The sequence below is a fragment of the Schistocerca cancellata genome, chromosome 1 (genome assembly GCF_023864275.1).
Source record: "Schistocerca cancellata isolate TAMUIC-IGC-003103 chromosome 1, iqSchCanc2.1, whole genome shotgun sequence".
NCBI classification, from domain to species: Eukaryota; Metazoa; Arthropoda; class Insecta; order Orthoptera; family Acrididae; genus Schistocerca; species Schistocerca cancellata.
The window spans coordinates 628,953,687-629,530,402 of record NC_064626.1 but is presented as its reverse complement, the minus strand read 5'-3'; the positions used below and the strand labels follow the sequence as shown (position 1 = coordinate 629,530,402).

The 576,716-nt window shown below is 42.2% G+C and overlaps 1 protein-coding gene across 3 annotated transcripts; it reads left to right on the top strand.

Moving 5' to 3' along the window:
- The first annotated feature begins 240,320 nt into the window (after positions 1 to 240,320).
- On the top strand, positions 240,321 to 563,739 carry LOC126161991 (GTP-binding protein drn-1-like). 3 transcript variants are annotated; one of them, XM_049918202.1, is made up of 5 exons: positions 240,321 to 240,362; positions 540,970 to 541,124; positions 545,168 to 545,600; positions 548,523 to 548,825; positions 561,560 to 563,739. In XM_049918202.1, the coding sequence occupies exons 2-4, from the start codon at positions 541,012 to 541,014 to the stop codon at positions 548,823 to 548,825; spliced, it is 849 nt and encodes a 282-aa protein (XP_049774159.1). In that variant the 5' UTR covers positions 240,321 to 240,362; positions 540,970 to 541,011; the 3' UTR covers positions 561,560 to 563,739. The 3 variants fall into 3 exon arrangements, with proteins under 3 accessions (XP_049774159.1, XP_049774152.1, XP_049774169.1); XM_049918195.1 differs by lacking the exon at positions 240,321 to 240,362 and adding an exon at positions 352,066 to 352,200; XM_049918212.1 differs by lacking the exon at positions 240,321 to 240,362 and adding an exon at positions 392,928 to 393,041.
- Positions 563,740 to 576,716: the final 12,977 nt, after the last annotated feature.

Genomic DNA, 576,716 nt, shown 5'->3' with positions numbered 1-576,716 from the left:
TTGAGAGCAGTGATTCCTCATTTTGCAGTCATGTACATTATTACTGTTCTGTTTATTCTGTCGATGACCATTGACGAAAGGTGGGGTTCACAAAAGAGGTAGTGTCACCTTATTGGTGAAAAAATAAAACATAAGTACATGTGGAGGGCATTACGGCATATGGAAATAGGATAAATCTGCAGCATTGAGGAATGCTTCCAAACAATTGTCTGGAGGTAATGACCTCTACATTTCATCCCATGCTCCACAGTGAGAAGTAGAAGAAATGCAATGTTCCACCAAGGTTCTCTCCATCTCAACCAAGTGGTGTCACTTAATCATTATGCGGTAATCAGCATCATACCAGTGGACAGATGGGATGGAAAAGACACTATTGATAACGCCAGCCAGTAACACAGTACAATGCTTCCCTATTACTGTATCATCACTAACGCTTCCCTCCACATCTTTGCAGCCGCAATATACTAGATTCCGAATACAGTGCCCTATACCGATGCAATTATGTTATCTACATATTTCCTGCACATAGATCATGGTGCAGAATTTACGATTATGACTGGCAATTTGCCCCATGAGGATGAACGTCACAGAGTATTCATGCATTTGTAGGATAAATTCGGAGATTGACAGATCCCTCCAACATTATTGCTATTTGGAGCCACCCACAACTCTCACACACACACACTCACACACACACACACACACACACACACATGGACACTTGGACATAGCTATAGATGAAAGAAATGGAGTAAATGAATTTGCATATGTAGAATAAATGATTGTGAGTGACTAGGTGCATTCGAGTACAGTGCTATACCGTCCAACTAACGTGCTATTTTGTACCGTACATAAGAATAATGCTCAGGAAGAACTGTCTCCATCCTTCAGATGGACATCTATCACACAACATAGTGGAACTGGGATGTGCTTACATCTCCTACAGAATCGTTTTGCGGAGTTTTTCGCTCTTCGCGAGTTGTAGCACTGTCGAAAATAATGTATAAGCAGTTGAAATCAAGGCTTCGTGATTGGTATTATGCATGCATAATTTTGTGTATGTAGAGCTGTCAGTGGCAGACGGTTGTGGTTCTGATGCATAACTTACAATTATATTGCCAGGGATGTACACTCTGTATGTACAGGGAGTGGAAACTTTCATGTTCCAGGATGCTAAGTGTTTTCGATACAGTGTCAAGTAACGAATAACTTATTACTAAGATAAAAAAAACCAAAATCTATAGTTTATAGATGACCTGACGTGGTTGTGGTGGCATATCAGAGTTGGAAGGTGTAAACAAAAGTAGCGAAGCTCATCTGCTAAGCAATGAGAACATATACTTATGAGAAAAAATATAATTCTGTACCAATGTCATCTTCCTGTTGCAGCTCTCTATACGATGGAGCGGAAGTCATATGAATGTGTAGAACTGTGCCAATCTTTGAGTTTGCATCACGTGCATCGTTACTTGAGTCTTCAGACAAGCTCTCTGATGTGCCGTAGCAGTATACAGGTTTGTTTCCAGGCTACCAGTTTCCAATTTGCACCACTCACTGAGTCTCATCTAGGTACAAGGTGAGCGTTACTATACTATCCTTGATCTCCCTTTCAAAATTCATGCATTTAGATCATCGGGAAGAGGGGATTTCTTAGGCATGATAGTAGGCTGCTGTATAGGACACGCCATATCTTATAAAATGAAACAACGTGTGGGTCCGCTAGAATATGACCATATACGTAAGGAAAAATGTAAATCAAATGTGAAAAAATGTTATAAAATTGATAAAAATCGAGTAAAACCTGGTACAATTATGAGAAATTGATAGGAAATACCTAAAATTGAAGGAAATTCGACGTAGTATGTAAAAGTACGAAAGAAATTTGTAAAATTAATAAATTAACGGACAGAATATAAAATTAGAGAAAAAGCATCACGAAATGCGGGGAATTGAGGTGGACACTCAAGACCGAGAAAAGCTTAAAAATTTTGCTCTAGCAGCATTCAGATTTAAGCTTCCCCCTGTAAACTACATGGTTTTCGTAACACATACTTCAACAAAGGAAACATATTACACAGAGGTGCTATATTCAAGCATGAAAAACATATGCATCCCAATCTGTAACTGTGTTCTCACACTTGCAGTCACATATGGATTTTACCAAATTACAGCTGGTTCTCACAAAAAGCTTTATTCCTTAAAATTAAGGAGAAGAACCAATGCATTTCCCTAGAGTGTTCTGTAGAGTGTACCAGTGTCCCATGCGTCGCCTTCAATGGAGTGTGCACTAGAGAGATGTGGTGTTAGGACGAAACTGCTGTATTATCCTACACATGACCAAAACTAACTAACACCATACCAGGACTTCTTTCTGCAAGAGGAATGCTGTGGTGGTGCTACTGTAAACACCAATAAGACTGTTACAACTCTTTTGGCTACTGATTGTGGTGCAAATTCCCTCATAAGAAGTGGCTACTTCTTTGTGTTCATTTTTGTACAGAAGGGTGTGGGTCGTACCTCAATGTATCAGCTGTCGAGAATATTCATGTTGGCTATTCGTCACTCTATTTCCTAGTGAGATATAGTCACATCTGTAATAACCGGCAATACTGCTAATTAAAAGCGCGATTATTACGGGAATTGTGATGGGGGGTACATACATCTATTAATTTCCTAAGAGTCAAAACAGCAGTCTCTAGACTTCATTCTAGTTGGTTTATAAGCAACTCGAGTGGCAGATATGCACTGACACCAGAAGAGTGTAGAAGGAAGTAGTTTTACCATTTTAAAGTTTGTCACCACAGTGACTGGGGTAGGAAACTTGCGGTGTGGGTGTATGTCTGATGTTCGATAAATACATCCTGTATTAGTATTAAGAGCATTGCATTCCACATGAATAATACTTTGGAAACGGTATGGCATTGACAGTATAGCATTTTTAGGTGCAGAACGGTGTAACCATAGGAGTGTGTGTTTTTTACTCTACGATCATCTCTCTCATGCCGATACCTTTCTCTTACTGACTCCAGATAGTGGAATAATGCTGCAGAACTGATAGCACAGTTCATTTACGTGAAATATTTCGAACTCCATCCATCTGGAGCTCCATCATGTACAAACATTCGTTTCTTCTTTACTGTCTGTTATATCACCACAACACTCTCATGTCTACTATATGCCAATAAGAGGCGTACCGTCCTCGACAGAGATGCATCTGGAGAGATCTTCTGCCTTTTGGAGGGTGCCGTGGGCAAGATTGGTGCTGTAACAAGGATTGGTCAAGGAAAATGTGGGAGGGGTATGTGTCTGAGTTTATCCTACAAATGCGAGCATACTATGTGACACCAATCCACACAGGGAAAGATGGCCAGTCGTAATCATAGATTCGGTACTGTGATCAATATGCAGGAAATATGTAGATAACGTAATTCCATAGGTACAGGACGCTGCATTCGCAGTCTAGTATATTGCAGCTTCAAAGTAGTGGATGGAAGATTTAGTGATGATACCGAGGTCTTGAAGCATTCTACCGTGTTACTGGCTGGCATTAAAACTATGGAACAACTGGTGTACTTTTGCGTATATAATCGAATGGATGTACTGTACAGTCGCCTAGTTGCATTTACAATCAAGTATTTGGTATTTGCAAAGTCGAGGAGGGGTTATTTGGAGATGATACAGAAATTGGGAAGCATTTTCTTCTATCACTGGCTGGCATTGAAATAATGGAACAACTGGTAAAATTGCTAAAACTGATTGCACTGTTAACTACAGTGTACATAACTACATAGCTCCATATCAACAGTGTCATTCCCATCCCGTCCATCCAATAGTGTATTGATGATTGCCTCATAATGACACCACTCAGTTGAAATGGAGGGAGCTTTGTTGGAGTACTGGATTTCTGCTACTTGTCACTGTGGAGCAGGGGATCAAGTGTGAAGGTCATCACCTTCAGACAGCTGTTTGGAAGCATTCCTCAATGCTGCAGGCTCGTCCTATTCCCATATGCTGCGATGCCCTTTACATGTTTCTATTTTTTCTCCAATAAGATGAAAGAATCTCTTTTTATTTTACTACCGAGTGCATGTTTGAGGAGCACCTTGTGGCAGTGGTCAACATCAGAATAGTAGTAATGTACAAGACTGCAAAATGAGGATACAATGCTAGTCAAAATGAAACACCAAGGCATCTTGCTACCCCAACACTGTGGAAAATGAGATTAACTCTATAGATCATCACCTTCAGATAGCTTTTGGAAACGCTAGTAGTAGGACAAAGTATGTGCCACCCCACTCTCCATTGTTGCCAAATTTATTCAAGATGGCGGATCCAGTATTTCAGTGATAGATATGGCTCATCATAATGATGTAATGGCGGGAAGTTCAAATTTTGGTGGGAAAATTTGTCAATTGGTCTACCTCCACTAAATTAACCCCTTCCGCAGCCCACCCCAGAAAATAGCAGGAAGTTCAAATTCCAGCAGAACAATGCAACCCGCCATGGATTCATCCACAAACCTAAGAAAATGGCGGGAAAAAAGCTCACTTGGCCTACCTCCACTAACCTTAGTCATCCAACAGCTACCTCTTCCTAGGAATTGGCGGGAAAAGGACTCAGCCTTTGTTGGGCTGATGGATAGGTGGGACTGTACTTTATTTATTTTGGGACAATTTATTTAGGGACCGATATGACATAGTACATTTGTTACGCTGATACAAAACACTCGCCCTGGTGTGCTTGGGGTCACAATACACAGCATACAGACACACAAACAAATCGTAAATCACCGAAATAATGCAGTACATTGATGTACAGAAACGCAAACTGCTTATAAATTACCGAAATAATAAAGTACACAGCATACAGACCTGCAAAAAACTGGTAAATCGCCGAAATAATGCAGTACACTGATGTGCAGACACGCAAACAACTCGTAAATGGTCAAAATAATGCATGTAAAACGCTCTGTAGACAGGCTCACTAATTATAAACTGTTGAAATAATGCAGTACACTGATGTACAGACATGCATACAACTCGTAAATTACTGAAGTAATGCATAGCACAGCCAACAGACCTGCTCGCAAAATAAAGCAACAGACACCCTAACAACTCGTAAATTGTCAAAATAGGGGAAGTAAAAGGCTCTGAAAACACACTCACAACGCTTAAATAGCCGAAAATAATACTGTGCACAAACACTCAGTGCACGTGAAAAACACTTTCGACCTATCATCAACCATGACGTATCAGCAAACCGTTCCAACGCGCGCAAAAGCCGACGCCACAGACACTACACAGGCGCTTTGCAGCCTGCAGCCAGCAGGTGAAAGTCACATCTATTATCGGGTGTACAGTTAGTTCTTCGAGTGTTATATTGATGTCACATGTCTACGTAAATAAGAGCCTAGTCACCCACTGGACGTGCGTTCACGCCACTCCCATACGAGACATGCCTCTGGCACGATACGTCTCTAACTGTCGATACTGACATCATAGGTCGTGATATAGAAATATTGTCCAATCCTTCCCAAAATAGCACAGAGTGCATTATTCTTAGTGATCCTAATGGGACATGCAAGCTGCGTCTAGCTGTGCATACATTTACCTCCCCAGTGTGGCAGACACATCACCATGAAATGTTCATGTGGCTATGTAAATAACAGCCCTTAGCAATTGGTAAATTGCTGCAGAAATATATAATGGTCACTTTTGTAGGAGCCTTCGTGATGTCTCAGCTTGTCTGCATGGAAATTCTTGTCCTAACAGAACCTGTCCCAGAATGCTTTCTTCCTGATGGCCCTAACATGGAATCCCATCCATCACATGTTACCCTTCCTGGGAATTGCGATGTCCTGCTTTCAACATACATCTCAGAAACGCAAACGCTGTCACCGCTGTATAGAGGCTCCTACATCCCAGCACTAAGGGTGTCTTGTGAATGAATTTAGCATTCTGATCACCTCTTTCTGAATTTACCCACCAAATTACTGATGCTGCCAGTGTGGAAGCACTGTCCGCCTTTTTCTTTCTTCCTGCATGCTTGACTTGCAGCAGCAAAACTATTTTGTACAGATCGCCATATTGCACTGACAGTTAAACCCTGCAAAAGTGACCTGGAGATTGTCAAATATGGGAAGACACATGTTGAATTACGCTGCTCTGCCACTGACAGCAGAAGCTTGAATATTAGAGCATGAAACCAATCTCCAATCCGGCAATATATCACTGCATGCTATGTAGATGTAGCAAACATACAATTCGGATCCTGCACCATACAAAATCGCCCCTTTTGCATCATGCATATAGCTATCGACGTATATATACCGCAAAGACAGAGAGCATAAGCACATGCACCGTAGGTATACTCCTTGCTGCACTAGATAGTTCCCGCGAGGTCGGGCAGTCAACCACTCTGAGCATGAGCAGAGCGCCCTCAGTGGACCAAAGTCACTCTCAGAACTGTTGTACAAAGGCTGGATCAGTTCACCTCTGCACAAAGGCGTCACCATTCCTGATTCCGACCTGCTTGCCTGCTTTTAACACCAATCTCCAGACAATGAGATTACTAGAACACATATATTTTCACATGGTTTGCCACAATATTATACCATTTACGCAATACTTCTCGATATCAAGCACATAGCAATACCGCTTGGATAGCAGTATCACTTGGACAACATAATTCCGAAGATATAGACTGGAAATTATTTCTCTAGAAACCCGAAACGTTAGCAAGGTGGAGGATGCTACAAACTACTGAGTAACTAGAAACTTATTCCATCTCTGAAAATCTTTACATGAAAACCTGGAGGAAACTGATATTTCTACTCGTGAATGCCAATGTCGGTTATGTAACAGATTACAAATCATCCCTATAATTTACAAAGTCAACTAAGGTGTTTCTCATGTCCAGAGAACCAGCAAATGTGCCTGCCATCTGTCTTTAACATGGTAGATGCACACACGACAATCGATGGTCCCCCAACTAAATAAAGGCCCGAAATATTCATAAGCAGTCAACTGAGTAATTTACATGGGAGGGAATAATGGTCCAGCACAAACACATGTCCATATTGAATCTTCTCAGATTTCCAGCGGATCACGAAAGCTGTCCAACACAAACTAAGTTTTAGTTCGCTATTCATCCATCGACAGGACGACGCAGTTAAGTCAGCTACATTTCTGCACCCCAACAGGCCCCTCCATTTGGACAGCTCCTAGTGTTAGGTGGAAACTTCAATTATTCCCACCACAGGTCACCGGGACTAAACGCCAAGCATGCATAGGCTGAATCATCATTGTAGGAAGCCAGCCACAGATATACTTCATCACTTTACTTACAATTAAATATTATGATCACAGTCCCAATTGAATGACATTCAACAATATGCGAAGTGTTGAAAATACACTCTGCTGGCGGTTGTGACTCCGGAAGTAGAAATATCTGTACCATTCTTATGATTTGATATACTATTCCCTTTGCTGTCACAGTATTACACATGAAATCCAGACCTTCCTTACGACTGGACATAGTCGTTTCCATTGCGATTTTGGAACACACACACTTATACTTTATAAGCATGGTGCTCAAGGTGTACCTATCATCCATCCCCTACTACTAAGTATAATGCTTGGCCAATAACTGACTGCCAGCGATACGAAATAATAGTGAATGAAAATCAGCATTTCATAGACATGTCTGATAAGTTTTCTGTATGGGTAGTATCATTGTGTCTTAGAAAGAGAGACACAATTGTCTTAGAGACTGCCAGATGTTAAAAAACATGACCATATTACTATCACTAGCGGTCTTGGTTCTACAGGTATCTATACTGAAACCTATACTGGATTTATACTGGATTTATAAATCTACATATGCCACTACCTCCAAATGAACTGGTTTTTCTAGACAAATACCATGAAGCTGAATACAGACAGTGATCGCAATAGTGTATATTATCAGACCAGCAGTGCAGTTATACATAGCCTATAATGCAACCTTGTGATAAGTTCACTGAATTTTGAAAGTGGTTCAGCTGAGGAACATGGTATGAAATTGGTACTTGCAACTCCCTCATGCTGCCACTACGTATTTCTCCAGTATTTGTAATGCACTCTGTCTCATTGCCATCTCAGCGGTTCTGCTATATACCCATTGGGCTATAGGCGAAGGTTGATTGAGAAGAATTACAAACAGTAGATGGTGTGCTGATTGAAGTTCTAAGAAATGTACACTAGCTTTTCAGATCTCTAGTGTTACCCTCTCCATTAGAAATGCTGTCTGGGATTTTGAGTCAAGTCTTTCCATTCAACTACATATCTGCATTGAATATTATGGAGAAACCAAAAAAGAATGGCTCTGAGCACTATGGGACTTAACATCTGTGGTCATCAGTCCCCTAGAACTTAGAACTACTTAAACCTAACTAACCTAAGGATATCACACACACCCATGCCCAAGACAGGATTCGAACCTGCGACCGTAGCAGTCGCGCTGTTCCGGACTGAGCGCCTAGAACCGCTAGACCACCGCGGCCGGCATGGAGAAATCCTTTAATGATTGCAGCCACTAGTGAATCAACTTTTTGGCACTCTCATATCCTACCGGCGACACATGCATGTACACGGACATGCAGAAAACAGAGGGAATGCGTTGCAATTGTGGAATATATGGGGTGGAGGCGATTGGATGCAATGGAGTACAGTGCTATACTACGCCTCTCGATCAGTGCATTTGGGCTAGGTGTTGGCAGCTCCACTACATTTACAAACAATTTTAGAACGCGTGAAGAGACATCATGCCATGATTGCATGGGTAGAAGTGACACACAAAAATCGATAAAACTGTGGAAAATACGTATATATTGAAAGAAAACACACAGATATGTGGGGAAATTGAGGATTTACTTTTGTGTCCATGGTTAATGCAGAAGAAATCGTGTACTTTGGAACGAGTATGCGACAGTAAGAGGAATACAAGAAAATGTTGACATGAAAGCACCAGGAACCAGGGAAATAGTAATTTGTTTTGGTGAAGGCAGCATTCTACTGTATGTCTATTGAGGTAATAGTGATACACGTGAGTTGACAGCTGTCTTCGATGTTTTCCTGAAAAAACAGAGACTCATGTGCCTCTAGACTTACTTGCATCTGCGAAGGATGACATGGCGTGGATGGAGTGGTTGGTTGAGAAGGAGTTGTAACGAGGTACGATTTAATGGTAGGCTGGTGATACATTCTAGAGAGAGAGAGAGAGAGGGAGGGAGAGAAGTTGCTGCAGGTCATTTGACCATTTTTCCCGATGTTCTGTCAGGATGCATCAGTTGTGTGAGATAGCCAGCATTCACTTGTATACAACTGCGTGTTCTGTGTGGGTCTTAGAGCAGTGTCTACTTGCGATTGTTAACAGTAAACCTCTCAGTCATCAGTCGACTTCCATCTCATGTGTAATGAAATGTGACATATTCCTCTAAACGAGCTACGATTTATGCAATGTACTCCATTCACCTGTGAGGCACTGCAAACCCCATGAATACATTTGCTTCACAGTTGTCTTGTTTACAGAGTTAGTGGCGGCATGACATTTAATTTCACATGTCAAACGCCGGTGCTATGCGTTTATCTGTTTCCTTCTAAGAGATATTCTCCGTTAATAACTTTCATTTTATATAGAACTAATGCTGGCCTAGCATAATTTCTGAACTGTGATCGAATGTAAGCAGTGGAAGCTATACATCTCTGGAAAGCTATATTGTGCACGTATCACATAGAATCGATATTTTAAGGAAGTAGTGTTTCCATTTTACGGTTCATTACCAAAGTTTATCGTAGAGAAACCGGGGGGAAGGACATATGTTATGCACTGGAAATATATTTCATACATTGGAATATTAACACTGTTACATTCCATATGACTAATAGGTCTGAAACTGAAGCAATCTTACATTAAAGCCTGTTTTAAGTGCGGGAAATTGTAGCCTTAGGAGTGCGTGTGTTTATGTTCTCTCATACCCATAACTTCCAGGTACTGATACCAGGCTCTAGAGCAGTGCTTTAGACTTGATACCGTGGTTGATTTACATAAAAATGCTTCGATTTCCATCTGTCTGGAGCTCCAACATGCACAAAAACCACCCGTTTCTTGTTGTTCTTAAACATCTGCTATTACACCACAACACTTTCAAATGTGTTCCTACACACCGGTAAGGAGTGTTAACCTCCTCGACATGGGCGCATCTGGAGAAAAAATGTGTACTTGGATGGGCGAGGACTCGTCTAGTTCCATTCAATCATGAGTTGCAGAATGTAGCGGTCTACTTCTGGTCGGCTGCAGATTAAGTCGGTAACAGTGCAGTAAGGCGGGCTGGTCAAAGACAGTGTGAGGGGGACTTTCAGTCTCTAATTTTATCCTAAAACTGCGAGATTGCTCTGTGACTCCCATCCGCATAGAGATAGATCGTAAATTATGCACTATGCTCAAGGTGCTAGAAATATGTAGAGTGCTGTCTAGTATACTTTGATGATGTATGTGTTCGAGAATTAACAATGAATGGACATACTGCACAATCATCTCTCTACATTCCCAATGATACTGGCAAAGTGGAGAAGGGGCGGTTTAGGTACGATACTGAAATTTGGTAACATACTGTCACATCTCTGGTCGGTGTTGAAATTACTGTAAAATTGCCAACGTTGTTCGCAATATCAACTGTGATGCTTATTATTACGATACGTCGACGGTGTCTTTTGCATCCCGTCCATCATGATTGACTGACATCGCTTATTTGAGTTGGAGAAAGAGTTCTGATGGAGAGCAACGCCTTCTGGGGAGGCTAGCACCGAAACAGTGATTGCGTACATGACTCCATTACGAGGAGTCATTCGAAACGGAATGCAGAGCCATCAGATATTCTATCACTGTGACAGACGAGTTTAAATGTAGATGTCGTCAGTCACCTTCAGACAGCAGTTGGGAAACTCTCCACAACGCTGCCAAACTCTTCCAGTTTTCTTATGTTGTAACTGTCTTTTATTCAAAATCGTCCAGTGTGTGTGGTGTGTTATGGTAGCAGCAGTAACAACAATTACTTATACCCTGCAACATCAAGTTTTCTGTGAGAAGCAATGAATCAGAACATGTTAATTTCAGTTTAGAACCTGACACAGACCTTTAAGTCATGGAGTAAAAATCAAAATGTATGGAAGTGTACAAAGCGTGTTACAGCAGAAAAAACAGTGTTTCAAACAACAACACAGGGACACAGGGAGGGACTCTTCGACTTATAGTATAGTTTGTGGGATGCTGTCATCCTCCTACAGTAAAGGCGATGTAACTTTATACTGGTCCGGATCAATAGCTGTATATTTAATAGGATCATTACATCTGCTCGATGATGGCACATAGCTGGTATTTGTTTTCGATATATACGAGGAGAGAGATGCGATAAAAATCTTATCGAGTTCTCTATCAGATGAAGTTAGAGGAGCACTTATACTTCGTAATTTTTTACTGTTGGATGCTATAGAATAACGAAGATGGCGTGATGGGTGATAGATGTGAATGGGTCCTGAGGGACATGGATCTACTTCGGACAGCAGGACTTGAGTGTAGTTTCGGGACACACGACAATGCTGTAGCAAAATCCTCATTCTTCTCCCAGTTTCCGTACTCTTTTGTACTACCTGGTGTTGCAAGAGCAGGCTTCGTTTAGCGTTGATCTATTGTACGTTGTTGGTGGAGCTACAACATGTTCCCATTTGCAACGAATGGTCAAAACACATTCCTGTCGCGCTAACTCAGGTCTCTCTGTTTCTACACGGCTGACAGAAGGTGGTACATACAGCTATCTCCGACTTCTGCTCAGTTCCTACTTAAATTGGAACGTTCACATGCCCAAAGCTGCAGAAATGGCAGCAATTGCCAGAGACATAGGGACTATCTAAAATTTTTCTGTAGCTCACGCATTTGGAAAGGGTGACTCGTTGTAGGATATGAGAGTACCAGAAACATGATTCACTTGTGGCTGTAATCATTAAAGGACTTCCCCGTAGGATCCAATGCAGGTATGTGGTTGAATGGAAAGATTTGACTCCAAATTCCAGACAGCACTTCTACCGGAGAGCATAACCCTAGAGATATGAAAAGCTAGTATATATTTCTTACGACCTCAGTCAGCACACCATCTACTGTTTGTGATCTATCTGAATCAACCTTCGCCTACAACCCAATGTATATATCGTAGAACCGCTGAAATGGCATCGAGACAGAACACGTTAATAATACTGGAGAAATATCTAGCGGTGGAATGACAGCGTTGCAAATACCGGTTTCATATCACGTTCCTTAGCGAATCACTTTCAAAATTCAGTGATTTTATCACGAGGCTGCATCGTGGGCTACGTCTAACCGCATTGCTGGTCTGATAATATACACTCCTCATATCACCGTCTATATTTAGTGTCACGGTATTTGTCAAGAAAAACCAGTTCATTCGGAGGTAGTGCCATATGTAGATTTATAAATCCAGTATAGGTTTCAATATGAATACTTGTGTGCACCTGTAGAACGAAGACCGCTTGTGATAATAATATGGTCATGTTTTTTTAACATCTGGCTGTCTGTAACACAATTATGTCTCTCTTTCTAAGACACATGGTGCTACTCGCACAGAAAACTTGTGAAACATGTCCACCAAATGCTGATTTTCGGTCACTATTATTTCGTATCACAGGCAGTCAGTTGTTGGCCAAGTATTATAATTAGTAGTAGGGGATGGCTGATAGGTTCACCTTGAGCATCAGGCCTATCAAGTATGTGTGTGTGTGTGTGTGTGTGTGTGTGTGTGTGTGTGTGTGTGTGTGTGTCCAGTCGTAAGGAAGGTCTGGATTTGACTTGGAATATCGTGACAGCAAAGGGAAAAGTATGACGAGTCACAAGAATGGTACAGATATTTCTATTTCCAGCACCACAGCCACCAGTAGAGTGTATTTCCGATACTTCACTCATTGTCAAATGTCATACAATTGAGATCGTGATCATAATATTTAGTTGTAAGTAAAGTGATAAAATATATCTGTGGCCGGCTTCCTATGATGACGATTCTGCCTATGGGTGCTTGCCGTGCAGCGCCGGTGACTGTGGCGGGAATGATTCACGTTTCCAGCTAACGGTAGGAGCCGTCCGAATGGCGAGGCCTTTTGGGGTGCAGTAATGTAAATGACTTAACCATGCCGTCCTCTACACTGGCAAATAGCGAACTAATTCTTAGTACATGGTGGACAGATTTCGTGATCACGTTGAAATTTGAGAAGATTCAATACGGATTTGTGTCTGCAGTGGGCCATTATTTCCTCCCATGTAAATTGTCCGCTTGAGCGCTTCTGCACATTTCGCGCCTTTATTTAGTTGAGGGAAGATCGATTGTGGTGTGTACATCTAGCAGGTGAAAAACAGTGGAAGACACATTTGCTGATTCTCTAGACATGAGAAACATCTTAGTTGACTTTGTAAATTATAGGGATGATTTGGAATATGTTACTCACCGACATCGATATTCGCGAGTTGAAATATCAGTTTCCTCTATTTTTATCGAGTTTACATGTAAAGGTCTTCAACGGATAAAAAAACGCCAGAGGGACAATTTGAAATATCAGGTTTAGAGGGAATATCTTCGAAATTCTGATATATAAAAACTTTTTTTTGTATAAACGTTGATATACAACGAACGTTCCTGAAAACCGTATAATCAACTTTTGTAATAATTTGAAATTTTGCAAAGTGCCTAATCACCATTAATTAATGTTGAAAAATGAAATCTTTTGTTACAACATAAATTGAAGAAGCTTATAAGCCACACACATCCATGTGTAATGAAGCTCGTTCCGAAAATACAATTTTTGGAGAGTAAGTGTGTACGCTGTCGGAGTGACACATGAGTTTCTACCGGCGTATGCAATGTTCACATAACGTACCAATTTGCATCAGGGTGAAGTCGTCGAAAACAGACGGTATTCGACAGGAGACCACCTTGTCATTTTCAAGAGAAAACTGCAGCAGGAAAAGCGCAGTGCAAGGGAATTTTAAAACTCAGTTTGCAATGAAATTTCGGAAAGCGAGACCTCAAAAAGTCTGCTTTTACTTGGAATTGGCTGAGCAGTGCTTAACGGTTGCAGTCACACTGGAATTTCATTCTGTAACTGCTCGACATTTGGTTTGGAGTCTAATACTACACACGGTCAGTTTGTGATAAATCTCGCGGAGAAACGTTTTGACGACGCAGCCTTTCCGTGCGAAGGAAAAGTTTAAATTCTGCACTGACCCCAAGTGTTTGCCAGTGGCTGATTTTATTATTTCTGTCGAACAAGCTGTTTTTAAACTACCTCCTGAAGCGTCAGAGGAGGTTGGAGGGTCGCTTACCGTGTGTTGATTGGGGCACGTTCACACAAGTGAAATATAGCAGCAGCAGATAGGGCTGCTTCACGGTTTCTTACAGATGATGTGGATATTTTTTACCTGCGGACAATAGAAATTCTACAGTGGTTCTGGACCAGTAGGATTATGTTCAAAAGAAGCAGTGTTCACTATGAGATTTAGGTTACAGTAGGATCGGTGATGACGCCACTAAACGTGTTGAGAGATAGACTAAAGAAAAGTTCCTTGCCACAGGAGACTATCAAAAATATTACTGCTGATTCTGCTGCACTCCCTGTTATACAGCCTTCTGAAGATCCAGAAAGACGCGGCTTCACAGCGTCCGATTGTGAGTAACGAAGGTGCTGCGATACGTCATGAAGCAAAACACTTTTTTGCTATGTTTAGCCCACAACAGGTCGTTGTGAGGAACATATCAAGAACTCGGGCTATTCCTTATATAGGTTAGTGGAAACGCGTTTGAATTACTCTGATATTGATGTGGTCTCCATCTTCACTAGTGTTCCTCTGTTTGATTCGTGACGATTTTGAATTAACAAATCGATTTCGACATGTGTCGACTTCCACTTACTTTTATTCAATAGCCAGTACTATGAACAGACAGGTAGAGTTGCGATGGCAAGCCGGTTGTCACTTATTTTTGCCTATTTATTTGTGTAACACTTGTGTGCCTTGGTGTCGGCGGCTTTGAAAGCTGCGTACTTTGGGTTCAGAGATGTAGACGATAGTCTTGTCGTTTGGCCAACGTCATTTCAGATCCTGAGAGTTTCAGTATAGTTAACCCATCTTGAGTTCACCTTTCGTCAGAATGGGTATAGTGAAAAACAGATCAGACGTGCCTTGCGCTGTCCAGCAAGCGTTCACTGGCTGACTGGTTATAATACCGAGTTAATACGAAGGTGTACGTCCTTTCCAACTTACACAGGGAGGATTTGCGATAATATTGGTCGTACTTTGTGAAATGTGTTTTCCGTCTTCCATATAAAATTAGGGACTTTCTACGTTCCGTTAAGGATGATCTTCGATTATGTAAGATGGGTATCTATCGTATTCCTTGCAGTTGTGGCATGTCATAAGCTGGTCAGACAGTCAAGATCGTGGAGGACCCGTGCACTGAGCATAAGCGTCACACACGCTTACAACAGTCCAGTAAACAGGCTATTGCTCAACATTGTATGGAACATAACAACACGCCGAATCTGGCAAGACCTTCAAGCTGTTGGAACAGTGTTAGTAAGGAAAGTAAATCAGCAAGTAACTTCGTACATGGAGATGAAGATTTTTGCTTAAATGGTGCGTGGAATCCAGCTGTTTCCGTCATCAGAAAACGGACAGTTAATGCTAATTTTCACTATCCATAACTTCTCGCGTTGGTTATGTTTGGTGGGTATGGTGGAGCTAGTGTTTACAGTGTGTATGTGTGTGTGTGTGTGAGAGAGAGAGAGAGAGAGAGAGAGAGAGAGAGAAGGAGAGAGATAGAGAGAGAGGAGGAGAAGAGAGGGAAAAAGAAATTGCATTGTAAACCGTGATTTTAAATTTCCTTGCACATCACCTCCCTGCTGCACTTTTCTCTTGAAAATGGCAGAAATGTAGCGCGCGGCAAGACGGGTCTGTTTAATTCGTGTAATTGATGTTATTGCCATCGAAGTCTTTTTGGCGTTCGTGGTAGGACAAATTTAGTGTGAAGAAAGTAGCTGAGAGCAGTTACGATCTTCAAATCGAAAATCAGTCAAATCTCTATGCTTCAACCGACAGTGGGAAGAAGATCACGTCTTTATTGAAACGCAAACCGACCCTCAGTGTCTATTTGTAGTACTTTCATATCGACTTGGAAAAAAAGAAAAAAAAGCACGAAGCAGGATTTTCAGTTCCTCCAGGAGAAATTCTTGATCACTTATGATGCTGATGAAAGCGAGGTCAAACTTTTCGAGCTAAAATACATGAGACCAAAAGAGGAGAGTTCATACAGATATATATCATTTTGTGAGAGTGTTTCTTTTATTTATAAAGCGTTATGTGGTTTCCTCCAGATTTTGCCCCTTCCTTGTAACGTATCCACAGGAAGAGATCCATGTTAGTGAGTGAGCTATTACACAGCTCTTAAAATAGCCAGAACAGTGCATTCCTTCAGCGAAGGAGAATTTGTCAAAGTGTGTGTTCGACCCTGAAACAATTTTGTGTCCAGCGACTTTTCGGGTTTTCGAAACAGTTTGCAAACGCGTAGAAGAAATTTCAAACGACGTGCAAACGCAAATGGAAGGCGAGAATAAAGATTTTTTCGCTTTGGTTTTGGATGAAAGCGTGGATGGGTCCGATATTGCTCTACTTGCCGTGTTTGTGAGAAGTGTACGCTAGTGGAGTCGAGGTGTCGTTTTACAACGTTTTTGCAACTTATGTAAAGACTTTGCATTAATCATGGACATGTAAGGAAAGCCAGTAAAATAGTTTGATGACCAGTGGATATTAGATCTCACATTTCTAACCGATCTTAATAAGCAACAGAATTTCAGTGTAACTTTACAGGATACACATGAACTAATCGCCCCTATTTTTAACATCAGTTATCAGTTTTAAAAGTAAACTGCTGTAGTGGATAAAGCAGCTTTCAGAAAGGTCATTCGCGCACTTTTCAAATGTTGCCTTCGTCGTTTTCAAATGTTGTCTACTTCGTCGTGTATATTATATGGAGAAATTTCGTTCATTTTATGTGCATTGTATAAAAAACTTTATGTTATAAGCGTTTCTTTACAGACTCATTTTTGTAATGTTCTTGTAACAAATAACGAACAAAATACACAAATCTGAAACTGTAACTTAAAAACAAAGAAAACATGATTGAAAACAAAAAAAATAAAAAACATAAACATAAACAAAACATGAATATAAATAAAATGAATAATTAGAATAATAATTTGGATATTTTAATTAGGTATTTCGTAAATACTCCGACAGTACAATGTGTAAGGCTTATTTTACAAAAATGGTATTTCATAATCCAGTTTTACCACTCTTTATTATGTGTGGCTTGAAACCATCTTGAATTTATGTTGTAACAAAAGTTTTCATTTTTCAAACGTAAGTAATGGTGGTGGGGTATTCTGCAAAATTTCAATTATTAAGAAAGTTGACTATATAGTTTTTAGTAACTTTTCTTACATATGAACGTTTATATGAAAAACAATTATCGAAGACATTCCCTTTAAATTACTTTCGGGGTGGGTTTTACTCCTTAAAAGTGACATTGGGCACAAAAAAATAAGTATCACATTATTTCGCCCACTCTACATACGCGCCAAACTTCATCGAGATTGTTTGTGTACACTGTTGCCTTTTGAGCTGTGTTTTCATTGGCAATATTCAGTACAAATAAAGCATAAACATAAGCAAAAATACGAATATAAAAGTGCTCTCCGAACATGGCTCAATGGGTTCTTCGTCTCAAAACAGCGTGATTTCTACGGTCGCCAAACGCGCCAAACTTCATCGAGATTGTTTGTGTACACTGTTGCCTTTTGAGCTGTGTTTTCATTGGCAATATTCAATACAAATAAAGCATAAACATAAGCAAAAATACGAATATAAAAGTGCTCTCCGAACATGGCTCAATGGGTTCTTCGTCTCAAAACAGCGTGATTTCTACAGTCGCGGAATCGGAAAGTTACCCCAGCTTTGACAGACTGCTGTAAATAGTGAAGGGTAACATATTATAGGTGACTAAACTCTCTAGTATTTGTATCGGTTGCGTTTATTAAACTTATGGAAAAACGCTATGAACTTACGCATCGGCCCAATAATTTTATTTTAGATGCATTATTTCTAAATGACTGCAAGTGGTGCTCATTGTCAATGTTTATGTTACAAACAGATATAAGGCATATAATGTATTTCATCTTAACAGTATTCGTAATGCCTTTTCATTTCTTTTGACTTCCATTTCATAACGACTGCACTTTTGTGCCATGCGAATATTTTTGGAGCAAGACCAGTTGTTAACAGAAGTAGTACAATGCAGTAAGTGAGCAAAAATTTGCGGGACCTAAGTACAGGAACATTAATACCTGGAACAGTCAAATAATACACAGACAAAGTAAGTCGCCTGAGGTCTGTTAATTTACAGATCAGTTAAATAAATGTTATCTACGGTCTTCCGATTAATGCCACCGCAAAATCCTTCGTTTTGTACGGCATTTACTATATGGGATTGGTATATACCCATTTAAAGAGATTGTTTACTTGAATGCTTCAAGTAGTCCGTCCATCTAAATGAGTCCATGGTATGCACTCTTTCCATTGACAACTCGGTATTCCTAAAAAATGAACAATATGTAAGTAGCATCGAGTGAAAGTGTGTCACTCTGCAGTAGTTACTCAATACTAGAACATCTCCATGTCAGTTTATTCATTTTGGTAGTACTATTGGTGAGTGAATATCTAAATGTATTTTTATTCATTTTGTATCTGTCTGTGATATCTGTAGAGAAAGTGAACTGAAAATGGGTATCCCTCATTAAAAATCTCGTGGGAGATTGTGTGTGCTCACTTGTATGGAATAAAGTGTTTAATTTACCTTAGACAACCTGATAATCAATGTAATACTTATGCCAAGAAATGTGGTGAAGTGTCAAGCTAACTCTTGCAGCGTTGCGACGGTCGTTCCCATATTTTTATCAACAAAACTTACACCAAGGTAACAGACACCTTCAGCAAAGGAGTTACCGAGGAAACAGTACCATCGTAAGTGAGGCACGGCGCAGGCTGTCAGGTGCAAATATAATGTCTAGCTGCTTTTTCATTAAAATAAAATGTTGTTCCACTCGTAAAATTGTAAATAATTGATATACGACAACAGTGTCATTGTAACAGTATCAATACATAAATATCCCTGTTATTTTTCCGCCATAAGTAAAATAGCAGTCACACCTGTTCTCATTCATTCACTGTGAGTGCCAGGTTCCGCAGATTCGGAGTCCTCCCGTAACAAATAAGTAACTGCGTCAAATGAACAGCTTTGCAACCCACTTTTATATAGCATGCACCTGAATCTATCACGAGGCTGTTTCGTTTAGCAGAGAACCGCTGCCCGCGTGGTATTCGAATTTGACAATTGGTATAAACATGTTTGATGTTGGTTTGTTTATAATATTAGCCGAGTTGCGTTGCGTAAGCGCGTCAGTCTATTTCAAGTAACTATGTGCATTTCTGGGTGTATACGCGCTTGTTATTCAACAGCATGTGTGTGTCAACAACGCAATGCCAAACTAATTAGGTTTATTTAATTTTCTCGCTCCTCGTTTCTGGTTTGAGAAGAGGCTCAGGGCAAGTATATAAATACATTTTTATTGATTTTCAGCCGCACAGAAAATTTAGTTTCGTCCGTTTGAATCAGGACGTCCAGCTGGGAAAAGGAAGTAAATGTAAAAATTTAATTGAAAACTCGATTCTACATAAATTTACAAACAAGTATTATCAAAGACTTGTGGCATTTCGCAGAAAATACAACCTTATATCTAAATCAATATACATCAAGAGGAATCCAGAATGTTTTACGTCATTTGCACTACTTAAATTAGGGCGACTACTTCGGTTGCGTTATAAGCGCCACAAAGGGGGCCAAATGTAATGTAGTGGGACCACACGGTCCAGTTGATCTCTATGAACCGACCAGCAAGAAACAAAGCAGGGTCCTCACATTTGCTTATGTTCGTCACTCCACTCCGGTAAATTTGGGCTCTGAATTTCAGTGGAAGCGACGCTTGCACGTAGAGAATCCGGTTGGTTGTCGATGAGTTTTTGATTACTTCGTAATCGCTCTGCGGCGCAAATAGGCTTCATAAGCTCTGACTGGCAAATCCGGTTTGGCGGAAGACCATTGTAGTCGGCTTTAAAGCAACAGAATTATCACCTACTTTAGACTGCTCTCACGTTGCGCCCATTACGATTTCTCGTTTAACATAGCGATCCGTTTTGCCCACACGGATAAGTGGAGTAGCAAAACCGAACGTGAATTTAGCACCTTAAAATTCTATATCCTTTAGATTATACCTGATAAATCAGAATAGGTCAAAACGAAATGACCATCTTCCTGAAAAATTTAGATGCAATGACGCATATATCAAATCATCACTCCATTTTTTCACAGCATCGTGGACAAGTACCCAGCTGATCTGTTGTTGACAGGTTCAAAAAGCTGTGTAAGACGTATATATTCCTATTGTCTTTGTCAGACCACAATTTATGAAAGATGTTTATATTTTGTTAATAGGATTAAGTAGGAATAATTAATATTTGTCATTTTGGAAAAAAAAATTGTGGTAGCAGGGAATGTCTGCACCAACGTATTGTTGGCGAGAAAGACCGCTAATTGATGTAATTTTAAAAAGGGCGGGAGAGAACGCGTATGGATACATTTTAAGAAAAGAGTGGGAGAGACCGCGCATTGATACATTTTGTAATGGTAGCAGGGATTCTCTGCACCAGAAAGCATTGTTGGCAGGAGAGACCGCGCTTTAGCGTTCGTAGGAAGTCAGTAGTAAGCGAGAAGTGAAGCGAGGCGGTAGCTGGTCTGAAGCGATAGGTTGAGAGGAGAGGTGTGCCTGCCATCCACCAGCTATGATTTACAAGAGATTATAAACGGATGTACAGAGACATCAACTAACTATTATCATAAGAGGAACTAATATTAATGAATTATTTTCTTTGCGAAACTCAAGACTACTGAAGGTATGTTTGCGCAATGCTAGTTGTAAGATTATTGTACAAGTAAGTCCCATTTGAACGTTTGAAAATTAATTTCATTACCAGCAGTAAATATTTGAACAAACGTTTTCAGAATATAATTAATTTTTGCCAGCAATGTTGCATTACTGATTATAATCCATCCCAAAAACCATCAACGTAAAACTTTGCAAAAATTTTATTGTTGTCAAGAAAAAGTGTAACTATGTATTAAGTAACTTCAGTCAAATTAATTAAACAATAACGTCAGCTTTGCTATTAAACAATAACGTCAGCTTTGGTAATAAATACAGCCACTTATTATGACAGCCCACCAGCAGTTAATAGAGTATAGTAAACCAGAGTAAGTATATTCATGTCACAGTTCGATGTAGCATTCAGATGGCGATCCAGTAACAGTAAAAAAGGGAAGGAACAGGTTTGGGTTATTGCAGATAACGACTGAGGGCCACGACGACCACACATTCTATGATTCGTCGAAATTATCAGAAAATCACTTTTAATAAGCAGCAATTAAATTTGTATGCGAAGATTGAGAAAGAGAATAAATTTCAAAGGGAAGATTTCATTTGTTATTACTAAACAAGGGATAGAAATCCTGAGGAAAGGTTTCATAGGTTATTGTAGAAGGGAAAGTTGCGTAACAAAAAAAAATAGATATAGAGGAGACGGGAAGGTGTCACTTGGCGACATCCAATCAGTAAGACTCGTTAGGGAATCTACTGTGAAAATGACTATACTGACTCTGACAATTGTATGAATAAGCTAGTGTTAAGTGGCGCAACACTTATACTACAGTGCATACCTTTAATTCACAGCCAATCGGTAATTCTGTTTGCTCTATTGATTCTGCGTTGAAAAGTATTTGTTCAGTGTTGAATCCGCTTTGAACAGAGATAGATTTTGTTGCGTGTGCTAATTATAGACAATGTCCCGCAGAATAATTACTTGTTCTCAAAGTGATAAAAGTGTAGAAAATACTGACGAGAAATGCTTTTCAGGAATAGACAGAAATAATACGTGTCAAAAACCCGATAGTGAAACGTTAGGTGAACAGATATTCGACAGTAGTAATAATATGGAATCGTTTGACGAACAATCAACTACAGAAACGCCAACTGATAAAGAGACATTAGTGCAAAATAATTTGTCTGTAAATACATTAGACGCTACAGAGTCAAAAATTACGCGTAGCAGACATAATAGTTTCAGTAACGAAACCGTTATAATGCAGTCAAACAGTGTGACTCCATTACGTGCCGAAACAGATTCAAACGGCAAACACCTACACAATCTGCGTAGCAGATACCACAGTTTTATTGACAAAAATTCCGAAACCACGGAAGAGGTGACACGATTACAATCGTCTGAGAATGTTCAAATGAACACAGATGTACAACCTACAACCTTCAACAACGAATACAAACACACAAAGAAGTCAATCCGAAACGGATCCAATAACGGCATTTTTGCTACAAATGAGACAAGACATGAATCAAAACTTTAACAGAAGGGCACAAGAATCAGCAGACCTAAGAAACGAAATCAAAGTAGTCGCTGAAAAATGTTCACAATCAAACCAAGAATTACACGCGAAGATTCAAGAGGTAACAGATAAACAAGAACCATTCGCGGTTAGCATACGAGAAACAATGACAGAGAACTTTTCTAAACAAAACGATGATGAACTTTTTAACAATCACACAGAAAACTGTTTGATGCGTCACCGCAAACTGTTGCGATCGCAGGATAAAGAACGAAAGTAACTATTACATACAATTAATAAACAGCGACAGGACGACAAAAAGAAAGTGTTTGCTCAGAGAAAAACTTAACGTGGACAATCACATATACTCGATTTCGGAAGAAATCGAAACTGTTAAGGAGACAAATATTCAAATACAAGAGAGGCTCACGGAAATCCAATCACACACAATTGAGACGAAAATTTCTACAGACACTGAAATCCAGAATATTAGGGATGAATTAACAGAAGAAATCGAGACACTAACTGACAAAATATAACACATAGAAATCAATCAAGACCCAGAAAATTTGAAATCAGCTTTTAAGAAAGTAACCAAAAGTAATCGTAAATTACGAAACGAACTGACAGAAAAGATCAACGAACTCACTACAAGAATAGACCTGTTAGATACTAACAATGACAGTAAGTCAGATGACACTACACCAGTCTCAGTTCAACAGATTTCTAATAGCAAAGATACGCTACAAATTTACAACAAACAATCAGAGACCTAGAATCACGTAATAATTTGTTACATCAGAAAATCAATTCTATACAGCAAGGGATAGCTGGCACACAAGAAACAACTCCAAACAATCAATTCCAACAGAACACACACCATTACGACGTGCCTCAGATGCACAATACATATAATGTCGGTATACTTCAGAGAGTAAGAGATCTTAACCAGGCAGAAAGACACATAAATTCATATTAACAACATTACGAAAATAATTACACACAAAGACATGACGGTTTCGACCACAAGCATTTCCTTTCAGTGAGAAAGTTTAAAAAAATTAAAAACGATAAGATGGAAATACGTCCACTGGACTGGATCCAACGATTCAATGCGGCACTCCCACCGTCATGGCCAGTTCAACATAAGCTAGAATTTATTATTAGTTTTCTTGAAAGGGAACCAGCGAGAATAATGCGACCAATTGCTAAACAGTGTTTTTCCGTAGAAGCATTCCAGGAAGCATTTCTAGCAGCATATTGGTCAGATACCATACAGAGTAGCATTAAAGATCTGCTAATTAGTCTGCCAAATTTCGAGAATTCTACTTTCCCAACAATCACACAATTTTTCGAGTGTATCGTTGAACAAACCCAATACCTCAATGAGCCATACAGTCAATCTGCATTAATACAGCTGTGTATTTCGAAACTCCCCAGAGCATTAAAAGTGTCATTATTAACAGGCCAGCAAAAGGACAGTGTGTATGCATTTAGAGACATCCTGTAATTGCTAGAGTCACACCAGGCAGATTATGTGTTTGTTAATACGAACTGTTCACGACATATCGCAAACCAGATAAACAATGCTAGTTTTGAGCAAACACGATTTGGCAATAACAATCATAATAAACACTTTCACAATGAAAATGAAAACATTAATCGAGAATACACACAGGGATTTAATGAACAGCAGTATAACAACAATGTACATTACAGTTCAAGACAGCAACAAAGCCATCCAAATAACACGACACATATACGACAGGAAATGCCAAACCAGTCAAACTTTCACTTGACTCATCGCCTAAATAAGACGGGTGCAAGCAAATTACATGAGTCAGCCGCAAAATACACAAAACGAACAAAGACAGCCTTTTCAGAGAAACATGTGTGCCTCGCCGTATAACCACAGTTATAACGACAGAAGGAGAGAAAACGAACACCGACCGCAAAGGACATTCTACACTGATAATTTTCATAGATATTCAAGCAGTGCACAACAACCAAGTCATTGTATGAATGTACCTGACACAAGATTTCATCTGACACCTACCGCTAATAATCAAAACACGACCATGCAGAAAACTATATGCCACCCAATAATCCAAATAATTTAAAGTCACAAAATATTTTAGCAATAAGTGATTCAGGCTCACCAATGTGCGTAATTAACGAAGACACATTTAACAGATGCAATAGCAATAATGATTACCCAGTATTCCCGTTACACAAAACTAAAGTTAAGGGAGCAGTTACAGGAAAAAGCATTGAAGTCAAAAGACAGACACAATTAACGTTTGTTTATGCAGGGCAAACTATCAATTGTAGGATAGTACCGCATTTAACAACTGATATAATATTAGGAATAAATTTTCTCGTACAGTACGACGCAAAGATTGACTTTAAATCGTCATACCTAACATTACAGAAAGAAGACAGCGAAGTGGTAGTGAGATTTCAAAACACAGTGTCCCCAGAAGAACAAAATATGCACAGGATCGAGATTATTGCAGATTCTAAAAATAACGATTGTTATCTCACACTGTACACGAATATACATTATAACGACATGGAAAAGGAACAGGAGTATAATGTATTAGAGACAATTACACGCAGGGTTGGAGACAGTATAGCAAAAGACGACACAGAACACACAGAATTAGAAAATATTCTTGTGCGACATAAAACAGTTTTTAACAATGTTCCAGGAACGATGACAGGATTTATGTACGAATTTCAGGTGAAACCACACGAGCCTTTCAAAGCAAAACACTATCCAATCCCGCATATACACACAGAAGCAATTAAGAAAGAGTTACGAGCAATGATTGATCAGGGTATAATTGAACCAGCAGCAAGTCAATATATAAATCCATTACACATCGTTGAAAATAAGGATGGATCACTCCGTTTAGTGTTAGATTCACGTCAGGTTAATAAAATAATCATTGCAGAAACTGACCGACCACAGACGTTAGAAGAGTTACTGCAAAAGTTTCATGGCACCTCTATATATACCATCCTCGATTTCAAATCAGGATTTTGGCAAATCCAGTTGCATCCAAATTGCCGAAAGTATATGACATTTCTCTGCTTTGGTGAATGTTACCAATTTTGTAACCTTCCGTTTGGACTAACGATTTCGTCTGCAGCTTTTATACGAGGCATGAATACAATTCTCCCACAAAATCTTAAAAACAAAATTACTACATATGAAGATAACTTTCTAATCGCAGCAGAAAACTGGGAACAGCACAACCACACTCTTCAACAATTACTGAATACATTCGAGCAGAACGGTGTAACTATAAACTTCCGTAAATCTTAATTTGGCAAAGCCTCAATAAAATTTCTAGGTCATATCATTTCACAAACAGGTATTGCACCAGACTCCGACAAATTGCAAGCATTGAAAGATATCGACGTATTAACAAATAAGAAGGAAGTATGGAGCTTTTTAGGCCTTATTAATTATTTTAGAAAATTCATTCATTATAAAGCATTAGACACACCCTTACTATACCAGCTCACAAGTAAAAACACAATTTGGCCATGGAATGAAGACGCTGAAGCTGAATTAGAGAATTTGAAAGAAGCGTTACTACGGGCACCTTTGTTATCACATCCTGACCCAACACAAAACTTTTCCATTGCAACAGATGGTTGAACTACAGCGCTAGGAATACATATTATCCAGGAAGTAGAGGAGGGAGGTAAGACAATCGTTAAACATATTGCGTTTGCAAGCAGGATAGTTTGTCCAACAGAGCGCAATTATTCTGTAATAGAATTAGAGACGCCATGCGTAGTATGAGCATTTAAAAGATTCCGTCATTATCTATATGGAAGACACACCACGGTATATACCGATCACCGAGCAATCCAGTTTTTATTATCAGCAAAACTTGAGCATGATGGATTAAGCCGTTGGAAATTGTATCTGCAAGAGTTCGACTTTACTATTGCACACATTCCAGGCATGCAGAATATTGTTGCCGACGCACTGTCAAGATCTATTCACCATAAACGATTAGAGAAAGAAAATACCTCCCGCCACAACAACCATAGTATTATGTATATCAAACAAGTAGCTCTCGAAAACCTTATATCATCAGCATTACAGGACATAGAGAGAGAACAGCAGAAAGATGAAACACTAAAAGAGATTGTAACGCTTTGGCGAGACAAGAGCAACGCAAAAATCAGACATAATTAAACTATACATCAAAATATTATGTTTATTCTCTCATACCCAGAGGGCAACAATTTGCTTTTATGCATTCCAGAAGGGATCAGAAACAAATTGATATGCTATACGTACCTAAGCTATGCACACTACGGAGCTAGGAAATGCTTTCTAATTCTTCAAAATTGTCACTTCAACAATATGGAAAAACACATTCACAAAGTTATAGCATCCTGCAAGATATGGCAGAAAGCTAAATCATCAACAGTATGACATATTCCACCACTGTATCCCATCATACCGGTAAGTTAAGACACATGGCAGCAGTAGATCTAATCGGTCAAATCCCCAGAACAAGTAAAGGTTATAGTTATATTCTAGTAGCCGTAGAACTGACATCCAAATTTGTAACATTTTATCCACTAAGGAAAGCAACAGCTAGATCAGTATCAAGATCATTTGTAAGAGATTTTCTATCAATAGTAGGTCATGTACAGAAGGTTACTTCAGATAACGGACCACAGTTTAGGTCAGACTTATGGAAAAAAATGTTGGAGAATAAGAACATAACACCAATTTACATATCAAGATATCACAGTTCTTCTAACCCATCAGAAAGAATAATGAAAGAGATCGGGAATCTATGTAGCATTTACTGCCACAGAATGCATACAACATGGGACGAATACATTTCACAGTTTCAGGAAGTAATAAATGCAATACCTAATGAGTCAACGATGCTCTCACCAACTGTAATACTGACGAATAAAGACCCACCGAATTATCTTACTGAAATCATTACTTTTCCAAAGAAGCGTATACTACGTCATTGTGAGATAACAGACATGGCATTAGCGAACATTAAACGAGCTGCAGATCGTCGGAAGAGACAGCAGAAGCAGGTAAGTAGATTACGCAAGTACGAGATTGGTGATAAGGTACTAGTCCGTACCCATTATCTGTTACATAAAGGGAAGAACCGATGCAAAAAATTTGAACTTCTATATGCAGAACCGTACAGAATTCGAAATATTCCGCACGCTAATGTAGTACACACTGAGACACTCAGAACAACAAAATCAAGAGGAAACCATCATATGTCAAACATAAAGAAATTCTTGAAATAGGAAAACCTTCTTACAGGGATACACATAGACAGATTATAACAATGAGCTTTTTGACACATTCCAGCAAGCCCGAACACAGGGAGCTACTAATGGGTTATTTACGTGCACAACATTAGTAGCAGTCTCAGAAGCGTTCTCGCAGGACATTTATTTCACATTATGTAAGGTAAGTGAAGCAATTAATAGGATTATTTTAAATATAAATGTATAACACATACAAATGATTTTCTTACAGTAGTAGCAATTAGATGTATTCTTTAACCCGTGCATGCAACATTGTTGTCATAATTCACCAAAATAAACGTAGTTTTAATTATAATGCAAGTATTGAATACGGAGAAATGTGGATAAATGATTTACAGGTCATGCCGAGAGCTGACGCGATTTTCCAGATGCAGAGAGATGTTGAAGTCATGCCGTGCGCTGACGAATATTAACCATGAATATTTTATTATACGAGGTAATACAGAGAGATATTGAAGTCGTGGCGTGCGCTGATGATTATAAACCATGAATATTTTATTATAGGCTATGCAGAGAGATGACACGGGGTACAAAGGAGAGAGGAGAATGAAGATGTTAGTATGTAAGGAATATAATTTAGTAATGGTTTATTTTGATAGCAGGTGATACAGCGCAGCGCAGCACTACGGATGGAGAAACCACATTAAATTGCTTACTATATGTACTTCGCAATTCGAAATTTTTTTTCTTCGCTGAACATATCTTTTACATCAGATACATACATACATAGGAAAAGCAGATCACACCAAATGTCAGCATACCGATTCGCACTCTGCGTAAAATACAAATGTTTTTTCTTAAATAACAATGACGATGTGTGCTACACAACTCAAACATAATATATAGTCGACTGACAACATGACTCGTAACTGACGACCACATTACCGAACATACTGAAGTCGCAGGAAGTTACATAGTTTGTCAAAATGTACTTTCATATTTCAAAAACTGTGAATTCACAACCTGTGAAGTAATATAACAGTGTCTTTATGTAATTATTTATATGAGCACCAGATTATGATTTATTTAGAGGAAATTTATCTGATAAAGTCATAGAAAGTGGCATAGTTTGTATAAAGGTACTTGCCTACTTTATTTAAAATGTTGATGCCTAAATGTACTACTAAATTCGACTTACAGAAATATTTGTTTATGTTATTAACTGTCACATAGTGTCATATGTACTGTAGGCTGAATTCACTACGGATGGAAAATGTCTTTTTTATGTAATTGTTTAAAACTATAAACTTTTTCAACAGTCACACAAGCTGACATATTTTCTCCTTTTAAACGTAAAGTAAGAATACGGTAAAGATAATTTTTATGAGCACAGAGGAAAGACATGATGTAAAATTTGGTAATAACGGTATCAACCATATCCATGAACCTTTTGACAAAATGATTATACCTGTACCTTAACTCCTGTGCATCCCCATGGTTATAGAGCACAAACAAAGTGAATAGTGAACCACGTTACTTCAATCTACGATGTTTTCTATGAGGTGTCGGCATACCAAGATGCACACCACAGTCATGATGTACGTCTATAGATGCTTGCGTACCAAGATGCACACCATCACTACTAATGGATAAATGGAGTTGTAACTTGTACCTGATGTAACTGCGTCAACTCAGGCAATTCGACGGTTAACTTAGTGTTTGGTTACACTAAAACTATGGATCAAAGAGACGACGGAATCACATGGCGAAACCTGGTGTTGTGCTATGTGAGGGAAAGGAACTGACTTTGGAGTGCATTCACAGACAGTTGCCAGGACTTTGACCATGCTATCCAATTCCTTCTTTTTCCCTTCCTTAAACAATTTTACCAGTTGTTGTTGTTGTGGTCTTCAGTCCTGAGACTGGTTTGATGCAGCTCTCCATGCTACTCTATCCTGTGCAAGCTTCTTCATCTCCCAGTACCTACTGCAACCTACATCCTTCTGAATCTGCTTAGTGTATTCATCTCTTGGTCTCCACCTACGATTTTTACCCTCCACGCTGCCCTCCAATACTAAATTGGTGATCCCTTGATGCCTCAGAACATGTTCTACCAACCGATCCCTTCTTCTGGTCAAGTTGTGCCACAAACTTCTCTTCTCCCCAATCCTATTCAATACTTCCTCATTAGTTATGTGATCTACCCATCTAATCTTCAGCATTCTTCTGTAGCACCACATTTCGAAAGCTTCTATTCTCTTCTTGTCCAAACTATTTATCGTCCATGTTTCACTTCCATACATGGCTACACTCCATACAAATACTTTCAGAAATGACTTCCTGACACTTAAATCTATACTCGATGTTAACAAATTTCTCTCCTTCAGAAACGCTTTCCTTGCCAATGCCAGTCTACATTTTATATCCTCTCTACTTCGACCATCATCAGTTATTTTGCTCCCCAAATAGCAAAACTCCTTTACTACTTTAAGTGTCTCATTTCCTAATCTAATATCCTCAACATCACCCGACTTAATTCGACTACATTCCATTATTCTCGTTTTGTTTTTGTTGATGTTCATCTTATATCCTCCATTCAAGACATCATTCATTCCGTTCAACTGCTCTTCCAAGTCCTTTGCTGTCTCTGAAAGAATTACAATGTCATCGGCGAACCTCAAAGTTTTTATTTCTTCTCCATGGATTTTAATACCTACCCCGAATTTTTCTTTTGTTTCCTTCACTGCTTGCTCAATATACAGATTGAATAACATCGGGGAAAGGCTACAACCCTGTCTCACTCCCTTCCCAACCACTGCTTCCCTTTCATGTCCCTCGACTCTTATAACTGCGATCTGGTTTCTGTACAAATTGTAAATAGCCTTTCGCTCCCTGTATTTTACCCCTGCCACCTTTAGAATTTGAAAGAGAGTATTCCAGTCAACATTGTCAAAAGCTTTCTCTAAGTCTACAAATGCTAGAAACGTAGGTTTGCCTTTCCTTAATCTTTCTTCTAAGATAAGTCGTAAGGTCAGTATTGCCTCACGTGTTCCAGTATTTCTACGGAATCCAAACTGATCTTCCCCGAGGTCGGCTTCTACTAGTTTTTCCATTCGTCTGTAAAGAATTCGTGTTAGTATTTTGCAGCTGTGGCTTATTAAACTGATTGTTCGGTAATTTTCACATCTGTCAACTCCTGCTTTCTTTGGGATTGGAATTATTATATTCTTCCTGAAGTCTGAGGGTATTTCGCCTGTTTCATACATCTTGCTCACCAGATGGTAGAGTTTTGTCAGGACTGGCTCTCCCAAGGCAGTCAGTAGTTCCAATGGAATGTTGTCTACTCCGGGGGCCTTGTTTCGACTCAGGTCTTTCAGTGCTCTGTCAAACTCTTCACGCAGTATCGTATCTCCCCTTTCATCTTCATCTACATCCTCTTCCATTTCCATAATATTGTCCTCAAGTGCATCGCCCTTGTATAGACCCTCTATATACTCCTTCCACCTTTCTGCTTTCCCTTCTTTGCTTAGAACTGGGTTTCCATCTGAGCTCTTGATGTTCATACAAGTGATTCTCTTATCTCCAAAGGTCTCTTTAATTTTCCTGTAGCCAGTATCTACCTTACCCCTAGCGAGATACGCCTCTACATCCTTACATTTGTCCTCTAGCCATCCCTGCTTAGCCATTTTGCACTTCCTGTCGATCTCGTTTTTGAGACGTTTGTATTCCTTTTTGCCTGCTTCATTTACTGCATTTTTATATTTTCTCCTTCCATCAATTAAATTAAATATTTCTTCTGTTACCCAAGGATTTCTACTAGCCCTCGTCTTTTTACCTACTTGATCCTCTGCTGCCTTCACTACTTCATCCCTCAAAGCTACCCAATCTTCTTCTACTGTATTTCTTTCCCCCATTCCTGTCAATTGTTCCAACATGCTCTCCCTGAAACTCTGTACAACTTCTGGTTCTTTCAGTTTATCCAGGTCCCATCTCCTTAAGTTCCCACCTTTTTGCAGTTTCTTCAGTTTTAATCTACAGGTCATAACCAATAGATTGTGGTCAGAGTCCACATCTGCCCCTGGAAATGTCTTACAATTTAAAACCTGGTTCCTAAATCTCTGTCTTACCATTATATAATCTATCTGATACCTTTTAGTGTCTCCAGGGTTCTTCCATGTATACAACCATCATGATTCTTAAACCAAGTGATAGCTATGATTAAGTTGTGCTCTGTGCAAAATTCTACCAGGCGGCTTCCTCTTTCATTTCTTAGCCCCAATCCATATTCACCTACTACGTTTCCTTCTCTCCCTTTTCCTACACTCGAATTCCAGTCACCAATGACTATTAAATTTTCGTCTCCCTTCACTGTCTGAATAATTTCTTTTATTTCATCATACATTTCTTCAATTTCTTCGTCTTCTGCAGAGCTAGTTGGCATATAAACTTGTACTACTGTAGTAGGTGTGGGCTTCGTATCTATCTTGGCCACAATAATGCGTTCACTGTGCTGTTTGTAGTAGCTTACCCGCATTCCTATTTTCCTATTCATTATTAAACCTACTCCTGCATTACCCCTATTTGACTTTGTGTTTATAACCCTGTAGTCACCTGACCAGAAGTCCTCCTGCCACCGAACTTCACTAATTCCCACTATATCTAACTTTAACCTATCTATTTCCCTTTTTAAATTTTCTAACCTACCTGCCCGATTAAGGGATCTGACATTCCACGCTCCGATCCGTAGAACGCCAGTTTTCTTTCTGCTGATAACGACATCCTCTTGAGTAGTCCCCGCCCGGAGATCCGAATGGGGGACTATTTTACCTCCGGAATATTTTACCCAAGAGGACGCCATCATCATTTAATCATACAGTAAAGCTGCATGCCCTCGGGAAAAATTACGGCAGTAGTTTCCCCTTGCTTTCAGCCGTTCGCAGTACCAGCACAGCAAGGCCGTTTTGGTTATTGTTACAAGGCCAGATCAGTCAATCATCCAGACTGTTGCCCTTGCAACTACTGAAAAGGCTGCTGCCCCTCTTCAGGAACCACACGTTTGTCTGGCCTCTCAACAGATACCCCTCCGTTGTGGTTGTACCTACGGTACGGCTATCTGTATCGCTGAGGCACGCAAGCCTCCCCACCAACGGCAAGGTCCATGGTTCATGGAAAAAAAATTATAGTGTAACATAAACTATGTTCTAATTTTTTGCCATGCATTACTATTAGAGATATAAATAACTTTTACTACCCGATGTACACTTCCGTCTTACTGATTCATATTATTTGTATATTTTGTTGTATACTCTTTTGAATATTCTCTTTGTTAGGCTTAGTAAAACAAATTCTTATGGCAGTATATGTATACGTTTTCTTGAAAGAAATATTCTATCATTAACTCACTTATTACTACTCATATTTCTATAATCAAATTTTCTCCTTACGTCAAGATCAAATGACTTAAAGACGTACGAAAAATTTAAGGAAACCCATGGAGGGTTATATAAGACGTGTATATTTCTATTGTCTATTGTCAAAACAGAATTTATGAAAGATGTTTATATTTTATTAATAGGATTAAGTAGGAATAATTAATATTTGTCATTTTGGAAAAAAAATTGTGGTAGCAGGGAATGTCTGCACCAACGTATTGTTGTCGAGAAAGACCGCTAATTGATGTAATTTTAAAAAGGGCGGGAGAGACCGCGTATGGATACATTTTAAGAAAACAGCGGGAAAGACCGCGCATTGATACATTTTGTAATGGTAGCAAGGATTGTCTGCACCAGAAAGCATTGTTGGCAGGAGAGACCGCGCTTTAGCGTTCGTAGGAAGTCAGTAGTAAGCGAGAAGTGAAGCGAGGCGGTAGGTGGTCTGAAGCGATAGGTTGAGAGGAGCGTTGTGCCCGCCATCCACCAGCTATGATTTACAAGAGATTATAAACGGATGTACAGAGACATCAACTAACTAATATCATAAGAGGAACTAATATTAATGAATTATTTTCTTTGCGAAACTCAAGACTACTGAAGGTTATGTTTGCGCAATGCTAGTTGTAAGATTATTGTAAAAGTAAGTCCCATTTGAACGTTTGAAAATTAATTTCATTACCAGCAGTAAATATTTGAACAAACGTTTTCAGAATATAATTAATTTTTGCCAGCAATGTTGCTTTACTGATTATAATCCATCCCAAAAACCATCAACGTACAACTTTGCAAAAATTTTATTGTTGTCAAGAAAAAGTGTAACTATGAATTACGTAATTTCAGTCAAATTAATTAAACAATAACGTCAGCTTTGCTATTAAAGAATAACGTCAGCTTTAGTAATAAATACAGCCACTTATTATGACAGCGCACCAGTAATTAATAGAGTATAGTAAACCAGAGTAAGTATATTCATGTCACAGTTCGATGTAGCAGTCAGATGGCGATTCAGTAACAGTAAAAAAGGAAAGGAACAGGTTTGGGTTATTGCAGATAACGACTGAGGGCCACGACGACCACACATTCTATGATTCGTCGAAATTATCAGAAAATCACTTTTAATAAGCAGCAATTAAATTTGTATGCGAAGATTGAGAAAGAGAATAAATTTCAAAGGGAAGATTTCATTTGTTATTGTTAAGCAAGGGATAGAAATCCTGAGGAAAGGTTTCATAGGTTATTGTAGAAGGGAAAGATGCGCAACAAAATAAAGATATATAGAGGAAACGGGAAGGTTTCAGCTGTATGAAACTTTAATACTCTTATACTACTTTAAAGTATTGATTACCGACTTTCCAAACACTTAGCTCAACGCTATATAAGATGAGACCATTACACAGCTTATTTGCCACAGCATTTTCAATCGCAAGGAGGACTGAAGGACTCATAGAGGATTAAAATACGTACATATCCATGTTATATGTGCACTAACGATAGAAAAGTTGCAACACCAAAAAAATTACTGGGTGGTAATGAAATTTCGGTAATGCATTAATATATTTTAGTGATTAACATTGCCAGATCACTGGTTATTGGAAGCGTAAGATAAGTCATAAAAAGGCCAGAATGTTGAATGCAAACCTAGAAACTTGCATGCGTAGTGCGATGGAATTACAGGCCTGTTGCACTTGGTCGGTTAACAAAGCGGCTATTAATGCTGGTTGTGGATGATGTTAAGTTGCAGTCCGATGATGTCCCATATGTGATCGATTTGAGACAGCACTGTTGATCGAGTAGGCCAAGGCAACATGTCGACACTCTGTAGAGCAAGGTGAGTTTCATAAGCGATATTTGGGCAACTGTTATCCTGTTGGAAAACATCCTCTGGAATGTTGTTTATGAATGGCAGTACAACAGGTCGAATCACCAGACTGATGTACAAATTTGCAGTTGGGGTAAGTGGGCACCAGGGACCATAACACGACATGTAGATCCAGTGCCTCTGGCGCACAGCCAGTTTTGGTTCGGGTTCTCAACTGGCTTTCTTCTAATCAAAGCTCGATCATCACTGGCATCGAGGCAGAGCCAGATTTCATCAGAAAATATCACAGAGTTCTAACATGCTCTATAATGAGCTCTCGCTTGACACCAAGATGTCGCAAATTGTGGTTGTTTGGGGTCAGTAGCATGTACGCTACAGGGCGTCCTTGAATTAACCGATTTATAACAGTTCATAGTGTCACTGTGGTGCCAAATAACGCTCAAATTGCTGCTGAAGACGCAGTACGATGCGACAGAGTCTTACGCCGAACACGACGGTCTTTTCTTTCGGTCTTTCACGGTCTCCTCGTGAAGTTAACGTTCTCGTCACCAATCATGTTCAGTGGCCACATTCATGCCAAGTCTCTATGCAGTATCGCAGAAGAGACGTCCAGTTTCTAGTAGTCCCATCGTACGACGCTTTGGTAAAGACGATATCTTCACCTTCAAGGTATTCTTGAACACACACATACAAAGTGTGTCTCTTATGTCTCGTCAGGCTCATTTTCCCTGGCGGTTCTACAGGTATTTGCAATTCCGTAGAGCTGGAGGCATCCCAGTAAATCTTACTCATCGTGTCTTAAATACGACGCCCACCTTCGATGAAAAAGCATCAGATTGTTTCTCTTGACAAGCAAAATGATTTTCCAAGCCAAATTTTACATGTCCAATCAAGAGAGCGAGTCCAAATTAGATTAGCACATTATTCGATTTATCGGGTGTAAATCAACGAATCTACTACCCTGTCGTTGAAGGAGGAGAGATACTCTGAGGAGGCGCGTCTCAGTGACCCAGGTGGCGGATAGGGAGATCTTCACCGGCTTTCCGGCGGACTTCAGTGATATGTATCTCTCGCAGACAAAATACAACGTCTACAACAGTAGTTGTTTATCGGAGGTTGCTCCAGCCAAGCCAAATACATAAAGGTCTTTTAGGTAAAGAATACTATACTCAGGCTCAAAAAGGCAGGTAAAGGCTACATCGAATGAGGTGGGTAGCCACCTACGATACAGCATCGAATCGGAGTGATTGCAGTAACAAATGCACATCAACACACAAAAAGAAGTTTGTACTTAAGCAAATTAATTACATACCAAAACACAACAGAAACTTACTACTTAAGACCGGAAATCTCAAGAATTACGCAGGTGAATTACGTAAACAAAAAATTTAATAGCGTGACTCCAAGAAATGGGAAACACGATAGAGAAGCCGTTCAAATAACAGGAATACAGAATTTATGGCGGGAAACCAAGAGAGAGGGTCCTGAAGTAACGTCCCCAATTGGGAGCAGGATTTATATTGAACTGAAAAATAACAGATTCAGTAACTAATTTTCAAGCTATATCACCAAGAATTGCAACTCTTACTTTTAAAATAATGAAAGAAACTTACTCAACGGTAAACGTTCATCCTCCTACAAAAGAAAACAAAGTTTCTAACAAAAACAAAGGAAGAGGTAAATAAATTTTGGTTCCTTCTCGAACAAAGTGTGAATGGTATAAATAAAAGGAATGTAGAAATCTTATTGGGAGACTTCAACATCCAACTGGGAAAGGGAATGAAAGTAAAGATGTAATTGGAAAATGATGGCCAAATAAATTTACAAACAAGAATGGTCAAAGTCTTGTAGCATTCTGCAAAAAACACAACCTTATAATTAAATTAACATACTTAAAGAGGAATCCAGATAAACGTAAAACATTGAAACATCCATACTGAAGGAGGGGGAAGTGGCAGCTGGAGCGTGGATGTATAGACAAAGATCCTCGTAAGGAAATCTACAATGTTAAAGTATAGAGAGGAGGAGACAATGAATCAGAACGATACTTTCTGAAAGTAAATTTAAATTCATTTCATTAGAGAGAAAAAATTGGAAAAAAATAATAAAACAAAAAGGAAGTATAGCCACATCACCCAATAACAAATGACAAATACCAACAAACAACACAAACCATTAAATTAACAAATGGTCTAGAAGAACTGGTACTACCTCTCAAGAAACAAGCCGAGAATATAGTTCCTTGATACCGCGAAGAAAACATGCATTGTGAGCACCAGAATATGACAAATTTCAAAAGGACAGATACCAAGCATGATTAAAGTTTCAAACACATAAAGAAAATGCCAGCGACCTCTAAAATCAAGGAAAAAATTCAAACAAAACATTAGGAGAATAAAGAGAGTATTCCATAAAGGCATAATAAAGTCTATAGAAGATAATCACCACAAAACCAATTCGAGGAACTACTAAAAAGGCTTTGGGAAGCAACAACAAATTATGAGTCCGTACCCTAACACTGAAAATGAATATGGAAGAACGGCACGCAGTAACAAAGGAAATGCTGAAATCGCAACGAAAGCATTTAACAAACATTCGAACTGTGAAGAACCCAAATAACTCTAGCAAATGAACGTAAGTATCCAAATAAAAGCCAATCCTAACAAACCAGGCCCTCCAACTTTCCAAGAAGTAGAAAGAGGGACGAAAACTTACGAGGCATACCGAAAAAATCAGTTTTTTGTTGAAATGTGGAAATATTCAAGTGACAAGGTTAAGAAATCATTATACAAGATTCTCACAAACATTTGGATACTAGGAAATTTCCTGAACATTAGGCCATGGCCACCATCAGCCCACTCCACAAGAAGGGGGATAAAAACAAGCTGGACAACTCCAGAGGAATCTCTCTCCACGAACGCACACACAAGATTTTATTCAATATCCTATATGGAACAAGGAACAACTACAACAGGTGTTAAAGGAAATGCTGGGCAGATTTCAGACCATGGTGAATCTGTGCAAAGCACATCATAATTTAGAATTAACTATGGCATATTACAGGAAACGGAACAAACCTCTGGCAATAGCATTTGTAGATTTTAAGACGGGTTATGGCTGTCTCCACAGACCGCCAGTATTAAAAATGTTATGGAATCTGGTACTCTGTACAAAACTAATGAAACAAAGGAAACTTACTCTAATCAACACCAGACTGAAGGTGAAGTATAGAGGCGGAATTTATGAAATACTCCCCATAAAAAGAAGAATAAGACAAAGTGCCTATCACCATCACTGTTCAACTGCGCATTGAAATGCATAATGTTACAAAGATAACACAGAAGACATAAGAATTGGAAGCAGATTAAAACTATACGCCGGACTGAGACTCAAACTCGGGAGTTTTTCCTTTCGCGGGCGAATTCGAGTCGCGGTCCGGCGACCAGTTTTAGATTGCCAGGTAGTTTGATATCAGCTCTCATTCCGCTGCGGAGTGAATATTTCATCCTGGTTGTGAGTTGCTGACGAGTTTGCCCTTTTGGCCAATAATGTTCAAGGAACCAGGCAACAGGTTAAATCACTCTAAGAAATAGCGCAGAAAATCGGCCTTAGAGTATCATTTGAAGAACAGAGATTATGATAACTGACAAACTACTTCCAAATAAAATTACAATGGAAGAACAGAAATCCAACTCACGTCTTCGTATAAAGCATCTGCATAACGATTGAAACGCACGATATCCAGTTTTATGGCGCCATATGATAAGTTCGTTGATTTGACAAACGCGTGTGGGGGCCTGAAGATGGCAAAATGAAATGCCGGAACTGGTTCTTTTCGGAATAAAATAAAATATTTTAAAGTTTACGACTGTTCGTAAAGTATATTGACATTGAAAACTGTGTACTATGTTGCGGGACATATTTCACATCCTGTCGTATTAATCGACATCACGTCATTGGAAAGGAACTACATTATGTAAGCAGACTTATGATACTTCTACATACGTACATTTACCATTCCATATAAATCTATACTCATACAGTTGTTTGTTCCTCAGTATCAGATGTCACTGATGATGGGTTATAAACCTGAAAACCGGTTTTGGCAAAAAAAAAAAATGAATGAATCTCATGGTGTATGAGAGATGTCTTTAAATAGTAAAGAGTGATGCCACTAACGACGAGGTATAAATCAGAAAAGTGATTATCGACAATTAAATAGTGCATCTCATAGCCTGTAGCATATGTCTTTCAATAGTCGAGCAAAACAGATTTTTCTTACTTGAATTAAGCCACAATTTAAACTATGCGACAGCGAGAAATATTTTTACTTTCCCTATGATGCACTAAAGAGAACGATTTTGTTCTGTCAACAAGTTTCAGAGGGATTTTCTTTGGTTTTAAAAGTGGTGTCATCAAAGATGCACGGGTTTGTCCTCTTATCCGTGACTCCAATAGTGGCGCTGATGGAAGAAGATCTCTGACCCCAGCTCGGTAGATGTTTCGCTGTAACTGGAAGTTGCTAAAATTTCGCAAGTGAACTAATGTACCTGAATATGTTAACGTCCCAAACTGCAGCTTCGCTACACTGTTCTGCTATTGAAACTCCTTTAATTGCCTCAGAAAGGTTATTTAAATGGAATTTGCTAGGTTCATTCATGAATACACCAGTTTATAATCAGGATGATGGTCGCTCACATAATAATTGATTTGATTGGCACCAGCTTGTTTTAAATTTGCACTTTTAAGCTAGCGTGTACTTTGACCCTACAATAAATTATCTGATAATGACTACTCCGTTCAAGATCTCTTTCTCTACCATAAAGATTGCATAATAGACTCTTAGTTTACACAGCCCACTCGTCCGCTGTAGTTTACCATCTCTCCATCACTCTCCGTCAAAACATGAAGCGTTTCTTCTCCATATACAATCACTGCTATTGTTCGGTGTACTTCTTTGAGTGAACCCATACAGTTATTTTTTTCCGATGTCTTGAATTCTTCATTCTTTGTGTTAATCTTCTGCTTTTCCTCTATTGACAAATAATTTGTATATATTAGTTCTTCTGTCTCGTTCCATCCGCCTTTCTCCTGTTCTCTGTCGAAGCTTCAGTAGCTCAATGCTTCGTTGTAGAATTTAATGATTCATTATGTAAATGGGTAATACTTCATTAACCCTGCGATAACCTTCAGGGAACTGTTTCATTCTAATTAGTTCTTCAAATCGTCCCTCCGGATGAAATGCGCTTATTACTGTCTTTTTCTTGACTTGAAATTAATTTTTCATTCTGTAATTTCCAAACACGAAAAGTCGACGACCGAGATTCGCAAGGGAACAGCACTTATTCTTTCTCTGGGCAACGACTTTCAATTGTATACTGCTACCTGTCCTCAGTTGTTTCTTCCTTCTCGATAAAGTTGCAAGAATTAATTTTAACCTACCAGCCCTTTCTTCTTAAGCATGACATCATGGAGAATTTTACATCTGATTCTACAGATAACACAGGCTAACGAAAAACTTTTTTTTGAAACACTTTTTTTTACTTTTAGAGCTGATCTTTATAGATTTTTATGAGCTGAATCAAAATCTAGCCTTAGTTTTTTCGTATCACCAGTAGTTTTTGAGCAATATGCTTTTTACTACATAGTACAAAAGTCCTATGCTACACGGTAAATGGGCAAATTAGTGAAACGCCTTGTTACAACATAAGCATGGCTTGTATTTACAGTAAGCTGCTTAAAACAATGATATGTATTAATAGAGGTTTCACTTGTCAGCTGGAATTCGTTTGTATTATATTTTTTTTGTTTTCTTTTAAGCTTCTTGTGTAGCTTTTTCTTCGATGAGTCACTTGCTGAACTTCTTGGTGAAGTGACCAACAGTAGTCCTCCATCATATTGGTGTTCCAGCGGCCTTGGTAGCATTTTTCCATCTCTTTAATGTCAGTGGTAAAAACTCTCTCCTTGCTCCTCACTAACGTCTCCCATAATGTCTGGGAAGTAATCAACGTCACTGTTCAAGAAGTGAACTTTCAGGCTCATTAAACATTCTGACGTTTTAAGCTTCTTTAACATTATAACTATAACAGGAACATATTCTGAGTCTATCTCATGTCCTGAGAACTTTGTAACGACTTGCTTGAATGATACTCATGCTTCTTTCTCATTTAAGGTCATCGTGGATTCAAAGTTAACATCAAACATCAATTTTCTAATGTCAGGTCCGACAAAGACGCCATCTTTTAGTTTAGCTTCCGAAAGGTGCGGAAACATTTGGCAGAGATACTTAAAACATGGTCCCTCTTTAGGCAAAGCCTTTACCAGCTGTTTCATTTGGCCTAACTTTATACGTAGAGGTGGTAGAAGTACGTTTTATAGATCGACAAGGTTTTTGCGAAGAATGTTCTTCTCACCAGGTTATAAAGACTCTCTCACATGCCAGTTCTTTCTGCACCAGTGTTGATCCCTAGCCCTACTGTCCTATTCACACAAGAAACGTGGAAATTTGGTAAAGCCAACTTGCTGACCAAGGAGCATGCATGTTCCTTTTAGATCGTCACATATCATCTAACCATGAGCAGAATAGCCTATTTTATTTAGCACTATTTATAGGTTTTCATAGCTTTCCTTCATACATACAGAATGTTAACATGTATAGATGCATACATGTTACCATTGTGTAATAAAACAGCCTTTAAACTAGCTTTGGATGAATCAATAAGCAGCCTCCAGTCTTCCTTTTTGTATTCAATACCAAACTCATTCATCAGACTGGGAATGTCTGAGCAGTACATTAAATGTAAATGTCGAGTGACTAGGGCTTCCCATCAGGTAGACCGTCAGCCGTGTGCAATTCTTTCTACTTGATGCCACTTCAGCGACTTCGATGGGGATGAAATGATGGTGATTAGGACAACACAACACCCAGTTCCTAATCGGAGAAAATCTCCGACCCAGCCGGGAATCGAACCCAGGCCTGTAGGACTGAAATTCTGTCGCACTGACCACTCAGCTACTTGGGGCCAACAGCAGTACACTAAATCACGTTCTTGTTGAAAAAAACTTTGAAAATTGCTGCTGTCTCTTTCTATACAAGTTTATGCTCGTTCCAACTGCCAATAAGTTCTTTTCTTTCGATCTAGAGCCAAGCAATTTAGCATTTTCTTTCGTTAAGCCCAGATCCCTAACCGAATCGTTAAGCTCGGTCTGAGTAAATAACTTGGGCTCTAGACTTTCTGTATTACAATGGAAGTCATCATCATCAGTTCATGTAAATCAAATTGTACATCAGAAAATACTTCTGCTGGAAAATAATTTAAATCATCTGTTGGTTCAGGAACCAGCAAATCTACAGCATGCCCTACTGCTCGGATGGCGGAAGGAAGGTTATGGCAGCTTATTACCTTCTTGTTTTTCGAATTATGACCATTAATATCAACACTGCAAAAGTAGCAATCATCGGAATGATTTCTTGGCTTCCTCTATATCATGGGAACAGCAAATCAAAGGCTTGTTTGTTATTTTTGGACCATTTTCTGAGATTTTCAACACACACATAAAAATACACTATATGGCGCCCAACATTTATCTTGATCACCAAGTTTAGATCCAAAATATGATAGACAAACCTTTCACACAAAATCTGTAATGTTTCTTTGATGCTTTTTAATAACAAATTCACCACAAATATAACAAAAACTGTCAGTAGAGTTTTCACAACCATGATTAGACATTGTACTGAACACATGTACACTAAACAGGAAAGTGAGGTTAGGTTGACAGTAAACAAAACACTATCTGTTAACACAAAAACAGATCGACCTTTTTTGCCAGCAAATGTTTTTCATCAGTGCTACCAACGTCATCTACATTCATTACATCTCCTTTTTAAATTATTTTAACTATATAAAAGCTATTAAATTCTTTAAAAAATCGCTTAATTTAATCAATTTAACTGTAAAATGTGAATACATGGCGGGTGATACAGTTTTTTAAGTATCATATTTGGAATTCCCATCCTAAAAAACACAAGAATAAGGTGTTTTCAGCAAGAAAGTTTTTCCATCTTTGGCCTGTGTATTAAAGCAAACGTACATACACAGATATCATCTGTATACAAAAACGTTTAAAAACGCATGTTATATTCGGACTTGTAACAAAATCTTCAATAATAGAGAAAAGATACTACGGTAATTGTACCAGAGATAATACCCGTCACTGCCTTGCATGGCAGAAAGAGGAATTACATTCGTTGGCCTTGTGCATCTGTCAGACTGAGTGTGTTTCTAGCGCTCAACGTCTTCCCCACCCCGTCACAGGTGCAGAACACGCACTGGGCAAAAAGCGAAAACGTATCATTTTATACGTCTACTATGTCTATACAACTTCAACCCCAACATTAACAAAATGACGACGCACATCAGTAGTAGTTGACAACACTGGACAGACAGTTATTGACCTCCAGAGTGAACAATGATAATGGGCTCAATACGTTGAAGATGAGTCCATAGGTTTCTTCAGGTATGCGGCTGTAGACACACTTTGATGATTCGGTCCCGTCGTGGTGCCAACTTGCAATAATGCTGATTGTGAATCACCCATAGTTTCAAATAATCGCAGACATGTTCTGTGGGATCAAGAGCAATTGATTAAGTGAACCAGCCGAAGTGCAGCTGCATGTCTGGACGTTCATGAAACGAGGAAAGTATATGTGCAGCTCTTTGGACATCGCTGTTATTATCGTGAAAAACTGGTGCTGTTCGCACCCTACTCATCATTAATGTATAGCAGAAACGGCAGCACCTATTCATTCACAATGTTGAAGCAGATAGCCTGTTTCACGTTCTCGCTAACTTACGAGAATGGACTGAAGCCACGGCGTGAAAAATACTCTCAAAACATCACAAAACCATCTTTGGTCTGAAGAACACCCTCAACACCAGAGTATTAAACATGATATTATGCTGTCGACGCACTCGACGCTTTTCATCCTTTGAAAGAAGTAAAATCGCGAACCATAGAGCTATAAATGTACGTTAATGCAGATGAATGTGAAAAACGAACCTGCGGTATTCAAGTACAGCATTAGTAGAGTACTGCTGTTTGACACGATGATTTCTATTAAACATCGAGGCGGAATGTTTTAAAGCGATATGAAATGCAACGTAAGGACGGTAGTAGGTAAGGCGAATGATCGACGTCGGTTTAGTAGGACATTTTAGGAAAGTGTGATGCATCTGTAATAAAGATCGCGTACAGCACACCTGCCTAGTAAGCAAGGAGACCCAGGTTCAGGTCCCGGCCATAGCACAAATTTTAATTCATTTCTTGAGCTTTTATCATTATTGTAGATAATTTAAATTTAATTACTGCAAGAGTGTGTGCGACCCCCTAGTAGATACAATTAAAGGAAGATATGGAGTCAATTTAGATATGGGCTGCTAGGTTTGTTACCAGTAGGTTCAGTCAACATGTGAGTATTATGGAGGTGCTTCGTCAACTCAGATAGGAAATTATAGAGCGAAGGCGACATTCTATTTATGAAACACCATTGAGAAAATGTAAAGAATCGACATTTGTAGTTGACTGCAGAACGATTCCACTGCCGCCAAAGTATATTTCGCATAGGGACCACCAAGATAAGACAACTTAGTGCTCTTACCGAGGCATGTAGACTGTCATTTCCCCTCGCTATGTTTAGGAAATGACTTGTAGTGCTACAAGATACCATCCGCCATGGGCCGGGCAGTGGCTTGCGTAGTATTTATGTAGATGTAGATGTGCGCTATACTCTTATTGTTGGTTACCATCAAGGTCTGCATTGAAGATTTATAACTTAGAAATGTTTATGGACTCTCCCCTGCAACAAGTGCTCGGAAACTGTTTCAGGTGGATGTGCGTTTACTGACACCAGCAATTCATGTCGGATTCCAAAATGATTGTTACCGACAAGGTGTAACACTCGTCTCTGTTCACTGTTGGTTAGTGTATTTTTTATGAACACAAGTCTTACGCTGTGTTACGTGTCTTACCATTGATACACCATTCCATGTAGTCTGAGTGGGCAGTTCGCATTGGTGTACCAACAAATCAGGTGCGGTAATTCGTTGTGTGGACACGGGCACGTTCTAACACGATACCTCCTTTCTGTTGTTCTGCCTCGTCTCCAAGATGATGCATCTCACAGCTGACTCCAAAGAAAAGAGTGGCACAGACATTCAACTGCACTACTACGATATACGTTTGTGGTAGAAGGTTCTATGGCGGCCTGGTATCTAGTTGTGCGCTATCCACAGCGCTCGAAAGCAACGAGTTCGATCTTTTGACAGGGTGTCTACACTGAGGTGACAAAAGTCATGTGGTACCTCGTAATATGGTGCCGGACCTCCTTTTACCCATCGTAGTGCAGCAACGCGAAGTGGCATGGATTCAACCAGTCTTTGGGAGCCCCCAGCAGAAATATTGAGCCATGCTGCCTCCTTAGCCATCCCTAATTGCAAAAGTGTCGCTGGTGCAAGACTTTTGTGCACGAACTTACCTCTTGGTTATGTCCCATAAATATTCGATTGGATTCAGGTCGGCGATCAGGATGGCCAAATCAGTCACTCGAACTGTCCGGAATGTTCTTCAAAGCTATTGTGAACCATTGTGGCCTGTAACACGATGCATTTTCATCCATAAGAATTCAGTCGTTGTCTGCAACATGAAGTAAATGAATGGCAGTAAATGATCTCCTGGTAGCAGAACGTAACCGTTCCCAATCAATGATCCGTTTATTTTTACCAGATGACCTAGTCCGTTGCATGTAAAATTGCATGTAAACACAGCCTACACGATTACACAGCCACGACTAACTTACAGAGTGCCTTATTGACAAATTGATTTCTTGGCGTCGTGGGGTCTGTGGCACTCTCGAACTCTATCATCAGCTCTTTAACAACTGGAATCGGTACCAGGCCATGGTTTTCCAGTTCACGACCCCAAGAGGGGCGCTGCAGACGATATCGTTCTGTTAACACGGGCACTCGAGTCGGTCGTCTGCTGCCATAGCCCATCAACGGCAAATTCCGCCTTACTATCCTAACCGATACGCTCGTCGTACGTTCCACATTGATTTCTACGAGTACATCACGCAGTGTTGCTTGTCTGTTAGTACTGACAACTCTACGCAAACGGCGCTGCTCTCGGTTGTTAAGTGAAGTTCATCGACCACTGCATTTTCTGTAGTGAGAGATAATGCCTGAAAATTGGTATTCTCGACAACATCTTGACGTTGTACATCTCAGAATATTGAAATCCCCGTGGATTTCCAAAATGGAATGACCCATCGTCTGTAATCAACTACCATTCCAATGTCTGATAACTCCTGTCATGCGCCCGTAATCACCTTTCCAAATGAATCACTTGAGTACAAATGGCAACTCCGCCATTGCGCTGCCCTTTTATACTTTTTGTACGCGATACTACACTCAGTGTAACATTTTGTGTTGTGGTTCAAAATGGTTCAAATGGCTCTGACACTATGCGACTCAACTTCTGAGGTCATCAGTCGCCTAGAACTTAGAACTAATTAAACCTAAGTAACCTAAGAACATCACACACATCCATGCCCGAGGCAGGATTCGAACCTGCGACCGTAGTGGTCACGCGGTTCCAGACTGAAGCGCCTAGAACCGCACGGCCACACCGGCCGGCCTTTTGTGTTGTGAGTTCAGTTACTAAACAGAGAGTGACCTACGGTCAGTCAACAGAAGTGAGAAAATCTATAAACTGCCAACGTATACTAAAGCTAACTGTAAACTAAAATGGTGGTGTGTTCACTGGGAGCATTACTAGGCCACAATCACGACTCGCTATACACGTTTGTGTCGCACTGGTAGCGTGGCACGTGCGCCCTGTCGGTGGCGGGCAGGAGCTGGCTGGAGCTCGGCGCCGGCGTCACGGCGTCAGCCGGCAAGCCCACCCGGCCGGGCCAGCTGATTACGCGCGCCGGCTGGTGCGCCTCGTTAGCAGCAGCAGCGCTGCCGGCCGGCCGGCGTAATTTGCCAGCGCGGAGCCGCGACACGCCCAACGAGATGGAAAAATCCCAACCTGATTCCAGTCCGCTTTAATTATTAGGAAATGAAACGGGACGCGCGGCTAATTTACGAAATTATTGGCGCCGTCCGCAACTGATGCGTCATTATACCCTCACCTAATAGCGACGTCGATCAATTACTACGCGGTCATAGGTGACGGTGCGGGGCCCCGAAAATTCACTTTGTTTTTCTAGGTCACATGCGTCAAAACGCCGGACAGCGATCGCTTCCAGAAATCAAAGGCCATAATGAACATCGATAATCTACACAGCTGAGTGCACGTAAATCAGTTTCTTGCGACGGTTAAGACCACTAGAAAGGTGAACTAGTCGTGAATTTATATCCTGTGTTTCCATGGAGAACCAAATTACAGCCTGCAATAACCACATTTCCTGATAGCTACAAAATTTCATGCAGGCTTTTGGATTCATCACTGCCTGTCAAAACAAAGATGCACCCAGAACACATGATCTATACTACTGTACGAAGGCAGTCAATTCTTAACACTGTTTTACCAAAAAATATCGAAAAGTTCTAGACCAATTTTCACGCAATATATACGAACTTTCTCTATCCACATGTTCGTTAGAGTATCACGAATTTTCGAAATTTTCAGTAACCACCCAAGGGTTGTTATTGAAAGTTATATATATATGCTACAAAGAACGGTTATCAGAGTATCGTGTGGAAATATATATCGGAAGGGTTGTTATTGAAAATCTCGAAAACTCGTGATAGTGTAACGAACATGTGGACAGACGTAGTATCTATTTTAATGTATGTAATATATAAATACGTATGTAGTATGTAAAAGCGACACGTTGTTGCAAAAAATCCGAAAAAGTTCTTGAGTGTTTTACTTCAGATTATTGCACAATACTTGAATGAACGTTCTGACAGACAGAGCTTTCATATTTTTTATATAACATGCAAATATGTATGTAATATGTAAACACGAACATTGTTACGAACAAGATTAAAAATTCTTGACGGAGTATTTCAAATTCATACCAATACTCTAATTAATAGTTGGTTGACATATATACATAATTTATAAATGTATATGAAATAAACAAAGTGGAAACATCGTTGCAATAATCTCGAAAACTTCTTCGATTTGTTTTTCAGACCTTTATGAGTTACTCTAATGAACACTTGGATGGGCACAGACTATACATTTGTATGTATATAATACACGAATACACATTTAATACACAAAGCAGAAGCATTGTTAGCAAAAAGTTCTCAACCACTTTACTTCGTATTCTTCAATGGATACAGTAATAATAGTTCAGACAGACATACGCTATGTAGTTTTTCAAAGGCTAACGTACTGGTTTTCTGTTAAAACTGACTATGAGAACGAAATGCTGTGCTGTGGAAATGTGCGATCTCGGTATCTTTGTCGGAGTCAGTTCCACTGACTTTAGGAAGGACTCTGGAGCATTAGACAAGCTGTTTGTTACATGTATATTCCTTCTACTTTCATATAATTTGGATCAAAAATCGTATACGCGACAGTGTATTGTTTTCTGTTTCCTTCGCCGTTAGTCTCACAGAAAACAGGGAAGGTGTATTTGTGGTTATCTTATTATGAATAGAATACTAAAACGTAATTTGAATCATTCGAAATTTTTTAACGCCGAAGATGCGAAATAGTGAAATCGAAGCTACTATCCCCATGGACACGGCACTTGGAGGTACCTCGTATCCCGTCAACCAATGATCCCAATTTATTTGCTTACTGATTTTAAGTGACTTCTGTTCCCAATCATGGTTTCGCTTGCAATATCAACAAACAAGTTTCGAGGATAGAGAGAGAGAGAGAGGAAATGGACATACAAGAGGGAAAAATGAGTGGTTAGAGACATGGGGTAGGATGAGATAGGCAGGGTGAGCTGAGAGTAATCGATGCACAAAAAGAGGGAGACAAAGAGAAGATGGACAAAGAAAGGGGCAGAGAGGGGAGAGTGACGAGTTTAGGTTATATATCCAGTTCCCATACATATTTAGCAATCGCGAAGAATTTCCGGTTCGCTAGACGGATATAAATCTTTGCACACACAAATAACGTCGGCGGGTTAATAAATGAGTAGCATCGCAATTCTCTGTGCCAGCTACAGCGGCCACCAGAGTGCATTAGTGCTGTTCGTGTTTAGATTGTTACCAAAGCTAGTAGCGAATGTAAAGCGCGATAATAGCTTCAGCTAGGACCGGGAATGCCACGTACTAGTGTGCAACAGCTAGTGTGCAACAGCATCTTCAGCAAAGGACACAGTTTGAAAGAGTGTTATTGTAGGTCTCCATTTGGCCGTCTGATACAATCGTGCAATACCCAGTTTTTTGGGGCTTTCAGGTGTAACAGTGGCCTCATGTTCGGTTTCCGTGGAACATGTCTTACGACCACTAAAGTCGATCGCGGTGTTGTGGACCAAGCTCATGCGCCTGCCATTCGAGAACATGTAATGAACTCGGAGCAGCATTCTGCATCGTCTCGCACGACTGGTCGGACACTAGTAACTGCCGGACTAGAGACTTTTCGTCACGTGCGTCGCCTGCCGTTAATATCACAACACAAACGAGAGTGGTCCCGTCATCGGGAAGCATGGGCTGCTGATGAGTTGTGCCGCATTGTATTGGGTGGTGAATCGAGATTCCACTATCCTAGTGACCATCTTTGGTGTCTATGGCAGAGACATGGCAAGAGGTCCCATTCTCCCAAAGTTTTTGAGAGACACAGCGGTGTTGCCACTGATGTCAAGCTGTGGGGAGCTATCACATACGGCTTCAGGTCACGTGTGATACTGATTGCTGGAGGTCTGATGTCACAATGCTACATCACGGATATCCTGAATCCTCACGTGTTGTCACTCGTGCGGTAATACCGTATTATCATTTTTCAGTATGGTAATACTCGTTTAAACATAGCAAGTAACTCTATGAACTACCTGTATCGTGTTGAGGTACATCTGTGGTCAGCAAGATCGTCCAGGTCAGACGAGCTGTCGATAAGCGGGCTCATACTGCCAGGTTCTTTATAGAATGATATTTTCACTCTGCAGCGGAGTGTGCGCTGACATGAAATTTCCTGGCAGATTAAAACTGTGTGCCGGACCGAGACTCGAACTCTGGACCTTTGCCTTTCGTGGGCAAGTGCTCTATCAACTGAGCTACCCAAGCACGACTCACGCCCCGTCCTCACAGCTCTACATCTGCAGGAGAGCTTCTGTAAAGTTTGGAAGGTAGGAGACGACGTACTGGCAGATGTAGAGCTGTGAGGACGAGGAGTGAATCGTGCTTGGGTAGCTCAGTTGGTAGAGCATTTGCCCGCGATAGGCAAAGGTCCCGAGTTCGAGTCTCAGTCCGGCACACAGTTTTAATCTGCCAGGAAGTTTCAGGTTCCTTATAAATTTGACCCGATTTTGAAATAACTGAAATAACCTCACCTGTACTTAAAAACTCTGAAGTATTATTTCGTTTTCTCCTCCCCTCCTCGGTGCTTCATGATGTTTTATTCCTTTCGACACATCGAAATTGAACACATAACCAGTGTGTAGTTTCCATACACTTCTTTATTACAAACACATGGTCTTAATGAAATTAACAGTAACAACGACTATAATAAAAGGCACCTGCTCTACCGAACCACCAGCAGGACTGAGATTAAAACATTAATGGATTTAAGTCCGATAGACACAGATCTTTCAAAATTTACTAAATCAATTTTCACTAGCTAAAACAATGTTCAGAAAACCACCATTAATGAAATTTAACTGACATAACAGAATCACACAACCCTTTTAAACATGCTTTATGACTTACACAGAAACTGGATTTCACATAATTCATATCAAATTCTAAAACTACTTCCAATAACTAAGACATCTTGCATGGACTGATCTTAAGCAATTCTAACAAATCAGATTATCAGATTAATACACTCAGCTAGGCTTCTCTTTAGTATTACTTACAGGTACGAGGTTCACATACATTCCATCCCCAGAATATAATAATAGCATATTAAATAGTTTCAAAATGGGGCCGTTTCAGTTTTACGTTGAAAGTTAGTGATGGACGCGAGCAGACCGAAAGGTTCTAACAGATACAGGAGATTCACGGACCAGAAGGTGAAGTAGAACTATACTCAACTTTGAGCTACAATTAAGCTTCCGGAAAACCACAACGCTTCACCGGAAAGATGGAATTGCAGGACACTAACCATGTAACCATAGACACCGATCCAGGTCCTTAAATTTCTCTCTTCCACCGTGATACCCCGATCGCAGTTTGCTCGCGTCGACCACTGTCAGTTATCTGAAACATAAACACATCAGCGGCAGACAACATTCAGGCGCATCAGATACACAAAACATATCTGCCCAGCTGGTTCTAAATAAACCTTTAATTATACACGGTACAAAATGAACCCAAGCAGAACTAGCCTTCGTGACCACTTGCCCAGTAACGGCTCTTAAAATTTGATTAGCCAATTCCCTAGACAAACAAATAAAATAATAACACAGGAAAAGGAAATAGGGAAAATTATTTCGGCCCGCTCTCGAACGCCAGGCACACACTTACGCACTACTTGGTATGACCTCTAGCTACGCATTAAGCACGGCTTCTTGTCTATTTGTTGTGCGTAGCTAGCACTCCCTTAAATACCATCAATATATCAGGCGCCCAGACCAAATACAGGGACAACTAACTGAAACAATCAAGATAGTTTTCAGTGCACTCGGGCATTCAATTAACATGAACAGAACCCACCAATGAACAATTCGACGACACCAGTTCATTCACTTTGAGTAACATGTAACAGTCGCGAAGGAAACCTGTCCTTGAAATCTCAAGGGAATCCCAATCACCGTCTGCAGTGGATCTGCACTCCAACGGCTAAACATGCCGCAGCAACTGCCCACAGCGCCACACCTCACTGTCGCTCACACAGCTGATACCCGAACCCAAGACCTCTGCAGAGCGCGCGCGCCGCAGTTAAATAGCCATCCGCCAAAGATGCGAAGAAGACAAGTAGGCATCGGAAATCGACTCACAACGATAGGGATGGCAATCGATGGAGACTGGCGTCAGGAGCGCACCAGCTCACTTCATACTTTTCGTCAGGCAATATGAAACATCGACCGAGCAGTCGTGACGGCCTGCACGAGGTTCACTACACAGGATCAATCCCCTAATACTTGCACTCCCGAAATTAAATGTGCTACTGATGAAGTGTAGCCAAGGTTCACAGTTTCAGTCTAGACACAGATCTATTAATCTGGAAACATCCCCCAGGCTGTGGCTAAGCCGCGTCCCCGCAATATCCTTTCTTTCAGGAGTGCTAGTTCTGCACGGTTCGCAGGAGAGCTTCTGTAAAGTTTGGAAGGTAGGAGACGAGATACTGGCAGAAGTAAAGCTGTGAGGCCGGGCGTGAGTCGTGCTTCGGTAGCTTAGATGGCGCCGGCACGGTAACTCAGCGTGTTCGGTCAGAGGGCTAGCTGTCCTCTGTAATAAAAAAACTGAGGTAATGGATCAACAACGAACTGAAACGGGTGTCTTTCGACGTCCGCCCAGAGCAAATACGACGAGCGAAAACGAACAAAATGAGAATTCCACAGAGAAGAGTTTAAGTAGGTGAAATCTGGTAAAAACACAGGCTGAGGTAAAAGTTCCTTTCGTAGAGTCCAGTGATCTGGGAACAGTCGGTGAAGACAAGTTGTAGAATGTGGTGCACTTTGCGCTCATCATACTCATTTGTATGTGGGTTCTAATTCTTGGCTCTTCTTTACGCTTCATACCTCTCAAAACAGCAAAACGGCATCGCCTTCCATTTCAGAAGTATTTCGGGTACTAGGTTTAGGTACTTCTCTTATAATCTTTCCGCCAAATCTGAAGAGCAATCGTTAGTTTCTTCAAAACTATCTCAAAGGAGAATAAAGAGTAAGAGACAACGAATTGATGAATCATAGTCCATTCCATATCATAGACTTCAGTCTTATCTTTTTAATTTCTTTGACGAATACACCACCAACCTGTAGGAAACATTTGTGTCACAAAATGTATGAGTAATAACAATTATAGAAGAACAGATGTTATTTATAGCTCACAGACAACATCCATAACTAATCTCTGTATAGGATTTCTTTAAACACATGATTTATTACGAAGCATTAGTATTCGATACATCAGATATGGTACACAACGCAAGTCCTATTACATCGATAGATCGTAGGTTGTGTACTATATCTGATTTATCGAATACTAATCTTTTCAACCACAATTAGTGACGTAGAAACCTCTGTCTTTGGCATATTAATTTTTTATTTCCTGATCTCATATGTCTGAGATAGATGCACTAAGGAAATGTGCACACATTGTTTCAAGGTAGAAAGATAAATTGCATCCCTCACAATTTGAATCTCTAGATCTATTTGTACGAAGTCCGTACTAATATATACTACCATTTTTTAAGTGGAAGTCAGTTTCATATTTTTACACTGAACAGGTCTCCAAACAATGATGATGTTCAGTAGCCACCAGGACCTGATACATCAAAAGATCATAGGTATTTGGATGACAGTGATTCAGTACAGCAGAAAGTTCAATTGTTTTTCGATGTGTGTAATGTTAATAACCACGCTGTGCCATCGTATCTCCAAAGTGCCATTCCCAAGGCAACCTTTTCTTCATACACTGCATATTTTTATCAAAATTTAAATATTTATCTCACTTTTATCTGCCGGGAAGGAAAGGTAAGTCATAAGGTGATTCGCACGTCACATGAGCGGGGAAAACATGGGTGTTCCTTTGTGCTATTGGAGATCACATGCCGTCACATGGTGTCACCCTCTTCGTCCTCTTAACGTAATAGACGACAACAACACGACTCTGCGTTGCAGTCGTTACAGATGATATGAAAGAGGCCGAGGAGACATTAATGAGAAAGCCTTGCATAATACGGTGGTTCCAAGAGTTCACTGATTTAAGCAAATACCAATGTGCCCAATGTGCAAAAGTCAACCGCTTTTCCAGATGGTCTCAACCAACCCCATATCTTGACTGTTCCTGTGAGAAATGTGTAACGCTAAGCTGCTAGACGGTATCAGATATGGATCCATCCAATAGCAACTTCTTTTAACATTATCTGGCTTTCTTGGATGTACGTACATGTGAGGTATGCCTCTACAGCAGGCTGTGAACTAATTATGTAGAACTGGATGCCATCTGTCGGTTAAATTTGAATGCAATAGGTCACATGAGGACTGTTGCGATTCCGTACGCTACTGAAAAGTTCCATAAAGTCATTTCCATAATATCATTTCCATAATGCATTTAAGATATTTTCACGCTAATAGATCTCCATGAATTTAAATAATGTGTCCCCGGTTCCATACTAGTTTTCATGAAACAATTGAGAAAACTCATATGACCGATTGTTCCATGTGTCACAGCTGGTGAAATTTCCTCTATTTTGAGTATTGAAGTGTCATTTAGCCACAATCAACTCGTGAATGCAGACAATGATCGGCGGATATGTAATCTTATTTTCGAGCGTTTCTCACAAGTAGATATGATGGTAATAGCCATTTTACGTTTGGTATTTTGAAATATTGTTCTAGCTACAAGACATTCTATGAATATGAAGATCTGTTGTTTAACACTAGTGAAGCTAAATGGCAAAACACCGTCATATTCCTCGTATTACGGTTAACTAAAATAATACTCGCTCACGTAGATGTGTCAGCTAACATTTTTTTTTATTTCTTGGTGAGACGTAGGATAGTAAAACGGTTCGGGACTATTTACTAACTGGCCTGTCAGTACCGTATGATTCCTAAAAGGTCTTCATATTTTCCCGACTCTTATTCCATTTACTTCGCTTATTCACACCCATTCAAACCCTACATTAACTTCTTTACCATAAACTTCACATCGTTTCTACTTTATGCTATTAATACTTCATCATCGGTAAATAATAATGAGGAGATAGTTCCTTGCCGGGAAGGAACTATGCACCTCCAAACGATTGGTTACATCATTCCAATATATACTGCACAACATCGCATCCTCTCTCCATCCCTGAGTTTTAGTCTTTTGACATGGCAACATAGGGTGGGGCGGGTCTCCTAGATTGCTGTACACATCGGTACCCCTAATAGTCAGTAGCACGTCCTCTAGGATTAATGCATGCCGGTATTCGTCATAGCATACTATTGCGGGCTTTCAAATATCAAATGAAATGATGGTGGTGGCCCTCAAATACGCACCCACAGGCTCAGAGTTGAAAGATTAAAGTTTTGGCTGGTTTCGTTGTCTAGGGGCTGGGATACGTAGTTGCCGCATTACAGGCCAAATACTGCTGAGTTTACAGTATACGATAAGAATATACACATGAATAGAATGGCCGAAGGTTCCTATCACTCGGAAATTGCGAATTATGAAAGAAACACATAAATTTAAAAATGAAAGATTGCAATTAAATAAAATCCGCCGGTACTATCTTAACGACTTTAAATGATGAGTACGATAGTAGAAGTACTTTTGAGAATGCGGTATATTTCTGCAAAACTCTTATTGGTGTCGATGGCCCAGCAATTAAATAAAATATAAGTTGAATAACAGGGAAACAACAGATTCCTACTTCACGTAATTAGTTATGAACAACAACATAGCTCGCCAGACATTCACTTCTGAACGCATACTACGTCTTCACTGGAGTACCCACGGAAATCACACAAGAACATAGGTCGGCACTCCGAAATATTTCTATGCTCTGCGACCATGCGCAAACTGCTTCACACTCCAAGTCTTTCCGCCGACTGCCGCGCCCAGCGCTTCACGTTTCCTGTGCCGTACTCCCCTGTCCTCTCTCCCGAACTCGCTTGCATCCAGTCTCCACATTCACGAGCGCTGTGATTGGCTACAGCGCTCGCGCCATGTCTTCAAGCCAATGCACCCACACAAACGTAATGAAACACATTCTAAATACTGGATTTACATTTAAATAACTTGAAATTAAATAAATATTCCTGTGGCTGCACCATAAACACGTTCTAGCACACATTATTAGATACATAAACAAATTAAATAAACATATACCAAAAGAATAGAACAAAAGGTAGGCCAGTAGCCTAATGTCACTGTGCTTTCTAAAATACAGTACATATTTAACGAACTTCTTCATGAATAGTATACATCGGATATAAACAAAGACATAGATGACTAAATATATTTATAAGCATGCTGCTACCGTTTCTTTGTGTAAATGTGGAGTACTTATGGCTTGACGCGATCGATAGTAATCGGCCACTTTGACCTCCCATAGTTCGTGTACTATTCAAGTTACATGCCTGTAATTCGTACCAATTTAGGTTCACACTAATAGCTTTCTAAAGACATGGCAATCGACAAAATCGGATGAAGCGTGTATATTTTGGAAATTCTTTGCTGGGTGTTACTTGTATAATTTACTGCCAGATACTAAACTTTAAACTAATAATGATATTGAAAATCTGATTGCACCATCATAATCATCGTGCAGATCATAGTAACGTACATGTTTTTTTATGAGGTATCATGATTCATCTGGCTACTATTAATTTATATACAAACTGTGAATGTCTGCCAATAAGGTTTCACAAAGTCCGTCATTTTTGGACCTCCCGGCGCACAGCGTCACCAAGGAATTCCCAGCCACATGCTCGATGGACCACATGCTGGGGCTCCTCTCATGATCAGCTAACGTTCAGCACCACGCGGTTGGTGCCTGGCTACGGCTTTGACGAGCGTCCTGTGCGGATGCGCCAACTCTGAACATATAATATTTACAGGGAGCCACAACTTGCCCGTTGTCTCACACTATCCACAGGTTCATCAAGGCACTGTTGGTCCAGATCCCTCAGATTGGTTGGTGGGTCACGGCGTCCATAAACAACCCTTTTCATCTATCCCACGCATGTTCGATAGGGTTCACGTCTGGAGAACATCTGGCCACTCTAGTCGAGCGATGTCGTTATCCTGAACGAAGTCATTCTCAAGATGTGGTCGATGGGGGAGCGAATTGCCGTCCATGATGACGTATGCCTCGCCAATATGCTGCCAATATTTTTGCACTATTGGTCGGAGGATGGCATTCACGTGTCGTACAGTCGTTAGGCGCCTTCCATGACGACCAGCGGCGTACGTCGGCCCCACATAGCGCTACTCCAAAACAGCAGGGAACCTCCACCGTGCTGCACTCGCTGGACAGTGTGTCTAAGGCGTTCAGCCCGACCTGGTTGCCTCCACACACTCATCGGTGAAGAGAACGTGATACCAATCCTGAGCAGTCCATTCGGCACGTTATTGGGTCCATTTGTATCGCGTTGCATGGTGTCATGGTCACAAAGATGGACCTCTCCATGGACGTCGATAATGAAGTTGCGCATCATGCAGCCTATTGCGCACAGCTTGAGTCGTAACACGACGTCCTGTGGGTGCACGAAAAGCATTATTCAACATGGTGGCGTGGCTGTCATGGTTCCTCCGAGCCATAATCCGTAGGTAGCGGTCTTCCACTGCAGTAGTAGCCCTTCGGCGGCCTGAGCGAGGCATGTTATGGACAGTTCCTGTCTCTCTCTATGTCCTCCATGTCCGAGCAACTTCACTTTGGTTCACTCCGAGACGCCTTGACATTTCCCTTGTTGAGAGCCCTTCCTGGCACAAAGTAACAATGCGGTCGTGATCGAACCGGGGTATTGACCGTCTAGGCATCGTTGAACTACAGGCAACACGAGCCGTGTACCTCCTTCCTGGTGGAGGAATCCCTCTGTTTAGTAGGTGCTGTTCATGCATGGTTGTTTACATCTTTGAACGGGTTTAGTGACATGTCTGTACAGTCAAAGGCAGTGTGTCTGTGATACAATATCTACAGTCAATGTCTTATCTTCAGCATTTCTGGGAACCGGGGTGATGCAAAACTTTTTTTGATGTGTTCAGTAGCAACAATATAAAGACATTATACGGTTCTCCCAGGGTAGCTAGTAAATAGTCCCGAACCGTTTTACTACCTTATGTCTGGCCAGGAAATAGAAAATTAGAAAGTGACAGATGTGTGTGAGCGAGTGTTATTTTAGTTAACTGTAACACAAGGAACAGGACAGTGTATTTCTATCCTGCTTCACTAGTGTTGAACAACTGATCTTCATATTCGTACAGATGTCTTGTGTCTATAATAATATTTTGAAATATAAACTGATTATTACCACCATATCTACGTGTGAAAAACTGTCGAAAGGAAACATTGTCATCATTTACGAGTCCATTGCGGCTAAATAATGACGGCTAGATGTTCAAAATAGAGGAAACGTAACTAGCTATAACACCTGGAACAGTCGCACACATGATGTTTTTCCGTTATTGCACGAAAACACGAAAAGAATGAGCGAGAACGGGGAGTATATAGTTTCAGTTCCCACAGATTTAAATTCTCCGTTGAGCAAGGTTGCGACTGGAAACAGGTCGTTGCCTCGATGAGGGCTCTCTGCCTGTGTGCGCCCACAGATATTTTGAGAAAACACAGAACGCCAAAACCGGGATAGCTCTGGTACTCTTGACGAAAATAAATGTTTCATTCATTTTGTGTTCGTAGCTTTTTTGTTGATGCAGATATTGCAGCACTTCGTTGGTCATTTCTTTTCATTCAAGAAACCATGTTGCAATGCAAAAGACATACAGACAAATTCGTAACTCGCTTCTAGTCAGACCCTTTAGTATAGAATGCAATGACGTCGAAAGTGGTTAGCGTTTACTGGCCCTTAAGGATCTTAACATAATTGCTAATTTGTCTGTGTTCTTGTCGCTTTCCACTTCGGCAAGTAGCGTATCTCATTACTGTGTTTCAAATAAAGTTACACGTATCACACTACTTTTGTAACCAGATGTGTCTACATTTATTTTTAGATTCATTCTAATTGATTGAGTGATGTGTATTATATCTTAATTCAAGTGTGAATAAGACAGAGTATCTGGTAGTGGGAGGAGATAGAAGGGATATAGTACTGCTACAAGGAACCATAGGATCGATTATTCATACCTTTGTGGAGCAGGCAAGAAGAACAATTAAGGTGGTAAATGGAATTCTTTGGAGCAGATTTCATATGGCAGATTTTTTCATAACAGTTACATAATCTGTTTAATAAACCAATATGCAGATCCAACTTATAAATCAAATCAAGCCACTAACTCTGCATGAACACTACAATCAATAATAACAGCTGCCAATGATTGCAGTTATAATTATCTCTAGCTGGTCTCCTTTTGGTATGGTGAAGTAGGCTTGTGATATCCTCAGGGCTTTTAGCTGCTTGGCAAGAGGCAAGTGTCACCAGGCATGACCAAATGGTTCTCAAAAATATTTCTGCCAAAAACCAGGTAAATGCGGTGGAGAGCTATTTGCCGCTCGAGCGCAGCAGAAGTGACTAGTGAGGTTGGCAAGCTCTACATACTGCTCTATTGTGTTGGGAGTAAAAAGAATTCCTTTTAGCAAAGACAAAAATTCGAAGGACGGGCAAAAACAAAACACTACTAGCGTGAGAACAGCCTTTAGGACAGGAGAAGCACCGCTGGAATGGTTATTGAAGATTCGGTAAGAAGATCTGTGATTGTCTCACAGTAATTTTTTGGTAGCTGGAGAGAGTTCCCACGTGTGTGTACATGGACAAAGTCTCAGTAGTAGTACATAGAATTCTGTTAGATAGTGTTGGATTTTTTCTATCTTCTTTCCCATGCCAAAAGATAAGTATGTTTCATTGGTTAACCGTGGGAAAATCAGTATGAGTAGGGAATTTGTTAGCATGTTTATTAAATTATCATTGGTCATAACTCTCAAGGTCTGCTTCAATTGGCCGGTGACATTTCGATGCTGGCAGAACTACTACTAGTAGTAGTAATAGTAGTAACAGCTTTATACATCCGTAGATCTCATTTTACAATGATATAGGACATGTCAAAGTATTTACAAGTTTAGACCAATTTAAAATAAGGTAATTCGTATACACATACATTTACAGACTTCTAGTTGGAGACAATCATTAGATTTACAATCATTAGATTTATAATATTTCTTTACAAATAACTTATTAGACAATGTAATGCCACATTGTTCACTCACATCTCACTATCAGTCACTGCATAACCTATACACACAATGTTTCATAACACTTCTCTCACTACACACACACACACACACACACACACACACACACACACACACTGGTGATCTCTGGGCCATTTTCTGTACCACAACTTCCCATTTGATTTCCTGAAAAACTGAGTCAACATCCCTCTACAATGAGTGAGATGTCGAGCTCAATAAGAGAAAGAGAAGTGATGTTCTATGCATGGCCTGGGGGTAAGTTTTTCTAAAAAAAAAAGGAAAGAAGAAGAAAAAACGTAGTGTGCAGGCATTATGTGGAATATTGGATGTTTTATAAACATTATTATTATTTATTTGCATGACACTCTTTTTTTCATCAAACACCTACTCTGTTTTATCTAATCAATCCCTCAATGTATAAAATGTATTACATAACAGTTACTGTTGAGCTGCCTTTTTAAATAAGTGTATTTTTGCAATTTCTTTGATCTCTTTTGGTAATTTAGTGTAGTTTTATTCCTTGCTAGAAAATGCTGTTTTGAATTTTATGGTTTTTTTTTTTTTTTTTTTTTTTTTTTTTGTAAATGTAAGTTGAATGTAGCTCTTGTTCCATGGTCATGGACAGAGCTGTTTGTGCAGTAATTTTTTATGTGGACAACTGACTGATAAATGTATTCACATGGAGCAGTTAAAATCCCCAGTGTTTTGAACAGATCTTTACAGTGAGCTCCACCACTATTTTTCGTTATTGTTCTTATGGCTCTTTTCTGGAGTTTGAAAATTGTTTTAATACTTTGTGCATTTGTTCCCCTGAAAAGAATACAATAGCTAAAAATTGAGTGTACATACGAACTGTATGTAACTTAAAGACACTGCATGTTACACAATGATGATAGGATTCTAAGGGCAAAACATACTGATGACATTCTGTTTGCAAGTACCTGTGTGTGTTCACACTGAAAATTTATATTCATTTCTACAAATTTTGCATTTGTTACACAGTCTATAGAGGTGCTATCTAAATTTAATTTAACATTGTCAGTTTACCCTCTTCAAACAGAAATTAATGGCATTAGTTTTCATTATGTTCAATGTCACTTTTTTGCTTGTTGATCAATCGTGAACTTGCTAGCTAAATTTTCTGGAGGAGAGTACGAAAGTACTTGCTCGAGGGATATCACAGAAGGCACCTCTCTACACGGTTTCATGCAGTACGCTACGTCTTAGAATTGCAGAGCCAAATGTCTTCAACTTAGATCAGAGCTCAGATGCTTGGGCTGAATATAGAATTGTCGGCCACTGCTGCAGACTACTTCTGCTCTCGGACATAGTTAAAGTGGCGAGAATAGGCCGCATTTGCATTCGGCATGGTGTGGCGAATGCTAACTCATTTATCTTGCATCAGGATTTCATTAGACGACCTAATTTTCAGAGACAGCTAGCAGCACCCACCATGTTGTTAAACAAAAGTACTGGTGATGTCCTCATTTTTGTAGGACCTTTCAGGAATCCATTAACATTTCCCACAATCATTTGTCGTACTCATGACACACTTTTGTTTTGTTTCTATCACGTATCCACCCATCTGCTCCACCTATTCTCAATCCATTATGTACTTAATAATTGCTTGTATTCTTTATTCAATGGACAAAACATTTTTTATGTCTCTTAGCAGTAAATTAGATTGATATAGCAGCCGTTAGTTTTCATTCGTAGTTTGATGGGTCCCATCATCAGTGGTACCCACACTTCCGTGCTTAGGTGGGCCTCCCTTGGTAATTTCATTTGATAAGCGGTTATCTGTTGCGCGACCTTGATTCTTTCAATTCACATGATCTTATAGGGAGCCCTCTATCACTGTATGTCACTTGGGATAGTATCTGTAGCATATCAGAAGCATGCTAAATTGATCAGCCAACACCTCACACATGACAATATCGAAAGAGACAAAGAACAGGATTCCGAAGACTATTTGAAAGTACACTAACGTAAGTGCTATGGCGTAGAAGGATGGACCCTGTTGGAGCAGCAGAGATGTAGATTACAGGCAGTAGAGGTGGGTGTAATAAGGAGGAGAGCCAGAATATTCAGAGCAGATGTGAGAAGAAATGAGAAAATAAGGAAGATGATGGATATGGAAGAACCCGTCGAGCAATGAATTGCGAAAAGAGCTCTCCAGTGGTATGGCTGTGTACAGCGGATGGAACAACGACTATGGTCAAAAGCAATTACGGAAAGGTCGATCCCATGAAGGAGAATACGCGGAGGAGGGTCGAGAATAACATGGAGAGCGGGAATAACTGAAATGAGAGCCAGCTTGAGACTGGGTGACGCAAATCTATTTAGGTACAAGCTTTACCAGAAAATTTTCTTTAGCAGTTAATTACGGAACCGAGTAATAAGGGTGACATTTTGTTTGAAAGCTGATCATAGGGCTCGGTAAGTGTAGAGTAGGAAATCAAACGTAATAGGGTCATTATAGTGTCACAAAGGGGGTCAGTAGGCATGTAAAAAAATTGTAAGATAATTCTACTTAGTATATGAAAGGATATTCATATTATCTGAGCACCGACGTGAACTTTAAGACCGAAAATAAAGACAATAAATTGACAAACTTCCAAAGTACCGTACGAAAAGTCTTAATTTGATAAGTGCCGTGCGATATAGTTAGGGATAAAAAAAATGCCATCGTGTTATAAGTTGGTCGGAAAGGAAAGAAATCTGCAAATTGAGACGTTGCCAAACCTCGCAGACAAACAAAACTGAACGAAGCTAAAATAAGCTTAAGGTCAGCAAGATAAGAATAGTCCAAGGAAGTCGAGAGTAAAATCGTATTACCAAGCTGACAGAATATCCTAAGAAGTTTGATATTACTGTTAGTGAGTAAACAGGTAAAAGCTGTGTGTCCAGTCTCCCAGTGAAACAGTTGGCACCTAAACTGAGAAGATCAGAAATTGTTTCACTGAGGAAGGTTCCTCCACCTTTCCATTATTCCATAAACAATAAAATAATAAATAACCCACTGAGGGACGAGCTAAAACCGATTGACTAAGGACACACGACTGCTCCTAATGTCACGGCCTTACGATTTTGCAAAGAATATGCGAAAGAACTGGCTTCTCTTCTAGAAGCAGAGTATCGAAGAACGCTGTAGGAGCGAAGCGTTTCAGATGATTGGATAAATGTGAAAGTGATTTCTGTTTTGAACGCTAACGTCAGGCTGTTGCAGAATGTTTGAACACGCTTTATGCTCGCGTACTATGACGCACAGGAAGAACAATAATTTCTTCCGCATGGCTTTCGCGAATTACGATCTTGTGAAACCCATTAACCTTATTTTGCAAATGACCCATAAGTTAATATACCAGCGTCTAGACTGATACTGTGTTGAAATGCGCTCTCATCTAATCTATAAAATACGTAATATGTAATATCAGACTAGTTTTGTGCTTGGATTGAAGAGCTGGTAGCAAAGTAAACACAACATTCCATTCATAACGGGGAGAAACCTTCAGGCTTCAAAGCATATGTACATGACGTAGCGGATAGCTTCGGAAGCCCAGTGAGGCTGTTCGCAGGTTCTACTGCAGCATAGAAAAACGTCGAAGCGTTATAAAACTGTAGCGTAATGCAGGAAACACTGTGAAGGGCCGACGCTTGGTGCAGGATTCGGCAGTTGACCTTCAACATTAGTGTAACGTATTGCGCATAATTTGGAGGGGAGCCTATTATTGTTAGATCATACAAATATTCACTAGAAGCAGTCTAAATAACTATTTGAGTAGTGAAAAGCAAATATTGCTGTATGTGGATAATTCTAGTTCACTAACTTATTACTCTTGCCTATTATAACTCACTGACGTTCATTATATGCTGACTAAGATTATTAGATTGTAGTTCATTAACGTCTATTTACAAATCAGTTCAGGTTCCCATAGTGAATAGAGGAAAAAGGGAATTAAGGAACTAAATATTCTCTGATAGCAGTTTGTGTTCGTTGGACACGCTTGTCAGTATCTTGCAGAGCTGAAAAAACAAGTCGATCGCCGTAGAATTCTGTACCCTCCATGCCGCTGCAGCTGCCATTACTTGTTATGCTTGAATTTGAAAAAGGTTTCAGCGGAGCAGTTCAGACAGATTGGAGGCTACCATACGATGTAGCGCTCTTCATTGAGTCATGATCAGTGGTCTGCATAAGGAGAAAATATGCATTGGATGTAACGACTCTAACGGAGAAAATTCCTATGTATATAATGTCGTACCGCAAGCGGGCTCGAACCCACGATCATTTCTCACGGATTTCAACCATCTGAACGCTATCTGTAGCGGTAATTATACCGATAAGTTTTGTCGAAGGAAAGTATATAACCATATTAAATATCTTGGATTTATTGACAGAAAATAGTTTGTTAGCTAACTAAACACTTTTGCACCCATAGAACGTCGCAGTCCACTCCAAAACAAAAGTAAAATCTCAAGTTATTCTTTCGTTACACACAATCAGAGATAATCGATCACCACCGAGTGCTGCAGCACTCGTAAGAGCGTGTGTATCGTTATCACTGGTTGCAACTAACTCGCAGCTGGTAAAAACGTTCATTTACAATCATTCCACGAAAGATGTAAATGACATTGAAATAAGCTGGCTTTCAGGTTTCTGATCTGTATTAATACTATTTCGTGTCAATACAATTTGATTAACGAAAATTAATAGACGCACATCGCGTCATCTCATTTGATCCACCATAAGTCACATCTACGAAATACCTGGGAACACCCGTACAGAGAAATGTAAAGTTAAACTACCAAATGAAATTAATTATAGGAAAGTCAGATGCCATCTGAGAATCATGTAGTTTAGGGTGTAGTTTACAAACTCGTGTTCGACCAATACGTTATTACTACTCAATTTGCGACCCTTAGAAGAGAGTATATATATATATATATTTCAGGACAGGAAAAGTCGACGAAGCTGACATGAGAGAGATATGAAGTCCCTGGGGGGAATGCCAGCTTCCCGTGGGCCACTACCGATTAAAAGAGTAGAAGTACACTCCGCCACGAGCTGTAAGAGAAATTATGGAAGACAGAGCTAGACGTCGATGTAGCTATAGCTTCTTGAGTGGAGGGTTGTGAATATTTCCAATTATTAAACAGATGCACTAGCAGTAATATCAGTTTCATTTCAAAAGGAATAAACTGTCCTTAAGGGTTCTGAAATCATTAAAGTGGGATGTGGAAGGATGCCATTTGTAGGATTTACATAAATTATGCCTAACTTTGTCGGAATTTGGATAAAGTTCATACGTATGTAGGAACAGATTATGTGCTGCTTGGAATCGCACAGTTCGGTACGCAGAAGGATTTATATAATTTGTATAAAGAAGGTAACTTCAGAGAAATCTTTGTTGAAGATATTTAAGATATTCTGTATTGTTACACAGTAAGGGAAGGTGAATTCTGTGCATGGGTCAGTATATTTCCAGGCGAAACCGACTGCTAAAGTTCGCCACCATGTTAACAGATGGAGGAAACCTTCTAAGCACTCAATGAAAAAGTGTAAACCAGTGTTTCTGCCACCTTATGAATCAGTAAAATACGAGACATCCCAATATTATAATCTCTGCACACTGAAATCTTATTTTAAGTTAGCACCTTACACCGTTTATTACGAAGTTAACGTGTAACTGTCGATTTGGGCGCAATCGGAAACAATTATAGCAAATCGTAATTTCTTTTAGCATTCACTTCGAAACAACAGGATGCTCAAGATTTTATCGTTTACTAAACGAGAGTAAAAATGTATTGTGTTACAATTAGCAGCATTTGTTCATTTACAAGTTTCTAAGCAAAGTTAGAGGATACACTGCATATTCAGTTGATGTATAAAGCTACGTCATATTGTTCGCTTTCTTCACAAGCTTGCTTCTCACTGTCACTTAATTCCGTCGCCGGTCCTGGAAGTGATAATATGCAAATAAGGACTAGTAAAGTAACGCACAGCACGGCGCAGTAAGTAAATTACATATTCAGTTCGTAGCTGCCTGATGTAATGAAGGCAGTTTGCAAGGTAATAAGCTTTTTTCTTCATTTCAGCCTATGTTTTTCTTTTAAGTAACACGCAGATTATTAAGTTATATGCCAAAAGCCCTACATAAAGTCAGTTACGAAATAATATTACATCCCTGATAGAGCTTCAAACATTTTCCTTCATATTTCTCACTTAAAGGCGTCAAATAATTACCTTAAGCTGTATATGTCACTCTAGGTCTAATGAAATGAATTCTTATTGGACGCCATTTACGAGGTTACGAATTTTGGCACGTGGAAGGAACATCTATCACTTGGCAACATTGTTTCAGTTTTACATCCAAACATTCAAAATTTAAGATGTAATTGGTGGTAAGGGCCCTATTACGTAGGGGAAAAGATTTTCATGATTTTAGGTGCGAGACATGGGTTTACTTCACTGCCTATTTTTGTTGGTGGATGTATAGCAGATGCCATCCCAAGATGGAAAGAGATAGCACCGAAAGGGATCCACGTAAACCAGAAAAATGTGTTAATACAATATTACATGCTGAAAAAATTCTGTTAGTGGTTAATTCTGAATACAAACTACGAATCTCCGACTGGGGACTACTCAGGGTGGCGTTGTCACCAGGACAAACAAAACTGGAGCTCTAAAGGTCGAAGTGTGGAATGTTAGACCACTTAATCGAGCAGGTACGTTTGGAAATTTAAAAATGGAAATAGATAGGTTGAAGTTAGATATAGCAGGAATTAGTAAAGTTCAGTGGCAGGAAGAAGACTTCTGCTGAGGTGAATAAAGGTTTATAAATAAAAAATGAACTAGGGCTAATGCAGGAGTAGGTTTAGTAATGAATAAGTAATCAGAAATGCGGGTCAGATACTATGAACAGCATAGTGAACGCATTATCGTAGCCATGATAGACACTAAGCCCACACCCACCACAGAAGTAAAATTTCATAAGCCAACAAGCTTCGCAGACGATGAAGATGTAGAAGAAATATATGATAAGAGAAATCATTAATTATTGAGATAGTTAAGGGAGACGAAAATTTAATTGGGATGAGGGACTGGAATACGATAATAGGACCGGGAAGAGAAATATAAATACGTGAAAATGGTAGGGGGGGGGCGATCAACATAAAGAGGAAGTCGCCTGATAGAATTTTCGCACAGAGCATAATTTAACCAACACTTGGTTTACGAACTGTGAAAGAAGGTAGTGTACGTGGAAGGGACCAGAAAACATCGGAAAGTTTCAGATTGGTGATTTAATAGTAAAGACAGAGATTTAGGAACCAGATTTTAATTTTTAACACATTTACAGTGTTAGATATTGATTCTGACCACAATTCCTTGGTTCTGAAATGAAGATTAAAACTATAGAATTCCCAAAAAGTCATGATATTAAGAATATGGGACCTGGTTAAGTTGAAAGAATGAAAGGTTGTTAAGATTTGAGAGGGGTCGTTACGCAACAGTTGACTAGACAGGGGAAAGGAATACTGTAGATAACGAATGGATAGCTTTGAGAGATGTAATAGTGATGGCAGCAGAGAATCAAATAGGTGAAAACACCTGGCACAGTAGAAATTCTTCGATATCACAGGTGATACTGAATTTAACAGAAACTAAAAGAAAATATAAAACTGCAGCACATGAAGCAGGCCAAAAGGAATACAAAGGTCTGTAAAATGAGATTGACAGGAAGTCCAAAATGGATAAGCAGGAATGGATAAGTAACAAATGTAAGGTTTTAGAAGCATATTTCACTTTGAGATAGACAAATACCGCATACCGGAAAATTAAAGAAGTCTTTGTAGAAAACCAGACCTGAGCAAAAAAGGATAAGCTGAAAGATGCAAGGAATATATACACGGTCTATACAAGGGAGATGTACTTGAAGGCATTATTATAGAAATGGAAGAGGACATAGATCAATACGGAAAGGGAGATATGATGCTGCCAGAAGAATTTGACAGATCACTGAAAGACATAATTCGAAACAATCTCACGGGAGCAGACGACAGTCCATCAGAACTACTGATAGCCTTGAAAGTCATCCATGACAAAATTTACAGAAGAATGGAACAAAGTTGTAGAAGGTGACCTCGGGAAAGATCAGTTTGGATTCCGGAGAAAATGTGGGAATATACGAGTAAATATTGACCCCAGTAGTTATCTCAGATGATAGGTTCATGAAAGGCAGACCTACATTTATAGCATTTGTAGACTTGGAGAAAGTTTCGGTAATGTTTACTGAAATACACCCTTTGAAATTCTGAAGGTAGTAGGGGTAAACATACAGGGAGCGAAAGTTAATAAAGTGGTACACCTGCTTAATATCATGAGACCCCCCCCCCCTTGAGCATGTAGAATTTCCGCAGCACGATGTGGCATGGACTCGACTAATGTCTGAAGTAGCGTTGGAGGGAACTGACACCATGAACCCTGCAGGGCTGTCCATAAATCCGTAAATCCGTAAGAGTACGACGGAGTGGAGATCTCCTCTAAACAGCACATTGCAAGGCATCCCAGATATGCTCAAAAATGTAAATGTATATGGAGTCTGATTGCCAGCGGAAGTGTTTAAATCAGAAGATTGTTCCTGGAGCCACTCTGTAGCAATTCTGCACATTTCGGGTGTCACATTTTCCTGCTGGGATCGCCCAAGTCCGTCTGAATGCACAATGGACACGAATGGATGCAGATGATCAGACAGGTTGCTCACGTACGTGTCACCTGTCAGAGTAGTATCTAGACTTACCTGGGGTCCCATAGCACTCCAACTGCACATGCCCTGCACCATTACAGATTCTCCACCAGCTTAAACAGTCCCCTGCTGACATGCAGCGTTCATGGGTTCATGATGTCGTCTCCAAACGCGTCCATCCGCTCGATACAATTTGAAACGAGACTCGCCCGAACAGGTAATATATTTCCAGTCACTAGTAGCCCAGTGCCAGTGTTGACGGCAAGGCGTAAAGCAATGTGCCGTGCAGTCATCAAGGGTGCACGAGTGAAACTTCGGCTCCGAAAGCTCATATCGACGATGTTTCGTTGAATAGTCCACACACTGACAAATGTTGATGACCCAGCACTGAAATCTTCAGCAGTTTGAGGAAGGATTGCACTTCTGTCACGCTTTACGACTCTCTTCAGTCGTCGTTGGTCCCGTTTTTGCAGGATCTTTTTCTGGCCGCAGCGATGTCAGAGATTTGATATTTTACCGGATTCCTGATATTCACGGTACACTTGTGAAATGGTCGTACGGGAAAATCCCCACTTCATCGCTTCCTCAGAGATGCTGTGTCCCATCCCTCGTCCGCCGACTATAACACCACATTGAGACTCACGTAACTCTTGATAACCTGTCATTGTAGCAGCAGTAACCGTTCTAACAACGGCGCCAGACACTTGTTGTCTTATATAGGTGTTGCCGACCGCAGTGCCGTATTCTGCCTGTTTACATATCTCTGTATTTCAATACGCATGCCTAAACCAATTTCTTTGGTGCTTAAGTGTATAACTTATAGAGAAACAGATGTTCCGCTATAAGAGTCGAGGAGCATTAAACGGAAGCATTAGTTAAATAGGGAGTGAGACAGACTTGTGGTCTATCTAATGTTATTCAGTATGTACACTGAGCAAGCATTAAAGGCAACCAAAGAAAAATTTAGAGTATGGAATAGAGTTCAGGGAGAAGAAATAAAAGCTTTGAGGTTTGCCGATGGCACAGTATTTCTGTCAGATAGAGCAAAGAACTTTGATTAACAGTTGAATGGAATGAACAGCGCCTTCAAAGGACGATATAAAATGATCATCAGCAAAAGCGAAACAAGGTTAGTGGAATGCAATCGAATTAAATCAGGTGATGAGGGTATTACATTCCAAGACGAGAAATAAAATAAGTAGATCAGTTTACTTATTTGGGCAGCAAAATACTTGATGATGGCCAAAGTAGGCGCAATAGCAAGAAAAGCATTTCTGAAAAAGAGAAATTTGTCAACATCCAACATGGGTTTTTAAATGACAGGAAGTCTTTTCTGCAGTGGAGCCATGCATGAAAGTGAAACATGCACGTATACCAATTGTGGAGCAGTGTGTGTGTGTGTGTGTGTGTGTGTGTGTGTGTGGACGGAGGTCAAGGCATGAACGCGGTAACAAATTCGTAAGATTGTAGGCTGTGCCCGCATCTCGTGGTCGTGCGGTAGCGTTCTCGCTTCCCACGCACGGGTTCCCGGGTTCGATTCCCGGCGGGGTCAGGGATTTTCTCCGCCTCGTGATGGCTGGGTGTTGTGTGCTGTCCTTAGGTTGGTTAGGTTTAAGTAGGGGACTGATGACCATAGCTGTTAAGTCCCATAGTGCTCAGAGCCATTTGAACCATTTTTGATTGTAGGCTGCAAGAATTATTCCTAGATATGGAGGCCTGCATAGGACAGAGCAGCATGGAGGGCGGCATCAGATACGTCTCTGGGCCGAAGACCACAAGAACAGCAACTGCTAGTGCGGGACTTGACAGCGTCTTGTATAGGACTTTGCAGTAACCTAGTAGACATATCACAAGCTATAAAAAGCCCCAGATATGTCTATCTTTACGTCTAGTACATATTTTGTGTTTGCAATATAAACTAATTTTCTCGCTTCATTAATTGCACCTTTCTGAAACCATACTGAGAGTTGTTAGGCTAGAATCCTGTGGCGTTTTACTCTGTCTGATACGCACTTTCTCCAAGCTCTCACACAGTGTATTAATTAGGCAAATCGGCTGGTATGACTTGCGAAATAACTTCATCTTCTCCCTCTTTTATGACTGCTTTCGCCTTCTTTCAGCTTATAGGAAAGCGCCCCTGGATAATGCATTTATTAATTTATCTGCTCGTGTAAGAAACTATATAGGGACTTAAACACTCCAGTACCTCACCTAGTATGCCATCAGGACGAGGTGCTCCTTTCACTATCATAGTGTGTATGAATTCAGCATCCTTTATCGGTACACGAGTATGCGGAATCTGTATTGTCATAAGTCTCTTCGATCTCATCTCTCAGTTTCATCTGGACGAATAACCTGAACGATACCTTCACAGGACTTCCTCCAGTTTCTTGTCATCCGGCTTTCACGGCGGATTGATGATAGAACAGATTTCTCAGATATAATTTTATAGGATGTACCCCATGAATGTACTGCCAGGTTTCAAGGAAAAATCCCTCCAGCTAGTTCGTAAAACAGACCTTATCTCAGATCTATACCTGTTATTTAGTTAACTATTACAACAGTCTGAATTCTCTCTCACAAAAGCTACTGTGATATACTCTTCTTTCCTTCCGAACATTGAAGCTCAGTAACTTCTAAGCTACCAAGTCTAGGTTCAGTAAGTTCTGTTCTCCAAGGTCTCAGCTGTGCTGCATCATCACGTTTCTTAAATGGAACAGGCATTTCTACTGCTTTCTGAATAGTAATCGATAATTCTATACTGGGTGTTGTGTGATGTCCTTAGGTTAGTTAGGTTTAAGTAGTTCTAAGTTCTAGGGGACTGATGACCATAGATGTTAAGTCCCATAGTGCTCAGAGCCATTTGAACCATTTGATAATTCTATAGCTTTTTCGTCAACGTAAAAGGCTTTATACCTTGTGCATAAAGAGTTTATATATTTTTTCGTTTTTCAAGTCATCAATCTTCCGAATGGTATGATGCGGGCCGACACAAATTCCTATCCGTGCGCTAACTTCATAATTTCGGAGTATCATATGTATACTATATCCTCAGTTATTTACTGGCTGTATTCCAGTCTCTGTCTTCCCCTCTTCAACTCCCTTGGGTACCATAGAAGTTACTGCCTGATGCCTAACAAACGTCCTAACATACTGTGTCTTGTTCTCGTCAGTGTTTTCCATATGTCCCTTTCTTCGGCGATTCTGTGGACAACATCCCCATTCCTTATCTTATCAGTCGACTTAATTTTCAACGTTCGTCTGTAGCATTAAAGCTCAAACGCTGCGATTCTCTTCTGTTCCCGTTTTCCCACTGCCTATGACTGACTATAATAGAATTTTGTGCTCAAAACGTACACTCTCAGAAATTTATTCCTCAAATTAAGACCTATAATTGATACTAGCAGATTTATCTTTGCCAAGAATGTCCCTTTTTCCTGTTCTAGTGTCCTTTCTGTGTCCTCCGTCCGTAATGGCTTATTTTGCTTGCAAGATGTCAGAATTCCTTAACTTCATCTACTTCGTGACCATCAATCGCTATGTTAAGTTTCTCGCAATTCTCATTTCTGCTCTTTCTCATTGCTTTAGACTTTTTCCGGTTTACTCTCAATCCATATTCTGCACTCATTACAATGTTCATTACATTCATAAGAGCCCTTAATTCTCCTTCAGTTTCATGAGGATTGAAATGTCAACAGTGAATCCTATGGTTGACATCTTTTTTCCCTAAATTTTAGTTGCACTCTTGAACCATTCTTTTATCTCTGATATTGGTTGTTCGATGTAGAAATGAAACATTAGGCGTACAAGACCGCGTCCCTATCTTACGCCCTTTTTAACCCCGGTACTTCGTTCTTCCAATCATACTGTTCCCTCTTGGGTCCTGTACAAAGTGTGTTATCACTCGTCTCTCCCTACAGCTTACACCTATTTTTCTCAGAATTTCGAACATCTAGCACTATTCCACGTTGACAAAATTTTGTCTACGTCGACAAATCCTTGATTTTTCTTCAGTCTTGCCACTGTTACGAATAGCAAAATCATAACTGCTTCTCTGTTGCCTTTACCTTCTCTAATGCCAAACTGATAGGCATCTAACAGATTGTAAATTTTCTTTTCCATTCGTCTGTATATTGTTCTCGTCAGCAGCTTGGACGAAAGAGCTGTCAAGCTGGCTATGCGATAATTTTCCCGCCCGTATGCTCTATGTACGAAATTGTGCGGATAATATATCTAATGGTACGTTGCAAGTCTCATAAATTCCAAACTTCAACTTGAATAGTTTTTTGTACCATTTTCCCGAATGATTTTAGAAATTCTGGTGGAATGTTATCCATCCCTTCTGTATTATTTGATCATAAGTCATACAGAGCCCCTGTACCTGTAAAATTCTGACTCTAATACTTGATCCCCTATTTTTTGTCAGACTCCAGTTCCTTCTGCTACCATATCATCGGAAAATTCCTCCCTACCAGTTAGTCCTTCCACCTACCCACTCCTTCTTCTGCACTTTGAAGTGAATTCCCATTGCACTGTTAAGTAATGTTACACCCTCGCCTTTAATTTCAATGAAGCTTGCTTTGAATTTTCCATATGCTACGTCAGTGATCCCGACGAACATTTCATTTTTTACTTCTTCACATTTTTGCTGCAGCCATTTCATCTCCTGTGCCATGCACTTCCTATTCCAGAGTGATTTATATTGCTGTATTCCTGTTTTCCCCTGAACGTTCTTTTACATCCTCCTTTCTTCGATCAATTGGAGTACTTAATTTGTACCTGTGACGGACTGTCAAATATCAGTGACTGCCCTTTTAGAAGATGGTCATTCGTCTTCAGTTGAACTGTCTCTGATAATCCTGATCGCCGTCTCCACATCCATAGCAAACTTCAAATGCATCTCATCATTTCTCAGTTCTTCAGTATCTCATTCCCTTTCACTCTGATTCTTCCGGACGACTCCCTTGAACGTCAGTCTATTCTTCGTAAATACTAAATTGTGTTCTCAGTCTATGTCTACTCCTGGGTATCCCTTAAAATCTGTTATCTGATGTCGGAATCTCTGTCTGTCCGTAGTCCATCTGGAATCTTCCCGTGTCTCCGTGCTTGTTCCAGGCATCTCTTCTCCTCTTGTGATTCTTGAACAGAATATTCGCTATTACCATCGCAGAACTCAATTAGACTTTCCCCTCCATCGTTCCACCGACTGGATCGTGTATCCTATTACCCTTCCCCCTATTCTTTCCCCACAACTGCGTTCCAGTCTCTCTTTACATACTGAATTACCCGCTGAATATCCCCATGTACTTTATCGATCCCTACATCATATACTTGTGACACCGGAAATCGGCGTGTATGCCCGGGCCATCGTTGTTGGCACTTGTCTGCTGTCGTTCTCGATGAGAACAAACCTGTCACTGAACAATTTATCGTAGCTCACTTACTGTCATGCTTACCTGTTAATAACCAGTCCTACTCACGTTACACCATTTTCTGCTGCTATTTATATTACTCTATATCCATCTGATCAGAAATCTTACCTTCTTTCCATTTCAAGTCACTGACCTCCAGTACACCTAGATTCAGCCCATGCTCCAAAGAACATGATGCGTACGTAAGATGTGACAGAAGGTAAAGCAGACCAACACTAAAGCTTTAAGATTTTTTGGCATTCGTACTACGTTCAACCTTCTGACATCCCATGCTCCGACTCATAGAATTTTATCCCTTAGTTAATTATGCAATCTTTCCCTCACGGCCGGCCACAGTGTCCGAGCAGTAATAGGCGCTTCATTCCGGAACCGCACGACTGCTACGATCGCAGGTTCGAATCCTGCCTCGGGCATGGATGTGTGATGTCCTCAGGTTAGTTAGGTTTAAGTAGTAAGTCTAGGAGACTGATGACCTCAGATGTTAAGTCCCATAGTGCTTTTTGTCTCGCAAGGCCACCACTCATGGGAGTCCCCCCCCCCAAACAAACTGAATGGGGACTAATTTGGAAAATTTTGGAGATTATCATGACACATGTCCTGTGACTACGTCTTATGTATCTTGAATGCAGTGGTTTCCATTGTCTTCAGTATCATCATGGCGTTGATCATTGCTGAACGTCAATGCCTACACCCCCCCCCCCCCCACCAAGGAAGTTCAGAATGTTTTGTTAGTGTAGGTGTAACACTGCAGCCTCCACCGTTTTCCATATTCCGTAAATAACAGATTAACAACTGGTGACATGTATCATGCACCGTTTTATAATTTGTGGAGTATGTACAAGTTACATTTCAGCAGTGGTCTTTATCTTACTGAGGGAGTATCGTGATCTTTGACTAAGGTGGTAGCGCGAACAAATGGGAACATTACTGCTGAAATGTGGTCTGCTGACTATCTGAGCATATTTCCATTTCTTCTCTTTGATAAGTAGAGGGTCCTCGAAGTTTGGCTCTTAAAAATAAATGATATGTTTTAATAAGAGACGTCTACCAGCGTGGTGACATTATAATGTGCACTGCTTCAAATTTTCACCCATTATTGCACACTGCCTTGTACCAGGTCGTCAATTATCGGAGATCAGCAGAGTTGATGCATTAGAAAGAATTGGATTAACTTGTCCCTGCCCCCGGTGTGCGAAACTGACTTGTTGGGGGGGTGTATTTCTTTGATTGTGTCGCCGCCGCGTTTGAGCTGTAATATTTCTAGGGGGCAGAGCTGTATAGCAGACACGCGCCGGGAGGTTGGGTTGAGAGCGAAGGCCGCGGCGGAGACGGCTGCGGCGTGCCGCCGCGGTGACAAAGAGTAATAACGGCTGATTTCCCTGGGGCGCGGCGCATCACAGTGCCGCACTGTGCTCTTCGACGGACAGCCGCTTCCGCTGGAGGCGCTGGACACAGCGAGGGCGCTCCAGCGATTCCAAAACCTTACCAGATACAGTGAGCCCCAGGGAGAAACAACAGTTGACTGCTGGAGGAGAAAGTATTGCTTACTGCATACATTATTATTGCGACCTGATGACAGTTCGACTAATCACCATTCACAGTAAGTACAGTAATTAAAGGAGTCGGAATTGGGATAGTAACGTTTTAGCATGTTTCTAGAGCCGATCCACAGACCAACATCGGGTTGCGTATGTGTGTGTTTCTGTGTGTGTGTGTGTGTGTGTGTGTGTGTGTGTGTGTGTGTGTGTGAGGAGAAGCTGATAAAGTGAGAATCTGTTGTTAACTCTCATACTCTCCAGAAAAAACAATCGTTATTAGATATAAGGAAAAGATATGATAGTGGAATGTTAATTCTTAATAGCTCATATGGTTTACCATTTTCAGAGTGTGTCGTATATACATTCTGCATTCTGTAACGCTGACCCTACCACCTCTCGTCGTCTTCCAGAAAAGTTCGTAGCGTTCTACTCCTCCAACGTGTCTTATCGTGCGTCAGCCGCATACAGCAGATACAATCTTCTGGAAGAATTACTCGTCTTCAGTCAGCAATACGGCAGTTTCGAAACAGATAAGCAGTATCAAGTCTCTTTCCTGGGTCAACATTTTGTAGACAGAACGTCGCAGGAAACATCCACCCACACACGGGTCTCAGATGTCGCTGGATTCGCTGAAATGTTGAAGAGATGTCTCTGGTTGCTTCCTACTTTGTACGAGAACCAACATGTTTCTGTGTAGTTTGCCTGATGACGTTGATACACCAACGTAATCGACACTTCCCTCGAACAGCAATGACAGGTTGAGCTTCAGTAACACTTGTTAAACGCTGTACCTTCAGACAGAGAAACAGCAACAAGAAGACAAATGTAAGGTAATCGAATTATCAGTCTGAAATTTTTTTACTTCTAGAAGCAGGCTAAGAAGTTGAAAACAGGCAACGTGAAAATATACAGCTAGGTATGACTGTTGTTGCCGTTATCAGTATTACAGTGTCTGACACATAGTATTAGCGTGATGTCTACTGGGGGGGGGGGGGGGTGGAAGGGAGGGGGGAGAGTAATGATTTTTTTCCGTTGTTGTGGCTACCTTTTACACTTCTGTTTTTCACCTTCATTCAACATTAAGATTGAAGCACACCATTTGCAAAAGCGTTAAGATGGGCCGTTACCGACACATATCCACAACATTGTAGATATACGAGAACAAAAGATAATGAACGCAGATATGGTTGTACTCTGGTGAATTAACTTTTAACGGGATGACTCAGCCGCCTTTAAAGGGTGTTTAAAATCATCTAACTGACAAGCTGTGACGTAGACCAGAAGCCACAAGGAAAGGCTTAAAACTCACGCTCCCACCTTTGCCTAAAATGTGAAAAAAGTCGCCCATACCGCTGATGATGCACATTTAGAGGGTAGAGACGCTGAGGACATAACTATTACACTTCATTTGGTATAATCACAGAGGAAGGAGCTCGTTTGGCATAGGGTATTGGACTGTCTGGAAGTCGTTTAGAACTATGGCCTGTCGCAACAGAGTCAGAACGGCGATGCTCCCTGGCTGGGCCGATGCCGTTGTAGAGGCTTTGAAGCGCCGATAATGATAAAATCATACTCTCGAAACTATTTAGAATTGTTCAAGTGAACGAGTTACCAAGTTTTCAGATTCTATGTATGTTTCATCATCTTTCTATAGTAAAAATTAAATTTCTTAGCACATACCAAGCACTGAGACCAAGACAGCCTGAAATACTTACAAAAGGATCTGGCAGCGATTCATTTACCTTCTAAAGCTGTAGTGTCGAGCATTGTAGCACAATGAAGGGAGAGTGATAAGATAATGATTTTCTGGCGAAAGACAAAACGTATATCATAGTCAAGAGATTTATGTGGAAATATTTTTCATCTGCAGCCAAGAGCTAATTAAAAGCAATAAAAGTGATTTTATTCATGTGGTCATATTTAGATTACCAAAGCCTTCTTCACGCTTGTGAAGTAATAACGAGCAAGGATAAGCAGCAGCCTGAAGTACAATGACCGCTACGGAGGGGAGCCGTTCCTCTGGTTCATCAGGATGGCTTCGGCTCTCCCACCTAGGTGTTGTGGTTGTGAGGAGAAGGTCAAGTTTACTTGGGTTCGTCAGAGGAGCAAGGAGGCTGTGGCAACATTGAAGGCGTCACTGAAACCTCCTTATTGTTCAACAAACGCAGAGCAGCTACAGGCGCGTGCCCTCGCCCGTGGTTCAGCCTGGCGTCGACCCATTGCGTCGATATTTCATGTGCATGGTCAAACGTTGATCTCGCGAACCACAATGGCGAGTGTTGTGAAGACGCCAGCAGCAGGTACGCAATCACTGCCGGAGCGCGTGCGACCTTGTACGAGAAACATTCCCGACGGCGCTATGTCAGCTGCTGATGTGGGTGACTGGCACGGCACGCCGATTACAGGACGTGCTGGCCGCGTGGACCACCTGTGGCGAGTGACGGAAGGGTAGACGTCAAGAGCGTGAACCCCTCTACCAGTCCGAGGCTCGCTGGAACCCCTATCGGCCGGTCCTGTCAAGACGATGGTGGAGCTGTGGGGCCTTACAGCGGAAGCTGACACTGCAGCAGACGCCCACTCAGCGACTCGCCATTTGGATGACCTGTGTGGCCGTACGGCAAGTATCTAAACATCCCAAAGTGAAACTTCCTGGCAGATTAAAACTGTGTGCCCGACCGAGACTCGAACTCGGGACCTTTGCCTTTCGCGGGAGAGCTTCTGTAAAGTTTGGAAGGTAGGAGACGAGGTACTGGCAGAAGTAAAGCTGTGAGTACCGGGCGTGAGTCGTGCTTCGGTAGCTCAGTTGGTAGAGCACTTGCCCGCGAAAGGCAAAGGTCCCGAGTTCGAGTCTCGGTCGGGCACACAGTTTTAATCTGCCAGGAAGTTTCATATCAGCGCACACTCCGCTGCAGAGTGAAAATCTCATTCTGGAAACATCCCAAAGTGAGTTGACTGTGGTGTTTCTGGCACTAATGTCACGTATGCCGCGTCCCGAAGTGTCCCTGGTTTCAGTAAGTGGCCGTGCATTGACAGGGAAGTGGTCGGCGCTACGCTACTCAGTGGGTGACGACTCGTCTTGCCTAATCCTCTACTGTGCGCCCTCCCCCCCCCCCCCCCCCGCCCCCTCTCCAACGCGAACCTACGAATTCTCTCTGTTGCTGTACCAGAAACGAGTAAATGCTTTGTACTTCATTTCTGACACATATGGTTAGTTTTTGGCCACATCTGAATGAGTCCTTCTGTAACAGCTAAGGCAGATACTAGATACTTTCAAAATCTTTCAGCAGTTTAGAGGGTTCCACAGCAGATATTTTACATATATTTTTATCATTTATATCTAAGAAATGTTGTTCACAGCAGTTATTTTATATGATATTTCTTCATTTATTATTAGCTTTCGTGTAACTGTTCTCTATATACCCTATTGTTACAGCTGTTTCATGTCCTTTATTCCTGATAGGCTATCACTGACGTAATTCGTTATGCAATGTACTGAACATTGCTTATTTAAGCAACAACTATTCTGCTGTCTTTTGCAGTTAAAGTTCGCGAAGTCATAACACTTGCTCTCTTTACCGCCAAGGCCTACCATCATAGGTATAATATCTTATTTTAATTTTTGTTACATATCATTTTTTATTTTTATTTTATTTAATTTAACCTGGTCTGACTTTGGTCACCAGGCCCTTCTTACGTCGTACCACGGTTTCCCCCATAGAGTACATATTACAGTACATTATAGTTACCCAAGAAATTAACAGATTCAGTATGGTATCTAGTATTAAAATGATTCAATGTCTGCATTCGTGGTGTGAGTAAATTAGAGTATGAACTAACATTGTCAGTACTGGGATTACTTGTACTACTGTAGCTGCAACTACTAATAGTGATAACAGTAACAATAATAATAAGCTAACAATTAGAATACAGACAATAATTGTGACATTAATAACAATAACGTTGGCGTCAGACGAAAAAAGAATTTATAGGTGTATGTTTTCTGATACAACGAGTTCTGGGAAAAGAAAATTTACGGAGGCTATATCGCCTAAGAGCACTGGGGAATGAGGAAGATCAGGTTGGATAGAAGGGTGTACAAGGGTAAAATATTTTGTGTTACTACTATTACCTGACATCCATATAAATTAGTTCTGTGTTCATATTTCAGTGTAAATGGTCTGAAGATAATCATATTCTGACCGAAACCAATAACCACACTAAATAACGTCTTACTACGAGCGACACTGTTTTTAATCCATTTCTAAGACACAGTGAGTCTGCAAAGGATATTCTTTACAAAATAATCATACGACCCAATCTAAAATATTGTTAAAGTGCGTGGTATCTGTATCAGCTGGGAGTAACAGTGAATACTGAGTATGCATACAAGCACAGTATCGTCAAAGTTTATTTTAATGAACTGTGATGCTATAACAGCTGAAATGGCAAATGCTAGTAGTTAGATGCCAACTACTAATGAAACTTACTAATATAATTTCAAGTAACAATAGTACGTGAGGAATCTCTGGATGTAGTACAATCCCCAACTTATCGCTGCTCTAGGAACCACGTTCATATGTTTATATTAACCACAACACACACAAAGTCGTTGAAGGAATCATTCTTCTCTCGATCCACATGTCAATAGGCCAGAAACAAACGTGGTGGTACAATGCAAAGTATCCTCTGCCGTGTACTAAACATGTATTTGTTAAGTATATTAGAGGCCGTCATTAAGTTACACATATGGCCTCGAGAAAATAAGTTACGTAATTAAATGTTTCTTTATTTGCAGGTACAGGTCTGCAGTCGTGGCATCCATGGACATTCTCACGCCATAATATCGTAGCATGCTGACAGATGAGACAAAATGGCAGGTCTTGTGGCATGTCATGCAGTAATCTGTTTCCTGCATTCCATGAGGAACCACGCCGCAAAAATCCATTCTGAACTAATGCAAGCGAACGACAACAATGCATTGTCGTATGTCAGTGGCTAGGTGGCGCAGACGCTTCCAGTATAGTCCAACAATTCTGAATGACAGAAAACGAAATGACGTATCTTCTGAAGAATAGGGAATCGTATCTTGCACGAAATTTTGAATTTGAGTATTAGCGTGGGTTCCTCAGCTGTTTATACCCACCCAAAAATCCTGCCGAATCAATGTAGTAGCGAAGTTACTTCAGCTGACTCATGTCAACTGACTTACTTCAGATGACTGATTTAGTCGTTTATTCATAGAAGACGACTACTGGCTGCATCACTATGATCCCGATACAAATTATTGTAGCCGCAAAGCGCCAAGACCCAAACATCTTAGGCTAAAGTGAAACTGAGTTTTGTTTGGGACTAACACGGTATGGACCTAACAGTGAAGCTGAAGGTAGACGGTGGGAAGAGTGGTAACTTGCTGGACCAGTAAAATCTTGATTAAGTTTAACAGATGTGATTTACAAAAAGCAGAAAGGCAATTCGACATCAGGGATAGGTATCAAAATTTTGTGAGAGCTTTTATCAGTATAATAATAGAAATTTCATATCATAGATGTTACAAGAAACACACAACTATTTGAACCTATTCAGAATCTTTTGCAACTATCAACTGCCCAAAAGACAGGCAATTTGAAGCAATTACTAGACCGCATGGGTAAGTTTAGAGACGCGATTACCACCATAGCCAAGGGCCCATTACGAAATCAGACATCATCTTAACAGATCACATAAAATTTTGATACGAATGAAAGTAATTTTTTTAAAATAATTCACGACATCAAACTTTAAAGCAAACAAGAAACAGTTAATGGCAGAATAATTCTTTCCGACCACACAATTTTTTAGGAATCGGGAAAATATAGCAAATGATGAAATTAGTCCTTTAAAATAAGCAGGGACATAAATTTTTTAGCTGAGATATAGTTAACGCTAAAACTATTCACACCCACAAAAAGTATTTAAAGAGATAAAATGGGTAACAGTGGTATTAAACCTAACAACTCCATCGAATTACTCGACCTTTGACAAGGACATTTATATGAGAGAATCGTTCCAGGTGGCAGTGTCAGAATGAGAGGCCGTTAACAATCACCTCTAAGAATGCATGACTAGTACTACGGCGTCAAAACGAACCATCACACATACACATCACTGTCTACAAGAAATATTACAAAGCAATAGAAGGGGAAAGTTACACTTACGCCACTTGCGCTTCATAACTAGGAGAGAGAAGTGAGCCTGACTCATGTTTACCAAAAGCAGACGAATGACACAAACCCATCATTAAATAAATTCTTTAAAGATACGAATTACTTATTATCTGTGCCTCTCATCTTCCTGCATAACCTTTGTTCAATTATATTCGAGTTAAGCAACCAATATCATTACTAGAAAGTACAGTATACAGGAAATGCTTCTTTCATTTCCAGCTCCTATATCTGTTTCTGACCACCACTTACAGCTTGCTTCAGCCTGGGCCTCATCTAAGAAGAAATTACTTCACAGTCCAAAATTATGAATTAGAAATTGCTAATGTCATGGAAGGGACGTTTTGAGGAATATATATGTCTTAAACAAATCACAATTGGTAATATTATTTTTCATCCTTGCTGAGTGCTAATTTAGTTGAAGACAGAGAACTTTGTTAAATGTGCAATCCGTAAGTGCGTCACGAAGTAGTACAGTGGACTAGCATTCGAGAGGAGAGTGCTCCACCACGTCCTGTCATTATGATTTGCGTTTTCCGTGATTTTCCAAAATCACTTAAACCCCTTATTTTTTCTTTCCTTTGGATGCTTGACTGGTCTTTGCGAATTAAAAAGCAGTTGTTAGGTGAGAATAATAGATTGTTGATGGCTTTCATGTATGAAATGCAAAGCTTTCACCTCGAGTAAGACTTTGGAGAAGTTTACATTAACTAACGACTTTGTTCACGAAGAATGATACCAAAGATCTACAACGCTATTATTATGCTATTGTATTAACAAGAAAGTATTAAACAACCTCCAAAGGAGTTTTTGGTGACTACATACCTCTTTGTTTAGTATCTATAATAAACAGTCCATTAAGCTGTCTTCTTCGATCATGAAAGTTATGTACCACATTTCGGTGGAATTTAATCGTGAACAAGAGCAACATTCATTCAGTTGCTGTCATGTAAACTTTTTCAGTCACATATGCCTTTTAATGTTTATTAAATCCGCAGTCTTATCCATTATAAAAAAATACAAATTACACATTGCCTAAAATTTCGCAAATTTGAATATCAAAACAGTAACGCCCAAGATTCATCACACATACTTCTCCTGCTGCAAGTTTAATGGTTGATCAGTGCTATACTTGTTCTGTAAAATGGGCTCTGGAAGTGATGTTATCTTTTGAACTGCGGAATACATGCAGTTTACTGAAACATGATACTTGTTTTTCGGTTTCTGCGTTTGTCGCACAGAAAAAGAGAGCGACTTACACCAGGCGGACCGTTGCAAAGTGGCGCCAGAATTCTGTATCCTCCTCTACTTAGTTGGCCACCATATGCCGACACCTGGATGCCGTGGATATTTATAGGAGATGAACTACTACCGGCCAAATATTAACCACGGCAGCAAATGCGCGATTAATGGCGAAAATGCGTCGCCGAGGCGCTCTGAGTAATCGCACGTCAAACAGAGAGACAGGTGGGAGTCTGTTCCCTCTCTGCTAACAGGAACTGGCAACAGCTGCGGTACCGAGAAACGGCAGCAGCTGGCCCTGTTCCCTTCTTTTTTGGGACTGTACACGGCCCATGGTTTGCGAAAGGTGATCTTCTAGGAAATTAAATCTTCGTTACTAAAAAGGTTATAAATCCATAGCATTTTTCGACGCACGGACATGTATCTTCCGTTTTAATGACGGAGAAAACCCAAAATGTATTTCTGTAAAGTGTTTTAACTATCACATAACAAGGATCATATTGCAGAAATTCTACAACAGGAAATCTGTCAGATACGAAAGGAAATTAAAAAAATGAGTTTTAGTACAATAAAGATAAACATTGACACAATATTACAATATGAGAACGTCTGTATCAGTTATACTATAAACAAAAATAATATTATTATGAATACAGGGACATACGCTAACCAAGGAAGCAAAAGTACAGCAGTAGAGAGTTTATTAATCCAGTCTTCAAATTTAGTGAATTGTAAAAAGTTGTGAAAGCCTACATGCGCAATTGTAATCTTGCATACAACCCTATGTTTAATCCCTGTAATCATGCCAGCTGTTTTGATTAGTACCTAATACTCTTCCGATACTTGTTGCGAGATAGATTACAAAGAAAATGCTGTGAAATATATGGGTTGCTAATAACTGCACTGTGTAAGTATTTCAGTGATGAGACAATATTCATCAGTGTTACCTTGCACCTGAGATTTCAGAAAATTATGAAAGTAACATTGCTTTAGTTTCAGTATTAACGTTAGTACAATATTTCTTAGGGAAATACATCGTGTCGATAATGAAATTAGTTTAAGTTGTTAAAAAGTTACTAAAGTACCCGTATTTTTAAAAAAGGTGACTTCAGAGGGTTCTAACAATAACATTAGGTATAAGAAGACTCCATTGTATTCAGAAACTTAATAGTAAATGTGCAGTGAATATACTGAAGAGAGAATTTTATGTTTTATTTTTACATGGTTACTTGCATTTCACTTGCAGCTGAACTAAGATAATGTCTTCAGTCTAGCTTGTTGTTTCTATAATCCATGTTTGATCTATTTCTAATTCCATACATCATAACGTCATCCTTCTTGAATTTCATTGAATATATTTCTATATTTTGAGATCCTGAGTAAGGTATTGGACTGTTTGTGTTTAATCGTGTCAAAATTTCGTAACACTCCTTGTGCTTTAGTCATTTATTCATATTTATAAATAGTTCCCTAGCTCTCTGTTTCGTTAACATTTAGAAAGGGATGTCAATAGCAAAATAATCTACATTCTCAACTCTGTCTACCGTGGCCATAATAGCTAATATACGAGAAATCGTTTGAGGAGACTGCAATATCTAGCGATTAGTTAGGTACCTTAAGACCATAGTTTATAGCTCTTGGTTCTCTTCACTCATGAGCAGTAGCTGCTCTAGGAGTTAAAACTGATGCCACACCAGGCCGACTAAATCAAGGAACATTCACAATAAACCGACCTGGACGATTTTTCGGCCAATACTCAGAAATTTGTGGAGCAAACCACAGATTCATGCCAATTGTAATTGAAAGAAATTCAGTAAATTTATTTATCAAGTGATTAACAATATCCGGCCGGGATGGCTGAGAGGTTCTAGGGATTGTAAATATTTGCCTTGGTTTGGCTACTCCGTACGCCACTGGCTTGCGAGGTTATTAAGCATAACAGTGTTTTACCGCCAAGTGTTTTGACAGGACCACCTCGAATTTCACTACGATTCCAGAAAATCTAAATCATTTGGAGATATTCCAAGATGGGTGCTCTGCCTAAACGAGGAGTAATACTATAGCAAGAGTACTTCTTGCACTTGTCAAAGATAGATTTCATTCTATAAACAAATACTTTCCATTTAGATGCCATTGCTTCCTTCCTTGTGACAGACATTTGGTCCATCGAAGAAAAGATAAGTAAACATGATGAGCTACACACATTGATCGAGTATGTGTCACTGATTACTAAGGCATCCAGGAATAATAGATTCATTCAGTATCATAGGAGATAATAATATTGCTCACAAAACCCGATGGCCTCCATTATTCAAGGAAACTCACGGTAACGCAGTGCCTCGAGGTGAGAAATTATCAAGTATCTTTATATAATCATTTTGCTCACTGTATTGATACTTTTGGTGTAGTTAAAGCTAACCAGTGGATTAATGGCCTTATACGTCACACATTCTAACTTCTAGAGTGTGATACAAGCACCATTGCGATGTCAGAAAAAGAATATTCTTCAGTAACCTTTCAATCGATATAAAGAAAATGGGAATCATAAAAAGCTAGAGGGATAGATCCTTAGAGAGGAGGAAAGTAAATTTTTTTGTGTGTTGAAATACTTTTTTGCATAAGTTGGGCTCAGTTTATTGGTACTGTAAACATTTATTAATTTTTGTTCTCAAATAAAGCAGACACACACATCAATAAATCCTATTAGTACGATTTTTCTCTTTAAGAGAATAATTAAATGTTCATTTTAAGTCCCGTAAGTCACCAACTTTTTCTTTCGTCAACAGGGAAATTTAATAAATAATTGAAATTCTTATATACCTCCACCGTGTTTCTGCGTATTTAGTAATCCTCAGATTGAAAATAGATTACAAATAGTTTCTTAATCAAAATATTTTGATTATCAAATACGCCGGGAGAAACTCAAGAATCACAAATAGTTTCTTGTTTTTCAGCGATCATATTTTGCTCTATTCTCACGAGTTTACATTACGTGAATTCCGAGATTTCAAAAATAGCCGATTCAAGTATTCCTCCAGCTTTGATTGTAGTAGGTCTCAGAACGGAAGTAAGGTCGCATGTTAATTTCGTTGTGTTACCTGTATAGACGGATTTGCGTTTTCCACAGAGAGCTGGCTTAATTTCATGTACCCCAAAGCCAGTCTGACTGCACACCGAGGCCAAATTGTTTATTTCTGTGCGGATATTGTTTCCGTTCTCTATGCTTCTAGCTCTGTACACTGGTAAATCGTGATATATGTTTATATTTTTTAAGAACACTTTATGTACTTTTATTGTTTTACAAAGACTAGTAGATGTCTACATCCTTTTTCTGACGAATATCCCCCAAAGGGAAAATCAGTGTAGCTGTCTTCCGAATTTTAAAATAATCTACTTCTTTTCCACCACGAGTCAAACGTCCATTCCGTAACACACATTTTCACAACGCGTTACAGAATAAGTACACACACGCTCGAAGCCTCTCAGATTGTGAGACTTCCTCTCCACAGAGCAATTCACGGTTTTTTACGTGGTCTTTAACGCCCTGGACTCTAGCATGTCTATAGACGTGCTACAACATACTTGACTCCCTTGCCTATCAGGATAGTTGTAAAAGAGCTCACTGTGAAACTCAGTCCTGCTTAAATGCTTTTCTACTAAAGGATATTATGAGCAGAAGTGTCTGTAGAAGCGAGATCGCTGAACTCAACCAATGCTTTCACAGGAAGGGTTTGGGACTGTACGCGTAAGGAGATCGATACAGCCAGGACATACGTTGACAGCTACTAAAGGATGCACAGCAGCATCAATCCGCTTTAGCTTTTGCTCTGGCCTCTCCCAGCACCACCCCACAGTGTCAGTCGGCTTACGTAGCTAAACTTCATGTATCTTCTACATGGGCAACAGCAGCTCGCACTGTTGTCACGTGACAAGCAGCTCCAACCAGCAAAAAATGTTAGCAGTGGTAGCAGTAGCAGTAGTGCTGATCGGGGTTCTCGTATTAATTATCGCTGGATAATTTTTGTAAGGTTATTGAACACATCATATTGTTAAAGTGGAGAAATAATCTATAAATACCGGCATAAATGAACTTCCAGTTGTAGTGAGACAAATATGCGACACATAAAGATTGGAGTTCCATCCTTCCGAATACAAGGCCACTGTTTAAACCATACCAGCACTATTCATTTTGTCCTCGATGTGCAATATTGTTTTGCCAAGAAGTAATTTAATGCTGCAAAGCTAGTACTACACTCTATTTTTCAACATCGGTCACCGCACACACTACACACGTCACAAGCACCGTTTCACAATTTAACACTCTACACAGAATCAACTGAAGTCGGAACCATAGCTACGATATTTGTTCCCATTTTGTGCACCGTAACTTCAAATTTGCTTTGATGAAACACTGAGTCTTCATCCCACCATAGTGAGCGAGATGTTGAACCCAGAAATAGAAGATGTTAGCATTATCCGCTGGAGAATTTGGGAGAACTGTTTTCTAGGAAATAATGTTACGGTGCGATTGTGTAGTGTGAATTGTCGTAGATGTTTCATTCTTATTATTGTAGGTTATGCTACTTTTTTTAAGTTACCCATCTGCGACTTCCTGCCCGTCTAGAATGTTCTGCTTAACAAGTACTTTCTCACTGGACAATTTATAGTTTAATTTTATTCCGTGATAACAAATGTTATTTGGTCTCATGTTAATTTTTTCTCGGTTTAGATCTTGTTCCATGGTTGTGAATAACACAGTTTGTGCAGCATTTTCAAAATTGAAAGATGAGCATAACTGACTAAAATATACTAAAATGGCATAATTAAAATCCACGATGTTTTTGGCAGATCTTTATAGTGACCCCAATCATTATTTTCTTGTTATTTTTATGACCTCTGTCTATAGTTTGTTCTCATATTGTGTCCATTTGTTCCTCAGAAAGGAGTTCCGTAGCTAAAACTGAGTGTACAAATTATGAACTAAATGACACAATATTTCACACTGATGACCGTACAGTAAGGACATAATACGCTAGTGACATCCTTTCTGCAAGTATCTTTCTATGTTTACACCACTTCACTGTAAATCAATTTTCATTCTTACAGATCTTGTATTTTTGTTACGGTTTCTATAACTGTATGGTCTACATTTCCTTCAACAGTGTCACATTCCGTCACCAAACTGAAATCCTTGACATCTGTTTTCGTTGCACTCAATATAACTTTATTGCATTCTGGCAAGTTGTTTACTTCCTTGACGGTTTCATTTGCTTTCTCTGCAAGTTCTCTCGTTTCGCCAATGACTATATCACTGGTGTCATCAGCAAAGACAATTTTTTCTTCTAAGTGAACACTATTGGAGAAATAATTAATTATGAGAAAAAGCATTATTCCTAATATTCTACCCGAGGGCCTCCCACTCTAATGTATTTTGTCCCTGATAAGCGTTTCATTAAAAGCTTAGCCTTCTTTAACATTTGTGTTACCTCTTCGGTTTATAACCCATCTGTTATGTGTCATCAGAAATATCCATTAGCTATACATGTTATTCATAATGATTCTAACTTATTTAGTAGAATGTGACGGTCAACAGTATCAAAACCTTGTAAATATTTTATAATATGCTTGACAAGAATATTTAGTACCACTTTTGTGAATTCTACTGTGGCTAATTCTGCACTTCTCTCACTGCGATTCACTTAGAAGGTTATTTATTCACGTAATACATTTATCTGTCCTTCGTAATTGTCATAATTGATTCTATTATGTCTGAGAATGATGACAATGGGAAAACAGCGAACAATTTCATATGTCTTCTGCATTATCTTTCTTTGGCTCACGTCTGTTTGGAAGGTTCCCTAATGTAAATGAGTCATTTAATTCCTGTGTCAAAGAACTAGTATGCTCTGTATGCATTGTTTCAGTAGCCAAATTTTTACATCATATAATCCTGCTGATGTTCTATTTTTTTTGTGTTCTGTGCAGTTTCCTTGTCTTCGTGCCATTTGATCAGCAACATCATTATTGTAAGTAGTACATAATAATCTACAGAGGAAGAAGATGGTAGGCTCATTTTTGTCAAAGGCACAGTAACTGCGAATATTACAATTCATACATGCTTTAGGGAAGAAAGGGTATAATCACATAAATACAGTATATTCTAATTTACTTACATGAACAGGGGAAAATGAAGAAGATTCCAACCCTACTGAGGAGAAAACGAACCATGCCCAAAAATCTGTCACACTGCACCAAATTATCAGTAGAAATGTTTAATTTTGGCGTTGGCCAGCTTGCGTTTAGGATGAAGATAGGAAGCTGTGGTTTGCTCCACGTCAATCTTAAAATGAAATGCTTTCACTGTGATTGTTATTCTTATAGCAGCAATGTGTTTATCTTAGCAGTTTGTTACAGTAATAGTAAATGTCGGTGACCGGCGGAAGATTTTTCCTTTTACTTTTTTGCCTTTCAAGATGATGGAGCACGAAATTTATGTCAGTCTGCTCTGATTCATCTATACTAATGAAGAATACTACGAAATCTTACTAAAAGACTTCATTCACACGGTGCTACAAGTTTGTACGCCTACTAGTGCCGCCGATGACAACACTGAAAGAATGTACGATGAGATAAAATATCATTGAGTTCCTTAAGGGGGGCGAAAATTTAATTGTGATGGTGGTATGGAATCTAATAACAGAAAAGAAGAGAAGGTGGTACAAAAGGCGAACGTGGACTGGGGGAAAGGAACGGAAGGGGAAGTCGCCAATCGAATTTGGCTCAGAGCACATTTAATGATTGCCAACACTTGGTTTATTAATCACGGAAGACTCTTGAAAAATGAAGTGACCAGGAGCGACCTCCGGTAGTGTATACAATGCTAATATGGAGATTTCTAAACTGGAATATAAGCTGCAAAATATTTCCAGTGGCAAATGTGGACTCGGGTCATAATTCGTGGGTTGTGAATTGCAATTCAAATAGAGGAAATTGTCGAAAGGAAAGAAAAAGATGGGGCCTGGATAAGTTGAAAGACCAGAGGTTGCTGAGGATTTCTAAGGCAGCAGTAAGCAACTACCGACTGTAACGGGGAGGACAGAAGCCTAATAATTAGCTTCTGTAGAAGGTGTAGTGAATGCCACCGAGGAAAATTCATGCAAGAGACAAGGTTCCGAAGAAATACCTGAACAGGACTCGAGATACTGAATTTAACTGACGAAAAGAGACAATGTAAAACACACCACAAATTGCACATGTAAAAATTAATACATAGGTCTTGACAATTAGATTGACAGGAATGATGTTATTAAATGCGACAATGAAAAAAAACAGACGGGTTTTGCTATACGGGCAAAAATTAATTGATGATAGTGGAAGCAGAGAGGATGTAAAATGCAGACTGGCGATATGATGGAAAGCATTTTTGAAAAAGAGATACTTGGTAATTTCTCATACAAATTTAAGTTTTGTGCTGAGTTCAACCTTCTATGGTAGTGTAACAGAGACAATGTAAAGTTCGTAGAAGACGAGAAAACAAGATTTTAAATTGTGGCAATGCAGAATAATACAGAAGATTGGATGAACTGACCGAGTAACTAATGCGGAGATACTGATTGTGACTGCCAGGAAAGAAGATTGTGGTTCAGTTTGAGTAAAAAAGGCGATCGGTCGCCAATGTAAATCCAAAGTCAAGGAATGTTCAGTTTGTTGATGGAGGTAATAAATGTTCAAATGGCTCTGAGCACTATGGGACTTAACTTCTGAGGTCATCAGTCCCCTAGAACTTAGAACTACTTAAACCCAACTAACCTAAGGACATCACACACATCCATGCCCGAGGCAGGATTCGAACCTACGACCGTAGCGGTCGCGCGGTTCCAGACTGTAGCGCCTAGAACCGCTCGACCACTCTGGTCGGCCTGATGGAGGGAAGTTTGAGTGTAGACAATGGTTAGCGAGACCCCACACTTTAGTTAACAGTAAGCAGGTTCAAATGGGTGCAGGATGCAGTAGGTATGCAATGATTAACAGACCGCGTGGAGAGCTCCATCCAACCAGTTTTCGGACTGAAGGTCTCTAGAACAAGAAGACATCTATATAAGACTTCCACTTTTAGCAGTGTATCTTTGATGCTTGTTTTACTATTCCACAAACTAACGTAACTGCCGCTGTCAAAATGCGTTTACTTGTTTTTCTTTTCGACGAAGAAAAGTAACAGTCAACGCGAAAGATTCGATTTACTGATTTACTTTCCATTCGCACTTTTTGTCTGAGTGGCATCTCGTCTCTTCCTTGCCGGCATCGTCAAGCACAAAAACTGAATGTTGAAGTTACGGGAACAGTTGCTTTAAGCACTATCTGCTCAAAATCATCCAGACAACTATTAATGGACATTAATAAGGGAGTGTCCACCAGCCACCTTGATTTTGTATGTCCATCCTTTTAGCAGGAGGTTTCTGTAACGACGGCCGTTTGCTATCGTGACAAACAAAAACACTTACAGCCGTCCTTATGATTTTATTTTACTTTGTCGCTATCAGTTTCAACGTTTCAATGCGTCATCTTCAGGCTGTTTTTGATGCGGTACAGGTTGATATGATCCCCATGCATAACACATCAGTTGCCAGCATTACTGGATACGCAGATAATCTTACGTGTGAGCACTCCAGCCATCAAATACCAACTTTATGATCGCTTGAACTCTGATGCAAGCACTTTCACTGAGAGTCTAAATATCTTTGGATGAATGGCTGCCCATTCTTCCCAAGATCCGAAAGCATAGAAACTGGACGCCTGGGGTCTAGAGCGAGGCCAATGTTCTAAATCGTCTCCTACGTGCTCCATTGGGTTCGAGTAGGGGCTCTCGGCAAGCCACTCCAATACGCAAAGTTTATTTTCGACAAACCATTGCTTCACAAATGGTGCTTCGCGGGGTGCACTGTCACGTGCATACAAGCACTTATTTTATTCGAAGTGTTCTTCTACTGTACGCTATAATGATCCTGTAAAACGTGGTCATAACTTTCCGCATTTGGCATTTCCTTAAGCCCATAAGGGGACCACAACCTAACCACGAGAAACACCCTCATACCGTAAGACCACCTCCTGAGTACTTCACAGTTGACACTAGATGCCGGCCGAAGTGGCCGAGTGGTTCTAGGCGCTACAGTCTGGAGCCGCGCGACCGCTACGGTCGCAGGTTCGAATCCTGCATCGGGCATGGATGTGTGTGATGTGCTTAGGTTAGTTAGGTTTAAGTAGTCCTAAGTTCTAGGGGACTGATGACCTCAGAAGTTAAGTCCCATAGTGCTCAGAGCCATTTGAACCATTTGACACTAGATATCATGGCAAGAAAGTTCTCGATGCATTCGCTCTTCCATCGGATTACCGCAGGGCATGGGGTGATTCATCACTCTAGATCAGATCTCTGATTTCCGGTCATCCAATGTCCAGTGGTATCGTGCTTCATACCACCTCAGGTGTCGCTTAATACTGAGTTAAAATATGTGTAGCCTGTAAGGAATTGTTCCACCATTGTACATCATTGAAACTGACTCCTCACGTACAGTCATTGTACTAGTTGTACTGCCGGTAGCATTCTTTAATTTCCGAGTGATTTCTTCCACCGATTTCACGCGTTATTTTACAACCATTCTTCGCAAATCTTGACGATGCGTGTCCGTCATTGTATGAAGTATAATTGGGTTTAGTTTAGACCTGGTTGTTCCATTGCGTTTCCTCTTGGCAATTACATCACAAACAGCCGACCTGGGAACTCTTACAAGGGTTCAAAAGTCACTGATTGACTTGTTACTCAGGTAACATCCAATGGCTGGTCCACGTTCAAAATCACCGAGCTCTCCTACAGACCTATTCAGCTGTCTCTGCGTCCCTACTAGCAACGCAGTACTGTCAGACTCCTTTTATACTGACGGGGGAACGTCTCGTGACATCCGGTCAATTTGCTATTACACAGCAGTGTCCGGATACGTTTGATCATACACTGTAGAAACACTCGAGCTATTCGAGGCCGATGTATTACCTGTGAAGCTGAGCAGCCCGTTGTCTGTTGTTCCTAACAGGCTGCGAATAATTTACTGGTACGAAACATTTGTGTAACTCTGGGGGGCACGCGTCAGGGCGAAATTAGTGACACAGCGGTAACTTTGTCTCTCGGTTGACGGCCTGTCTGGTGGGATTGCGGAGCCAAGCCTGGCGGGGCAGAGCAGAGGTGTCCCATTAGGTGGCCGTGCTGCAAACTGCGGCTGACTCTCCAGGACTGTGGCCGCTCGCGGGCATTGATCGACCGGTGGCGACCGCTGAAAGGGAAGTCCGAGTCCGTCGTAGCAGCAGCAGCCGGCCCACCGCCAAGCCCCAAAGCCACCCGCAAGCTGTCAGTCAGCGCCGACATGAGCCTCAATCTCACCTGCAAAAGCGGACCTACAACTACGTTAAAAATTCAATAATCAGTGAGATCTTCCAAGCCATGTCACCACGGAAGCAAAGGAATTGTACTGGTTTTGTTCAATGTTTCACAGTAGTGCAACGCAAAGTTATTTATTGGCAGAAGTCTTATAATACGTATGGCACATATCTCTGAATAAAGAGTATAGGTTACTAAACTAGCACATTTTTTAAGGAAGAAAATCTGTTGGCCAGGAAAAAACCGAATTGAAAAAAGTCTGTGGAGGCACTACTGTTACTCGAGGTTGTTCATTACGAGATGTGAATGTAGCTAGTCAGCGCTGACGCTGCGGATTCCTGGACCTCACAGGTGCTGATGTAAGTGTGCTGTCATGACCTACACACACACCCAAACAGTATTTTATTAAAATACTTTAGTCTTGCTTACATCTAATTTAAGATTCCTCGGGTGATTTTCAGCGACTGTAGCAGCTTAAAAACCAAGAGATTTGCAAATGGCAGTGTTCGTGCTTAAAACAGAAAATATCAGTACATGACGGAAATTATGGCGCATTTAATCAAGCCAACAGAAGATTCGAATCATTACCTACTCCCAGACAGAAAAAGAAAATTGCTCTGAAAGCATAAGGGAGAGTAATTTTCACAGAAGAAAGAAAAATTTGAAAATCTTGAAAGTGTAGTGTAACACAAGGTACCTTTCGTTGCTTCCGTAATGGCTGCAATTACTTAAATGTCTGTTTGTATAAATTACGCAATTTTTGTTACTATTCTTATCCGTAGTACCGTGCATACTTATTACTAATTGCGCTACATTTTTTTTTCTTTCGTTTCTTTTACTGCCTTTTCCTCTGTATGTAGGTCTTTGATGGCTTAGGATATTTTTTTGTTCTGTTTTGTATTAGGAAATGTCGTAAGTTTTTCTCTGTTATTATTGCTACATGAAAATCTTAATTGAATATAGAAAATTTTAGCATGTGTTTGAACTCCTTTGTAATATCTTTAAAACAACTGAACATAAAATGCAGCTCTGTTGTATGAATTGTGAAGAGAGAGGATATCAACAGCGTTAGCCAAACAATGACCTTCAGTGGGTGTGCAGGCGTGACGTACGTGTGGTTACGTTGTGTTATAGTGCTGGACGGTAAAACACGAAATTTTGTGGCCATTTTCATATGTTTCAATCACTATTTGAACTAAATGCCGACGTGGACGTTTTAAAAGAAAATATTAGGCTGTTTGAGAAGTGCGAGCTTCACTATTGAGTGGTTATAAGTAAACTTCCGGTGTTCTGACTGCTGCAGTGTGGGTCGTACACATCGCAGGCTGTTGGAACATAGTATGTATGTTCATTAATAAGTGCGCTCGCAGAGTATGTTGAGAATACAAATAGTTCCACTGTCTTCCACCAGGTGAGAATATGGCTCTGTAAGCAGACAGAATGTGAAATGTTTCCTGGTTTACCACTTGGCGACTCATGTTGATTTCTTTTGTGAAGTGACTGTTAGTGTAAATGAAAGGCTGAATTTTTCCATACGAAACGAAATGGCTGTTCAGAAGAAAGGCCGTGCTCTGCAGAGTGGCAGACCGGCAGCAATAGCACTGCTGCACCGCGGGAATATCGCCGACGGAAATAGCTGCGAAGAACAGGCTAAAGAATATGATCAAGAAATCTGAAGAAACTCTTGGATTAGGTGGTGCAGCAGGGAGAGAGAGGCGGCCAGTTCCCATGTCAGTTTTTGATGAAGTTGCTGTAGCCACAACCGACCGGCAGCCATGCTCGAAATACTGTAACCAGCGCTCGTTCTCCTCCCTGGCTATCAGTTTGAAATATTTTGCGACACATTTTACACTGATACCGTAGGAAGATTCAGAATGTGCTTCATCTGCAGCCCCAAGATAGTTTACAACGCCGCAACTTTAACCTTATATTTATTACGCATGGAAATGGATGACATGTGACCGGGTAAATTTCTTTGGAAGACGCACAAGACGCACATTACTCTACACAGTGATGTGACTGCACAGAACTGCTGCATATGGGATTCTCTTCCACCACATATTGTGTAGGATAACCACTGCAATCAATTTATGTGACTGTGTGGTGTGGTTTTACAAGCCAAGCTCCTTGATTATCGGTCCATTCTTCTTCAAGGAGAAGGCCTGTTAGGCGTACAGTGATATCTTGCACAATTTAAAGACCTCCTTTTGCGATACGTGATTCCAATTTTGCAATGACGCAACTAAATCCACACAACCATTGTCACGCATTTTCATGGGGCGGCACCACATATCGTTGTCAGGTGAAAAATTTGCTTCCAGAAACCCTCGGAAACGACCGCATCATCTCGGTCATTTCAAGATGAGTGACCTTCCAGATCCTTCGACCTAAATCCATATGACTTCCATTTGGGGGGAAACCCAAAAGATCGTGTCTATCACGCATGTATTCGGATAATTACTGAGATGAAGCACTGCATGACCACGTATCGCTCTGATTACACCGCATATGCTGTCACCAACTGTCAATCATGCCGTGCTATGGATGCAGCATGTTGCTGAGTCAGACCATATTGATGATGATGATGATGATAGTTGGTTTGTGACGAGCTAAACTGCGTGGTCATCAGCGCCCGTACAAAGTCCTAATATTTACACAGTCCAGTTTTAGCCACTTTGACAAATGATGCTGATGATGAAATGATGAGGATAACACGAACACCCAGTCCCCAGGCTATACTGAACGTATATTGTAACTTACGATCTTTTCCTAATGAACGTACCACATGTACCGTTATCATGTGTTTGATCATTCCTCCCCTTTTCCCACACCACATTCTGCCTGCTTGCAGCACCATATTTTCAACTCCTGGCAGGAAAGGAAACTTTTTGTTCAGTTATTTTCTTTTTTTTTTTTAAGCTTGCTACGCGAGTGCAATGAACATGCCTACAGCGTTTCAGCGCTCTGTGATGTATGGAGCTCACACTGCGGTACGGGAAACACCGTCAATTTAATTACAACCCCCAGTATAAAGCGCAGCATTAATGCACATGTGAATGTGCAGTGATTGCCGTTGTTAGAACTGAACTGTTTCACATAGAAGTGAGTTGCATATACTAATCTACTTTGAATTTATTGTCTTGTGTGCAACACCATGAGCTGCCGCAATAGTTAACACATTAATTGTCGCCCTGAAAACTTTTAAACTGTGTGTTGCGTGTGGTATTGTTTTGGCCGGAAGTGTGAATTTGCAATTGTTACATTCATGTAAAGTGGACGGACCTTAGTTTCGCGACTGGAGAGGAAAAGTGATTTTGTTTGTAAACTAAGTACGGGATGTTAAAAACTTAGGGACCTTTATAATCATACAGTCATGGATGCATGGATTTATGCAGTAACAGCTAAGTCTAACTGGCCTGTGACCAGTGTCAGATTTGCATATAGGCCCACTAGGCATAGGCCTGGGGGCGGCACCTTAAGGGAGGCAGCATTTTTTCCTTTGTACTCATTTTAACGTTTTACATTTTAAAATAACTGCGCTTACAAACGACAAAAGTTTTTAATATTGTTAAACAACTTGCTGGTTTAAATAAGCCTTAAGAACGAAATTCGACAATACAAGCTTGGAGATATACTCAGTTCACTTGGTGACTGAATGGAAATTTAACATTGGGTTTCTGTCTGGTTCAGAACATTTTGGAGTAAGTTTTCAGGACAGCAGTCTACAATACAGTGTTTGAAACGTTACTATTCCGAGAATGTTATCAGCTTCTACTTAACCCTACCATATTTTCCCCGTAAAAATACCGGGACACCTGAAAAACTGTGATAAACTAATCAGCAGTTTCTTAAATACTGTAACATGTATGGGCCTTAGTAAGTGAACTCCGACTCTACTTAAATTTCTTGTAGAAATTAGGGGGAAGTATCAAGTCAACCCCCCATTACTGTAATTAATGTGAAAGCTCTGTGGCCTTTAATATCTGAGCTTTGATTTAATGACACCCGTTTAACATAACATGTAGATACTGGAAATGTTTTACATTTCTAAGCACATGTTTATCCGAAAAGAACATAAGCAGAATGTCTGATAATGTGGGAAATACATTCCACAACAGTTTAAAAATTTTATTTATTCATTTATTTACTTAGTTACTTTTTTTGGCGAAAAAAGAAGAAACCACCTTTCGTTTGTCTCATTTATTGTACTGCAGCCTGCACGATATCAAAGTTCCCACTCTGCGCAATCCAGTAGTATGTGGCACTGCAAATTTTATATTAAACTTCTTAACTAAACATTTTTTCTTTGTTCAGCAGAACAAACGTTTTCAGCCCTCAAAAGACTGAAATCGAATCTACGTTCTGCTTTTTCTGAGGAGAGATTGAACGTCTTGTTCATTCTTCACTTCGAAGCCGACCTCCTAAATGTACCCGTCTGAACTATGATGATATGATCAACGAGTTTTCTGTCGTCAAAGCAAGACGCAAACTCTGCTGACTGGTGAGTGAGTTTGTTTATTTATTCATATTAATTTTAAAATTAATATGAATATTATATTATTATGTGATTTTTATTATAGCTTAGAGAACATTCACTGGATTTACAAACTACGTATTGCATGTTTATTTTACAATTGATGATGGCAGAATGCGGAACTAAACGTAGTTTACGTGCAGACGAGATTGAACGCGCCCTACAATACTAAACAATACCCGAATGACCCCGGCCGCTCAGCTTTGTAGTCAAGTCTTACTGAAACAGTATTATATTACAACTGATGCGTATTCTTGGCGTCTGCTGAAATGTATAGTTATTTTAGAAATATACACTACTGGCCATTAAAATTGCTACACCAAGAAGAAATGCAGATGATAAACGGGTATTCATTGGACAAATATATTATACTGGAATTGACATGTGATTAAATTTTTACGCAATTAGGGTGCATAGATCCTGAGAAATCAGTACCCAGAACAACCACCTCTGGCCGTAATAACGGCCTTGATACGCCTGGGCATTGAGTCAGACAGAGCTTGGATGGCGTGTACAGGTACAGCTGGCCATGCAGCTTCAACACGATACCACAGTTCATCAAGAGTAGTGACTGGCGTATTGTGACGGCCCCCATTGACCAGACGTTTTCAATTGGTGAGGGAATTGGAGAATGTCCTGGCCTGGACAGCAGTCGAACATTTTCTGTATCCAGAAAGGTCTGTACACATGCGGTCGTGCATTATCCTGCTGAATTGTAGGGTTTCGCAAGGATCGAATGAAGGGAAGAGCCACGGGTCGTAACACATCTGTAATGTAAGGTCCACTGTTCAAAGTGCCGTCAATGCGAACAAGAGGTGACCGAGAGGTGTAACCAATGGCACCCCATACCATGTGATGTGCGTTCACCGCGATGTCGCCAAACACGGATGCGACCATCGTGATGCTGTAAACAGAACCAGGATTCAGCCGAAGAAATGACCTTTTGCCATTCGTGCGCCCAGGTTCGTCGTTGAGTACACCATCGCAGGCGCTCTTGTCTGTGATGCAGCGTCAAGGGTAACCGCAGCCATGGTCTCCGAGCTGATAGTCCATGCTGCTGCGAACGTCATCGAAGTGTTCGTGCAGATGGTTGTTGTCTTCCAAACGTCCCCATCTGTTGACTCAGTGATTGAGACGTGGCTGCACGATCCGTTACAGCCATGCGGATAAGATGCCTGTCATCTCGACTGCTAGTAATACGAGGCCATTTGGATTCAGCACGGCGTTCCGTATTACCCTCCTGAACTCACCGATTCCATATTCTGCCAACAGTCATTGGATCTCGACCAACGCGAGCAGCAATGTCGTGATACGATAAACCGCAATCGCGATAGGCTACAATCCGACCTTTATCCAAGTCGAAAACGTGATGGTACGCATTTCTCCTCCTTACACGAGGCATCACAACAAAGTTTCACCAGGCAACGCCGGTCAACTGTACCTGCAGTACAAAACTGTTCAGCCCTTACGTGGATTGAAGGTATTGTGTACACTTATTATGCAGTATCAATTACACAGGCACTAATGTTTTACAGGTTAACTATTAGATTATAAAATAAATTTGATTTTTCTACACTAGTCTGTAAAATTATCTAATAGCAAATCCAGTTCTGTGTTTCTTCGTCGGTATTTAGTTATTAGTTCGTGCACCGAAATCTCTATTTTTTTTCATTTCCTACACTTTCCTATAGATTCACGTATTAATACCGGACGTGTTTTTTTTTGTCTGCTATACAATCAAGTTATTAGGTCGTAAATGACAGTTAATTTTAATTTTGAACACGTCTCTGTAAAAGTGCGTATCACTTTCAAATGTATGATACGTTCGCTTCAATTTTAAGATCGTAACAACTTTTTTATTTTCCTTATCAACTGTTTCGTGTAATAGAATATATTAAAAATGAATGTCTAACAAAAGTCCGTTGTCTCCTACACGCTCTGCTGAATTTTTTAGGCCATAAAAGAAAAGTAATTTCCCTTGTGTTCGTTTCTGTTGTCTTTCAACAGAAGAATGTGTTAATACAATGCAATTTTAAGTTTATTTTATCCACTGCCGTACACCAAGTACAGTTCAGGAACCATCACATACACTCGTACATTTTGATTGTGCATGACAAGACCGCTGACGCGTCCTTCGGAACAACAGATAGCAGAGTACGGAAGCAGCTTACAGCGCTCCCACGTAAAACGGCAATTGTGAAATGCTCGGGTAATAGCTATTTAAAACATGTTTTTTTTTTTGGGAGGAGGCATATAATAGGGAATGCCTAGGGGCGCAAAATTTTAAGATCCGCCACTGCCTTTGGCTGAAGGAATGAACAGAGAATAACATTACCGCCTGGAGAAACGTACAACAAGCAAGACGAGATCCTCACTGCAGTTTCACAACTGACGGAGCTACTTTAATTAAGCCGTCAGAACCAACGACTTGCCGCTGACGTTACAACTCATAGAATACAAAAAGATAAGGAGCAATGTTAAACGCTCTCCCTTCATAAAGACTCAGAGTGTTTCATGTAGTTTCAATCATAATTATTTTCCTTTGTATTAGACTTTTCCTAATATTTGCTTTTCTTAAAAATAAATCTGTTTGCAATCTGTGTTGACATAGTGATTCCACCATTAACACAGTCGTCATTAACATTTCCTACCTCCATCATTTTCTTCTGTTTTACTGGAGCTCGTTCCGCAGGTGTTTCGCTTATCTTTTGGGGGGTATGTTGCAGTACATCTGCGCAGTGCATCTATTACGCAAATTCACGTGTATTGTTCTGATATGTGGCTACTCGCGTAACTTCTGGCATCCGCCATTAAATTCCGAGTGTCGACCAATCATAGCAAGACAGCTCGTTCGCTTTGAATTGCCAGCTGTCAGCTACGTAAACTGTGTTTACATTCCGTAGCATGTCGAATAACGATATGCTCGTGAGAAAGTGAGAGTTTTTTGGGCTGTTCATTTATAACTGAACCCAATTACGATCTGCTTCATCATCATTTACGACGTTATTTACGATTTTTTTTAAGTTTATTCTATTGGGGTTAGCTACGTAATTCATTTGCTTTTCTCCTCACACTATGAGTCCTTCACTTTTGTTGTCAGGCATTTTATTCATACAGGGGGTGGAAAAAAACATGGAAACTTCAAAACACAACATTTTACCATTCCTAATTCAGTGTAAGATAACAAATGGCATTCAAAATAGCTTCCAGTCGTCTCAGAATAGATAAATGCAAGTCCCGTATGGCTATTAGGGAATCTTATACCGTTCTTCCTGGAATATAGTGGCAATTTCAGGTAACGACTATGTAGGAAGATATCGATTACGCACCTTTCTCTCCAAAGTAGAACACAGAGGCTCAATAATACTGAGATAATGTGACTCGTGATCAGGGGGGGATGCGTTAATTCATTCTTGTGCTCACAAATCCAGCCCTAGCCGTGGTCGGCTGTGTGAAGAGGGGCTTTATCGTCTTTGAGACCTATATCAACATTGGCCACTGAAAATTATACCGTGGACTGGATCTCATCAGCCCAAATAGTCACATTAAAAGGACCTTGCAGGAAAATCATGGGGCTCATGGCTGTCAAATCATCACCGAAAACCTGCCGTGCTTTCCAATTCGGATGAGAACTTGGCCAGAAGAAGGAAGAATGTGACACAAGACTCATCTGAACAAACGACTTTCTTCCATTTCTCCATAGTCCGGGTCTTTTGGCTTCGACACCGTGTCTTCCTTTCATTGGCTAGGGAACTCTAGCTCTTCCAGCAGTTTCCTTCGTACAGGCCTCTTTTGCCTGTGATTTTGGTGCTGACAGGATTCACGAGGGCGGCATTTAGTTCCGCATTAACTTCTGCAGCTTCCGCCCTCTTACATTTCGTCACCATATTCTTCAATACCCCTCTGTCGGCATAAATCTTCAATAACGTCCCTCTTGAAACACAAAACACTTCCGCTACCTTTGTTTAAAAAACACCCACATACGAGTGCTAACAATTTTCCTAGTTTCGAATTCACTTAGCTCGGACTTAGCTCAGAACTACGAAGAACCTGTGATGACCACGACTGCCACTTCATACTTATTCAGGACATTACACAGGTGCCGTACGCAGTCAGATATAACAGCGTAATCTGTAGGTATGGCTAGTGTCTAGTTTTATGTTCAAGCACGTGTTTCTCGTGGTGTTTCCGTACTTTAGCCAACACTCTAGTATATAATGAGTAAAATAAAGAAATATTTAAACGAAGATGGTGATGTAAGCAAGTGGCATAAACATAATACCCGAAAAAACTAAATTTGAAAAGTAGCTAACACCTATTCATCTCTATGTTCTCTCTCTTTCGTTTTAAGCGCCTGGAAATTTTCTCTATTCCTTTCCTGTGCTAGCTTTAAAGTGAAATTACTTTAAAGTTAGAATGTTGTTACACAGCAAAATATTAAAATGTGTTTCTCTTAACAAAAAATCACAATCACATAGCTTTATTTTTTCTATTATTCCTACCAGTGTAATATAAACCATTAAAACCCATAATATCACAATAGAGCCCATCGGTAGGTCAAACAAAGAAATAAAGAAATGTCAGTCATGAAATTGGATAGCCTTTATGCCACAGGTTTCACCATCAACGAATGACCAACAAGCACGCTTCACTGCACTCGCGGATATACAGCGCCGGCGGTTTTGCCACAACGCGAAAATGTCAAGTGACGTCACTGCAAGAGGTCGACCGGCCACCTGTTGAACTTTCGGCATTCGTTGCGCCCTGTGTAGTGTACCCAACGTTTAGCTGTTTGATAACATTGAATAAACAGGTTACATGTATGTTAATTCCTTGCTGTGGTTAAGGAAATGTGACCGATTCTCAGGCTAACGTATTTCAAACGAAAAATAGTGGCAGTAACAGAAATGTAATTAAACATACTTAGGCGTAAAATACGTTCTTAAGTATGCAATGTAAGACAGAAGAACGTAAAATATCTCTGAGCTCCTTGTGTATTATGTTCCTTCTGCTGACACTTTCTGATTGCTGTGTGTGTGTGTGTGTGTGTGTGTGTGTGTGTGTGAGTGTGTGTATGTGTGTCAGAGAAATAGAGATAGATAGAGAGAGAGAGAGAGAGAGAGAGAGAGAGATTTTAATGAGACGTTACTACATCGAGGCATATTATCTCCGTCTCTATTACTCGCAATTTAGATCGATTGCATTCGATCTGGCGGAATTTCTTTTAAGTAAACTTCGAAATATAAATATCGAGCTAATTGAAAGTATTTAAGATGGCTGTCTATGGACAACCTATGTTTGCCACTCAAAATTTGTCAGGTGTGGTTAATGCCAATGACTGCAAATTTACCATTAAAATGTTTCTACAATTCGAAGGGCTCTGGGAAACTATTGCTATTACTGACAATATTCCGAAGAATCTGCAGAAAGCATTATCCGAAATAACTGATCTTTTTATTCACCCGTTCATTTGAAAATTCGCAGAGCAGTGGCTGCATGGAAAAATTGATAATTAGTACATGAAGGTAAGATTTTTACTAGTTATATCGAGCTGTTACTCTTCTTGATGAATAATATGGACTATTGAGCAATATATGGAGGCGTTTTTGTCTGAAGTTATTTCATATGCTCAACAAATTCGCTGTATTGATAAGAAAACGGCTGGTCCCGGTGGAGGTTCGAGTCCTCCCTCGGGCATGGGTGTCTGTGTTTGTCCTTAGGATAATTTAGGTTAAGTAGTGTGTAAGCTTAGCGACTGATGATCCCATAAGATTTCACACATTTGAACATTTTCGATAAGAAAATGGGCGATGATTTGGCTGCAGCGATTATGTTAAGTTAAATTCCGTGATGTTTCCAATCGAATTCTGGTGGTATATAACGAGTGGACCCAACCCTTCCCCCCCTTCCCACGAACCATGGACCTCGCCGAACAAGAACAGCGGAGGGTTATATGTTGGGAGGTCAGACACAAGTGTGGTGCCTGAAGAAGGTCACCAGACTTTTCAGTTGGTGCAGGGGCAATAGTCTGGATGACTGACCAAAACTGCCTTGCTGTGAAGGTTCTGAGGATGGCTGAAATCAAGGGGAAACTAACAGCCGTAATTTCTCCCGAGGACATACATCTCTACTGTATGTTTAAATGATGATGGCGTCCTTTCGAGTAAAATGTTCCGGAGGTATAATAGTCCCCTACTCAAACCTCCGGGCACGGACTACCCAGGAGGATTTCGTCACCAGAAGAAGAAATGGCATTCTACGGATCGGAGCGTGTAACGTTAGATTTCTTAATCGTGAAGGTAGGTTAGAAAGTTAAAAAAGGGAAATGGATAGGTTGAAGTTGCATACGGTGTGGATTAATGAAGTTCACTGGACTGAGGAACAGGACCTCTGGTCAGGTGATTACAGAGTTATAAATACAAAGTCATCCAGGGATAGTGCAGGAGTGGGTTTCATAATGAATAAGAAAATAGGAATGCGGCTAAGCTATGAACAGCATAGCGAACACATTATGTACCCGAGATAGACATGACGACCACACCTACCACAATAGTATAAGTTTGCACACCAACTAACTCCGCAGATGAAGAGACTGAAAGAACGTATGATGTGAAATGGTTATAAAAGATGTAAATTTAATTGTGACGCGGGACTGGAATTCGACGGAAGGAAGAGGAGAAAAAATATTAGGTGAATATGGAAGGGAGGAAAGGAATGATAGAGGAAACCATCTGGTAGAGTTTTGTCCACAGCATAAATTAATCATCGTTAACGGTTTAAGTAAATATCACAAAAGAAGGTTTTATACGTGGAAGAGACCTGGAGAAACCGGAAGGTTTCAGATTGATGGTTAGACAGAAATTTGGGAACCGGATTTTAAGTTTTAAGACATATCTAGGGGCGGATGTTTGGATACATTTTTAAGAAGACACTATTTCTGCTTCTTATAATTCGTCGACGTTTCATTGTACTTTTGGATCCGTGCGGTAGCACGTTCTGCTGTGTTGTTTACTGCTTTGATCCGAAAGCAGCGGGACGAAGTTCTTTGAACATTGAAGTTCTGGCCATTCTGTAGGAGATAACTGTGGGAAAGATGATTTCATTCTTCCTTTTTCAATCAATACTTGGAATAGGCAAGTGGTCTATTCTGTCACAAGATTCTCTAATTTCAGGTCTACAACTGATTCATTATCTTGAGTAAAGGAGGATTACCAGATATTCGTGGGCGTTGCAAGTTTTTCATGATGCTTTCCTTTGTGCCTGTTTCTACTTTGTCATCGAAGAAGGGTAGAGCATCCAAATGCTCAGAGATAAACCAAATATGTTTGTAAAGAGCCTTATATGCTTTGTTAGCTATAGTTTTGCTGGAATAATTCTTGAGGAGAGGGATAGTTGTGTTATTACCGTAAAGCTTTTAGATACTGGTATGCGTTTCATTCCACTCTCTGGTATAAACACGACCGACAAATAAAGCAAGGTCGGTTATTTTCTAGACTTCGTATTGTGTTAGATCAAACAGATGGGAAAATAATTATTTTCAATGGTTAAATGACTTTCGCCATCCAGCGAGCACCACGCTTTGGAACAGGAGCTCGAAATGATTCGCTAGAACGTCTTCTACCACCAAGGAACAGTGAGGATAATTCTAAGAATTCCTTGTAATCATCTTTTAGTTAGAGCATTTCACAAGTAATCCAGCGTTTTATACCGCGGTTTTTTATTACTAGAGCCTTGAGTAGTTAGTCTGGTGCTGCAGAATAATTATAAAGATTAATTAAGATCATTTTTGTCGAAATGTCTCAAAAGAACCTGTTTCTGGACTTGAATTACCAGACGTACAGGAAAAAACTGATAATATTATTTACAGAACGTGATGACAGCAACCAACTCACACCAGCTCTGTACTGAAAGTCTCTTTGTATACGCTTCTTCATAACATAAGTCTTTTGGTTTTTGATATAAGATTCCTCCTTTTAATAAAATTTATACAAACCTGAGTCTGAGTCTCACCAGTTCCTCGTTATATTTTTTGAACTTCTAGAAGCTTTTCGTATCCATTTTCAGTAACAAGGACAGCAATTCGGCCAGTCTTTTCCTTTCAATCACTGATATCTGAAACCATTCTCCATTTTAATACAAAAGAAGAGGATCATCCAAACTATTACCTTTCCCTTCCTCTTCTGCAACTGCTTTCCTTGTTTTTCTTCTCGGCCTTCTGATCAAACTTCTAGAGGTAGTTAAACCAGAAATTTGATGACCTAGCACCTGTGCAATGGCCCCATCTGCAAATACTGTTCTCCAATGTGGAAGATTAACTGTCCAAAGCAGTGACAACTCAGGTGATGCGAATAGTACATGCGTACATTTAGTGGTATTGAGGGAGCAGCTGCAACAGATGATGTTGAAGGTGTGCTTAATGACCGTAGACGATGAACGTGATGATGAAGTAGAAGAAAGGATGATTTCAGTTCCTTTCATGGATAAAGTCGTTTCTTCTCCATACCAAGCTCGTTTTGGTCTATCATTTTTCTCTCACGGCAACTTCTCGGTTTCTTTTGCTGATCTCAGTTTATAACTATCTGGGAGTTTCTCCTGTTCCTTCTAAGTGGTAGAGCTGGACACTTCTCATCATGTCTAACTCACGAAGTAATCTTATTGTTGACAGCTGAGATACGGGCTTTTCAAGTAGCCAGTTCGCAGGAGAATGTAAGATTAGTAGCAGTAGTAGCGATATTCAGTTATTCATTGCGATCGTGTCTAACGCAAAACCAAATCTTACTGTTGACAGTTGAGATACGGGCTTTTCAAGTTGCCAGTTCGCAGGAGAACATATGAGACTAGAACAATGGTAACCAAATTCAATTACTCATTCGCCTAAAATTTGAAAACATGACATGAGCTGCCACTAAATATAATTTTATGAACCTCAAATTTTACACAGCAATTTCACGAACCTTGAGGGCAAAAGTAAGGTATGTGGAATACAGATTGAAACGATTTCAGTCATCATCAAGTTGCTGTAGACCACACTACTGTTCATTCGATTCAATGAATTCTTCAGTTCCTCTTCACTTTCATTTAGTCTAGCAATATCATTAGAGTATCTTACAACTGATGTCATTTCAACCTGACTAAAACTCTTATTCTGTCATTGCTTTTAAGATGTATAAATTTAACAGTGGGGGGTGAAATATTGCATCCTCGACTTAACCTGTTTCCGTCCAAGCACTTCGCTATTCATTTTCCATGCTTGTTGTTCACTCTTGCTTCTTCTACATATCGTATGTTACCCTATAGCTTTCCTATTTTTCTAAGACTTTCAAACATTTTGTACAATTTCATATTGTCGAACACTTTTTTCTAGGTCGACAATTGGTACAAGATTTTCTTGATTTTCTTCTGTCTTGCTTTCATTATCTGGCGCAACTTAAAACTGCTTCCCTGTTGCCTTTACTTTACCTAAAGCCAAACTGATCGTCCACTAGCAGTTCATCTTTCTTTTCCTTTCTTCTATACACTATTCTTCTTGGCAGCTTGGGTCCACGAACCGCTAAGCTGATTGTGCAGTAGTTGTAATACTCACCTGCCCTTGTTAGCTTTGTAAATGTATAGGTGGCATTTTTCCGAAAGCCTGATGGTGCATCGCCAGTCTAATAGATTCTATACATACACTTGAATATTCCTTTGATTGCCACGTACCCAAATGATTTTAGAATTTCCGATGGAATGCTGTGTGTTTTTTCTGCTTACTTGAGATCACTTTTTTAAATGGAGCACCAAAATTTAAAATTATTAGTTGAGGCAGTGCTGAATGACGGAGAAACTACAGAATTGACATGTAAAGTGCTGGACAAATATTCAGTACTGAAGAATTTGTGTACTTCACAAAGGCAAACTGGAAAAAAGACTTACAAATGTGTTCGCTCCTTCAAATAGATGGAATTAAATGACAAATTTTTATAAACAAACTAACTCAACTTACTGAACACTAAGTTAGGACTCGAGTATTCATTGAATTGAACACATTCCCTCAGTAAAGTTTCTAAAACAGACAAATCAAATTTAATACAATTTGCTGCACCAATTAATTACAATGAAAGTACGTACCACTACTTGCCCTGAGGTATAGTGGAAAAGGTCAAATGGCACCCCGCAAATACACTCCTGGAAATGGAAAAAAGAACACATTGACACCAGTGTGTCAGACCCACCATACTTGCTCCGGACACTGCGAGAGGGCTGTACAAGCAATGATCACACGCACGGCAAAGCGGACACACCAGGAACCGCGGTGTTGGCCGTCGAATGGCGCTAGCTGCGCAGCATTTGTGCACCTCCGCCGTCAGTGTCAGCCAGTTTGCCGTGGCATACGGAGCTCCATCGCAGTCTTTAACACTGGTAGCATGCCGCGACAGCGTGGACGTGAACCGTATGTGCAGTTGACGGACTTTGAGCGAGGGCGTATAGTGGGCACGCGGGAGGCCGGGTGGACGTACCGCCGAATTGCTCAACACGTGGGGCGTGAGGTCTCCACAGTACATCGATGGTGTCGCCAGTGGTCGGCGGAAGGTGCACGTGCCATTCGACCTGGGACCGGACCGCAGCGACGCACGGATGCACGCCAAGACCGTAGGATCCTACGCAGTGCCGTAGGGGACCGCACCGCCACTTCCCAGCAAATTAGGGACACTGTTGCTCCTGGGGTATCGGCGAGGACCATTCGCAACCGTCTCCATGAAGCTGGGCTACGGTCCCGCACACCGTGAGGCCGTCTTCCGCTCACGCCCCAACATCGTGCAGCCCGCCTCCAGTGGTGTCGCGACAGGCGTGAATGGAGGGACGAATGGAGACGTGTCGTCTTCAGCGATGAGAGTCGCTTCTGCCTTGGTGCCAATGATGGTCGTATGCGTGTTTGGCGCCGTGCAGGTGAGCACCACAATCAGGACTGCATACGACCGAGGCACACAGGGCCAACACCCGGCATCATGGTGTGGGGAGCGATCTCCTACACTGGCCGTACACCACTGGTGATCGTCGAGGGGACACTGAATAGTGCACGGTACATCCAAACCGTCATCGAACCCATCGTTCTACCATTCCTAGACCGGCAAGGGAACTTGCTGTTCCAACAGGACAATGCACGTCCGCATGTATCCCGTGCCACCCAACGTGCTCTAGAAGGTGTAAGTCAACTACCCTGGCCAGCAAGATCTCCGGATCTGTCACCCATTGAGCATGTTTGGGACTGGATGAAGCGTCGTCTCACGCGGTCTGCACGTCCAGCACGAACGCTGGTCCAACTGAGGCGCCAGGTGGAAATGGCATGGCAAGCCGTTCCACAGGACTACATCCAGCATCTCTACGATCGTCTCCATGGGAGAATAGCAGCCTGCATTGCTGCGAAAGGTGGATATACACTGTACTAGTGCCGACATTGTGCATGCTCTGTTGCCTGTGTCTATGTGCCTGTGGTTCTGTCAGTGTGATCATGTGATGTATCTGACCCCAGGAATGCGTCAATAAAGTTTCCCCTTCCTGGGACAATGAATTCACGGTGTTCTTATTTCAATTTCCAGGAGTGTATTTGGTGTTGAGGCATGAATTTAAGGTTCGAGATAGATGCATTCACATTAGAAGGGCCAAACGAGAATTTACCGCAGTATCAGACAGGGCCATGGCGAGCCACTAACCAATTTCCTCTTATAATCAGCGTCAAAAAACACCTTAAAGATTAGTCCAGGCCAAGACATCCAAAACATAACTGAAACGAATACATATTAAAACAAAAACGTACATTAAATGAATAAGCAGGATTGAGCACAAATGAGCAGAAACCCGTTAATACTAGCACTCCAGGAGGGAAGAATATTAAATAACCGTGATGTGCCCCGAAACTTTTAACTCAGTACTATAATCTTAAACTATGAGGTCACTATGAAGGGCAGTGATCACGACGTGAAGAGGAATTTTTACCGATTATTTAGTTAGAATAACAGCGTTAAATAGGAGAACAATCACAAACAGAAAACCTTAAGGCTAAATTGAAACAAATACGCTACAGTCACATTAAGAAAATGCCGGAGAGCACTACTACGCAAGAGGAAGTCAGAGGTGACGAGCCCCAAAACAACTCGCGACATCACCAATCAGCTGAGTGTCTTTCTAGACACCGAGCTTTCTGTTTACCCCCCCCCCTCTCTCTCTCTCTCTCTCTATATATATATATATATATATATATATATATATATATATATGAGAGAGAGAGACACGCGTCTTGTACACTATTCAGAGATTACTGCAAAACTGGGAACGACACGCAGATGCGCCAGCTCGCGGTGCACCAGAACTATGAAGTCACGCCACTGGGCCGCGAAGCAGATACTGATGTGAGCCAGCATGGCTGAACCTCCTCTACTCACACCGGAAGATCCCATCCAGCCCCCCCCCCTAATTTTCTAAGATGTAGGTTTTTTGTCTGGCGTGAGGTCGGTCGCTTGACGGCGCGTTCGGCACGGGCCCGCCCGTTGTCGGCGCGCCGTAAGGCACGGAAGCTCGCACTGGGGCGTATCGCTTCCAGTCGGGTGTGCCGCGGCAGTCCTCACAGGGGAAGTAACGTGTCTCTCATAGCCTCTCCTTCCCAAGTGGCTCTTTCTGCCTTCCCATGGTGCCAGATGTCAAGCTTGGCATTCTGCCTTGCGACAAAAGGTAGAGCTGCGACCCAACCCGATGCGAAAGCGAAGGGTGCGTGGCACAGGGGGAGCTGTGTCAGGGACCGAGCACCAGTCCCTTTCTGTTCGCAGGGCACAGACCAGCAGGTGCTCTGCATGCCGACGACTTCGTTTGTCGGCGTGGGATCACGGCGCGAGTCGGCAAGGGTGTTTCGCCGCGCCCCTGGGTAATCGGGGCGTGTTCTGCCAAACCCAGGAGGTGGTGACATCGCCTGGGCTGGGTTAGATGGGCCCAGACCGCCGAACGACTGGGGAACCGACCCACCACCTGAGTAGGAGTGGGTCCTCGGCCTTCAGGTGGAAGCTCGGGCTAGTAGGCGGCGAAGGGCGAGGGGTGCATCCGCCTCTCCGGAGTGCGGGGTGCACTTGCCGAGGAGCGTTGTGTGAAATCGTCGACGACGAGGCCTTCGACGGGGACCAGTGCGCTGGCAACGGCGCGCTGAACCCAGCAGCTCTGGAGTGCCCTTTACCTAGGGGCGAGGTTGGTGGGCGAGCTGCAACAGTCCCCCCCCCCCCCCCCCCCCCATGCCAGAGGAGCCGGTCTGGGGTAAGAGACGGGCTCCCAACCTTTTTTCACTCGTCAATCAATATGGCCGAACAAGAGACGAGTGATTCGAGTGCGATTTCGAGGGCGAGTATGTCCACTGTCCCTACCTCACAGGAGGAAGTAGGACATGACGATGAAAATGTGTATGAGAGACACTGTCGCATCAGCCAAATTTTAGATTCCAGTGTCAAAAATGGAAAAATAAGGCAGGCTGCGGTCCTGACAATAAAGAATGAGCTCGCTGCCTGGGCTATTGCAAATGCGAAGCTCGAGGGGCGTCTCGAAGAGCTGGAGAAAGAGAACGCTAGATTACGACAACAGCCAGTCAAGACATGGGCCTGAGTGGTGGCGCAACCCGCCACGAAGGCTCAAACAACTAAAGAAACGATCGCCTAGATCTCAAAGAAACCAGATACGGCAGTCTTTTTAATTTCCCTGCCTGGTCAGACCATCAAAAAAGTGCAGGAGATTTTCACAACAACAATCGACCCGGCAAGAGACAAAATTAAAATCAATAAAGTAAAAGCCACAAAAATGTAGTAGTCGTAGATCTTGCCACAGAGGAAGACAGAGATAAAATATTAAACAATTCCAAACTAAAGAAGGCTATTAAATGCGAACCACCTAAAAAGAGAAATCCTCTAGTGATTTTGTATGATGTACCTGTAGCCCTAACTGAAAGTGATATATACGAAACCCTGTATAATCAACACTTTGATGACACTGAATGGGAAACTTTCAAAAACGAATTCAAGCTGCGTTTTAAAACGGGACCTCGGGAACGGGATGTTGTCCATCACGTCGCCGAGGTCTCCGGCAAGATGTGGCGCAAACTTACCGCTATGAGGAAGGTATATATAGGATTCCATGCAATCAATGTCAGAGACTATCTACTAGTCCCCCGATGCCACAATTGTGGTGATCTGGACCATGTCCACAAACACTGTGAAAGGAAGCCGGCCTGCTCCAGGTGTGGGGCAGAACACCACACAAGGAAAAATTGTAATAAGAACGTAACCTGCATCCCATGCATAAAAAGGGGAAGGAAACCCTGCAACACCACTGGAAGGAACTGCCCAACGTATAGGATGCTGGAACAAAGACTAATTTCTCGAATCGACTATGGCTGAGGCCATACCTGAACTCAGGAAGCCAAAAAGGAAATCCCCAAGCAAGAGGTTGAGGGACGCTCTGAGGGCAAACAAATTCAAACAATTTATTCAAAAAATTACGCAACCACGATCTATGGTTATAACAATGAAAGACGTATGCATACAAACTGATCCATGTGTAGAAGACGCTCCCTCTCCTCCCTGCTGGGGACCTGGGTCGAACCAAGAACCTTCTCGGCCACGCAGGCATCCTGTACTTGGGAGTTCACGACCACACAGCAAAGAATCAGTAATCACCGAATACGTCCAGTATAACGAATTGAGCAGCACAAAGGCATCCCCTGACTCACCAACCCAGGGAGGAATGGGAATAGACCCCCAACGAATATACCCCAACCTGGAGCATGCACTGCAATTTTCCAGATTGGAGGAGCCGGCAATCCTCACTACTGCATTAAGACATGTGGTACGTGTCGGCCGTGAATATGGCAGAGATGTCACCTTTTCAGTAATGGAGGCTGTGGACAGAATCCAACTCAAGACAATGAATCTCCCCACCGACTTCGGAGCCCTGCGAGATCTAGTCAAAAAGGTCTTCGAAAGAAGAAATGAGAAATTCGACATAGAGGAATTATATCATCAATCAGTAATAACTAATGGTAGAATAGCTCACGACTGGTCCAAAAACTGGCCAGAATCACACATTCATACTTACTTCCCACGTGAACCAACTAAACGTGGGTCAGATAAACACACACAATAGTAAACTAGTCTCGCAGGAACTTCGGAGGGTGGTGGAAGAGAAGAGTCTAGATGTACTCTGTTTACAGTAACCGTACTCCCAAGTGGGGCGGATCCCATTCATGGCTGCCAACTGGCAAATAATACACTCTGGAGCAGAACCAAAAGCTGCAGTAGTAATTATCAATAGATCATTCAGGGCCACGGTCCTCGCGCAGTTTTCTGGCGAACACTGCAATGTCGTGGAACTGCAAACACCTACGGGAGTGATCTACATCTTCAACATATATTTCCAATATGAAAGAGAAACAGACGAGTTCTTGGAGCTACTCACACAGGTTGCCATGGCACTGCGGGGACGCAGGATGAAAGTGACGGCAGATATAAATGCAAAGTCCCCTCTTTGGTTCAGTGGCACTCACGACGATCGGGGGCCAAAGGCTGAAGAGACAATAATGGCATTGCAACTGGTGGTTGCAAACCAACAAGGGACCGTCTCGTGGAAGAGTGCAACATCCCGACATTGCTGGAGGGTGACGAAAACGTGGAAGAGTGCGCCAAAGAACTGGTACAAGCGATCGCCAGGGCGGTGCGAGCCGCTGTACCAACCAGGAGGAGAGCCGTTGCGGCCACCCCCACACCATGGTCGGCTGAATTAGGACAGATGCGCCAGGCTGTAAGGAGGGCGAGGAGGTACTACCAGCGGAATGTCGTCTGGGGAGAAAAACAAAGATGTTTGCAGATCTATAGAGAAAGTAAGGATCAATTTCAACAGGAGCTCAGGGCAGTCAGACTTAGAAGCTGGGAAAACTACGTGAAAAGCCAATTGGATACAGACCCTTGGGGAGTCCCATACAAACTGGTACGGGAAAAAATAAGATCACCCATGGTGCTATCCACCGTCAGGGACGGGGACCGGATGACGGGCACGTGGCAGGAAACTGCTGAGGCCCTCCTTCGGGTCCTGTTACCTGACGATGTGGAGGAAAACGAGACAGAAGAACAGAAAAGAATAAGAAGAGAAGACCGAAGGGACTACAACAACAACATTAGAACTTACCCCTTCTCTGAGGAGGAAGTTGCTGCCCAGATCAAGGCCCTTAAAAAGGGAAAAGCTCCTGGCCCGGACGGCATTACTGCGGAAGTGGTGCAATTCCTTGCCCCCCAGCTCGTAGCTCCTCTCACTAAGTCATACAACGAGTGCCTAAAACCTGGGAAATTCCCAGCAATATGGAAGAAAGCAAATGTAATCATTATCAAAAAGGGTCCAGACAAAGATCCTACAGAAATTAAGTCCTACAGACCCATCTGCTTGTTAGACATACTGGGCAAACTTTTTGAGAGGCTACTGGCAAACATACTGACAGCACACCGCATGCTGTGCGGGATGAGCGACAGACAATTCGGTTTTCGGTCTGGGCGTTCTGCGTCTGACGCAATCGCCCTGGCTGCCGAGGTCTGTGGCTCCGCCCCGCACAAGTATGCCGTCGGCATCATGGTGGATATCAGTGGCGCCTTCGACAACCTGTGGTGGCCCTCACTCTTTTCCTACTTGCATAGTCAGGAAGACTGTGACCAAAGGATGTCCTCAGGGCTCTGTCTTGGGACCTCTCTTTTGGGACATCAACATGGAGCCACTACTTGAAGACCTAAAGAACTGTGACGATGTGCTAGAGGTCATAGCATACGCGGACGACCTCCTCTTGCTGGTAGGCGGCTGAAGCCGTGAGGATCTAGAGCCGAAAGTGGAGAGAGCCATAACTGTACTTACATCGTGGTGCCACAAAAGTAAAATGACGATTGCGCCCAACAAATCAACATACTTACTTCTTAAAGGCCAACTGGTCAGAAACCCCACTGTAAGAATTAACGGCATGCCAGTTCTTCGGCGCCGTGAGGCCCGATACCTGGATGTAATCATCGATGAGAGGTGGAACTTTGCATCACACATTGATACCGTATCCCAAAAATCATTGGTTTTATTAAATAATCTCATTGGAATTGGTCATAAGCGGTTTCATCTTCCACCCAACCTAATCAAATTATACCATAATAGTATGAATTGATATGTAATGAATTGAATAAAGATCAGGAGTCTGGGCACACAGACTCACGAGGGTCATGCCTGCCATGGCCGTAAGAAGAGTGCAGCGGAACATGCTTCTACGTTCAGCAGGGGCCTACAGGACAACACCTGGGGGAGCGCTGTTAGTGCTAATGGGGATCTGTCCACTGGACATAAAAATTCGCGAGCAAGCCGCCTGGTACTGGGCGAAGAAGGAGAACAGGGACCAAATCAGCGAAATACTTGAGGTTTACGCTGGGGACAAGTACGCCATCAAAAAGAGAGGGATTGAACTCTGGCAGGATCAATGGAACAATGAGGATACGGGACGCAGAACCTATGAGCTGCTACCGGATGTAGAGGAAAGGTTAAAATTCACATTTTTCACGCCCACGAGAGGAATGCTGCACTTTCTTACCGGACATGGACCATACCCGACATATCTATGTCGGTTTGGGAAGCAGGCTACACCAGCGTGTGACTGTGGTGCTGCGCAAGGTACGCCAGAACATGTCGTGTATGAGTGCCACCTCTTCGATGATGTAGCCCATGATCTACGACAACAGCTACCGAACAATGACACGTACCACATATTAAGGCACGAAAACATTTTTAACACCCTAAATAAACTCACTGATGAAATATCAAAAAAAGTACTTAAGAACTTTTTAAGGGACAATCATCACTAAAAGGCAAATACTTTCACCGACTTTGACTTCGTGCACCCTTCCTGTACCGCCGGGTAGGGACTTGGCCAGCCGTCTCACGGCTGGAATCCGCCTTACCCTGGACTAGGAGGGAGGGGGGTACATAAACACCGGAATGGAACGCACACCGAATATGACATATGTAGTTAGATTAGATGTAGAAGATAGGATAACACCTTAGAATAGACTGCAGCGATATAAAGTTAAGGGCCAGCCCAGTGCCAGGGGCACGCCCACTGCGATTAGCTCAGTGGGCCGGGCCAACACCTAGTAGGTTTATAGTAGCACTGGCACACCTGTAACGCTGCAGGTAGCATGTAGTTCCTTAGATTAAGTAGCTTAGAACCTCATAGCGGTAAGATTAGAGCAATAATAATAATAATAATAATAATAATAGAAATACCTGTAGTGTAGAATAAAAAGCTGCATTTACTGTGTCATCATTAAGACCCACTAATGTAGTTAGGTAGTGGGTTATGTGAATAATGTAATGAATTGAATAAAGATTTTTTTTAAATAAAAAAAGATGTAGGTTGAGGAAAGGAGCCCTGTTTCACCTGCCTTACCTGGCTAACGTGGAGCCCCGAGGTTCTACCTGTAGAAAGGTAACGAACCAGCAGGTTAACTGGACTCCATGCCCCCATAATTGGACAAAGTCCTACAAATCGCTGTTAAGCGTTTTTTTTTAAGTACCTCCGGCCTGTCTCCACAGACATTAAAATTAAGGGCAAATACATTGTGTCCTACCTTAGCTTGAAAAGGCTGCCTCCATCGCTTGCAACGCCTCCTCAGTCCTCTATGAGCTGCATACCTTCTAGTCCTATTCCATTTCTGTCTAATGATATTGGGAGTGATGTTGACAAGCAAAAGATTGTTAATGTGCATAAGTTTGCTTAAGGAGAACTAAGCGGGTAGGTAAAAGTAAGGTCAGTGGGTATGGTCCTGGATGTCTCTCCCCACAGTTCCATTGCGAGAGCACAACTGTGACGAGCATCAGATGCGTCGTTCTGGACAATAAATCTTCCCTCAAAATCGAGGATGGCTCTCACAGGAGTATTACTCAAGGCATACTTCTTGGCCTCGAATGCAACCTGTTGACTATTCCGCCATACACAGCTACCCCCTTTTTGCAGAAACTTAAGAGGAGCAGCAAGTCGGCCAAAACTGAGAGCGAATACTTTCCGAAAAAATTGCCCATGCTAATGAACCTGACCACACTCTCGGGAGAGGAAATTTCCTTATATCGGAGGTAATTTTCTGGTCTATGCTAGTTCCAGCCAACACCAGGTGCCCCAAGAAGGAAATTTGCTGCCTAGCCAAGTTACACTTTGACGGGTTAACTGAAGACACTTGCCGCTGAAAGACTGAGTGATACCTGCTCAAGCTGCCACAAATATTCATCAAAGGCACGGCTATACACTAAAACGTCGCACAGACAGTTAAAGATACAGCTAAATTTTAGATTTCCCAGGACACGATCTAAATGTCGGGGAAGCATGGCAGCGCTGATAGACAACCCAAAAGGCACTCGATTAAACTCAAAGGTTCCAAGCGGTACAAAATACAGTAAAATGCTTGGAATCCCCAATCAAAAATGGCTGATACGAGGCTTGTTTAGGATCAAGCACTGTAAAAGAACGAGCCCCAGTAATCCAAGTGAAAACTCTTGAGGTCAGGGACCGGCAACGATTCCAGAATGACCTTTTTGCTAAGTATTCTCCAATCGATCACCGGCAGGAAATCCTTGCCTTGATCTTCGGGCACCAAAAACCTCCGACAAGCACAAATTGAAGTTGATGGCATATTGATCCCATCAAAAAGCATGCCATTAACCTTCTGCCACAATATTCTCATCTACGGAGCGGACAATCCATATGGAGCTTGACGTACAGCAGTATCTTCAACGAAACGAAATTGGTATTGGATTTTGTCCTTTACTCCCAACTGATTACTAAGAATATCAGAGAAGTGCCTTAAAACGCTTGGCCTCATTTCCACTTAGATGACCAACCTGAAACCCTGAATGCCCTATTTCAAGAGAATTAATATTGTTAGTGGTTCGGCAAGAACGGAGGGAATCTTCTCTGAAGGGCAAAACATAATGAAGAACTTGTTAGTACTAAAATAGAGCACAAAATCCTGTTAGCTGAATAAAGTAACAACCAAGAATCAGAGTAACAAAAAAGTTTTCAACCACAATTAATTTAACCAGGGAAAAATTGCAAATAGACAGTCTCCCTCGCACCTCCCAGAGGATACTCTCGTTCAGTTGCAACCAGACCTCTCTGCGAAGGAGGGTACAGGGGAGGGATCTTTCACAAATTCTTAAATTCCAAATACCAACTGTAATTCAACAACGAAACAGAGCTACTGGAATCCAAAAGGCCGCAGACAGGTTCTTGGTTAATGCAAGCACATAAGCAAGGAAGAGAAAGAATCCTAATAACCAATATGTGCGCAGTGTGCAGTACCCTACCAAAAAGGATTTATTCAGCCTCATGTGGCGTCAGCTGTAAGGCTTTGGGTTCGCCTCTCTCACAAAGTGACCACCTGCGCCACACAAAAAACAAACATTACAGAGCGAAGAGTTGGAAGACAGCTAACATGATAGGTTGTCAGTTTGTGGATGACCAATGTGCCTGGGCCCCTTTCCTCGATCACGTTGTTCGTCCACATATCAAGTGCCTCCTCAGAGGACATCAACTCATTCAACTCGGAATAGGTAGTAAGTTTTCGAGCGAAGACAACACGCGAGTTATCTTCCAGCCTAATTCCTTCCAAGATGTTTCAAAAGCTTCCCTGCTCCCTAACTTTCATCTTGTTTCATCTCCTGGAAAGCCCTCTAGGTACTACAGTAAAAAGTTACGATAAACCGCAAGTGAATTGCGTCAATAACGAATAAAAACCATGCATGTTTATGTATGTAAATTGGTTACAAATAATGAAAAATTGTTTTTCGAACGACAAAACTCTTCACCTTCAAGTGTTTTGAACACAAAAGCATTAAAGTGTAACAAATCTTCGGAATAACAGAAGCTATATCTTATCAAGGAACTTCTGTATAATTTGGGATAAGAACTTGGTTGAATGAAACGAATATTCTGATGTCAGCACTCGAACCTCTTAGACGCTATTGTACGAGGTTGCTTCTGAACGCAAGATTTTGTTAATTTTACGTAAGTTTTGTCACAATATATGTATAAAAAGTATTTCTCCTTTTAATCTCTTTTCATACCTATCCCTCCATGTGAATATAATTAAGTGTAAATAATTAATTATCACTATAATTCAAATTTTGTCGTTGACCATCTACTATCCTTCTCTCGTAATGGCGGATTGCCAGCCATTTTGTGAAATGTAATTAACCACATGATTTTCGTGACTCATCCACAAGACAACAAGAAAAAATACTTTAAATATTTTGCCATTAGACAATAAAATAACCAAAGACAATAAATAATAATTTGAGGCTCAGGCTTTGCTCACGAGTAAATCGCTGGCTTGTAAAATTTTCGCTTGCACTGCCGTAACTATTATTCAAGTCACATTTAACAGTGTAAAAGGTGAATGTTTAATAAAGAATATATGTAACATTGAGAACAATAGCGCAGCTACGTAGGTAAATATATCGTGTGTCTGTCTGCAACATTATTTATTTATTGGTCATAAACTGCTACTGTTTAAAACAAACCACACACAGTTCTGAGCTAGTCGTCTGGTGATAACATCAGTAAATTACAAATCAACCTGACACCTTTACTCACAATTATTTGCCGGCTCAGTAACATTGATCATTGTTAGCATATACACTATGTTATCAAAAGTATCCGTACACCTGGCCGAAAATTCGTCGCGCCCTCCATCGGTAATGCAGAGATTCAATACGTTGTTGGCCCACCCTTAGTGTTGATGATGGTTCCACTCTCGCAGGCATACGTTCAATCATGTTCTGGAAAGTCTCTAGGGGAATGGCAGCCCATTCTTCACGGAGTGTTGCACTGAGGAGAGGTATTGATGTTGGTCGGTGGGGCCTGGCACGAAGTCGGCGTTCCAAAACATCTCAGACTTGTTCTATAGGATTCAGGTCGGGACTCTGTGCAGACCAGTCCGTTATTGGGATGTTACTGTCGTGTAAACACTACGCCACAGGCCGTGATCGTGTTGAAACATGCGATCGCCACCCCCGAATTGCTCTTCAACAGTGGGAAGCAAGAAGGTGCTTTAAATATCAATGTAGGCCTCTGAAGTGATAGTGAAACCTTGTTCTGTGCGGATGCACATATTAAACGAACTCTTACGGGACTTGGTAAGAATGTCTTCTACGAGTTATGAGTGTGTTGGTTAGGGACACTACGAATGTAGTGTGTGGACATATAAGGTGAGACTGTGGGTCTCCATGGAGGGAGGCCTGCGCTAGATATTCCCCGCAGTCGCACTATCCTCCGTGCACTCGGTGGCTCAGATGGATGCCGGCACGGTAACTCAGCGTGTTCGGTCAGGGGATTAGCTGCCCTCTGTAATAAAAAAAAACTGAGTTAATGGATCAACGACGAACTGAAATGGGTGTCTTGGGACGTCCGCCCCGAGTAGATGCAACGAACGAAAACGAACAAAATGATACTACAAAAAAAAAAAAAAAAGATGGATAGAGCGTCTGACATGTAAGCAGGAGATCCCGGTTTCGAGTCCTGGTCGGAGCACACAATTTCACCCATCCCCGTTGATATATATCAACTCCCGTCAGCAGTTGAAGGTATTAATATGTAATTCTAATCCCTTTATGATGGTCTTGATAGATGTCTGCCTATTACACATTACTACCCTCTTCGACTGTGGGCGGTCTCTGTCAGTCAACAGACGAGGTCGGCCTGTACGCTTTTTTGCTGTACGTGTCCCTTCACGTTTCCACTTCGGAATCAGTGGACCTAGGGATGTTTAAGAGTGTTGAAATCTCTACAGACGTATGACTAAAGTGACATCCAATCACCTGAGGAAATTCGAAGTTCATGAGTTCAGCGGAACGCTCCAGTCTGTTATCTCTCGATTCTAACGACTACTGAGGTCGCTGATGTGGAGTACCTGGCAGTAGGTGGTAGCACAATGCACCTTATATGAAAAAATTTATGTTTTTGGTGGTGTCAGGATACTTTTGATCACATAGTGTACTTTAGCCAGCACTACGAGTGTGCGATATATACGCGACACCAGGACTTATTTTCATCCACAATTCAAATGTAACAAACTGAAACCTTTCATAAAGGGCGCCCAATGCGTGGCTCTGTTTCCAACGGTATAAAAAGAACAGAAAAGAAAATACATTAATTTATTGTATTATACTTGAAATTAATTTGTGCACGATTTTCGCATGTTCATTTACTCATGATTGAATGGAAAACTAATGAGAATTTTTCTGTGTACTGACGAGAGAAATCGTATCGCAAGGAACTGAATGTTACCGGACCATACTAAATTCCAAACGATCTGGATCTACTGCGCTCTTAAATAAGGTAAGGCAGTAGTTGTATATTCCTACCCTTTTATAGTGATAGGGCGAGAAGTTACTGTGATAGCGCGTGGTACATTTTCATTTATTGTGTATTATATCTTGTATTGTTCGTACCTTCATTGTATAACAGCAATTGGCTGAACCTTATGAAGCTTGAGTCACATTTTCACTGAGATTAGTAGCAAATCTCGCGCGCAACTAACAAGGGAATGGTCAGACTTGTCATGTCGAAACCTGTGTTGCTTTTTTTCCCACTGTGAGTTAACATTGTAAGAAGTCTGTATGCAGAATTTTAGCTGCTGACATGAACAGGAAGTCTGTAAACAATTTGATGAAGTAAGACATTATTGTCGCATGGTTTCCGCGCTTATAACTACCTCTTGTACAACCCTGACCTCTCTCGCTGCGTTATACCAACGCCATCTAGGGACAAGGTGGCGTTAGCTACGCGCCGCTCTCTTGCCACAGCAGTGAGAGAGCTGATTCCCCCAGTGAAAGAGATCGTATGATAATTAAACATTCGTTGACAAATATGGCTGATATGTTATCTACAACATTCTTTCCAGATAGCTATGAAATAGACACAAATAAATATACGGTTTAGAACACGTCCAAATTTTATTTCTTGTAATTACCTCAAAAATGCGAAATATTGAAACAATGTTCAAAACATAGGTTTTTTGTGCACCAAGAACATACAAATAAAGATGACCTATGACAGCCCTGCGAATCACAGACGTTGTTAGATGTCCGTAGACAAAAATTGGGCTGGCGTTAGGAATGAATCAGGCCTAGTATCAGTATATTTCGAGGAGTGCCACGCATATTTAATCAGATTCTGAAACCGTGGGGAAGAAAATTGATAATGTACTACTGATTGCAGCTTGAGAATATTGTCACGGTGATAGACAGGAAATTGCAGTGTTCTGCACACAATAATTTTCTCTCTTAGTTTTCTGTAAAATGCCTTCCACTGACGGAAAAATTCTCTGTCCAAAGGTTGAATTAAGTTCGTCGTGCCAGGTGGAATCTGAAGTATCTCTACTTCTTTGTCAGGGTGGGCTCGAAATACAGCTTTTAATTAATCAGACCTTTTATGACCTGACAACGAATCTAGAAGGAGAAGAGATTTGTTCCCGCAGAACGGAAGAAAAGCATGACGCATGAAAAGTGTAACGTTTTCATTTCCCATTTTTGCAGACTTCGATGCGTCTACCACAAGATTGTTTGTGTAGAACATTGTTCTTTTGACACGTGGTCCAAAACGTCCAGTTGGTTCTTGAAGACACACATATAGGCTAGTTTAGGCAGCAATGAACCATTCAGACTAATTATGGGCAATATAGTGTATGAATGGGTGAATGCAGACGTGGACTGCGCAATCGCCTCAATATGTTTTTCCCCTTTGAATGTCAGTGTTCTTTTCGCACGCATTTCTTTTTGAAAACCTGACTAATCTGCATTGTACACGTACGATTCACTAAAACTAGCGATCTTATTTTTTGCATTCTTAAGAAAAACTTCTATCATTTCGATTTGTGTCACTTCATTTTCCGACCTGTTTCTCGATACAAATTTTATTACTTTTTCTTGCCACAATTTTATGTGATCTTTTGAAGCGACTAATCCAACTTTGAGAAGCTGTAAATTCTTTAGCGCCTATCGCGTTGGCAATCTCTAACGCCCAATCACGCAAAGTTGTATCGCTGACATTAAATGACTGTTGTCTGGCATCGGTAAATAGCTCAAAAAGTCGCGCATTTATCTCCGTCACAATTTCCAGTCGACTCTTACGTCGTCCACCGACTTCCTTTTTCCATCTATACAATTCACGTTCAGAACGGACCAACCGATACTTATTTTGAACAGTATTTACACATAGGCGTTTCTTACCACATTCGTTCAAAAAATACGTCACTGCTTTCTTTGTCTGATAAGGTAATTGTAGTTGCTGGTGTTACTCTCGGATGGTACGTGGCACTATCACTCGAAGAGTCTTCATGAGTGCAACTTTCGTCGGTGTCTTCGCCGTCTGCAGATTCACAGTCTGCAATATCGAGTGTTTCACTTGTTTCTAGCCACATGTCTGCGCCATTTACATGCTCGTCTAGAAGTTTAACAACTATGTCGCATAACACATAGTCTTCACGCGTGTTTTCTGTTGATTGCTTCATTTGGCGTCTGTGGCATATCTCCATGGCAAGCAGCAAAACATTTACAGGGTTCACCATCACCTGGGAGGGGAGATTAAATGTTCACCGTAAAGTGGCTTGCGGAGTATAGATGAACATGTACAGAACATCTTTCACATCTCTAAGCAGTTTCAGGACGGTATGTTTCGAAATACGCACCAGAAATTAAAAGGACGTGCTTGCCACAGAAACGAATATTATTTTCCCCTTTGCACCAAAACCGTGCAGCGATATTCCTCTATAGTGAACGCCGCGATAAGGCGGCCGCACCTCCCGACCATGCGCACAACGCTCGCGACTCGCCATTTCCAGGGGTGGCCAGCCGTCACTGCAAGCGCCAAGCTGGAAACACAGCCATGTTCTTGATTTTTTTAGGTGACTTCCAGTTCATGTCAGCAGCTACAATTCTGCATACGGACGTTTTGCACAGTTAAATAACAGTGATAAAAAAGCAATACATGTTTCGGCATGACAAGTCTGACCATTCCCTTGTAAGTAACAGCTGACTCATCAATTGATTCTGGATTTATATGCTACAACTAGCACGATCAATTCTATATTTATTTGTATTGTGAACCGTGCTAGGAAACGTAAGCAAGCGAGAAAGGAAACAAATGTGAGTCCGAGTCTCTACGTAATTTACAAGAATTACAAAGTGAAGGTCGTGAACTAGACGAATCCTTTACCCGAGAAAATGTGACAGAAATGGAATCGGAGCAGCTGATCTACAGCGAGTTCAAAATCAGTATGTTAGCAGATCAGTGGCATCGACCTCCGCGGAAGCGAGGTGAAATACGATAATAGTTAAACCATCACCATCAGGAAAGATGCGTGATGATATATTTTTTCAAAAATTACAACTTAGAATAAAGGAAGCAAACCTGAGTTAAAGACTAGAGGATCACGATAAGCATATGAACGAAACATTAGCCCTTAAAGAAAGGGGACGTGAAGAGAAGACAGCACTTAAGAAAAAGAAAATGTGAAGAGAAATTTACCGTTAAAGACAGGGAATGAGAAGCGTGGTTCAATCTTAAAGAAAAAGAACCTGATGAGAAGTTAGAGACTAGAGAGAAATTGAAGGAATGGAAACATCACCTATCAATTATATGAAATTCTAATTAAGCGTGATGAAGCCTTATTACAAAACTATGTGAACAGCTAGGAACTGTACGCAGTGAGGTGACTGCTATCAAGGAAGGTAATCGTGGGCTACCTGATGCAGTAACCAAGGTCATGAATGAGGTACAAAGTGTCAGCAAGCACAAAAATACCCTGGACACTAATGTACGGGATATTATTCCTAGATTAAACCAGTTTTCTATACAACAAACTGAGCAAGTAGAAGAGCACATGAAGGGTCCAACTGATAAAATAGGAACTCTAATACCTCCGTGATTAGCGAAGAAAGGTATTGAGATCAGAGAACACGTAACCACTGAAATACAAGCGGTAGTACACAGAGTCACTACTGAAGCCACATTTGGCAGTGGTGAATCTGCAACCGGATTAAGAATCGAATTAAACAAGGTTCGACAGACGAAAGATGAACTTCAAAGGCGGAAAAATGAAATTACAGCACGTATTGCATGTCCAGAACGAAAGGAATCTAGCGTGCAGGATAATGATCAAAATAAGACGCAAGATCGTTAAAGATACGGGAATGAATGTTACGAACCTATAGCTTTCCCGGAGCGGAACAATTACAGTCCGACTGCAGAGAGGGTAGTAGTTGTAGCTGAGGCACAAAAACGGAGATACACAGATACCCATTACAGGGAAGACTGATACCTCACAACAAGGGTTGGGATAATTCTACGGAAAAGCACATGGAAGGTGGACCCACATATTTCATCATTTGTTGTTTCATGAAATACACCTTATTGGTTAACAACAATCAGTATGATTACAGTTTAAAAACCCTGTCAAAAGAATGAAGGCGCTCACATGAACAGGATCGATTCATTAATGACAAACTTTAACAATTTATTCCATTAAGAACAGGGCTTGAAACCAGGAATATACAGTCCCCCAAATACAAGTGAGAAGTCACACCAACTAGGTGTGTTCGCAAGAGTTTTCAACAGACTGAGATTTACCAGCAAAATGAATTACAAATTAATGCCACTAAATGTACTAACAATTCCCAAGCTTGTATAACACCTTAAACAGACAACGACTACCCAAAATACAGAAAGGATGACAAGTCACACCACTGATCGTGGCTGTTGGAAAGCCCTTAACACTCTGTAGGCTTTAATAAAATCACAGAAGCAATAAAATACACAATCGCCAAAAAGACAAGCAATGATGGAAAGGAAAACAATTTAAGACTCCCAACTGGTACTCACCAGCAAGTCATTGACAATAATCCTTAAATAAATATACGGTCCCCCATATTACAAGATAAGCTGGGAATGCAGCAGGTGGCTATCACACCCAAAAGGGAACCGGTGTATCCACTGCGGCAAGGCCGTTAGAGTTAGCTAATGACTGTGGGTAAAAAGGAGAAACTCAACAGTCCATACCCATAAGTAAAAGGCTATACTCTGTGTTGTTGCACATTCTGCCAGCTTTTTACTTTCTCCATGTCTGACCCACAACCCTAAATGACGCTGTAGTCGATGTACTTATTAATCTCGGTTTTGGAAGAACGCAGTATTCTAGTGATGAACCGGTAATGCAAATTTAGAATAAGTAACACGCCCCAGAACTAGCAATAAAGGTTCTGAGGTGCGGTAGGGAGCTGGTGTTGAATGGAAAGGTACTGAGCCACAAAGAATGTATTAACGTTTCTAAAAACATTAATGAATTTATTTTTAAAAATAAAGATCCAAGCCGGCCGCAGTGGTCGAGAGGTTCTAGGCGCTACAGTCTGGAACCGAGTGACCGCTACGGTTGCAGGTTCGAATCCTGCCTCGGGCATGGATGTGTGTGGTGTCCTTAGGTTAGTTACGTTTAAGTAGTTCTAAGTTCTAGGGGACTGATGACCTCAGATGTTAAGTCCCATAGTGCTCAGAGCCATCTGAACCATTTGAACCATAAACATCCAAGAAGAACATTAACTGAAAACACTAAATTTCAATTATCAACTGATTGGCAAACACGTCGAAAGGGCGACAGTATACAATCACCTCCTTTTAGTAAAGAATAAGAAAAATATATATTTACATTACAAACAGCAAAACATATGATCAAATAATCAAGTCACAAGTATCAACCATCGGTTATTGCCTTACAAGTAGCCAAAATGACTGACAAAGGTGGTTCAAATTTATGATGAGAGGCGATCGAAGATGCGACGCCAGTAGAAATAATTCCTCCTCCTCTACTAACATAGGACGGCGGTAGAAACTAGCACAGTACTAGAAACCTTCGTTAAAAATTTCTATTACGGTGCTCAGGCATCTTTAACAAGATGACAGTTAACAAGAGATACAGTCACCTATCCTGTAACACAGAGACAACTCGTTAATTATTTTGTACAAATTAACATGAAACTTTCTGGCAGATTAAAATTGTGTGCGGGACCGAGACTCTAACTCGGGACTGCCTTTCGTGGGCAAGTTCTCTACCGACTGAGCTACCCAAGCACGACTTACAAGCATCCTCACAGCTTCAATTCTGCCAGTACTTGTCTCCTACCTTCGAAACATCACAGAAGCTCTTACAGAACTAGAGCTGCTGGGAGAAAGGTCCCGAGCTCGAGTCTCGGTCCGGCACACAGTTTTAATCTACCAGGAAGTTTCATATCAGCTTACAGTCCGCTGCAGAGTGAAAATCGTATTCTGGAAACATCCCCCAGGCTGTGGCTAAACCATGTCTTCGCAATATCCTTTCTTCCAGGAATACTAGTTCTGCAAGATTCGCAGAAGAGCTTTTGTGAAGTTTGGAAGGTAGGGGACGAGGTACTGGCAGAATTGAAGAGTGAGGACGGGTCGTGAGTCGTGCTTGGGTAGCCTAGTCGGCTTTCGGGCATGGTCGCGTGCGGACCGGCTCCGCGCGCAGGACTGCGCACCGCAGTTGTTGAATTCCACGTCGCGGTATTTCGTGTTGTGTAGCGACCATTACTACTGCACCTCTTGGCGCACTGTTACCGCCGAGCGACACTTACACAAACATTTCAAGTTGAACTTGCACGACCACGCGCTTTTGAAATTGAACAATTTATTCGTGAAGAACTACGTCTGACCTCCCAGGAAGTGATAGGTATTTACTTCTCTATCATTGGCAGTATCGTCTATATTAAAATGACAACGGAGGTAGCATGTGCTGAGGTAGTTCGACAACACGCACACGGACTAAAGTTAAAGCATTCTGACGGTCATAGGAGAGGTAACGGTAGATCACGGTGGTTTCGATCTTTGTACAATTCGGGTGTTTGAGCTCCCTTTCGAAGTGCCGCAAGACGCAGTCGTCGAAGCTTTCCGATCCTACGGCAATGTTGTGGGGCATATCGCGGAAAAATGACAGACTTTCACGACATACCACGTGTTGAATAGTGTGCACCAAATCAAAATCAAACTCTCTGAACATGTACCATCCTATCTGATGATAGCGGGCGTGCGAGGCATCGTTATGTACAATACCCAGCCGCGGACGTGTGCCGGTTGAGGACAAGATGGCCATGTTTGGCCAGACTGTCTCCGTCGACGTTTGCTCCAGGTCACGACCAGTGACTCAGCTCCGAATGCGACGGTTACCCACTGGAAATGACGGTGCTGACACGGCCTCACCAGCATCTCTCCTACGGCTATGGGATCACCACCACTTCAGAGCTCGATGACCAGCCCGCTCACTCTGATGGACATCGAACCTCTGCTTTTCTTCAGACGAGCGAGACCTCAAACATTGAACGTCCACATTCTGATACAGAAAAGCAGCTCCGAAAGCAGTGGTCGCCCCGAAAATGGAGCCAGCCGCGGTGGTCTAGCGGTTCTGGCGCTGCAGTCCGGAACCGCGGGACTGCTACAGTCGCAGGTTCGAATCCTGCCTCGGGCATGGGTGTGTGTGATGTCCTTAGGTTAGTTAGGTTTAAGTAGTTCTAAGTTCTAGGGGACTTATGACCTAAGATGTTGAGTCCCATAGTGCTCAGAGCCATTTTGAACCGAAAACGGAAGAAGTCAGACGCCATTCAACGACACACTTCTTCATGTGGCATTACAGGCAGTGGAGCAGATACAAGACAGTGATCTCCCTTCGAGCGCCCTGATGACAGAAGTGGCCGCTCCTGATATCCCATCTGAGGAACAGTCCCACCCGAAAATCATGGGTCCAATGGAGGGAGAGTCCCTGGACTCCAATACAGCAGCGTCACCACAACTCGTCCTCTATGAGTGCGCCCAGTCGCTTGCCACCTTTTCCAGTCTCCTGGGCTGATGATGTCGACGACGGCCGCTCCTGATATCCCATCTGAGGAACAGTCCCACCCGAAAATCATGGGTCCCATGGAGGGAGAGTCCCTGGACTCCAATACAGCAGCGTCACCACAACTCGTCCTCTATGAGTGCGACAGTCGCTTGCCACCTTTTCCAGTCTCCTGGGCTGATGATGTCGAAGATGGAACAGATCGAAATGGTGGCCCTCCCATCAGGCACTGCCCCTTGGAGGTGCTTGACCCACCTTCCACCCAGTTATTGCGGCTGCAGCCACTGCGCCGGATGTTACACGTCAGCCAAACATCACTGCTGGAACATCTGTGCCAATGGAGGGAGCACGCCTACAACACTACCGAATTGCAACGATGAATCTGGCCACCATTCAGGCTTCCCACACACTGGCACTGTTTCGAAAGACCATGTTGCTGATGTCGACATTGCCCTCCTCCAAGAATTGTTCGGCGCTGATTTCTGCACACCCACTGGCTACACGGCATACATCTCCCATGCTTCTGACAACGTAGTGGAGTTGCCATCTCCTTCCGTTCTGGACTTCCTGCTGAAGATGTAGTGTACCTTCCTAATGCTAGAGATATGGGTCTCACGCTGTTCAGCGTCTGCATCCTCAATATATATGCGCCATCCGGCTCCAGGCGACGTCGTGACCGACACACCTTCTTTGCTGACGACGTAACGCAGCTTTTCTTGGGTCCTCCGGATCAAATGGTCCTTGGTGGAGATTTCAACTACACACAATGGTCTGATGACTAACTTCCACATCATTCCCCATGTGCGTCCCTCTATGTCATCATCGACAGACTTCAGCTTGTTAACACATGGAAAAAGGTTCATGGCACCCGTACAAGTTTCACATACTATACAGCACATTCGTCCAGTCACCTCAACCGTATATACCTCACACGTTCATTGGTGCCGACACTCGACATGCCAAAAAAATGGTTCAAATGGCTCTGAGCACTATGGGACTCAACATCTTGGTTCATAAGTCCCCTAGAACTTAGAACTACTTAAACCTAACTAACCTAAGGACATCATACACATCCATGCCCGAGGCAGGATTCGAACCTGCGACCGTAGCAGTCCCGCGGTTCCGGACTGAAGCGCCAGAACCGCACGGCCACCGCGGCCGGCTCGACATGCCAAAGTATGGCCTCTGGCTTTCTCTGACCACGACGCCTACATCTGCGATATCGTCCTCGCCCGCCAACAGATGTGGCACAGCTGTGGTCTGTGGAAGGTAAACGTTTCCCACCTGACTGTTCCCGATTGCAGACGGATCGTTGAGAATGCGTGGGCCCTCTGTCGCCGACGTCGCCCCACATACACAACCACCTTATCCTGGTGGCTAGCCTGTGCGAAACCAGCTCTACACAGGGCAATGATGGGATATGGCAAAGACTTCAAAGCTTGTCAAGCGAACACCATAGACTTTTATTACGCGATACTTCATGACTGCACTTCAATGTCATTCTCTCATGTCTGTCAGACGATAGTGCATCGTGCTAAAGCGCAGATCACTTCTCTCATGCGACGACGCTTGGAAGGGGGCCTTGTCAGATCCTGCACCAATGACCATATGCCTCACGAAACGCCATCGATGTACCACCTCCTCACAGAATGCCGACGTCGATGTCGACCTCTCATCCATGACATCACTGATGCAGAAGGATGACGATGCAGTACGCAATGCGCCATTGGATGTGCTTTCTATTCTCATTTCCGACTGCCGTCCCACATCCCCGACCCTAATAGAGGAGGTAGCAGCACTGACTGTCAACACCATGCCAGAGGATGTGGCTCAAGAACTTCAGGAACAAGTGATCTCCGATGAAGTCCTAGGTACTATCAAGGTGGGAGCTGCCAACAAGTCCCTTGGACCTGACGGCGACGTCCTCGAATTTGACAAATGTTTTAGCTATCTTTTGATACCTACTTTAACGTCCATCGGTCGCGAACTGATGTCACCCACAACGACGGTCCCATCCACCTTTCTTGATGGGGTCATCATACTGATCCCTAAGCCACATGGGCGATTACGGATCTGTGGTTACCGGCAGATCACTCTGCTCAACGGTTACATGAAAATTTTTACCCGTTTGTTGGCCTCACGACTCAAGAAGGCAGCAAGATACGTCACCTCCCTTGATCAGAATTCGCTGGGCGGTGACGCCAGCTTCTATATGGACCTTTGCCGTTACAGGGACATGATCGCGCTCGCACGGTCGCAACATTTACCTAGCGCATTAGCATCGCTTGGCTTCAGTCAGGCATTCGACCGTGTCGACCATACCTTTCTGAAAGCGGTCCTCCGGCACATGGGTTTTCCGGCTTGTACAGTAACAGTGGTAATGCTGCTCTTGAACGGCGCGACTTTGTAATGGTCACCTCACCTCGCCTCTAGCGATCGAGCGCTCTGTCCGACAGGGTTGCCCACTTTCCACGATACTGTATGCTTTGGCATTAGAGTCCCTGCTCCAGATACTTCGCCAACGTCTGGTGGGCCTGACATTGCATGGGCACCGCTTATGTTGCACAGCCTACGCTGACGATCTAGTTCTCTACCTCCGCAATGAAGACGATGTTCGCGCGGCTCTGTCTTGGGTGGCGACATATGTGGAGGCATTGGGCAGTTCGCTTAACATTTCCAAATCGAAGGTTCTGCTCATTGGTGAGTGTCTACCTGAGCGATAAGTCGCTCGTCCAAGTGTGGCCACCAGCATCCGCTGTTTGAGCATCGATTTTATAACTGACCTCCGTACAGCGTGCGCAATGCGTGAATATTTACCACGTCTCACGCATCGCCGATGTGGCACAAGTGTTCTCGGTCCCGATTACCCTCGCACGTCGTATGTTGATGGCGATGGGATCTTTCGTCTGTACCGGGATGTTATTTAAAGTTCAATATTCCTCACTTGCCTTTCCGGGGGAGCGTGGTGGAGTAGGCTTATTCCAAGTGCCAGACAGAGTTTCGGCTTTGTTAGCTGCAAACTGAAAGTCTGGCGTCGCTGCCCGACGAGCATGACAGACTGCCTTTGCATGAATACGCACCAGTCTCCAAGTCAGCCCCAGTCATGTTATCGAACATTCTATGCGCCCACCCCCCCTCCCCTTGTATCAGTTTCGACACTTATTTCTTCAATTAAATTACATCCTGCACTCCTTACCCCTTTCACGTATACTCCAGACAAAGACTGTACACGACACATTACAAATGTGTCGAACCCCGAACCCCATTATATGACATCGTGTGTTGAAAGCGGTGCATGCAGGTTATCTCGACACCAGCGTCCGGTTCACCAGTTATATCACCGTCAATGGCAGAAAGGTCAACAGTTTCTTTTGCACCGCATCCGCCTCGCCGACACACCCCTCTGTATGGTGTAGAGGACACAGACGCTCATCGATTCTCGTGTGGTCCGTCGTCTGACGTCTGGAGGGTCGCGCAGCGTATCCTGGCTTTCCTTACCCGACATCACCTGCTCAGATCCCTTTCCTGAAGCTTTATTTCCCAGGTGTGATTCATTAACCCGCGGCAAAATCTAACGATGTGAATTGGATACACGGTCATACGGTCCGCTACCTTTTTGGCCCCGACGAGGAATCATAACTAGGTCATTGGACGTACCTTAACGATCGACACTGTGCACTTGTTCGCAACCGCAGATACAAGCTGTTCTTTTCCAGTTTTCTACGGAGCGCCTTTCATAACCCGTCTACCAGCTGGAACGTCTAAGCCATGAATTGCTGATACTTTTTTGCCAACATAATGTTCAGAACGCACTATAAACGCAATCTACATTAAATTTTGGAGAAGACACGTTTGGATGTTCTACCAATGGGAAGGCGCTAACAGCTCCTGGAATTGTGGTACATATACTAATTTAATTTAAAAAAAAATAAAAAGTAAAAGATGAATAAATAAAGGAAAGAAAATAAAAATATACATAGAAAAAAGCAGAAAATAAAAATAAAAACGCAATAAAAAACTGAAAAGTAGAGGTCCATTCACAACCACTTTCATTTTCATCACTACTCTCTATGTTCTTTCCCCCTACTTTCATCCTTTCCCAACCCTTGTAGTAATACGTTGGTTGTTTTGGGATAGGCCTAGACAGGCACCAACACCTGAAGCGGTGTATTTTATTTTATTTTTTTTTTGTCAGGACACAAGTGACTGTCGCAAGTAGATTTTTTTGTAGTTTTCCCTTTAGTGTCCAATGGAAAAAGAAACAAGTAGTAGAGCAAAAAAAAAAAAAAGTCGGTAGAGCACTTGCCCACGAAAGGAAAAGTTCCAGAGTTCGAGTCTCGGTCGGCGCACAGTTCTAATCTACCAGGAAGTTTCATATCAGTCCACACTCTACGCAGAGTGAAAATCTCATTTCTTGTAGATGTAAACAATTTAGTAAACAGCTCGAGCTCTTGATACTATCCAACAGATGACTATAGACATGCCTAAGAAACAAGATACCTATATTCAACAATTTCCGCTGACTATAAAGTAGAATTCATTAATCAGAAGAATTACATCTGCATTCACCTTTAGATTCTAAAATCAGTTTGGAATAGTGACACCCACAAGCCCACACACATTGAAAGAACTGGACTCAAGTAGTACCAGGCAAAACCTTCATAAATAAAACATTTATATACATAACAGGCAACCAGGGTACGGAGTCAAAACAGCCACCACACGACACCAAGTGACGTGCACAGTAATCGGATGCTCACCATGATTCCCCATAAAATCCAGCGCTCATTGAGAAACGCTTGTTTAGAGAGTGCCGAGAGAAGGATGTAGGGAAGATTACTCGAAGTCGGAAACCCACGGGTTTCACCCAGAAGACGCCACTGCGTCCAGTACTTGCAAAGGTCAGACCGGACTCCACGGCGGCACCACTATGGACACAAACTGCTATCAACTTCAACAACGGCGCGCCGAATATCGTGCGTCCTGCCGAAGTAGCCTTTAACGAGCAAAGTTCCCGGTTGTGACCAACACTCGGCCCCGCCAAACCCGCAGTGAGCGAAGGCTCCACTCTTGCCAACGGGCCAGGGCAAACGCTTAGCCACAACAAAACGCAGCATCGCTTGGGCTCCTCGCCGCCTGTCACGCTCTTCTCTTTCTAGGTGGCCGCAGTCGTTAACTACCTTCTCCTCCGACCTGTCTTCTGCTGACGACAATAACGCTTCATGAGCTCTTGCGGCCTAATGGATTTCAAATATGCGGGAATTACGAGAAATTCAACACGGGCGCACGGCACAGGTTCAAGGTTTAAACGAGTACTGATAGGACAAGTATAGTGACGAGGAACTTCGGGCTTGCAGATCACGCTTCCAAGCTTATGTGCTTGCTGATTTCACAATATTTAGTAGATTAAGAGTTTCAGATTAATAGGTGACCCTCCGCTGTTGCACATGCCAAACGATCAAATTTACTTAACTTGAGACAACACGAGGCGGCTGGTAGAGGCGCCAAATTGCAGGCCAACTAGAGGTCGTGTGACGACCGAAGTTTCGCCACAGCAGAAAGGAAACACGTCTCTGCTCTAGACCCAGGAAACAAGATCACATCGTCCGCTGCCAAAACCACCCCGCCAACACACATCTGAAGGGAACAGTAGTCTGCCAAAAGAAGGCTATAGACAAGAATGCCTGGGATGTAGGCAATATTAACTTGTTCCGAAAGCGACTACACGTTGTAATGGTTCTTTATTTACGTGACCATTACGGCACTCCAACCCCAGTTCTAAATACCAGTATTATCGTACTACTTTTCTGCAAAGTAACAGACATATTTTTGTGACAATATTCACATTTGGTTTTATTAATGTATAGGTACTCCGATGTATCGATATATTACAGTGATATAGTTCTTGTGTGTATTCATTTCTGTGAGACTGTCATTATCTTTGACTTACTTGTAACCGTTTTGGCGCGAATGTGCACAGAGCAGTCTTTGTTTCACTTTGCAGAAGTTAAGTTGTTACTTCGCTTTGTAAAAGAACAGTCAAGTCTTGTGTTTGGTTAAAGAGGAAATTAAATATATGAAGATTGATATAAAACTGTTTTCTGGATGATGTGACAATTAAGAAGAAGTATATGTGAATTTACAAGAAGTTTAATAAAAATGTGGATCGTGAACACCAAGTCAAAAATTATTTCTGCTATAACATTGTTCTGATCTGGGATTGTTTGATCATTAAGAATTTCCTGAAAAACGCATTTGTTAGGTCTTCAAATATTGCTAAAATACAGATCTGAACCTTCTATCAGTCAAAGTGGAATCACTCTAGAATCAACAAGATGAGCCGTAACAACTTCGACGATATCTATGTGGGAAACCATTCAAGATAAGTGCCAAAATTAATGACTTTTTTACAGTGACTTCATTATTTCCATTCTGACGATACCACCCACAGTCAATAACTTAGTTCTTGCCCGATAAAGCGAACATATGCTGCGTGAGCAACATTATTAATCTGATTTCTAACTTACTTTGCAAATGGTGGTATTGTTAGAACGTACAAGTTACAAGCTTAACATTCCTCAAAATTACTTGAACATTAACGAAGTCAGATACCAACAATTCCAATTACTAGGGCATACCCATCTATGAAAGGGTGCCTTGACTTCGACACAGACTATGTTACAATTTCAGTTTCATCAACTCAGTTTTTGAGAGAGAATGCTAGTACACTTGTATGGAATATGAGCTGGAACTACAAATTACCACCAGTTACACTGACCGATGACCACCCACATAATCGGAGGCTCGTTAATATGATAGGCCGGAATTCCATATTAACACAAATGTGGCCTTACGATAACATGTACCAATTACAAAAAACAACAACTCTACTCAGATGTGAAGGAACCAATACTTCCAGGATTCCAAGCAGGGATATTATTGCCTCCAGTCGGTAGAGGCGGTCTTTGAGGTGCCGTAAAATTTAAGTTTGCAGAGTTGGCCGGAAACTAGCCTACCAGGCTGCAGGCGGCGTCGGCTGCTCTTCCCGAAACTCAACGCTATCAATCCCTAATCCAGCCAGCAAGGATTGCCTCCGATAGATTTAACCACTCGCTGCTTCTCGAGGCGTGTACCGGACAGCCCGAGTCCCCAAAACCAACAACTTGTCAGCCACGGGCCTTCCAGGTAACTGCCAATACCAGGGTCCGCCAAAATCCCATAATACACGCCTCGATCAAAGACACCTACCTCCCGACACATGATCAGGATCGATTTCAACAGGCCAAGTAGTTAGTGGCACCAGCGGAGCACCATGTTCACCAAAATTAAAGTTGCCATTGCTCATGTGTTACAAAACATATGCAATTTCAGACCATCTACGCTGATAAAAGGGCTATACCACCTATTATTTTTATCAAGAGCTTTAGACGCGTTCTGCCCCACGTCAATCAGTTTGCTGAAACACGGCCTAATCTCCATGACATAAAGTTTACTAGACACTAGCGAGAATATAGAATTGTCGGATGCCACCAAATACACAAAGTCTCGACTAGTTTAAACACAGTTAGCGGGTAAAAATAATAAGAGTCCAACTTGACCGTATCAGTATCTAAGCCCATTGGTATCCTGAAACACTTTGTAATGTTAAAAAACAAACAGAATCCCACAGTAGCGCTCCAGTGGCTAATTGTGGTGGCACTCGATTGCAAACAGAGTCTTACAGCTACGATTTTCTAGCCACATCCCGTTTGCTTACAAAAATAATCACCGAAAGACAACACATGACAAAAACAAGTCCCTAATGTTTACCACACCGAAATTATTCACGAAAATTCTATCTTTCATTTTCTCGCACACACGAAATAAGGCTAAGATCAAAACATGTGGAACCGCAGAAACTATCACCAAAGTGTCACGTCGAGCAACAAAGGTCTGGCGTGGGCAAAGGCACGCAGCACTCTGACCTGGAGCTTTGTGTCAGCTCCGCTTAAATACCCTCGATCCGAAGTTCCCCATGCTACGTCACGTAACTGCTTCACTTTGTACATCACTTCTTTGCTTGACTTTTTACATAAGACAGCAATCTTAATTCTATACACTGGGGGTGTCACAACGTGTCGTTTTTTATCAAATACACGATGCATGTCGGACCCTATGGGTCCATCATCAGGTGTAATTCGTTTTAATATATGTTTTATTTCTTCTCTTGAATGAGGTGAAATGCATATTCCACATAATCCTAGGAACCCGTTCAACATTTTAGCACCAGCAAACATTCTTTTCTACGTCGTTTTCGTACGTGTCACTTCATTCAAGAGGCCCATTTCCTCACACATGTCTGTAAACACTTCACAGATATTTTTGTCACCTTATTCAAGAGAAGAAATAAGATATGTATTAAGACAAATTACACCTGATGATGGACGCACGGGTCCGAAATGCAACGTGTATTTAATAAAACACGAAAAGTTTTGACTGAAGGCGTTTTTTAATTCATACCTCCAGTGTATTGAATACAGTCACGTTTGAAGCTTCAAAATATGGAGAAAATTATTTAAAAAGATCTTCTGTTTGCACCATTATATGCGAGCTCAAATTCTCATCAAACAAGGTTTACTGCACAAATTTGTAGCTGCAATAGTTTGCCCAGGATTAATACTTTAATGTTTTAGAATTATCTTCGTAGAGTGCGAAAATAGTGTTTGTTCATTTGTGCCACTAAATAACATTACAGTTCTTTACAAGACACCACTTTCTATATAGATTTGAAGCGCTCTTGCTGATTTGTTAAAAAAAAAAAAAGTTCAAATGTTTGTGAAATCTTATGGGACTTAACTACTAAGGTTATCAGTCCGTAAGGTTGCACACTACTTAATCTAAATTATCCTAAGGACAAACACAGACACCCATGCCCGAGGGAGGACTCGAACCTCCGCCGGGACGAGCCGCACAGTCAATGACTGCAGCGGCTGAGACAGCTCGGCTAATCCCGCGCGGCGCTGATTTATTGATCAGAATTTACGTATATATAAAGGTTAAACAAACATAGGCAAAACCACGTGAAATTATTAATAAACAAGGACAACATATCATAATAATTACAAATATCGCAAACTAAGCATGCTGAAGTGTGTATAACGTGACTCGCTATCTTACACTGCCTTGTTGTTCGTGTATCTGCCTTGTTTTACGTGTTTTAATTATTTATTAGCAACAAAGTAATAAAATTAGTGTTATATCAGTGAATTGTTAATGCTGCAAATCATTCAAGTATGTCAGTCGTTGCGTTTCGATTAGGTTTTTAAAACGAACACCCACTCTACTCTGTACTTACATTGATTCAAAAGTTACAAATTATTCAATAAATTGCACATATTACAGCTTTGTTTATTAAATATCTTTTTGATATGACATTCGTATAAATCGTATCAGCGTCTTGGGTGAGTCGTCTCAGACTCCTCTTCCATTTCCTACATCGTACTTTGTTGTACTATTTTGCGTTTGAATTTAATTTACGAGGACGTGGATAAAGCATTGTCTTAAAGCGGTGCAGCCGTGCACGTGGCGGACACGTAACCGACAGCCGTTTGAAAGTGACAGGTCCACGTGGAGCGATCTGCCACTCACTGATCACTCGCCCGCCGCCATCTTACTCCTCGCTCTCGCCCACTGCCTGCCTGAGCCGGTCGCTGCGCGCGCGCACTTTAAGCGCCACCGGCGATCTACTTCTCTCTTCAAATGACAATAAATGACTGTCGTGATACACGCTGAAGCGGCATAGTGGGTTATAGAGACAGAAGATAGCTATCAAACTTTAGAACTATATGTGAAGGTATTCTTAGCCAAATATTGGAGCTCCTGCATCGAAGACGGGAGGTTAACAACCCCACAACGTACAATTCGAAACATGCTTGCTTGCGTAAACATACTGAGAACTAAGTCAGTAAAACTCGTTATTCGAAGGGATCCATCACCACGAAAGAAGTGTTACAAATTCTTCAATCGAAACTACCTATCCCGCTGATGGAACAGCTACTAAACGTCTCTGAGCGCGATGTAGAAAAACCCCTGGTCACTATAGATTCTCTAGATCTTATAGAGGAAGACTGAATGAAGACTAACACAATTAACGGTAGTTATTTTCCACAGCCGGCCGGAGTGGCCGAGTGGATCGAGGCGCTACAGTCTGGAACCGCGCGACCGCTACGGTCGCAGGTTCGAATCCTGCCTCGGGCATGGATGTGTGTGATGTCCTTAGGTTAGTTAGGTTTAAGTAGTTCTAAGTTCTAGCGGACTGATGACCTCAGCAATTAAGTCCCATAGTGCTCAGAGCCATTTGAACCATATTCTCCACAATACGGGTCGAATAACAAAAACAATGGTAATGGGAACTGGAATCGAAAGAGAAACGTTTTACAATAACAACAACAGAAGCAATGACAGTGGTGGTTAGAGGCAACCACAAAAAAATGTTCAGAATTCAAATGTGAACGGATATGACAACAATCAACAAGGTGGTAACAGGAAGAGACGCGGAAACGTCAACGGAACAATAATCCGAACTTCCAGCAGTAAATGGTTGGGTTGATTTCGTGGAAGAGACCAAACAGCGAGGTCATCGGTCTCATCTGATTAGGGAAGGATGAGGAAGGAAGTAGGCCGTGCCCTGTCAAAGGAACCATCCCGGCATTTGCCTGAAGCGATTTAGGGAAATCGCGGAAAACCTGAATCAGGATGGCCGGACGAGGGATTGAACCGTCGTCCTCCCGAATGCGCGTCCAGTCTGTTACTCATTGCTCCACCTCGCTCGGTCCCAGCAGTACAGGACAAGTAGATACAATTACAATGGGAGTCACATGATGCAACATCGTCATGACCAAAAATCAAGAATCGTGGAAGTGGTAGATGACAGTCAACCCAGCCCAGCTACACATTTAAACTAAAATCGACCACCCCATGCCTTCCACAAGTGGCCATGGAGAAAAGTGAAGGCACCTCCATGGACGTTATAAATATGTTGACATACAACAACAGCCAGGACGTACGTAATGAATTATGTGCCGAGACAGATCGGTAAATTCGGTGCACGCTTAGATGGGCAGTACAGATATTATTGTGATTTTAGACACAGGAGTAACCATAAATGTGATGAGCTTCACTTTATATGAAGAGTTATGTCAGGTTTGTAAGATACCAGCTTTCCCAGTACAAGGTTGCAGAATATTCCGTGCTATTAGCGCCAAATCAGAGGTAGTCAAAACATAGGTGTAAGTCTATCTTTTAATCGTAAATGGAGCCTTCCAGGGCACGTTCCTTGTGATAAGAAATTTATCAGTGGCCTTTATCCTGAGCTGGGATTTTACAGAGAGAGAGACGCAACGATCGACCTCTCGTGTGGTACCTTACAGGCAGACTGTTACATTGACAGCGCAATGGCGCATCATAAACCTCCGGTAACAGCGTTTGCAGTTGCTAAAAATAAGTTATGAAAACTTCTGAGTGCAAAATAAATATTTCTGCTGCAGATAAGACAATGTAAGTATTTGCAGCGGCCACTATATAGTGATAAAGTGAAAATTTTCACAGACAGATAACACTGCGAAACTGATGGTCATTGTGTTCAGAGCACTAACTGATTTTAAATATGTGAGCGAATTCCATGAACTGGATCCAACTGGTGAGATATTTCTACAAAGGACCTTCACAAACAATATAAAAACTTTGTGTAACACTAACAGTGTACCAATCTGTGTGAGAGCTTTCTAGCGGACATTATGTCAAAGAAATTCTGATATCACTGTATAAATTCTCATGTTGAGCTGTTGCCGATGTCAGCAAGAAGCAGCGCTGAGATTTAACAGCCAGTCCGGGTGCCGTGTTCCTGACTTTGCACTCACCGTCTAAGGCTGCCCACTGCGCGTTCGTTGTCCAGGCGTACTACGAGTATAGACAACAACCGGTGAGGGCAGACACTGTATGCCGACGACACAAGCCGACGTCAAGAACTGAAAACTTTTTGTTCGCGTATAAACCTTGTATCGCACGAACTTATAACAACGAATTATATTTCGTAAAGATATTAACATTACTGTCACTCAAAAATATAACAACTATAAAACTTGCACATTAAAATATAACTTTAACAATTTTATGTCAAGTTAAACAAACTTTAGTGTTACCTTACCGTGCAAATGAACTATATACTTTGGTACTATGCTTATAACAAAATGGTTCAAATGGCTCTAAGCACTATGGGACTTAATATCTGAAGTCATCAGTACCCTAGACTTAGAACTAATTAAACCTAACTAACAGAAGGACATCACCCACATCCATGCCCGAGGCAGGGTTCGAACCTGCGACCGTAGCAGCAGTGCGGTTCCGGACTGAAGATCCTAGAACCGCTCGGCCACAACGGTCGGCAATAACAATTTAAAACGTTTGTGACTCATTAATCAAACTTTAATTATCTATTACTGCGCTCGTGCTTTACATACTGTGCCAAAGGGTACTGAACAACCGCTTCAAGGAAACCTTGATGAAAGTGCAATTGCACGTTCCTGAAGCTTTGGAAATTAATGAATGCTCATGTGTATGACTGATTTTAACTTTCATGTTGCGAAGGCAAGATACAGTTACCCCAAAGGCCTCCGCCCTGGTTTAATGCTAGGGTTTTGCTTGGGCATCGCATAATGGGGAAGAAAAGTAATCTGGACTAACTGTATTGGTCACATTATAGTAAGTAACAAGGTAACAGTATCAGCCAAGGAAAAGAATGTGACAAAATGTAACCAAATGATATCCACATAGTAGTTCTGAATGGCCTTCAGCCAAAATATGAATTATTATTAATAACTTATTGAACCTACATAAACTTCGTGAAGTAGTTGTGAAGTGGAATGTTAAAAGCAGGACTTGTACAACAAGCATTCTTTTAACTTTCCACAGGACATTTTAGTCTCTCCTGGAAAGTCGAGGAAAGCTGTAGTAATAAGTTACGATAACCCCAAGTAAACAGTGTAATTACAAAGAAAAACTATGCTTCTTTATGTATGGTAATATGATATCAATGACGGAATATTATTTTGGAATGAGAAAACTCTCCACTTCTAAGTGTTTTGAACACTAAAGTATTAAAAATAAGTACGTTAAAGTGTAACAAATCTTAAGAATAACTTATTACCACGTCTTGGAATTTCTATATAACTGTGGGACAAAGACCTGGATGAGTAAAATGATCACTCTCGTGTCAGCTGTCAAAGCTATTAAACACTTCTGCACAAGGTTGCTTCCGAACGCATGATTTTGTTAATTGTACGTAAGTTTTTTCACAATATTTGTATAAAAAGTATTTGTCCTTTTAATTTCATTTCATACCTGGGAAAATAATTAGGTACAAATAATTATCGCTAGAATTGAAGTTTTATCCCTGGTCATCTGCCAACCTTTTCTCTTAATGGGAGATTGGCAGCCATTCGGTGAAATACGATTAACCACATGATTTTTGGGCATCGCCTACAAGATAACAAATAACAATACTATAAATATTTTTCAATCAGGAAAGGAAAACACTTTTTGATGAAAATTTTTCATTAAATGTACACGACGAATGGAAAGAAAATAAATAATAATTTGAAGCTCAGGCTTGCTTATGAATAACTCACTGACTGGTAAAAATCTTTGTTTCACTGCCTTAAATATTGTTCGGATCATAATTAATGGTATAAAAGACCAGGGTTTAACGAAGAATTTATGTAACATCAAGAATAATATTGCAGCTATGTAGGTGTTTATATCGTGTGTTTGTCGGTAACAGTATTTATTTATCAGGCATTAACTGCTACAATGTTAGACCAACCAAGCGTATTTTTGTGTATCAGTACTTGTTTACAACTTAAGTAAATTATTACAACCCAACCTAGTACCTTTACTCACAATTATTTGCGTACATTGCAGTATTGACCATTGTTAGCGTATATTTTAGCCGCTAGTACGAGTGTGTGAAACATACACGACGACAAGCCTTATAAATATTTTCATAAACAATTCCAAATGTATGAAACAGATAATTTCATAAAAACAAGAAAGCGAGAGCCAACATAATCTGCAAGGCAGACACCGCAGCGCGAAAACGCACAGTACATTCATCTGTAGCAAACGCTGCACAGTGTGCAGACATGCGGAAATGCTGCACATGTGCGCACGTGTGCGACAGCGAACGACAGCGACATCTGTTATTATACATGTATCCTAAATGAACGGCGGCTATGTGGTACAAGCAAGGGCGCAACATACCCAGTCTCGTTGACCCCTGGTGACCGTAACCTTAATAGAGAAGTACTGAGAAATGGCAGGTACTGTGAAAACTCAAAAGGACGGGAGATCTATGTTCTCAGTCGTTTAAAATGACTGGGAACTGCAATTCTTTTTTGTAGCCGTTGGCAAAAACTCACAGTGTTTGCTGTGCCGCTAAATAACAGGCGTCCAGCGTAAGTTTTCAATTGAAAGACCCTACAATACATATCACAAAGACGATTGTAGTGTAGTCAACAGTGAAGAACGGCAAGCAAAATTAAATGTCCTTAAGAAAATGGATGAGACACATCAACTCGATTTTATTGTACGTCAGAGTAACTGATACTTCTTGAACTCTTCGTTTCATGTGTTACATTTATGTCTATTTTACCGTACGCTGTACAAAGTACTGTTTTCAATTTTCCAGAATGACAACCACACTAAATATTCACTGCGAGCAAGTTTTAAAATCGCATTAAGAATTGCACAATCTGGGAAATCCTTTTCCGAAGGGGAGTGTGTGAAAGGGTGTCTGATCGATGCTGCAGAACTTGTGTGCCCCACGAACGTTAGCAGGTTTCAAGAAATCAGTCTATCCAAACAAACAGTGACAAGACGTATCGGTGCTATGGCCGGCTTTGTGCACAGGCAGCTGATAAATAAGGCTAAAGACTTTGTTGCTTTCTCTGTTGCGCTCGATGAAGCAACAGATCTTACAGATACAGCCCAGGTTGTGATATACATACGAGGTGTCTATAACGCACTTTGTGTAACAGAGGACATTTTGGACTTAGAAAGGGACTACTACAGGTGCGGGCTTACTCCAAGCTGTCGAGCAAGCGATTGATGGTATGGACTGGAATCGGTTAGTCCTAGTGACCACAGATGGAGCACCATCAATGCAAGACCATCAGAGAGGACGGATGCGCAAAAAGCTAGGGCGCACAGACGAGACGTTGTATGGAATTCACTGGATTCTGCATCGAGAGGCGCTTTGTGGAAAATCAGTAACGTTAGCAAACGTCATGCAAATTTTTGTGCGTACTGTAAAGTATCTGAAGACACATGGGCTTACGCATCGCCAGTTTCGGCGGTTCTTGGAGGGATTAGGAGCGGAGTACGGCGACATACATTACTATACCGAAGTACGCTGGCTCAGTAGAGGTAAAGTGCTAAGAATATTTTTTCATTTACGTTTGGTCATAGAAACATTCTTACATGAGAAGGGAAAAAGTGAACCTATGTTGGAACACCCTTGTTGGATATCAGACCTTGCATTTCTCGTGGACATTACGTCTCACAAGAACAGCCTGAAGGTCAGTTTGCAAGGTGAAAATAATTTAATTTCTGACATATTGGAAAAAGTAAATGCCTTTGAAAGGAAGCTTGCGCTTTGGGAGAAAATGGTTCAAATGCCTCTGAGCACTATGGGACTTAACATCTGAGATCGTCAGTCCCCTAGAACGTAGAACCACTTAAACCTAACTAACCTAAGGACATCACACACATCCATATCCCGAGGCAGGATTCGAACCTGCGACCGTAGCAATCGCGCGGTTCCGGACTGAAGCGCCTAGAACCGTTCGGACACCGCGGCCGGCGCGCTTTGGGAGAGACAGCTATTGACAGAAAACACTGCACATTTCCCGACTGTTGGACTGGTCCATGAAAGTGCTAGATTTCAAGAATACGTGTCAATAAGTGTAAAAATTAAGGAACAATTTCGAGCACGATTTGCAGATGCTACGAGTTTGTCTCCTGTCATTCGCCTCTTTGCTCGACCGTTCTCGTCGTCAGTTTTAGAAGCTCCGAATGATCTACAGATGGAACTGATCGACCTACAGTGCAATACAAGACTGAAGGACAAGTTCTTTGCTGTGCGAAGCACAAAAGAATTCTAGGAAAATTATTAACAACAACGACCAAACAGAGAAGCCGCGAGAGTTATGTCCATGTTCAGGTCGACATACGTTCTCATGACCAGTGATAAACGTGTTTGGATTTATTCCTTTCATAACTAAAAATTATTGTTTACTAACTGTGCAGTTTTGTCTCATTCTGCTCCATGTTACATTATTATCAGGAAAATTGGTCATCAAACCGATTACCGAGCGAGGTGGCGCAGTGGTTAGCACACTGGACTCGCATTCGGGAGGACGACGGTTCAATCCCGTCTCCAGCCATCATGATTTAGATTTTCCGTGATTTCCCTAAATCGTTTCAGGCAAATACCGGGATGGTTCCTTTGAAAGGGCACGGCCAATTTCCTGCCCAATCTTTCCCTAACCCGAGCTTGCGCTCCGTCTCTCATGACCTCGTTTTCGACGGGACGTTAAACACTAAGCACCTACCTACCTACCATTAAACCGATTGTTCCAATGTATACTTACATTTAGGGTTTTTTTAATATGTGGAGGGCTACGCTCAGCTGAAGACGATAAAACATAACATTCATCTAATTGTCGGTTATTATGCAGATTTCAGACGGTACTGACGAAAGATATAGCAATAATGGTATTGAAGTAACAGGTGATCATCGAGAGGTTTGCGGTTATCATTCTGTTCAGATGTCAGTGAGACAGAAATTATGCGGGTGTAACTGAGGGCACCGAGAATTAATTATAGGAAACCTTGCATGAGTTTAATGTTACTTGAAATCATGGATAAGGTTCGTTGGATGTCGCTAAGTGCTCTCTTTCATAAATACTAGATCAAAAACGTTACGCGTATTTACGTACCGTCAGTCAACCTGCCTCAATAAAAACTCACGGTTGTTAACTGTATTACTTGTCTTACTGGGTTAAACTTAACATAAAAGTTGATGTCTCAATGAGTAGACTGTGACAGTATTGTAAATGTTTAATACGCGAAATACCTTCCCATGGTTGGCTTGCAAACTGTGGAAAGAGCACTAGAATGCGCCGGTACAAGGTATCCCAGCAAGTGGATAAAGCGACATCTGTGCGTAGAAACATGCACTGTATGAACGCTGACGGCTGCGGCGTGCACGCTATGACACGGAAGTTGCACATGTGCAGGAGCACCGCACGCGTGCAGAATTTCTGGCCGACCCTGATCTAGAGTGTCCGAGGGTTTATGTACCCGCCATTAATTCACACGATCGAGCTAATTTCGAATGCGTTGCGATAACGTCTGCTGTATTATTTGGGCTCTCAGTTCATCTACGGCGTCCTGATCTAGATGAATTCCATAAAACAAACTACTCAACTACCGAACTACTCAACAACCATTGAGACAAAGGATATAGCAGATGAAGGACAGCAGAGTGATATTTGCAAGGCGTCGGCATGGAGTTCAAAACACACTATCAACCACCATATTTTCTCTAGTACTGGCTGACTGATTAGTAGACCGCTTCGAAACGTGAAGCAAATGTATGATCAGGTTAGGCAACTTAGCAAACAAGTGAGGAATGTATCAATTTAAACCCTGGGTGTCTATCTGCTCTGAAACCTGAACTGACGGACTATCAGCGGGGCACCCTCCTCTCTACCACCTACTTCCAAATCTAACCCCAAGGTACTTGTTCTAAGTTTTAACTCCTTCACACACCCCATCAACTCATTAACTACACTCCTGGAAATTGAAATAAGAACACCGTGAATTCATTGTCCCAGGAAGGGGAAACTTTATTGACACATTCCTGGGGTCAGATACATCACATGATCGCACTGACAAAACCACAGGCACATAGACACAGGCAACAGAGCTTGCACAATGTCGGCACTAGTACAGTGTATATCCACCTTTCGCAGCAATGCAGGCTGCTATTCTCCCATGGAGACGATCGTAGAGATGCTGGATGTAGTCCTGTGGAACGGCTTGCCATGCCATTTCCACCTGGCGCCTCAGTTGGACCAGCGTTCGTGCTGGACGTGCAGACCGCGTGAGACGACGCTTCATCCAGTCCCAAACATGCTCAATGGGGGACAGATCCGGAGATCTTGCTGGCCAGGGTAGTTGACTTACACCTTCTAGAGCACGTTGGGTGGCACGGGATACATGCGGACGTGCATTGTCCTGTTGCAATAGCAAGTTCCCTTGCCGGTCTAGGAATGGTAGAACGATGGGTTCGATGACGGTTTGGATGTACCGTGCACTATTCAGTGCCCCCTCGACGATCACCAGTGGTGTACGGCCAGTGTAGGAGATCGCTCCCCACACCATGATGCCGGGTGTTGGCCCTGTGTGCCTCGGTCGTATGCAGTCCTGATTGTGGCGCTCACCTGCACGGCGCCAAACACGCATACGACCATCATTGGCACCAAGGCAGAAGCGACTCTCATCGCTGAAGACGACACGTCTCCATTCGTCCCTCCATTCACGCCTGTCGCAACACCACAGGAGGCGGGCTGCACGATGTTGGGGCGTGAGCGGAAGACGGCCTAACGGTGGGGGGGGGGGGGGGGGGGGCCGTAGCCCAGCTTCATGGAGATGTTTGCGAATGGTCCTCGCCGATACCCCAGGAGCAACAGTGTCCCTAATTTGCTGGGAAGTGGCGGTGCGGTCCCCTACGGCACTGCGTAGGATCCTACGGTCTTGGCGTGCATCCGTGCGTCGCTGCGGTCCGGTCCCAGGTCGACGGGCACATGCACCTTCCGCCGACCACTGGCGACAACATCGATGTACTGTGGAGACCTCACGCCCCACGTGTTGAGCAATTCGGCGGTACGTCCACCCGGCCTCCCGCATGCCCACTATGCGCCCTCGCTCAAAGTCCGTCAACTGCACATACGGTTCACGTCCACGCTGTCGCGGCATGCTACCAGTGTTAAAGACTGCGATGGAGCTCCGTATGCCACGGCAAACTGGCTGACACTGACGGCGGCGGTGCACAAATGCTGCGCAGCTAGCGCCATTCGACGGCCAACACCGCGGTTCCTGGTGTGTCCGCTGTGCCGTGCGTGTGATCATTGCTTGTACAGCCCTCTCGCAGTGTCCGGAGCAAGTATGGTGGGTCTGACACACCGGTGTCAATGTGTTCTTTTTTCCATTTCCAGGAGTGTATATCCTCCTGTTTGCTGAAAATGCCTTAAACTGCCAAGACAGTTAAGGAGTTGGGCCTAAACCCTACACAAATGTTTTCGGATAGGCTGACTACCCTCAAGAAACTGAATAATATGACGCACTTCGACCATTACCACAGAGAAAGCGACATTACTTCGTAGGCTTTTCCCGGCATAATACGTCTGTAAAGTCCCTTCGGAATTGCTGCCAGACCCTAAAATCAACTTAATTCAATATTTCTGCAATCCAACTGTTCGCCATTTTTAAAAAACGCTGGTGTTGCTGCTGCTGCCGAGTCCCGCTGAAAACTGACACCAAGGCTTCAGATCGTCGTCCTATGAGTGTGTACAGACTGTACACAGCGCAGGCGCTGCCCGTCACAGCTTCTGCTCTCCGAGAGTGGGCTGCTGGCGCCGCTCTTAGTAGAATACCGTCGGCAACGATCCATCGCACTCAATGTCTATTTTCACACTCTGATTGGCAGACTAGTACAGAATACCACACCCTGCTAAGAGGAAAGTCATTGTCTCTATTTATGAAGTTGGCAACCTAATTTCAATTGCCCCAGAAACCAGAGTGTTGGCAATTACCACCGTCTCGTCAACTTTCATTCCGTGTGCCGCGTTTAAGCAATGATCTCCTACAGCCAGTTTCTCTCGCTGTTGTAGCCCCAAGTTGATTTTAGGATCCGGCGGAAAATCCGAAGAGACTTTCAAGAAATAGCGATACTTACCTCGTCAACGGTGTCAGCAAAGATATCAAAAAGGCTACGCAACGATGTACATGAACTGGCCGCCAGATCCGAGATACCGCCCTCGATTGGTAACTATCGTAGCTCAAGTTCATATTCCAATTGTTCGCGTTTTTAGAATGACAGGTCGAGGCAAGCCCTGCGTCCCACTGCGGCATGTTGTATGCCGTTAGGAAATCAAATACAATTTAAGAATAACACCAATGTAAAACTTCAGATGATGAATAATGTCTAAGGAAGAAGGCAACTCTGCCCCCCACCCATCCGCCCACCACTCCTTTTACCGGTGAAAATCAACTAACTTCCGCTACCAATGAAACACTAGGAATAGAGAGGGACGGAACTCTTTGTAGAACGCTAAGCCCTGATTATAACAACATTGATCGTTTCTCACAATCTGAATTTACTTTTCAAGGAGATAATCACAATTGACAAAAGGGCTAATTTCGAATTCCAACACAAGTATAACAGTTAATTACATTTCAAGTTCAAATTTTGTGGTCCGTGATCCAAAATCTTTATTAAAAAAATTGAACACCAAAAATTCTAAATTCTTGGTAGAGGCAGTGATGAATGACAATCAGAACAACTACAGAATTGACATACAGAGTGCTGGACAAATATTTAACACAGATAACTTTTGAATTTAATAAAAAAAAACAAACGTGTAAAAAACTTACAATTACATTTAAAGAAATTTTAAGTCAGCAATGGGCCCCGAAACAATTTCAGAACAGCAATTATTAAGCAAGGTCCTTTCTAAAAAAATGAATGAATTAGTAAAAATACAATTGAATAACAAGTGTTTGAAACAAGGGCGTAAGTCCTCAATGTAACAGGACTGCACCAGCACTAACAATCAAGGGGCTAGGCGGAATCTCAGCACATGGGCCACTGAGGAACAATCCACTAAAAGTCACAGAAGGAAAGGCGAACTCAACTTACGGAGGTGACGAAGTAGTATGAAAGGGGCCCGCAGAGGTAAATGGAGGTGCGAGACCTCTCGCCGCTCGACGAACACCGTGTCGGAGTCGCCCCGCGCCGAGCAGACGCATGCGGCCATACACGGCCACTCCGGGTTTCCCCCATGCCTTACAACCAAGGCAAGAGGAGCTGCCAGGTAGGAAACAGCGCAACCAAGGAATCATCTAAGCAAGATAGATCCAAATCAAATATTAGTACAGGCACAGCAGCTCTTCACTAAAGAAAGCGCAAGACAAGTAGACGCCTGCAACTAAACGACAAATTTTTAAAAACACACTGACGCACTTACTGCTCATTGAGTTAGAATTTGATTAACCATTAAGCTCTGGAAGAGAGAAACCAAATGTAATACAGCTCGAATCACCAATTAACTACTGAAAATAGATATAATTACTTGCCCTGAGGGGTAAAGAGAGAAGCCAAATAGTGCCCCAAAAATCATTTAATACTGAGTCAAGAAGGTAAGGTTTGAGAGAGATGCAGTCACATAAGAAAAGCCAAACAAGACTTTACCTCAAATTCAGACAGGACAAGGGCGAGCAACGAAGTAATTTCTCCTTATTAACGGGCTCAATAAACTTCCTGAGGATCAGGCCAGGTCACGCATCTATAACGTAAGTAAATTGAACACATTAAAACATGAACATACATTAAAGGTTTAACCAGGATCGAACATAAATGAGCAGAAGCCCTTATGATACTAGCACGCCGGCAGGGGAAAGTTATATAACAGTAACGTCCCCCGAAACTTTTAGCTCAGTGAAACCTTAAAAGCACTACGATTCACTATAGAGGGCGCCGATTATGACCTTCAGAGGAAGTTTTACAAATTAGTTGAAAAGAGTGAGAGTTAAATAGGAGAACAATTACAAACAAAAACGCTTAAGGCTAAAGTGAAACAAATACACTCACAGGAACGTGAATGAAATGTTGGAGAGCAATACGACGCAAGAGGTAGACAGAAGTGGCCTTCCGCAGGAGTCACGCGGGCGTCAATGTTAATACAGCGTAAAACGCCAGGAATGTAGTGGACTAATCCACTTAGCCCTTAAATGTAATGTAGCAGAATAATAGCCTTTACAAACACAGAGCTTTCTAGATATCTTAGAAGAAGACGAAAGTCTTAACACGTGTGTAAGCATAAGTGAAAAATGAAGTAGCATTGTTAAAAAAACTAAACCCGTATGACAATGAGCGGAATGTTACTCACAAAAATGAAGTGTCAGATAGGGACATTGATGAAAAGAGAAATAATGATTTGGAGGAAGGAATTAGTGTGAAGCACATAGGCGACAATGCGTGTGTATGACACCTAGATGTACGAAGTAGTACCTTAACTAAGCCAAGTTAGAATTTTCTGTGTAAGAAAAGAAAAATGATAAATGTCCGGAAGAGTTAAGGACCACTAACTATAGGTCTTAAAAGGCAAGGCACCCAGACATCTTGATTAAACCTGAGTAAAATGAAGTTTGATTGCTGTATGTAAGTATGGGAATGAGTGTGGATAATCATTCAAGATATTCAGGATCCTCTGCAGAGGAAGGTAGCCTAAAACGTATCTATGATGAACACGAAGAGATCTGGAATATGGTATCTCAGATAGTGAAAGGAAGTAAGAAGAACTACCTGGTAAGAAGAAACGAGAAATTAGATTAATGCAAACAACCAGTGATCATTTTGTGTTTGAGAAAGATAAGGAAGAATGGAGGACAGTCTATGAAACCAATAGTTAAAATGAAAGTAGATGGAAAAGAAGAAGAGACCTTTTAAAGAAAAGCAATGAATAATCGTTATGCTTGACGTTATTTGACACCATGAGAGAAGGAAATTTAGTAATCATGACTGCTGTAGAGATGAAATTGAAGTGGTAACAGGAAAGTTACAAAACAAGATAAATATAGAATACGAGCTACTGCTGACACACAAGGAAAAGAAATGGAGGTAGAATTGTTTGTGATACTAGAACTGAATGGAAAAATGTCTTTATTTAGTGAATATAGATTTTGCTTATTTTGTGACTATTAATAACGAAGAAGGAAGTGCGTTACGAAACGAGATGGATAAGATGGAATGAGAAAATTCGAACTGAAGTGTAAGGGAGAAGAGATACAATGGAACTATAGAGTTATGGGATTTGAGGAAAATGAAGTGGAAGACCTAGAAATGGAAAAGTGAATTAGAGGCAATGTTTGCACCTACGAAAGCAAAGGAAGTTAGAGGCATCTAATTACAGAAGACGAAGAAAATCCATGAGAGAATCTTATGAGGAATTGTTCAAAACAGTAGGTCTCATCAATAATTCACGTGATAAAAGTGAAGTCTTATGGCATAAACGGTTGAGAGACCCAAAAGAGTACTTTCAACCACCTAAGTGGAAAAGTTTTCCTTTGCATCTGCGGGCAGCTTTCCTTCATGAAGCTTGAGAGCTGTGTATGTAAGTGTACCCGAAAAAAGTATATTTTTGTGTGTATAGCCGCAATTTATTTATTTTGCCTAATTAGTAGCAGTTCCACCAACATCCCGGAACCCGGTGCCAGATCGTAGCGTACTCCTGTTAAGGAGCACCAAGCAGATGATGATGATGATTTTGTTTGGTTTGTGGGGCGCTCAACTGCGCGGTAATCAGCGCCCGACACCAAGCAGACATCGACCTTAACGTCCCCATCCAATTGATGTTAGACGATACATCGACGTCTCATAAAACGCCTATAAAAGACCAAGTGGAAGGACTGGCCCTTGCTGGAGAGAGAACTTCATTTGCCTTTTATTGAATGTAAAGTTTTATTCGCGTAAACAATCAGATAACAGTCATAATAAAGAAATATTTAGCTAAGCGACAGGTTACCAGTTACCTAAACAGGTACAAGCTTCCCCTTGGGACAATATTTCTGATACAGATACAATCAGCAAAAGTGACAAACTATGATTAAATAACTCTCTGAACAGCTTGTCGTTGTAGTGATTACTAGTTACACGTCAGACCGAGTAGCCGATTTACACTAATGCAGCTTTCTTTCGATAAATGTACCATGATTAACAGCAGAATGATAGGGATCAATCGATACAGATCTAACGGCAGAAGCAAACTTACGTTAATGCAAATTTCATGGAATTATAGTAATGTGATTACAATAAATGCTTTCGACGTTAAGTATCTCGAGAATCGGACTAAAGACAAACTGAACAGTGACAAAATTGAGTCACAGACAATAAATGGCACTTGGAAAATGCATTCGTAACTGAGTAAATAGAATAAGAAACTTTGTAAATGCGTGTCTTTCATCTGAAACACAACTTTAGCTAACGCCTCAAAATGACAGGTAATAATTACATACACAGATATTACTTTTACGTTTGTGAACATCGGGCCAGTAGCCGACACTTTTCTCATAAATGCTGGATGATTTTTTCCACCGTGTCCAAATTCTAGGGACTGATCATGAGAGAACACGAAACAAAAAAGGTCTAATGAACGTACGTGCGGAAATGCATGGTTTTCATGCTAGAGACCATTCAATCAGTCATACTCTCTTACAGAGACTGCTGTCTAATAGGCGCTGTATCACGCAGCCACAGTTACAATATGAGATGAAAATGGTTTCTATGTGCCTCAACGCATGCGTGTACGCGCCGTAGCATGTTCTGCCTCACACGTTCACATCGGTCAGCCTGCATCCGAACCGCACCAAAGGCAGCATGAATACGCCGCTCTAGTGTCTCCACATTTGGAACGGGCTCTGCATACAAGCTACTTTTGAGATGGTCCCATAATCAGAAACCGCACGGGTTGAGATCCAGTCAACGAGCAGGTCAAGCTCGATCAATCCATCGAGAAGGGAAGACACGATTGATACTACTCCGCATGAAGCTGGCCTCACCTGTGAATAGGATGGTTGGCACGAATCCCAGAATCTGGTTGCAGGTGAAGAACCCAGTGACAAAACTGCTTGCTCCCGACGTGGAAAGTCTGTGGCTAGTATGCACTTCACACGCTGTAAGTGGTAAGTGTAGTAACAAGTGTCATGGAGAATGTTCTACAAGGTCGTCTGGCCTACCATATTCTGGCAAGCCAATTGCCTGGTACTGACACGGCGGTCCCCTACCACTGTGATAATCACATTTTTCTCCAAGTCTGGTGCCCGAACATTTCTGGTAAGTCCTTCACGATTTTCTGCTTCCTGGAATGGCCCTGTCTCAGACGAATGGCGAAACACTGTTGCAAACATTGAATGCTGAGGTTGTAGGGATGGGCCTCCTGATACAACCTTGCTGCCCGCCACCTGTTGCCATTTGAATTGTCGGCAAGCTCTCGATTCGAATATGGAACCATTGTGTATAACGCTCTATCACATCCACTACAAGAAGAAGTGAATCGGACACAACTTTACCAATGACAATGATGGGAGAGGGCGCTAGGGATTGACGTACGAGGTACCGTACCACCCACTGGGAGGAAACCTTGCATACATGACTGTGGCTGCGTCGTAGAACGCGCATTAGGGCGCAGTCTCTGTAATAAAGTATGAGTGAATAAACGGTCTTTCACATGGAAACCATGCATTTCCGGACATAAGTTCATTAGACCTATTTTGTTCCGTATCATATAATCAATCAATCCCTAGGGCTTGCATACAGCGGGAAAAATTATCTTGCATATCTGAGCTCCAGGCGCCAAGCAGATACGGACACGAACGTCGCACACAGCAGGCAGCGTGGACAACTACCCGTTCTCCCGCTCGACCACGAATTGTCGGTCCGACCGATAGTGCGAGGCATGCAAGCCTGACAGACAGACGTTGTTTCACATATACTTCCTCAAACAGTAATTATTTCGAAACATGCAACTGTTACTGGGTGTACGTGGAACATAAACGGAACGTTATTGTCTATTAAATACGAAAGGCACTCAAGGGCCCTAAGGGGAAGGCACCAACACTTTTACTTTTTTTGTGGGTCATCAGTATTTTGACAGGTTTGATGCAGCTCGCCACGAATTCCTCTCCTGTGCTATCCTCTTCATCTCAAAGTAGCACCTGCAACCTACGTCCGCAAGTATTTGCTGGAATTATTCCAATCTCTGTCTTCCTCCACAGTTTTTGCCCTCTACAGCTCTTTCTAGTACCATGGAAGTCATTCCATCACGTCTTAACATATGACCTATCATGCTGTCCCTTCACCTTATCAGTGTTGTACACATATTCCTTTCCTCTCCGATTCTGCGCAGAACCATCTCATTCCTTAACATATCAGTCCACCTAATTTTGAACATTCGTCTGTAGCACCTCATCGCAAATGCTTCGCTTCTCTTCTGTTCCGGTTTTCCCACAGTCCATGTTTCACTACCATACAATGCTCTACATTCCCAGAAATTTCTTCCTCAAATTAAGGTCGATATTTGATATTAGTAGAGTTCTCTTGGACATAAATAGCCTTTTTGACACTGCTAGTCTGCTTTAGATGTCCTCCTTGTCTGTCCGTCATTGGATATTTTACTGCCTAGGTAGCAGAACACCTTAACTTCATCTACTTCGTGACCATCAATCCTAATGTTACGTTTCTCGCTGTTCTCATTTCTACTACTTCTCATTACCTTCATTTGTCTTCGATTGACTCTCAGTCCATACTGTGTACTCACCAGACTGTTTATTCCGTTCAGCAGATCATGTAATTCTTCTTCACTTTCTCTCAGGATAGCTACGTCAACAGTGAATCTTATCATTGATATCCTTTCACCTCGAGTTTTACTTCCACTTCTGAACCTTTCTTTTACTTCCCTCATTGCTTCCTCGATGTGCAGATTGAACAGTAGGAGTGAAAGACTACATCCTTGTCTTACACCCTTTTTAATGCGATCACTTCGTTCTTGGTCGTCCACTGTCATTATTTCCTCTTGGCTGTTGTACATATTGTATATGACCCGTCTTTTCCTATGGCTTATCTCTAATTTTTTCAGAATTTCGAAAATCTGTCTCCATTTTACATTGTAGAACGCTTTTTCCAGTTCGACAAATCCTATGAACGTGTGTGTACTTTTCTTTAGTCTGGCTTTCATTATTAACTCCTACGACAGAATTGCCTCTCTCGTGCCTTTACCATTCCTAAAGCCAAACTGATCGTCATGTAGCACATTCTCTATTTTCTTTTCCATTCTTCTGTATATTATTCTTGTAAGCAACTTGGATGCATGAGCTGTTAAGCTGATGCGCGGTAATTCTTGAACTTGTCAGCTCTTGCCATCTTCGGAATTGTGTGCATGATGCTTTTCCGAAAGATAGATGGTATGACGCCAGAATCATACGTTCTGCACACCAACGTGAATAGTCGTTTTGTTACCACTGCCCCAGTGATTTTAGAAATTCTGATGGAATGTTGTCTACCCCTTCTGCCTTATTTGACTTCGAGTCCTCCAAAGATTTTTTTTTAACTTCTGATTCTAATACTGGATCCCATATCTCTTCTAAATCGACTCCAGTTTCTTCTATCACGTCAGACATTCCTCCCCCACACAGAGGTTTTTAATGTATTCTTTCTACCTCCCCGCTCTCTCCTCTGCATTTAACAGTAGAATTCCCGTCGCACTCTTAATGTTACCACCCTTGTTTTTAATATCGCCGAAAGTTGTTTTCACTTTCCTGTATGCTGAGTTTGTCCTTCCGACAATTATTTCCTTTTCGATGTCTTCACATTTTTCCTGCGCCCCTTTCGTCTTGGCTTCTCTGCACTTAGTATTTTATTTAATTCCTCAGCAACTTGCATTGCTGAGTTACCCGGAACATATTTGTACTTCCTCCTTTCATCGATCGATTGAAGTATTTCTTCTGTTACCCATGGCTTCCTCGCAGTTACCTTCTTTGTACCTATGTTTTCCTTCCCAACTTCTGTGATGGCCTTATTTAGAGATGTCCATTCCTCTTCAACTGTACTGCCTACTGCCGGCCGGGGTGACTGAGCGGTTTTAGGCGCTACACTCTGGAACCGCGCGACCGCTACGGTCGCAGGTTCGAATCCTGCCTCGGGCATGGATGTGTGTGATGTCCTTAGGTTAGTTAGGTTTAAGTAGTTCTAAGTTCTAGGGGACTGATGACCTCAGCAGTTAAGTCCCATAGTGCTCAGAGCCATTTTTATTTGTACTGCCTACTGAGCTATTCCTTATTGCTGCATCTATAGTCTTAGAGAACTTCAACCGTATTTCGTCATTCCTTAGTACTTCAGTATCCCACAAAGTGAGTATTGGTTCTTCCTGATTAATGTCTTAAATTTCAGCCTACTCGTCATTACTACTACATTGTGCTCAGAGTCTATATCTGCTGCTGGGTAGGCCTTACAATCCAGTATCTGATTTCGGAATCTCTGTCTGAACATGATGTAATCTAACTGAAATCTTACCATGTCACCCGGCCTTTTCCAAGTAAACCTTCCCCTCTTGTAATCCTTGAACAGAGTATTCACTATTACTAGCTGAAACTTGTTACAGAACTCAATTATACTTTCTCCTCTCTCATTCCTTGTCCCAAGCCCGTATTATCCTGTAACACTCTACTTTTTCCCCTACAACTGCATTACAGTCTCCCATGACTATTAGATTTTCATGCCCCTTAGGGAAATAGCGGAAAGGTCGGGGAAGAATACCAGTGTTCACTCTGTGCTTGCCGGGAGGTCTCATCCGAGATGTGGAGGAGGCCCTGCCGGCGGCGATAGAGAGCACTGGATGCACCCGACTGCAAATTGTTGCTCATGTCGGCACCAATGACTCCTGCCGTCTGGGTTTAGAGGTCATCCTCAGTTCATACAGGCGGTGGGCGGAGTTGGTGAAGGCGGAAAGGCTCGATCACGGGGTGGAATCTGAGCTGACCATTTGTAGTATCGTTCCCAGAACCGATCGCGGTCCTCTGGTTTGGAGCCGAATGGAAGGCTTAAACTAGAGGCTCAGACGATTCTGCGGAGATCTGGGGTGCAAATTTCTTGACCTCCGCTATCGGGTGCAGAAATGTAGGGTCCCCCTGAATAGGTCAGGCGTGTACTACACGCAGGAAGCGGCTACAAGGGTAGCGGAGTACGTGTGGAGTGCACATGTGGGTTTTTTAGGTTAGAGAATTCCCTCCCTAGGCCCGACAAGACGCCTCCTGAGACACGGCACGGTAGGAGTAGGCAAAATGCAACAGGGAATAACAATATTAATGTGCTAATAGTAAACTGCAGGAGCGTCTATGGAAAGGTGCCAGAACTGCTCTCATTAATAAACGGTCACAATGTCCACATAATACTAGGGACAGAAAGTTGGCTGAAACCAGATGTAAACAGTAATGAAATTCTAAACTCAGATTGGAATGTATAAAGCAGAGTGAGGCTGGACAGTGAAGGCGGAGGCGTGTTTATAGCGATAAGAAGTGCAATAGTATCGAAGGAAATTGACGGAGATCCGAAATGTGAAATTATTTGGGTGAAGGTCACGGTTAAAGCAGGTTCACACATGGTAATTGATTGTTTCAATAGGCCCCCTGGCTCAGCAGCTGTTGTGGCTGAGCACCTGAAGGATAATTTGGAAACTATTTCGAGTAGATTTCCCGACCATGTTATAGTTCTGGGTGGAGATTTTAATTTGCCGGATATAGACTGGGAGACTCAAACGTTCATAACGGGTGGCAGGGACAAAGAATCCAGTGCAATTTTTTTAAGTGCTTTATCTGAAAACTACCTTGAGCAGTTAAACAGAGAACCGACTCGTGGCGATAACATATTAGACCTTCTGGTGGCAAACAGACCCGAACTATTTGAAACAGTGAACGCAGAACAGGGAATCAGCGGTCATAAAGCGGTTACTGCATCGAAGATTTCAGCCGTAAATAGAAATATTATAAAAGGTAGGAAGATTTTTCTGTTTAGCAAAAGTAACAAAAAACAGATTACAGAGTACCTGACGGCTCAACACAAAAGTTTGGTCTCAAGTACAGGCAGTGTTGAGGATCAGTGGACAAAGTTCAAAACCATCGTACAATATGCGTTAGATGAGTAAGTGCCAAGCAAGATCGTAAGAGATGGAAAAGAGCCACCGTGGTACAACAACCGAGTTATAAAAATGCTGCGGAAGCAAAGAGAACTTCACAGCAAACATAAACACAGCCAAAGCCTTGCAGACAAACAAAAATTACGCGAAGCGAAATGTAGTGTGAGGAGGGCAATGCGAGAGGCATTCAATGAATTCGAAAGTAAAGTTCTATGACTGAATTGGGAAAAAAACCTAAGAAATTTTGGTCTTATGTCAAAGCGGTAGGTGGATCAAAACAAAATGTGCGGACACTCTGTGACCAAAATGGTACTGAAACAGAGGATGACAGACTGAAAGCTGAAGTAATAAGTGTCTTTTTCCAAAGCTGTTTTACAGAGGAAGACTGCACTGTAGTTCCTTATCTAGATTGTCGCACAGATGACAAAATGGTAGATATCGAAATAGACGACAGAGGGATAGAGAAACAATTAAAATCGCTCAAAAGAGGAAAGGCCGCTGGACCGAATGGGATACCAGTTCGATTTTACACAGAGTATGCGAAGGAACTTGCCCCCCTTCTTGCAGTGGTGTATCGTAGGTCTCCAGAAGAGCGTAGCGTTCCAAAGGATTGGAAAAGGGCACAGGTCATCCCCGTTTTCAAGAAGGGACGTCGAACTGACGTGCAGAACTATAGACCTATATCTCTAACGTCGATCAGTTGTAGAATTGTGGAACACGTATTATGTTCGAGTATAATGACTTTTCTGGAGACTAGAAATCTACTGTGTAGGAATCAACATGGGTTTCGAAAAAGACGATCGTGTGAAACCCAGGTCGCGCTATTCGTCCACGAGACTCAGAGGGCCATAGACACGGGTTCCCATGTAGATGCCGTGTTTCTTGACTTCCTCAAGGCGTTCGATACAGTTCCCCACAGTCGTTTAATGAACAAAGTAAGAGCATATGGACTATCAGACCAATTGTGTGATTGGACTGAAGAGTTCCTAGATAACAGAACGCAGTATGTCATTCTCAATGGAGAGAAGTCTTCCGAAGTAAGAGTGATTTCAGGGGTGCCGCAGGGGAGTGTCGTAGGACAGTTGCTATTCACAACATAGATAAATGATCCTGTGGATGACATCGGAAGTTCACTGAGGCTTTTTTCGGATGATGCTGTGGTATATCGAGAGGTTGTAACAATGGAAAATTGTACTGAAATGCGGGAGGATCTGCAACGAATTGACTCATGGTGCAGGGAATGGCAATTGAATCTCAATGTAGACAAGTGTAATGTGCTGCGAATACATAGAAAGAAAGATCCCTTATCATTTAGCTACAATGTAGCAGGTCAGCAACTGGAAGCAGTTAATTCCATAAATTATCTGGGACTACGCATTAGGAGAGATTTAAAATGGAAAGATCGTATAACGTTGATCGTCGGTAAAGCAGATGCCAGACTGAGATTCATTGGACGAATCCTAAGGAAATGTAATCCGAAAACAAAAGAAGTAGGTTACTGTACGCTTGTTCGCCCACTGCTTGAATACTGCTCAGCAGTGTGGGATCCGTACCAGATAGGGTTGATAGAAGAGATAGAGAATATCCAACGGAGAGCAGCGCGCTTCGTTACAGGATCATTTAGTAATCGCGAAAGCGTTACGGAGATGATAGATAAACTCCAGTGGAAGATTCTGCAGGACAGACGTTCGGTACGGGCTTTTGTTGAAGCTTCGAGAACATACCTTCACCGACGAGTCAAGCAGTATATTGCTACCTCCTACGTATATCTCGCGAAGAGGCCACGAAGATAAATCAGAGAGATTAGATCCAACACAGAGGCATACCGACAATCCTTCTTTCCACGAACAATACGAGACTGGAATAGAAGTGAGAACCGATAGAGGTACTCAAGGTACGCTCCGCCACACACCGTCAGGTGGCTTGCGGAGTATGGATGTAGATGTAGACATTCAAGCTTCTGATATTTCAAGCCCCGACTCGTAGGACGTTATTCTTCCGTTGAGTGTTCCCTTTTTTATTACGATAAACTCCTCCGTGGCAGTCCCCTCCCAGAGATTCGAGTGGGGCACTATTCCGGACTCTTTTGCCAATGCAGAGACCATCATGATACTTCTTCAATTACAGGCCACATGTCCCGTGGGTACACGTTACGTGTCTTTAATGCAGTGATTTCCATTGCCTTCTGCATCCACATGCCGTTGATTACTGCTGATTCTTCCGTCTTTGTGGGTATTTTCAAACACCTAGAACAAGAGAGTGCCCTTAACTTCTGTTCGCTCCTCCGCCCTCTTTGACAAGGCCGTTGGCAGAATAAGGGGTGGCTTCTTATGCCGGAAGTCTTCGGCCAACAGCGATGGTTATTAATCAAAATTCAAGCAGCGGCGGGATGCGAACTCGGGGCCAAAGACGTTTTGATTAGGAATCAAACACGCTAACCCTAGACCACGGGTGCATCCCAATTTAAAGTTCCTAAAATAAATAATTCTATACTAATAATCCCAGTGCAGTGCAATTAGAACAATACTAGGGAAAACAACATCAAATTAATAGCAAAACAAGTTTACACATACTGTCACTGCCTTCAATCAGTAACCAAATCACACTCAAACCCCAGAGATTTTGAATAAGCAGTTCAACTCACACTAAATTAACAGTGATTCACAGTGCTTTCTGGAACAGGCTAAACACTAAGATTAAGAAATAATACATTGTTAGCCTCGAGATTTAAATGATAATCCAGAATATAGACGCAAGCAGATGCCAACACGAATTGCTACAGTCAGAATGGCACAAGTTTAGTAGCGGCAAAACACGAGGTATATTGTGAACAGTGCATTGTGATTGAGAATCAGCCAGTAAACTGTCTCTCATCACACTTGCAACACAGAGGGCAGAAAATGTGTCTCGAACGAATGACGTAAATACAATGATATCACACGTCCAACAGCATCTGAGAAGTAGGTCACACTCCAACAACATACACTCCTGGAAATGGAAAAAAGAACACATTGACACCGGTGTGTCAGACCCACCATACTTGCTCCGGACACTGCGAGAGGGCTGTATAAGCAATGATCACACGCACGGCACAGCGGACACACAAGGAACCGCGGTGTTGGCCGTCGAATGGCGCTAGCTGCGCAGCATTTGTGCACCGCCGCCGACAGTGTCAGCCAGTTTGCCGTGGCATACGGAGCTCCATCGCAGTCTCTAACACTGGTAGCATGCCGTGACAGCGTGGACGTGAACCGTATGTGCAGTTGACGGACTTTGAGCGAGGGCGTATAGTGGGCATGCGGGAGGCCGGGTGGACGTACCGCCGTATTGCTCAACACGTGGGGCGTGAGGTCTCCACAGTACATCGATATTGTCGCCAGTGGTCGGCGGAAGGTGCACGTGCCCGTCGACCTGGGACCGGACCGCAGCGACGCACGGATGCACGCCAAGACCGTAGGATCCTACGCAGTGCCGTAGGGGACCGCACCGCCACTTCCCAGCAAATTAGGGACACTGTTGCTCCTGGGGTATCGGCGAGGACCATTCGCAACCGTCTCCATGAAGCTGGGCTACGGTCCCGCACACCGTTAGGCCGTCTTCCGCTCACGCCCCAACATCGTGCAGCCCGCCTCCAGTGGTGTCGCGACAGGCGTGAATGGAGGGACGAATGGAGACGTGTCGTCTTCAGCGATGAGAGTCGCTTCTGCCTTGGTGCCAATGACGGTCGTATGCGTGTTTGGCGCCGTGCAGGTGAGCGCCACAATCAGGACTGCATACGACCGAGGCACACAGGGCCAACACCCGGCATCATGGTGTGGGGAGCGATCTCCTACACTGGCCGTACACCACTGGTGATCGTCGAGGGGACACTGAATAGTGCACGGTACATCCAAACCGTCATCGAACCCATCGTTCTACCATTCCTAGACCGGCAAGGGAACTTGCTGTTCCAACAGGACAATGCACGTCCGCATGTATCCCGTGCCACCCAACGTGCTCTAGAAGGTGTAAGTCAACTACCCTGGCCAGCAAGATCTCCGGATCTGTCCCCCATTGAGCATGTTTGGGACTGGATGAAGCGTCGTCTCACGCGGTCTGCACGTCCAGCACGAACGCTGGTCCAACTGAGGCGCCAGGTGGAAATGGCATGGCAAGCCGTTCCACAGGACTACATCCAGCATCTCTACGATCGTCTCCATGGGAGAATAGCAGCCTGCATTGCTGCGAAAGGTGGATATACACTGTACTAGTGCCGACATTGTGCAAGCTCTGTTGCCTGTGTCTATGTGCCTGTGGTTTTGTCAGTGCGATCATGTGATGTATCTGACCCCAGGAATGTGTCAATAAAGTTTCCCCTTCCTGGGACAATGAATTCACGGTGTTCTTATTTCAATTTCCAGGAGTGTATAATCGGCTAACGAGCAACAAACTTCTTCGCTACGCAGTTCATCCCCAAACGCGCCCAATACAGCCGGCGCCGAGGGGAATAGACGTTTTCATAGTGACAGTATTCGCCGCCAAGGTTGCCTCTCGTGTCCTCTACCAACCATACGCTGTTACTAACTGCCCCTTCCTTCGCACGTTCGCTCGCGTCACCACCTCTCTCGTGCTCGCCACGTAGCGACCGCATCACGAGCGCCGAAAACGTACTAAATTTGGAGGAGAATCGATAGGACGGCAGGCAGCATGGCTTACCCTCCCCACTAAAATTTCTAGCAGACCCTTCGGAGCCAGGGAAGCCAAACTGAACCATTAGCCTAATACTGGCTCACATGAACCCTGGAGGTTTTCCCTGGGTCAGGTTGCGCACCAGAAGATTAACAGGGCTCAAGAAACTGGGCACCAGACTGTGTCCCAGAGAACGGGGACACAATCTCCAGGATGGACCGTCCTCTCCCTTTGATGAGATACCAAAACTCCGCACAAACGCGCAATCCCCTACTTTACTCTCGAAAGGACGCCTGGTCTCGTTATAGCGACGAATCTGCCTTCCATGGGCCAGCTGGGTTTTGCCTTTAGCCCATTTCCAGCTACGGTGAATAATATTGGGACTGATCTCACAATGCAGAATTTTCACCAATTTGACAAATTACACAATGGTGAGTTGAGGGGATATGCGAACATTATAGACGCTGTTGTCGCCTTGATGGCTTCATGTTGAGCAGAGTTAAAGGTAAAATTTATCCAGGGAACCGAAGCATTCCACCTTTTATAGTCGTCTTTCGCATGATAAATAATCATGGCAGACCTGAGGTTCCGGTTAAATATTTCAGCAACGACTGGCTGGGGGATAGTATGATGCAGTGGTTATTGGTGCACTGCATTCCCAAAGCGTAACTTCTTATATTCTCTGGAACTAAATGCCAGGATGTTGTCATTCACAAATGACTTCGGATGTCCAAATATCGAGAATATTCTGGTCAGTTGTTTAATGGACAAGGCAGCAGTAACCCCATGCAGGAAACCAACCAGGTAAAACGCGAGAATGCATCTATTACCACTACAATATAACAATTCCCTCTTTTGGTCCGAGGCAGCAGGCCGATGTAATCAAAGTACAACCTACATATAAGATCTTCCTCATGGGTGGAATGCAGGAGCCCTTTCCACGTATTCGAATTGGTTTTTTCCATCTTATATTTTTGGCACTCCTCCACCAAAGGCCTAACATCCCTGTACAAGAAGTGTCATGTGATATGTTGCTTAATCTCTGGGATTGTTTTATACACACCTAAATGCTTACCCACTGCCTCCCAGCGTATCCCTCAACCTGCCTTCTCTCTCAGGCAATTTGCATTTAGTCAGGTAAATAAAAGGAGACCCTCTTGTATCTGCTTCAGATCTGCAAACAGAGACGGTATCTCATTCAGGATAGTTCCAACGCAGCCTACAGGCTGACTTTCCAAACGGCTGTAATCAGAAACATCTTCTTCAAATATGAGACTTAGTGCATCGGCAATTTGATTCTGTCTAACGCTGATGTGCTTAACTGGAAACTGAAAGGCGGAAATGCGGATGGCCCACGATCGATCCTCCCCATCCTGAAAGCCTGGTTGTCCGCCTCAATTTGGAACTCTCTATGCTCGAAGTAAAACTTAAATTTCTCCAAGGAAAATACTTGAGTTAAGCCAGCGAGAATCTCTTAGAGCCATAGGTTACCGAGTGTTACTGCCCCTCGAATTCTTATAAAAGCACGGCCGCAACACCAGAATTAGATACATCTGTCTGCATAATAAACGGCAACTCAAAGTTAGGAATGGCTAGGATGGGTGGATTACTTACGGCTTCTTTAAGAACTTCAAATGCGGCTTGTTTATTTTCACCCCAAACGAAAGGTTCTCCCTTCCTTCGTAAGTTATTAAGGGGACTCACCAGCTGAGCGAAACTTGCCACAAACTTCCGAAAGGAATTAGCCATGCTGACGAAACGGGCAACCCCCTTTCTGTTCCTGGGAGGAGGACACCTTTACAAATCGTCTGTACGCCCTTGATAGATCTTAACACTCTGAGCAGAAACTCAATGCTTCTACTAGAAAATCCGGGGACTGGCTAAACTAAATCTTGGTAGTTTCATAGCGAGCCCAGCTTCTTGCTTACGATACAAGAATTATTGAAGGTGTTCATCAAAGGTCACACTATAAACGACCACATCATCCAAATAATTATAAACACATTTGGACTTGAGGTCACCCAAGACGTTAAGCATAAGGCGAGATAACACGGCGGCTCCGATAGCAAGCCCGAAAAATACTATTAAATTCGTACAGTCAGAGCAGAAAGCAGTGGCGTACTTAGTATCTTCAGTTAATATGCTTCACTTAAATTCAAAACTGTAAAGAAACGCGACCCAGAAACCAGATAAAACAATTGTGAAGACCTGCCAAAGAGACGGACTCCGAGATAACTTTCTCATTAAAGATGCTATAATCAACAACAGGACGGTTATCTCCCCCTTTTAGGAACCAGAAAAATGGGAGAGGCATACGGAGACGTAGAGGGCCTAGTTACCAAATCTCGCATCATACCAATAATCAGCGGCTTTAAGATCTTCCTTTTGGGAAACGAGAACCTATACGGTGGTGATTGCCTCACGGGTACAACATCTACCAAAAGGATTTCATACTCTATTTTATTGGTGACCAAGAAAACCGTCAAGAAGTTTCAAAAATTTTCTACACTCGATAGTCCCCAGCTGACGGCTGTCAGAGGCCGATACATAGATCTGCACGGCATTAACTCTGGAAAGCCCTTGGCAAGAACATAACTATCCTGACATTAGGACTAAATTTTAAAAAAAGTAATGGGACCACCTTAATCAGAAACAAGTAGCGTTTGTTGTATGAAATCACAACCTAATAATAAATTAACTGATAGATCCCCAACCAAGGCCACACGAAAGGGAGGCATTTGTCAAATCACTTTAAATTCACTGTATTACTGGTAGTCTAATAACGAAACACTACTACCAAAGTCGAGCAAGGTACTCACAGGCTCCTGGTTTAGAAGCGCACAAACCATAGAGTAGTGTCTGCCGCTACCCTCCCCCCTCTCTCTCTCTGTTCCTCTCTCTCTCTCTCTTCCCTCTTCTCTCTTCTCTCTCTCTCACTTTCTGAGTCTTCAGTCTCTGACTGGTTTGATTTGGCCCTCCAAGTAATGTCATAACAGATGTTCTATCGTCCTGTCCCTCCTCTTTACCAGTGTTTTGTACGTATTAATTTTCTCTACGATTCTGTGCAGAACCTCCTCAGTCCTTACCTTATCAGTCCATCTAATTTTGAACATTCGTCTGAAGCACCACATCTCTAATGCTTCCGATTCTCTTGTGTTCCGGTTTTCCCACAGTCCATGTTTCACTAGCATACAATGCCGTGCTCCAAACTTTCATTGTCAGAAATTTCTTCCTCAAATTAAGACTTATGTTTGATGCTAGTATATTTCTCTTGGCCGGGAACGCCCTTTTTGTCATGGCTTTTTAAGTCCTCCCTGCTCTGTCCACCATTGGATATATTGCTGCCCAGGTCACAGAATTCCACAGAATTCCTTAAGTTCATCTACTTCGTGATCACCAATAGTGATGCTGCGCGGAGTAGCCGCGTAATCTCAGGCATCTTGTCACTGTCGCGCGGCTCCCTCCGTCGGCGGTTCGAGTCCTGCCTCGGGCGTGGGTGAGTGTGTTGTTCTTAGCGTAAGTTAGTTTACGTTAGATTAAGTAGTGCGTAAGCTTAGGGAACGATGACCTCAGCGGTTTGGTCTCATATGACCTTACCACAAATTTCCAGTATCCAATAGTGGCAAGTTTCTCGCTGTTCTCATTTCTGCTACTTCATATTACTTTGTCCGCTTTTCGACTGACTGTTCCTATCATTAAGCAGACCATGTAATTCTTCTCCACTTTCACTCAGGATAGAAATTTCATCAACGAATCGTATCATTGACATCCATTAATCCTGAATCTGATTCCACTCTTGAAATTATTTTTCATTTCCGTCATTGCTTCTTCGATGTACAGATTGAACACTGGGGCCCAAATACTAGGTCCCGGCCATACATCCTTTTTAATCCGAGCACTTAGTTCTTGGTCATCCACTCCTATTGTTACCTCTTGGCTCTTGTACATGTTGTGCATTACCACTCTCTCCCCGTAGCTGACCCGTATTTTTCTCGGAACTTCGAACATCTTATGCCATTTCACGCTCTCTAACGCTTCTTCCAGGTGCACAAATGGTATGATTCTGTCTTTACTATTCTTTAGTCTTGCTTCCATTATCAACCGTAACGTCAGAATTGCCTCTCTGGTGCCTTTGCCTTTCCTGAAGCATGACTGATCGTTGTCTAATAGACCCTCAATTTTCTTTTCCATTCTTCAATATATTATCCTAGTCAGCAACTTGACTGCATGAGCTGTTAAGCTGATTGTGGGATGATTCTCGCACTTACCAGCTCTAGGATTCTTCGGAACTGTGTCGAGGATGCTATGCTGCCAGACTCATACATTGTTCACACTAACGTGGATAAACGTGTTGGTCCCACTTATCTGAATGATTTGAGAAATTCTGATAGAATGTTATCTATCCCTCCCACCTTATTTCATCTTAAGTCCTCCAAAGCTTTCTTAAATTCTGATCCTAATATTGTATCCACCAAGTCTTCTACATCAGAGGCCTTCAATGTACTCTTTCCATCTAACCGCTCTGCTTTTAGCAGTGGAATTTCTATTGCACTCTTTTACCATCATTGCAATCAATTTCACCCAAGGTTAGTTCGACTTACCTACATGCTGAATCAGTTCTTCCATGAGTCAATTCTTTTTCGATATCTTCACATTTTTCATGCAGTAATTTCATCTTAGTTTCCCTTCACTTCCTATTTATTTCATTCCTCAGTGACTTGTATTTTTCTATTCATGAAATTCCCTGAGCATTTTTTACTACCTTATTCCATTGATCAGCTGAGGTATTTCTTATGTTGCCCATGATTTATTCGACGTTAAGTTGTTTGTAGCTATCTTTCCCTTTATAACTTCTGTGATTGCCCTTTTTACACATGTCCATTCCTCTTCCACTGTACTGCCCACTGAGCTATTCCTTATTGCTCTCTCTGTAGCCCTGGAGAACGTCAAGCGTATCTCATCATTCATTGGTATTTCCATATCGGACTTCCTTGCATATTGATTCTTCCACAATAATCTCAATCTGCAGCCTACTCTTCATCACTACTATATCTGCTCCTGGCTGCACCTTACAATCCAGTATCTGATTTCGGAATCTGTGGCCGGCCATGATATAATTTAACTGTGACCCGTCCTTTTCCAAGTACACCTCCTCCTCCTGTGATTATTAAGCAGAATATTCGCATTATTATCTAAAATTCATTACAGTACTCGATTAGACTTTCTCCTCTCTCATTCCTTTTCCCAAGCCCATATTCTCCTATAGCCGTTTCTCCCATTCTTTCTCCTATAACTTCTTCCAGTCCACTGTGACTATTAAATTTTCATCTCCTTTTATGTACTGTATTACCGTTGCAATATAGTCACACTCCTATCTCTTCATCTTCAGCTTGCAAATTTGTCGGTACTGGTTTGCTCTCTATTGTAGTAAGAACAACCGTTTCACTGAAGTGTTCACAGTAACACCCTCTGCCCGTTCTTCCTATTCATAACAAATCCTACTCCCGTTATACCATTTTGTGCTAGTGTTGACATTATCCTATTCCCATCTGATCAGATATCTTTGTTTTTTTCATATCACTTCACGGACCCCTACTATATGTACCTTGAGCCTTTGCATTTTCCTTTTCGGGTTTCCTAGCTTCCCTACCACGTCCAAACTTCTGACATACCACGCCCTGACTCGTAGGACGTTATCCTTTCGTTGATTGGTCAATCTTTCTAATGGTGACCTCCCCTTTTGCAGTCCCCTCGCGTAGTTTGGAATGGGGATACCGGAATCTCTTGTCAATGGAGAAATCATCATGACAATTAGAGGCCACATGTCCTGTGGATACACTTTATTTATTTAATGCAGTGGTTTCCATTGCCTTCTGCGTCATCATACCGTTTATCATTGCTGATTCTTCCTTATTTGGAGGCAGTTTCCCACCCCAAGGACAAGAGAGTGCCCTCAATCTCTGTCCTCTCCTGCGCCCTCTTTGGCAAGGCCATTGGCACAATGAGGGTGACTTCTGTCGGAAGTCTTCGGCCGCCAATACTAGGTATTAATCAATCGGGTTTCGAGCCCAGGACGTTTTGATTACTAATCGAAGACGCTACCACTAGGCCACAAGTCATCATCTGCCCTCTAACTGACTTTTATGAACACAGTGCTTGGGCGTTCTTGACCCGCTGGCTACCGCCTGCTTCTTATTGCAACAGCTGGTCGGAAGTGTCCTCAGCTTAACTGGACATTCCCGCATTAAATGCCCACCTTCAGTGCATTGTTAACAGGATCTGGATTTGAACTGAATGAGCAAAGGGTTACTACATCGCTCGGAGATTGCACCAGTGCAATAGCGCGTCTAACTAAGTTGTTTATGACTTTCTTCAGCCAACCGCAGTCCCTCAATAGCAGCCAACATATCATCTACTTCCTCAAGGTACTTCAGTCTACTAGAAAACATCACCCAGTAGCGGTCGTTTCATACCCTCTACGATATTCTGCAAAATATCTTTTTCGGTCACCTGAAGTTCCAAGGCACTAATTGCTTCGCAGACTCAATGTAATCAGCTAAATTTTCCTGGTCTGGTTGCATACGCTAAAAGTGCTTCTGCACTGGCTCCCTTTTTACAGGCGGAGTAAATTTTAGCTCGATCACTCGGTTCCTCAAATCCAGCAGCCCACCGTTGTTTTGAAATGCATCACAAAAAACACCTGAATCTTCCATTAGTTAAAAGGTACAATAATTGAATAATGAGCCACTGCGAAACACCTCAGGCATCAGCATGATGTTGACCACAGTAATATTTCAACTTGCGCAATGTTTTGAATAGAAAGTATTGTAATTCCTTGCAATCTGGCAATGTGCTCTAGTCGGCCACAAATCTTTCCTTTCCCACTATAGAATTGTCACCCTGCGTGAATTGACAGACGCGACAGGTACTTCACTGCTTCCCTCGTCCTGATATAACCCGAGAATAGTCAGTGCCAAAACCTGATTAATGAAACGGTCCAGCATATCAATTGGTTTCTCAGTTAACTGAAAGTCGTCAAGTGCTTAAAACGATATCTCCACTGCCTAAGTTGAGCCAGCACACTGACTATTTACAGGTAGATTGACTTCCTGAAGGCAGCCCACGGCCTGACATCAACTCCAAAATTTTGCAAGAATAAAACTGAATTGATGGACCTACCTCACCAACACTCTCAGACGTGAGACTCAGCGGTTGATCAAGAACAAGTGGTAACCGAGCTGACGTATCCTAAATTCATACAGCAAATGTTCTCGGCGCAGAAAAGATCCCAGAAAACGTTCTGTCCTTCATAACTGCAAGATGAGTATCTAAAACAGTGGAAAAATTAGTAACTCCTTATAAAATACTGAAATACATTTCAATAAAAAATGATGGTCACTATCAGGAAAAGGAATACCGCCCCTACCTGCTAAACCAGAGTTATCACGCTCTGAGTCAACCATTTAATTATAGGATACATCCGCGCCTCACAAAATGCCTAAAAATGACTAAGTATAAGGACTGGACCTCGGAAGAGGAAGAACTTCATTCACCTATTTTTGCACGCAATGTTTTACTCGTGTAAACAGTTAATTCAAATAACGATTGTAATAAATTTTATTTTGCCAAATGAGATGTTACCAGGTATCTAAACAAGCACAAGTATGTACGCGGGACAACAATTCTAATACAGCAAAACCAACCAACAAAGATAAAATAACAATTCTCTGGACAACTTACTATAATGATTACTAGCTACGTCAGATGGTAGTAGCCAATTTACGCGAATGCAATTTTCGTTGGATTATTGTAATATGATTAACATTAGAATGATAGGGATCAATCGTTACAGATCAAACGGCACAAGCCAGTTTTAGTAATGATAATTTCATGCGATTATACTAATGCGATTACAATAAAATGCTTTCGATGTTAAGCATTTCGAGGAATAGACTGAAGACCAACCGAGCAGTGACTAAATTGACTTGCAGACAATAAATGTCACAGTTGGCAAATGCATTCGGAACTGAATAAATAGAATAAGCAACTTTAAACATGGAATGAAATTACAATGAAATCAGACCTTTCTTCTCCAGTGCGAATGCTCTCAGATTCCCCGAACTCTGACGGGAATCGGTTGGCTCTGAGCACTATGGGACTTAACAGCTATGGTCATCAGTCCCCTAGAACTTAGAACTACTTAAACCTAACTAACCTAAGGACAGCACACAACACCCAGCCATCACGAGGCAGAGAAAATCCCTGACCCCGCCGGGAATCGAACCCGGGAACCCGGGCGTGGGAAGCGAGAACGCTACCGCACGACCACGAGATGCGGGCACGGGAATCGGTAGATTGACTGCCGTGAGTAATGAATATGGCGGGCAGGGGCACTACAAATGTAGTGTGTGGACAGAAAGTTGCAAAATGTGTGTCTCACGGGGAACGTGCCGGGGATAAGTCCCTGCAGTCGAACTATTCTCGGTGCCCTTGGTGGCTCAGTATGCTGTTATAGAGCTATTGTGATATATGGTGGACAGCCGAGTACTTGCTCCAGCTGTGGACAGACAGGACACGGACGTTTCGAATGTATACAGAGGAGAGTGACGTAGGTACCAAAAATGGTTCAAATGGCTCTGAATGGTTCAAATGGCTCTGAAGTCATCAGTCCCCTAGAACTTTGAACTACTAACTAACCTAAGGACATCACACACATCCTTGACCGAGGCAGGATTCGAACCTGCGACCGTAGCGGTCGCGCGGTTCCAGACTGTAGCGCCTAGAAGCGCCCGGCCACCTTGTCCGGCACGCAGGTACCGACGGCGGAAGTAGACGACCTTACCAGTGACATATGCTACGGCCACCCGTGGCCACACTGCTACGACATCGAGTTTCGCAGTGGTGAACAGTGGCGACAGAAAAGACGATGACCGAAGCTTGTCAGTGACCACTACCTCTCCTGAAGTAACGACTGTTGTGCCGTCACCTGAAGCGGTGCCCATCACAGAAGCAGGACGTCTTTCCAAAAGTGACGCAACTTTTGAACAAGATGTACAGCAAGACGAGAAAGAGGATGCTGCACAAAATCCCAGCACGGCTTTCGAGAATGAGGAGCGACAGAAATCCGGATCATCTCCAAAAAAGCATAAAAATACTGACGCTCCTCAAAAGGTACAATCACTGCGTGAAAATGCATCACATGGGAAAAGATGACTTTCGGAAAGTGAAAACGCAGACGCAACAGGATGACGAAACGAAACGGTCCGCAAGCAAAGAAACGAAGAACAGGACTCCATCTCAACGTGGACTAGAGATACAGTTGTCTCAACGCAGTGATACGAGAAACTGGGCAGATGACACTGAAGAATTTCCCGTAGATGAGGAAATGGATGAAGTGTCACTCCTGCCAGGAGGAAACATTCCAGTGCAGAAGACGTCTCGTCCACTACATGGAAAACCTTAGGCTTCGTCGACAGTGGGCCAAAACAAATTGTATACTTAATTAATCACGACTTCATTACAAGCTTATAGAATCGAGACGTTGAATCTAAGCAAAATCCGTAATGAATTAAACCTGAAGAATTGGCAAGATGTGCTCTATGCCGCCCACATTGATATTATGTTACAAGAAGTAACACGTATTGGACTGGATGCCATCACAGGTTACAATGCAGTCGTAAACCCAGGGAACGACAGTGACCTCGGAACCGCGATACTCACCAAAGAAGGAATCATCATCAAAGATGTCGAGAAACTGGCAAACGCCAGGAGTATAGTAGTCACCACTCACAGTACGCGTTTTATAAATATCTATGCACCATCAGGCACCGGGAACAGGATGCGAAGAGCTGAATTTTATAAAGCTGATATAGTTCCCCTTCTCGGTGGCCGCTACGAGCATACCATTTATGGAGGTGATGTGCTGTCTCCAAGAGACCATACGCCGCATTTTAATAGCTGTGCAGAACTCTGAACTCCGCTTAGTTGACATCTGCGAGTTTAAGAACGGTGCTTCGTCGGGTTTCACTCATATTACGCATTATTCCGCTAATCGCATCGACAGGGTCTATGTAACAGTCTATAAGACTAGCTTGCTTATACGTCACTCTTCCCTAACTATCGGACATTAAGTCCTGTCACGGGAAAAGCCTGTCGTGACACAAACTAATGTTACCCTCTGAGAGGATTTATAATTTTCTCCGTGCGTGTAGGTCTAATGGATAAAGAAAACGGACAGTAATTTTGAATATGGTGTATTTAACAGAAAAACTAACCAGGTTTTTAACTTTGGACTTTAATGAAAGTAGTAAAATTCATAAACGAATGAAAAATCGAACGGTCGCCAGCCCATTTAGGCACATTAATTTGAAAGTGTACGTTTAAGAAAATTGAATATTAGTTGTTGAAGTGATTTTAACTAAGATTCCCTTTGAATAGCACACTGGATACAAACGGATACGAGATAATCTAAGCTGTGGGTAGCAGTAGTTACCAATAATGCACAAACCAGTAATCATAGAAAGCAAAATCGTATCCAAATCATAATAATAATAGTTACAATCACAATCATTTCGTGACTCAGTACCGAGATGTTACTGCAGGAAGCACCGAACTGAAGTTGGACATGGAGGGGCTTCTGACTTAACTGACATATAAACACCTCAAATAAAAATAAATAATTCCACAGCTACAGTGTTTATACTCCCATTTATAGAAATGTATCAGATTTCCTTAGTAGCAATAATATCCCAATTATCTTTCTAATATGAGAAGATTATGGTGGGGACCCATAAACTGATGTTGTATTACTAATCAAACTCTATGATTATTTCAGTATCGAAATTCAGTTCAGCTACATTTAATTCTTAGCTTCACCTGGGATAGATTATGGTTTTACATTTTCCAAGTCAAATCATTCAACACTGATGTTCAATAAACTTCAAAAATTCGTTTATGGTAGTAATCAAAGCTAAATTAAGTTTCAAATGAGTGTAACTTATTTGCCGTTTTTCATCATCTGCGAAGCAGGTGTTTTAGACAGTAACATTTACACAGTCTGGCACTGAATTGTCGCAAAACGATACTTTGCAGAAAACTGAGATCATTTTTGCAACACTGTAACTTCAACTCTTTCTAATCCTTGCACGTTTAACAAGCACAAATAAATCACTAGCTCATTTGAAACAGGATACTCGGTTTTCTGAACTCTTAGGTGGCGATCCTGCATAGGTTCATGATCAGGATAAAAGTTAGGGCTCTAAACACATTCCAATAGCACTTGGATTATTATTAAAATCACTCGCACAAATTAACTGCTCCATGCTCTGATAAATTTCTGTATGCATGAAGTTGGTGGAGCAGTGGCGAAGTAGTGGTAGCAAGCGACGTGGCTGCTAACTGTACTCATGGCTCTTTATGTTTGAATGCTCTATACAATTTCTTCTTGGCGGCGGATTTTTAATATGTTAGCGCTATTCCTTATGGCCCAGAGTACAAGGTAACAGCCAAATAAACATCTGAGGCAAAATTCCCTGCAGAGCGACTTCCGATTGCCTTCTTTAGCACCGTCGATGGGTACCGTGCAACGGCTAACCACTGACTGCGTATCGTTCCCATCAAGTAGCCGCCCAGTTCGACCGCCAAAACCACCTTTTACATCGCGCCCAACCACTTCCATTGCGGGGGGTCTTCCGGTTGCTGGGGGGGGGGGGGTCTTCCCTACGTCTTTTACATATTACAAACACAAATGCCCTAAGCATGAAACAGCTTCCAATTTACGAAGTTTATCTTCTAAATATAAACATATTATAAAATTTCATCATTTAGCTTTTTCTATATTTATTACAGAACTCTACATTTCCTCTCACAAATCAATGGTCATAACTAACAAAGAACACACACTTTATAATTACAGTTACACAGTTACCTAATAAAAACCTGCCACCAATCGATATAAGTGTTACAAGTCGACCTGAAAACCCCACGTCCTCCAGAGTTATGGCCCACTATCTATTCGGATCACGCTGCATGCATATGTACCATGAACTTAAAACGGCAAGAAACGTACAAGGGATAATGTTTGATAGCTTTGATGATTTTTGAAATGTGATCATTATATTATGGTGAACTTTGAGTTCTGAGTAACCGTTTTCTTGCTATAGGTTGTAAGTCATTATATAACTGCTTTCTAGTTTGTTAAAGTATGTTTGGTTAATGTAGGTTCATCTTAAACATAACTGTGAACATTCAATGCACTGTAATTAATTTGCGCTATTTGTAGGGTGTTTTCTCATGTTTATGGTGAATAATGTCTTATAAATTCGTACTTATCTCTGTTTCAAACATTTGGAAACTGCCAATTCAATATACTTCATATAAAGGTAAATGCAATTTTCTTGGAATTTTTTCCATATTTCATGTATCTGGCAAGCTCCCAGTGTACATTATTCGTGCAGATATCAATGTAATTATGCATATGCTGATGTAATCTTCTCCTTGCAAATTCATTATTTGTATTTACTTTGTACTTCCCTGGGAAACTGACAGTCCTTGAAATTTTTTACATTGAATGATTGTCTATGTGTATGATTTCTTCATAGGAGGTGTCTTGAAGACTGATTGGATATTAACTAGTTGGGTTAAGTATTTTGAGAAGTTCTCAAGAGAGTGACCATTGTGAAAAAAAAGAGGAGGTAGTAACCGAGTGACATATTTGAAGTAAGCAGCACATGGTAACTGACGGAATTTGACTACATGGGCCCTCTGCTAATCGAATGTCTGGAACATGAAGCCACAATTAACGCACAGCGGTATGTGTACACTTTGCAAAAACGTAAGTACATTGTCAATCACTCGCCCAGGAATTACGTCGGACGCTATCATTCTATTGCACGATAATGCCTGGCCACATACTGCCAAAGTTGTTTCGGCTACGCTGCAGAAATTTCGCTGGGAAGCCATTACACGTACTCCATACAGTCTGTCATATGATTTACATATTGTGGGAGCTTTGAAGAAATACTTTCAGCTGCTACTTTTTTTTGACGAAGTGGTGCGCGCCTCGGTACAATCATGGTTAGGCAACAGCAACCATTTTTCCATGACGGCATGAAAATCTTGTCTCACAGTGGGATAAATTTGTTAACAGTTATTGCGATCCCTTTTGAAATAATAAACAGGCTACTTACTTTTTTCATCTATCTCGTTTTCAGTTGACTAACGCTTAAAGATTTTCATCTATCTTTACAAAATGAATTACTCATTCAGTATCCTCATATGCTTTCTCTGTCTCTTCATCTTCTGCTTGCGACATCGGTATTTATACCATAGCTATTTTGTCAGTGTTTGTTTGCTGTTTAATCACAGAACTGTACACAGTAGGTCACTCTCGGCCCTACCTCCCTACTCATATTGAATCCTATTCCCATTATGGTATTTCATGCTGCTGATATTATTCTATATTCGTAAGATCAGAAGTCCTTTCCATTTCACTTCATTGATCTCGAACATATCTTAATTAAGCAATTGAGTTTCAGTTTTCAGCTTTTTCAGCCTTTCTACTACATTCAAACGTCTAACATTCCGTGCTACGAATCATAGAATGGTGTCCTCTTTTGGTTATTCCATGTTTTTCTCATGGTAACCACCTCCATTGGCAGCCTCTGACGGAGATCCAAATGGGGGATTAATCCTAGATCCTTTACCACGAAGATATAATCCTAACACATTTTTAACTACAGGCAATATCTCCTGTTGACACAAATTATGTGTTCTGCACCCTCATGCCGTTCATTACTGCCGAGTCGTCCGCATTTAGGCGAAGTTCCCCACACTAAGGGCAAGAGAGTGCCCTGAAATTCTGTCCGCTCCTCCAGCCTATTTCGCAAGGCCATTGGCAGAAAGAGGGTTTCATATGGCGGAAGTCTTCGACCGTCTTTGCCGAAGATTTTTATTCAGAATGTAAGTACTGGCTGGGTTCGAACTGATAACCAAAAACACTGAGGGTATTACCTGAATATGCTACCTGCACACCGCAGGTATATGATGGAGTGCCGATCCACTATATGTGAAACAGTACATCATAGCAGCTAAACAGTTCTATACCGATTGTGTGAGTGCTGCCAAAGTAGGAAATTCAGTGTCATCGGAGTTTCCTGTTACAAAAACATGCACAATGAATGCCCAATGCCCCGTAGCACTCACGTTTTTTTTTTATCTACTTGGAAGCTGAACTTAAATCCCTGGAGGAGCCAATGTGAAGGCATGGGAATCCCTCTGGAGGGCTAGATTGTTAACACATACTTCTCTTTGCTGACGACCTGATCATCGTAGCAGGAGACTGGGATGATGATGTGGACGTGATTCAAATTTTAAAAGAGGAATATGATAGACAGGAATTCACAATTAACTTGAGAAGAATCTAATATCTGAAGGTTGTCAACATAACACAGGCAATATTGAGACTGGAGTTAGTAATATCACAGGATGTTAGTCTTAAACGTCTGTGGGCCATGACATCAAATGGAAAAAGCGAAGATGTAATGAATTATAACATACGGCACGGAAGAGCAAAATAAGAAAAATGATCAAGGAGTTGGTACATCGTTCACTTCTTAAACACATCGATATGTATGCTGCAGAACCGTGTGCAGTAAAAATGTGTCAAAGAAACAAGTTGCTTCCCCTCGTGAAGGACTTTAGGAGGGAAAGTTGTGACATATCCAAGCTGGACAGTCTTCCAAATGCCGACATAAGAGAACCATAATAAGAGACACCATAGAGATGAAACGTCTGAAATGGCATGGACAGCTAAAGAGGAGGCATGGACAGCTAAAGAGGACAGACGATAGTCTATTGCCAGATAAATTGACAGTGTACCCTATCAGGAAGAAGATAGTGTAGGCGCCCTAGGTGTAGCTTGGGGCGAGATGCCTTGGAAGCGATGGATGTCAGAAGACTACAGGAAAGGGACTGGCAACATCGTGGAAGTGGAATACTAGAAGTGAGAATAATACGATATGATATGATTGTGAAGTGCTATCACTCATTACCGAAAAATCTATGGGCAAACAGTAAAACGATTAGGGAGATGTTTCAAAAGCACAGTCAATGTGTGATGAACTTCCAGAATAAGTATAGCAACTGCAACTGATGGCTTCTGCGATGCCAGTTACACGTGAGATCTCCATCACTGACAGCGGTATCAACTACGCAGGCGGAATAAATAACCCGGCGAACTACAGCGCTGGAAGCGATATGCTTTAAACGAGTGTTCCGTGCATTGTATGTTAAACACGGGAAAGACCACTCTGTGTGTCGTACAACCGTACAGGCACTGCTGCACTGCTCAAAAAGAAGCTCATCACCCTGAAACGAAACATATCGATGAGATATAATGACCTTTTTTTTAACCTATGGTATTAACAAAATGGGAAAGACCTACATCACTTTTACAGAAGAACCAATAACATTACGTAGTCATACTTTTCCTTTAGTTTTGTGCCTTATTTGCCTATTTGTGTACAATAGCAGCATCAAGGACACAGAATGGTCAAATGTGAACTCTAGAGAACAGTTCGTAATGTATAAATGATATACTATGAAAATATTTCATGAATTGCATGAAAACGACTCGGGTAATGGCTTAAAAATGAACATTTACGTTTCAAACTAGTCACCATAATCTCATATGTGAATCAACTAAGACAGAAAACAAAAGAAACATAGCCACCAATAAAATGGTTTTTAAAAAGAACACATCATGCGACAATTTTTAGTTAATACTGGTGATGTAGGCAGAGGCCACATATAGTCACGCTTTGAGTGTACTGGAGCTCTTAATTCGAGGGCAATGCCAAAAGTAAGGTCTCCCAATTTTTTGGGGACGTAGAAAATTCTGAATACAGTTATTGGCCACACTGTTGTGAGTGAAGCTGTCTCCACTCCCTAACACGTATTACACTGCTGGCTCTGAAGCTCTCTGACTTGCATCAGTCCTCTCAAAATTATGAAATTTATCTGTCAGCACACTTGATTTTTATATCTCCTTTAAAATACTACGCTGTCATGACTAACTGTGCACCAGTTGTTCCCCCATGCACAAGAAGCTTAGTAACTGAAAGTAACTAAAAATCGATGTATTTACATTAATGAACAGAATGTACATTCCATTATAAGTAACAGTCAACTTCTGTATGCTTAGCGGATGTGCACCTTGACGGTTAAGAATGCAATACTGCGTGGCAGATTCCACTCTGTCCATTGAAAGTACCCGAACAGTGTACGATATCCTCCTTGTTGATGGACTGCCGTGAGAGATCTCAGCTACCTACATTTACACGCTTCTACTGTAGCTTACACAGGATAGAGTAGCATGGAGAGCTGCATCAATCCAATCTCTGGACTGAAGACCACAACAAGAAAAACTGTAGCTTATCAGAACAACCCCATAACATCCCTTGATAGAATCCATCAACATCTCTCAGTACGCAAGGCAAAATTAATATGTTATCTATTTATATTTTACAATCTAGCTTGGCAAGCAGGTTGTAAACAGCCTATATAAATTAAATACCTTAAAATACATTATGCGCACGAGTATGCGCTTCTTTTTAATTAATGATACATAATACAATATTTCTACATATGGTGATACTTTCGCAGAAAGTTTTCACAGCGATCCAAGAGACATTTATTTTGTCATAAATCCAGTCTTCGGAACTGAATGAATGAATCCAGTAGATTATCTAATTCGCGTCACTGCGTATATCGATTGTATAGTTACATCAATCAGCCGCACAAGCTTCGTCCCAAAATCTAGGAACACTTGAGAGTACCATGGACACTTACACCAGGCATGTTGACACTTTAAAGACATGAGTATACCAGGTCTGGAGATGATCATAGCTGACCAACATTATGTTCTTAGTTAACAAGATTTTTGTGATCCATGAATGGATTTATAACGAAAGCTATGTATCTAACTGACGTTCAGTGACTTACATACTGCATTGAGAATCTCCTTACAGTGAACACTCCTTAAAATAAAGACAAACTGATCTCTCTGGTGCTTTGCCCGATGATATTGTTTTACGTAACCTGGGAGATGTTGTTGAAATGCTTTCTCCTAAAAACTTCACACAAATAATATGCTATTTTATGGTATATTAAATACTTATATTTAAGTGGGTTAAATTTCAGATAAAAGATTTTATTTCAGCTGTCGACAGATATAGCAGAAACTGTCTAATGTGTAATCCAGCGAGGATTGAATCCTGTTCGAGTGTCTTTATGTAAGATAAATCCCCAGCTTCTCGATCGCTAGTATTAAGGTTTTAGAAAGTAATGGGTCTCCTTAATCTCAAATAAATCCCAGGGTTTGGCTTACTGGAAAAATCAATCTATCTCTTCTAATGCATTTCGCATGCAAAAAAAGAAGATTTTTGGTGAGCCAGTCTTCCTATTTCAATTAGCATTTTGCTGTTATTTCGACTCGAACCATATGAATTATAATTAAACGGACGAAAGCTGTAATTTCTGCTTTTGCTACATAAAACAAGTGTTTGAGATTAATTACGCTGCTTCTTCTGAAGTGACCAGCGCTTTTCAATTATCTCTCGAACAAAAGTAACGGAACGTTAAATCCCCTTCATCCACCCATTCCCTCGTCAGTGAGATGTTGGATAGGACACAAACACTACTAAATGACTGTACTAAACTTACAGAGAAACGAACTTTTATGACAGAATCTATACAACGGAGAGACTAGTGTGTTGGTGCCCCTCTATCCCATTGCCATAACCACAGCTGAAACATTCCCTTATAACAAAGTATGACTGCCGCTGTCACTAACATAAATAAATACTTGATCTCATCACAAGTAAGTTCCCGTCTGCTCCCATTCCGAATAATTATTTTAAGAAATTACAGAACTACACTCACTAGCCATCCTCTCGTGCGATTGACATCATTAATGGCACATACGTATTGCTACTAAGCTTTTTTTGTCTACTGATTGTGTTAAACTTGTTCCTCCAGTAACAATCTTTTGTCAGAGAACTCTAAATCTGGATGAACACATCGATCAGTATTAGAAATAATTACAATTGAACTATGGTACAGTAACTTCGATGTGTATTTTTCTGTGTTGGACCTGTCTGAACTGGCACTTTTAGCTGTAATACCTGGTCACTAGGTACCCAGCAGTTATCGCTGTGTTCCCCGAACCACTCACTTTTCACAACTACCAGCAAGATGTTTCTCCTAAACTGACAAGGGAATGGTCAGACTTGTCATGTCGAAACCTGTGTTGCTTTTTTTACCACTGTGAGTTAACATTGCAAGAAGTCAGTATGTAGAATTTTAGCTGCTGACATGACCTGGAAGTCTGTAAACAATTTTATGAAGTAAGACATTATTGTCGCATGGTTTCCGCGCTTATAACTGCCTCTTGTACAACCCTGACCTCTCTCGCTACGTTATACCAACGCCATCTAGGGACAAGGTGGCGTTAGCCACGCGCTGCTCTCTTGCCACAGCAGTGAGAGAGCTGATTCCCCCAGTGAAAGCGATCGTATGATAATTAAACATTCGTTGACAAATAGGGCTGATATGTTATCTAAAACATTCTTTCCAAATAGTTATGAAATAAACACAAATACATATACGGTTTAGAACGCGTCCAAATTTTATTTCTTGTAATTACCGCAAAAATGCGAAATATTGATACAATGTTCAAAACATAGGTTTTTTTGTGCACCAAGAACATACAAGCAAAGACGACATATGACAGCCCTGCGAATCACAGACGTTGTTAGATGTCGGTAGACAAAACTGGGCTGGTGTTAGGAATGAATCAGGCCTAGTATCGGTATATTTCGAGGAGTGCCACGCATATTTAATCAAATTCTGAAACCGTGGGGAAGAAAATTGATAATGTACTACTGATTGCAGGTTGAGAATATTGTCACGGTGATAGACAGGAAACTGCAGTGATCTGCACACAATAATTTTCTCTGTTAGTTTTCCGTAAAATGCCTTCCACTGATGGAAAAATTCTCTGTCTAAAGGTTGCATTACGTTCGTCGTTCCGGGTGGAATTTGAAGTATCTCGACTTCTTTGTCAGGGTGGGCTCGAAATACAGCTTTTAATGAATCAGAACTTTTATGACCTGACCACGAATCTAGAAGGAGAAGAGATTTGTTCCCGCAGATCGGAAGAAAAGCATGACGCATAAAAAGTGTCACGTTTTCATTTCCCATTTTTCCAGACTTCGATGCGTCTACCAAAAGATTGGTTGCGTAGAACATTGTTATTTTGACACGTGGTCCAAAACGTCCAGTTGGTTCTTGAAGACACACATATAGTTTAGGCAGCAATGAACCATCCAGACTAATTATGGGCATTATAGTGTATGAATGGCTGAGTGCAGTCGTGGACTGCGCAATCGCATCAATATATTTTTCCCCTTTGAATGAAAGTGTTCTGTTCGCACGCATTTCTTTTTGAAAACCTGACTGATCTGCATTGTACACGTACAATTCACTAAAACTAGCGATCTTATTTTTTGCATTCCTAAGAATAGCTTCTATAATTTCGATTTGTGTCATTTCATTTTCTGACCTGTTTCTCGATACAAATTTTGTTATTTTTCTTGCCACATTTTTATGTGATCTTTTGAAGCGACTAATCCAACTTTGAGAAGCTGTAAATTCTTTGGCAATCTCTAACGCCAAATCACGCAAAGTTGTATCGCTGACACTAAATGACTGTTGTATGGCATCGGTAAATAGCTCAAAAAGACGCGCATTTATCTCCGTCGCAATTTCCAGTCGACTCTTACGTCGTCCAGCGACTTCCCTTTTCTATCTATACAATTCACGTTCAGAACGGACAAAGAGATACTTATTTTGAACAGTACTGACAGGTAGGCGTTTCTTATCACTTCCATTCAACCAATACGTCACCGCTTTTTCTTTGTCTGATAAGGTAATTGTAGTTGCTGGTGTTACTTTCGGAGATAACTGATGATGGTATGTGGCACTATCACTCGAAGAGTCTTCATGAGTGCAACTTTCGTCGGTGTCTTCGCCGTCTGTAGATTCACAGTCTGCAATATCGAGTGTTTCAGTTGTTTCTAGCCACATGTCTGCGCCATTTACATGCTCGTCTAGAAGTTTAATAAGCATGTCGCACAACACATAGTCTTCACGCGTGTTTTCTGTTGATTGCTTCATTTGGCGTCTGTGGTATATCTCCATGGCAAGCAGCAGAACATTTACAGGGTTCGCCATCACCTGTGAGGGGAGATTGAATGTTCACCGTAAAGTGGTTTGCGGAGTATAGATGAACATGTACAGAACATCTTTCACATCTCTAACCAGTTTCAGGACGGTATGTTTCTAAATACGTACCAGAAATTAAAAGGACGTGCATGCCACAGAAACGAATATTCGTTTTCCCTTTCCACCAAAACCGTGCAGCGATATTCCTCTTTAGTGAACGCACTTCCCGACCATGCGCATTACGCTCGCGACTCGCCATTTCCAGGGGTGGCCAGCCGTTAAATAACAGTGCTAAAAAAGGCAATACATGTTTCGGCATGACAAGTCTGACCATTCCCTTGTGAGAGTTGTACGTTGTTGACGTCATCGTGCGATACACATACGTGTAACAATTCACAAACATACGAGGATATAATTTCAGGCATCACTAAAAACGGAACGTTTTCTGCACTTCCCTGTTACGGGGACAGACAAATTGAAACGTAGTAAACACAGTGATACGTACGAATGAAGCACTTCTTTCAGTCAAACAGGAAATCCTTCCAAATCGGCGTGTAAATCAGCGTTTCTCTACGAAGGATAGTGAATACTGTCAAAGCACACTGTTAATGTGAAGTTATCCGCATTTTCGAACTAATTCAAATAAAACTCTCCACAGGTTGCCTAGATATTATGGCGAGCAGTGAGCAACAGTTGTTAGCTCGTAGGCGATGAAGCTGTCGGCACACATTCCGTGCGTTCGACTGTGAACGTTGAGCGTGCCAAGTTCCTGCTGTCAAAGAGTGGGAAAGAAAGAAGAAAAATGTTGGAGGCTCTTTAAACGTGCAGAGTAAAATGTAGCATGTCATATACTCTGAACGCTTGTTTGAACTAGACCAATTAGATGGGCGAAAGCCACCTACGTCACACGACGCTCTCTCTCTCTCTTCGGTACAGGGTGGTGTGACACTACATTGGCTTTCAGCTGAAGCACATGTTTTCTGGGTTTTGTACGAATATATGCCGTTTCCAAGCACCATGAAATTGATGATGATTCGAAAAATGGTCACTAATTTTAAGATTTTTTGGTCGTAAAATGACAGCGAACGTCATATGGATGGTCAAAGCATTTTCGAATTGTAACTTGCGTGTTATGAAAGTATGCGTTTTCAAGCAGTAACTCACTGACGATCCGTTAAAAAAGCACTGACCTTCGTACAGTTAGTTATAGTTAAATGTCAATAAGGTATCTACCATCAAAGCTTTCAGGAAAGGATAAGATGCAAATTTTGGTCGACAATCAACCACCGTCAGTGTCGTGTAATGAGTAGAAACGCAGAGTTGTAAAGGAACACGTCATGTTCTGCTGGTCTGCGTCTCACCGCTTCCAACTATGTTGTTACTCACCTTGGCGTTTTCTAAGAAGCTCTAATACTTCATTATTAATTTTATGGAAGCGTGTTCTGTACTATTCAATATTGTGTAAATATAAGTGCGCTCTCTCTGAGGAGCGTGTTTGTTCGATTGGATTTATCTACATGGGAGCTTGCACTACTTACAGTAAGGCACTTTCAAGTTCCTTGTTTAAATCTTGTGTTTCACATGACATAATGTATCTGCCACTGAATAGAAACATTGATCAGGTAAGAGTGTACTTACGGTTTTACATTAAAAATGAGACTGATGAAATAATTTTTATCTTATGAAGTGAGATACTGTAAATTTCTATCCAACTCTTTCTAATGGTCCTTTATAAGCCGAAGTCCTTATGGACTAGACGTGGTAGTTTTCTTCTTGCCCTGTTACTTGTTCATAGACACTGGACTAGAGATAAAACAACGTGAATAACATATGGACACGGTAGGAAATGTGCGTTTTAATAGAGTTAAGGTAAGAATTTTACACCCGTCCATTTCATGAAGTGTGATTTGCGAGCTTCATACACCCGACGTCTGCAGCTGGAAAGCGCTGCGATCGCTTGTACCACGATTAGGCACAAATACCGGTTGATTATAATTAAATTTAAATTTTCAATAACACCATTGATCAGAATGACGTCAAATTATAACGAAATGTTATCAGAGAAGTGGAAAACGTATGGCAGAACAAAAAAATTGTGTGAAAATTGATCAATAGATAGTGCTATATGTGTCAGAATACATAAACGAAAACACCTGTCATGCGCACGACCCACTGAAGTTGGTATGAACACACCGGATACACGGCTTTTCCTCCTTTCGCGTCTGCGACGTTCGCATGACAGTCTCAATGCAGGATCGCGCTCTGCTTGTAAAGCTATATTAAAGAATGATGACTGTTCACACGTCGCTCTGAAGAAGCTCTGGACACGGAAGGGTTTGAAAAAAAAAAGGCATTGGTCCGATGACTTCCGTGGGTCTGGAGAAAATGAATCGGAAATTCGAAAAGACAGGTTCTTTTGGTGTGCAACCGGATAGAGGGAGGAAACGAATTGATTCGACGTCATTGGAAGCAGTGGCCACAGCAATGTAGGAGGAGACAAGTGCTGGTGTGCAAACGTGTACTGCACGGAGAATTGCCCGATCATTGCACATATCCCTGAGCACGGTGCGTAAAATCCTACGATACCCTTTTATGCTATCCATTCAGAATCTCCCATGTGCAGGAGTTGCTTCCTGTTGACCTGCCAGCAAGAGAGACCTTTGCTTCAGAATTTCTTGCTCGCGTGGAAGTGGATACAGATTGAACTTCCATCTGACAGAATATGGTAATACAAACAATTGTCGAACGGAAAATCCACACGAAAATCAACGCGTACCACATCATCCTCACAAGTTCACAGTTTGCGGCATCATTTACCATAGGGCCATATTTTTTCGAGGAGACAATTGCTTCCGGTCCTGTTATCTGTACCGTCACTGGTACACGTTATGAGAGCCTTTGGTGCAACCACGTAATTCTAGCTCTCCAACAGCGTGGATGGGTGAATGGGGTCATTTTTATGCAAGATGGCGTACCTCTGCAGATTGCAAATCCAGTTAACCAGTTTCTGAAGCGCCTTTCTGGAAATGATAGAATAATCAGGCGCGATTTCCCTACAGCCTAGCCGTCCCGATCACCTTATCTTAATCCGTGTGATTCTGGCTGTGGGGCTGTTTGAAAGATGTGTTCAGTGTTCCAACTGCAAACTTAGCTGCATTGAAGGGACGCATTGTGCAACACATTCTGAACGTGACCCCGATACACTTCGATCAGTTGTGGAACATGCTGTTTCTCGATTGCAACTTGTTGCAGAAAACGGTAGACAGCATACTGAAAATGTTTTGTGCCAATTACATGGGAATTAATAATCCGATCTGATTTTGATTGACACTTCTTAAGCGGCTTTTGGCCTTAGGACAATTACTGATTTTTTTCCGTCCGATGTTATGTGACCTTGCCGAGGGGGATGAGCTTACGTAACTAACAGTACCACACCTGTACACCCATGCACACTGAGTAGTACAGTTTACTTCAAACGTACTCCTACGGCATTGTTGTATAATTCATTTGTCATTCGTAGTCGACCACTATTAAATTGTGATGCCATCTATTGCTACATTTTGTAACAATTTATTTTTCTTCTGTCATATGTTCTCCCCCTTTCCTGATAATATTTCGTTGCAATTTGACGTCATTCTGACTAGTGGTGTTATTTCTACAGCGGTTTTCAAGATTAACTTTAATATAATCGCCTTGTACTATCACATTTAAACGCCCCCTTAGAACTATTTATACATGACTGTGCTTAAACTGACACACAATATTTTTAGCGCAACGCAATCGGACTTTCAGAAATCCCTACAAAAGAATGGCCCTGACTAACATTAACCTATGCGTTTCACAAATCTCTTACCTCACAAAAATCTTGGTTATTCGAACTACTGCAATACAGCGAGCGCCACTACTGCCAGATAAATAAAAGATTCAAACTACAGAAGGCACTAACTACTAATAGGGATAGTTAGCAAATGAAAGATTTTAATAGAGAACAAACAATGTATTTACCTTAACAGTCATAATATATATAGTAGTTCATGACAGCCAGTGTTACAAATTTCAAAACTCCGCCATCTCTCTCCTCACATCCACCACTGCTGGCGGCTCACCTCCAACTGCGCAACGCTACGCGCTGTTCACGTCCAGCTGCCCAACACTACAATGGCAGACAACAATGCTAACTAGCCACAGACTGCACACAGCACAGCCAGTGATTTTCATACAGAGCGCTACGTAACATTGCCAATAAGAAAATATAAACAGCCTACTTACATAGCCCCCATGCTTCCCACAAAAAATTTTACAAATTGTTTTGGGCACTGGCCCATACAGATTTGAAAAAATTTTTCATAATTACAGTAAGAAAGATATCAGATGCACACACTTATTAATACAATGTTGGTCAAAAGCTAAAATTTTCTCACAGTCCATAAAGACAGTCCTGATCATTCAACATAGTGATACTGCCGTTTTTTTTTCTCAAAGTCTGAGCAGTAAAAGACAATGCACACGGAAGTAGAAGATTTCCATGCAGTCTTGAAGAAGTAGTGTTGTCCTTCCAACGGGAAGACAGTGCTGACTCTTGACATGCTGACAGGTAATGGGCCACAACAGAGCAAACCCACAGCAGAATCAGTCGAAGTTTTGAAGAATATTGGTAGGTAGGTCATCACAGAGCAGACCCACTGTAGTCCTGGTAGAGAATATGGTATTGTTGGGCCACCAGAGCTGCAGACCCACTGAAGTCCTTGTAGAAATAATGGTAATGGTGGGCCACCAAAGATGCAGACCCACTGCATCCTTGTAGAGACGGCCAGCAGCCATCTGTTGCAAGTGTGCAGGTGCACAATCACCATCGAAGAGTCTTGCGGACAATATAGCAAGTCCATAAACCACCACTTGTGCACTCACGAAGTTTTTGGAATTGTCCTTAGAAGCAGCAATGCTGTTATCCAGTCCCTTGCTGAATTATCAACACACGTGCAAACACTAACAGTCCCTGCTTCTCGCATATTGTCCATATACTATGACCAACTGAAATGTGTGCAGTGAAATGTAACTTAATTTGATGAACTGATGTCAATTACAATTTTATAACATAAGAATACAATAACAAAGGTACAAAATACATCATTAAAGAACATAACAATACAGATAACATTTGTAGTAATACGTGCTTTACAAAAGAATACAAATAAACAGATACATCAGTGTTACAGGAATTATGACATAAGTACATACATAAAAGATCAGAATAACTTTTGAAACATCAACTTCACACATGAGCAACAAAACAGAACAGATAAATAATGTCTAAGCATATTTACAAGGTAAATAACATATTATTAATGCCAATTATATTTGAGGATAACAGTATTCCTCATCATAGTGAATGTAGCTTAGTATTAGAAGAAGAAAAAATTCTATGAAACTACACAGAGACAGGAAGAAAACAAATACACAAGGGTACACAAACACGTAGTGGGATAACACAAAAGGAAAGGACAGGGTTCGTTTTCAGTGTAACATTTGGTACTGCAGTCCAACCCAAAACTTCATTCCATAGATCTTTCGTCTTATTTCGATATTTGTTTCCACCAAAAAAAATCCTCTCCAAGCATGGTTTCTGTATTTATATATTCACATATTTCTTACCTCATTATTTATTTTCCATTATCTTACCTCATCATTTATTTCCAAGAAAATCCTACCTAAACCTGTTGTCCCTAAACCATACTTTTTTGCTCATATCCTCTTTCAAAATACTTTTTTGGCCAAACCATTTTCTTATACCCTCTCAATGCATTTCTTCCAATTCATCACAACTCGTTCTCTTATATAGCCTACCCCATCTTAAGCTAACTTAAATCTACTGAGCTCAGATGCTAAACTAAGGAATGAGGCAATGCAGCAGCACAAAACAATTAACACAAACAGCAATGATAAAAAATAGAAATGGCAAAGCAAGCAGCATAAATTAGCAAAGCAAATGCAATATTACAACTAATATAAGGCAATGCGCAGCAAACAAGAAAAATAAATCCGTAGTAAAACTGGCTTAACAGAGTAATACAAAGTCAAATTCAGTAACACTATGCCTGCCAAACAGCAGCAGCAAATGAAATAACTTATATCTAAACATGACGTAGCTCAAGCAGAAAAAAACATGACACTAAAGACAACAATGCAGACAAGGGAAATGTATATTCACATCTTAATGCCTATGTAATTAAAGTGGTGCACCACAAAAACTAATTCTACAAAAAATTACCAAGTACTTGAAAAGAAAATCCCGTATGCAATTCCTGTGAAGGGAAATGTCTTTTTATGCTCCTTCGTTTTTTTGAATAGATCATCAAATTATTTACTGTATCTGTAGGCATAAAATATTTATATTAGTACATCTATTAAATTTTATTTTAACCAATGCTGCAGTGCAGCTGGAAACTAGATATTAAACAAAATGAGCAATCTCTCAACTACAAAGACAATAGATGTAAAATGTTTCTCATCATTTCATTAGGAATTTTAGTAAATATCATATATTACGAGCTCCACAGTATGCTTTCAACAAGGAAATGTCAATAGCGAGGTTAATGGCCTCCCTTTTTTTTCTACCTGTGCCTCTGAAAAGGACCCACTAATGGCTTTGTCTCCAGGCGTCTGACACAGCTGGGTGCCCACGACGCATTACGTGCAGGTGGTCACTTAACTTTCTTACGGAAATATTTACGACAGCAGTTTCCGCTACAGTGACAGTCTCATATAAAAAAATTCCACAGGTCAAGAATTTGTGTTACAAAGCTGTAGAAACAAAATCCTATTGATATAACAGTGTCCAAAAAATTTTCTTCGGCATTGTAATACATTCACGCATTTACATACATTACATAACTCTTAAAGTACGATTCTTGGTTTCCAACAACCTTTTTCACAAACCAGAGTCCCTAACCACTACTCATTATTCCTTACCTTATTCGTCAACACTTCAATATTTCATCATAACAGATACGTAGCATAATCAAATAACTCATATAGCATCAGCTTATTGTTCATAAACATACCTCAGCAGCATAATACACATCGTCGTCGTAAAAATAACCTCATAACACCTCAGTCAAATCTCAAAATCGTCGTAGCTTCCTCCAATAATTTCAAAACCTAAAAAAAATTCTTTGCTCATGTCAATAGTGTCATCTACCTCAAACGTACTTTAAAAATCGTGATCCTATACCAAATATATCATTCAAAGCTCTCATAGTATCACAATGGTTCCAAAAAAATGTGAACAGTTCACACAGTACAGACAAAATACAATTTCATAAGTGTGAAGTTACCCAACTGTGTAATTGCGTAAACATGTGTCACTGATGTAGTAAAAAAAGTGTTTATCTCTCAGTTAAATGAGATAGCTGTGTAATTTATGTGTTAGAGGAATATGGTACCGATGTGTAAAGTTGTATAAGCAAATACCATATTAGCTAGGGCTCCTTGTGCTTGCCAAACACATGGTACACAAAGTAGGCATGTACCCCCCTGAGGATTAATGTAATTATACCCTCAGGTGTTACAGATTACAACAATGGAATGACCTTTGTATCATTGTACTTCAAATATCTTTAAAAATAAATGATTTAAGTACAAAATTAATCACTCAAATACGTGTCCTGTAGCGCTAAATGTGCGACTTGCTGTAAGATAATCTCTGTGGAAGTGTCGTAGTTATTGTCCTCCGAAAGCCAAGTTCTGCAGAAGTCAATGTACTTACCTCATGATAAACAAAAGTGAAATGCTTTGCGTATAGATATATTAGTTATTACGTTTATTACCGTGATGAGGAAAGTACTGTCCTGTAACGTATTGTTGTCCTACGGAAAAGGCTGTCTCCTTGTAGCTATAGCACAAAAGTTACTACTAAAACATGTTTTACTTTACAGAAGAATTCAGAATTGTAACAGTCCCTGAAAAGCTTCAATGTCGTCTTGGCAACGTCCTGCCAAAGTAATATGTCGTAAATGTTCAGGCAGTTTGATTAAGCAAATGTGGATGAATTCTGAGGGGCTGTATGGGTTTGAAAGATACTGATTCTTATGCAACATGTCTTCAAAATATTTCATGAGACTGGAAAATTCAGATTGTTCAAACGTTTCATCATTATGATGCTATGTTTTATTCGGTCTTGTGTGGCTTGAGACCAATATGCTGAGAGGAAGGCATGATAAAATTCTCCTTCACTATGACAATCGTGAATGACCGATCGCATTCTTACAGCTGGTTCATTCTCCAAGTAGCCACACATAAATTCTAACCTGTGCTCCAATGCCCAGTTGGGAGGAAAACAGTGAGAGAATTGATGGAGCCATGCTTGTGGATGAATGTCGTTGTCAGAATTCTTAAATGTTTTGAATTTACGTGTAGTAATGAACAGCTTATAGTCGAAATCATCGTGTCGGCGAGTAGCACATCGCTCATTGTTACTTCGTTTCGGCGGTTCCATCTCAAAATCCAATGCACCTTGCCATATTCTTTCATAATTTCCGAAGTGTCCTGTGTAATTATTTTGTGGTTGTTCCGTATTTCTATGTCCCTCTTCCCGTACTGGAGCGCGAGTGTCCTCTGAAATATGTAATTCTTGTATTACCTGCGTCAACTGATCTTGTACTTCCCGGATTTCTCTTTTGTACTGTGTATTGATTTGATTTTGATTTTGTTTGAATTTTCTAATTTGTTCATACTCTTCTGTGTCAGTGAAGGCTATGGGTCTTGTGTCATTCAGATCATCTTCTACCTTTGTAGATACGTTAGTGACCTGATGCGAAAGTTCGGCTACTTTCTCCGATAGTGAACACATTTCCTCAGTGTGTTTTTCTGAACCAAGTTTCAGAGTGTCCATTTGTATTGAAATCGAATCTACTGTGTCCTTTAAGTTTTCCTGAGGTTTTGCAAGTTGCGTAACCGAATCGGTAGATGCAACTGAGTCAATTTTAGCCCACAAGATCTCATGATTTTCATGAACAATGGTTTGCAGTTCTTTTATTGCTGCTTCGTGATTCTGTAATGCATTTTCATGCCGCGAAAAAATAGGTTGAAAATGCTCACAAATTTGTGTTTTTACGTCATTACAGACTTTTTGACATTTCGATTCAATGTTATGTAACTCAGTAGTTAAATCTTCACGTGTTTGTTCAAGTGTGGTGTCTAACTTCCGAAGATTTTGTTCCATTGTGTCTAACTTTTGAAGCTTTTGCTGTGTTTGTCTCTGATTTTGTTCCATTGAGTCTAACTTTTGAAGATTTTGTTCCATTGTGGCTAACTGTTGCTGTGTTTGTTTCTGGTGTTGTTCCATTGTGTCCAACTTTTGAAGCCTTTGTACCATTTGTCTCTGATTTTGTTCCATTTGTTGCATTAATTGCAATAATAATGTATTAGTGTCTGGAATCTGTTTCTCTATGCTTTTTGGCAGTGCATTTTCACCGGCAACATTCACATTTTGACAAGCAGAAAATGTGTCTTGACTCATTTGAGAAAACGGTGAGGACCCAAAACCTAAGTCTACAGTATTTGCAATATTGTGTTCTGTCATTTCGGATTCCTGAGGCGAGCTGTTGCCGACCGATCGATCGATAATGCTTCCTTGTTCACTACCTGTTTCACTGTCTAAACCATTATTTGCCGCCCGCTCCATTTCCCTATGCACAATTACCAAATTACTACTTCGAATGTCTGTTAATTCACTACACAGTGGTGCTGATAATCTACGCTCGCCGTCACTATTATTTCTCAGTTTACTTTGAAGCCTAGTGTTACGTTTTGCACACGCCATTATTGTCACAATATTTCACACGATAACACAGAAAAGCACAATTTGAAGAGCAAAAATAAGAAAACACATTAACATAGCACTGAAAATAATATCTAGTTAATCGCAAGCGCAGCTGCGAAATACTTAGTGCAAATCTACATGCATGCCACAACTGTTTTACTGTACAACAATGAAAGGCTGCAACTATAAAGGAGATTCTCTCTACAATTATGCACTAGCAATAAACAATAGCTACACTAATTACACAAACTACAAGAAAAAATCAGATGATTCCAGTGAGGTATCCTCGGCTAAGGGTCGACATATGAAACGTCCCCTTAAAAAAATTATACATGATTGTGCTTAAACTGATACACAATATTTTTAGCGCAACGCAATCTGACTTTCAGAAATCCCTACAAAAGAATGGCCGTGACTAACATTAACCTATGCGTCTCACAAATCGCTTACCTCACAAAAATCTTGGTTATTCGAACTACTGCAATACAGCGAGCGCCACTACTGCCAGATAAATAAAAGATTCAAACTACAGAAGGCACTAACTACTAATAGGGATAGTTAGCAAATGAAAGATTTTAATAGAGAACAAACAACGTATTTACCTTAACAGTCATAATATATATAGTAGTTCATGACATCCAGTGTTACAAATTTCAAAACTCCGCCATCTCTCTCCTCACATCCACCACTGCTGGCGGCTCACCTCCAACTGCGCAACGCTACGCGCTGTTCACGTCCAGCTGCCCAACACTACAATGGCAGACAACAATGCTAACTAGCCACAGACTGCACACAGCACAGCCAGTGATTTTCGTACAGAGCGCTACGTAACGTTGCCAATAAGAAAATATAAACAGCCTACTTACAACATGTACAAGCGGCATCGGATCTGAGCGTCCAGCAGCTCTACCATCTCGACACACTCAACATTTATGTTCTGATGTACGATCCCTCTGCCGATGGCTTAAGCTATAAGCGCCCACCTCGTGTCAACGTTTTTACTGCCACTGAAGAAACGGAAAGATAAAGGTCAGTACTTGCAACTGGAATTTTAGTCGCAGACTGATATCGTGTACACAGGGTGATCAGAAACAGTCTGTAAAACTTGTAAGCGTGTTCAGGGTAGGCTGTGAGGAGGAAAACTTGTTAAGACGAGAATTAGACACATTGCGCCGATTCCGAGCTGATTAGCATTGAAGTTAGCCAGTCAGGCTATTGTGGGCACAAATTCGAGCTGCCCACCAGCTACAAAATGGTTCAAATGGCTCTGAGCACTATGGGAGTTAACATCTGAGGTCATCAGTTCCCCAGAACTTATAACTACTTAAACCTAACTAACCTATTGCACACATCCATGCCCGATGCAGGATTCGAACCTGTGACCGTAGTGGTCGCGCGGTTCCAGACTGAAGCGCCTAGAACCGCTCGGTCACACAGGCCGGCGCATCAGCTACAATTAGTGTCAGTTGTTCCCATAACGTAGATGACAGCACACGAGGCTGATCAGTTTTCGGGTCGGGCTCGATCTTTACTACCTTCACGTGCCCAATTTTTGTATGGCTCTCTTGTAGAATTACAGGAAACAAAATGGAGAACATGTTTGGCGACATCGTATCTGGCGGGCCGCTTAAATTTGTGCGCCCAACGACTTGCCTGGCTCTCTTCAATGCTAATTAATTCGAAAAAGGAGCAACGTATGGAAATTTTTCTCTTAACGATTATTTCTCAGCACAACCGACAGCGCAACACCCTTCCACGCTCCTCAGACTTTTTCTGACCACCGTGCATATCTGAAAGTCGAAGCATTTCAAATCGGCTATGACCAAAATCACAAAAAGCAACAGAGTCTCCACGTGGAAACAATACATGTTACCCCACCATTTGCAGCGGAGACAAAATAAACTGGATTCCGTATCTTCCAGTAACAAGCCGACCAATCGTCACAAAGCTCTTAAAAGTGGTGGCTTTTTTTTATTTTTACTGGTTACTATTCTTTGCTGTAGGGGCTGTGCGTTTTGGTATTTTTTGTCTAAACGAGTAAGGCAAAACAGAGGCGACTACTTCCACCACATCAAGTGGATTTAGTGCTCACGTACTCACACTGAGCCGTGAACACTTCCTAGTTTATCAATGGGGAATAGTTGAACATGATTACTACTGTTATCGATGCCATGCGCGCAATGGTCGTGCCAGGCGCGCGATACTGAATGGCGCGAGACTTGCACGACCTGATATCAACCGTTATAGTTCTGCATTATTCTGTTACACTAGGGGTGAGTTCACGTAAGGAAAGAGAGAGAATGTAACATTAACGGACTCATTTATTAAACAGTTGAGAATCGAACAATAATACAACCAAATGGGGTTGGGGGGGGGGGAAGATAGATTCGAGTTCAGCAGCTGTTCATAACACGCCACGATAGCAGGAGGAAAGGAATTTTAGTAACGATCGCCGTGTTATCAAATAGAATCCCATTTATTAAAGGAAGTGGTTGCAGGCGTGCAACGACCACCACCAGGAATTAGCTAAAGACTGGGAAGATGCTACTGTGCGTGAGTCGGTAGCCTCCCGTACTAAAGCAATAAAACCCGCAAGACGCGAAACTATTCACAATGACCGATCAGGTTCCCTTGGGGCCCCAGGGCGCGAATCTACAGTGCACGTCGGCGTTCATGCTTACCAAACTTCATCTCCTGGAAGCGGCACCTCCGGCACGGTCACACTAGAACTGAGCTACTGCCCCTTTGTCCACCACCCATCCACGGAGGGTGGTTGGCGCCTGCCCACGAAAAACGGGCGCGCACCTGAAATGGCCAATCATAGGGCCGAAATTTCACAGGGAGGCGACCTCGCGACGTTAAAATTGAGCAGAAATAGCAGTTACAATGTTGGTAAGGCAGGTTGGGGAACTGAGAACAGAAGAAACTTCGGCCACTTTCAAACGCCACCACGTGCTACCCTGGCGATCGGAAAAAGGATAGGAAACGTGGAGCCATCATGGCTGCTAGGAAGACTGCTGCCCTCGCCCATAAATAAGGAAAATTCCTGGCGCCAAGCTCCTCTCACAGATCAGTGTGAGACAAGCTGTAAAAATCGTCAAATAAATCAGGCAACCCATGGAAATTATTAATATTACCTGAATTATTATTTTACCGAGTACCCGAATGCTGGGATTAATGGTGAATGTAGTGCACGTCTTTCACTCTGTTACACACGCTGGCGTAAATACTTAGTAATTTGTACTGTTTCCGTCTGAAGACTCAGTTGATCTTTGTCGTTTGTGGTTCATACGTTGTTGCCAGGTCACTCCTAATGCCTGAAGATGAAGCTTTTTCCCGTCGAAACTGCCAGTACATTTTGAACAGACGACGTTTGAATTCAATACAGCTGTTGGTTTCAATTTTCTTTATTGACGTACTTCATGTCCGGCTGATGCTCCACTGTCCTCGAAGGATTATCAGAGATAGAAATGAACGGTAAAACCTCGAAGAGATCAGATATTTTGACTCCCTAAGAAATAAGGCAATGTTAACATATCAGAGGAAGAAAAATTGTTAGCATAGCAACAAGAATATTGGCTTTTGTATGCAAAAAGATAGCAATCAAAGACGAATAAGAATGGAGATGCCGAACAGAAGTGCCATAAAGAAACCAGAATAAGTAGAAAAGAACTCTTCGTCAAGGACTAAGGAAGAACATAATACTTAAGACATTAAGCTTGAAATAGCTGCTTAGATTTACCGTCTGCAGTATAGTGTACCGATAACAATACGTTAAATCTTAACAAGGGCTTGAATATTCAAGGAAAGACTGAAGCGCGATGTTCTCTGCTGGAATACATCCGGGGACGTGTGCTTCGGGACACATCCTATGAATACATCAACAAATTGCGGTTAACTATAGATTAAGGGAGCTTCGTAAATCTCGACGGCTGTTGGCACCCTGCGAGAGGCCGCTGCAGAGGGCCCCGCCGCCTGGCGCAGCTTGTGAGCCGCGTTACGCCTTTGCAGAGCCCGGCTTGGCGCCGAGGCAGGAATGCGCGCCGGCCCGCTGTGCTCTCCCCGCCATTTATTAAATTCCACAGCGCGCTCTTCCACAGGAGAAAACATGTCTGTGCCGACCTGCACCTTCAAAGTTATCCACACAATAAGAGACATTTCTTTTCAGATCGTGATCTAGGGAAGCAGCATCAGCAACTCGTCCTTTTCCTTTTCGTTCGACCTAGGCCGCTACTAATATTTGCTCACCGTGTGACAATTCTGTAGACGTTCGTGAACGTTATTACCTGGTGAAAACACGGGTACAACGGACGTTCTAAACGTTCCCGAATAACGAGATTAATAGGGCTGAAATCCACCACAATCTTGAAATGTTATATTAGGTTGCTAACACATGGTGGAGTCTGAGTCGCAGTTTTAACTGCTTCACTGTGTTAAACGCGCCAAAACATCAAGTATTACAGCATTCTTAAAAATAGTAAAATTGAATTAAAATTTATGATACAGTAATTCTTCTTCAAAAATTTTAACACCAAAAAGGTATAAAAATGAATGAAAATTAACGTTATACTTTTTTATAGTTCACTTTCGACTGTGAGACGCGGGTTATTTAATTTAAGCGTAGTTATACCGTAGTTATTTATACATCCAAAATGGTGAACTATACCTTTTACGACAGAAAGATTGTGACAAGCGTTGACATTTCCACACTCGGCAACAGAGCACCGACGGTTCGTCAGCTCGGTGACGTAAGGATTTCGAAGGCAGTTGCGCACGATATTTTGCACGGATTTTTCTATATTAAGAGCGTTCGATCGATAAGACCCATGTCTGTCAACAATAGAACAAAACAGCAGTGGGACGAAGATGGCTCAAGAGTTGTTAGTGACTTTTACCAACGTCTCGCAATGGCAGATGTATCATGGAGACTTTTTTACACGCTCGAGCCGAGAAAGAAGTCAAAACCACGGCTACATTGAGTCAAAGAAAACAAAATACAAGAGCTTGCACATGCAAGAAGCCATGGTTACCGTTTTCAGGAATGCTAAACCTATAATGCTCACAGGCAGTGCCCACAAGAACAGAGCTGAGGAGGGAATCACAATGCAATACTGATGGAGGTATATAATGCTACTGAAGCTGAAATTTCATGTCTCGAACACAAGAAAGTCCTCTTACGTCACGATAATGCACGTCTACACCGATATCTCGAATTGCTACTGAAAAACTACATGATCTTTTCTGTATGCGCTACTGCATGCGCTGTATACGCTGGACTCGATTCCCAGTGATTATTTGTATTCCTTAATGTGAATAAACAGCAGCATGCTAGAAGATTCTCGAATGAAGAGGTTGAAGCTTACTTTAAATGGTTCGATAGATTTTAAAATGGAATTTCATCATTCCATGTTGGTCAAACACAGAATGAAGTCTAATATTTTAAATTCTTAGGGGAGAGGTAAAACGTTACCTATATCTATCCCTGCTAGCTCTAGGTTATAATCACAGATGTTGTGACCCATGAAACACACTGGCAGAGGGTTTCAGCACGAACAATAGTATGTCACGTAATTTATCCAAAATATGAGAAAGAAGCTCATGACTAGGAACGTAAAGTGAATGAAGACAGAGGAGAGCTGGGCAAAAAGCGAAAAATGGACACAAAAGGTATTCTTTAAGTTATGAATAAATATAGCAAAGTAGCTAATGACTAGGGACGTAAAGTGAATGAAGACAGAGGAGATAAGGGGGAAAAGCGAAAAATGGATACAAAATGTATTCTTTAAGTTGTGAATAAATATCGTCTGTTGTGATTCCATGAGATAATAATTCACTGTAGTAAATAAGTGTCGGCACCTCATTGATGACCACGTCAGTCGTGAATTGCATAGTGTCAGTAACTCAGGACGAGTGTTGCTGTTTAGTCGAATACTCATGGCCGAACAGAAGACATAGTACAAAATAACACCACACAGAGAATAAACATTACTCGACTCACGAATGGAAAACAAACAATTTACCACTACCTGAGTTGATATTACGTTGTTGTAAACTAGACATCTTCAGTCCTGCTCAGAACTTGATATCTTGAAACCATGACACCCAGGCAGAAACAGAAAAACATGCGTAAATTATGGTGTGTTCCGAAGAGATTTACTGGCCCCTACTTAAAAGATCTTCTACGTTGTGTGCCTTATGCGCGGCAAATAGTCTTGTTTGAACTAAATATTAGCTTGACTTATCAGCTGGGTCGCTAGGCGAGCGTCTAAATCGTGTCAAGAAGTGTGTAAACTCGTCTGACATCCTTATGGCCCTATAACACAATCATATTCACAGAAAAAAACCTTCATTACGATCAGATTATACGGTGGAGGAATAGTTTATACAGGGAGTGGCAGGAAAACTGACCGATTTGTATATGAGGAAACAGCCCAAGGATTATATTGTAAAACATTTTCAGTCACAAAAACGAAAACGTTGCGTATTTCCATTTCACACACTGCTCGTGTTTTGAAAATGATGTAGTTGGCCATCATTGTTACGTCCACTTCCAAACAATCTGCGATGTAAATGTGAGTACAATGAGACGTAGCACCATTTTGCTTAAACTAATACTCATTTGCAGAAAACTGTTCAAGTTCAGGTGCGAGGAATGTGTCAACCGTAGCAACATATCGCAGCAGAGACCTGACAGTGAGGGCGTTTTGTTTGTTGACCCAACCACTGAGATTAAAATGTGCGTCGTTACTCACACATAGCAAATTTAAGAACCGTTCAGTCTTCATAATTTTAGTCAACAGTTGAACAGACTCGTTCGTTTTTCATAAACACTTCCATTCCTGTATCTTTTAGAGATGCAATTTTAAATCATTCCATAAACTACAGAGCACAAGATTTTTATTGAGATTGACACTGTCTGCGAAACCGTAATTTGCTAAATGTTGAAATTCTTTCCACTTCAACCTTACACCATTGTCTGATGTTATGCACGTAACATTAAATTGACGTATTACGTTCCATCAACATCCTTCCGGCCATTTCGTTCTGCCAGATGATATGAGCATATTCCATTTATCTAACCTCGTTATACTGTTGTGTTTGAGATGTAATTGTAGTGCAAGTGCAGTGGTAAGACATCTAACGTATAGTCTACCAGGAATTCATTACCCAACATTTTTCGCCCAGGGAATGGCTGAACTCATCGTTGTAGAACAAGGTAATCGGTATAAAAGTTCTGGTTGCTACACGAATTCAATAGCGTTTCTCCCACATGATGTGCAGTTACAGTTTGATTTCTTAAGAAAAGTGCGCCTGCTTAGCTGGGTGGTAACATGCTCGCCTCCCATGCAAGTGGACCTGGGTTCGATTCCCGGTTAGGTTGGAGATTTTCTCCGCTCGAGGACTGGATGTTGTATTGTCCTCATCATCAATTCATACTCATCCCCGGCGCGCAAGTCGCCCAATGCGGCGTCGAATGAAATAAGACTTGCACTTGGCGGCCGAACTTCCCCAAATAGGGACCTTCCGGTCAACGATGCCATATGCACATTTCCATTTTTTTTTCTAAAGGAAAGCTTTCTCAATGACAATAGTTGCTGTTAATGTTTTTGAACACTAGTTTTCTTACATTGCATTCTGATATTTCGTATTATTTTATATTTTAGTACAACCTAATCACGCACAGTTGCACATACACGGCCCAGCCACATCAACGCGATCACCCGTCAAAAGCCTGAATAAACTCCTTTTAAAGTGAGGACGTCAGGAAGAGTCAGTGAGGCTCCGATACGTTCCAACGAGGATGTGGAGCCATGCCGCTTCCAGTGCCTTGGCCATGTGCTCTGGGCTGTTCGGTTGAAGATCAGCCGCGCAAACAGCCTCATCGAGGTGGTCTCACAGAATCCCGACTGGCCTCTAATCCGGAATGTTTGGTGGCCATGGGGTTACGGTAAACCCTGGTGCTCTTCGAAACACACACATCTTAGGTCCTGCTGATAGATGCCATAGTGCTGACAAAAAAGCAACCTGCATGCTGACCCCTACCTGCAAGGATGGATGCTCACTTGTGTTGATTCATTGTGCTTTCCAGAATGACAATATCACTCAGTCAATGCCACGAAAGCATTACCCAGACCATATGCTCCTCCCTCCGTCCTGGTCCCTTCCGACAATTGTTGCAGGACCGCACATGCCAACGACCATCTGTTTGATGGATCAGTAAGCGTGCTTCATCTGAAAAGGCCACTTGTAGTATGTGTGTGCTTTGGGATCTTATGGGCTCCCAACGGTGAGGTTATCAGCGCCCTGACATTGATTAAAAGAAACGAAAGTGGATAAGAACGAAAGCTGACGTATACGAGTGCACACGAAACGACCACACAAGGACTATCAAAAATGGTTCAAATGGGTCTGAGCACTATAGGACTTCACTTCTGAGGTCATCAGTCCCCTAGAACATACAACTACTTAAACGTAACTAACGTAAGGACATCACACACATCCATGCCCGAGGCAGGATTGGAACCTGCGACCGTAGCGGTCGCGCAGTTCCACAATGACTATCACACAGGCACTCTCACATGCACTAAAACCAGTGAGAAAGATAGCTAATCAAGGAATTAAAACGAAAAACAAAACACAAAAGAGCTAAAAGAACAGCACAGGGAAATGTGACTGGCTCTCCACTTACAAAAAAAAAAAAAAAATTGGCGAGCCAGCCACCCTGTTGATACATTAAATCATCTCCCCACAATCTTGTTAAAAACGTGGGACAATTCGCAAAACTTGTGAAGCATATCGTTTGATCATTGCATAAAGTAGACTGCAGACCCGCCGGCAAATCCGCTGCAGTCTTCTGGTCAGCAAATAAAATGCAGTCCAATGAAACGTGGTGCATAGTGATCTGCGCGCCACAAGCACCACACATTGTAGGGTCCGCTCCTCGGAGTAAAAATCCATGCGTCAAAGGGCTGTGGCCGATGTGAAGACGAGTGAGAAGGACCTCGTCCCGTCGACGTGGCTGGAAGGAAGTACGCCACGGCCGAGTTGTGGGCTTGACGACACGGAGCGTATTGTCGGTCACTTCTAGCCACTCTTGTTCCCAGCGACACAGGACTTAATACCTCAACAGCGAGGTGAGGGCATGCAGGGGGATAGCCCACTAAATGACCTGAATGTCACGACACGCCTCCTTGGCTGCTCGATCCGCCCTTTGATTCCCCAGAATTCGCAAATACCCTGGTACCCAGCAGAAAGATACCTCCTTCCTCAGTCGCTGTAGTAGGAGCTGGGCTTCCTGGATAGTCAGAATTACTTTATCTGCTCGGTACAAACGCTGTAGAGAGTAAAGGGCACTCAAAGAATCTGAACAGACGAGAAATCTAACATTGGGAGAAAGTCTCATCCGCTCCAGTGCCCACAAGATTGCATATAATTCTCAGTCAGAGATGGTAAATTCGGGAGGAAGTCTGACCTTGAGGACGAGATCCGGGAAGACGACAGAGCAACCAACGGAGTCAGCCTGCTTAAACCCATCCGTCGTCACTCAGTGGTCGTCCAGTTGCGGTACTGTATGCAGCTTCCAGCCTTCGCCGACAAAGAACAACAGTCAGCATGGGTGCATGAACCAGGTGCCTGCTGTACATGCCCATCAGCAACAACATTAGCTCAGTAGTCTTTGAAGAGATACCGTTATAAGCCCCTTGGTTCATCTGGACCAGGGCCGGCGAGAAATTCTGCACGCGTGCGGTGCTCTTGCACATGTGCAACTTCCGGGTCACAGCGTGCACGCCGCTGCCGTCAGCGTTCATGTAGTGCATGTTTCTATGCACAGATGTCGCTCCTCTGTTACACAAAGTGCGTTATCGACACCTCGTATGTATATCACAACCTGGGCTGTATCTGTAAGATCTGTTGCTTCATCGAGCGCAACAGAGAAAGCAACCAAGTATTTAGCCTTATTTATTAGCTGCCTGTGCAGATCGCCGGCCGTAGCACTGATACGTCTTGTCATTGTTTACAAACTGCCTATTGGCTTCTGTCTCGGGTTCTTCGGCCGACGTTCATCTAATGATTTTTCTGACGTTTCGCCAGCACGAGTGGCTGGCATTGTGAACTCCATTGCCGGTGGTGAACTGGAGGCGAGCTCGCGACCGCAGGCTATATGTACCTGCGCGCCAACGTCCGAGGGCTTCTCCGCGGTCATTTCCGGTGCGTTTCTCCTCTTGCTACCTGCGACGGTCGTTCGCTGCAGTACGGGAAGCCAGGATCCGTTTACCTTAAGGCTTTCCTCTTTCTTGTTGAAACTGTTCGCGTGTTTTTGGATTTCTACAGCTTCTCTGAACAAGCGCGTGTGATAGTGCTTCTCTACAGACAGAACTTCCGTGTCGGCGAATTTTATTACGTGGTCGGTCTCATTCAGTGCGTGCTCTGCCACGGCCGATTTCTCCACCTGCCCCAACCTGCAATGTCGCTTATGCTCTTTGATCCTGGTGTTAATGGATCGTCCAGTCATTCCGACATAAGTTTATGTCGGAACGACATAAATGACTGGACGATCCATTAACACCAAGATCAAAGAGCATAAACGACATTGCAGGTTGGGGCAGGTGGAGAAATCGGCCGTGGCAGAGCACGCACTGAATGAGACCGACCACGTAATAAAATTCGCCGACACGGAAGTTCTGTCTGTAGAGAAGCACTATCACACGCGCTTGTTCAGAGAAGCTGTAGAAATCCAAAAACACGCGAACAGTTTCAACAAGAAAGAGGAAAGCCTTAAGGTAAACGGATCCTGGCTTCCCGTACTGCAGCGAACGACCGTCGCAGGTAGCAAGAGGAGAAACGCACCGGAAATGACCGCGGAGAAGCCCTCGGACGTTGGCGCGCAGGTACATATAGCCTGCGGTTGCGAGCTCGCCTCCAGTTCACCACCGGCAATGGAGGGTGAAGCTTTGACAATGCCAGCCACTCGTGCTGGCGAAACGTCAGAAAAATCATTAGATGAACGTCGGCCGAAGAACCCGAGACAGAAGCCAATAGGCAGTTTGTCAACAAGTGGCCACGAAAGCCTTAACAATTTTGTATTGTCATTGTTTGTTTGGATGGACTGATTTCTTGAAACTTGCTAACGTTCGTGGGACACACAAGTTCTGCAGCATCAATCAGACACCCTTTCACACACTCCCCTTCGGAGAAGGGTTTCCCAGATTGTGCAATTCTTAGTGCGATTTTAGAACTTGCTCTCAGTGAAGATTTAGTGTGGTTGTCATTCTGGAAAACTGAAAACAGTATATTGTACAGCGTACAATAAAACAGACATAAATGTAACACAAGAAACTAAGAGTTCAAGAAGTATCAGTTACTCTGACGTACAGTAAAATCGAGTTGATGTGTCTCATCCATTTTCTGAAGGACATTTAATTTTGCTTGCCGTTCTTCACTGTTGAGTAAACTACGCTCGTCTTTGTGATACGTATTGTAATGTCTTTCAATTGAAAACTTACTCTGGACGCCTATTATTCGGAGGCACAGCAAACACTGTGAGTTTTCACAAACGGCTACAAAAAAGAATTGCAGTTCCCCGTCATTTTTAAACGACTGAGAACATAGATCTCCCGTCCTTTGCTTTTTCACAGTACTTGATAATTTCTCACTACTTCTCTCTTAGGGTAACGGTCACCAGGGGTAAACGAGACTGGATATGTTGCGCTCTTGCTTGTACCACAGGGTAGTGGAGACGCCGCCGTTCATTTAGGACAGATGTCTAATAACAGATGTCGCCGTCGCACACGTGCGCACATGTGCAGCACTTCCGCACGTCTGCACACTGTGCAGCGTTTGGCCGGCCCTGATCTGGGCGGTCACTTGCTTAAGACCTGCACGTCTATCAGCCCGCATACATTTCCGCAGCCGTCGTTCGCCCCTGTCAGTTACGACCCGTGATGCTCCGCAGTTGCCTCGACGCCGGTTTTTCCGTGCACGATGTGCTGTAACCACGGCTGCATGCGAACAGCCTTTTCTGAAAACAAAAAAAGCGTTTCCGCACAGTCAATAGAGCCCACGACTTGTGAATTACCGTTCTGCACTCTTCCTGTTGCGTCATCCGCTGCCTGGTAACAACGTTAACATAAATGTCTATGTATCGACCGACTTGTGCCAAAAGCGCCACTTTTTTCCAAAGGTTTCGCCCTGGAGTTCTTCATCTATCACTTGCATCTCTGGCCAAGCCTAGTCACGCCACAAATTCGGAGAAAATCGTTGATAAGGCGAAGGCGTGTCCCCTCGACAGTGTCAGAGGCAGTGGAGATGATTCTCATAGTGAACACAGTGTCTGCACAAGGTCTTAAGCGTGATTCGTACAAGCAAATCTTCCAGCTATCTTCAGTCTTCAGAATTCAAAATTGTCGACTTCACTGACTGTCTGACCTGCATGGGAAACTAAAATTTTGTTTTTACACGAGTTCCGACCGTGAAAGCCATATGGTAGTATTACTAAGGCTACATTACTTACCATGTATTCCACAATAACACTTTATCTGCAAAGAGAAAAATAGTCATCGATCACTTTTAGTGGCAATCTTCATATCAAGATATGAAGACGTCCCAGATACAGCCCTATAGCATCCAGCACTTTACACAACCCGAGCTGCATACAAACCTCTTCCTTGCATGCTGACACTGCAACCTCTACTTCCTACTTACCACGTATGATGTAAACTATTGCCAATCTTTGTCTTATCCCACAGTGTTCCAAATTATGCTTGGACCACGTAATAAAATGCTTCGGTTAAGTCAAGGAAACCTTTCGTTTACCCCTGATAGTACTTCACACACAAAACTGATTGTTCCGGTATTTTGTTTTCACTTTTGTTCTTTGCGTATCTAAAGTCGCAACCTGTGCATGATTTGACGCACTGAAGGTTGAGTCAACTTCGACGATGTTGCCTGTCTATCCGCATTTGATATTTTATAATGTAATGAACATTGCAACTAACCGGTTTATCTAGCTGTTTCACTGTGACCGTAAATGCGGTTGAGGTGTGGGCAATGTTTCCGTGGCACCCCCCGGGTGATCTCATTCTGAAAGGCTCTATATGCTCCAGTCACATTTATGTGACAGTGTTCGACAGTGTGCCGTGTTCGACAGTAATGTGCAATAACCATTCACAGACGGAGAGTGGAGGATATACAAAGCGTGCCGGGAAACGAGGTAAATAGCGCAGTCGTTGATGTAAGGCTGAAACGGAACGATCTATCTGACGCCCAAATGGGCTTGACGATTGGCTTTCGGGCCAGGGTAAAAGCATTTCGGAAAAGGCTGTTCGCATGCAGCCGTGGTTACAGCACATCGTGCACGGAAAAACCGGCGTCGAGGCAACTGCGGAGCATCACGGGTCGTAACTGACAGGGGCGAACGACGGCTGCGGAAATGTATGCGGGCTGATAGACGTGCAGGTCTTAAGCAAGTGACCGCCCAGATCAGGGCCGGCCAAACGCTGCACAGTGTGCAGACGTGCGGAAGTGCTGCACATGTGCGCACGTGTGCGACGGCGACATCTGTTATTAGACATCTGTCCTAAATGAACGGCGGCGTCTCCACTACCCTGTGGTACAAGCAAGAGCGCAACATATCCAGTCTCGTTTACCCCTGGTGACCGTTACCCTAAGAGAGAAGTAGTGAGAAATTATCAAGTACTGTGAAAAAGCAAAGGACGGGAGATCTATGTTCTCAGTCGTTTAAAAATGACGGGGAACTGCAATTCTTTTTTGTAGCCGTTTGTGAAAACTCACAGTGTTTGCTGTGCCTCCGAATAATAGGCGTCCAGAGTAAGTTTTCAATTGAAAGACATTACAATACGTATCACAAAGACGAGCGTAGTTTACTCAACAGTGAAGAACGGCAAGCAAAATTAAATGTCCTTCAGAAAATGGATGAGACACATCAACTCGATTTTACTGTACGTCAGAGTAACTGATACTTCTTGAACTCTTAGTTTCTTGTGTTACATTTATGTCTGTTTTATTGTACGCTGTACAATATACTGTTTTCAGTTTTCCAGAATGACAACCACACTAAATCTTCACTGAGAGCAAGTTCTAAAATCGCACTAAGAATTGCACAATCTGGGAAACCCTTCTCCGAAGGGGAGTGTGTGAAAGGGTGTCTGATTGATGCTGCAGAACTTGTGTGTCCCACGAACGTTAGCAAGTTTCAAGAAATCAGTCCATCCAAACAAACAATGACAATACAAAATTGTTAAGGCTTTCGTGGCCACTTGTTGACAAACTGCCTATTGGCTTCTGTCTCGGGTTCTTCGGCCGACGTTCATCTAATGATTTTTCTGACGTTTCGCCAGCACGAGTGGCTGGCATTGTCAAAGCTTCACCCTCCATTGCCGGTGGTGAACTGGAGGCGAGCTCGCGACCGCAGGCTATATGTACCTGCGCGCCAACGTCCGAGGGCTTCTCCGCGGTCATTTCCGGTGCGTTTCTCCTCTTGCTACCTGCGACGGTCGTTCGCTGCAGTACGGGAAGCCAGGATCCGTTTACCTTAAGGCTTTCCTCTTTCTTGTTGAAACTGTTCGCGTGTTTTTGGATTTCTACAGCTTCTCTGAACAAGCGCGTGTGATAGTGCTTCTCTACAGACAGAACTTCCGTGTCGGCGAATTTTATTACGTGGTCGGTCTCATTCAGTGCGTGCTCTGCCACGGCCGATTTCTCCACCTGCCCCAACCTGCAATGTCGTTTATGCTCTTTGATCTTGGTGTTAATGGATCGTCCAGTCATTTATGTCGTTCCGACATAAACTTATGTCGGAATGACTGGACGATCCATTAACACCAGGATCAAAGAGCATAAGCGACATTGCAGGTTGGGGCAGGTGGAGAAATCGGCCGTGGCCGTGGCAAGACTGAAGATAGCTGGAAGATTTGCTTGTACGAATCACGCTTAAGACCTTGTGCAGACACTGTGTTCACTATGAGAATCATCTCCACTGCCTCTGACACTGTCGAGGGGACACGCCTTCGCCTTATCAACGATTTTCTCCGAATTTGTGGCGTGACTAGGCTTGGCCAGAGATGCAAGTGATAGATGAAGAACTCCAGGGCGAAACCTTTGGAAAAAAGTGGCGCTTTTGGCACAAGTCGGTCGATACATAGACATTTATGTTAACGTTGTTACCAGGCAGCGGATGACGCAACAGGAAGAGTGCAGAACGGTAATTCACAAGTCGTGGGCTCTATTGACTGTGCGGAAACGCTTTTTTTGTTTTCAGTTTCACATTACTTACACCACAAATAAACCGAAATAGTGTTCAGTATATTGTATTTTTTCAATATTTCCATAAATGGGATGGAAAGAAAAGTAGGAAGTGGAAACAAATTTCGAACAAAGATTCCACTCATTGCGTCCACGACGACCCTGCAAATAACTATAGGTGAAGGGATTGTGATTAAATGGTACAGGTCATACGTCGGGCAGTTTCATTTTTACCTTCGAGCATCCCTCTCCAGCTGCATGCGAACAGTAATTTCCCGGTGCAGGGAAAATCGGTCCATCGAGAGAGAAAAGTAAATCACATCCCGAGAAAACTTCGTTAAAAAACATTCCATTGTACATCAATAGCAGCCGCTGCCAATATTTGTCGAAATGCTGCGTTGTGCACCGTTTTCGGGTAAACTGCGTTAGTGTAAACCAAGTTTGTTTCTCAATAGCAACCTTAAAACAAATATATCATGAGCTGGTGCGCTGCTGGCACCAGTCTCCATCGATTGTCACCCCGATCGTGGTGAATCGATTTTCGATGCCTGCTTGTCGTCTTCGCATCTTTGACGGATGGCTATTTAACTGCGGAGCACGCGCTCTGCTGGAGTTCGGGTATCAGCTGCGTGAGCGACATTGACGTGTGGCGCTTGTGAGCTCTGCAACATCCATGTACTAATTTATATTTACGTGACAAACCCTATTTCTAGGGATATATTTTAATTTTGATAAATGGATCTATGCCGACATTAGTAAAAACGGCGATGGTACATTAGTCCACACTAATGTAAAATTGCCTCCTTCTGAAGAAGACAAATTTAAATTTGTTGAAACCTAGGTAAAGAATTTTTTATGAAGATATTAATAAATACAATACATTGAACAATATTTCGGTTTATATGCTGCGCCAGTAAAACAAACGCTGAAAGTAAAAGCATTCGACGTAGGGATTCGATCCAGCGACCTTCGGATTACTATTCTCTACTCTTCACGCCGCACCATACTCCGCCTGGTAAAAATGGAGACGTAAACAGCTTATGCCTCGCCCGAATCAAGCCAAAAATTCTATTCTTTCCTAATCACTTGGCCATTTGGAGCTTCCACTTCCGCCACTTCCAGTTATAGCCAAGTCCTACACGTACCATACATCTCGTCGAAATCGGTCATGTCGAGTAGGTACAGTCACCTTTTGAAACGCGGAAACTTATTTATTTTGCTCACTTCCACTCTATTGTCTCGTATAGTGCTGTATTGTAAGTATGTCTCTGAACTAACAAAGAACTGTTTTAGCTGAGGAAACGGTAAGACTGGTCTGCAGTGTCAGTTCGCCATCTTTCTCTTGGCCATTGCTCAGGTGTCTCGGAATTCGTATTCTGCCATCCTCGTACATAACGTTGCGTCCCAGAATAAGTTCGGTGAACATGCCTAATATTTTTCAAGTTCTACCAGGCGAGCCCAGGGCCAGTTCGGAGCCAGTGTGCCAACTGGAGTGTCAAGAGGATATAGCGCCGACGTAGCGGTAGACAGGGCAAAAGAGAAAGATCCGGAGTACATCCTAACAGGGCAGTAAGAAGAAACATTCCTTAATTTCAAGCACCAGAGTGTCACTGAAGTAGTCAAACGTTGCAGAAAGAACTGAGTTCATTAGTCCAAAATGGCACGGATCACTGCCCGAACCAATAAAGAAGGGCAAACACTCTCACACGGCCAGAGCCAGCACCTCACAGGCATGGATTCAGACCATCAAATAATCGTTTTGGAGCTCAAGTAAATGTTCAGTCATGTTTACATTCTGTCCAGATTGCCAGAGAATGTCTATTGCGTTTCAGTGAAACCACGACAAGCTGATCAATGGTGGATTGGGTGCCGCTCTCTTACTGACTTCAGTGTCGCAACGCTGTTAACCTGACGCAAGCCTCAGCCGTGATCTGCCGTTTCCACATACTGCGCCATAGTGGATGGGGAGAAGATTGGTGTGCTGCCAGCCCTCCTCCCTCTCAGGGTCGTTCATGTATGACGTGTGAGCTGCCATCTCCACAACGTCCAGGTATGGCGCATTCACTCAGTCGCCTGATCAACTCGGGAACATCTGCTGCAGTCTCGGCCGTCCCTTGGTGGGTGCACGGGCCTATTCTACACGACAACCGACATCCTAGACCGCACAGTCGGCTATCCTAGTCTAACCGTGTGACGGGCTCTCTACGGGAGCACTGAAGTGCAGGGCTGCACTGTACTGCAGAACGTCTGGAGCGGTCTCAACGCCCACCCATTGCGACGCTGCCACCTGAGCGACAACACACAGGTCGCGGTATATTTAAAACACTACATCCCAACAGAACAAATACACTCCTGGAAATGGAAAAAAGAACACATTGACACCGGTGTGTCAGACCCACCATACTTGCTCCGGACACTGCGAGAGGGCTGCACAAGCAATGATCACACGCACGGCACAGCGGACACACCAGGAACCGCGGTGTTGGCCGTCGAATGGCGCTAGCTGCGCAGCATTTGTGCACCGCCGCCGTCAGTGTCAGCCAGTTTGCCGTGGCATACGGAGCTCCATCGCAGTCTTTAACACTGGTAGCATGCCGCGACAGCGTGGACGTGAACCGTATGTGCAGTTGACGGACTTTGAGCGAGGGCGTATAGTGGGCATGCGGGAGGCCGGGTGGACGTACCGCCGAATTGCTCAACACGTGGGGCGTGAGGTCTCCACAGTACATCGATGTTGTCGCCAGTGGTCGGCGGAAGGTGCACGTGCCCGTCGACCTGGGACCGGACCGCAGCGACGCACGGATGCACGCCAAGACCGTAGGATCCTACGCAGTGCCGTAGGGGACCGCACCGCCACTTCCCAGCAAATTAGGGACACTGTTGCTCCTGGGCCATCGGCGAGGACCATTCGCAACCGTCTCCATGAAGCTGGGCTACGGTCCCGCACACCGTTAGGCCGTCTTCCGCTCACGCCCCAACATCGTGCAGCCCGCCTCCAGTGGTGTCGCGACAGGCGTGAATGGAGGGACGAATGGAGACGTGTCGTCTTCAGCGATGAGAGTCGCGTCTGCCTTGGTGCCAATGATGGTCGTATGCGTGTTTGGCGCCGTGCAGGTGAGCGCCACAATCAGGACTGCATACGACCGAGGCACACAGGGCCAACACCCGGCATCATGGTGTGGGGAGCGATCTCCTACACTGGCCGTACACCACTGGTGATCGTCGAGGGGACACTGAATAGTGCACGGTACATCCAAACCGTCATCGACCCCATCGTTCTACCATTCCTAGACCGGCAAGGGAACTTGCTGTTCCAACAGGACAATGCACGTCCGCATGTATCCCGTGCCACCCAACGTGCTCTAGAAGGTGTAAGTCAACTACCCTGGCCAGCAAGATCTCCGGATCTGTCCCCCTTTGAGCATGTTTGGGACTGGATGAAGCGTCGTCTCACGCGGTCTGCACGTCCAGCACGAACGCTGGTCCAACTGAGGCGCCAGGTGGAAATGGCTTGGCAAGCCGTTCCACAGGACTACATCCAGCATCTCTACGATCGTCTCCATGGGAGAATAGCAGCCTGCATTGCTGCGAAAGGTGGATATACACTGTACTAGTGCCGACATTGTGCATGCTCTGTTGCCTGTGTCTATGTGCCTGTGGTTCTGTCAGTGTGATCATGTGATGTATCTGACCCCAGGAATGTGTCAATAAAGTTTCCCCTTCCTGCGACAATGAATTCACGGTGTTCTTATTTCAATTTCCAGGAGTGTAGTCCTGTCAAGGACAAAGTCACTTATAGCACTATTATATGGGGTATTGTGCATGTAGTACACACATCATAAACGTCCCTCCTTTCCACAACTGTCGTAAAATGTTACCGCTTTTGCAGGATTTGAACGAGATTTATGACAACCGGATATTGAAATCAGGCTATTAATTCTTTACCTAAGAGTATTCTAGTTGTTACAAGGAAACGCAGTAAAACTGGGATAACTCTGAATTTAGAACTTTTCTGTGCGAAGCTCGTTAAGTGGTTTGTCCCCATGTCATTCCAAGCATGTGTGTCAGTTTGTACCTCTCTATCTACATTATTCCGTGATTTATTCAGTTTTCAAATTTATACTGACTTTTTGATCACCCGGTTGATAGTTCAATTTAAAAATACAAATCAAGTGTCATTATTCGGCAACTACAAACGTTGATAATTACTTGCATATGCCATAAAACTCGCATTGTTTTCTGCTAAACTTAGCGAAAACTACGCGCAGGTATGTTTACTCATTTTGGATATATTTCCCATGGCTTGGCTTAGCTGCGTCGCCCTTACATGAATAACAGCCCGGTTCCAAGCAGGGACTGTCCCATTACTATACAGGATGTTAAGAAATGGTTTCCCATATATGTTCATACAGTACTGTACTAGGAACAAATGTCTAATTACGTATTGAGATATTGGCTACTTTGTCTAATGAAAGGGATCTCCCAGAGATGCGACCAACATGGCTGCCCTGGAGGCTAGTAACATGTACACCTTGTCGAAGAATGAGAAAGAAACCTAGAGACCCTCCTTGAATTCTCTCCAAAGTCAGAATTCTAAATGATTAACATTAGACCATAGGTGCGGCTATACTACTAGACTGCTTTGACCAGTTCGTCGCTCATTGTATGTTAGCGTTAGGTAGTGTACTACAAGGCGTCTAAGAGCGTTCTCACACTACAAGTCACACACATTAAGAATGTGCTCGTCGAAGAAATGTCCGCGCAAGTACATGCTTTATACCGTTAGCAGCTCTAATTCTTCTCACACTTGTTTCATAGTGCTTTTATATTCATCGCAACATATTATGACTTATGTTCGAACTGTGCAGCGTATACTGCAGTCTGGTGTCCATTTTCCAAATGACTGCGTGTCTGCTACCCCTTAGTAGTATCTGCTGGACATTTCCTCTAAAGATGCTGTGGTTGCCATTCGTACTAAATACCGTGTTGGGCCAGTCCGTTAACACCATTGACTAAACCTTTGACAAATTTCATTGGACCTTATGCAACATAATAGTGGACGCATAGACGATAAAAACAAACTCTTTGACCAATTTTAGCAACTATAGGTTACGCATTCACGTAAAAACATTACTTCTGATCTATTTCTGTTTCAGCCTACCACGATCATTTTTATTAGCTTATGTAATAGTTAAGGTAGAGAAGAATTAATATAAATGTTAGCGCTCTAAACACTTTTCGCTTCTCTCAAATAAGTTAGGTCCGATATTGTAAATACACGCTACCTGCCAATGCACAGAAATTATTCCCTCACATATCCGTAAGAGGTAATACAATGTCTAGCACGCAGAGATCCCATTTCAGTGTGCAAAGTGAAGCCCAATGCATGAAACTGAATGGTGTCTGGCTGCAATTCGCGTTCATCTGAGAGTAACGAAATAAATATTCGATAGGTCTATCTGCGTATTACAGAAACTCAGTTATGAGTGTCCTTAATTTACTGTCGTCTATTAAGTTGTTATCTCGTAATTTCGTAGCAATTTGTACGGCATCCAGTTATGTTCTTCACAAGCAAACAGTTTTCATCGACGGTCTCTGTTTTCATAACTGTTGACTGCACTCGGTAATTGAAAACTAACGGGACGCAAGTTGCCTGGGGACTCGTATATGACCTTTGCCAGTTACCAATTTATCAAGTAATGTGTTTTTGACTACTATTCTTGCTTATAAACGACGTATCTAGTATACTGTACGAACTACTGAAAGGTAATGACATACATTAGGAGAATCGACACTGTTATACTGAAACGTCCCCTTAGAAAAATTATACACGACTGTGCTTAAACTGACACGCAATATTTTTAGCGCAACGCAATCTGACTTTCGAAAATCCCTGCAAAAGAATGGGCCTAACTAACATTAATCTATACCTTTCACAAATCACTTACCTCACCAAAAATCTCCGTTACTCGAACTACTGCAATACAGCGAGCGCCACTACTGCCAGCTAAATAAAAGATTCAAACTACGGAAGGCACTAACTACTGATAGGCATAGTTAGCAAATGAAAGATTTTAATAGAGAACAAACAATGTATTTACCTTAATAGTGTTGAAAAAGCATAATATACATAGCAGTTCATAATATCCATTCTGTACTCAAAAATCCGCCATCTCATTTCCCACATCCACAACTGCTGGCGGCTCACCTCCAACTGCGCAACGCTACGCGCTGTTCACACCCAGCTGCCGCTGCCCAACACTACAATGGCAGACAACAATGCAAACTAGCCACAGACTGCACACAGCACAGCCAGTGATTTTCATATAGAGCGCTACGTAACGTTGCCAATAAGAAAACATAAACAGCCTACTTACATAAAGAAAACATAAACAGCCTACTTACATAGAGAAAACATAAAGAGCCTACTTACATAGCCCCCATGCTCCCCACGAAAAAATTTTACAAATTGTTTTGGGCAGTGGCCAATAATGATTTGAAAAAATTTTTCATAATTACAGTAAGAAAAATATCAAATGCACACACTTATTAATACAATGTTGGTCAAAAGCTAAAATTTTCTCACAGTCCATAAAGACAGTCCTGATCATTCATCACAGTGAAAGTGCCGTTTCTTTTCTCAAAGCCTGAGCAGTAAAAGACAATGCACACGGAAGTAGTGGATTTCCATGCAGTCTTGAAGAAGTAGTGTTGTCCTTCTAGCGGAAAGACAGTGCTGACTCTTGACATGCAGGCAGGGAATGGGCCACAACAGAGCAAACCCACAGCAGAGTCATTCGAGGTTTTGAAGAAGATTGGTAGGTAGGTCATCACAGAGCAGACCCACTGTAGTCCTGGTAGAGAATATGGTATTGGTGGGCCACCAGAGGTGCAGACCCACTGAAGTCCTTGTAGAAATTGTGGACAGGCCCACTGTAGTCCTGGTAGAGATTGTGGTATTGGTGGGCCACCAGAGATGCAGACCCACTGCAGTCCTTGTAGAGATGGCCAGCAGCCATCTGTTGTGACTGTGCAGGTGCACAATCACCATTGAAGAGTCTTGCGGATAATATTGCAAGTCCATAACCACCACCTGTTCACTCACAAAGTTTTTTTAACAAATATGTATTGCCCAGTGCCCAAAACAATTTGTAAAATTTTTTGTGGGGAGCATGGGGGCTATGTAAGTAGGCTGTTTATGTTTTCTTATCGGCAACGTTACGTAGCGCTCGGTTTTAAAATCACTGGCTGTGCTGTGTGCAGTCAGTAGCTAGTTTGCATTTTGTTTACGACCTTCCGCTAAGGAAGGGATTCTATTTGTGTTTATCTGCTCTGCATAGTAACTAACAGTTCTTGATAAAACTTTACGTAGTTTTCGTGTTAGATTTCTTAGTGTTTTCTTGATCGTTTAGAACAGAAAGCGCCCTAAAACCGTCTTTGTTTGTTTCGCGGCCGTTAGCCACTAGTCACTTGAATCAGCAGTTGTCTTGTGACAGCCAGAGCGAGAGCACCAGCAGCAGCGAGGTACTGTTTGTATAAAGCGTTTTTGTTCTAATTTGCTGCGCTTAGCTTTTAAATAGTTTTTCTGGGAAAACCTAGCGTAGTTTTCGCGTCTCGTATTTCAGTGAGTGTTTCTTGATTATCAGAGTAGCTCATCAGAAGATTATCTTGGGAATTTGTCACCGTATAGGGTAGGGTAAACATAGTCATGTGTAGGGACTGTGGTTGTTGTGAGCGGACGCAAGGAGAATTGGCCACTCTTCGGGGGCAGGTGGAGGCTTTGTCTGTTAGGCTCATCGAGCTCGAGGCGCAGGCGTCGGCTCGTAGTGGCGTTGGGGCAACTGTGGTGAGACCTATGCCTACTTCGGTGGCCTTGGAATGACATGGAACCCCTGATGTCGCTGCGTCTTCCGGCAGTGAGCATCTTACCGGTCAGCCATCACTCCAGGGTGAATGGCGGACAGTGGTGGGCTCGCGCGTGCCTGGCCGAGAGGCGAAGGTGGGATCTGGCCGCGTGGCAGCTGCCTTACCCCTTTCCAACAGGTACGGGGTGCTTCCTAGTGGTGATGACATCGTTTCCGAGCCACCACAGGATGCCTCGCCTGTTGGGCCAGTGGCCGATTCTACCGCAAGGTCCCGACAGTCACAGAGGGTGGGCCTATTAGTTATAGGGAGCTCCAACGTTAGGCGGGTTATGGAGCCCCTCAGGAAAATAGCGGGTAGGTCGGGGAAGAATGCCAGTGTGCACTCGGTGTGCTTGCCGGGGGGTCTCGTCCGTAATGTGGAGGAGGCCCTTCCGGCAGCTATTGAACGCACTGGGTGTGACCGGCTGCAGATAGTAGCACATGTCGGAACGAAAGACGCCTGCCGCTTGGGTTCTGAGGCCATCCTTGGTTCCTTCCGGCGGCTGGCTGATTTGGTGAAGACAACCAGCATCGCACGCGGAGTGCAAGCTGAGCTTAATATCTGCAGCATAGTGCCCAGAGTCGATCGCGGTCCTCTGGTTTGGAGCCGTGTGGAGGGTCTAAACAAGAGGCTCAGACGACTCTGCGACTATAATGGTTGCAAATTCATCGACCTCCGTTATTGGGTGGAGAACTGTAGGGCCCCCCTAGACAGGTCAGGCGTGCACTACACACCGGAAGCAGCTACTAGGGTAGCAGAGTACGTGTGGCGTGCACACGGGGGTTTTTTAGGTTAGAGGGACCCCCCCTTGGGCGAAACGATAAAATACCTGACGGCTTACCAGAGAGGACATTATCATCGTTGATAAAGAACGTCCGTCCTCAGAGACCAAAAACAGGAAAAGTTAACGTAATATTGGTAAACTGCAGGAGTATCCAGGGCAAGGTTCCTGAATTAGTATCTCTTATTGAAGGAAATAGTGCGCATATAGTATTAGGAACGGAAAGTTGGTTAAAACCGGAAGTGAACAGTAACGAAATCCTAGACACAGAATGGAATATATACCGCAAGGATAGGATAAACGCCAATGGTGGAGGAGTATTTATAGCAGTAAAGAATTCAATAATATCCAGTGAAGTTATTAGCGAATGCGAATGTGAAATAATCTGGGTTAAGCTAAGTATCAAAGGTGGGTCAGATATGATAGTCGGATGCTTCTATAGACCACCTGCATCAGCAACCGTAGTAGTTGAGCGCCTCAGAGAGAACCTGCAGAACGTCGTGAATAAGTTTCGTGATCATACTATTGTAATAGGGGGAGACTTCAATCTACCAGGTATAGAATGGGATAGTCACACAATCAGAACTGGAGCCAGGGACAGAGACTCTTGTGACATTATCCTGACTGCCTTGTCCGAGAATTACTTCGAGCAGATAGTTAGAGAACCAACTCGTGAAGCTAACGTTTTAGACCTCATAGCAACAAATAGACCGGAACTTTTCGACTCCGTGAATGTAGAAGAGGGTATCAGTGATCATAAGTCAGTGGTTGCATCAATGACTACAAGTGTAATAAGAAATGCCAAGAAAGGAAGGAAAATATATTTGCTTAACAAGAGTGATAGGGCACAAATCGCAGAATATCTGAGTGACCACCATCAAACGTTCATTTCTGAGGAAGAGGATGTGGAACAAAAATGGAAAAAATTCAGAAACATCGTCCAGTACGCCTTAGATAAGTTCGTACCGACTAAGGTCCAAAGCGAGGGGAAAGATCCACCGTGGTATAACAATCATGTACGAAAGGTACTACGGAAACAAAGAAAGCTTCATCATAGGTTTAAGAGTAGTCGAATCATAGCTGATAAGGAAAAGCTGAACGAAGCGAAAAAGAGCGTAAAGAGAGCAATGAGAGAAGCATTCAACGAATTCGAACATAAAACATTGGCAAACAATCTAAACAAGAACCCTAAAAAGTTTTGGTCATATGTAAAATCGGTAAGCGGATCTAAATCCCCTATTCAGTCACTCGTTGACCACGATGGCACCGAAACAGAGGACGGCCGAAGAAAGGCAGAAATACTGAATTCAGTGTTCCGAAACTGTTTCACTGCGGAAAATCGTAACACGGTCCCTGACTTCAGCCGTCGCACGGACGCCAAAATGGAAAATATTGAAATAAACGATATCGGAATTGAAAAACAACTGCTATCACTTAGTAGCGGAAAAGCATCCGGACCAGACGAGATACCCTTAAGATTCTACAGTGATTATGCTAAAGAACTTGCCCCCTTTCTATCAGCAATTTATCGTAGATCGCTGGAAGAACGTAAAGTACCTAGCGACTGGAAGAAAGCGCAGGTCGTTCCCATTTTCAAGAAGGGTCATAAATCAGATGCGAATAATTATAGGCCTATTTCGCTTACGTCAGTCTGTTGTAGAATAATGGAACATGTTTTGTGTTCTCGCATTATGACGTTCTTAGATAATACAAATCTCCTTCATCATAACCAACATGGATTCCGCAAACAGAGATCATGTGAAACTCAGCTCGCCCTATTTGCCCAAGAAATTCACAGTGCCGTAGACACTGGCGAGCAGATTGATGCCGTATTCCTGGACTTCAGGAAGGCATTTGATACGGTTCCGCACTTACGTTTAGTGAAAAAAATACGAGCTTACGGAATATCGGACCAGGTTTGTGATTGGATTCAGGATTTCCTAGAAGAAAGAACACAACATGTCATTCTTAACGGTTCAAAATCTGCAGATGTAGAGGTAATTTCGGGAGTACCGCAAGGAAGCGTGATAGGACCTTTATTGTTTACAATATACATAAATGACTTAGTTGACAACATCGGTAGCTCCGTGAGGCTATTTGCAGATGACACGGTTGTCTACAAGAAAGTAGCAACATCAGAAGACTCGTACGTACTCCAGGAAGACCTGCAGAGGATTAATGCATGGTGCGACAGCTGGCAGCTTTCCCTAAACGTAGATAAATGTAATATAATGCGCATACATAGGGGCAGAAATCCATTCCAGTACGATTATGCCATAGGTGGTAAATCATTGGAAGCGGTAACGACCGTAAAATACTTAGGAGTTACTATCCGGAGCGATCTGAAGTGGAATGATCACATAAAACAAATAGTGGGAAAAGCAGGCGCCAGGTTGAGATTCATAGGAAGAATTCTAAGAAAATGTGACTCATCGACGAAAGAAGTAGCTTACAAAACGCTTGTTCGTCCGATTCTTGAGTATTGCTCATCAGTATGGGACCCTTACCAGGTTGGATTAATAGAAGAGATAGACATGATCCAGCGAAAAGCAGCGCGATTCGTCATGGGGACATTTAGTCAGCGCGAGAGCGTTACGGAGATGCTGAACAAGCTCCAGTGGCGGACACTTCAAGAAAGGCGTTACGTAATACGGAGAGGTTTATTATCGAAATTACGAGAGAGCACATTCCGGGAAGAGATGGGCAACATATTACTACCGCCCATATATATCTCGCGTAATGATCACAACGAAAAGATCCGAGAAATTAGAGCAAATACGGAGACTTACAAGCAGTCGTTCTTCCCACGCACAATTCGTGAATGGAACAGGGAAGGGGGGATCAGATAGTGGTACAATAAGTACCCTCCGCCACACACCGTAAGGTGGCTCGCGGAGTATAGATGTAGATGTAGATGTAGATTGTAGTGTTGGGCAGCGGCAGCTGGATGTGAACAGTGCGTAGCGTTGCGCAGTTAGAGGTGAGCCGCCAGCAGTGGTGGATGTGGGGAGAGAGATGGCGGAGTTTTGAAGTTTGTAATACTGGATATCATATATTATGACTATTAAGGTAAATACATTGTTTGTTCTCTATTAAAATCTTTCATTTGCTAACTATCCCTATCAGTAGTTAGTGCCTTCCGTAGTTTGAATCTTTTATTTAGCTGGCAGTAGTGGCGCTCGCTGTATTGCAGTAGTTCGAGTAATGAAGATTTTTGTGAGGTAAGTGATTTGTTTTTGGTTGGACTGCAGTACCAAATGTTACACTGAAAACAAACCCTGTCCTTTCCTTTTGGTGTTATCCCACTATGTGTTTGTGTACCCTTGTGTATTTGTTTTCTTCCTGTCTCTGTGTAGTTTCATAGAATTTTTTTCTTCTTCTAATACTAAGCTACATTCACTATGATGAGGAATACTGTTATCCTCAAATATAATTGGCATTAATAATATGTTATTTACCTTGTAAAGATGCTTAGACATTATTTATTCTGTTTTGTTTTAATGCTCATGTGTAAAGTTGATGTTTCAAAAGTTATTCTGATCTTTTATGTATGTACTCATGTCATAATCCCTGTAACCCTGATGTATATGTTATTTCGATTCTTTTGTAAAGCCTGTACTACAAATGTTATCTGTATTGTTATGTTCTTTAATGATGTATTTTGTACCTTTGTAACTGTATTCTCATGTTATAATATTGTAATTGACACCAGTTCATCAAATTAAGTAACGTATAAGCATTCATTTCACTGTACACATTTCTGTTGGTCATAGTAATGCACAATATGTGAGAAGTTGGGACTGTTAGTGTTTGCACGTGTGTTACTAATTCAGAAAGGGACTGGATAACAGCATTGCTGGTTCTAAGGACAATTCCAAAAACTTCGTGAGTCTACAAGTGGTGGTTTATGGACTTGCTATAATGTCTGCATGACTTCTAAGGACAATTCCAAAAACTTTGTGCGTGCACAAGTGGTGGTTATGGACTTGTTATCTTCTCTGCAAAACTCTTCGATGGTGATTGTGCACCTGCACAGTCGCAGCAGATGGCTGCTGGCCATCTCTACAAGGACTACAGTGGGTCTACACATTTGATGACCCACCAATACCATTATCTCTACCATGACTGCAGTGGGTCTGCACCTCTGGTGGCCCACCAATACCACAATCTCTACCAGGACTACAGTGGGTCTGCTCTGAGATGACCTACCTACCAATCTTCTTCAAAACGTCGAATGACTCTGCTGTGGGTTTGCTCTGTTGTGGCCCATTACCTGCCTGCATGTCAAGAGTCAGCACTGTCTTTCCGCTAGAAGGACAACACTACTTCTTCAAGACTGCATGGAAATCCACTACTTCCGTGTGCATTGTCTTTTACTACTCAGACTTTGAGAAAAGAAACGGCACTTTCACTGTGATGAATGATCAGGACTGTCTTTATGGACTGTGAGAAAATTTTAGCTTTTGACCAACATTGTATTAATAAGTGTGTGCATTTGATATTTTTCTTACTGTAATTATGAAAAATTTTTTCAAATCATTATTGGCCACTGCCCAAAACAATTTGTAAAATTTTTTGTGGGGAGCATGGGGGCTATGTAAGTAGGCTGTTTATGTTTTCTTATCGGCAACGTTACGTAGCGCTCTGTATGAAAATCACTGGCTGTGCTGTGTGCAGCCTGTGGCTAGTTTGCATTGTTGTCTGCCATTGTAGTGTTGGGCAGCTGGATGTGAACAGCGCGTAGCGTTGCGCAGTTGGAGGTGATGTGGGAAATGAGATGGCAGATTTTTTAGTACAGAATGGATGTCATGAACTGCTATGTATGTTATGCTTTTTCAACACTATTAAGGTAAATACATTGTTTGTTCTCTATTAAAATCTTTCATTTGCTAACTATGCCTATCAGTAGTTTGTGCCTTCCGTAGTTTGAATCTTTTATTTAGCTGGCAGTAGTGGCGCTCGCTGTATAGCAGTAGTTCGAGTAACGAAGATTTTTGGTGAGGTAAGTGATTTGTGAAAGGTACAGGTTAATGTTAGTCAGGGCCATTCCTTTGTAGGGATTTAATTAACACAAACATCAAGGACAAAAATTTTAAATAGGCAAAGCAATTGCAGTATATGTAAGTAGGCTGTTTATGTTTTCTCTATGTAAGTAGGCTGTTTATGTTTTCTTTATGTAAGTAGTCTGTTTATGTTTTCTTATTGGCAACGTTACGTAGCGCTCTATATGAAAATCACTGGCTGTGCTGTGTGCAGTCTGTGGCTAGTTTGCATTGTTGTCTGCCATTGTAGTGTTGGGCAGCGGCAGCTGGGTGTGAACAGCGCGTAGCGTTGCGCAGTTGGAGGTGAGCCGCCAGCAGTGGTGGATGTGTGAAATGAGGTGGCGGATTTTTGAGTACAGAATGGATATTCACCCCCCCCCCCCCCATGAACCATGGACCTTGTCGTTGGTGGGGAGGCTTGCGTGCCTCAGCGATACAGATAGCCGTACCGTAGGTACAACCACAATGGGCGGGTATCTGTTGAGAGGCCAGACAAACGTGTGGTTCCTGAAGAGGGGCAGCAGCCTTTTCAGTAGTTGCAAGGGCAACAGTCTGGATGATTGACTGATCTGGCCTTGTAACAATAACCAAAACAGCCTTGCTGTGCTGGTACTGCGAACGGCTGAAAGCAAGGGGAAACTACGGCCGTAATTTTTCCCGAGGGCATGCAGCTTTACTGTATGATTAAATGATGATGGCGTCCTCTTGGGTAAAATATTCCGGTGGTAAAATAGTCCCCCATTCGGATCTCCGGGCGGGGACTACTCACGAGGACGTCGTTATCAGGAGAAAGAAAACTGGCGTTCTACGGATCGGAGCGTGGAATGTCAGATCACTTAATCGGGCAGGTAGGTTAGAAAATTTAAAAAGGGAAATGGATAGGTTAAAGTTAGATATAGTGGGAATTAGTGAAGTTCGGTGGCAGGAGGAACAAGACTTCTGGTCAGGCGAATACAGTGTTATAAATACAAAGTCAAATGGGGGTAATGCAGGAGTAGGTTTAATAATGAATAGGAAAATAGGAATGCGGGTAAGCTACTACAAACAGCATAGTGAACGCATTATTGTGGCCAAGATAGATACGAAGCCCACACCTACTACAGTAGTACAAGTTTATATGCCAACTAGCTCTGCAGATGACGAAGAAATTGAAGAAATGTATGATGAAATAAAAGAAATTATTCAGATAGTGAAGGGAGACGAAAATTTAATAGTCATGGGTGACTGGAATTCGAGTGTAGGAAAAGGGAGAGAAGGAAACGTAGTAGGTGAATATGGATTGGGGCTAAGAAATGAAAGAGGAAGCCGCCTGGTAGAATTTTGCACAGAGCACAACTTAATCATAGCTAACACTTGGTTTAAGAATCACGATAGAAGGTTGTATACATGGAAGAACCCTGGAGATACTAAAAGGTATCAGATAGATTATATAATGGTAAGACAGAGATTTAGGAACCAGGTTTTAAATTGTAAGACATTTCCAGAGGCAGATGTGGACTCTGACCACAATCTATTGGTTATGACCTGTAGATTAAAACTGAAGAAACTGCAAAAAAGTGGGAATTTAAGGAGATGGGACCTGGATAAACTGAAAGAACCAGAGGTTGTACAGAGTTTCAGGGAGAGCATAAGGGAACAATTGACAGGCATGGGGGAAAGAAATACAGTAGAAGAAGAATGGGTAGCTTCGAGGGATGAAGTAGTGAAGGCAGCAGACGATCAAGTAGGTAAAAAGACGAGGGCTAGTAGAAATCCTTGGGTAACAGAAGAAATATTGAATTTAATTGATGAAAGGAGAAAATATAAAAATGCAGTAAATGAAGCAGGCAAAAAGGAATACAAACGTCTCAAAAATGAGATCGACAGGAAGTGCAAAATGACTAAGCAGGGATGGCTAGAGGACAAATGTAAGGATGTAGAGGCTTATCTCACTAGAGGTAAGATACATACTGCCTACAGGAAAATTAAAGAGACCTTTGGAGATAAGAGAACCACTTGCATGAACATCAAGAGCTCAGATGTAAACCCAGTTCTAAGCAAAGAAGGGAAAGCAGAAAGGTGGTAGGAGTATATAGAGGGTCTATACAAGGGCGATATACTTGAGAACAATATTATGGAAATGGAAGAGTATGTAGATGAAGATGAAATGGGAGATACGATACTGCGTGAAGAGTTTGACAGAGCACTGAAAGACCTGAGTCGAAACAAGGCGCCGGGAGTAGACAACATTCCATTAGAACTACTGACAGCCTTGGGAGAGCCAGTCCTGACAAAACTCTACCATCTGGTGAGCAAGATGTATGAAACAGGTGAAATACCCTCAGACTTCAAGAAGAATATAATAATTCCAATCCCAAAGAAAGCGGGTGTTGACAGATGTGAAAATTACCGAACAATCAGTTTAATAAGCCACAGCTGCAAAATACTAACACGAATTCTTTACAGACGAATGGAAAAACTAGTAGAAGCCGACCTCGGGGAAGATCAGTTTGGATTCCGTAGAAAAATGGGAACACGTGAGGCAATACTGACCTTACGACTTATGTTAGAAGAAATATTAAGGAAAGGCAAACCTACGTTTCTAGCATTTGTAGACTTGGAGAAGGCTTTTGACAATGTTGACTGGAACACTCTCTTTCAAATTCTAAAGGTGGCAGGGATAAAATACAGGGAGCGAAAGGCTATTTACAATTTGTACAGAAACCAGATGGCAGTTATAAGAGTCGAGGGACATGAAAGAGATGCAGTGGTTGGGAAGGGAGTAAGACAGGGTTGTAGCCTCTCCCCGATGTTATTCAATCTGTATATTGAGCAAGCAGTAAAGGAAACAAAAGAAAAATTCAGAGTAGGTATTAAAATCCATGGAGAAGAAATAAAAACTTTGAGGTTCGCCGATGACATTGTAATTCTGTCAGAGACAGCAAAGGACTTGGAAGAGCAGTTGAACGGAATGGATGGTGTCTTGAAAGGAGGATATAAGATGAACATCAACAAAAGCAAAACAAGGATAATGGAATGTAGTCGAATTAAGTCGGGTGATGCTGAGGGAATTAGATTAGGAAGTGAGACACTTAAAGTAGTAAAGGAGTTTTGCTATTTGGGGAGCAAAATAACTGATGATGGTCGAAGGAGAGAGGATATAAAATGTAGACTGGCAATGGCAAGGAAAGCATTTCTGAAGAAGAGAAATTTGTTAACGTCGAGTATAGATTTAAGTGTCAGGAAGTCATTTCTGAAAGTATTTGTATGGAGTGTAGCCATGTATGGAAGTGAAACATGGACGGTAAATAGTTTGGACAAGAAGAGAATAGAAGCTTTCGAAATGTGGTGCTACAGAAGAATGCTGAAGATTAGATGGGTAGATCACATAACTAATGAGGAAGTATTGAATAGGACTGGGGAGAAGAGAAGTTTGTGGCACAACTTGACCAGAAGAAGGGATCGGTTGGTAGGACATGTTGTGAGGCATCAAGGGATCACCAATTTAGTATTGGAGGGCAGCGTGGAGGGTAAAAATCGTAGGGGAGACCAAGAGATGAATACACTAAGCAGATTCAGAAGGATGTAGGTTGCAGTAGGTACTGGGAGATGAAGAAACTTGCGCAGGATAGAGTAGCATGGAGAGCTGCATCAAACCAGTCTCAGGACTGAAGACCACAACAACAACAACAATGGATATTATGAACTGCTATGTATATCATGCTTTTTCAACACTATTATGGTAAATACATTGTTTGTTCTCTATTATAATCTTTCATTTTCTAACTATGCCTATCAGTAATTATTGCCTTCCGTAGTTTGAATCTTTTATTTAGCTGGCAGTAGCGGCGCTCGCTGTATTGCAGTAGTTCGAGTAACGGAGATTTTTGGTGAGGTAAGTGATTTGTGAAAGGTATAGATTAATGTTAGTCAGGGCCATTCTTTTGCAGAGATTTTCGAAAGTCAGATTGCGTTGCGCTAAAAATATTGTGTGTCAGTTTAAGCACAGTCGTGTATAAATTTTTCAAAGGGGACGTTTCAATACAAAAGCAAAACGAAGTTAATTTGCATTTACAAGAATCACAAGGATATAATCTTTAACTGCACAAAAATTATATATAGTGCAAATAATGACAGCAAAGATGCTAAAGATTACAGTTCCATCATATGGCTGGCCAAATGGGGCACTTGACATTAATGAATATAGATTACCCGAAGTGTTGTAACATAAAATTGCCCAAATCTGGTATATAACGAGCTGAGATCCGTTAAGTACTAATACTTTATGCTACGAGCACAGAACGATTCTCAACAGAAATATCCAATTTAAAACTTTGAACATAGCTGCTAAGGTTCAGTGACCGTGTCAGAATTATATTGTAACAAATAAGCCCTCGGTCTTGTTGCACCCCTTGTCCACAGTACGAGCAGCCCTTAGCGGCTCGACATCTGACAAGTGTTCATGACGTCGCCTTTCCGGCTGAGATTTTTTTTTTAATATGTGCATCTTTTCGAGTCAGTACAAACTTTAATTTTATTAATGTACTATATACCTAATGTTTTAGTACAGTTAGTCTAATTCTGAAGACGATGCTCATAGTAGAGTCGAAACCAGGTCAATTTTTGACTTAATATTTGTGACCGAGGGCTTATTTGTTACAATACAAATATCCAATATTTGATCAATCAGAGAAGACCCTTGGTCATAATTAAGATACTGACATGGAAAATATTAAAATACAATTTAACAAATTGAACATTGCACCAATATTAAAATTATTACGTTAAAACCAAATTTCAAAGAGGGAGCACGTTGAAAGCACAGGTACGGCCACTTCTGTTTAAATTAATGCCCGGTTGCTACGAGATAGAGACTCAACGTATGAGGGACGCCGTAGCAATCCAGGAGGCCACAACGTCTCACAGGCTACGATGAGACGAGAAGTGGCGCGCCACCCGCGCGCACGCACACGGCCAACGCCGATAGGCTACGCCCGATGACCCATGGGTAACAGATAGCAACCTTTTGCAGCGCCTCCAAATGGCGCAAGCATCTCGGAAAGCTAAGAGCAAATAAGCAGACCTATAATTAAAATATCCACGGGTGTGCTGCCGGTCTATAGTGTCCAACGGGCACAACATTTCGGCGATCATACATGTCGCCATTATCAGGTGAACTGACGGACTGAGCTCCTGTGAACGTACCGGCACGGAGATCCGTACGCTATGGCTGCTCAGAGGGAACTGGGTTCGGTCGCGGCGGCGGCCGATTTAAATACCCTCCGCCCGCGGCGCGCTTCCTCCGCCGTCCGCGCCCCGCGCCACGGTCGCGCGGTGGAACAGATTGCGACGGCGTCTGAGATGACGTTGGTGTGATGGCTCTGTCCGCCGTGGTCGTTACAACTATACGTTTGCTCGATTTACTATTGATTAACCCAATCGCTGGTTCCCAAGCCTTGCTAAGATTATAGCCACAGTCACGGTTTATGAGGTCGTCATTGGTGCGAATTTCGATGGCCTCTCTAACAACGCTGTCCCAGTATCTCGACGTCTGTACCAGAATCCTCGTGCGGTCATACTCCATGGCGTGACTTTCCGACAAACAATGTTTAGCGACCGCCGACTTGCTCGGATACATCAGTCGAGTGTGCCTCTGGTGTTCACGGCATCGATCCTCGACGGTACGCATCGTCTGACCAATATACGACTTGCCACATTGACACGGAATCTGGTACACGCCGGCCTTCCTCAAACCGAGGTCATCTTTGGCGCTCCCCACCACTGCACGAGTTTTATTTGGAGGACAAAACACAGTTCCGACCTGGTGTTTCTTCAGAATGCGGGCGATTTTCCCCGAGAGTGCGCCTGTGTATGGAATAAATGTAGTGCCTACCTCCTCCCTCGTGACTTCATCCACCTCAACAGGTTGTGCTGCAGTGGTTGGGCGGAGAGCACGTTGAATCTGCCACTCTGAGTACCCATTTTTTCGAAATACAGTTCTCAGGTGTTCCAATTGGAATGGAAAGCTTCCCATGCGACTTTGCTAAGATCCCAGCCTACGACATCTTGGGCATCCATTTGTCCACATTAAGCAGTACGGTGTACGTCAAAGTCGTCAGTGACGCGGTGTGCGAAACAATACTTAGTGACACCAAACACGAACTACACCTTTGCCACACCGACAGAAATACGGTCACTGTCAACCACGCACGCTTGGGAATGAGCACCGTACGTGTTTTTGAAGTCTCATTCGAGCTCCCGGTGGAAGACGTTAACGCGGCTTCCCGCCCCTATGGCGCTGTACATGGTTACACTGCCGAAGGCTGGGCGCAGCTCCAAACGTACTCCGTTCTTAACGGTGTTCGAAAGATCACCATCGATCTCCATCACCGCGTGCCATCTTACCTGCAAATCAGCGGGTGCCGCATGGTCGTCATATGCGACAGCCAACCCAAGACGTGTTACGGGTGCGCTAAAGAAGGCCACCTCAGGTCTGAGTATCTTCAGCGAAGAACCACACAATTTCTAGCCTTTACCGTGGCGCCTCCAACTGCGACGCCAGTTTTACCGATCACCTACGCTTCGGCGCTCTCTTCTCCTCCCACCGGCCACCGTCCGACGGACCATGTACCGCTGACCCTTCCTGCTGCTACGGATAACATCGGGGTCAACAAGTCGCGCTCACAACCTGACGCTACTCGGGCGCCTGTGCCAACAGCGACGACTTCCGATCCCCAGATGGCCGATGATATGGACGCCCCTTTACTCATCGTTTCCGCGACAACCTTCCTCCCAGATCACCGCGACTACCTCCCGTCTTCCCACACAAAGGGACGAACACGAAAAAAACGTTCACCTAAAAGGCGCAAGAGGCGGCGCCGTACTTTCTCGGGACGAGACAGATCACCTCCTCCTGAGGCGCTAGAGGCCGTCCGGCCTGACGAGGCCTCGGAGAACCTGCACGACGACACGAATAACGAACGACAACATACCGCCGGCTGTGGCTGTGCCGGTGCCTACTTAGTGGCTCATCCAGGTGCACCTGAACCAATCTACTCCACCGTTGCGACTGCCACCGGGACGTCCTCCGCTCCTACGAACTAAGTGGAACGTAACAACATCACATAGAGAGTGCCTTCAATGGCTTGGAGGGGCGACGTCGACGAAGGCCCGAACCACATGCTGGGGACGGTGTTACCCCAGACGGAAGCCTAGTTACGCCGCCGATAACGCCGTCAGGTGGCGTACGGCCTGACTCGCCGTTGCGTCGCCCCTCTTCACCCTCCGCTGATGGAGTTGCCCTCCACGGCGTGGTACGACTCCTAACCTACTGAGTAGCGACGATCAACACTAACACCATTAGCTCACCCGTGAAAATTCAACTATTGCGGGAGATGTTATGGGCATCCGACGTCGACATCGCACTACTACAAGAAGTACACTTGGCCACACTTCCAGACGTCACGAGGTATAACACTTACCGTTGTCCTGGTGACCACCTGGGTCATGGCGTAGCCATATAAGCCCGAGAAGGTGGCTGATATCACATACCTTCCATCCGCCAGAGGCATGGCTGTCACTGTCATGGGGACGCGTATTGTCAACTTTTCCGCTCCGTCAGGCTCCACCCGCAGACTCGACAGGGCACACTTCTGTTCAGAAGAAATCGCCGCTTTGCTTCTTGGATTCTGTGACCATTACATGCTTGGGGGTGATTTTAATTGTGTTCTGCTCCCTAAGGATCAAATTCCCCACTACAACACCTGTCAAGAACTGCGCCTTGTCGTCCGTGAACTGTTGCTCCGGCACGGCGACGCAGCTGGACACACTTACCAGACGAGCCATTCTGCAAGCCACCTTGATAAGATTTACGTCTGTCGGAAACTCGCACCTGCAGTCCAAGGTGCAGAACTTTGGCCCTTGACCTTTTCGGACCACTGTGGCTACATCTGCAACTTTCTTCTATCGCAACAAGTGGTCTGGCGCAGTCAAGCACCCTGACTTGGTGGCTGGAGTGTGCCAAACCTGCCATTCAACGTTCATTGATTCAGTATGCCAAGGAAGTAGCTGTGTGGTGCCGGCACACTAGCGACTATTTCTACGCCATTCTCCGCAGTCTGGATGCCCAGCCACCCATCCCTGAAACTTAGAGGGAACCCAGCAGGCACAAATTGTAACGTTGACACGCCGTAGACTGCAGGGGGCGATGGTGAGGACCCGACGTCAAGATTCAGCGGAACAAGAACATCCCATCATGCATCATGTCACGTCCGACGGGGAACACAGACGACAACGACTCATCACCGAGATTTACATCTGTCGCGCCCAGAAAGTCACTTGTCAGGCCGAAATCGTCAATGCGTTTGTAGACCACTACCGCACAATGTACCAGGAGGAGACTACCAACAGCCGCACTGAGGAGTTTGTGTCACCACACGTAGCTCGCACCCTCACCAGCGACGAAGCGAAGGAGATGATGGAGCCTGTTATACGCGACGAAGTCCACGATTCAATCAACAAAGGTGCTCTGAATAAGTCACCTACTGTCGATGGACTTACAATAGAATTTTATCACGCTTTCCTCGCGCTAATGGCGTCACGGTGGACAACTATATTTCAGGAACTGATGACGATGGGGAACGCCGTACTGCCGTTCTTTGTCATGCGAATTATTATACCCATCCATAAACAGACACGGGGAGTGACGACAGCACATTACAGACCCCTGATTCTGCTTAACGCAGACTATAAAATTTTTACACGACTCCTGACGACGCGATGCCGCAAGATCCTGCCTATCATTCTATCCACGGAGCAGACATCTCCGGGTGGCTCAGTTAATACACAAGCGGCCACAGGAAAATGTCGTCATTTAATTGCACTGGCGGCGGCGTGCAGACTCCACGCCGCGGTGGTTGCCATTGATTTTGACAGCGCGTTCGACAAGGTGTGACATCATTTTATGTTCTCAGTAATGAGCCGAATGGGTTTTCCACCTGCCTTTATCGATGTCATCTGGCGCCTGTATTGCACCGCCACATCGCTGATTCAGGTCAATGGCCGTGTGGAGAGACCAGTGACGATCCGGCGTTCCATAAGGCAAGGTTGCCTTCTTTCAACCCTACTCAATGCCATAAACCTTGAGCCATTCTTCGAGAGTCTCACGAGACACCTCTCTGATCTCACTTTGCGACAGCAGAGTTAGCAGAGTTTTCGGTGTCGTATGTATGCGGACGACGTTCTCCTCTTGGTCCGTTCACGGAATGAAACATAAACGGAGCTTGATTTTATATCAACGTACAGTCAGTAACATGAATGTGGATAAATCCACGGCGATGGCCATTGGACGAGGCCTCTCACACGACGACTTAGCACCCGTGTGTACAGAAACTACGAAAGCTTGGTATCATTTTCACCTCCACCGTGCGCCGCTCCGCAGCCATCAGCTTTCGGCATGTACCCCAAAGTATCCGTACGGCGGTGCGACAAAATATCCTACTACGACTCGTTACTTTACGTGTCCAATACCTCAATCAACATGTGGCGTCCAGAATGGTCCACATAGCACAGGTACTCCTGCTGCCATCAACTATTGGACGCAGCCTCCAGGCTGCCTTCGGATACTTTCTTACGGCCGGTACGCTCTTTAAGGTCCGTTACGAAACGCCGACCCTCCCCCCGCTAGCATGAGGCCACGGCCTTGTCAATGTGCGACTGCGAGCGGCGTCCTTGTCCACCATGCGCAAGCAGTGGAACGGGGCTCCTCACTTAAGAGCAGCTTGCTGGAAATTCTTATGCCCGCAACCATAACGCCACCAGTACCAGATCGACACATCAAGCACCATCTGACGCACATTTCTGATTTCATCGTCGACTTCATTTATGCTAACACACTATTACGGAACACGCGTTCTCCTCGACCAAAAGATTTTTACACCCCACTGCTTTGCTTCATATCCAGCAACAACATCGAACACAAACATTCATCGACGTGGTGGCCCATGGTTTGGCGTCATATCCACCAGCTGTTCCTTCCGTCCAACGTCCGGGCAACATGGTACCACGCCGCATGTCGAAAATTCGCCACAAATCAACGTCTTCACGCCATCGGACTAGAGACTCTCCGCTTTGTTCAATTTTCCACCTCATGAGTGACGATGTTCACCAACTGACTTGTTCTGCCACCAGTGATGTCTGGAAACTTGGTCGACAGTTCGTTGCCTGTTACCTCCACGTTCCGCCAGATTCAATTGACCCATGTAATTTTATCCATCCTGAGGATACTTATTCCCCCGCCATCAAAATTCATGCGATTGTATGGGTCAAGGAGTGGTCGATCACCTACATGTATAGTGATGGTGACAAATCACGCCTTGACTTCTGGCAGCAGTTACAAACCGCCCATAGTGAACTCGAGCACTAAACTCGCTACCGCGCCTTCTTCGCCAATTACCTACACGCTATATTTACGTCAGCCCCGCTCAGCTGGATAGGGCTACACGTGGACGACACCCCCCCCCCCTTTCCCCTGCTGACGTCTGCGACTCTCAGCGCTACATTGTGTATCGCACCCCACAGTGGAGTAGGAGCATGGACATGCGCCTCCTTTCTTTCCTTTCTTTTATGCACTACATCACAGCACGCTGGTCAATCCCCCAACTCTACTGCCCCCTCCTGTTTGACTTCTACACTCCTTTTGTGCGCTGTTTCCCAGTAGTGGTGCCAGGTACACAATGACCAGACTTCGCATGTTGACCCCTGCCTACTCTGCCTCCACGCTCCATCTGCCGGGCAACTGCCTGCAAGTCTTATCATACCCACGCACCTTCTTCCCTTTTTGTCTATTGCCTCACATCTACATACCTCTTAGCTTACTTCAGTGTTATTGTTATTACTTTTTCCGACACCTTGTTGACAAAGACTTTTACCCGCCTTGTACGAGTGTAATGTGTTGATTCCGCCGGAAGGATGGCATTTCTGGTGTATTTTTTCTGGTACAAATAAAGATATTTTGTTTACTTACACCGCTCCCGGGAAAACAAAAGAAACTACAGGGTAGTGATTCAGGGATTGGAATGGGAAGACATCGTGGCCAGGCCTCGGGCTTTTACCCCTGCCCACCACGTCTTCACCACCTCAGAACTGACCACTTCACCATTTTTTTATTAAAAAATGGGTAGCCCCTCTGATTCATAATGAAAACGTCCTCAGTCGCCTTTACGAAACACGCCACCGCTTAAATTTTGATTAATAATCAGCACTGGCAGCCAAAGACTTCCAACATGAGAAGTCACCCACATTCTGTCAACGGTCGTGTCCTAAAGGGCAGAGGGGCAGTCAGAGGTTAAGGGCACTCCCTTGCCCTTTGGATGGGAAACTGCCCGTAAACGCAGAAGAACCAGCAATGATCAACTGCAAGAGGATGCAGTAGGCAATGGAAACGACTGCGTTAAAGACACGTAAAGTGTATCCACAGGACATGTGGCCAATAGTGAAAAAGCATCATGCTGATCTCTATAACGGCAAAACATTCCAGTATATTCCCCCATTCGGATCTCCGGGACGGAACTGACAACGGGGGCATGAATAATCAACGAGAGGATAACGTTCTACGAGTCGGGGCATGGAATGTCAGAAGCCTGAATGTGGTATGGAAGCTAGAAAACCTGAAAAGGTAAATGCAAAGGCTCAATCTAGATATACTAGGAGTCAGTGAAGTGAAATAGAAAGAAGACAAGGATTTCTGGTTAGATGAGAATAGAGTGATAACAACAGCAACAGAAATTGGGATAACAGAAATAGTTATGAATTGGACGGTAGGGCAGAGTGTGTGTTACTACGAACAGTGATAGGTAGGGCAGAGAGTGTGTTACTGCGAACAGTTCAGTGATAGGGTTTTTCTCATCAGAATCAACAGCAAACCAACACCGACAACGATAGTTAAGGTATACATGCCAACGTCGCAAGCTGAAAATGAAGAGATAGAGAAAATATATGAATATACTGAAACGGCAATACGGTACGTGAAAGGAGATGATAATCTAATAATCATGGTGGACTGGAGTGCAGTTGTAGGGGAAGAATAGAGAAAAAGGGTCCAGAAGAATACGGGCTTGGGACAAGAAATGAGAGAGGAGAAAGACTAATTGAGTTCTGTGATAAATTTCAACTAGTAATAGCGAATACTCTGTTAAAGACCGGACGAAGATGAAGTGTACTTGGAAAAGGCCAGGTGATACGGGAAGATTTCAGTTCGATTACATCATCGTCAGAAAGAGATTCAGAAATCAGGTTCTGGATTGAGAGGCGTACCCAGGAGCAGATATAGATTCAGATCAGAATTTCGTAGTTATGAAGAGTAGGCTGAAGTTTAAGAGTTTAATCAGCAAGAATACATACACAAAAAAGTTGGATATAAAGTACTAAGGAATGACGAGATACTCTTGAAGTTCTCTAAGGCTGTAGATACAGCAATAAATAATAGTCCAGTAGGCAGTACAGTTGAAGAGGAATGGACATCTCTAAAAAGGACAATCACAGAAGCTGGAGAGAAAAACTTATGTACAAAGAAGATAACTGTAAAGAAACCATGGGTAACAGAAGAAATACTTCAGCTGATCGATGAAAGAAGGAAGTACAAACAAAATGTACAGGGAAATTCAGGAATACCAAAATACAAGTCGTTTAGGAATGAAATAAATAGGAAATGCAGGAAAGCTAAGACGTAATGACTGCATGAAAAATTGAAAAAATCGAACAAGAAATGATAGTCGGAAGAACTGTCTCAGCGTATAGGAAAGTCAAAACATTCATCGGTGACATTAAAAGCAAGGGTGGTAACATTAAGAGTGCAACCGGAATTCCATTGTTAAATGCATAGAAGAGAGCGGATAGGTGGAAAGAGTAGATTGAAGGCTTCTATGAGGAGGAAGATTTGTATGATGTGATAGAAGACGACACAGGAGTCGATTTAGAAGAGATAGGGGATCTAGTATTAGAATCAGAATTTAAAAGCTATTTGGAGTACTTAAGATCAAATAAGGCAGAAGGGATCGATAATATTACATCAGACTTTCTAAAATCACTGGGCGAAGTGGCAACAAAACGGCTGTTCACGTTGGTGTGTAGAATGTACGAGTCTGGCAATATACCGTCTGACTTTTGGAAAAAACATCATCCACACAATTCCGAAGAGTGCAAGAGGTGACAAGCGCGAGAACTGTTGAACAATCAGCTTAATAGCTCATGCATCCAAGTTGCTGACAGAAATAATATACAGAAGACTGGATAAGAAAATTGAGGATGCGTTAGAAGAGGATCAGTTTGGCTTTAGGAAAGGCAAAGGCACGAGAGTGGTAATTTTGACGTTGCGGTTGATAACGAAAGCAAGAGTAAGGAAAAATTAAGACACGTTCATGGGATTTGTCGACCTAGAGAAAACGTTCGACAATGTAAAATGGTGCAAGATGTTCTAAATTCTGAGAAAAATAGGGGTAAGCTATAGGGCGATACGGGTATTACACAATATGTACAAGTACCAAGAGAGAATAACATAAATGGACGACCAACAACGAAATGGTCGGATGAAAAAGAGGAAAAGACAACTATGTAGTCTTTCGCCCCTACTGTTCAATCTGCACATCGAAGAAGCAGATTTGGGAATAGAAAAAAGGTTGAGGAGTGGAATTAAAATTCAAGGTGAAAGGGTATCAATGATACGATTCGCTGATGACATTGCTATCCCGATTGAAAGTGAAGAAGAATTACATGATTCGCTGAATGGAATGAATCGTTTTGTGAGTACAGAATACGGACTGAGAGTAAATCGAAGAAAGACGAAAATATTGAGACGTAACAGAAATGAGAACAGCATTGAGGATCACTAAGTAAATGTGGTTAAGGAATTCTGCTACGTAGGCAGCAAAATAAAGACGGATGGAGCAAGGAGGAATCAAAAGCAGACCAGCACTGTCAGAAAGGGCATTCCTGGTCTACATAAATCTTCTAGCCTCGAACGTAGGTCTTAAGTTGAGGAAGAAATTTATGAGATTATACTTTTGGAGCACAGCAATGTATGGCAGTGAAACGTGGATTGTGGGAACACTGGAACAGAAGATAATCGAAATATTTGACACGTGATGCTACAGACGAATGTTGGAAATTAGGTGAACTGCTAAGGTAAGGAGCGAGGAGGTTCTGCGCAAAATAGGAGAGGAATGTAATATGTGGAAATCACTGACAAGAAGGAGGTACAGGACGATAGGACACTTGTTAAGACATCAGAAACTGACTTCCATAAATTGGAATACATCCAGGAGGTAATGATGGACGTAGGTGGCAAGTGCTACTCTGAGATGAAGAGGTTACACAGTAGATGAAGCGTGGAGGGCCACATCAAAACAGTCGGAAGACTGATGACATCAGCAACTACATCTTCTTATTCCAGGGTAAACCTGCTGTGTTGATATTAGGCTCAAGTATAATCTCCGTGAACAGCTCAGAGTGCGTTACATGTGCCTCTTCTCTCTCTCTCTCTCTCTCTCTCTCTCTCTCTCTCTCTGTGACAGACCGCTTGCCCATCTGATAAACAACCCGCTCCAAGAAATTACTACCAAAGACTCAACTAACAGGTGACAGAAGCACCACCCAGCGGCGAGACAAGGATCGCGCCAGTAGGCAAAGATATAAGGACGCAGAACGAGACGACACAGCTCATTTACAGTACTCTTCTGGAATTAATACTGCTGACGTAGTTGTTATTAAAGAAGAGAATTATTGTCCTTGGTTAGAAGTTAAAATTCAGAAGTCTTGTACGAACATACTACTTTACTTATAGCTTGTGCCATTTATGATGAGCCCTCTGCTTTTACATGTGCCAGCACAGTAAAGCATTAACATTAATGTTCAGTTCAGTGTGGCCAGAAAGAATGGGTGACAGCAACCGCAACAACGTTCCGCCTAGATATTTAATTGACGTGACTATGTCGAGCAGAACATCACCATTTGAACATGGCATAATAGTTTTTCCTACTCATGTGCATTAATTTATCTTTTTCTATATTTGGTGTAAGCTGTCATTCATCACGCCAAATAGGAATCTTTCTCAAATCGTTGTGTATCCTCCCACAGTCAAAGACGAAGGAAGAAAGGTTCGAGTTTAACGTCTCGTCAACATCAAGGTCATTACATATGGAGCACAAGCTCGGATTAAGAAAGGATGGGAAGGACATCTGCCAAGCCGTTTCAGACGAAAAGTTTCGATCTTTGTCTTAAGCAACATAGGGAAATAACGGGAAACCTGTGTCTGGATAGCCGGACTGGAATTTGAACCGCTGCCTTCCCGAATGCGGTTTCAGCGTGCTATAAACCACTGTGCTGTGTCGCTAGGTACTGTCCCGTTGTGTCCTGACAATGGTGGGAGAGGAAAAAAGGGGTTTCTGGTCAGTCTGCGCTCCCGAGTGGTACAGAGCGGAAGGCAGAAGGACAATTCACAGTAAAGGCATTTAATTGTTTTCTTCTACGTGAGCCAACCCTTTACAGGCATTTACTAGAAATGCAGGTGGCTCGGTAGGAAATTCGTTTTGGCACTCTTGGACAAACAGGGTTATGAAATAATTGTTTATTCCAGACAGAACTAACTAATACACTGGAGGCTAGTTCCATGGTTAGAAAAAGCATGTATAGCACTGTTACAACAGAATCCAGTGCAGAAGTCCGAGGAGTGGATGCTAACCACAGTAGCAAACACTAGCAGCATCTTAAGGCAACAACTTAGTTGCAAAACAAAACATACTGAATGTGACACTGTTCACTAAGGAAGTCCAAGAGAGAGAGAGAGAGAGAGCAGACTTACGCGGAGCTGGACCGAGGCTGGAGTCGACGTACGCGGATTCGGTGCCCAGATCGTCTGATGAGAACTCTGCCAAAATGGGGAATCCAGGGGTTTTAATAGTCGCGTGGGGGTACTTTTTTTCCACTTAAAGCCACCCAGCCAATCCCGCAGGTCTCTTGCAGGTGCCCACCAATCACGGTTTTGTTAGGTCCCTTCTACTGCTCCTAAGACGGGGATGTTAATGCAGTTGCACTAACTAAGTCCGTATTTGGTATCAACTTTGTTCAGGTGAAAGCTAAACGTAACTGCTCTGCCAATTAAGGCTTGCAATATTATTGTTATACGTCATTTAGCCCCGCCTCTCGGGCTCCACGGAGTAGGGACTGCTAGGTCAACAGTTTTTGGCGTTTTCGCTCTCTTTCTAATCCTTGTCAGCCTACTGACGTGGCTGTTCTCAGGGCTGGTATCAAGCTGACTATATACGCAAGTAGCTTTATACGCTAGTACGTGCCTGTTGGTTACAAAGTTCAACGGTGGCAACCTCCTACAGCGTCTAGACGACATATGAAGTTAATTCCTTGAAGAGTAACTAACGCCCTGGGACCGCGTCTGGGGGCGTCTGCATTTTTGCAAGGCTCTCCCCTTACTGTTTACTTCATGTAACAATATCTCTCCTAGTTTCGTCTGCCCTCAGCATCGTCTCCACTTCCGCTCCTTGGAACGCCTGTCCTTCTTTCCCCCAGCTTCAAGCTAACACTGCAGTAGCAAGGAATAATCAATATATTACACCGTGCCACGCAACGTTATCAGCAAACAGCAGCAGATCGGTGATCTCCCTAAATGCCAAGTACGTAGACTACAACATTGTTCAAGTACGTAGACTACGAGGGCGGTCCTATCGCCCTTGTATAACCAGTCCTCTACATGCATAACACAAGATCTCGGTCATCATACAGAGGTACGAGTGGAACACTCTGGGTGCTGTTATGAATAACGCAAACGTGTGTGGCAAGTCCGCCGGCAGCGCTGAGGAGGTGGCGGGTAGGCAAGGCTGCAACGCGTGGGAAGGCGGCGACCCGGAGCCAGGCGGCCGGGCATGAATGGCAGGCGCAGCGGAGCCGCCGGCGCGCATGCGCAGAGCGCGCGGCGCCAGTTGCGACCCGCGTAGCGTGCACGCAGGGGCAGCCGCGGCAGGCAGAGCGACCACGGCGTCCGCGCGGGATCCAGCGGAGCCTCCCCTCTCTCCATCAGGTAGGCCGCCGCTGCTCGCTCAGGCCGCAGTCGAGGCTCCAGGCAAATCCTTCACAGCATTGCCTCCGAGATGAACCGCTCAAGAGTATTTGAAACGTTGGTCACATTTCGAATTAACGGATTGCGTAAGGTTAAAGAACTGCGGAGCATGCTACTATGTGCCAATATCACATTTTTTTCTGATGTTATCACGAACGAATAAAAATGTTTGGCAAGGTTCAAGAACACCAATATTTTTTTTTACGTTTATCATTAAAATACGTCGTTTCTAGCGACGTATTAATTTAAAAGAGTACTTTCTCAAGCACTACTACGTAGGTTTGAGTGAGCGCTTGTCGTCAGCTGTAAAATGTGTTATTGACCTATTTTTCTCGTGAGGGTATTAAAGAGGAATTACATGCTTTGTACATTTACGAATGTGGTGGTCGTCGGTGGATACCTATCCTATTCATAACTACGCATGCTGTGTGATTTCTGTTTCATACTACTTTAGTGGATGGTCTGTTCATATCCACTGTGTGTTTGAGAATGAGCACACACTCAAGAGCTTAACGAAGTATCCATTTGAGGAAAAACGATGGTAGAAAGGGTATTGTTTTTAAATTTATCCTAGTTAATAAATTCCCATTCAGACTTAATTTTTAGAGGTCACTGATTTTGTTTTCCATCGCTAAAACTCGAAACAATTGCCAATTTTCTAGCTATCAAGAATCTAACATATTTTAATCCATTCTGATACAAGTACTGTACCCCACGGAAAACATAAACATCTGGCGTCATAAGATTGCGATTTCCATTTTGTACTCTTAACTACTATGAGAAATTCGAGGAGATCATGTAGTAAAGCAGTATTAGGACACTATATTGCTAAGTCCAAAGGGGTCATACTTTTTACAGGGCTGTTATATACGGTGGTTCAAATCCCTGAGCATTGTGATATCCGTTGCCACAGCAAATGACAGTTGTACGAAATTTCTTTCCTCATGACTACACTATAATCCTGAAGTAAGCCTTTTTTTTCTTCAACAGCAATCTGTCTGTATTACACTTCGCTTGAAAAGTACAATTATTTTCTAAGTAATACAGCCACCTGTTACTATTGAGCCTAATTGAATGTCGGACTGCTCTTTTCGTATATTTACGATACATTACGACAAGAAATGTGCACACAATTCATTCGATAAGAAGCAAATAAACACTGAAATCACATACCTTTTCACTGGGAAATATACACCAAATACTTCCTGCTCGTCAAGACATAACTGAAATACTTATTCTACAATTTCCTGTTTTATTTATGAAAAAATAGTGGTATATAATTGTAAACCTCCTGTCTTAACGGCACCTACTGAATTAAAATTAAAGCTAAATCACACATCTGTTTATCTGGGTCGCAGAAACTAAGAAAACATACATTGATTCAATCCAGGCATTTGGCATGAAGTACTTAACTGTAACTTGCACAACTTGTTCAAATGTTCAAATGCGTGTAAAATCTTATGGGACTTAATAGCTAAGGTCATCAGTCCCTAAGCTTACACTACTTAACCTAAATCATCCTAAGGACAAACACAGACACCCATGTCCGAGGGAGGACTCGAACCTCCACCGGGACCAGCCGCACAGCCCATGAGTTACACAACTCATTCATAAATGTTCGTTTTCGATTCCTGAAACGTTGTGTTTTTTACGAAAGTGGAAACCGTGAGAAATTAAAGTTGTCACGAATAGTAACAGTCGTTCCCTTGTTGCCGTACGGCTCTGTGTTGGAATCTGCAACGTTCAGTTAGGTATTGCATTACAGTGCTAGATTACCATTTCATTGTTTTAAATGTGAAGCCAATACAGAAGAGGGACGGCACTGCCTAAGCGGAAAGCGATGCCGTCTGTGGCAGAGGCAGGCCACCGCATCGCCGTCTTTTGACTCCGCCAGGTGTGAGCGTGTGCCGGCACCTGTCTGTGTCTCAGACAACAGGTAGTCGCGGCTGTAGCGCGGGCTGCCTGCTTCTCAGGCGCCCGCCGCTAAGCGCGTATGCAGTACGCCGTGAGCGGCATTTCTCAACCGTGCGACACACTGCGTCATTCTTTTTGCAGTTAACAATTTCTGCAACAAACCTCTTACTAAAACAGGTTCGTTTGGTTGTGGGATTGCATTAGAAGTAGCTTCCGCGAGGCATATAGACTCCTGTCTATTGTCGCTGAGTGCTACAAAGATCACTGTAACTGTATGATTTACATTTTATATAATAAACGTGACTCGTACAACAATAGGTATGAACTATGGTTACTACCTACAAGGGAATCCGCAGCACCGTGCAAGTGTGGTCAGTATTCCTGTTAAAATGTACTCTGCTTTTGATTGATCTCTAACGTTTTTCAACATTTGGAAAATAATTTTGGTTAGAAGAGGAAAGCATTTTTTCTTAAAAATAAAATGCAATTAAATTAACTGTTTTACACAATATTTGTAGAGAGTCCGCTCAAAAACACTTATCGGTGTTGATAGAATGTGTTGGGTCGTTCCATTTCCGTGCTACATGGACAAAATATTCGTCTTCTCCATGTATCCAGTGATGTATTGTTACTTATAACCAGCTAACTAAATTGGTAAGTACGCCCACCTCAAACCGTGGTTGTAGCACAAGAACGGAATGTGTTCGTCAGTTGAAGGATAGACAGCAAATCGGTAATGTGGCCCGTGAATAGTGTAAATCTCACCACATTCTTACTTTGTTAATAAATCGTACAGCCAATATTTGGAACAAATTGGTTTACACGTTTACTATTGAAAAGTAGAATTTCTCGTTTCTATGTCAGTTCATGGACTTCAGTCGGAATTGTTGTCTACCTAACAGCCTGGATATGTCCTGAAAATAGCAAATTATCATCTATTGACATATAAGGCGCCAAGAACTGGTCAGTTACATTGCATCGTAAGGGCAAAGTGTGCTCTAAGATGATCATTTTGGTGGGCACATGTTTCCCCCTGCCTACAATGAATTCCCTACTCATCACCGTCCGTAGTTCTCGCAACGTTTATATGATACATGTTGCGCACCGTATAAATCATAGACAATATGGTTATAGAAATCCTTCACTCCTTACATTATTTGAGCAGAGAACTCTACTAGCGATTATTAACTTGTGGCTATTTATTGTGTAAAAATGAAATGAAATGGAATACGCTGATAATCTAAAACAGAAACTACGTCACTCCATATGCTTGTCCTGTACAACAACTTTAGCCAAGGAAGGATAGAACACTTAATATGGATACCTCCAACATCACTAAAGATTGTCAGCCCAATATTTTAAATAACAATACATGTTCCTTCAAAGCACTAACAACCACAACACTTCATACTGAAGTTATTTCTTTGAAAATAGGTTCTTTCTCCAAAAGTAGTTTACTGTGGTATAATAATTTTACTCAACTACTAGAAAGGCAGAAAGTTGTTTTTCTATACGTCCTGGGTTCCACTGTGATAATTTCAGAGTCGTAACTCAGTCGATTATGGAATTATACCTATGCAATGACATACAGTTAAAATGAACATTTCCACAGCACTCCATTTAAGTCATAACTTGTCTGCCACAGCTCTTTGTTCCATAGCAGATGGGAAATCAATCTAACATTCTCAACAGTAGATCACATTCATACATCATCTCCTTCGTATACAGTCCGCCGCTCGTGGTCTCGCGGTAGCGTTCTCGCTTCCCGAGCACGGGGTCCCGGGTTCGATTCTCGGCGGGGTCAGGGATTTTCACCTGCCTCGAGATGACTGGGTGTTTGTGTTGTCCTCATCATTTCATCATCATCCAGGAAAGTGGCGAAATTGGACTGAGCAAAGATTGGATAATTGTACGGGCGCTGATAACCACGCAGTTGAGCGCCCCACAAACATCATCATCATCATCATCCTTCGTATACAAGTAGTATTATTAGATGGCCACAAGGAGATATGACTCTTGGCATTCTTGGTGTGTTTGATAGCCAGTGATCAATAATTACTGTATCCAGTCTTACTTATTCTCGACAGTATTTAAATCCTGCGAATCTTCTGGCTGCTCTCTGTAACACAATAGTAAGCTCTTATGATTGTCTTTTAAGCATACAGGTTTAAGGTAAATTACAAATACCTCCAATGATATCATTCTTACAGTCGCTCCTGAATCAAGTTGTCGCTTACCCGTATCGAAGTGCACTGCTCGTTTATTAAAAAACATCTGACATCCGCAAAGTACAGTGACGATCCGGTGGTTCCATGTCTGAATATCCACTGTTGCCCAGAATTGTGTGACGAAAGTTCATGGTGACTAATCCCTACTCCGCATACACGCAAAAGTCTCTCAATGAAATCGTATTTCTGGTGAACAGATTGGGGTAACACGAGAAAAACTTCTTGATGTTTACTGAATGAATAGAATATTAATTACACTTCAGTACAACTGTCATTCTGAGCAAAAAACGTATTATATGGTCAACAAATCCGTAGTCTATGAATCTTTAGTTAAGTAATAGTTTATTTCATTGCTCTCAGCAATAAAATGTGTAAATTTCGTTTGCACTCTCCAATTTGACGATTTAGTGTGTTAGGGATATAACTACAGATATTTCTAGCCATGACTGTGGACATTATGTTGAGCAACAATACGTAAGTGCTTGCTTCACCTGCAGATTAATACTTATAGATATTACCGGTGTATGTTTTTAGGTTGGTTACTACTCGTGTCGCAAGCAAGCTATTAAAGTCGATTTACTCCTGGACAGCAGGATAGCTATTCAGGTGTGGATATTTTTAGGCAAAAGGAAAGTCTATACCGACAGGCGTAGTCCACTTATCGGTGTAGTTACGACCGTACAGAGAAGTCAGGTAGTAAATTAAGTGATGTACTTGCGGGTGGACTGTTAAAGAAAGAACAACTTACAACCGGAAATTGGTTCATATCAAAGTACCAATGATCGCAATATCAGCACGTATACCGTAACAGTCTATATGTATGGTTTTGCAATGCCTGAAAATAGAATTTCACTAAACTTAAGTTTTTACCAATACGAAAGCCTTTTAGATTCTGTCTGCCTATACTGAACTGAGTAAGTGCGGTTTGTTTTCTGTCAGATCTCTTCCTTTAATTTCAGGCCACTAAAAGTGCCTTACTAAATTATCGTGAAACGAGTCTGGCGAAAGATAAATTGCAGTGGTTAACTGCCTCATAGATGCAGATAATCTACATGCATAAAGGGAGGAAGCAGAATACGTTACAAGTATCCTACATAATTGCAACGACTTCCGGGAACCGATAACATGGCGTAAACATATCTATCGGAAATCTGAATAATTTGCGTCACACTTATTTTTAAGTAGCCTCCTGGAGCTACATACCAAAAGTAACAGGCTCAGCCACTTTATGCCCACGAGTGGCTTGACAGGTAAGACGACTGTGCATGAATGGATTATGAATACTCACAGTGGAGCGTTATTACCGTACACAAATTTTCATTCTCGAAATTACACTCAGTTGCGTATATTATAACTTACTTTCATCTGTCAGTGATAAGAGCAGTTTCAAAGCTTATACTTTAAAACTGTCATAGGAAGATTTCCTGTCAACTAAATTTCACACGATGTACTCAAATGCTTATTTTTCGCTGTTCAAGTGCTTCTAGTGAAAAGAATTAGTGCTCGGTTCCAGGAGAAATATTAAACGACAAATATACCTTGAGACGATATATTTGTTGCAAGTTACAGTAAAAAGTCGACGATAGAACATCTGACAACGGTTGAAGTATGATCACTAGTCCCTATTGAAAGATGGATTCATCATAATTATGTGTGAATCCGAATGTAATGATATCCAATACGAGTGTAAGAATCAAGATTGCTTCCAATGGAACTATAAAATATGTTTAACTATTCGACTTTAATAACTTCCGTCGAGTGAATATTTATGTCAGATGAATTTGTGGTATTGTTGGATTTTACCTTGACGGTTCTCAAAGCAACAATAATGATAGAGGGTTTATAACAAACAGTATTTTAGCATAAACAGAATTCCAGTGTTTTTAGCGTATTTTTAATAGCAGTAGCACGCCTCGAAGGACTTTTAACGCAGGTAACATCTTCCACGAGGAATACGTTTCCAAGTCTATGCCAACCTGTTTCTATACGAAAAAGATTGCATTTATCTTGTTAATAAATTAATCTACCATATGTCTTTTACTTTAGAAATTTCTAAAGGTTGAAGAACGTTTACGTTATACACCTTCCAGACTATTTGTAAGTCGTGACTAAATAAAGTTTAATGTACTTTTCTAAACAACAATAATGAGATGACGAATGGTTTTTGTAGTTGCCGAATTGACCACGTTGATATCCAGAACAGGAAGTTAAGTCCTAGTCGGGATTTTTTTTTTTTTGAGGGGAGAGGGGGGGGGGGAGAGACAGAAAGTTTTCTACTTAGCAACATGGTCATCAGTTGCTTCGTCATAGAGGAGTGATGAAATGAGAATACATTGAAGCACACTTATCAAGTAATACTTTACTTCAGTGTCATAGCGTGTTGAGACTAACTCATAGTATCTACAAGTAACTTTTAACTCATGGCAGCGTATTGTTGTATCGATCAGACATGCTTTAAAAACATGACTATCATTTATATTTTTCATTTCCCTGTTCGTATTTTGTCACTCTTTTGATATTCTGTATTTTCATCCATCGATGATATTTTGTTCTGTATTATATGCAGCCGCAGAACCAGAAACTAATGTGAAGTTATAAAATGCAATCTCTCAAACGGAGATCTGAGAAAAAAACAGGAAAAAAAGTAGCAATGTCCATCACTAAGAGGAGGGGTTCGTCTCTAGGACTTGAATTTTCAGTAGATCCGCTTGTTACTCTGCGGCTGCAGTAAGTTTCATCAAAAGTCTACCCAGTGGCTTCAGGGAAAAAAAGAGATTTTAGTCTTCCTTTATTTTCGACCCGCATTTCGTTGCTGATTAACGCTTAGTAGCTGGTGATAGTAATTAAAGAGCAGACACTAACTGAGATCCTGTGTGGGCTGCAAATGTAGTATGGCAGCGAATCTGGATAGATACGCTAATGTGGAACCTGTGTACAATGGAAAATAATTAGGTACAATTTAGGCACCAGGTACATTGTATGACGGTATGCCACCAATGCTGTCGTTTGACAAGCCATAACGTGGCTGAAACGTACGGCTATCGAAGAGAGAGACCGTGCGATGTTAGTGAACCTATTTTGTGCGAACGACAACATTTACAGTGCAGTATTGAGAGAGTATCTCCGTCTGAAATATCTGGAGAGGTCCGATGTCATTAATGGGTTAACGAAGATGATAATGAAATTCTAAAACACGGGTGAGCCCGGTTTGACACCTGGAAGAAGAGGGCGTCCTATGCCGGTGAAAGCTACTGATGAGGTTGCTGTTCTGTATCTGATCATGCCGCACATTCCCTGGGTAGTGCTAGTGCTCGTGCAGCGTCTCGAAAATTTTCCATCGCATGGTGACCAGTATGGTGTATGTTAGACCGGTAACCGTACAGTACCCAGACGACGCTGTAACTGAAACCCTATGATCCTCAGCAACGTCCTGAATTTGCTCTTCGGTTCCCAGCACGGATAGAAGTTGATTTAGCGAGGCCGGGCAATATTCTATGGAGTGACGATGCACATTTTACCCACAGGTCGCAGTGAATACACAGAACTGCCGAATTTGGGATACTATTAAATCATGTGTTATGCGTATGACCGTATGGTGAGGATTTGCAGGCACCTTTATTCTCGTGTCCGTTCTTCCACGAAGAAAATAAGCCCTGAAATGCTGTTAGGTGTACGACCATATGGTGAGGATTTGCAGGCACCTTTATTCTCGTGTCCGTTCTTCCACGAAGAAAATAAGCCCTGAAATGCTGTTAGGTGTACCGTGAAGCCCACGCTTACTGATCTGCAGGCCAGAATAGAAGAACACGTCGCTCAGATTCTGCTGCGAGTGACTGTTGGTGACGTCGTTTTACGGATGCAGCATCTCGTCCACGTCTTCGGTGACCAAATTAACAAATTGTGTTTGTAGTGGTTAATAATACAGGGTGTTTCAAAAATGACCGGTATATTTGAAACGGCAATACAAACTAAACGAGCAGCGATAGAAATACACCGTTTGTTGCAATATGCTTGAGACAACAGTACATTTTCAGGCGGACAAACTTTCGAAATTACAGTAGTTACAATTTTCAACAACAGATGGCGCTGCAAGTGATGTGAAAGATATAGAAGACAACGCAGTCTGTGGGTGCGCCATTCTGTACGTCGTCTTCCTTCTGTAAGCGTGTGCTGTTCACAACGTGCAAGTGTGCTGTGGACAACATGGTTTATTCCTTAGAACAGAGGATTTTTCTGGTGTTGGAATTCCACCGCCTAGAACACAGTGTTGTTGCAACAAGACGAAGTTTTCAACGGAGGTTTAATGTAACCAAAGGACCGAAAAGCGATACAATAAAGGATCTGTTTGAAAAATTTCAACGGACTGGGAACGTGACGGATGAACGTGCTGGAAAGGTAGGGCGACCGCGTACGGCAACCACAGAGGGCAACGCACAGCTAGTGCAGCAGGTGATCCAACAGCGGCCTCTGGTTTCCGTTCGCCGTGTTGCAGCTGCGGTCCAAATGACGCCAACGTCCACGTATCGTCTCATGCGCCAGAGTTCACACCTCTATCTATACAAAATTCAAACGCGGCAACCCCTCAGCGCCGCTACTATTGCTGCACGAGAGACATTCGCTAACGATAAAGTGCACAGGATTGATGACGGCGATATGCATGTGGGCAGCATTTAGTTTACTGACGAAGCTTATTTTTACCTGGACGGCTTCGTCAATAAACAGAACTGGCGCATATGGGGAACCGAAGAGCCCCATGTTGCAGTCCCATCGTCCCTGCATCCTCAAAAAGTACTGGTCTGGGCCGCCATTTCTTCCAAAGGAATCATTGGCCCATTTTTCAGATCCGTAACGATTACTGCATCACGCTATCTGGACATTCTTCGTGAATTTGTGGCGGTACAAACTGCCTTAGACGACACTGCGAACACCTCGTGGTTTATGCAAGATGGTGCCCGGCCACATCGCACGGCCGACGTCTTTAATTTCCTGAATGAATATTTCGATGATCGTGTGATTGCTTTGGGCTATCCGAAACATACAGGAGGCGGCGTGGATTGGCCTCCCTATTCGCCAGACATGAACCCCTGTGACTTCTTTCTGTGGGGACACTTGAAAGACCAGGTGTACCGCCAGAATCCAGAAACAATTGAACAGCTGAAACAGTACATCTCATCTGCATGTGAAGCCATTCCTCCAGACACGTTGTCAAAGGTTTCGGGTAATTTCATTCAGAGGCTACGCCATATTATTGCTACGCATGGTGGATATGTGGAAAATATCGTACTATAGAGTTTCCCAGACCGCAGCGCCATCTGTTGTTGACAATTGTAACTACTGTAATTTCGAAAGTTTGTCTGCCTGAAAATGTACTGTTGTCCCAAGCATATTGCAACAAACGGTGTATTTCTATCGCTGCTCGTTTAGTTTGTATTGCCGTTTCAAATATACCGGTCATTTTTGAAACACCCTGTAAAATAAACATTACGCCTTCTCACTTGTTTGACCTTGTTCATAATCCATTACACATGGAAATATTTGTATGCGTTTTGAGTGAAACGACCTGCACTGGCAGGAAAAAGCTTTTTATTAAACGTCACGAGCAGTGTCGCATCAATTGAAGACGCATCCACAGGTTACTCGTACTAAATCAATAAGGATAAATAATTTATTTTCGTAGTTCACCACATGCACAGCCGCCTCCGCCCTTCACGCTTTGTATAGCGACGGTTCTTCTCCCGTCGCTTCTAAGCATCTTCTGCATTGCAGAGCGGTAAGTACTGCCTTGTATGCTGCCGCTCAACCACGCGCCTACTCGTAGCACGGCAAGTCTCTTCTCATTTATCGCCTTCATATACTGAAATCGTCTAGGTGCTTCACTAATGTACAGAATTGTTTGGCCTGTTTGCTTCTTATCCAGTTTTTAATTTTATCGGTTCTGCTATCTCCTTCATTTTTAATTATAGACAGCCGTTTTCAAAGCGTTGTTTGTTTACAACTTGACGTGAATGGCATTTACCTTTCCGCTATAACTTGTTAAAAAACGATCACTGTGAGTACTCTTCAACTACACTATTCCTTTATTCTTCAGACTATTGTTAAGAATGCTTTGAAAAAAATTGCTGATTAATTTTATAGAGATCAGCTGAGTGTGCGTCTTCAAATTAACGAGAAACCGGTTTGACTTTTAATAAAAAGTATTTTACTGCCAGTGCGGATAATTTCATTCAAAATATGAAAATTTGGCTGCGGTTGCCCGCAATTTGAAATAACATTTATATACGTCTTTCGTGCATTAACAGCGCCAGATTTGCACCTGATGGTCCAAATTGGAACTATTTTTTTTCTAGCGTAAATATGTTCTGCATTTACTCATTAGCATATCTACAAGTTTCCCTGCAATATGATAACTATAACCAACACTGGGCCTCTATGAGCAGCTGCACTTTTACTGTATCCACGTGGTATGTTCTATCCAGTTCAAGTCACGAATTTCTTTAGGTCGGGAAATACGCTGGATGCATATGTTGCCTTGCGTACCACTGTTCGGTAATAAGTGCAAATAGTAGCTGTATTTGTATATCAATTTTTTGCACCTTAGTACGCACTATATTTCGTAATACATACAGTTCAGTCAGCCTGTAACCTTTCTTCCATTATTCTTTTCTCTGGCGTTACATTATTGTTTGGAGAAGTAAGTACAATGAGACGAACTGTTAAATTAGAGAGAAGATGATTTATACAATACAGATGTGACAACATCATCCGTGCAGTTGCATTGCCAGGTGCTGCGTTAAGAACAACAGAGAGAATCTTACCGTTATAGTCCTGCGGGAGATGTTTGTGAAATTACTATACAGCTGTATCTACATCCATATTCTGAAAACCACCTTACGTTATGGGTGACTGTGGGTCCATTTCCGTACTTCCAGATCCTGACGCGAATTGTGCTTGGGAAGAACGAGTGCCAGTATGGTTGTTTCCGTATGAGTTCCGATGTCACTGAAATACTCGTCGAAGTAATTTCGCGCCGAGCGCTTCTAGGTGCTACAGTCTGGTACCGCGTGACCGCTACGGTCGCAGGTTCGAATCCTGCCTCGGGCATGGATGTTTGTGATGTCCTTAGATTAGTTAGGTTTAAGTAGTTCTAGGGGACTGATAACCTCAGAAGTTAAGTCCTATAGTGCTCAGAGCCATATGAACCATTTTTTGAAGTAATTTCGCGAGACATATTAGGAAGGAAATAAAATGCTGCTCAGCTCTTCATGGAACGTACGCTCTTGGGAATTTAACACTGGTGTAGAATGGTTGTCTTGTAGTGTTTCTCATTGGAGTTTCTCGAACATCTCCATAGCGCCCTAGCATAAATCCAGGACCAAACGCGCAGCCCTTTGTTGGATCTTCTCTGTCTCTTTTATTAAACCACCTCCCAGACCAATGACTAATGATCGATGAAACAAGGGTGTTGTACTCTCCCAATGAATTTCAGGCTAGTGTCTGCTTCTCTGGGAACTATTCTTATCTGGCCATTCCAATTTTTTATCGTTAAGAGCTCTTACTCCTAGGTCTTTTACAATTACTACTGTTGCTAGTAATTTATCAACGCTACTGCAATCGAACTTCAGCAAATCTATTCGCCTGTATACACACAATAAATGACGTTCATTTACGTTTCGAGTCAATTGATAGTCCCTGCACGAAACATGCACTTTGTGAAAATCTTCCCTTGATTTCTTCTTCCAATACATTACAGAAACGTCTGCAAAAGACCTTTTGGACTTGCCGACGTTTCCAGTAGATCGTATACATTCATTTTATTATAGCCCTTTAGTACTCCCTTATGGTACGAGTAGTTCCGAAATATCTCCTACATCTGTTGATCTTTGAGAACAACGTGGTCTGTTGTACGTGTGATAAAATTTGGAAATTTGTGGTAAGGACTATGGGACCAAACTGCTGAGGTCATCGGTCCCTAGGTTTACGCACTACTTAATCTAACTTAAACTAACTTACGCTAAGGACAACACACACACCCATGCCCGAGGGAGGACTCGAACCTCCGGCTACAGGTGATAGGTCAGGTTGCTGATCCGATTCATATTTGTTTCCTGACTTGTTTCAGATTTTTAGTAAAACGTTTCGTGAAATTCGATTTCATTCTTAGAGTTTAGCATTCCTGTGAAACTCACACTCTCATAAACTTCGCGTCTCCTCTCTGTCACTTCTCATAAGGGTTTATTCTCCTCACTTCCGTATAATATAAGCAATTTTTACAATTTTTTAACTAATAAAGTAATCACCGTAAATATTTTTCCACATCATTCATTGATTTTGGCACATTTTCTGGCTTTTAAAGAAATTCAGCCATCTTTAAGTCCCCACATCCGAGAAGCTGAAGTTGCTCTGTGTAAAATGACGAGTGCTCATGACAAAAACGGCGGATGATTGAAACAAATATGATATTTGACGTCTGCTTCAGGTCACTTCTTCGGCAGTAACTGGCGAGCAAATTAAAATAGAAAAATTAGCCCATTACTACTTGCGGACATGACAGAGGAGTAATTCGGCCACATTTCTGAAAGACATCTTTGTTAGTGTATCCGCAGTCAGTTTCGCCACTTTGAGATACACTGTATAGCAGAGAGATTTTGACATAATGCAGGAAAGTTCCTCATTATTAAACGTTATGAAAGACTCTGTTCATCAGAATTTGTGCACGACATAGTGGTTTTCGCAATATTTGTACATTTTAAATGCTTGCAGTTGCAGTAGGCAGTAAAATTTCACATCGCCATGGGTATAGATATATCGCTGGAATAACTAAAAAGACATAGATACAACCAAAGTTTTTCTTTATGTTAAAACAGTGTATTCTCCTTTTCTTTTTGCAACATTTTTGTCAGCTTTCACTTTTACTTCCGGCAGGAGTTTAGTGCCTGGTACCAACGTTTCCATAATTATATACACATAGCCTATCTAGCTGTTTTAAGGGAAAAACACCTTTTTAAACTGCGTTTGCCTCGAGAAAATAAAGCTTAAAGGGGTGCAAAGGGCGAGCTGCCGTAAGAGATGAAACGAAAAGATGAGCGCGCTGCTGCGCGGTGTTTGGTTTTATAAACACATCTTTCCATACCTTTCTTCAAACAGCTCTCGAAACAACATTTTAACACTGGTTTCCTGAATTTCCATCCTTTTATCATTTTCGGAGTTCGTGTTGAACAAGAGACAAGAATGCCTGCACTAAAGTTTCTGCATTCGAACCTGTCACTATTGGTTACTTGCACGAGGAACGGCGAGTGGGCGATACCGCTGTAGTCTGCCTTCACCAGCAGGGCCCTCAGCGAATCCGGTCGTTAACAAACACGCCACCAGTTTCGACAAACACTGGTCGTGCGGTTAGGTGCGCCTGTGACGTCACAGACAGTTGCCCAGTGTAAACGGTATCGGTTAGTTCGCGCCGAAAGCGTTAATGATTTCGTGCCGTCCAATGCGGAACCGATAGTGTCCTATCACGGGTGAACTGCTGATGGGATTTACGCGTTTCTGTAAATATTTTGTGAAGCTCATACGTGTTCCACGCCATAATACACGCCGAGACTATGCGGACCAGGTTTTAGAGGAGTACAGAACTTTACGAAATTAATTTCTTAGCAAATATTGTGTGTCTGTGAAAATGGTTACCTTCTTCTGTCAACAAAACTCTCCCTAATATTTCTTTATGAAACAAATGCCTTCGTTCCCTATGTAAATGATACGCGATAACTCCGCTGTATTTATTTTCCTTTCAGCTACGTAATTTCTTCACTTCTGATTTTTCACACAGTTCCTTCTCATTCCATTATTCCACGGGCATACTTCTGGGAGATTTCAGTAACATCGATGTATCTATATTTTTCGAATTGTGGTCTTGCATTCTAAGATAAAAGACACAAAAAACCAAAAAAATACATTTATTTTTGTGATTTAACATTTTATTCTGAATAATGTGTGGATATCGACAGATTGTACTTTTGTAAAATTGTTATTTGCAGCAGAACGTTGCACTTTCGAACGGGAACCATGTTTCATGGGCTCGTCAAAATTCTGACTTATATTACACGCTGTCAATGCTGTTGAAATACCAAACAAGAAAACAATGTGCTAGAATTATACTATACAAATAACGTTGAAAGGAGGTAGTTTCAACTCTCCTTTCCACCTCTCTCACGTCGTGTCATCTCACACATAAAACCTTCAAAAATGGTTCAAATGGCTCTGAGCACTATGGGACTTAACATCTGAGGTCATCAGTCCCCTAGAATTTAGAACTACTTAAACCTAACTAACCTAAGAACATCACATGCATCCATGCCCGATCCTGTATTCGAACCTGCGACCGTAGCAGTCGCGCGGTTCCGGACTGAAGCGCCTAGAACCGCTGGCCCACCGTGGCCGGCATAAAATCAAGTTTGGTAGTTTCTTTATCACCTTTTGCTTGGGCGTATCGCATACTGGAGTACTAAAATACACTGCCTGATAAAAAAATTGTGAAGCACCCAGAAAACGTCGTCATATGTTATATGTACACACCATCGGCACGCCGTGTAAATGATTAAAGTTTCAATTCTCTGTGACAGGGAGCATCAACCAGCGTGTATTAGTGATGTTCGTGTTGTTTTCAGGCCTGATGGTGCATATTAGGAGCGCGAACAGTGGAGATGCCGTGTACTCTTATGAGACATGAGACAGCGTTACCAGCACCTGCTGCTTAAAAGGGGCCTCATTGTGGGTCGCCATTTGTCTGGTACGTCAAACAGTGCAACATACAGGTTTGTTGTGCCTTCGGATGCGGCAGTGGCCCTATGTTCCGGTAGGACTCGTCTGGTCACCACAACGGAAGATCGCCGCATTTTGCACCAAGCACCCACATCTGCGCCCGCATCCGAGACAATTAATGGTCTCCCTGCAAAATTCTGCGTCATGCAGCACCTTTCGTCTGAGACCAGCTGTGCCAGACTACGGAATTACCGTCTCATGAACATCACAACACAGACGGATGCGTTTGGATTCGTGCCGTGACGGGCTAGCGTGGACTGCTAACGAATAGCGTCGTGTTGTGCTCACAGATGAATCACAGTCCTGCAGTGCCCCGGATTATCATCGACGGCGACTATTGCGGCAATCTGGAGAGAGAGGACAGAGACGCCCTTCTTACAATGTTTTGAAGAGACATAGCAATGTTACCGCTGGCGTCATAGTGTGCGAAGCTATCAACTATGACTTCAGATCACGGATGATGGTCGTTGAGGAAACTGTCGAAGGAAAACGGTACGTCATGAACATCCCGAGTCCTCGCCTTATCATGTAATAGTATCGTGGCGACATTTTTCAGCGGGACAATGCTTGTTCACACATTGCACGTATACCTAAGAACTGTTCGCGTGATGTGGTACCCTCCCTTGTGATCAGCCAGATCCCACATGTGTCCCAGTTAAACATGTGAGGGACCAGCTCAGACGTCAAATCCGTCCCAGTGTCAGTATCTGAAACATCAACAGTTGTTTGCCATCACACCTAAGGAAAGACAACAACGGTTTTATTACACTTCCCCTCTAACTCACAGCATGTACCCATGCCATATGGGTGAAACTTGATAGTGGTAAGTGGCAAATTTCGTTAGATTTTTTTTCTCGCTGCAATAACATCTCACACCCTCTCAACTCGTTAAGTTTCGTTTCTGTCTCCCCTTCTGGATGCTTCACTTATTTTTAAGTGGCGTTTTTGAAGTGACAGAGTCACCCTATCGCAAGGTTGTCTTTGGTTCATGTTTCCAAATTGTGTTAAACGACCATGATGCGACATGTAGCGAATTCTGGTAAGCTTCTTGTTTGCTTCAACACAGTTCAGTGTATGACGTCCTGGCATCCGCGAAGTTGGCAAGTGTCGTGTAGAACGTTACTGTATCATCACGATTACCAAATTTCTGTAGCTGCATCGTATGTGCACTTCGGAAGCCGCTGTAAAGTTCATGGTGGAAAGTACACTGTACAAATACAGGGTGTTCGAAAAAGAACTCCCTAGTTTTAATGTGTCTTAGTATCTGTACAAAGTGACATACACTATTCAAGTTTGGCACCCCTGCAGTTGGCAGGTCTGCTTGACCTTGAGACGGCATCAGTGCTGTTTTTTTCCTCTGCTCCCTCAGTTCAGTCCAGGCGTGCGCTGCAGTGCAGAGCAACTAAGCAACTATGTGTACTTCGCAGCAGTAAGCGCAGTGTGTTATTTGGCTTGTGAAAACTGAGTCAGTTATAATAGCACATAGTAATTTTGGACGTCAGTATGGTGGTGAGCCACCTACAGCAAAAACTATCCGTCTTTGGCTAAAATCTTTCAAGGAAACCTGGAGTGTTTCAAATGCAAAATCACTGGGTAGACCGAGAATTTTTCTGTTGAACAGATCCATGTTTTGTGTGTTCGAGGCCCGAATAAGTTATTGGCCAGACGTATCTCCAATTACAAAGGCCTAAAGGTACTGTATATGATGTCGTGTATGAAAGATTTTAGTTGTGCTCCTATAAATTGCAACTGTTACATAAAATGAAACCGACTGATAAAATCGAAATGTATGAGTTTGCTGTCGACTTTCTACACGGAATTGATGATGGTGTCGAATTTCTAAAAAAAGATTCTCTTTTCTGCTTAGGCTGTACTTCATGTCAGTGGAACAGTTAATCGTCATAACTGCACAAGTGTAATATCGTCACGACGCGTGCAGGGCACCAAATGGATGCCACGTTGAAGTCTACTGACATTAGACAAAACTTGAAGGAATTCTTTCTGATGATATAATCCTTATAATCAATGATTTTAATTTTCGTTCATTTCCCCATTAATTTTATACCTAAAAGCTAGGGACGTCTGTTTCAAACTCACTGTATTATCGATTTTCTGACCTATTCAGTTCGGGTAATGTGTCTCTATGTGCAATAAGCTTTTTTTTTATTCTTATGGTCATTCGTGCGAGATACACGACGTGGCAGCTCGATGGTCGCACAACACTCTTCGAGAACAGCTTCTCTCCATTAACCCAACAGAGTTTCAAGAGAACTGCATTGTCTGTCCTCTTCAGATTCCCATTTAATTTTCCCGAGCATATCTGTTAGACTTTCGCATGGTCTACACTGACAGGTTACGATGCTAGCAGCACGTCTTTGAATTAGGCTGATATCTGGCGTCAAGCCTACTTCATAAGAGCTCCAAATAATGGGAAAATACGCTACAATTGACCGTACTGACGTCTCGTAAGCGATTTCGTTTGCAGTCGAGCAGCCGACCCGAGCGGAACGCTGCTCTCTGCACCCATCTGATAGCTCCTCGGAGTGGTCACAAATAAGCTGCAACTGGCGTAGCTGCCGGTGACGCTCTACTGAGCGGCACGAACTAGCGCAAGCCGCTTAACGCTTCCGGGCGCTAAGTGGCAAGGGTTTCGGCTCAACTTCCTGCAACTTCGGTTGCAAATCTCCCCAGCGGGGCTCTCCCGTTCTTTGGTAGGGTAATCTCAGTGTCAGGGGCCCGTTCACGTCGGATAACCCCGCGCACTGTAGGCCGCTCTCTTCTACCCGCGCTCTCTTGCGCCGCGCTTTGCACTCCGCGCAGATAGGTCGTAGGGACACCCCCTCTTCTGTAGGGACACGATACACAGCACTTTCGCCGAAAAAGCAAATATTGTCGTTTCGTAAAAAGAGCAAAATTGTTGCACATCCTTCCCTATCCAAATAAAAACTCCCGAAACAGCAAAGATGTCCGATCTTTCCTGTGCTTCCCCATCACTTACCCACAGCAAAGCTGCAGCCCAAGAGGCGGAAATGATGGCTACTCCCGCCATTATTTGCGTCCCACTGTCCACCTTCCAAGAGCAGGTTGCTTTGAAGGACAAACAGATTGCGGAACAGCAGGAGCTGATCGCAGAGCTGATGGGCAGTGAACACACACAGACAGCAACACCCACACCACACACACAAGCGCCTGCTGAAAAGACGAAGAGCATGCACTCTCTTTCACCTCTGGCGGCCCAGGCACCGACGGAACCGGAGCCAGAGCCGACGGAGGACCCAACCAACACCGAAGAAGACGGGCCGTGGCGGCAGGTCGGCCCAAGACGCAGACAGCCGCCAAATACACAACCAAGTGAGGCCACAAACTCACGAGGCAACGGCCGAGTGCTGTTGCTAACCCCAACCACACCGCAAAGCAACAACAAAGGCAACACAGGGACCAATATAAACAACCCTGCGACTGCAGCATCCACAAACATACCAGCAGCTACGCAGAACCCAAATAATACCGCGACTGGCTTCCCACCAGTCATAATAAACAACTACGGATAAATACTGGCCTCAGAGCCGGCAAGACGCACGGAATTGGCGACAGACGTGAAGTGGGCTAACAGTGCATGGCTGGGAAATCGTCGGCCGACTATTGCCATACTCTGGCGTACCCAGCATGGTTTATCATCCTCTGACACTGACTGCCATGGCCAGCATCAGCTCCGATGAGCCAGTGATCGAAATCTTTCCAGCACTGACCGGCTTGGCACCTAGCGTCGCCATGCGCCACCAGCCAGACGACGAGCATCAGGGTCTGCTGGCCACGTGCCATCGCTTCCGACACCAAATGCTGCTGGGGCAGGCCACAGCACTCCTTGTTCGAGGCGTAGCCATGTCAATCTGCAGCACCAGCACCTGATACAGTTCCGCCCGGCCGACAATGTCTCTCACGCAAGGTAGTTCCATTCCCGGGAATCTCTCAGCTATGGCGGAGCCAATACGATTATGCGTCCCCGCCGAAGAATGTAGGTATAAAACGACCTGCTGGAGCCCCCGGTAAAGAAGTTACGTTGCAGCGTTAACATAAGTGGACTGGTAGCATTTGAAGATCACGTACTGGAGGACAAGTACAATGCGGCGCTCCACGAACTTGCGAGATGGTTTCGAAGAGTTACATTGTCACTAACACCACACAAATCAACTATAGCTTGCTTGAAGGGAAACTGACAAGAAACCATAAAATAAAATTAAACGATGTAACGACAAGGAGAAGCGCAGCGACGACATATCTAGGGGTATCACCAGTCTTCTGACTGGTTTAATGCGGCCCACCAAGAATTCCTCTCCTGTGCCACCCTCTTCATCTCACAGTAGCACTGGCAACTTATATCCTCAATTATTTGCTGTATGTATTCCAATCTCTGTCTTCTTCTACAGTTTTTGCCCTCTACAGTTCCATCTAGTATCATTCCCCTGTGTCTCAACAACTGTCCTATTATCCTGATCCTTCTCCTTGTCAGTGTTTTTCACATATTCCTTTCCACTCCGATTCTACGGAGAAACTCCTCATTCCTCACTTTATCAGTCGACCTAATTTTCGAATGCTTAAATTGTCTTTTATTCCAATTTTCCCACAGGCCATGTTTTAGTACCATTCAACGCTGTTCTCCAAACTTACAGTCTCGGAAATTTCATGCTCAGATTAAGACCTATGTTCGATACTAGTAGATTTATCTTGACCAGGAATGCCATTTTTGACAGTGGCAGTCTGCTTATGATGTCCTCCTTACTCGTCGATCATTGCTTATTCTACTGCCTAGGTAGCAGAATTCCTTCATCTACTTCATAACTATCAATCCTGATGTTAACTTTCTAGCTGTTCTCATTTCTGCTCCTTCTAATTAGTTTCGTCTGTTTTCGATTTACTCTCAGTCCATATTATATACTCATTAGACTATTCATTCTGTTCAGCAGATCATGTAATTGTTCCTCACTTTCACTCAGGATAGCAATGCCACCAGCGAATCGTATCATTGAACTCCTTTCATTTTAAATTTTCATTCCATTCCTGAGGTTTTCTTTTATTTCCATCATTGCTTCTTCGATATATAAATTGAACATTAGGAGCGAAAGACTACATCCCCACCTAATACACTTTTACCCCTACTTTTTTCAGAATTTCGAACATCTAGCAACATTTTAAGTCGTCGATCGCATTTTCCAGGTCGACGAATACTATGAACGTGTCTTGAATTTTCTTTACTCTTGCTCCCATTATCACCCGCAATATCCTAATATCCTCTCTGGTGCGTTTACCTTTCCTAAAGTTAAAATGATCGTCATCTGACACATACTCCATATTTTTCCATTCTTCTGTATATTATTCTTGTCAGCAACTTGGATGCATGAGCTGTTAAACTCAATCTGCGATAGTTGTCGCACTTTTCAGCTCTTCGAGTCTTCAGAATTGTGTGGATGAAATTTTTCCGAAAGTCAGGTGTTATTTTGCCAGTCTCATACATTCTACACATCTACGTGAATAGCCGTTTTGTTGCCACATCCCCTATTGGTTTTAGAAATTCTGATGGAATTCCCTTCCGTCTTGATTGATCATAAGTCCTCCAAAGCTCTCTGAAATTTTAATTCAAATATTGAATCCCCTATTTCCTCTAAATCGACTCCTGTTTCTTCTTCTATCACATGAGACAAATCTTCCCTCTCATAGAGGCCTTCAATGTACTCTTTACACCTATCCGCACTCCCCACTCCGTTTAACAGTGGAATTCCCGTTGTTCAAAAATGGTTCAAATGGCTCTAAGCACTATGGGACTTAACATCTGAGGTCATCAGTCCCCTAGAACTTAGAACTACTTAAACCTAACTAACCTAAGGACAGCACACACATCCATGCCCGAGGCAGGATTCGAACATGCGACCGCAGCGGTCACGCGGTTCCAGACTGAAACGCCTAGAACTGTTCGGCCATACCGGCCGGCAATCCCCGTTGTACTTTTAATGTTACCACCCTTGCTTTTAATTTCACAGAATGTTGTTCTGACTTTCCTATATGCTGAGTCAGTCCTTCCAATTAATGTACGTTTTACAAGCTGCCATTTAGTCTTAGCTTCCCTGCACTTCTTATTTATATCATGCGTCAGCGACTTGCATTTCTGTATTCCTGAAATTCCCTGAAGATTTTTGTACTTCGTCCTTTCATCGATCAACTGAAATATTACTTCACTTACCGATAGAAGCAGTTAACTTCTTTGACCCTATGTTTTCCCTTCCAACTTTGTGACTGCCCTTTTTAGACATGTCGATTGCTCTTCAACTGTACTGGCTATTGAGCTATTCTTTACTACTGTATCTATAGCCCCAGAGAACTTGAAACATGTCTCATCATCCCTTAGTACCTCTGTATCCCACTTCTTCCTGACTTATCTCTTGAACTTCAGATTAGTCTTCATCACTACTATATATTGATGTGAGTCTGCGCCTGGGTACGCCTTCCATTCCAGTATCTGATTTTAGTATCTCTGTCTAACCATAATGTAACCTAATGGAATTCTTCCCGTATCACCCTGCCTTTTCCAAATATACCTCCTCCTCTTGTGATTCTTCAACAGTGTACTCGCAATTACCATCTGAAATTTGTTACAGAACTCAATTAGTCTTTCTCATCTTTCATTCTTTGTCCCAAGCCCATATTCTCACGTAACCTTTTCTTCTATTGCTTTCCCTAGAATTGCATTCCAGTTCCCCATGACTATTAGACTGTCATCTCCCTTTACGTACTGTATTACCCTTTCAATATTGACAGCTGGCATCCCAAATATGTTCGAGCTAACTACAGTAATAATAAAATCGGGGGCTAAATTAACGACCCATAAATGATGTAGGACACACACTTGCTATTTAGTTAGAATAATAATTAGTCAGAAAGTAAACTAATGGCGAAAGTGGTTGTATTTAGAATTGTCAATTTTTGTTTGCTGCCGCTTCTGGTAAGAACAACCCTATGACTGAACTGTTCACTGTAAGGCAATCTCTATCCTACCTTGCTATTCATAACGAATCCTAGTACCGCCGTAAGATTTTCCGCTGCTGTTGATGTTACTCCGTACTCATCTTACAGAAATCCTCGTCTTCTTTCAATTTCACCTCACTGGCCACTACTATATCTAGATTGAGCTCTTGCATTTCCTTTTTCAGATTTCTTATCTTCTCTACTACGTTCAAGTTTCTGACATACCATGCCCCGACATGCAGAAGTTTATCCTTTCTTTAATTATTCACTCTTTTTCTCGTGGTTACTCTCTACTGGGGGGAGCCGCGCGGGGTGACAATGCGGTCTTAGGCACCTTGCCACGGTTCGCGCGGTTCTCTCCGTCAGATGTTCGAGTCCTCCCCTGGGCATGGGTGTGTGTGTTGTCCTTGCCGCAAGTTAGTTTAAGCTAGATTAAGTAGTGTGTAAGCCAAGGGGCCGATGACCTCAAAAGTTTTGTCCATAGGAAGTTACCACCACCGAATGGAGGACTATTCCGGAATCTTTTTCCAATGGAGACATCATTATGACAGTATTTTTTCAATTACAGGCCCAATTTCCTTTGGATACACTTTATGTGTCTTTAGTGGAATGGTTTCCGTTGCCTTCTGCATCCTCCCGCCGTTGATTATTGCTGATTCTAACGCCTTAGTGATAGTTTCCCTCCCCAAGGACAAGAGAGTGCCCTGAACCTCTGTCCGCTCCTCCGCTCTCTTTCACTTGGCCGTTGGCAGAATGTGGATGACTCCTTAAGCCGGACGTCATAGCTGCCTATGCTGATTATTAATCAAAATTTAAGCGGCAACGGGTTTCGCTCATGGGACCGATGAGGTTTCTATTACTGTTCAAAGACCCTATCCTTTACTTTGTTTTGCTCTACCGACCTTTGTTTAATATTATTAGGAATATTACTGCCACAGTCACCTAGATGTTGGATTAGGCAAGGTGGGCAGGAGTCGAATCCCGAGGTCTAGCCACGACGCTTGCCCCTTCTCACCGCCATGCTGCGCCCTCGTTTCGCTCATATCAATTTCTCTTATTTATTTATATCATTTTTTCTCAGAAATATAAAGAGGGAGCACAAATTAAAAATATGTCCGCCCATCCCGTATCTTGGATATCCCGCAAGGTGAGAAAACATGGCAGGTGGCCCGAATTCAAAGCGTAGGCACGTCATGTTTCATTCTTAATCGGGCAGGCACCTACCACGCTGTGAACGAGCCAACTTAGTGAAAGCGTGATAAAAACCCAGTTAAGATAATTAGCAAAATACGTGTGATAACGAGAACTGCGCCCAACTTCCGCATGCGCACTCTGCAAGTATTGCCAAAAATCAAGGCGCGAACGATTTGTATCCCCAAATAGATATGTCAAAGTCCAGCCCTTTATGCAGAGAACCGTACTTGCCTTTGTTGCACGAAAATATTCCATCACTGGGTAAAGAAACGACTCTGGGTCAATAACGTGTAGCGACACTTATAGTAAAAAAACGCTACCATTAGTCGCCCCAACAACAAGATAGAATGGCAAGGAGCCGCTACTTCCCACAGGTCGCATAATACCAAATGGAGCAGACTTTTTTTTTTTTGTCATCAGTCTTCTGACTGGTTTGATGCGGCCCGCCAAAAATTCCTCTCCTGTCCTAAAATGTTCATTTCAGAGTAGCACTTGCAACCTACACCCTCCATTAAGGCCGATATTTGATATCAGTAGAGTTCTTTTGAAAAGGAACGCCCCTTTTTGCCATTGCTAGTCTTCTTTTGATGTACTCCTTGCTCCGTCATTGGTTATTTTACTGCCCAGGTAGCAGAATTCCATAGCGTCCTATACTTCGTGAACATCAACACTCATGTTAAGTTTCTCGCTGTTCTCATTTTTACTACTTCTCATTACTTTCGTCTTTCTTCGATTTACTATCGATCCGTACTCTGAACTCATTAGACTGTTCATTCCGTTCAGCAGATCATGTGATTGTTCTTCACTTACACCGAGGATACCGATGTCATCAGCGAATCGTTTCACTGATATCCTTTCACCTTGAATTTTATTTCCATTCATGAACCGTTCTTTTATTTCCATCATTGCTCCCTCGATGTACAGATTGAACAGTAGGGGCCGAAGGCTACATCCTTGTCTTGCACCCTTTTTAATACGAGCACTTCGTTTCACTCTTATTATTCCCTCCAGGCTGTTGTACATATTGTATGTGACTCGTCTCTCCTTACAGCTTATCCCTACTCTTTTCAGAATTTCGAACACATTGGACCATCTTACATTGTCGAACACTTTTTCCAGGTCCACAAATCCTACGAACGTGTCTTGATTTTTCCTTAGTCTTGCTTCCATTATTAACCGCAATGTCAGAACTGCCTCTTCGTGCCTTTACCTTTCCAAAAGCCAATCTGATCGCCGTCTAGCGCATCCTCAATTTTCTTTTCCATTCTTCTGTATATTATTCTTGTAAGCAACATGGACGCATGAGCTGATAAGCTGATTGTACAATAATTCTCGCACTTGTCACCTGAATTGTGCGGATGATGCTTTACCGATAGTCAGATGGTAAGTCGACAGACTCATCATACATTCTACACACCCACGAGAATAGTTGTTTTGTTGCCACTTCCCCCAATTATTTTAGAAATTCTGATGGAATGTTATCTATCACTTCTGGCTTATTTAATCTTAAGTCCTCCAAAGCTCTTTTAAATTCAGATTCTAACACCGGATCCTCTGTCTCTTCTAAATCGACTCCTTGTCTTGTTCTATCACATCAGACAAATTTTCCTCCTCATTGAGGCTTTCAATGTATTCTTTCCACCTGTCCGCTCTCTCCTCTGCAATTAACAGTGAAACTCCCGTTGCACTCTTAATGTTGTCGCCCTTGCTTTTAATGACACCCTAGGTTGTTTTGACTTTCCTTTATGCTGAGTATGTCCTTCCGACAATCATTTCTTTTTCGATGTCTTCACATTTTCCCTGCAGCCATTTTGTCTTAGCTTCCCTGCTCTTCCTATTTATTTCATTTCTCAGCGACTTGTATTTCTGTGTTCCTGAGTTCCCGGAACGTTTTTGTACTTCCTCCTTTCATCAACCAACTGGAGTATTTCTTCTGTTACCCAGGGTTTCTTCATAGTGACTTTCTTTGTACCTAAGTTTTCCTTCCCAACTTCTGTGAAGGCCCCTTTTGACAGATGTCTATTCCTCTTCAACTGTACTGCCTACTGAGCTTTTGCTTATTGCTATATCTATAGCCTTAGAGAACTTCAAACGTATGTCATCATTCCTTGGTACTTCCGTGTCCCACTTCTTTGCGTATTGATTCTTCCTGACTAATGTCTTAAACTTAGCCTGCTGAGCTGATATACGTCAGAAAGAAGCTGTGATGAATGTGGTTGCCAAATCACAATCCAGCGCAACAACGGGAACTTGCGTTCTACAAGACGCCGTAAAAGGACGTAGAAGTGTTTCGCCCGCGGCAGGCATGTTCATGGTATTTCATCGCGAACATAATTCCACAATGAAGGCCGTAATGTGCGCAAATGCTGTCCTGATGCTACTGACAGGAATCGGCGGGGAGAGGGATACAAGGACGTTAAGTAAATGGTGCGTAATGGAGGTCTCGACACCGGGCCGTTGTTTATTCATAGTGGCCATGTAAAGTGCTACCACACGACAGCGGACGTTCGTAAGACCAAGCCCTCCTGTACGAGGGGGGCGAGAGAGTGTGTCACAGCGTTCTTTGAAGATGGACCCAGCCGTCAGAAAATTTGTGAATGCCGCTTGAATGCAACATCCTGTCGTAATCGGCAGCGTTAGAATCTGCGCAATTGGAACCACTCTGGACGCTACATAAGCATTCAGGTAGGCAACACGCTGCAAAGGATCGAGGCGGCGTGGAGAGCTGTGACTAATCATCATACGGGTAAATCTCAAGACTCGACGAAAGTTGATCGCCGCTGTACGGCGCGTTGACGACGTGAAGGTGATACCAAGACAATGGAGACGTTGGACACATTGCAGGGGCGCCGGAACAACCGGGGGCAGCCCGCGACCAATAGACAGCGCTGCGGATTTGCGCACATACATCACATTTCCAGCCACCTTCCCATGAGCCATGATGGTGTCGAGGATCCGTGCGACCTCCCCCAGAGAACAAACCAATAGCAGGAGGTCATCGGAAGGTGTAACCGCGTAAGGAGAGTCTAGGTAACTGCCTATTCAGCAGGCTGATGAGCGGCTCCAGCGCAGCTACATAAAGAAACATGAACAGGGGCACCCTTGTCGGACACACCGTTGAATCAGTATCAGGCCCATCACACGCCCATTGACCTTGACCAACGGACGCGCGCTTCTAAAGAGCCGCTGAAGGACGCTGATGAATCTGGCATGGAAGCCAATCCGTTACAAGACAAAATAGAGGAATACATGGTGCACTCTGTCAAATGCGCTATCAAAATCTACGTCAACAATCGCTGCATGAAGTCTTCACTAGAGTACTGCGTGGCCGAGTAAGTGAGCACAAAATACGAGATGGGGCGATCACACCCTAACTGGACAGGCTGCCCGCGCTAGTTATAGTCACCTACATAGAAGCCGTGGTCGAATACATAGCACGTAACTTCAAACACATTACACGTGTCATTACCGTGTGAGACTGCAGCCAATACGGGCTTCGCATTTGTAGTGTGTTCTCCCTGTAATCATGCAGCGCGAGGAAGCCAGTGCACTAAGACGTAAGATTGAGACCAATGTTTACACATTGAAGAAACGGGAAGGTCTTAAAAAAGCCAGGTATGGAGTACATTTCTGTTGGTTTTAGACGAAAGCAATGCGTTTACAGGGTACGTATCGTGCATAAACTGCTCCACGTTATTGTGTTTCCAATCGGGAACCACTCATTTAAGGAAACACAGTTGCAAGAAACCTCACAAAGATACAACTCCTTCAGGGATACCGGTAGTAATAAAAAATAGTGTTACAGCAAAGTTTGTTGCAATGTGTGCTAAAGATATGAGACCTTTTAATGCTATTTCCGGTGAAGGATGCAGAGAACTAGGCCAAGAATTAATATATCTAGGAGCGCATTATGGAGAAGTTAACGTGGCAATGTCATGCCACATCCCTCTACTATAAGCAGGCATGTCGTAGAACAAGCTGATGCAATACGAAACAGCATAATGTCTTCTGTTATTGCGGAAGTTATTAATAAAACATGTGCTGCGACAGTTGACATGTGGACTGATTCGCATAATCAGGTGCACTGTTTGACGCTTACAACACATTACATTACACAGGTTGGTCTCTTGTGAACAATGTTTTATTTACAACAAAATTCCCGGACGTCAAGAAGACGGGGGTGAATATTATGAAAGAAACTGAAGAGAGGATTGCTGATTGGGAAATTTCGCCGGACATATTGCACAGTTTTGTTTTTGTCTTCGACCACGGTGCCAATGTAATAAAGGCTTTGGAAAATCACTAAAGGATTCCTTTTGCTGCTCTTTGTATAAACAAATCACTTAGCCATACTTTTTGTGAAGATAACTTCTTGTTAAATCATGCCCCGAACATCGCATCAACAATAAATACTGCAAAATGCATTGTAAGGTACATTAAGAACAGCGGCCTCTGCTCGTCTTTGAAATAATCTTCGAAACAAGAGGTCTGCACACGCTGGAAGAGCTTGTACACTATGCTGGAACCCTTGCACACTCAGTATAACGGAGTTGCTCCTTCGCTGACTGAAAATGACGCCGCTTACAGTTTGCAAGGATATGATAATAAGTTTGCAGGAAAAATTGCGCATTTTCTGAGACCATTTAAAGAGGTCACAGATGAATTAGAAGGCGAAAAAGAACCGACAATCCAGTTATTTCTTGTTTGGTTTCACAAACTGCTACAAATCTGCTGTGTCAATGACACTCACTGTCAGGTGAGTAATTACTCAAGTTAAAAGCACTGTTTCATTATGGTACGCTGTTTGGCCGTCTTTCCGTGATCTTAATATGCTTGAAATAAATGAAAAAGCAATAAATTCTTAGCAATGTGCGACAAATGTGTGCTACTTACGTAGGTACAAAATGCAATCATTAACATAATCGCTTTTGCTTAGCTTGTGGATAGTGTATTATAGAGAAACGGGACTGCTATAATTCGTATAATATTTCGCTAACGTAAGACATCTCGTTTTTACGGGAACGTTTCGATGATTTCCACATCAGTTCTGTATTACTTGTGCCTTTTGTTTATTATCATAGATCTTCAAGTACTGTGTCATCACCACCCAGAATGAGAGAGTGGAGTAACAACAAATATACAAGTGTTCAAATGTGTGTGAAATCTTATAGGACTTAACTGCTAAGGTCATCAGTCCCTACGCTTACACACTACTTAACCTAAATTATCCTAAGGACAAACACGACACCCGTGCCCGAGGGAGGACTCTAACCTCCGCCTGCTCTAGCCACACAGTCCATGACTACAGCGCCTTAGACAGCTGAACAACAGATCATCCGCAGCAGATGAAGTAGGTCTCTACATTTTAATGCACCCCGGGGATGATGATGACATCTTAAAGTGGTGGAGCAGACATGAAACAGATCTGCCAGGCCTGGCTGCAGTTACAAGACGTATTTCATGAATCCCAGCAGCAAGCGCACCTGGTGAAAGATGCTTTAGTAAAGCCGGCATGTGACTAACAAATCTGCGCAGCCAATTAAATCCGTAACGCGTTAGTGATTTACTGCTGATCAACAATAACTATAATTTTGGTTCTGGTGCAAAACAAGGGAAAAGTATGACAAGTTACGTCTGTAAATGTTTAATGTTCTTTATACGCTTTCTTAATGAGGATGGTTGTATTCTAGATTACAGGAACAGCACTTATTTAATGTTTCCTATTTATCAAAGGAAAAATATATCTTCTGTTTGGAAATGAGACTCGTCTTCTGTCCGCGGTTGTATTGAGATATCATTTTACTTTCCAACTGCTTTATGAATTTAGCTGTGTCACGCACCCGTTCTTGGAAACGTTACTTTTGTATTAAAAGAGAAAGAGACAGAGACAATTATTTTGTGTGTGTGAGTGAGAGAGAGAAAGAGAGAGAGAGAGAGAGAGAGAGAGAGGCGTTGGATTTGTACAGTAAAGTACAGTGCAGCGAGCCGGGGCGAGGCGAGGTGTGACGTCAGCGGTGACCGGTCTGCTCGGTTATCCGCGTGTCCGGGATCCTGACAACAGACATGGGGCGAGTACTAGAGTTGTGGCGATTCGTGAATGAGTCGTTCATTTGAACGACTCTAAATAAAGAATCGTAAGAATCGAATCGTGATACGGACAAATCGTCGTTCAAAAGATTCGTAAGAACGATTGCGTGATTGCGAGTCGTGACGATTCCAAGTTCCAACGATTCATCGATTCTTAGTACGCTATGCTTCGAAGGCAACTTCCGAATCATGCCGAGTCGTGCCAAATGATTACGACCGCCAGATGGCAGTCAAGTGGAGGATGCGTGTGATCAAAGGAAGCAATTTTGCACCACCTTTCGCACAAATCGACTCCTCTTTCCTGGCATACTGAAATAAATCAATAGATGCATTCAAATCAAACGTGACCTTTCATCAATTAAGGCATTACACGTATAAATCGAGAATCACACTTGTAACGTTATATGCATGTTTACTCATAAATAAACTATTTCTGCCATATCTTATCATGACACAGATCGATTGTAACCCCATTGAAAATTTCAGACATGTCCTGTGAGTAAGATGTAGAACTTTTTGCATTCCGTAAGAATTGTGCCATCGCAGACTAGAATGAATCGTGAACGAATCGTAGGAATCGATTCGCAATGTGAGACTGAATCGTAGGAATCGAATCGGGAAAAAGAATCGTGTTGCCCAACTCTAGCGAGTACATGGGCGAGCCGAGTCGTGTGGGGCCGGACACGAGCGGCTCGGTCCCCCCGTCAACAGGCGAGCCGTGACCGGTCAAACGTTCAGCGTTGCAGCACTCTAGTTCGCCCGTCTCTGCCAGTGCAATCAGGTCACGACAGGCTCCAGTTGCTTTCTGGACGTTAACTGTGCCACATGGTGAGGACACGTGGTAAGAGGAATCTGTTGCGCGCGGCCAATAAATTTTGTAACCGCTATTTAATAAGGTGATAGGGCGGTAGTGGCCCTTAGTAATTCCAGGCATTGGTTTATAAACTGGAAGAATGCCCTTGACAAAGGCTAGGAGAATTGCAGCTGCAGACGCGATCAGTTCATTATACACCTCCGTCCGTCACATACACAAGAAAGAGATAAAATTCAGTAGGGAGACCGCCGGTGCCTACTGACTTCCACAGCGCACCCCCATGAAGATAGCGATAGTCACGTCGTCGGAGGTGAGATGTTCCATTAACGTAACCCCATTCTCAAGCGCGAGGGTGCGTGAAACGTCCACGGTGATAGGATCGTAGTTCAGACCTAGCTCATCATCCGCTTGGTAGACTCAGTGATAATTTTCGACAAAGCAATCGACTAAGTCCGCTCGGCAGGTGACCAGCTGAGTACGATGGTCTACGAGTTCAGTGACTAAGTTTAGGCTGCGATGTCTGCGATTGTGCACAGTATGATCCATAGAGTGATTCTCTTGCCACACCACATCAGGTCTGTAGTTTCCGGCGAGTAATTGCTCGTAGCTTCGCCTTAATCATGCTGCGTCCAGTTTGTACTTCCGGGGAAGGTGGCCATCAAGGTTGCAGAGGGCGCTGAATTAGAAGCTGTAGTGTGCAGATAGATGTTAGCGCACATTACATGTATCCACATGACATGTGGACTCTAATTGAGGAAGTGTCATGATGATTTCTCCATGGGCTAAAAATTCCGGAATAGTTTCCCATTCGGTTCTTCCGGAGGGGACTGCCAAGGGGAAGGTGACCATAAGAAAAAGATTGAAAAAAATGGTTCAAATGGCTCTGAGCACTATGGGACTCAACATCTTAGGTCATAAGTCCCCTAGAACTTAGAACTACTTAAACCTAACTAACCTAAGGACATCACACACACCCATGCCCGAGGCAGGATTCGAACCTGCGACCGTAGCAGTCCCGCGGTTCCGGACTGCAGCGCCAGAACCGCTAGACCACCGCGGCCGGCCAAAAAGATTGAATAATCAACGGAAGGATAACGTTCTACGAGTACGGGCGTGGAATGTCAGAATCTTCGACGTGGTTGGGAAGCTCTAAAAGCTGAAAAAAATGCAAAGCCTCAATATAGATATAGTAGGGGTCAGTGAAGTGAAAAGGAAAGAAGAAAAGGATTTCTGGTAAGATGAGTACAGGATAATATAAAGAGCAGCAGAAAAAGGTATAACGGGTGTAGGTTTTGTTATGAATAGGAAGGTAGGACAGAGAGTGTGTGACAGTGAACAGTTCAGTCATAGCGTTGTTCTTGTCAGAATCGACAATAAATTAAAGCTGACAACGACAGTTTACGTATACATGCCGACGTCGCAAGCTGAAGATGAAGAGATAGAGGAGGATATTGAAAAAGTAATGCAGTACGTAAAGGGAGATGAAAATCTAATGGTCTTGGGGGACTGGAATGCAGTTGTAGGGAAAAGAGTAGAAGAAAAGGTTAGGGGAGAATATGGCGTTGGGACAAGGAATGAGAGATGAGAAAGACTAATTCAGATCTGTAACAAATTTCAACTAGTAATAGCGAATACACTGCCACATTTTCATAATACTTGCGAATGATACAGGAAATGAAGTAAATACAGATATTTTCAAGGTCAAAAGTCGGTAATATCCTACTTATTCGTGTTAAAATAGGTTCAAGCGTCTTACAGACACTTAATGCTTTATTAAGATAGACTGCCGTCGTGATGTTTCTGTAGTAAGCTGAAATTAATTTGTATTAGTACAGTGAATATTTTAATTGCATTTTCCATTAGCATATTAAACGCAACAGTAATCATCAAAGAAAATTAATCAGCTGTTCAAGATCACAAGAGGAGAAGCTATACGTGGGAAAGGCCGGCTGATACGGGAAGATTTCAATTAGATTTCATCATGGTTAGACAGAGGTTCCGAAATCAGATACTGGATTCCAAGACGTACCCAGGCGCAGATATAGACTCACATCACTATGTAGTAGTGATGAAGAGTAAGCTGAAGTTGAAGAGATTAATCGGGAAGAATCCGTAAACAAAGAAACTAAGGGGAAGTGAAGAAATACTTCAGGTCGTCGATAAAAGACGGAAGTACAAAAATTTTCAGGGAAATTAAGGAATACAGAAATATAAGTCGCTGAGGAATGAAATAAATGGGAAGTACATGGAAGCTAAGACGAAATGGCTGCTCGTAAAAGGAGCAGTAGTCGATAATGAAATGATTGTCAGAAGGATTCAGCACATAGGAAAGTCAAAACAACTTTCCGTGAAATTAAAAGGAAGGGTGGTAACATTAAAAGAACAACGGGAATTCCACTGCTAAATGTAGAGGAGAGAGCGATTGGGTAGAAAGAGTACATTGAAGGCCTCTATAAGAGGCGAAACTTGTCTTATGTGATAGTAGAAGGAACAGGAGTCGAGTTAGAGGAGATAGAAGATCCAATATTTGAATTAGAATTTCAGAGAGCTTTGGAGGACTTGAGATCAAACAAGGCAGAAGGGAAAAATAACGTTCCCTCAGAATTTCTGAAATCATTAGGGGAGGTAGCAACAAAACTGCTTTGCACGTTGGTGTGTAGAATGTATGAGACTGGCGAAATACCACCTGACTTAGGGAAAAATACCACCCATACAATTCCGAAGACTAGAAGAGCTGTAAAATACGAGAACTATCGCAGAATGAGTTTAACAGCTCATTCGTCAAAGTTGCTGACAAGAACACTCTACAGAAGAATGAAAAAAAGCGGATTATTTGTCAAATGATGATCACTTTCACTTAAGAAAAGCTAAATGCACCAGAGAGGCAATTCTGACGTTGCGGTTGATAATGAAAGAAAGACTAAAGCAAAATCAAGACAGTTCATAGGATTTGTCGTCTTGGAAAAAGCGTACGGCAATGTAAAATGGTGCAAGATGTTAGAAATTCTGAGAAAACTAGGGGTTAGCTATAGGGAGAGACGGATAATATACAATTTGTACAAGAGCCAAGAAGGAGTAATAAGAGTGGACGACCAAGAACGAAGTGCTAGAATTAAAAAAGGGGAAAAAGGCTTTAAGACATGGGTGTAATCTTTCGCCCCTATTGTTCAGTCTGTACGTCGAAGAAGTAATAATGGAAATAAAAGAAGGTTCAAGAATGGAGATTAAATCCAAGGCGAAAGGATATCACAGATACGATTCGCTGAAGACACTGCTATCTTGAGTAAAAGTGGAGAAGAATTACGTGATACGGCGAATGGAATGAACAATCTAATCAATACGGAATATGGAGTAAGAGTAAATCGAAGAAAGATGGAAGTAATGAGAAGCAGCCAAAATGATAACAGTGAGTAAGTTAACATCAGGATTGAGGAAGTCAAGGAATTCTGTCCGCTAGGAAGCAGAAAAACCAAGGATGGACGGAGCAAGGAGGACATCAAAAGCAGACTAGCACTGGCAAAGAAGATAATCCTGGCGAAGAGTAGTCTACTAGTATCAATTCGAGGAAGAAATTTCTGAGATGTACGTTTGGCGTACTTGCATTGAATGGTAGTAAAACATGGACTTTATGATAACTGGAATAGAAGAAAATAGAAGCATTTGAGGTATGGTGCTACAGACGAATGTTGAAAGTTAGGCGGGCTGATAAGGTAAGGAATGAGGAGTTTATACGCAGAATCTGAGAGGAAAGTAATATGTGGAAAACACTGACAAGGAGAAGGGACAGGATGATAGGCCATGTGTTAAGACACCAGGGAATGACTTCCAAGGTACTAGAGGGAGCTGCAGAGAGCAAAAACTGTGCTGCTAGATGCACCTCCTGTAACAATGCTATGTTTAATGCCGAGGCCCATATCATTTATTTCCGAAGATGTGTCCTGACTTGCGCGTGGACGCCGTTGATATTCAGTGTGGTATCGTGGAGCTGTGCTCAACCAGGATGGAGACCTGCAGGTCGCTGCTGTGAAAATGCGGGGCCACCCTGGCAGCAAGAGCTGCCGTCGTCCCTCGCACAGCGCAGAAGTTGACATCAGCAGTTGGCCTCCCTTAACGGTGGAGACTCCTGCACGGGATCTGTTGTTTCTTCAAAATCCTCGCTCCACGCCTGTGATGGCTCCGCCACCGTGGTATCCATATATTCAATGACTGCTGACACTGCCAGATCGCCTGGTATCGTTCCTACTTCGCTAGGGGCCTCAGAAGCAGGAACATTACGTTCCGTCTATGCGAGACCCACTGAGGGCCGCCGTTCCACAGACGCACTGACGACGCCATCATTCACGGCTTCCTCAACAGGTAGTGTATCATTTGGCAGAGCACAGAGTCCCGTTCTTATGTCGTACGGCTCCTCCTTTTGCGCTGTTTAGGACAGTGTTGTTTATGCAACCGTCCCTCCGTGATCGAAGACCGGAGGAACTGGCGCCGGTCGGCAGAAAGGCCGTCTTCGGGAGAAGCATTGAGTCCAGTGGCGCAGCCGGAGTAATCGTCGGAACTGAGGACATGGTGAAAGTTACATCGTCAGTCACCCCGTCCGCATCCGATTCAGGAAGGAGCGTAACACTATCCATCATCTGTTAACTTGATTCCGAGAGCCGCCGGGCGATCGGCGGCGACGTAAGCGACGACGCTTATGTGATCGGAAGTACTGTAGACGACGGAGGAAGTACTACGCCTCCAGCTGGTAGCTGTGTTATCCGTCGCTGCAGGCATTCAGATCTGATGCGCCCCTCTTTTCCACACCCAGAACTAGTACGGGCTGTCCGTCATAAATGGTTACTGCCCAACACCCGCTCAGGCATTAAAGAGTATCCCAAGCACTAAGGACCGTGTCGTCCTTGCGCGTCTTGGATGATAGTGCAGCCACACTATCCAGGGAGGCCAGGGAAGACTTCACGAGGCACTCAACAATACGTCAGCATATTTCCATAAGGGCTAGATAACCTGCTCAGCTGACGGAGAGAAGACAAAAGAGGCTGGTGACCACCGAGCGAAATATCTGTATGTCCATCTTTTCTGAGATAGTTACGGTAGTCGGCTGTTTGATACAGGATGACAAATTAAACATCTTTCAGCCCTCCAGTTTTGAAGCTTATTTTATTTGGCTAAAATTTTCGGCGATTTACTACGCCATCTTTAGGCCCCTGGCCGACGTACAGGAAGATTCCATCTCGGTTTTGATGAAAACAGGTTCAAAATGGTTCAAATGGCTCTGAGCACTATGGGACTTAACTTCTGAGGTCATCAGTCCCCTAGAACTTAGAACTACTTAAATCTAACTAACCTAGGACATCACACACATCCATGCCCGAGGCAGGATTCTAACCTGCGACGGTAGCGGTCGCGCGGTTCCAGACTGTAGTGCCTGGAACCGCTCGGCCAGCCCGGCCGGCGATGAAAACAGGGGTCAGCAATACTGGTATTAGTAGATTTCTGTTTGCTACAGCGGTCAATGAAATCAGTCAGATAGTTTCTCAAGAATCTAAATTGCGTTGGCTCAATTGATCATGAAAGTGTCGACTTGAAGACGTAACAGTGCTTAGTGGAACTACTTGTTACAGTAGAAACGTTGCTTACGTACTGTCAGGCGCCCAAGGAATCCAGCAGACAACAGGTGTTGACGGAGTAATATGAGCGCGGATCCAGTAACGGAAAAACCATCTACATGTTAAATGCACCAAAATAAATGTAGAAACACAAAACAGATGCTGTAGCGCCTATAGTGGTATTAGTAGCTGGGTACCTGGTTAAGGATTTTATTGTAGGTTTGTAGTAGAACAAGTAGTCGTAGTATTAGAAAAATTAAGTATCGTAAAGAGAAAGTTAATATATAAATTTATTATTATCCAAGATAATTCGATATGTGTAGCCCATTTTAGCTTTTCAGATGACAGGCAGTTATTATGAAGAGTAAATAAAGTAATAAATGACTTAATAAATTACTTAATAGAAAATATCAACTGCTTCCAAGCTGTCACGGGATTTGCACCTTGCCTACAAGTTAAAGAATCCCTCGCAACTACATGTGTATGCCTTTTTTTGGTGCGTAAATACAGCACACTAATCCACAAAGGTGTTTTTCGTTTCGACTGGATATTCTCATGAAATTTAAATCACCAGTTTTCTCCTCCGATAGCAAAAACAATCTATTGCCACCAACCTGCACAGGGAGAAATGCTCATCGCGATAAAATAAGAGAAATCAGGGGTCGCACAGAAAAATTTAAGTGCTCGTTTTTCCCGCGTGCCGTTACAGAGTGGAACGGTAGAGAGACAGCTTGAAGGTGGTTCATTGAACCCTCTGCCAGGCACTTTATTGTGAACAGCAGCAACTTGCTTAGATTAGTGAAGTCTTCAACTTCTTCTATACATTTATCCTTCACGCTTCCTCCTGTCGCTCATTGGTGCCCACGGTGTGTTGTGTCAATCTACTCCATCTGATGTCTCTGTCTTTTGTTCCTACGATGACGGCATGAGAGACCGAGACTGGCAAAGAATAAAGGTTTATTTGTACATTTTATGGTAGTAATGCAGTTCTTTGACAACGGGAAAAAGTTTCCTTAGAAAATATTACCCTATAGTTTGGCAACGTTGTGCCACAAATATCGTTTCTTTACAGTTTGACTCAGCGTCTCATCATTAGTCCATCTGGCCATCTAATCTTCAGCAGTCTTCTGTAGTACCACATATAAAACAGCTTTCTTCTCCTTCGTGTTTGTACTGCTTAGTACTCATGTTTGACTTCCACATACAGTTGTACCCAAGAAAGACACTTTCAGACAACACCGACTTTTATATTCTATGTCAAACTTTTTAAGAAACGTTTTTATTCGTATAGCCATTCTGAACCTAATTGTAATTTTTTTTTCTTTTCTTTTATCGTCGATTCGGTCTTGGAAACTATCAATGGCTGGGAGAGTAGTGCGTTTACCATATGGCCCTCCGTATCTACATCAGGTGACGTCTAAGGGACGAGGAGGACTGGCGGTCGGTCGGTACTGTTGGGCGTCCATAGCCTTTTCGGAAGATGGTTTTTTTTTTTTGTTATCGTCTATTACTTTTCTGCCAAAACAGCAAAACTCATTAATCACTTTTATTGCTTCATTTTCTAATTTTATTCCCTCGGCATCATCTGACTTAAGTAAACTACTTACAGTGTGTGACCAAATTACAATGCTTTCGGCAAACTTTAATGAATTTACTTGTCGTTCTTGAATGTAATTTGTTTTCCAAATTTCTCCTTAGTTTACTTCACGACTTACAATATGTGCAGCTTACATACCATGAGGAATAGATTGCAAATAGGTCTGTCTCCATTTTCAATTCGAGTCGCATTCGTCAGGACGTCTGTTCAAATTCCCTTCCGGCCATCTGATAGGTTTTCTGTCGTTTTCGTAAATCACTTGAGGCAAGTTATTTGGGTTCGTTCGTTCGAAAGGGTATGGCTATCCTTCCTTAATTCGAGCGTTTGCTCCGTCTCCAATGACCTAGTAGTCGATGGGACCTTAAAAACTAATCTCCTGCCGTCCTTTCCTTCCACTCTCAGTTACTGCTTCCGTTTAATGTCCTTTAACAAACTGCAGTCTGTGACAGTAGAAGTTGTAAATAGCGTTTTTGTGCTCTTATTTTTCCCTGCACCTTCAGAATGTCAAAGAGGGTGTTCCAATCAACGTTGTCAAAAGTATTTCTGCGTATGTAAATGCTATACGTGTAGGTTTATCTATCTTCGGCCTCTCTTCTCGAATTCTAACAAAGTGTTAAGGCCACGACTGCGTCCGTAAAATAAATTAATTTCAACAACGCGGATAGAATTATTAAACGCAGTAACGTGTAATGGTACTGAAATCTGTTCTTGAATACTGAACCTGGAGTCTAATTATTGTCGTGACAAATGAAGATTCGTACCAATAGCAGGGACATATCAAAGACAAAAACCTCGACTTGATCCAATAAACATCTGAGAAATATCATATCGTAAAGGAGATCCTAGTAGGAATACAGATGATACAGAAATATCTTTATTAGTTTATTTTTATTGTTTGTCGAAAAATATGCTCAGGTGTTACCAGGACTTTGGTGAACAAATTTAGAAACTGACACCAGTAGTTACACTGTTTCTTCTACATCTGTCAGTCAATAACCGTCGCTCCAACTGTAATAAACTCTACTTCAATGACATGAATAATTTATAATCTCATACATCCCACATATAAGTAAAACCCTTCTTTGATATGTGACTCCCAATGAATTATACGAGGAAGCCACTCGTGCTACAAATTTAGCACCCCACACGATTGCACAAGTGACAATTGGGTTTTTTGCACATTGTTTTCTCGGAGTTGCAGATATGACACTTTAGTTTTTGACAGTAAACAAGCGATGTGATGCACGTATTACAACGCTGTTCTACGGGAGTGGTTTCATATCGCTGTCCTGCCCTACTAATTCATGTGTCTATTGGTTCGCCATAATTTATTTAGGAAACACTCTGGTGGTTTCTTCAAATGCTATCAACTTTTCCTACCTTTCGTGAACTTGATCTAGGTGCTTTGTATACACAAACCTAGATAACTATGAGAAGTATTTCTCTCTCTCTCTCTCTCTCTCTCTGAATTGTCAGGATAGTTGATGTCCTACTATTCATTTCTTCACAAGTGCGTGAAACTTTTATGGAGCTACAGACGCAATTTCAGCGAAGCTATCTCTACTTCTGATCCAACGCTATACGTATCCAGGGGGCCAAAATTCTTCATAGTCAAAGAGATACGTTGTTAATAAATATTACCGTAAGAACGCACTATAGTTCCAGAATTACACTATAGTCACTAGAATTATGCTATAGTTACTTAAAAACTGTTTATCTGTTTCGTCTGCAATATAAAATGCTGTTTATGCAAACGATTTAGCACTAAAATGTTGTTCGTTAAACCGTCTGCTAAACAGTAACATAGTTTCCATTTTTTGTTGCCAACACTTTTCTTACCGCAGTGGCATCATTTGCATCATCTGATAATAGAGGATACGTTTAAAAGAGAGAATGTTTTCATGTTTTCTTGGTAAGATGTGTCACGTCATGTTGGACGTAGTTATCACCGAGTATTTGGCGGGCGAGCACCGCTAGATAGCTTAATCGGAAAAGAGGACGAACGAGGCAGATAAATGCGTGTTGTGTCGCAAACCGCCGATAAAAGCTAAAGCGAACAGCGTGACACATGAAATGTGATTAGGGGGCGTATTTCGATATTAACCATTTGCGTAGTTAACTTGTGGTGAGCCACACCTGTGCCCTTATTCATCTTCTCTGTCACTGTTCAGCATTTTATATTCCGGAAAAAAATGAAGAAAACGTCTTGGGAAAAGGGTAAAGACAATCCCTTATTGAACGCTTACGTTAAAAATGAGTAGAGTTTCACGTAAAAAGATATATATTTAACTGATTTCCTGATCCAACGCAATAATAGTAACTACCATGGTTGACAAAACTTTACCTGAATAGTGGTTACACGAATGATTCAAAATTTTTTCGTTGTAACTTTAATAACCTTACCTATATAGAATACACTCCTGGAAATGGAAAAAAGAACACATTGACACCGGTGTGTCAGACCCACCATACTTGCTCCGGACACTGCGAGAGGGCTGTACAAGCAATGATCACACGCACGGCACAGTGGACACACCAGGAACCGCGGTGTTGGCCGTCGAATGGCGCTAGCTGCGCAGCATTTGTGCACCGCCGCCGTCAGTGTCAGCCAGTTTGTCGTGGCATACGGAGCTCCATCGCAGTCTTTAACACTGGTAGCATGCCGCGACAGCGTGGACGTGAACCGTATGTGCAGTTGACGGACTTTGAGCGAGGGCGTATAGTGGGCATGCGGGAGGCCGGGTGGACGTACCGCCGAATTGCTCAACACGTGGGGCGTGAGGTCTCCACAGTACATCGATGTTGTCGCCAGTGGTCGGCGGAAGGTGCACGTGCCCGTCGACCTGGGACCGGACCGCAGCGACGCACGGATGCACGCCAAGACCGTAAGATCCTACGCAGTGCCGTAGGGGACCGCACCGCCACTTCCCAGCAAATTAGGGACACTGTTGCTCCTGGGGTATCGGCGAGGACCATTCGCAACCGTCTCCATGAAGCTGGGCTACGGTCCCGCACACCGTTAGGCCGTCTTCCGCTCACGCCCCAACATCGTGCAGCCCGCCTCCAGTGGTGTCGCGACAGGCGTGAATGGAGGGACGAATGGAGACGTGTCGTCTTCAGCGATGAGAGTCGCTTCTGCCTTGGTGCCAATGATGGTCGTATGCGTGTTTGGCGCCGTGCAGGTGAGCGCCACAATCAGGACTGCATACGACCGAGGCACACAGGGCCAACACCCGGCATCATGATGTGGGGAGCGATCTCCTACACTGGCCGTACACCACTGGTGATCGTCGAGGGGACACTGAATAGTGCACGGTACATCCAAACCGTCATCGAACCCATCGTTCTACCATTCCTAGACCGGCAAGGGAACTTGCTGTTCCAACAGGACAATGCACGTCCGCATGTATCCCGTGCCACCCAACGTGCTCTAGAAGGTGTAAGACAACTACCCTGGCCAGCAAGATCTCCGGATCTGTCCCCCATTGAGCATGTTTGGGACTGGATGAAGCGTCGTCTCACGCGGTCTGCACGTCCAGCAAGAACGCTGGTCCAACTGAGGTGCCAGGTGGAAATGGCATGGCAAGCCGTTCCACAGGACTACATCCAGCATCTCTACGATCGCCTCCATGGGCGAATAGCAGCCTGCGTTGCTGCGAAAGGTGGATATACACTGTACTAGTGCCGACATTGTGCATGCTCTGTTGCCTGTGTCTATGTGCCTGTGGTTCTGTCAGTGTGATCATGTGATGTATCTGACCCCAGGAATGTGTCAATAAAGTTTCCCCTTCCTGGGACAATGAATTCACGGTGTTCTTATTTCAATTTCCAGGAGTGTATATTCTTTTTTCTACGAAACGTGTAGTAAATGTGATGAGAAACATAGCATTGTTCGTTACTGGATATTACATCAGAACATAAGGTTATCACCATTAGAATATTGTCAGCACCATTAGAATCACCAGGTCTATGGTTTCTGTGTTTTGGGCAGTCTCACGTGTCCTATGACTACGTGGGTTCACTGTGACGATGATACACACATGTTTTCTAGCACTAAACGAAAGTACCACGCTACTTAGTGTTTTAGACAACATGATAGTGCATATTGTCGCCGTGAATAACATCACAGACAGGAAAACTATTGTCTCCGCTTCGGACGCGCTAGAACTCTGAATATATCACTCAAAACATGCTGTACAATGTCCTTTCCTGTTGTCACGTAGACCTTGAAGCAGACGGAACGAAACTGACGTCGTGCAGAAAACTTCGTACACTTGCTAGTCATATTCCCATAAGAGTTCTGGAAATAATGGCTCAACTACCGCATGTACGTTAAATTAATCGCTTGTAACAATCCGTGGTTTACTTGTGACTCGTTTGGCAGCTGTTACACGTTTCATGTTTACGTAACGTCACGATTCCTCCAGAATTCCTAATACACTGGCTTCCACGGCCAATGTCAGTTGACATACCAGATGTACCACGCCATAATGCAAAAAACTGGAGAAACCAACATTTCGGCCACGATTACAGTGGGTCTACCAGACTAGAACAAGACCACTGTGACCATGGCCGACACATTGGTTTCTTCAGTACAGTTTTTATATTAGGACAAGGTGCCACATTCAAAAAACTTTTCGTCATTAGTCTTAAACAGCTTCAAAGACTCGATGGTATCCGCACTCAAAATCATAAAGCATTCTCTCTTGATGCGGCCGTGGTTGTGACGTTTTGTTACACTTGTTCTTGGACAGCATAGAGGATAACGTCGTAATGCTGATATTTTGTTAACTAAAATCTTAGAACAAAATCGTTAATGATACAAATCACATGTAACATTACTAAAAAAATCGCGAGTTTCTCAACTCACTCCTTCCAATGAAACCAGAAATGTTGGGCAAAAGTGTTTAAATAAAGAATTAACGGTATTTGCGTTAGGTTAATCACCCGATGTTTTCCATACAAGATATACGTAAAATTTAGTTCATCTATTGCGGGATGAGGGAAACAGAGTATTGGAAGACAGAGTACTGGGAGACATTCATCATCAAAAGAACCATGGTAACTCTTGCGGAGACACAAGAAAATCGTGATGTCCAGGAACAAAGAACTGCAAGATCGTGACAGGGAGTCATACCATTCAAATCTAACTCCACAGACAAAATTGGAAATGCACACTAGTGCGGCGTTTTTTGAGTACCTGATGATAGCTGGTAGATAACTCAAATCTTGATTGTGAAAATTTTTTACCAGTTATAAATGCAAGCTGCGTTTCCGACAGGCTGCAGCTACCAGTAGTTCTTGCCCTATGGAGATCTGTGGGAAGGTGGAGGGAGCGATACGTCGTACCTTCGGAGCTTCGTGCCCCTTCTCAGGGGATGAGCAAATGCATCACATTTGGGCCACAGTTCAGTACACACCTACACGTATAATGGTTTTAAAATCTGACCCTATTGCGACGATTTTTATTCCCCAAAGAAGTCTTACTTTCCCAACAGTAAAAATTAATTATGAGCACTATATCTGAACATACAATGTGAGGCTACAGCTCAAGCAAGCCTTGCCACATACAAAACGCATAGGCTACATGTCTTCGTACATGATCAAATAACAAAGACGGAGGCAATAACTGTTTAAATTCAGAGACATATTCTTACAGAATTTTGATTCCCTCGTCCCAATTAATACTCTCGTGTACCTCATTTTTTGGTTTAAATTTTATTTCGATGTATGTATAAATTTACGTATAGAATAAAGGAACTGTCGTGTATCCAGATTCTTCAGATTCTTGATCTGCTGTTTCTGAACAGTATCCCATGATCTGATCTATGATAGGACCATCAAGAGAGAGATTGGTAATTTTCATAAAAATCGATAACCAGCAGCATTGTGAGAAAATCTGAACAGCTCCCACTTCTTAAAAGAGGTCAGCCATGATTTGGTAACCTTCTGCCTGGAAATAGTTCTGCATACAGGCACCTTTCTGCTCGACTATTGTATCGTGGATTCCGATAAATGACACGATTGTCAGCTTGGTTTCAAGAATGTAATGAACCATCAAAAACCTGTGAAAACGTCAGCAGAATCTTTCATTTAAACACAATAAACAATTATAAGGTAATTCTTTGTCCAGGTACATGGTCACTGCTAGCAGTAATACAAAAATTGCCCTTACCTGTATCCAGATGTACACTGTAGGCAGAAATGAAAGAAAGGAGAAGAAAATAAACGACGCACTACGAAGGAATTATCCGAATGGGACCGAAAATTGGTAGATGTTATGTACATGCACAGAAAATGAAATGATTACAATTTCAGAGAAGTTGGACGATTTATTCAAGAGGAAGAATTCCACAAATTGAGCAAGTCACTAACGCTTCGGTTCACCTCTGGCCCTTATTCAAGCAGTTATTCGGCTTGGCATTGGCTGACAGAGTTTTTGATGTCGTCCTGGGGGATAACGTGCCAAATTCTGATCAACTAGTGCGTTGGGTTGTGAAGATCACGAGGTCGTTCGCGGGCTCTGCCCCTAATGCTCTAAAAGCTCTCAATTGGAGACCCATCTGACGACCTTACTGGCCAAGGTGGGGTTTGGCATGCACAAGGACAAGCAGTAGAAAATCTTGCGGTGTGCGAGCGAGCATTATCTTGCAGAAATGTAAGCCCAGAATGGCTTGACACGAAGGGCAAAAAAAAGGGGCCCTACATTATTGGCGACGTACCGCTGTGAAACGAAATGGCACCCCAGACCATCACTCGTTGTCCGTCTGTATGGGGGGAGGGAGGGGGGAGGACACTCAGGTTGTCCGGGGAGTCTCAAGACAAGACTCCAGCCTGCTGTCTCATTGACTGGAGTAGAATTGTCTTCACTTTTGTTGTCCTTCATGGCAAGCATACTGGGCTTAGATCTTAGCAAGATAACGTGTGCTTGCACTCTGCGCGAGTTTCTACTGCTTGTCTTCGTGTTTGCCAAATACTTCCTTGCCCAGCAAGGTAGCTGTGTCTCTCCCTAACTGAGAACATTTGAACCATTATAGGCAGAGCCGTTCAACCACTTCGGGATTTTGACGATCCAATGCATCAACTGGAAAGAATAAGGCGTGATATCCCTCAAGACGACATCCAACGACTCTTGTCAATCAATACCAAGCCGAATAGCTGCTTCCCTGAGGGCCAAAGGTGGACCGACTAGTTATTGACCTCTTCCATTTGTAAAGCTGTTACTCTTGAATAAATCGTAACTCTTTATAAAACTATAATTGTCTGTTTGCCTATAAACGTACATCATCTCTACTTATTTCCACCCCTCCCGCCTTTCTTGAATTTTCTTTTTTCTTTTCCTTAGAGTGTAATTTTGCTGCAGATCAGATTCCAGTTTCAATGTGTTGCATACGAAACAGTCAAAACTAGTATGAGCGCTCGCCTAAGGGAAGTACAGTATCAAAACCTTCAAGGATCCCTAGCGAAAAAATGGTGCACCTGTGACACCTGTGTCACTTCAAAAAATATTTCTTTTCATCTAGTCTAATAACCCTAGAAATCGGTATACACAGATTTTCTACACTCTGTGAACACGGTGTTTTACTATTAAGGGTACAAATGAAAGGCGATTATCCGAACCGCAGATACGCCGTTGAGGAGAAGCACATTATAACAAGTGTTCGACATGGCCGTAGTTCATGTGAAGGTAGGCTACAGCACGTCTGCTCACTGCCGTCCCGTAAGAAGTCCGAGACTTGTCCCGAATGAATTGACAACCATTCGCTATGCGTTCCAAGAGTTCATCGACACTATCAACAGGGTGGAATACACCAAAGCTTTTAAATGTCCCAATACAAAGAATTCAATTGTTTCAAGTCAGAAAACCTGCGATGTCATGGTATTGGCGAGCTACGACTGATACAATTGTTGAAGATTTGTGCTACATATTCCCTAAAAGGCGCATGAAAGAATGCCGGTGCACCACTACGCATGCACCACATAGACCTACGCATCCTTTTAATAATAGGAACAACATCCTACATTAGTCTTGTGTTGTAACAATGGCATGATTGTAGTTATGCATACGTCGTATCGCGGAAACCATTGATTTCCGAACCTATGTTTCCTTGGATTATTTGCTAGTTTCATTGTCCTCAGCTTGTTTCATTGTCATCAGCTCACTCGTTTCGTTTGCGCAGTCAAAAAGTCACGTTTTAGAAAGTATTTCGCCAGTAGAGTAATGATTAAATTACGCTACAAGAGGCTCGTCTCATTATTGTGGGAATACGATTCGGTGACAGCATACTATGACATCCTGTCATAATTGATAGATAAATTTTACAAAGTACAAGAAATTACAGGTTCCACAGGCACTAGAGGTATATCTTCTCAAATGGATAGTAGTTAAACGGATGGGTAGTGAAAGTATAGGATGCCGAGTCCCCTTATAAACACCTCAGAAAAACTACAAATAATCAATCACATTATCCGTAATCGAGACATGGTTCATTTTATAAAAGGACTGGAGGCATACCCTCAATACTTACGTGGAATAGGAAAGACACCATAAGCATTTTATGAAACCCTTTCTATTTTGACAGGGTGCTTTTGACAACGTTGGAGTGACATGACCTCAGATAGTTAAATGACTTTATTTTTACACCAGATGAGGGAACTTTAAGTATTCAGGAATCGGTTCTGTTTACAATAAAAGATTGTTCATTTAGCAATTGTTGTACGGTTTCTTCATTTCACAAAACGGACTTGTAGAGTTGCGGCTGCTCTGCTACAAGAGCTGATTCTGTGATTTAAAACACGCGAGGTCAGTGTTAACAGTTTTATATCAGTAGCATAATGGTACATGTGACTGCAATTTAGTTTAACACAAATACATTAGTAAACATAAATAGGATAGCAGTTTTACTTGCAAAAAACTGTGATAGTTCGAGATTTTGACTGCGAGTCTCGTAAGCGATAATTAATTGTAATTGTAGTATTAAATGTCATTTATATTAAAGGTAACTAATGGATTATGTATGAACCCATAATTACACACTAACCGGAGAACTACTCGTCCCACAGAAAATAAATCATGCATGTAGGAGTGATTTTTGTGGAAAATACGTAGATGGCTGCATATGTAAAAGATTCTCCCACTAAGCGAAGGGAAAACTCGAGACGAACACCAATAATCACAAACCGAAAGACATCAGTAAAATCTACATAACTGAAAATCTTTAAAGCAGCTTGAGATATTAATTTTTTGTAGTTACTTTCATTCGAAATTCTTCCTGATTACCTAAAAATTTTATATATATTGAATTGTAATGTGTAAACTACTTAGCTGACAGACGCGGCACTGACTGGGTATTCATTTTGCCAATTTTGTATTAGAAACAAAAAATGAACTGTATTTGTTGTGAAGTATCGAAAAAATTTCATTCTCATGTGTTCGTAGAACCACATTTGAAATTACGAAACTGTCGTACAAAGAAAAATACACAATGTGCAAATGCGTATGTACGGTCCCAAATTAAAAAACATGGCCGCCGACAGTTTCTGTACGCTGAGCGCAGCTTCTTCCCGCGTCTGCAACGCGATTTTGTAGATGTCTGTACATAGCATTTTTATAATATGCGCAGATGCCTTCTTCCATTATCACCGAGCGAGGTGGTGCATAGGTTAGCACGCCAGACTCGAATTTCGGAGAATGACGGTTCAAATCCCCGTCCGACCATCCAGATTTTGGTTTTCCGCGATTTCCCCAAATCAATCTAGTCAAATGCCGGGATGGTTCCATCGTAAAGGGCACGGCTCGTTTCCTTCCGCAATACTTTCATAATACGAAGCTATGCCCGTCGTGTAATGACCGCACTGTCGACGGGGCGTTGAAGTCTAGTCTTCCTTCTTTATTGCATTATTAGGGTTAAGAATAAAAAAATGGTATTATACTGGGAATTTTCATCTATTGAATTTATTATACGACCTGCCTCACAAACGCTGGACTACAAATTTTCAGGAAAAAGTAAATAAATAAGTCACGTGGGTGTACTATCTTTGGTACTGACGTCCGGACCCATTGTTAGCAATCCTATTTCTTAACAGTCCGACCATAGTCAGAACTTTGTTTCTTGAAGTTTTCTCGGTGGTTTCGGATATTCCATCATTTTTCGGCAGTGCCCCCGGGATATTATTAACTGTTATACCGGTATTTCGGCAGACGATCTTTTAGCATGCATGTTTACTCTACAGTGTAAAATTCTTGAAAAATCTTGCAAGCGAATCACTTTGAGAAAGGATGAAAGGTTGTCATCTGAAATATTAGTAGGAGTGTAATTCAGAATATACGAACTTCGTATGCTAGAACCACTAACTGGTTTCACAGTAATTGTTCAACGAACTCCCGGGATGTTAGACGACAGCGGACAATGAACGATGTGATTCGTACGGCAGCCGATATTAATGTTGCCCCAAACATGGCCAGATATGTCGGCTTGGTGAACCACATTTCCCATGTACCGCTCATTTCGAGTTTACGTGCACGTATATTTCCATCGCTTCAAGGCCGATCTTGACTCCTCTGTAAATAATAGAGAGCTCCAGTGGATAATAGGCGTGGGTGCAGTCGAACGTAAAATCAGCAAAACAGTGTTTTCACAGAACATCGCCTAACTTTTCCTTACTGTCTTTTAGGACAACTTCGCATCAGTGGTAAATCTGAGGTCTTGTTACGGTTCTCTGGCAGTGATAACAAGACGACGCTACCGGTGGACAGATATCGGTAGTCGTAAGACGTTAACAGTTATGCAAGAATCACGCCGCATTCTAGCAATTCCAAAACACATCAATGGTACATACTGCAGAACAAGCAACGATGAAGGCTTGTTGAAAAAGACTGACTGCTGTATGATATGCATACAGTTAAGCTGTCAGACTGCACGTATTCCATTAAAATGAACTTTTCATAAACGACAGTAGCAACACGAACACCCACAATTGGCAACGCTTAATCGTCAGCATCGATTTCGTCCAAATGTATGGTATATGTAGGGCTCGGCCAGAAATAAAATCGACGGAAGTGGGAGCTACAGAAGACAAATGTCTGGAAAATAAATGCCATTATCGGCGCAGGTCGAGAGAGGTACGAGCCATTTATGTTAGCATAGTTTCTCAACAGCTGTTTTGCATAACGGGAAGAGTACAGAACGGTAATTCGAGGACAATGGGGTCTACTCCCTGCGCGGAAACGTTTTTTGATTTAAATGTTTACGTTATTAGCAATGCAAATAAACGGAAACAATGCTGCATCAAAACACATTACCTTGTCATAGAGAAATGATGTATTAGGAGTGCTTTGTTGCCAAAATGCGCGATCAGAGAGAACCTTTTACGATTGTAAACCTTGTTTATGTTTTATATAGAAACTTTAAAACACCCATGTAGTTTTAAAACTACGGCGTCTATAACGTAACCAAGATGTCGAGAAAATTATTGAGTTCCCTGTTTTTACGACGAGTATCACCCCAGCAAGTATAAGGCATTAACTGTAAAATAATCAAAGTATCTGATTATTCGAAGTTTTGAACATGGCTGCTTGGTTCAGTGACCTTTTATAAACTAAAATTGAATCAAATGAGCCTTCGGTCACAATTTTTTAGTCTTATTAATCACTATTTTTTAGTCTTATTAAACAGTTTTCAAAACTTCTAAGAGTGCCTTCATCAGAATTTGGGCATTTAAAGTGGTCTATAACATAATTACAAATTTATGGGGAATCCGTTGCAACCTGTGGCTGTACAGGTATAAGTAGCCCTTAGAGACTCGCCCTCACACATTCCTTTTAAATATTTTGTGACTAAAGCCCTTCTGGCCTGTTATTTATTTTATACGTGACATGTAAGTACGGCCTCTGTCTTGTATTGTTAGTCAGTACTTACACTTTTTTATATAAAAAAAATTTCTTACCGTAAATTTGTAATTATGTTATAGACCACTTTAGATGTATAAATTCTGATGAAGGTATCCTTAGAAGTGTTGAAACCTGGTTAATAAGAATAAAAAATTGTGGACGAGGATTCATTTGTTTCAATTTTTTATCTAATTATGTATACGAAATTCTGGGGTACGCCTTGTAATTACAGTCCTTTGCTGGAAATTTATTTGCAACCCTAAATTTTTCTTTTCATGCTTTTTTTGAAAAGATCAGTAAATACAATACACTGAACATTATTTCTATTTATTCACAGTTTAAGTAACGTAAGTACTGAAAACGGAAAAGTTTCCTGCAAGTGTATTCAACCCCACTACCCTAGGGTTATCGTTCCGTGCTGTTTCCGCTGTGCGAAACGCTGCTTGCGAACTGCGCTAACATACAGTAATATACCTCATGCCTCGCCCGACCAGCGTCAAAAATTGGTATTTCTCTTTCTACATGCTTGGCCATCTGGAGCTCCAACTGCTGTCACTTTCATTTATTGCCAGACTCAGTACACACCTTAAATTTGAAAGAAATCGTTGATGACGAGCAGGCGATGTCCCTTGTTAGTTTGTTTTGAGGAGTTTAGGAAACACCGTAGCACAGTGCATATGTCGTCGATGTTATATATATTCAGGACCGAAGATTCAAGAAATGGAAAAATCAACTGCTGACCTCAGTACCAATACCTATGTGGCAAATCAACTTTCAGAAATATATTCAAATAATTCAGTTTCAACGTACATGTTACGAGGCAGAAACAGACAATAAATTCGTTACAAACAATTAGGTCTTTCCGTGTGAAACTATCAAAAAACGTTGCCGGATCAAACGACTTTACAGCAGAGCAATTTTTTATGGCAGAGCGACTAGTAGCCTGAAACACAGAGAGATTAGGTTTTTATCACACTCACTTCCCAACTTCAATAATATTTACCACTAGTAGTACAAAGGGTCGAATAGAAGCTATTTTTTCCTTCAATACCAGTTGATACTGTACTTTGTAAAGGTAAACTCACTACTTGTCTTTATTCTGAATTCTGTCTAGTGTATTTGTTGTTTTCTCTTTTCCGGTGCTATATTCTGACTGTCCATGGCGCCAGAACCTGTTTTATCGGTTGTTCCTCTTTGCACGCTGTGCAAATTCAGTTAGAGTTGCAAGATTACCACTAGATCATCTTTGACTCTTGGTTAATTGAGTGTAGTTATCCATTCCAAAACGTCCTATAACTTACCTACGACTACTACAGAAACAAACTGTGCGTTTCACGGAATGATGTCCTGTATCACATTCCATTCACAGTCCGATAAAGATAACAATTAGACTAAAATAATGTAACTTCTCGCGTCACTATGCAACAGCTTAACGTGACGCATTAGTGCGAGATTGTTTTTTCAGCTTCAATGAGTTTGTCTGCCGTAACAAGCGTGATCTAGATAGATAAACAAAATGTCAGTATACGAGCAGGTTACTTCAGGCGTGTTCCTACGCTTCAATGGAAAGTAGAACGACACGTACGATATTTGCGTAATTTCGAAATATTTTCTTTGCGATTGTCGCAAGCACGACATATTTGAGTTCAGATACTAAGAAGGTGATAATAATGTTTCTGTGTGACATTTCGTCTGACTGTGGCAGAGACTTTTTGCCTTTTTTGACGAGGTCTCCTCCACTGCTGCTAAGCTGAACGATGGTAATCAATATTGTCGTGGTCTAAGGACACATTTCGGCGTCACGATGCAGTCGCGCACTAGTACAGCACGAAAGGCACTTCCGCAGTTGCATAAGAAGTTTTCCTTTATTTATAAATGCAGTCATACAGGAGAATATCGCTATCAGTGCGTGGAATGAATGCTGCCAGCGGTATTACAGAGTTAGCTTGCCGTCGATCACCCTAAGACTCTTAGTTTGGCACATGACTGTGTAAAACCAATTTCATCATGTTAATGACTCTTTCACCCATCAGACATTCCATCTCGCAGGAGACAGTTACTTACAGCAAGTCAGACTCGAGATTTGAGAAGCACAAATGTAATGCAGTTTACGCTCTGTCAGTCGACAAACAAAAAGTAACAAGGATGTAAACTTACTGACACATGTGAAGAAAGTGCATTATTTCCCTGTATGAAACCAGTCAGAGGCTTTACATTACGAAATATCTGTTGCCACAATTGGAGATTATTTTGGAAACGAATAAAAGTGTTCGGAAAGAGTTTCCGTTTATTTTATTTTATGCCATCAGACCAACATTGTACAATGTGTAAATACTGAATTAGCGTTAGAAGCATTTCGGCGTTTTAGTTAATGTAATGTGACGCAGGTGATACTATTGAATGCAATAATATTTTCTACACGCTAGTAAGGAATAATTAATTTTTAATATAATTAAATGTTAATGACGCCAACACATTATAGTTCCACTGTCTTCAGGAAACCTGCTAAATAAGGGCAGAAAATTCTTGATTGGAGACTTTCCCCTATAAGGGGTGATGTCTCTTAGGAGACACTGGGGAAGTTTGTTGCAACGAGCGAAAGGGATTATGGTGATGCAGAAAATATACTGAAGTGTTTCATAGGAATGATCCTTTCACCACAGCTTGAAATACCGTACTATATAATACCAGTATTCCGAAATTCTCTTGCTGGTGGTTCTATTAAATTATTCTTGTTTTTCTCATCACTTTTGAGTCTATACCCGATCCATTTTTGTGATTTGTTACATCTCATTTCCTATCGAGGAATGTGATCGATACCGTAAAATGAAAGGTACGGTCCTGTGAAGACTTTCATCCAAGTATGTAACATTTAGTCCCTGCGGTGTTTCTAGGAAATATAGATTTTTTGCTGAGTTTATCTCCTTACCGATTACTCAGCTGTATATTATGCGTTTACACGATGCACCAGAAGAGAAACATCCTGCAAAATCTTAATTAATGTTATGGAAGCAACGATGCAAGGGACATTAAAATTTCACTAAAATCTTGTTGCTCAGCAATGCAAATAAATTCGCTTAGCAAAAATGAGAATGATGCGTTACCGATATTGTAAAGAAACTTACGCCGCACGAATACAACCGCAGTTGGCAGCCAGTTAGTGGAGCGCACTCCCGTTTAGTTCTGAACGTAAGGAATTAAGCCTTTCGTTCTGTCGGTGCGACGTCCAGAACCGCTACAATGACATCGCGGTTGGTGTGGAAGCGGTCAGCGTTAATCCGATGATGGATGAAATTCTCAACGGAAGCATTACGCGAGAAGAGTGAAAGGCGGTTGGAGCTGGGGAGGGGGGGAGGGGGGATGATGGGCGGTGTTGGCGAGGGGTGATCGGAATGTCAAATTCCCGGTCACAGCACTCCGCAACGTCACAAAACCACCCCGAAAGCGGTGGGCCACACAAAGACACTACGGAAAATTGGTGCTTTATAAGCGGCTTTTTTGTGACAATCGGGAGGGCTGGTTTTCCAATGTTTCAGACGACTGCAACAACGCTATATTCAACTTATGTCGAAAAGCATAGTAACCTGCACACTGGTTTTCGATCATTTATGTGGCTCTGATGAAAATGTTCATGAATTGAACTGACGAAAAGAGATGTTGATAATCCGATTGAAGTTATACAGGGGCTATCTGTGATCAGTCATGTACAGATCTATGTCAACGGGGCCTCTTACACCTCTGACATGCTGGATCGATTCTGTGTAGAAACAGACAAGAGAGCAAACAGCGCTTTATGCTGTGCCGCACAGGTCACTGAATACATTCTCGAATAATGTCTGTAGCAGTTCTAACAACACCATTCGCTAATTCTGAAATTGTCTGTTTTCATTTTTTTAATGTGACGATTTCTTCAACTAACTGTAGCATTCGAATTTTCGGTTGTTACTTATAATTTATGTTGTTCCCTTCCCTTCAACAATACTCTCTCATTATAAATAGCCCTTAAGACATGAGTTAATAGTCCTTGATGCAAATCGTTACTATCGTGTTTGTTCCTAACTATTCAGTGAGAAATTAATCTCCAGTCATTTTTTTTTAACGTAATGCCTAAAGCATTTCGTACATTGCGGTTTAATTTTTAGTAATCCTGCACACTGGTTTCCGATCATTTACGTGCCTGTTATGAAAATATTCTTGAATTACTAGATTTTTCACTCATATCTCTACATTCAAGTATCTTTAACTCAAATGGCTCGGAGCACTATGGAACTTAACATCTGAGGTCATCAGTCCCGTAGAACGTAGAACTACTTAAATCTAACTCACCTAAGGAAATCACACACATCCATGCCCGAGGTAGAATTCGAACCTGCGACTGCAGCAGTCGCGCGGTTCCGGACTGAAGCGCCTAGAACCGCTCGGCCACCACGGCCGGCTATCTTCAACTATTTTTAAATGTATGAAAACAACGATGTTTCCGTAACAGTTATATAAGTGACTATACCTTAAGAGTGCCACGGCTATAAAGAGGAAGAATAATATCACTTTCTACGAATTCTTACAATAAGTTACTGCATTCTTAATTTCCAACTAAAAATGTTATATTTTAGAGAAAAATACTTATTTCCATTACTGTATGTAAGGAGCCAGTCTCCTACTCATGTTTTTTTTTTTTCCTGTGATGCTTTTTGTATGTAATGATAACTGTATTCTATGACACTGCAGGGGGGAGCTTTATCGTTGGTCAGTGACATTCAAACGGCCTAACAGAGTAGGAAAAACTTCTCTCTTATTTTTGTAAAAGAGCGGGAGTACTGTTTCTTACTTCGTCGTTGTTTCGTTGTCTATCATAGCGGGCATACATGCTGTGTAGCTTGTGCTGAAATTATTTTTGTTTACTAGTTTTAGAGTCAATAAATGTGATATCTGTTAAGGACTACTGTAATTATTGTAAATTTAGGCTACCTACTTCCAGTTGGATAAGTTGAATGAGTTTTTGCTATTGAGTAATTTGTTACAGACAGGATCCAGCAAAATCGGAAGAGCATCGCCATAAGACGCAATGATCAAAAGCAAACTGCGTTCAGTCAGTAATTTGTACTTTCTCATAGCAAACAGCGATCGTGAGATCAATGGCCGATCTTTTTAATCTATACTGCAACAACTTCATGCATCAGATATTACAGATGACTCGGTCTTTCGTCGCTGAACTATGATGCTGTCTACCTTTGCCAATGTCAGACACCGGCTTCATGTTTAATAATTAAGTGGTTACCCTTCTGAGAATGATTTATTGCTCTCCTGTAAAAAACTGTAAACCAGAACTAAACTGGGGACTGAGGTGCAATGACGTCCAACTCTACTTCAAACACTTTTAGATTATTTTTAAACTGACTGAGCGCTGCCAGCACGCCTCTGGCAAACGAATCAGAGGGATTTGCCGCGGATACGCTGTGGCACTGGTGATCCTTGGACAAGGCGGAAGTTACAGCAACGTTTAGTGCACCAGCTGCGGCAAAGTCAGCAATCATTTCAGTGTGTCCCAGGTGAACTTACGTACAGGCCATGTATGTTCTTGTGTAAAGTTCGCGTGAACATCCAGTTTAAAAAATTTTCTGAACTATTTGTCTTCGTATTGCACCAGTCGTAAACTTGAACGATTAGTCGTTTATATAAAAAAATAAATAAATTGCTTTAAAAGGAGAGAGTGGTGAAATAGGCTGATTCACACACATTCAGGTTTGACCTCATTTTTTTGCATCTATTCGTAAGGAATACTCTTAACAAAACTCACAAGACAGATCAACGCACTACCTTGCTGTGAGAGATCTTCTAAATTTACTTTAGGAAACACAGTTTTCCTTTACAATATCTCAATTCTTCTCAAAGAAACAAGTGAAATTAAACATAACGCATTAAAAAAATACTACTACCGTGTAATCTAGAGAATAGACCGCAATATTATCATAGCAAGAAAGGCAGTTCGACACGGCGAGAGTTTCTACCGCATGTCTCCGTGCTTGTCAATCCCTACATCGACCAGCAAACTCACCGGATCTCTCTCCAACTAATAACGTTTGGAGCATTATGGAGAGGATGCTTCAGCCATAGCGGGATTTTGACGATCTAACGCACCAATTGGACAGAATTTGGCGCGATAGCCCTCAGGACGACATCAAAGAACTATCAAACAGTGTCAAGACGAATGACTGCATGCATAAGGGCTTGGGCGGACCAATGCATTATTAACTTTCTAAAGTTGTGAAGCTTTTTCTCTTGTATGAGTTATCCAATTTTTCTGAAATTGTAATGATTTGTTTGATTGTAGATATACGTCACATCTAACGATCTCCGTTCCATTCGGATAATTCCATAGTAGAGCGTCGTTTTTTCCATCTTAAAGTGGATACGTATGCCTAAGTTTCTTACATTTTGTTTCAATGTAATGTCCACGAAGATTACAGCCATACGTTTTGATTTCATTTGTAAGTTTAGAGCTGTGCTGTCTTACAGACAAGTGTAACAAATATATTTCGACGTCTTACTGTTGTGATCAGTCAGCCTGAACTCAGTTTCATAGTCATATGTAAAGTTCAGTTTGGTTTCCTATTAATGAATGATGAAGGTAAATTTGTCCGATAAAACCACCAGCTTCTTCCTAAATTTTCACCGACTGAAAATATGTACGAGGATAATTTCGGGGAGAGGGATAGAATTAACGAAATCTATGAGGAACGACTGTAAGCAGCAGGTAGAAAGCAAACTTGTATCCCGTAAGTAACGGACTAAAGTACGCCAGGTAGTAAATTTGTTGCAGGTAGTAAATTTGTTGCCCGGTATGCTACAAATAACTTATTCCCAAAGCTCTTTCTTTAATTTTTCCTACAAAGTATATTGATCATGCTAGGGCAACCTTCGTCAAGTACTTTACAACTCTCTCCCAAAGTTTGTTCACGTATTTTAATCCCCGCTATAGATCGTTTATACTTACCGCTGCAATATTGGCGTGTTTGTGTTCGTACTTCCACAAATCACGTTCCCGAACGAACTTGGCTAGCTTGCGTAACTTTCCCTCGCCTCCGAACAGCAATTAGAGCGGTCTTCTCATTCCCTAGTTCTTTTCTTTTTTTAAGCGTTACTAAACTCTGACACACAGAACTGTCCTACGGTCGAGGCCCACTCTAGCAGAGCACACTCATAAATCACGGCCCCAGCCCAGTATTTCAATTAGTGCCTCCTGCTTTGTAAGTGGAGCCGTCACATTTATTAACCAAGTTTATCTGGCACTATTTCTTACTTGGCGCGACGTATGCGCTTCCAATTATACAGGTAATGCATTACTCTATTGGGCGGGTGGGTTGCAAAACAATGATCACACGTTTCGGAGTCTACCCAGAGAGAAACAAAACTTGATTTCCACAAGAAACCTGCGCAAGTTTCTCGAGTGCAGATATTTCCTTACAATTACATAGTTTCAATTAAAAAAAGAAATACTACTGTTCAGAACAAAGGAATGCAGGGGGCACATTGTTGGAATTGTAGGTGTGTGAACGTAAGAAATACACAATATTCGTTTTCTCGAAGACGCTATAGCAAAGGGCATGAGCTTACTTCTATACTGTTTTTATTTTGCACGTTGTGTGTAAGCAATAAATTCCAGTAATCGTAACAGAACCTCATCAAAGCTTTCATTTCTATACGATGTTGGCAACTTATGTACTTAAAAGTTAACCGGTACGTTTCCCCACCTACAAACGAAAATAACTCCGGCTCCTAAAGCAACACCGCATCATCACATTTACCTTACTCGTATACCTCTCGGTCACTGCGGCTAGGCGTTTGACTGTGAAGACATGGAAAGAAGGTGAAAAAGAAAAATACGATTCTTACCACTTCCACTTCTTCAGTGACAATAGATACGTTTCAGAAATATATAGATACCGGTATTGACTTTCGTACAAGGAGTAGGAACAGTACGCTGTATGAACGCTTGTCTAATTTATTATTCTACCATGAAATATTAAATTACTAGCTGAGTACCCGGCGGGGCCCGAGTGTGTATTTATTCCCATCTTCCCCTCGGTTCTGTCCACCAGCTGCTACCCATGTATCTGTCCATCTACTACTCCTCCCCCTCTCTCTGACCATCTCCTCTTCCTCCCTCTCTCTTCCCATCTCCACCTCTCCCTCTGTCTGTCCATATCCTCCTCCCTTCTTTCTCTGTCCACCTCTCCCCCCCACCCCCTATCATTTCCTTCTTTTCCCATTTACTGCCCATCTCCTACACTCCCTATCTCTGTTTATCTCTGCCCGTTCTCTCTATTTCCTCCTGTCTCTCTCCCCTCGCCCCTACGAGTCACTTGTTCGGCAACCATGGAAAAATCAAGGGGAAAATAAACATCTAGAGGATGACTATAAGTTATCGACGGCCTGGCTGCGGCCACAGGACAGTGCCCATGCGGCATAGCCGTTTCTCTGCAAGGAAACGATAGCCGTGCGTAAAACTGTTGACAGTCACCTACAGTTCCACTGCTTCTCCACCTTGAGCGGTCCAAGAAAAAGGGAAATCGTGGCTTTATTTGTCATCTACACAAAAACCAGCGGAAAAAGTCTCCAATCGGAGCTCAAAATGTAATTAAGTTCATGTTTATTTAACGACTCTGACTGAAAATTGGGGTACCATTCTACCTTCCTCAGCACATTTAAAAACCTGCCCAAAAATTTTGGATTCCGGACATATACTCGCGTCTTTTAACATGCAACTCACCACCCCAAACTCCCACAATCTCCCCACTAATCCATCGCCATAAATCTCTCATACCTATCTACACCCAGATGACCTTTCTTACTGGCGCATTCAGCCCAACTCATTATCTCTTTGTGTCTCTTATGTCACAGCCACGGCTCCCTTCGTTCTGTTCTACTGCTACAGTCTCCTTATACTCTCAGTGTCTCCCTCTTGCTCTTTCTTCTTTCCAAAACCTCATTCTTTCCTTCCTGCTACTGTCGTCTTCTCTATCACTGTCTCTCTCTTCCTCATTATCACTGCCATATGATCTGTCTCTTATTATCACTAGCTGTCATCCACTTACATTTTCTCATTCTCTTTATTCCTCCCCCTCCCCTTGCACTGTCGCTGTCATACTTTTCCTAGTACCGTTCTGTCACTGTCAATTACGTTCCACTACCACTGTGTTTCTCTCTTTCTATTGGGTGTAGTTGCCTCCTTCGTCCTCTCTGTATCGTAATTACTGTCAGCTATCTTCCAATATTTATTACTTTTCTGTCTCTGTGCCACTGCCACTGTTTCCTTCTTTTTCAGCATAATAAAGCTCGAATATGTTCAAATGCCACTATTTTTCGGTAAATTTTTAAACGTGCTGAGGAAGGTAGAATAAGGCAGCTGGTGCCCTACTTTTCATTGAGAGTATTATAAATGAACAAGAACATAACAGCAGTTTTTGGGCTTCGATAGCAGTACTTTCCCGCTGGTTCTCTTCCTCTCCCTCCTACAACAGGACATATAACTCATATGAAAAGAAATGTATAGGTTAGCACAAATCTAGATTTTTTACTTACGTTAAATAGAAATAACGCATCAGACTGGATTTTTCGTGCGAAGAAAAGAAAACAAATTAGCTCATGCTTTATTATTACAACACTGTGTTCCTTGGTGATAAAGTAGACACTTGATAGCATAATTATCTCCGTTACGTCACTTTTTAAACTGTATTTTCGAATTTTACGTGCGTATTTCACTGATACAAGTGGGATAACATAAACCCTCTCCATCTCGGAAACGGGTAAAGATGTGAAGATAATTTTCAATGTTATTCGGATGTGGATCTTATGAATACATCATAAAAATCACAGCTATTTGCTGTGCATAACCGTCTCGGCTTTGTGTAGTGTTTCTCGATAAGGGTTAAATATTTTCGAAAACGAGGACATGGATCATCTAGATACTGTTAAAAACATACTGTCAAAATTTTAGCAATTTTTTGTAGCTATTTGTTATTTCGTGATAAGGGGATATATCGGCGCCTCATAAAACGTGCATATAGGACTAAGTGGAAGGACTGGACCTTGGGGAAGGGAGAACTTCATTCAACTTTTATTGCACCAAAGTTTTGTTCATGTAAACAAAAAAAAAATTTTCAAATGTATATGAAATCTTATGGGACTTAGCTTCTAAGGTCATCAGCCCCTAAGCTTACACACTACTTAACCTAAATTTTTCTAAGGACAAACACACACACCGATGCCCGAGGGAGGACTCGAACCTCCGCCGGGACCAGACGCACAGTCCATGACAACAGGACCGCTCGGCTAATCCCGCGCGGCTCATGTAAACAAAAAATGGTTCAAATGGCTCTAAGCACTATGGGGCTTAACATCTGAGGTCATCAGTCCTCTAGACTGGAACTACTTAAACCTGAGTAACCGAAGGACATCACACACATCCATGCCCAAGGCAAGATTCGAACCTGGGATTGTTGCAGCAACTCGGTTCCAGACTGAAGCGCTAGAACAGCTCGGCCACAGTCATGTAAACAATTAATTTAATTTTGCGAAACGAGTGGTTACCAGGTATCTAAATATGCATACGTTTCCCCTTGAGACAATAATTCTGATATAGATACAGTCAATAAAAGCAACAAACTGGGACTAAATAACAATCTCTGAACAGCTGGTCGTTACAGTGATTACTGTTACACATCAGACGGCAGCAGACGATTTACGCTAATGAAACTATCATGGGATTAGTCTACCAAGATTAACTGTAGAATGACAGGAATCAATCGTTACAGATCAAACGGCAGAAGCCCATTTACGTTATTGAAAATTTAACGGGATTATAGTTATGTGATGACAGTAACATGCTTTCGATGTTAAGTATCTGGAGGACTAGACTGAAGACAAACTAAACAGTTGGCTTACAGGCAATAAATGACAGTCTTGGCAAATGTATTCCTAATAGAATGCGTTCGTAATAGAATAAACTACTTTAAACATGCAAGTCTTTCATTTGAAACACAACTTAGGAAATTTTGGAAATTTGTGGTAAGGTCTTATGGGACTACTTAATCTAACTTACACTAAGGACATCACACACACCCATGCCCGAGGGAGGAAACGAACCTCCGACGGGGGGAGCCGCGCAAACGATGACAAGGCGCCCGAGACCGCTCAGCTATCTCGCGCGGCAAACACAACTTAGCTAACGCCTAAAAAGATCAGGTAACAATTATATAGAACTATTTTTAAATTTATGAAACTTGGACCAATACACGACACTTATCTTATAAATATATCTGAGCTCCAGACGCAGGCCGTTGTGGCCGAGTGGTTCTAGGCACTTCAGTCCGGAACCGCGCTGCTGCTACGGTTATAGGTTCGAATCCTACCTCGCGCATGGATGTATGTGATGTCGTTAGGCTAGGTTTAAGTAGTTCTAAATCTAGGGGACTGATTACCTCAGATGCTAAGTCCCATAGTGCTCACAGTCATTTGAATCATTTTTTTGAGCTCCAGACGCCAACCAGGTACAAACAGAACGCAGTAGGCAAAAGGCAGCATAGACAACGGCCAGTTTCCGCGCTCAGCCACCAATTGTCGGCCCGACCAATAGTGTGATGTATAAAAGTCTCAGACGACTTCGTCTCATGTATTCTCCCTCAAACAGTATTAACTTCAGAACGGGCAACCGTTACTGGGTGTACCTGGAGCATAAACGGAACGTTAGAATCTACTAAATCTATTAAATAAGAAAGACACGCAAGTGCCTGAAATCAAACACACAACCCAGGCTCAGAAATACAAGAAATTGTAAGAGATTATGATCCAATAAATCGCGTGTCTTAATATGGTAACGAACACGCTACAAGTCTAACTCATTTAATAAATAATTATATCCCAGGAAACTCAAGGCAGTGCACTTATAACAAAATTAGATAAAATCATCAAATAAGTACCAAAACGCGTCAAAAAAATTGTCATGGCCTTCAAGCAGTAACCAAATCGCTCTGAAACCCAGGTGTTTTAAACAAGCAATTCAAATCGCACTTACCTAAGAAAGGCATAAAATGATAAATTAGCCGTATAGTAATTATGGACCCAAGCACTCGTGACTCCACAGAATCGTCTGGCTGAATGACCATACATTGGAGCTTCGGTCTATTCAAAGATACACAGTGCTTCCTGAAGCAGACTTAACACTATGATTGAAAAAAGTAATGCACAGTAAATTCCAGGCTTAAATTGTAAACCACAATATCGACGCAATCGGATGTCAACACGAATTACTACAGCAGAACGGAGGGGAACCACATGAAAAATTTTACAGAGTTTCGTGATTTAGAATTAATCAATAATCTGCTTCAGGTTCATCACACGAAGCGCAGAAAATGTGCCCCCATCGAATGACGTAAAGACAATGATATAACCTTATTACGTCAACTGAAGTCCTTGTCCAACAGCACCAGAAAGGTAGGTCACGAATCAGGACCCGCAACAACATATAATCGGCTAACGACCAGCAAAATCTCTTCGCTACGCAGCCCATCCCAAAACGCGCCCTATAACGCCGGCGCCGACACGAACAGACGTTTCCATAGAGACAATATTCGCACCATGGTGTGCACTATCAACCACTTGCAGTTAGTCACTGTCCCTCACTCTGCACGTTCGCTCAGTCGATACCCTTTCCCCGTGTGCTCCATCTCCCAACCTCATCACGAGCGCCGAAAGGTTATAATATGTGGAGGAGTATCGATAGAACGAAAGCCGGCAAGGTTCATAGATTTCCGCTGATAGCGGAATTTACGAGTAGAAGTAGGGTAAATCTGAACCTCTGTATCTTGGAAACGGGTAAACATAGCATGAAAATTTTCAACGTTGTTCAAGATCGTGATCTTAGAAACGTATCGTAAAAATTTCAGTCTATTGCCATGAGTAGCGGTCTTGGAATGTTCGGCTTGGTTCTGGCCGAAAGAGGTGTTCCGGCATACAACTTCTCTATGTATTCTTTCCATCTCTTCACCATGTGTTCACCAAACAGCATTTTCCATTTTTTTGTTTTCTATTGTGCCTGAGACTGTAGTTTTACGTTTGTTAAAAATTGATTTGCGGTTCTGTAGGCTAAATCAGTTCTTCCGTTTCGCATATTTTCTTCCAATTCCCTGCACATTTCTTCAAGAAAATTTTCTTTTGCTCTCCTAGCTTTTCTATTAACTAAATTCCTTAGTGTTCTGTATTCAGCTTTTCTTGTTCATTAGTTGCATTTTTGTATGATCTCCTGTTTTCTATAAGCTCAGTAATATCTGCTGAAATTCATTTCCTCTTGTTTTTGGGGTCAGTTCTTCCATCTATCTTTTCTGCTGCTTTGTATGTACCAGATTTAATTTGATACCAGTCTTGATTTACTCCACCATTTACTTTCATTTGCTCCACGAACTCCGTAAGTCCCATAATGTCGACCGTTGACCGTATCAAATGTAAAATGAAACCATCCGGTTTACTCAGTTTGCCTAAGCAGGAGGAAATGTGTAATATTCAAATTTTGGCCCTGTTCGGTATGGTAGTGAAACTAAGACGATCCTTCTAACGGATGCATTAATGGTCCCTAGCCCAAAGGCTACCCAGAACACTTGACCCTACCTTTTTATCACCAAGCGAAACCAAGGTATGAGCACAAGAAAATCGCCTATGTGTGGTCTTGTAATATATTAGCTAGGCATGCTGTCGGATGCATATTGATGGTGTATACAGGGAACACCATCCCGACACCTCAGAAGTTGAGTCACACTGAAGTGAACCCCTGCAACTAGTGTTTCGTAATCAGGTGACATTGTAAGTAGGCTGTTTAGGTTTTTATGTTGGTAACGCCACGTAGCGCTCTATATGAAAATCACTGACTGTGCTGTGTGAAGTCTGTGGCTGGTTTGCATTGTTGGATTTTCTGTTGTAGTGTTGGGCAGTTGTATGTGAACAGCGCGTAGCATTGTGCAGTTGGAGGTGAACCGCCAGCAGTGGTGGATGTGGGGAGAGAGATGGCGGAGTTTTGAGAGCGGATGATCTGGACGTGTGTCCATCAGAAAGAGTAAATTTGTAAGACTATATGTCATGAACATATATATATATATATATATATATATATATATATATATATATATATATATATATATATATATAATGACTTTTGAACACTATTCAAGTAAATACATTGTTTGTTTTCTATAAAAATCTTTCATTTGCTAACTATGCCTATCAGTAGTTAGTGCCTTCAGTAGTTAGAATCTTTTATTTAGCTGGCAGTATTGCCGCTCGCTGTATTGCAGTAGTTCGAGTAACGAAGATTTTTGTGAGGTGAGTGATTCATGAAAGGTATAGGTTATTTTTAGTCACGGCCATTCTTTTGTAGGGATTATTGAAAATCAGATTGCGTTGCGCGAAAAATATTGTGTGTCAGTTTGGTGATGATCAGAATAAGTAAAGAGAGATATGTCTGAGTACGTTCAGTTTTGCTCAGCTGTTTGAAAATCAAATAACGTAGAGGTTTTCCAGCACAGTAATTCATAAGACTTCCAAAGGGGACGTTTCATAACATAACTCCGAAAATCATTTCATTCAAATTGTCAGTGTCTTCTTTAGTGCATACTTCACCTTGATGCGTCGTGATGCTAATAGTTCTAGAACATTCCTTGTCTTATTTATACGATTACATTTACATCGTGTTTGTCTAGATGGTAAAACAACGTATAGAAATAGAGTAACTTTTTCCCATACATACGTTCACTGTGTGTGACATGTGGTGAGTAACTAGCTCGTGCACGAAGCAGAGTCTGGGTAAAGGTCTGGCAGGCTGTCAGGCAGACAGGTGTTGGCTAGAAGTAGTGTGTGTGTGTGTGTGTGTGTGAGTGAGAGAGAGAGTGTGTGGGAGAGTGGGTGGGTGGGAGCAGACCGCAGAGAGGGCGGGCTGTTTGCGCGGTGCTCCGCGCGCCACCTGCTGTGTTTGCGGCGGGCAGTCAAACACGCCGAGCGCCGCAGGCCGTGCCGCCGCCTGCTCTACTTCGGACTGCCTGCCCTGCCTCTACGTTAATGTGCGGTCACTGCACCTGCCTCGCGCGGCCGCCCGCATGTGCCGGAGGAACAATTCGCTACACTAACGAACAAGTAGTTATCAAGTGCTTCAGTCACGTAGAGCCTCTAAGCAAAAACGATTTCATTTGAGTAATTTGCGATTATTGCGGAGTCAAGCACGAAACAAAATAAAAAAGAAGCGGGATTTAATTCCTCTATAATTATAAGAAACATATAATATTTCTGGTTTTTCTAGTTGTAAAACCAGGCTATCTATATCACTTGTGCCGGTTGGGACGATTCTCTGAATCGACTGGGGTTTTGCTAACGATTAGTGTCTTTTTCCTCAGCGACGGAGCGGCGACGCGAGGGGCAGTTGGGGGAAAGGAGTCGCCGAGTGACAACAGCAGACGAAGGAGTTCAGTTTGTTAAGTGAATTCGTGATGTTGTGTTGCCGTAAGCCTTTTCGCGTCATGTTATGTTCTGATGATACAAAACCGAAATTGTATGAAATACCTAGGTGAATTTGCCCTAGTATGGATATCTTTTTGGTTCAACCCGCAGTTAAGAGTTGTGTCGATGAGCATCCTTCAAAATGGTTCAAATGGCTCTGAGCGCTATGGGACTTAACTTCTAAGGTCATCAGTCCCCTAGAACTTAGAACTACTTAAACCTAACTAACCTAAGGACATCACACACATCCATGCCCGAGGCAGGATTCGAACCTGCGACCGGAGCGGTCACGCGGTTCCAGACTGAAGCGCCTAGAACCGCACGGCCACATCGGCCGGCCGATGAGCATCCTGCTCTCACTTGGTTTTTAAAAAACAGTCCGGTGAGTACTGGCGGGCAGTTTCACAGTTTCTGGATCTCTGCTAACTACACTACTGGCCATTAAAATTGCTACACCACGAACATGACGTCCTACAGACGAGTAATTTAACCGACAGGAAGAAGATGCTGTGATATGCAAATGATTAGCTCTAAAGAGCATTCACACGGTTGGCGCTGTTGGCGACACCTACAAAGTGCTGACATCAGGAAAGTTTCCAACCGATTTCTGATACACAAGCAGCAGTTGACCGGCGTTGCCTGGTGAAATGTTCTTGTGATGCCTCGTGTAAGGAGGAGAAATGCGTACCATCACGTCTCCGACTTTGATAAAGGTCGGATTGTAGCCCACCGCGATTGCGATTTACCGCATCGCGACATTGCTGACAATGACTGTTAGCAGAATATGGAATCGGTGGGTTCAGGAGGGTAATACGGAACGCCGTGCTGGATCCCAACGGCCTCGTATCACTAGCAGTCGAGATGACAGGCATCTTATCCGCATGGCTGTAACGGATCGTGCAGCCACGTCTCGATCCCTGAGTCAGCAGATGGGGACGTTTGCAAGACAACAACCATGTGCACGAACAGTTCGACGACGTTTGCAGCAGCATGGACTATCAGCTCGGAGACCATGGCTGCGGTTACCCTTGACGCTGCATCACAGACAGGAGCGCATGCGATGGTGTACTCAACGACGAACCTACGTGCACGAATGGCAAAACGTCATTTTGCGGATGAATCCAGGTTTTGTTTACAGCACCATGTTGGTCGCATCCGTCTTTGGCGACATCACGGTGAAAGCACATTGGAACCATGTATTTGTTATCCCCATACTGGCGTATCACCCGGCATGATGGTATCGGGTGCCATTGGTTACACGTCTCGGTCGCCTCTTGTTCGCATTGACAGCACTTTGAACAGTGGACTTTACATTTCCGATGTGTTACGACCCGTGGCTCTACCCTTCATTCGAACCCTGCGAAACCCTACATTTCAGCAGGATAATGCACGACCACACGTTGCAGGTCCTGTATCGGCCTTTCTGGATACAGAAAGTGTTCGACTGCTGCCCTGGCCAGCACATTCTCCAGATCTCTCACCAATTGAAAACGTCTGGTGAATTTTGGCCGAGCAACTGGCTCGTCACAATACGCCAGTCACTACTCTTGATGATCTGTGGTATCGTGTTGAAGCTGCATGGGCAGCTGTACCTGTACACGCCATCCAAGCTCTGTTTGACTCAATGCCCAGGCGTATGAAGGCCGTTATTACGGCCAGAGGTGGTTGTTCTGGGTACTGATTTCTCAGGATCTATGCACCCAAATTGCGTGAAAATGTAATCACATGTTAGTTCTAGTAAAATATATTTGTCCAATAAATACTCATTTATCATCTGCATTTCTTCTTGGTGTAGCAATTTTAATGGCCAGTCGTGTATATTGCAAGTAACGTGCTATAGTTGAGTGCTGTACGCAGCAAGCGTATGAATCTTGCGTATGAATCTTAGATATGCCCTTTTGGACCAGGGTGCTGGGAGGTCGAATATCTCATTATTACCAGTGAAGGATTAGTGGTTCTTGATCAACTTGTTGTATGGGATGTTTAAAATGCTCTCACTCAGAGACACGTGTAAAGTCCCGCAAATTACGGAGTGAACATTTTGAAGATTCATTTACCTAACTCAATAACTTTGTCGCTCGCACGAAATATTGCTGTAATATTTCTCGTTCTGCCGCTTTGTTTCGTGTAGATGCCGTGGTGACAGATAACATTCTCTTGAAATATAGAACTGAACGAATGAGAATGAAGTCAAAAAATTTATGGGAATGACAGGAAGCATCAAAGTTCAAGAAGAACACAAACATCAATAAATAAAAATTATTAAATATTGAAACATAGCTGTATGTTTCATTCTCTTAGGTGCTAACAAAGCTACGAAAATCATAAGCGAGTTTCAGTCCTCTGTTTCCCAGTCACGGCAAAGCGGTCTCATCTATAACTAAATTACTGAAAAAGCGTTCAGGCGTGACGTATTCCGTTCCAGCGAGGGAAAATATCAAAGCGCTCTGTAGGACAGCTGGTAGGTACATGTTATTGTTTTAAATAATTAAATTTGAAAGCAAAACATTTGATTGCTATTACACCGCCAGAGGAAAAACTAAACCGGGAGTATATTGCGAAGCGATATATTGAGTTCTGCGTGATATTACAACGCACTGGCGGTGCACGAATTTTCTGGATACTACAATTGCCTGCGAATTTACTTTCTCTAGACGAGCTGTGTGTTTTACCATAGTTCCACAGTTCTATGAATCTAATGCTACCGGTGATACAAGCGATACGACAACAGGTGGTAAAATATTTTTGAAGGTTTTGAAAAAGCTTCCTGTTACATTCGTAAATGATTTAAGGATTCTGTTGGGACGGGTTTGCAGGTAGGCTCATACAAGACCCTTTTGCTGATTCTTCTACATGTAACAGAAGCACCAGAGAGGCCGCATTATATGTAAACAGAAGTTAATGCTAATTATTCGTTAGCAGGGACGCCATAATACTTCGATTTTCACTGCTGTGTACTGTTAAATGCTCCACGGCTGGGTTTACATTCTCCCCCTCTGTTTCCTGCTTCTGTGATTTTTGCTCTGTATTTCACATTTTCCATATGCTCTGACACTCATCACTGTTCTGTTCCTTGTAAAATATACCACAAAATGGTTTAGTTCGTTTTCTCTTTGGTATTGCCCTGCTGCAGAAACTGAATCGGAATTACGGTTCTGAACTTTCTCGGCATAAGCATTACATACCTTGTCCATCAAATATTAAGTCAGATGCATAATGCTGATAGGCCTACTAAACACGATGTTCACAGCAAGATACGCTGTTGCTGCATTTGAAGTAGCACGTAAAAGATAAACGACATGCATAATGCTGAAAACTAAGTTTCCATTAATGGATAATATACATAGGGATAACTTGAGGAGGACGCTTAGCGCTTGCTCGTAAGGCCTACTGGAGCAGCTTGTCACGCTAGTAGAATCGGTGTTCGTGATTTTAGACAAAATGCCAGCCACCAGGTATGCTGCTGCTTCACACTGGCTCAAGGAGGCTGAGATGAACAAGATCCAGACATTTACAACTGACAGCGCACTGGGATTCCTGTGATAAGGGTAATATGATCCACGATGTCTTTGCAAGCATCCGGGAGAGGCAGCAGCTACATCTTGTCTGACCCAGTCAGTGCGTGGCTCTCCTGCTGACTGGGTCCTGCTGTTAAACCTTCAGCTGTGTTTACACGATTCTACTTGCCTCACTCCAGGTAGAAGGAATATTCGTCGCGGCTGTGCCGTTCCTTAAGACATACGTGTATCTTGCGACGTGCCAAATGGCCAGCGCCTCATGGTGCCCAGTCTTCGATGGCTCGGCAGGGGTTTGATTATTCCAGGATTCCTGAGTTGGGGACTGATGAGGGACGCCGGTTCTCTGTGAACATAATGTCTCTCCATGCTTCGGCGACCACGGTGCGGTACGAGGTTCGAAAGTCTTGTGTCGCAGCTTCACCGCCTGTATCGCGAGAATAATAAAAGTCTGTACAAATGTCTTCAAACATGCTAGGTGCTGATGTGGTGGACTATGTTTTTGCTCACGTATTATGACATTTCTGGCAACCGAAAGTCTCTTCTGTAGAAATAAACATGGGTTCTGATCGTGTGAGAACCAGCTCGCTCAGACATACGATCTAGGAGGAGGCAGCAGATTATGATTATGTTATAATGTAGTACTATACTGGAGTTAAATAGATCGAGCGACCTATTCACCTCAAATATAGCACTACATTGTAATACAGGATATTTAAAGGGTGAAAATTATTGAACTATATGAAATAAAATCGTCATAACATCTGAAAGGTCTGTGTTAGGACGTTCTAACTGTACGGTCGGCCGCGGGGAATGATGGGAATTTATGATTCGGTTTTGCGACGAAGCCCACTCTCATTTGGATGCTTCATCAACAAGCAAAATTGGTGCATTTGAGGGACTGGGAATCTGCATTTTGCTATCGAGAAGTCTCCTCACCCTCAACGGGTGCTTGTTCGGTGTGCAATGACCAGTCACAGAAGAATCGGTGCGATATTTCTTGATGGCGCGGTGACTACCGAACGGTAGTCCCCGCAGTGGAGTGTCATAGGACCGTTGCTATTCACAATATACATAAATGACCTGGTGGATGACATCGGAAGTTCACTGAGGCTTTTTGCAGATGATGCTGTGGTGTATCGAGAGGTTGTAACAATGGAAAATTGTACTGAAATGCAAGAGGATCTGCGGCGAATTGACGCATGATGCAGGGAATGGCAATTGAATCTCAATGTAGACAAGTGTAATGTGCTGCGAATACACAGGAAGATAGATCCTTTATCATTTAGCTACAAAATAGCAGGTCAGCAACTGGAAGGAGTTAATACCATAAATTATCTGGGAGTACGCATTAGAAGTGTTTTAAAATGGAATGATCATATAATGTTGATCGTCGGTAAAGCAGATGCCAGACTGAGATTCATTGGAAGAATCCTAAGGAAATGCAATCCGAAAACAAAGGAAGTAGGTTACAGTACGCTTGTTCGCCCACTGCTTGAATACTGCTCAGCAGTGTGGGATCCGTACCAGATAGGGTTGATAGAAGATATAGAGAAGATCCAACGGAGAGCAGCGCGCTTCGTTACAGGATCATTTAGTAATCGCGAAAGCGTTACGGAGATGACAGATAAACTCTAGTGGATGACTCTGCAGGAGAGACGCTCAGTAGCTCGGTACGGGCTTTTGTCAAAGTTTCGAGAACGAGAACATACCTTCACCGAAGAGTCAAGCAGTATATTGCTCCCTCCTACGTATATCTCGCGAAGAGACCATGAGGATAAAATCAGAGAGATTAGAGCCCACACAGAGGCGTACCGACAATCCTTCTTTCCACGAACAATACGAGACTGGAATAGAAGGGAGAACCGATAGAGGTACTCAAGGTACCCTCCGCCACACACCGTCAGGTGGCTTGCGGAGTATGGATGTAGATGTAGATGTAGATGCACGTGAACAATCTCGAAATGAGTTCACCCCCTATCCAAAGTGACCCTGATTTAGACAAAATGTGGTTCATGCAAGACGGAGCTCGACCCCATCGAAGCAGGAGAGTGTTTGATGTCCTGGAGGAGCAATCTGGGAACAGCATTCTGGTTCTGGGGTATCCAGAGGACACTATCTTGGCCCTCGATTGGCCGCCATGTTCTTGGATCTGAACACATGTGACTACTTTTTGTGGAGCTGTGTTAAAGACAGTGTGTACAGCAAAATCCCAAAAACATTTGCTGAGCTGGAAACAGCCATTCAGGAGGTCATCGACAGCATCGATGTTCCGACACTTCAATGGGTCATGCAGAATTTCGCTATTCGTCTGCTCCACATCGTCGCCTATGATGGCAGACATATAGAAAATGTCATAACGTAAATCTGAATATCCATAGTGACGTTTATATGTTGAATAAAGTGTGTGCGCGCCGTAGTTTGTAACTAATTTAAGTTTCTTTCAAACAGTTCAATAATTGTCACCCTGTATGAATTAATTATACAACAGTAACCTTAATTGTGAAAAGGGTTAATAACTTACAGAAATGTTTGATACAGCACCGAATGCAGTCTGTCTTCAAGTTTTATGTCTGCCTAGCGCTGTTAGTTCCCGACCTTCCCGCTAGGTGGCATGCACGAATGAGTTATTCAAACAGTCGTATAATGGTGCAAGCGTGCACAGTGTTGTTTCATGAATCAGATCCGCTACTACAGCTCACAAACAATTAGGAACTAAATATAGCAGGCCGCTACCTCAGAGATAAACTGTTATTAATAATTACAGTCGTTTCACAGAAACTGGCTACGTGTCACAGAGGACACACGGTTAGGGTCGGCCAGCAGTCTCTGACGCTGCAGTTGAACAACTTCGGCAGTCTTACATTTGTAGTCCGGGTAAGCCAACGAGACGTTCCAGCTTTGAATTCAATACGCCTAGTCTTGCAGTGTGGAAAGTATTACGGAAAATCTGTCATTCAGAGCCTACATATTGGAATTGTTGTAGGCTTTAAGAGAAAGTGACAAAGAGAAACAAGCTAAGTTTGGAGTAAATGTTTAACAAAATGCAGACTGAAGATAATTTTCTTATTAAAATTGTGTTTAGTGGCAACGTCACCTTCCATACCTGCGGTGAAGTGAATCGGCGTAATATTCGTATATGTGGCTTACAGAAAGGACGTCACGTAATCGAACATGCACGGGACTCACCTAAGTTCATTTTTTTTCTTTTTTCTTTTATTTTCTTTTTTAATCTCCAACAAGATTTAAGTTTCTTCCTTTCTTCCGAGTCAACTGTAATTGTGATTTCGTACCCAAACAACCTTGAACATTACCTAATGCACTTACAAGAGGACGTGGGCACAGAATTTATTTTCCAACAAAATGGTGCGCCAACACATTATCATCGAGAATTTTGTCTCCCATCTCCGTAGTAATATGCCAATTTTGATAGCATGTGGTCGAACAATACCCTTGGTACAACGCTCATCTGATTTAACGTCAAGAGATTTCTGTGTCAAATGGTTAAAATGGATCAAATGGCTCTGACAACTATGGGAGTTAACTTCTAAGGTCATCAGGCCCCTAGAACTTAGAACTACTTAAACCTGACTAACATAAGGACATTACACACATCCATGCCCGAGGCAGGATTCGAACCTGCGACCGTAGCGGTCGCGCGGTTCCAGACTGTAGCGCCTAGAACAACCGCTCGTCCACCCAGGACGACACTTCTGTGTCTGGGATTGTATTAAAGACAGTATTTGTTCCTCGATTCCCGTGAAACGTAGACTAGCTGCGACGACGGGAACACGTGCAGTTCCCACCACACTTCAAAACTGATCATAGGAGCCGGCCTAAGTGGCCGAGCGGTTCTAGGCGCTTAAGTATGGAACCACGCGAACGCTACAGTCGCAGGTGCAAATCCTGCCTCGGGCATGGATGCTTGTGATGTCCTTAGGTTAATTAGGTTTATGTAGTTGTAAGTTCTAGGGGACTGATGACCTCAGAAGTTAAGTCCCATAGTGCTCAGAGCCATTTGAAAACATTTGATCATAGGATTTGTCATCAATGGTTCCACTTGGGGCATTTGTCGTTTTACAGAATGTGATCACATTGAACAATCTAAATAAAACTTGAAGATACACTGTATTTAGCGCTGTATCAAACTTTTGTGTAAGTTATTTGCTTTTCTCACAATGAAAAGTTACTTTTGTGTATTAATTTCTAAACACCCTCTATGCAAATGAGGTAGAAGGAGGGTAGTTTGAAAAGTTCTTGGAATCAGCGTGAGAGGTCAGCGCTAGTGCTACGAGTTGTTCACGTGATATTCATTGGACTGTTGCCCGTAAACACGTGCCACGTCAGTGCTCTTGGAAGAAAGCTGTGGTGTGACGTGGCTCTGTCGTTGTTCCCGTGTAGTGATTTGCAAAGATGGAAAAAATCGAGATTCGAGCAGTAATTAAGTTCTTCGTAACGAAAGATATGAAACCAAATGACATTCATTCCGATCTCGAGAATACACTGCGGGACTGTGCTCCTTTGTGTTCAACTGTTGCGAAGTGGACAAATGAATTTAAATTTGTTCGGGAGAGCTTAGATGATGATCCGCGCAGTGTTCGGCCAAGATGTGTCACTACTCCAGATATCATTGCAAGAGTGCACAGAATGGTCATGGAGGATCGCCGATTGAAAGTGCGTGAAATTGCTCACGCTTGCCAGATGTCATCTGACAGGGTATATCACTTTTTAACTGAAGAATTAGAAATGAAAAATTTGTCTGCAAAATGGGTGCCGCGGCTCTTGACGCTGCATCAGAACGCATGAGAGTGGACATTTGGGAACAATGTCTGGCCCTTTTTAGGAGAAACGAAAAAGATTTTTTGCTCCGGTTTGTGACCACAGGTGAAACTTGGGTGCACTAGTATACCCCAGAAACAAAACAACAGTCAAAGCAGTGGAAAGATGCTGATTCTCTTCCACCAAAGACAATTCCTTCGGCGGGAATGTTCATGGCATCAGTGTTCTGGGATGTGAAGGGGATTCTGTTTGTAGATTATCTCCCCACTGGACAAACGACTGCTGTACAATCCTATGCTAATCTCCTGCAACAAAAAATACACGGAAAAAGGCCAGGTTTAGCAAGGAAGAAAGCCATCTTCTATCAAGACAACGCGCCTGCACACATGTACCATCGCCATGGCAAAATTACACGAACTAAGGTATGAATTATTGCCATGCCCACCTTACTCACCTTATATGGCTCCGTCAGACTTCCATCTCTTCCCAAAACTTAAAATATTTCTTGGTGGCCGAAGATTCACTTCAAACGAAGAATTGATAGCCGGAATTGGCAACTATTTTGCCGGCCTCGAGAAAACTCATTTTTGAGATGGGATCAAGGCACTGGAACATCGTTGCACTAAGTGCATTAATCTATAAGGACAGTACACTGAAAAATAAAAAAATCAGTGACGTAAGTACTTTTTTTCTATTTCGTTCGGAGAACGTTTCGAACCACCCTCGTAGATAGCATCAGAAGAACCATGAGGCTTTTCACGGCTGGCGCTATTGTATACAGGGGAGTCGCAACGCTAGAAAATCGTGACGATGAACAGGAAGACCTGCAGAGAATCGACGCTTGGTGCAAGGAATGGGAGTTGACCTATTCATAAAACGAATGTAACATATTGGGCATACATAGATAGAAAAATACCTGCTTTTATAACTACACCGTTACAGAACAATCACTGGAAGAGTTACTTCTATAAAATATCTTAGAGTTGCGTACGAAACGATTTCAACGACCACATAAAATTAATCACGGATAAGAAAGATGCGAGGCTGACATTCGCTGGAAGAATCCTCAGAAAATGTAATCTATCAGCAAAGGAGTTAGGAATACTTGAATATTGCTCTTCAGCCTTGGATCCATACGAGATAGGATTGATACAGGAGACACAGAACATCCACAGATAATCGTTACAGGTTCATTTAATATGCGCATCCACTGGGGGACGCTGCAAGAGAGGTGTTCCGTTCACGGTGTAGTCTACTGTTAATCTTCCGCGTGCGCGCTTTTTCTCTACGTATGTCTCGTGAACAGACCATGAAGATGCAACTAGAGAAATTCTAGCCCACGCCTGGATTTATCAGAAATCCTTCTTCTCTCGACCATGTGCGACTGGAACAGGAGAAGGGAGACGTGACAGAGGTACACAAAATACGCTCCGCACACTAGCAATATGGTTCGCGGGGTACAGATGTAGATACAGATGGGCAGAGAGCAATAACGTCACTCTGTATTCGCGTGGAACAGGACCCAGCCGTAATTAGTGTGAACCATATTTTCCTTCGAATTTGGAATTTTTGAACCTGGTTAAAAAGAGACCACGAATTACGGTGGCGTGTTGAGAAGTAATGTCTCCGATTTTATGGAACTCTTATAGCTTTTTAAAATAAAACAAACTTTATCAACATTCTGCACCTATCTACATATTTATTTGTCAACATAGTCACCCTAGCACAAACATTTCTCCCAACAAGAGAGATCACTTTGTCGGTACCGTCGCTACAGAATGTTTGATTTCATCGACGGAGCCGCATCCTCAACTCTAGTTGCACCACTTCGTCACTATCTGAGGTCCTCGAATGTGTCCTTTAAACTCCGGAAATCGGATGGGGACAAGTCCGTACTGCATGGAGGATGATTCAAGGTAGAAAACACATGGCGTCCGATTATTGCAATGTCGCAGCGTACTGTGTAGTTTTGCATTGTCATGCTACAGGAGAGTGAAATTCCGAGGAAGAGGACAATGATTGGAACTCCTCGGGCAAGGCTAAGCCCCGGTTATAACATCATTCGTCATGTCAAATCTAGTTTCTTTCTTTTAAGGGAGCACTAAAAATTAAAAATTCTTGGTTGAGGCAATGCTGAATGACAATTAGAATAACTACAAAACTGACATATAAAGTACGGGACAAATATTCAGCACTGAATAACTTGTCAATTCAAAAATTGTTCAAATGGCTCTGAGCACTATGGGACTTAACATCTGAGGTCATCAGTCCCTTAAACTTAACTAAACTAAGGACATCACACACATCCATGCCCGATGCAGGATTCGAACCTGCGACCGTAGCAGCCGCGTGGTTCCGGACTGAAGCACCTAGAACGGCTCGGCCACAACGGCCAGCGTCAATTTAAGAAAACCAAAGAGGTAAACAACTTTACAATTGCATTTAAAGTAATACCAAGTTTGTCCGCAGCTCGTGGTCGTGCGGTAGCGTTCTCGCTTCCCGCGCCCGGGGTCCCGGGTTCGATTCCCGGCGGGGTCAGAGATTTTCTCTGCCTCGTGATGACTGGGTGTTGTGTGCTGTCCTTAGGTTAGTTAGGTTTAAGAAGTTCTAAGTTCTAGGGGACTGATGGCCATAGATGTTAAGTCCCGTAGTGCTCAGAGCCATTTGAACCCAATACCAAGTTTGCTGTGGGCCCCGAAACACTTTGAGAACAACAGTCTTTAAGAAAGATCTCATCTAAGAGAATAAACTAATTAGCAGAAATACAACGTAATAACAAGTGTTTGAATCAAGGACAATAAGTCGTTAAAGGATTGCACCATCTCTAACGATGAAGGAGATAGACACCTCAGTACGTGAGGCACTGAGGAACAAGCGGCTAGAGGTTACGGATGGAAAGGCAAACCCGACTTAGGGAGGTGACGAAGCGGCACGAGAGATGACCGCAGAGGTACGTTACGCTGTGAGGCCTCGCGCTGCCCGACAAGCAGCAGGCTGGAGTCGCGCCGCGCCGCGCCGAGCACACGCACGCGATACACGGCCTAAAATTGTTCAAAACGGCCTATTTTTCTATTAAAAAAACACCTAGTTAGATGGACAAATCAATGTCAATGAAAGAAATTAATCTGCAAGATAGGACTAGACAGCAAAGAGGATCGTACATAAAAATACAAAAGAATCGGGTTAACTAAACTTACAGAACCAACATGATACTGTCCTGGAATTTAGTAGAGTAATGGTTTAAAGAAACCAATTGGATCAAGATAAAACTGCAAGTTGCACTGTTCTGAATTTCCAGTATGTGTAATAACGTTTAGTCTTGAAACTTGACGAAGGAATTGAATCTAGGATCGCAATTCTGATGTGGAAAAGTAGTATTTACAATACGTTGTTGGTATAATTTATATCTCTCGTACATCAAAATTAAAATGAAGGGGTTCGGACTTTTATTACACTAACTTGCGTTCATTTGTTGTTGGTGTTTTACCGTCTTCGTTCCAGCCAGCGTCCAAAAGAAATTCAATTTTTGCCCATTCACACCTCGACCAGACTTACCAGAATAATTCAGTTGCTTTTTAAGATAATTCTCATTTATTGTTCCTACTCATTTGCATATGAATACGCAAACGTAATAAATGAGAATTAACTTAATCGTCAGTACTATTGTTGATTCTCACAAGACGAATATGTCTGCTATAGCGAATAGCGCGCAGGTGGAATGAGTACACTAAATACCTCTATGAGGGGGAGGAATTATATGAGGAGATGATAGAAGAAGAAACAGGGGTCGATAGGAAGACATAGGCGATCCAGTATTAGAATTTAAGAGAGTTTTGGAAGACTTAATATCAAATAAAGTGGAAGATAACATTACGTCAAAATTTCTAAAATCATTGGTCGAAGTGGCAACAAAACGACTATTCACGTTGGGGTGTAGAATGTATGTGACTGGTGACATACCATCAGATTAAAGGGAAAACACCATCCACACAACTCCAAATATAGCAAGAGCCGACAAGAGCGAGAATTATCGCCAAATCAGCGTAACAGCTCATGCATCCAAGTTGCTTACAATAATATTATACAGAAGAATGGAAAAGAAAATTGTGGATCTGTTAGATGACCATCAGTTCATGTTTAGGAAAGATAAAGGCACCAGACAGTCAGTTCTGACGTTTCGTTTGCTAATGGAAGCAAGACTAAAGTAAAATCAAGACACGTTCATAGCATTTGTCGACCTAAAAAGCGATCGACAATGTAAAATGGTGCAAGATATTGGAAATCCTGAGAAAAATTTTGATATGCTATTGGGAAGACAGGTAATATTTTACAAGAACCAAGAGGGAAAATTAACCGTGGAAGACCAACAACGAAGCACACGGATTAAGAATGGTGTAAGATATGGATTTAGTCTTTCGCCCGTGCTGTTCAGTTTATATGTCAAAGAAGCAATGACGGAAATAAAACAAATTTTCAAGAGTGACATAAAAATGCAAGGTGAAAAAATATCAGTGATAATATTTGGTCTTGACTTTGCTATCCGGAGTGAAAGTGAAAAAGATTTACGGGATTTGTTGAATGGAGTGAACAGACTAATGAGTACGGAATATGGACTAAGAGTAAATCGGAGAAAGACGAAAGTAATGAGAAGTAGCACAAATGAGAACAGTGAGAAACATAACATCAAAAGTGATGAGCACAATGTAGAAGAAATTAAAGAATTCTGATACCTAGGCAGCAAAATAACCAGTGACGGATGGTGTAAGGAGGACGTAAAAAGCTGACTAGCACTGGCAAAAAGGGCATTAGTGGCCAAGATAAGTCCACTAGTATAAAAAATAGGTCTTAATTTGAGGAAAAATTTCTGAGAATGTGTGTTTGGAGCACAGCAGTATATGGCAGTGACATGGACTGTGGGAAAACATGGAACAGAAGAGAACAGAAACATTTGAGAAGTGATGCTACAGGAGAATATTGAAAATTAGGTTGACTGATGAGGTAGATAATGAGGAGGTTCTTTGCAGAATCTACGATGAAAGGAATAAATGGAAAACACTAACAAGAAGAAGGAACAGAATGATAGGACATATATTAAGACATTCGGGAATAGCCTCCATGGTAGTGGAAGGAGCTATAGTGGGTAAAAAATTCGTAGAGGAAGACAGAGAACTTCCTCGCACAACTGATAAAAATACTGTAAATACTGATGATGGTCGCTGATGACATATGTAACAGGCTACTATGATAACTGTATTATTTTGTCGATGAAAACATTATTTTCAAACTTACCTAATCGGGGCACAGAGGATCGGGACATAATACAGTGGTTCTTATTAAAGTTTTCTGTCTTCAAGGTAGAATTATTGTTCATAACTGCTGAACAGTTCGATAAATTACTCAGTGATTCTTGATTACAATAGTAGGTATGTGAGAAAAAGATCGTTAAATATTGTAAAATATTGTAAAAACAAAGAAAATGCGTAAGACGAAAAATATTTGTTTTTCTATCTAGGATATGCTAAAACAAGTAAGTTATCAGCTCTGCACTGTTCACTGTTCGATGGATCGAAGTAATGCGCCAGCAAGTGTTTTTTCTGTTTTTCAGCGGCTGATGGTATATATTTCACAAAGTGATACAGCTGTCAATGAAATTTTTTGGATGAGTAATCCCTTTAATCCTCATCGCGTATAAAATTTCAGTTCGTAACAGCATCATTTTTCACAAGCAATGTAACACAAGTCACCGTAATACTACAGGACAACAGTCCAACGTTCTTTCGTATTTGGGCGAATGATCTAAAATTATAGAATGAACAGAGAACTCAGCTGCTCCCGTAATAAACGTTTCTGAGCACGCAACAACGTGGACGTTAGCCTGAAAGAATACGCATTTGGCTGTTGTCTTTCTGTCATCTTGTGGTCCATCGCGAAGTATTATGGAAGTATGGTGCAGTTCACAATCAGATAAACGAAATAAATCATTTAATTTCTTACTGGAGCAAAGACCCCCTTGCATTCTCTTGATGATTTTATACCATTATTGTTCTACGCTTAACAATCAGGCACCGATCATCTATATATCATCAGCACAGATCACGTCTTCCAATTAATTTTACATATTACAAAACTTCTTGAATAAACTTCGCATGTATAGTATCGTTAAAACATCCTGAAAATTAATACTTTTATTAAAAGTAGAACATTGCCCCTAAGTAGAGGAGGAGAAGGGCAGAATATAGAGTAAAGTTTTTGATATAACGCTATTTCGAATAAAGGAACAATATTTGACATATATGTTAGTAACAATGCTAGAAATGAAAGTTTCGATGATATTTAAGGCCTCAGTTGGTGGCATTTCCCTATTACAAGACATCGTTACCGACCGATAATGAACCTGAATTACGACTGAGTTACGTCACAGGCTAAGTGGCAGCTTAGAAAGGAAAGAGATTACGAGATTACTGGATGAACAAAGTGGAGACGTACTTTCGTATGGAATTACAAATCCCTTCACCAGGGATTAGTAGCTGAATTCGAGAGGATTTTAATCACTGGTTTAATAGCCTCGATGACGGAATACTAATTACTACCTCTAAGGTAAGAAGTGATATTTTCATGCTTTAGGATACTCATTTCAGTGAAAATTGTCACTATATTCCACTTTTTTCTTCACCCCAATTCTTCGACGTGAGCAAAGGATGTGACGAGAACAGTAAAAAACAAATCTGCTCTTTAGTTAGCACATATAATATTTCAGCCAAACTTCAAGATCTTAAAATAGTGCTAAGGCATCTGCTCTTGAATTAAAAGAATATTAACTTTGCTTCTAATATGACTATTAATTAATAAATTACTATTTACGAAATATCTGAGGAGAAACTGAGAACACAAGGTCATTGCATTTTGTATTCAAAGTGTAGGAAACCTGAAGTATTTCCCTTACATCTGGAGCATCATCGTCAGCCCGCAGTCAAGGAATTCTGGAGTACTGAAACATCAGAACTCTTGTAAATTCTTGTGGGAATCCGTATTTACTGGAACAAAAACAAAGAATGATGAAATACTGTACTGCGATATGTTCGGGTGGAAATATGGTAGAGATGCTCGCGAAAGATATTTTCACTTTACGCTTGAAGCGTGGAACTGAGGTAAACCATTATATGCTTATGGTATCCGATTACCTAGCGAAAGTAACCGGGAGTAATTTGGAACTCGACGTTTGAAATTTTCGTTGATGTGGGAGTGCAGTACACAGACATAACTCTTTTTACTGTAACTAAAAAAAGACAATTAAGAACAACCGAAGTGTTAACTGAAAATAACTAGCTAATGTTAGCAACAAATAAGACATGACTCATTTACTTTTCTCCTGCCTAAATTATCCGTTGACCCACAAGAAACAGTACAAAACGGAAAATATCGCACAACAGAAAAGAATTGTTAATTCCAATGGATATTCAATGTAGAACATATTTAAGAACTTGAAAGAAAGTCGTTGATATCGGAAAGTACAACAATTTAAATAACAACCCTCTGAAACAATAAGAACTGAATCACTCAACGAGCAACAGTATTCTGCAATATGAGAGAGGCAAGGATAAAAATTGCAGGCAATCGTAAAATTTGTGATGAAAGTGTTTATTTCTGGCATCAGTAGCCCAAAAAAAGAAAAAAAAACGTTTATGAAAAGAGATTACATCTTGCCAACGACACGTGTGGAAATAGATGAATACTGAAGAGACCGACAATACAGGACGTTTGACAATGAAACGAATGTCTATCTGAGTGGATATTAAACGCAATTTGCAATATTGTTCCTGGTCTTCACAAAACTAATGTGGTTCTGTAAGCGTGTAATGGGTATTAGTGCAAATATTTCTGTTGTTGACTCAGGAGGTGGACTGAACAACATTGGATCAATATTCGTCATTTGTAGAACAATAATTATAGTTATACAAGTCGTATTATTTAGGTCGGCTAGCAGCTGTAAGTGTGTGTGGGAAGAGCAGGCCATTGACTCTTATTTGCCACTGCGCAGCAGATCAGATGTTGAAGTGTAGACGCACGGGCCCAAAACGGCAAGTATATGCTGACAGGTGCAGTTTACTTACAAGAGGAGGCCACGACGTTGGGATCACGAATTTACTTCAAACTTTGTACACCTTTAGTAGGCCGTTAAAACAACATAATGTGCAAGTAGTAAAGTGCACTACTCTGGCAATTCCGAAAAATTCGTAAGAGAAGTTTTACCCATCTATTATGTAGCTGATGTATCTGTGCGTAGGTGACGGATGATAGAGTTCATGGTGGCCAAGCGGTTAGCGTTCGAGCCTGGTATGACGAACGTGTATGAGGCGAAGGTTCTTCTCCCGCTCAAACCTTGATATTTATAGACAAATGGCAATTCTGTGATATTAAAAAAAAATTGCACCTCCACTATTCGTTCTCGCTACATTAGCAACGACTCACCGCTACGCCAAATGGGACCTGCCTTTATGTTTGCAGCTCGAAGCGTCGAGATGCACAGTAGTTCCGGGTTCCTTACCATATGGTATGTACAACGGATTTCGCGAATCACGACAGGTACAAATTTTCAGGAAAACTCTATGAGTTTCTTCATTTGCTTGTCGATGGTTATAAATGTGTTTGTTCTAATAATCAATGTAATTAAAAATAGTATGTAGTAAAATTACATGAAATTAAACCAAAAGTACATGCAAATACACTGTTTTTAACTGTGTTACCTCTCAAAAGTTCAAATGGTTCAAATGGCTCTGAGCACTAAATGACTTAACTTCTGAGGTCATCAGTCCCCTAGAACTTAGAACTACTTAAACCTAACTAACCTAAGGATATCACACACATCCATGCCCGAGGCAGGATTCGAACCTGCGACCGTAGCGCCTCTCAAAAGTCATATAAATTAAATAATATGACCATGATGAAGAAAATATAGATTAAAAACTCAGTTAGAGCGGGAATAGAGTAGCTGCCTCATACACGATCGTTTACGCCACCCGAACGCTAACCACTTGACCGCCATGGACCCTGCCATAGTGTACAGCACCTATGCTCAGATACATCCGTTACATATCAGACGCGTAAAACTTGTCTTACGATTTTCTCGAAATCGCCAGAGTAGCGCACCTTACTGCGTGCATATTGTGTTGATTTAATGACCTACTAAAGGTGTACAAAGGTTGAGACAAATCTCTGATCCCAACTTCGTGGCCTCCCCTTGTCAGTAGTGCAGAAAACACCAGGACGTAAAGTTGGTGACGTGTTTGTGGGAAGACCGTTCGACATAGAGATAAAACAACCAACACTGATGTGTGTTCATATTAAGGTACCACATATAAAATATCTGCACTTATACCCGTTACAATCTGTATCCACACGTCCGCGATGCATGCAGACATTCAAATCTCCACGTTATAATACTATATCACACAGCAAGGGATGCCAAAACGAAATGGTGCGTCCTTTATCCGATTTTTCAGTGGCCTGCACCAGTTTGCTTTGGCTACTCTTGTGGCCCGATATGGTACTGCAACGTGGAGATTTCAGTGTGTACTTACGTTACGGAGATGTGACTCGAGACAAAAAAAGGTGGTTATCACTGCGCCTATTAGTGACAAACCACTTCGCAATGAATGCTTAATGTGCAGCCGACAAAACAAGGACACTAGAGACAGAGCCTAGCTTATTCGAGAACGGCGCAAGAAGAAATGATTCTTAAGTGTTTCGAAAAAGAACCAACACTTGTTTAAAATGATTTAAGTATAACATGGACCACTAAGAAGACAACATGTAGTTGCAGTAAAAAAGAAAATAATCACTTTACACATTTTAATTCATCCATATGTTTTTCTGTGAATGAACTAACAATAAGTGGCATTCCTTGTAATAAATTTAAACGGTAATGTTTAAACACAAATTATCTGACGCCAGAAAAATCAGTGAATGGGTCGCGCTGTATATTTTCATAGTAATATAACTTGTTTAGCTGTAGTGTTACAAGTGTAAGAAGTGTAACAATAGAGTACAGACAATGGTACTTAAGAAAGGACGATGTATTCCCCCTACTCTATTATTATATCTATGTACATACGCGCTTTTTGCCTGTTAGCCTAATTCGAAGTGACAACTTTCTGTCTTGCACACTTGATTTAAAGATGGTGCTCCATTGCGATTTGTGACACAGCGGTCGCACGTCAACTACTTCATACTGCCTGGACACAAATGATAAGTCGAAGGTGCATCTATTGCTTATAGTTGTTAGTTCAAGATGTTACCATAGTTACTGACGTCTCTTATACGTCAGGAATAAAATTAATCTCAACTTTCTGGACAGCCTGTACAGTTTCTATTGTGCGTGCACAGCTCCAGAGTTGTAAAATGCCATACTTGGGTGGCCGAAAGCGCAATTGTGGTAATAAATGAAAGAGTTCTTGCGGAAAAGATTGCAGACATTACGCTCCCGCTATTGCTTTCAGACATTTTACGTCATTATTATTCCACTGACCAGGAAGTTATGGGCCTAGTGCAGCCCAGGTGAAACCGTCAGTCACTGCGGCATAGAATCCAAGACGTTAAGACTTGACGTTACTTATTTGTTTCTTAGAGTAGAGCCACTTATTCTATAAATACAGCGACTGCGAAGTTCATAACGTCGCATGCAGCTGCCGGAAGGTTGAGATTTCTGTGCGGGATGTAATAACCCGGTAACCAGTCGCGCGGCTCGGCGGCAGTGTATGCTCTCCCCCCGGGACCGGCGCGGCGATACACTGTTAATTTAACGGCGACCGCTAATACAGCAGATAAGGGACAAAGGTGGTCTGATACACGGCGAGCTCCGCGGCCACGCCCCCATGTCGCTCCCCCCCCCCCCCCCCCACACACACACGCACACACGGGACGCCGTCCCCACACCGTCGATAAGCGACAACACGTCGTGTTCCGCATAACACATAAGGACCACCTGCCAGTGTCTGTCGCTGTGATTGTATTGATATATAAGAATAAACAGGCTAGTTTCGGTGAAACACGTATTAAATATTTCGGAGTGTGCGAACAGAGCGCCCATGCCGCACTTGTGCCTAGTCTCGCGTAGAGCTCTCTCTCTCAACATTCGAAATCGGCAACGCTGGAACGAACGTAATTGCCTACGTCGAACGTCAGTGGAGAGTCAGCAGCGAGGCGGTGCGTAGATTTTCGTGCCGTTCTTGTTTCCGAGTCGTTATTCACTTATTAGTTTGGTGGCTGGAATCGAGTTACAAAAGTGAATCTTGTGGCATCATTTGTGCAATATATTTACTGAGTGGAGGCGTTTGTGCAACTTGAAAATTAAAAGCTGGAAGAAAGAGAGATATCCCCTGTTCCAAGTGTGTCAGGTTTCCAAACAACGTCTAGAAGATACTCTTTTCCAGCACAGAGATTGCGACCGAAAAAAGGAAATCCAAAATTCACGGTGTATGCACATGTTTAAAACACCTCGTAGAAAATGATGGCGATGTGTTAGCACGCTCATTAGGAAAGATTTGCGGAAGGTAAACACAATCAGTTGCAATGGTAATAAAAAGTGCAGTGATATGTTACCAAACAAGAGAATCGTTGTAAGAAAGAAACTTGCTACCGTACATGTTTGTGCCGTTGGTTTATGAAATATTCAGGGCGCGTGCCGTGAGAGTAAAATCCCAGACGACCAGTAAAAAAAAAAAAAAAAAAAAAAAAGACAGCTCTTAAGCAAACTACTTTGGTAAAGACGTTGTGAGGCCAACAATCTACAAATTTTACGACAATAGCGAGTACCCAGCATCACAAAAATTGGGGAAAAAGTTAATTGAAAAACTAAATTTTACTGGATCGGTTATATCTGAGCGACGTATGTGAAACGATGTAGGATTTAAATACCGGCATAAGAATCCAGATAGACAAGTTTTACCTGAACACAACGACGTAGTGGCCTCCAGGATTAAATTTTTGCGGACAATGAATTCGCTGCGTACTTCAGGTGACATGTGACCTATATTCTATTTTGATGAAACTTGGGTTGCTCCAAAACAATCACTAAAGTACATTTTGCAGACTTCGAACCAAAGTGGGGACCTTGAAGTGCCTCTTGGGAAAGGGAAGGCTGACTGTTGTGCATGTTGGTCAGCGAGGACTAATTTTCTTAAAGAAAGTAAATTAGTTTGCAGATGTAGCAAAAGAAACAAGTTGGAATATTAGCATGTGGAACATGGTTAGGTTAGACCAACTACGCATTTTCGTTAGACCGCTAATTCGGTTGTAATTCCAGTAGTTAAATTTTTTACCCTGGTAAGCGCTTTTATCAGTGATTCAGGTATATGTCCGCTTCATTTAAACGTAGTCTGAAGAGCCAAAGAAACTGGTACACCTGCCTAGCATCGTCTAGGGCCCCCGCGAGCGCGCAGAAGTGCCGCAACACGACTTGGCATGGACTAGCGTCTGAAGTAGTGCTGGAGGGAATTGACACCATGAACCCTGCAGGGCTGTCCACAAACCGGTAGGAGTACGAGGGGTAGAGATCTCTTCTCAACTGCACGTTGCAAGGCATCCTAGATTTGCTCAATAATGTTTATGGTTCAAATGGCTCTGACCACTATGGGACTTAACATCTATGGTCATCAGTCCCCTAGAACTTAGAACTACTTAAACCTAACTAACCTAAGGACAGCACACAACACCCAGTCATCACGAGGCAGAGAAAATCCCTGACCCCGCCGGGAATCGAACCCGGGAACCCGGGCGTGGGAAGCGAGAACGCTACCACACGACCACGAGCTGCGGACAATAATGTTTATGTCCTGGGAGTTTGTTGGCCAGCGGAAGTGTTTAAATGAGGAAAGTGTTTTTGGAGCCACTCTGTAGCAATTCTGTAGGTGTGAGGTGTCGCATTATTCTGCTGGAAATTCTCAAGTCCGTCGAAATGCGCAATGGACGCGAATGGATCCCGGTGATCACACAGGATGCTTAATTACGTGCCCCAGGTCAGAGTGGTATCTAGACGCATCAGGGTTCCTATATCACTGCAACTGCACACGCCCTACACCATTACAGAGCCTCCACCGGCTTGAACAGTCCCCTGCTGACATGCAGGATCCATGGATTCATGGGGTTGTCTCCATATCCATACTCGCCCATCCGACCGATATAACATGAAACGAGACTCGTCCGAACAGGCAACGTGTTTCCAGTCATCAACAGCCCAATGTCGACGTTGACGGGGCCCTGGCGACCGTAAACCTTTTTTGCCGTGCAGTCATCAAGGGTACACGAGTAGGCCTTCGCATCCAAAAGCCCATATGATGATGTTTCGTTGAATGCTTGACACGATGACATTTGTTGATGGCGCAGAATTGAAATCTGCAGCAATTTGAGGAACGGTAGCACTTCTGTCAGGAAGAACAATTCTCTTCTGTCGTCATTGGTTCGACTCTTGCAGGATCTTTTTCCGGCCGCAGCGATGACGGAGACGATGTTTTACTGGATTCCTGATATTCACGGTACACTCGAGAAATGATCGTACGGGAAAATCCTGACTTCATCGCTGCCACGAAGATGCTGTGTGCCATCGCCCGTGCCCCGATTATAATGTTGTTGTTGTTGTGGTCTTCAGTCCTGACACTGGTTTGATGCAGCTCTCCATGCTACTCTACCCTGTGCAAGGTTCTTCATCTACCAGTACTTACTCCAACCTACATCCTTCTGAATCTGCTTAGTGTATTCATCTCTTGGTCTCCATCTACGATTTTTACCCTCCACGCTGCCCTCCAACGCTAAATTTGTGATACCTTGATGCCTCAGAACATGTCCTACCAATCGATCCCTTCTTCTTGTCAAGTTGTGCCAGAAAGTCCTCTTCTCCCCAATTCTATTCAGTACCTCCTCATTAGTTATGTGATCTACCCATCTAATATTCAGCATTCTTCTGTAGCACCACATTTCGAAAGCTTCTATTCTCTTCTTGTCCAAACTATTTATCGTCCATGTTTCACTTCCATACATGGCTACACTCCATACAAATACTTTCAGAAACGACTTTCTGACACTTAAATCTGTGCTCGATGTTAACAAATTTCTCTTCTTCAGAAAAGCTTTTCTTGCCATTGCCAGTCTACATTTTATATCCTCTATACTTCGACCATCATCAGTTATTTTGCTCCCCAAATAGCAAAACTCCTTTACTGCTTTAAGTGTCTCATTTCCTAATCTAATTCCTTCAGCATCACCCGACTTAATTTGACAACATTCCATTATCCTCGTTTTGCTTTTGTTGATGTTCATCTTATATCCTCCTTTCAAGACGCTGTCCATTCCGTTCAACTGCTCTTCCAAGTCCTTTGCTGGCTCTGACGGAATTACAATGTTATCGGCGAACCTCAAAGTATTTATTTCTTCTCCATGGATTTTAATACCTACTCCGATTTTTTCTTTCGTTTTCTTTACTGCTTGCTCAATATACAAATTGAATAACATCGGGGAGAGGCTACAACCCTCTCTCACTCCCTTCCTAACCGCTACTTCCCTTTCATGCCCTTCGACTCTTATAACTGCCATCTGGTTTCTGTACAAATTGTAAATAGCCTTTCGCTCCCTGTATTTTACCCCTGCCACCTTCAGAATTTGAAACAGTGTATTCCAGTCAACATTGTCAAAAGCCTCATATGTTCCAACATTTCTACGGAATCCAAACTGCTCTTCCCCGAGTTTTTCCATTCGTCTTTAAAGAATTCGCGTTAGTATTTTGCAGCTGTGACTTATTAAACTGATAGTTCTGTAATTTTCACATCTGTCAACACCTGCTTTCCTTGGGACTGGAATTATAGTATTCTTCTTGAAGTCTGAGGGTATTTCGCCTGTCTCATACATATTGCTCGCCAGATGGTAGAGATTTGTCAGGACTGGCTCTCCCAAGGCCGTCAGTAGTTCTAATGGTATATCGTCTACTCGCGGGGCCTTGTTTCGACTCATGTCTTTCAGTGCTCTGTCAAACTGTTCACGCAGTATCGTATCTCCCATTTCATTTTCATCTACATCCTCTTCCATTTCCATAATATTGTCCTCAAGTACATCGCCCTTGTACAGACACTCTGTATTATCCTTCCGCCTTTCTGCTTTCCCTTCTTTGCTTAGAACTGGGTTTCCATCTGAGCTCTTGATATTCATACAAGTGGCTCTCTTTTCTCCAAAGGTCTCTTTAATTTTCCTGTAGGCAGTGTCTTACCCCCAGTGAGATATGCCTCTACATCCTTACATCTGTCCTCTAGCCATCCCTGCTTAGCCATTTTGCACTTCTTGTCGATCTCATTTTTGAGACGTTTGTATTCCTTTATGCCTGCTTCATTTACTGCGTTTTTATATTTTCTCCTTTCATCAATTAAATTCGATGTTTTTTCTGTTACCCAAGGATTTCTACTAGCCCTCGTTTTTTTACCTGCTTGATCCTCTGCTGCCTTCACTACTTCATCCCTCAAAGCTACCCATTCTTCTTCTACTGTATTTCTTTCCCACTTTCCAGTCAATTGTTCCCTTATGCTCTCCCTTAAACTCTGTACAACCTCTGGTTTAGTCCGTTTATACAGGTCCCATCTCCTTCAGTTCTCACCTTTTTGTAGTTTCTTCAGTTTTAATCTACAGTTCATAACCAATAGATTGTGGTCAGCCGGCCGCGGTGGTCTAGCGGTTCTGGCGCTGCAGTCCGGAACCGCGGGACTGCTGCGGTCGCAGGTTCGAATCCTGCCTCGGGCATGGGTGTGTGTGATGTCCTTAGGTTAGTTACGTTTAAGTAGTTCTAAGTTCTAGTGGACTTATGACCTAAGATGTTGAGTCCCATAGTGCTCAGAGCCATTTGAACCAAGTTTGATTGTGGTCACAGTCCACATCTGCCCCTCGATATGTCTTACAATTTAAAACCTTGTTCCTAAATCTCTGTCTTACCATTATATAAGTTATCTGAAACCTTTTAGTATCTCCAGGGTTCTTCCATGTATACAACCTTCTTACATGATTCTTGAACCAAGTGTTAGCTATGATTAAGTTAGGCTCTATGCAAAATTCTACCAACACCCATGACTTCATAATATTCATAAAAGTGACAACCATGAGCACCACCATTTACAACCTGTCAAATGACCGTTGAGCACACAAGCAAGTAAGCTTCAGATTCATGTCCCACACACTGAACGGAACATCATAAATAGACGGGATTACATGCATGAGCTAAACATTATATAACAATTAGCACTGGAAAATGGTTTCGAGATCCATATGATAGAGAAATTAAACAAACAATTTGTTAACACAAAAAGAAGGAGCACACCACACACAGATAAAACAACCTTACACAACACAGAACATAACAAACACAAACAATGACCACATGCAAGACACAAAAGTGCAACAACCCACATGCACAAAACAAAATGACACGTACTCACCTACAATAACAAAACTGTCCATAGAATAGCAACATATTAAAGGAACAGGGACTTCACATAGGATACATGACAGACAGCATAAAATAGAAAAAGCTCAGAACAAGGGAGACACCCACAGATAAATTTAACAGATCAGGAATACGAGGTGTGACAATAAAGTAATGAGACTGATTTTCTTTGTAAGATGTGGCAACCCTGCAGGCTTGTGTAGGCACAATATCTTTGAGCTTGGTCTATAAGCTGCTTCTAGTCCAAGTGGGACATCGATGCAACTGCTCAATCGTGAGTTTTGCTGTAATAAGTTAACACGTGTTTGTCCTCTCGTTACGGAAATGGAACTACATAATATTGCGCAACGGTATGCCATTTCTTTTTGCTTTCAGTTGGGTGAAAACGCGACGACAACTTACGGTAAGCTTCAGAAGGCTTTTGAAGAGAAGGTTCTGTCAAAAGCTCAAGTTTTTCGTTGGCATAAAATATTTAGTGAAGGCAGAACGAATATTGAAGATCAAGACCACATTGGACGACCATCAACCTTACAGACGGATGTCAACTTGGCCAGGATGCGTGAACTCGTACTATCTGATCGAAGATTATCCGTGAAAATGATTGCAGAAGAACTGAACATCTATCGAGAAACGGTTCGTCTAATAATAACTGAAGATCTTGGTATGAGAAAGATTTGTGCAAAAATGGTCCCCAAAAATCTCACACCACAACAGCGAGAAACACGGAAAAATGTAGCAGCCGATCTGTTAGAGCAAAAGGAAATCAATCCAGAATTGTTGAGCCATGTTATCACTGGTGATGAAAGTTTTTTTTTTTTTTTCAGTACGATCCAGAGACAAAACGCCGAAGTTCGCAATGTTGCTCAAAGGCATCACCCAAACCAAAAAAAGCTTACATGTCAAAGTCAAAAGTGAAATGCATGCTTGTGTGCTTCTTTGATTCAAAGGGAATTGTTCATAAAGAGTGGATGCCTCCTGGACAAACAGTTAACCAACATTGCTACAAAGAAATTTTAGAAAGACTTCGTGTCCGTGCCGGCATTGGTGACCATGGGATTCTGCATCACGATAATGCGCCATCCCATACTGCTCTGTCAGTACAGCAATTTTTAGCCTCAAAACCAATTTCAGTACTACCACAGCCCCTTATTCACCAGATATCGCTCCGTGCAACTTTTTCTATTTCCAAGAGTCAAAACGACGGTCAAGGAAAACCATTTTCAAACAACACAAGATGTCCAAAGCGCTGTGAGGAGGGTCTTGGAGGATATTACAGAAGATGAGTTTCAGAAGTGTTACCATCAATGGCAGAAGCGCTGGAAAAAGTGTGTGCAATTAGAAGGGAACTATTTTGATGGAGACGACACTAAACTTGACTAAAACCGTAAGCAACATTTTTTTTCCACATCTGTCTCATTACTTTATTGTCGCACCTTGAATATCAACTCACGTTCAACACTTGCCAAAGAATACGTAGGACAAATATGCAGTGATTTTAACACAAGAGACTCAGAACATCTCCAGGCCCTAAAATGTGTTAGCACCCATAACAAATTTTATGACCACGTAATCACCATATAACTACGCCCCCAATTACAGTAACAACTGATATAAAAATACTGAAATCCAGCCGCAGCCTGTATCACAAACTAATAACGGAAGAAAACTTTCACATACAGAAGGCAACTAGTAGAGGGCAAACAAGTTTTAAATGAATACACTAGTTACTGCAGAGGCATATTATTTAACACAAACAGCTAAAGGAGCTTACACACACACACACACACACACACACACACACACACACACACACACACACATACACCCACAGAGAGAGAGAGAGAGAGAGAGAGAGAGAGAGGTAAAAGTAAACAAAATTCGAATTCACCCGGAAACAAATGAACGCCAACGAAGCTGGACACACAACATCGTTTACACCACGTTTTGCGAAGTGGAAAGGCATTTATTAAACCAAAATTATACAAAGTATGTTTAACATGTGTCTGATCAGAACGCAACAGAAGAAAGAATTGTCAGAACAAAACGTTAGTAAAAACAAATATATACACAAAACATTTTGTCCCACCCAATTCGCAAGAGGTGTTCACTTGCTGATGAAATTCACATTTGCATCGTTTGGTTTATAGATGACAAGCTATAAGTGCAGGACATCAGATAGATGCTCTTGTAAAATCGTAGAATGTAAAATCAAGGTAAGAACAAAAACGAACAACAACTGTCGTTAGGCATTTTGTTAGATCGGTTATAACCTAAAACGTATTCACTTTTTTCCATTTTTTCAATAAACAAAACCATTTAATAATGGCAAAGAGGTGTCAAAACATATCTGATGACAAGAAAAAACAATGTCTTGCATGAAAGGCGGAACCTATTACAATAATTTTAACTGAAAACACGGAAAAATAATACAAGAGCTGCAAATTCAAAAGATGAAAATTACGGAAGTGCAGCAACGTATTCGTATGTATGTATAAAACGTTAAAAGCTAATTATGCTAAAATCAGCTCCATTGACGTAAATATAAGTGCATGTCGCAACACGATCAACATTTCAGATTTTTAGCATTTTATACACAGTCGTCAGTTTGAGTTGTTGCATGTATCTCCTGGTCACTACAGCACCTGCAGTTAATAATTTTGTACCAGACTGAATCATTTTTTTTTTTTTTTTTTTTGGTCGTCAGTCTACTGACTGGTTAGATGCGGTCCGCCACGTATTCCATTCCTGTGCTAACCTCCTCATCTCAGAGTACCACTTGCAACCTACGTCCTCAATTACTTGCTTGACGTATTCCAATCTCTGTCTTCCTCTAAAGTTTTTGTCCTCTACAGCTCCCTCTAGTACCATGGAAGTCATTCCCTCATGTCTTAGCAGATGTCCTATCATCCTGTCCCTTCTCCTTATCAGTGTTATCCATATATTCCTTTCCTCTCCGATTCTGCGTAGAACCTCCTCATTCCTAACCTTATCAGTCCACCTAATTTTCAACATTCGTCTATAGCACCACATCTCAAATGCTTCGATTCTCTTCTGTTCCGGTTTACCCACAGTCCATGTTTCACTACCATGCAATGCTGTACTCCAGACGTACATCCTCAGAAATTTCTTCCTCAAATTAAGGCCGGTATTTGATATTAGTAGACTTCTCTTGGCCAGAAATGCCTTTTTTGCCATAGCAAGTCTGCTTTTGATGTCCTCCTTGCTCCGTCCGTCATTGGTTATTTTACTGCCTAGGTAGCAGAATTCCTTAACTTCATTGACTTCGTGGCCATCAATCCTGATGTTAAGTTTCTCGCTGTTCTCATTTCTAATACTTCTCATTACCATCGTCTTTCTCCGATTTACTCTCAAACCATACTGTGTACTCATTAGACTGTTCATTCCGTTCAGCAGATCATTTAATTCTTCTTCACTTTCACTCAGGATAGCAATGTCATGAGCGAATCGTATCATTGATATCCTTTCACCTTGTATTTTAATTCCACTCCTGAACCTTTCTTTTATTTCCATCATTGCTTCCTCGTTGTACAGATTGAAGAGTAGGGGCGAAAGGCTACAACCTTGTCTTACACCCTTCTTAATACGAGCACTTCGTTCTTGATCGTCCATTCTCATTATTCCCTCTTGGTTGTTGTACATATTGTATATGACCCGTCTCTCCCTATAGCTTACCCCTACTTTTTTCAGAATCTCGAACAGCTTGTACCATTTTATATTGTCGAACGCTTTTTCCAGGTCGACAAATCCTATGAAAGTGTCTTGATTTTTCTTTAGCCTTGCTTCCATTATTAGCCGTAACGTCAGAATTGCCTCTCTCGTCCCTTTACTTTTCCTAAAGCCAAACTGATCGTCACCTAGCGCATTCTCAATTTTTTTTCCATTCTTCTGTATATTATTCTTGTAAGCAGCTTCGATGCATGAGCTGTTAAGCTGATTGTGCGATAATTCTCGCACTTATCAGCTCTTGCCGTCTTCGGAATTGTGTGGATGATGCTTTTCCGAAAGTCAGATGGTATATCGCCAGACTTATATATTCTACACACCAACGTGAATAGTCGTTTTGTTGCCACTTCCCCCAATGATTTTAGAAATTCTGATGGAATGTTATCTATCCCTTCTGCCTTATTTGACCGCAAGTCCTCCAAAGCTCTTTTAAATTCCGATTCTAATACTGGATCCCCTATCTCTTCTAAATCGACTGCTGTTTCTTCTTCAATCACATCAGACAAATCTTCACCCTCATAGAGGCTTTCAATGTATTCTTTCCACCTATCTGCTCTCTCCTCTGCATTTAACAGTGGAATTCCCGTTGCACTCTTAATGTTACCACCTTTGCTTTTAATGTCACCAAAGGTCGTTTTGACTTTCCTGTATGCTGAGTCTGTCCTTCCGACAATTATATCTTTTTCGATGTCTTCACATTTTTCCTGCAGCCATTTCGTCTTAGCTTCCCTGCACTTCCTATTTATTTCATTCCTCAGCGACTTGTATTGCTGTATTTCTGATTTTCGCGGAACATGTTTGTACTTCCTCCTTTCATCAATCAACTGAAGTATTTCTTCTGTTACCCATGGTTTCTACGCAGCTACTTTCTTTGTACCTTTCTTTTCCTTCCCAACTTCTGTGATGGCCCTTTTTAGAGATGTCCATTCCTCTTTAACTGTACTACCTACTGCGCTATTCCTTATTGCTGTATCTATAGCGTTAGAGAACTTCAAACGTATCTCGTCATTTCTTAGTACTTCCGAATCCCACTTCTTTGCGTATTGATTCTTCCTGACTAATGTCTTGAACTTCAGCCTACTCTTCATCACTACATTATTGTGATCTGAGTCTATATCTGCTCCTGGGTACGCCTTACAATCCAGTATCTGATTTCGGAATCTCTGTCTGACCATTATGTAATCTAATTGAAATCTTCCTGTATCTGCCGGCCTTTTCCAAGCATACCTCCTCCTCTTGTGGTTCTTGAACAGGGTATTCGCTATTACTAGCTGAAACTTCTTACAGAACTCAATTAGTCTTTCTCCTCTTTCATTCCTTGTCCCAAGCCCATATTCTCCTCTAACCTTTTCTTCTACTCCTTCCCCTACAACTGCATTCCACTCAACCATGCCTATCAGATTTTCGTCCCGCTTTACATACTGCATTACCCTTTCAATATCCTCATACACTTTCTCTATCTGTTCATCTTCAGCTTGCGACGTCGGCATGTATGCGTGAACTATCGTTGTCGGTGTTGGTCTGCTGTCGATTCTGATTAGAACAACCCGGCCACTGAACTGTTCACAGTAACACACCCTCTGCTCTACCTTCCTATTCATAACGAATCCTACACCTGTTATACCATTTTCTGCTGCTGTTGATATTACCCGATACTCATCTGACCAGAAATCCTTGTCTTCCTTCCACTTCACTTCACTGACCGCTACTATATCTAGATTGAGCCTTGAATCATTACAAAGGAATATGCTGAAGATGGTAAATAATTGTTTTGAATTTGACATGACTTCCTCGGATATATAGTGGAAAGACTAGGCATGAGCTGTATGACATTGAACATTGGAGATATCTCGGTTGGTAAACTCTTTACTTCTTCGTGTCTTACCATCGTGAAACAAATAGGTGTCATTATCCAATTAATTAATCGAGGGACTTTTTTAAAATTAGTTTCAAGATTATTGTCACTACTTAATTAACTTCTGTGTGTATCTATTTTTTTCGTGTCAAAGGAAAGAATACAAGTTACTTTTCTTCTCGTAATTGTTATGAACTGACGACAGTCTCTATGATTAACTGAAGTGTTAGAGGTGACTGTCTATTTTTAAAAGTAGGTATGACGTGCAGTAACTATATGATAATCTTAAGTAAGCGTTTCAAATTAGGGAAACTAATGACGAATGAAGTGTCTTCCCTTGACAGAAGATGAGGAAGAGGTAACTGTGAAAGAACAGCGGAATTCAGTATTCGATTGATTCTTAACTAGTGGACTGTTGTTAGTAATTTACCACAGAGGAACATCTGATTCATTCGAGATAACCACAGAATTAGCTGCAGTTGACAGAGGAAATTTCAGTCCAACAACTATACAGGAATGGAAAAGCCGAAACCGCAAAGAAACCACAGCAGAAAAACATTACTTTATTCAGACCGGATGGGTCGGATCACGTGACCGCAAGATTGCCTGCTGCATCTATTATAAATGTAATGTTTAGTACTGCAATTAGAACGAATGGACCTGACGTCTATCAGGGGGATCACGATATTCAACCTATTCTACCTCACTTAATAACTAACTATTCACAAATCTTAAACCGGATTTTTTGGGAGCGGGCAGAGGGTGCTGCGAGCTACGATTTCGACTTCTCTACCGATCCCTCAATTGCTAATTACTTACTCCAAAAGTGAGTTATTCCTGTACAGTAGTGGCTCTCTACGGGTTTCTCTAGTACTGTACCAAAGAAGCTACTCCTCAATGTTGTACCGAATACGTCATCTTCCTTTCCGCTCTTATGCTTGTTGTTTTTCTTTGAAGCATCTTGTACCACTATGTTGTCAAACAATTTCCAGTTTTATTACGATATGCCCCCCATTACCACTTGTAACATCAGGATTGCCTATCTAGTGCCTTCATCTTTGCTAAATCCATACTGATCATCATATAATACAGTTTAATTTTCCTTTTCCAATTTCCTCTACATTATTTTGGTCAGCTGTTAAGCTGATGTCGCGGTTGTGCTCGTATTTATCTACCTCTGATATCTTGCGTGGACGGTATTCTTTAGAAAATCCGATAGTACGAGGCCCTTAAGTCTGCGCACTGACTTGAATAAGTAATTGGTTGCTATTTTCGATGATGATACTTGGAAATGCCAAAGGAATGGTATCTATAGTTTCTGCCTTGTTTCTTCGCGGGTCTTCTCCCAAAACGTTGTTAAAAGTCTACTATAGTGAGAGCTCATCTGTTTCCTCCAAATCGACACACATTTCTCCTAATGTCGCTTTAAGAGGCAGTTCCTCCCTTTCGTACAGCCCCTCAGCGTCCTCTTGCCGTCGATTCGCCCGCTCCACATTCTTTGGGTACTGTAGTTAACGCTTTTGCTTCTAAATTATCCGAAAGTTATTTGATATTTCCTATATGATAAAAATGTCCTTACGACAGCATATAGTTATTCTTATTTCTGTTCATTTTTCTGTACCTTCTTTCCGTTTTTAATGATATTTTTTTCAAGTGATACATTTTACAGAATCCCTTTATTTTTCTTAGTAGCTGATAAACCAGGCATTTTTCCAGTTTTCTGCTGTAAACGGAAACAAAAATTAATTGTGTTTGTAGTGTAATATAGAAAAAAATTCCATTTCTATGTATTTGTGAAAAAAGTCTTTGAAATTATGAGACAGTCGTAGAAAGACATATATATTACATACAAACTAATAACGGCAGCTTCTTCACGTGTCTACAGCTCCATTTTGTAGACGTCTGCGAGGCAACGCCTCACCATAGCTCTGTCGACGGCTGTTGTTTTCGCCTACAGCTGTTTGCAGTTCGCAGTTGGAAAAGTATCAAAAGTCCTGCCAGATGTCAGAAGAAGTTCTTTCGGCTGTAGTAGTGCATTCGTAATAAAGAATAAATACATTAAAACTTCATGCATGATGCGGTGTTCCTTCACACACACATCACTTTCTATGACATCATATCTCCTGAATTAAATGTGATATCATAATATAATTTTGTAAAGTGCATCTAGCGGCATATGTGGAAACATCCATTTTTATAATCTGTATAGATTTACTTCTTTCTATCGTAGACAAGTTAAGGTATTTTTCTTTATCTGCAGTTACCTTTCTAATATCTATATTTCATTTGTTTGTTCCACATACATTATCTTTTCAGATGTGTGACATTAAATATGCAGTAAACGTAAAGAGATGGAGATAAACTGGCTACAGAGAGGTCCCCTTTAAGAGTATGTTCCAAACTTTACAGTCGAAACTGCAAGATCACGTTGATTGCTGTAATTTTACATGTGGCATTTCCCGATGAACCACACCAGTATGACTCTGTGTTGCGATGAGGATAATGTTATATTTTCTAATCGTTTACTGTCGTTCCATCATGAGTCCGTAATAATGGTACAAAAACCTACGTGCTTTATATCCCACAGCATGATTTCATGACCTGTACACTGAGGATCTGAAGATGCCGCTTAACCTGCCAAAACTAGTAATCCAGTGTACCTACATGCGATCATGGTAATAAAAGCTTCACATCGTAGCTTTCTTTACACTGAATTCATGATCGCTTTCCAGGGAATATTGTCCAAATCTCTTCTTGACCTTTGTCTTAAACTGAAGACATTTCAGTCTCGCTACGCGAAGGATAGTGAATTTTTCTGCACTTGGCCAACTGTTGAACCTACCAGCGAGCCTTAGACTGTGGAACAGAATACGTCGCTCCACCACGGGACGGATGTCTTTATAAACTCATCCGAGGAAATTTCCGTCACCGTCTTGAAAGCACCGTCCCCCTCTCCCACTTGGAATGTTTGGGCGCTTGTAGATAGTACCAGGCTGTCGTATTACTCTCCACTGTGTATTGCAGTAAAGCGTTACGTATGGACTGCCAAATTGTTTGGAATCAGCACAGCAAAAGTGGTCGACAGGGAGGACGTGACAGCCTGGACGAAAAGAACAATCGTGAGTTGATCTGTCCATGATGATACCGTAAATTAAATTGCCCATCTTGTTATTGTATCAATGTGGACTGTGTCGAGAAACGGTGTACCATTCGTAGTCATGTACCACTGTACAGGAACATCGGTTGTAAAAGCGTCCTAAGCGACAGCTATTGGAGACGACTTGCTCCTTCTAAATGACAGTTAGTTTCAAATCCTACCATAATTGCTGATGTCAGTGACCGAAAGTCCATGCCCAACAGTTTCCGAGAGAACTTTGCGAAGGGAAATGCATGCAGTGGCCACCTGAAGCCGGGTACATCGCAAAAGTTCATTGCTCACAGCGGTATGTTGTGTCGCTTCGAAGGGAGAAAAAACACAAGAACTCAATACTAACCGATTTGAAACGTGGATTGTGGTTCGACGATCAGTGGTTTTGCCTTTTCGAAAGGCAACTGTGTGGTAATGTAGATCAGATTGGAGGTGGTTTTATGATGCCTTCGGGGAGGGAAGAGGGGCGTGTGTCTTTTGGGTCTTTCAGGTACCTAGACGTGGGCCCACTCCCACTCACTCAGGTTACCCTGAACTTGAACCAGGACGTTTATGTCAAAGTTCTTACTGACCAAGTGTTCCACTTTCTTCTACATCTTCATGATGAGCATGCTGTAGACAGTGTTGTCTTCCAAAATGACAGCAGCAGTGTTCACAACGTCTGGCGACACCTCAGGCACCCAGTCGCCTCTCGAGTGACCGTTCACATCACCCAACCCTAGGCCCACAACAAATTTCAAAGGCAGCTAGAAGCAGCGGGTGAAAATAATCAACGTTCCCGGAATATGGAAGTCAAATAGTGTCCTCAGCTGAATTACCACACCTGCAGTCTCGTTGTCGCGGACATCTGCCATTATCAACGCTAGAAACAGTGTTACATGATATAGCGGCGTCTCCTGCAGATAACTAACGTTTCGTCCTGTTATGCTCATATTTCTTCGAGGTAGTTATGATTTAGCTCAATGAATTTTTGCACGTGTTCCTTTTCCGGTAATTCTAGTCCTTGGGTTCTCTTCTGAAGGTTTGCAATAATCCCATTTACAACTGTTATAAACTTTAGACTGTACTCAGAACATATCCTAGTCATAAATTCATTAAAATGAAATAACAGATGTAAGCTACAGAATTTTAATGCAGCTGATTTTGTGGACATTGAATATTCCAGCGATTTCTACTTCAGAACCCTCATTCACCCCAACTTTTATACTTTTAATTTTGGTCACCATTCATGAAATTCTGCATCTACACAGTTTTAGTTCTTGAACTAAAACGTATTACAATGTCTATTTTTCTATGTCGATAGTGTCATTTATAAGGGTCAGTTACACGGAAACGAGACAAATTGAAAAGAAGTAACTGTTTATTATTTTAAAACTAATCTCCATTACTGTTAATACATTTATCGCACTGTGAAACAATACGGTCAGTGCCTTCAAGGAAAAATGTTTGCGACTGCCTTCGAAAATATGATTGTACCCAAGCCTGCACCTCTTCATCCGAAGCTAATTGAAGGCCACGAATGTCTTTTTTCCACTCTTCAAAAACATGGAAATTGCACGGGGAGAGAGGTGGGTTGGCATACGCATTGCCATGGTTGTTTCCACGACGCGACCTAAATTTCTGTGGGAATCTCTTACACGTTCTCCACACAGCGCCGATCTCCCCCCATGAGATTTCCATATTTTTGAAGCACTGAAGTAAGATATTCGTGGTCATCGATTTGCATCGGACGAAGAGGTACACGCTCAGGTACTATCATGTTTCCGTAGGCAACTGTAAACATTTTTCCATGAAAGCACTGACTGCCTTGTCTAACATCGGGATAAATGTATTAACTGTTATGGAGATTAATTTTGAAATAATAAACCGTTTACTTACTTTTTTCTATCTATTTGATTTTTATTTGCCTCCTCTGATAGTTCATACGCCTCTAATTCTGTATGATTTAATTCCATGTTCTCCACCTGTCGCTCTATTGCAAAGTTAACGTTTTTCTTATCTTATTTAGCAAAAATATTTGAACAAAAGACAAAGACTGTGAGACAATACGGTCAGTGCCTTCTAGGAAAAATGTTTGCGGCTGCCCACGGAAATATGATTGTACCCAAGCCTGCACCTCTTCGTCCGAAGCTAATTGAAGACAGTGCAAGAAATTTTTCTTGTCCTCTGATTAAGGAAACAATATTACTATGAAAATTCAAACACTAGCACAACAGAGAACTCATCTTCTCTGGATGTTCTGGATTAACGTGGATTTTCTTCGTTTCCATAATCCTTATTTTAATGGAAGACGCCGTCCTCCTTCAATGAGGTCATCATGTCGCAACCTTCCGTCTTAGGCGGAACAAAACAGAGAGAGGCGGGCGCTTTTGTGTGCCCTGTTGTGTGAGCACAGCGCCAAACAAATGCCGGCGGCTTTCTTTGCAGTGTAAATCCTTAAGCGAGCTGGCACGGACGCCCAGCGTCGTAAGCTAGCAAACCGCGCGCGGGAGAAGTGACGTTGCTGCGTCTCCACACTACTTTCCGACTATCGCAACTGAGCTAAACCATAACCATAGTGCGTCGTTAAAATGACTTCAAACAATTCATATTATGGTCTGGTTTTCTCTACATCGCTTCAGAAAAACTGTTTACCTGGCTAAGACTACTGAAGCATGAAAACAATTGTTTATAAATTTCTGATTTTCACTGTTCCAAAGTCCATGACTTAGAACTGCATGTAATATTTTCTTCGTATCATTTAGTTAAGAATCTGTATTAAAAAGTAGATAAAGAACTCCATCACACTTCTGTCCAATTTAGGTACTATACAAGCGGCTGCTTAACCATCTGATTACAAGTAACATATTCTCAAAATCACAGTTCTTATTTCTAAAGGGTCCCTGTACTGACAAGCCTACTTACACATCAGTGAGAATGTACGTAATTCGTTAAACACAAATTATAAGCTACCTAAATATATTGTGATTTCTCGAAGGCATTGAATAGTGTATATTACAATAAGTTTTCATATAAATCAGAATATTATAGTGCAACACGAAATCCTATCTTTAACGTTCTATCCCTTTGACGGGAAACGTAGTTTGTCAATAGGAAAGAGGCCTTTACTAAGCCATAAGTCACGCTGAGTTTCACAGGCAGTGTGTGGGCGAGCATTACCCTGTTGGAACAACGCGTCACTTTCCTTTCCCAAGAACGGGAAAAGAACGGATCTGACAACATTCTGCGCGTATTGAGAGCTGGTTAGCGTTCCCTCCACAAACATTAGAGGTTAACGATTATTGTAGCTCATCGCGCCTCGGACCATAATGTCTGGGATGGGCCCAGTCGTCCGGGACGAATGTGCTCTACGAGACAGCACAGCGCTCACCAGGTCTACGTAGTGCGCGCAAACGACCTTCACTTGCGTGCAAGCAGAACCTGTTTTCATCGCTAAGACCACGGCGCGTTACTCCATCTTCAAAACCATCCACTTACGATATCAGTCGAGCCGTGCACGTCGATGCTGTGGAGTGGAAGTGGAGTGGAAGTGGAGTGGAAGAGGCTAGAGGTGCGCGTGCCCACTTCTAATAACCAGTTCCCAACAGTTTGTGTTGATACGTCTCGGCTCACATGACCTCTTGTCTGTGCTGTGGTAGCCGTACGATACGCCCTGATGCCATAACATGCAAGGACGTCCAGAACTTCGTCTGTGGGTGTAAGAATGTTCACATGGCCACTGATACCAGCATCGTAGCACAACTGACTCAGCACATCCAACTTGCGTGGCAGTTCTCCGTAAGGACCACTCCGTCACTCGGAAGGCCACAGTTTGATTCCTTTCAAATTCGCTCAGTTGGCTGCAGGAAGCACGAGTGCGTCTCCATGATATGATTGTCTGCTTGCTTCACACGTCTGCATCACAGTGATTCTTCTAGCAGTGAGCGTTCCCTATCGAAGGGTAGACACAGATGGTGCTATGGTAGCTATGCCACATCTGCTAGCGGACGACGTTGAAACCATTATCAGTACATCTACTATCCTCCATGTGGCATATACCGTCATCGTATCAAACTCGACGTCGTCTTTCCAAGTGTATTAATTGCTTCCTTTTTTTAGGGCAGTGTATTTCTGTAGATACATTTAGCGGCTTATGTAGATACTTTCAGTGTAATACGACGCGAACAGAGTAAGTAGTAAATATGTAAAAAACTTAAACGTCATGCTTGTGACTTCATATGTCCTGAACTATGCGTGGTATCATAATATACTCTTGTAGGAGCATTTAACGACATATGTGGATACAGCCTGCGAAAGTTATTGCGAAATGGAAGTAGGTACACGGCTCGTGTCGTCTGCAGTTCAACCATGCCTAGACGGTCAATAACGCGGTTCTATAGCTCCCGCATTGTTACTTTGTGCCAGGAAGAGCTCTCAGCAACGGAAGTGTCCAGGAGTCGCGGAGTGAATCAAAACAATGTTGTTCGGACGTGGAGGAGATACAGGAACTGTCGATGACATGCCTCGCTCAGGCCGCCCAAGGGCTAATACTGGAGTGGATGACGACAATTCGCGCCCCCATCGTCCACATCTTGTGAATGACTTCCTCAAGGATAACAATATCGCTCGACTAGAGTGGCCAGCATTTTCTCCAGACATGAACCATAGCGAATATACCTGGGATAGATTAAAAAGGGCTGTTTATGGACGAAGTGACCCACCAACCACTCTGAGGGATCTACACCGAAGTGGGACAATCTGGACCAACAGTGCCTTGATGATCTCATGGATAGTATGCCACGACGAATACAGCATGCATCAAGGCAAGAAAACGTGCTGCTGGGTATTACAGGTACCGGTGTGTACAGAAATCTGGACCACCACCTGTGAAGGTCTCGCTGTATGGGGGTACAACATGCAATGTGTGATTTTCAAGAGCAGTAAAAAGGATGGAAATGACGTTTATGTTGATCCCTGTTCCAATTTCCTGTGCAGGTTCCGGAACTCTCGGAACCGAAGTGATGCAAAACTTTTTCTGATGTGTGTATAAACAGACGTAAATCACATCACAAACGTAATCGAAATCGCATCTGTAACCTTAATACAAGCTAGAGTACAGTGCTCAGAAACGGGTTGAAATGTCGCTATTTATTCATATGCATCTATGTTATGTAGTCAAACAATTACTTTTAAGCACTGTAATCAAACATTATTTACATATGAAGGTTCCATTTAAATATAGTCGATATGTGACAGTAATTGTTTGACTACTATAACTTAGATGCATATGATCACTGAGCGACATTTCAACCCATTTCTGAGCAGTGTATTTTAGATACTTTCAAAGCTAAAGTGAGATTTCCATTATATTTATGGTACAATTGATGTTTGATTATATACATTTCATAAGGCATAAGCAATGAGTATGACACGGTGTAACATTGGGTTTTAATGTTTTCTACCTTGTACTGTAATAACATCTATGTTATCTTAAGCTTGGAAATAGCAACTCCATTTTCTGTTTACATATGAAACTGTACCAAAGATATTCACCAAAGATAGTGTAGTCCTCTACATTACCAAGTAACCTGTCATCGAGATATTTTTATACAATGTGACGAAAATATTCTTTTAAAGATCTTTGACCATCTTCTCAATATTTTGTATGAAGTACTACTTTCAGTCCTGATCATCTCTTCAGTACTGCTCTGTATACATTTAGTATTTGTATGTTTGCTTTTAAAGCAGTGTGTCATATATTTACATTCATGACCTGCATTACACATTGTAAGTAATGACTAATGCATTATCGAGGCTTAAACCATTTTAACGCTGCAAGTATTCATGTTCTTTTGAATTTCTTTGTAAAGAACTGTTAACATTTCCTGTGTACTATAAATGTACCTTGGATAGCGTCAGTGAAGATGGCCCAAGACCGAAACCGGTAGATATTTGGGTTTAAAATAAAAACAGCTTATGATTCAAATATGCATTTTATACAAAACAGTTTTGCTTTTCACAGTGGTTTGAATTTCGCAACCGATAGGATCCTACTTTCCGAATACCCTCGTACTTTTGTTCTCAACTGAAAAATGATGTACGTACTCTTTGCAATCAGCAGTATACAACAAGCAACTTGCAAGCCATCAATATAGAAAGATTGTGATAGACATCTTTCTCGACAATTGCGACTGTTCCTTTCGCCTTGTACAATATCTGAATAAAAAACTCTCTCAACCTGACTAACCTAATTTATGAATGGATACACAAAGTTGCTAAACACCATATTTAGAAAATAAGATACAGTAACAGAAAACCGCAATTCCTAAGGATCACATACTAAAGGACTTGAGTCAAGTGACTTAACAAGGGCTGATGTGACAAATTCCAATTGACAGTGACGGTAAGGTTCACATAAATTCGCTCGTATGAAACAGGTGGTGTGTTCCTTACTTATTTGATAATTTACCTGCGTAGCCTACTCGTCGTAAGTATTACTTTTTAGTTTCTGATACCAGGTTACGGCATGTATTTTGAAAACTGCTAGATATTTATAATGGTGATGTTAGGTAGCTATTATGTGCATCATAAGCCGAAAATAACTTATATTTCTTTTAAAATATGCATTTTGCTCAGCGTAAGCGGAAGTAGTAATTCATTCAAAGGGTATTAAAAGGACCAATCCGTCAATTAATAAACCATTTTAAACCAAGTTTTATCAATCTATGGCGCATCACCACGACTGAAATCTATGACCACTAACTGCCGAATTTTGCAGCTTTTATTTGATGACTGACAAATGCTACGTAGACAATTTAGTAAGGTAGGCGAATCATTGTGAGCTAGGTAGAATAAATGCGAGGACTGCCTGAAGAACGTCGTCAACTAGTTTCTCTTGTCAGAGATACTGCTGCAAGTGAGTACAACCGGAAGGAAGGGACCTGCATAAAGTTATAATATAAAGCAGCTGACCATGTCGTTACGAACGGTACATTGAACTGGATTGAGGGAAGTTAGGGAAACAATTGTCCATGTCCTTTCCGAGGGAATCATCCCACCATTGTCCTTAAGCTACTTATTAAACTGCCGAAAACCAAAACTGGTGGCCGGAGGGAGATTAAAACCGTTGTCATTTCAAATACCAGTACACTCTCTTAACTCATATTTATTTTTTTGCAGTGCACACAGCATTCATCCTTGTGACTGAGCCCTGATAGACAAGTTGTCGTGCAGTCAATCGTATTGAGAGACCAACCTAAAATTATGATTGAGACCAAAGTTATTAAACCATTTAGAATCAGTCATGTGGAAGTACTTATTTACTTCAGCATTTAAGCACTGTCTCATGAACGTATGTTTACAAAAAATTTTAAGTTTTCCAAACTTGATAGTACCACTTACGATTCAGTGGCTGCAGAGAGTGAGCACTTAGAGGCTTTCACAATTATGAAGCGTAGTAACGCAGTGTTAACCACCACCAAGAAAAATAAAGATTCCAGCAGTGAACAATAGTAAGAAACAGGTTGGTTCTTTTGAGAAGTTTGTCAGAAAAATTTCATTACAATCTCACAATTAAGACGTTTCAAGAACATGCAATATGATTTTTTTCTGTTCAGGTAAACCATTGTTTCCAAATATATCTTTAAAATGGAAAATTTTATCCAATATTTTCTTCTTAAATTTTGACAAAAGGTACTTAACATAGTATACTCACAAAATTAGTGCACTTAACATTGGTTAACATTGATTTTCCGATGTTTACTTCCTGAGTGAATTTATTTTACTGCAGAACCACTCAAAAATTGAAATTTAGAAGATCCGAATTGTTTCAGTTTGTGATACTAACAAACAGCTATTAAAGATTTTTGCAATTATGAAGTACAATAGCCTCAAAAATTAATCTATGATTCAGCGCAATATCAAATCATCTTTTGAAGACACCTTCCAACAGAACGTGAAGAACGTTACGAATGGCTCATAATATGTCTGCCATTACCGTCGCTCAACTTCACGTGAACTGTGGCAAGGGATACTACAGTGTTAATCTGCTTAACTAGATATTCACATTTACCTGTTTAGCAACCACTTTTGAAGCACGTTTCCGTTTAGTTACATATTGAGGATCTTTGAATCTTAGTTATGGACGTCATTTTAAAATTCGTACAAACCGTCCCTGAAAATTTTTCTGGTGCAGATCACTACAAGTGGCAGCGTTGTTTTTGTGATTTACCACTGTTTACATCCTGACAGAGTTGCCTTAGCAAGAGTCTGAAATTTGAGGTAGAGATCCCATCTCTCTGTTTATCGTAGAGATATCAACTAATATGAATGAAGCACATCGCTGACTTATGTTTCAAATGCAGTAAATCTGTTTCTCACCGACCATCTACTACTGTTGTGTACAGCCGAGATCTTCAAGCAAAGTAATGCAATTAGTTTTTTATTTGTGCTGAGGTACGTGCTTACCAAGTGTGCCCATAACATAGTTTGTATAGGCGAGGGGGGGTGGGGAGGGTGGAGAGGGGAGCGCTAGGCGTTATAGAGTTTTTTTTTATATTAAGGATGACGAACGGCGACTTGCAAGTGGATATAAAAATATTCCATTTCCGACTCTACAAATAACCGGCCTAATATGGACTTTTAAATTTCTTTTTATAATAAAAATACCTGGTCACCCTATATTTTTAAATTCCTTTCCCTGAGAGCTAGAAGTGTGCGTCTCGGCGCCCCCCTTGACCCTCCCTCCCCTCCGCCCACTCCCCCCCCCCCCCTATGTATGGGTGCCCTTGACGCTTACTTTCTAGGTACACACTGACATCCCCGCATCACAGTACAGGAGTGCCCCATTAGAAGAGCCAAAACAAAGTGACGCAATTGAAGGCTAACAATGCTGCAACAATAGGCGCTAAGTTGGTGGAATACGGCAAAAACGCGTCATAATATAAAACAGCGGTTTGGCGGCATAGCCACCTCCAACGTGGTCAGACTTGCCTGAAAGACGAATGAAGTGGCAGGCCAGCTCTCTGTGAATAAACTGGGATTCCGAAGAAAGTATAGGTGATTTAGCTTGAAGACTGTGTATCGCAATCAAAGCGAACGTGGAAAAAGTGAAAATGAATTTCCCATATCTCCGACGGACCGTGACTGCTGACAACCAATCAGAATATCCGTCCAACGGATGCATCAGTGAAAATGTTGCATTTCTGACAGGTCATTCTAGTTGCCTTCTTTAGCTACGTAGTCGTCCCTGAGGAGTGCTGGATGTGTTACTAGGACCGCACGTCACAGGTTCCAAGGACTCATCGCGCACAAATTTGGCGAAGATCGACCTTCATGATGCAATATGATGCTCAGTGGTTTTGGAACTGCTCTGGCGTGGTGCTAACAGATTATGCTCGAAAGCGGCAAATTATCGCAGAGATCCGCTATGCAAATCTCCTGTAGGAGGATGTCGAGACAAAGTGTTGCGGCAAACTATCCAAGAAGATGTTTCCGCTCAACGACAGCGCCAGGACATAGTTACACATGCTACTTCTTTGAGCTATAAAATTTTCAAATTTTGTATTCTGGAGACATGGCTCCCACTGAATTCTTCCTCTTTCGTAGGAAGAAGAAGCCATTTCCGGAATGGTGATTTACTAAGCCGAACGTTTTCTTAAATGCAGTCGTAAACACCACTCATAGATCAGTCTTTTGGCTGTCTACGCCACGCGGTATTAACCGAGCGGTCTAGGGCGCTGCAATCATGGACTGTGCGGCTGGTCCCGGCGGAGATCCGAGTTCTCCCTCGGGCATGGGTGTGTGTGTTTGTCCTTAGGATAATTTAGCTTAAGTAGTGTGTACGTTTAGGGACTGATGACCTTAGCAGTTAAGTCCCATAAGATTTCACACACATTTGAACATTTGAACTGCTGTCTACCACGCAGCGAATGAAGCGTCTCATTTACAAACTAATAAAAGTAAATGTTTGAAAACCATATATTTTTCGATTACAATGCAAGGTGACCTTAAAGTCCCGCTATCGCTTCGAAAAGTCATATCTTCGAAACTACACTGTCCACTCACTAATGTGACCACCATCAGTAACCCGTATAACCAAATTTTGCAGAGCCGGCCTTTGTGCGTGACTTCCAGGAAGAGAGTCAGTGATGTTCCAGGAAGACCGACATGGTTATGGAGCCATGTCAACTTCATTGCTGTTACTAGCCGTGATAGGTTTCTCGGCTGAGGTTCCAGCCCGATCGAGGTGGTCTCACAGGTTCTTCATTCGGTGTAACTCCCGTGAGTCTGGTGGCCTGGGTAGTACGGTATACTCATCTAGGTGCTCCTCTAAGCAGCCCCTACACTGCAAGCTGAGTAACATGTTGCATTTTCCTGGTAGTTACCAGCCTGCCGAGTAAAAGCAAACGGCGTGTATAGGTCCCCAAGAATACGTGCATGCTTGTTTTCATCCATTGTGCCTCCCAGAATGACAAGGTCAGGGAATGCCACGCAAACCATAACGTTCCCTTCTCCGTCCTCGGCCCTTCCGATACTTACTGCAAAGTGAGTTACGCTGTCGGCGTGCATATTCCAGCCTTCTTCGCCGATTAACAGTAATCAGCATGGACGCATGAACCAGGCGCCTGCTGCGAAGGCTCATACGCTGCAAATGCTTCCACTACAAAGCCAATGATCATGCGTTTTTGATGGCCGATAAATCGCTCCGTTTGAGCATTGTTAAAGGAACAACTTAACTGTTTTCCATAGCCCCCGGACAAGCCTTATATACCCTCCACTGCCACCTGCTGTCTGTGAGTGGTTATTGCACGTTGAACATAGACGATGGTCACGTTAATTAGTATTGGAGAAAGATAATCAAAATTTGCCGTATAGCGTTTAATAGCTCCCAAAGTTTTTTCCTTCGTTGCAGACTTGAAGTGAAGTGCAAAAAATGGCGATAGACCAGAAGAAGCCGCAGTGTCCCATCTAGTACGCAAAATCCATGTCTATGGTGACGTTACTTCAAAATTATATATGCCACTATGGGAGGGTACCACCGTAGAAAAATTTACATTATGAGGCGGTTCGGAAACTTTAGACAGGCAGTCTCAAAGACCTTTGTGTCTCAAGCACATGTTGCAGACTGTGAGCTGCGTTTAAACAGCGCCTCCAGAAGTCAATTCGTCGTGCATCACGCGAATTCAATGTGGACATGGCCCAAACATTGCAGCCACACGATTGTTATCTGCGGTATGCCTTCCGTGTGTTCCATACTGGCCTAAATAGAGGCTGGCAATGACTATACGATAAAATGCCTCTTTTCAGAGGAAGGAACATTCCACTGTCCTGGACATGTGAATCGCTACAGCGTTAGATTCCGGATCTCTGGAAACCCACACAACACGCGTGCAATCTTCCGTGACAGCTCGAAGCTTAATGTTTGGTGAGGTCCATTTTTCTACTCAGAGGAAACCATAATTAGAAATGTTTACATGGACATGTTTCAACAATTCTTCCTCCACAGACTGGAGAGATTCACCTGTCCACCACCTTCCAACATTGTAGTGCATTCGCACGATGGAGATTGAACGTGCAGGAGGTGCTGAAAAACAAGTTTTCTGAGAGATGGATGTATATAATAGTCAGATCCCATGGACACCCGCGCTGACCGTTAGATTTCTTTTTAAAAGTTTACGTCAGGGATCGCGTGCACACAGGACTATTCAGTGAAGTTGTTGCCCCTTCTGCACGATCCAGTGAAGCAATCAGAATTGTTGGTGCTACTATTCTGACCTGCACTTGTTCAGTACTCGAGTTTAAGATGTGTCTTATAACTACGAAAGACGCCCTGACCATCTTGTGAATACAGAGCTCGATTACCGCCTCGATCTCTACGAGCAATGACTTGAGTACTCCTAGAAATTCTGGCGCAACCAAAAAAAATTTTGACAGGTGCTAAACCCTTTATTATAAACTCTGATTCTCTGTCTTTAATACTGACCTACTCATAATTTTTTTGAAATGACAGTGGAAGAACCAAGAGGCAACAATCAGAGTGGAAAACCAGGAACGAAGTGCACGGATTAAAAAGGGTGTAATACAGGGATGTAGTCTGTTCAATCTATATGTCGAGGAAGCTGTGAGGGAGATAGAAGGTTCAAGAGTGGGGTAAAAATTAAAGATGAAAGTATATCAATGACGGAAATGAGCTTACGGCATTGTGGGCCGGAAGTCCCACATTCGGGTAATTTCGGCCGCCGAGGGCAAGTACTTATTGCATTCGACGCCACACTGGGCCACTTGCGCGTCTGAGATGGGGATGAAATGATGATGAGCACAACACAACACACAGTACCTGAGCGGCGAAAAATCTCCTGCCTCAGGCGGGAGTCGAACCCAGACCCCTTGGCGTGGAATTTCGCCGCGCTGACACTCAACTAACGGGGGCGGACATATAAATGATGAGGTTCATAAATGACTTTGCTGTCCCCAGTGTAAGTGAAGAAGAATTACAGGACCTGTTGAATAGAATGAACAGTCTAACGAGTACAAAATAGGGAATGACAACAAATCGAAGAAGAACGAAAGTAATGATAAGTACCAGACATGAGATCAGCGAGAAAATTAACATCAGGACTGATAGTCGTGAAGTATGTCAAGTTAAGGAGTTCTGCTACCTAGGCAATAAAATAACCCATGACGGGTGGAGCAAACAGGATACAAAATGTAGGCTAACTCTGGAGGAAATGCAATCGTACCCGAGAGAAGTCTGCCAGTATAAAACATAGGCTTTATTTTGAGGAAGAAATTTATAAGAACGTACGTTTGGAATGCAGAACTGTATGGGAGTGAAATTGCGACTGTGAGTAAACCAGAAGAGGATCGAAGAATTTGAGATGTGGTCCTACAGAAGGATTTTGAAAATTAGATGGATTGATAAGGTAAGTAATGAGGAGGTTCCCCGCGGAATAGGCGAGGAAAGAAATATTTGGAAGATATTGACAAGAAGAAGGGGCAGGATTATAGGACATGTGTTAATTCATGGAGAATAACTTCTACGGTACTAGAGAGTGACGTAGAGAGTAAAAACTTCAAAGGAAGACAGAGATTCAGATACATCCGGCAGATAATAGAGGACGTAGGTTGTAAGGGCTACTTTGAAATGAAAATTTTGGCACAGGAGAGGAATTCGAAGCCGGTGGCGTGAAACCAGTCAGAAGACTGATGACTCAAAAAGAAAAACCTGGTGCATGGAAATCTGTTGAGGAAAGTGAGTCAGTTTATGGGCATTTGTAGGTGGTGAGTGCACCCTCAGATGAGCTGCCGCGTTGGACATTGCCCCCTGCAGCCTGTTTACCACGCGCTCTGGTGACCAGGAAACGTTGCGTAATGGGGCGTACCGGTATCAGCGGACACAGGAAACGGCGACCGAGGACGCGCACACGATACGCGGCGTGGCGCGGCCTAGATCGATAGCACCTGCCGGCCGGAGCCCGGCGTCATACGTGCCGCCCACGGCCGACACCTCTGCTCTGCTTTCCTTTCGTCTCACTGCATTTCAGTCCTTCACTACTGACGCGGTGTCGTCCGTTCTGATTTCGGGTTTTCGCGACGCAGGCACGCAAGTTTTGTCCCGGTAAGTGACCACAATCGTCATTGCCGATAATAATTTATTCATAATTATCTTCCTCACACTGAAGGCATTTAACATACTTTGCTGATTGAGCCCCTCTGGCACCATCACTCTGTTTCCAAAAATACAACAAAGATAGAATACAAAGCTAAACTTAAAAACGAATGAGGTAAAAACAAAAAAAGTACTAGTGAGCACTCACAGACGTGCAATTTGTCTGCTTCACAGACTTCTGTAACGCCTGAAGTACCAGCTGTTGCTGTTTACTACAGGAACTGTAGGTAAAGTTTTTGTTAAATTCTTGTACATTGATCAGAATCCTAACATTTGTTTTAAACTGAACCACAAATTAAATCAGGCGAACCCACGGAGATATCTTCCTTTCAGAACATTTTAGAAACAGTAATAAATACTGTAAAAAAGAAAGGTCTCGGCATGTTCATCTGACTACGAGTGCTTCAGTCTCTCACGAAGACGTTGTTCGGTTCTTATACTATTGTAAAATCCGCATTCTAATTTTTGCTCATTTTGTTTGTGAGGGAAGTAAAATGTGTTGTTAATAAAAGAATAAATTGCAACCAAGGCTTTTTATTTCAAATGTTCTGCATACAGTTGCTGTACCAGACAGCCCAGTGGCGTGGAAGATATTTTACTGGAATACGATTTTTATTTTGTATGTTGAATATGACTTGTAATTGTTTGCAAAATGCCTTGGACTCGTCAATTTTTGTTTCCTATGGTGCATAAGTTACTAATACTATTCTTGGGATTCCTCCTGAACATTTCATTTCTGCGGCTACAATACGTTCATTTACGTATTCATAATCCAGTATTACAAATTCCTATTTTCTATGAATGTAGATGGCAACACCTTTACTTGCTGTAGATCATAATATAGTAATGTATTTATTTAGTTCCAAATTTTTTTGTTCTTTGATTTTTAACTCTTCCAAAATTTATTTTCATTTGTTTCAAACGTTAAATTACTTTGACTTCCTTAAGAGCAATTCCCGTTACGTTTAAAGAGGCAACTTTCCAAGCTTCATTAAACGGTTTTATCTTGCTCCTATTTCTTGCTCATGTAGTATTCCAGTAGCCGTCCTATTTACAAGGCTGGACTGAGTACTAGGTCAATGTTTATTGAGTACCTGAATGGGAAACTGGTCCGTGTCAGGAAAATTTGGAAATTTATGGTAACTTCCTATGGGACCAAACTGCTGAGGTCATCGGTCCCTAAGCTTACACACTACTTAATCTAACTTAAACTAACTTACGCTGAGGAAAACACACACATCCATGCCCGAGGGAGGACTCGAACGTCCGACGACGGAAGAGGGCAGGGAGGGGGGCCCGCGAACTTTGGCAAGACGCTTTTGACCGAGTGGCTGCCCGGCGTGGTTCCCGTCGCAGGTAAGACAAGTCATGAGACTGATTTCTCTGAGCTTTACCAGCCACAGCTCATAACTCACGGAAGTCAGCATACAGCATGTCATCTGCACTCCTGTACTCAACGTTGTAATGTTATAGCTACACCGCTGATCCTCCCCCGCCCCCCATTTCGTCATAGCTCTTCTGTTGGCTGGTTTCCTCACTGGCAGGAGGCAGGAGAGGTTGACAGATCACAAAGGCTGTACATTCTCATATACCTCATTAGTACCAGGCATTAGTACCCTGTCGTGGAAATATCGTACATAATGAAGCGTCACTTGCAGTATGAACTGCGGACATGCAAGTTAACCATGACGGCGCAGATGAGTTGAGCCAATGCCTGTGTGTCACGTTGGACAGCTGCGTCAACATCGCTCCTGACACACTTAGTGCACTGTGTACGGTACTTTGCTGTCTGCTGCGTAGGCGAATAATGAACTATTGCAAAGTGGTGAGGCTTCGCAGTCACAGGTCCTTAGGATTCATACACACATTAACCATCTCGGTAACGGCATTCAGTGTCAGGAATGTAAAATGGCTGAGGGTAATTGTAATATTTGGAAGAGGGATTGACATTCCAGTCATGCAGAAAACCCCAAGGATAAGCTGATTATTGACTATTTGGAGCTCCTACCTCGCACTAAAAGTGGTAACTGGTATACATTTCTGGTATTTGTCGCATTTAGTCATTTAGTTTAGTTGCTTCTTAATAAATCCATGACAAGTTGGCTAACCGTTCAGCACGTGGCTAAAATATTTTTTGGTGTTTTGTGCACCTCAGGTTTAGTAATCAATAATGAGCGTACCCTTTTTGTCCAGGGAATTCAGGAGCTGTTGTTTTAATACTGCTATTTCCCACTGCTCGGCGCGAAACTCACAACGCTACACTTCCAAGCTCATGCTTTCATTTCCAGTTAACTAGCCGATATCAAATTTGTGATCAATAAACGACTTCTTCACTGAGGATATTGATCCTAAGATAGGCAACGAAAACTGGGAAGCTGCCAGGAACAACATTCGGCTTGCACCCAAGGGCAAGGAAGCTGCTACAACAGGGCAGGCGCCCTGCCTCGCCAGAGATGGGTGATTTTGGTTTTCTGATTAATATTTAAGCACATTTTAGCCGAGCATAAGGTTACTGCAAAGATGCTCCCTCCGTTCGGAGGACATGGTGAGGGGGGGTGGGGAGGGGTGGGTGGGGGGAATTGATCCATGGACGTGCGGTGATAGCGTTTCTGTTTCTTACTAAACCTCTTTCGTTGCGTTGCTTATTTATGGCTTCTCGGGCGTCCTCTGGGGCGGGGTTTTTGCAGCAACGTGAGAGATGTTTCAGAGTGTACAAGGCTCGCACCTGCGCTGTCTGCTCAGGGTGCCATAAGCTAGACGCCGGTGGGCAATTGGCTATTGGATGGAGCAGTGCTTGGACTAGTGGGTTGTGCCGAGATGTTATGGTGGACCGCTCACTTTCTTTGGAACATTGGTGTTTACTTCAGGGATCAAGCCTTAGTCCGTTGAAGAGTTGAGACCTTATTCTATTTTACAGGTGATGACGCCATAAGTTGCAGTTCACCTCGGCGAGTTCCCTGATACTTTAGTTGATATACGTGCCAATCTGCATCGTTCATGATTGACATCATTGTAATACAAGAACCATTTTTAGCTCCATATTTGGCAAGCGTTAATACACTCATCAAAAAAAGTTTTGCATCACCTCTGTTCCGACAGTTCCGGAACATGTACAGAAAATTGGAATATAGATCAACATAAACATCATTTCTGCCTTTTTTACTGCTCCTGAAAACCACACATTGCATGTTGTATCACCATACAGCTAGACCTTCAGAGGTGGTTGTCCTGATTGCTGTACACACCGTAATTCTAATACTCATAGCACGTCCTCTTACACTGATGCATGCCTGTATTAGCCGTGGCATACTATCCACAAGTTAATCAAGGCAATGTTCGTCCAGATTGTCCCACTTCTCAACGGCGATTCGGCGTAGACCGCTCAGAGTGGTTGGTGGTTCACGTCATCCATAAACAGCCCTTTTCAATCTATCCGAGGCATGTTCGATATGGTTCATGTCTGGAGAACATGCTGGTCACTCTAGTCGAGCGCTGTCGTTATCCTGAAGGAAGTCATTCACGAGATGCGCACGGTAGGGGCGCGAACTGTCGTCTATGAAGGCAAATGGTTGCACTATCGGTCGGAGGATGGCATTCAGGTATCGTATAACCGTCAGGGCGCCTTCCACGACCACCAGCGGCGTACGTCGGCCCCACATAATGCCACCCCAAAACAGCAGGGAACCTCCATCTTGCTGCAATAGCTGGACAGTGTGTCTATGGCGTTCAGCCTGACCGGGCTGCCTCCAAACACGTCTCCGACTATTGTCTGGTTGAAGGCATATGCGACACTCATCGGTGAAGAGAACGTGATGCCAATCCTGAGCAGTCCATTCGGCATGTTACTGGGCCCATCTGTACCGCGCTGTATGGTGTCGTGGTTGCACAGATGGACCTCGCCATGGACGTGGGAATGCCCATCATGCAGCCTACTGTGCACGGTTTTAGTCGTAACATGACGTTCTGTGGCTTCACGAAAAGCATTATTCAACATGGTGGCGTTGTTGTCTGGGTTCCTCAGTTGGTAGCGGTCTTCCACTGCGGTAGTAGCCCCTGGGCAGCCTGAGCGAGGCATGTCGTTGACAGTCTCTCTGTATCACCCCCATGTTCGAACAACATCCCTTTGGTTTACTCCGAGACGCCTGGACACTTCTCTTGTTGAGAGCCCTTCCTGGCACAAAGTAACAACGCGGACGCGATCGAACCGCAGTATTGACCGTCTAGGCATGGTTGAACTACAGGCAACACGAGCTGTGTATCTCCTTCCTGGTAGAATGACTGGAACTGATCGGTTGTCGCACCTCTTCCATCTACCAAGCGCTGCTCATGCATGATATTGTACATATTTGGGCGGATTTAGTGATCTCTCTGAACAGTCAAAGGGTCTGCGTCTGTGATACAATATCCACAGTCAACGTCTACCTTCCGGAGTGCTGGGAACCAGGGTGATGCAAAGGTTTTTCTTTGATATATGTGTGTTAACGACGGTTAAATAGAAAAATTTTATAGCTCTATAACGACGTGAAAACCGAAATCTAAGCTCTCCACAAGAAAAATACATTCAAATGACGGTGTATTCCAAAGAAAGAAAACATAGGAAGCAGAATTCCCTCACCACTAAAAGTCGTCTGTTCTCGCACAATCATTTTTCTGCTCATAGTTTGGCCGATACATTAAAGGCGGATCAGTATCCTGATAGTCATTAAGTCTAACGCTCGTTTTATTGTACGTTTCACTTTGTACTGTTGGGGCATTCTTTTACACGTTTAAGTATTTTATATTCCTGAAATGAAATATTTTCATTTAACTTTATCATTTGTGACCTATTCCTTTGTTGTTTTGGGGAAGGCCTGTGCTGTCTTTCACTTGCTGTCAGATTTTACTGACTGAAAACTCTTCGAACTTTTATCAGAGGAAGGTAATATCGGCTATTCCATACGTATATCATTGAACAGGCTATCACTAGATGTGGGAAATTAGCAGGGCCTCATTAAATGAGAGGTTCTACAGAATCACTGCAGTAATCACAGTGATGAGCAGACAATGAACACACGTGTCTGTGCCCGTTTAACCACATGCCCTGTAGTGGCTGTAGGGTAAATTTTAAAGGGAGCTCCCTCATTCTGGACGTACCCGCTGCCACTGCTGCTGCTCATTATGGGTTTAAGCGGACCTAACACCTCAGATCGTCAGTCTCCTACACCAACCCCATCCCCAGGACGGAATCAGTGTACTCCGCCTGCATACAGAATAAATTCCATGTGGAAGTGTGAGAAAGTTTTCAAAATACAGTATTGCAGTGCCTGTGTTATTCCAAGTTATGATGCAATGTTTTATCGGGCATGCATGCATGTTTTCTAAGTGTTTACGTAGCCGGTATCTGAGGGGGAACGTAGGTACCAGTATTCATCTAGTGGGATGTGGGAAACCGCCTACAAACCACATCCAGGTTCTCCGCCACATCCAGGTTCTCGTCGTTAATGCGCCTAGCGGAATCGGACCAGGACCGGCGTGCCTCCCCGTCCCGGAAACTTCAAAGCACTCTGTTAGCCAGGCATGATTAACGTTCCCTACTACATACTCGTGTATATTTCCATAGCACAACTGTTAGCCTTATTCGTATATTTGTCATACAAGGACACTGATCGTTCAGTTTGCTTAGTTATTAATTGTGATCATTTTATATGTTGGGAAACTTTTCGTATGAGTAATAATAATAACCAACAGAGGTTCTGTGTCAAGGTTGGCAGGAGACATATTACGGAAATAGATTTGCGTTTGATGTAAAGGATTCTTAAATTCCAGAACACTTACGCATGTGCTGAAACGATTCCATCGGATACACTTTTTTGCAATTAATTTACTGTCTGACTAGTTTGGAAATTAATATATTTTTCTTTGCTGAGTGTTTGAAGAATGTAAGAGCTAGTTCAGAAATCCATGCGTTTCAGTGTCACCAACAGAATACAGATCTAAATATAGGAGAACCTGACCGAAGCTGGTCATCCACTGACGGACAAAGATTTGTAGATCTTCGGACAGTGAGTCACCGTGTAATCTCCCCACGGAAATTTACCCTCTACCACGCAATAATTAATAATGGTCAACCAAATCATCCACATTTATTCACTTTTGGAAAGTATCTGATCGGATTTCTAGTAATATATGCGCCGACAGCTCGTCGACGCCAAGGTATTTTTCTAGTAAGATTATTCTTTGGAATAACAGAGATACATAGATGTATTCTCCATGGTTATTATAGATAGAGAGAGAGGGAGTACAGCTTCGGAAGTATCTGTCGGAAGATTGTCGGGTTGCTAAAAGAGATATTTGCTCTTCTTCTCGCTAAAACGAGCTAGTAAAGTTTGTGCCACTAGCGTGTTATTGGTGGATAGAGAAAAACGGTAAACGAAAATTACGTAAGACTTGGAATCAACAGAAAACGGAGCATGTAATGGAGATGGATTGAATATACTATTTTCCTCAGAAATAAGGTTTGTGATCCTTTTATTCTAGAGTGAATGACGAATGAGTTCTCTGTCTGAATCATTGATGATTGTCTTGGCCCTGTAATTAGTGGGGAAGTTTCAGCTGTGACGAAGAGAGCCTGCAGTCTCCGAGTTTTGATAAAATCGTCCAAAAAGGCTTCGTCCACATCTGAAATTCTAAATCTGTCGTAAAATGAACGAATTGTTCAAACGATCGATTTTTCCCAACTGAATGCAGCGCTTAACAATAATAACAAATGTAAAGATCTTTTCCAGCAAACCAGCCGCTGAATATTAAGACGAAGGGCTCTACCAGAGATTCTATTGGTCTGATTCCACGTAAATAAAATAATATATTTAAAACTGTACACAGATAAAGGACAGAGAGAGAGAGAGCGAATGAAACTCGAGAAAATACTCAGAATCCTCAATTAGCATAATTGTTTGCCTGTCTTATCACGGATAAGCCCAAAAGATAAAACAGGAGGCCCTAACGGTATTGTACCGATTTATGTGTGAGAGTGAAGGGGTAATAAAGGCGACAGATACACCTCTGTACAGACAAAACATTACACCAAGTTAGCGGCAAGCTGCATTCACATACTTTCATCAATTACAGTAGAATTCATTATAACCGCTAGGAAGGTTCTCAGCAGTACTCACGTAAAACACGTGCTGCAGAAGCTCAGTGCTGATTTCTTCTGCACAGATATTGGTGCCAGAATATATCGGTGATACTAATGGGTGGGCAAGTACGGTTACCGAGACTTCACCAGTGAATATGATTTTTACGGACATGTTTCTCGATGTCCTCCCCGTCTTCGATGAAAAACTTTCTCCAACGTTTTTTGGTGGACAGAATCCATTTATCATGGTGAGTTGTTCCTTCTAAGATTCCTGACACGTTTACCGCATATCCAGATGCGTTATAAAATTAAAAAGGAATTTCTGTTTTCAGGAAATAATTTTATTATTTGTATATGTCAACGTGATCTGTTTCAAAATAGTCACCTTCGGGTGATGTATACTTATGCCACTGGATTTTTCAATGCCCGAAACACGTCTGGAACCCGATCTTTGGGATAGATTTGACCCCTCCCAACGTTGCGTTTTTAATCTCATCTATGGTTGTAAAACGACGATCCTCCAAAGTTTTCTTTGTTTTAGAGGACTTTAAAAACATCAAATGGAGCCATGGAAGATACGCAGATTGGCGAATCAAACAACATGGCAGTATGGGTTTTGATGTCTGTATAATTTTCGGTGCTCCTGAAGTACTTTGTTGCACTGATTTCACATCTGTTATTAGCTTTTATTTGCCACGTGAAGTTTTTCACAAATTATGTAAACTCATTTTTAATTTAATCATACGTTCTATGGAGAAATATTTTATCGCTGGAAAGGAAAGTTTTATTTTACTAACATGGAGCAATTAGTCATGGTGTTGTGAGGTCATATCTGTGCTGTCAAATGTAGTTTTGCGGCTTTTTAGAAATGAGTTTCCTCAAGTGTTTGAAAAACCCGAACTATTTTGTTATGCTTGTTACTACGCACAGAGAGAGCGATCAAGCTGGACACTGCACAAGGTACGCCGCATACGTGTCGACGGACTTAGTCTGTGGGAAAATGCGAAATAATTCCTTTTGCAGTTCCCGTGGTTTTGAGGGAGTCGCAAAATTATGTATATGATTGTTATTTTTGTACGTATATCGCTGAAGGTTATGACGCAGAAAATAGGAAAGAATAAAATATAGCGTGTTTTTATTCATCTTTCGGTACTTGAGAGAGTCCCCAAGAAGAACGAGTGATAGTTGGGCAACGAAACTGTGTGGAAACATTTGTAAAGACATGCGGAAGAGAAATAACGAATCAGCAATTGCGAAACACATTTTAATTTCCACATGAGAAAGTAACACTTGTTACTTGCATGCCATGTTTACGTTTCAGGCTACAAAGAGTGCATAGTGTGACGACCGTCAGCATTGGGAACAGCCTGGAACAGCACTAGAGATACCATTTCACAGTATGTTCGCAGCTCTTTTCGAACGTAGGACCATGCAATGTTTAGCAGTCGTGACACATCTCGTGCACTACTTGAAGATGGCACATAGCGTCCAGCATTCTCAGCCATCGTAACAGCAACTGCTTCGATAACCTGTAGCGCAACTGGCGTCGCCCTCGCCGAGGAGCAGCTCCCAAAACTCTAGTTAATTTAAACTCCCGAATCATGTTCTGCAATGAATCAATCCTTGCCATGAGCAGCAGCACTGTTGTAGCTTTTTTGATAAAACAGCTTTAAAGTAAAGCCCTGCTCACCTTCTCCAGACCCATGTTGACTGTCCACAACTGTAATGCACACATCCTTGTATTGCAACCCCAATTCGTCGCACCAGTACTGGCATCTAACGGCAAGTCATAACACTAACACATATCCTGCAGTGCACACTCTGAACATCATTCCTGATTCCTGTACAATTTGAGTATCCACACGGTAACAGTTTTTCAACTACATTGGCTTAAGAAGCGAAAGTTTAATTCTAACCACCAAGTATCCGAACATTTCTTTGGCCTTACGACCTGTTACGCATCGTAATTTACCCCCTATTTCTATTCCACCTACCGTTCTTGATAACTTGGAACGACATAATTATTTACTCAAAACGAACCGAGTGATATAACACGAGACTTGGATCTGACAGAAGATGCTACCGAACTGCTTGGATTAAAATTGAAAACAAAACATCTAGTACTACACGGAGAATATTTCTCCTGGTACAGGAACATAGAAAAAGAATTAATAAAATTCTTTATAGAAGAAGGCAGTGTGAGTGAAGAACAATAAGAATGCTTCCACGAGGAAAATAAGAAGACATACCAGGGAAGATGAAATGCAAGCGTAATGGCTGACTAATGTTTTGTGTTAAAGAGAGATAGCACTGGTAGAAGGAACAGACACACAAGAGAGGTTTTCTCCAGTTCAGAAAGAACTTGATGCAATGAAATCAGGGAAGAGAAATTAAATTCTAATGGATGTGTTACGTTTTTGTAATAATTATTTGCACATATACCATTACTTACTTTAATGCAGTGTGTAGTGACTCTATGTTGTTGTTGTTGTGGTCCTCAGTCCAGAGACTGGTTTGATGCAGCTCTCCATGCTACTCTATCCTGTGCAAGTTTCTTCATCTCCCAGTAACTACTGAAATCTACATCCTTCTGAATCTGCTTAGTGTATTCATCTCTTGGTCTCCATCTACGATTTTTACCCTCCACGCTGCCCTCCAATACTATATTCGTGATCCCTTGATGCCTCAGAACATGTCCTACCAACCGATTCCGTCTTCTAGGTACGTTGTGACACAAATTTCTTTTCTCCCCTTTCTCACCAATTCTATTCAATACCTCCTCATTAGTTATATGATCTACCCATCTAATCTTCAGCATTCTTCTGTTGCACATTTCGAAAGCTTACGTTATCTTCTTGTCCCAACTACTTATCGTCCATATTTCACTTCCGTACATGGCTATACTCCATACAAATACTTTCAGAAACGACTTCCTGAAACTTAAATCGATACTCGACTTTAACAAATCTCTCGTCTTCAGAAACGCTTTCCTTACCATTCCCAGTCTACATTTTGTATCCTCAATACTTCGACCATCATTAGTTACGTTGCAACCCTAACAGCAAAACTAAATTACTACTTTGTCTCATTACCTAATCTAATTCTCTCAGCATCACCCGACTTAATTCGACTACATTCCATTATCCTCGTTTTGCTTTTGTTGATGTTCATCTTATATCCTCCTTTCAAGACACTGTCCATTTCGTTCCAGGTCCTTTGCTGTCTCTGACAGAATTACAATGTCATCAGTGAACCTCAAATTTTTTATTTCTTCTCCATGGATTTTAATTCCTTCTCCGAATTTTTCTTTTGTTACCTTTTCTTCTTACTCAATGTACAGATTGAATAACATCGAGGACAGGCTACAACTCTGTTTCACTCTCTTCCCAACCACTACTTCCCCTTCATGCCTCTGATCCTTATACTGCCACTTGGTTTCTGTACAAATTGTAAATAGCCTTGCGCTCCCTGTATTTTACCCCTGCCACCTTCAGATTTTGAAAGAGAGTATTCCAATCAACATTGTCAAAAGCTTTCTCTAAGTCTACAAATGCTGGAAACGTAGGTTTGCCTTTCCTTAATCTTTCTTGTAAGATAAGTTGTAGGATCAGTATTGCCCCACGTGTTCCAACATTTCTACGGAATCCAGACTGATCTTCTCCGAGGTCGACTTCTACCAGTTTTTCCATCAGTCTGTAAATAATTCGCTTTGGTATTTTGTAGCCGTGACTCATTAAACTGATAGTTCGGTAATTTTCACGTCTGTCAACACCTGCTTTCTTTGGAATTGGATTTGTTCTATACAAGATTACAAAAATAATTTATTTAAATGCTATTAAAAATTTACATTTCAAAAAGAAATGATATTAGCTAAAATTTCAGACGTGATTTGTACAAAAAATTTACGTGATACAGAGAAACGAAAATCTAATCTGAATTCAGAATTAACAATACTTTAAGTATCACATTATAGCCATAAAACACCGTTCCAAAAGTTTTAAAATGCATAATAGTAAAATTCATGCACTAAGTCAGAGCAGTTGCATTATTGTGGTGCAAAATATGTCAGTTATTCAGATTGCTTCACACAAAATTGCTTGTCCTTAATACACCTCATTAATCGCTCGATCTTGTGGCCAGAGCTCATGATATATTATGCTTGTTAAAATCTAAGAACACAGTAATAAAAACCTTCACATGTGACTGCACTTCAGATTTTTCCATCGTGGTGATCCAGAATGCTTCCAATAGGGCAACTGAGCCCTAGTTTCTACATCACATCCTTAAACTTAAGTTTCATCACCTGTTTCAGTGGTTCTACATTTTCATTGATTCCTTAGTAACTTCCATCCACATCTTTATTATTCGAAACTTTGAACAACATTTGCTGTCACACGTTTCACACACAAAACATCCGAAAATATTTCATGGCATTAGCCAGTTGATGTGCAAACATCGTCAACGACTTCTCTGTGATTCAGCTAGCGTTCATAGTTCCATAACCAACTCTTTCACCTTTTCCACGGTCTCATCGGTTAACAATGCGGTTTGGGGTCCAGGGCACTAGTCATTATCAACATATTCATGAACTTCTTGTTTTACTCATAATAGACGCGCCAAAAGCGATGATCTCTCTTTCCTTTATTCCGTCCGTATAGGGAAATTTAATACAAATTTTCTGATCTATTTTATCCAAAATTATCAGCGACACTACCAAAACACATCAAATATTGAAACAACTGACAAAAAACTAAACATCCTACGTGGTTATTCTGTAGAGATACTTTTCATATGTGTTTACTATACTAAACGAGTATACAGTTAACATTCCCGAAGATATCTTTAAGGGGGATAGGACGCCAAAAATTTAGAAACAAATCAATTTTCCAAAAATATGCCTTTTTTGTAGCGAACATCTTTCTGAATAGTTTGAGGTATAAAACATATATATTTGAGAGATTATAAGACACGTTATTTGGTCTTAAGTGTACCAAGATGCAGCGCCACACCCCTTTGCACAGCATTGCTAGTGGTGAAGAATATCATCACAGGAGTTCTCTACCAACTGCTGTTATGGAAGTCATCAAAACTATATTCAGGGACCTTGCAAATGAAAACTTATTGAATAAATGTTTTCATGGCGGCACCGGAAACCCAAATGAAAGTTTTAACCAATATGTGTGGGAAAGATTGCAATAAACCAATTTTGTGGAAAGAAATGCACTTGCTATTGGTGTTTATGATGCCGTACCATCTTTTAATGATGGTGTGCAAAGCAGGAAATGTGTTTTAGAGAAAATGGGAATTAAGCCCTTAGTGAACAGCATCAAAGCTTTGTATGCGATAGACAGTGAGCGTGCAGTAAAGCATATAAATCACTTTGCAGGTGATAAAACCAAGAAGAGTTCATCATAGGAATGTGAAAAGGAAGAAAACTGATTTATAAAATGAAAAAGAACCTGTTCATGGTCTTGGAAAGTTCTAAAAGAATGTCAAATACAAGCAGAAACTTTAACGGCAATTTTCCGCAAAACACAAATTTCTGTACTTAGTGCATGTACCATCCAAAATAAATATTCTTTTACTTTCAAACTTCATATGCTTAACAAAAACAAACTCGTTAATGCAGAACTCTAGAATTTTCCATATCTATTAAAAACAGTGGTAAAATTGAGATAATTAACTATAAAATATGAGTTTTTTTCTAAACATGAAGTTTAAACTGTAATGGCTCATTCATTTCTTCATAAATTAAATAAATTCTAGAGTTTCATATACCTGTAAGTATGGTTTGTATGCTGTGCAAAATTCATCGACGAGTTTCTCTTACTTATGAAGAAAAGTGTACCTATAGCAACAAATGCAGCCAGTAGTAAGTGAAAAAAATGAAGAAATTTCACATGTAAAAAAGAAAAAAGTATGTTGTTATGTCTTTGAACTTCCAGTGCTATGAATGTGAAGCTGAATCCTTCCTGGTCGTGGTGACAAGGTTTTATGAATTTATTTGTAAAAGTATAAACAGTGAAAATTAAAATGTCCTGTGGTGCCTTCCCTGCTCCAAGTCGGCCCATTTGACCTCCTCCCCCGCTTAACGCTTGACTTCTGTTATTGCTCAAAATGCACCAACATAACAGCTTTTATTTGATATCAAGGCTATCTCTGTTCTCGGTTGAGCAATGAATTGTTTTCCCTAATGCATTCAAAAACATCGTGTATAGGTACCTGCCGAAGGAAGCTCCGATTCAGTTTCGTAACTAATAAAAGACCAGTCAGAAACAAGTGGGACACGTGCCCTGAGAGTTTCGTGCAAACTTCATTGTGTATGTAGATAATACAAATAATTTCACATGGCTCATTGCCTAGTGCACGTCCTTCTATTGGACACCAGTTCGATGACTTGCATGTCCTTAATCTATACGAGTTATCAAACCGAGGAAAAGGGACCTACTGTTTAACGTGGAATCCAAACCACATGTTATTTCTGGTGACGATTCACTTCGTTGAGAAGTGAAAGTTAGGTCACAACGAAAGCTGAAAAGTCCCTGGTTCTGACGAGATTCGATCGCGATTCCTGTTCTTTTCGAGGTGCGCGCATTACCGTTTTCTTAATTTATGTTTACTACAGAGGGCAGCCAGCCTTCTGACTGAAGACACTGAGCTACCACGGCCACGCTACTAGACCACTAGGTCCACATGTAAATAAATAGTTCATAAATAGTTCATGTATATGTTTTGATGTGTTTTCTTTGAGACTATCAAAATACGACTAAATGGCTGTATCTTTTGTTTGCACTGCCTTAGAAGTTTATATTTTTTACACCGGGAAGAGTCTGTAGAGTTTATTAGTTCTAACAATTTTCAACTTGATAACTTCACGCGTTCCTGAGAAAAAAGAGTCTTTACTGACAGCTGTATCTTTTGATTACGTGGAGTTAGAAGTTTTCAATGTTTTACATTGCCAAGAGACCACAGACCATAGTACGCGACGTAAATTTCAACTTGATACTCCTATCCGTTCCCGGAAAAAGGAGGTCGAAACAGACGTACAGACACACAGACGGACAACAAAAACCAAAAAGAAAAATATTTTTAATGTGATATAATTACAGACCTACAATTTCCACATTCTTTCCTTTACCTGTGCTGTAAACGTAACTTCTTGTCAAATTTCATGATTGTAGGTCAACGAGAAGTACCCTAAAGCTTTTGATGAGTGAGTTTGCGAGTATCGAATTATGTGACATAAATGGCGGCAGCTTTTTATTGCATTGACTTAGAAATTTACGTTTTTCACAGCGCCAATTGACCGCAGACCCTAGTATGTGACATATATGTCAGCTTGATATCTCAACCCGTTTTTGAGAAATTTCGGTGTTACCATCGGACAGACTGATAGAAGACGGACAGCAAAGTTGTCATAGAAGTGTTCCATTTTACCAACTGACGTTCGGAGACCCTAAAAATGGAAAGATCGTACGTGATAGTTCAGGGAGAATCCTTGCTAACCTAGTAAGTCCTTCATTTGTCTACTACGGGGTAGAATTAATAACATTTAAGATATGATCATTCTTTTTAGCAACGAATATGAGTACATCATTTTCCGATATAAGGCGGTTTCCAACAGCAAGTAGTGAAATTTTCATCGCTCACTGGAATAAATTGTGTAAATTGCAGCTGTATCCTGTTGTTCTAAGTTGTGATTTGATACTTTCTACCCACGCTATTCTCACGCCGTTGTAGACCGTGACATAGCGGTTTGTTTTACATCACGCAGGTTTTCTAATGGAATACTCCTTTCAAACTAAGCACATATAGATGTCGACTCAGTTCTCTATAATTCTCCACAAAGAAAAGCTTAGAAATGATCTTCACACACTCTAATTCTAAACATCGTCATATGTTTCTTGTTCTGCAACTTTTGCTTTCTAGCATTTTCATATGAATTCCAGTACAACACGTACTAGCCACATTTTTATCTTTATGATTGAATTAACTTATGCTTACTGCATTTCAAGGAACGGCGTTTAAAGAATTGTCAAGATAAAAAGCATTCCGCAAACAGAGATCCTGCGAAACTCAGCTCGCTCTGTTCCTCCATGAGATCCACAGCGCAGTGCACAACGGCGCTCAGGTTGATGCCGTGTTCCTCGATTTCAGTAAGGCAGCTGACACCGTCCCGCATTACCGTTTTATGAAATAAATACGAGCTTACGACTACCTGAGCAGACCAGTGATTGGATTCAAGACTTTATGCAGATAGAACTCAACACGTCGCTCTTAACGGAACAATATCGACAGATGTAAAAGTAATATCCGAAGTACCGCAGGGAAGTGTGATAAGACCGTTGCTGTTTACAATATATATAGTATAATTGATCTAGTAGAAACCGTCAGATGCTCTTTAAGGCTATTCGCAGATGATGCAGTTGTCTATACCAAAGTAGCAACGACAGAAGATAGTAAGAATTTGCAGTACGACCTGCAGAGAAATGATGAATAATGCAGACTCTGGCAGTTGACCCTCAATGTAAATAAATGTAACATATTGCGCATACACAGGAAAAGAAATCGACTACTGTACAGCTACACTATCGATGACAAACAGCTATTGTCGTAATGTATCTAGGCGTAAATATCCAGAGCGATCTTTAGTGGAATGACCATATAAAACAGATAGTGGGAAAAGCAGACACCAGACTCAGATTCATTGGAAGAATCAGAAGGAAATGTAGCTCATCCACGAAAGAAGTGGCTTATAAGACACATGTTCTCCCGATTCTTCAGTATTGTTCGTCTATCTGGGATTCCTATCAGGTAGGACTAGTAGAGAAATATGTTCATCGCGAACACTGCTCTTCGGTTCACCACACAAAACAGAGAGGTTCTAGTACTAATGAAATGTGTTGCTTACGATGATAACGTCACACATTCAACAGTCAAAATATCATTGTCTACTCGATGACAAAAGTAAAACGAAGATCGCATACTTTCCTGCGACATTACAGGTATGTTTCAGCGTTTATTAGGGTTCCGTATCTCAGTTGATAAAAATGGGACCATTGTAAGATCACACTGGTGACAGCGTGTCTGACACTCTGACTGTTAATACCCTTTTTTCTCAGGGACGGGTGTAGGTGTCAAGTTGAAATTTAAGTCAGGCTCTAAGCTATACGGTCTGTTGGTGGTGTAAAACGCTTAATCTTCTAAGTAATTGCAATCAAAGGATACTGCCACTTATGTTATATACTTCCATGCTCGCAGACTCACTCATCAGAACCCATAATTTACTTCCAGTTACCCTAAAAACATAAAAGTTTGCAAGAAGCTAGGTTTCACAGTACAAATAAAGGGAAAAATATGAATATTGTTAATTTGCAATTATATCATATAAAAATATTATTTTGCCATTTTTATGTGTGTCTGTCTGTACGTCTGTCGGTGCATCAGCTATGACCCCTTTCTCCAAGGAGCTAGTGGAGATTGAGATTTATGTCAAATAATAAGGGCTATGTTCCATTGCTGGTGTAAATACACTATGTGATCAAAAGTATCCGGATACCCCCCAAAAACACGCGTTTCTCATAATAGGTGCATTGTGCTTCCACCTACTACCAAGTACTCTATATCAACGATCTCAGAAGTCATTAGACATCGTAAGAGAGCAGAAAGGGGCGCTCCGCGGAACTCACGGATTTCGAACGTGGTCAGGTGACTGGGTGTCTCTTGTTCATACATCTGCACGCGAGACTTCCACACTCCTAAATATCCCTAAGTCCACTGTTTCCGATGTGGTAGTGAAGTGGAAACGTGAAGGGACACGTACAGCACAAAAGCGTACACGCCGACCTCGTCTGTTGCCTGACAGAGACCGCCGACAGTTGAAGAGGGTCGTAATGGGTAATAGGCAGACATCTATCCAGACCATCACACAGGAATTCCAAACTGCATCAGGATCCACTGCAAGTACTGTGACAGTTAGGCGGGAGGTGAGAAAACCAGGATTTCATGGTCTAGCGGCTACTCATGAGCCACACATCACGCCGGTAAATGCCAAACGACGCCTCGCTTGGTGTAAGGAGCGTAAACATTGGACGATTGGACGGTGGAAAACCGTTGTGTGGAGTGACGAATTACGGTACCCAATGTGGCGATCCGATGGCAGGTTGTGGGCATTGCGAATGCCCGGTGAACGTCATCTGCCAACGAGTGAAGCACAGGCCAGCATTGATATTTTAAGCGCCTTCTTGCTTCCCACTGTTGAACAGCAATTCGGGTATGGCGATTGCATATTTCAACATGATCGAGCACCTGTTCCTAATGCTCGGCCTGTGGCGGAGTGATTACAAGAGAATAACATTCATATAATGGACTATTCTGCACAGAGTCCTGACCTGAACCTATATAACACTTTAGGGATGTTTTGGAACGCCGACTTCGTACCAGACCTCTCCGACTGACATCGATACCTCTCCTCAGAGCAGCACTCGGGGAGAATGGGCTGCCATTCCCCAAGAAACCTTCCAGCACCTGAATGAAAGTATGCCTGCGAGAGAGGAAGCTGTCATCAAGGCTAAGTGTGGGCCAACACCATATTGAATTCCAGCATTACCGATGGAGGGCGCCACGAACTTGTAAGTCATTTTCAGCCAGGCGTCCGGCTACTTTTGATCATATAGTGTAATTTAAGCAATGTAATCAAAATCCACGGCTATATATGCTACATATTCTGCTAGTTAAAGAACTGGCTCGTCGAAACCTATAGATGAACTATGTACACTTTGGGGCTGATAATTCAGCGGTAAAACACATGCTTGGAACCGAGGTCGCGGGATCGTATCTGGGTCGGAACCCGAATCTTCTCGTCTTTGTTTTAACTTGCCATCACGTCTCAACCATTTGAGAAATCGGCAGAAACAAAAGGTGATTCGAACTGCACGTTAATTTGTAGGTCCTTCTCCCCGGTGGTTTAGCTAGGGTAGGTCAGGGGCACGCAATACCACCGAAGTAGCATCCAATAGAAAGACTCGCACCAGGCCATTGAGCCACACGAAATTATTATTATTATCTACATAGATAGTAAATTATTATTATCATCTATATAGATAATGAAGTTTGTACGGAACCCTCCGAGCGCGAGTCCTCTCGCTCTTATGTAGTTTTAATGTAGCATGTTGGCGCTCAAGGTAATTGTGGTGTGCGTACTGTCAGACCTTCGGTACACACACCATCAGGTTATTTGACTTGTCACTCTAACGAAGTAGGCGAGTGTCAGCAATATGTCTCGTGGTCTTATCGTGGCATGTTTATCTTCTGCCGTTAGGTCAGACGATAGAAATTCCACTCACATGCTTAGAGTAGCAGATTGACGGTGACCAACTTTAAACAGAACTTGATTAATTTTCACACACATTTATTAAAATAATATCAAGCACAAAAGTTACTTAACTTGGTTGTGGATGCTATTTACAATTGATAATCTGAAGTTCCTTTGGTATTGGTACGTTAACCTTAGTCTTACATATATCTCTGATACTTGACAAAGTGTCTACGCATTTATCTTCATGGCTTTGTACAGGAATATGGTAACCTTATTAGGCGCAGACTGAAACTTGACTATAGACTGGTACAGACAAATGCAGACTGGTAGAGACTTGTACAGACCAATGCAGACTGACTAATCGTAGGTCTGTACACTCGTTATAATACCTCACACGTTCAGGTATCACTGTGCGAGTGTGATCTGCAAGGAGAAAAGGTTCTACATTAGCAGCAATCTCATTGGCTGCGTTACATATTAATACGCGGATTGGCGGAAGCAGAATTTGTTCCGTCTCTAAGGCAGCGCCATCTTGTACTGCGGAGACAGACGAGCGCTGCGCCTGCGCTGTTGTGCTTAGCGGGGCGCGCTCTAATGGGAAAGTTCTGTACACGCTGACTACGCGGAACTATGTACACAACAGTAGTGCTGCTCACAGTGTTCAAAACTACTGTGCTTCGGCCGTGATGTAGTCACTTTTCATGATTATACATATTTCTTAAATTTTGTTGAACTGATTTGGAACGTACGTAAGAAACAGTGATACAAAGTGCTCTGCTTAATAATTCTGACATTGCTGGAAGAGGAAAAAATTATTAACTGGGGAGAAACAGCAGTTTTAGTTCCACTGATAATGATTGTATGTCCTATTGCTACATTTTAAATAGTAAAAGAATATTATACCACAGTAGCACAATCTTTCCCATTCTACATTCCCTTTCTCACGGAGGAATGATAACTAATATATGATGATGACTGATGAATTATGTATTGAACAATTTGTTGTGAATACTCTTGCGCAACTGAAAAGTGAAATATTGCGTCTTAAGTCAGATGAACTTAACACAAGTTTAGTGTCTAATAATTCATTCCAAGTAGGGCGTAATTTTTCCATTGCTTACCAGTAGTTATTGTTCAAATGTCTACGCGTTGCACATAAACAGCCAATGCCAGCCTGTAAGATCGCTTTCAAACTGTCTTACAGAAGGACGAAAGCGAAAGAAATAATTAAGACCAATGCATGTTTACATGACAATGTCATGTTTAAAAATATCCCCATGCTTCATAATACGGTGTAGGCTATTACGGGCGGTGTTACCTTCAGTTAAAACATTCGGGCTTGAAGGTCGTGATCAATATTTATAACTATTCCCTGACGTTTCGTCTCTACGCTCGGAGACGAAGCCTTTTGGAATAGTTCTAAATATCGACCACACCCTCCCAGTCCCGAAATTTTAACTATATAAATCTATATGCCTGGACACACGATAATTCCAAATTATATACGCATCTGTTTGCACGACTGCTTACGTAGTCATAAGTCTGATCATATACCTTTACTTTATATAGCGCAGCAAGCTGAAACATTTGTGTTGTTTACATTAGGTGGTACACCGACTGCTTGTCGAGACTTTTCCAGTGTCTGCTGCTTTGAAAAATCTTTATTGCTGTAAGACAGTAACATAGATATTTAATTGCAGCTGATGAAGGTACAGTATGATTTTCGATAGAACATTTGCAAACAGGCATAACAGTACTGTCAATTCGTCGCAGCCATAAGGACATGGCAGCGGTCACCATGATGACGCTATATTGTGTAGTTTAGTACCCACTTGTCGCTTTATATAGTCCTTTTCTGTCCGCTGGTTCCTCATAAGCAACAGGGGGACAGCGAAATGCTCTATATTACCTGAAATGTCATGTGCGATTAACTCTGTCCCCAGACTGATCTTCTCGCTAACCCACTGATACCACAACGCAGCAGCCTATCACTTGTTTACACGTTTCCGCTTTGTTTGACGGCTCTTGCCTGCTTTGGTACGTTGTATATGACCTTTCCAGGAAAGGGCAATACCGTATCTCTGCAACCCGAAACATACAGTTCCGTATTTCTGTCACACATATATAAAAGTCCTTAAAATCTAGATTTATTTATGGATCATTTCCTGCGTATTCATCGTACCACGCTTTCGTTTACTTGACTAAAGTTCTCGACAATTCTGAAGAGATACCCCTCATCCTTGTTGATGCTGCAATTATAATATCAAAATTACAGCACTCCCCTTACGTTAGCAACTAACTTACGTTAGTAACATGATCGGTATGCGAGCGTCTCCTTTGGTTGTTGCTGCGAGATTCCTGTTCCGTGTCGATGGCTTCAAGACTGTTCGGCCAGCCAGAGACCTAGATTTTTCTTGTGTTTCTTCGGTTAATGTCAGCCAATAGCTAGCCAGCACGTTGCTCCCACTTGGGTGACGCTGTGCCACGCCAGCAACTGTTTCACTGGAACCTCCATGTCGTGCCGTTCTGGAGGTGCTACGTCACCAAAAGCTTGCAACGGCACCTAACGGTTACAGCTGAGTACTTACTATTCTCTATAGCAGTCCATACGAGCAAATCAGTTGCGTCTTTACCTCCAGTTACCACCGCTTTAGGTACATGGGGTATGCTTGGCTCTGTTTAAGAAAAGAATGGGGTCGAACCACGCACGTCTGCTTTCATGTCCCACAGCTAATTCGCTGCAAATAACAACCTGTAGTTGTGATCCTGCCATTAAATAGTATATGCAGTAGCCAGAATTGCGAGTTAATAAAATATACAGAAATACGAAGTTAAAAGAGTATTTAATAACCAGGGTTCTATTCTAACGTCTTATTGATATAGACAACAGAGAATTATGTTGAATAATTCATATCCAAGAAAGAACATCTAGAATAAACGAGAAGTGGTCCTACAGTGTTGATTTAAAATACAGACAGAAAATATCCTTACCAAATGCAGTAAAGCGACATTGAGAACGTTACAAGAACGGTAGCAATATCACCATCATAAGTAGCCATCAAAGACACACGAAAACTAAGTCCATTTCGTAATCCCAACAAATGAAATATTGTCCAGCTCAAAACTGTTCAGAGCTCAACATGGAGATTCACAATTACCAGACACGGTGCAAAGAGTAGTAACTCATGCTCTGTCTCTTCTCGGTTCTGTAAATCAAGTGGAAATAGAGTGCTGCTACTCTGGAGCATTGTTGAACATGTGTCTCTCAACTCAATGTATTTAACTAAAATTCTATAAATAGTGTTCCTGGTACGAGTGAGTTTAATAACGCGTACAGAAATAAATATTTTTTTGTGACACACTGATAATATTTCGTTCTTGATATAATAGCGAGGAAATGGCGTTGGCATACATTTTCTATTCCAGGGAAATGCATAGTTTTTCCGCTTCTGTTGTGAGAATCGTACTTTTCTTAATGGAATATAATATTTTTGTTGGGAAATTCTAGTAGAGGAATATGTTGGTATATCTTCATCACGGTATGCCAACCTAATTGTGTTTTCCGTTCTCTGAATAAGGCGAAGAACATTTTCACCATTGGACAGCAAGCCAATAAAATAATTGTGTTCTCGTCACAATTTCTAAATATTGAAGTGTTAAGAATTTAAATATTACTACTTGCGTACTTCAAAACTGACAGAAGACTTATTAACATCACAACAACATAAGAAGGTATTAAAGAAAAACTATTACCTTTCAAAATGTGCGCCACTTTCCTAAGGTGGTTTTCAAGCCGTTATTGACACGAGGACTGTTGTGATTACATCATCGTATCAGCAGAACATTTCAAATGTTCCAATCAAATAGTGTTCAGTTTTGAAAGCTACAGTTAACCTGTAATATTGCACAAACGTCCTTTTTTAAAATTCTTATGCACGACCTGTTTAGAGGTTCAAGATGACAAGTTTAAAATTCATGGCAATAAACTGAACGGAATTAAAATAAATTTTAGATTTCCCAAGCGGACCACGTTTCTTTCATTTTCATCATATTCTGGACATGCTTTAAGTTAGTACCCCGCAGTTTGTGAAAGACGCATTTTACGCGAAAAGATGTACAATAACGACTGGTTCCGCAGATCCGGGACAGCCCGAAAGGGTCTTTATACTACTTGGGTAGTTTCAAAAGGTGATCAAAGGGATACTGTTTTATTCAAAATCATGTATTTTGCGAAAATCAGTAAGTCTAGCTGGTTTCACAAAATCGGCATTGCTACTCCTTTAGAGTTAAATTTGTGTAATGAGATACCAAACGCTTCATTCTGAGCGAAAAATTCCGTTATTTGCGCTTAAATTAATTATCTGACAGCCAGTTAGTGAACAATAACTCCGTAGTATTTGGTTAATTTGTTGAGTTACCCTCTGTCTTTTGCATGAGTTCTTATACTGCCTTTTATGCATTTACAAACCTTAGATAACCAAATATCGCTACTTGACATTGTTTTTATTTGACCAAATCGTTTTATTCTGTGGATCATCATATTTTCTTAGAAATTTTATTGAACTGATATTCTCAAAAGTAACTAATTTAATCGTACTCAAGAGAAATAAAGTGCAAGGAGTTCTGCTTTGTAATTCAAATATTTCTAGAGAGGGAAAATTTTAGTGTTTCTCAAAGAATTGTCAGGTGATACTCGAAAAGTGCACTTGTCCTTAATTTTGAAAAAGGAAGCATAGTACATTTATTTACGTAAAGCGTAACAGTAACAACTGATGGAACACGCAGAAATGAGTCAGTAGGTCCTAAAGAATGTTCAAAACTTGTAGTTGCACATATCAATGAAAACTTGAACTGAGAGGCTCGTTGTTAAGCTATTAATACAACTAAGATTACAAATCTTTTCTGTTCGTATTATTGCTACTTTTGGAAACAAGTAGATCATTATCTTAACATATTGTACTTATTTTAGCTCTTCAGATATGTACTTATTTTAGCTCTTCAGTACCTCATGACAAATTTACCAGAAAACTTTTTTATTTAAAAATAATATATTGGTTGTACAAAATCTAAAGCAATGATTGCTTATTTTAAAAATCTCTAAGATTTATGTACTTCAGAGTGCCAGTGTGTATAACTATCGTGGGCACGTAGTCACGTAATAAATTACTGTTGCTCTGCGCGGCGTTCATTAGTAAAAACCTCATTTCGGCACCTTGAAACTTTCATGAAATGCGAGGTTTCGCTCATTGCTGCGCGCACTATTTATGAGAAACTCCCAGAGGAACGCGACTCATGACTGATGAGCGAGTCCTGTCTACAGCTCTCGAGATGCTGCTGTAGAAGGAATAACTGATGGTGACCTGGGGTGTTTTCCCGTCAGACAGAAATATAATGCCTGCCCTCTTCGCCTTTCATTACTAAGGGGGAGCGTTTTGCTCAGAAGGTCTGCGTCATCCATTTTATCTTTAAGTTATTGTCTAATGACATTTCTCGCACTTATTTTCTTTATTCCAGTGAAATTTGACCGACGTCACACTTATTTGAATTTTGAATATACATCTCCATCGCATAGATACCGTATTGTACCTTTATTATTCACTTCATAAGATCTTATCAATCGTTTGTGAACAAATGGTACTATCATTACCACATATGCTTAACTCATATGAAGTGGAGCAATTCCAAGAACAGGTACCTACATTTCTGTCTAAAATTATCAAAAAGTAATAGTAGGCTGGTACGAAATTGCAGTCGTCTGTGAACGTTGCATTGGATCATAGGTCTACTACATTTAACGATAGACATGGGCAGTAAAAGTTCGAAATTTTCGTCACAAAGTAACAAGTAAATGAAACAAATGGACACTAAAACCAGAGAAGTAAGACTCCCGATTCTTCTTAGAAATACAGCTTTAAAAGTAAAATTACTTAGCGAAATATCTGAACTTTTTTGAGATACATACAGATGTTCGACGAGAAGACGATCTTTTCACTTTAAAGAAATTGTAGAGACTGACTAAAGCACGTTAAATGTACAAAAATCTGAAAATTGGGAAGGCTTTTCTGATGCTTTACCTGTGATAATCAAGACTAAAGAAGAAACACAATAGGCTACAGAGAAACAGCGGCAAAAGCAGCCTTCGACATATCCCAAGAGACAACGCATTACTTGAAAAATCTGCATTAAAATTCAACTAATGTCCGAATATGAGGCGATTTTACCGTATATCCTCCTTCAAATATCTTAGAGAGATAGTATTCGCATTAGGTTTTGAAAGAAGTTCAGAAATAGATGCCATAAACTTCAGGGGAAGTTCAGAATCAATATGAAACCACTGTACAACAGAAAGTAATATCGTTATAGGTTTTATAATGTGAGCAGCGAAAAGCCACAAGTATGGCTTTAAAAAATTCATTTAACGCAAACCATTACCGGTTTCGGATTAATTACTAGTCCATCTTCAGATTGCTCTAATAGTTTTCCTTTCTTTACTGCTGTGGCGCCGTTCTGTATTTGTTACTGGTGTGCCACATTAAGATAAACAAAAGGTTCACGATGTGTTAAATTAAATGAAAGATTTTTTCCATTTTGACCTTCACAGAAATATTCAGAAGACTTTCTCAGGTAATAAAACATGAAACTGGTCAAAAATTTACTTGGTAAATGTTTCCTTATCATGAATTTGGCCAGTATTTGTGTTGTGCATTTTAAAGTTAACACATATTTGGACATGCACTACGTAATTTCTGCTTAATTTTCGAAATTGCATATTATGTTTCACGCCAGCACATACTCTCGACATTTTCAAAACCCAATTTGCACAAACAAATATTGAACACTGAAACTTTTATAGGTGTTAACGATCTAATCAGATCTAATGTGTTACATTGGGATAAAATAAGCTATTTTCACAGTGAACGGAACTGATTTAAATTACGCTGATCCCTATTCAGCAGGATCGAGTGGAATTTTATGCATACAATGCACTGAGCTGTAGTCAGCCATTTTATGGACGTTTGGGTGGTGGAATGTGTTACTGATGGGGATATCTGTGGTTTTTGGCTTTCGAAAATAGTCAAAATGGTGATTGTTACTTATGGTGAATAGTTTAAGGTATAGGAAGCTAATTATACTTTTTATTTCATGTGCAGCCGTGAATTTGATTATCTTGTCTAATTTGCTCAGATCTTTAGTTAAGACATCAACTTCGCTGCTATTGCCATAAAACAGTATGGGAGTGTTGTCTACGTATTTCTTGCAGTATCTCTTAATTTTAGAACGTGCAACAGATTACAGGACAAATTCGTGACACCGAAACATGAACCACGTAAGTTTTCGCTCAATTCCATGTTTTTCTACCTTAAAAATTATGTCATTATTGTTTCTGTGAAGGTCAAAAAGGAAAAAACGTCTCGTTAATTTCACAAATTCTGAACGAAAACCACCACACCAGTAACGAATTCAGGGGAAGCTGCAAGAGTCATCTAAAGATGGATTTGTAATTACTCTGAAACCGGTAATCGTTTGAGTTAAATAAACTTTTTAAACCACAGGCTACTAGTGGATGATCGCTGCTTAATTTATAAACCTTATAATTTCTCAACACGGCAACTTCTAACAAGATAGATAGCGAGAAGTAACACTGTGCAAAGCGAAATTGTGCCATTATATATAAAATCAGAAACTACAGATGTTGGAAAGCTGTCTAATATTGCACAAACATACAAGAAAATGGAATATGGATGAAGAGAAGAACATCATAATTCTACACACATGGTCATCAAGACCGTGCGCAAGAGACGCTTGAAATTCTGTGACCATATTTATAAACAGATAACGACTCTCCAAAGGACTGCTCGACATTATTAGCTCGAAGTGAGTCAAAATCAAGTAATTACAAGTACCTAAGGAATATCAGAAGACACTAATATCACAGAAGGAATCTTAATACATTCTCCAGCTTTTGAAGTAATAGTAACGAAGCAAAGATCCACAGAGAATCTTAAAGAGAAGCCTGATAAGAAATGATATGAGGTACTGGAAGAAATAGTGAATTCAGGAAGAGATTTTGTGGGGATAAAAATCCAGACTCGTCAAACCATCTATCATTTTTAACGCGCTCCTTGAATGGGTAAAATGGGTAGAAGAAGCAAGGAAAGAAAATTTCATGAAGATGTTGATCCCACAATAACAGAGACTGATATAAAGAAAATCTATTTACTAAAGTGCTTCGCTACTGTACCCAGAGAAATATAACAGAAAACTGAAACGCCAAAACAAACAGGCCCCGACTCGGCAGCGAAACATTGGCCGCCGGATAAAGTTGTCCTCCTCTTCGAGTTGGACGGCTATAAATACGAATTACTCACTTTTAAGCTGCCTGAACAGTTAAATAATCACAAAATTTGCAGCCTACCGCAAACGCTGTCAGTTCCACAAGAGCCATTGTTTATAAGGTTAGCTGGCGGGAGGGTTATTTAAGGCTCCAGTGGCCGGGAGGACGGGACTAACCAGGTTACCTGCGCTCGAGTTACCTCCATGCTGGCAGGCGCATAACTCAGCCGCTGTGTTGGCTACCAGGTGGTGCCCTGTGGCCGCAGCGGCTATTAGCTCTGAGGTGTCATGCAGCGCACAAGGCACAACCTCGAGGCGATTGAGTCTCAGCTTTTAGATCCACATGAGCGATGTGTGCACCTATTTTATCAATGTAGCAAAAATAACATCGAATTTTATTCCAACGCAATGACAGACTACAAAAGTTAACTGTCTTATCTGCAACACAACCCAGCTGTAAGTAGATAACTCGTTATGGTTGACCTATAGCTATATTCAGATCATATGTCCACTGTAACTGGTCCCAGAGACATCAGCCGTGTTGACCCCCATAAAACCTTTTCTGTGGGTAACTGTACATATTACTGCCACTGTACACACACCAACCATGCAAAAACCAGAGAGGACAATGTGAGTGTATCAGGGACATAATATGAAAGGCACAGGGAATTTGGGGCTTCAGCAACATATTCGACACCAACGTTGGTTTCTCAACACTCGACTGATGAGAAAAGAAACTTCTGCTGTTGACAGACTAGGCGCAGGTCACCTGAGTACTAATAAAATGACACATTTAGGGTAGAAGAGGAATAGATGACCAAGATTTTTGCAAATGTCAATTTCAAACACTAACATATAAAAAAACGTTGGGAAATTTACATACATAACTTTATGTATTCATAAAAAATAAAATAAGTTTTCGTTCACGAAGTTAGACCAAATATCAAACTAACTATGATTTATGTGTGTGTGTGTGTGTGTGTGTGTGTGTGTGTGTGTGTGTGTGTGTGTGTGCTATGTATTAGTTGGCCATCTCACACGTATATCAGGGCCAGATGCACATGCGATAGATGGCCTGCTGGCAAAACGCTTCAAAATCAAGGAGGAACTCTCATTAAAAAGCTATCCAATAATGTGGACATGTTTTTATTGAACTACTTGTTACAGGTACAGTAAGTTTTGTAGGAAATCGCACAAGCTGTTCCTCACTGGCTAAACCCAAATAGGAACCTGGACCCGTTGTAGTTTTTGAATCACAACCAGCTTTTATTCTTCGCTCTATGGTTTTCCTTGGAAAATTAAGATGTATAGAACCTTTTCTCGCTGAATAACCATCATTTTTTACTTTTTTAATAGCTAATTGAAGTCTTCGTCCTTCCATCTGCCGTTAGTAGAATCAATCTCGGGAAATTGCTTAGTTGGTATCTGTAATATAAATGAATTTCCTTCAGAACTAAGAAATGAACTAAGTTTTACGAGGTGGCTAAGATGATTTGGCCACCTCTCCCAGTCGGCAGAGACATTTTGCCGAGGAGCGACATCTGACTTAGGGGGCGAGAACTCAAAGAGAAACAACATGACGGAGGCAGCTAAAAACATGCAGCCCTGAAATGCAAGTTTCCATAACTACTTGCAGTGTAAATTACGGAAAAATGGAGAAGTATTGACAATCCATATAACACTTTGGTTCATTAAAAACTAAAATCCTTGAAAATTCCTACTTTTTTAAAAAAAATAAAGAGTCAAGGGAAGTATCAACACGTCACGTGCAACGAAGACTCATTGTCAACTGACCTGTACCGCTGCAAAGCGGCTACTTGCAGGACCACAGCCGTTAGCCATTTGACGGGACGGATGTCTATCTCTGTTTTATCTTATCAAAATTAGTACCCTCTCCAAGTTCCGATTTTTCCCCCATTGACGATCATATTGTACAAAGTGTAAAAGAATGGACCCGCAAAACTACGGATCAATATCCCTAACTTCTGTTCGCTGCAGGATCCTTGAATATATTCTCGGCTCGTATATAATAAACTTTCTTGAAACTGAAAAGCTTATGTCCACGAATCAACAGGGTTTCAGAAAGCATTGCTCGTGCCTTTTTCTGATATGATATGTTGAGAACTACGGATGAAGGGCAACGGGCAGATTCCATATTTATAGATTTCCGGAAAGCATTTGACTTGGTGCCCCATTGCTAGGTGACAACGAAGATACGTGCATGTGGAATAAGTTCACAGACATGTGAGTGGGCCGAAGACCTCCTAAATAATAGAGCCCAGTATGTTGTCATCGACGGTGAGTGTTCATCAGAGACAAGGGTATCGTCAGGAGTGCCCCAGGGAAGTGTGATAGGACTGCTCTTATTCTCCCTCTCTCTCTCTCTCTCTCTCTCTCTCTCTCTCTCTCTCTCAGGCGGACAGGCTGGGCAGCAAGCGAATGTTTGCTGATGATGCCTTAGTGTAAGGATCGAAGCTGAGTGATTATAGGAAGATTCAAGACAACTTAAAGAAAATTTCTTGTTGGTGTTTTATGAATGGCAACTAGCACGAAAAGTGGAAAAATGTAAGTTAATATGGATGGGTAAGAAGATAAAACCTGTAGTGTTTGGACACAGTACTACTAGTGTCCATCTTTACGCGTCAAGTCGTTTAAATATCTGGGAGTAACGTTGGAAAGCGCTATGAAACGTACACGTGATAACTGTGGTAGGGGAGGCGAATGGTCCACTTCGGTTAGTTGGGAGAGTTTTAGGAAAAAGAAGACCGCATACAGGACGCTGGTGCGACTATTCTTGAGTACCGCTCGAGTGATTGGGATCCGTACAAGGTCTGATTGAAAGAGGACATCGACGCAATTGGGAGGCGGGTTGGTTGCTAGGTTTGTTATAGGTAGGTCCGAACAACACGGAAGCGTTACGTAGTTGCTTGAACTCAAATGGGAATCCCTGGGGGGAAGGCGACATTCCTTTCGAGAAAAACTATTAAGAGAGTTTAGAGAACCAGCATTTACGGCTGACTGTCAAACGATTCTGTTATCGCCGACATATATTGCATGCAAGGGCTATGAAGAGAAAGTACGAGGAATTAGGGCTCATACAGAGGCATATATATAGCCGTTTTTCCCTCGCTCTATTTGCGTGTGGAACAGGGGTACAAGGTTCCCTCTGCCACGCAACGTACGGTTGCTTGAGAAGTATCTATGTAGGTGTAGATGTTGATACTAATAGACAGTGTTAAATACAATCATCCAAGAAAAATTGCACTACACAGAATTTTAAAAGATAGGGATTACTTTCCTCTTAGGGGAACTCTTAATACCGTGGATAGGTCTGTTGGCAAATTTATTTGCCATTCCATCTGACTTTGTAAAAGGAATTTTGAAATTTGGGAGTGTTTAATTATTTGAGAATCTACACTGGTACTGAAAACTTCAGAACGGAAGTAACTTTTGCATGATGTGTCACTGCCAAGTAACTTGGACATATGGACTTGTCTAGCGGTAGTTTCTGTTTTGTGTTCAGTTCCTCCACGGCTGCTAGGTTCTTCACTAGATCGTCCATCTAGCGCTGCCTTCGTCGTTCTGCGGAGCGTCTGATGCTTGGTTTCCCCTCAAATGCTTTTTTCGCCTGCCTTTCTTCTGGAAAACGGGCTACATGGCCTGTCTACTGGTTCCTTATTCTCTTCAGCTCTTGTGTCATTGGTTGTCGCATCAAGAGGTAGATTTCCTCATTCCTCTTCCTTCTCCATTCTCCTTTATCTAATATTGGTCCCAATATCTTCCTAATTACTTTTCTTTCAAATGTTAATAGGTTTTTGTTTGCTAGTTTGCTCATACTCCAAATTTCTAGACCGTACATGACTGAAGGGATATCGTTGTGACATATATTCTCACCTTATTCTTCGCTAATATCCATCTTAAGCAGAGCGTCCCCGTTAGGGAATACATGCATTTCAATCCCACTGCTATTCTATCATTGATTTCCATTTCCATTATGTTGTTGCTGGTAAACCAAGGCCCAAGTATTTGAACTGGTCAACTGTCCTGAACCTCACGCTATCTACCTCAAGAAATTCTTCTTTCTAACTGCATGAACCCCCTTTTGTCTTGATTCACCTTTAGCCCAACCATGCGTGTGTAGTTGTCCATTTTCTTGCACAATTCTTTCATTTCATGTTTTAGATTCACCTTGGAATACTATGTCATCTGCTAATGCGAGACGGTGGAAATCACCATCATCTTTACTCCAGACGTTTCCTGTTACCTACATTCCCTTATTACTTTCTCTAAGATGACACTGAACAGAATACACGACAAAGCGTCCTCTTGTCTGAGACCTATATCAATCTCGAACTTTTCTAACGTGACCGCTTGGAAACGCACAGCTGTCGCTGATCAATCCATAGAAGTTAGCACCATTGTGCGTCTCAGATATTCAGAAGTCACGCAGTGCATTGTATAGTATATTCCTGTGGATGCTGTCGTGCGCACATTGAAAATCGAAGAATATACTACAGATATTTTTATCATATTCCCATTGTTTTTCAAAGAGTTGTCCTAGGGTGCAAATGTGATCTATTTTCGATCGATTCAGTCGAAAGCCAGCTTGGCATTTCTGTGAGTTATTCTCTACTAATGGTTGTAATTTTCTGAGAATACTGATAGACAGTAGCTTGTCGATTACATTCAATGAACTGATATCTTTGTAGTTATCACATCCCATTTTGCTTCCCTTCCTTTATAGAGGCATATTCTGGCTAGTTTCCATTCTTCTGGCAAAGTCTCATTCTTCCATATCAGGTGTATCACTTTATACATTTCTAAGTGCAGGCTCTCGCATCCCTCTTTCATTAATTCTCCTGTTATTTTGTCCTCCCCTGCGGCCTTGTTGTTTCTGAGTTTTTCGATTCCAACCTTCACATCTTTTTTAGTCATTTCCCATTTTTATTCATCTTTCCATTTCTCCAGTGAGTCTGCAGGTGGCATCTCATCTGTGTCTGGACGACTCATGACTTCCTTCTGCAATTTTTTGCTTTTCATTTATCGAACTGCCGTTCTTATTTCTAATGAAATAGTTTGGCCTCTGAAATTCGCGTTTGCGATTTTATTTTTATTTTTATTTTTTTTTTTTTTTGCATTGGAAAAAATGCTTGAATTCTTGTTGTGGCTCTCTGCCTGAACTTGTTCTAATAAACTGGTTAGATAAATTTTCTTCTCTGTTCTCAGCATTCGCTTTGTCTCCCTTCTGATGTTGAGAAAATGTTGCCTCTCAGTCAGATAGCCGCTCCCCCCTCATCTGTCTTCTGTTTTCTGTAGCCTTCTGGCACTTCTAGTTGAGCCATCATCCCTTCTTCATGTTCTCCTTTCTCTCCAACGTATCGTCCGCCACACGTTAGTACCGTGGCATTTATTCCTTTCTAATTTTCCTCTGCGTTCTTTCTTGCTTCTAGGTTTTCTAGGAACTCGAAACGGTTTTTGATTTCTATAGTATCTGATTTTTAATTACACTTCCTCGTTGTTTCCCGACGTTCAAAGCTGCTTCTAGCGTCTCTTTCTTCTTCTTATACATGTATGTAAACATCACTTTAACTCTACAGAAAACGGCGAAGTTCATCATCCTCTGACCATTCTCATTGGTCTCTTCGCGAAAACTGTGATTTCGTGAAAACTGTGATTTCGTGTAGTTGGTATATAGAATTCTCCTTCCCTGCTTTTGCATTAAAAGCTCCTAGAACGATCTTTACATTTCTAGTCGGTTTGCACTCAATTATTCGTTCTAGTTAGTCATAGAACTCTTTTATCTACTGTCGGAGCATTCACATTGATAAATGTGATGTCGAACATTGGGTTACCGAGTACTATATTGGATATTCTTTTGTTAACAGCTTTGACTTCTTTAACTGAATATTCTACTTTGTCATGTGTTACCAAACCAGTGTCGAATTTAACCACACACACTCCATCAAATAGTACATATCCATCTTCTTTGTGAGCACCCTCACCCAGCCATCTTGTTTCTTGTACTGCCACCAAGTGCAGTTTACATCGCTTAATTTCTGAGACCATAGTCTGGATGGTTCCTGATCTAAATAGTCTTTGAATACTCCAAGAACCAAAATTTATATTTCCAGTTCGATGAAAATTGTACTATACATAGAATGAACTGTGGCAATACAGCACAGAAGATAACAAAAAAAAACGAATACGCAATGAGGCATTCAGAAGTGACAATTGTATTCAAAGACAATAATTATGCTGAAGTCATCGCGATTTATGAAGGTCACTTGGACTTTACGAAAGCTGGACTTGGTTCTTAATAGGGTTTATGATCACCGCGAACAGCAGTGCAAGCTCTGCAGCGTGCTTCCACGCTGGCCACAAGGTTGGTAAGAAACTCTTTTGGTAGAACGTTCCAGTCCTCCACTAGCACTGTTCACAACTGCTGGACGGCCGTTGTGGCACGTTGACATGCTACTATACGTCTTCCCAACGAATTCCAAACGTGCCCGATGGTAATTAAGTCGTGAGAACGGGCAGGACAGCCAATTCACTCAATATGCTATTGTTCCACGAGCTCCTTTATCCTGGCAGTTGGATGCGTTCACGCATTTTCATCCATAAAAATGAAGTCAGGGCTGAATGAAACCCTGAAAAGACGCACGTGAGGTAGGAGTGGAATGCCACAATAACGTTGATTGGTGAGTGTATCCCGTTCAGAGATCTTGGGGGTCAGTATGTCATTCTACCTCCCCACGCCAAAAGCCTTACATCACCAAAGCGATCATGTCTGGCATTGTTCCTATGTTGTGTCTCCCGACTGCGTATGTTTGCATCTCCTCGGCCACGGTGACCTCAGGACTGAATGTAGGCCTCCAATAAATATTCGTGGAGTTAAACAGCTGAGACCTTTATGCCTATGCGTCCCAGCGAACTTTTTCTTGGGAAACTTCGATTCTCCATTTCAGTGCATGAATTTTCAAATTAGTTAGGGACTTCGTAAGAGAGATGGAAGAAATGTGCTTCAAATCAACTTCTCTTTTGTCAGCCCATTCTCTTGCTGATTATGTTTACCTATTGGACAATAAAGTACAAAGGCAAGATGCGTCCTCATGATGGGTCATGTATCACTGGATGGAATAATGACGGATAATGAGGGAGAATCAGGCTTGGTCGGAAATCATTCCCATCTCCCATCACGTTGTCTCGATGAAATGCTTGCGTTCGCATAGGTCACGGATCCCAAACCTATGATTATATACTATTTTCTTCCTCCTCGTGGGAGTGGAACTCAAGGGTGATCTGTGTTTGAAAAATTCATTTTAATAATTCCTGTGGACAGACACTCTTAATTCTTCCCCTTCATCCACTTGTTTGAAATCTCCTGTAGAAAATAATATTTTGATACCTACCACATGAATAGCTCGCGCAAATCACGACTGAATGCGTGAGAAAGTTGGGATAGCTACTTTACTCGATAACTAGCTCCAGTTTTGCATTTATGAACCATTAAACAAGGAGCGTACGGGAAAAAAATGCAGTATTTTTCAGTCCTACATGTCACTCATTAGAACAGGGCCACTTTTGTTCCATCGACTTTCTGTGGAAGCGCGTCAGCTATGGGACTGAACGCGCATTTATATCTCGGAATGAAATGCAACGCACCGCAAAACGCACCAAGCACTCGTCAGAACAGTATCAAAATTCTATCGCAAAAAAAATTAACTTAAAAAAAAATCTCGTTATATCAAACACATGGCGCTTCACATTAATTAAAAGCCGCAAATTGTAGCATCTCTTCGCTTTAAACTGGTAATACCGAATTATTTTATTACTGTGAACGGGATTGTCGCTTAACTGACATTTAAAAAAGATTGAAACAGAAAGGTTATTTCAGCATAGGAGAACATACGAGTAATCTTGTAAATATAGTAAATTGGAACGTTTATTAGTTATTTGGTTCTTTTCGTGCCTTACCGTTCATATTCCCCAAAATCTGCTGTGACACAGCATTGTCAACTGATTTGTAAATTTAACACTTCGTTCGCATGAACATTTGCTGAATATGACCAATATTAAGAGTCATTTTACATACATTATACTTAACCCATATTCAGTAGGAGAGTAAACATTTTAAACTCTGTACTATTAATCCATTTGTGCCAAATTCGGTGTGATAAGGGAATAGTGTAGATTAATCCTTATTCCTAACCAGACATTTACGAGTGCTACTGTTCATTTTATATTTTGACTGATTCTTAACAACACTTTGCGTGTGGTATACCTTTACTGCTAGATTGTTGGTAACACTTAAAGTATCTAGTCTCTAAGATTAGTAAAGCTATAAGTCAATGTGTCCATAACTGTCCCAGAAAATCACTCCACACGACAGTAATGAATTAACGGATGGTGATAAAAATACAATGTGAACACTTTCACCGCCAACATCAGAAACCTACCACAGTGGTAATTTTTTTGAACTTATACGCATTAGATAGTTTATTACGTGTAATTTCTAATAAAAGTTTTTATCAGTATGCAAAATCCAGACATATTTAACTTCCTGATTTAGGTATTGTTATTCTTCATGCTCTACTTTCATTGATCAAATTAAGTCCTGCCTTACAGGATGTCTTGCACAGAAAGATGTCAGTTTCCGTTTCAATGAATTCAGCGAAAATTTCACTTGCTAATACATCTATGGTCGTAAATATTACAATGGTTGCGTCGCAAAGAAAGGGGCTAATTCACTGAAGCTATTTTTAAAATAAACAACAGTCCTGAATGTTGTTCAGTGCACAGGTGTCGACTTTAATAATAAGAAAAATATATGCTGAAAGCCTAGGCAAGTATTTACAAAAGGTAAACCCTCTGCACATTTTCCTTCAAGTGAGCCAAGTTTCTTCTGTTCACTAGTTGTCCCACAGCAGTACTATGCATAAAAGACAGTACATGTGTTTTGTGGACGGCGGTTTATCTGTACACGAGGCAGTTTACTCAACTATTTATATTTTCCTTATACAAAGTACAACGTAATAATCGACGACTGCAATAAAGTGAAACCTGATGAACAAGGAAGGACAGCAAACAGTAAGTTTAAACGACGATATTTTGCATAACATGTGGCTTTCGCGTCTTCCTGCGGCTCCTAACAGTGTGCACTGGTTCAATGTGTGTGTTAACTCGAACATCATACCGAATAGTGGGAACGCTCCCCACTATGGGCATTTTAACGCTAGTTGCTAACGTGGCAGACCAAGTAGACTTCATTAAAAGCACACAATCTGAGCTTAAGAAACAGGTTTTAGCCTGTTAGATGAAACACTGTGGTGACGCAATGCAGCGGCAATGTTCGAAACGCAGAAAGCAGAGGACACACAAATCGAAACTGGTATGATGGACACCAAAAGATTTTACTCTAGACCTTCAGAAATGGAAAACGCCGAAAGCAATCAGAATTGTCAGTAACTGTCGCTAAGCAGGACAGACGACGAATGTTCATTACAGATCGTAATTGAGGGTACAGATTTTCGTCGACATTGGTGTAAACGTCGCAGGACATTCTGCAAGCAAACCTTCCTCAAGGCAAAGTAGATAAACTTGTATGCTGCAAACATGCTGCCATTTTTGGGTGCATTATCGTACCCTTATATCCGGGACTACGGCAATATTTTGTTCGCCGATTCATCGTTGCCAGCATATCATATTCAAAAACGGGCATGGATTTCATTTTATTCATTTATTTATTTTTGATTGATTTCCCACCTCGTTTATTTGATTCGTCTTTCAGGGTCACTTACGAAATCCAATACAGACAACACTGAAGCAATTCCAGTCCATCTGCCGCTTCTTCAACAGCAGAGGAAGCATGTAACGTGCTTCTGCGCACAAGACCACGTAGGAATTTACGTAGATCAGCAAGCAGACCAAGCAGCCAAGGACGCCCACTGGGAACATGAAGAAGTCGGGCAGTATGCCATTCCCCTGCAGGCTGTTTCGCTATTGAACTGTGGAAGGAGAAGTAGCCGTCGTGACGGATAATAACTTACAACCGGCGATGTAAACTATGCAGACATCAAGTAAGTCATAATGGTCATACAGGAGGGATTAACGCACCCTGACGCCTCTCCAATTAGTGTCCTGTCCATTAACACGTGGCACCATGCTCCGGCGAGAGCCTCGCCCTCTTCCCCCCCCCCCCCCTTACCACCATCCTAATTTCTAATTTGTTGTTGCGAGTTGTCACGGATGATGGTGGTTGTAAACAACACATTCTGCACAGTGAACAAACCACAACTCCGTCCGAAAAGGCCATGGAGGCCCAACGGTACCGACCGGCCGCCGTGTCATCCTCAGCCCACAGGCGTCACTGGATGCAGATATGGAGGGGCATGTGGTCAGCACACCGGTCTCCCTGTCGTATGTCAGTTTACGATACCGGAGCCGCTACTTCTCAATTCAGTAGCTCCTCAGTTTGCCTCACGAGGACTGAGTTCACACCGCTTGCCAACAACGCTCGGCAGACCGGATGGTCACCTGTCCAAGTACTAGCCCAGCTCGACAGCGCTTAAGTTCGGTGATCTGACGGGAACCGGTGTTACCACTGCGGCAAGGCCGTTGGCTCTGCAAAGGCAAGCGAGAGTCATAATTTGCAGCATGCACGCTTTGTTCAAGCGCAGAGCACATGTATGCGCTTATCGCAGCCGTCGCTAGGATCCCGCAACAATGCAATCCCCGTCTGTGTCTCAAGCTGCGCGAACTGTATTCGTTCGTGGGTAGGACTATAGTTTTCGCATCAATTGGGGCCACATGTCCCCTGGGTATAGAATATGTGTTTTTAATGTAGTGGGTTCCTTTAACTGCTGCATCCTCATGCAACTGATCATTGATGTTACTTTCGCCTTTTACTGGCAGTTTCCCACTCTAAGTTCAAGAGAGTGCTTCCGTCCACGCCGCAGCCTTCTCTGAGAACGCCTATCGCAGAAGGAAGGTGAGTCCATAAGGGGAAGTTTTTGGCCGCTGTTACTGATGATTTTTGTTCACAATTTAGGCAACCGTTCGAATCTAATCCAGGGTCTAAGATGTTTAAATTAGTCATCAAACACGCTACTCCTACAGCACTGACTTGTTTTCACATTGCCATGTACGATACCTTTCCTGTACGGTTCATTTCAAGCACATGTATACTACTTACAGTTAAAGCCATTGCAAACTTCGGTGTATTTAAACTATTGGTTATTAATGTTGTAACACCAAGGTGTGGATATGCTACAAAAATAAAACTGACGTTAAGTTTTCAACGGGCTTGGAAAGGAAATGATCAACATTTCAGTGCAATCGTACAAAATTAGGTACGAGTGACTTCGTCTCCATTCTGAATGAAAAGTGATATCACGCAGCAGATTTCTCATTGAGAAATCGCGTTTTAGAGTTGGTTGTTTCTAAGAGCGTCGTCTACCAGGATGTGGCGTCAGTGGCAGGACCATGACCTATAGAAAGACTGTGGTGTATCGTTCCGTAACATGGCTACTCGCTTTGATCAGGACTCCATGGTTGTAATGCAAATATCGAGATGATAGGTTCAGATGAGCCATACTCTACTTGTGCATGTTCTCAACGACCGCACGTGGCTGGTTCCCTAGAGAACAGACACCGTGTGTACCGGTTGATTAATGGTAAAGTGCAGCTACCTGGAGTTCCAGTGTGGGTTGTAATTATATTATGGTAGCGAAACTTGGTAGATGTGCTAATACGTTAATGCGGAAGCGATTTACGCTGAAGAAAATTAGTTTCAGTTTTTGCCATGTGGTGCAAGTCTGTCTTCGAATACAAGAAAGACGTTCTGAAATATTTCCATATTTAATGGTTTAAGAATGGGACTTTGGCGAAAACAGTAAAATACATAAGAAAAGCAAGGTAAATTTCATTATTAACTGCTGGTTACACAGTTTGTTCAATATGAGTACCGTAGACGTGACGAGATGCTGTATCCGTACACCGACGTAATTAACAGTTGTTCGCAGCAGTTCCGGTAGAATCTGAGCAACTTGTAGCAGTATACTGGCCTTCAGATCAGGTACAGACCGAACATGCCCGTGGTAAAAGTGTTCTTTTGGATATCCACAAAACTAAAATTAGCTTGGGTTTGGATCAGATGAGGTCATGCCACGTATCTAGAAAATCTCTGAAGATAACACGTCCGTGGAAGGTTGCTTTAAGCAGATCTTTCACTGGACAAGCGACGTGAGGTGTTGCCCCATCTTGCACGAAAACAATGGTTGCGAAACAGTAGCAGTCTTTGAAAGCAGGAATCACGTGTTTTCCAAAGATTTCGTTACGTGCAGACGCCGCGGTAGGCTAGAACCTAAATTAGAAACTCACAGAAATCAGATTACCATTTGCTGAGAGACGCCTTCCTGGTGATGCATTAGGTCGAGTCTGATCACCACCCGAGTGGCCTAACACTGTCGCTCTGGCCGGCCGCGGTGGTCTAGCGGTTCTGGCGCTGCAGTCCGGAACCGCGGGACTGCTACGGTCGCAGGTTCGAATCTTGCCTCGGGCATGGATGTGTGTGATGTCCTTAGGTTAGTTAGGTTTAAGTAGTTCTAAGTTCTAGGGGACTTATGACCTAAGATGTTGAGTCCCATAGTGCTCAGGGCCATTTGAACCATTTGAACTGTCGCTCTGTGCATCACCCTTTACCGGCATATGCTATCGCTGTCCATCACCGCCCGAGCGCGCACACGCAACCGTCATCATCCGAGCTATAACTCGCCATTTGGTCCTTCCCTGCCCTCTATATGCCGTGCTGAGTGACGGCGCCAGAAGAGCTGCACCTGTGTGAGTCCGCGCGCTACTGTACGCCCCTCCTGAGACAGAGTTAGCGCCGCCAATGCCACAACCAGCACCTTGCCGCCCACCTACTGGCGGGCTACGGCTGGTATTGGCATGTTTCACAGACTGTGGCTGCCAACGCCGTGGAGGCCATTGACCACCCTTCCAGCTCCGTTTCTACCGCTGTAGTTGGTATGGAATAAAGAACGAATTCAAGCTGCATCTTTTCCACAACTGTGATTTACTTGACACCTGCACCACTCTACTGCTCCACTGCAGCGGCAACCTGGGTGGTGATCCGTGACAACCATCTTCACCTACAACAGTACAGGTCGCTCTCGCCCACTTCTACAGCTGCCATTCGCTACAGTCCTCACGTGTTAAGGCTAAAGGCTGTGCCTCATCGTCAGGTCCTTCATCAGAACTAGAAGGCATGTGCCCGTAGTTGCCCAACCTACTTCGGTACAGAGGACGTTCAACCGCTGCCACGGCGTGCTAGCTGTCCAGATCTCTCACCCACTGAAAACACTTGGAAGCAACATGTAATAACGCAACTGTATCTATCATCCAAGGTCATTTCGTCTCCACTCCTATCCAGATTAAGGCAATCGCTGTCGCCAGAGATGGCAGCTCTGAGTATTAGACTTCGTAATTGGTGCGTCGGCAGATTTCCTGTAAATCTAATAATGTAATCTTCCTACGACACGTATACGCAATGAGTAAAATTTGATTATTTGCTGTCCACTCTGGTGTTGCTGTTTTAATGAGATTAGCGTACATTTCATGAACACTAACTGCTGTCACTATTCGTATGTGTTGTCAAGAACGATTCAGTCGTCAAACCGTGTAATTTCCATCCTTTACGCAGTAACTAGAAAGGGAGTTGGTTCCGTGTCTTTTACCATGTTTCAGTACACTCCACCAGGTGTGTGTGTGTGTGTGTGTGTGTGTGTGTGTGTGTGCGAGCGCATGTGCCGCCGCGTGGCGTCGCAGCTGTCCGCGTCTATTTCCAGTTGCGTAAACACGCGTCGTGCGTTAACGAAGCGCATAGCCGGCAGACACGGCGCTCCAGCTGACTCCCTTCTCCTCGCCCCGTGACGCGCGTGCGCAGTGCGCGCCTCTTGCTAGCTCAGCAGGAAGGTCTACACGGCTACCAGCATCACCACCTCAGACTGCAGATCGAGACCTCCTGGCGTAAGGCACACACAGCAATGCCTGACTTGCTACATGTGTTGCATTTGAACGTGTTAGAAAATCTGAGTACACAGCGATGAAATTTTAGTGCTTTTACAAACCAGTGAGATAGAATCCAATCCTCTACATATTGCTTTCAAACTCTCATCGCTCCTTTCAGAATATTAGAGTGAACTGACAGACTTTAAGACACGCGGTAACGACGACCTTTCACGAAAGTTGAAATTATATCAAATTTCTCACCTAAACTGCGGTCGTACTCTCTTACATTAAATTTTTCGTAAGTGAGTAGACGGTTTCTTAATGCAACGCAACATTTTCTTTGTTTTTTGTAAATAAATACAGTTGTAAAATATGAATACGGTATATTCGGCCACACAACTTCTCGTAAAATTCGTGATGGGAAACAAGCAGAGGAATGAAATCTACGACGCTGAGTGTTTCTTGAACACTTTTTCATCGCATACCTCGTTTAACACATGGCACAGCGGTAGTGCGACTCGGTAATCCCTATTTACATTAAGCGCAATATCACATTGAACTAGCCCTTTTACCAAGCGGACCAGTGCTCTATCTCCAGTGACCTTGTTGTCGACAAGATGACACTGTTCTTCAATTATTTCCATCATTTCTATCAAGTGGAGGGTTACCTGTATAGATGATTAATTTTCTGGTCTCCGTCCTCTGTACGTTTTCCCTGGACGTTTCTCCAACTGAATCGATGTCCTACTGCACATCTGTATATAACATACAAAATTTTTTTCAGCTAATGTTTTATTCGTATCTTTGAGATATTTCCAAGAAAACAGCTCAAACAGAAAGAAAAGTAAGTTTCAGTCAGTATTTCTAAAGGTCTGCTGACAATTTATTAATTTTTTTTTTCTGAATTTGACAGAAATCTTTCAACGCTATTTTTTCTTGTCTGTAAGGTGGATCACTCAAAAAGTCATTTTAATACCTCTCCGTTGAGCCTCAAAATAAAGTATATCACTCCCCACATATTTTTCTTAGAAGTATTAACTATAGATACCAATGTGACCATCTCCATCCGGTAATGATTGGACATTCACAAAGTTATGACAGTCTGTTATTCTCGCTATCAAATAGTTATTATTCAAATGTGTAACAATCGCTGTCATGTGAGAATGACTAGACTGATGCAAGATATCACACAGATCCACCGACAGTTTTATTAATTTTATAAATTCATTATTTTTTGCACGTAACGATTTTAATAAGCTTTTTTTGTTCCATAACCTTAATACGATTACAGTTTTAACAGTATTACTGTATTCACACCTTAGGTTTTCCAGGGAATTTCCCACTTCAGTTACTTGATTACAAAGCGTTTCATCTGTTTTTCCACATAGGGTTTAATCTATCTTCTCTCAAATTCTTTCGCTATACCATACTAGATTTCATATTTTCTTTCCTATCTCCTATACTACTACAATCAAAACTGCTAATTTTAAGCAAAATTTTCTGCATGATGTTGTACGAACTTACTTCCCTAGATCCCCACAGGACCTGACGACAGGATCTACAATTATTAATATTCCGAGCCCCAAACTCAACATTTATAAATGATGAACGAGATCTGAAATTCTCAGAACCTCCTTTTCTTGTCGTATTTGCAGAATGGGAGGGCATCTGTACATTTGGACAGGCGGCAATAAAATCCACTGAACTGACCACACATAATGTCACTCATTTATGACGAAAACACCTCACAATGCTTGCAATCTACGAAAGGTTTCTTCACATCTAACTTCAAGTTGTAGATTATATCAAAATTGTGTTGTATTCGTTTACCTCAACCTTTTTTTAATTTTTTTATTTCGGTTCCTAACCACCCACTCTGTTCAAAAATTTTTATTACACTGAGTAGCCACCAACACCTCAGCTCCAACTTGTGTCTATCTAGTACGAATTTTGTTTCGTTGCTACCAATATAAAGTGTTCTCCGTTGAAGCCTCATCTGCATACCATCTTAAACAACATGTCTGCGTCAGACACCCTGTAGTTCTTTTGATAGCTTGCCAAAGTTCGGCAGTTGAGTGCACTAAAATTTGTGCTTTTCCTGAATATTTATGTACCTTGAAATCACCATTCATCGAAAATTTCTAAGACTCTTTGTGAGACAAAATTATTCTAAAATTGAGTGATTTAAAAAAATTGTGTTCAGGTGATTGTAACTTGATTCTAACATGGCTCTCTCTCTGTCAAGGGTCAGCCTGGTGTTAATTGCGGAATGTGCAGGTGCACCATCATGCTGATACCACATACGTCGACGCGTTTCCAGTGGGACATTTTCGCGCAACGTTGGCAGATCATTCTGTAGAAACGTGATTTATGTTGCAGCTGTTTGTTACAACACGCAACTGAACGTCGGAGGTTTCAAGCGTCAACTTTAGGTTACAATATCTCCGGATGTAATTAACATTTTACAATGCAACAAACGGCACTGATTACGTATTTGTTTATATGTTCAGATGTGCTAACAAAACTAACGTGGTTCAATTTAAAAAAAACGTAGGTTTGTGTTAAAAAACATACTTCCGTGCATTTTTGTATGGTTTGTACTAAACAATTACACTAGCCCCTCTCCTCACGTTCGGTCTGTGGAATCGGTTCGTCAGTATTTGATGTGGTTTACGAAATATATCCAGCGGTAATGTTAGATGACTCACCCTATATATATATATATATGGAAAAACTAATATTAAACCTTACGCTGCAAATTTATATGCAGTATCTCATCATGTTATTTGCTTACGTACTAAGGAGCGAAAATGGAGTACTCTGCCTCTTCGCAGAACTAATTTAATATTTAAATTGGTAACTGAAATTGATTACTAATCATTTTATGGGCATAGGTTATATACGTTTAAATACATACTATTATATATGTGCTGTCCATTCCCTCTGTACTTGTAAGTATGCACCTAAATTATTCTGTAATTTTAGTTACATTTCTAGTCACCAGTTATCAGTCAAGTAAACGATCCTTCACTTGTAAGAGTGCATTATTGTTTCCATAGAGAAGATTAGTTTTTCCATGCAGTTGTTGTGGTGGTATTTAAAAATATACTAAATAGCCGATGGTTATAATTAAACTTTCCCTAGAATGCGTAAACCAACTACCGTACGAGTACCAAACTTGGTAGCGTTAATGTCAAAGACATGGGGAAGACAAATAATGTAGAATCACTTCAACTGAAACACTTTTAATGTTCTGCTACGGTACATCATACAATTACATACCGGTACCACTACTGCTTCAAAAGGGGGCTCAATATGGGGCACATCTGTCTCCAGAAGAGTCTGAAAGCGATAGATTGCATTCAGCGCAGCAAAAAAAAAAAAAAGGCCGTAGCTATGCTGACAAACTCTCTTGGCATGCGGCGCTTCAGATCAGCACATGTCCTACCTAGCCTCACAACCAGAAATCATAGGGAGTTAGATCAGGTGATCGTGCCAGCCAAGCATTTGGATACGATCGGCTGGTAATTCCAAAAGTGTTTCGGAGGAACAGGTGAATTCTATGAGCGATGTGCGGTGGGGTCCCATCTTGCATGAAAACTGTTGAGTTCAATGCGTCTCTCTTCTGTAGGGCGGGTATGACATGCTGGCGAAGCATATCACAGTAACGCTGGCCGGTCACACTACAAGCTTTTGGTCCTTGACTGCCAACCTGTTCAAAAAAAGAGTGAAAGAATGGCTCAACGATGAACGTAGCCATGAAGCCACACCGTACGGTGCATGTTCACCGTACAGAGGAACTTCATGCTTAGTGACTGGAGGTGAAGATCCCCATAGTCGGCAATTCTGTATGTTCATCTCACACGTCAGAGAGAAATGAGCCTCGTCCATCCTTAGGATGATCTAGGGCCAGCCCTCGTCAACTTCAATCCTTGATAGAAAGTGGAGAGCGAAATCAACATGTCGTTGTGCACGAAGTGGTGCAAGCTGCTGTACGATATTGATCTTGTATGGATACCATTTGAGAATGGTTCGAAGCACCTTTCCTACAGTGGACCACAGGATGTTCAACTGTCGTGACACAGCACGCGCACTGCCTGACGATCGCAAATTGCGCGGAGCGCTCCCTGCCGTATCAACAGCGATTTCGTCAACCGCTTGCAGAGAAACCGTTCATCGGCCTCTTTTAGAAGAGACGCTCATTCCTCCAGTTGATTTGAACTTCTTCACAAGGTTCTGCACCGCATGTGGAGAAAGAGGACCCTTCCGTAATCCTTTCAGCCGGCGACATTCTCGAGGTGCATCTGCAGCATTACTGTTGATTTGATAGTAGAGTCTCACCAATAATGCCCTCATTTTGACACGTCAACAATTCACTGCGACTGGTCAGGTGTGTGAGCCTGTGAATCACGATGACTGTTCACGGACAGCACATGGTGGCCATAGTTGGAACTGGGCTGTGGCGCTGTGACGTATGGAAATCACCCATCCCATACTCTGGACATTAATCCTACCAACTTTGGTACTTTTACGGTAGTTAGCTTCGGTGTTATGCGGGACGTCCAAAAAGATACAAGCCGGAGTCTGGAATGCGAAAATCGGTGACAGGACGGTAATATCGTGGCGTGTGCAAAGATGTGTGGTTCCCACCACAGCATTAAAGTTCACAGCCCGTCGCTAGAGGACATGTCTGCACATCAGTTGAGTATACAGAGCCAGCAGCAACATGCATCAAGCGTCCAACGCTGCCAGTCGTGTTGCAAACAGTGACATGGAGGCGTCAGCAGAAGAGCAAAGAGGCGTTGTTCGTTTTCTGACAACGGAAGGAGTAGGGGGAACGGACATTTATCGACGAATGTAGCCGACCTTTGTGACCGAGTGGTTCTAGGCGCTTCAGTCCGGAACCACGCGACTGCTACGGTAGCAGGTTCGAATCGTGCCTCGTGCATGGATGTGTGTGATGTCCATAGGTTAATTAGGTTTAAGTAGTTCTAAGTTCTAGAGGACTGATGACCTCAGCTGTTAAGTCCCATAGTGCTCAGAGCCATTTGAACCATTTCGACGAATGTCACAAGTGTACGGCGAACACTGCGTGTCCCCTGCATGGGTCAAGGCGTGGCACAAGCGCTTCAGGGAAGGACGGTTGTCGTTAGCTAATGCTGCACGGTCTGGAGCACCACACTGCATTGCCGATGACATCGTCCAGTTAGTGGATGCACTCATTACCCAAGACCGCCGAGTGACAGTGAAAGCCATAACCGCCGCTGTCGGATTGAGCATCGGAAATGTTCACACCATGTTGAAAGTACGACTGCACATGCGCAAAGTGTGTGCCCAAGTGTGCCCTATGAGTGCCACACAGTCTTCAACCACACCATGAAGCATGTTGAATGGCCCACTGTCTTGCTCGTCTACAGCGCTATGCTCGGGAAGAGAATGCATTCCTGGCACGAGTGGTGGCTGGAGATGAGTCATGGTATCATCACTTCTAACCAGAATCAAACCGACAAAGTCTCCAGGTGAAGCATCCAGGGTCACCACCACAAAAAAAAAAAAACAAGACATCCACAAGAGTGCAGGAAACGTTAGACTATCGTTCTTCTTTGACCAAGATGGCCATCTTCTGATTCACTTCCTGCAGCACGGGACAACAGTGAATGCCCAGCTTTATTCGCAAACCTTGACCACCCTTCGCCAAGGCAATATCACCTGTGGGGCCATTCTGCTCCACGACAATGCAAAGCCTCATACGGCCAACACAGACGCGGCACTCCCGCAAAAATTCAAATGGGAGATTCTCGGCCGCCCTCCATACAGTCCGGACCCCTCTCCCTGTGATTACGCCATTTTTGGTCCCCTTAAAAAGGCTCTGAGTGGCAAACGATTCACCTCAGACGACGACGTTCAGCTGTACGTGCGGAACTGGTTAACATCGCAACCCCAGGAATTTATTGAGACAGCCATTCACTGCCTTGTGTCACAGTGGGACGAGTGTCTCAACAGCCAGGGTCAATACTTCTAACATACTGGTACAGGTTTCTGTAATTATGCCTCCGTCTTGTTTCTTTTTGAAAGTCCCTTATACAACGTATTAAATAGGAAAAGATTAATTTTAATCACTCTGTATACTTCTGAAATTACGAACTTTGAAGTTCTAAGGCTAACATTTTATTTACGTGATTCCTGAAACTTACCTATTAATTTCAGTAGAATAATGTTGGCCGCCAAATGGTAAAGTTCAAAAACCTGCAAATGAAGGTATTTTTTTCCGTATTGTCACGTTTGATACGGAAAGGCAATATTTAAGCGGTCTGTTACATATAATAATAATTTTCACAGTATCAAAAGGTGAGGACGTCAAACGTTACAACAACATGACTTCAGTTATTTTCTAAACTGCAGCAGTTCAGCTGGCTTGGTACAATCCCCCAGTTCATTCTTACATGTGCTAACATGTAACCAGTTACATGTTCAACTGTAATTCTTGTTTTCTTTTTCCATTACACTTTTCTTTTAGTTTCATTGGTTTTTGCTATCATTCTCCCACTGCAAATTTGATAGCCTACAATATCTCAGAAAATATGCCGCCGACATGTTCGTTCTTACAGAAAGATTTCTTGAATCTTTCTTGGTAATAACAATGCCAGAGTGGTTATCTACAGAATCCAGTTGATTTTGGCCCGCTGTCTAAGATTCTGTTCATTTCACATGAAAACTGTTGTGGATGGCAGTTTGTCCTTGGGGCCTGAATATAACATCATTTGGTGTCCAGACTAGTAGCATGCTTTAAAAGTAATAAACGACGTTGGACTAAAATAGATCCGGCTTGATTTTGTTATCATTATTCAAGTAATTCATCTTAATCCATATATTGCCTGGCAAAATCTTCCTGGCAGATTAAAACTGTGTGCCGGACGAAGATTCGATCTCGGGACCTTTGCCTTTTTCGGGCAAGTGCTCTACCAACTGAGCTACCCAAGGATGACTCACTACCCATCCTCACAGCTTCAATTCCGCCAGCACCTCGTCTTCTACCTTCCAGACTTCACAGAAGCTCTCCTGCGAACCCCCAGAGCACTTGCTCGCTTAAGGGCAAAGGTCCTGAGTTCGAGTCTCCTTCCGGCACACGGTTTTAATCTTCCAGCAAGTTTCATATCAGAGCACACTCCGCTGCAGAGTGAAAATTTCATTCTGGAAACATCTTCAATATTTGATACAAACAAATTCCTGAGGTAGCCTGCAGCCTGTTTTCAATCTTTCTAGCTGTTAAACCTTGTGTAGAAGATTAGAAGGAAAATTTTTCACTTTCAGAAACAATTTACTCTATTCACTAGCAACAGTTTGAAATATCTAAAGTTTTCTTCGTCATAACGTCTGAATTGTCTTTCTGCCTCTAGGAGGCAGATGTTCTTGCTCTGTTCTTGACCCAGCACACGACTTTAAGCCGAACATCCAGCAAAGAGGTTAAGCACAGAGATTAAGACCATTGGGACAGTAGTAATGTAGGTCTGACTGAAATATTCTCTCTCCTATGACTGCGGTTGTCCGGAAAAATTTCCAAGGGTTCCATTGTGGACGTTAGATAAGCGAAACAATAATATAAATCAATATAAGAGAAATAAAAATAAATCAATATAAGCGAAACACCAATATAAATCAATGCTTAATCCTTTATCAACTTATTTAAATTGAAATAGTACAGTGCAAAACAAAAGTAGAATCTGTGGCGAAGAGAAACATTTTATTCCCTGGCAGGGGATGGGATTAACTACTACGAAATTTGGTTTTTGGTTCTAGTAATACATTTTGTGAAATAGCACATCCCTACATGTTGCGAGTTTTTACAGTAGTTCCTTGCGTTGTATGTATTGCGTTTAAAGTAAATGGTAGGGTTCCGGCGCAGTTATTAAATTCTTAATTACGGATGTTGTGGCATCAAAATGAATGTACTACATCACTTCCAACACAAGAAATGCGTTACAGAACTCTCTATAGTACTTTACTAGTAAAACAAATCTGGAATTAGCAACCACAGGTGCAATCAGGCGTTAGTCAATAAGTGAAATAGTTCATGAAACAGAGGTGTCAGGGACATCTTTTGTGACGAATTAACGTTGTTCAAGATGAATATTACCTTTCTTGATCGTTTATAAAAAACAATCTTAAAATCCAATGCTTGGAACATTGTAGAAAGTGTCCGACTAAGATCATGCTTGGATTTGTTACTGTGAAAGAGGCGTGGACACACTGTTCCACACCACAATGAGACCCGCATGCAGTATCGTGATCGTTGTATATGTATGAGTATCATGTCAACGTACTGCTGAAATCGACTGAAGTGGGCCTTAGAAAAATCTATACCAACATTGTCTGTTTCGTAGTCTGTATTTTCCGCCAACAATAAGGAAACTTAAATTTTGAAACCTCTGAAGTTTCTCTATAAAGAGTCCTTTGATTACAGATAAATAAATGATACACTAATGGCGCAGAAAGTGTGAAAAAGTCTGAACTTTGAAACTGGAAGTCCAACAGTGAACGTTGTTCTCCTCACCAAAACTGTTAAACTGATGTCGATGTATCGCCTTACAAAGAAAAATGCCTCGCATTTCATCTACACATAAACTTGAGAACAATTTTTGCGACATGTTTGGCGAGCAGCAGTCACTCGACTGTAAGAAGATGTGAACAGCCGCAACGAAGAAAGATTCTGGTGAATGCAGACCCAGACACACAGAACGCCAGTTTGTTTGGCCAGGAATCGAGCGAGATGCCGTGACTGCTATGACACTAGTGTCATATTCGAGAGAAGCGAGTTACAGATGCCCAAACGATCATCCAGATTTACTTTGTATGTGGTTACACAAAATCAGTTAAGTAATGTTCAGTTAAGACGAGATGGTGCCGCTGGGAAGAAGAAGGTGTTTTCCTGTTTCATCCTTTCTCAATTCCGGCTTGCGCACTGTATTTCTGATTTACTCGTCAGCTGACCGATAAATCCTAATCTCTTTTCCTCTTTTTATTTGTATTTTGGCAATGATCATGGACCTTTACCGATACGAGTTGCATGTGCGTTAGACCGTGATTTAAAGCCTGTTTGTGTACATGATGTTTCGCATCCCGGTGCAGGAGATATCATCAGAGGATATCAGAACCTTCGAACTTAAGCAAGCTCAGCACGCAGAACCTATTTTTAAGGATCATAGGTGGTTTTCGGCTTTAGAATCCCAGACATTACACACAGAAATATAAAAAAAGTCATATCACCGCTTAATGGTCATATCCAAAATATCGTAAAAGGTGTAAATACCGGCCTTCAGAGGCTATATCGAAAGATTATAATTGTAATCGGACGTTTAAGATTCAAGTAATTTATTCTGGCATAGCAGAAATACCCAGATATGTGGGTGTGCAGACGCAGACTAAACTCCAACATACTCGTATACGTGCACAACGTGTCTGTGAGGGAAAGGTTCCTCTTAGCAGACTGTTCATTTCTTTTCCATCTGTCAAAGTGATCATATTACACAAACATGTGTGGAATTTATTTTCGTTAGTGTGTGTTATCGAATCACGCAGTTGTCTGTCCTATTAAACCACGTTTTTCTTCGTTGTGGGTACTATCACGCACCTTTAGTTGCATAGTTACTAAACTATCGTGATTATGGATGCATTTTATAACACGTAAAATCCTGATGCGTGTTGAAGGTAACAGACTGCTGTCGAAACGATACATTCTCGTTTTCAGGAGTATTTCTGTTTCATGAAGATTTGAAAAAACGAGGTAGCACAGTAGTTGAGCTACTGGTGTCACACTGAGAAGCACCAAACAAACAGATATAGGGTTTCCGTGGGTTCCCGTTTTAAGATAAACGCCAGGATAGGTATTTGCAGACAAAGTGACCAATTTCCTTCTTCATCCGCATTCAATCCTTTCTGGCATTTACTCTCTCTCTAACGTTCTAATGAATCCTCGTAGAAGGCACATGAATTTCTAGCACCTCATTCTTTTGTAAACTTCATATGAAATACCGTTTATTTAGGACATAATTAATTAGGACTTAACTATACTGCTCAACAGATTTAAAGGATCGCTTTTTTTTTGAACTGCCTGCTATTGCGACGAATAAGTTTAAAATTTGGCTCGAAGGTGGTTGAAACCTCCCTCAGTTATGAGGCAAAAGCATGGTGCCTTAGTATTTCAATCACGGTCTCGGCGCCGGCCGCTGTGGCCGAGCGGTTATAGGTGCTTCAGTGCGGAATCGCGTTGCTGCTACGGTCGCAGGTTCGAATCCTGCCTAGGGCATGGATGTGTGTGATGTCCTTAGGTTAGTTAGGTTTAAGCAGTTCTAAGTCTAGAGGACTGATGATCTCACATGTTAAGTCCCACAATCTTAGAGCCATTTGAACCATTTTTTTAGGTCTCGGCGACGTTACAAACAGCAAGGTGTCGACACATATGAGAAAAAGGTTAGACCTCTGAAGTTCATGTAAACTGTAAGGTCGGTTAGTGCTATCACATTGCCACCAACTTTTCCCAAAAGTTCCTCCCAATGTGTCATTCGATGAGTAGGTGGTCACAGCCCCTCGTACCAACTTTTCACCCCTTCTTTGACATCACTGCGATGGAGGTGAGAACCGCGACGTACAGCATTGAAATCCGGTGGTTTTGTTATGGGTGGCCGAAGAAAGCATTTCAGATACAGCTCTGCTCAGTATTGACAGAAAAGGCCTTATGGTGTAATATAAAGTGCGTGTATGATACCAGACCTTTTTCTTCGCTTTGATTTCTACACATTTCACGGCCTAAAACGACAGTCGCAGTACAGCGAGAAACAGGAAAATGTTCTTCACTACCTTTGACACTGCCCTCGGCCGTCTGAACGCTTCTCAAAGAATACTGTGTGGCTGTACCCCACTAAACGCGATGGCATTCCTTTAGAGTGCAACGCGACCGAAATTTTTGCTCTCGTGGAACCACTTGGGACCGTTCAGAATCATTCAACGAAATTAGGACTTGATCCGAAGCAGGAAATGTCACTTATGTTTTTTTCCACCCTTCCGTGGTGTGCTCACGTGGAAGTGCAGATTGACATGTGCGTGAATAAAACGGCGAAGGGTCCTTCTAAGATCCACAGTTCGGGAACACTCTCGGTGCCACCCACACACTTACACAGACCGTGTTAGAAATTATGAGGGCTTTTCGGAAAGAAAGTTCCATTCGACCATAAAATGGAAACCACTGTAACAATTTGATGAATTTTAGCACATATATGATGGATAGTGTCTCTAGTATGCCATTCGATCGTGTCACGCCAGTATTTTCAATTCTCACCGCACAGTGATCACGTAAAGACGCGTAGAAAATAGCGTCTCCTGCCAAGTAGGAGGACCTGGTGAGAGATTTCGCCTGATGTCGTGCAGCCCTCATAACATGACTGTCACGCGTTTCGTTCGTCGTGACAATTCTCGACTGCACTCTGTGGGAGTAATGAAGATGCTCCTGGATTTTTTTCGATGGAAAACGTTTGGTCACACAAACACAGCCCGCAGCTGGCTCGTCATGAGTTTCATCTGTGCTCATATGAACCGTTGGCTAGAAAGACTACGTTTTGGCCCCTACAACAAGCTGTAGACGTGCGTAGAGAACTGGTGGAAGCATTGGAGGAGGCTTTTTGAAGAGGGTATTGGAAAGTTGGTACAACATTTCGATGAATGTATAAGTCGGGGTGGTGACTATATAGAGAGGTAGCTGTGAGGTGTAGCTAACTATTGGAAATAAGACATTTTGGTTTTAACAGTGCTTTTCATTTCACGACCGATCGGAATAGCCCTCGTGTCTTTAGATATTTCGACACCAAATCAGTCTGTCGGCTGCTCTAGCGCCTAGTGGTTAGACAATGCCTACGACACCCGTTGGGTTGGTTTTGATGGCAGGCTGAATTGCTGTCAAAGTTATATACATTCACAACGTGCTCAACACCGAAGGTGTTGGCGAACTTGGGGGTTGTTCGACGGACCCTCTACCGTTTTATTCACTCTCGTGCTAATCTTGCACCCCCAAGTGAGCATACCACAAGAAAACAGAAGACAGGAAGGATGGAAAAGCTTAAGCATCCTTTGTTGCTTCGGATCAGGTTCAAATTCGTTGAGCCGTTTTGAACTATCTCTGGTGGTTCCATCCTATACACGAGCGTAACAACGACGGTCGCGCTACACTCCAAAGGGGTGTGATCAGGTTCAATGGGGATACAGCCACACAGTGTTCTCATAGAAGGGTACAAACATCCGAGGGTGTCAGCAGTGTCAAAAGTTGTCAAGAACTTCTTCCCGTTGCTCCACACACTGCGAACTGTCGTTTTGCACCGCGAAATGTGTAGGGGTCAATGTACAAGGAAAAGGGACGGTTTCAAAAATGATTCAAATGGCTCTGAGCACTACGGGACTTAACATCTATGGTCATCGGTCCCCTAGAACTTAGAACTACTTAAACCTAACTAACCTAAAAACATCACACACATCCATGCCCGAGGCAGGATTCTAACCTGCGACCGTAGCGGTCGCGCGGTTCCAGACTGTAGAGCCTAGAACCGCTCGGCCGGCCGGCGGGACGGTTTTATTGACGTACTTTATGTTACCCCTCTGGGGTCTTTTCGTATCGATTCTGAGCAGCAGGGTGACTGGAATTTTTTCCTCGGCCACCATTAAAAAAACTGCGTGATTTCTATGGTGGATTTTGTGGTTATGAACTCCATCACGGAGACATCAAAACGAAGGATGAATGTTGGTGAGAGGGCCTGTGACGACCTTTTAATTGGGTGACATGTTAACGGTGGCTTTGCTCAGAATTGTGGTGAAATTCGATGGCAATGTGACATTATTAACCGACTTTACAGGTAACGTGAAATTCTGATGTGTGGCCCTTTTCTTTCGCATGCGTCAGTCTTGTTGGTTGAACCATCGTCGAGGCGCCACGCTTCTGCACCAATACAGGGGAAGGTTGTAGGCACGTTAGAGCCAAATTCAAACTGAAGCATTGCTGTGGCAGTCAGTTCAGATGTTTCGAAACAGAGATCCTTTAATCAAATTGTGCAATGTAGTGCCGGGAGTTTTCCTCCCGTTCTCAAATCTCACAAGAATCAGTTAGTTGTTTTCAAGCCACTAGGAAAACAAGACATTGCTATTCAGGAAATCTATGCAGAGGATCTGAGCCGTGTACATGTCAGTGGATTTAAACCCGCTCCGTAATAGTGCAGTTCAGCAGCTAAGCAGTCGTACAGCTTCCGGCTAGTAATGGTTCCATAATGGCCCCATCGTCGATGGGGCGGTAAATATAACTGTCTCAGTCTTTAACGCAGGTTTCATGTGCTAATAAACTATCCTAATATAATAAAAACAACTCACTTTACAACTTGAGGCCTTTACAGTTTAATATCCATTAGTGTTCCATGCAAGACTTGAGTTAAGTGCGAACACCTTTACGACCCCGAATAAAAATGCATATGACATGACCGTCTAACCTTTATTTCCGTTGATAATATTATTGGTCATCAAAGTGAACGCTGTAACGTTGGTATTGCAATACAGCTCTCGGATAAAGGTATTTACACATAGATTCAAAAATGGTTCAAATGGCTCTGAGCACCATGGGACTTAACATCTGAGGTCATCAGTCCCCTAGACTTAGAACTACTTAAACCTAACTAACCTAAGGACGTCACACACATCCATGCCCGAGGCAGGATTCGAACCTGCGACCGCAGCAGCACCGCGGTTTCGGAATAAAGCGCCGAGAACCGCTCGCCCATTGCGGCCGGCTTACACATAAATCATATTCCGTATTTTGTAATTCAGAACAGTTCTCATCTGGATGGATAATAAGAAAGACGCTACAATAAGTTTTGCACTAATAAGTTTTACGTGAAATACGTAGTAAACAATGCTTTATCTTAGCTAGAGCGTGGGTTTTCCCTCCGTAAAAAAATTACGGAATTCTTCCGACAACTAAATGTCTCAGGGAAAAGATTGTGGAATGGGGCATAAGACTTCAGTCTTTCTGGTGTGATACGCACCTTTAGGGAGAAGCATCCGGTTATAGAGTGAACTTGGAGACTAAGTAGCAGCCCTCAGGATTCATGGCTCGAGGGAATCCGCCAACTCAGGGCACGACAAGAACAACTTCAATTCGCACCAAGAAAGTTCGCCAAGTTCCACCCCAGGGATATCGCGTTTGCAACGGACACAGCAGAGCCGCTGTCCGACAGAAGGGTGCTTAACGATCAAGCCAGACATTCAGCAGCTTTGAATAAAATGATTTAAGAAGAGGTCACAAAGTCTCTAAATTTCTTATGTTTTACTCATTTCACAAACACAAGAAGACACTCTAAAAATGAGTCAAATTATTTGTATTTTAACTCCGCGTTAGATAATTATTGTTGTGAAACAAGCTAGAAATCACGTAGAATTTCTGAGAACTAGGTGTCTCAGAAACACAAATTATTTTGAAATGTCAGTCACAATAAAAAAATACCATTACAACTATATCAGTTTGTAAAGCAAACCACCGTGTCTGACACAGTTTCGACAGAACACTCCACCGAATTTTTTTAAAAGTTACTCCAGCCTCTGAATTAATTATACAAATTTCCAAAATTATGTCTGATTTTCACGAAGTTAAAATAGATTAATGTATACCTCGAAATATATCTTAAGGTAAAAGAAAAGAAAAATAATACAAAACCAGTTTCCAAGCCCAGATTTGAAATCATTCGTTTATTATTCAACTCATCGGTTTTCAATGGAAATCCATACTAATCACTCATAGTTAGGCTGGAAAAGTGATAGATGAACGCTTATGTGTTATGTGCCTTAGGCGCTGTGGCGTAGTTGGCATCCTTGCTTCGTCTTTTGATAATGTGATCACTATGCCTTTTTGTATTGGTCTGCTGCAGTCAAAATGTACACATGTACACATGTTACCCATGTCAATTGAGCGGACTATTCCAGACATTTGTGTTTTAGTCACTTCACTGAAACGCAAACTTAGTTTTAATGGCGTGTAAGAGAAAAATGTTTGGCAACACAGCAACTTTTATTTTGGGACATATTACTCTGCAAGTACTGGGCATGTTAACATACATGCTTTCAAGTAGTTGTTTAGCTGTTTGCGAAACAATATCGTATTTATGTCTGTTGTTAATCTGCCGATCATTACTCTCTGTCACCCGTAGTATTGTTTCTTGAGCCATCTCTGTCTCTGTAGTCTTTACATTTTTGAATCTTCGATTGTACAAACGCTCAGAGTGTTACTGATGAATGACCTTTATGGGTGGCAGAACTGACTTAGCTTCGTATTTTAAATTCATTTTTATTCGGTTTCAGCTGTTCGGACTGTTAGTAACAAAGCTCTTCAAGTAGCTTTACACTGCAGACAACACACTGGTACTTGCAATCAGGTGATATGAATTGTTAAATGACAAAGAAGACAACAGCCAAATGTAAGGAAAAAAATCAGTTTTTCCCAGTCGTGTTACACTGTAAATAATTCATGCAGATGGACTAAGAAAGCCCATCTTTCAAGAATTTTGCAGGAGTTTTGGACGCTGTTTGAGGTTGTTGACTAATAACGAAGAAAAAGTCATTGCAAAACTTTTAACTCCCCCATATATGGAACGGCATTTATTCCATTCGAGTGAAAGTAGCAGCGTATGTCTTGCAAGCCAAGGGCCAGTAATGTTCTGGATATTTTAAAAAGTGTTGTCAAACAATGTCAGTGGAGTTTACAGACCATTCATTGATGATGTTTGCTAGAAATGTGCTGAATAGAAATCGCAGAACGACTTAGATAGAATTTCAACTTGGCGTAGGGAATAATAGCACTATTTAAAGGTACATATGGATACCGTTCATAAGAAAAATATCGATAATATCGGACTGATAGTAAACTATAGTCTCCTGAATAGCTGTGTATTGCAATTTGTCTACGTATGATTGTATGAGGAAACCAGAAAAATGTTACGTGTACAAGCCATATGGAGAAACGTACGAAGGATACAGTTACTAGAGAGCAGTTGGAAGAATTGGTATGTCTACACATTGTACCTGCATTACTCATAGAGACTAAACAAATGTGGATTGTAGTTCTTAATGTTTGTTGTAATGCCGTTTTTAAGTACAGTTTTTGTCTTATAATTGCTGTAACAAGACTGAAGATGGCTAACGCCGAAATCGGTGATCATAATAAAGTGCATATGCGGTCAGTGACTGAAAATAATTACAGTAGAAACTCCATCTTAATCGCGGGCTCTTAATGTGACGTCATGTCTGTCCTTTAAACAAGCGAAACGAAGTATTAACTTTGGAAACTGTATGTGTCCTCCATGCTTAGCCGGCAGTGCTGTTCTCTTTCTTTGTTTTAAGCCAAACAATAAAAAAAGGAACTATAATTTTCGTGAGCAAATTGTGCTTTCTGTGACATACCCATATGCATCGAAAAATCACTTTGTATATAATGATGCAGACGAAAACAGAGACATTCCCTTTAACAAATAAAAAATACTGGTAGAGCAAACGTAAGTTAATAATTAAGTTAATAATTTCATGACAGTAGCTTAGTTTAAAAAAATTTTGCACATTAAAATGCCGTGGTAATTATTGCTCATTTATGGTACGTGGAGTAGGTCGAATGTTGTTGAACGACTGTCATACTGTGAACAGCTGAAAATCAGAAGAAGGAACGGACAGAAACCGTCAAATATAGACCCGACAGGTAAAGTAAAAATGCCTCTATATATTTTAATATGCGGTAACGATGACTTACGAAGGTGAAAATGGGAAACAGAATTGCAAGCAACCCTATACTGTCCATCCTTGCGAGAACTTGAAGTGCATTTTAGATGTAAGTCACGATATCATAAAAATACATGAAATGTAAATCTTGTAGACAGTTAAGAAATGAAATCCTTCACAGGCATGAGACGATACTGCAGAACTCTAAGATCATATCTAACTCTACTTACGAGAAATTCATTTTTCAATTAAATGATGACGTAGAAACGTTTGCTGGAAAAATTTCAATATATTTAGATTACTTCGGCTGGACTGTCGTGGCTGGACAAAGATTTGGGAGTGCAGCCATTCGACAGCTCTCAATTATATGAATTTGAAACTATTTTTGTTAACTAGACCAAAATTATGATTCTATAGGGTGAATGTATCAGGTAAGTGACCTTGGTCCAGAAACGAACGGGTCGATAATTGTAAGTGAAAATCGACTCAAATTGCTACTTTGCCTCGCACAGTGCTCAAAGTAAGAGCGCCATCTTCCGAATGCTGCTCATGACGCACATAATTCCAGCTAGATACTATCCTATACCCTGAGGTAATTTCAGCTCTCATGCATTGTAACAGCAAACGTAACTTGATGTTAGAGAGATCGAAAATCCTGCGTGTACGGTATAGTAACAATAAATTACAAATGGTTCAAATGGCTCTGAGTACTATGGGACTTAACTTCTGAGGTCATCAGTCCCCTAGAACTTAGAACTACTTAAACCTAACTAACCTAAGGCCATCATACACATCCATGCCCGAGGCAGGATTCGAACCTGCCACCGTAGCGGTCGCGCGGTTCCAGACTGTAGCGCCTAGAACCGCTCGGCCACTCCGGCCGGCAATAAATTACATTTACCTACATAAGTTTCAGATGATGCTGTACTTAAACAGTTGCTCAAAGTGGCGTCCCCAGCGTTAATGCAGGCATGGCATCGTGGCACAAAATTCTGTCACAACCATTTTAACATCTCCGGTGCCGTTTGAACAGTGTCGCATGCAGACGAGGATTCTGGACACGAGGTGTTCTTCAGTTTCAACAGGCGTTTAGCACACAAGACTTTTCATATGGCCCCAGTAGCAGAAACCAAATGGCGATCTGGTGAATGTGCTGGGTTCGAAATTGGCACCCCTCTCCTTATCCACAGTCTGTCACAGATGTTCACGAACCTTCAGTCCAAAGTAAGGTGGATTTCCATCGCATCGGAAACACATTTGTTGACTGAACGGGATACGTTCCGGGAACCTGAGTAGTACATCTTTGATAAGTAGAATGTACACTGCTCCATTTAAGTGAGGAGGAAGAAGAAAAGGGCCTAGTATGCAATTTCCGCATATGACTTTCGACTCGGTCGTTTCTGGACCAAGATCCCTTACCTCAAATTTTACAATTATCCTTCTCCATCATTCCTGAAAGTTTGCAACATCGTCACGGAATCGCTCTGTGTATTCTCAACACACAGATTCTAATACCTCACCATGTCAGAAAAACACAGTTGAAATATATCTGTACATACAATGTATGATTAGCAGCTGAGGGCCTCAAGAAGACAGCGTTCAATCGAACCGTGCCCAAAAAATGGTTCAAATGGCTCTGAGCACTATGGGACTCAACATCTTATGTCATAAGTCCCCTAGAACTTAGAACTACTTAAACCTAACTAACCTAAGGACATCACACACACCCATGCCCGAGGCAGGTTTCGAACCTGCGACTGTAGCAGTCCCGCGGTTCCGAACTGCAGCGCCAGAACCGCTAGACCACCGCGGCCGGCGAACCGTGCCCAAACAATTTTTTGTAAGTAAGCAAAATTGGCACATAAATGTATGTTTCCGTATTTTATATTTCTGCTGTCCACACGATTCCACTATCTTACGCTCCACTATTAGAAGTAAACCACAATTTGAAAACAAAATCTTTGAATCTGCTGAGATACTTAAAAAGAAAAGAGATTTACGACATGTAAGAATTTTCTGTTGCTGCTGCAATTATTTTGCCGAAATTTGCAACATTACTTCATATGCCAGTGAGAACTTTAAAAAATGCTACAGATACAGGAAGAAAATGCGTACAATAACATTTTCAGCGGCTTTTACGCGCTCGGCATTCTGCAGCGGCTGGCAGCGCAAGCTTCCGGCAAGGGCGGGGTTGCCGGCATACTGCGCGCGTCTGCACGCGGCAGGGCTTCGCTCGCGCCCGGCCGGCGTCTTTAAGGCGAGGCAAGGCAAGGCAAGGGTAGGCGAGGCGCACCTCAGATCGATAAGGAATGCCGTGAGCCGCGGCCGGCACAATCGCCGCCTCTTGTCAGCGTGCCGCGCCGCCCTGCCGTGCACTCGGCTGTTTCTCCCTGCGGCGCCGTGATTGGCTGCCACCCCGCCGAGGGCCCCCTAAACACCTGTCGCTCCCGACAGCCACCGCTGAATCTCTCCCGAGGCGCAAAAATGGGAGATTGTACATTCAGGCATCGGTGACGTCGCTGCCGCCTGTTCTACTCTAACGCCTGTGAGAACTGTAAAAGCGTCAAAGAATTGCCCGAAAGAATTTTAACTCGCTTGACACGCAGAGCAGCAAACCTGTAGTAAAACAGGACAGAGAGAGTATGCGAGGTCCCATTTCTCCCCTCTCTTTTCTGATCGAATAGTTTAGTGTTGGCCCGCTGCTGTGGCCGAGCGGTTCTATGCGCTTCAGTCCGGAACAACGCGGCTGCTAATGTCGCAGGTTCGAATCCTGCCTCGGGCATGGATGTGTGTGATGTCCTTAGGTTAGGTAGGTTTAAGTAGATCTAAGTCTAGGTGACTGATGACCTTAGATGTTAAGTCCCATAGTGCTTAGAGCCAGTTGAACCATTTGAGTTTAGTGTTAAGCCAAGCTAAACCCATTTGGGTACGTGAAATTTAAAATTTTTCCGGCGAATTAAATGTTCGGGATTGCAGCTGATCACCGTGAATTTCAGTAGGCTATATATCGACTCGACACCTGCTAGTCAGGTACAGGTGAGCCATAGAAGAGTAACGAAGACGTTCTCTGCTCCGCCTTACATAACGCACTCAGAATATTGCCGCCCATGCGTCAGAGACACGGCGGCAGGAGGACCACATCACCTGGCGCCAGCACCCTCGCTGGAGAAACTCCAAAGATCAGCTGTCTTCGGCGTTGCCGCTAGCCGCAATCATCGGATTATCCTGGCGTCTTCGTCTGGAGCAAATCTCGGATATGACGTGATAAGTGATGCGTATTTCAATGGATTCTTTTATAATGGAGTACCTAAAAGATGTTGTAGTGACCAAAATTAAAGTTTCGTTCTACTCCATTGAATGTCCGTTGGAGATATAATGTTCTGCAATTTCAGACTTGCTAGATTGCAGGGGCCTAGAGCAACGTTTATGTTCGGCTACACGATACCTGTGAAGCACAGAACACGAGAAGCACTTCTCAGGTAGTCAAGCGTTTCTAAGTGGTTTTCTAGTTGCAACTGAAAATGAAAGGAGTCAGTTTTCAATGTTGATCCTTTCTCTGTGTTACCACAGTTGATACGTTACTATACTGTACTGTATTATACTGTGCTGGCGTAACAGGACGTATAAGAGACCTAGTTGTATCTTGGTGCGTCAAAGCAATACACTGTTCTATTTTCACCAAACTGTCGTGTTCAAGTGATAGCACCTATATCTTGGGTCTTCTGCTTCAGCTGTGATACCTAGGAATTCCAGTGGGAAGATTTGGGAACGGTTTATCCTAATGGAAAGACTGGAATCCTCACATAACTGTTTCAGCGTTCATCATCTTTAATATATGACTTGAGTTTATTAAAGCCAAACGAGCTTTAAAAACAATAAACAGTAAAACTAATAGAGAAGAAATTGGAAAAATGACTTTTAACCAGCTGCCATTAATTATGAGCCACAAGCCATTACTATACACCAACAGCGCAGAATTTCGAAAAATAATTAATTACAGTTTCCAAAATTCATAGAGCAATTCTTTTTTAACTAAATGAACTTAAAGTAGCTGCCAGATGTCATTAATTATGAGTCCATTGTCATTCAAGACACACAAAAGGTACAGAATTTTAAAGCAATTAACATTCACTGAATGGACAGCTATGATTAAACAAATAAACTTATCAGATTTTGAGCGAATGGATGTTAAACGACCACTATTAACTGCGAACTCACTGTCGTACAGCAGACAGTAGAATACAGAATTTAGGCAAACAATTAGCTGTCACCTAACAGACAGCTACATTTAGCCGAAATTCCGTGGTCAGTTTCTTAACTAAATGACTTTTAAACAAATGCTATTAATTACGAGTGGTAGTTGCATAAACCCCAAGTGCGTAGGGGAGGGGGAAGGGAAGAGCGAGAGGTAGGGACATATTCGAAGTTACTTAACTTGGACAGAACGGCCGGTCTCCTTCCACTCCATACGCCTGTAAGAGACCGGACTTTCGCTAGCGTCAAACTGGCCAAATAACCTCCTAGTCGCTAGTGTGTTTTCCAAAATATCATGACCACTCACGGAAACTGCTTCGCAGGGCAGAAGACAACCGACAGTGAAAGCTAGGAGCGGCGCCTTCACAGAATCCGATTCATTCTCTCAAGTATCATACAGAACTTCAAACCTCTTACGCCCCTAGCCGATTCGCTCCGAATACCACACACTCACTGCCCAAAAACTTTCTGCTTTGCGGCTTTTGTTCCCACAGGCGTACCTCCAAAGTTATCCATACAGATCGTCAACAAGTGGCGAAATTGATAGATTGCCAAGACCGCACCGCTCAGCCTCCCGTACTGAAACTCAATAACGCCTCACTATGGGCGGCTCTGAGGACAGAACGTAAAGATGGTGGCAGCTACCGTCCTGAACCTGACTAGCATGTACTCTAGAGGCCTTCCCGTTCAATTCAGTATGTACCAAGATACTAACTGAATTCAGAACTCTAAAAATTTTTCATGGGCCCACAAACCGGTGGGCCATTTTATTAGAAGTGATTGCTCCAGTCTCGGCTCCGACGTTGAACCCACGCGTGGTCTCCAACCTACCCCTTGAACCTGCACCTCACACATTTCTACCTACGTGCCTCACGCTTATGCGCCAGCTCTATACTGTGTGTAGCTGCCTCCATGTTATGTTGGATGGTTTTGGGCGGGGGGGCTGATTCACTCAGGAAGCAGCTTGTCAATGGTTCAAAGACTACTCAAGAGGTTTAATCAAATAGGCCAGGATTAATGAGGCTGGAGGAGCTTTGATGGCCTCATGCAGAGCAGTATTTAAAGCAAGATTTCACCACGGGATATAAAGGTCCCAGCGTTTTTGGGACCAAGCATCAAATATTACCAATCGGCCTTCAAATTCCTATTCAAGTGCTCAGCAAAAGAGAGCTGGGGACAGTAAGAAGTAGTGGTAACAATCCTAACAGCATGATCGAAACAAAATCTCCAAAATTATCTAGATAGAAATAGCGGAACATTATCACATCCTAGGGTGCTCGGTGATTCAAAAATGCTAAAGAACTTAGTAAGATGCTCTGCAGGTCGACCACGAGTGATCGCTCTCCTGGGAATTAAACAGTTACAAAGAGGAAACACGTCCACCTCCATCAAGATATAACGGTTCCTCCCCCCGCCCCCAACAGACTCGAGAAGACATTTGCGTGAGTTAGGATTGGATTTGCCATGTTTGCATAACGGACACGCTTCCCAGCCCCCCCCCCCCCACCCACCCGCATCAACCGACGTATATCCTTACACATAGTCGGACAAACAACATTTTGCCTAATTTTGGCCGAGGTCTTACGGAAACCTAGATGGCTGACCACCATGGACCAATGAAAATACCTAAAAAAAAAAAAAAAACGGCAACTAATACCTGAGCCAATTAATATTTGAAAGTGTGGTCACCCTTTCCCTTCTGACACACAATACCTTTTTTAATGACAGATCCATCTATGTCCTCGCTCTTTAAAAGCTTTCATTCTTCTCCCTGTGTAGCTCTGAGATCCCTTGAGATCGCAAAAGAATTCAGGAATTTCAGCCGGGTTCCCGGGTTCGATTCCCGGCGGGGTCAGGGATTTTCTCTACCTCGTGATGACTGGGTGTTGTGTGATGTCCTTAGGTTAGTTAGGTTCAAGTAGTTCTAAGTTCTAGGGGACTGATGACCATAGATGTTAAGTCCCATAGTACTCAGAGCCATTTGAACCATTTGAACCAGGAACTTCAGTCAACACAGCGACGTCCACGGCAACTTGGTCACCGTCCTCCGCATATTGTGGGTAGTCGCAATCGTCATGTAAGCTACTTAAAGCGTCGGCAGTTCTATTGTCTGGACTCCTGTTATGATGTACTTCAAAACGAAATGCAGTGAAATGGAGAGCCTAACGAACAATCCTACAGTTTTCCTGGGGCGGGCCAACCACCAAATCAATGCCTGATAGCCGGGCGGTGTGGCCAAGCGGTTCTAAGCGCTTCAGTCTGGAACCGCGCGACCGCTACGGTCGCAGGTTCGAATCCTGCCTCGGACTTGGCTAGGTTTAAGTAGTTCTAAGTTCAAGGGGACTGATGACCTCAGATGTTAAGTCCCATAGTGCTAAGGGCGGCTGTATTTACATCAAAGGAACGTGCATGGCTCTTCCCAAAAAGCCGGCCGATGTGGCCGAGCGGTTCTAGGCGCTTCAGTCTGGAACCGTGCGACTGCTACGGTCGCAGGTTCGAATCCTGCCTCGGGCACGGATGTGTGTGATGTCCTTAGGTTAGTTAGGTTTGAGTAGTTCTAAGTTCTAAGGGACTGATGACCTCAGAAGTTAAGTCCCATAGTGCTCAGAGCCATTTGAACCATTTGTCTAATGACACCATCGCAGAGCGTGTTATTAGTTAGCTTATGCAAAATCTTCATCTTGGGTGGGTATAATCTATAAGGCACTTTACGAATAGTAATATCGTCAGTCAAGCAAATCTTATATCAAATCTTGCTGGTGACGCATAATTTATTAGTGAGGACAACGGGAACCCGGGTTAACGGCTCAGCAACTGTCTAGGCTCGCCAGTTTCCAAATAATTAGCGACAAACTCAGACAACACCAACTGCACATTACTAATCGGTTGAGAGAGCTGACAAGAACGTAATTCTATCCTTTCATTAGTCCAAAACATGAAATAACAGGGGCTAGCGGTGTGCTCAATGAAATCACAGCCAAGTATCAAGTTAACTGACAAATTCCTAGCAACGCCAAAGTTGACAGGCGATGTAAAGTCCAGCATGCCTAACATGCCACGAAACTCTCCTACTAGAGGTAACTCCTGTCCATTGACCAGACAACATTTCTGCTATGAGAGCCACAGAAGAGGCGTTTTAAATAAATTCTCAAATTGGAGATTGCAGTTATAATGAATAGTGAAACAAAACCCTCAGAATCCAAGAGAGTGCATACAGACTCCTTATTCAATCTGGAACACACGTAAGAAAGAATCAGATTTCGCACTGCTCTGATGTGGGAGCAGTTCTTAACAGAAGGCGGTACCTCTTCCCACTGCTGGCCTATGGTATCCAGAGTTCGGAAGAGGGTTCTGCTTCACCGGACAGACAGCACAAAATTTTTACTATCAAATTACCTCAAACAGACCTTCGGTTTAACCTTATGGAGCACAAAACCCATAGCCTCGTGCTGATTCCCCTCAGATGGAGTAACTAGGCGAGTAGCGACTACCCGCCTCCTGTTGCTCATTAACAAATCTTAACCCTCCCATCCCGGTAACCGAGGTGTCTAATTCAACGAACGTAGAGGTTTTATAGAAAAAAGACGCATGTAACTGGTTATCAGACATCGTGCCTTCTAATATGATCTTAAGCACATCACCTTCAATTACTTGGTACCCCAGAACTATCACAGCAACGCGGATCTCGTCACCCTATTTAGGTAAGTCTCGTACTGCACACGCCAAAAATGTTTGCTCTCCAACTCATGCCTGATCTCGAGTGAAAACTTCAGTTGAATAATTTACTGTCTAAAATCACGAAGGGATCCTTCATGCGGCCTAATTACAGTAAAAATATTGCTTAAAGCCCCGCAGGTTAACGGATAAAGAAGCTGAAGAAGAGTGGCATGTGAAATGCGCAGTCTATCAGACTGAAATTCAAACCGAACAGTTAACCGTAATACAAATTCAACCTGTTCAACCTTCTCGATAGAAAGCTCGTTAATCCATTTCAGTAGATGGAAAATGGGTTTTGGCAACCCAGGAAAATTGTTAAAGGAGAACGCAGTAACTGGTATCTCCGTCTCCTGCCCTCTATTCTGGAGACACAGACACCATCCCTCTCGCTTTAGCGCCAGAAGATTCAAATCCCCCTGTAGCTCCCTAAATTGACTAAATAAGCGATCAGTCTCTACACTTTCGTAAGGTTTTAGGGATGCCAGCTTTAGTCTGCCCTGCGCTCTAATCCTGTGCACTTGTTGCACATAGACTGACTGTCACATAATAAGTTCACATTTTGCCGCAATCCTGCCAACGCCGCCGGACCATCACTGAGCACAACCCCTACCTCACAAGTGGAACCGAGACTGAGATCCAAGGCTTTCCCCATGTCGTCACGCGAGCGAGCATACAACTGAGGCCGCTGCACGTTCGACCCATTGCTGTGTAATTCGTATCTCGTACGAAAGTTTGTCTTTCTTGAGGTAACATGAAGTGCAGCAAAATTCACTGCGGAACGGTTTTTTGACTAAGTGACCTTTAAACAGCTGCCATTAATTATGAACTCATTGTCATACAGCAGGCAGCAAGCAACTGATTTTTAAACGACCTTATTAATTATGAATACACAATTCAGTAATCAACAGAATATAGAATTTAAAAAATAAAAAGAACAACTTTCAGGTACTGAACAAGCAGCTACAGTTGTCAAAAATTCACTGATCAGGTTTTAAGAAAATGGTCTTTAAAAAACTGCTATTAATTATGAACACACTGTCATTCAGTAGACTGCAAAACACACAATTTTAAAAACGATTGTCACTGAGTAAGCAACTACAGTTAGCTAAAATTCAGTCATCAAATTTTAAGCAAATAGCTTATAAACAGCTGCAATTACTTATAAACTCACTGTCATTCAGGACACACAGAAGGTACAAAATTTTAAAACAATTAACAGCCACTGAACAGGCAACTACAGTTAAACACAATTCACTGATCAGACTTTAAGCAATTTATTGTTAATCAGCTACCATTAATTATGAACCCACTGTCGTTCAGTAGACAGCAAAATACAGATTATAACAATACACTTAATAATCATTTAATAGGCAGCTAAAGTTAGCCAAAATTCACTAAGAAGTTTTTTAGTAAAATGACAACAGGTGCTATTATTTACTAGTGGTGGTTGCATAAGCCTCACCGATGGGAGGGGGAGCGTGGGGCAGGGGAATATCGAGCGTTAGGAACATACAAGGATAATACTTAACTTGGACAGGATGGTTGCTGCATCACAGACAGGAGCGCCTGCGGTGGTACACTCAACGACGAACCTGGGTGCACGAATGGCAAAACGTCGTTTTTTTGGATGAATCCAGGTTCCGTTTACAGCATCATGATGGTCGCATCGGTGTATGGCGACATCGCGGTGAACGCACATTGGAAGCGTGTATTCGTCATCGCCATACTGTCGTATCACCCGGCGTGATTGTATGGGGCGCCATTGGTTACACGTCTCGGTCACCTCTTGTTCGCGTTGACGGCACTTTGAACAGTGGACGTTACATTTGAGATGTGTTACGCCCCGTGGCTCTTCATTCGATCCCTGCGAAACCCTACATTTCAGCAGGATAATGCCCTACCGCATGTTGCAGGTCCTGTACGGGCCTTTCTGGATACAGAAAATGTTGGACTGCTGCCCTGGCCAGCACATTCTCCAGAAGTCTCACCAATTGAAAACGTTTGGTCAATGGCGGCCGAGCAACTGATTCGTCACAATACGCCACTCTTGATGAACTGTGGCATCGTGTTGAAGCTGCATGGGCAGCTGTACATGTACACGCCATCCAAGCTCTGTTTGACTCAATGCCCAGGCGTATCAAGGCCGTTGTTATGGCCAGAGGTGGTTGTTCTGGGTGCTGATTTCTCAGCATCTATGGGCCCAAATTTCGTGAAAATGTAATCACATGTCAGTTGTAGTATAATATATTTGTCCAATGAATACCCGCTTATCATCTGCATTTCTTCTTGGTGTAGTAATTTTAATGGCCAGTAACGTAGCCTCAGCCTGCAAGAGACTGGACCTCCTTCACTGGCGCCGAACAGGCCAAAGTTGCTGGTGTGTTTTCCGAAATAGCATGCCCACTCACAGAAATCGCTCCGCAGGGCAGGTGATAACCAACAATCAAAATCAGTCTCTGAGTCTTCGCAGGAGGCGATTCGTTCTCTAGTGGACCATCCACAACCCCAAACCTCTCGCGCCCCCTGCCGACTCGCTCCCCACCCTAGACGTTCACTGCCCAGACTCTCCCCGCTTCGCGGCTTCTGTCCTCAGCGATGGTGCCACCGGCTTACCTCCGAAGTTATACAAAGATATTCATAGAGGAGCGAAATCGATAGAAGTCCCAGCCACCACCGCTCAAACCGTGTGGCTTTAATGGAAATACCAAAAAAATAGCGTTACTCTCTCTCTCTCTCTCTCTCTTATTGAAATAATGTCGGTATTCTATATATATGGTAATTATTTTTTGCTATGGACGTTTCTTCAGATAAAATAACAAACTGAACAATAAACTTGCTGTGTACAGGAATAACGCGCAAAGCTACTAATCATTCTTATTCGTCAAAATACAATACTATCTTCCTTTCCAAGTGAGAGGCTAGTATTATCAACATTCCACAAGCGAAATTATACTCTCCTACATTCAGCAATGACCGACACTTCTCACTGATTCACGACCTCAGAAGCACACTGTAATCCATTCAACTTATCTCTACAAATTTTCGACTAACACACTATGACGCATAACATGCAACTGAATTGTGCTCCTTCCGACTTAACACCGAAATGTTTGGCACAAACCACCTCGGAATGCCGACATTCTCCGCGATGCCGAAGACGTCCGAAGTGATTTGGCTGTGTCCAGATATACAAATGTCTGATACAGATAACGATAAAATGATGTTTTGAATAAGCGCAGTACTAAGAAGTTGTCTCATATGAGATCTCAGGCTTTCCCGGCGAATGTGCTGTATCCAAGGTTCTCGGGTGTCCAGCCGGATCCGTTCGTCGAAGTTCCACGATATTTCTGCGGATAACCGTTCCGCCATCATCAGGTGGTGCTGATGGAAGTATCAGTCTGCGCTGTGTCCGTGGTATTTATGTCCGCGGGGTCCCGAGTCGTACCCCGGCGCGGGCGGCCGGCGGGGCGCCGCGTGGTGGGAGGGGTGGGGGAAGCTGCAGCCACGCCAGGTGGTAGGCGCAGTCCATCTCCGTCCGCCGTGGCGGAAGGATCTCGCGTCCGCTCGTGCCGTTGCTCTTTGATGGTGTTTAATAACGGTTTCCAGGCCATGCTAAGTCGAAACCCGGTGTCCCTGTTGATGAGGTTATCTGTTACTCGAATTTCTATGGCCTCCTTGTAGATACTGTCCCAGTAGGCACTTGTGGCAGTCAGGATTTTTGTCTCTTCGAATTTCGCTGTGTGTCCGGTTTCAATGCAGTGTTCTGCTAGGGCCGAATGGCTGGTTTGGCGTAAGCGGGTGTGACGTTCGTGTTCTTTGCATCGGTCCTCGACCGTGCGAACTGTTTGGCCGATATAGGATTTGCCACAGCCGCACGGGATTTTGTATACGCCCGCTTTCTTCAGCCCTAATTCATCTTTTGCCGTTCCGAGTAGGTCACGAATCTTTGCTGGTGGTCGGAAGACTGTGTCAATCTTGTGTCGCCTTAACAGTCTCCCCATTTTTGACGTCCATCTACGGGGAGGTTATGTATCAACTAGTGAAGAAACTGGATAAGCTTCGGAACCAGAAAGGACGTCTGCTGAGTTCTCTCGCCTTTTTACTACGGTGTAGGGATGAAAACACCATATCTACTTTCGCCAAAATGATGCATTACATATGCACGCCTGCAGCGAATCGCATTAAGCGAAGAGCCAGTCTGGCCCTGGTCAGGGAGAGGATTCGCTACACCCGTCTACAACTGGACAAGAACGCCAAGGAGCTGCTGCATCTTCACCTACGATTATCCTCCGTACTCCAAGATAACTCTTGGGAATGGGTGGACGGTGTTACCTGGGCCCAGGCAGACTGGACCCACCGTAAATCCACGGAGAATCAGATCACCAAGTTTGCACGACTACCTGGCAAACCGAAACATGAGATAGTGCCCACTAGGCGGACCGTGATTAACCTCACGGGTAAACCACTCGGCGACGCAGATACAGCTGTACTTGAAAAAGGACTCAATTTCGCACCAACACTTGCATATCTGCCGTTCAATGATATAATCTCTTCACTAGAACAGGCAGTCCGTGGCTTACCAGATGACAAAGAAGAAGAAATCAGAAGGGAAACTAGACGGATTGTTTCAAGGGAAAAACCATCCAGAAGCAAAATCTCGGGAGCAGAAAGAGCAGCACTATGAGCCCTCAGAGACGATAAGGAGATCGTCGTTCTTCCTGCCGACAAAGGAAATGCCACAGTCATCCTTGAGAGACGCGACTACGAAGATGCTGCAATTGCTAGACGATCCAGCATATCGGAAAATCAACACAGACCCGACCAGGAAGATACAACAAAGCACCGCCACCTTTCTGAAAAATGGCGCGCTCGAGGACAAGGACATCGAAAGACTTCGGCAACGTTTGGCGGTAGCCCCGAGGATATATGGTCTCCCAAAAACGCACAAAGAAGGGATGCGACCCATAGTCAGCAACATAGGGGCACCGACGTATCTTTTGGCGCAGCACTTAGCAGGCATGCTAAGACCTTATGTGGGGAAATGGCGCACCATATCCGGAACTCGACGGACTTCATTGGCCGCCTGAAGGAGATGACAGTACAAGAATCCGACATCATGGTCAACTTCGATGTCGTCTCATTATTCACACGTGTCCCGCTGGAAGGTTCTCTCCACTTAATCAGTGAGAAATTCGGGCCTGAACTGACACAACTGTTCAGGCACGTGTTAACATCGACATACTTTGTCTTCAACGGTCAATACTACGAGCAGACCGACGGAGTAGCCATGGGGAGCCCGCTCTCCCCAGTGGTGGCCAACCTGTTCATGGAGAGTTTCGAAGAGGAAGCACTGGAAGCCGCCGAACTGAAACCTGTATGCTTCTTTCGCTACGTGGACGACACGTTCGTCATCTGGCCACATGGACAGGAACAGCTACAGATATTTCTGCAACATCTAAATTCGGTCCATAGTAACATTCAGTTCACGATGGAGACTGAGAAAGATGGAAAACTACGCTTTCTTGATGTCCTAGTGGAACGTAGGTCTGATGGCTCACTGGGTCACAGTGTGTACCGAAAGCCCACACACACTGGCCTGTACCTACATGCGTCCAGCTGCCACCATCCGGCGCAGCTTAATCGAATGCTCAACACCTTGGTACATAGAGCACACTCGATCTCTGATGAACAGAACTTGACAACGGAGCGCAAACACCTGGAGACCGTGTTCCGCAAGAATGGGTATGGCAACCGCCAAATCCAAAGGGCCTTCCGACAACAGAAGTGCAGCAAGAACCGAGATGAAGAACAACCCGAAGAAGAAAAGCAAGCTCTGGCCTTTCTGCCGTTTGCTGGCAACGTGTCGTCAAAAATAGGGAGACTGTTAAGGCGACACAAGATTGACACAGTCTTCCGACCACCAGCAAAGATTCGTGACCTGCTAGGAACGGCGAAAGATGACGTAGGGCTGAAGAAAGCGGGCGTATACAAAACCCCGTGCGGCTGTGGCAAATCCTATATCAGCCAAACAGTTCGCACGGTCGAGGACCGATGCAAAGAACACGAACGTCACACCCGCTTACGCCAACCCAGCCATTCGGCCCTAGCAAAACACTGCATTGAAACCGGACACACAGCGAAATTCGAAGAGACAAAAATCCTGACTGCCACAAGTGCCTACTGGGACAGTATCTACAAGGAGGCCATAGAAATTCGAGTAACAGATAACCTCATCAACAGGGACACCGGGTTTCGACTTAGCAAGGCCTGGAAACCGTTATTAAACACCATCAAAGAGCAACGGCACGAGCGGACGCGAGATCCTTCCGCCACGGCGGACGGAGATGGACTGCGCCTACCACCGGGCGTGGCTGCAGCTTCCCCCACCCCTCCCACCGCGCGGCGCCCCACCGGCCGCCCGTGCCGGGGTACGACTCGGGACCCAGCGGACATAAATACCACGGACACAGCGCAGGCAGATCATTCCATCAGCACCACCCGATGTTGGCGCAACGGTTATCCGCCGAAATATCGTGGAACTTCGACGAACGGATCCGGCTGGACACCCGAGAACCTTGGATACAAGTTGTCTAATGTTATTAAGCCGGAAACCTGGATGTTAGCAATGATTAATAATTAAAAATAAGAGTTTAATGAATCAGGGAAAAAGTATACTCAATCCCTCCAACTTTCATTACAGCAGCCAAACAGATTCAGTTGGCACGGTTTCCCACAACTGCTGTAACACGGGAGCAAAACATCTACCATTGTTGTTTCACTCCATCTTATGTCGTCATACGTCAGCGCCTGTACCTAGTGTCAACTGAGGTGTGATTTGGGAATGAAGCTATGCCTCCAAGAGAAAGGTGCATTACAGCTTCTGTAATCCCATCACGGAAGGAATTTGAGGTTTTACTCAAATATGTTCACAAGACCACAGGGTAAGAAAGAACGGAACCGCATGGTTTATCTAGAAGGGAGAGTACTGCGAAGACTAAAATATGATTGGAATACAGACCTGAGGCGGTAAATACCAATGAAAGACTATTTTCCATTCCTTAGAAGAGAGGCTTAGGTGCTGCTGAAAGAGAACAATGTATCTATTACTTTTTCCAACTATCGAACAGAGGCTGTCATTACGACACCTAAATTCTTGAAGAGAGATTACATAGCTTCCTTCGAATTAGGTGGAAGCTAACGTTTGGACCTACGAGAATCAATGTACTCAAGATGAGCTGCGTCGTATTCGCCCACTTAACTGTTACCGTCGAGACTGGTGCAGCGTCATTCAGTTGCGGTAAAAAAATGCAGTATTTATCTGTACTGCTGTCAGCTTACTCTGCTGGACGTGGCAGGCACCGGAGAAACACCGTTGTGACGGTCGCGTCAGTTAATACTTAGAACTGGCGAAATGACATATTTGCAAACGGTGTAGAAGTTTATGTACTATACAAACTTCCCTTAAATTCAATCTCCCCTGAAAGCTACAGTGCTTGGACCTTTTGAGTATCGTAATCTCGCGGAGATGATCACTGGGGGCTGTCAACCATTACGTGCCAGTATGGATATCATCGAAATGAGAACTCACACTACTTTAGTTAGAAAGGAGATACTTCATTTTATTGTGTTTCTCATACTAAGATCTAGTCAGTTTCATAAGAAAACAAAAACTGTAGAAAATGCAGCTTTGGCTAAAGTGCACTCTCTTACACACAAAGTTCTGGACTATTCTCGCAATTGAAGAAAATTACGGAAGGCATAGCACGATAAGTGGGCGCAACATCAGTTGGCCAGCTATCAGTAGCGACGTCCGCAGCTGCGACAGTCTCCGCACGCTTCCTGTGCCCACCCGCCTGTAGGTGGGTGACCTGTGACTGCGGTTGCGCAGTCCTTACGCGGACGACTGTTCGCCGAGCGTCGAGTTTGTTCTTCCCTCTTCTTTTCAGGATACGTAACCTCCCTGGCGTTTCGTCAGCCCTACAGTTCTTCCGGTCTTATCGAAGTCTTCCACTCATGGAGGCGATATTTTTTTTCTAGTCAAGGAATATGTCATTTTCTTTAACTATCGCACAGTGCTTCAGAGAAATAGGTAGCAGTTTTTCAAGACGCAGAATGGCATTGTTCTACTCAGCGGGTTCTCACCAGTTGTATCCTTCCATTAGTTTACAAAAAGGCTCCAGGACGCTAAATTCATTTTTTTCGGTCTTTGTTGTCTTGGTCTGCCTTGTCGTATTAAATAGATAATGAAATCTGATCATTAAATTAATGCCTGAGAAACTTTGCGTTGGTCACTAAAAGGGTTCCCGCCACCTAAAATTACAATAAGCCTTACATTTCAATTAAAAAAATGGCTCTGAGCACTAGAGATGGGCAAAACTGTTCTTTTCAGAGATTGGATCAGAACTGTTCACTCCCTGAAATGAATTAGGTCTTTTTCATGACTCACCACTCATTTACAATATAAAATAAATGGAAGGCACATTGCCCTTTAAACTTGGTTTATTCCAGTACTATACCCGTATTTTGATCTTATTTGATCCTATTTTGAAGTAACACAGATAATGAGTAACAATTTTGTATTGTTTATTGAAATTTCCACGATATGACAAAGTTTTTGATTATTGATTTATTTTGCACTATCGTGGTTTTTTGGGTGATCGGAAAATGTTGTAACTTGAGATTTACATTAACAATATATTTGGCTATAATGTATTAAAATTTCATTAACCTCATACAAATACATCGCAAGCCATATATTTTTAAAGTGAACGTTTCCTTTCGAAGACGCCTAAAATCGCAAAATCCGTACCAGAATAAGAAAAAAAAATATAAATTTGACTGTAAAACGAAAGTGCTGCATATAGCCTTACGCAGAATAAAACAAGGAAAATATTGGTGTATCACATTTTGCGATACGTTTATCGGTTCGCTCGTAATTAAAGCGTAAATTCGAGTGTCTATAATAAAAATCCTATAGTAAGAGGAGTTATCAGGAACCTAATCTAATCAGTTTAAACAAATAAAAATAAAATAAAAACAATTGATGTATACATAACATAATAATGTAATATACATAGCGGCATTACTACGAAGAACAATATCCAGTGGGGACGAACTCTGATGCAGAGGCGCTGAGTCGAGCAGGTCGAGCCGCGAGCGTATTACTGCGTGAGCTGAGACCGCAGAGACCACAGTGACACCTGAGTCGCTTTGCTCGACGCTCTGGCTAGAGTCGAGACGGTGGGGCGAGCGTTGAGCGGGCAAGTTCCGAGGGAGGGGGTAGCGGTGAACTCACCCGCTCCGAGACAAATAGTTCGTTCCCTTGCGAGCGGGTTTTTGCAAGTAGTTCCTATGTTATCCGCTAGGTGGCTCTCTGTCCTGTTGCTCGCATCAACTGCCCAGAGGGCAGGACGTGCGACTGAAACGATCGCCGACAGTGCGATGCGAAGTTACGCTGCGCCAGACACGCCGCGGCAGACGACGCACAGAGACGCCACGGCATATGTGGAACACAAAATCCAATGGGGCACTGCACAATGCAGGCAGCCAAGGTAGAAGCAGGGCAGAGGCCGGCGCTGGCTGTGTTGTGTGGCGTGCACTGTGCTGTGACCAGCAGAGGCGCTGCTGATATGCTCCGTCTCTCTCTCTCTCTCTCTCTCTCTCTCTCTCTCTCTCTCTCTGCCGTGGGAAACGTTTGGAGCTACCGTTCTTTTTTTCTGAATCACTGATTGTTCACTCCTTTGAAAGATTGAACTCTATGAATTAGTTCAAGAGCGGATCCCCCATCTCTACTGAGCACTATGGGACTTAACATCTGTGGTCATCAGTCCCCTAGACCTTAGATCTACTTAAACCTAACTAACCTGAGGATATCACACACATCCATGCCCGAGGCAGGATTCGAACCTGCGACCGTAGCAGTCGCGCGGTTCCGGACTGAGCGCCTAGAACCGCTAGACCACCGCGGCCGGCTTTGAATTAAAAATCTTATGAACGAAGGAACGTACGTAATGTCGTTTCTGTATACAAAATGACGTTTAAATTTGACCATCACTTTGAATGTAATACACAAGTATGCCACTCACCTCCTTTCCCCCTCCCATGTCTCTTCACCATCCCTCCTTTTTCTGCTTTATCTCCTCTCCAGTCCATCACAGCGTAATACTAAAGTGAGGGAGCCAACCAGAATGTAGTCTCAATCAATATCGTCATCATCATCATCATCACCATCATCATTATCTTCATCATAAGTAATCTTCATCTCTCAGATTTAAACATCACAGTAAATTTTCTCTCTATATAGTCCTCTATTTAATGGTTAGTTTAATGAGGTAACATCATAATATCTGGACTTCATAAATCGCAGTTTGCTGCCTATTCACTTTTGCTCATTAGGACGATTTGCAACTTGCGAGAACATCTCAAGTCGCTGCTCTAGTAAGTTGCAACTTGCCCCAAAAAATACATCAACCCCCCCCTTCCCCGCAAACACACACACATACACACATACACCCCCCCCCCCTCAACCCAGAGGAGTAGTGTCTACTTACCCAAAAAATGTAAAAAATTGCCTAGAAAATGTATACTCTGCTCCTAAAATTACATCAACTTAACTGAACGTTTTTTCAGACGAATTTTACAATGGTCGTGAAAAATCAAATGAAAAACTCAGTGGCAAGCCCCATATGAAAACATTAAGTGCTAGAGTAATAAATGATGATTTTATTCCGCTGACAGACATGGTTCTTCCAGGTGTTCCTGTATTCTTTACTCTGTTCTTTTAAGCTATTCACTCCCAGTTCCTCTATGGCGTGAGATTTCCTCCTTCTGTCAGATAATGTGTACTCAATTACTCTTCTTTGGAATACCATCTCAGATGCCCGTGCTCTTAGTTCCTTTCTTTTTCTTATAGTCAACTTACGTCTATAGGTCACGGTTCGTATCCACATTGTTTCGTAGAACATAAGTAGTTTACTTACTTATTTTGTATTTGAGGATTCTATAGACTCTTCTTTTAATGTAATTAAACATTTCTACCATCTTATCTATGTTCATTCCTGTCATGAATGAGATTTCATATGAAGTTCAACGAGTTCACTCTTTCTATTTTCTAATAATTTATTATAATTTTGCTGGGTATTAGCTTCTGAGCTCTGAAAGCCACAACTGTTGTTTTCTCCGAAGGTACAAGGATCCCCCTGAGTGTTAGGTCGCAAGTTCAGCCTTTAGTAAGGATCATTTGAAGGTGTTTTGCTAACAATTATGACGGAAAGAATATTAGCTTCTGTGCGTCAGGAGGGAGGCAGAAAACTAATATCTGGGAGGTGCGGAGATCAACCTTCTGTGGGATATATGTATTACACTTCACAAAATATAATCGTCATTCAAAACAAACCATTAACTTGGCCTATGAACACCAAATTAAAAATGGCGTGCAACAATGATCACAAAGGTTCGCACCATCAAGATCTAAGGCAAAATCCTTGGGAGCTATAAACCGTGCAGGACGTTCAGATTTGTATCCGCTCTTAAATAATACATATTGGTGTAATGGGATGATGAGAATTGATGGAATGTGATGGCATGGAACTAAGTGAAAAACAGCCTGTCCCGGAGCTTGTCATAATACAGGTTTTCCTTTAAAGTGTAGCTGCAGATTGTACGATAACATGTTTTATTGAGACGGGCTAAACAAACATTCAAAGGTTGAATTTTTCCAGTGGTTCCAGGTGGTATGAATGTGCGAATCTCACTCACTTGTCAGGAGGGATATATCTCTCTAAATGAGTAAGATTTTGATGCGCAGGTCAGGAGTCAAGCTAAAGCAAGTTCTTTTGACCAGTTATTGGCCAAAAGCAGTGCTCATACCGTAGTTGTAGTTCTCTTACGACCGTCTTCCCACTACTGCTTGCTGTGACGTAAATGATCCCTACTGTCCTTGAAATGTCACGCACAAAAGAAAGAATCGTAAGGGGCAGAGCACCTCTAACTTCTCGCAGTGCAATAAATAGTTTCCCACTCAATTTGCCATACGGATTAATAGTCGACATAATTGTACAGGAGTGCATTAAGGCATTCACGTTAGTCGATCTAAAAGCAATTATCTTGGTATCTCTAATTTCTAGGGTTCCTTTCACATACATTTCCTCTTCAAATCGCGATTGGTCGGAGCTGAAAATAAATTTCTTTCTGAATGGTAGAATAAGTTTGCTTACCCCATCTACAAATTTTCGGGCCGATTCCGCACTTTATGATGCTTCGTCAAGTTGACACTTTGAAATTTCATTACCTTACGTCTTCTAATTCTGTAGCACTATTTGAAGTTACGTAATCATCCACTGCTTTCCTTGACATCACTGCAATCTATGTTGTGTGCAGTTTGTTATGCATAACGTAGCAGAAAACTACCACGCACATCTCGTCAATTTTATAGAGCATCGTTGAAACGCTCAAACACCGGTTTTTGCAACAAGTGCGCCTTGCCTTACCTTGAATATCCCTAGTTTTTCTTATGCACTACAAGATTTCCGCTCGTGGGCCGCCCCCGGGCCCAAGAGCCAAAGCACTCAACCTGTCTGGCACGTTTCCACCACTGGCACGCCACGCTGACCGTGCAAGAGGAGGGGGAAGAGAAGAATTGTGCGAATGTACAGAATTTAAATGGCAGTACAGTCGCACTACATACAACTTAGTTTTATATTTCACATTTCTCAACAACACAGATCACCAAAAAAGGCAGTATTGTTTATTTTTGCCGCGCTATAGACGTAATATAATTTTTATTTGGCTCAGACTGTCGGTATTTGGACAGACGTAGTAAATTTCACAGATTTTCGTGCTCAAGTTACCTGTTAATCTTGACTTAATTAGTTCTGTAATGAAAGAATGTCTTTCGCACATATATGGCCATCAAAATACTGTAGCACTTTTGCAACCTCATTATGGAGACTCGACCTCAGGAAAGCAATGAATATACCCCGGACAGTTCTAACCTAAAAATATTGTTATTAAGCCTGGAATTACCCTGCAGGTCAGTCAGTTACATTTGCACGTATTCACGGGCGCTTTCAACAAAACACCAATCGGTCTCGAAAACCGCTTTCCTTTTTAGATGCTTCCACATCAAACCAGAAATAAGTTACCTAGCAATGTCTTAGCGTGGGCAGTGTGCAGTCACGACGACTTAAAATGCGACGTCTACAATCCATTCTGAGTGTTCTAATTTTCGTTCCTGCTCTCCTGGAGTGTTAAATCGAAAAATCGTTCCAGGCATGCCCCCTGATTTAACCGACGTATTTCGCAGTAATATATAAAGTCTCCGTAGTCTTCGTTCAGTTCCACTGAAAACTGTTGCAAATTACATTTGAGTAATGCTTGAGACATCAGACATTTTGCTGTTTGTACCACCAGATGTTTCACTTAATAGATGCCTGAAAATCCAGCACAAAGTCCTTCTTGATGTGCAGAACAACGAAACTCGTCTATCGATCGTTGTACTTTTCTGCTCTTTCATTTCCAATTAAATCTTTAAATTCTTTGTCAGTGATAATATAATGTCGTTTCATAGCATATATGCAGTACCCGTTCCTCATGCAAATTGAGAAATCTCATCCCTCGCTTCTGTCGTTCTCATTCATTTGAAAGAGCTGCGATGATAGATCGCTGGACTGCCTCTTTTTCTTTAAACAGCCACTGGATCTGTGAACGTCCCTCGTGAACAAACAGCGAATGCTAAATAGCGATGACATTACGATTATGTCGAACTCAGAGTTTCGCCGACCGAAATATGTCGCCCCGCAAACCTAAATGACATATCGCACTATTACGGGTACTTCCGAGGAAGACCGAAAAAAGCTGAGAGACAGGCCGGGCCTTGGCCCGCACACGCTGCACACGTGGAGTTGGGCACGCCGTGGTCAGCCATGCATTACACTGTCACATTGTTGCGGACTTATTCGAAATTTGTTCATTATTGTTTCTTTATTATGCCGTGGATGATCTTCCATGTACGTAACTATGTGTAGTACCTGAACTCTGGACAACGATTGTCCTCTACTACGTCTCGCTGGAGACGGGATTCGTGGTTCCCTGTCCAAAAGGATGATGAATTACATGGCTCGCCTCGCCGCCTGTGTGAGTTTAACTTTCACCTGTAAAGCACTTCTAGTAATCATTGCACTCATCATATGCATTGTCCGCACAGTCGAGCGAATACGACACCATACATTTTCAAAACGCAAATATTTCATCTGCCACTTCTTTCTCACTCTACGAATTCCATTTGGATCCTTTCTGACTAACTGTCAACTTAGACAACTGTTATTGTAGATACAATGCAATGTTTGCTTTGTTCATCGATGTCATTTCTCTGCTTTGTATCAGCATTACTGTCAGTTTAGTACGGTTATGAGTTACTCGTTGACTAAGCTGTTCACCTACGCTCCGTAGCCTCATGCTGTACTCACTATTGGAAAACTCCAGTCCCGGCCCCTGCTGCCATTAGCATCCAATAGTGTGGTACATGTAGACTATATGTGGGGCGTCGAATGTTGCAAACATCATTGGCCCTCCGTGACCTCGCAAGCAAGACGTTCCTTGTCAGCTTCTGTGGTCAAAATATAAGCAGCTCTTAGGAATGTGTTCTCGCTATTAGCAGTCATGATTTGATTGTCAGCAAACAGATATGTCATAGAATAATTACGTCCATTATAGTCATAAGTCCATTGCCTCAGCATTTTGTCAGTACAATGATGAGAAAGAAGCAGAGACAAACGTCATCCACATCTTAATCCGAAATTTGTCCTGATATTAGGTTTTCCATTTTTGCAATGAGATTTCTTATCTTGGGTACATGCTTTCTACTGTCTTAATTAAGTGCAGTAATATTCCTCTTTTGATCATTATCGCCAATAACGTTTCCTTGATTATTTTATAGAAAGCTGCGTCTTGCTATTGAACTCTCTTATGTGTTTCTTAATGTTTTTTCTAATAGCAGCTCTGTTGTACATAAGTGCACAATTTACTTTTCCTGAAGCCCATTTTTTTTTTTTGCAGAATATGTTCAAAAATTACTGCTAGTAACTGTGTTACTATTTTACAATATGTTTCATAGCCTGTGTTCAACAGAGAGACGCCTCTACAGTTTACACAATTACTTCTGCCTCCTTTCTCTACATAGGTATTATTGTGGCTAGTTAACAGTCTTCTGAAATTTTCTTATTAGTCCATTATCTGATAATATAGTTGAACGATCTGGATTTCAATGTGGCAGATGCTTATTTAGTCAGCTCTGTGTTAGTTCTAACACACCATGGGGATTTTTCTATTTTCTACTTTTGCTACAATAAAATATTGTCGGTATTTACCTTGCTAATTCTTAGTGCACTTTAAACTGTAAGTTATATCAGCAGTAAAGGTTCAAATGGCTCTAAGCACTACGGGACTTAACATCTGAGGTCATCAGTCCCCTACACTTATAACTAATTAAACCTAACTAACCTAAGGACGTCACACACATCCATGCCCGAGGCAGGATTCGAACCTGCGACCGTAGCAACCTCGCGGTTCAGGACTGAAGCGCCAAGAACAGCTCGGTCACAGCGGCCGGCCCAACAGTAATGGACAAGTGTGTTTTGCAATAGACGTTTTCTTTGCACAGTCGCCGTTCGACGTATCAACGAAATGTATTTCCATTCTGATCACCTGCTAGGCTAAATTTCATGCCTGTAGAAGTGCTTTGCCCACTTTTTTTTCCAAAATGACTTATACATGCCAAGAGATGTAGGATTCTGTGTTGTGTAATATAGTTAGTTGACGAATGTGATAATATGAATCGTCCACGTTCTGTAACCAATTTTAGATTAGGTATGCAGGGAAAGGACGTGCTAATGTTTCTCGCTACAGAGAATAGCTGTGCTTTTTTCAGTGTTGTGTATTATGTTTTAGATTCCTTGTGGATTGGCAAACAATGTTGAAGCAAGAAACAAAGGACTTTCCTTTATTGTGCATTGTGATTCTACTGAAAACCATTGCTTTTGTTTCAGACATTCTCATTACTAATGCAAGTGTTGTAAGTGATTCGTTTCAATTTGAATTGTTAACTGTTTATATTGATTGAAGAGTATTTTATCTCAGAATGAAACACAGAGTCCTTCAGATTCTCAAAGTGTTTGGAATGGGCATGTAACAGGGTGAATGAGGACAATCATAAAGAAATTAAGGATTCAGTCGCACGAAACAGGAAAACACTGTAGCTGTAAGTTAAAGTCTTTTGCGATAGTAAGTGCTGCAGAAAGATCAAATATTATACAAAAATTTAGTGATATGTTAAACTGGAATGAACAATCATTGTATTTGACAGGCATCTTCACAATATGTCCACTTCACAGAATACTATCAAGGAAGAAAGAAGATGAAGCACAGCTTAGAGGGTGGAATTTCAACTAAAGAGTAAGTTTGAAAGGTGACGACATTTTACATGAAATAGCTACATGCAGAAAAGCCTTGATAGCAATATATGGAGTAGCAAGGTGATGATTAATAACAGTTCAGAAATTTTTGAAGTTGGAAGAGGAAAGCATGGAAACAGGCCATAGAAAATTATGGAAGAGATGGGAATGCCAGTTCATGATCACATTCATTCACTTACAGGTAGCTCAAGTCATTATAACAATGAAAAGACCAAGAGGTTGTATCTCCCAGAGGAACTTTTGGTGAAAATAATTGCATGAAGTGTTCCAGAAAAAAATATCCAAATTTTGACGTTTCATGTGAAATGCTTAGAACACTAGTTAACACCAAATTCAATATAGCCTTTAGATATCTAAGGCATGACACATGCTCAATCTGCGGTAAGTACATTGCTGAGATGAAAGCTATGAATGCAGTGTTAATTTAAAATGTTAATGATGACATGAAAAACCAGTTCTTGACAGGAATTAATAAGATCCTATTGACAAGAATTTTCGCAAAGTCAAAGGTGGAGCAGAAACAGAAACGCTTATTTAAGAAGCCAGAAGTCTAATGAAACAGAATTAATCTGCATGGGCTACTAAAACAAAATCTGTTTACCATACATAAGTATTAATGACGCCTATTACATAAGACAGATATATGTTTACCCTTTCAGTATTCTCAGCTTTCAAGTGCAAATTAAGTGATCTACACTTACACGGATGATATTGGAAAAAGGGCCCAATGAAGTTATTTCCTATCTAAATCGCTTTATGACATATTTATTGCACAAGAAAGTCAAACAACTTGTGATTCATCTTCAGGCCAGAAGAAGAACTACGCTGTACCGAAGTATCTTAATTAATGAGTGGGTGAACTGAATCTTTTGGAGACAGTGAAAGAACTTCCCCTATATACAAGACACTCTTTTATTGAGTATGATAAAGAGTATGGGACTGATTAATATTATAAGCATTAGCAGAAGTTCCAATGGATTGGGCGCAGATTATGCTTGGAGCTTGATGTAAACCTAAGCCTTCAGGTGCTGGGTTGGTCAAACAGGACATGATACAAAATTGTGGTTCATTTCCGAAGAACAAATATTCGAAGAAATGTCCTTTCCTAACAAGACTCATCAGAGAGTTAGTCATTACAACAAACATCCCTTCCTCATTCAACATCGACAAACTTACACTGGAGCTTGGATTTTTTCGGTGGTAAGAGTTTCTCAGCGACTTCAAGAGTAGCAGTTGCGAGAATACCCATCTCCAGTTTACATAGGTAATACAAAAATATCAAAATATTATAATATAATAATTTTATATAATGCTAATAATATTATAGGTACTCTGGAAACATCAAATGAAAAGTATCAGACTCCTACGTTTTGAAGGAGTATTGCAGAAAAGAATACTGAGAAGTGCATGTTGGGACAAAGTGATATATTTTACTCTTATTACCACTTTTTCACATGAGCTTAAAATGGCAAAGGGAAATTGCTTATCAAGAAGTGTCTTTATTTCAGTCTGAAATGTTCACTCTGCAGTGGTGGGTGCGCTAATATATAACTTCCTGGCAGATTAAAAATTTTTGTGCCGGACTGAGACTCCAAGTAGGGATCTTTGCCTTTCGCGGGAAGGTGCTCTACACAATATTAATGAGTCTTGAATTTTCATTTGAGTATCTTTACTGTTTCAAACATTGTTTTTCATTACAAAGTAATCTGACACAATATTTAACAAAAATATAGTTTTACTCGCGTTTAATTCTATTCCCCCATATACAAGTAGCATGTTTCTCCTTTGTAACATCTGATATTACTTTACATATGATATCAATGAAACTACAGTTTCAGTATTTGAGCAATCAGTTTATACTAAAGTTAACGTATATCACAAGTCCTAAGCGAAGTTTGTATTTATTAATTTTGTCCATTAGTATCCATGAAATTCGGTGTCAAACTTTAAAATTGCTCTCCTCCATAATTTTTTAATTGGACAAAACAAGTTCTTTTCCTGCGCTCTTCATAAGATCGTGTAGAGGAGCCGCCGATCCAGCCAAAGAGGGCTCGCATCCTGAAGATGACTTTAACTTGAAGTCGAAACCGGTCATAATAAATAAATATCAGTGCAATCCAGACTGTTATTTTTAACCAAATTACAGCACCAGATCACTGTTCTCCTACGGACAAGTTGTCTAAATCGAAGGTATAATAATGGAATTAACTGCAGTCCTCCAAAAACTGAAAGTAATTCAGACATACCGCAGAGGTTAGTACTGCAGCAAACAATTATTTAGTACAATTATAAGCCTGGTCAGATTAGCATTGATCTTTTAGGTTTCTTCATCTTGCGAATTATCTATGGGTGACGCAGATTCTCTGACCCCAGTCCCCATCTTCTACTGTCTTGCTTTTCCTGAACATCCATATTCCTTGTTTGCATTGTCTCCTACAAATCATTTTGCCACTTGCGTCATGGGCGACCCTTTTCTTTCGCTGAGATGATAACCACCGTAATACCCTATTTAGTATCCTGTCTTCATTCATCCTATTCACATGGCCAAACCACATCATCTTTTTATCTTTTTTTTAATTTTGATGTCTTCGCTGATATCCGTATCCATTTCATCCTTTTTGGGATTACGTCATTTCTTATCCTGTCCGTGATAGCACAGCTTGAGCTTCGTCCAGAGGCAAACAGTTTATTCTCATTATATTCGCCAACGTCCCGGTCTTCTGCTACATACAATACTACACTGCTACATACAATACTACACTCTGGACTATAGTCTTACTGTGCGGCTGGTCCCGGCGGAGGTTCGAGTCCTCCCTCGGGCATGGGTGTATGTGTTTGTCCTTGGGATAATTTAGGTTAAGTAGTGTGTAAGCTTAGGGACTAACGACCTTAGCAGTTCAGTCCCATAAGATTTCACACACATTTGAACATTTGACTATAGTCTTATACATTCTCCTCTTTGTGTTGCTGATGTAATTTCGCCGACACTATTAAGTTGAAAACAACATTATGATACTTGACAATTATTATCAGGTGAAAATAATTGCTTGATCGAGCGAGTACAGTCAAGGTAGGTGTTCTAGGATTATACTGTGATTGGCTCTTTCATTTTAATGGTAATTAAGATATTAAGCTCTGATTAGGGGAGAACGGAGTGGTTAGAGACCACAACAGGACTGGTTTGCCCTCTTTTCGACGGCGAAATAAATAGTACAGTTGTATGTATTTTCATAAGTTACATATATAATTTAGATGTGGGAATATTTAATCGATGATCCATAGACCTTGCAAAGACTGGTACAGCAATGGAACTTTCCACGTTAACAAGTGCAGCTTAACCTGTTGCCCTCCTCCCACCAACCATTCCACATGGGAAGAGGTGCAGAAGCTAGAAACGAGATGGTGGAATCTGCTCGCAGTTTGCGCGACAGAATGCAAGAATTTTATTTAACAGTAAACGTAATACGTAACAGACGCTAATGCGGACCAAGGGATACATCTCCTTATAAACGTTCTGTATTAATTATTTTTTAATTGCCACGTATTTTAAAAGATTTTTAAAGGAATTTCCATCGTCCTTTCGAGCCGGAAGCTGCCAAAGATGGCGTAGAGTTTTTCGAACCTTAATGTAGCGTCCTAAACAGGTCGTTTTCACTCGGGCTTACTCCAGTACACGTCACTCGTTATGAGTAGTAGAGTGCATTACGTTAGTGGGGAATCGGCAGATTGTGTGCTGATAGTAGGTGTGACAGACAAGGGAAAGAGTTTATTCCCAGTCCGACAGTCGGTGTTCAATGCCTGAGGTACACAATCTTCACTGGTTAACAAGGGATAGACGAGCCACACTATAGCAAACTGTTTGCTAATTGAATGCAGGACTTCAGTAGCTGGTGGGCATACATTTCATGTGAAGTCACATCTTCGCTACAGAGCGTAAAGCCACAGACCCACGCATGCCCTCAGCTCATCACTCAGCATAGTGCGCAGAGGTTAGAATGGAACCAGAAGCATCGCTGCTGGAAGCATTAAACACGGGGAAAGGTCGTCTGGAGTGTTGTGTCACAGTATACCTTGTACAGTGGCACAGTACAGCACAAGCATTCCGTTTGCCAACAGAGAAGCGTATTGGTATTGGTGGATGGAGAAGATATTCCTTGATGGGCATTTTAACATAAAGTGAAATGAAGCTAATAAATGACCTGCTTTCACCAGCGGACGGTAATGGAAACAGTGTTTCAGTACCCATGACAACACACTGTTTATTTTGTGCCTTCTGATCATTTTATTACAAGACGTATTTAATTTTCATTTGGGTATATAATGTTCTGGTGATATGGGACGTGAGCAGGGCTGGAGTTCAGCTGTAGTAAGCAGTCGTTCCCACAGGTAACGTAACATTTCGCCTTCTGCTGTAAACATTTGATACAGTAGCGGCACGTAGGTGAGTGACGGCCAACAGTCCATTTGGAAAACACTTGAAGAGTTAATAATGAAATGTCAGAATTCACTTACATATTGAGTGGTACAATGAAAGAGTTTGACAGGAAATAGTAAACAAAATAGGCAACGGCCACAAACGTAGACAAAGGGATAAATCTGCTTGTAACTTTACTGTACTAATTCAGCTTTACTTACCTTAAAAGTTAAAGTTTCATAAGGCAATTTGTGGCATATATAGATTTTAGAAAATGTAACAATGCGATACACCACGCTAAGAAGGTAGTCTTGACACCGACTCAGTCCGGAAAACGTCACATATGATGAATTAGTGGTCATAACATAATATTTTAAGCCGGCTGGTTAGTAATGGGTACCTTGCAATCGCGAATGATTTTTGTATAACACACTTTCCAGTAACATTAATGTTACTACCGCCTCACTTGCACGTCAACATTTAATAACCACAAAGGTGGCTACACCAGCACTAGAGGGCCTATAAAGCGTGTCGGGGGGACGCGGAAAACAGCACAGTAGCTGTCGCAATGCTGAAAAGCAGCGATTTACCTAACGTCCATGAGGGCATGATCATTAGCTTTCGAGCCAACGGTGAAAGCGTATCCGAAAGGGCCAAGCTCGTAAACTATACGCGTGCCGCCATGGTTAAAGTATATCGCACATGGCCGAACGGTACTTTCCGAAACCGGCTCTGAGGCAACTATGGTGCACTACGACCTTAGATGACAGGGGTGAAAGACGGCTGCGAAGATGTGTACGGACCAATAGACACGTTACTGTTGAGCAGCTGACAGCAACATGAACCACAGGGCTTCTACCAGTGGTGTCCTTCCAACGACCCCAGCGAAAGTTGCTGCATAAGGGCCTCTCCAACAGGCGCCTGGTTCACGCATTCATGCTGGCTGCCATTCGTCGGCAACGTTGGCTGGGATTTGCACGCCAGCACCACAACTGATGTCCTATGAGCCGCGAAAAGTGGCCTTTTCAGACGAATCACGCTGTACCATCCATCGGACAGACGGCCTTTGGCGTGTGGGTCAGAAAGCAAACATCCTGCAACAATCGTCAGAAGGGGCCAGGCCGGAGGGCATCCCTTGGGTGATGTGGTCATTCTGGAAGACACAATGTATCAACACAAGTAGGCACCTAACCTTGGGGACTACGTGCACCCCGATATGCAACTTGTTTTCCCTCTGCCAGCAGGTTACTGAAGCGTGTCATACAGCTTGCAGAGTGTGTGTGTGTGTTTCGAAGAACACTAGGGTGTATTTACTATAATCCCCTGGCCACCAGGATTTAAAAGCAATTGGTAATCTATGGGACCACCTATACTGGGCTTTTCGTGCCACGTACTCTCACCTGGCAAATGTAGCCCAGTTATCCACGACATGGCTCCACATCGCTGTCGGTACTTTCCAGAACCTCACTAAATCTCCTCCTGCACTTCTTTCTGTGATACGCGTTGCAAACGGGAGTTATCCGGGATTCTGAAATGTAGTCACAATAATGTGACTGAACAGCTCATATGTACCTGAACGTATCACTAAAGACGAAGGAAGGAGAGTTTTGTGGAAATCGTTAGTTCAGGACAGTAAAATCGGCTACGTTGAATAAATATCAGTTAACTGCATCACTTTTCATGAATTAAGACGACACCTCTACAAGTCAGCTTTGAATTAGTCAACTACGCACAGTCATTGTAGCATTCAGCCTATAAGTTCTACAGAAGACAACTGAGTAGCGGGTATGTCGATGTTGCCACATCGACACCACTCAAGGTTTAGTATAAGTAGGTACTTTATTCGGGCTGCAGCTCCTTGTCGTTATCCGCCAGAGTAATTCTAAGGTGGCGGCAGTACAGCCTCAGGGTACTGGTGGGGCTGTTTTTTGAGTGACCTGGAACGTCGCCCCCAAACTGTAAAACTACCAGCATTAGTTTTTTCACCTCCAGCGTCTTGCATAAGTCCTGTACTTTCAGCCACGTAATGGAAATCGTGATGTTGGAAAACGTTCATCTTTCGTACAGCCTTTCCATGTACACACATCAAAAGAAGTTTTGCATCACCTCTGTTCCGAGAGTTCCGTAACTTGTACAGAAAGTTGGTATAGAGATTGTCATAAACATCATATCCGCACATTTTATTGCTCTTGAAAACCGCACCATCACCTTCAGAGGTGGTGGCCCAGACTGCTGTACACACCAGTACCTCCAATACCCAGTAGCACGTCCTCTTGCAGTGATGCATGCCTGTATTCGTCGTCGCATACTATCCACAAGTTCACCAAACCACTGTTGCTCCACTTTGTCCCACTCCTCAACTGCGATTCGGCGTAGATCCATCAGAGTGGTTGGTGGCTCACGTCGTCCATAAACAGCCCTTTTCAACCTATCCCGGTTGCTGGTCGAGCGGAGTCGCTATCCTGAAGGAACTCATTCACACGATGTGCACAACGGGGTCGCGAATTGTCGTCCATGAAGACGAATGCCTCGCCAATATGCTGCCGATTTGGTTCCACTATCGGTCGGAGGCTTGAATGCACATATCGTTCAGCCTTCTATGACCACCAGCGGCGAGCGTCGGCCTCACATAATGCCACCCTAAAACAACAGTGAACCTCCACCTTGCTGCACTTGCTGGACAGTGTGCCTAAGGCGTTCAGTCTGACCGGGTTGCCTCCAAACACATCTCCGACGATTGTCTGGTTGAAGGCATATGCGACACTCAGCGGTGAAGAGAACGTGAAGCCAATCCTGAGCGATCCATTCGGCATGTTGTTGGGCCCATCTGTACCGCGCTGCATGGTGTCGTGGTTGCAAAGATGGAACTCGCCATGGACGTCTGGAGTGAAGTAACGCATCATGCAACCTATTGAGCACAGTTTCAGTCGTAACGCGACGTCCTGTGTCTGCACGAAAAGAATTATTCAACATGCTGCCGTTGCTGTCAGGTTGCCTCCGAACCATATTCCGCAAGTAGCGGTCATCCACTGCACTAGTAGCCCATGGGCGGCCTGAGCGAGGCAAGTCAACGACAGTTCCTGTTTCTCTGTATCTCCTCCATATCCGAACAAAGTCGCTTTCGTTCACTCCGAGACACCTAGAGACTTCCTTTGTCGAGAGCCCTTCCTGGCACAAATTAACAATGCAGAAGCGATCGAACCGGGGTATTGACCGTCTAGGCATGGTCGATCTACGGACAACACGAGCCGTGTACCTCCGTCTTGGTGAAATGACTGGAACTGATCAGCTGTCGGACACCCTCCGTCTAATAGGCGCTGCTCATGCATGGCTGATTACATCTTTGAGCGGGTGTAGTGACATCTCTGAACAGTCTGTGATACAATATCCACAGTCAACGTCTGCCTTCAGGAGTCCTGGGAACCGGGGTTACGCAAGACTTTTTTGATGTGTGTATTATTCAGTTGCATATGACCTTTGTTCCACACTGCCAATATTATTACTTTACATTTCCTTCTGATTTTGCAAACTGAGTTTCGACTTTCTTTTTGCAGCGTTACATGCGCCAACCGATATTCTGTTTCTCCTTTGCACTTTCTATTCAGTACACACTTAGTATTTCCAAAGTTCTACATGACTCTTCATTTTCGTACTTCATTCTGTCACAATTAAAAATCAGAATTACTGAATGATTTCCCTATAATTTCCTCACAGCTGTACCAGATGCATTAGGCAGCTTTTCCTTCATTATGTTCCATAATTCTTCTTGAATCAGGTGTTTCCGTTTAGCGAATTGATTACAGTACATGACTTTTATGAATTAATCAGTGGCTTTTTAATATTGACAAGGAGATGCCAGTAGTAACGTTGGAAGACAGCAACACGTCTATCATGGCGTTCTGGACACTAATGGAAATTGTAGGCCCTACAGGAACACTTTAATTGTATGAGATAGAAAAAACTTTACAAAGGACAATTGTGTGACAACCACAGAATTGTACTTTGAAGAAAGGATTGTGTTAGGAACGTTACTCTTAAGAACGACCGACAACAGCTGTCGTCGTCAGTATCCCATAAAGATCTCAACGTTAGTCTCCAAATTTTTCTAGAACTGAGACACAAAACGCGGAGGTAATTTTCGTGTTCATCACTGAATTCCACATCACACTACGGAAGGAACAAAGTACAAAGAGATGCCAAGCTTTTAACGACAACGAGTTTTAGGAAGTAATTTCTCGAGCGCTGATTTGGCTGAGAAGGCTCACAGTGTTGTCTGAGACGGAAGGAGGCTTCAAAGAAAGCTCTAAACCCTCCCCCCCCCCACCCCTCCCACAACACCACCGCTTTGTCATTGTTTCTGCTTTCAAAATCGAGATCCGCCGTAAGGCCGTTATGAGACTCAAGAGCTTTAATGGGGCACTCTCATTTAATGCTAAAACACTTAGCCCACGCTTTTAGCAAGTTACACTTCTCCATAGCAGACATCTTAAAGTGAAGAGCTATTTTTTACATGCCCGTAAGCGGTCAAATTAATTAATAATATTATAGCAAAGTGTAGTGTAAGACATAGACAGTAAATGATGACACTTTACGGCTGTTCTGTGCAGATTACATCTGTGTTACTGCAGCGGCATGTGGCGTAATATATTTCATTGCTTTAAGTTGCCTCTGCACCGCAGCGGACGTTCTTAGAAGCAACACAAATTTTGTTCTCCGCCTGTAACTGAGGTCTCACTTAAAGGTGTATCAAAACCCATTTGTTGTACAATTGTCTCTCATTGTCCTACTTGTTTAACGGTTAACTCGATACTTCTTTCTTAACTCTAAAATTCTCTGTCAAATGCTGTGCAAGGGGGGGGGGGGGGGGGGGGGGGTGCGGGAAAACATTCGTCGTAGAAATACTTAAATCCTCTTGGAAGAATAAGTGGTCTATGGCAACTCTTATTCTCCACAGTATATCTCCATGGCCGCTACAGGAAGGAGAAGTAGAAGGATTACGATAGTAGCTTCCAAAAAGTTCCATGTGGTTCGTCTCTGGACTTATTAAAGACGAGTGCCGCAGATATACCTGATTTCTTTTCAACCATAGTGTAATGAGTCTGGTGTTGCGAAAAGGAAAGGTATATTACTGCCCAAATTGTTTAATACATTAAAGTTTCAGACATCGGCAGGAATTAACAGTCTGGCCATAGAACAGAAAAATGGGTCCAGAACACAACCGCAAAACGCATTCGAAAACAACACTTTCCAGTTGTCCGCCAGTCTCAGACACAACAACTGATTATTACATCAGGGACAGTGAGGCATCCATGAAAACTACTTGCGCTAATGTCACAGACCAATAACGGAAAATCAGTCAGAAGACAGGCAGTCGGTGCACTTAGGGCTGGATAAATAAATAAATAAAAATATGCTCGGGCCACAGAATAAAGCTGAGGAAGGACTAACAATAGCAGAAATGCATGTACTTGTGTTTAAGTAGTTCTAAGTTCTAGGGGACTGATGACCTCAGTAGTTAAGTCCCATAGTGCTCAGAGCCATTTGAACCATTTTGAACCATGCACGTAACTATGCTTAGTACCTGATCTCTGGACAACGATTGTCCTCTACTACGTTTTGCTGGAGACAGGATTCGTGGTTCCCTGTCCAAAAAGTATGATGAATTACATGGCTCGCCTCGCCGTATGTGTCAGTATAACTTTCACTTGTTAAGCACATCTAGTCATCATTGTACTCTTCATTTGCATTGCCCTCACAGTAGAGCGTATACGACACCATACATTTTCCAAACGCAAATATTTCATCTGACACTTCTTTCTCACTCTGCGAATTTCATTTGGTTCCTCTCTGACGAAATGTCAACTTAGGCAACTGTTATTGTAGATATAATGCAATGTTTCCTTTGTTTATCGATGTCATTTCTGCCGGCCGGGGTGGCCGAGCGGTTCTAGGCGCTACAGTCGGGAACTGCGCGACCGCTACAGTCGCAGGTTCGATTCCTGCCTCGGGCATGGATGTGTGTGATGTCCTTAGGTTAGTTAGGTTTAAGTAGTTCTAAGTTCTAGAGGACTGATGACCTCCGCTGTTAAATCCCATAGTGCTCAGAGCCATTTGAACCAACCATTTTGAACCAACTATTTCATTCCTTAGCTACTTCTGTTTCTGTATTCCTGAATGTCGCTGAACCTTTTTCTACATCCTCCTTTCATTGATCAACTGTAGAATTTCATCTGTTACCCATGATTTCTTCGCAGTTACCTTCTCTATACCTATGTTTCTCTTACCAAATTCTGCGATTGCCCTTTCTAGAGATATCCATTCCTCTTCAACTGTACTGTCTACTGAGCTATTCCTTATTGCTGTATCTATAGTCCTACAGAACTTCAAGGGTATTCCGTTATTTCTTAGTACTTGCATACCCCACCTTTTTTCGTATTGATTCTTCTTTACTAATCTCTTAAAATTCAGCCTACTCTTCATCATTACTACATTGTGAACCGAGTCTGTATCTGTTTCTGGGTACGCCTTACAATCCAGTATCTGATTTCGGAATCTCTGTCTCACAATGATGTAATCTAATTGAAATCTTCCTGTATCACTCGGCTTTTTCCCACGAATACCTCCTACTCTTGTGATTTTTGAACGAAGTATCCGCTATTACGAGCTTAAGTTTATTTCAGAACTTCTCTTTCATTTCTTGTCCCGAGCCGGTGTTCTCCTGTAAACTTCTCTTCTACTCCTTCTCCCATAACTGCATTCCAGTCCTCCATGACTATTAGATTTTCATTTCCCTTTATGTACTGTATTACCCTATCTGAATTCTCATATACTTTCTCTACCTCTTCACCTCCAGCTTGCGACATCGTCACGTATACCTGAACCATTGTTTGCTATCGATTCTGATAAGAACAACCCCATCGCTGAACCGTTCGCCGACCACAGTGGCCTAGAGGTTCTAGGCACTTCAGTCTGGAACCGGACGACCGCTACGGTCGCAGGTTCGAATCCTGCCTCGGGCATGAATGTGTACGATGTCCTTAGGTTGGTTAGGTTTAAGTAGTTGTAAGTTCTAGGGGACTGATGACCTCAGATGTTAAGTCTCATAGTGCTCAGAGCAATTTTTTTAAACTCACTCTCTGCCCTACCTTCCTGTTCATAACGTATGCTACTTCCGTCATACCATTTTCTGGTGCTGTCAATGTTACTCTGTACTCTTCTGACCAGGAATGTTTGTTTCTTTCCATTTCGCTTCACTGCCCCTAGTAAACCTAGACTGACCCTCTGCATTTCCCTTTTCTGATTTTCTAGCTTCCCTACCACGTTTAAGCTTCCGATATTCCAAGTCCCGACTCGTAGAAAGTTATCCTTCCATTGGTTATTCAATCATTTTGTCATAATCACCTCCCCCTTTGCGCCGGCCCGGGTGGCCGAGCGGTTCTAGGCGCTACAGTCTGGAACCGCGCGACCGCTACGGTCGCAGGTTCGAATCCTGCTTCTGGCATGGATGTGTGTGATGTCCTTAGGTTAGTTAGGTTTCAGTAGTTCTAAGTTCTAGGGGAATGATGACCTCAGAAGCTAAGTCCCATAGTGCCCGGTGATCCGAAAGGGGAACTATTCCGGAATCTTTCGCCAATGGAGAGATACTCATGACACTTTTTCAGTTACAGCCCATATATGCTGTGGATACGAGTTATGTGTCTTTAATGCAGTGGTTTCCATTGGATTCTGCATTCTCGTGCCGTTGATCACTGCTGATTCTTCCGCCTTTAGAGGCAGTTTCCCACCCTAAGTACAAGAGTGCTCTGAACCTCTGTCCGCTCTCTTTGACAAGGCTGTGAGCAGAATGAGGGTGACTTCTTATTCTGGGTATTCGGCCGCCAATGCTGATTATTAACCAAAACTTAAGCGGTGGAGGTTTTCGAAGATAGAACAGAGGATATTTTGATCGCTAGTCAAGGACGCTACCCCGAGACCACAGGTATTCACTCCACATTCAAACTTCTGACACTCCACGCTCCAGTACTTAGAACGTTACTCTTTTGCCTTTTATTGAGTCTGTTTCTAATGGTCACGTCCCCATTGGCTGCATCCTTCCGGAGATCCGTTAGGCGACCAGTACGGAATGTTTTGCCAATGCAAAGATCATCATGACACTTTTGCAACCAAAATCTGCATTTCCTGTGGATATTCATTATATGCCTTTCTTACAGTGGTTTCCATTGCCTTCTGCATTCTCATGCCGTTGATCAGTGATGATACTTCCGTCTATTAGAGGGAGTTTTCCATCCTAAGGACAAGAGAGTGCACTGAAACACTGTCCGCTCATCCTTCCTCTTCGACATGGCCGGCTGCAGAACGAGAGTGACTCCTTGTGTCGGAAATCATTGACCGCCATTGATGATGGTTTTATTCGGAATTTAATCAGTTGCCACCAGGACCCATTACGTTTTGATTCTTAGCAAAGTCGTTACCACCACACTACGGGTGCACCGCCACACTACGGGTGCACCGAACCTCAGCGTGCTGTAGTCCGTGGCCCGAGTGAGTCGCCGGCAGCTGCTGCCGTCCTGCTGACATCTGCCTATGCACGACCATTGCGTCTGCCCATAGCGGCTCACATTATTTTGATGTCAACGGCCTCCCTTCCAAAAGCGACCACGTCACTGAAACAAACGTGAATAAATGTCTACTTCGCTTCCAACCACCCTCCACCATTGCTCCCAACCCGCATCCAGATGAGGAAAGTGGTGCATCATCCCCAACCTTTGCAGAGTTGGGGTCACCACGTGGCCTCAACACTATTAAAAGCAAGCACGAACCCAGATCCGGCACTAAACTATAATCTTTAAGTGAGGGACTCATTTCCAGAAGGTACCAAATCTGAAAAATCGAAAAGTCAGATAACAGGTGGCAGCAATACTTAGAACCACTACCCATGTAATAATAACGGTTATGTACATCAAAACGTACCATATCCGTTATGTATTTCACCTTATGACTTGTTGTTCATGGTGAAGAGTACTAAATACTGTATTATTTCGTTTCCGAGTACAAAATACCGACAGTTCAAATGGTTCAAATGGCTCTGAGCACTATGGGACTCAACTGCTGTGGTCATAAGTCCCCTAGAACTTAGAACTACTTAAACCTAACTAACCTAAGGACAGCACACAACACCCAGCCATCACGAGGCAGAGAAAATCCCTGATCCCGCCGGGAATCGAACCCGGGAACCCGGGCGTGGGAAGCGAGAACGCTACCGACGACCACGAGATGCGGGCAAAATACCGACAGCTAATAGTTTTCTCGTCCTAGTAATGCTGCTACACACAACATGGCCGCCATTTGTTTACATGACGTTGTATGTCGGAAGGACGTGTCTGCCGTTTCCTTTACGTTCACCGTCAATTTTTCATTAAATCATGGAGTTTGATGTATCAGATGAATACAGTGAATCACCAACGGAAACTGCAAAACAGCATTTACTAAACTTAACACAATTTTTTGCCAAAACGTATGAAATACATTTTTATTTGTGCAGTAACAATCATACAAATGAACATTTAACACAGACGCTTGGCGTAATGTGTGTCAGCAGCTATCTGATACTAATGTGGCTGCAAGACTTTTTTCGCCTCTTCTGTTAAATTTGATTTTGTGGATTTCGTACCTTTCGGAGATGATAGCCTATTTCATTTGCAAGAAATGTAACAGGAACAACCACAGGAGAGCTCCATACTAGGACACTCCAACCAGTCATCGAAAATACTTCGCATGCAAAACAGAGAAAGTTCTGCTGACCTAGATCATCCGAGGATAAAGATTTCTCAGTTACGGGGATCGTTAGGAATAGAAGAGATAGGAACCGCAGCATCTGCACTGCATTTGTTCCTTATTTAGAAGCCTTTGGCAGAGTGCGTATACAAACACTCAAACCTTCTACGACAGCACTCAACTGTTCCTCAGGAAGTTTCCTGTCATGATTTTGACACAATTCTCCTTTACGTCACCAGTTTATTTTATTTATTTAACACTGGTGATGACTTTCGAGAATGCCAGTAAATACATTCACAATTTTTTCTTAAGCCTGAGTTTTCAGACGACGATGTAAAACATAGTTATAGTTCAGTGAATTAGTTACAACTAAGCCTGAATTAGATATTGAGACAGTGTAGAATTGAAAACACGCTATGTGAAACTCAATCCATCATTATTTGTGGTTCATTTTAAATTCAGTTTAATTTGCTGGATTGTAACAATGTCAAAAAGCTGTTGACAAGATTGCCTTCCATTACTTTCTCTTTATATTTAAGAGAAAATTAACAGAATAAGTCATACAGTAACTACAACCTTAAACACAAGGCGAGGAGAAAAACTTTGAAATCTGAATAATAACGTGGTAACACCATATTTATCATTCTTAATCAGTTTGCTACCTAGAAAGAATATGGAATAATTGTTGCTTTGTGTATACGATGTACCTCATCTATTACAGCTAAAACAGAGAAGTAAGTCAACCTTTCCTCATCTGTATCTCAAAACGTAATATATTCTAACGTTTCATACAACTTACAATGCATGAATGAATCTCGTTCACCGAGGCCAATGCAGAAGTATTAAACTAAGGCCTTCACAGAGAGGTCACGCCAAAGGCAAGGTGGGAAGGTCAACAACGAATCAGATGATGATGGTGGTGATCATGATGATGCTGGTGATCATGATCACGAAATCTTTCCAAGCCGTGTCACCTCGTTTAGAATGTACAACACTTATTCCAGTCATCATCAGGCGTGAAACTGCTGACGGGTGGACATACCTTGTTCGTTTCCTAGAGTCTGTGGAGTCTCAGAAGTAGCTAAAGTCAGGAAGCTATCGCGGCAAGTTCAGGAGCCAGTAGCTCCATAGACGATGACAATTACTAAAACAGCTATGAAAAGCTCTTCATTTTTTTTCCGATGTGCTGCTGCTTCAGTGCTATTCCTGCTCCACAGTGAAGAAGGATTTTTATTATTAACAGTCGTTATTTACGAAACTACAATTCATATTCCAACATAATGTTACTATCAAGACCCACCTGATGTGTAGGTCAAGTCAATAAAAAAAGCTGGATAAAATTACCAATCGTGCCATTTGTTATATGGTATGACAAAATCACAATACTTTTACACATGAATCTTATCAGTAAAAGAATATTATGTTACTAAATTGAATTTTAAGAAACGGCTTATCAGACGTCACGTATGCAGTCAATCTCGCCCCCTTGTCAGAGCTGCGTCTATGTCACTGTTGCCGTGGTGTGGCTGGCGGCAGAAGCGCTCTATGCAGCATTTTTGACGTTTCATATCACATCGCCGCCGCCGACAGTTATTCGGTCAACAAAACTGAGCTGAGAGCGATACGATAAGAGACAGATAGGTTCGCATCTGAAAATCCCCTGGCTCATCCAATGGATGCCGGCGTATGACGGTACGTGTTTCACTAATGAACTGCGGACTTTATCACGCGGTGTGACTCATATCTCGTGTGGAGATGCAGATAACGCACCGCAGCAGATACATTTAGGGAGAAATCGAGTGTAAGGTGAAGCGACATGTTCGTTCTTGCATCAAACTGCAGAATCACTGTATAATTCTAGCTGTTCTATTTATTTTCAGGTAGAAGATCCCGTGGGACTCCAGCGAAGCGTTGTACTGATCAGTTCGAGAAAAACTTAAAGAGTCTAAACATAGACCCGAGTCACCGGTGCCTCACACCAGAGCTTGATACTCTTTGGCGCACATCTATTTCGGCTTCTGTGTTACGTTTTGAGCGGGAACGTCAGAAAATGGAAAATGGGAAACCTCAGAAACGCAGACGCAGCCACGCCACCCACCCTCTGTTATGTGTAATCTATGTGCCAGGATTGGTCTGCTGAGCCATCAAAGACGTCTCCACGTCTGATCTGCTATGCAGTAAAGGAAGTGAGAAAAATGAAAACTCGAATACGAGTATCAGCCGACGGCGATTTATATCTATACTTTTAACTAACATCACTTTCTAAAGACATTTAATGTACAGATAAACCGTTATGGGTTTGTTATTAGCTTCACGTCACAAACGAGAACATCTCCCAATATTCGTTACCCTTATGACAAAATGTTAATGCCTCAAACGACACATTCAGCGCAATTGGTCAACTCAATGCACAGTGTTGGCGTCGATGATGACGCGCAGCGGAGCGTTGAACAATTAAAAATGTTGTCACCAGGGAAGTGAGCATGTGAAAATGCAGTTTTCTGGAGACTGAAACCATAAGGGGCAGTCAAATGAGAATTAGAGAAATGGAGAACAACAAAACAACTCTGAATTATTACAAATTATCATCACTGTGAAAATATTTATCCCACTTTAAGGCAAGTCGGTAAATGACTTCTTGAAAAAATGTCTGTGGTTCTCTACAGAATTATGATTTCAGAATTGCGCTTCTTCGTCAGAAGTAAGTAGACGTTCACAAACGTCTGTCTTCATAGCTCGAACAATATGTAAATCGCATGAGGAGAGATCGTAAATTCGTGGAGGATGTTCAAGGGCTTCCCAGGAAATTTCTTCCGCAACTTGTGGGCTGGCTCACTTGTTGCCAAGGTTGTTTCGACTACGTTGCGGCTGCAGCTGCGCCAATATCGGGTTAAATACAATTAAACTATTATTGTTCATTGCTGCGCAAAGTGACCAGCACATCACACAGGAAAGTAAAATAAAATTCCTTTACTTTACGTCTATGTCAAAAATTGTTTGCCGTCAGACTACCGGTTTCGGTCTATAATGACCATCTTCAGATCTGTTTTATAAGATGGTCATTAAAGACCCCTTTACTTTACGTCTATGACAAAAATTGTTTGCCATCAGACTACCGGTTTCGGTCTATAATGACCACCTTCAGATCTGTTTTATAAGATGGTCATTAAAGACCAAAATCGGTAGTCTGATGGCAAACAATTTGTGATCATAGATGTAAAGTAAACGAAATTTATTCTGTATTCGGGTCACTGTTTTATTCGCGTCCATGTCGCAGCTTGTGAAACATAGGAAAGTTTTTCCCTTTGTATCTTACGCTGTTGCACCAGTTAGCTCGGTTTCCATTGCGGTGTTTTAGTGTTTTGTCTTAAATTTAAATGTTTCGTACCAGACTGCAGCAATGCGTACTTTGTTGTGTTGGGAACCATGAGAGGAAATAGAAGGCAAACACGTCGTCAGCACAAAGCCTATGAATCCGTAATGACTCCGAAGTGGTCGTCTACTTTAACGTCCCCATTTCTCTGCCGATTTACGCGACTTCACTTTTAAAATACTCTACGGAGCCGTGCGAGAAATCACTTAGGCAATGAAACTTACTTTCACTACCACGATCCAATCGTTCGTGTCGAGCGCTATGTGACTGACTTCGTCGACACGTAACACGATACACGCGGAGGAACGAAGAACAATGTGTTTCCTATGCACAAAATGGTTACATGATTGAAATATTCGAGCTTGGTACTCTTTTCTAAAAATTGTACTACGTTCAGTATCAAGCAAGGCAAAATAACAACAGGGAAATATCTATAAATGGGAAAAATACTATCGGAACCGTGATGTAAACCTCACAGAAATATGTGAGGATAATTAGATTACTTTAAATTGCGAAAATATTTCACTATGGGAAAAGTTCACTGCTACCACCTTCGTACCAGTGTGGGATTTATTTCAATTTTTAAATAAGAAGGCAAACAGTTGACGGGGGAAACGACTTAGCAAGAGAATGATGAAAACATGTATAGGTAGCTGTTTACGCTAGAAATGATCCATTCAATTAGGCCAGTTTCTCTTACTGCGGATCTGGTTTTACTTGCTTCAGAGCCAGCGGTCGTCTTTGGTAAGTTACGGGATTGGTGACACCAAGGCGTGTTATTGTTAAGTTTTAATGCAGAGCAATAATTTGCATAGTGATAGTGATAATAATCGAACTTCGCTAAAGACACAGATTGCAGGTTGGGCTTACAAATACTGAAACCCCTAAACGACAGCCCGCTTATGGCGCGCGATCCTTGGGTCACGAAATCGACAACTTCCACGTATTTATAAGTCTGGAGGCATACAAAAGATTGAATTGTTAATGTACAACAGGAATAGACTCAGTACTACTAAATAAAAATATATTCAAGGTAAAATTAATTGCTGTGCGGGATTAGCCGAGCGGTCGAAGGCGCTGCAGTCATCGTCTATGCGGCTGGTACCGGCGGAGGTTCGATTCTTCCCTCGGGCATGGGTGTGTGTGTTTGTCCTTAGGATAATTTAGGTTAGCAGTTAAGTCCCATAAGATTTCACACACATTTGAACATAAAATTAATTATTATTCACAATAAAATAAAGAGCTTTTTAATAGGCTACATGAACTTTTAGTAGTTAGGGTAAATGAAGAAAGCGGCTGTGGGTCTTTCGTGCTTTTAAATCATAAGACAATGAAAATGAATACAAATAACAATCATAGCGTTCTATTAAAATTCGCATGATGAGATACAGTTTCATCGCCGACTACATTAGACCACGAGGGTTTGTTATACATCACAATGTCCGTCACTGTTTAAGTGGATTTACTGGCTGGTCCAAACATGAAACAAACTGAGTGGCTGCTTTGGAGTGACCAGAGCAGGAGCGCTTCTCGCTCACTGGACTTAATGGGACTTTTGCATACTTGCATAAAATGCGCACTTAACTGAACCTCTAACATTCTGCGTGGTGTCTGTTTGTTCTAAGTCGTGTCTCCCTACCACTTTCGCGCAACGACGCTCTGAGCGTGTTTTTTAGGGAATTGACTAGTTTGACCCTGGGACATGTTGCTGGTAAGTAGACGCCAGACCACACATGACATGTAGAGTTCAGAAGAGTTCAGTGAGACTAGCGATGATATAACCAAATACTTAATGATTTCAGGATCAGCTCCACTGCACTCCATGTAAAAGAATCTTAATACTAACTAAATTTAGTGGAAGGGGTTCAAGGATTTCCTATTATTAGTTAGCTGGTAAAATAACGTCGAAAAAGCAGTTAAGTTTACCAATGGAAATTTTATTCTACTCACAAAACAGTGTTTATAAATTGCACTATTGATAAAAGGAAATGTTTTAATACAGGATGATAAAAACCAACTGCGTTCAACAAAAATGTGAACGAATATTACCTGAATGGGTTTCTAAGTTCTACAATGGATTGAAGGATGACCTATGCCACATCACATTTATAATCCAGGTTTAAATTAAGTTTCACAAAAGACAAAACTATCAAAATGGTCTACAGTGACCCTCAATTATCTTTAATTACTTATCTAACTTGTCGTAAATTACAGTGGCTGATGTGACTTATCAATAATTATATAACAGAAAAATCATCACGTTTCAGATTTTAACATACGTAGGAAATGTGAATACCATGCGCTTCAATTGACGATCGACATTAGTATTACGTAAAAAGGGGATGTAACAGATGAGACTTCTGCAGTTCTGAGTGAAGACTTATGCACTCAAAAATGCGGCATCGCGTGCGTTCATTACCTTGTCGGTGTTCGTCAGCAGGTGGGGCCGGCGCAGCTCCATCCAGCTCGCCGTCTCGGAAGCAACTCTCCCCTAACTTCTCCTTACTACAATTTACCGAAGTTGGTTTTTAAAAAAAACTATCTGGCTGTGTTTTCATCTGAGCAATCAGGGTCTCAATGTTAACCTTAAGCTCCACCTACAAAAATTCTGTCTGTTCAATGAGAAACGTTATACTTTTCGTGGTGGGGCAATGTTTTTAACGTTTGCAACGTAACAGAGACGTGAAAAAATCTCACACTAAAACTTGCAGCTGGTGTGGCCCTTTTTGTGCTATTATAAAATCTATACTGTTCTTCTGGAGGGCTCTAGCTTTTACCCTTATCGTAGGGCCTTCTAGCTTAACACGGTTCTGCTCTAGGATTCTGTTCTCGTTTCTCCCCTCGGAACTGCGTCTGTCTCACGGTGGGAAGGTATGACCTGCATTTAGGCATTCTTGTGTTAGTCTGTGGTATTTCATTTGTTCACTCGTTGATCGTATTACTTTGGTTAATTTAATGTCAGGATTTATTTGGAGCTATGTGACATATTACTGGATTTGCTTATCATGTCAGGGTTTTCATGGAAGGTGTTGGTTTGCCTGACACCTTACATATCACCACCCTTCGAACTTAATTTTTGCACTGAAGTTAGGCAATGATTGAATTGTTGTCTAAGCCAGTCAAAAATTATTCCTTTATCTAAATTTTGTTGCCTACTGTTCAGCCATGTTATTCTGGTTCTATGCTAGTTTGTATTACTAATTTATATTTTTATATTCTTCCACATTATTCTCAAAAATATGTTTATATTGACAAGAGAAGAATATTTTCATATTATTATTATTATTATTAGTTTTTAATTATTTTCTTTCTTTATTTAAGTGTGAAGTTTGTTTTTTAAGAAGTTTGTTATCGAAAGTGAGGAGTCTTTGACATCGATTTTCTTAGAAATATTTTTTTTACAAATGTAGTAATTAAGTAAAATCTATTCCTAACGCATTTTCTAAATATCATGTACAAGTAAAAGGTTTTTGTTTCTAGACACTCATTTCAACATTGTTACACTAACAAATAAGAATTATTTCCAAGAATTGCTTTGACAAAGAAATATACATACCCAAGTATTGAGATATTATTCTAAGAAATGGTACAAATTGTAAAAAAGAAAGGGAAAACATCCAACAAGATAATTTTTTATTCTTTGTTTTTATAAGGAGAAAATAAGTAAAATATAGTCATTCTTTTATTTTTATGAGGAGAAAATAAGTCGCATATATTTTTAGTGTTTATTATGCCTTACTTTGTTCCTTATATACTGTCCATTTCAGAACTAATGACTTATTTTTATCGATAGTCTATTTTTTACTTAAGTCCATAGTCAATGACTGTTACCTTGTAGTTTATTAGCTGTTTGGTGAGTTTAACTTATTTAGTTTTTCACACGTTTCTTTTGCACAATTCCTACATCACATAATTTGATTTCACACATTCACACAATCCTACGAATGTTTAAGCATGAGGTTGTCGAATGTTTTTGCACGAAGGTGATGGACTTGAACGAGATGGATGTGGGCAAGTATTTGATGTACAGCTTTGTTCGTCGTTCCTTGTTGGCTTTGCAAGTGTGTGTTGCTGTTGTGGAGGTCCCATAATGGAATGGAGCTGTCAGTGCAGAATCTCGTGGTTTACTGGCTTTGTATGCGTGAAAGTCATCGTTATGTGTCGCTGAAAGCAGTCGTTTTCGTTGTAATACTTCGCAGATGACTAGTTTACAATAGGATATGGATTTGGGAAGGTATGTCATCTATTCTTCACCCATCTTATTTCTTGGTCTCAGTCTTACGAATCTTCAACTTCTGTTCTTCCTGCTTTTTCTCTGCTTCTTACTTGCTTCTTGGTTCTTCTCTGGGCAGGATATGGAAATATTTATTGATAACTAGTCGCTTTGAAGTTCTCCACTTAGTAACAGTTTGGTAAATGGTTTGGGCATGTCATTTTTACTTTGTGGAAGTTTTCTTCAGTTTCGAGCATCAACATGCTGTTTAATAGCACTAGTGTGACTTTTACACATATTTTTTTGCCAGTGGTGGCTTGCCCAAGCAGTCTTCTCGTCAGGCCGTTTTTTGCTCGCTCCGCTGAGTGGGGGCATCCTGGGGTTTATGAGCAGTGAAAGTCGGGTGTTTGCTTGTCTGTCCCTCCACCGGTCGCTGTCCTTTCCCTTCTCTCGACGCTTCTGCCTTGTAGGAATCGTGTTTTCCTAATTACGTCCTTTTCTTTCTTGATACTTCTCTTGTTGCTACTTGTGGGTCGTTGCATCTCGTCCTTGCTGGAGTTTTTACAATGGTTCTTACAAAAAGTTTTACTTATAATCATCTAACATATGTCTAGTACCTACATTGATTTACACCTTCTTAAAAAGCTTTACAAATTTCGGCGCCCTTTCCATGTTACAATTCTAAGATATTTTGAGTCTTCACTTCTACAAGAATACTCAAATTCGTTTTTTTATTTTTGTGTAGTGTCGTGGCATATAGCAATTTAGTATTTCATGCTGTTAGACTATCTACGTTTTATCCCTTCACCTTAATCTATGGTACTATTGGTGTTATTTTTGTTTTTGTTTTTATTGAAACTACTTTCTTTTTCCCACCTTCCTCTCTCTTCATTCTTCTTTCTCCTGACGATCTTATCTGCAACATAAACTTGAAATACAGTATTTTGCTAATTATTTACTTGAACTTCTTGCAATTTTTCTTCGATTTCTTTATGGACTTCTAACATGAGTTGAGGCGATTCCCCCTTCCGTGCAAACCATTCTAATTCTTCATCCTCTTTATCTCACATCATTCTTAATCGTTTGTTTATAACTTGTATTTTTTCTAATTTTAGCTTTTGCTCAAAGAGAAGTGTGACATTCCCGAATGTTACGCTACCTTTCCCCATATCTATTATCGCTCATCTCTCATTGAAAAAATCTGCACCTTAATCAAATCTACAGTTAGTTTAGGTATAATCACGAAGTTGGCTTTGATCTTTGACCTTGGCACGAAAGAGTTAACCTTGTTTGTCTCGTAACTTCAGCAGCATTGTTTCTAATAGGACCTCTTACTTTAATCTTACGTGTTTTCAGAACTGACAATTCCTCATTGGCATTACACTGCATGAATAAATTTTCTGAGATCGCAGTCAGTTCACTTCCGCTATCGATTACAATATTCACTGGGATATGCTTTACCATAGCCTTCAGAATTGGTTGAATTTGAAAGGGTTGGTTCTGTTCTTCTTCTTCTTGCATCAACGAATCCTCCACTGAATCATACATGAACCTTTTCAGGAATTTCCCTTGTGAATTCGAACTTTCTGTAGGATAAGCTTCGACTGCTACTTCTCTCTCTTTTATTTCCTCTTCTCTGTTTCTTCCTTCATTTACGCTTTCTGCAACATCCTCTACTTTTTCCTCATCCTCGTCTATCTTCTCCTTCTTCGTCGCTACTTCCACATAATCGCATCTAAATGCTCTAATTATCACTTCATGCCGGCCGCGGTGGTCTAGCGGTTCTCGGCGATCAGTCCGGAGCCGCGCGACTGCTACGGTCGCAGGTTCGAATCCTGCCTTGGGCATGGATGTGTGTGATGTCCTTAGGTTAATTAGGTTTAAGTAGTTCTAAGTTTTAGGGGACTGATGACCATAGATGTTAAGTCCCATAGTGCTCAGAGCGATTTGAACCATTTATCACTTCATAACTTCCTTCATTATATACGTTGGGTTGTGTGCCCACTAGTAACTTATTTTCAACTTCTGTCGACTGCACATTATCCTCATTGAATTCGCTTTCCCTGGTTTCCATCTGAAATAGCTCTGCAATACTCATTACTTCGTCCTTTCCTCCTACATTCGTTGTGCATGCCTCTTGTAATTCATCTTCCTCGTCAGTATTCTCCCAATTAATTTCGTCCCAACACGATATTGTTATTTTCCTGTCTTCGTCTTCATCTGGTCCCTGCGGATTTGTTTCTTTCTTCTTCTCTTCTCGTGATAAGGTATTTACTTCTCTGTTCAAGGTGCTGCAATTGTCCTGGGTCGATGCGTCATTCTCTTTGGCATAGGCGCTTAGCTGTCAATTCGAACGTTTTTCGGGGTTTGGTGGTCTTACCTCCACCTCTTCTATCTGTATTCTCTTTTCTTGCTCCGCTTGTTGATATTGGTTTCTTTGTTGATAATTTGTCGGTCTATTGGTGCTCCAATACCCCTTCCAGTTGTCGTTATTCCCTCTGTAATAGTTGTTGCCGTTCCTGGGTGCATTATAGCTATTGCCATATTCTCTTCTAAATCCATAACCGGCTCTTTGTTGAAATCTATTGTCTTTTCTTGGTGCGAAGTTATCACGTGGTTCGTAATTATTGTTTCTTCGTACTGTGTCTTGTGGATTCCACTGCTTTTTGCTTTCGTTTTCACGTGCGCTTCGTCTTTTTCTTGCGTCATCTTCCGAAAATATGAACTCTAGTTCCCTTAGAATACCTTTAAATGCTTCGACGTCATTGCCTCCGCGACCTACTAATGATTGCTGGTATTTCAATGGTAACTTCATTGCGCATAATTTAATCAACTCTCCGTCACTGTATGGTACATCTAAGCATTGATTTTTCTTTGTCATTAATTCGAAAAATTTCACGGGACTCTTCTCTCCTGAATTTTCAAAATATGGGTTCTGTAATAATTCGTACTTCACCCTCTTCTGTGCTTCGCTGGACCAATATCGTGAGAGAAACTTCTCTCTGAAATCTTAGTACGATCGGCATGTCGCTGCAACATTCTGCATGGTTTCTGCGAGTGTTTCTGACATGTGTGCATATATGAAGTCTAATTTGTGTGCTAGCGTCCAGTGTTCTGGTAATCCTACTCGGAATTGATCAATAAAAGTTCGTGGATGTAATGAGTTTCCTTCTCGAAAGTGTTGAAATTTTCTGACCGGTGGGAAATGATCATTGTCGTACTTCGTCATAGTTCCATATGAAATTCGCGATTCTTCGCCACTTTTGTTTCTGATCATTTCTCCCGTCGTTTTTTCCGGTTGTGGTAGATCCATTGGATATTGTCCACTGTAACTTTCGCGTACCCGCGGTGCAGGATGTCTGATTTCACGTATGTTACTTTCCGCCTGTGATTGGAATCGCAAATGCATGATATCTTCGTTGATTGTTTGTTTTTCCGGTGCTGTTACAGATACGGATGTGGTTGCAGACTCAGTGCTTGTTCGATCCTGTTCACTACGCTCTTCAATGGTTTGCAACAACCCTGTTCGAAATTTCTGAAATTGTCGCTTCGTTTGCGCTTCTATTTTGACTATGCGGTTATCATATCTTTTCAGCGCTGCTTTTGTGATACGTTTGTGTAACACACTGGTTTCAACAATTTCACGCGCTGTACCTGCTGCTTGTCTAGTAATTAGGTTTATCTGTTTCTCTAGTTTCTTGACTTCTCCCTGGGTGTTGTTACGTAATGTTTTGATCTCGTCCTGAATGTCATCAAGCAATGTTTGTACGTCCACTTGTACCTTGTCAATGTCTGTTCTCAATTGGTTGTGACCTGTTATTAAGTTTCCTATCACTTCTCGAGATTCCTTTGCCTCGTCTTCAATATGACTTAGGTGTAACTGAAATTTTTGTTTTGTTCTTTAATCTTACGCATTTGTCTCGTGGTTTCTGCATTCTGAATTTGAATTTGGTTCGCTATGTCTTTATTTTGCCTTGTCATGGTTTCCGTAATTTGTTGTAATAATTCTGCCAGATTGGTGGGTCCTATTGCGTTTTCTTCCGACGTCCTACGCTCTGTGTTTCCGCCCAAGTGTTGGTTCGCAACCGATTGCATTGAACTGTGCTGCGATACGTTTCTGCTCGCATTCCTTGTACTCTGTGGTGAGGGAGCTCTGATTACTTGTACTATGGGTTCTACGTATTCAAGACGCAAGTTAGAATCCTCATCGACTGTCTCTCTACTTTCCTGTTCCTCTGTCGTATGTTGACTTACGTTTTCTATGCCTTGACGTACATTATCCTCGTTATGGTGCGTTATCTATACTATTTCTCGCGATACTGCATCGTCTATTGTACTGTCCTCTATTCTCTGTCCATCTTCATGTTGGGTCTCTACCTCAATTCGGTCAAGGTCTCGATTTGCCATTGCTAATCTTTCCGAATCCCTTATTTACTGTTTTAAAAGCAATTCACGCGCCCTACTTCGCGTCAACATGCGTCATAAACTTTTTGTTCACACGACTTGACACTTATTATACCCAAGACTGACAACCCATTCACTTACTTGTTGGGTCAGAACCAACTTGTCAACGATGTATCCACCACCTGTGCACTTGCATTGGAGAGAAAACTTAATTCTAACAATATTAAAATTCATAACTTAATTATACTATTGCCTCTGCCAGAATGTCTCACTTTCTATTGAATACTTTATTACTATCTATCGCTGCAGCTACTGTTTCCAACTATTTATGCCTTTCAAAAATGGCTCTGAGCGCTATGGGACTTAACATCTGAGGTCATCAGTCCCCTAAAACTACTTAAACTTAACTAACCTAAGGACATCACACCCATCCATGCCCGAGGCAGGATTCGAACCTGCGACTGTAGCGGTCTCGCACTTCCAGACTGAAGCGCCTAGAAAAGCTCGGCCACAACGGCCGGCTTATGCCTTTCAAAAAAAAAAAATTATTACTAAAATTTTTCAATAGGATATTTTTCTGACATAGTTAGGCATGTGGTCGCCCTTCAATCATGGTATTTTACCATCCTGGCAGGGTCTAACATTCTGCATGGTGTCTGTTTGTTCTAAGTCGTGTCTCCCTACCACTTTCGCGCAACGACGCTCTCAGGGTGTTTTTTAGGAAATTGACTAGTTTGAACCTGGGACCTGTTGCTTGTAAGGAGATGCCAGATCACACATGACATGTAGAGTTCAGAAGAGTTCAGTGAGACTAGCGATGATATAACCAAATACTTAATGATTTCAGCGTCAGCTCCACTGCACTCCATGTAGAAGAATCTTAATACTAACTAAATTTAGTGGAAGGGATTCAAGGCTTTCCAATTTTTAGTTAGCTGGTAAAATAACGTCGAAAAAGCAGTTATGTTTATCATTGGAAATTTTATTCTACTCACAAAACATTATTTATAAATTTCACTATTGATAAAAGGAAATGTTTTAATACAGGATGATAAAAACCAAAAATGTGAACGAATATTCCCTGAATGGGTTTCCAAGTTCTACAATGGATCGAAGGATGACCTATGCCATATCACATCTATAATCTAGGTTTAAATTAAGTTTCACAAAAGAGAAGACTATCAAAATGGTCTACAGTGGCCCTCAATTATCTTTAATTACTTATCTAACTTGTCGTAAATTACAGTGGCTGATGTGGCTTCTCAATAATTATATAACAGAAAAATCATCACGTTTCAGATTTTAACTTACGTAGCAAATGTGAATACCATGAGCTTCAATTGACGATCGACAGTAATATTACGTAAAAAGGGGATGTAACAGATGAGACTTCTGCAGTTCTGAGTGAAGCCCTATGCGCTCAAAAATGCGGCATCACGTGCGTACATTACCTTGTCGGTGTTCGTCAGGAGGTGGGGCCGGCGCAGCTCCATCCAGCTCGCCATCTCGGAAGCAACTCTCCCCTAACTTCTCCTTACTACAATTTACCGAAGTTGGTTTAAAAAAAAACTATCTGGCTGTGTTTTCATCTGACCAATCAGGCTCAGTTATAGTTTTAGTGGTGGGGCAATGTCTTTAACGTTTGCAACGTAACGGAGACGCGAAAAAGTCTCTCGCTAAAACTTGCAGCTGGTGTGGCCCTTTTTGTGTTATCGTAAAATCTATACTGTTCTTCTGGAGGGCTCTATCTTTTAACATGGGCTGAGGGGGGGGGGGGGGGGTAGTCCTGGCGGTTACTTTTCGTGGTGGGGCAATGTTTTTAACGTTTGCAACGTAACAGAGACGCGAAAAAGTCTCACGCTAAGACTTGCGGCTGGTGTGGCCCTTTTTGTGTTATCGTAAAATCTATACTGTTCTTCTGGAGGGCTCTAGCTTTTAACAGAGCCCGCATCTCGTGGTCGTGCGGTAGCGTTCTCGCTTCCCACGCCCGGGTTCCCGGGTTCGATTCCCGGCGGGGTCAGGGATTTTCTCTGCCTCGTGATGGCTGTGTGTTGTGTGATGTCCTTAGGTTAGTTAGGTTTAAGTAGTTCTAAGTTCTAGGGGACTGATGACCATAGATGTTAAGTCCCATAGTGCTCAGAGCCATTTTTTAGCATGGACTGGGGGCTGGTCCTAGCGGTTAGCTGGCGACGTGGGTGTCCGTCCCTTATCGTAGGGCCTTCTAGCTTAACACGGTTCTGCTCTCGGCCTCTGTTCTCGTTTCTCCCCTCGGAACTGCGTCTGTCTCACGGTTGAAAGGTATGACATGAGTTTAGGCATTCTTGTGTTAGTCTGTGGTATTTCATTTGCTCACTCGTTGATCGTATTACTTTGGTTAATTTAATGTCAGGATTTATTCGGAGCTATGTGACATACTACTGGATTTGCTTATCATGTCAGGGTTTTCATGGAAGGTGTTGGATTTGCCTGACACCTTACAAACCACTAGTGAAATTCTAGTTTTGGTAGGTCGTGCAACACAGCAATCGAGTGATACAGAAATGTCGTCTTCGAAGCGCCAATAACTTTCCATATCTATAACTTTTTATTCACGATTAGTTTTGACCATATATTATCACCATATTGACATAGTATTATAAATATAACATCAAAGCGACGTAAAACAAAGGGCTAGTGCAGTCGTCATCTCGGCTATAAGAAATTTCAGTCAGTGGAAAACGTATACACGAACAAATTTCTATTTATAGTGATTTAAGTAACATTGGGAAAGTGGTTCTGCGGTGTAGTGAAAATTTGAATAATGTGACTTCTGGCGAATGGTTTCTTTAATTCGTTGCTTAACTAACCGTAAACACGCCCAGTTACCCAATATTAGAAAATATTCCGTACTCAGTTTGCTTCGCTCCACATGCGAACAACGCTGCAATCGACCAGAATGGGTAAAAACACACAAGAACATTGTAGGATATAGGTTCCGCCTCTTTGCAAAAATACTATTTTTTCTTTGATCCAGTCATGTTTCGGCGCCTCTGTGCTATCAACAGTGGGTTCCGTTGATTGAAAACTCTAAAAAGTGAACATCTTTTAGGTTATAACTGGCCTAACAAAGTGACTTAAACAAAGTTTTAGTTCGTTTTGCTTTTTATTGTGATTTCACTTTACATTGTTCTGCAGAACCAACTGTATGGGGTACCCGCACTGATAGCTTGTCATCTACAAAACCAAACGATGTAAATTTTTTTGGGGAGTTAACATAGCCCTTAATTTTTTGTATAAAAATGCCAAAATTAGGCTTTTTAAAACATTTTACAGTTTTCAACAAACAAAACTCTCTGATGATGGCACAGAGGTAAAGAAGCAAGTTTTGGCAAAAATAAACACAGTGCTTTTGCAACAAAGTTGGAATCCGTATCCTGTAATTTAATTTCAGACACAGAAAGTAAGACAAGAGCTGCAGATCCAAAAGATCAAAAAAAAATTTTAATCCAGTGTGACAGCGGCTGCAACAATTTTTTTGATATCTGTTCCTGCTTATTCTGATTTACCTTGAAGTTATAAAAGAAGATATGGTGCTTGGAGTAAAAGGTATAAACACAGACTGATAAACAACTACAGTTGCATGTAATTGTTTGCCGGGAGTCCGTGCTCTGATGTTACGGACGACCGTAATTAATAGGTCGCAAGAAAACTTATTTAATTGGAAAATTACCTTCAGTGACTTTAAATAGAATTCATCAACCTAAAAGCTGACATGTAAAATACGAATTAAGCTTATATGGGAACTACTTGAGATGAAGTGATCCTATTGTCATAAGAATCATAAACAGAAATTATTGATACAGTTGCTTTTCGTAGTTTTAAGAAGAGTTCTGCATTAAATTCAGATAGTAATAGCGAATACTCTGTTCAAAGAATCACAAGAGGAGGAAGTATACTTAGAAAACATCGGAAGATATGGCAAGATTCCAGTTAGATTACATCATGGTCGGACAGTAATTCTAAAAGCAGTTATTGGATTGTAATGCGTACCCAGGAGCAGACATAGACTCAGATCAGAAGTCAGTAATGATGAAGAGTAGGCTCAACTTTAAGAGATTAGTCAGGAAGAATCAGTATGGGATATGGAAGTACTAAGGAATAAAGAGATACGCTTGAAGCTCACTGAAGCTATAGATACTGCGAAAGGGAATAGCTCGGTGGGCAGTTAAGTTGAAGAGGAATGGACATCTCTAAAAATGGCAGTCACATAATTTGGGAAAAAAGTATACGCGCTAACAAGATAACTGCGAAGGAACACTTCAGTTGATCGATGAGGGAAAGAAGTACAAAAACGTTCAGGAAAAGTTAGAAACACAGAAACACAAGTCAGTTTCAAAAGAAATAAATAGGAAGTGCAGGGACGCAAAGGCGAAATGCTACACGAAAACTGAAGGAATCGGAAAAGCAATTATTGCCGGAAGGACTGATTCACTTATAGAGAAGTCAAAACAACGTTCATGCGACATTAAAAGCAAGAGAGGTAACATTAAGAGTGTACTGGTAATTCCACTGCAAAATGCATAGGAGAGAGCGGATAAGCGTAAAGAGCTAATACAAGGCATATATAAGGCGGAAAGCTTGTCTGATACCGTGATAGCAGTGGGAATAGAAGTCGATATAGAAGAGATAGGGCTCCATAGGGGTTCAGTATTAGAAACAGAATTTAAGAGTTTTCGTTGGCTTAAGATCGAATAAGGCAGAAGGGATCGATATTATTCCATCAGAATATTTAAAAGCATAGGGGTAGTGGCCAGAAAACGACTGTTCACGTTGGTGTGTAGAATGTATGAGTCTGACGTTATACCATCTGACTTTCAGAAGAACATCATCCACACAGTTCCGAAGAATGCAAGAGCCGACAAGTGAGAGAATTGTCGCACAATCAGCTTAACAGCTCATGCGACCAAGTTGCTAACAAGAATATTATAGGGAAAATGGAAAAGAAAATTGAAGCTGTGTTAGATAACGATGCGTTTGGCTTTAGGGAAGGCACCAGAGTGGCAACTCTGACATTCGGTTTGATAATGGGAGCAAGACTAAAGAAAAATCAAGACACGCTCATAGGATATGTCGAACTGGGAAAAGCGTCCTACAATGCAATGTGGTGCAAGGTGTTCAAAATTCTGAGAGGAATAGGAGTAGGTTACTTGGAAAAGCGGTTAATATACAATACGTACCAGTCAAGAAGGAACAATAAGAGTATAAGACCAAGAACGAAATGCTCAGATTAAAAAGGGTGTAAGACAGTAATGTAGTCTTTCACCCCTACTGTTCTATCTATACGTCGAAGAAACAATGACGAAAATAAAAGAAAGGTTCAAGAGTGAAATTCAATATCAAGGTGAAAGGATGATACAATTCGCTGATGCTATTGCTATCCTCCGTGAAAGTGAAGAAGCATTACCAGATGTTCTGCATGGCATGAACAGTCCAATGAGTAAAGAATGTGGAATGAGAGTAAATCGAAGAAAGACGAAAGCAGTGAGAAGTAGTAGAAACGAGAACAGCGAGAAACTTACGAGCCATCAGTACTGGTTATTGCGAAGTAGATGAAGTTAAGGAATTCTGCTACGTAGGCAGCAAAATAACCTATGATGGAGGGAGTAAGGAGGACATAAAAAACAGACGAGCACTCGCAGAAATTGCATTTCTGGCTAAGAGAAGTCTGTATTATCAACCATAGGCCTTAATTTAAGGAATAAATTTCTGGGAATATACGTTCGGAGCACAGCGTTGTATGGTAGTGAAACGCAGATTGTGGGAAAACCGGGAAGGAAGAGAATCGAAGCATCTGAGAAGTGGTGCTACAGAAGAATGTTGAAAATTAGGTGGACTGATAACGTAAGGAATGATGAGGTTCTCCAGAGAATCGGCGAGGAAAGGAATATCTGGAAAACACAGCAATAAGAAGGGATAGCATGGTAGGACATCTTTAAGACATCACGGAATAACTTCCATGGTACCAGAGGGAGCTGCGGAGGGTAAAAGCTGTAGAGGAAGATAGAGATCGGAATACATCGAGCAAATAATTGGGGACGTAGGTTGCAACCGCTACTCTGAGATGAGGAGTCTGGCACAGGAGAGGAATTCGTTACGCGTCGCATCAAACCACAGAAGACTGATCACCAAAAAAATTGTTGGGCTGACTGTCAAGTGACGTATGAGCGAACATGTGATATTGAATTAATATTGGAATAGTTCAACAGATCCACAGCTTGAACCAGGCTCATTTATTGTAACATTACCTAATCCACGTCCTCATTATTTTATTTGTGTTCATAGTGTGACGGCTGTTTTAAGCTTATAAGTTCATCAAAACTAAAAGCGTGTTTATTGTCTTCCACACTTTTCTGTAACACAGTTATTTAGGTTACTAATTTGTCCAAACAAAAGCAGTCTGCGAGACAGAATGTGGCGTTTGTTCTGCCGCTGTGCTGCAGCAGCCCCAGTGGTACTGCAGGTACTGGGCACTCCCGTCTCCTCTGTGGGGCGCAACAGGTGCTCAAATGTTTACCGCTGGGCCGTGCTGCCACCTGCCCCGCCTCTTCAGAACAAGTCTTCAGCTAATTACTGCTAGTCAGCGGCACAGAAGGCACGGAAAACATGGGAAGAGAGCTTTGTTTCAGAGCGTCGTTGTTCTTTTCACTTTGTATTAAGACTTTTCCCCCTCTTTCAAAGCTCAGTGTATGAGTGTATAACCATTGCTAACTACCTCTTTGCTTTCAATAAAAGTACCTTGGCAGGGAAATGGAAATGCACGATCGGATTTGCTTGAATTGATTGAGGTTAATCAGTTGTTGGCTAGAGCCATATCTCACTTGGTGACTGCAACAGAAACAAATAAATGTAGTTGGAGTTAATTTTTATCAAATGACTAGGCGGAAACTACTTAAAATTTTCGTAGTTTATTGATTAAAAGTGCAGCTCTAATTTTATCAGCAACGCTAGATGGCCGCCAGATTCACCCTAGCTCACTCAAAGTGTTCCTCGCAATTTGCTAATTAAAAATTAAACTGTTCCCAAAGAGGACCAACGCGCCTTGCCTGTAACAACGTCTATGGCTATACACATGTCATTCTGTGGCTTGAACTCACTAAATAATTTAACTCAGTACTGTGCAGCCACATGTCAGCCAGAGATCAGGATAAACACAAATTTTGTAACCTCGAACGCAGAGGACACAGCTTCACACTGCACTGCTTCGAGCCCAAACACCAACACCCCCCCCCCCATACCACCACCACCACCACACTCCGCTGGCTGCCACAAGTTCCATGCCGCTGAGTCTCGACAGAAGTGTTCACCTTACCACGCTTTCCTCCACTGCTTCAGTTAGCTTGCTGCCCATTGGCTCCCGTTACTGTCTCTACCCTGCTATAACGCACCATCCTAATAACATGCGTTACATTACAATTTAATAATAAAGATTTTGATCTATTAAGTCATTAATAAAACGAGTTTCGTAAAAAATATCTTGTGCAATGCAGATAAAAAATTTATTAAATACTATGTAAATCAGTTGCTCTTCATAAAACAATACATCAAGAACTCTGTCACTTTCAATGCATTAACAATTATATATCGACTAGTCACTTTCTATACATGTTATTCAGTCAAAATTTTTCATCAGTATAACAATATTTAATTTTAGTGGATCAGTCTGTCTTTGTATAATTTCGTTAACGTGAATATTGAACTGCTAACCAAGGACGTAAGTACTCAGCACATTTTATGGTGGTGGTAGAGGGGGAGGGTGGGAGGAATAGTGTATCTTCAGGCTCAAAAATCGCTGTCGTCAGTGCATTCCGGTTTCGGTGTTCCAGGAATTGCACTTCCGGTGTCCTTAGGCAGTTGTGTTTGTTGTACGATCAAAGTCACCTCCGTTTCCTCCCACTCCAACGGTTTACTGCCGGCCACTTACGAAACGTCGTCATCGTCATGATCCCCTCGGCCAAAGCCGGGTGCGGGGGGGGGGGGGGGGGGGGTTGTTCTAAATCGGACGCTTTGCTCTCGATTCAAGAGCTGTGTTCTGTAGTGAGGTGCTCAGGGTGAGGGTATTTTTTATGGCTAATAGCAATATATTAATTTTGTTATTATTCCAATTACGCGACTTTCCGTCATTCAAGGCATCCACATTGTAGTAGGATCAGTAGAAGAGTTATAGCGCTTAAAAATGGCTGCAAATATCACCAAAATTTACGAGGTGATGCACTTTGATATTATCAGTTATTTCTCTTTTAAAGGTATATCCCCAACTGTAGAAGCAGACTAGACAGATTTTAACACATAGGACGTGTGAAATCTTGAGCTTATCCTGAGGGTTGGGTTGGGTTGTTTGGGGGAGGAGACCAGACAGCGAGGTCATGGGTCTCATCGGATTAGGGAACGACAGAGAAGGAAATCGGCGGTGCCCTTTGAAAGGAACCATCCCAGCATTTGCCTTGAGCGAATTAGGGAAATCACGGAAAACCTACATCAGGATGGCCGGACGCGGGATTGAACCGTAGTCCTCCCGAATGCGAGTCCAGTGTGCTGGCCACTGTGCACCTCGCACAGTAGTATCAGTTAATAACTTCCTGGAACGTTCTGCAAAATTGCGGGAAATATTAACGTAACACAGTTTGACATCATAGTTTGTGTACAAATTACTGACGTTATGGTAAATTCTGCAAAATGACGGAAGATATGTTTGAAGTTTATGGGAACTGTGTTTGTGACAAAGTGTTATCCCACCTAAAAGTGCTTGCCAATATAACCACATTAATGGCTGCATTCAAGTTCCGTATCTTAATTAACACAATTAGTAGCAAATTATTGGGCATTTTTGTACGCACCCCACAAATACAGGCACTATGTACGAGACTCAAACGATTGCTACAAATAAAAATTCCGCTGAACTATTGCACTATCTTTTTTATGCTTCAGTGCGGACTTAAATATTCGGGAGCTGTGTGTATACTTCATCTATAGTTGGTGCTTACCATGACTTTGTATAGTATTTGGTAGCGTAATATGACACAAATATCGATTAACTAGAAAAAACGGTGAATTCTAAACTTTTTTCAAGCTTCAGCGTGGCTTGGGAAAATCAAATATTCTGCCGAGTTCATTATATATCGGAGATTGCTTAAATGTTGATTCGCTGAGTAAGTACTTTTTCAAGACCCCTCTTGTCAGGAAACAAAAATATGAAATTGCATAGAGATATTAATATGAAATGCGTCTATTGGTTAAATCGTGTGCCGTGTGTAAAGCAGTAAATGATGACACGGCGCAGGTATTATAATAAAGCAGCAAGAGACGTATCTTTCCGCACAATACCGTCAAATGAGGATACAAACGAATTATAGCTGAGGTGGGCCCATATGTTCCCAAGGCTGTTCCGACTACGGTGCTGAAATTTCTTTCATACGGTCCCGATCTCTCACCATGGGATTCCCGTATGTTTGGAGCCCTAAAGAAAGACATTCGCGGCCGACCATTTGCTTAGGACGAAGAGGCGGACGCCTGAGTACAACCGTTGTTCGGTAGGCAGCTGCAAATGTTTTTCCATGAAGGCACTGACCGTCTTGTCTCTCAGTGAATAACGTTTTAACAGTTGTGAAGATAACTTTTGAAATAATAAATAGTTTTCATGAATTTTTTTATCTCTCTCGCTTTCATTTGATTGCCCTGTATACCATCATTAGCATGTGGTCTTCATCTTGTTCTGATGAGTCGTGTATTTCAGGTACTTAGGTACTTGTGTTACAAGCGGTGTAACAGCAAAACTATTTCCACACTGCAGAGCTCACGTCTTCAGTGCACCGAGGACAGCCATAGAGTTCACAGTCTCAGGAACACGTCAGTTGACAATTTGCTCCTTAATGTGCAAAATGTGACACCCCATATCAGCATCATCAATGTTTTGCTTGTAAATTTTTTTGCTTGTAAATTTAAAGAACACATTGCTTTTGTCTTCTTGTTCTTCTTATTTTCATAATTCTTTTTCACCCTGTTACAAACTACTATGTCGTTTTTTTATTTCAGACTCATTTCTGTTGACTGTTTTGAAGTGCACTTATAGAGTCAATCTGCTGACTGCATATCGACAATGTATTTCTTCTGTACAATGAAACTACATCATTCCCTCAACGAATACAACACTTCTGAACTTCTGCACGTCCAGATGCCATTTTTGATTGTGTGAAAATATTTTCCGCAGAAACTGTTCCATTTTCTCGATGATATCGACATTCGTGGTTAATAATGACATCTACACTGCCCTAACTGCTTCTGGCAGAACGATTGTTTATTAATAGAGTATTTTGGCTTTGATGATTTCAGAATAATAATGAGCTACGGTTTGTATCGGTCTTAAAACGTAAGAATAATACTGGATGGCAACACTTAACCCTGTTTTACAGTGAAACAGCTAATAAAGGCCACGTGTAATATACCTCATACATCATGTTGTGTGCGGAGTGCAACGGATGGGAATCGCAAAGCGCGGTATCTGCTCCGCCGAGCAGATAAGAGGCCTTCAGCCTGCTGTCACTCAACGCCGGCCGATAGCGCGCATAATTACAGGTGAGAGCGAGAGTCGCGGCGTAGGGACCCGTGCGGAAGGTCGCAGTACGACTAGTTTAGATCACAATCGATCATATTCTGATGTACGTTTGTTGTGTACATATTTCCGCGTAGTCAGCGCGTACACAACTTTCCCACTACGGCGCGCCCCGCTAAGCACAACAGCACAGGTGCAGCGCTCGTCCGTCTCCGCACTACGAGATGGCGCTGCCATAGAGACGGACCAAATTCTGCTTCCGCCGATCCGCGTATTAATATGTAACGCAGCCAATGAGATTGCTGCTAACGTAGAACCTTTTCTCCTCGTGGATCACACTCGCGCAGTGATACATAAACGCGCGAGGTATTATAACGAGTGTACAGACCTCCAATTAGTCAGGCTCACATTTGTCTGCACCAGTCTGCACCAGTCTGCATTAGTCTGTACAAGTCTGTATGAGCTCTACATTTGTCTGTACCAGTCTATAGTCAAGTTTCAGTCTGCACCTAATAAGATTACCATATTCCTGTACATAGCCATGAAGATAAATGTATAGACACTTTTGTCAAGTATCACAGATATATGTGAGAAGAAGATTAACGTATCAATACCAAAGGAACTTCAGATTGTCAATTGTAAATAGCTTCCAGAACCAAGTTAAGTAATTTTTGTGCTTGATATTATTTTAATAAATGTGTATGAAAATTAATCAAGTTCTGTTTAAAGTTGGTCACCGTCAATCTGCTACTCTAAGCGTGCAAGTGGCATTTCTATTGTCTGACCTAATGGCAGAAGATAAACACGCCACAATAAGACCATGAGACATATTGCTGACACTTGCCTACTTCGTTAGAGCGACAAGTCAAATAATCTGATGGTGTGTGTACTGAAGGTCTTACAGTACGCACACCACAACGTTCTTCCGAACAGACAAGGCACACTGCTTGCGCAACTACATAGATCTGAAGATGATCGAGTGTCATCGAAACCAGTCATTTTGTAAAAAGTGTGCAACTGTAATGGGAAAAATGGACCATCTGTCTCACGGCAAGGTAAAAATTCCTAACAGGAAAATTGAGAGTTCGCATTTTATAGTCAGCAGATATTTGCAAAGCAGCTCCTACAGCAATCGACCTCGACGCAAGGTACAGAGGGTCTTTCCATGCCGGGAGAGGTAACAGCACTGCATACACGATGGTGTCATTTAAATCGGTAATGGGAGACCACTGCAGTTCCACACTGCTAACGGAAAACCTTTAACGAGTGCACTAAGCGGGGCGGCGATCGGTACAGGAGTTTGAATAAACTTGAAGTACAAACTGGCTCTACTCATGTATTACAGAAGGGTTTGGTAATGTCGTAATAACTCTCACTTCCTTTAGAGGAGGTTACACCCTATGCACGCTGATTGTATGGCCCATGTAACGCTGGTATCGATATTATCTATAACTGGCTTACCTAAGTTCTTTGTCCGTTTTTAGTTAATCTGACTTCTATATGACCTTGCTTTTTTTAAACCTATGTGAATGTTTTCTGCATCATTTATGACCATTTATGTAATTGTTATTAATCTATGGATGTAATTTTCAAAATAATGTTCTGTAAAACAAGGAAAATGTTAAAACTTTGTGTTTAATACCGGTACATGCATAGGCAAAGTAGGTTTGCAACAGTGTAACATTTGGAGTGGAATTCTTCAGCAACGAAACTGACTTGGCGATAATAGTAAAGGTGGACGCGATAGTTGAGCATCAAGCCTCCTTTGTGGCTGGAGTTAGTCGGTGGCTAGCAGGTAAAGTCTTCTCATCTCGTGAACTAAACGAGACTAGATGAGCAGCAAAATTATAGAACATAGCCTGAGATCTGGAAGTAATTAGCTTATTATTCATGGTGTACTTTGGGTGGTTTTGTACTACGAAAATCCCACGCTAAGAAGAGAATTATCAGAGCTTGTTACACAGCAAGAGCCATGGATACCTCTGCTACCTTCTTCGAATAGCCACAGCAGTTCGACACTGCCATCAATTTTAGCACAAATTATCAGTAAAGTGGTATATAACTCCATGGGCCAGCTATGCAGCTTGTTTTCTCAGTAATAAGTTTGTTTTCTGTAAACTTTGTGCTGAGCACCAGTATTTTACCCTTAGTTGTTTACCTAAACAGGGTCGCATCCCATGTACTACGATATATCCGAGTATCCCGTTATGTTGAACTAAAAGGTAACCTTTGCTACATGTAATAATCTCTGTGGAGTAGTAGATTTCATATTTTTCAGTGAGTATAAGTTCTGAAGTACTCAACGTCTTTTCTATACAAGGAAAGCTAAATGTTCTTATTGAAATATCAGTACAGTATACAGTGACCTGCAAACACTTTGATGATTCATAATAATTAGTGCCTAGTGACCTTTGAAGAGCCGGCATAAGGATTAATTACTGTGCAGGTTTGGAAGTAACAGGGTTTATAATTTCATGTGAATATACACTCCTGGAAATTGAAATAAGAACACCGTGAATTCATTGTCCCAGGAAGGGGAAACTTTATTGACACATTCCTGGGGTCAGATACATCACATGATCACACTGACAGAACCACAGGCACATAGACACAGGCAACAGAGCATGCACAATGTCGGCACTAGTACAGTGTATATCCACCTTTCGCAGCAATGCAGGCTGCTATTCTCCCATGGAGACGATCGTAGAGATGCTGGATGTAGTCCTGTGGAACGGCTTGCCATGCCATTTCCACCTGGCGCCTCAGTTGGACCAGCGTTCGTGCTGGACGTGCAGACCGCGTGAGACGACGCTTCATCCAGTCCCAAACATGCTCAATGGGGGACAGATCCGGAGATCTTGCTGGCCAGGGTAGTTGACTTACACCTTCTAGAGCACGTTGGGTGGCACGGGATACATGCGGACGTGCATTGTCCTGTTGGAACAGCAAGTTCCCTTGCCGGTCTAGGAATGGTAGAACGATGGGTTCGATGACGGTTTGGATGTACCGTGCAATATTCACTGTCCCCTCGACGATCACCAGTGGTGTACGGCCAGTGTAGGAGATCGCTCCCCACACCATGATGCCGGGTGTTGGCCCTGTGTGCCTCGGTCGTATGCAGTCCTGATTGTGGCGCTCACCTGCACGGCGCCAAACACGCATACGACCATCATTGGCACCAAGGCAGAAGCGACTCTCATCGCTGAATACGACACGTCTCCATTCGTCCCTCCATTCACGCCTGTCGCGACACCACTGGAGGCGGGCTGCACGATGTTGGGGCGTGAGCGGAAGACGGCCTAACGGTGTGCGGGACCGTAGCCCAGCTTCATGGAGACGGTTGCGAATGGTCCTCGCCGATACCCCAGGAGCAACAGTGTCCCTAATTTGCTGGGAAGTGGCGGTGCGGTCCCCTACGGCACTGCGTAGGATCCTACGGTCTTGGCGTGCATCCGTGCGTCACTGCGGTCCGGTCCCAGGTCGACGGGCACGTGCACCTTCCGCCGACCACTGGCGACAACATCGATGTACTGTGGAGACCTCACGCCCCACGTGTTGAGCAATTCGGCGGTACGTCCACCCGGCCTCCCGCATGCCCACTATACGCCCTCGCTCAAAGTCCGTCAACTGCACATACAGTTCACGTCCACGCTGTCGCGGCATGCTACCAGTGTTAAAGACTGCGATGGAGCTCCGTATGCCACGGCAAACTGGCTGACACTGACGGCGGCGGTGCACAAATGCTGCGCAGCTAGCACCATTCGACGGCCAACACCGCGGTTCCTGGTGTGTCCGCTGTGCCGTGCGTGTGATCATTGCTTGTACAGCCCTCTCGCAGTGCCCGGAGCAAGTATGGTGGGTCTGACACACCGGTGTCAATGTGTTCTTTTTTCCATTTCCAGGAGTGTAGTTAATAGTGTTTCTTATACTGATTTGTAACTAAAATATTCAGTCTTGATCTGAGTAAAGCGATAGATTAGTTTCTGTATCCCCATGTACTTGTTGCTCCAGGTTTAAGTTTCATATTACAGCTATAGCTTGCCAGCTGTCTAATACTTGCGTGCTATAATAAGCAACTTCGATGCCAAGTCGCCGAAGCAGCGTCAAATCGAAAGACTTGCACCCGGCGAACGGTCTACCTGACGGGAGGCCCTAGTCACACGACATTTACATTTAGTTATAAGCAACTGGCCTCAACTATTAAAACTATACTAGATCTAGGTACCACATGTTCCATTTTACTAAGTTGTATAAGGAAGTGAATGCTTCTCGAGAATACGAATAGAAAAGAGAATTAATTACCTTACAACCGTTTCAGGGAGAGTATTTTCCAATAATTAAAGTGACAAAAGAATATCTTGTCAAAGTTAATACTGCTCCGCCATTACTGATTATTTACTTTTAATAATCAGTAACTTTCTTCTTCAATATACAGGTAATAAATGTTATTGAGAGCCAGTTCTTGCAGAAACGGTTAATATTTGTTCTGTGTTGTTCACGCCAAACTACTGTTACCTTGCTTGATGAACTGCGCTAGAATTTGGTATTTTATTTGTAAAACGCAATTTCAGTAAAGTCAATCCTAGTGATCTACTTTCTTTAAGAACCATTCTAGTATGTGATACATCTTTGCCCAATTAAGAAATTAGCCTTTTACGAGAGTAAAATTATCGGTGTACTGTACTGTTAGTTTAGTAGCAGCCGGTAGTGTTATACTCAGAAAGTGTTTTTCCGATCCTCCGAAGGCGCATTTGGATGGATTAACGTCCAAGATGCGTAAACGTAGGATGTTAAATACGTGCTGAAGATGACGGAAATACGTTGCCGTATCGATTGTCACCAGGACATTATCAATGAACGTTGTCTATTTTACATTGCATGTGGTTTTATGGCTGACAGGTCATGTATCCAGCTCCTTTTACACACTTTGATGATGACCCAAAAGGGTGAAACGCGTCGTTGACATTAAATAATTTCACAACCGAGACTGTTTGTTCTGAAACATATCAGATTAACATGAACATATATTCTAAAGCTCTCATTCTGAGAAATGGATAGCATTATGGTACTGTCTGGTTGTTAAGGTGTCTGTAATACACATAAGAGTGAAAATGATTATTCGTCTTCGGTACAACATGCAATATGCACAACCGACTGCCGTCTTAGAAGCAAAGCATCACTTCCGTGGGTAGGAGATGGCACAGTCTTGCATGGATGGGAGACCGAAGTTTTATTACAATGATGGCTGAAAATTGTACGAGTTCTGACGTAGTTGAAGGGGAGGCGATATCTGGAAACTGACATAGAATCAGTGACGTACGCAGGGAATGGCAGGAGAATGCAGTTGACCAGCGTTAGAAAAAAAAATCACAGTACCAAGTTCATATCTACCTCCGCCACACAGATATACATATGAGTTCAGTATTAGTTTGAAGAAACCCAGAACATTTAATGGACATTTACTACTAGCTGTGTTACTGTGTACCACTTGTCGAGAAATCTCAAAATTAAGTCGCTGTTCGGAACAATTTCGGTTAATCTTATTGTAAATTTGAGTACGTATTATAATTTGGTAACTTTAAAGTGTTTATTGATTAATAAAAAGTTCTTCGATGGTTCTGAGCTTTATAATGTGACTATATGTGCTTCGTTTCCTTCACCCCTGTCTTTAGTTGAGCTACAGGATAGCTGAGTACGTTGTTGACAATCATCAGTAGACCTGATGGGTCTTCAATGGATTTGTTGAATCAATGAGCCGCTGGGAACGAAACTCAGACTTTCAAAAGATACCCGCTCTAGTAATCAGGTGAAGCATATCGTAACAACGAATCGTCAGTCCAACTCGCAAAGAAACGAATATCAACTATCAACGTTGTCAATATTAGGTGTGAATGGCCGGTCCATTTAAAGAACACAAATAGGATATTTTTTTAAAAAGAGACGCTGGGTACAAAGAACTGCAACTTTGTCGTATGTTCCTGAGTTGAATTTACAACATTAATTCACTGTACCAGATTCCCGGGTTCGATTCCCGGCGGGGTCATGGATTATCTCTGCCTCGTGATGACTGGATGTTGTGTGCTGTCCTTAGGTTAGTTAGGTTTAAGTAGTTCTAAGTTCTAGGGGACTGATGACCATAGATGTTAAGTCCCATAGTGCTCAGAGCCATTTGAACCATTTTTGAATTCACTGTAGCAGTACAGTAAATGAAGATTATCTACGAAAGGAGATAAGCACTAAATAACATGTTTCTTTTCTCACTGTGAAAATTTCTTGATCACTGAGAATGCATGGTAAACCAACAAGTGACGCCTAACCGCACTTATTGTCTGTACGAGAACTAGTCACAAAGTTTTAATTATTGCCTCTAAAAATTAAGTTTCGCAGTTAATGCTTTAAAAAGTTTTAATTATCACCTCTAAAAATTAAGCTTGGCTGTTAATGCTTTTTTGATTTGCAGATAGAGCTGAACCGAGTTGATCCTGTGCTCCTGCGCTCCTGAGAGAACTGCGAAAGTCGCCCCCTCACCTCCTGCCCCCCCCTCCCCCCCCCCACCCACACACACACACCAAAATAAATTACAAATTGTATATAAGTTGTACAAAAATTGAAGTAAAGCCATATATCTTACTGGTTACGTTTTAGTATGATGCATAATGAAGGAAACTTGTTGGCGTTAGTCAGCCAGTCTGGCAGCAGTAGCCAGCCGAGACACACCCAGCAACAGGGAAGTAACCGATATTGTGACTTTTACCAGTTCCTAACCCCAAGCGAAATTTATAGTATCATCTGTGTGTTTTGATAGTTTAGTTTCTTGAGTTTCTCCGTGTTAATTTAATATGTAATAGCCACAGTTCTCACGTTTTCGTTTGAGTCGGACAGTAAACCGATTTTGTGACATATTACAAGTTGCTTATCAGGGGCGAATTATTTAATATCACCTGAGTCTTTCGGTGGTTCGGTTTTTGGGTCTATGCGTATTAATCTAATTTATTAGACACAGTTCCAGCGTTTTCGTCAGGGTCTACAGTAGAGTTGCGCAGCACGTGCCGATAGTCCGTTTATCTGCATAATTTTATTTTTCACGGTCTTTAGTATGGACAGGGACTGCGACTGTTGTGTGCGGATGCGAGCCGAGTTGGTGAAACGTCGCTCTCAGCTTCAGACTGTGATGGCCACAGTTACACAGCTTGAGGCTGCAGTGGATGCGCACCACTGTTGTCGGCCGGCCGTGGGGATCCAACGGGCATCCACCACGTCAGAGTCCTCCGATCGGTCCTAACCGGTGGCCACCCCAGTTACTGCTCGCACTGAGGCTGACATCTCACCTGTAGTCGAGTAGGAGGTCACCCCACGGGGTAGCAGGCAGCGAAAGGCTTCAGCCGCACGTAAATCATCCTTGGTTTGAAATTACCCCTAGCTGCATACAAGCGTTGATATACGTCAACGGGGACAGTTGAAAATGTGTGCCCCGACCGGGACTCGACCCTGGGATGTCCTGCTTACATGGCAGACGCTCTATCCATCTGAGCCACCGAGGACACATAAAATAGTGCGACTGCAGGACTTATCTTTGGCACGCCTCCCGTGAGACCCACATTTGCAATTTATTGTCCCGCACTATACTCATAGTGTCCCTGCCCATTATACTCATTACTCGCGGCTTTACTGCCGATTCCCGTAAGAGTTCGGGCACTATTTGTGCATCCGCACAGAAGAAGAAGATGGTCAAATGGCCGGTGAGCTGTAACTATTTATATATGAAGATATAAATAGTTACGGCTCACCGGCCATTTGACCTCCGCGGTTTGTCTGTCAAACAGGTTCCAGATGCTGTCTGTGGCTGACACTGTCGCTGAGCCATATGCTGTCACCTGTCTTGTTTCAGAGGAAACCTCTCAACCTGCAAGATCCGGACAGTCATAGACGGTGGGATGATAGTTGGGACCTCCAACATTAGGCGCGTAATGGAGCCCCTTGCGGGCATGGCTACCAAGAAGGGAAAGAAAACCAGTTTGCAATGTGTGTGCATACCGGGTGGAGTCATTCCAGATGTGGAAAGGGTCCTCCCGGATGACATGAAGAGCACAGGGTGCAGCCAACTGCAGATGGTTCCTCATGTTGGTATCAATGATGTGTGTCACTTTGGATCGGAAGAGATCGGAAGAGATTCTCTCTGGTTTCGAGCGGCTACAGAAGTGGTAAATGCTGCCAGTCTTTCTTGCAAGATGAAAGCAGACCTGACCATTTGCAGCATAGTCGACAGGACCGATTGCTGACCTCTGGTACAGAGCCGAGTGGAGAGTCTGAATTAGAGGCTCAGACGGTTCAGCGGCCGTGTAGGCTGCAGATTCCTCGACTTGCGCCAAAGGGGGGATGGGTTTCGGATTCCGCTGAATAGGTCAGGTGTCCACTGTACGCAGGAGGCGGCTACACGGGTAGCAGGGGCCGTGTGGCGTGGACTGGGCGGTTTTTTAGGTTAGAGGGTCTCGGGAAAATACAAGAAGGGCTTCAGTCACAAAGGGTGCAGGCCAAACACAGGAAGAATGTAGATACAGAAACCATCGGTATAACAGTTGTAAATTGTCCTAGTTGTATTGGGAAAGTACCAGAGCTCCAAGCGCTAATAGAAATCATTGATGTTCAAATCTTTATAGGCACTGAAAGCTGGCTAATGCCGGATATAAGCTCAGCCGAAGTTTTTGCGAAGACTCTAACGGTGCTCCGAAAGGATAGGCTAAACGCGGTTGGCGGTGGCGAGTTTGTTGCTGTTAGAGGTAGTTTATCTTGTCGCAAAATTGAAGTAGATAGTTCCTGTGAATTAGTATGGTCAGAGGTTATTGTTGGCAACCGGAATAAAATAATAATTGGTTCCTTTTACCGACTTCCCAATTCAGATGACACAGTTGCTGAAAGGTTCAAAGAAATCTTGAGTTTGATTTCAAACACGTACCCGACTTTCAAGATTATAGTTGGTGGTGACTTTAATTTACCCTCGATACGTTGCCGAAAACACATTTTTAATTCCAGAGGTACAGATAAAACATAATCCGAAATTGTGCTAAACGCATTCTCTGAAAATTATTTCGCGCAGTTAGTTCATGAGCCCACGCAAATAGTAAACGTTTGTGAAAACACACTTGACCTCTTAGCAACAAATAATCCTGAGTTAATAACGAGCATCAAAACGGATACAGGGATTAGTGAACAAAGGGTTGTCCTAGCGAGACTGAATATTGTAACCCCCAAATCCTCCAAAAATAAACGAAAAATATATCTATTCAAAAAAGCAGATAAAAATTCACTTGAAGCCTTCCTCAGAGATAATCTCCACTCCTTCCAAATTAATAACGTAAGTGTAGACCAGATGTGGCTTCAATTCAAAGAAATAGTATCGGCAGCAATTGAGAAATTTATACCAAATAAATTAACGAACGACGGAGCTGGTCCTCCTTGGTATACAAAACGGGTTAGAACACTATTGCAGAAACAACGAAACAAACATGTCAAATTTAAACAGACGGAAAATTCCCTAAATTGGCGATCTTTTACAGAAGCTCCAAATTTAGCGCGGACTTCAATGCGAGATGCTTATAACAGTTTCCACAACGAAACTTTGTCTCAAAACCAGGCAGAAAATCCAAAGAGATTCTGGTCGTATGTGAAATATGTTAGCGGCAAGAAACAACCAATACCTTATCTGCGCGATAGCAATGGAGATACTATCGTAGACAGTGCTGCCAAAGCAGATTCACTAAACACAGCCTTCCGAAATGCCTTACAATAGAAGACAAAGTAAATATTCCAGAATTCGATTCGAGAACAGCTGCCAACATGAGTAACGTAGAAGTAAATATCCTCGGAGTACTGAAGCAATTTAAATCACTTAATAAAACCAAGTCTTCTGGTCCAGACTGTATACCAATTAGGTTCCTTTCAGAGTATGCTGATGCATTAGCTCCATTCTTAACAATCATATATAACCGTTCGCTCGACGAAAGATGTGTACCCAAAGACTGGAAAGTTGCACAGGTCACACCAATATTCAAGAAAGGTAGTAGGAGTAATCCACTTAATTACAGTCCCATATCAGTAACGTCGATATGCAGCAGGATTTTGGAACATATATTATCTTCGAACATTATGAAGAACCTCGAACAAAACGGTCTATTGACACACAATCAACGTGGGTTTAGAAAACATCGTTCTTGAGAAACAACTAGCTCTTTATTCGCATGAAGTGTTGAGTGCTATTGACAAGGGATTTCAGATCGATTCCGTATTTCTGGATTTTCGGAAGGCTTTTGACACTGTACCACGCAAGCGGCTTGTGGTGAAATTGCGTGCTTATGGAATATCGTCTCAGTTATGTGGCTGGATTTGTGATTTCCTGTCAGACAGGTCACAGTTCTTAATAACTGACGGAAAGTCATCGAGTAAAACAAAAATTATTCTGGCTTTCCCCAAGGTAGTGTTATACGCCCTTTGTTGTTTCTTATCTGCATAAACGATTTGAAAAACAATCTGAGCACCCTTCTTAGGTTGTTTGCAGATGACGCTGTCGTTTATCGACTAATAAACTCATCAGAAGATCAAAACAAATTGCAAAACGATTTAGAAAAGATATCTGAATGGTGCGAAAATTGGCAGTTGACCCTAAATAACGAAAATTGTGGGTTATTCACATGAGCGCTAAACGGAATGCGTTAAACTTCGGTTACATGATAAACCAGTCAAATCTAAAGGCCGAAAATTAAACTAAATACCTTGGAATTACAATTTCGTACAACTTAAATTGGAAGGAACACATAGAAAATGTTGTGGGGAAGGCTAACCAAAGACTGCGTTTTATTGAGAGGATACTCAGAAATTGTAACAGATCTGCTAAGGAGACTGCCTACACTATGCTTGTCCGTCCTCTTTTAGAATACTGCTGCACGGTGTGGGATCCTTACCAGATAGGACTGACGGAGTACATCGAAACTGTTCAAAGAAGGGCAGCACGTTTTGTATTATCGGGAAATATGGGAGAAATGATACAGGATTTGGGATGGACATCATTAAAGGAAAGGCGTGTTTCGTTGCGACGGAATCTTCTCACGAAATTCCAATCACGAACTTTCTCCTCCGAATGCTAAAATATTTTGTCGACGCCAACCTACACAAGGAAAAATGATCACCACAATAAAATAAGGGAAATCAGAGCTCGTACGGAAAGATATACGTGTTCGTTCTTTACGCGCTATACGAGATTTCAGTAATAGAGAATTAAGAAGGTGGCTGGATGTCAGGCACTTAAATGTGATTTGCAGAGTATCCTTGTATATATAAATGTAGATGTATATATTTTCTCTTCATAAATTGCGCTTGTATCCAAAAGTTATTCATAATCACGAAAAGTGGAGATATTACCTAATCAACGTGTCAGAACAGCTTAATCACAAGACATTTGGCATAAAACAGGGGCCGAAACAATATCTTAGAAAAGTTCTGATAGCTAAGATACCTATTTGTAAGAAAATAACAAAACTCGGAAATCTCCTCCAAAACAGAAGTATCTGTTAATAGTGGATATGGTTACCCGTAACAGCCACACGTGCTGCACAGCATAGTATCATGCTCTGTACAGGATCGTTCAAGAGCTCTCTTGACAATCTATCCCATTCCTCAGCAAGAGCGATGTGGAGATCTGGAAGTGTTCTTGGCCAGGCTGATGGTATGTAATTCGCCTCTCTAATGAGTGCCAGGCAGGTTCTATTGGAATCAAAGTCGGGGACGTGGCTGGCCAGTCCAGCTTCACCTTCAAGGAATTCATCCATCGTACCAACTCGATCCAGACGGACGTTTACGTTCATAAACAGCACCTCTTAATAGGCGAACATATGGTAGGAGCACGTCATTTCTGTACCACTCAACGTTTACATTATTCCTCCAACCTCAAACGAAGCTGTGCAGCTCCGTAAAGCCATTCAACACGATGCCTCGCCACAATGACCCTCCTCTGTTCCCGCGATGTTCCTGGTTCTGTTTCGGCCACCAGGTTCTCTGCGGAATAACATGCCACGAAAATCATTTTGCAAACTGAATCGTAATTTATCTGTAAACAGCACATTTCTCCCTTCATTCATAGCCCTGCTGTTCTGGGCTTCCGATACACGGCCTGTCGGGAAACAGCAACTCCTGAGGCAGCTGTATGCTCTGCAGTGGATTTTCTTGTGTGGCAGTGACGGCCAGAAATCTCTCCTGCTGTGGGGTGATTATTCGTTGTCGATCTTGTATGGGCCTACGACGAACATCTCCTGTCTCTCGACACTGTCGCCAAAACCTCGACATGACGCTTTGTGGCACATCCAAGAACACATCTGGCCTGCTTCCAGGCGGTCGTCCAAATCGCGTCTTTGCGGCATTACGTTGTCAGTTTCACCAAGCGTCTACACTCTGCTCACTATGAACGAACAAACAAGATTGATACTTGAGTGGTCTCACGCAGTGTTTGCGTTTACCTTTTGGTAACGCCGATATTTGTAGCACGTTGTACTCCTTTCCTATACAGAGCTAACAAGTATGATTTGTAAGTAAATTTTACGGTGATTTGGGTGATTTCTCTCCTTTCTTTTCGTTTTCGTATTTTCGTGATTATGCTTAGCTTTTGGACACTAGTGTATCAGTTCACCTCACTGGGTAGAAATGAGTAATAGTCGGAAGCGTTCGGTGAAATAGCGTATTCACTTCAGCACCCATTCGTCTACATTTGAGAACTTACATTAATGGAGCGAAGTAGCAGCAAGGGCTCCTTTGTTAAACAAGGTCAAGCTGTGTAGGTGGCGTTTACGTGGATTAGTCCAAGTGAAGCCGTATATACCACATTAGTTATAGGCGTCTGCTCGGTAACAGGGTAGGAATGAGACTGTGACAACAGCGTGCATTTGCAGCCGCCGGACGAGGGAAAAACTTCTTACGAGTAGGTAGAAGGTAGGATAGAGGGCAGAAGAAGTCACATGCCTGTCCCGTTTACTTCTCAAACTGTCAGTCTTTCCTTTTTTTCGATCGGTCATATTTGTCTTTCCTCTGCGTTTGTACCCTCGGCGGAGAGCTATATCGCACCGAACTGGTATGAAACCATTTGCGGTTCCGAAGGAAGGAAGGAAGGCGGTTAAACGTTGTAGAGGGAGAAGAAGGCTTATATACTATACAATAAGCTTGTTCTAGTGTAAGTAGATTATAATACGTACGAATAAATAAAGGCAATAACAATTCTACGTCTCCAGTCTCGACACGAATACTCGTGGTGTCGGACTGACAGCAACTAGTCATATGACCGTCCAACACTGATTGAAGACATATCAGCTAACTGGTATGTATGTCCCTGTCATTTATATGGAATCAGCTTAGTAAGATGGGTAAACATGGAGATGTGACAGAAAGATGAAAGGAGCTACCATGTTTCAATATGCCCTTGACCATACCCAGAACGAACTTCTCTGACTTTTTTGATGCGTTAGCACGGGCTGTCCAACGTGTCTACAAGGAATGATGTACCAGTCGCATCCACGTAAGACGGCGTGAGAATGAATAGTAGTCGAAACAGGTAGGATCCTTTTACCGAGAGGGAGAAGATACGCGTAGCTCGCTTTGCACGTGTCACTTAGTGCTAAATTCCACAAGAAGTGCTGCTGTCAGTGATGCTGTATAGCGACGTTTGCAATGGGAATTGCATGCAATGGTCAATATGAATTGGATACCTCGCAAGAGTCCATTTATAACTAAAGGCAAATTATTATAACGTAGCTGCTTTGGGTGTTGAAATAACTCAACGGTAGCGACTCGAACCTGAATTCTCCACTTGTCGCAAACGACCACCTTGATCGCCTCGGACACACTTCCCGTCCAGCTATAGTTCCAAAGTTCTGCTCACCACTGATGTGACCCCTTTCATTTTCCCCAATTCTCGCAGCCTCAGCATGAGGCATATTGAAAAAGTGGTATGCCCGCCGAACATATCTATACTACTACGTGTGGATGACCCTTCTTTCTGATATGCCCAAAAGAACAAACACTACACGTATAATTGAATCTAAGGCCATTTGTCACAGTGGGACATAAGCCTACGAGACTTCAACGGGCGAAACAACACAGAAACTGGACAACAGCTAAATGGAAGCATATATTGTGGGCCAGCGAATAACAGATTTGCCTGTTTTGAAGTGACGCAACGTCTCAAGTGCAACAATAGAGGCCTACAATCCGGTGTTTATGAAGGATGCAATTCATGTCGCCAACTCCAACCTGAAGTGTTTTGGTGGTGTATTTCGTACCAGAATATGAGGTCATTGATTGAGGTTACCCTGAATGTGAACCAGGATCATTACTTCAACAGTATCGATACCCAACTTTCACAGACACCTTCATGATGAGTTTTCTGTGGACACTTCTTCGTTTCGTGAACGCTAAAGCACTTTATCACACCTGGCTCGAGCTGCTAAACGACCTGATCTTTCTCTCTTTCTCTCTCTCGTGCTGTGTGTGTGTGTGTGTGTGTGTGTGTGTGTGTGTGTGTGTGTGTGTGTGTGTGTGTGTGCGTGTGTTGCAAGGTTTCTGATTTATTTTTGGTACTCAAGAAATGTGCTGTGAGCACTATATTTCCATTCTATGCACCCTGGACATTTTTCAGATGTAGTCTTCAGTAGTCGATATACCACGTCATAGAGGTTCTGAGTGCAAGCACTGTGATCTTTACTGACAGTAGCATTGTCGTTGCCAGTGGCATTTTATGAGAAATATGTGAGTGAGTTGGGTGTCTGTCACACCGCTAAGCGGTCTGGAAATAGCTTGCAGAGTATAAGTACGGGGGATATTGAAATTTGAAAATACGATTTGGCAAAGATTAAATTGTGAAGTGTGAACATAAACAGGAAATTCTGCTGGTGCATGGCTTGCCTGCATGTAATTTAGGATGTGTTTGTAAACGGAAACTTTAGTCGGATTTTTCTTTAGTGGCTCAGGTTAGTTATTTTTATTGTTCAAGTGTTCACATGGCTTGCATCCAGAAGTTATAGATTCGCTACTTCCTTGTTGTTGTTGTGGTCTTCAGTCCTGAAACTGATTTGATACAGCTCTCCATGCTACTATATCCTGTGCAAGCTTCTTCATCTCCCAGTACCGACTGCAACCTCCATCCTTCTGAATCTGTTTGGTGTATTCATCTCTTGGCCTCCCTCTACGATTTTTACCCTTTACGCTGCCCTCCAATACTAAATTGGTGATCCCTTGATGCCTTAGAACGTGTCCTACCAACCGATCCCTTCTTCTAGTCAAGTTGTGCCACAAACGTCTCTTCTCCCCAATCCTATTCAATACTTCCGCATTAGTTATGTAATATACCCATCTAATCTTCAGCATTCTTCTATAGCACCACATTTCGAAAGCTTCTATTCTCTTCTTGTATAAACTATTTATCGTCCACGTTTCACTTCCATACATGGCTACACTCCATACAAATACTTTCAGAAACGACTTCCTGACATTTAAATCTATACTCGATGTTAACAAATTTTTCTTCTTCAGAAACGATTTCTTTGCCGTTGCCAGTCTACATTTTATATCTTCTCTACTTCGACCATCATCAGTTATTTTGCTCCCCAAATAGCAAAACTCCTTTACTACTTTAAGTGCCTCATTTCCTAATCTAATTCCCTCAGCATCACCCCTCATAATTCGACTACATTCCATTATCCTCGTTTTGCTTTTGTTGATGTTCATGTTATATCCTCCTTTCAAGACACTGTCCATTCCGTTCAGCTGCTTTTCCAAGTCCTTTGCTGTCTCTGACAGAATTACAATGTCATCGGCGAACCTCAAAGTTTTTATTTCTTTTTCAGAATTTGAAAGAGAATATTCCAGCCAACATTGTCAAAAGCTTTCTCTAAGTCTAAAAATGCTAGAAATGTAGGTTTGCCTTTCCTTAATCTTTCTTTTAAAATAAGTCGTAAGGTCAGTATTGCCTCACGTGTTCCAACATTTCTACGGAATCCAAACAGATCCTCCCCGAGGTCAGCTTCTATCAGTTTTTCCATTAGTCTGTAAAGAATTCGCGTTAGTATTTTGCAGTTGTGAATTATTAAACTGATAGTTCGGTAATTTTCACATCTGTCAACACCTGCTTTCTTTGCGATTGGAATTATTATATTCTTCTTGAAGTCTGAGGGTACTTCGCCTGTCTCATACATCTTGCTCACCAGATGGTAGAGTTTTGTCAGGACTGGCTCTCCCAAAGCTGTTAGTAGTTCTAATGGAAAGTTTTCAACTCCGGGGGCCTTGTTTCGACTTAGATCTTTCAGTGCTGTGGCAAACTCTTCACGCAGTATCATATCTCACATTTCATCTTCATCTACATCCTCTTCCATTTCCATAACATTGTCCTCAAGTACATCGCCCTTGTGTAGACCCTCTATATACTCCTGCCACCTCTCTGCTTTCCCTTCTTTGCTTAAAACTGGATTTCCATCTGAGCTCTTGATATTCATGCAGGTGGTTCTCCTTTCTCCAAACGTCTCTTTAATTTTCCTGTAGCCAGTATCTATCTTACCCCTAGTGAGATAAGCCTCTACATCCTTACATTTGTCCTCTATCCATCCCTGCTTAGCCATTTTGCATTTCCTGTCGATCTTATTTTTGAGACGTTTGCATTCCTTTTTGCCTGCTTCATTTACTGCATTTTTATATTTTCTCCTTTCATCAATTAAATTCAATATTTCATCTGTTATCCAGGGGTTTCTACTAGCCCTCGTCGTTTTACCTATTTGATCCTCTGCTGCCTTCACTATTTTATCCCTCAAAGCTACCCATTCTTCTTCTACTGTATTTCTTTCCCCCATTCCTGTCAATTGTTCCCTTATGCTCTCCCTGAAACCCTGAACAACCTCTGGTTCTTTCAGTTTATCCAGGTCCCATGTCCTTAAATTCCCACCTTTTTGCAGTTTCTTCAGTTTTAATCTACAGTTCATAACCAATAGACTGTGGTCAGAGTCCACATCTGCCCCTGGAAATGTCTTACAATTTAAAACCTGGTTCCTAAATCTCTGTCTTACCATTATATAATCTATCTGATATCTTCTAATATCTCCAGGGTCCTTCCATGTATACAACCTTCTTTCATGATTCTTGAACCAAGTGTTAGCTATGATTAAGTTATGCTCTGCGCAAAATTCTACCAGGCGGCTTCCTCTTTCATTTCTTAGCCCCAATCCATATTCACCTACTGTTTCCTTCTCTCCCTTTTCCTACTCTCGAATTCCAGCCACCCATGACTGTTACATTTTCGTCTGCCTTCACTACCTGATTAATTTCTTTTATGCATTTCATCAATTTCTTCGTCACCTGCAGAGCTAGTTGGCATATAAACTTGTACTACTGTAGTAGGCGTGGGCTTCGTGTCTATCTTGGACACAATAATGCGTTCACTTAGCTGTTTGTAGTAGCTTACCCGTACTCCTATCTTTTTATTCATTATCAAACCTACTCCTGCATTACCACTATTTGATTTTTTTTTTATAACCCTGTATTCACCTGACCAAAAGTCTTGTTCCCCCTGCCACCGAACTTCACTAATTCCCACTATATCTATTTTTAACCTATCCATTTCCCTTTTTAAATTTTCTAACCTACCTGCCCGATTAAGGAATCTGACATTCCACGCTCCGATCCGTAGAACGCCGGTTTTCTTTCTCCTGATAACGATGTCCTCTTGAGTAGTCCCCGCCCGGAGATTCAAATGGGGGACTACTTTACCTCCGGAATATTTACCCAAAAGGACACCATCATCATTTAATCATACAGTAAAGCTACATGCCCTCGGGAAAAATTACGGCTGTAGTTTCCCCTTGCTTTCAGCCGTTCGCAGTACCAGAACAGCAAGGCCATTTTGGTTAGTGTTACAAGGCCAGATCAGTCAATCATCCAGACTGTGGCCCCTGCAACTACTGAGAAGGCTGCTGCCTCTCTTCAGGAACCACACGTTTGTCTGGCCTCTCAACAGATACCCCTCCGTTGTGGTTGCACCTACGGTACGGCAATCTGTATCGTTGAGGCACGCAAACCTCCCCACCAACGTCAAGGTCCGTGGTTCATGGGGGGGACTACTTCCTTACTATTCTATTAAGTCATTTAATGGCAGAGGTATATTTTTTAAGAATGATTCTCATGTAGAGATGATGGCCTCCAGTAAGAAATCAGTGATTCAATATATTTTTTCAATGTTAATCTCTTTCATATCATTCAGTAAATGTTACGTCTTCCACCGTGTGCTACTGAAAATTCCACTTTGTAATAATAGTGTAGCTGCACTGCACTTTGTGGGACACGGTGACTAAGACTGACGCATGATCTGCTTCGCATAGTTGAACGTCCATACACTGCATTGTGCAAGGCTTTTCTCTGTCTTTAGTTGGTTTGTTGCTGCGCTGTATTTTAATGTTCATCGCTTTCGAGGAGTACCGATACTACTTTGCCACAGGTAAGGCAGGAAAATTTGTTAGGGAGAGTAACATTATAGTCGACACAAAAAGATAATTCACAAATAGGTGTGGCGTTTCAAAATTCATATCAGATGCAGTTTAGGTAAAGTTGAGTTTAAATCAGATTTCTTGTCAGACAGTAGCAATCTTACGTTCGTTGGGTGTCACTTAATGTTTTGTATGTTATTCAGTCTGTTGCTTATGTAGAATCACAAAGCATTTTTTTGAGAAACATTTTTGGTTATTAATGCTTTCGTGACGTCACGCTTTGCAGCACCTCCCCCCCACCCTCCCCCCATCCCCCCACTGCACTGGACAATACAGGGTTTCACAGAACAGCTCATTTAACATACAGTTCTGCGTTTTCTAATTAATTTGATAAATGGTTATTCAAATACAGTTATACAATATGAGACAGTTTTGTCGGCACGTTCGTATCAGATGTCGTTTACGTAAGCACAGGACTTCCACTGTTCAGCATCACAAAACAGACCCCCGCAAGCACAGGAAACCATTTTAATCCTGTACAGTTATAATTCATAATATTTAATTTACTTTTATCGAGAAAAGTAACAGTGTGTGTGTGTGTGTGTGTGTGTGTGTGTGTGTGTGTGTGTGTGTGTGTGTGTGTGTGTGTCTGTATGAGAGAGAGAGAGAGAGAGAGAGAGAGAGAGAGAAAGAGGGAGTGTGAGTGTGTGTTTATGTGTGACATATTCATTTTTACTGAAAGATTGATTTTTTAGTTGTTGAAATACAATACATGATAGAATGTACCACTGCAAGACCACGTGTGTTATTTTCTCTTTTCTACATTCACCCAAAATATTCTGAGTTGAGATCCTGACGAGCCTCTTCGTCAAGCAAACATCATTATAAATTTTTTGGAACATTCTTCCAAGAAAAACATAATAAACACAATCGTGATGGCATTTAGGTTGTTAATTTTTATTTTTAAGGTGACAGGTTTCGATGTTCTAAGAGGTCATTTTCATATCTACATTCCTTGATGATAGCAAGAATAGCTGGCGTGGAGCCTGTTCGTCCCTGAGAACGTGGAGAACAGTGTTCAACTCCCGCACGGACGGACCTGTCACCTAAAAAATAAAAATTAACAATCCAAATGCGATCACAACTGTGTTTATTAAATAAGTTATTGAACGTTATCACCAGTCGAGCAGTCGTTTGGCAGATTTTGGAACATAAGCCATCCAGTAGTGCAGCGCCTTGTTGTCAGTGTGGCAGCCGCTTGCCTACTGCAGGCCTGGGATTCACCTTAGGCGGGGCGCGTGGCGGCGCCTGCGCGGCCCTGGAGCCATAATCCGCCTCGGAGGACTCTTCCGCCGGCCCCGCCACGTGGCAGCCGCTGCCGCCGCCGCTGCTGCTGCTCAGCAGGTGGAGCTCGCCTGACCCGCGCGTGCTCCTCTCTGAATCCTGTCCCGGTGGGCCACCCCGCGTTCAATAATTCACCTCGCGGGCCACGCTCTCTTCCGTTTATATTACTAGCAGCCGTCTGCGCCGCTTGGTAGCTGCCGCTTTCACAGTGCGGTTCAGCGAGATGCACTAAACTCCTTGCAGCCTCCGTATCTTTCCCTCATCTTAGCCGAAGCGTATGCGTTTTATAAATCTTCAACAAGCAATGTCAAATCATGAAGTGGGTCTATTCACACTACTGGCCATTAAAATTGCTACACCAAGAAAAAATGCAGATGATAGACGGGTATTCATTGGACACATATATTATACTAGAACTGACATGTGATTAGATTTTCACGCAATTTGGGTGCATAGATCCTGAGAAATCAGTACTCACAACAACCATCTCTGGCCGTAATAACGGCGTTGATACGCCTGGGCATTGAGTCAAACAGAGCTTGGATGGTGTGTGCAGGTACAGCTGCCCACGCAGCATCAACACGATACCACAGTTCACCAAGAGTTGTGACTGGCGTATTGCGACGAGGCAGTTTCTCGGTCACCATTGACTAGACGTTTTCAGTTGCTGAGAGATCTGGAGAATCTGCTGGCCAGGGCAGCAGTCGAACATTTTCTGTATCCAGAAAGGCCCATTCAGGACCTGCAACATGCGGTCGTACATTATCCTGCTGAAATGTAATGTTTCGCAGGCATCGAATGAAGGGGAGAGCCACGGGTCGTAACACATCTGAAATGTAACGTCCACTGTTCAAAGTGCCATTAATGCGAACAAGAGGTGACCGAGACGTGTAACCAATGGCACCCCATACCGTCACACCGGGTGATACGCCAGTATGGTTCAAATGGCTCTGAGCACTATGGGCCTTAACTACTGTGTTCATCAGTCCCCTAGAACTTAGAACCACTTAAACCTAACTAACCAAAGGACATCACAGACACCCATTCCCGAGGCAGGATTCGAACCTGCGACAGCAGCGGTCGCTTACTTCCAGACTGCAGTGCCTAGAACCGCTCGGTCACTTCGGCCGTACGCAATTATGGCGATGACGAATACACGCTTCCAATGTGCGTTCACAAGAACCTGGATTCATCCGAAAAAATGACGTTTTGCCGTTCGTGCACCCAGGTTCGTCATTGAGTACACCATCGAAGGCGCTCCTGTCTGTGATGCAGCGTCAAGGGTAACCGCAGCCATGGTCTCCTAGCTGATAGTCCATGCTGCTGCAAACGTCGTCGAACTGTTCGTGCACATGGTTGTTGTCTTGCAAACGTCCCCATCCTTTGACTCAGGGATCGAGACGTGGCTGCACGATCCGTTACAGCCATGCGGATAAGATGCCTATCATCTCGACTGCTAGTGATACGAGGCCATTGGGATCCAGCACGTCGTTCCGTATTACACTCCTGAACCCACCGATTCCATATTTTGCTAACAGTCATTGGATCTCTACCAACGCGAGCAGCAGTGTCACGATACGATAAACCGCAATCGCCATAGGCTACAATCCGACCTATATGAAAGTCGGATACGTGATGGTACGCATTTCTCCTCCTTACACGAGGCATCAAAACAACGTTTCACCAGGCAACGCCGTTCAACTGCTGTTTGTGCATGAGAAATCGGTTGGAAAGCTTCCTCATGTCAGCACGTTGTAGGTGTCACCACCGACGTCAACCTTGTGTGAATGCTCTGAAAAGCGAATTATTTGCATATCACAGCAACTTCTTCCTGTCGGTTAATTTTCGCGTCTGTAGCACGTCATCTTCATGGTGTAGCAATTTTAATGGCCAGTAGTGTATGTGTATAGTCCTTCGACAGTGAGTTTCATATTCCATCGACCATTTGTACGATGAAGTATAATGACGTTGAACGAGTCATTTCTGATGAACGCTGAAGCATTCTACCATACTTGCCCAGACCCACTCAATGCTATTATATACTGATCAGCCAGAATATTATGACCGCTGACCTACTATCGATGAAAAATCGTGTAGGCGATAGCGGCGCCAACAGGCTAGGAATGACTGCTAGTCACACACGTGCATGGTGCATGTAGTATCAGTGGGCGTGGTGTCCGTGGGTGGAATGGGGAAGGCGCGCGAACTATCTGAGTTTGACCGAGGGTAGATTGTGATTGCCTGGAGCCTTGGTACGAGCATTTCGGAAACTGTCGGGTGTTTGAGGAGCGCTGTGGTAAGTGTCTTTAACACGTGACGAAACCAAGATGAAACCACATCGAGACGTCGAGGGGTTGGGCAGCCACCACTGTTTACATATCCCGAGGCTGGAGAGACTGGTAAAAACTGGCAAACGGCGAATTGGTGTGGAACTAGCATCAGACTTCAGTTCTGGGCAGAGTACAAGTATCACACAGTGCACCCAACACACCTAGCGACGGCCTCCGCAGCCGACGACCTATGCTCGTGCCAATATTGACACCACGACATCGACTGCTGCAACAGAAATGGGCACGTGACCATCGGAACTGGACGTTTGGCCGTTGCAGAGCGTTGCATGTTGTAATGAATCCAGATAACTTCTTCATGAAGCCATTGCGAGGGTGCGAATCCGTAGCCTTGCAGACTAACAGCTGCTTAACACCTGTAGTGTGGGCTGTAGACAAGTTAGCGGCGGCTACATTATGCTCTGGGGAACATTTACATGGGCATCCATATGTCCAGTGGATCTCGTGCAAGACACCAAGGTGGGCAAGAAATATAGGACACTGGCTGCAAACCACGTAAACCCCTTCATGACGATCATGTTTACCGACAGCAGTGGTATTTTTCAACAAGATAATGCGCCATGTCATAAGACCAGGAGTGTGATGCAGTGCATCGAAAAGCACAGTGGCGAGTTTCAGTTGATGTGCTGACCCCTCCAACTCGTCATATCTGAAACAGATCGAACACATCCGGGATGTGATGGAACGTGGCGTCAGCGCTTATCGCCCCCTTCCCGGAATTAGGTAACAGATTTGGTGCCAGCGACGTAGGAAGGCTTCACTGGTTCCATGCCAAGACGCATCGCCACTGTTATCAACGCTAAGTATAGGCATACCGGCTGTTAGATAGGTGGGCGCGACGTTCTGGCTGATCACTGTACTCTGAAAGGCTATTATACATTGCAATGTGACCACGGCTACATGTTCACCATTTTCACTAAATGAAATGGTACAAATGTAGCGTGAAGTATCCGCAGCATCCCCCTCTCACCCCCCATATAAACACCTCTCTCCACACCAGCAATAAAAAAACCAAAAAATATATCACACAAGTTAGACGTTTTCCTTTTGACGCCCCGTTTTATAACGCTTAAACAATACTATTCGCAACCTTCAAACATGCAACATTCAATGTTCCAACACAAGAACAACGCTAGAACCTCAAATAAAAAGTCACAATATCGATAAATACACTTGTTGAAAACGATAGCAAAGTAGGAACTGTGAGTAGAAAGATTCCAGACCTCCAGACCAGAAAATGATAAAATTATTTTATTTAAGGGGTGTGAATAAGTGATGACAAATCTTCTATTTTTTTTCTTTTTAACATTGGTCTTAAAAACATCTGTGCAGTTTTCTGAACAAGAAAACGTTTACTTTGAGGAAATTGTACCGAAGAGTGCCAAAAAAATTGGAGGAATTTAAAAGTGTCTGCTCACATGACGACGCCCACATATCATGCAGACACGTCCGTTAAAAACACGAATTTTGTCCTAACTTGTTCATTTTCTATCACTTTTCCGTCCCTGATTATTAGACAAGTAATTATATGGTAGGATTCAAAACTCAAATGAGGTTATAAATAACTGTAAATGCGAACAGATAGCAGCAACTGTTTTGGTAACACTACAGTTGCTCCCTGTGTGTCAGTGATGGTGCAGGTTCAAGATTTAAGGTCATGGAATTGATGGCAGTGCCTGGTGGAGTAAATATGCAAAGACCTTTAATTGCCACTGACCGAAGGAGACTCTTCGAGGCAGAGAAATCAGTGTTGGTAGCCACGACAGAAACAAGAATAAGAAGTAGACTAAAAAACAAAAGGAAGGGAGAAAACTGACGAAACCTCTGTCGTGGCTCGCACTAATGACTTCTGAGCTAGCATAATGAAAGAAGTCACTGAAATAAAAATCACCAATAACACACTTCCGACGGCCTGCAGATCAGCGCTGCATAGGATCCAGAGACCGCGCGGTGAAAGCGGGCACACCGAATACCACGTGAACGGATGCCCATACATGGCAATGCCGCGAGCAACGTAACGTCAGAGCCGGTCCCTTGCGTATACAGCGTGTTACAAAAAGGTACGGCCAAACTTTCAGGAAACATTCCTCACACACAAATAAAGAAAAGATGTTATGTGGACATGTGTCCCGAAACGCTTAATTTCCATTTAGTTTCGTCAGTATGTTCTTCCACCTACGCTCAATAGAGCACGTTATCATGATTTCATACGGGATACTCTACCTGTGCTGCTAGAACATGTGCCTTTACAAGTACGACACAACATGTGGTTCATGCACGATGGAGCTCCTGCACATTTCAGTCGAAGTGTTCGTACGCTTCTCAACAACAGATTCGGTGACCGATGGATTGGTAGAGGCGGACCAATTCCATGGCCTCCACGCTCTCCTGATCTCAACCCTCTTGACTTTCATTTACGGAGGCATTTGAAAGCTCTTGTCTACGCAACCCCGGTACAAAATGTAGAGACCCTTCGTGCTCGTATTGTGGACGGCTGTGATACAATACGCCATTCTCCAGGGCTGCATCAGCGCATCAGGGATTCCATGCGACGGAGGGTGGATGCATGTATCCTCGCTAACGGAGGACATTTTGAACATTTCCTGCAACAAAGTGTTTGAAGTCACGTTGGTACGTTCTGTTGCTGTGTGTTTCCATTCCATGATTAATGTGATTTGAAGAGAAGTAATAAAATGAGCTCTAACATGGAAAGTAAGCGTTTCCGGACACATGTCCACATAACATATTTTCTTTCTTTGTGTGTGAGGAATGTTTCCTGATAGTTTGGCCGTACCTTTTTGTAACACCCTGTGTAAGGACGTATCAGCTACCCACTGGCAGTCATACCATTTTACAGTGGCCAAGGAGTGCTTGGCCGAAAGCTTGTATATTTGTAATTACTTGAGGGGGCTGTAAACCCGAGGACTTTTTATTCAGTCTAACCTTCTTGGAGGCAGCCCCTACGTGAGAGTAGGTGGTTGTAGTATACTGTCAGATTTTTACTAAAGCTGGTTCTTGAAACTTTGACAGTAAGCATTTGTGGGTAAATTGGCATTTATTTTCAGTTTCTGCTAGCTTAGACCTTTCACCATATCGTGGATAAGACAGAGCTGTGACCATTCGCGCCGCCCTTCTTTATATACGTTCAGTATTTCCTGTTCCGCATGGATCCCTCACACTTGAGTAGTATTCTGGGATGGATCGCACAAATGCTTCACAAGCAATCCACTTTGTGGGCTGATTGCATTTACACAGTACAGCGACGTCCCACCTACGTCTGAGTCTACGCGACCACTCCATCTCATTTCTGGTTCTGTCCGGTTGAATATGTGGCCATGCTTCGTTGCTTGTTTTTTGTATTATTTTACATTCACTGTATACACTCCTGGAAATGGAAAAAAGAACACATTGACACCGGTGTGTCAGACCCACCATACTTGCTCCGGACACTGCGAGAGGGCTGTACAAGCAATGATCACACGCACGGCACAGCGGACACACCAGGAACCGCGGTGTTGGCCGTCGAATGGCGCTAGCTGCGCAGCATTTGTGCACCGCCGCCGTCAGTGTCAGCCAGTTTGCCGTGGCATACGGAGCTCCATCGCAGTCTTTAACACTGGTAACATGCCGCGACAGCGTCGACCTGAACCGTATGTGCAGTTGACGGACTTTGAGCGAGGGCGTATAGTGGGCATGCGGGAGGCCGGGTGGACGTACCGCCGAATTGCTCAACACGTGGGGCGTGAGGTCTCCACAGTACATCGATGTTGTCGCCAGTGGTCGACGGAAGGTGCACGTGCCCGTCGACCTGGTACCGGACCGCAGCGACGCACGGATGCACGCCAAGACCGTAGGATCCTACGCAGTGCCGTAGGGGACCGCACCGCCACTTCCCAGCAAATTAGGGACACTGTTGCTCCTGGGGTATCGGCGAGGACCATTCGCAACCGTCTCCATGAAGCTGGGCTACGGTCCCGCACACCGTTAGGCCGTCTTCCGCTCACGCCCCAACATCGTGCAGCCCGCCTCCAGTGATATCGCGACAGGCGTGAATGGAGGGACGAATGGAGACGTGTCGTCTTCAGCGATGAGAGTCGCTTCTGCCTTGGTGCCAATGATGGTCGTATGCGTGTTTGGCGCCGTGCAGGTGAGCGCCACAATCAGGACTGCATACGACCGAGGCACACAGGGCCAACACCCGGCATCATGGTGTGGGGAGCGATCTCCTACACTGGCCGTACACCACTGGTGATCGTCGAGGGGACACTGAATAGTGCACGGTACATCCAAACCGTCATCGAACCCATCGTTCTACCATTCCTAGACCGGCAAGGGAACTTGGTGTTCCAGCAGGACAATGCACGTGCCACCCAACGTGCTCTAGAAGGTGTAAGTCAACTACTCTGGCCAGCAAGATCTCCGGATCTGTCCCCCATTGAGCATGTTTGGGACTGGATGAAGCGTCGTCTCACGCGGTCTGCACGTCCAGCACGAACGCTGGTCCAACTGAGGCGCCAGGTGGAAATGGTATGGCAAGCCGTTCCACAGGACTACATCCAGCATCTCTACGATCGTCTCCATGGGAGAATAGCAGCCTGCATTGCTGCGAAAGGTGGATATACACTGTACTAGTGCCGACATTGCGCATGCTCTGTTGCCTGTGCCTATGTGCCTGTGGTTCTGTCAGTGTGATCATGTGATGTATCTGACCCCAGGAATGTGTCAATAAAGTTTCCCCTTCCTGGGACAATGAATTCACGGTGTTCTTATTTCAATTTCCAGGAGTGTATTTAGGCCTAACTCTGTCTGTCAGTCAAGTTATGTAACTTACATGGGATTTCTTGCAATAATCTCTGCTATCAGAGAACAACAGTTTGCTTTCGGAGAAGATAGTTGTAGTTCAGAGCTTTACGCAGTTTTCTACCGACTAGTCGCCCACCGCAACTAGCCTCCGCGCCAGAGCCATAGTCATCAGCGCCCGGCGCCGGACGCCGCCGGCAGCAGATGGACTCCAGACGCGATTAACGGCCGCGTCGCGTCGCTTTAAACGAGCGCCGGCGTCGGCGGCGTCGGCAGCACAACCGAGCCTCATATGAGCTGCCAGGCCGGGACAGCTAGTCACTCTCCGGCCCCGCCCTAAATAAGCGTCTTCAAAGCCCGCGTTCACAAGCACACACACACACACACACACACACACACACACAGGTACGTGCCACGCTCTGGCAGCAGGCGTGATCTAGCCACCGGAGCCGGAGTAGGCAGCCGGCGATGGAGGCAGGCAATTTCCAAGCGCCCTCGCACCTCCCATCCCACGCTTCGGCGGAACCGCTAAAATCATCGGCCGCAGGACAACATTTTCTCTATCACTGTTCTGCACACACTTCTGGCCATTAAAATCGAAAGACCGTGAAGGCGGCTTGCAGCAAGTGTCAGGTAGACTGAAATGTACTACGTGCGTGGATATGGAAGTGATCAGCATTTCACCGCAACTGAAACGGCTAGGAAACAGTAGTGCTATCTATATTGTATACATAAGAAAAGATTACATACCAGCTTTGCAATTCAGAAATGGCATTTCAATATTATCTGCTTGACAGAGTGTCGTCTTACACCTCGTTTCAGGAGAAGGATCTAAGGGCAAATGTCCGAATTTGACAACGGTAAGAACGTATCCTACCGTGACGGTCATTCGGATACGGAATCAACGTGTTCAGCAAGGTAGTACCCAACATTACTCAATATGTGAGTCACTCTCATGGGAAAAGAGTCTAAGAGGACAGACATATGCTTCAGCCTAGTATATCACGAATCCAATCACACAATACGACGTCGCCTGGAGCACCACGGCCTCAGCAGAGCGACCATAGAAGTTCTGACAGTGCTGTGCCAACGACTAGAGTCTACACGGAACTGTCATAATGTCTTCTTCTCAGACAAGTCCCAATTACACACATAGCATCACAATGGATATTATTGCGTTTGGAGGCTACACGCGAATATTCCTGCATAGAATTCTTCATTATCAGACAGTTCCAGCAAGTGAAGTAGTTGTATTGGGTACCATTCAGTACACAACACAACAGCTTCTAGTTTGCACATCAGCCATTGTATTTATGATCTATTAAAAATGGGGGAGGTGTTTGTGACCTTATCTGTTGTGAGGAATCAGTTGCTCTGTTCAGCGTATGCTACAGATTCTTCCCTAGTGACATACAGAAATGAAAAGTTCCTCATAAGATCATGCAGATTTAAAATAAACGAGGTTGTTAAGCAGCTAATGTTTCAATTAGTGAAAATTACTAGGGGGCGGCCCAGTTGAGCAGGAAAGTATGGGTATATTGATAATGGGATGCATCAAACTACAAAACAAAACTGATAGTCGCTCTAACAATCTGGTTTATTGCCAAGACACACCAAAAGCGTTTTACCCACAGAATCAAAAATACAGTCGTTCAACAAATACACAAAGAATTGCGATTACAAACTATAGCCTTGGCACAGATGAGTGGTTACCTCAAAGAAATATAAGAAAGTGAGTTGTGAGTATGGTCAGAGATGGCAAAAGTAATGTAACGAAAGGTTCTGAAAAAGCATGAAGAGACACCTGTACTCTCGCCTAGGAACGTTATGAACATTATGGGCACAACTAGCTGGCTGTAGATATTAGATCTGTGACAGGAAACCCTGATGAAATTTAAATGACTTTACTTGCCTTGTCTCGGTGCCTACAACGATGGCCGATGCTCTTAATCTGAGCGAGAGTAGAAGAAGGCTGCTGCACTCACTTAAAAAGTTCAGCTCGGCCTCTGTATTCTGTAATAAGTTGGAGACATCTCACTGTGCAGCTCTATGACTCAACGTGCAACCTCAAACACTGGAACAAGTGTCTTCTGTGGCGGCCATGGCGAAAGTGTGTTCAGCACTTCTGTACGAAACTTAGCTGGTTTTGCCATGTGGCAGAATTCTGCCTGCCAGTTGCAACAGACTTAGTGTGTTTTGACCAATGATAATTCAATACTCAAATTTAACGATTTCCGACACTTTGATATTTTGTCATGGTTAACGAATAAGTCATTTTTCTTACCTAGCACTATGTGACAGATAATCAATCATGACCAACCAAAGATGAGTACGTTTCCACATATGGGAACTCGCCGCCGATATCGAAATAATTACTACGAGACTACCAGACAGAGAACTCCTTATCAAACTTTGAATGCTTGGACTTAACGGCTTCTCTCATGCTTTGTAGGCTTATGGTTTTTCGTCTTTCAGATGCTATCTTAGTCAAAAAGGATATTTTGCACTTCTCGCACACTGCAAGTTTATGGTACTTTTCCTGGCCTCGATCACTGTTCCTGCTGGGTTGGGAAGGTAGACTGTCCTCCTCTGCTTCTTGCCTGCACAAATAATGGCTTTCAGCAGGAAACATTTTTATGACTATTTATTTCCCTAAGTGGAACTTCCCTTTTGCAATCCACAAAAAAAGCCCCAAGCCTGCTGAAACAAATATACACCCTCACTGCACAAAGAGGAAAGGCGTTACAGGAATAATAAGAATATTCTTTGCAGTTTCCGCATATAAATTGTAAGGTAGGTTATGGGACAGTTGGGGAATGAACTGCTATGTAACACTTCACACAAGACAATGCAAGATTGGTGGTGATGTTCTCATGTTCCAGGATTCAATAGTTCTTCAGTTGTTTGCTTGTCCATTGTGCTCTCCAGGTTTGTCACCACTGAAAGAATCTGGTCATGGTTTTCTTAGAGTCTGTCAAGCCAGCAGTCACCAGCCACTACCACTGACGAACTCTGCATGCAGTTACAGCAGCCTTGAAAGACATACGCATATACACTGATGAGCCATAACGTTATGACCACCTGCCTAATAGGTTGCACGTCAGTCTTTGGAACGAAATACATCACTGATTCTTTGTATCAGGAATCCAACAGTTTGTTGATAGGCTTGCGGAGGCTGTGTAGCATTAAGTGCCTACGCACAGGTGCTGTAATTCATTTAAATAACGGGCTGGAGATCTGCGTACCCGGTGATGGCGCCCGATAGCGACCCACACAAGCTCCATAGGATTTACATCACCGAGAAATCAATGTGAGTTCGCTATAATGCTCCTGTAGCACGGTTCTGGCTGCGAGACATGGACACGCATATTGCTGAAAAATGACCTCACCGTTGGGGAAGACATCAAGCATAAAAGAACGTAGGTGGTTCTCAGCTGTCAGCGTGTCTTTTGTTACAAGAAAAGGCCCCTTCCAAGCGCAGGAGAATTTCTCCCACAGCGTAATACTGCTCCCACCAGCCTGCGTCCGCCGCGTGCTGCACGTTTCGAGCCGCCACTCACCTCGATGACGACGTTTGTGGAGACGATACTCGACCTAGTGTAGCAAAATGTGATTCAACCGAAAAGCCGACAGCTTCCATTGATCGACGGTCGAATCCCGACAGTCCCGTTCCCTCTTCAGTCGTAATTGACGATGTCGTTGGGTCAACATGTTTGGTCTGCTGCGGAGCTCCATGATCCACAATGGACGATGAATGGTGTCCTGTAAAACAGAATGGCTCTAAGCACTACGGGTCTAAACATCTGAGGTCACCAGTCCCCTAGACGTAGAACTACTTAAACTTAACTAACCTAGGGACATCACACCCGCCCTTGCCCGAGGCACCATCGAACCTGCGACCGTAGCAGCAGCGCCGTTCCGGACTGAAGCACCTAGAAACGCTCGGCCACAGCGGCCGGCTCCTATAAAACATTTGTGCATGCACCAGCACTGTGCTGTTTCTGCATAAATGCCACTGGTCACCATTTATCCTACTTTACGGAGCATACAAACCTCCAAACCCCACATTCTGGGAAGAGTCGTTGACATCCAACCATTTAGCGCCTAGTGGTAATTTCAGTGGCCTTCTCATGACAGTAACATGTGTACATTCGACCAGCTTCACCGTTTTCGAGATACTCGCCTACGGGCTCTGTGTAATAATAATCTGTGTACGATAATATTCGTCTCAAGAAGCATGTTCAAATCGACAACTTGTAACACACTACTAGCAGTCGATATGGACATGCTTCTCGAGACGAATATTATCGTACACAGTTATCAAACCTAACTCCCTGCGCACAGACCTCGGGAGGCCCAGCGGTACCAACCGACCGCCGTGTCATCGTCAGCCGATAGGCGTCACTGGACGCAGATATGAAGGGGCCGTTGTCAATTTTCGTGATCGGAGCCGCTGCTTCTCCGTCAAGTTGCTCCATCAGTTGGCCTCACAAGGGTTGAGTGCAACCCGCTTGCCAACAGCGCTCGGCGGACAGGATGGTCACCGGTTTCAGTGGCAGCCAAGCTCGACACCGCTAACTTCGAGGATCTGACGGGAACTGTTGTTGCCACTGCGGCAAGGCAGTTGACCGTATACAGTTATGATTGTGATAAATGTTTTACGTACTACGGTAGGCTTAAAAGAGCCAATTACTTTTGTTTTAATTATGGTATAATTCTCCTGCCGTTTATGCCAGCTAAGCTTGATAATGGTCATTGACCGAAACTAGCAGCGGACTGCGCAAAATAAATGACAGCTGAAGGTTCCACCATGAAATTTAACAACTCAATTCCACGGTTAGTGCACAGCCTGCTTAGTGTCGTTTTTCTGCTGTACTAGCTTTCGCAAAATCACCTGCAAAAGTTCATCGTGTGTTCTTCATACTTTACTCGTTATTTGTGGTAGATAAAATTTGAGATTCTGATGAAATTGTATTTTATCAGAGACAGTAAAGGACATGAAAAAACAGTCCAACAGAAAGGATACTGTATTGAAAAAACGTTAAGTGATGAACGTTAATAAAAGTACAGTAAACAGCAAATGTCATGAAATATTAGTCCAACGGAATTGATACTGTCTTGAAAAGAGGTTAGATGATGAACATTAACAAAAGTACAATAAATTCAGTGGAATGTAGTCAATTAAATTAGGTAATAACGAGCAAATTAGATCAGAAAATGAAGTGGAGTAAAAAACAGATGATTTTTGGTGTTTTTTTAATAAAATAACTCGCCACAGAAGGAAAGCTACAAAACACAATAGGAAGAAAATGGTCTCTCAAAAAGAGGAATTCCTTATCATTGAACACAAGATGTTTATCTACAGTGTAGGATTCTACGGGAGTGAAACATAAACAATGAACATTTCAGGGAACAGCAGAAGAGAAGATGCTTAAATTGAATAACTCATGAGGAACTACTGAATTGTAATTAAATTACTATGATATCTTGACTAAAAATGAAATGTGTTGATAGTACACATAATGAGGCAGCCAAGGATAGAAGGCCTGGTAATCGACCTAAGTGTGAGAGATAAATACCATATTGTAGAGGGAGACCAAAGCTTGACTACAGAAGTATGTTCAAATGGATGTGGGTTGTAGTAGTTATGAATCAAACTGGAGCCTTGAAACGTGTGGACATATACCTAGAGTTGCATCAAACCAGTCTCTGGACTGAAGGTCACCATGTATCAAACAATTTCCTTAGCGATTACTAGCATCAATAATAAACAATGAAAATTTCTGTCCTTTTATTGGTTTGGTTGTTTCTTCAGTCACTAGACTGATATGATGCAGCCCACCACGAATTCCTCTTCTGCGCCAAGCTTCTTATTTCATAGTAGCCCTTGCAACGTATGTCCGTAATTGTTTGCTGGATATATTCCAGTCTCTGTCTTTCTCTACAGCTTTTATTCCCTGATGCCTTAACAGATGTCCTGCCATAATGTCCCTTCCTTTTATCAGTGTTTTCCTTATATTCCTTTCCTCGCCGATACAGCTGAGAACCTCATCATTCCTTATCAGTCCACCTAATTTTCAACATTCTTCTGTGTCACTACATCTCAAATGTTTCCATTCCCTTCTGCTCCGGTTTTCCAACAGCCCATGTTTCACAACATTTTCAGGAATTTCGTCCTTAAATTAAGCCCTTTGTCTGACACTTGGCCAGGAATTACTGTTGTTTCGTATTGTTCGGATTATTCTTAACGAACTGCGTCACTGAAGATATATACTATCAAAATGCATTTCCAGTTTTTTAAGAGCGTAAACCGTTATTTGACTGTGTATTACTGAATTTATCTTCTGTACTATATAGATTTAGCCTTTCATCCTATTATCAAGTACAGTGCTAAAATTTGTTACACCGTTATTATGTCATACGGATATAACATAACAATAGTTTAACAACTTCCAGTATTGTACTTGATAATGGCATAAAAGCTGAAATCTAGATAGTACAGGGGATAAATAAAGTAATACACAGTCAAATGCTGGTTTATTCATTCAAAAAGTATTCCATGAGTGTAGCCCAACACCATCTAAAAATACAGTTACAGTGTTTGACATGTTGATGGGCTGCCAGTATGGGAAATTTTTGTCGTTAGACAATCATCATCAGTGATTTGTCATCGACAGCTGTATAGAGTCTTAAGCTTTTTTGTGCATAACGTAATTCACTATACGCATCCGTGCTGTTCCTGGCTGTTCTCTAGCGACGGATACTCTCATTTCATTACGTAGTTATCTCTGCCCTTGCTGATTTCTTGCAACCAGCATAAAATACATTTTACCTCTCTTGGAAATCTTCAATATTATTCGAGACCAGCTTTTTGCAGTTTTTAGTGTGGCTGAAACGAGTTATTTGTAACACCCCTAAGTCCATAAAACTTTGTCTACGCAATCAAATGCCTTGGACTGATCACAAGATATGACTGGTAATAATTGTATTGACGACTTGCAGTATTTGTTGAGTAAATTTATAAATTTCGAAATCAAACCATGATGTACTAAGTGAACTGTTTACATTTAAGAGTGACTTCTTTAGAGTACCGTATATCATTCAGGCGAGTAATTTTGGAGAAATATGAGTATGGAAAGTTGACCACATCTAACCACAATATTGGACTGAAAACGTTGACCCATACACAGAGACACCTCACTACCACATTCAATAAGGTTCCTCAGGGTGAACAATCTATGTCGCAATCATGTCTTCCGACTACACGGTGGAGTCTACAGCAAAAACAAAATTTCTCCTTCGGAATCCAAAAGATATCAGCATAAATAATAACCAAAATCAGAAACATATAAAGTCTCATACATCAGATCGAACTTCAATTAAAAATTTTTGAACAAATAAGACATTGCAATTTCTAAAGATTAATGTCTAATGAAATTGCAAAATGTGTATTTTGCACTCGGAAGATAAATGTTACATACTGTATGTCTCCTGGAAGGTTAGTTCTGGTACGAAAGCGAGTTGTGGCATGTCAGAGGGTCTGCAAGCTTCGAAACTGGTAGGTTTCTGTAGAAATGGCGACTGTCTGTTGCTGGAACACTGAGAAGAAATAAAGAGTAGCAGAGGGACTGAGAACTTTGGAAAGACCTTTTACGATACAAGAAGACGAAAACTCAAGTTTCCTGCAATAAGACCCCTAGACGCAGGGCAGTAAAAAGTTTAGTACAAAGTAGATACGTGCCTGGGGTTAATCAGTCGCCTCGGAGACCGACAGGATAAAGCAGATCCGTGGGCTACGGGAAAGGTTTTCCGCCTATCAGAGACTCACTGTGTTCTCTAGTTCAAAATTACTGAAATCATTTTCCTCGTATAAATTTCCCATAGGAGTAAGTAGAAATCAGGGCAAATTCTTCAATTTCCTCATGTCGAAAGTAAATTCTGTTCTCGTTATGAAGTGTGTTTTTTTCTTTTTGTCTTCTACAACACAGACCGCTTCTGACCTATTCGTTAATGTAGCTGGTAAAGACAAGCATTTGTTAACCACCCATTATTTTTTCCTTTAACTGTCAATCAAAAAGAAGAGTAACTTTTGCATACTAAAAAACACGTCGATAGCCATTCCGAGCAGCTGAAATCAACCGCGACTTCTTATGCAGTCTAATCCACAATAAAAGAAAGCACGCACAATTTGTTGAATTCTTTTTAAAGAGGTCCTTGTGTTGCTGAGAAATTAATTAGGGCATCAGCTTTCTCCTAGTGTTCAACAAATACAGCACACACTTTGAACAAAGTTGCCTCATGACCAGTTCATAATGTAAAATGTTTTCTGTCTCCTCATTCTTAGTGGCATTAGCATTCATTGCACTTCTTAATTGTTTCTGGAGGTTAAAATTCAGAGAGGAAACACCGTGGATCAGTGTATGTTTACTACAAACCGTCCACAGCACAGAATTTCAAGGTGACATTCTCTTCCAATTCTAAGGGGTGCATCCAAGTTATAACACCTCCGACTCTTTTTTTTTCTCAGGTCTAGGAACGGATCGAAGCATTCGGTCTGCTTTAAAACAGGTATGCGAATGCGTGACATAGATGTCAGCACTGTAGGCACACACAACTATAGCGTCAGCGACAAGAGTGAGGACTCCCTCTGATACTTAAAATGGCGACGGGCGACGTTTCAATACAAGGATAGTATCTAGTCACTTGTTTCCTCCAATTTCGAGATGTGAAACAGACTGAAATTCATCGCCAATTGACTGAGACACATGGTGTTTGTGTCATGGATGTGTTCAATGTGCGATCGTGGGTAAAACGGTTCTAAGGAGTGAGAATGTAGTGTGACAACAAATAAAGACAATCTCGGCCTCGCATAAGCCGGTCTGGTGGTATGATCGAGTGAGAGGAGAAAATTGATTTGGAAGATCGCCAGACGAGTGTCGAGCACATAGCCTCCAAAGATGGCATTTCCGTGCGATCTCTGTACACAGTCCCGCACGAAGACCGGAAAATGTGAAAAGTGTCCTCCAGATGCTGACAGACGACCACAGAGCTTTACACATGGTGTGTTGTCAGGCAATGATGATACATGATGATAGCATGAATGGGAATTTCTTTTCATCGATTGTGACAACGAATGAGATATGTACGCTGTTTTTCGATCCTGCAACGAAGTGCCAGTCATCTCAATGGGAAGACATACACTTGCCGCCACTAAAACCTTTTGGCTAAGAACCAATGCTGAAAAAAATGATGGCAGCCATATTCGAGGACAGTGACGGTGTAATTCTTATACACTGCGTTCCAAAGGGAACTACGGTGATGGATGCATCCTACCAACATGTTTTCAAGAACAAGCTCTGTCTGGCATTGCGTGAGAAACGGTCGAAAAGGCTGCACGTGAGTTATTGCACCAAGACAATGGACCTGAGCATCAAGTGAAAGGAAGGTTGCAGCTTCTTCGTTGCTAGAACTTTGAAGTGATTTCTCAAGCTTCCTACTCACCTGACCTGTCTACCAGGGACTGTTTTCAACGGCGAAAGACACTACCTGTGGCGCTATTGCTTCAACGAGTTTCCGGTGGCCAGATCGGACTCCTAAAGAAGCATCGACGTTGTAAAAAATGATTCCGACTATAGGGAGAGGTGACAAATGTTTCAGAGCTTTCGCGTGATTAGTTTATGAGAAAAAGAAATCAGAGGTGTTATGACTTGAATGCATCTCACATGGTATTGAACTAAATAAACACTTCAGGAGTACTTAAAAAATCCGTACAACAAAACTATTCAGCAGATCGAGTTGATACTCGGCTTCTTTCGGTATTTGAACTAAAATTTATCAGACACAGGTACGTGAAGTTCATTTCTGAGCCCCGGCGACAAATTTTTTCCTTGTACTCATACGTATTTTATATTTGGGCCGAAAAAGCATAGGATCATAGAAATACGCTGACAAGGCGCAATATGACAGTATCATATTTAAAGCTTTAAATTTACCATAGGCAGTAAGTCTTTCTGCCTCTGAACCTCGGACTTCAACTACACTCCTGGAAATGGAAAAAAGAACACATTGACACCGGTGTGTCAGACCCACCATACTTGCTCCGGACACTGCGAGAGGGCTGTACAAGCAATGATCACACGCACGGCACAGCGGACACACCAGGAACCGCGGTGTTGGCCGTCGCATGGCGCTAGCTGCGCAGCATTTGTGCACCGCCGCCGTCAATGTCAGCCAGTTTGCCGTGGCATACGGAGCTCCATCGCAGTCTTTAACACTGGTAGCATGCCGCGACAGCGTGGACGTGAACCGTATGTGCAGTTGACGGACTTTGAGCGAGGGCGTATAGTGGGCATGCGGGAGGCCGGATGGACGTACCGCCGAATTGCTCAACACGTGGGGCGTGAGGTCTCCACAGTACATCGATGTTGTCGCCAGTGGTCGGCGGAAGGTGCACGTGCCCGTCGACCTGGAACCGGACCGCAGCGACGCACGGATGCACGCCAAGACCGTAGGATCCTACGCAGTGCCGTAGGGGACCGCACCGCCACTTCCCAGCAAATTAGGGACACTGTTGCTCCTGGGGTATCGGCGAGGACCATTCGCAACCGTCTCCATGAAGCTGGGCTACGGTCCCGCACACCGTTAGGCCGTCTTCCGCTCACGCCCCAACATCGTGCAGCCCGCCTCCAGTGGTGTCGCGACAGGTGTGAATGGAGGGACGAATGGAGACGTGTCGTCTTCAGCGATGAGAGTCGCTTCTGCCTTGGTGCCAATGATGGTCGTATGCGTGTTTGGCGCCGTGCAGGTGAGCGCCACAATCAGGACTGCATACGACCGAGGCACACAGGGCCAACACCCGGCATCATGGTGTGGGGAGCGATCTCCTACACTGGCCGTACACCACTGGTGATCGTCGAGGGGACACTGAATAGTGCACGGTACATCCAAACCGTCATCGAACCCATCGTTCTACCATTCCTACACCGGCAAGGGAACTTGCTGTTCCAACAGGACAATGCACGTCCGCATGTATCCCGTGCCACCCAACGTGCTCTAGAAGGTGTAAGTCAACTACCCTGGCCAGCAAGATCTCCGGATCTGTCCCCCATTGAGCATGTTTGGGACTGGATGAAGCGTCGTCTCACGCGTCTCACGCGGTCTGCACGTCCAGCACGAACGCTGGTCCAACTGAGGCGCCAGGTGGAAATGGCATGGCAAGCCGTTCCACAGGACTACATCCAGCATCTCTACGATCGTCTCCATGGGAGAATAGCAGCCTGCATTGCTGCGAAAGGTGGATATACACTGTACTAGTGCCGACATTGTGCATGCTCTGTTGCCTGTGTCTATGTGCCTGTGGCTCTGTCAGTGTGATCATGTGATGTATCTGACCCCAGGAATGTGTCAATAAAGTTTCCCCTTCCTGGGACAATGAATTCACGGTGTTCTTATTTCAATTTCCAGGAGTGTATTTTTAGGAAGAAGTCCGACTCCATCAGAAATTTATCATTTTTGAATTCGGCCGTCCCTTATTCTGCTGGACAGTATTCTAATACGGAGTCAAAAAACGATGAAGAACTTGCGCGTAATACTGGATGAGGACCTCAACTGCAGAAAATAATGCCGTTACGAGCAGAAAGACTTACACATGCCTCTGTGCCCTCCAGAATATACGGAATATATTTCCACAGGATGCTAACCGTAAACTTGCACAGTGAATCGTGCAACCCAATACGCCATGAGTAGTGAAAGCTGTAGAGTGTTAGAACTGTGCATTATATCCACAACAACTGTTTATTTGAGCGTGTCAGTTCGTAATATGGCGACTGTGTTGAGGCACTGTACCACCATAGCTTACGTCTACTTCATATGCTCGTCAGCAGGCATGTATCCTGGTACTTCACAACAGCGATCGTCTCATCACAATCCCAGTGTAAGGCATTACTTAATAACTTACCTTTGTCAATCGTGAAGTAAAAACATTCATTCTCTGTTGCTGTTGTCTACGTCTGTAAGAATCTACCCTGCATTCTGTGCGCAATTCAGTATCTTGCTGCATTTTTAAAGAAAGTGAAGCACTTACATTTGTCAACTTCATAAAAAACCCAAAAATTAATATACACTGTCGGTTAATCATTGCCTAACTGTAACGCATTCTCTTTTCCCTTCCCTGTCAGTTTGTTGCCAGCTGGACTAAGTTTAAATCTACCTGCGTGTAATGTTTGTTGACTGCTCCGGAAATACGTTTATCTACACAACATATTTAAGTGATGACCATTGCAATATCAGTTAATGTAAGTGCGAGATAAGTCATTGCAAATGTTAAATTTTGGTACATTAATAATCGCCAGGATGTTGAATGGAAGCATCCAAACGTGAATGCTCTATGTTGTACAGTTTCCGGATGTCAGTTTGTGAGATGGAGTTCCTTGCCTGTTGCACTTGGGGTCAATACAAGAACGGTTAAAGCTCTTTGTGGATGGCTCTGGAGTTGTCGTCCGATCGGAGTCCCATATGTATTCGACTCGAGACAGGTCTGGTGACTGAGCAGGATAAGGCAACATGTCGACAGTCTTTGGGGCATATTCGGTTACAACAGCGGTAAGTGGGCGAGAGTTATCGTCTTAGAAATCACCCCTGGAGTATTGTTCGTGAATGGCAGCACAACAGGCCTAATCATCAAACTGATCTACATATTTGTAGTCGGGGTGCGTGGGATAACCACGAGAGTGCTCCTGCTGTCATTGACATACAAAATCCAACCCCAGACCATAACACTCCACGTGTAGGTCCAGTGTGACTATCATTCAGACAGGTTGGTAGCAGACCCTACACTGGACTCCTACTTACCAACACACGGCCATCATTGGCAACAAGGCAGAACGAGATTTCATCATAAAACACAATAGACCTCCACCCTACCTTCCAATGAGCTTTCGCTCGGCACTAGTAGAAGTCGCAAATGGCGGTGATTTGGAGCAAATGCAATGCACGTTACAGGGCTTCTGGGTCACAGCTGTTCTTGAAGTAACAGTTAGTTGTGTCACTGTGGTGCCCACTGCTGCTCAAACCTGCTGTTGCAGACGCAATAGGACGAGCCAGTGCCATAAGCGAATACGATGGTTTTTCTTCTTTGTTGCACCACGTGATCGTCCGGAGCCCGGCCTTCTTGCGACCGTACGTTCCTGCGACCACCGCTGTCAGCAGACATGTGCCGTGGCTACATTCCTACCAGATCTTTCTACATTGTCGCCGAAGGAACATCCGGCTTCACGTTGCTCTATTACATGACCTCGTGCAAACTCAGTGTGGTGCTGATAATGGCGTCTGTGTCGTCTTAAAGGCATTCGTGTCTAACATCTACTCACCACGACCAGTTGCAAAGGTAACTAACGCTCACGACCGTTACAGCGCTTATTTAAAGCAAACCTGATTTGCATCCTAATATTGGCGTTACTAGCGCCACTCTTATGTCACTGGCGCGAAATTTAAATAGACACCATCTTCCAGATGTAGAAACACGCCCATCAGCTTGCGTTTATGTCTCAAAACTCCTTCTTAGTACTGTGTTTCTTTTTCGTCAGTTTGTTTGTCGTTTTTTCATAGTTTTGAATTCATTTTAGTAAGTTACAGTAACAACGCAATTAACAAATATTCATATATGAACAATATTTTCTATTTATCCATTCGTTCCAGCGAATTGCTTCTCCAGAATGTGGTTTGGGAAATCTAAAGTATTCCTACAGGCAACAGAAAAAGTAGGAAATCCTTTGATTTCACTTTAAAAAGGTTTAACTCTTTTGGGACATGCAACACAAAAATAATTCCCGCATCAAGGATGTACGTGGAACGAAAAGATTACGAGAGACCTTCAACGCAATTAGGAACTGTGGAATCCCACATTAAAGACTGTTCAACAGGGAGGTCTCCGGTTAATCTTATGCAACGCGAGAGAGCAGGACACCTTTCAGTCGCCACCACAGACGCGAAGATTCATGCGTTCTGAGACAAACCTTGGACTTGCTATCGACAAATGAACATTCCTTTAGAAAATTACACACGATTTTGCCGAGCAGAGCACCCAAAAGCTCCGGTGACAAGCACACAGTGTGAGAAAAGTATAAGGGAAACTTCCCTTGCACCAGAAACACAAATACATTCATAATATTTGTCGCTTAGTTCAAACGGTTCAAATGGTTCTGAGCAATATGGGACTTAACATCTGAGGTCATCAGTCCCTTAGAACTTAGAACTACTTAAACCTAACTAACCTAAGGACATCACACACATCCATGCCGGCGCGGTGGCCGTGCGGTTCTAGGCACTACGGTCCGGAACTGCGGGACTGCTACGGTCGCAGGTTCGAATCCTGCCTTGGGCATGGATGTGTGTGATGTCCTTAGTTTAGTTAGGTTTAAGTAGTTCTAAAGTTCTAGGGGACTGATGACCTAAGATGTTAAGTCCCATAGTGCTCAGAGCCAACACATCCATGCCCGAGGCAGGATTCGAACCTGCGACCGTAGCGGTCGCGCTGTTCCAGACTGAAGCGCCTAGAACGGCTCGGTCACACCGGCCGGCTTCGCTTAGTCGGTTGTCACTATTGTAAGAGAAATATTTTGGTCTAAATTGCCGCACGAGACGTAAGATGAGTCTATTACTATGATACAGAAGCCAGTCATCGAAATCTACAATGGTAAGGTGCTTGGGACTCTAGAAGGAAGACACCATCTGCACCGTCTGCACCATCGTCGACAGAACCGACCGTGATCCTTCACTGCAGAGCCGAGTGGAGGGTCTCAATCGGAGGCTAAGGTGCTTCTGTGGCAGTGTAGGCTGCAGATTCCCATCGGGTGGTAGGTTTCCGGGATCCACTTAAAAGATCAGGTGTCCACTACACACAGGATGTGGCTATTCGGGTAGCGGCGGCTGTGTGGAAGGGACTGGGCGGTTCTTTACTTTAAAGGGTGTCAGGAAACCACAGAAAGGGCCACTGTCAAAAAGGGGCATGGATGTGTGTGATGTCCTTAGGTTAGTTAGGTTTAAGTAGTTCTAAGTTCTAGGGGACTGATGACCTAAGATGTTAAGTCCCATAGTGCTCAGAGCCAACACATCCATGCCCGAGGCAGGATTCGAACCTGCGACCGTAGCGGTCGCGCTGTTCCAGACTGAGCGCCGAGAACCGCTGGACCACCGTGGCCGGCGGGTTTACCGAAACTCCTTCACCAAAGAAGACGAAGTAAATATTTCTAAATTCCAATCAAGAACGACTGCCAAGATGAGAAACATACTTGTAGATGTAGATATCCTCGGAGCAGCAAGGGAGCTTAAATCACTTAATAAAGGCAAGGCCTCCGGTCCAGACTGTATACCAGTCAGGTTCCTTTCGGAGTATGCTGCTACAGTAGCTCCACATTTAGCAATTATATACAACCAATCGTTCATAGAAAGATCCGTACCTAAAAACTCGAAAATTGTTAAAGTCACACCAAAACCCAAAAATGGAAATAGGAGTACTTCGCTGAATTACAGGCCCATATCACTATTCGGTGGCAGGAGGAGCAAGACTTATGGTCAGGTGAATACAGGGTTATAAATGCAAAATCAAATAGGGGTAATGCAGGAGTAGGTTTGATAATGAATACGAAAATAGGAATGCGGGTATGCTACAGCAAACGGCATAATGAACGCATTATTGTGGCCAAGATAGATACGAAACCTACGCCTACCACAGCGGGACAAGTTTATATGCCAACTAGCTCCGCAGATGACGAAGAAATTGATGAAATGTATGATGAGATAAAAGAAATTATTCTGATAGTGAAGGGCGACGAAAATTTAATAGTCTTGGGTGACTGGAACTCGATAGTACGAAAAGGAAGAGAAGGAAACGTAGTAGGTGACTGTGGAATGCGAGTAAGGAATGACAGAGGAAGCCGTCTGGTAGAATGTTGCACAGAGCATAACTTAATCATAGCTAACACTTGGTTCAAGAATTATAAAACAAGGTTGTACACATGGAAGAAGCCTTGAGATACTGGGAGGTCTCAGATAGATTATATAATGGTAAGACAGATATTCAGGAACCAGGTTTTAAATTGTAAGACATTTCCAAGGGCAGATGTGGGCTCTGACCACAATACATTGGTTATGAACTGTAGATTAAAACTGAAGAAACTGTAAAAAGGTGGGAATTTGAGGAGATGGGACCTGGCTAAACTGACTAAACCAAAGGTTGTAGAGAGCTTCAGCGAAAGCATTAGGGAACGATTGACAAGAATTGGGGAACGAAATACAGTAGAAGAAGAATGGGTAGCTTTGAGAAGCACAGGATCAGGTGGGTAAAAAAACGAGGGCTAATAGAAATCCTTGAGTAACAGAAGAGATATTGAATTTAATTGATGAAAGAAGAAAATATAAAAATGCAGTAAATGAAGCAGGCAAAAAGGAATACAAACGTCTCAAAAATGAGATCGACAGGAAGTGCAAAATGGCTAAGCAGGGATGGCTAGGAGACAAATGTAAGGACGAAGAGGCGCATATCACTAGGGGTAAGATAGACACTGCCTACGGGAAAATTAAAGATACCTTTGGAGCAAAGAGAACCACTTGCATGAATATCAATATCTCAGATGGAAACCCAGTTCTAAGCAAAGAAGGGAAAGCAGAAAAGTGGAAGGAGTATATAGAGGGTCTATACAAGGGCGATGTTCTTGAGGACAATATTATTGAAATGGAACAGAATGTAGATGAAGATGAATTAGTAGATATGATTCTGCGTGAAGAGTTTGACAGGGCACTGAGAGACCTAAGTCGAAACAAGGCCCCGGGAGTAGACAACATTCCATTAGAACAACTGACAGCGTTGGGAGAGCCAGTCCTGACAAAACTCTACCATCTGGTGAGCAAGATGTATGAGACAGGTGAAATACCCTCAGACTTCAAGAAGAATATAATAATTCCAATCCCAAAGAAAGCAGGTGTTGACAAATGCGAACATTACCGAACTATTATTTTAATAAGCCACGGCTGCGAAATGCTAACACGAATTCTTTACAGACGAATGGAAAAACTGTTAGAAGCTCACCTCGGGGAAGAAGAGTTTGGATTCCGTAGAAACGTTGGAACATGTGAGGCAATACTGACCCTACGACTTATCTTAGAAAATAGATTAAGGAAGGGAAGCCTACGTTTCTAGCATTTTTTAGACTTAGAGAAATCTTTTGACAATGTTGTGTGGAATACTCTCCTTTAAATTCTGAAGGTGGCAGGGGTAAAATACAGGGAGCGAAAGGCTATTTACAATTTGTACAGAAAGCAGATGGTAGTTATAAGAGTCGAAGGACATGAAAGGGAAGTAGTGGTTTGGAAACGAGTGAGACAGGGTTGTAGCCTATCCCCGATGTTATTGAATCTGTATATTGAGCAAGCAGTAAAGGAAACAAAAGAAAAATTCGGAGTAGGTATTACAATCCATGGAGAAGAAATTAAAACTTTGAGGTTCGCCGATGACATTGTAATTCTGTCAGACACAGCAAAGAACTTGGAAGAGCAGTTGAACGGAATGGACAGTGTCTTGAAAGGAGGATATAAGATGAACATCAACAACAGAAAAACGAGGATAATGGTATGTAATCGAATTGAATCAGGTGATGCTGCGGGAATTAGATTAGGAAATGAGACGCTTAAAGTAGTAAGTGAGTTTTGCTATTTGGGAGAAAAATAACTGATGGTGGTCGAAGTAGAGAGGATATAAAATGTAGACTGACAATGGCAAGGAAAGCGTTTCTGAAGAAGAGAAATTTGTGAACATCGAGTATGGATTTAAGTGTCAGGAAGTCGTTTCTGCAATTATGTGTATGGAATGTAGCCATGTATGGAAGTGAAACGTGGACGATAAATAGTTTAGACAAGAAGAGAATATAAGCTTTCGAATTATGGTGCTACAGAAGAGAAATTTGTGGCATAACTTGACTAGAAGAAGGGATCGGTTGGTAGGGCATATTCTGAGGCCTCAAGGGATCACCAATTTAGTATTGGAGGGCAGCGTGGAGGGTAAATATCGTAGAGGGAAACCAAGAGATGAATACACTAAACATATTCACAAGGATGTAGGTTGCAGTAGGTACTGTGACATGAAGAAGCTTGCACAGGATAGAGTAGCATGGAGAGCTGCATCAAACCAGTCTCTGGACTGAAGAACACAACAACAACATCACTAACGTCGATTTGCAGTAATGTTTCGGAACATATACTATGTTCGAACATTATGAATTATCTCTAAGAAAACGATTTGTTGACACATAGTCAGCACGGATTCAGAAAATAGCGTCTTGTGAAACACAACTAGCTCTTTATACTCATGAAGTAATGAGTGCTATCGACAGGGGATGTCAAATTCCCCCATATTTTTAGATTTTCAGAAGGAATTCGACACCGTTTCTCACAGGCATCTTCCAACAAACTGCGTACTTATGAAATATCGCCTCAGTTGTGCGACTCGATTCGTGATTTCCTGTCAGGAAGGGCACAGCTCGTACGAATAGCCAAAAGGTCATCGAGTAACCAGAAATAATATCCGGCGGCCCCCAAGGAAGTGTTATAGGCCCTCTATTCTTCCTGATCTGTATTAACGACATAGGAGACAATCTGAGTAGCCCTCTTAGATTGTTTGCAGTTTATGCTGTCATTTACCGTCTTATAACGTCATCAATTTGACATCCCCTGTCGGTAGCATTCATTATTTCATGAGGATAAGGAGCGAGTTGTGTTTCACAAGAACGAATTGCAAAATGATTCAGATAAGGCAATTGACCCTGAATAAAACTGAAGTTATTTACGTGAGTACTAAAAGAAATCCGCTAAATTTCGATTACGCGATAAGTCACACAAATCTGAAGCAACTATATACTAAGGGATTATAATTACAAATAACTTAACAGATTAGGTTATTTTTAATTATAATATATAATATAGTGTTGTGGGTAGAGCAAACCAAAGACTGCGATTCATTGGAAGAACACTTAGAAGGTGTAACAGGTCTACTAAAGAGACTGCTTACACCACGCTTGTCCGCCCTATTCTGGAGTATTGGTGTCCGGAATGGGATCGCCTCAGATGCGACTGACGGATGACATCGAAAAAGTTCAAAGAAGGGCGGCTCGTTTTGTACTACCGCGAAATAGGGGAGATAGTGCCACAGTCATGATACTTGAATTGAAGTGGCAATCATTAAAATAAAGGCGTTTTTCGTTGCGACGGGACCTTCTCATGAAATTTCAATTACCAGTTTTCTCCTCCGATTGCGAAAACATTCTGTTGGCACCCACCTACATCAGGAGAAATGATCATCAGGATAAAATACGAGAAATCAGCGATCGCACAGAAAAAATTAAGTGCCCGTTTTTCCCTCTCGGCGTTTCGAGAGTAGAACGGTAGAGAGACAGCTCGAAGAGGGTTCATTGAACCTTCTGCCAGGCACTTCATTGTGAATAGCAGATTAATCACTTGGATGCAGATGAAACACTTTTTGGTGAAATTTCTAAGACTCCTGACAAATTTTCGGTCAGAATGCGAAGCAGTGCTCTATTAATCGGATAGGAAAGACTTGAAAGCGTAGTCATTTCGTATTTGCCTTTCTCATTCCGAATTTGCCTTCCTATCGGACGTAGGTAAAGGAAAAAGAAACTGTACCTACCTTCCCACATATCCTTTTGCAGTTAAGGAGATTAATTTTAGAGCAGTGCACTCGTTGACTACGTCCAGACCCCTGTCTGACCATAATCATTTCGGACATCCATCCCTGAGTGTCTGGAATCACACCGAGGGATCGCGAGCCCTCACTACCGTAATTATCCCAGGCAGCTAAATGAGTTGAATTTGGCCGGGTGCCGATAGGTCACGCTCTAACGCGTTTGGTGCAACGTGAACGTGTCCTGCCTGCCTCGGGTGTGACTGGCCAACGAAATGTGACGCTAAACATCAAAGAGCGTCCAAACACACGCTTCATTGCCTGTTGGGATTACTGACTGGTACTTGACCTAGACCATTAGTGTCAGCAGAACTTGCTAAAATCAGTGATACTATAAATCAATGATTCTGTAAATTTCTACTGAGTAACAAGAACTTTACGTAACTGACTTGTCTTTCTTCAAGTGTAACTGTTGTTATGTTTTGATCTACAATTGAAACAGATACGAGGAACAGTTCCTTATCGGCGGTTTAACTGTCTGTTCACTTAAAATGAAGTGCCAATAGCCATTGGTTCAGCAAATTCTTTTCTTTATTGATGCCGTGACTGTTTCTGGGTGCCTGTATCGTTTGTCATTGACATATCATATCTACGCAACGTACACCGATTTGTGTTTCTAATCGTGCAACAAAAAAGTACTGACTCGAAGTACTCACATACGTCATCAATCCCCACTATCTTTCCTTACCTACTGATTAACAATATCATTTATATAACGTTTTCTACGAACTTATTCCATACTCACCTCTCCTCAACGCATTAATTCGACACAGCAAACCGTCTGACAATGCTCTGATAATCCCACGTTCTGTTCCATACAGTGTAAAATGCCAGTGTAGCCACCCGAACACTGGCCTATGTTCCCAAAACAGATATGATTTTCATAGTAGGAATTACAGTAGGCTGACTCCTGGCACTTCAATTCATCATTATACTTGTTCACTACACTTATAAAAACCTGGTAAAGGAAGGAAGCTACCGTAATTGATGGGTTTCGCGGGACCCGCAGGAAGAGTTACTCCACAGAGGCTCAGCACCTGCACGCAAGATAATTACACTGTTGGACATAATAATTGTAACGCCATGAAGAGAGAGCAATAACGAAATTTTACTTGTTGTGACTATTTTATATTTAGAATACGTTATTCGTGCGCATAAAAGATGCAGTCTTTACTACGCAATGGTGCAACTTTTGGCAGCAGCATGCCCGGCCAATTTAGATCTATTATAGTCGAACTAAGTACGTCATCCCATGCTACTTTATGGCAGAGTTCATGAGTCGCAGTGGCTAGCCAGTAGTAGCGTATCATTCTGTAGGCAAGCAATATCAGAATTTCTCAATGACTGAGAGATCTGAATGGCTGAGAGGTTTGAGAAACTGCAGGTCAAGGCAACAGGCGCGACAGTGCGAGGAGTGCGTATATTGTCAAAAGTTGACGTCACGGAAACGACAAACATTGCGCACAAGCAACGGCCTTAAAACGCCATAGGTATTGCTAAAAACTGGCTGGGTGGACCAAAGATGATCTTGTTGTGCACCCATAGGCACACAGTCCACTAGCCAAGGTGCTGGGCCCAAACGACGATGACTAATGCGGTCCGGCAGCGCTCTATCTCTTCTGATCCTACCCACATGAATACGTCCACCGCCAAAACAACACCCTAAAAAGACGAGGTAGTGCCAATCCTGCGTCCACTGTTGTCGTCAAGGAAAGCCGCAACAATGGTTGCTGTCTTCCAGATGTAGTGGCACTGTCCCTGTTGTTCCCTGTCTGGCTGTAAACAAGTCGATCACGTTGCGGTATAGCCATGTACGGCCGAGCGTTCACTATGTCTGTCCTCTCGGGCACCAGTTGCATGTTGCAGTTGAGACAGTGCAAGGCTTCTAGTATGATCGTCCTGAACCCATCGATTTCATATTAACAAGTTGTTGATTCCGACCAACAAGAGTTACAAAGTCGCAGAATGATTCTGATACTGAAGTTGTCGAATTCCAACACGTGCCGAGACACGTTTCTGCTTCTCAATCGAGGCGTCACACGCTCTTCAGTACGGACAACCTACATTCAAAAGTGATTTATGAATGATCAGTTGGTTGCCTAATCCTTCCTTATACAGGGTGGCCAATAAATGTTGCGACAAATTTCTGGAGATTTCATAGCTTGCCTTAACGAGCAAATCGAGGACGGAACCCGTGTCTGGGAAACGTAATCCAACGACGCTACAGACCGTCGAAGTTGAGCGCGCTGGCGCGTACGGCTAGGCTACGGTTTAGGTAGCAAACGTGATTTCCTCCGCTGATCGAACGTAGGCATATAAAGGCCTTGTATCATATTAATTCGATGCTCTGTTTCTTCGCTGGATAACAGTTTCGGACATGGGTTTCCATTTGCGGTTCATTCTTCTCGTGGAACCCTGTAAAATCTCCAATGTTTTTCGGTGTACAGGTGAAAATTAACTGCAGATGGAATCTAGTGATCAAAAATGTCAGCTACCAAGGCAATAGAGCGTCGGTTTCATCGGACACAAGGCCTTCCTATGCAGCTGCTAGCTCTATCTTCCCAGCTGGCCATTACCGAAAACAAACAACATTGCGAGACTTTCCGCCTACGGTGCGTCAGCTCTGTTGCGAAGCGGTAGCATAGCGGCAGCAGCTGGCGCCTATACCTTCGACGCTCTGAAGCGTCGCTGGATTACGTTTCCAGACACTGGTTTCTATCCTGGACTTGCTCCTCAATTGAAGACTGCGCCGTTGCGCTGATGTGCTTATTGTTTGCATATATACTGAAGAGCCAAAGAAACTGGTACACCTGCCTAATATCGTTTAGGGCCCCCACAAGCACGTAGAAGCACGACATGGCATGGACTCGACTAACGTCTGAAGAATTGCTGGAGGGAATTGACACCATGAATCCTGAAGGGCTGTCCTAAAAAGCGTAAGAGTAAGAGGGGTGGAGATCTCTGCTGAACAGCACGTTGCAAGGCATCCCAGATATGCTCAATAATGTTCACTTCCGGGAAGTTTGGTGACCAGCGGAAGTGTTTAATCTCATAAGAGTGTTCATGGAGCCGCTCTGTAGTAATTCTGGACGTGTTGGGTGTCGCATTGTCCTACTGGAATAGCTCAAGTCTGTCGGAGTGCATAATAGACACCAATGAATTCGGTCATTAGACAAGGTGCTTACGTATGTGTCACCAGTCAGAGTCGTATCTAGACATATCGGGGTCCCATAGCACTCCAACTGCACACTCCCCACACCATTAAAGAGCCTCCGCCAGCTTTGCGTACAGAGATAGCGATTCTTTCCTTGAGACCATATCTTAAGTTTTGACTAAAAAGGGTAATCTGATATACGAATCTTTTTTACAAAAAATCACTAACGATTTACCTAAATCTCCCTAGCAGGAGTGACCGACAGTAGGACTAAGAAAGGGTTTGACGCCCACAGCATCTTGCGATTAGAATAAGAACAGAGTTTCGTAGAACATTTTCCATCTCACCTTTAAAAAATAGCTAATATGTAATTAGTTTGCATCAAATTAATTGTAAACGACTTTAAAAAAACTGGAATCTCAATGGAAGACATGGTATGAATTGAACTCAACGTACTCTGTGCAGGGGAGTACGTTTTACTATAAACTGTTATTTACTACGTTTTTTTCCAAGTTTGTTACGCTATTTTCGTACAATGCCTTGTGGCTCTTAATATTTGTAAGGAACGCTGCTCATTTATTTTAGTTATAGAAATAAAAATATTGAATTGACTCCCATAGCAAAGTCAAGATAGAGCTCTAGCTAATTTGTAGGAAATGCCAATCATAGCCCTATGATAACTATGTTGCACCAACATCTTTATGACTTTTGTCGCTATCGAAACGAATTTCAACTATTTACAATGCAAAAACGTGCTCCATTCACTGGTCCATTTTCATAGCTTCATCTTACTACACCTATTCCGTTACCACATTTTTTTTTCTTTCCGCTAATAACGTGTGCCTACCTTTACCTAATATTTCTTACCAGTTGCCATTCTATTGATGGAAAACACTTCATAGCGAGGAATAATGCCCAAAAGATCAAAAAGGAAATTATTTTAGAACTTCATGATTGCAATTTTATATTCCGGTGAAGCTTGCGCGGACAGAATCTCATTTAAAAGTTTCTAGTGCCCGCATGGGGTAATCTGTTAGCGCCGGAGAAACGAATTTCACTTTTGAGACAGCAGAGAAAAAGTCTCCCGCCCTATACAGTCTCCATTACCGTCATTGCGTAAACATTATTCCTTGTATTAAAAACTGAAATACGTAATTGATGCACCTATTTGTTTTTAATTTTCAGGGAAAAATTTATGTGTGTGAATCCAGGAACGAATCTTAATCATTTCGATAATGAAGATAAAGTAGTTCCGTTATTCATTAATTTCGTATTAAAATCGAAGAGATATTTGCACTGACCTCTTTTATGAGCGTGTTGCAATACTCTAGCCACTTCAGAAGCATTCATTGTCAGCTAGACAGTAGTTCAACTCTTATATTAGAAAACATGCAACGGGGAATTTATCGCAAGATTAGAGGTGTATAAGAAACGTTTAAAATAAGGGTATATCTAAGAGAAATGCAGAACCTCCGCTCGACAACAAAAGCAAGGCAGTTGCACGTAACGCATGAAAGTGCTGGTTGTGAATAGCGAACACCTTTCATATTACATTGCATGCTAGCAACACTAAAAAACGCAGAACAACGTTTTCTTACCTCAGCGGCATTTTAGCACTGTCAGAGGAACCATAAAGACCACTGTAAATCATTTAAGAGACGCTACAACGAGAGTAATAGTTCGAGTTATCACTTAAAGAACTCTTACAGTTTAGCGCAAACAAATCTTTGAATGCGATAAATAACAGAAGAAACATTTTTAAAATATTTTAAAGATTAAAAAGCTAGCAACACTAATTACAATTGAACGACGTTAAACACAGTGCATTTAGGCGTTGACATAAGGTGACCGGTTTTATATTAGGCCAGTCATCACTTCGTCCTTACATTCAGCTCATCTGGTAATCTAACACACAGACAGGGTAAAATTTAAGCACGCAGCTACAAGGCGACAAATAAATGTAAGGCCCTATCAGGTTTTTAAGTCTTACAAAGCACTTGTTCAAGAAAGGTGTGAATTTAACTCATGAATGTTTGAAAGGAAATAAACTCCTTATAGGATTAAGCTCCCATAATTACACATGTGCCTTTAAAAAGAAGCACATAATTTAAAAGGCTGATTTTTCTTCAGTAAATGAACCCGTAAATGAGAGTTACATTAAGATTTTTAGACTTAAAATTAGATCGTGTTTGCGTTTTACAGGTAGGCTTAAAATAACTCTAGCATGTTCTGGTATCCCAGAATGGTGACACACAATGACGACTAAGAACAAAATAACTGTCGTTAATCGGAACTAGACAGCATTACACGTGAGAGCTAAAATTCAAGCCTTATGCAGAGAAAAGAGTTACAATAAGCACTTTAGTCACAGTCACACCTGACGAAAGGTTTTTTTCTTCCACTCCGGTCGCAAACCAAGGGAACAGAAACAAAAAAGTGGCAACCTTGAAGACACAGTCAGCAACCACAAAGGCAGAGGTTGGCAGTAGTGGGTGGGAAAGGGGGTGGGGGGAGGTGAGATATTCTTCAGTTACAACAGGCACAGTTTCCAAATCCATACACCATCCATAAGACGACCAACCGGACCTTATTCCCAGGTGGGCGACCTAAATTATTATGCAGACCTGCGGGCAATCATTCAGATCAGGAGGGAGCGCGCGTGGAACTACACTCCTGGAAATGGAAAAAAGAACACATTGACTCCGGTGTGTCAGACACACCATACTTGCTCCGGACACTGCGAGGGGGCTGTACAAGCAATGATCACACGCACGGCACAGCGGACACACCAGGAACCGTGGTGTTGGCCGTCGAATGGCGCTAGCTGCGCAGCATTTGTGCACCGCCGCCGTCAGTGTCAGCCAGTTTGCCGTGGCATACGGAGCTCCATCGCAGTCTTTAACACTGGTAGCATGCCGCGACAGCGTGGACGTGAACCGTATGTGCAGTTGACGGACTTTGAGCGAGGGCGTATAGTGGGCATGCGGGAGGCCGGGTGGACGTACCGCCGAATTGCTCAACACGTGGGGCGTGAGGTCTCCACAGTACATCGATGTTGTCGCCAGTGGTCGGCGGAAGGTGCACGTGCCCGTCGACCTGGGACCGGACCGCAGCGACGCACGGATGCACGCCAAGACCGTAGGATCCTACGCAGTGCCGTAGGGGACCGCACCGCCACTTCCCAGCAAATTAGGAACACTGTTGCTCCTGGGGTATCGGCGAGGACCATTCGCAACCGTCTCCATGAAGCTGGGCTACGGTCCCGCACACCGTTAGGCCGTCTTCCGCTCACGCCCCAACATCGTGCAGCCCGCCTCCAGTGGTGTCGCGACAGGCGTGAATGGAGGGACGAATGGAGACGTGCCAATGATTGTCGTATGCGTGTTTGGCGCCGTGCAGGTGAGCGCCACAATCAGGACTGCATACGACCGAGGCACACAGGGCCAACACCCGGCATCATGGTGTGGTGAGCGATCTCCTACACTGGCCGTACACCACTGGTGATCGTCGAGGGGACACTGAATAGTGCACGGTACATCCAAACCGTCATCGAACCCATCGTTCTACCATTCCTAGACCGGCAAGGGAACTTGCTGTTCCAACAGGACAATGCACGTCCGCATGTATCCCGTGCCACCCAACGTGCTCTAGAAGGTGTAAGTCAACTACCCTGGCCAGCAAGATCTCCGGATCTGTCCCCCGTTGAGCATGTTTGGGACTGGATGAAGCGTCGTCTCACGCGGTCTGCACGCTACGATCGTCTCCATGGGAGAATAGCAGCCTGCATTGCTGCGAAAGGTGGATATACACTGTACTAGTGCCGACATTGTGCATGCTCTGTTGCCTGTGTCTATGTTTCTGTCAGTGTGATCATGTGATGTATCTGACCCCAGGAATGTGTCAATAAAGTTTCCCCTTCCTGGGACAATGAATTCACGGTGTTCTTATTTCAATTTCCAGGAGTGTAACTCAGCTGCGGGTGCGGCCTCTCGCACAACGCCCACAAACCTCTTTCTAGAGAAGTAGAGAAGTTTAATGGACGAAAGGTATCGATTATAACACATGCACGACTGAAATTCCTTTACGGAGAGGAGGATAATACGAACTGTAAATGGTTTTTAGGAGTACTCCACTTAACTAGCGTCCTTGGAAAGCACAAAAATAGACAACACTGCTGAATACAATCGTACATTTGTCCGATGGCAGCTCATGTTTACTTTGCTCGGTAGAACAGATTATGTGATTCTAGGATCGCTAAAGCATGCTGTTTGTTATACAGTACATAGTATGACGATATGCACGTATACAGATGACGGTAGTATCGCGCACACGAGGTACAAAAGGGCAGTGCACTGGCAGAGCTATCGTTTACACTCAGGTGATTCACAAGAAAAGGTTTCGGACGTGATTAGGACAGCACGACGGAATTAACAGACTTTGATCGCGGAATAGTAGTTGGAGCAGGACACGTGGGACACTCCATTTCGGAAATCGTTAGGCAGTTCAATATTTCGAGATCCACAGTGTCAAGAGTGTGCCGAGAATACAATATTTCAGGCATTAACTTTCACCGCGACAACGCAGTGGCCGACGGCTTCTCTTAAAGACTAAACAGACCGGTGTTTGCGCAGAACTGTCAGAGCTAACAGACAAGGAACACTGCGTGAAATAACAGCAGAAATCAATGTCGGACGTACGATTAGCGTGTCCTTCAGGAGACTGCTGCGAAATTTGGCGTTAATGGGCTGAGGCACCAGACGATGGCCACGAGTGCCTTTTGCTAACAGCACGACATCGCCTGCAGCCTGTGTCCTGGGCTCGTGACTATATCGACTTGACCCTAGACGACTCGGAAAAGGTGACCAGATGAGTCCTGAGTTTAGTTGGTAAGAGCTGATGGTAGGGTTCGAGTGTGGCGCAGAACCCACCAAGCCATTGACACAAGTTGTCAACAAGGCACTGTCCAAGCTGGTGATAGCCGCGTTTTCATAGAATGGACTAGGTCCTCTCGTCAAACTGAACTGGTCATTGACTGGAAGTGGTTACGTTCGGCTACTTGTAGACCTCATGTTTCTTAATATGTCACTAGGCCACAACAGTTCGCAACTGGTTTGAAGAACAATCTGGACAGTTTGTGCGAACGACTAATTGCTGGTATAGTCCACTCTCTGTCTTCCTCTACAGTTTTTGCCATCTACAGTTCCCTCTAGTACCAAGGAAGTCATTCCCTGAAGGTCTTAACAAATGCCCTATCATCCTGTCCGCTCTCCTTGCCAGTGTTTTCCACATTTCCCTTTTCTCTCCGGTTCTGCGTAGAACCTCCTCATTCCTTACCTTATCAGTCCGCCTAATTTTCAAACATTCGTCTGTAGCACAACATGTTAAATGCTTCGATTCTCTTCTGTTCCGGTTTTCCCACAGTCAATGTTACACTACCATAAAATGCTGTGTTATAAATGTACATTCTCATAAAGTTTTTCCTCAAATTAACACCTATGTTTGATACTAGTAGACTTATCTTGGGCAGGAATGCCCTCTTTGTCAGTGCTAGATTGCTTTTGATGTCCTCCTTGATCCGTCCGTCATTGGTTGTTTTGCTGCCCAGGTAGCTGCATTCCTTTACTTCGTTACCATCAATCCTTATGTTAAGTTTCTCGCTGTTCCCATTTCTTCTACTTCTCATTACTTACCTCTTTCTTAGATTTACTCTCAGTCAATATCACAAGTAATTCTTCTTCAGTTTCACTCAGAATAGCAATGTCATCAGCGATTCGTATCACTGATATCATTTCCCTAGAATTTTAATTCCATTCCTTAACTTCCTTTTATTTCCATCATTGCTACTTCGATATAAAGATTGAACAGTAGTGACGAAAGATGATATCCCTGTCTTACACCCTTCTTAATTCGAGCGGCCAGCAGCAGTGGCCGAGCGGTTCTAGGCGCTTCAGTCCGGAACCGCGTGACTGCTATGGTCACAGGTTCGAATCCTGCCTCAGACATGGATGTGTGTGATGTCCTTAGGTTAGTTAGGTTTAAGTAGTGCTAAGTTCTAGGGGACTGATGACCACAGATGTTAAGTCCCATAGTGCTCAGAGCCATTTGAACCATTTTTTTTTTAATCCGAGCGCTTCGTTCTTGGTCGTCCACTTTTATTATTCCCTCTTGCTCTTACACATATTGTATATTACCCGTCTCTCGCTATAGCATACCCGTATTGTTCTCAGAATTTCGAACATATTGCACCGTTTTACACTGTCGAACGCTTTTTCGAGGACGAAAAATCCTGTGAACGTGTCTTGATTTTTCTTTGTTCTTGCTTCCATTGTCGATCGCAACGTCACAATTGCCTCTCTGGTGCATTTACCTTTTCTAAAGCCAAATTGATCTTCATCTAGCATATCCTCAATTTTCTCCTCCATTCTTCTGCATATTACTCTTATCAGCAACTTGGATGCATAAGCTGTTAAGCTGATTGTGCGATAATTCTCCACTTGACAGTTCTTGCAGTCTTCGGAATTGTGTGGATGATATTTTTCCGAATGTCAGATGTATGTCACCAGACTCATACCAACGTGAATTGTTGTCACTTTCTGGCACAATTTTAGAAATTCTGATGTAATGTTGTCTATCGCTTATGCCTTATTTGATCTTAAGTCCACCAAAGATCATCAAAATTCTGATTCTAATACTGCCTCACCTATCTCTTATAAATCGACTCCTGTTTCTTCTTCTATCATATTAGACAAATCTTCCTCCTCATAGAGGCTTTCAATGTACTCTTTCCATCTATCCGCTCGCTTCTCTGCATTTAATAATGGAATTCCCTTTGCACTCTTCATGTTACCACCCTTGCTTTTAATGTTTTGACTTTCCTGTATGCTGAGGTAGTCCTTCACATTATCATATCTTTTTCGATTTCTTCACTTTTTTCAGGCAGCTATTTCCTCTTAGCATTCCTGCAATTCCTATTTATTTCATTCCTCAGCGATTTGTATTTCTGTATTCCTAAAATTTCCCTTAACATTTTTGTACTTCTTTCTTTCATCGATCAACTGAAGTCTTTCTTCTGTTATCCGTGGTTTCTTCGCAGCTACCTTCTTTGTACCTATGTTTTTCTTTCCAACTTCTGTGATTGCGCTTTTTAGAGATGTCTATTGCTCTTCAACTGTACTGTCTACTGAGCTATTCCTTATTGCTGTATCTATAGCCTTAGAGAACTTCAAGCGTATCTCGTCATCCCTTAATACTTCCGTAGTCCACTTCTTTGCGTATTTATTCTAAGTGACTAATCTCTGAAACATCAGCCTACTCTCCATCACTATTTCATTGTGTTCTGAATCTACATATATCTGCTCCTGGGTACGCCTTACAATTCAGTATCTGATTTTACAATCTCTGTCTGACCATGATGTAATTTAACTGAAATTTTCCCGTATCACTCGGCTTTTTCCAAGTATACCTCCTCCTCCTCATGTGATTCTTGAACAGAGTATTCGCTATAAATAACTGAAATTTCTTTCTTCTCTCTCATTCCTTGTCCCAATACTATACTGTTCTGTAACCTTTCCTTCTGCTCCTTCCCCTACAACTGCATTCAGTTCCCCCATGAGTGTTAAATTTTCATCTCCCTTTACGTACTGTATTACCCTTTCAATAACCTCATGCACTTTCTCTATCTCTTCATCTTCAGCTTGCGACGTCGGCAAATATACCTGAACTATCGTTGTCGGTATTAGTTTGCAATCAATTTGGATAAGAACAACCCAATACACTCTTTGCCCTACCTTCCTATTCATAACGAATCCTACTCCCGTTATTCCATTTTGTACAACGTTATCCTTTCGTTGATTCTTCAATGTTCCTCTCATGGTCACCACCCGATTGGCAGTCCCCTACATAAGATCCGAATGGGGGACTATTCCGGAATCTTTTGGCAATGGAGACATCATCATGACACTTTTTGAACTACAGGCGACACGTCCACTGGATACACGTTACTTATCTTTAATGCAGTAGTTTCCATTGCCTTCTGGATCCTCATTGGTCATTGCTGAGTCTTCCACCTTTGGGAGCAGTTTCCCACCCCTGGGAGTGCCCTGAACCGCTCTCCGCCCCTCCGCCTTCTTTCGCAAGACCTTTGGCAAAATATGGGTGACTTCTCATGCCGGAATGCTGATTATTAATCAAAATTTAAGCGGTGGTGGGTTTCGAACCCAGGTCCGAGGACGCTTTGATTACTACCGAAAGACGCTACCCATAGATCACCGGAGCACGAACACGGGACGTAATCGAGAGGTCAATTCCTGCAGAGACTCCTGCACCGGCAACAATTTTGCAATTATTGACTCCTATAGACGCAGCGTGGCTCAGTATTTCTGCAGATGACTTAAGATGATTTGTTGAGTCCACGCCACGGCGAGTTGCAGCATTACGCTGGACAAAAAGAGGTTCGACACGATATTAGGAGGTGTCCCATGGCTTTAGTCATTTCAGTGTAGTTTAATCTCGAAAACAGCAGAGCAGCCATTAATGATTTCTCTATACATTTCCCGCCACATCTGATTAATTGTCACGACAGTGGCAACTGTAGCCTTAAGAAGGACAGCAACGGCACTTAATGCTCTCCTTTATCTACAGGCTTGATTTACCTTCTACTGTCAAGTTCAATCTCCAAATGTCTCGTCGTCGACTGAGCGGTAGAAAAATGAATCATTTACTAAACACAAGCTCGAGCGGGTATGGGGAAGGTAACGAAAGTTGGAAATTCCAAAATTGCCTTCCAAATATCCGTATAATTTGACCAAGGCACATCACGTGAAACGTAAATCAGGGTGAGTGGATGGGTATTTGAGACTTGTTCTTCCAGAGCGAAAAAGATTTTATGTAGCCTGCAATGCCTTCAAATACAATGTGCAAGATTTTCACTATGTGCAAACAGAATCTGATTTGACATTACGGTAATGCTCTTTGGTTGGTAAATCCGACAAAATATGAATGTCTAACGTAAATACTCATTTATTACTTAAGATACTAGATATGAACCAAACATACCAGATTTATGCACTGAACGTTACTATGGAGAATGGTGAGAAACAGTTTGAGGCACATATAACTACATTCGATAACGGCGGTCGACAAGAACTTTGGGGGATAGGAAGTATGGGAAATTTTAGATCTGAATACTTCCTATTCCTTCTTTCAGTTGAGCATGCTGCGAATAACGGCAATAAAGTCTTGTCAACCGATGTTATCATTAACTAGGAACCACCTAGAGTGTACTTTCTAGAAGAAAGATTTGTGGCTCTTTGTTACTGATCATAGAGAAGCATAGGGAATTTGAATGAAACTAACCACGATGAAAGGATACTATTGAAAAGATTTACGGTGAAACCTGAAGAAAGCAAGAATCACACTGGAAATGAAAAGAAGAGAAAGACAGAGAGAAAATAATTAATTTACAAGGTAACAGATTTTCTCTGATTTAACTTCTTAGATCTGAAGCTTCTATACCCGAAGCGTTAAGAAACATAATTGCCCCCTGGAAACAGCTTCCAGGTCATCTTCGAGGCTTCAGTTTTGCGTTTTGCAGTGATGAAGTTGGCTGCTTGGAAGCAAACAGTTATCGTATTGCAGACTTGTCCCGGGTGGGCCATGACCAGCAGCGCAAAGATAACTCTCTGGATAGGAGTTCGAGGCAAACTTGGTAGAGGTCCCTTGTTGGCGGACTGTGGGTATAAGCGTAACAGTACATCTGCCCCGGGGATTACGCTAACAACTGTTTTAGTACATCTGCCCCGGGGATTACGCTAACAACTGTTTCAGACTATCACAAGTCAACACTTAAACAAATTATACAACAACGAACACAGTGATCTTGAACCCGCGATACGGAAATATGTAACGCTACTTCTTCAAAAATACACTAATTCTGATAATCAGTATATTATTCTCGTTTTTCGTGTATTTTGAGGCATTATTACCTAATTCTGAAGTGTGCATCTTTCGAAATCTCATTGATATTGTTATGATTAAAGAAGTTGGGCAAATGAAACGATGACTCGCTTCCGACAGTGCGAGTCTCTAAACATAAGTAAACACAATATTCTTAGAAATCCATCCCTATGACTAGGGGATGCACTTCAATTGAACTTTATAGTGTGCCCCTCAAAGAACTTATTACAGTCCCCCTAGGAGTGATGAAGAAGGTGAACAGAAGCTTAATTACTAGGTAATAAAGATTAAAGTGGATTGATAAATTCACATCTGCTGATAATGGAATCCAGCTAAGAAGAGTTATTTCGTCCTCATCATGATCAAACTAGTATCAAACACCTCCAGCCATGTATATGGGACTTTCATAGCCTAGAAAGGTTCCGTTCCTATCTTTGCTAGATTCCTGCAGCGCTGAAATAAACGTTGTCATGTAATATTGCTTCAGACACGCTACCGTGGACTGATGAGCTCAGATGTTAAGTCCTATAGTGCTTAGAGCCATTTACGATCCACGCTACCGCTACATTTCCTTTCAGGGAGAAAATAGAGTCCACCGAAACCATGGTAGAAGCACAAACACTTTTACAGAGCACGTACTAGCTTTACAGATGAAAAAAAGTGTGGATTATATGCAGAGGCTGCCGCAACCTACACTCCTGGAAATGGAAAAAAGAACACATTGACACCGGTGTGTCAGACCCACCATACTTGCTCCGGACACTGCGAGAGGGCTGTACAAGCAATGATCACACGCACGGCACAGCGGACACACCAGGAACCGCGGTGTTGGCTGCCGAATGGCGCTAGCTGCGCAGCATTTGTGCACCGCCGCCGTCAGTGTCAGCCAGTTTGCCGTGGCATACGGAGCTCCATCGCAGTCTTTAACACTGGTAGCATGCCGCGACAGCGTGGACGTGAACCGTATGTGCAGTTGAGGGACTTTGAGCGAGGGCGTATAGTGGGCATGCGGGAGGCCGGGTGGACGTACCGCCGAATTGCTCAACACGTGGGGCGTGAGGTCTCCACAGTACATCGATGTTGTCGCCAGTGGTCGGCGGAAGGTGCACGTGCCCGTCGACCTGGGACCGGACCGCAGCGACGCACGGATGCACGCCAAGACCGTAGGATCCTACGCAGTGCCGTAGGGGACCGCACCGCCACTTCCCAGCAAATTAGGGACACTGTTGCTCCTGGGGTATCGGCGAGGACCATTCGCAACCGTCTCCATGAAGCTGGGCTACGGTCCCGCACACCGTTAGGCCGTCTTCCGCTCACGCCCCAACATCGTGCAGCCCGCCTCCAGTGGTGTCGCGACAGGCGTGAATGGAGGGACGAATGGAGACGTGTCGTCTTCAGCGATGAGAGTCGCTTCTGCCTTGGTGCCAATGATGGTCGTATGCGTGTTTGGCGCCGTGCAGGTGAGCGCCACAATCAGGACTGCATACGACCGAGGCACACAGGGCCAACACCCGGCATCATGGTGTGGGGAGCGATCTCCTACACTGGCCGTACACCACTGGTGATCGTCGAGGGGACACTGAATAGTGCACGGTACATCCAAACCGTCATCGAACCCATCGTTATACCATTCCTAGACCGGCAAGGGAACTTGCTGTTCCAACAGGACAATGCACGTCCGCCTTGTATCCCGTGCCACCCAACGTGCTCTAGAAGGTGTAAGTCAACTACCCTGGCCAGCAAGATCTCCGGATCTGTCCCCCATTGAGCATGTTTGGGACTGGATGAAGCGTCGTTTCACGCGGTCTGCACGTCCAGCACGAACGCTGGTCCAACTGAGGCGCCAGGTGGAAATGGCATGGCAAGCCGTTCCACAGTACTACATCCAGCATCTCTACGATCGTCTCCATGTGAGAATAGCAGCCTGCATTGCTGCGAAAGGTGGATATACACTGTACTAGTGCCGACATTGTGCATGCTCTGTTGCCTGTGTCTATGTGCCTGTGGTTCTGTCAGTGTGATCATGTGATGTATCTGACCCCAGGAATGTGTCAATAAAGTTTCCCCTTTCTGGGACAATGAATTCACGGTGTTCTTATTTCAATTTCCAGGAGTGTATATCAGCTTGAACAGAATCTTCTAGGCCTTATGCCGCGTGATTATATAAAACAAAATTAAAAATTTTACGCCAGTACCGTTCAAGGCAGTCGAAAGGTGGCCTTTTATGTTACAGTTCTTGAGTAGTTTTTCGCAATAATATATTCTAATTACAAAATTAATGTTCTACAGTTAAGACTTCAAAACTCTCTTTGATATTACGCATTAATTGCCGGCCCAACTATAAACATTATAAATGTAACATTCTTTTGGTTAATGTACTCTACGTGTAAGGTCGAGTTGTCCTTGAACATGTTTGATCTTCCATGTTTTGGTTAGGTTGAATTTACCATCGTCTGATTTAAACGATGTATTTACAGTCATGAGCGGATTAAACAAGTAAATTATTGTCTTCCATGCTCCAGCGTCTGCTGAACGCAAGAATGGTGGTATTTCACTGCAGTCTTCTAATAATTAATTTTGCAGCCATCTAGAAAATACGGTAAGAAAATCAAATGATAAGGAATAAATTAATTGTACAGTATTAATGTGTTGCTTAAGTGTCTCTCCTTGGACTGAGGTCACACCCTTTCCCCTGATGTGGCGGTTACCGTTGGTCAGCGTTAGCGGACTACTTACTTGCTTACAAAAGTAAGAATTACCACTGTCACCGTGTAAGTGTTCTTGGTTTGCAACACGCAGTTTTACAAGTCCGATCTTGGAGCGTAGACGCAGAATAGTTTTTTGGCATGACTTCCTATTAATGTATGATATCATTCGATCTCCACTAATTGGTATGTTACTACTTTTTGCACCAGAGTGAAATGTGAATTAATCCACTTGTTTATTTGAAATAACTTACTTCCTCAAAACATAAGCAAACGTCAAGAACTTACTCATCTTCAGCACGTCATAATTCAGCATTATGACATATCGTATCATATTTAAGATCAGTTATGTAGTCAAAATCATCCATGGTCTATTAACAGCATTTTCACTAGTAATCACAAACGACCCGGGTTCGAACCTAGCTGACGCTTAAAGTTTCAGTAAAAATCATCGGCAACGGCGGCTGAAGAGTTCCGGCATTAGAAGTCTCACTAGTTCTATCAACGGCCTTGTCAAAGAAGGTGGAGGAGCGGACACAGGATCAGTACACTCTTTTCCCCTTGGTGTAGCAAACTACCCTAAAAGGTGGAATAATCAGCAATGATCAACGGCAAAAGGGTGCAAAAAGCAGTGGAAACATCTGCACTAAGGACATAATGTGCGTCCACCGGGCATGTGGCCAGTAAGCGAAAAAGTGTCATGAAGAAGTTTCCATGGGCAAAACATTACGGAGGGATATCTGGTCGGACGAATGTACGGTATTATCAACAACTGCAGAAAATCGTATAACGGGAGTGAACAGTTTAGTGGTAAGTTTGTTTCGTCATAATAGACAGCAAACCAACGTCGGCAGTAATAGTTCAGCTATGGATGCCGACGTCGCAAGCAGAAGAGGAAGCGATAGGGAAAGTATAAGAGGATATTGAAGGGGTAATTCAGTACGTAAACGGGGACGAAATTCTAATAGTCATGGTAAATTCTAATGCGATTGTATGGGAGGGAGTAGAAGAAAAAGTTACGGGACACTAATGGGCTATGGTAGTAGGAATCAGACACAAGAAACAAGAGTTCTGCAATAAATTTCAACTAGTAATAGTGAATACTCTGTTCAAAGATCAGAAGAGGAGGAAGTATATTAGAAAAGGCTGGGAGGTACGGGAATATTCCTGTTAGATTACATCATAATCGGGGAGAAATTCCGAAATCAGATATTGGAGCGTAAGGCATACCAAGGAACAGATATATATATATATATATATATATATACAGATCAAAATTTAGTAAAGATGAAGAGTACTCTGAAGCCTAAGACAACCGTTGAGAAAAAACAATTTTGAAAGAAATGGCACATTGAAATACTGATGAAAGTCAGGAAGAATCAATGCGCAAAGAAACGCGATACGGAAGTTTAGGAATGAAGTTTCCTGAGGCTATAATTACTGCGTTAATGAATAGCGCAGTAGGCAGTTAGGTTCGAGGAATGGACGTCTCTAAAAAGCGCAGTTACTGACGATGGTAAAAAAAAAAAGTTAAGTACAAGGAAGTAACTGCGAATAAAACTTGGGTAACAGAAGAAATGCTTCAGAAGGAAGTACGAAATGTTCAGGGAAATTCAGGAAAGCTAAAAAACAAGTCACTTAGGAATAAAAAAAGGAAAAGCAGGGAAGCTAAGGCGATATGACTACATCATAAATGTGAATAGTTCCATACAAAAAAGTTAAAACAACTTTCTGTGAAATTAAAAGCAAGGTTGGTAACGGGAATCCCCATGGGGATCCTCTCCCCCTGATGAGGATGACGACCAGTCTGATGACGTGATAGAAGAAGAAACAAGAATCGACAGTGAAGAGATAGTGGACCCATTGATAGAATAGGAATTAAAATAGCTTTAGAAGACTTGAGATAAAATAAGGCAGAAGTGATGGATAACATTCCATCGGAATTCCTAAAATCGTTGCGGAAAGTGGGAACAAAACGATTCATGTTGGTGTGTAGAATGTATGACATTGGAGATATAACGCCAAACTTACGGACCAACATCACGCACACAATTATGAAGATCACAAGAACCGACAAACGCGAGAATTATTATCAAATAGTCAGCTCAAAAGCTAATGTATTCGAGTTGCTGAGAGAAATAAAGTAAAAAATAATGGGAAAGAAAATTGAGGATGTGTTAGATGAAGATCAGTTTGGTCTTACGAAAGATAAAGATACAATAGGGACAGTTTCGACGTTGCGGATGATGTTGGAAGGAAGACGCGCCATAGGATTTGTCGCCCTAGAAAAAGCGTTTGACAATGACAAATGGTGCAAAATGTTAAAAATTTTGAGAAAAATTAGATTAAGCTGTAGAAGTATGTACAACAACAAAGAAGGAACAATAAGACTGGAAGACCAAGACCGTAGCTCCTGGATTAAAAAGGTTATAAGACAGGAATGTAGTCTTTTACCCTTATAGTTGAATATATACAACAAAGATGCAATGACGGATATAAAAGAAAAGTTCAAGAGTGGGATTAAATTCTAAGGTCAAATGACGTCAATGATAAGATTTACTGATGACATTACTATCCTCAGTGAAAGTGAATAAGAATTACAGGATCTATTGAATGAAATAAACACTCTAATGAGTACAAAATATGGATTGAGAACAAATCGAAGAAAGACGAAAGTAATGAGAAGTACCACGAATGAGAACAGTGACAAATCTAACGTCAGAACTGATCATCATTCAGTGGACAAAATTAAACGATTCTGCTACCTAGCAGAAGTGATGGACTGAGTAAGAACATGAAAGTAGACTGGCACTGAGAAAAAGTGCATTCCTGGCCAAGAAAATTTTACTAATATCAAACATAAGCACTAATTTTAGGAAGAATTTCTGAGTACGTAATTTTGGACTACAGAATTCTGTGGTAGTGAAATATGGACTGTGGGAATACCGAAACAGAGGAGAGTCAAAGAACTTGAGATGTTGTGGTTCAGAAGAATATTGAAAATTAGGTGGTCTTGTAAGGTAAGGAATGAAGAGATTCTCCACAGAATCGATGAGGAATGAGAAGGAGGCACAGAATGACAGGATATCTGTCAAGACATCAGTGAATAACTCCCATGGTACTAGAGGGAGCTGTAGAGGGTAAAAACTGTATGGGAAGACAGAGATTGGAGTACTTCTAGCAAATAATTGAGGCTATACATTGCAATTGCTACTCTGAGATGAATTGGTAGGCACAGGACAGGAACTCGTGGTGGGCCACACTAAACTAGTCAGAAGACTCATGACTCAAATAAAGAAAACGAAGCATCAAAATGTGGCGTAGTTCACGCACATCTGAATCCCAAGAGGTAACTACACCCGTCTTGGAAAGTAAAACAGAATAGAAGGCGCTAAAGTCACGTTCTTCATCTCAGATGTTTCTTGAACATATTAACATATCGTAAATTTGTTTTCACTAAACGAATTTAGACGAAGTCCTCACTATGTGAGATACGGTCTTCTTTCATAGCTATATTAATTACGGACATTTTGGTATCACCTTCGCTTCTGAAATGGAACTGTACTAAATTCTGCTACTAGTATTGCAGTTCCAAATGAGACAATATCAGCAGCGTTTAGCTCTTTCAAATCCGATTAGTAGTTTCGGAGCAATTAGAATATTTGGATCTTAGGATTTATTAGTTTTGAGTATGAGAACGACTGTCGTCTCGTGTCGCTGTTTGTGTTATTGTACGAAACTGTCACATCAGACAGATGGGGAACTACAGCATGCCACAACTAAGAGAGTCTGCTTACAGAAATGAAACCGCCGGGCAAAACTTCTTTTAAAACTAACAGTCTGATTAAAATAACTTGATAGTTCACGTCGGTCACTTGCCGCTATAGTGTTGCCACATTGGTTGCCAGCTGTCGGCTGGCGCTCGGCTATTGGTCACACACAAATATGGCGTGTCACTTCACAAGTACCGTTGCTTATGTGTAACGCGGGGCTAAGTTCAGTCTGTAACACACCATGTGATCAAAAGTATCCGAAAACCTGGCTGAAAAAAAAGTTCGTGGCGCGCTCCATCGGTAATGCTGGAATTCAATATGTTTACCTGTTAAGGTTTCTTAAGTGTACTAAGGACCAATCATATAGTATTCAATAACCCCGCACAAACGTTTTCACGCTCCACTGCCTCTGATATTTGACATGGCTCAGCCACTCTTCAGTCTATGCAGCCCAACAACGCATGTTCAGTATTCCATGACTTCAGTAAATTCAGTATTCCATGACTTCTAGAGGTAGATAAATCGGTAAAGAGAATTCGTTGAAAAAAGAATCCATTCTCCTGTTACCAGTGTCCCTACAATTAACGTAATTATGAAAAAAGATTATACATCGGTTAGTCAGAACTTTCTTATAATTCATCTGGATGAAACGGTGATTACAATACTTTAAATGGTTCTGGAAATACTTCAGACGACCGGCTTTGCTAAATCAGCCCATATAATGTAGTACAGTCATATCTTGACGTACATACACGGTTTAGCACAAGTTTGTGTTTTCACGCTATATGTTACAGCGGTATCGGCAGCCCATGTACACAGAAAACTAACAACGCATTGAATTTTACCAATTCTGTGAAGTAATTGATATTTTAAATAAACTGTTAACCTATAAAAGAAGATGGGTCATTCAATAATTCTTCAAAACTGTGAGGTGACAAATTTGATACAGCCTTCTCAACACGAAGTTCTCGGCACACAAGACGCTTCAGATCAGAATTCAGGCTTCAACTCTTGAGAATCAGTATCTCAGCTTCAGCAGATCAAGTTGGATTACTTTTTTATTTCCAAGCGATGATGACAATCCACTTAATTCGCAGACACTCTTATAAAAGAACTGAGTGGACACCACTTAACTGTCAAGACGTTTGTATCAGTGTTTACTGTTCCTAATATATATGATGACGATTCACTCAGCGTTAAGTATCACGGTACTGAAATTTAAGTTTGTTTATCGTAAATATCTATATTACGCGCTGCATGTAATTCCAGCTACAAACAACTTGTAGAGTAACATTCTCACAAATATGCTGTATAGAATCTTCTGACAACCAGCAACTTTTTCTGCGTAGCTCGCTCGCTAGTTCCCGTCAAATGAGACCGATCATTTTTAACTCTAATTGTAGACATCTCGGAGCACACTAGCTGGTACGGTGCCCCTGCATCCACTGACCGCCTACTGCATTTGCTCCAGCTGACCAGCCTTGTATACTGGTACTGGAGATAACAGGAGGGAGTGAAATGCTCGGCAACTCCGACTTACAGTTTGTTAACCGGTCGCGCTAGCCAGCCCTTTTCCCATTTCATGTATTTAGATTTATTAGATACGTGTATAGGTTCGTAGCGCTTTTGTTTTGCATTTTGGTATTCCGGTTGCTATTCGTTTACTTATCGGCTGTAATTTTTTATTTGTAGTTCACTGCTTTTATTTGAGTTTACATACTGCCATTTTGTCGTTTGGAGATAGTGGAAACTAGAAAATGGAGTACCAAGTGGAGAAATCGGAACATTTCAGACGTATTCTTCGTATAGGAATTCGTTAGAGGGATGACAGCTGAGGAGACAGCCAGAAACATTTGCGCCTTGCATGGGGATAGTGTCGTTGGCAGAGTACGGCAAGGAAATGGTTTTCTCATTTTAAGGGGAATCGTTTTGCAAAATGACTCTCCAAGTTCAGGAATACCTTCAGAGTTTGATGAAGATCTTTCAAACGCATATATCTACAATGTTCCACATCAGTGTATTCTAGGATTGGGAAATGGGATGAACTGTATCATCGAACCGCCATTCATATGAAATTAGGGAGGTTCAAAAATCGGGTGTATGGGTACCGCATGCTCTAAGCCAAAAAATCACAAAAATCTGCGGGTGGCCATATGTGCATCTCTGCTTGCTCGTCATAAACTGGCTCATGAACAACACACCCCACTCCTATCCTGTACCATTCGTTACTTGTGATGGGAAATTGTGTGTTTATGCTAACACAAGGAAAAGAAAGCGACGGTTGAGTCCAGACAAAGCAGCACCTGTGCGAATCTACGAAAGATAGTGTTATGCATCTGGTGGAACAGGGACGGTACTACGATTTGCTTGCCCGAGGTTATTGTCAGCAACTGGCGCAATCAGCGAAAACGAGCAGCAAGACTGCGTGAAGCGATGCTACTCCACGATAAGGGCCGCCCGCATTCTGCTAGACTGACTAAATTCTATACAGGAGTTGGACTGAGAAGTCATTCCGTACCCACCTTATTCACCTGATCTGCCGCTCTTAGATTTTCACTCTTTCTGCTTTCTATCGAATAATCTTCAAAGAACTTCTTTTCTGGATGAAAATTCGCTCCAACATGGCGCGACGAGTTCTTTGCCTCAAAACCACGTGATATAGAAGTTGCGACAATAAAGTAATGAGACTGATGTTTTTGATGGTAGCATTTATGGAACACATTTTCTCTAATATCCTCCAAGACCCTCATTACAGCTTTTTGGACATCTTGTGTTCTTTGAAAATGGTGCCCCTTGACCGCCGTTTTGAGTCTTGAAAATAGAAAAAAGTCGCACCGAGCGATATCTGGTGAATAAGGTGGCTGTGGTAGTACTGAAATTTGTACAGAATCCAATTGTTAGCAATGCTGGCACGGACATGGAGAACTCGATTACGAAGTCGTTCTAAAATTTCTTTGTAGTAATATTGGTTAACTGTTTGTACAGGAGGCACCCACTCTTTATATGAACAATTCCCTTGGAATCAAAGAGGTTCATGGTCATCCACTGCGGTCTTCATCTTCAACATTCGTTCTGCCTTCACTAAACATTTTGTGCCAACGAAGAACTTGAGCTCTTGATATAACCTCCTCCCCAAAAGCCTTCTGAAGCTTACCGTAAGTTGTCGTCGCATTTTCACCCAATTTAACGCAAATAGAAATGGCATACCGTAGCGCAGTATTATCCGGTTCCATTTCCATGGCGAGAGACACAAACATGTCTTAACTTACTACAGCACAACTCACGACTGAGCAGTCGCATCGATGTGCCGCTTCGACTAGAAGCAGCTTATGGACCAACGTCAAAGATATTGTGCCTACGCAAGCCTGCAGTGTTGCCACATATTGCAAAGACAAGCAATCTCATTATTGTCGCACCTCGTATACAAAGTTATCCCATCGTTGGCAGACTATTGTAAATATTGACGGAGAATATATTATTGATGGCTGAAATCTCTGTTATGAGTATCTGTTGTGTTTATTTAACTTATGGAAAAGCGTTACGAACGTGTGCACAAACCTAGTACTCATTGCTTTCGCAACCGATGTTGACACAGGCTGCCACAGGCTGAGTGTGACGGGTGGCGGCGCGCAGCTGTTGCAGGTACCCTCATGGACAGCCGCCGCTGAGGAGGCCATGTCGCCCAACCGACCAGTCAAGGCGCGCCCCCAGTTTCGGCGCAGGTTCAGCCTCCAGCCGTCCTTCTTCAAGGACGATGCCGAGGGAGAGGGCAAGCTGCACACGCCCAGGTCAGTACCGCTGAATCTCAACTCTTGGGGGTAGTCAGAAAGTCAAAAATTGAGTTTCTTAGGCAATTCCTAATACTGCGTACAGGAAAATTAAAGAGACCTTTGGAGAGAAGAGAACCACTCGTATGAATATCAAGAGCTCAGATGGCAACCCAGTTCTAAGCAAAGAAGGGAAAGCAGAAAGGTGGAAGGAGTATATAGAGGGTTTATACAAGGGCGATGTACTTGAGGACAATATTATGGAAATGGAAGAGGATGTAGATGAAGATGAAATGGGAGATAAGATACTGCGTGAAGAGTTTGACAGAGCACTGAAAGACCTGAGTCAAAACAAGGCCCCGGGAGTAGACAACATTCCATTAGAACTACTGATGGCCTCAGGAGAGCCAGTCATGACAAAACTCTACCATCTGGTGAGCACGATGTATGAGACAGGCGAAATACCCTCAGACTTTAAGAAGAATATAATAATTCCAATCCCAAAGAAAGCAGGTGTTGACAGATGTGAAAGTTACCGAACTATCAGTTTAATAAGTCATAGCTGCAAAATACTAACGCGAATTCTTTACAGACGAATGGAAAAACTGGTAGAAGCCGACCTCGGGGAAGATCAGTTTGGATTCCGTAGAAATGTTGGAACACGTGAGGCAATACTGACCTTACGACTTATCTTGGAAGAAAGATTAAGAAAAGGCAAACCTACGTTTCTAGCATTTGTAGACTTAGAGAAAGCTTTTGACAATGTTGACTGGAATACTCTCTTTCAAATTCTGAAGGTGGCAGGGGTAAAATACAAGGAGCGAAAGGCTATTTACAATTTGTACAGAAACCAGATGGCAGTTATAAGAGTCGAGGGGCATGAGAGGGAAGCAGCGGTTGGGAAGGGAGTGAGACAGGGTTGTAGCCTCTCCCCAATGTTATTCAATCTGTATATTGAGCAAGCAGTAAAGGAAACAAAAGAAAAATTCGGAGCAGGTATTAAAATTCATGGAGAAGAAGTAAAAACTTTGAGGTTCGCCGATGACATTGTAATTCTGTCAGAGACAGCAAAGGACTTGGAAGAGCAGTTGAACGGAATGGACAGTGTCTTGAAAAGAGGTTATAAGATGAACATCAACAAAAGCAAAACGAGGATAATGGAATGTAGTCAAATTAAGTCGGGTGATGCTGAGGGAATTAGATTAGGAAATGAGACACTTAAAGTAGTAAAGGAGTTTTGCTATTTGGGGAGCAAAATAACTGATGATGGTCGAAGTAGAGAGGATATAAAATGTAGACTGGCAATGGCAAGGCAAGTGTTTCTGAAGAAGAGAAATTTGTTAACATCGAGTATAGATTTAAGTGTCAGGAAGTCATTTCTGAAAGTATTTGTATGGAGTGTAGCCATGTATGGAAGTGAGACATGGACGATAACTAGTTTGGACAAGAAGAGAATAGAAGCTTTCGAAATGTGGTGCTACAGAAGAATGCTGAAGATAAGGTGGGTAGATCACGTAACTAATGAGGAGGTATTGAATAGGATTGGGGAGAAGAGAAGTTTGTGGCACAACTTGACTAGAAGAAGGGATCGGTTGGTAGGACATGTTCTGAGGCATCGAGGGATCACAAATTTAGCATTGGAGGGCAGCGTGGAGGGTAAAAATCGTAGAGGGAGACCAAGAGATCAATACACTAAGCAGATTCAGAAGGATGTAGGTTGCAGTAGGTACTGGGAGATGAAGAAGCTTGCACAGGATAGAGTAGCATGGAGAGCTGCATCAAACCAGTCTCAGGACTGAAGACCACAACAACAGGCAATTCCTCAAATAAATTAACTGTAGTTAAGTAACACTACTCATGACATGAATGAAAAATATAATACACTTACAGTACTAATAAAGCCTCCACCTTATTTGAAAGCTGTTTTGTCTCCCGATAGAACACTGATTACATTAGAGTCTACAAAAAGGATGTAGACTAGGTGAGGACTAAAGCCATCTTGGGCTCCGTCATAAACATCTCTGATGCTGTAGACATAGCTCATTACTCGGTATATTACAAGGAACTGAAGATTTTAACACAGACATCAAACAAAAAGATAATATCATTAACAAAGAAAATAAGTAAAAAGTGGCAAATGTTGAAGGAGGAGACTGGTGCAACGAAAATGATGAGGCGTAGGCAGCTTTAAGTGTAATTCATACATTCGTAACAGATGTGAGCAGTAGAGCAAGACTTTCATATCTATTATTGAAAGGAAGGGGTTTATCAATAGGAGTAATACACGATTGCCATAACACCTTTGCTTATTACATACTGTCTTCATGTGTTTGGTCACCGGAATGGTCGTGACAATCTGACAACGGGTTCTATCCGAAAAGCGTCAAACAGTCATTCGTTTATCTGCTGATGGATTCTTATTTAGAGACCAGTACAGCAGTTGCGCAGTACTCCTATTGATTTGCAATATGGTCGCATTCTTTCTGCGCGAATTTATGTCACAAGTGCAAAAAGGAGTTCAGTAATATGAATATGAGTCTTACTACAAAGGCTAAGTAATAACAACCATAAACCTTATGAAAAGTTAGCTGTAATGATAAAATATCAACCAAGTGATTCAAAGAATGTACCTCAGACTGACGTACGTATTAAATAATTTGAGTAACCGTCGTTTACAACTGAAGCTTTTCCCCATTACCCGTATATTGAAGTTAAGCTTGTGTATAAAAAGGGAAGAATTGCGACTACTCTCACTTTTGCCAGAATTTTCGAAAATTTTTGAAGCTGTGAGGACGGGGCGTGAGTCGTGCTTGGGTAGCTCAGTTGGTAGAGCACTTGCCCGCGAAAGGCAAAGGTCCCGAGTTCGAGTCTCAGTCCGGCACACAGTTTTAATCTGCCAGGAAGTTTCAAGATTCAGTTGACTTGCTCCTGTCTTCCAGGGTTATGCTGAAGAGAAGAGAATGAAATGGAGAAAGGGAATATGTTCAGAATTCTTGCTCACTTAAAAGGAGACAAAGTTTTCTTGTGATAATATGTAGAGTCTGATTTCATGATTGCAGATATAATGACGGCAGGAAAGGCTTACTGGGAGTTCAATGGCGAGACGATAGAATGCTTCTGTCAAGTTACCAAAAAGGGTAGGCTATTCCTACAGGAGGAATTTAGTTAATCGATGAAAAATTTGTGCAGTTGAGTAATAAGCGAGCTGCCTACATCACATTCGTGTTTTATTAATATTCCATTCTCTAACGTTAGCCGCGCGGGATTAGCCGAGCGGTCTGAGGCGCTACAGTTATGGACAGTGCGGCTGGTCCCGGCGGAGGTTCGAGTCCTCCCTCGGGCGTGGGTGTGTGTGTTTGTTCTTAGGTTAATTTAGGTTAAGTAGTGTGTAAGCATAGGGACTGATGACCTTAGCAGTTAAGTCCCATAAGATTTCACACACAGTTTGAACGTTTTCTAAGGTTACGTTATCTATTGTACACATAAACATAATTTGTTTATTCGAGACACGCTGCCACGGGATGGTAAGTTCACAACAGTTCAGCGCTGAGGAAATTGGGTAACTTTGTTTTATTTCGTCCGTTTCAGTTGCAATGACAGAAAATTCAGCTGTAGTGGTTACCGATTACGGGCTGGCTAACCTATTTTCAAACTTCAATGACCGTGACTATTCATACAATATGGTTTCAAAACGCACAGCAAAGTATACAGTGGACAACAAGTACCCTCACTTATCCTAGACATTGCATCTGTTGCTATTGGTTGTGTCAGTCAGTACCAACGGGCGCACTGGCTAGGATCAGTGACGATATTTGTTGCTCACTAAATACTTTGCTGTGCGTTTTGAAACCATATTGTATGAATAATTACGGTTAATATCTGGGCATATGGTTTGAAAACGAGAGTAACCAATGCAAATGAGACGGATAAATAAAATAAATAAATAAACAAAAAGAACAGATTCCTCAAACACAATTTGAATGGAGAATGCAGTATCAGTGCGTTACAAGTAGTAAAATAATTCACTTGTGCACTTACTCGAAACACTCTGCTCTGGTGTGCAGCCGGTCTACGAGCCGCGTGGACGCCGAGCCGTCGGGCAGCAGCTCCCCGGCGACGGACGCGCGCCACCGCGTCGTCGTGATGGGCGCCGCCAAGGTGGGCAAGTCGTCCATCATCTCGCGCTTCCTGTACGGCACCTTCTCGGACAAGTACAAGCGTACGGTGGAGGAGATGCACCACGGCGAGTTCAGCGTGGGCGGGCTGCGCCTCACGCTCGACATCCTCGACACGTCCGGCGCCTACGAGTTCCCCGCCATGCGCGCCCTCTCCATCTCCTCGGCGGACGCCTTCATCCTCGTCTACGACGTCACCGACGCCGGCACTTTCGAGGAGGTGCGGGCGCTGCGCGACCAGATCCTCGAGACGAAGGGCGCCGCGCCCGCCCCCATCGTCGTAGTCGGCAACAAGACTGACCTGGCGGAGGAGCAACGGGAGGTGCGTCCCAGCCAGAAATACGAAAGCGTAGAAATACTCGTAAACACACTATATCTTCATGCGCTTAACTTAGTAATGTAGATTATGCAAATATTGTCAATTATGAACACACTGCATACCTTTTCCTCTTTTCATCTTTGTACCGAAAATATTTTCACAACACTGGGCATGTTGACAGGATGTGCTGTGCTAACAGCGGTACGTTAACTGTCCTACCCTGCAGTATACCTAGTAGGGTTGTAGCGTAGCCCTGATTTTGTGCAAACTGACAAACCCAGCATTATCCATGTACTCATTTCGCCAATTTCCTCTTCAAAACGAAAACAAAAATGAACTGTGGTTGTAGTGTAATATTAAAAAAATCTAATTTCCATGTATTCCTCGTAAACGCCTTTGCAACTGCGAAACAGTCGTACAAAGAAATTCGCGTGATGTACAAATATATAACTACAATATCCAAATTAAGAAATGTTGCCCGCAAAAATACAAAGTCTCTGTAGTGTTTATTTAACTCAGAACTGGATTATAAACAATATTTCTAGTTACATGTCCCGTTCCTGCACGCTGGGTGCTGTTGCTCTGCGTGTCTACAACGCGATTTAAACGTCTTTATGGCAACGTCAATTCATACCTCTATAGACAGCTATTGTTTTCACCTACAGCTGTTTGCGTTTCGAAGTAGAAAGCTGTTGGTACAACAAACATATTAGGAAGTTGCTGAGAGAGCAGAGAATTTTGCACAGTCGTTTTAAACGTGGTCTCTACCCCGCTGACAAACAGAAATTATGCGAAATGAAAGCAGCTGTCAAAAGGTCAATGAGAGATTCTTTTAAAGAATTTGAAAGCAATATTTTATCTACAGATTCTAAAAATAACCCCAAGAAATTTTCGTGCTACGTAAAATCTATGAACGCTACAAATAATTCAATACCTTCTCTTGCTGACAGTACGGGTAATGTAACGGATGATGTTAAACAGAAGGCCGAAATTCTAAACCTAGCTTTCAAAGACTCGTTTACGTTAGAGGACTGCAGTACCATTCTCCATTTCAGTTAACGAAGAAACGCAAGGATGGCTGACATAGTGTTTAGAGTATCTGGGATTGTAAAGCACTTACGATCCTTAGCCGCCAGGAAGGCATCTGGCCCAGACGGTATCCCTGTAAGATTATATGTTGGCTGTGCTACAAATATGGCGCCATTCTTATCCATCATCTATCAGAGATCATTGGAACAGCGGAAAGTTCCACGGGACTGGAAGAAGGCCCAGGTCATAGCAATCTATAAAAAGGGTAGAAATTCGGATGCACATAATTACCTGCCAATTTCGCTGACATCGATATGTTGCAGAATCATGGAACATCTTTTGTGTTCAGACATAATGACGTATCTAGACTCTGAGAAGTTCATCTGCAGAAACCAGCACGGTTTTAGGAAGCAGCGGTCATGCGAGACACAGCTGGCCCTCTTTGTGCATGATATACAACAGGCTCTACATACCGGCTCCCAGGTTAATGCCATATTTCTCAACTTTCGAAAGGCATTCGACTCAGTTCCACACTGTCGCTTGCTCCAAAAACTGCGCTCTTATGGACTATCCAATGACATATGTGGTTGGATAAAAAGTTTTCTAACAGACAGAGAGCAGTATGTCGTCCTGAATGTGGTGACTTCAACAGAAACAAGCGTAACTTCAGGTGTGCCCCAGGGCAGCGTAATAGGTCCGCTGCTTTTTACGATTTACATAAACGATTTGGTTGATGGTATTGACAGCGGCATTAGACTGTTTGCCGATGATGCTGTAGTCTACAGATCAGTTTCATGCTGTTCCTTTTGTAATTTTTGCTCAGAAACTGAATGAGATGGACTTGCATTCACAGGTAGCAGCAATTCCTGACCGAGTTGAAGCCGGTTGTCATTGAAAAGCGGTGAACTCTCTCTGGTCCCTGTCGGTTACAGACTATTTACGACTATTTTTCTTATGCCGCGTTAGAGGTCTGGGAGTGCTACACCATTCATTTCAGACACTCTCGACAGTCGTCGTTGATACAACAAATTTGCCAACTTCACGCACGGTGTTGTCATAGACACCTCCAAGCACGATAGCTCGCTTCCGCCGTTCTGTCCACGCTTCTTACTGCACTGATCCCATCCAACAGACTAGCATCTACTCACCGACAAACCACACATTGACTACGACCGGTCATATGATACGGCAACCAGGAGTGATGCTCTGGGACGCCAATTCTTTTCATAGTAGGACCTCTATGGTCGTCCTCGGTGGCACACTTACAGTACAGCAGTACGTCGACGATATTGTACGCCTCGTTTTATTGCTCTTCACGGTAATCCAACCTCGGCTTACATTTCACCAAGATTACGCCCTTCTCCACTCGTCGAGAATTTCTACCGCTTGCCTTCGTGGTTGCCAAACCATACCTTGGCTAATAAGGTCTCTCCCCACTGACAACGTTCGGAAAATTATAGACAAGGCCCTCACAGAAGCTCGTGTTTTTGACAATCTAACGCCCCAATTGCATAGAATTTGACCTAGTATCACTCAGGAGGATATACAACAGCTCTCTCAATCAACAAGTCAAATAACTGATTACATAAGAGGTAGAGGTCGACCAACCTGTTATTTGCTTGTTACTTTTATGAAGCTCTTTCTATTGAATCAGTCATGAAATTTTCCTGAAATGTAATCCTTTGCTTGTCTGTACATGTACATCACTTCTACCGATTTCTGCGCTATTCGGATAAGTCCTTCGTGGGATGTCCCCTCATCGTTGCTTATTAGTGTCAATCCGCCCTGTCAACCCTTCGAACATATAATAGCTTTTGTTCACGCGCTACTATTGGCACACCGTAAATTTACCTGGCGTTCTAAACACGACAATGTCTTTGTCTTTTTGCGCAACAGGTGGAGCTGGAGACGACAGAGTCTGTGGTGACGGTGGACTGGGAGAACGGCTTCGTGGAGGCGTCGGCCAAAGACGACGTGAACGTTACGGAGGTGTTCAAGGAGCTGTTGGCGCAGGCCAAGGTGAAGTACAACCTGAGCCCGGCGCTGCGGCGGCGGCGCAAGCTGTCGCTGGCGCGCCACTCCATCTCCGAGGGGCCTGGCGCCAGCGCCTCCTCGCACATTCCGTCTCCCCAGCAGCTGCAGCACCTGCAGGAGCTGCGCGAGAAGCACGCCAAGAGGAACTCCTGCGTTCTCTCATAGGTACGTACCGAGCGACGTGGTTCAGTGATTAATCTCTGCACATGTATCCCAGAGGACAGCCCTTTTCAACTTGGTTTCCCATCAAATCACTAAATCTCTTAAACCGAATTCCAACACTGTTCCTCTGAAACGGAAACGTGCGAAATCTTCCCTAATATTATCTATTTCTTCAACGACCTGGTCGTCGAAGGTACGCTAACGCCTACTCCTCTTTTCAATAGACAGAAGCTTTTCAGTGTTATTGGATGATGCGTCTGTTCTAATGACAGCTCGTACCGACAGATAAACGAGCTATTTCAAAATGATTCATCCGAGCTCACAAGGATGTATTTTCTACATGAATTAAGACGAAGACTGGGTGTGAATTATAAGCCACAAAAAAGGCAGACTTCCTGCACTCGATCTCACAGCTGTTGACGCGTTTGTTCTCGGTACATCTTATCATGAAACTACAATGGATGTGACGGCACCCCGGCGGATTCACCCCCAGGCCCCAGAGCGGAAGGCTAGTGCGCTAAACTGAGCGTGCGGACAGCTTTGGATACATCGCAATCTCCGGCTGGCAAAGCATTCGTGGTCATGCGTTGTCCAGAGCATCCGGCAACAGGGCAGTTCAGCGGCCAATCGGAGCGCTTGGCGGCAACTTTCCGTAGTTTAAAAACGGTGCGTTGTCGACCTACACAACATAAGTAATTTTGGTTCCTACTGGTATCAACCATCCAGGATTAAAATTTGGTGATACAATTTTTCTATATTTTTATTTTATTTATACACCTTTCAACATACTTCCACAAAGAACCATGTTTTTAGTTATATAATTCTGGGCTGTAGATTTTTGTGCGTAAACGCTCTTGCTCACTGATTTACCATAATTTCGCTACAAATGCTTCTTAGAAGCTTCTTAGAAGCGCAAGACTCTGCCACCTGAATTGAATGTGAGACAAAATAAACTGCATTTTATGCTTCTCACTCCAGACACTAGGTAATATATTTTAAAAACCTCAAATGAACACAACCAAGTGAATAGATTCCTTTTCATCAGTATATGGTTGAAGCTGCCTATGTTTAATCAAGCTTTCTTCAAGCAATAAGTCAGAAACCGTAGGCACTGCCGTCCGCAACTGCTGGATGTTGTTTATTTATTGCGCTGTGACTTTTCGATGTGCATGTGCATTGCTACTCGAATACGCACAGAAAACTGCTCTCATTACCGTACGTATTTTCACATGTCATACCACAGTTTACAATATGTCTACTGGACTACGATTCGTGTCAAAACATTCTGTACCACTTTGCAGCCAGAGCGAGTTGCTATGTTTCTTTCTTTCTTTTGCGCTGTTACGTCTGACCTCTGACTCAACTCAAGCGGAACCTCTTTTGCCAGCATTGTTGCTTCGGATTTCGCTTGTTAGGCATTGTATTGCAGTTTTGCTTGAGTTTCTAACCGTTCGGTGATCTCGTTATGTTTGCTATTTGGCCATTTATTGAACTCAGATTCTCTATTCTTTACTTTCTCAGCAAATTTTTGTTCGACTTTTTGTTTGCATCTACTGCAAGATTATTAAACCGTTCAGTTAGTGACGCTACTTCTTCCTCTACAGCCAAGCGTCCGGCTTGTTAAGATTCTAGCTGCGGGGAAAAGGACTGCACCAATCTGTTACATCGTTGACTGCCCTTTATAATTCTGCAAATGCATCCTTTATATCTTTCATTTCGGCGTATAATTTCCTACCGAGCCTTATCTCATGTTCTACTCGTAAGCGATAGCGTACTTTTCCACGTTCGGCTAATTATTCTTCCAACACGTTATCAAGTTCTCTCTCGCGTTCTCTTTGCAAGCGATCTCGTTCTTTGTCACTTCCTTCTAACTTACGTACGAGTTCAGCGAAAGGATCTGGTATAGGCGAACAGATCGGATTGTCCTCTAACCCATCCGATTCCCAATCTACAACTTTTAGGTGTATCAGCACTTGTGCCTTCCATCACAGTATTTTCTGTTACAGATGGTGCAAAAAGTAGGCTACACTAATTGTTACGGAACCTTGCCAAGAACCATCTTTAGTATGTCCTTTTAGGTTATCTGCTTCAGTGTCTTGCACTGTTTCTGGTGCAGACGAGCCTTGGCTAGCTTTCTGTTCTGTTTCCTAGGCCTAACTATGAATCGTCGCACAAAATACAGCACGGGTTTGGTACAAAAAACACCAAATCTCTACACAAGAAGCAACAACATACAATGTTCGGCGCTGCACAGCCACGAGCAATACTACCAACACTAGAAATTAATCTTTTGTACGTTCACTTTACTTATAACTCGACACAGGAAATTCTATACTGCCACCCTTCCCTGTTAACGATCAATCTTAAATCCTTGTATAGCATTATAGTTATTTTGCGGCTTCTCGTGATCATTATTGTACGTATTTCATGAAAAAAGAAGGTACATACAATTAATATTAGTCGCAACAGTATACAAAGTATCCGGACACCTGGCTGAAAACGACTTACAAGTTCGTGGCGCCCTCCATCGGTAATGCTGGAATTCAGTATGGTTTTGGCCCCCCCCCCCCCCTTAGCTTTGATGACAGCTTCCACTCTCGCAGGCATACGTTCAGTCAGGTGCTGGAGGGTTTCTTGGGGAATGGCAGCCCATTATTCACTGAGAGCTGCACTGAGGAGAGTTATCGATGTCTGTCGGTGAGGCCTGGCACGAATTCGTCGTTCCAAAACATCCCAAAGGTGTTCTATAGGACTCAGGTCAGGACTCTGTGCAGGCCAGTCCACTACAGGGATGCAATTGTCGTGTAACCACTCCGCCACAGCCCGTGCGTTATGAATAGGTTCTCGATCGTGTTGAAAGATGCAATCGCCATCCCCGAATTGCTCTTCAACAGTGGGAAGCAAGAATGTGCTTAGAACATCAATGTAGGTCTCTCCTGCCATAGTGCCACGCAAAACATCAAGGGGCAAGTGGTTCAAGCCCCTTTCACGAAAAACACGACCACTCCATAACACCATCGCACTACACACACTGGCAGATAACGTTCATCGGACATTCGCCACACCCACGCCTGCCATCGGATCGCCACATTGCGTACCGTCATTCGTCACTCCATACAACACTGTTCAATCGCCCAATGTTTAGGCTCCTTACATCAAGCGAGGCGCCGTGTGGCATTTACCGGCATGATGTGTGGCTTATGAGCAGCCGCTCGACCATGAAATCCAAGTTTTCTCTCCTCTTGCCTGTCATAATACTTGCAATGGATCCTGATGCAGTTCATGTGTGATTGCCTAGATAGATAGCTGTCTATTACACATTACGACCCTGTTCAACTGTCGGCGGTCTCTGTCAGTCAACAGACGAAGTTGGCCTGTACGCTTTCACTATCAAATCGGAAACAGTAGATCTATGGATGCTTCGGAGCGTGGAAATCCCGAGTACAGACGTATGACACAAGTGACACCCAATCACCTGACCACGTTCAAAGTCCGTGACTTCCGCGGAGCGCCCCATTCTGTTCTCTCACGATGTTTAATGACTACTGAGGTCGCTGATGTGGAGTACCTGGCAGTAGGTGTCAGCACAATGCACCTAATATGAAAAATGTATGTTTTGGGGGGTATCCGGATACTTTTGATCACGTGGTATATATGATCCCACAAGTGTAGGGCGCCAATTTTGTGGCGTCTCATATTTGAAAACTTTTTTGTTTTTCGAAATTAAATATTTTTTTGTTTTCTTTGCATAAATTCCAGTATTGTTGGGAAATTAGCTCGTAAAATATTGCATGGTTTCTGAGTCTAGAACTTTCGTTTGCGACGTAAATTACATTTGTTATAATAATCATCAATTGAGCCTGACATTTAATTATTCTGATTGCGTGGCGTAAATGACGAAGAAAAAGACACTCTTGTGACAGTAGGAGTCCGTAACTACGTCTACGCAAAGACCTAATTTCGCACCGCAAAATCAACTTTACTACACTATCGTTGTAAATATTTTTCACTATACCGGTTTAACAGTGCATAATTCCACACCTTTCCTTTATGACTTAAAACTACGACTTCGTTGGTTCGCAGACAAGTGAGCAGAAAAATCAATCAATTGTTGCACACCTACTAGTTTCGATGTAAATAAAATCTCCTCCAGGTCCGCATGTTCCTGTGAAATAGAAATGTTATACTAGCTGCTCCAGCATTTGAGCGACTGCAAAGAAAATTACTGAAATTCAAAGCTGCCGTGTATCGGCGGGAGTCTTGTAGCTCCTGCAATACTATATTGTATCGACTGCCAGCATACTAGAATTGCTGTAAATGCTTTGTTATCTGACGCGTGGCGATTACAACCACAAAATGAAACCATTACATTACAGTTTAAGTTAAAATCTATTACACAATTAATAACAGTCGTATTGACCTGGAAGATGCAGAACGATCTGATAACAACAACAGAGTCAGAGAAACAGCTCCAGAGAGAGAATGTCAAGGAGACAGACGCTATCACAATGGCGCTTATATATACATAATAAATTGTAAGAGTCACATACATAAATATACTGTTTCGTAGCATATTGTATCACTTGTCTATTGTCACTGGTTTTCTACAGAGTAACGTTTCGTAAAATTAACCATCACAGATTCTTTTATTAAAGTCACTCAGTTCATTAATTCGTAACAAACACAAAAATGTTCGCGACAAATACAGACGGGGACGCTGTATACCCTAGGACTCATGTAACCAGTAGCAGAATACTGTTCCTCTGTGTGGGCGAACAGCAGCCTTATAAGGAAACTAGATGGAAAACTACACAGCATGATCATATCTTCAGTGGATGCATAAAATGTTCAACCTTAGGATGATTGCAGGTGTTGAGAAACATTACCCCACCTGCGCTCCGCTATTTATTAAACACAAAAGAGAACAATAACAAGGAAGAGAATTTAATAACAGTCCGATATAGTACTTGACAGCAGGACTCGAACAGGAAGGTAAGAATTACAAACGCCTTCAACACAATGACACAGAATCAAAATCAGCTTTTCCCCAGCATACATAATCGTAAACTTCTCGATTTCCGGTGCTAATCTGCTTTTAATGCCACCCTGCTCCGTCTGTCACTGGTTATTTTGCTGCCAAGGTAACTTCATCTACTTCTTGATCACCAATCCTGATGTTAAGCTTCTCGCTTTCCTCATTTCTGCTGCTTCTCCTTACTTTCGTATTTCCTCGGTTTGCTTTCAGTCCATATCCTGTACTTACTATACTGCCCATTTCATTCAACAGACCCTGTAATTCTCCCCCACTTTCACTGAGGACAGCAATCTCATGAGTGAATCTTATCATTAATTCCCTTTCGCCCTGAATCCATTCTTGCACATTTCTTTTATTTTCGTCATTGCTTCTCCGATATACAGATTGAATAGTAGGGGCGAAAAACTGCAACCATGTCACATAACCTTAGTAATCCGAGCGCTTCTGTCTTGGCCTTCCAATCTTATTGTTCCGTCTTGGTCTTTGTATGTATCGTATATTACTCCTCTTTCCCTACAGCTTATTCCTGTTTTTTCCAAAATTTCTAACGTCTTACACTACTTTACATTGTCTAACACTTTTTCCAGGTCGAGATATCCTATGAACGTGTCCTGATTATTCTTCGGGCTTGCTTCCTTTATCAACCGTTACGCCAGAACGGTTTATTTTTTGCCTTCACCTGTCTGTATAACAAACCTGAAAATAATTCACTCTCACATAGCGTCTTTGTACACATGGCATAAATCGAATCAGTCTCATTTATAAAATAAAAAGACAGTATGACCTTTACTAGATAACATATACACGTCCACGCCGTGTAATAACAAAATCAAAATAGCTCTCGCCTTTACAGGACACATTCGCAATGTCCAGCGTGCCATCACATGATACCTTTGCACTATAAACTTGGATATTCCTTGCATAATATTGATCGTTAACCAATATACTCGTTTAAGCGCTTTTTGTTTGCTTTGTTCACTGTATTTGATCACTTAACCACCGAGATGCAAACATCAGCTATTGGAGCAAGTAGGTGCTGGTTCTTCTTGGCACGCAGAAGGCTGTTCCTCTGCCTCCCTGTGGGCTGCCGTCTTCTTGTTCGCCTGCTAGACACAGACTTCTACTGTACATCATTGCGCAACAACGGGAAGATTGGAGTGCCGATAATTCCTCGCTTCACTGTCCCATTTACCATTCCAGGCGTAGGCCTACTGGCTTCGAACTACCTCGCCAGCAATGCAAAGCTCTTCACGTAATTCGAACATTACATGGAGTTACATTACATTCTATGCAAATGGGGAAAGTCTCAAGTCCTCAATGCGACTGTGGGGCTGTGCGCTTGACAATGGACCATATTGTGAGAGACTATAATATCACCGTCCACCCAGGATCAATAACAGATCTGTATGAACTTAAAACATACTGAAATTTCCTGGCTTGGTGGTTTAGACTTTGCAGTCCATCTTTTGTAAGCCACTATCAAATTTATTCTAAACTTATTTTTCATTTTACTGTTCTTTAATTACCTATTTTAATGTTCATTATAATAATTTTACATGTTGCTGATTCTAAAGGTCGTTCAACTGCTCGGTTTACAGGTCCCTTTATTATTCCTTTTTATTACCTCTTTTTATAGCTGATTTTTACTAATTTAAGTGTCCAATACGCCACATATATCTAGGTGTTTGTGCTAAATGATGCCGGCCGCTATGGCCGAGCTATTCTAGGCACTTCAGTCCGGAACCACGCTTCCGCTACGGTCGCAGGTTCGAATCCTGCCTCGGGCATGGATGTGTGTGATGTCCTTAGTTAGGTTTAAGTAGTTCTAAGTCTAGGGGAATGATGACCTCAGATGTTAAGTCTCATAGAGCTTAGAGCCATTTGAACCAATTTTTTTGCTAAACGATTAATACATAAACAACCTACGCATCGAAACTAGCAGTTTATCCCGGAACCAGATGCCAGTTGTCGGTTCGTGTTACTGCTGCTATGACTCTTCCTGGAGCAGATATCTCTGTCGCCCTTTCACTCGTTTCTTCATTGCCATCGAGTGGAGATAGCAACAACACAGATAAGGTGGTGTTCGTAATGATGGTAGAAAGTTCCGTGGGTAATCCTGGAACAGAAACTGTTAAAAAAAAGGGCTCCTGAAAACGCCGTTGTCCTAAGTGTGAAGTTGTCCAAAGTCAGAAAGAGAAGAGTTCCTTGCAGCTGTTTAATTAAGAAGTGGAACCACAAATTTTCTCTGAAATAGATTAATTGATTTAGCTCATAAAGGTCTGAAATACTTATCTCTTGGAAGAATTACCACATTTTATTTATCTTTCTTCTGTTATTCCCAGGACATCAACGGCAGTACACTTTTGATAGGGGCAGTAAAGGCTTCGTCATAATTTTAATAATCAGGGCTGCAACAAAAGCGATATTGTGTGTTCACCAGTAAATATATATCCACACTGCTTCTATGACACGCACTCTATTCAGAGTAAATTAGGAACCGTTTATATTGAAAACTCCTGTGGATATCTATCCATCCCTGCATTACATGTTTGGCTCTAAACTGGTACTGATTGTATCCTCCTATGAATAGGAGCACAGCGCCTATGCTTAGAAAGTTGAGTAATAATTTCCTAATCTTAGACTTTGTTTCATTTCCTTCATTTCTGCAAAATTTCCCGTTACAAGTCTAATAACGGTGAATATTAAAAGTAATAATCCAATCTTAACTGAAAAAAGCTATAAGTGACAATGATAAGTAATCGATATAATATTTCGTTGAGAAAAGTACACTGCTGGCCATTAAAATTGCTACACCACGAAGATGACGTGCTACAGACACGAAATTCAACCGTCAGGAAGAAGATGCTGTGATATGCAAATGATTAGTTTTTCAGAGCATTCACACAAGATTGGCGCCGGTGGCGAGACCTACAACGTGATGACATGAGGAAAGTTTCCAACCGATTTCTCCTATACAAAGAGCAGTTGACCGGCGTTGCCTGGTGAAACGGTGTTGCGATGCCTCGTGTAAGGAGAAGAAATGCGTACCATCACGTTTCTGACTTTTGTGAAGGTCGGATTGTAGCCTACCGCGATTGCGGTATATCGTATCGCGACCCTGCTGCTCGCGTTGGTCGAGATCCAATGACTGTTAGCAGAATATGGAATCGGTGGGTTCAGGAGGGTAATACGGAACGCCGTGCTGGATCCCAACGGCCTCGTACCACTAGTAGTCGAGATGACAGGCATCTTATCCGCATGGTAGTAACGGATCGTGCAGCCACTTCTCGATCCCTGAGTCAACAGATGGGGACGTTTGCAAAACAACAACCATCTGCTTGAACAGTTCGACGATGTTTGCAGCAGCGTGGACTATCAACTCGGAGACCATGGCTGCGGTTACCCTTGACGCTCCATCACAGACATGAGCGCCTGCGATGGTGTACTCAACGACGACCTGGTTGCACGAATGGCAAAATGTCATTTTTTCGGATGAATCCAGGTTCTGTTTACAGCATCATGATGGTTGCATCCGTGTTTGGCGACATCGCCGTGAACGCACATTGGAAGCGTGTATTCGTCATCGCCATACTGGCCTATCACGAGGCCACATGATATGGGGTGCCATTGGTTACACGTCTCGGTCATCTCTTGTTCACATTGACGGCACTTTGAACAGTGGACGTTACATTTCAGATGTGTTACGACCCATGGCTCTACCCTTCATTCGATTCCTGCGAAACCCTACATATTTTTTATTTATTTATCGTATCCAAGACATCACCATTTTACAAAAAAAAAAATTATATTACAATGCAAGAGAAGGAGTTATAATACAATAATACATGGTTATAAGGTAAATTAACTACAATAATATAGAAAAGTATGTAACATATAATGATAAGCGCTAAGGATGCGAAACAGAGCGATTTTCATATCCCACGTGAAGCCCAATACACTGCAGCTTGAATAGCCTTGTCATTTGCTTCAAATAGGTCTTGAGTCGAACACGGGTTGTTAAGTTTCCTGCAGACCAGTAGGTGTTGTGGGTCTTGCTGTTCTCCACACTCGCGGGGCTCGTCTGCGCTGATGTAGCCCCATTTTTCCAAGTTTGCTCTGCATCTTGATACGCCTGTTCGTAGTCTATTCATGGCTTTCCAGGTCGTATATGGGGGATCAGAGCCAGCTGTGGGTTCTTCCCTGGGGTTATTCCCTGGTCTTCCTGGGTCCACATTGTGCCACAGCTCTTCTCGTCGTGCTCTAGGCGATAAAAGAGTTGCTTCAGTCGTTCGTAGGAAACTCTTCCTTGATTTAAGTCGGCGAGGTTGGAGATTGTATCCGAGCATTGGATGCCTGTGTCTGTCTCCTGTTTATGTTTCTCGATTTCTGCGGCAGTCCTTCTTCTGATGTCTGGCCGGGCTATGCCCATGAGGTGGTACAGCTGCTTTGTGGGAGTTGGGCGGAGGCATCCTGTCACGATGCGTCCAGTCTCATTCAATGCTATATTTACTTGTTCAGCGTGGGTGGAATGTTGCCAAACGGGTGCCGAGTATTCCTCAGTGGAGAAACATAAGGCTCAAGCTAAAGCTGACGTGCGGAGAATTGTAGGTTGCGCTCCCCATCTGCTATTTGTTAGCTTACAGATGATGATGTTCCAGGCACTCACTTTCATCTTTGTGGCCAAACAGTGTTTCTTGTAGGTGAGAGCACGGTCAAGCTAAATCCCAAGATATTTTGGTGTGTCGCAGTGAGATAGACGTTGTCCCTTCCAGCTTATGTTGAGTTTCCTCCTTGCTTCCTTATTACGTAGGTGAAAAGCACAGACCTGGGTTTTTGCTGGGTTTGGCTTGAGGTGGTTATTGTCATAATAGTCACCCAGCTTTTCAATCGCTAAAGTTAATTTACTTTCTGCCTCTTCAAAGGTTTTTCCCTGAGTGGCAACGACTGTATCGTCTGCATAGATGAAGGAGCGAGCGTCCATGCTGATCGGTTGGTCATTGGTATAAATATTATACAGCAATGGGGCGAGGACGCTACCTTGAGGTAGGCCGTTTTTCTAGGTCCGCCATCGGCTCTTCTTCGACTGCAGCGTGACAAAATACCGTCTATTCTGTAACAGGCACTGGATGAATTGCGCCAGTCGGTAGTCTTATGTGGTGTTATATATTTTTGATATTAACTTACTGTGGTTTATGGTGTCGTAAGCTGCTGTAAGGTCGATAAAGGCTGCACCTGTAATTTGTTTCCGCTCGTATCCATCTATGTACTGTGTAAGGTTGAGGATTTGTCCACAGCATGACCTTCCTGGGCGGAATCCTGCTTGCTCTTTAATTATATTCTTGTCTACATGTTCCGAGATGCGGTTAAGGATCATTCTTTCTAAGACTTTATAGAGCTGACAGAGCAGGGAGATAGGCCGAAAATTTTTAGGGTATGTGTGGTTTTTTCCAGGTTTTGGTGTAGCTACTATATTTGACTTCCGCCAAGTCTTGGGGATTTTCATTTCAAGAACACATTTGTTCATCATATCTAGTAACCACCGTCTGGTAACAGGTCCGAACATTTTTTTTGTTCTGGGCGTAGATCATCTAGGCCAGCGGCTTTATTAATTTTCATTATGGAGATGGAATCTAATTCTTTCAGAGTAAAGGGGGTGCCTAGGTGGTCTTTTTCTTGAGTGCCTCTATGTAGTTTCTTTCTTGGGTGCTTCCTGTTGGTTTTACCATTAAGTAGAAGTTGATTTGCTATTTGATTTGGTGTGACCTTATACAAATTTTGTGTATTAGATGAGGGGTCATTATTGATGTTTTTAAGAAGTTGCCAGGCCTTTCGGCTATTCTGTTTCATGTCTAGGTTTGTGATTAGATTACACCATTTCATTGTTCTTGAGGCTGATATGGCCTGGAGGAGTTCTTCTCCCGCCCTAGTTGTTTCCTCTGAAAAAGGGTTTTCCTCGAAGAGCTGTTGGTAATGTTCCAGAAGAACCTTTGAGTTTCCGTCAAGTCCAGGGATATAGCTAGTTCTGCAGCCTCGGGGGATATTTCTTCGGGAGACAGTTTTAACTAATTCAATGAAAGTGTCATTTTTCCGGGCTAGCATCAAGGTTCTGCACCTCTTTGTCAAGTTCTTCAGAGAATTTGTCCCATACGGCACGTTTAAAATTAAAACGTCTTTGGAAATGGGTGGTTGCTGGTTTAACAACTGCTTCAACCAGACATAATATAGCTCGGTGCTGTGTATGTGGGAGGGGTTCTCCCACATCCTTCCTGGTTTGATGTGCTACGTTTTCGCTGACAAAGATGTTATCTGGATTGTATCCACGGTTCCACCTGCTGCTGTTGAAAGAATATGGAAGTTTTGGGTCGTGTATTAATTTAAGACCAGTTGAGTCTGCCCAGGTTTCTAGGTCGTCCCCTCTTGTCTGTGTGCCTGTACTCCGAGGCTGATCCATGACGAAGTCGCCCATTACTATTTTCGTTGGTTGTGAGTTGAAGTTGGTTGGCTCACTGAATCTGAACTCCCTGCTCGGTGGCTTATATATAGACGTCACAGTGCAGGACTGTAACTCTACAGTCAAGATTTCGATGTCTTCTTGACATGTCAGTTCTGCAGATATAATACCTAAGCCCATTTTGGCGAAGATTGCGCTGCCATATTGCTCGTGTGGTCTTTCAATTACTAATTTCATTCCGTGGATCTTTGGTCTTCTATTTGTGGGGCCAATGTGGGTCTCTTGGATTAGTAAGAGATCAGAGTTGTGAGTTTTACATGCTACAGTAAGTAGCACTTCTTTCTCATGAGAGAGCCCTTCAATGTTTATGGACATTATATTTAGCGCTGGCTTTGATAAAAGCCTTTTTGTGGTGTCTTGGTGTTGAAAGGATTGGCCGTTAGGCACAGGCCTAACGTTGCCCAGGGTACGCCCGATCGTTGTCATGATCTCCGGGGAGGCTCCTTTCGTGTACCCTACATATAAGAAGGATAATGCACGACCGCATGTTGCAGGTCCTGTACGGGCCTTTCTGGATACAGAAAATGTTCGACTGCTGCCCTGGCCAGCACATTCTCCAGATCTTTCACCAATTGAAAACGTCTCAATGGTGGCCGAGCAACCGGCTCGTCACAATACGCCAGTCACTACTCTTTATGACTTGTGGTATCGTGTTGAAGCTTCATGGGCAGCTTTACCTGTACACGCCATCCAAGCTCTGTTTTACTCAATGCCCAGGCGTATCAAGGCCGTTATTACGGCCAGAGCTGGTTGTTCTGGGTACTGATTTCTCAGGATCTATGCACCCAAATTGCATGAAAATGTAATCAGAAGTCATTTGTAGTATAATATATTTGTCCAATGAATACCCGTTTGTCATCTGCATTTCTTTTTGGCGTAGCAATTTTAATGGCCAGTAGTGAATTTTAAAGAACATGAGTGTATCACTACAATTTCTTATATTAATAATTTAGATGTAATGAAATAGATGTCCGAAATTACTCTGTCGAAAACTGGCATTTGTAAACATTTTTCGTCTCAATAACTCATAACTAATACGTGTACTTCCAGGTGTTATGCTCACAGCTGCATTATCTTTAAAATGCTTTGCATGTTGTCATTCTTTTATTGCTAGCTGATAATTTTTATTCTCAGAAAAAGATTTATTAGCAGCTCAAGTGTACACAACGCTTGCCTGTTTTCATGTTTCAGAATCCGCAATACGGGAGTAGAACACCGCAGCGTCTTCTGCCTGTCGGCGTGAGCCCCGCATGAGACACTGCTGTCATGGTTGTCCTCGTTATGCGCCTACACGTGTAAATATTTTCATCGGCGGAGATGTGTGACAGCGACTTCTTGGTTACATTAAGAAATTACCCGCATGTACGCAGATGTCGATGAAGGCAAAAATGAAATTCTACCTTTTTTCTACTGATGTAAGATGAGAGATACTATACAGTCTGCGTTACAGCAAAAGCTCCTTTCGTTGTAACATGCCCCAACTATAATATTCCTAGCGGTTGTCCCACACTCTTTAGAAAGAGTCGACAATAAAAGGTAATATTGAAACAGCTGCATCGCAGCAGCAGACTCATGTTTAACACAGATGCTTTTCATCGTGGAGAATCATGTCATTCACATGGCATCTTCCTCGTAAGAACGTTTTTATTTATTCTTGATAACGACTGATATATTTGCTTTATTCGTATTGTTCATAGGCTGTGTCTGTTAGTGTTCAAGAGATCGCTTGTGTTTCAGCGTTCTGTCTGCTCCTTATTACCTCAGCTGCATCGTAATACTTGGAATACTGCAACACAAAAAGCTTCTGCTCGAGTCCACATATCCTTAATACTGGAGATAAGGAATGATTTACCGAATAGTACAGGAAGAAACGTTACCAAACTCTTACATATTTCCTTCTGAATTTTAGAGAATAAAAAAAAAATACCCGTCCTTCAAAGACACACTTACGTCTAAAAGGATATGAGCATTTATTATGTCCCTCATCATTATTATATTTTTTCTTCGATTAGTTTGCAATACAAGTAAATTAGCTTTCGATGATGGAGAAACCGCGATTAGAGCAACACATATTACCAAACAGTATTCATTTACTTGTCAGAGTAACATTAGCGATGTTCGTCGATAATCAACTGTGGCGTATATATGATTTGAAACCACTTTTAAAATTCCGTCATCGTAAAAACGTTTGAAAAGAAGCATAGGCTGATTCGTTAAGAAATTACAGTTTATACTGAATAATAATTAAGAAATAATGCTGAATCTTCTTCATAAGGCACTGCAACTTGCACTAAGCGGAATTGCTTTCATTATTTTAAGCTACGTTATGTCTCAGGTAATGCAGATAACTCAAAGACGATCGTTAGCTCTGCCGTACATTTGAAAGCTGTAAATAAAAACGACACCATAACTGTTTCTCAATGTTTGAAAGTGGAACATCCATGCAATCACTGTCTCACATCTCAGTGTTCCAATTTTTAAATTTTAAGAAAATTGTCTTACCGTATGATACTTATTTTTAGACTAATTGTGTAAACTGATATTCAATGTCTCTTCTATCGAATGTCAATATCTGTGAAACCAAGTATTTTCTGGGGTATTCATATTATAGCCAGTAAAATCCATCCGAATTCATTACAGTGAAGGCCGCAGTCGACTGTAATTATCAAAGACTAAGTCGCATGAAATGCTGTTGAGTGTAGGATGTGGCAGAGATGTAAGTCAACAGTTGGCTGCTAAAAGCTGATACTGCAGTCTGTTAATGTACTCGTATAATGTATAACGACCACTTCAAAACACCAATTACTAATCAAATTTTACTGTAAACTATTTATAAGACTATTAAATCTAAGATTATATTCTTGGTCAATATTAGGATCAGTCCTACCATATTTTTAGCATTTTAATGTACACCCAAATCTGTGAGATAATATGTATAGATATGTTTATTTCAGGGTTCTATAAAGCATCATTTCTTCGTGTGGCATCGTTTCTTGGCAGTTTCGAAAATAATTTCCAGTGGAAATTTAATGTAAGATTTCTTTATATATGTGACAGATGGTCTTAAGACGTATCAGCCATCTCTAATGTTGTGTCAATAAAGCAAAAGGCTGAACAACTCACCTTGTGTTCTGTTAAAACATAAAGGTTCGAAAAAAAACAATGTTATTACAGTAACAGTTGCACTTCTCAAGGTCTCCAGGTCGCACCATATTCCGGATGCAGTTGCTTTGACGCACTGCATTGGAATATCGATGACACGCGCAATGAAGAATACGTGTATCTGTGGTATTCACAAAAATGCAAACACGCTGCAGATAACTTCCAGTTTTCAAGAGCAACTTTATTGCTGTGTTTCAAGTTTTTTGCTCATCTTAAAAAAGGCTGCGTCCTTATTGGAGAACTTACGCCACAGAAATGTATAAATAAAATTATTTTCAAAAAATGAAGCCATCAAAGTTAATGTTATGCAGGAACCTAGCAAACGTTTCATGGATAAAACGTGGCATTAAGTGACAAAATAAAATGAGGACTACGATATTCTACGAAGTGATCTCAGCATAAAATATTCCTTGGGAAATTAGAGAGGACTATCTTATAGATTTTGTTTCCAGTGTCAACGATTAGTAAATTTCCCATTAAATAAGCACATAAATCTCCGAAGCCAGTTACTGCCCTATGTTTATGTAGCGTTTCGAGGCATGTCACTCAGACTTAGTAGATTAACATAGCCCGTTTTTTGCTTTATTTTCTATACAGAACACTTCTGCGTAAGGTGGATGACGGTAGTAGCATTAACTGGTGAAATGAATTACTTTGCTTACATCTGCCCGTAGGTATTTTAATTTAGCGTCCATTAAAATAAATAAAAAACCGCTGTTTCGTTATGGCTAGTTCTCTGAAGTAAACCACTAACTAATTTCCCCATCCTAACGAAACCTCTGTTTTATGATACACCACATTAAAAACACACTTAGCGTAGGGGTTCAGGATTTCCAAGTTCGAAGAATGAATGAGTATATTTTACATCGTTCGCGCTCCAACAACCTACGACGGTCAAGCCCATACCGTCGACTGTCTTTCTTGTCAAGTTCGGAAGGATATTCTAAAAAATAAACATTTTGTGTGTGTGTGTGTGTGTGTGTTTTCTTCGCGGCAAACCTGCTTTGGGAAGCATTTGTGGGGTGTTTTCTCACACCAGAAAGACCAGAGCTATGTCCTAGCTAAGATGGTTCATCCGACATCAGGTCACGGACAACGGGCATTTCATACGCTGAAATGATAAACAGTTATTTTAGTCATGAATGTATATGAGATTTTTCTGCAAAGGAGGTTCCTCCACCTATTTCTCACATTAAAGCATGTCTAAGTGGTTCGATCTACCTTCGTGTACTAATCTGGTGTGAAATTTGAGTCCCATTAGTAAATTCCAGATACACATCTCTGGTGGATACACTTACCTTCTGGTCATTTATTTGCCTGAGGTTGCAGAACAACAGCTTCATATAATGTTTTAGCTGACTTTAAAGTTAAAAATTACAAACATGTAGCATTGTGTTTGTTGTTTGTACATTTTAGTGTAGTTTTGTCTGTGTTGCGGTCATAATATGTTTTATAATCGAATCATCTGAAACTGTAGCTCTTGTCATCTTTCTAGAAACTCTCTGAAAACTCATTTGAGCTGCCACCAATTGTCGTCAGCTGCCCACCTTCAGCTCAGCTTATTTTGTTATGGTGGCTTGGAACTTCGTCGGTATAGCGTGGTCAGTATTACGTAGTACTCTGAATCGAACTACCATTTGTATAATATTAAATGACATTGAAGGCCAATTTTCAGCATATCAAAATAGAATTATAGAATCCACAAAGGCTACCTATTCTTTTCATTTGAAACTGTGTTTATAATAAACTGATTGTACCGAGCTGACATGGGGATGGAAGGATTAAAAACGTACAAAAGCTAAAATCACTGCGAAATTATGAAAATCAAAACGAAACAGATTGTGTACAGGGTGTAATGGATATGAGTGCAGATATTTCTATTGGCGACTGTGGACGGTGTACTCAACAAAATTACAGCAGTATTTTTTTCTTCGTTTGCAGAATAATAGTTAATATCTATTTGGAGTGGAATGTTTTTGGTTTGATTAGTACCTCCAATTACATGTAGCAAGAGCAAGTCATTAATGTTCATTTTCCCTGCGTAGCAGGTCAGTTTTTGAAGTGTGAATACATGGAAGCGAAAGTGTTACTCCATACAGACAGATGCAGCCCACTTGGTAGTTACGACCGCAGAGGAAGCCTCAGCTCAACGTTTTTGACGTTTTTCTGGAATGACTGTTCGACACGAAAGTGTTTACATATTAAGATACCACATATAAAAAATATCTTAACATAAAAACGTTACACACATACATTTTATTAATGTGTTTCAAATCTAGACTTGAATTTAGCTAAGGAAAAGCTCTTTTATCGATGCTTTCATTAGCTAAGTTTAATTAAAACGTCTAGTGTTTCCTCTGCGTGGTCAGGAATGGTTCATGATACTTTTGTTTCTAAGTTTTTTTTCTAGACCTTCGTTAGCCTTCCTCAGTGATGCTTCTGCTTCCATTGGGTCCATCCAACGAAACCAGGAGCACCTCTGAAGACGTCCAATGCAGATTTGAAAAAAAGTGTTTTGATGAAAATTATAATGGAACTTGGCCATACAGACTGGCAGATTTGCCAGCGACTAAGACAAAATGTCATGAAAACCTTGAATGTTTGAATTAAGACATTGTCTTTTGGATGAAACAAATTACCTGTGTTGAGGTACCATCGGTGATGGTACCTCAATTGCTATTTGAGGTAAGTGTCTGAAAGTGAATTTAGCAGTGCTCTCATAGTACGCTTTGCGAAATTATGTCACTCCAAACAAGAGGTGGTTCTGACTTCCAACAAGTGTCAGCAATGGTCTTCCCGGATGACTTCTAAAACGTGGAAACTGGAATGTAACTAAGAAAAGTAATAAAGGTAATGTAAGTCAAAGGGTTGATAAAAAAAGAGACGGTTAAACTCGAACAATTTTATGTTGCGACTCTAAGTGTGTGTTACGTCACATCAGAACTGATTTTCATTGCAATAAAATTGACGTAATGGTGAATATTTAGCCTTCCTTCTGAAGCGTTCAGTTAGATATTCTTGGAGCAATTGCAATGAATGATTGGTTTACGAAAGCAGGAAAAAACTTAAAAAATGCGAGATTGCACCACAGGGATCATATTCACTCTTCGCTAAAGATTTTGTTCTGTTCTTCTTCCAGTACCCCTTCATTTTCTGCCTGTAATCCAGTTTTCTCTCCTCCATCCAGTTAGTCGCTGTGGTCTTCTTACTGGTGAGGGAGACTTAAGAAAACCACCTGTCGGATGTCTTGCCGGAACCATAGTTGACCCAACTATTTTTCTCCAGTGGTATCTCCAGCTGTTTCACATTTAGCTCTACCGATGCCATCCATTTGTTCTTGGAGGAGATCCATCTATCTGTCACTACAAAGATTTTGTTTGTGAATCTTTCGGGATTCATGTAGCTAATGTGCCCGTCGATGACCCGTCGTATTTTCATGACGCATGTGCCGATGTCCTCCTGGTTCCTGTAGATGTCTTCTTTTCCTCTACTGGGTTCTAGTATTCACTTCACGATTTTCCTCTCCTTGATCTCCGTTTTCCTTTGAGAGCCCATCTTGATCGTTACGAGGCACTTGGAGCCAAACGTAATGTAGGATTTTATTACCAAGTTGTAGTTTCGGAGTTTGAGATTCTTGAGGAGACACCTGGGCGGGCAGGTACTTGTACAGGACGGTAAGCTCTTTAAAAAGTGGTACTTCTGGTGTGTATTGCTAGTTTCTCAGTGAAACTGACTGTTGGGTACTTCATATTTTTTCTTTGACGCAATCACAGGAAAGTTTTATACCGTTAATCGGTATTGGTCACTTTTGGCCATCATCAGAACAGCGGAAGCAGCATAAGGATGGTCCCAAAGGAATAATTTGCCAGTATAAAAGAATACTTTGCCAGTATGAATAAAATTCTACTAGGGACCACTCTGATGCTGCCCTCGATGTTCTTATGACGGTCAGTGGGGCCCGATGCTGGCTGACTGAAAAAATCTCAAGAGCGTTGTTAAAAAATCCACTATTTCCTGGCGAAACGTCATTCTGCTAGAAAACAAGTAACTATTGGCCTAGTAATAGTTGATATGTAACTGAGCTAGATAGTTAGTGAGTTGTTTATCGAGGGGATGAAGTCTACCGCTGGATGCTGCAATGTAGCGTTCACAGCGCATGTGTGTCACCCTACCCCACTCTCGCAGCGTAGGCAACCAGTTGTACTCGTGAGGAGGACCGCAGTGCAGTTTTCATCTGCACGTAGCTGGGGGGCTCGTCGCCCGCTCGTTCGTTCGGTAGTCTCGGCGGACAGTTGCCAGCCTGTGCCTGCTGCTGCTGCCTCCGCCGCCGCCGCCGCTGCAGCCAGCATATTGCTCCTGCAGCGCCGAGGCGTCGCAGATTTTAATTAATGTCGTCGGAAAGCTCCAGCGAGCTGGACGGCAGCAGCTGTAATGGGGACCGCACTTCAGAGCTGCCGAAGTCAAATCACAGTCTAAATGAGCTCCCGGTTGGGAACCAGGAAAGAATTGCCCCACTAATCAGAATTTGACCATTTTACCTTGCCTCGTGATCTATAGTCTGTAATCAGCGTTGCAGGCTTCGAAGCAAAGAATTTTTTTTATATGTGTTTGGTGACTGTTTCCTTTATAGAAACATCCTGCCTCGACACGACCAACTGTTGTCTCGTACTAATTTTGTAGGAAACCACCGTTGTATGTCTTACTTCTGTCCACACTGTACTGAATAGTAATGAAATATGACTGCAGTTGGCCTTTGACTGAGTTCAAGTCAATGCATTCACCATAGTGACTGCCTTCATGCCTTCCCCTAATTGCGTTAGCGATGCCTTACAGTACTTTTTCCAAGATAGTAATTCATGCACGTACCATTTTCATAAAACGAACAGGCGTGTCATGTACATTGTACACGCGGGGCATACATTTTACATGTAAGGAATAGCTGTCTTTATGTTACCAAGATTAACATGCATGAGCAAATCACAGTTTAATCTTAGTTTAATAAACAACGAGAAAATAGATTCACATTGTAGGAGCTACGACACTATTTTATTACACAATAATACAATATCACACTTTTGCCGAATATCCTGCGGTAATGACCCACCCGAAAGCGTAAACAGTGGAGTTCCATCGGATCCCAGCCAATCGCTTATTCTAATACTAATTATGTCGTACACAACAAAGTCATTGTGGAATTGTGCTGCTAGCTTGTAATCTGCGCCATTTCGTTCGCGGATCGCACATTTTTTCTCGCCCAGCTCGCTGTTTATTTTATATTACCACTGCTCACTTGGATATATGACTACAAAACTTATCCCTGTGTTAGCAGAAATGCTAATGAAATAATAGGTATGGGATCACGATTTTAAAATTACAGTGGAACGGTACAAGACAATATTATTTGTAATGTTAAATGTCTCTCCTCCCCCTCCCCCTCCCCCGCACCTCAAAAATGAGGATGCTTCTAGCATCTTATGTAAACCACGTTTTTACTAAGACTGGCTGAACCTCTGTACGCCTTCTGAAGTAGTGGTTCCACGTCACGCCTCTCTCTCTATTCCCTATCGCGTTTCTAGGAGTGCTGGATATCCTACTTTTGGGTGTGTAGGTTCGGATCTAATCATTCGAACCTTCCTACCACCACTACAACCCCTAGTGGCTTAATCTCCTCTTCATTATTATCAACCATCCACAACTCCACGAAAAATATTTCATTGTCTTTAATGTAATTGGTTTATTATTATCTTTGGACGTAATTAGACTCCTACCCCAACAGTAGAGGTTCTTGTTGTGTATCACTCCAATAATTTTTTCCAGATATTGCTCAAGATGTTTTAAATTATGTTTCCTTGTCACCAGTTTCACAGTCCTCCGACGAATAGAGGTGACCTTACCCCTTGATGGCTCGTGATACTATATGTGTTCAAAGTATGGTTGAAATCGCTCCAGGCAAAATTCGCTGGTTCGGTCGCCTCTGCGTGTTTCCTTGCAAATTAACAATAAAAATGGTTCAAATGGCTCTGAGCAGTATGGGACTTAACATCTGAGGTCATCAGTTCACTATAACTTAGAACTACTTAAACCTAACTAACCTAAGGACATCACACACATCCAAGCCCGAGGCAGAATTCGAACCTGCGACCGTAGCAGTCGCGGGGTTCCGGACTGAAGTGCCTAGAACCGCACGGTCACCGCGGCCGGCAAAATTAACAATAGAAAAATGTTTCTTATAAAATTTCCTTTTGTCTGTTTTAGGTAGAAAATTGACAACAAAGAAAGGCAATTGGCAATGCCGAGTTCCACAAGAATCTTCGTTGAAAAAGCACGGGCGTGCTGGCTTGTTAAGGAAGTTCCGTAGTCGCCGAGAGAAACGAGTTTACTAGCTTCGCGGCGCTCTCGCCAGCGGATATCGCAGTACCGTACGAGTTTTAATGAGGAATCAAATATCCGCAAATATAGCTTGAAATTTGCATTTCAGTCGGGTTTCGAACGTCCCAAAATATCTGATCTGGATGAATTTTTGCACCACCAAATTTGTTTGTGGAAGAATGAAATGCTAGGGTTTTTTTTTCAATCGTCATAAGTCTTAACATATGTGATGATGAAAACTGTGCTATAATTATGGCCAGAACCCAATGAACGCGTCCGTCTGAAAACAAAATCATACGTATTCGGAAAACACTCTAAATGCAGTGTTAATGATCACCTAACGAGGTCTCTTCACTTGTAACGGGGGATAAGACAGGGACTTCCACTTTCCACCACCCAATGCGCAATTTTCATGGAGCCACTTTTAAAAATGTTCTGTCTAAAACTGCCATGTTTACGGATTTTTTGCAGCAACAGTATTTGTTGAACATACGCAAACAACGCCAGTGTAATAGTCTCCAACAAACAAGACGTACAAAGGGTGAATGTGTATACTAAAATGTATCATATCGCAAAAACCTTGCCAATTCTTTAGATATTGCTAAACGTGTTTTAGCTTGTGCGGGCTGGCGCATTTCGAGGAGGATCATTTTTAAAACACCCTTCAAAAAAGTGTAGTTAGGTCGTTACCATGGGAGATTAGGTGTCAAGGATGTTTAATCACAATGTATGGTGATGTTTATCGCAAGAACGTTAAGAATACCACAAAATCAACAAAATACTATAACTAAATTTCTGTTTACTCTTAGCGCCTCCAGAACAGAAAGAAGTACCGATAAATATAGAACACATAAAGCCTGATCTAATCCACGAACAAAAACTGTAATAACAACTGAGCTCCATTCAAGTAAATTATCTCTAGCGATTCATCTTCGGTAATTTCAAATTGCCAGAGTACTCACGACGACTCACCAACGGAACCTTATAAAAAATAGATATTAGCACAAAACTGGACAAAAATCGGGGAAAATATTCACAAGCCGACGTTGGGAACTAGAATAAATGCATCATTATGTGAAATTGTAAACGAACCGATAACTACGGGATGAAAGCTATAGAACAAATACCCACTCCGAATTACATAAGTGTCACTTGGCAGAGACGCTTGCACGCACGTTCGTCTGAAGAAAACAAGGCGAAATCTGGAGTAGAAAGAAGAAGAATCTTGCAGTTATTCTGAAAAGGACAACTGAAGCAACGATAGACATAACACGAACAACCACCTTGGACATTAGCCATACCTGAAAGCAAAAATAATCGTCCGTCAATTTCAAATTGCAATCTTCACAATATTCCCTTCTCCTGAGGACTACTTAACGTTTCTCAAGGTGTAGCGCCAGAGTATGAGAAAACAGAAACATTGCAGGACATGACAGCTACGATTCGTACGGAATAAGCATCTCAAGCACCCATTGAACAAAGAATACAGAACGGCACAACAGGTCGTTTGATACTCTGAATTTCAGAGGCGAAACCAAAACTTCTTTGCAGCTGTATTCACCGTCGAACTAAAATTGAGGCAACATGTTCATTAACTGAAACATCCCTAAAGACACCCAGAGTTGGAGCAAAATTAATAGGGTTTTTATTTTTATTTTCCATTTGGCTTAGCCAACCAGATGGCCTAGTCTGAGCACCACGATGGGACGTCGAAGAGAATTGCCTAAATGCATCCTTTTGTAAGATTCGGTACCTCATTTGGTAAAAATGGAACCCTTGTAGTATCATTTTGTTGTTCGTCCATCAATCTGTTTATCTGTATATCTGTTATGACCTTTTTTATACAAATAGAGGTGTCAAGTTGAAATTTTAGAAAAATACTAAGGTCAACTGCCCCTTGTCGGTGTAAAAAATTTAAGCTTCGAAGTCAATGCTCTCACGAGATACTCTCATTTGTTACATATTTTCATATTCACGAACTGAGTCATCAAAACCGATAGATGAACGACCGATACACATAATTAAGTCTGTACGGAACACCTAGAGCGCGAGTCCTACTCACTGTTCTCCAGTGTCTGTTTGAATTTAACTGTACGTCGAGAGGTCAAAAGACCCCTCATGTCTAGTAATTGAGGTACTGTTACCTAAGATTGATTTCTAAGGTGACGGTATCGAAAAACACAGTTATTACCAGAGGTATACAGGAAAATAAATTTTACCGTTCCAGTTACTTTACATTATCTTTCTAATTAAGCGAAGGTAAGACAGTATTTTAAGTTCAAAAATTGTTTACATATGAGGAATGTTTAACTACAAATAATTTAGTAGCCTTGACTTGTAGACTCATACTAGAGCTATTACGGTAGGAAGAAAGAAGACTGCCTTCTGTGTTAGCCATATCCTTTTTTACATAAAAGGAAGCTTTCTTGGCCCCGAAAGTAACGAAAACGAAGAACAGCTAAAATAAAGGGGAAAACAGCACAGTGGATAGAGTTTCATGTTAGAATACGAGTTCGATTCTGGGTATGGGTGTTTTTTTATTATTAATTTCCAGTTTTAATTTGCCTAATAATGCTGTAGTACACACTGCTTTTTAAACAATACTTGTCCTAAAAATCTATTTTTTAAAATGTTGACCATAAGAGTTATTGGTCAGACAATTCATAAATATTTATGAAGAGTAACAATTAGTCAAAATAAATTATCTATCATAGCACAGAAATAATTACAACTTATCACTATGGAAATTCCAAGCGCACTTACCACATTCACAAAGAGCGGCGGTCTAAGGCGCTGCAGTCATGGACTGTGTGGGTGGTTCTGGCGGAGGTTTGAGTCCTCCCTCGGGCATGGGTGTATGTGTCTGTCCTTAGGATAATTAAGGTTAAGTAGTGTGTAAGCTTAGGGACTGATGACCTTAGCAGTTAAGTCCCATAAGATTTCACACATATTTGAACGCTTGAAAAAAGAGCGGCCAATAGTAATATTGTAAATACTCTATCAGTGACATACGTTTTCTGCAGAGCAAATGCTCAAATCGACCTGCCTGCATATCCAAACATTCTAAACATTACAATCTTTTGCATAAGACCTGCTGCAGCTTCCGTATAAGGATTAATAATCTAGATAACACATCATGCAGTTTAAAATTAGAAAAAAAATACACCTATACCCAGAACAGAACTCGCAAACTGGAACAATCAAATGAAAAACTATATCCATTGCCCTATCTGGGAAACATAGCTGTCGAGTACTGAATGAAAGTGCTTGTCGTGACTGCGATTACAGTATTTACAAATTACCTTTCTGTGACGTGCATTATTTACCAAAAATATGCAATGAATCTTATTGTGGCGTCCGACTGCGCGAATTTTTGCTCATTCTGTATACGGGATGTAACGGGTATAAGTGAAGAGATTTCTATTGTTGGCTGAGCACGGTGAATTTAAGAAAATTACGTCAGTATTTACGTCATTAGCAGACAAATAATTATAAATATTACAAGATGTATGTTTTTAAGTTGGTTAGTACCTGCAAGAATATGCGGCAAGAGCAAGCCTTTAACGAGTATTTTCCTCCAGACAGTAGGTCAGGTGTTGAAGTGTGGACTTGTGGACGCGAAACAGTCAGTCTATACTAACAGGCGTAGTCCACCTAGCGATGCATTTACGACTAATCAGAATACGTCAGGTCGTAAAGCTTATGACGTGTTCGTGAGAAGCAGAGAAAAAGTAACCAATACGCTAAGATACTACATATAAAAGTATCTGCACTTATCGCCTTGTGTATCCTGCGTATACAGACAGTCCCAAAAGAACACAGATAAACTTTAACTCCTTTCTTTTCGTATGGACCGAAATAGGAAAAAAGTATCGAGTAAACATGGTCTCTAAAGTGCACATCTTAAGAGCTACCAGCGCTTGTTCAGTAGAGGAGATGTGTTTCACTCTAGCGAAGATCTACAACTGCTCTTAACTCTTTAAGTATGTACTTTAGACCCCATGTGTACTAGAGCTTTTTTTCCTTTTTAGGTCAATATTTCCTCCTCTCAAAATATGAAAAGCATAGGCCTTAAAGTAGAAGAGACTTGTTCCATAGTATCGAAGATGAGCTAGTGAATTTTTAAGTTCTCGTCCGCTCAGTTACGTGGACCATTTGTTGAGGAGTGTCTCAAACGGGCATCTAGAACGTGTAACGTCTGCATGTCTGCTACGACCAACTAAAGATTCATTTATTCTTCAGTTTACTGACTTGACTGCTGATCGCCGCCAAGTCACACAGCGCAGACGAACTGCGAGGCCCCTATGCAACACTGCACCTCAATTTTTTGCCTTATTGTTTCACTTTTGTATAAAGTACCTTAACTAAATTTTTTTCACTAACTTAAGCACTACCTTGTCTTATACGTTCGTAAATCTCTCAATCATAAAATAGAAATACCATGTTTGGACCATTATCTGTATAGTTTACGTATATACCGAAACTAACCAAGTGGTTCGGGGCTCTTACTCTTGTTTTTACTCAACGATAGGAGCAAAGCACGAATTGGTAGCTGCTCTCCACCGTTTGCATTTATTCGACCGATATGATTATAAATTGCAGCACTTAACGTAAAAAAAATATGTTACAAACTAGTAAGGTTTACAAATCTGGACACATCAAAATTTCGCCGCACATTCTGTAGAACTATGTCATATACTGTAATATCGCAACACACCAGTTGGGAACGTTTGATCTACTTTGTGCTTGCCGACGGAAGCTACACGGTGAAATAAAGATACTTTAAAGGTACACTGATGTAATGCATGCAGCACAGCTGGAGATCACCATTAGAACATTCTTAGTCTACTGGTGTCAGGCGTAGTATTGTTTTTACCTTCAATGTCATCTCTCCTCTCGCCATTTGAGAGAACACGCCCTTTTTTGCGTGGTATCACCATTCGGAAGTTCAGTTACCACTGATGTTCTGTTATCTTTAGTAAACTATCTTCATATTTGATGATAATCGCGTTATTACTAAGTTGGTGCCATATTTACTTCAAGAGGGCCGGTTTTTTTTTTTTTCCTTCCTTTCTGTCTTTCACTGTTACACCTTGCTGCTCAGCGCTGCGTGTTCATTTTTTCTCTTTCTGACAATTTACAATCTTTTCCTTACATAAAGAAAACGAAATAAAAAATTCAAATGAATTTATTGATTTATACACATTACATTAATTCCTGTGTTAAGATTTTCCTATAGTCTTCGTTACAAGCCTACACACTTTCCTTCCTAACTTTCCCTTCCAGAGTACGTTTTGGATTTTGCGAAAATTTGAATGAGAGCTGTCGTTTTCAACCACTTACCTCAATTAAAGTCAATTTTCTCACAGCTGGACTCAAAAAATTTTCTTGGTTTGTCACTTTTATCTCCACTTGCTTTCTTGATACAGTTCGCATCTTGATGCTCGGAAAATTGTTAGTCTCCATTTCCATAATCATCGTTACTTTTGTGTTCACTTTGTCTGTGGCCCCTCAATCTCATACTAATAGGCACGAGAGTTCCATACAACACCCCAATGAAATTTTTCTTGCTTTCAGTTTTTTAGTACCACCTTTGAATTGTGTGAATTGTTCCTCTTCCGTCCTTTCTTATGTCAGACCGTACTGACTGAGGCTTCTTTGGTTTCCATGACTAATGCCCCGAGTAAACGTTAGGTGTGGTCGTACGCTTTTTTTTTTCTCGCTCTTTCGCAGATATGCTAATGATGATTTTCCCATACATTCATTGTTAACCATCATTCCTGTTAATACGTACTTTGCTTTCTACAGTGTCCACTTTACCCATTACCGCTTTAAAATACATATTTACCTTATAGTTTTGGAACTGTTACGTCCAGCGTTGTTCCTTCTGTAACAGCGTGATGGTAATGCATTTATATGTCACTTATAATTTTAGATTCGAGTGTTTTAAATTTTTTACTATGTCAAGATCTTTATTTCCTGCACAGTCATTCGTTTTTATAGTTTTTATCTAAGCCTATGTTCTTCTGAGATATATTTAAAGAAAATCTTATTACATTTTAATAACAAATTTTTGCTCTAAACAGCTGTACAATGTCATCTTATTCTCGTCGTCTTTTCCTTGCACTATTCGTGGCAACTCCACATCATTCAGTCTTATTCATTTTCTCTAGACATTTCAAAAATTTCTGCATTAATTTTGCTCCATATTATCGCAGACCAAACTTCTTATGTAAAAGTATGAGACGGTCAAATTTCTTCTGAGATTTTAATTTAAAAAATCCAACATTCCATTAACTGACAGTGCGGTTACGGGTTTGCAGTCACTCGTCCAGAATTGTTTACACTGATTTTCATTATAACACTGCCCAAACGGCTGTATGTTTCTCGGTAATTGCTTCCCACATTTGAACAACGTTATCTTTAGACATCAACTGATCAGAGGTGACATCAGCTACTTCCAGTCACAGTAACACAGAGGGGTGTCATGCTTTCCTCTTTGTTTCCAAGAAAAGAACATCTCGCATGGTGACGCTCCTGAGGTAGCATTTATAGGTAAGTGTGAGAAGAGCGTGCAATTAAGAAACAATTATTATTTTGGCACTCTGATAACAGCGGTAACTTAATTGCTTCCTGTAAAATTGGTAACTTGTCTATTTTTGCTATATTTAATCAGTCTAAATGTAAAATTAATACAATAAAGTTTAACTGGAAATATCAGGAAGATCCGATTGCGCACGACTCCCGACCACAAGGGGTAGTTATCCGCAGAGGTTGGAGAATCGTACACTTGGAAAGAGAAATTTATGTTAGATGC

What these genes read in the sequence shown, in the direction of transcription:
- LOC126161991 (XM_049918202.1), top strand. Translation starts at nt 541,012, where the DNA reads ATGTCGCCCAACCGACCAGTCAAGGCGCGCCCCCAGTTTCGGCGCAGG. An exon ending in GGCAAGCTGCACACGCCCAG is followed by an intron (nt 541,125 to 545,167) that starts GTCAGTACCGCT and finishes TCTGGTGTGCAG; the next exon opens with CCGGTCTACGAGCCGCGTGG. An exon ending in TGGCGGAGGAGCAACGGGAG is followed by an intron (nt 545,601 to 548,522) that starts GTGCGTCCCAGC and finishes TTTGCGCAACAG; the next exon opens with GTGGAGCTGGAGACGACAGA.